The following is a 576,716-nucleotide window of genomic DNA, read 5'->3' as shown; positions in this document are numbered from 1 at the left end:
TTATCTAAAATACTTATCTCCCATAAGTCATGATATAAAACACATAGTGCTTTGCATTTTAGTATTTCATGTATTCATATGTTGTATGCCATTTTGAAGATTAAAATTCTCCAAAGTTAAACAATTTATCATGACTGCTGTAATATATCATTAGACTTTCCTAATTACATTAATATAAGGCCCTATTTTAGGAACATAACCTAAGAGTGACTATTTTTAGTGAGCCATTACAGAAAGCTCTGTGTTGTGATTTCTGAAAAAGATTGAGCAAATTCCAATGCTATGAAACAGTTCAGAGTCAGTTTGTTGTTCCATTAACTAAGATAGATCAAAAGGACTATGGTTTTCTACACCCCCGTAAACCAGTACTCCCAAAATCGCTCACATACTGGCGTGCATAGAAAATGATAAAATCATATGGCCAGGTGGAGAAAGCGGAGGAGCCTGCTCACAGCCTGAGAGGAACGACCCCAGGGCCTCTGGCTCTGGCCATCTGAAGTCTCCGCTCATCTTCCTACCCCTTTCCTAAAGCAGGATATGCTCATGGTCTCAGTATTTGTTTTTCATAGGGGTAGATGTGCTGGAAATGAATGGGACATTAGGATATCTCTTGGACTGTATCTTGACTATAGCCAAGCTCCACTCTAAATTGCTTGTTCTATAGAGAAATTAATAGTGGTTGTGTCATTTAAATTCACCCAAAGCAAATAAAATATACAACACTGTGATGGTTAATTTTGTGTGTCAACTTGGCAAGAGTATGGTGCCCAGCTGTTTGGTCAAACACTAGTATAGATGTTACTGTAAAGGTATTTTTTAGATGTGATTAACATTTACAACCAGGTTTTTGTTGTTGTTGTTGTTGTTGAGGAAGATTGGCTCTGAGCTAACATCTGTTGCCAATCTTCCTCTTCTTGCTTGAGGAAGACTGTCACTGAGCTAGTGTCTATGCCAATCTTCCTCTATTTTTTTTTTTTTTTTTGGTATGTGGGATGCCACCACAGCATGGCTTGATGAGTGGTGTGTAGGTCCACGCCCAGGAACCAAACCTGCAAACCCTAGGCTGCCGAAGCAGAGTGCACGATCTTAACCACCAGGCAAGCAGATTACCCTCTGTAAGGTGAGTGAGCCTCAACCAATACATTGAAGGCCTTAAGAGCTAAGACTGAGGTTTCCTGGAGAAGAAGGAATTCTGCCTCCAGACTGCAACATAGAAATTCTGCCTGAGTTTCCAGTCTTCAGACTCAAGACTGCAAGTCGACTCTTACCTGAATTTCCAGCCTGCTGGCTGGCCATACAAACGTGAGACTTGTCAGGCCTCAATTATGTGAGCCAATTCCTTAAAATTGGAGTTTAAAACTAATAGAGAGAGAGAGAGATCCTATTGGTTCTGTTCCTCTGGAGAGCCCTAATACAAGCACTTCAGCGTCACCTCCCTACACTGATCTTGGGCACTGCTCTTGGCTATTAAAATAAGGCCACTGCCACCTCACCAATCTCCCCCTGAGGCCACTATATCAGAAGTAAGGACTTAGCCCTCACAGGTTTATTTGCTTTCGACTCATTCGGAGATACCAGGGCTTAAATATTACTGTTCCCTGATTCACTCTGCTTAGCAAGACAAGGTTTAACAATACCAGAACCACAGAACATTGGGGTCATCAGGTCTCAGTGACAGCACAAAATAATGGTACATTTTAAGCCAAAGTATATTCAATAGCTAAATGTATTCAATGTAATGTTAATTTCTTAAAGAAAATAAATTACAACAGCGTTCAGCAGGAAGTAGCTGATGGCTGTTCTCTTTTCATTATCTCCCAAGATGAGATAATAACAAACAGAATTTTTTAAATATCCTGTACACAGCCTGAATCAAATGAATTGGAAATGGCCAGAGTTTTACTTAATCTTATGCCAAGGAGACAGAAGATGTATAAGGCAGACATGTAGCAAAAAGAGCAAGGATCTGTTAGGTGTGGGGTGCAATGACTCAACCAGCCTCTTCAGGGGGAATGAAACTTCATAAGAGACCAAGAGAAAAATAGGGTTCTTAGAGTTCTTACAAAATTTAATAAAGAAGCTTTTTGTCTGAGATGCTCAGCGTTGTTAGTAGTCAAGAGAAATATAAACTAGAAAAACAACGAAACCATTATCACCTAACAGATTTATAAAAAGGAAAACATTTAATCCAGCTGATCAGGATGTGGTAAAACTTCACACACTGCTGATATCAGTTTAAATTGCTAAAATATTTTGGAAAAGAAATCCATCACTATTGATTATATTTATCCGCACTTAAAATGCACTCATTGACCCAACAAAACCACAGGGAAATAAAAGCACTGGAGCATGAGGATTTATGTGCCAGGATATTCATTAAAGCATGTGTGTAATTATTGAAAAAAAGAAACTGAAATCCAGCCCTGATGCCCTAGTGGTTAAAGTTTGGCGTGCTCGCTTTGGCGGCATGGGTTCAGTTCCCAGGCGTGGAACCATACTACTCATCTGTCAGCAGCCATGCTGTGGCGGTGGCTCACATAGAAGAACTAAAAGGACTTACAACTAGGATAGACAACCATGTACTGGGGCTTTGGGGAGGAGGAAAAAAAAGAGACAGGAAGATTGGCAACAGATGTTAGCTCAGGGTGAATCTTTCCCAGCAAAAAAAGAAAAGAAACTGAAAATAACCTACCTGTCTATAAATAGATTAGAATAGCTATCCTATAAAATATAAAGCATCTGTTGAAAGTAGTGAGTTGTACCTACATGTATTAGTGTGGAGGGCTGATCATGAAATCTAGTCAAGTGAAAACACAGTAGCAGAGAGAGGTATAGAGTGTGAATCTATGTTTATTTTAAAAATCCTACATTTGAGTCAACATGTTTGCTTGCATATGTTTGCATAGGTGTGGAAGAATCCACACCAAGGAGCTAACTTTACCTCTGATGAGACGGACTTGCATAAGGGGTTGGGGGAGGGTATGGGTGAGATTGTTACTATTTCATATTTATGCTTCTGTATGTTTGACTTGGTATTGTTTATATTTTTAAATTTTCTGTATATTATGATATTTTGACGTCTTAAAAAACCTTTCTGGCTGGGGAAAGACTGCTCCTCCATGGGCTAGCCAATCTTTAGAGACAGCCAAGGGCTCAGCCTCAGCTTGCCTTTAATTTGCAAACTGACCCGTGCAGAGCCATGCCTCCTCTATCTGGCCAGTGCACCGCAGGAGGCGATATTCCTCTGCCTCAGTCACCCCAGGGCCAGGTACCAGGCATCTAGGGACCACCCTTACAGCTTAGAGCCCACAGGAATTATTCAAACTAGCGAATCCTAAACTGTTTCCCCTGCCCTGCCTTGCCCTTCCTGGGGAAACCCCAACACGGGCTCTGGCCTTGGTTTTATCTTTGCTCCCACTGTCTGTCTCCTGACTACCCTGAGGCTTCTCCATGTGGACCTGCATGGCGTGCTGTGCTTCCTGCTTCTAGGACCTGTGAGAAAGATCGACACAAAATAACCAATGCACATTCTTCAGGTAAGAGAAATAAGGTAAGTTTATTTGAGCCAGAGTGCGGATTCTAACTCGGGAAGGCCTTAGATAGCGTTTGGAGAAGCTTGGCTTTCAGTACAGTCTTATATCTTTTTAGAAGAAAGAACATACTTGAAACACACCCAGGATACATTTTCATCCAAAGTTTCAAAGGTATTTTGTTGCAAATTAGCAGGTCAACATGACCCTGATGTCAGGAAAGGGACTAATCTGGGCGTTACTGTGGGAGATCAAGATTTGGCCACCCTGAAATCTATCTCTTTACCTTGGTTGTTTTCTCTAGGGACATTTGACCTCCCCCACTAACTGCCTAAAGAATTTGACATAGTAACTCCTTCCTGGAACAGATCTATCATGATGGCTGTAAAGATAACGTAGGGTAAATGTTACAATAGGAAAGGCACCAACAAGCCCCTCTTATCAGAAGTTCTGTCTCTCTGGCCACATTCTCTGGATGACCCTGCGAAGAGTTGCCAGACAATCATTTACATTTATAAGGGAAATCTCCATTTGTAAAGGTATCTCCCTCTCTGTTTGGAGAAGAGAGGGGGATGAGCTCATTTCTAGTGACTTGTCAATGTGGAAGGTGAAGCCTTGGGGCTGCATAATAAAACCTTACTCTTGTTTACTGTGCTTTAGTGGTAATCTCCTGTAACTGACTCCCCCCAACCCCCAAAATCCTCCTTTGTCATTGGCTGAACATAGTATTTAAGATGAGAATTTCTGCTATTGTGTGGAGAAACGCAGTGTCCTTGCTTTCTCCCATGTATACATGTTATTAAACTTGGTATTATTTTCTCCTGCTAACCTGTCTTGTTGATTATTTGGCCAGCCAGAAGAACCTTAAGGGAAAGGGCAGAGGGAGATTCTCTCTCTTCCCCCGACATTACCAATAGGGTGTAGGAGGGGAAGTATGCATTCTTAAGAGAGTGCATTCTTTACTTTAATGTTTAAAGCAGATGTACAATGTATGTTTGACAGGCTTAAGTCAGGTTTTTAGTTCAAGCCGAATCAGTTTCGAACCCAAATAGTTACCCCCATATACCTCAATATGTGAGAATCTCTTGTCAGGATAACAAACTTTGTTTCCCTGAGCCTCTCCTCTGTCCCCTCTTGGGGCTGCACCTGACTGACCATCACACAAAAGAACACAGAACAGACCTGTTAAACAACCATGTAAAATTTCTGTCATTTAAAAACATCTAATATTTAAATAAAATAAACTCAAAAGTAAAAATCTAGTATATAGATTTAATACACAATTAAAAAGGCAGGTAGGGGCCTCGTTCTACCTAAAGAATGAATCTTCGAGTCCTATGTTGTTATGACAAAGGACTAAGTGGATGGACACCACCACACGGCCTGATGGATTCTCATCCCTCCAGTCTCCCCTCTGTTACAGGGCTATGGCACAGCTCCATCCTGCCTTTTTCCCAACACCCCCACCCCCGCTCCAAATCCCACTGACCTATATTCTGCTGGGAACGGTGAAAAATTACTAGCTAGGGATGTTCAAACTTCATTAGCCCAGTTCACCTCCCTGGGTCTCAGTCTTCTCAACTAAAATGGCAGCTAGATGAGACAACTTCTGTCTTTGTAGCTCTAATACTCTAGGTCTCTGCCTCTCTCACCCCTCCTGGAAGTTTCTTTGGCTCTGGTCCCTGGAATTCCTATCCAGGTCCCCTCTGTTCCTCTTTGGTTTGCCTGACGAATAGTCAATAGTAAAGTTCAGCATCTCCACCTTTTATTCCAAGGCAGTTTTACCAGCTATTGTGCAACTACATTGAAAGCACTATCATTGTTGAGTTCCACAGTTTCCAGGAAACTTCCCTCTCATTCTTTCTAAGCTGTGCTCCCTGATGGACTGTTTCTGAAACAGGTTTCTATGAGGGCTCTATGTTTCAGCTGAGAATTTCTGATCCAGTGAGGACACGTGTCCTTCCCAGCTCAGATTACTGGTTTAAACCAGCCCCCCAGATTCTTTCTGAAGACTCATGAAATTACCAATATCATCACTGGTTTGGATAGTCCTCCACTTGGGTCCTTTATGAAGCTCTGAATAATACTAATCCCTGCATTGGCCCTCCATAAACCATTTTTTTTTTTTCCCCTGAAGTGGGTGTGTTCACAAAGAACTTCCCATTTCAGAAATAAGAAGACGAAAGTTGGTGAACCTCTAGGGGTAAATAAGAGACCCTCCCGTCACCACTCCTTAAGGAGGAGAAAGGCTAAGTTTGGTCATGTCTAAGGACATTTTATTGTGCTGGTGGGAGAAGCTTTCACTGGACAGAGTGAATGGGGCACTTGCATGTGGGTGTAGACTTTCAGACTCACCCTCCCCCAGAGCTGCGGTAGTGGGCACGGCTCTCTCTGTCGGTGCACCCCTCTCCAAACCCCCAGCACCTAGCACAGAAGCTGCTGAGAAGAACCTGAGGTAAACACATGACTATCCTCGCTGTTCTATTTCGTCTTGTCAGTGAACGGACTTGCTTCCTGTTGGAACAGTAAGATATGACATTTGGGTTTGGGCTTGGGGTGAAGGAGGTAGGCAAAGGTAGCCTTTTGACATATTTTGGTTCTAAGCAAAAGAAAAAAGGAAATGCCTCAGGTCTAGCCTTTTTCTCTAGAGTGCTACATTGGGGTAAAAATAAAATGTTCCTTTGCTTTCCTTTGTCTATGTGAATATATTCGTCCTCATGAGTGGTGGCTGCTTGAGGGCCAGGCACAGATGTTTGGTCATCTATCTATTTACGGATTATCATCCCCTTTTAACATTCTCTAGAATAGTTTTCTAATAGTTACTTATTACAAGCAAAGGGTTTCTGAGTCTATTTTTTAGTAATAACAAAACGTAATAAAAAATAAGGCTTTAATATGTAGCAAGTTTCAATTGTCTTGCTAAGTGCAATTATAGAATATATGGCCTTTAAAAAAAAACCTTTTATCAACCCACTGTGTTTTTCATAAAGAAAGGTAGATCTATAAACAAAAGCCAAATTGAATCCTGGTAGTAATTTTGGATGAAAATTTTTAATGTTACCTTCTTTATGCATTCTGAAATGTAGAGAAAGAAGCAAAACAAAATGAATAACATTAGAGCTGAAACTAAAGATTTATTAGATCCATTTATATCCTTCTGCACAGACGGAGAAAGTCTAGAAAGGAAGATCGCTGTTCCTGACTAGCCACCAGTGACCTTTTTACATTTGGGGCATTTTTGAGATTCCATGATGAGAATCAAACCCCTTGGTATGTCAGAGGAAGTGTGACTGAAGGGGATGAAACCGCTCCGTGTTCCCCTCCTGGGGCGGGTAGTACACATCACCTCATTCCCAATGCCAGGGCAGGACTGTGAAAGGCACGAATCTCACTTGATGATCCTCATATTCTCTATCCCTCTGCCCTCCATCCCTTGCTCCTCCCAGTCTTGTTCCGTCTTCTGTTCCAGCTAACTGTCAAAATGGGTGGCAATCTCCTACGACGTGTAATTCACATGCAGGGATATATGCATTTTAATAGGGGCATTCCAAAATCGAAAGACTTTTAACTTTTATGACCAAAGTGATAAACACTGACATTCCAGGCATCAGACAGAGGGAGGCCAGTGGGAGAAGGATCTGTTGACAAAGCACACCAACCCTCTGTGCAGGAGGAGGGACGGAGAAGGATTATAAAATGGGAGCTGCTAAGGAAGCATCCTGAAGGTCTCTCTCAAAGGTGCCCTCCCTACCTAACTGCATCCCTTCCATTGAGCTCTTGATACAAGACTATTTCACTAGAAGTATGGGCAGCTGGTGGAGATATTTAATTTTAGCCTCTCATTCTTTACTTTCAGTATGATTCAGCCTATTTGTCTCGAGCTTTTGGCTTCATGTTAGGAAGCAGATGTTTACCCTCCTGTTCCTTGGGCTAGTAATCTCTATAATTAAGAGTTCTGAAAGAATACTGGAAGGGGTACAACCTAGTTCTTGGATAAAATTAAATATGTGTGTGGGAAATTGATTTCCTTCCGATTACTTTAATTATAAGCTTGAACATCTATAGCATTTAAATTTTAACGACAAAGCTTCACTTTTAAAAAATTGCAGATTCTTGAATGACTTCTTTCAAATTCATCTTTTATTTTCAGTTACATATTTGCAGCCAGTAAATTTTTATGAAATATTCTAGTTTTAAATGTTTAACAGACTAAGCTAGGCGATGGCTCTGCTCTGCCACATGACCACCAAACCCTGAAACTTCAGTGGCTTTAATATAACAGCTTCACAGAAAGTGAAGATCAGTCATCTCTCCTCTGTTTTGAAATGTCGCCGTCTGGTTCATGGGTCTCCAAGGTCACCGTGGCAGAGGAAGAGAGGGCGAAAGGAGTGGATAGGGTGTTTTATGGACCAGGACTTACAATGAGTTGCTTCACTTTTCCCCAGATTCTAATAGGCAGACCTTCAGCCCAACTTAACTGCAAGGGAAGCTGCAACATGTAGAAGGGTAGATGGATATTTGTTAATCCAAAGGATTAATGCAAAGGAGGAGCAGAGGACGGAGGGCAAAGAGGGGAGGGATAGCTGTTAAGTGCTATCAGTTTCTACATTGGATAGAAGTGTTTAAAATAACTCCACAAAGTAGAAACACAGAGCAGGAAGAGGACTATTTTAATAGTGTGTGTTTTCTGTTTGTTTAACAGTCATGCGCCTCATAACGACATTTCGGTCAACGACAGACAGCCTAATAATCAAAGGTGATCCTATAAGATGAGTACCATATAGCCTAGGTGTGTAGTAGGCTGTACCATCTATGTTTGTGTAAGTACACTCTATGATGTTCACAGCGACAAAATCACCTAACAATTCTCAGAGGGTATTCCCATCCTTAAGCAACGCAGGAGTGTATATTGGAATCCACTAAGGATACCCAGGGTTCTGATTCTTCGTTAGAACACATGAAACACTCATAATTGGGTGGCTATCTGTCGAGCAGGTAGTGAGGATGGGTTCAGTTTAGAATGAAGTGACAGTTATGAGTGGTCCCTATGAAGGGAGAGACCAAGGAAAAATAGGCAGCAGGGTTGGGGAATGAAAAAGAGAATAATATTCAAGGTATTTCTGGAAGGGACAGTAGTAGCTAGATTTTCAGTTTCAGAAACTTTCCTTCACCCATTGAACCTTCCTTCATTCTCATTCCCTAGGATTGCCTCGTATTCCTTTTTCCATTTCTATACTTTCCGTACTCCTTCTAGTTGGTCACAGTAAAAAAAAAAATGAAAATTTAATCCAGGAAGAAAAAAAGGTAGAAGATTAGAGACAGGCTAATGTTGCCCCAATTTTTATAAAGGAAACACTAATACATCCAGAGACCTCAAAAAATTAAGCCTGAGGTCCATTTCTGTCACTAAGGATTTCCAGAAGAATAAAATGTAGTCCCTTCCCTCAAATAGCTCACAGTCGGGCAGGAGGAGGTGAACTGTGACTATCGTATAACATGACCTGGGACATAAGCGATCTATATACAAAGTACAATGGGAGTTTAGAGAACAAGCAAGCATATCTGCCTGGGGGTGCAGGGGACTAGTCACAGAAGGGGTATGCGAGTGTCTCAAAAAATGAGACACGTTGTAAGTGAGCGTAAGTGAGGCCATCTTATTACAGTAAATGGCCCCAGCCCCTCCTCTGTGTGACTACTCACTGCTCTGCACGTACTCCAAAAAATTCACATGCTCTCCTGATTTATAGCCTCCGCTTACATATGTACTACCCAATAGCTTGATAAATTAAAAACTTTGTTCTATGAGTTTCTCTCCAGGAACAGGCTGACCACAGGCGGGAAACACACCTACAAGGTATCCATCACAGCTGACAGAAGAATGGAACAATGTGATTCCTGGAGCCCGTCACGCCTGGAGACCATCATCCCTGGACCCCCTCCTTACGGCCCATTTTCCCTATATAACTGCCTCAAGATTCTGTAATCTTTGAGACATTAGTCACCTGTCTTCTGATTTGCTGGCTAATCTAATTAAACTTGGTTTCTCCATCTCTAACTCGTTGTGATTAATTGGCTCAGATTGTGGCGAGCAGAGTGAGCCCATTGCTAGGTATCAACATGCAAAGTCAAAGAAGCCTGAACCAACATGACTTGGCCCACAAGAGTGAGCCAAGTTGGATGTGGGAAAATGACAGGGGACAGTGCTGGAAATATAGGCTGGGATCAGAGTGTGCAAGTCCCCAAAAGCCAAATGAAGATATTTGAACGTTGTCCGGCAAGTGATAGCAAGCAATCACAGGTTTTAAAGTAAGAAAGTAGAATGATTATATGAGAAGCTTCCCAACCTGGTGTTTGTAGAACAAAGTCCCTCACCAATGTCTGTGGTCAACATGGTTCAGGAAACACATCATAATGTATCTCCTTCTTAGAGACTCACAAGAATAGTAATGAGCATGATATACACTTGAGAATTCCTGAAATAAAGAAACTTGTGAACTTTGTTTAGCTCAGTATTTCCAAAGTATAATTAAATATGTGTATTAGTTTTCTATTGCTGTGTAACAAATTACCACAAGCTTAGCAACTTAAAACAAAACCCATTTATTAACTCACAGTTCTGTAGGTCAGAAGTGCAGCACAGCATTACTGGGTTCTCTACTCAGGTTATTACAGGGTTAAAATCAAGGTGTTGCCCACACTAAGTTCTCATCTGGAGGCTCTGGGGGGAAATCCACCACCAAGCTCATTCCTATTGTTGGCAGAATTCCTTTCTTTGCTGTTGCAGAACCGATGTCCGATGTCCGCATTTCCTTGCTGGCTGTCAACCGAGGGTTGGTCTCAGCCCCTAGAGGTTCCTTTCAGATTCCTTCCGCATGCCCCCTCCCCTCACCGACAGTTTACAGTATGAGATTTACTTTCTTCTAGGCTAGCAAGAGTATACCTTTTTGTCTTCCCTTCTCTGATCAGGGGGCTCATGTGATTAGGTCAGGCCCACCAGGATAATCTGCCTATCTTAAGGTCAACTGATTTGGGACTTTAATTACATCTGCAAAATCTCTTCACAGTGGTAAATAAATTAGTGTTTGATTGAATAACCAGGGGCCAGGAATCTTGAGGACCCATCTTAGAATTCTGCCTACCACAATAAACAACTTGTTTTACCATGTTTGGTAAAAACTTGTTTTTACCCAGTTTGGTAAAAACTGGATTGATGTTGTAGACAGAACAATCTGTAGAGAGCCCTGAAAATCAGAGGTATGGAAATGTGGCGATCGGTTAAGAGACTATTGTGGTTATCAAAACAAGATAAAATTAGCACCTAAATGAAAGTATTTGGAGATAGAATCAATATAACTTGATGAGCAAATAGGTAAACTGGACATTGAAACCTTTCAGGTCTTTAGCCCAAAATATTGTCAGTTGTGATGGTATCAAGCATAGTAAAAATTCAGAACAAGAAACGGGATTGACAAGGAAGAGGTAATGAGTTTGGTTTTTAATATGTTGAGTTTGAGGTCTGCGGTATAGAAGAGAAGAGAAAAGTTTGAAACTTTGTGGAAATATAGGGGCTGATGATATATATTTGGGAGTCATCACAATGGGTAAGATTTCCTGAGTCGGGGGATAGAAGGAGAATTCAATAGGACTGGGGATGAAGTGAACAAACGAGTTCATTAAAATACAAGCCATGTTAAGTTACACTCATAAAATCATTTACTTATTAGAAGAGAAGAAGGCTACAGTCAAATTCATCTTAATATAAACAAAGTATTCTGTAGACTATCCCATGAGATCTTTGCAGATAGACCAAAGGCATGTAGGGTTTTGAGAGCCACATAAAGATCTGTTTTCAAGCAGTGATGATTCATGATTCTTTGTCAAAGGAATCGGTGGAAAGAGCACTGGTCTTGGAGTCAGGGGATCATCTGTGCTCTTACACTAAAAGTCACTTCACGAAGATTAAACAACATACACACACGTGTCTTGAATAAATGAAAAGCTAGTTGTATGTCCTTGAACTATTCAACCCACTTTCCAGGTCTCTGTATCTCATCAATATCAATGCTGCATTAGACATTCTGAAAAATCCTTTTATCTCCAAAATTCTAAGGATTACAAACTACAGAGGGTGAAGTGCCCTCTTGCAAAGCACCGCACAGTTCTTCCCTCTCTTCTGCCATTTAACATTTTTATCTGTGATTTGGATAAGTACATTTTTAGCAATTATGTAGTTGAAACTAATCTGAGAGACACAGCTAAGTGACAGATGGCCAAAATCAATATTAAATTGTCGGCAGGAATCTGGAAACAAAAACACAAATAATTAGCCAATACTTTGGCTAAATAAAGATTGTTGTTGGAGCTTAGAATATACTTCTCAATAAATAGAATATCAAAGATGGTAATATGGTTTTCAGACGAAGCCCTAAAGTCCTATTTGGTCAATTCCTGAGCTATGGGTTACCCCAGCTCGTGCTCTATGGGGCTCCCCTGAGGTGCTGAGTGGGAACATCGCCTCTCCCCTGAGCACAAGCAGTGTTCTCCACCTGCCGCTGCTCTCCACCCTATGGTTTCCATGCTCCAGAATCACTTACTATCTCATTTCTCTACAAGTCCTGCCCCTCAAACCAAAATTTTCTTCTACAAATGATCTACAAGTGATCTCAACTAGGTGCTGTTCTTTATTATTTTTAAAATTTTTAAATGATCATATTAACACAATAGAGTTTCACCTTTCACACTAGGGGTGGGAGGTGGGTTCTAAAGTCAACATGTAAAGATCAAATATCCTTTGGTTAAAATTCTGTAGGAAGATACCACACTGAAGACCAACATATGGTTATTTTGTTAGTCCAGCACAGCTATTCCTCCATCATCGGAAGATGGAGGAATTAACTGTTTCTTCAGTTAAGCATCAGATACAGTGGTTGGCTTGCATTCAGGGGCCATATTGTCCCAAAAAATAGACTTCTGAAACACTCGACTCACACTGAACACAGACAGAGGCTCGTTCTGTAGGCCACTTGGTTTTCAATTTCTATCTAATCCTCACTCTTAAGCAGATTTTAATTGAGCAAAATGTGACTGAAAAAGTTTAATCAATATCTATCTATCTATCTATCTATCTATCTATCTATCTATCTATCTATCATCTCTCCATCTCAAATACACCCCTAATGAGATTGCACTGTTCAGGCAAGAGATTAGAGAAAGACAGCAGATCGAGGAACCTAACCTTCTGCTTCTAATTAAGTATATATATATATATTTTAATGTGCCAGAAAACAAGATAGTATGCTCTCAATTGAACATAAATTATGAAAAATCCCTGAAAACAAGGGATGGGATTTTTGACTGAAGGATCACAGTCTGAAACACAAGTAACAGAGCATTGCAGTGGAGGGTAGATTTAAATGTACCGCAAGGTGGTCAGTTGGAGAGCTGGAGGGACGCTTGGGGTAAATATCAAGGTAATGGTTGGAGAACAACAAACGAAGCATCCACGCCAGTCAGCCCCTTCCTGTCTCCCACTTGCACCAAGCAGTGGAGTGCAGGATCATCTGTTCTTTTTTTTTTTTTTTTTTTTGTGAGGAAGATCAGCCCTGAGCTAACATCCGTGCTAATCCTCCTCTTTCTTTTTTGCTGAGGAAGACGGGCTCTGAGCTAACATCTATTGCCAATCCTCCTCCTTTTCCACCCCCCCGCCAAAGCCCCAGCAGATAGTTGCATGTCATAGTTGCACATCCTTCCAGTTGCTGCACTTGGGACGCGGCCCCAGCATGGCCGGAGAATGGGTGCGTCGGTGCGCGCCTGGGATCCCAACCCCAGCCGCCAGTAGCAGAGCGCGCACACTCAACCGCTAAGCCACAGGGTCGGCCCAGGATCCTCTGTTCTTCAGTCCAGAAATCCAGCTACTGCATTCAGGACCCAGCAGTACATCCCATCCCTCCTTGACAATCCTTGTGGACAGGCTATGATTTTTTTAAAAAATACAAAACTCACTAACTAGGAAAAAAAATCAATAAACATCAAACATAAAATATATACCAAATTTAACTTTTTTTGCCCCCAAATTTGGCAATTTTTAAAAATGAGTAATATCATACGTGGATGAGAATGTGGAGAAATAAATTCTTTCTTACAGTATTGATGGGAGTAAAATTATTACAGACATTTTTTTTGTGGGCCATTTAGCAGGATTTAAAAAAATTTTAAAGATGCATATTCTTTTACTGCAGAAATTCCACTTCTTGACATCTTTTAAAGAGAAATTCTCACACATGTGCACAAAGAGAAATTCTTACATCTGTATGCAAAGAACAATGTATACAAAATCTCATTGCAGCATTATTTAGAATAGCCAAAAAAGAAAAAAAGGAAAGAAAAGAAGAAAAAAAGAAAGAATGTAAATGTCCATCAACAGGGCAATGGTTAGCTAAATTATGGTACATTGTTACTATGTGTATTAGTTTGCTCAGGCTGCCATAACTAAGTACCACAGACCGGGTTGCTTAAACAACAAAAACTTATTTTCTCATTGTTCTGGAGGCTGGAAGTCCAAGATCAAGGTGTCAGCAGGGTTAATTTCTTCTGAAGCCTCTCTCCTTGGCTTGTAGATGGCTGTCTTCTCCATATGTCTTTCTCTTGTGTCCATCTGTGTTCTAATCTTTTTTTTAAGGACACCAGTCCTATTGGATTAGGACCCACCCTAGTGACCTCCTTTAATTACCTCTATAAAGGCCCTATCTCCAAATACAGTAACATTCTGAGGTACTGAGGGTTAGGACTTCAACATACGAATTTTTGGGGACACAATTCAGCTCATAGCACTACAGAACACTATGCAACAGTTAAAAAGAAAGACGCTAACTGATGACTGGATAAGGAAGATGTGGTATATATATACAGTGCAATACTACTCAGCCATAAAAAGACAAAATCATCCCATTTGCAACAACATGGGTAGACCTGGAGGGTGTTATGTTAAGCAAAATAAGCCAGACAGAAAAAGACAAACACTGCATGATTTTACTCATACGTGGAAGATAAACTAACACATGGACAGAGAGAACAGTTTGGTGGTTACCAGGGGGAAAGGGGTCGGGAAGTGGGCACAAGGGGTGAAGGGACATATATGTACGGTGACTGACAATAATGTACAACTAAAGTTTCACAATGTTATAAACTATTATGACATCAATTAAAAAAAGAAGAAAAAGACGCTAATGTGTACATAGCTCTCTAAGACAAAAGTTAAATTTAAAATGCAAATTGATCTCATTTACTATTAAAACAATATTTGTTAATGAGATTTTAGAATCTGCTTCTGGAGTGGAAGCCGAAATAGGAGAGATGATCAAGGAGAACTTGGTTTTATATGTGCTATTTTAATTTTTATGAGGAGAATATATTCCTGAATTATTTGTGAATCCCTCTCTAAAAAATTCCAAAACCAAATCAAGACAAAATAATACACGCTCACTGTAAAATTTAAATCAGAAATATAGACAGTAGAGAAGGTACGTCCTCCCCTCTGCCTTCATCCAATGCACAGTTTGGAGTGGACCCTCGCAGACTGCTCTCTGTGTTTATACAGACATAGACACACATAGAGAGGGTCAGGTCACCCCAGAATTTATCATCCAAACTGGGATAATTTCAAAAGTGGGAGGGGGAACTAATAATAATTACACTTGGACAAAGGACACAAACCAAGACTATTCTGGCAAACCTGGAAGGAAGATCACCCTGCATATATACATGTGCCTTTTTTCCTATGTAAATGAAATCCTGTTATCTATAATGTACTGGAACTATTTTTTTCATCAGCTTCACAACTTGGAATCCTTTCTCATCGGAACAGGTAGGTCTTCCTTACCTCACCCTTTCCAATGACTGCATAATATTTCATGGTGTAGATGTACTGCAACTTATTTAAACTATTATTGACAAGAATGACATTTTAAACTAGGTCTTTTGTTTTCATTAAAATGATACCTGAACATGGTAGAAGAAAAAAAATCAAACCATTTAGAAACTTCTAAAATGGAAAGTTAGAATCTCCTCACCTAGTTCCATTCCTCTGAAGTAGCCACCTTTACTAGCTTCTATTTCATGATGCTTCTGGTGATTAATTTCATAACAACATAATTTCATAACTTGATTTCTTGGACTAAATTTTTAGTATCTACATGAAAGATGAGAAATATAATGCATTTATACTACTTTCCACAACCTCTCTCTGCCTCCAATGCCTCATTATATTGAGAAATTAAAAGGATTAGAGTAAGACCCACTGATGTATGAATGAGTATAGACTCCCATAGCTATTTGCATCCCTATGCAAACTGATTTCAAATTGATGGGAAGATGAAAAAAATCAAATAGAAATTTTGGATAGGAGGATGCCCAATAAGGGGCTCTCCTGCCTGGGGCCACTCCTCATCCCTCCTCAGATGGACAGCCCTTCCCTTCTTCCTCCAAACTCATCCCCCTCAAACACAAGGCCATCTTCTCTGAGATGATCCTTCTAGCCCGGATGGGCTGGTCATTTATGTGAAAGTTTTCATTTATCAGCTGGGGACTCTCTTTACCAAGGTATATCTGCCTATCCGTTTGCAGAGAGTATGGGAAAAGTGAAGGAAAGACTCCCTCAATGTCCTCCACTATCTCTTTCATTGTTACTGCTTCTGCACACCTGTAGGCAGCCAATCTGCTTTCACTGAGTCTCTTTTACTGAAGTTAAAGCCTGAAAACATTACTGATATTCCCTCATTCCTCAGAGGTGGGTCCTGCCTAGTACAAAACTTCCCTATCAGAGAAGAAGGATGACTCAGGCCCTAAGCTTGTCACTGTAATTAGGTTTAGAAATGAATGATTACATTAAAGAGATTACAAATCTTCTCAATTACCTTAATTTAATCTCTTCTACTAACTTAATAGAAATGTTGGCCAGTGGAATCAACCAGGAATACTATGTCATTTGCTAATGAAGAAAATTGCATCAAAATAACAAGAAGGTTATGATCCCACGGAATGTACACAACTCCCATCACAGCTTAGTAATACAGTCTCATTTGTTCCTTTCTACAGATTTAGCAAGGAAAGAAGAAAGGAAGGAAAGGAAGAAGGAAGGGAGAGAGGAAGGAAGGACAGAAGGAAGGACGAAAGGAAGGAAGGAAGGAAGGAAGGAAGGAGAAACTCAACTCAACGAAGAGAATTTCCTAACCATCATAACTATTGATTTATGTAGCTGAATTTACACCTTGCTTAATCCATCCCTTTAAGGAAAGTGGACTGCAGTGTAATATCCTAGAAGTTTTATGTCCTTTGACTATCCTGATTCTATGGCCTGCACATGGATGTATCCTGGTGGGCCTGTTTGTACATGTGGAGTTTGATTGATGGCCGAAGGAGCATGTTGACTGGGCTGAGAGTCTCTTTACTAAGAAAATGCCAACCGACTATGTCCCTTGGTCCAAAACCTGTGGACCCTGAACTCAGAGAGGAGCATTTTAAATTTGCAAAGGTGGTGTTTAGGAACTGGGGTATGTAGCCCTGAACGTGGGACCACTTTTTGAATTATTGAGGCAGTCTCAGAGGAAACTCTATTGTCCTGTGAGAAAACAGAAGCTTTTGGAGGAGGGGTGGTCTGAGTATTTTTACATAAAGAGATTCAGTTTGCTTCCTGAGATGTTAAGACCTAAATGTAAGAATCTTATTCCAAGCTTGTAAACAACTTTAGGGGACTCAAATTTTGGATCTCATAAGTATTCAGTTTCTTCTTTGTGCTTAAATATCTGTTGAGTTCTTTCTGCCATGTGTAAGGCACTATGCTGTGCATCCTGGGGGCTAGAAAAATGAATAAGGCAGAGGCTTTCCTCTTCAAGGAGAATGTAGGAGACAGATCTGAAGTGCAAGGAAGGGAACAATATTCAGGATGATTGGTGGTGGGCAGAGATGTGCAGAGTGATGGCAATAGTGATTAATAAGCCAAAAGTTCCAGAATGGAACTCTAATAGGTAGGTGCAGCTTATAAATATTATCTCAGCATTTGACTGTTAATGGAGTGTTTTCCCAGATCTGGGGGCTACAGAGAAGATTGAATAGAGAGGTTAATTTTAAAATCCATTCCAGTGTCTGGGTTACATGTACTGAGTCCTGCCAAGTACTGTGAATATCTTGAATCAACAGTTACCTTCCATCTCTGTTGGCAAGTAAGTGCTTCAAACGTCATAAACTAAAAGCTTGTGATAAGGACTTAAAAGAAGGATCTGACCCTATGGCTGAATCCCTCGACAAACTGTTTCCACTTCAAGGTCTTCACAGATAGATGAGACAAATGCATTTTAATATGTCCTTGCTGGAAATCATCTGACAAAAGCATCTCTGTGAAATTCCTGGAACCTAAGACTAATAGACTTAAAGATTTTACTGCTGTTAGAAGGCTCTCAGAACATTGAATTTAAGCCAGAACATTAAGTTTAAGCTTTTCAGTCTTTTAGCTACTGAGTAGGAACCGATTGATAAGGACAGTGAAATGGAAATGAAAATATACCAAAAGAGCCTTTTAAATTGTCTTTACTATAATTTGATCCATCAGCATATTCCCTGATGCTTGGCTCCCAGGGCAACCAATATAAGTCATCAGAACGCACTTGTGGGTCCTTATTAACCGTCTGAGAGGGCAAAGAACACCAGGATGAGTAAGACTGCTTATTTGGAAATGCTCTCCAGTGGCAAATTAGATATTTTCCATGATTGCTCTTTTTTTTTTTTTTTTGGTGAGAAAGATTGTCGCTGAGCTAACATCTGTGCCCATCTTCCTCTATTTTTTGTATGTGGGATGCTGCCACAGCATGGCTTGATGAGTGGTGTGTAGGTCCACACCCGGGATCCAAACCCGCAAATTCCAAGCCACCAAAGCGGAGTGCGTGAACTTAACCACTACGTCTCCAGGCTGGCCCCTCCATGATTTTTCTTAAAACATAAAAAGAGAAAACCATAAACCACAACAATTGAGATCTGGAAGTTGGGAAAAATAAGAACTGATTTTTACTGATCACGTCCTATGTGTCAGGCACAAAGCTAGACACATCACATTTTCTATCTCATTTAATCCTCCAAACACCCATACAGGTAGATAGTCTTGCTAACTTATTATATGATGTGAGCTAAATGTCTTTGTCCTTTAAAACCTCTCAAGTGTTAGAGAGCGTAAATTCTGCTTACCTGAGAGTCCAATGTCTGCTGATCTTGAGATGGGGTGGAAGTATAGTATATATTGGAGATGTTAGAGCAAAACTACTCTGCTTAAGAAAAGCAGAGAAAAATAGAAAGGATAAAAAGAGTAGAAGAAAAGAAGAGAAAGAAGAGGCTGTGTGAGAGACCATCCAAGGATGAAGGGAAGGAAACCAAGAGGCTGGCCATGGAGGACAGATGTCAGGAGGGAAAGAAATGTTTATAGGATTTTAAAAATAGTAATTTACTTGCTAAATATTAGCACTGTAAACCATTTCCACCACCCCCACCCCCCAAAAAACACATATTTTCGTAAAGTAGACGTTAGATTTGCTTTGTGGATAAACGTTAAGTCTTGCTTCAAAGAGGGCATGGACTGGGAACAGAGGTGGCCAAGGCCAGAGGAGTGGGGCACAGCAACTTTTGAACTTCATAGCATTGGGGCAGTTGAGACTCCAAGAGTTTTAGTGACTTCCTCAAGACATCCTAGCTAGGAAATGCAGCCAGGATTTGACACCAGATCTGTATGATCACAGAATCCATTTCTCTTTTGTCAATACCAGTAGTTTACTAATGCAGTTCTTGGACCAGCAGCAGCTGCAGCAGCAGCATCGTGTGGGAACTGGTTAGAAATACAAATTCTCAGCCCCATCTCAGACCTACTGAATCAAAACTTAAGATAGGACCCAGAAACCTGTAGTTTAATAAGCCCTCCAGGTGACTCTAATTCATGCTCAAGTTTGAGAACCACTGTTCTATAGTATAGACTCTATATCACACTGTCTCCCCCAGGGATTTAGGAACCATCAAGGTCAACCCCTTCATCATACAAACAGAAAGCTAAGATTCAGAAAAGTGAATTGACTTTTCCAAGGTCAAATAGCTAGTTTTTAAAACACAGCTGAGAGGCCAGCCCTGTAGCCTTGGTTAAGTTTCATGCATTCTGCTTCAGCGGCCCGGATTCAGTTCCTGGGCACAGACCTACACCACTCGTCAGCAACCATGCTGTGGCAGCAAACCACGTACAAAATAGAGGAAGATTGGCAACAGATATCAGCTCAGAGCAAATCTTCCTCAAGCAAAAAAAAAGAAAAAACATAGCTGAAACTAGTATTTATATTTTTAAAAGTTTTACTCCAACTAACTTTCCACATTCTTGTCAAGGTCTCCAAAAACTCAATATTGACAAGTCCAATAGGAACTTCTCAATTCCATCTAACCAAACCTCTTAGCAGTGTTTTAAAGAATTGATCATTCTTCCCTTCTTGAATCATTTTGATCTCTTGGCTTTGATGAAACCACACTCTCCTGGTTTTCTTTTGAGAAAGAGAAAAGCAGCCCCTGACTTCTGGGAGCCAGCCTGATGCTACCTGTCAGGCTCGGGGTTGCAAGGAGCTGGCCCTGCACTCACTGCTGGGCCCTGGTGTTCTCCTCTGGAACGTAAACAATTTCACAGAACATCAACCCCAGACAAGGCCACTCTGTGACCACTAGGCACCAAAAAAAAAAAAAAAAAAAAAAGACTGTTTCTTAATGCTGTCTTAACACAGTCCTACACAAGAACATTGTCCAGACCCACAAAATTACAAGTGTCCCTCTATCCTGGCTAACCCAAGGGACTGCTGCTGCTTTATCGATCACAGCTTTACCTTCGCTCTTGTTGTCTCTTCTTCTCCATAGATTTATTCAGAAATCCAATCCTAGAATTGTCCTCTCCTCCTTACAGCATCCAATCCAGACCAAAGCCCTGCCTCACTGTCCTCAAAATCACCTAACACAAGCCTAAATTTTATAACAGGGTCATTCTAACACGCTTTTATTGAGACACCCGTGGTTCCCCAGGGTATGTGTTCTCCCTTGTTGCAACGAGTAATAAACTCAACTTTGTTCAATTACAGGTGTGTTCCTGGCGTCTTTGGCTGGAGGGCTCAACACCGCCTACCTCACTGCTGCTTTTCTCTGTCTCTTTTGCTGAATCATCTTGCTCTTCCAAATGTCTAGAGCTCAGTTTTGCTACATCCTCCCCTCCCCTCCCCTTCTCTCCCTTCCCTTCCTTTCCCTTTCCTTCCCTTCTCTTCTCCCTACGCTTCTATGGGCAATCTTATCCATAGCATTTTTATACTGGTGACTCCCAAACATATATATTCCACCTTTGATCTTTCCCATGAACTTTGGTCTCTTGTATTCACATGCCTATATTATATATCCACGTGAATATCTCATAGGCATCTCATACTTGCTAATAATTAAACTCCAGATCTTTTCCTTCAAGCTTAACCCACCTTGAAAGTTTGCCGTCTTAGAAAATTGTACCACCATTACTTCAGTTGCTGAGGTCAAAAAGCCTTGGAATCATCCTTGACAATTCTCAATCTCTCGCACTCAACATCCAATCCAACAAAATCCTGTGGGCTCTACCTTTAAAATATATCCTGAATCCAAACACTTCTCACCACCCCCACCTCCCACATCCCACCATCATCTCTCTTGCAAGGTTCTGCAGTAGCCTCCTAATTATTCTCCCAGTCTCCACCTTGGCTCTCTCTATTGAGGCAGAGACCAGAATCTAATCTTGCTAGTTTAGCAGAAAGAAATTTACCAGAAGCCATTTCAATGGCTTCTAGAATCAGTGGAAAGGCTGAAGAAACAAATGCCAGTTTGAGCTCCCAATAAAAAATTGGATGATCTACCCTGTGGAACCAAGCCACCAAGAGAGCTACTGCCACTTCTATAATCACTCAACTAGCAAGCTCACATCCAAAACTATACTGCTTTGCCACAAACAGGAAGCCGATATGATCAGGAGAAGCTACTTCTCTTGGTGATGATACTTGGCGGCAGAAAATAGAAGAACCAGCCAACTCCTGGCCTTGACCTCACTAAATCTCATGTGAGTGCATCTGATTGGTGGAACCTACATCAATCCAGAACCCTAGCTAAATAGGAATCTGGGGGATGTGGTGTTTAGCTCTCTGGCGTCTGCAGGATGGGGAGGCACTACAGAAAGAAGTTGGAATGGATATTGAGCACCAAACACCATGACCCAATACACTTCACTATTTCACCACTCAGCAGCTGGAGTAATTCTGTTAAACATAAACCTTGTCATGCCACTGCCTTGCTTGCTCAACACTCTCACAAATGGTGTGCCTTCATGCTTGAAACAAGATTCCATGTCCTTACGAGACTTGATCTGGCAGCAGGCTCTCCTTCCACTCTCTTCCTTGCTCTTCTGCTGTGGCCACTCTGGCCTTCTTATAGTTCTTCAGACATGCTGGAATATGCCTGTTTCTAGACCACTTGCCATTCACTCTGCCCAGAAATGTTTTCTCTCAGATACTCACATTGCTTGCTGCTCTACCTCACTCAGATCTCTGGCCAAAGACCAAGATGGCCTTTGATGACCAGTCTATTGGAATAGCACTGCCCCTCACCCTCCATCCACACCTCTCCCAGCTCATCCCTAACCCCCTGATCACACCTCTGTCATTTTCTATGTCTGTATCCTGCTTTATTTTTCCTCATAGATCCTATACTATTTGGGACTATTTATCAGTTTAAATGTTTATAATCTCTCTCACTTCATTAAAATGCAAACTTCACAACTTTGTTTTGCTATACTTGGGACCAAGAACAACAGTGTTTGGCACACGGCAGGTATTCAATATATATTTGTCAAAGAAATCAATTGTTCAGTCCATGAAAATAATCTCCAAAGTGTGAACTAAGAAATGTAAGTATCAGTAATGAAGTCAATGTAACTCAGGTCGACAATTCTTTACCCTCAGTTCTGAACTCCAAAAACTCTATTAACTCAAAGTTTGATTTCTTTTTAATAACTCATCTACTTTTTCATGGAACACCATTTTCACTTGGAAGAACAAATGACAAAAAACTACCATTAGTCTGACTTGAATATTTGGTAAACATTTTTTTCAAAGTGGAATGAAGCGGACCTGTAGCTTCAAATAAAACAACTGACATTCTTTGCTGTTAATGATAAAATTTAAGATTTTAAGTGAAAATTAAAACTTTGGAGAATTTATATTCACCATAGTGAGCTCGTCAGCTTTCCAATATTGGACAACTTTTCTGATGAAATCAGAGGTGATATTAATCAATGGAATTTTAAAATTTTGTATAATGAAATGTGTTAATATCTGGAAGATCAGCATAACTCAGTAAACCAATATTTGTCAAATGACCAATGCATCAAGTTACAAAATGCATGACGAAAAGATCTATCTAAAGTGCAAGACAGACCAATGTATTTTAACAAAAATTTCATTGATAAGATTTCAGATTCCACATTTTTACTAACCTCAGGGAAATGACTACTTATCAGGTTGTGGTATAGTATCAAAAAAAATATCCACACTTATCTGAAAAGGCTATTAATGCATTTCTGTGTGAGGCCAAATTTTTTTTCGTATACTTCAATCAAAACAGCATATCACAACAGACTGAATGCAGAAGCAGATATAAGAATCCAATTATCTTTTAGTAAGCCAAACATCGAAGAGATTTGCAAAAATGAAAAATAATGCCACCCTTCTCACTATTTTTTTTATTTTGGACAATACAGTTATTTTTCATAATAAATATGTTATATATATTAAAACATACTGAGTTGTATGGTTATTTTTGATGAATTACTAAATATTTGTAAATTTTATCAGTTTTAATTTCTAACATGGTAAATATTGATAGATATATTCCATATAAACAAAAGCTCTCTGTAGTCCTCTAATTTTTAAGAGTATAAAGCATTCTAGCGACCAAAAAGCTTGAAAACTGCTATTTTAAAGCATTTTATCAAATTAATATATAAATTTAATGCAGATGAAATCAAAATAATAATGGGATATTTTTATGCAACTCAACAAATTAAATCTAAAGTTCACTTGGAAAAGAAAATGTGCATGAATAACCAAGGAAATTTTGAAAAAGTAGATCCATGAAAAGAGACATCCTTACTTATATTAAAACACAATATGAAACTATAGCAATTATAACTGTATGGTATTGAGTACAGAAGCAGATAAACAGATCAATGGAATAGAAAAGTGCAGAAATTGACCCTTAAAATGTAATTATGGACAGATGTGGGTGAAAAACATAATGTCAGACCCTGCTTTGGTTAAAGTTCTTAGTTGCAGACAATAAAACCCACTCAAATTGGCTTGAGATAAAAGGAATTTAAAGGCAATGTGGAGCTCACAAAATTGTTGCAGTGAATAAGTGAAGAAAGAGATTCCAGGCTGAATTTCCAAAAATGACTGCCAAAACCACACCGCAGAATTAAACAGCCAGGGGAACTGACGCCTGTACGACAAGAGGAAGCTGCAGAATTAGAAAGCTGCTTCCACAGCTGTTGCTTCAGAACCACATCCCTCTGCCATCTCTGGAAGCTGCCAAAACGGGAATCCATCTGCCGAATTAGAAGCAGCCACCACTGTTGCTGATTCCAGAACTTGCCAAGATCCAAGCCTGCCAAATGAATACCCCATCCCCTTCCTTTCTCTCTAAATAACTCAGTTTAAATACAAGTCTCTTGTAAGTACCTCCTATTGGTAGAACCAGACTCACAACCAAAATCCTAGTTGTATGGAAATCCGGAAGGAGGGTGGAATGGTCATTGAGTGAGGCATTCCACTGTGTTGACTATGATCCTTATCTCTCACCACCACAAGAACAAATTACAAAGGTATTACAAGAAAATATAGGCAAGTATTTTTACAATCATGGGAAGGAGAAAAATTTCAAAGTACAAACCCCAGAAGCCACTGTACGAAAGATTAATAGGTTTGACTACCTAAAATGTTAAAGCTTTTATATGACAAAAGATACACAAACAAAATTAAAAAGACCTGTAACTGACTGAGAGATAATATTTGCAACATTTATAGCAAAGAATTATCTACAATTTATAAAAGTCTCTTACAAATCAGTAAGAAAAAAATATCCAGCCCAATGAAATCAGAGAAAGTGAAATGAATAGGCAACGCACAAAAGAACTATAAACGGCAAAAGTTGTTCCGCCTCCCTAGTAATTAGGAAAATTCATATTGAAAGAACAATGAGATTTTTTATCTAGAAAATGGGCAAAGAAATTACAAAAATTTTTAATATCCAGAATTGACAACGGAGCACTCTTGTAGACTGTAGTGGGGACAATAATTAGGTGGAGTTTTTGTGGAAGGTCACTGAGGAACATCCATCAAATTTTTAAATGTACTATAAATATGCCTTGTTACAGATATTCCACTTTTCTCTTTCTAACCTGAAGGAATACTCCTACATGTGCATAAACAGACATATGCAATAATTTTCATTATAGCAGTTCACAATAATAAATTCAGAAATAATGTAAATCTCTATCAACAGAGAAATGATTAAATGAAATATGGTAAATCTACATGATGGATGTCACAGCAGCAGTTAAAAAGAATGAAGCACGGGCCGGCTCCGTGGCTTAGCGGTTAAGTGCGCGCGCTCTGATGCTGGCGGCCCGGGTTCGGATCCCGGGCACGCCCCAAGGCGCCACTTCTCCGTCCAACCCGAGGCCGAGTCCCACGTACAGCAACTAGAAGGATGCGAACCTGTGACATACAACTATCTACTGGGGCTTTGGGGGGAAAAAAATGAATAAATAAAATCTTTAAAAAAAAAAAAAAAGGGCCGGCCCTGTGGCTTAGCGGTTAAGTGCGTGCGCTCCGCTGCCGGGCGCCCGGTTCGATCCCGGTGCGCACGAGGCACCGCTCCTCCAGCCATGCTGAGGCCGCGTCCCACATACAGCAACTGGAAGGATGTGCAGCTATGACAGACAACTATGTACTGGGGCTTTGGGGGAAAAATAAATAAATAAAATCTTTAAAAAAAAAAAAAAAAGAATGAAGCAAATCTATATGTATGGATTTAAAAGAGTTTTCAGGACATAATTGTTGGTTAAATAAAACAAGCTCTAGAATAATACATGCAGTATGACAACCTTTATGTAAGAACTGCTCTCCATCAGACCCATCATATTTGTATAGGCAAATATGTGTTGACAATTGCACAGGAATCTGGAGGGATAATATACACCCCTAACAGAGGTTACTTCTGGGCAGGAGAGTGAAGCTGGGGTGAGAAGGAGGTTATGAAAAGGGCCTTTCGTTTCCTACACATCTTCATTATTGTTTAAATTTTTACCAAAATATACTTGTATATTAATTGTACAGTTAAAATGTAAAAGCTTATTTTACTGTTCTTAATATTTGTCAATAAATATATGTTTTTACATTTCAGGGCATCATTTGGGGCTGTTCAGCTCAATAACAATCATGACAGGCATTGTCAACATTTAGCTATGTTTTCTGAAATCAGGTTGTGTTTATATTTTGGATAATGGCCATATTCTTTTTTTTTGTGAGGAAGATTTGCCCCGAGCTAACACCTGTTGCCAATCCTCCTCTCTTTGCTGAGCAAGATTGGCCCTGAGCTCACATCTGTGCCCATCTTCCTCTATTTTATGTGGGACTCCTGCCACAGCATGGCTTGATAAGTGGTGTGTACATCCGTGCCCGGGATCCAAACCTGCGAATCCTGGGCCACCAAAGCGGAGAGCGAGAACCTAACCATTGCGCCACCGGGCCGGCCCCTAATGGCCATATTCTTAATAATTACTTCCATGTAATTTTTACCACCTTACTTACATGATATATATTTCTTTATTTTATAATGGAAAATAAATTTTTTATATTTTCTTTTCTACTTATATACTAACTACTGAAACTTCAGCAATAAAGTCAGCATCACTGATTGCCACCTCCCTAATTTCTCCCCAAATTATTATATCCCTATTTTTCCCATCTCCATACAAGCATGAATTCGTGGCCAATTATATAAACCACAAGGGAAAAGGAATATATGACAGAGGACTCTAAAAACCCTGTCTTTCCTGAAATAATGCAGCAGTATTGATTTAGAGCAGTTGAATCATTGCCATCGCTTCTGTAAATACATCAACCAGACAAAAATAGCTTATGAGAACTGAACCTCTTCCTGCTCAAAAGTGCTATGATGTAGAGAATCATGGAAGACGAAATTGCAGTAAAAAGAAATTTAGGTCAAATATAATGATAAATTTCCCATCTGTGAAAGTTATTAAATATTTGAAGAATTATAAAACTCTGATGAACACATACTCTAAAAAAAAAATCGCACCTCTCTCCATCATCATCAAGAGCAGTTTAGCCATTCCATAAATATTTTTTGAGTGCCTCCCATGTGCCAAGTTCTGTGCCCATCACTGGGAAATATAAAGATGCATGAGACGTGACCTACACACAAAGAATTTATGAAACCTGTGGGACTGCATTTCATTAAATGCAGTCATGTACCCATTCATACATTCATTCATTTGTTGACAAGTATTATTGAGTACTAATAAATGCCAACCATTAGGCTAAGCACTAGGGATAAATCGTGGCCAATACTCAATTATGCAAATGCAATAACGGAATAAAGTTCTGTGACAGTTTAGAGTGGAGCAAGATTCTTCCACCTGTGATATGAAACAAAGCTTCATACAAGGGACATTTGAGCGGAGTCATATGTAGTGTTTTAATGGAGGGAAGCAGGGAATTTCAGGTTGAAGCAACAGTAGGAGCAAAGGGAAGAGAAATGAAGATAGCAGAGGATAAACTGGCATAGTGCCTAATGCCTAAATGAAACTCACTACAAGATAAACACAATGTGATGTTAGGTGCTACGGCAAACAACCCCCAAAACTCAATTGCTCACAGCACAGTCAAATTTAGCATTCAGTGTTCAGCAGGTGAAGATTCACGGACCCATGAATCTAGTAGTTCTGTCTTCCATACGAATTGTTTGTGTGTGTGTGTGTGTGTGTCTGTGAGAGAGAGAGAGAGAGAGAGAGATCATATCACAGAGGAGGTTGTAGGGAGTAAGGACCAGGCCTGGAAGGACATACATCACTTCTGCCCACGTTCTATTGTACAGAACTGAGTCACACGGACATGGTTCCACTGAAGCAAAGGAGACTGGGCTATGTAGTCTCCCCCTGTGCGAAGCAGGTAAGTGGACCTGCTTTGTTGATCACTTAGCATTATCTCTGCCACAGAGATAAGATTATCTTAATAATTATCTTAATTCATTTAAAGGACTATTATTTAACATTTAAGTGTTTAGTATGTAAGTATTGGTACTGCAAGCAAATATTGAGTAACTATTTTGCAAGATGATGTGCTAGATTCTGAAAATGCAAGAAATGATATAACTGAAGAAGTTTACAATTTAGGCAGGGATCAGGACTTACATATAATGAGAGAAATAACACAGTGTAACATATGGTAAGTGCCAAAATACAGAGAAACACTTTATATGGCTTTATTTTATGATTCACATAATATTACTAATAAAAAAAACCAGATATACCGTGCTCTGGATTTTCTTACATTGTTTTAAGGTAGGCTTACAGTGTTCCCCAAGCACAGAGACAAATGTATTGCCCTTTTAAAACGCAGATGTGTGAAGAAGAAAATGGAAGACCTTGAACAGAGAGTAGTATTTGCTCTCTGAAGGAAGATGCAATTCATACAACAGTCATGGTGATTTATTCAGTAAGGTTTCTGAAGAAAGTTACTTGATCCCTTGACAATTAAAAAAATTTTTTTTGAGATTTTATTTGTATCATTTACATTTCTCATGTAGAAGCGATATATCATAATCATTAGGAAGACTGGCGTTTCAGTTAGATCCAAGTCGTTTCAAGTCACAGCCCCATCATTTATTGGCTTTGGGCAATAATGTCCTTTAACCTCAGTTTCCTCATTAGTAAAAAGAAAGAGGGAGTGAAACCGGTGGCCAGATAGCCATTAATGATTATTCTTAAAAGCCATGTAGATAAACAATGTATTATCAGACTACCACCAGGTTCCTTACAGATAGAATCTCTGGCAAGTGGGTCACCATGGTAACAGGTGCTTAAGTTGTTTTTCAAGAACTGACAGTCAACTCCTTGTGCAGTTCAGGCCAGTTGAGACCACAGACCCATAAAGGGCCTGAGTGGATAACTGATAGGTGACCCTTTGACATCAAAGAGGTGAAAACTCCACCGTCAGATCACGCTAACGCCACCATTTTGTGAACATACATCCTATGAGGAGCCATGAAACTTGACTATGCTTGCACAGAACATCAATTACCTCACTTACCCTTACCTCCAATCATCTATCCCCACACTTCAGACCACCTTGCCCCTTTATCACATAAATATACCTAATCCCCATTTTCTAGGAGACAGATTTAAGACTTGTTCTCCCATTTCCTCCCTTGGCTGCCTTGTAAATAAACCCTTTCCCTGCTGTCAAACTCATCATCTTGGTGATTGGCATACTGTGTGGCAGGCAAAATGAGCCTGGTTTGGTAACAGGAAGATAATAACAATAATAATAATAATGCTGCCTCAGGCTCTCCTGAGGACTGCATGAGTGAATGCATCATTGTACTTTGTCCTTCTCCTGGTGCATGATAAATATCTTTTAAATGAAATATGATGATGATAAAATCAGTGTTTTTGGAGATTACTTATCAACATGATATGTTGCACAAAGATGAAATTTAAAGTAAAAATGGATATAATGTCATCTCAATTTTGATTTTAAAAATATTAGATTGACACAAACAGACAGACAGGAAGGAAATGCACCAAAATGTTAGCAGTGGTGTCTTCAAGTGGTACAATTGTGATTTTTTTTTTCTTTTTCACACAATTCTGAATTTTCAGATGTTTTTAGAGTAAACATTTGTTTCTTTCATATGCACTCTATTATCTCAAAAATCCATTACATCTCTTAAACTTTACATGCACACGTATTGCTTTATTAACATGATATGATTCATTTATGTTATTTTCTCATAAAGATAAGAAGACTTCCCCAAGGAGACTCTTTGCTTTACTCTTGTGTTAGAATAATTGGACAGCAACATTAAAAATTAATCTGCTGAGAAGGAAATTGGTTTTTTTGCTCCTAGACTTTTTCTCCCTCAGTCAATAGTAAAGAGTTAAAATATCATTTTCTTTTTTTTAGGGGATGGGAGTTCCCAGGGAGCTGTTTATTTATTTATTTATTTTTGGTGAGGAAGATTGGCCCTAAGCTAACATCTGTTGCCAATCTTCCTCTTTTTGCTTGAGGACGATTGTCGCTGAGCTAACATCTGTGCCCATCTTCCTCTATTTTGTATATGGGATGTTGCCACAGCATGGCTTGATAAGTGGTATGTAGGTCTGCGCCTGGGATCTGAACCTACAGACCCCGACTCTGTGAAGCCCCTGGCCGCTGAAGCAGAGCACATGAACTTAACCACTATGCCACTGGGCTGGCCCCTAAAATATCTTGTTGAATCCTTATTTTTCCCCTTCTTTCTCTAACATGTACCTGGATCCTGAGTCAATTCATGTTGAAATAATTCTAAATAATTTCTAATGTAAAATCTCACTACCACTTGAACATGACAGTCAGAGATGTAGAACGCTCAAACTCCAAGCCATTTCAGACTTTCTTTAAAGCTGGAGCTAAAATATATTGAATTTATACATACACTGTAGTTTATGAATTTAGGTATGCACTGAAATTTTGAAAAAAAATGTTCATTTTTATTTTCATGTTAGATGGTTTTCTCTTTTGCATGAACATTTCTTGAGTCAAGTTAACCCCTGTGTAAAGAAAATTCTTTTAACATGTATTCAGTTTGGATATAGGAAAATTGTACTTGACATTTCTCTTAAATTGTTCTCTTCAGGTTATACTGATCTGATTTCAGAGCAGATAGAAGTGAGCTCATGAGGGAAGGCTGCTTATATTATATTATGTTATACTTGCCTGTATGTGTCTGGAATAGTAAGTATAGAAAAGCTTTTGCCTTGGAGAATGAAAGAGCCACTGCCCAAAAAGATGGACGAGTTTTCTCCTGCAATAACAGGAAATGAACAGGCCAAGGACTTTCCCACCTGTCTGCCCCTTGGCAGTGACTTCAACCCCTGGGTCATTTCACCTGCAATATTTTCCTTACAAAGGCATGTTTTGTTATTTTTGTTGGGTGATGGCTGATTATTTTTGCTTTTAGACCAAGCAAAAACAAAACCAAAAAAACAATTATCTGGCCTTTTGTGGTTGTTTTGATTGCTCAGCTGGACTTTTTATGCCTTTAATCATCTTCCTACTGATTATCTTTATTTGCTTATTTTATGTCTTTTTCTTCTTTCCATGTTAAATGGGAAAAAAGAAGTACTAATTCCAGGTCAGCAGGTATGAGCACAGTCTTATGCCAACCCAAGGATGCTGTTTTCCCTGATGATCTGAGCTCAGGTTCTTCATGGTCTCCAAGGCATATTCCCTGCTCTTGTCTCAACTGAATTCCTTCAATAATGGGATGAACCCAATCTTTGCCACCCTTTTCCATGTTAGTTTATATCTTGGCTTGACTCCTACTTCCAAACATAACCAGTTTCCAGTTTCTTTCCCATAATACAGAAGATGAAACCATCCAGAGAAGGCTGGAGAAAGAAGAATTGCAGAGGCTCGGTTGTGAAAATACCAGCCTCATTCTTTGTCTAAACACCTGAAGAGACTTTGTGTTCTTCCATTTCTCAACACCTCTGTCTACACCACATCAAAGAATCCCAGCTCTGGAAAAGACTTTGAGGTATCTCTGAGGCATGACCTCCTCTCTGATGTATGGATTCCCTCTGCAAACATCAGCAGTAAGTGAGCTGGCCTCTTCGTCTGCCTGTCCAGAGACAAAGAATTGTACATCTTGAAGGAGCTCTGCTTTCGGGCAGTTCAGACTTTAGACATCTCTTCCTCTTGTTGAGTCTAAATACTCTTTCCTGTAACTTGCTTTCGCTGGTCCAAGTCTGCCCTCTGGAGCCTCTCAGAATAAGTCTCCATCCTCTTCCATATGGCAAGTTCTTCCTAAATTCTTCACGTAAATTAAACAGAAGCTACTACCAACTATTAACTCCACATCCAATCCTTTGAAATCCAGCTAGGAAAATAGGACTCTCCTACTCAACCTTTAGATCATGAATGAAAGAGCTAAAGAAGTCACCAAATACTGTCTTTATTTTACAATTTTCTAGATCCAAGCAAAAATGCTTTGTGTTTTAAGAACTGGGAGGGACCTCAGCGATCATCTAACTCAACTCTTTCACTTTTCAGGTAAGTAATCTAAGATCCAGAGATCTTGGTTGAGATCAGGGTCAAAGAACTCTAGTTACCAATAGGATTGTAGTAGACTAGTATTGTCTCTCTTGTTTTCAGAAGATAATAACTGTACTTTGACCATTGCAAATAGTTTTCCAACAAAATTTCCTTATTGCACAGGTTTCTGAAACTATTTTACAGTAAGTTAACTTCTAGTTTGGTATATTAGTACCTAATCTTAAATACTAATTTATTCTAAATTTTTTCAGAAGTTGTACCCCTAGAAATTCCAAAGATATCATCAGAGAAAACTAAAAACAACCACATCAAAATTCACCCTTCATTTTCCCCAGGATATCAAATCTCTAGGAACTAGCCACATACACAAACACACTAACACACACATACAGAGTGAATCTACTTCCCCATTTTTCCTGGACATGACTTTCGTATAAACTCAAGATTACCACTATTGGTAGGTAGATGCAATCAAGATGCTTGGCCAGAGAGCTGACTTTTGACATTACCTAACAAACAGGATGTAAATACAAGTAATTTGGTTACAATACAAGATGGGGCAAATATGGCTGTGTGTTTGACATAGCCATGAAAAGGTTTTTGGTAAGTGAATGCTGCAGCAATTGTGACTTATATTTAAAACAATTGGACTTATTTGAACTGCTGCCCTTGAGAATTTAAAATAATACTAAAGGAAAAGAACAAGAAGGCTCTCCATGTGTAGGTACTGCTTCTCACATACTCGATTGGTAACAGCAGGGATGCAGTATCAATAAAATCATCAGGAATAAGCTGTGGTTACAATTAGGGATCTGCTTTGCTCCAAAATTACATATTGTCTCTTCCTCTTTAAAAAATAGATTGAAAAATATAAAGATAAAAATTCCATCACCTAGAGTAAAGCACTATTAACATTTTGGTATATTTGTCCAGTATTTTTCCCATACATATATGTAAATCTATAATATTTATAAAATAGTGATCACAATTCTTTTTCATTTAACATTATATTGTATTTCTAGGTCATTAAATTGTCTTCAGAATCATAGCTCTGTATTTTTTTTTTTTTTTTTTTTTTTTTTGGTGAGGAGATCAGCCCTGTGCTAACATCCACCAACCCTCCACTTTTTTTGCTGAGGAAGACTCGCCCTGGGCTAACATCTGTGCCCATCTTCCTCCACTTTATATGGGAGGCCGCCACAGCATGGCTTGGCAAGCGGTGCATCGGTGCGCGCAGGGATCTGAACTGGCGAACCCTGGGCCGCTGCAGCGGAGTGCACGCACTTAACCGCTTGCGCCACCGGGCCAGCCCCATTCTGGGTTTTTCTACATGCTAGATATGCCGTTTTTTATACAACACACTTTCTGTTGTTAGAATTTATTTTTTACAGTCTTTCCCTACGATGACAAATAAGGTCATCTTTCCCATTCCCTGTCCATTCCAAGCTAAAAGCAAACACCGCAAACAAAAGAATCAGATCTGAGATTCTCTGTCTGAGAGTGCTTCTTGAGGAAGAATTATGTAACAGCACTGTGAACAAAACAGAGATAAAGTAAATCAGGAGACATGTCACTCGCTGTTCCAGCAAAAAGCTGACTCCAAAAATTACAGGATCACAAATAGAAGAAGATGAAAGTGCAGCACGGCAGAAGCTAGGGAAAAAGGATGCAGGAGCAAGACCCAAACAGCTGCAGAGATGGAGAGGAAGCAGGAAAGTGACACTAAGGACGGCTGGAGGATGACACAGTTTCCCCCGGGGGCAAAAGAAACAATGTTGTTTTACATCTTCAGCAAACATGGTGAACTATAAGGAAGAGGGATAACGGGCTTGTGCTACTGAGAACAGCCAATTATTAGCATGTATAAGAACTTTTGCCATAAATAACGTTCTTGATAATGCTAGTAGGATAACAAGAAATTCCATGTTGTCACGCTGGCAACGAAAACAGGATGGATTTGGAGATAGATGAGCCATGGGTTCGTGGTAATGGAAACAAAAGCAAACAGTGTAAGTGGCAGTGTGTTGAGATCAGCATTTGAGGCAATACCTGCTGTGTATTTGACTCAATACTGTGCAATGCAGAAAGTGTCATGCACTTATATGTCAGAAGTAGATGCACTTGCTCCTTCAACAAAAGCTGACTGAACACCTCCAGACTCGTGGCTCTGGACTGGACTTCGAGGACACAGAGATGAATCCTACACCTGTCTTTCCCCTAGGAGAGACAGGACACATGAGATCTCATGACATTCTGTAACTTTCCTTCCAGATACTTGTTTCAGTGTGGAATTGCACATTTTATTTGTGATATACATATGATCATTTGATTAATGTCTGTCATCTCACTAGACCACAAGTTTCATGAGGGTAGGTAATTTATCTGTCTTGCTCACCACTGGCACACAATAAATGTCCAATAAATTCTTGTTAACAATAAATAAAAAAATGCTTTTTATAAAAGTTAGTGAAAAGTTTTATGAGCGGTATATAGATAAAGACTGCCAAATTCTCAGGACAGACAGATTAATTCCAGATAAAAGCTAAAAAGTTTTAAGGAAGAGATGGCTTTGAAAGTCAAGAGAGCAGATTAAACAATTATTATAATCATCCAGGTGAGATGATTATAGGTGAGGACATAAACAACTAAGGTAGAAACAATAAGAAGGGAGAAAGTAGATCAATAAAAGCATTATAAAGATAAAATTGGCACTGTTGCTGCCAACGGAAAATGAAGGGCAAGGAGAAGCAAAGAGTCTAAGGATGTGCCAGCCAACTGGGAGGAAAGGGATTCACAGAAGAATGCAAAGAGCTGCTGGATTAGGTCCATGGAAGGCACAGGACCTCAGATTGAAATGTATTGAGGTTACCTTGAAGGAGACATCAAGCAAGTCACTAGCAATGTGGATTGGGAGGTTTATGTGCAGACCAACTCATAGACACAGAGTTTTGAGACATCTACACAGAGATTCTGCTTGCAGTTATAAAGGTGGAGGAGGCTGTCCAGGGAAAAATTATGGAGACAGAAAAGCAGAGCACCAAGGACTGGTGCTTGAGAAATGTAGAGATTTGGCAGGGCTATTTTTTATGCAGTTCAGGAAGACAGAGGGAAGAGAGTTGTTTCTCTTCTAGGCCCATGAACACTATCAGATAAGAAACCCTCCTGTCCTCCATGCTGGAATATTCACTGTTAACCCCCAGGAGGCCTTCCAGGCTTCACGGGTCCGGTGAACACCACTTCCTTGGATAAAGGCAGCAGCCCCAGACTGTCTGGCATCAAAGTGGCTGGAGAAGCAAAGGGTTTAGGACTTAAGTGAATGGCGCACTGGACCCCAGCCCATGCGTGCCCCCAAATGCCAAGGACAGCTCTTGGTTAGTGCTCCTGTTTCTAAGAGATGCTGATTTACATTATCAACAGCTGTGAGCTCTTTGATCCCCAGCCCAGTCTGACTGGTTTATTGTGGGGAATCCTTTGAAACCAAGGAGGTCACAAAGCTTGAGCCTTGTCTATCCCTGATGTCAGACTGTTTATCTCCAGTGTCCCACAGTGATCACTCTGGGGAGACTGGAGCACCTCCCAATGTCCTCCTGTAACCTGTAGCTCACCTCACCTCCGTTTACCACTCCACCTATCGAGAGGTCCCGTGCCTTACGCACCCAAGATATTATTATGCTAAACTACTAGGAAAAAATCACTCAAAAATATGTAGTGACTTTGAAAGGAGGAGAAAAGTGGGTAAAAACAGAGCAATAATTTTTTAAGTCTCCAATATAGTAATAATAGATAAGCACCCAAAGTGGTTAATAGCCAGCACCGAGACCAGGGCTTCGTCTGTAGTAGATGATCAAAGTTGAAATGAATGAAATAGTTAAAGAAGCATCGGGCAGCACATTTTGAAGCTTATGGCAATATATGCAAATTAATTAATTCAAATATATGCATTGAGCTTTAACTAAATGCCAAACTGTGACAGGCAATGAGGACAAAATAAATAAGATAATGGTCAAAAGCTCTAGAAAAATAACTTACATGAATTTCTTACACAAATGTCACAATTTAAGAAGCTAGAAATGTTTAGGGCTGCATGAGCTGGAGAAATCTCATGATTTTCCTCCGGCCCAGAGAGGTAGGTTGGGGCCAGGCTGTGAGGAACACTGTGTCCTATTCCATAGGATTTGTGGTATTTAATAAGCAATGGAGAGCTGGTAATTGACTTAAAGCAGAGGGACATGAAATAATTTGATTTTGGCATTTATTGGTTATATTTTTCTTCCATATTTCCATTAATAAATGGTTAAAAATAATAGCTGCTAAATTCTGGATATAATTTTCATAATGGTTCAGAGGAAGAAAATGTTTTTTTTGTGGAAAAATATTTACTAAAAAAAAGTCAGTTGGAAAATGTGATTTGATTTGTATAAATTTGTTTTCAGATATCTGTTCTGTTTTTATGAGGAGGAAAGAAGACCACAAACAGGATAGAGCCATGGACAGGACAGTTATAGCTCTCCTTCCTGTCATGGCAGTATGACAGGCACTCAATATGCTGTCGTACGGTTGTGCTCATTCAGGCTGTAAAGAAGAGAAACAGATTATCTCATCCACATTACTTTATTATGAAGCTACATGGCAAAGTAATGAAGAACAAGCAATAGTCTCCACAGGCATAAGCAACTCGGAAGGTCCTGGAAGGTCAACAAGGACATGCAGCAGCCCCAGCTAGTACAGGAGGGTGAGCTCCTCAGTGGTGAAGGCATCCATGGCTCTTTAGCAGGTGGCTCTGTTTAACTTTGTCTTTGCTTCTCCTGAGGCAGTGACAGACTGGTTGAGAACACAGGCCCTGGAGCACTTCCTGCCTGGGTTCAAATCCAGGTCTTCCCTCTAAGACACTTGGGAAAAGACCTGATTGGGTATTATCATCTCTACAAAATACAGCACATCCCCTCCGGCGTTGTTCTTCCAGCTGCTGCCTTGTAGGCCACGGGGCAAACCAGACAGCTCCTTCAGGTGGGCGCGAATCCTTCGCTGAGTTAGTCACGTGATGGAAAGTATGGTACCCGTTGTGTAAGGAAACACTGTCACCGCCTTTCTCAGAAGAGGGCAGGGCAGGCACTCAGAAAACCACAGCCTGCGATCTGCTCCTCAAGAGGTGCATGCCAGACTCCAAGAGTTACCTAATAAAGAAACTGAGTTAACTAAGCAATATGATAATAATAACACAATATAATATATATGGACTATATACAGAATTCTATATATAGAATCTTATAGAATATAATATATTATATATCATGTTATATATGTATATCATGTTATATGTATCATATGTTATATATGTAATATTGATATAGTAATATATTATATAATACTCTATTATATAGTATTATAGAATTCTACATTATAAATTATTATATTACAATGTATTATATAATACATATGATAGTATATATAATATATAAATACATTATATATAATAAGAATAATGGAACTTAGTTAACTAAGCCATATAAAATGAAGTTAAGTGCAAGTTTAGAAAAAAACAGAACACTTGTTCAATGTTCCACAGTGGTCTAATTTCTGTTGAGACCATCACCAACACACTTCACAAATCACTATAACAGAAAATCTACTGTTTCTACATAGACTCTAGTTACTAATAACAATCTGATGTGTGGCATCATTGGCAAACTTATATTGTTTCCTTTTATCTTTTTTTTTTATATACAAAATTTCCATTGTAACAAGCCAGGTTAAGAAATGTCATAGGATTGGTTATATCTACCTGAGTAAAAATTCATTAATTTTTTTTTTAATGAAAAATGTCCGACATCACAAGTAAGGAGATAATAATACAATAACCCCATGTACCCGCTCAGCATCAGCATCTGCAGTGTCTGACAGTGATGTTTTATCTATGCCTTCCTCTCATTTGCTGAGAGATAAAGTGAAATTCTCATGTACAAAAAGAACATAAATGTTAAAAGGTCCCTGTCCAAAGAGGAAGGGTTAGGCTTCTCTGATGCACACATTTTCTTTACAGCACTTTTCTCTCCATTTCCTCAGACATTACTCAAATTCTGCTGGTGACCATGGAGATGCCTCTTATGATGGCCTCAAATAGAACAATCTCTCTTTATTTTGCTCCCTGCCTCCAAACAGGGAGATGGTAACTCAAGTCCACATACCTCTAGGGATTCCACAGATCTGTGAATCTGAATTCAGCCAGTCTGTGAAATCCCAGAAAATGAATGCAGATATTTTTCCATTTGTTATTATATCGGGGACTTCCAAAGCTTCTATCAGATTCTCACAAAGGCCTATTACCTACAAAAGGTTAAGATCCTCTGCCGCTGCCATATCTTGAAAGTATGTATAGCAAACATACTTCATCACTTCCATTCCCTAATCAATTCTCCATATCAAAATCCTGCACCTGTCACCACCTCCAAGATGCCTTCCCTCATCATCTCACCCCTAACTGATTTCCCTCATGTTTTCCTGCAGAATTTAAACCAGGCCACTTTATTTATCACATTCTGTTGAATTCCCCTTCACTCCACAAGTATTTTTATTAGCCACCTACCATGCGCCAGTCACTGTCCTATACTTATTTAGATGTGCTTTGTCTTCTACTGCACTGATAGAAGAAGGCAGAGAACATCACAGTATCCAACAAGCATGCTGCATCCAAGGACAGATTGTAGTTGTAGCTCCATTGAATGGAAATAAAAATGAGCATTGGCATTCAGCTCAAGAAAAACATGTAAAATCAGGCTCACGATTTTTTTTCTCTTTTAAATGAAAAAAAGGAGACATTTACAGAAAAAGGAACTAATTTGAGTACCGCAGGCATGGTGTTCAAGATGCCCAAGCAAAGGTTCCCTCCCCTACCCCAATATACTGTGGCACTAGAAAACTATTCCAGAATCACGAACTATATATGCTGACCTCTGCTGACCCTCTTAGCAGCACCTTAAACACAGGGTCTCTGTGAGATGACAGTTGTGTCTCCACAAAAAACACGTCTGGAAATACATCTCAGCGTGCAGTTTCTCCCCATGGAGTCAGGAGCGTCAACCTCATGCACAAACGCAGCAGTTACTAAACATGCTAAATTTTCAATATTGGGCACGTGCATTTTTTAAAGAACATAGGCCCCCGATGATTACTGAATTGTTTAATAATAGAGGTTAAAGATTATCACACTAAAGACCTGGCAGCAAGCAGTTAACTCTATCGTTACAGAAGCAAGGAGGGCGGAGGGATCGGTGTCCAATTTTACGTAGAACCTTCTAACCTAAGTTCCAGTCCTCCTTCTGATAGATGCTCCTTTGATGGGTTAGTTGTGCAAAACTCTTAACGGATTAAGCGCCCTCTTTTAGTGAAAAGATCTGGAGTCTAAGCAGTGGCACCTGGATTTAACCCCTTTGATATTCGGTTATCCCACATACAACGGGCACACTTCCGTTGAAGCGGGTGGTTGCAAGAATCAAATGAGAAAAACGCGCCAAAGCGTCAGGTTGTTCACTCCAGATCCCGCGTTGCAGCTCTCTGGGCGGGCCAGGTGTACTCGCCTGGGCGTCGTCTCCCACGGCGGGAGGGACAGACGAGAAGAGCGCGGGGAGGAGGCAAGGAGGGCACCCTCATCCCCCGGCCGGGCGGGCGCGCCAGAGCCTCACCTCCCGGGCACGTTCGGGCGGGGCGTGTCCAGGGGACTGGGCAGGGAGGCCACGCTCCCCCAGCTCCGCTCCGCGCCGCTCCCAGGCCGTCCGCCCTCCCGGCCCGGAGACGCCGCGGGCCTCGGTCCCCGGCCTGCCTGAGCCCGAGCGCCGCCTCCGCAGAGGTGAGGGCGGGTCGGGGAGGCGGGGATGCGATCCGGGCAAGGAACCGCGCTCCCCGGTCGCGGGCGGTCATCCCCCTGCTGTCGCGGCAGCCGCCCAAAAGCCCCCGAGCCTCGGGAGCGGCGCTTCCCCTGCGGGGCGCGTCCGGGGAAGGGCGCGCAAAGCCAGGACTCGGGCCGCGGCGGGAGGAGGAGCCTGCGGAGGGGCCACCCCCAAGCCCTGCCCGCCGAGCCGCGGTCCCGGGGGCCTCGCTGTAACTTCTCTGTGGAAGCCCCGACGCGCACCCGGCGCGCACGCGCGCTCCCACTCGGGCCCGCGCGCCCCTGGCGCCCCGCTCCTCTGCGAGCCCGCGCGCCCTCCGTCTATTTTTTCCTATTGCATTTTATCCTCACACTCTGAAATAGGTCAGGGGGTAGAAGTTACACCTGGTGCAGCCCCCGGCTCTGATGCAAAAGCAGCTTTTCCTCCCCGGCTTCGGGAGAGCATTGCAACTACTCGGATCGGTAGGGCTTCCAGCCCCCATACCGTGCAGAAAGCGCTGGCGACCGTGGCGCTGACAATGGTCTGCAGAGGGGAGCGGCAGGAAGGCTCTTTTCCACCCTAGTTCGGCCGGCTCTGCGCCTGCCCTCCCTCCGGGGACAGGAAGAAGGGGGTGCGACAGGTCGCCGCGCGCGCGCTCGGGCGCCCGCTCCTGGGGTCTGGCTGCCTAGGTGAGTTCCTGTTCTTCCTCTGTCATTCCAGTCGCCGAGGGTGACCTGTTTACCTTGAAAACTTAGACGTGATCAAAACAGGCGAGCCTGGCATGCAGTAAGGGATTGCGGAATGTCCTTCAGATATTACACCGGATAAATCAGAACTCAGAGCTGCAGGGGACATGTCAAGTGTCTTAAAGGTGAAAATGAATTTGTATTTTCATGGAGCGCACGTGTATCTTTCCCTTTAGAAGCTATCACTTGGGAATTGATTTTTAACTAGCAGGAGGCAGTGAACTAAGATAACTTGAAGCCAGAAAGTTTGTCAGAATATTTTTTAGTAGATCTGAAAGAGTGTATTGAAATATTCAAAGCTGACGACAAAAATACAGTTTAAGAAAGAATATCAAAATGGGATGGTAGGTTTGTATAATATTTGCTATATGTTTGCTTTTTGGTATTACCTGGGTTCTTTGTAAAAATGTTGTAAGCAGACAATGCTTATGTAGAAGGAGCTTAAGGCTGTAAATATCTATGTGCAAAGCTTTATATCGGTTGGTGCATGAATTTAATAAATTATATGGAACATTTCGTGCCTGCAAAGAGCTGGAATATATCTATATCGCTTTAAGGTTAAGGTTATTAGCAATATCATAGGTAACGATTGGCATTTAACCCCCACGTTTCAGCTGCTAAAAGTACTATTATTCATGTGACTTATTAGCATGTCGACTCTGACGTTACTGGCTAAGAAATGGTTAATTTGTCTTGAAGTTTAGTGAAGGGAGAATTGTAGGTTTTTCTGTCCTTGATGCCTGGCTGAAAATGCGGTGTAAAAGACTCTCTAGTGTTGGTGAGGGATGCTTTAGAGAAGCTCAGAGGAGAGGGTCATTTGAGAAGAAAGAAGCGACTCCCTGATGGCCTTTGATTGCACAGAACTTCTTTTAAAGGAGACCTTGACGAGCTGGAAAGTATCTCTTCACTAAGGAAACTGCCCCAGAGAACTTTGTTAATGCATTTGGTCAGATGTGAGAAGGGAGCTCTCTACAGACTCTTCTCTTAATTCAAAAGAGACTCTTCTCTTAATTCAAATCCTATTTCTAGAAAGATTCAATTACTGTAATGATGTTCTTTGGAAATAATTTGTCCTTTTGTGTGTTTGTCTTAATATAGCTAAAGCACCAAGGTAGTTCAAAGGTTTTCATAAAATTTTACTTATCGGAGGGATGGAAATTGAAAATGCTATGTCTGCATGGTTAACTCTGCCTTAAAATGGAGGGGCAGGAGGGCTTTCCCAGTAAATCTTACATCTCTGTTTATGTGGATCTTCTAAAACCAGATTAAGAGGACTGTAAAGAAGGCATTAATGCTCAGAGTATTGCTGACAGGTGGATATGTGAATACTTACATGCATCTCACCTGTAAATAATTCATATGCACCGTTAGAAAACTGGTGTCCAAAATTTGAAACGCATTATGATGAGGGCTCTATTATTGCTTTGAAGAAGGCACAAAGGACCAAACAAGCTTGGCAATATACAGGATCTTAATGTTGAGAAAACAATGCAACCAAATCCTTGTGTTTACTGCACGTTGATGTTCTGATTTGTATTTTAAATAGCAGTGGGGTCAAGCTCTCATTGTAATTTAGCCCTTGGTATAATGCATTGTTGAGATTAGGCGGTCAGCACCTGTCTGTGCAACCTTATGTTTTTACTGGTAGATAACTTAGGAAGTGTTCTGAGAAGAATGGCATGAAAGTATTAAGATACTAGGGATTTATTGAAGGACAGACTGAAGGAATTAAATATCGAGCCTGATCCTGGCATAGTTTGGTCTCTGGTAGGACTGAAAGTAGAGTGGTGCTAAATGGCCAGTTGATGTCCTTCAACTTTGTGCTTCTCTTCTCTTGACGTCCTAAGAGTACATAGCGTGGACCTTTAGCTAAGAGGTATCCAAAAGGAGTTGACGTCATTGACTTTGGGTACTTACTTCCCATCCAGAGAAACTTCTAACCACCCAAGAGAAGGAATTTAGAGTTTGAACTCCATCGCTGGAGTGACTCCCAGCTCTGAGCCATTTCCTCGTCCGTGAAATGGGGATAATGATACTTCCTAAGGTGGTGGTGAGGAGCAAATGGAATAATTGGTGTAAAATGGCGGTGCACTGTCAGCACATTGTGAGCAGTCTTACAAGAAGGTGAAGATTGTTGACATAAATATCATCTCCTGGGGGCTGCAGAGGGGTTGCAGCATAATTGAGGGTAGAATGGAATATTTGGGTAAATGAGTCAATTCCCTGTCCTGGTATACTTAGTATACTCTTATAGTATATACTGTAGTGTAGACTAGACTCAGTAATCAGTGTCCTTTGAGAGGCTCACAATGTCAAACTTGGATCTCCTCTACCTTAGATAGGCCTTCGGCTTACCCAGGTTAAAGAAGTTACCTGTGGTTGTTTTTGGAGATAATGATGAGATAGTGGGGGAGGGAAGAGATGGCCAATTGAAATTCTAAAATCAAATTTAAACATTTAATTAACTCGTTTCTGTTAATGCCATTAGAAGTATGACCCTCAAGGGGCTGGCCGGGTGGCGTAGTGGTTGAGTTCAGGTGCTCCGCTTCCGCAGCCGGGGGTTGGCAGGCTCGGATCCCAGGCACGGACCTACCCACCGCTTGTCAAGCCATGCTGTGGCAGGCGTCCCACATATAAAGTAGAGCAAGATGGGTGCCGATGTTAGCCCAGGGCCAATCTTCCTCAGCAAAAAGAGGAGGATTGGCAACAGGTGTTACCTCAGGGCTAGTCTTCCTCACACACACAAAAAAGTATGACCCTCATAAAATGATAATAATTCCTGGTTTCCCCTGGACAGTTAGAAATGTAGAGAACATCAGTCATTATTTAGAAATGGAGTATTTGGACTTCGGGGATGAAGCAGCACTAACATTCATTCAGGTTTTCAATTGTTCGACATTTCCAAGGCACCTAAGGCACCACGCCAAGCCTTCAGGATGCAACAGCAAGAAAAACAGACCTGACCCCTCATGGAACGCAGGTCTGTGGGGAATACGTTGGTAAACCTGTAAATTATAACTGTGCTAAGTGCTGTGCAGGAAAAATGTCAAGGTCAGAAAGGGGGAGTTTGACCTGTGAGGGAAAGAAGTCAGGAATGCTTGTTTAAGGAAGTGATATTGGGGTTGTGAAGGAAAGTCCTTGGGGAAGGAAGAGCTTTTAATGCCCAGTGAACAGCCCTGCAAGGTCTCTGCACACGTGCACTGTGGGGGAGGACGTTGGAGAGAATAGGTATCCTTGAAGAAGGGGGAGATGTGTGAATGAGGCTGGAACACTAGGCCTGGGCTATGAGACATTTTTTTTCTTTTTTTTTTTTTTTTTTTTTAAAGATTTTATTTATTTTATTTTTCCCCCCAAAGCCCCAGTGGATAGTTGTGTGTCGTAGCTGCACATCCTTCTAGTTGCTGTATGTGGGACTCGGCCTCAGGATGAACGGAGAAGTGGTGCCTCGATGCGCACCCGGGATCCGAACCCGGGCCACCAGCATCGCAGCGCGCGCACTTAACCACCAAGCCACAGGGCCGGCCCACATTTTTTTTCTTTTATGTTAAGGATTACAGTCTCAGTAGAACTCTTAATTGTTTTATGTAAACATCTAACCTTAGGAGTTTTTTCAGACTATGCTATTGAATTATAAAAAGGATATTTACAATCATTTTTTTAGCTAATCAAAACCTAAACCAATATTTACCATAATTGACTAGTTTGTCAACTCTTTGCATTATTAATTATCTGACTGAAAACATTTGGATTAATTTTCTCTTTTTAATTGAAAAGATTTTTGTTTAAAATATATATTTTGTATATTTCCAGCTAGCAAGAATAAAATATGTATTTTAATTATATAATAATATAAATAAAATATATAACATTTATATAGTATAAGTAAAATATGTATTTTAAACAAAAATATGTGTATTTATCCAGTTTGAAGCTATGTATCTATTCAAGAGCTGTAGGGACTGATTCACTTGTACTTCTCCTGTGGGAAGGCTTCCTGAGTCTGTGTTTGAGAATACAGACTCTGAGAAGCTGTGACGTAGGCCTGCAGGGCTGCAGCAGGAATCCCTTGGTGGATTGCTTTCCCCCACCATCCTGGCAAGGTCATGCGTCAAGGTCACGTGAGAATTTGGCATATGATCCTCTTCACCATATGCATGGTTTCATTCTCTTTGTTTTTTCCTATTCCCTTCTGTCTTCTCTTTCCTTCCTCTTTCCCCTCTTTGTCATTTTTTCTTTAATGTTTTTTCTCTTTCTCTCCAGAGGTCCCCATGATTATTTCTCAGCCTTTATGATTATGCTTTGGCCTCAACCTCGGGCCCTAAAGAATGTTGGCCCTGATGGGGTAGCTCTGGATGGTATGGCCTGTGACCTTCTTCCTGTTTCTTGATGCATAACTGTATATGTCAGATGGGCACAACCTTTTTCCCTTTTGTGGTTCTCTCGACATTGCCTGCTGTCTTGTGCACTGAATGCTCCCATCTCTCCCTTCTCTTTTTTTTTTTTTTTATGTCAGGTTGCAGATAACAGAAACTATCCTAGCTACTTGAAGCAGAAAGGATTTAATATGGGAATTAGGTGCTCACAAGTAGGTTGCAAGGGAAGGCTGCAACTTAAAGGAGAGGAGAGGATCCAGGCTGAGCTTGAGGGATGATTGCAAGAGAGCACGGCTGGACCGGCCCCCAGGGTTGCTGCCATCATTGCTACAGCCTGGAACCTGGGAATCAGAGCCACCAAGGGAGCTGCTGGCATCCAGAGCACACTGTTTGAGCTGTGTTCCAGTGATCAGAGGAGCTGCTGCAAAGTGTCACTCCACCCAGGAAGCTAGTGACTGGACATGGCTACCAAAAACAAAAACAAGCTAGCAAACATCTTCCTTAGATGCCCTCCACTTCTCTTCTCATCCATCTCATCTCACTGGCAGAACCTAATCTGTGCCCAGAGCCCTAGCTGCAAGGGACTCTGGGCAATGTAGTTTATAGCTTTCCAGCCTCAGAGATAGAGGAATGCACACTTGAAGGAGACTGGAATGAATGCTGAGTGACACTCCATCAGGTCTAACACTTATCAAAAACATATTTCATCAGAGGCTTAGCTAGACTATTTCATTCAAAGCAGGTAGATGATATATTGTAAGAATCAAAAAAAGATCTAGTTGCTAACCAATTTCCATTTTAAACAGATGGATGTGATAGTCATTACAGTTGAAATTGCTGGAAAAGGCATAAGCAAATAAATAACTAAAAATTATCAAGCGCGTGCCTCTGCACGTGGCTCTATTTGCATATGAAATAATATTCCTTTGTTTTGGTTTAGTAATCAAAGTAAAATATCAGGAAAATGGTTTTAAAAAGGTCTTCTCCACCCAAGTCCCAGATAGCCCACCGGTTTAGTGAACAGCAATACAAAGGAAAAATGTAGTGTCTGAGCAGAGAAATAATAGCTCCTGGCAGGCTGGTTCTTTCATTAGATGAATCGTCTGTGTATCTGTGTTTCCACTGAATCTTTCTTTGCTCTGTGACTTTAATGCTGCTTTTTTAAGGGTTCCAAAGTTAGAAATGACCTGTTAATTGGAGATTAAAATAAGACTATGCTTGAATTCACTCTAATCACTTATTTTGTTCCATGGTGCTTGTCACATTCCTTTTTTGCAAACTATTAAAATAGATATGATTGGATTTCTACTATTGCTAAGTAATAAATTATCATTTATTTGCACTCAGAAATTACGTTAGCACATCTAGGAATTAGTCTTGATTATTGAATGAACTAATTTTATATTTGCCTCTGATATTTGGAGCTAGGAAATGAGAGAAGAGTAGCTGAGACAAATGGAGTTACTTAGTGAATTTGTCAGTCATATATTTTTTTAAATCGATTTTTACTTCTCAAAAGAAGACTCCATTCAGATATCTTTTCTGGTAGGTGATGAAAGCATTTAAGTGCAGAATTACAAATGTTGCTTGGGGTAAGCCACACTCAAATATGAGTATGTTCTTTTGAGTCCAGTGGTGACAGCAAGAGTCCAGCCACTCCACCCCAAGCCACCAGAAATAAACACATTAGGGGGCCGGCCCTGTGGCCTAGTGGTTAGGTTTGACGCGCTCCACTTCGGCGGCCTGGGTTTGGTTCCTGGGTACAGACCTACACCACTTGTCCACAGCCAAGCTATGACAGTGGCCCGCATACAAAATAGAGGAAGACTGGAACAGATGTTAGCTCAGGGCAAATTTTCCTCAGCAAAAAATAAATAAATAAATAAATGACGCATCAAAATAAAAACAGTGCTCTTGCTCTTTGAATGCAGCTTTAAAACAAATCCACTGTCTTCCATACTGAGCCCCCACTTAAATCGCATTTATAGTGTATTCTCAGGAGGGAACTGTTTGAATCTAACGTTATATTATTATTTGATTAATTGTAAGGGAGAGTAAGTAGTATTCATCTTTCTCTGTTATAGTAACACATTAATGACCTCTCTAATTTCAGCTTCTCCCTCCCCCCAATTTTTGTCTTTCCTTCATATTTGAGTAAACATTCAAGAGAAAAACCAGGATTTTCCTCCCTCTGGGTTACAAGGGGGATGAGTTCTTGTCTTCAGCTATATGGAGCTTTGTTGAAGATTAAGTTGTAGGACACGACTCCTTTCATGGATTGAAAATCAAAATGATCTTTTGATTTGCCAAGTGTATTATACATTAGAAGAATGTCCAAATCTGAAGTCACTCTCATTGATCATTGGTGGGCCAAATTGAAGCAGGGAGGTGGGGAGAGAGTGCATGGGTTTTTTTGTATATTTTTAAAGCAAAATATGAGTATGAGGAGAACCAAGCAAGACTAGCATTTGAATATCATTGAATGATTTGTTTATTCACTGACTCAAGAGGTGGATATTAAGAACCTCTTTTGTACCGAGATTGGTGCTAGATGCTAAAGATAGATGGCTCTGCCCTTGAGAGGCTGATGGTCTGAGGGAGACAGCAGTAAAGGTTTATGGTAATATGGGACTCTTATCATGAGGATGGAGAACAGTGGCTTTCCTAAAGAGAAAGTGATATATTCTCTCATGGTGAGGGGGAAGGTGGAGTTAATTGAAACATAAACATATTTCTGACTTCAAAGACTATCTGCTGATATATATATTTTTTTAAATTAATTAATTAATTAATTTATTTTTCTCCCCCAAAGCCCCAGTAGATAGTTGTATGTCATAGCTGCACATCTCTGGTTGCTGTATGTGGGACGCAGCCTCAGCATGGCCGGAGAAGCGATGTGTCGGTGCGCGCCCGGGATCTGAACCCCGGGGCGCCAGCAGTGGAGCAGGCGCACTTAACCGCTAAGCCACGGGGCCGGCCCTGCTGATATATTTTTGTGTGTGTGTGAGGAAGATCGGCCCTGAGCTAACATCCGCCAATCCTCCTCTTTTTGCTGAGGAAGACTGGCCCTGGGCTAACATCCATGCCCATCTTCCTCTACTTTATATGGGACGCCGCCACAGCATGGTTTGACAAGCGGTGCGTCGGTGCGCACCCGGGATCCGAACCCGCGAACCCTGGGCCGCCGCAGCGGAGCGTGCGCACTTAACCACTTGCGCCATCAGGCCGGCTCCTCTGCTGATATTTTTAACAATAACAAAACAACAAAAAGGCAGCCAAGAGAGGCAAAAAATGGCAACTGTCTAGGGCCATGTCTTTTATCTGCTCCCTTTAACCCACAGCAATTGAAGTAAGTCAGCTTGTCAAAAGTTAGAGGTTTTTAAGTGTTTAAAGAAATAATGAGTTTGTAAGAAAAGAGGATTGCATTTGGTACTTTAGTCAACGCTCAGCAAGTAATCAGTAATCTTTAAAAAATGTTAAAGGTGGCAGCAAGGAAAAGTGACCTCAGTCCCATCAGAACTTCAGTCCCACAAGCACAAGAAATTGAATGCAATTCCAAGAATGGGCTTGGAAGCAGATTTCCCCCCAAAGCTTCTAGATGGGAGCTCAGCCTGGCCAATATCTTGGTTTCAGCCCTGTCATATCCTGAGCAGAAAACTCAGCCATGTTGTGCCAAACTGCTGACCTACAGAATTGTGAGCTAATAAATGGGTGTTAAGTCAAAAAAAAAAAAAAAGATCAGAGCCCATAACATTCTACAGGACATCAAGTTTATAATTGTAGTAATTTGAGAAAACGCAGGCACATTCTGAATGTTGAGACATTTGCCAATGAAGATGGCAATGCAATGATTTATGCAATTATGAAATAGATCTAAGGTGACCATGTGACTTATTATTCAATCTGGGACACTTCTGAGAGTGAAGGAGGCATTATTAATGATTGCCCTGAGAAAAGAAGCACAGCGCAAACAGGGACTGCCCCAGCAAACCAGGATTTATGGTCACCCAAGATTAAAGTGCTAGTTGTGTAGCATTATTGCGTTAACTGCAATATTGATTTTTTAAAAATTGTCATAAAATATACATAACATAAAACTTACCATTTAACCATTTTTAAGTGTATAGGTTACTGGCATTTAAGTGTACAGTTTCACATGGTTGTGCAACCATCTTCATCATTCATCTCCAGAACTTTTATCATCTTGCAAAGCTGAAACTATCCCTATGAAACAAGAACTCTCCATTCACCTTTCCCCCCAGCTCCTGGCAACCACCATTCTACTTCCTGTCTCTATGAATTTGACTACTCTAGGTGCCTTTTATTAGTAGAATTTAGTATTTGTCCTTTGGTGATTGGCTATTTCACTTAGCATAATGTCCTCAAGTTTCATCCATGTTGCAGCAATGTCAATTTCCTTTCTTTTTAAGGATGGATATTATTCCACTGTATATACCACATTTTGTCTACATTTTGTTTATGCATTCATTCATAGATGGAAACTTAAGTTGCTTCCACCTTCGGCTATTGCGAGTAATGCTGCTATGAACATGAGTGTGCAAATATCTCTGTGAGCTCTTGCTTTCAATTCTTTGGGGTATATACCTGGCAATATTGATTTTTTAAATGAAGAAATTAAAAATGGAGGGAAAAAAGAACATTCTTCTCTCTACAGGATCTTTCTGATCATACTCGTTTAGCACGCTACTCTGTCAGACTGGAGGCCAGCTGTGTCTCTGCAGAATTCATCAGCAAGAGCAGTTGCTGGAGATAATCTAAAGAAACTGCCTGCTGAAAAAAGCACCCAGGATCTCAAATTCCATCACCACCCAAGAAAGGAAGCTAGTTTTTCTGTCAAAAGTACCATGATGCATTGACCACAGATGTTTCTAAGTGAGAAGAGCTGGCATCTAGAACATCAGAATCAGAGTCAAGTGAATGGCTTTCAGCAGCACAGAGAAGCAGGAGATCCAGAGCATGAGACTGATCAACAGAATGCTCCGTGTGACCAGGAACATCTTTGTAACACAAGGGACCACAAACTTCCTGGAAACAGGCAACAGAACCAACAACCACCTGTTGATTTGGAAGCTGAGATGAAAGAAGACCATCTACAGCAGAATGTGGACCTTCCAGGTACAGGGAAAAATATTCTTCCTTTGGCTGTGGAAGTACATATCAGAATAGCAATGTCAAGAACATTGGTGCATCTGATCTCAACTTAGATAGTCCCCTTATGGAAACAGAAGCATCAGAATATGACTCTTCATCTGAAATTTTAAGTTAATTGTATTTCCACTGGGGATTGATAGTCCCGGAAAGTAACGTTGACATGTCTGGAACAAATGAGGAATTGCCACATTTATGGATGGGAATTGCTCCCTCTCTTTAAGTCTCTGTGGCAGATGTCAACCCTCTGTAGAGTCAACCGAGGAAACTCATTCATCCAAAACAGCAGCCTTGAAGGAACTTGATAAACTTTTGGTTGTTAGAGCTTCAGAAAATACATCTGCAGAAGTTATCTGCCAATCACCAACGGTAGCTGAGAGCCAAACAAGTATTAAAGAGCTTTAAGGAAAAATGGACCCAGAGTGAATATGTTATGGCTGCCCAGAATGAATGGTGTCCACAAGTCAGCTGTCATCAGACTCCGCCTGTATTGATGAGGACTACTGAAGAATTAACAGGCATGTCCATATGAAAACCTGCACATGGATGTTTATAACAGCTTTATTTATAATTACCAAAGACTGGAAATAACCAAGATGTCCTTCAGTAGGTGAATGGATCGACAAACGGTGGTATATCCATACAGTGCAATATTATTCAGTGATGAAATATTTATCAAGCCACAAAAAGACATGGAGGAACCTTAAAGGCATATTGCTAAGTGAAAGCAACCAGTCTGAAAAGGCTAAATACTGTGTGATTCCAACTATATGACATTCTGGAAAAGGCAAAACTATGGAGACAGTAAAAAGATAAGTGGTTGCCAGGGGTTTTTTTGGGTAGGGGCGGGAGATGAGTAAGTACAGCACAGGGGATTTTTAGGGCAGTGAAACTTCTATGATACTGTAATGGTGGATATATGACATCACGCATTTCACAAAACCCATAGAACTATACAATACAAAGAGTGGACCCTAATATAAACTATGGACATTTGTTAACAATAATGTATCAATATTAATTCATTAATTGTAACCAATGTTTCACACTGATACGCGATGTTAATTTAAAAATAGCATATAATATATATATTATTATATATGTAAATAAAAATTTATTATATTTTTAATTAACAGGCACTTTACCTAATGCTAAAATAGAAGATGTCAAAAATGTTAACTTCAGGGGGGTGATGGCATGTCAGGTGGTAGGAAACAGAGCTCCAAGTCAAGGAAATTAATAAATGAGAGCAGTTCTGTCATTCTAATCCCAGCTGAAACATCTAATCAGCTACATTGCACCTTAGGTGCAGAAATTTCACCCAAGCTCTTAGCAGATGAGGCAGATGCACTCAGTCAGACTTCTGAGCAAACTACTTCCTTGCCATCCAGTTCCAAATTGGTTAAAGACTTGAATCGGGGCCCACAGAATCCATTGATAGGCCTGAAACCAGAGAAAATGCCAGTCCTGAAGCTGCAAGGCCATCCATCATTAAGTCCCTCCAACCTTCTACCATTAATTTTTCCTACTGCACTATTGACTGGATTCTCCATGCAGGAAGCTCTCCAGGTTTTGCATCGAGTTGGCAGACTGCATACCTAGCTGTTCTTGTTTTGCTAGCAAAGAATGTTGTAGTTCCTACATGACCATGGAAAAATGTACTAGACCATATGCCATTCCCTTAAAAAAGCTATATAGACATACATGCATGCCCAGATGTATGCAGTACATGTAGAAACCTGCCAGCAGAATGTAGAGCCAGATATTTTTAAAGATTCTTTCCCAGCCAAAGTAATTAATGATCTTTTGTCTGATAATTTGTCTATTTTACTTATTAAAATTTAGGCCTTTTGAAATGTGTTGGCAGTATGTGCATACAGAAGCTTTTTATTCTCATAAAGATGATATATTCTGGTATGAAATTGATGGTTTTATGTATAACATATCACTTTAGAATGATAGTGAATCTTTGAAAAGCAGAAGCTGCTAGGAAATCCCACCACTTGTGCAGCTAGAAGCGGATCAGCTTAACACTGTGGCTCTCTGTGCTGTGGCGAGGTATGTCTTGTTGACTCAATTGTCACGTTATAAACTTTTAACCACATAGTTTGGTGTTTTGAATTATTTCCAGTACTCTTTGCATTATGACTCATCCATTAAAACAGGAAATTGAAGAATAATTGAAAACTAAAAAAATGGAGGAAAAACTATACGTATATGTATATATATTTTTGGTGAGGAAGATTAGCCCTGAGCTAACATCCGTTGCCAATCCTCTTTTTGCTGAGGAAGATTGGCCCTGGGCTAACATCCGTGCCCATCTTCCTCTACTTTTTTATATGTGGGACGCCTGCCACAACATGGCTTGATAAGTGGTGCGTCAGTCTGCACCCGGGATCAGAACCTGCAAACCCCAGGCCACCAAAGTGGAGTGCACGAACTTAACCACTACACCACTGGGCCAGCCCCAAAACTATGTTATATTTTGACGTGGAAATTTTTATTATGTGTAAATCGCAATCTCTAAAGCACTTATACAGGTTATTGAATATTTTGTGCAATTACTTTAGATAAAGCTGTGACTGAGTAACTTCTGTTTTCCTGGATCTGTTGATTTAAACAAGAATGCAGTGTGGCGTGGTGGACCTCTGGGCTTATAGATTCTAGTCCTTAGTCCTTAAGAAACTAATTATATAGTTTTTTTTTCTTTACTGGTTGGCTCTCAGGTATTTATAAATGACACCAATGGCATTGGTTTTCACCTACTGTGACATAGAGCTTAAACCTCATTCCACACACAGCTGATATTTTCCTTGGCCCCACCACCTTAGCATGATGCTGTTCCCTGTTTGCCCTTATACCCTGCAACCACCTCCTTTCGTGCCTTCCTCAGCATCAAGAATCCTTCACTTGATTAGCACGTTAGCTATTTGAAGCTTCTTGCTTGCTGGATGACCAGTGACTTCATTCTAGTCCGCGTGCTAATGATCAGTCCCAGAGGTGCCAGCAGCACGACTACTCTGTGGAATTCAACTGTAGTTTTTCCCAAGGGTGATGTTATAAAACCTAGTGATGGAAGCACGTGGCAGGAAAACCTGAGAGACGTGAGGTACAGTTGTGTTATAGAGCAGCCAGGTTGCAGTGGGTTGAGAGGAGAATGAAGGATGAGGGCGTAGGCAAGGCTTATGGGACCCTTTTGGAAAGGAAAGAAGAAAGGAGTTTAAAGCTTGAGGGCAGAAGTAGGGACTAGGAATGGCTTATTTGTGTGTGGTTTTCTGTTTCTATTTAAGGAGAGGGAACTCTGTGTCTTTCCTGGCTGAGGAGAGGAGGCCATTGGGAGAGAGACTGAAAATGGGAAAAGAGAAGATAGGCTAATGCCCCAGGAAAGATGAGATCAACAGAGGAGAGGTGCTAACCTTTGAAAGGAGTCTGATAATTCTGAAACAAAAGGGATGTACAAGATTTGGGGTAGAAGGAGGGAAATTGAGGAAATTTACATTTTCTTAGTGAAGTATTAGCAGACATAGCCTGATAAGGCACTATTTTGTCAATATCTGAGGCTTTCTGGGGAAATTGAGTTCAATTCCCAATGTGAACAATAAAAATTTAAGCTTTGGTTTTATATCCGTTTGCCCATTTTTGACTCTAGTTTTCTCATGCATGAACTGTGCAACTTCTCATTCTCTAACAGTTTAAGAGGCCATGAAACAAAGATCTGATGATGGAAGTAGACTATTAGCTTTTCTAAGGAAAAGCTACTTTAAATAACTCAGGTCATTATTGTCATATTTATTTTTAGTATTTAAAAACTATTTTTCAAAAATATTGTAATTCATCTTTTTTTTTAACATTTCCCATGTCAACATCGTTGGAATTGGGATGCATCTTACAGTTAATGGCATATCATCGACTTGCTCGAAAAAATAATTGTGCATATTACAAAACAGATGGTGTCTTATTCAGCATGGGCTGCTGTAACAAAATACCACACACTGGTGGCTTAAACGATAGGAATTGACTTTCTCCCAGTTTTGGAAGCTAAAAGTCCCAGATCAAGGTGCCAGCCAATCTGGTTTCTGGTGAGAGCCCTCTTCCCGGCTTGCAGATGGCCATCTTCTCGCTGGGTCCTCACATGACCTTTCCTCTGTGTCCAAAGAAAGAAAGCTCTCTGGTGTCTCTTCTTATAAGGACATTAATCCTATCTGATCAGGGCCCCACCCTTATAACTTCATTTAACCTTAATTACCTCATTGTATTACCTCCAAATACAGCTACACTGCGGGGTTAGGGCTTCAACATATGACTTTTGGGTGGACACAACCATTCAGTCCATGAAGATAGCATCCTAGATTCCATTAAGTATTGTATAGCCATTACCAAGAAATATTTACATCTTGCCTTAGGAACTTCAGGTTAAACCTTTTGTCTGATTTATTTTTTAATTTTTAATTTAGAATCAGAACTCGGTATTCTATTTGTTTTTTTAAAATAGATTATGATGAAACCCTTTGAAGGTTAAAAAATAGTATTTATAGTTTTAAAATAGAAATAATAGACTGTGTTTCCTTATAGGCTTATCTCCGAAGAAACAAACACTGTCATAAAATTGAATATGAAAACTGAAAAAATTAAACTTTCCAAAACAGTCTGGTTTATTCTGGGCACAGACTTAATAACTCCTGCTGTTAGGAGAAGTACAATTTACTGCCATGAGAAAGCTTAAAATGTCAAACATATTCTTATAAAATACAATGCAAGCTGCCTGCAAATTAGACGATTCTTTCAACTGGCGTATTTCCTACGTCTGTGCACCTTTCACGATTGTGGCACTTCAAATTGAAAGCCTCTGTGCGTAATGTAAAAATTCAAGCCCTACCACCACACTGGTTTTCATAGGTATGAAGCAGGTGTGGGTTTCTGCAGACAACGGAGGGAATTATAAGATCTGAGCTACTGGGAGCTCAGTATAAATGAAGCTGTATTAGCTCTGAAGTGAACACACAGCAAGGAGATGGTGTCAGGGAGCTTTGATTAAAAAGCAAAATCAGAGGGCCAGTACCCAAGGACTTAGCAGGAAGTCACAGGTGCAGCCGGCCTTTTCCAGCATCCGGATCACAATTCATAACCAACACGGCCCAAGAGCTGTCAGTACAGCTGTCACCGAACTGGTTTATCCAAAGCTGACCCGTCTGATGCCCTGAAAGTCTTTTTCTTCATATTTTAGGTCGGATTCTAACAGATTTAGTTGTCTGATTTCTTTTAAGCCCAAAGCCAGCTAAAAGCAGCAAATTAGAAGATAGAAGAGCTTCCTGGAGAGAGTGGAAAGTGCCAACAGCAGGGTAGGGCAGAAAAACGGCTAAAAAAGTACTGAAAACCTAGTGCTGCTAGTGTAGGTGCAGACTCTCTGTTGCCCTGGAGAGCATCGCTGCTCTATAATACTTTGTCATAATTAGCCCTATGTTATGGATAAAAAATGTTTATTTATAGGCTATTTAGAAAGACATAAAAAGTATGTGGTATATGTTAGAAAGATTTCCGTAAAAGTGATTAATATAAGTAATTCCTTAGTGCTGAAAGGATCAACCTCAGCTATTTCTAACGTCAAATGGTGTGACACGGGTCTTTATTAAAATTGGTCTACATGTTGAGTTCAGTACTTATTTATTTAGCACAGGACTTCTCAGACTATTACAGAGGATGGATGGCACACACTAATACCATCCGCACTCCGAGAGCAGGAACAAGATGTGGCGGGGCTCAGAATGCTCTCTGGTTTCTAGGGATGCGATCAGGGAATTATCCCCTTGGGGATGGGCTGAGCCTGTTTGTTTAGAGTTGGGCCCAGTGGGGAGGTACATGGCAGAGGGCTAACGGCCTCATTTCCCCAGATCAGAGGAGCCAAAACTAGAGGTTACAATACTTTTATTAGCTTGTTTACATTTTACAGTGTCCCTTTCAATTTTTACTTTATGATATTATAATCCAAAGGCATTTTAGGATCAACGGTCATGCATCGTCAGTACAAACACCAATGGTCAATATTCCAGAGATATGGGAAATATAGGTAATAAAATTCTAGGTAGCGTAAAAATAAACTTTTTTACGGTACACAAAAAATTGGGTTGAGAAGCAGAAAGAAATGTTCTGCGGGTTTCATGTTCAAACACTGCTTAACTCTAGGGTCCTGGGTAAATCATTTCCTGTATTTGTTTTCTTTCTGAAATGATCATCTAAAGATACATACAGTACCCTGAAATCTTGGACCAGTTAAATCAAATACTAGTGTGGGGGGCAAAAGCATAAGTGAAAAGTCATCCAAGGTTTTAGGAACAAATGTGAACCACAATGGGACTAGACAGTGGTGGGGCTAAGACTTGATCTCAGGACCCGAGGCCTTCAAGGTCATGTTCTTAGCTGCTGCTCCACTCTCCCCCTTCCACATGAAGACTGAACCTCATCAGACCACAGGGAAGTCACACGAACGATGATTTGCTCACCCCAGAGGTTTTTCTTGTGATAGAGGTGACATTAAAATGACTTTTTCCTGTTAGCATTTGATCAACTCAAGCCCTCTTCATTTGGATTATTTTAATTTTTCTCCACTAATGCACTATACCTAAGTGTACCCTTTCTAATTAAAGTGGCTCTTTCACATTGGTAGTTTCTAGAGAAGGCAAAGGCTCCTGATTTTTCCATTTTTCTTGTTAAGTAAGTATGGAATCGATCACTCCCATAGTAGAAGTACAATCATTCCTCCACTTAGAATGCCGGAGAGTATTAAATATGTTTTCAGAACATTGTCTTTATACCATATAGTGATTGTCAGTATGAAAGTAGTAACTGGGACTAAGCTATTAACAAATTTTAAATTTGTTTCACAGTATTGTTGTAAGTTTAATTTTGCCAGTGTCATTGCACAGGCTGAAGGACCTTGTAATAACAGCTTCTAAAAAAAGACAATGATATAGACCAATTTCTATTTTAAATGAGATGCTGCCTAGATCACAAAAGACATGCATACTAAGGGACTATAGAGGTCTGCAGAAATATGTCACTTTCCTGGGATGGGGCCTGTTTGATGAGGATGAGGTCAGGAAGGGGAACAAAGTGGGCGGACCTTCCAGGTTTCTGATCCTTTAATCTAGAAAGCCGTGGCTTGCTCTTTGGAATTGCTGTAAAAGAAGAATTTTCTTTTCATAAACAAACATTGATCCTTTAGCAATTTCTGATTTATTTGTCATAAAGAGCTACCATAACTTCGAATTAATTACCAAAATCTCTTCATGTTCTCTAATCTGTGGTCTGAACTTTCATGGAAGTTCATGGAATGCAATCAGGTTAAGAGACGTCCTAGTGATGTTCTGAGGTGTGAGCTGATGCCCATGTTGACTCGATGCTCAGCTTCGCCCTCTGGGAAGGACCAATTCTCAGGATGGTAAGGATGGGCAGCCCAGAAGGCTCGACCCCAGGCACTCACGGGGGGCACCAGAAGTGCACCTCCACCTCTCCCAGTAGGTATTTTCCAATTTAACAATGTCTGTTAATTACTAGAAGAGCTGAGCTAGGATGGATATGCAACATGCCATTTATTAACTACACTGGCCTGGCCTGACCAGCATCACAGAGAGAAGCACTTTCCTACTTACCCACTTACGTCAAACTACAGTCCCTCCCTTTCTTCATTACACCCAGACTTCCATCTTGGGCTCTGAGACAGTGCTGCCTACTTTTGTGCTCACGTAGGTCTGTAAGTCCACCTTCCTGTGTTGTGCTATTTACATATAAATAAATACACACACACAGATATATATAGAGAGAATATGTATATATATTATATATATAAAAAAATTATTTGAGATCCTAGACTCCCTCATTGATACTGAGCATCTCCTCCCTCTAGCCCTGTGCTGGTGATAACTCCAATACTACTTGGTTTTCTTCCAGGTAAGGAAAGCTATATTTTCAAGTCAGTCCTGATGGCCTAGTGGTTCAAGTTTGGTACGCTCCGCTCTGGTGGCCCAGGTACGGTTCCCGGACTCAGAAGCACACCACACGTCTGTCAGTAGCCGTGCTGTGGCTGTGGCTCACAGAGAAGAACTAGAAGGACTTACAGCTAGAATATACAACTAGGTACTGGGGCTTGGGGAGGAAAAACAAGCAAAACAAGACCAGTCTGTTCTTTCACTGTCCTTGAACTTTTGGTTCTGAGATCTGTTTTTTATGTAAGCCTGTTCTTCCTCTGTTCTTACTCTTTATTTCTAAACTAGTACTTGACCGACTTCTATATTGTGCTGTGTTCTCCGTCACACGTAACAGTAAAGAGAGAAGGTCTATGGCAGTCGCACTCCACTGAGTAGTTGCCATTATTAAAGTTCGCTCTCAGGGCTCCTTCCCGAGAGCACGTGCTCCATCATTCAGATCTCGAGATGACGCCTCCTGAGCTGTCTTACACCTTTAGATGTCAGGGGAAGAGAAGAGTTGGCTGCCTCGACCTGGTCTTTTTTGAGCTTTGCAATGTATTCCAATGTGGTCGATGTTAATGCGGCTGTCGGTATTAATAACTATCCCGCAGATTAGGGTCTTAAAAATATCCAGCCACGTTTAAAAAGTATTAGCTACAGAAAATTATAATTTCAATTGGAAATGGAAATAGGACTTAGCACCAAAGCTTTTTATTAGACTGCTTACTGTCAGTCACTTCCCACTTTTCCAGGCTGTCTGTGCAGAGTAATGCATTTGGGGACTGTGATAAGAAGAAATTCAAGTCTAGCATAGGCTATCAATGCTTGAAAGTTATGTTATGCTTTGGGATGTTAAAGTACAGTTCTATATGAAAATCAGAGTCTGAGGAAGGGCACTTTCTTTATATCTAAGAGTAAGTAACAGATACTCAGAGAAGCTAAGTGACTTGCCCAAGGTCACTCTGCCAGTGACAGACCTGGGCCTAGGTGTTCTCCCAGTACAGTATTTTTTCCATCACACCAAAATGCTGGGTTCTACTTTTGACGTTTTGGTTCTACTTTTGACGTTTTATTTGTGAGGTTTAATTTATGGGTGTTTCAATTTCAAATTATGTATTTTATTGACTGAATGGAAGTAAAGAAAAAACACACTCTTGTGTGTCTTCTCTGCTTTCGGTATTCTACTACTTCACTGCTTCCCTCTGGTCACCAAACTTGTGGAGATTTTCCACAAATCAGGCAATTCTGTGGCACCAGCTGGGTGTCCTACAATTTAACTCAGTTCTGACACTGTCTACCTGGAGATAGCATCAAGTCCCACAGGTTAAGGGTGCAGTCCCACAAGACTGCCCTCCCCCCTACTTCAGATGACAGTTGCAAGTCCAGGTTGTCACCTGTGCTTCTGACTGACTGGCTATAAATCAGGGGTTCCCACAATCCCCTCCTTAGATTACATGAATTTGCTAGAGTAGCTCACAGAACTCAGGAAAACATTTCACTTACTAGATTACCAGTTTAGTTTTAAATGATAGAACTCAGGAACAGCTAGATGGAAGAGATGCATAGAGCAAGGTCTGGACCTCTCCAGGGCCCCAAGCTTCTGTCTTCTTGGAGTTTGAGGTGTGCCACCCTCCTAACACGTGGGTGCCTTCTTGTCATCCAACATGGATGCTCTCCAAACCCCGTCCTTTTGGGTTTTTATGGAGGCGTGATTGGTAAAATCATTGGCCTTTGGTGTTTGAACTTAACCTCCAGCTCCTCTCCTCTCTCTGGAGGTCTGGGGGATGGGCCTGTAGGTCCAACCCTCTAATCACATGGTTGGTTTCCCTGGCAACCAGCCCCATCCTTAGGGGTTTTCCAAAGGTCACCGAATTAACATACACTCAGGTGTGGCTGAAAGGGGCTTGTTATTTATTAATTTAAAAAGACATCCATTTTACCTTTATGCTCTGGAGCTATTTCAGGAACTGGGAAAAAACTAAATATTATAGCAAAAGCAGCCCGTGTGGCTCTTATATAGGAAATTACAAGGCTTTTAGGAGCTATGTGTCAGGAACAGTGGACAAAGACCAAATATATATTTCTTATTATAAATTGCAACATCCCACTGAATGACTAGCTCGTGGATAACATGCCCTGATGTACAAGAAAAATACGGAGAAACCCTCACTGACAAAAATTATTAAACATGAAAATGGGAAAAATCAGAAAATGGATATTGCTAAGAATTTCATACAGAGTTTTACATAGTTCAGCTACTTATTTTCCCCCTGGATATATTTGCATGTGGTTTTAACTTTTATATATTATAAGCATATTTTCATGACCAAAGTTATTTTGTTTTGTGTTTTATGTTTAAGTTAAATATTTCCTATTCATTTATCCAACAAAGATGCTCGGGCACCTGCTGTGTGCCAAGCTGTATTCAAAGCGCTGGGTGTATACATCATTGAACCAAAAACACCTGATTTCATGGTATTAACAAGCTGGTTGGGGGAAGACAGGCAATAAATAACTATAGCAAGATGTTGACATTGTGGGGGAAGAGGGAGAATCCCCCTCTGCCCCTTCCCTTAAGGTTCTTATGGCTGGCCAAATAATTAACAAGACAGGTTAGCAGGAGAAAATAATACCAAGTTTCATAACATGTATACATGGGAGAAAGCAGGGACACTGTTTCTCAACACAATAGCAGAAATTCTCATCTTAAATACCATGTTCAGCCAATGACAAAGGAGGATGTTGGGGGTGGGGGGAGTCAGTTACAGGAGATTACCACTAAAGCACAGTAAACAAGAGTAAGGTTATTATGCAGATTTAAGGCCTCACCTTCCACATTGATAAGTTTCTAGAAATGAGGTCATCCCCCCTCTTCCCAATACAGAGAGGGAGATAACCTTTACAAATGGAGATTTCCCTTATAAATGTACATGTTTGTCTGGCAACTCCTCGCAGGGCCATCCAGAGAATGTGGCCAGAGACAGAACCTCTGATAAGATGGGCTTGTTGGTGCCTTTTCTATTGTAACATCTATTTTACATTATATTACAGCCATCAGGTAGACGATCTGTTCCAGGAAGGAGTTACTATGTCAAATTCTTTAGGCAGTTAGTGGGGGAGGTCAAATGTCCATCAGAGAAAACAATCAAGGTAAAGAGATATATTTCAGGGTGGCCAAATCTTGATCTCCCACAACATGAAATTCTTTCTTGTTTTTATTTTTTGCACAGTAGTGCAAAAATACGGTAGTATTAGCATCTGGTCAGGAACACGGAAATCACGCTAGTTATGTTCACAGGGAGAATTTAATATAAAGAGTTGCTTAAACAGATATTAGAGGGCTGAAAATGCAAAGAGGGGTCAAATCAGGCAGGACAGCAAGGCAACTGCAGGAAGCAGCTGCCACCTGTGCTGGGGGAACAAAGAGAAGAGGACTTAACAGAACCTAGAAGCTGGGAGGAGGGTCCTGGAGCTGGGACCCAGATTTGGGGAACTGGGGGCCCCATGGACTTAGAACCAAGACCTCTGAGAAGGGGGCTGTGGCCAGCTAGCATTGATATCTCGAGAGCTCAGACAAGGGACCCTGAGGAGCTGGGACACAGATCTCTTGGCAGGGGGGCTGCTTGGCTGGTGCGGGTATCTCGTAGGAGTGTGCAAAGGTCTGGTTCTGGGAGAGTGGAAAAAACCTGGGCGCTAACCAACTGCTACTGGAAGCAAACGCTGCTGCCGGGTGAAGGGCTGTTGCCAGGTAACTCGGGCAGTAACAGGAAGCAACCAGAAAAGGGCTGGTCCCTTCTCCCTCCTCTGGCCTTCCAGGCTCCCTTTGGTGTGCTCTGTTTGCAGAGCCACTCGGCGAAGAAGTGTTGTTTGTAGAGCCACCGCCCCCACAACACAAAGCAGTGTGGAGAAGAGTGTGGAGGGACCATAACTTAACAACAGGCACAGTCCCAAAGATGTCAGCTGGCAGTTACTCTTGTTCTGAAACCACTGGCTAGAATACCCAAGCAGGACTTGCAGAAGAAGTGGCTGAAATCTGTTTTGTTTTTTTTTAAATTGCATTAAAATATATATATAACATAAAATTTACAATTTTAACCATTTTTAAGTGTGCAATTCAGTGGCATTAAGTACGTTCACATTGCTGTGCAACCAATCTCCAGAATTATTGTGATCTTCCCAAGCTGAAACTTCGTACCCATTCAACAATAACTCCCCATTCCCTCCACCTCCAGCCCCTGGCAACCACCATTCTACTCTCTCTCTCTATGAATTTGACGACTCTAGGAACCTCATAGAAGTGGATCATACAATATTTGTCCTTTTGTGTCGGGCTTATTTCACTCAGCATATTGTCTTCAAGGTTTATCCATGTTGTAGCATGTGTCAGAATTTCCTCCCTTTTTAAGGCTGAATAATATGAAACTTGGTTCTGTGACCCGTAGCCCAACACCCATGTTGAAGGACTTGGACACCAGGGAAGTGATGTATTTAGATTTTGGATGTCCCCTTTCCCTGCCAACACACACATGGCATCTTGGGAGAAGAGAAGGAGCTGTTTCTCCCATCCTTGAGTCAAGTGGCTTCAAGGGGACCACATAGAAAGCTTGATCTGGGCCACCTGCAGTTTAGAAGGCACAGTGGTCTGGGGCCAAGCATATGCCTGAGAAATCTAAAGGCTTGTAGAAGCAACCTATGGCAGCAGAGTAGGAGATATTTTTTGGGAAGTGGCACTTTCACCAAGGGCTGATCAAAGGTGAGTGTTTTCCTTGGACCAGATGTGGACCACACAAGATACCTGGCGTTGGCCTAGATGCTGCATACGATCTCATCTGGAGGAGTGAAGACATGGTGGGTGAAAAATGCTGGAGGCCTAGAGCAGGGTGACCAGCTGCTGAGAGAACTGTCATAAGAAGTGAGCAGGATAGCAGACCACCCATGTCAGGAAACTACAGGTGAGAGATATGCAGCAATGAGGGTCTACACGAAACCAATAAATGCATTCCATGGGGCCATAAAAACACTCCATAAATAAAGAAACAGCCTTCAGTTCCCACCACGCTGAGATCACTGGCATCAGCTCCCACCAGTACGAGTCAAAAAGGACTTTTCTAGATCCCTGACGTCTCCTCGCCAGCCGCCATTCCAGCCAGAGCTGGAATAAGGGAGGGAGCTCCAAGAGAAGAAACCACCATGCTCCACCTGTCCCACCTTGGGCTTCCCCATGGCCGCAGGCCCAAGCTAGAGATGAGAAGTTTCCAATTGGAATGAAATTTGCAGCTTGGATTTTGTGCCAGACAGGGAATATTAGTTTCAGAAGTAAGAGTGTCTGTGAATAAAGTGATTTGGAGAACATTTTAGTATCAGAAAGTTACTGAAAAATCTGTGGCCCTGCCCAAGTTTGATTTAAGGGCACTGGAAGAATGACTGCCACGGAATAGGTTTCCAGAGACGTAAAGTCACCTACAAATCCAGCTTCTTTGACACAGCAGTTTTGCAAGTAAAGATTTCAAGTGGTGGCAAAGGCTGTGGGGCAAAACAAAGCAGAGTGTTGAAATCTGCAGTGCTGCCCGCTCTGCAAAGTAATGATTTGGGGTTGGTGGAAGTTGAAACCATGGACGCCACTGCATTATTAGTAAAACAAAAGCATTTTACGTCTTTCTTGCATAAGAGAGGATGTGAACCAGAACAACAGTCATAAAGCCTTTTTTGTTTGTTTTGAAAGTAGCTCTGTGACTACTGTTTGCTGAGTACAGCATTGTGGTCCTGGGGCCGACAGGTGTTGATGATCAGCACTACAGAGGAAAGTTGTGGAATCAGGAAAGTCAACAAGTAGAGACAGCACTTTTGTAGAACTTTACCATAAGAGGAAGCAGGGACATTAGGGCTTAAACTGGATGGTGATTTGTGATCGTGCTGGGGAGGGTTTTCTTTTTTTAAAGTTAAGAGATGTTGAAGCACATTTTTATACTAATGGGAAAGACCCATTTGTGAGGGGAAACTTGATGATTGAGAAGAGAGGGGGGAGAGTTGCAGGAGGGAAGCTGTTGAGCTGTGAAAAGAGCAGAGGATTCAGCGTAGAGGTGGTGAGTTTGCTTTATAGAGGAGTACGGACAGTTCATCTCTTGTCCCTCTTCCAGGAGGAAGGAGTATATGGCAACAAATGCAAATAGGCTAGTAGATTTACTGGTATGAGCCCGTGGGAATCAGAATATTCCACTTCCCTGAACAATACACTTGCTAGACATATCAAATATCTTGTTGAAAGTATGTAGACCCCAGGATAAAATGTAGAACTTATTTGGGACTATATCAAACTTAAGAACTTCTGTGCATCAAAGGACACAATCAACAGAGGGAAAAGGCAACCTACGGAATGGAAGAAAATATTTGCAAATGACACATCTGATAAGAAGTTAATATCTAGAATATAAAAAGAACTCCTACAACTCAAGAAAAAAAAAATAATTACCTGATTTTAAAAATGGGCAAAGAGCTTGAATAGACATTTCTCCAAAGATGATATAAAAATGGCCAACAAGCATATGTAAAGATGCTCAACATCACTAGTCATTAGAGAAACGCAAATCAAAACCACAATGAGATACCACCTCATACCCATTTGGATGGACGCTACCAAAAAATAATCCCAGAAAAATAACATGTTGGGGAGGATGTGGAAAAATTGGAACACTCGTATACTGTTGGTGGGAATGTAAAATGGTGCAGCCTCTGTGGAAAACAGTATGGAAGTTCCTCAATAACTTAAAAATAGAACTACCATGGGGCCGGCCCGGTGGCCCAGGCAGTTGAGTGTGCACGGTCCACGGCCCGGGGTTCGCCAGTTCAGATCCCGGGCATGCACTGACGCACCACTTGTCAGGCCATGATGTGGCGGCGTCCCATATAAGGTGGAGGAAGATGGGCATGGATGGTAGCCCAGGGCCAGTCTTCCTCAGCAAAAAAAAGAGGAGGATTGGCGGATGTTAGCACAGGGCTGATCTCGTCACAAAAAAATAAAAATAAAACTACCATATGATCCAGCAATCCCACTTCTGGGTATATATCCAAAAGAATGGAAAGCAGGATCTCGAAGAGAAATTTGCACACCCATGTTCATACCAGCATTATTCACAATAGCCAAAAGGTGGAAGCAACCCAAATGTCCATCGACAGATGAATGGATAAATGTTGTGGTATATACATACAATGAAATATTATTCAGCCTTAAAAAAGAAGGAAATCCTATCACATGCTACAACATGGATGAACCTTGAGGACATAATGCTAAGTGAAATAAGCCAGTCAACAAGACAAATATTGTATGATTTCACTTATATGAGGTATCTAAAGTAGTCAAACTCTTAGAAAGAATGGTGGTTGCCAGGGACCAGGGGGAGGAGGAAATGAGTAGTTAGTGTTTATTGGGCATATGCAATTTCAGTTTTGCAAGATGTAAAAGTTCTGGAGATCTGCTGCACAACAATGTGAATATACTTAACGCTACTGAACTGTATACTTAAAAATGGTCAAGATGGTAAATTTTATGTTATATGTTTTTTACCACAACTAAAAATTTAAAAAAGTTTTTTAAATTTTATTTTATTTATTTTTTCCCCCAAAGCCCCAGTAGATAGTTGTATGTCATAGTTGCACAGCCTTCTAGTTGCTGTATGTGGGACGTGGCCTCAGCATGGCCGGAGAAGCGATGCGTTGGTGCGCGCCCGGAATCCGAACCCGGGCCGCCAGCAGCGGAGCGCGCGCACTTAACCGCTAAGCCACGGGGCCGGCCCTAAAAAAGTTTTTTAAATTTATTACATCATTTGCCTCTTTCTTCTAAAAGTCATGAACTGAAAAAAAAAAAAAAAAAGCTTTCTAACTGATGCTTCATTTATTCACTTGATAATTATCTACCACCACCATATTTGCCAGATACAGTGAGAGGCATTATGGATAAAGAGATGAGTCAGGTGTGGTCATTATTCATAAAGAGCTGAAAGTCAAGTTGGGGGAAATAAACAAGCATAAAGAAATAAATACAATAGTGTATTTTCAGTTCTGTGTGATCCATGATTTCTGATTGTAAGCAACAGAAACTGACTCTGGTGATCTGTAGGCTGACTAGGAATTTATTGAAAGGATATGGTAAGCATAGAAAGCCAGAGAACCAAATCTGGAATATAAGTGTGCCCCATGTCAGCTCCAAAATGCCAAGACCTTGAGGTACAACAGTCAGTCTAGCCAGGACCCACTGCCACCAATGAAGAGTCCTGCTGCCCCACTAGGCATCACTGCCATAGTTCTCCCCTGGGTGTGAAATCCAGTAGTCACTACATGGCATGAAGCAGGCCATCTTGCCATACCTTAGCTGATCTTTGACCCAGCAATGTATGGCATCTCGATTCTGGTTAGGCCACCACTGAGTCCAGAATTTGATGTGCCACTTGAGCAAGCTCCTAGAACCCCCTGCATTTGCTCAGGTTGACACAGTGAATCCAGAACCTCTGGTAAGTGCACCCATATTGCTAAACTCCACACAGTCTAAAATTATATTTCTCTCTCTTTGGCAAGCTCTCTCAGAATCCATACATGTGGACATTTACCCCAGATCTTTGCCTTCTGAATTCAACTGTCTATAATTCTTCTGGTGTGTAAGCCTTCTGGTTTGACTTTGTAATTGTCTCCCTGGGCCATGCAGGAAAGTGACTAGGTACAGATCTGGGGACAGTGAGAGGTGGAAGGAAAGTGGTGGTGTGGAGTGGGCTGAATTGTGTCCCTCTTACAATGAACCCCCTCTGGTGGGGGAATCATAGGGCCTAAAAAAAAGTAATGATTGTCCCTTATAAGGCAAGGGAGGAGGCGCTACATCCATAAATTCTCAGTTCTATTCTCAAGGCCTCCTTTTAGCAGGAATCACCCAGCCAGGACACGGCTGCCCTTGCCAGGGGCGGCTGCCACTGCTGGACACCCTCACAGTTCCTTTGCTTTTAAATGACTTGCTTTGGATTCAGAGTCCAGGATGAGAGTTCCTAATTGACTGAATTTTGGTCATATGACCAGGCTGTCTCTACTAGTTTCCTAGGGCTGCTTTAACAAATTACCATAAACGTGGTGGCTTAAAACAACAGATACTTATTTTCTCACAGTTCTGGAGGCCAGATGTCCTAAATCAAGTAGTCACTAGGGCCATGCTCCCATTGGAGGCTTTAGGGGAGGAGCCTTCCTTGCCTTTTCCGGCTTCGGGTGCCTCCAGGCATTCTTTGGCTTGTGGCAGGCTAACTCCAATCTCTGCCTCTGTCTTCAGAGGCCTTGTCTTTGTCTGTGCCTCTTCTGTCTCTTATAAGAACACTCGTCATTGGATTTAGGGCCCACTTGGGTAATCCAGGATGATCTCGTCGTGAGATCTTTAACTGCAAAAGGCTTTTTCCAAATAAGGTCACATTCCTAGGTTCCAGAGGTTAGGATCCAGATATATCTTCTGGGGAGCCACCATTCAACCCACTATACCATCTGTTATATACTGGATTGTGTTCCCTCCAAAATTCATATGTTAAAGTCTTAACCTTCAGTACTTCAGACTGTGACTGTATTTGGAGGTAGAGTCTTCAAAGAGATAGTAAAGTTAAAATGAGGTCATTAGGGTGGGCCCTAATCCAATATGACAGGTGCCCTTATTAGAGGAGGAAATTTGGACACAGACACTTAGAAGGAAGACAATGTGAAGAGGGAGGGAGAAGACGGCCATCTAAAAGCGAAAGAAAAAGAGACCTGGAACAGACGCTTCCTCACAGCCCTCAGAGGGAACCAACCCTGCTGACCCTTTGATCCAGACTTCTAGCCTCCATAACTGTGAGAAAATAGATTTCTGCTGTATTAGCCACCCAGCGTGTGGGACCTTGTTACGGCAGCCCTAGGAAACTAATGTACCATCCCACCAGGAGACAGGGGACAAGAAAATTCCCCTGCTTCAGTGTCTATGATGAGAGGCAAGACCCTGCATCTCACTCCTACTCCACTCTATGGGGTCTTCCCTAATAAACAGTACAGCTGGATGTAGGCAGCCCAAATAAACCAGACAATGGCCACCACTGTGCCAGTGCTGAAGAGTATCTATGTCATACAGGGGAGGCATCGGGGTGAATCCTACCTGGGGGACAGGAAAGGCTTCACAGAGAATATGGCCCAAGCTGAACCTGCACAGATATGTTCTAGTGTCTGTCAGGTAGTCTAGAGGAGACCCAGGCAGAGGGAACAGGGGAGCAAAAAGGATGAAGACATCAAATGTCTAATGAATTCAGAGAATCTCAAGTCATGGCTCTAGATAAGGAGCTTCTGCCTGATGTAAATCAGCTAAGTCACAAAGCTGACTCCTTTCTCCTTTATCACAGTAAGAGTTTCTCAAAGAAAGAAGCAATGATTGACTTACGTTCTGGTGCAAAGCCCTTATCCCATTGTAACAAGCGGTTTGCTGCCTGGCTGCTTTGAGTTGCACTGGTAGGGCGTAGGGCGTGGAGCGGGGGTGGGACATCATAGGGGAAAATGCTGGAGGGTGGGCTGGGGTCAGATCATGGAGGGCTTTATGTGACATGCTCAGGTATTTGGACTTTCTCTTTAAGTCTGAAGAGGGGGAGTGACATCACCATCATGATGCTGTAGAGAGCGAATTTCAGGGCACAGGGCTGTGGAAGCAGGGAGACTGGTGGGTTTGGAAACCATTAGGTTAATCTGGTCCCTAAAACTCACTTCTTTATTCCAGTGTTGGTTTGTGATGATATTTTCATCCATCTGTAGTGGAATGAGAAAATTAAATAAAGTTTAGCCACTTTTGTTCATAAAGCTAAATTTTATTCAATTTTAAAGGACTTATTTAGTTGGAAATTATGGCCTCCCAACTTTTGTGGGGGTAAAGTGTCTATTCATCCATGCAATTAGGGTGACAGTAAATAATAGGCTTTAAAAATATATATATCTCCTAGCCTTCAAGTAAAGAATCAGCTGGTCCCTCTGGTTCTCCCAATGTCCCTCTGAGATTTTTTAGGTCTGTGAAATCCACAAGAGTGGGAACTCCTGGACAACTAGGTGAGGGCCTTACTCAGGCTGGGGCAGTGGGGAAGGAGATGGGGAGACACATAAGAGGAATGAGATGGAGGTGGAATTAGATACTTGACAGTCCAGATGTTACTATACTTCATATGCCCATGGACTCTCTTCCTGAACCTCAAATATACAATCAGATTTTTTTTTTTCAGTAATAACTCCATGAATGCCTTTTTTGGGTCAATTGTATTATAAACATATTTTATGAAACACACTAATACATAATTTGTCCTCACATTTCTCCCCTTAATTCCATTCTTAGAAAGTCATCACATGATTTATAGTTGTATAGTTGAGTACAGTGGTCCTTGTGTACAAGCTCCTTGTTTTTTTGGGGGGGGAGGAAGATCAGCCCTGAGCTAACCTCCATGCTAATCCTCCTCTTTTTGCTGAGGAAGACCGGCTTTGAGCTAACATCTATTGCCGATCCTCCTCCTTTTTTTTGCCCCAAAACCCCAGTACATAGTTGTGTGTCATAGTTGCACATCCTTCTAGTTGCTGTGTGTGGGACGTGGCCTCAGCGTGGCCGGAGAAGCGGTGCCTGGGTGCGCGCCCGGGATCCGAACCCGGGCCAGCAGTAGCGGAGTGCGCGCACTTAACCGCTAAGCCACGGGGCCAGCCCTCTACAAGCTCCTTCTTGAACAACCATTTGACAGCAAAATGACTATGGGATTCCTCGTCACCCGACCTGCCGAAACCTTCTTTCCTAAGAGAAAAGAGGACGGGTAATGTTCTGCTTCTCCTCTGGTGTTGCCTTTTGTCATATTAGAACAATCTTTTTCCAAGCTGCCATGCTGGGGATCCTATTACCTTTATCTTAACACAGACTGAAAGCTGGTTTTGTTAAACTGACACCAGCAGCCAATGCCTGGGGTGTTATATTTTCATTTTTCTTAAATCTCATCTTTGATTTTCTTGTTCTTTTCTGGCATTCTCTAATCTACAAAATCAAAGCAAATCGCAGTAGAGTTACAATGAATATGGCCTAGTCATTGCCTGTGGAGGAGAAACATTTGATAACAGATCTCATCATCAATATTGTGCTGCGAGTTCTTGTTTCCTGCTTTTTATTTCTCCTCCTATAACCACCCTGCCCCTCACATGCACGCGTGCTCACACATTCTCCACCCAGATGTTATCACCTTCATTTCCTTTATTTAGATTTTGGAGATAATATCTACTCCTAAATGAAATTTTCAAGAAAAACACAGTGTTCTTTGGGAATGATTAACTCTGCTCATTTTGTCCACTTTCTTTTAACATCTACTTACTCCGGGGTAACCTGTTGGTCCTTGGGATTACAGAGAGGGTCATCTCCCAGCACTACATATTTTGTTGTTTTGAAGCCCTGAGTTTGTTCTCTTCATAGGATTTCAATCAGAAATGCCAGTTGTTCTTTTCCTACCGTTTCTACTATAATCTCTCTGGTGTATGATTAAGGAGTTCTGTGTGGAGTGGGGAATATTAATGAGAACAGCACACTGCTTCACTTGCCTCTTTAGAGGGAGTAATAAAGTGTCACTCCAAATTATAAAAGCTAATATTGCTTGCTATCTATGCTTTTTTATTGTCAAAGGTTCAGATATAGCCAGTGTAAAACCAATGAATCACTGAAGCAGTAATTAGTAAAAAATTATTGTGCACACACCAAAAAAACAGCTTGCAAACCAGGGGCACTCAAACCAAAAGATGGGATGAGGCTCAGGGCTATATTATTATAAAGCAGCTTATATAGTGAGAAGGCAGTGACTCTATTCTCCACAGTGGTTCATTATAATATTAGAATCTTCAGTGGTTACCTCATATTAACCCCAGGAAACAGCTGAAGTTTTGCTTATGATTTCTAGAGGCACAAACAAGAAATGACGCAGGTCGTTATTCTTGCAAAATTAGCTAAATTAAACTTTGTTTATATGACTAAACTAGTTCTGTCTTCTCAGGGAACTTTCAAGGCTGGTCTCCATTTGTTTTTGATTTTAACATTATCAATAAATCATATGTTTACTACCTACTGTTGTCATTCGGCTATTATTCTGTGTTACTCTTGTATTAGCCTATAGCTTCTTGAGAGTGGGGACTGCCCATCTTTTGCTCTTCTCGTAGCTGCCAAAGCAACTGTTGCCTGGTAGATGCTCAGTCAGTATTTCCTGAATTAGACTTAATTATGGTAGAGCTCTATTGGCAGCACATGGCTAACCTCTCCTCTAGCACGGACATGTATGGGGGTTAAATATGGGTGATCCTCCACTCTCCAACCTCATTCTTTTCCTTACTCTGCACAATCTCTTTTGATTTTATCCATTCCCACGGCCCTAACTGCCAAGTCCTAAGACAATCATGATTTTTAACTCATCTCTAGTCCTGGGCTTCATATCCATCTTACTTTGTTGTCCTTCAGATACCGCAGAAACAATGTATCCAAGCCCGAACCCTCCCTCTGATGGTGAGCCGTGGCACCATCTGAAGGGCCCTCTTTTTATTCTTCTGTTTCTTTCTTCACATATTTATACAGCAGGCATTTGGTGAGCACTGTGTCAACTACAATACCAAGCAAACACCCAGAGATCATAAGATACATTGTCTCTCTCTGGAAAATGCTGCAATCAATTACAGAAAGTAAGGAATATATACAAACAGCCCATGTCATTATAAACTATCACGTATTACTGATCACTGTGGCATTTCAAAGTCAGTTACGCACATCTAGTCCTTCTTATATCCTATTTCCTGCAGATGCATAAATCTTAAGTAACTTGCTTTGATATAGTCACATGCATTCCACAAGGGTTTATCAGAGTTTCTATAGTCCAAAGTTTCCTTTTATTTGCCTTCCATTCTCTCTTCCACTGTATTTTAAGATGGCGGTGGTACATCTTACTATATCAGCCTTATTATTATCACTGCTTCCATCCTCTTAGTGTGTTCTTTGCCTTACCTCTTCATCAGTCATCAGGTCCTATTAGTTTGATCCTTCCTCCTTAATATCTCTTGTATTTGCCCTTACATCCTTAATCATGCTTTGTCTAAAGTATTTAACCAGGTTCTTTCTCTGTCTTCACTGTGAACCTGGCCAGGCAATACTAGTCTACACTATTGCCAGAGGAGATTTTTAAAATCTAGATCAAATTTTGTCATTTTTCCCGTTGAAATAATTCAGTGGTTCCCCATTACGTTCAGGATAAAATCCCAACTCCTTAGAATGCTAAAGTAGGCCCTGTGTGGTCTGACTCCTACCTTTTCTTCCAGGCTGTTACAGCACCCACCTGTCCTCCCTTGCTCCCTCCCTCTCCACCAACTGTGTAATTAAGAGTGTGAACTCTGGGATCTAACTTTCTGGGTTCAAATCCTGGCCCTGCCACTTACTAGCTATGTAACTTTGGAAAGTCACTTATGTTCTCTGAGCCTCAGTTTTATCTGTCAGAGTAAAATGGGGGACACAGTAGTTCTTTTTCATATAGTTATTGGGTAGATTCAATGAGTTAATATATGTTAAATGCTTATAACGGCCTGGACAAGAGTAAATAATTAATATATGTTTGTGTGTGTGTCTTGCTATTGTTGTTGTTATTAATTTACAGTCATGAGTCGCTTAACAACGGAGATATGTTCTGAGAAATGCATCGTTAGGAGATACCAGCGTTGTGAGAACATCATAGAGTGTACTCACACAAACCTACTACACACGTAGGCTATATGGTACTAATCTTATAGGACCACCCTTGTATATGTGGTCTGTTGTCGACCACAATGTCACTGTTTGGTGCATGACTACTTGAAGAGATTGTATCAAAGTCAAAAAGATTGTAGTCAGTCTCTTTTTTTCTTTTTAGCATTTGCTGTTTCCTATGCCTGGAATCACCCACTCCTCCTTTACCTGACTTCCCCTATTGTCTTCCGAGCTCCAGCTTGGATGTCAGCTTCTCAAGAGAGCCTTCACTGCCCCTCCCTACTCCAGGCTGGATGAGGTTACTCTCCTGTGTGCTCCCACAGCACCTGTGCACACCTGGATCATAATATTCATCACACCAGATGTGGGCCCTTGGCATTTGTGGTTTTGAATACCTGTGAATGACCTAAAGGTCCATGACGTTTAGTAATTTATAATAGGGTTAATATATACCACACACACACACACACACACACACATATGATTAATATTAGGATTAAATAAGGCACAGCATAAGTTTGGAGACTCAGAAGCTCTCAGGATGTATCCATCCCAAAAGTGCAGCTTCCACCATATTTGAATTTTCTATTTCTTTCTACGTTTCCCTTATTAAATTCTGGGTTCCTGAATGGGGGGACTGTTTTTTCTCTATCCCTAGTGCCTTACATGTACAAGAGGCTTAATTAATATTTGTTGAATGAATGAATGTGTATTTTTAATTTAATACAGAAATTACTTGTTCCCCAAGACTGACTTTGCCTCTGAGCCATAATTTGAAGTGCCGACCCCCTTCCCAGGAAAATACATACACATGGCTAACCTCAAAATTTCAGGTTTGAGTTACAAACCTTTGCCCTAGAAGATGGTTTCCCGTTCATTCCAGGAGAAAAGAAGAAATGCATGTTTTTTTAAAACTAAATACTCCAGAGCTATTTGGCCGATATAGTAAAAGGACTCATCTGAATTCAACTTTTTTATAGATAGATACTACCGTATTTTGTCTTTGCCCAGCAACTTCTTGGAGAAGATAATATGACTCATACATTTTTGACAGAGGTAAATTTGGATCATAATTTAGAAAACTTAAGGAAAGCCAATTATATGAACCGGTGTTTAGGGGTATGATTTTGGCATATAGAAAAGCTTTCCCACTCTGCCCCCACTGAAGTAGCTCACATATGCCTTCTGCACTATCCAAAATTCTTTTCCTTAGCTCCTATTACTGACTAAGGCACTGAAGACTTTGTCTTCAGTAGCGTATCTAAGTGGGTTAATTCATTTAGGCACAAATGCCTAAAGGACAGGTGCACAGATGTTCAAGTTGGCTGGTGACAGTGCAGCGCCTAGGTCAGGGCAAGGAAGGGCGAGTCCAAGTGGAGAGCATTTAGTTTTGGGACTGGCACGGGGACTCAGTAAACAAACATCATCTCCTTTATGATTAAGGCAGGCTCTACAATTGCATGAGGAAAGATGAGATCCTTTGACTAAAGGCTCTTTCAAGACCCTTCTTAAATGTTCTTCCTAAAAAGTCAACTTTGTGGCTCTCAGTGGTGCAGATCCTATACCTGCCTATGATTGAGAGACTGGGGTTAAAATGTATATGCATATTCTGAAGACCAGAGAGAAGCTTTCCAAAGCACACCTAGATCAGTGATTCTTAAATAGGGACCAAGGTTGGAGTGGGGTGGGGAGCAGAGAGAAGTCGGGGGAAGCCACATGCATCCCACCCCACCATCCTGAGAACCACTGTGTGTAGTAAGAGGTACAGAGTGTGGCAGCGAGGTGTCCACACAAAGGATATGAAGACTAGGGAGACTGGTCGAGAACTGTGGTCTAGATTAAGGTCCCCTTGCCTCATTTACAGATAAGGAACCAAAGGCCCGAGATGTTACAGGACTGGCTTTTCCTACCACACCAGGCAGCTCTCCAGACCTCATTTTATAACCCAAGACCTCCATGTTACAAAGTGCTTTTTGGCATACAAAGTCTGTTGGTTTTTTTTTAGCAACTAAGAGTCTTTTGATGGGTTTAGACCCACACTATTATGAAAAAATAAAAATAAATAAATGTGAGCAATGAAGAATAACTAGGAACACTTGTCAAAGTGACGTGGAAGTAGCTGACAACATGAACAAACATTGAGCAGTTAAATTGTACTGCAATGATTTAATACAATTTAGTAATATTGTCTTAAATACTTAGTATACATTTAATTAAGCCATTGGATTCACAGTTGACTCTCAGTGCTTGTAATTCCTCCGGGAACAAGCCAAAATCATTCAATTTAATTAGGGGAGAAAGTACTGTATATTTTACAGAAAGCTTAGGAATTAATTCAGAAACTGCTCTTACAGTTCTGGCATACTCCACATATTACCAGTTCTTTCAAATCCCTTCTTCTCTGGGTAATTTATGCGTAGGTCAAGAGGTCAACCTAGCTGGTTCAATATCTTTATTGTGCAAAATGACACTTACTATTCGTTTTTTTCCTAGTACGGCCTGTATTCCCTTCACCGACTCACACAAAGTGGTTCAGCATGTGAAAGACCTCGCTGTTTGATCTCAGTCCTACTACTTTGCATTTACATTACACATTGAGAGTCGTGAGAAGAAGCTGTCACTCTCGGGGGGTGAAAACAGCCGTGATTCACAAAGACAAGAAGTAATTTTCCTGTGCTCACAAGATGACTCAGGTTAGTACCTTTCAGCTATTAGTGCAAATTGAAATAATTTGAGGTTTGGGGGCACTGTGCATATTCAGTAAACCTAATTAGCCCCAATTCCTATAATTTTAAATTTATGACAATGCAATATAAAGTAAGTTGGAGTTTATTTTTGCACCAGGTGGAAAAAAGAGTTTGAAAATAGTTGTGCAGGGTAAGTTAAAATTACAAGACTATATTTAGTACATTTTAGAGAGCAAAATGCTTCTCTAGGACTTAAAGAGCAATTGTTAAATGACAGTTTTTATCATATAAAAGTTTGCAGTATAATTTGTACTTGAAAATAGTACGTAGATGTTAAGTTTGAAGTATCACGTATTAAAAGGTAAAAAAAAATCTATGAATTTTATAAGTAAGTATAATAAAGTCTTTGAACTGTCCTGAGCAACTTATATTCTCACTCTAGAATTACAGTTTGAGTATGTATTAGATATTTAAAGCAGAGCTTCATGCTTTCTTTTTTAATACTCTGTCTTCTGAAGTATTTATAATAGGAGAATAATTTACAATATTTATATCTGATTTTAGTTATAAAAATGTGACTATTGCATGCTTCAGGTATATCCCTAAAACAGGCCTCCGCTAGGGCAGGAAATCGTGAAATACAAAACATAACAGGAAAAGCTCGGTCTCAGCCCTGCTTTCCTCTGAGAGCCTAATGGCCCCAACAGGGTATTTACAATTTATGACCCAAGACTCGAGGACCAGTTTGTCTGGAGTAAAGTATTGTTGTCTTGCAGAGAGAGCTGAGGAAACAGCTCATTGATTCATTGGTTCTACAGTTAATTATGGAGTGACTGCTCTGTGTTCACTGCTATTCTAAGCACTATGATATATATAAAGGTAGGTCAAATTTCAGTTCCTGCCTTCCAGGAGCTTCTAATCTAGTTGGGAACTTATATAGAGTAGAGAGTTCAAGACGGTATCAGGAGAAATGCCCTAAGAGTGATAGAGATAATAAATACGCAGTATACAGAAATACTGGGAGAGATTATTCTTATCTAGAGCTGACCATGATGTCTTTGTGGAAGAGGAAGAAGCTAGACTTTGAGGGCCAGGGAAGATTTTGGAAGGGGAAGGTGATAGTAGATCATTTCAGATGAAAGAGAACAGGCTGCTGGCTTTAGCAAAGACCTGAATGAGGAGCCATATACAAGGCCCACTCGGGGAAGAGTGAGTAGAGTCCTTTGGGTGAAGCCAAGAATTCCAGTTATGGTAGTTACAGGATCTAAGACTGGAAAGGTAGACTGGGAGCAGGTCATGGAGGGGTTGATTGCCAGATTGAGGAGTGCAAGCTTTATCCTGTAGAGAGTAGATGTCCTTTGAAGGGTTTTCAACAGGGAGGAGATATTATCAAATGGACATTGTAGGAAAATTATCCAGCATTGGCATGAAGTAGAGATTCTTAACTGCTTTTCTTGGGTTCACGGAGGGAAAATTACAAGTTAAGCCATCGAGCCAGAAATGACACATACACTATGAGGTCTCCACAGTCGCCTTTTCCTATAGGAGTGTAGAGTGAATATTAATGGAGATGGAGTGTTGCAAACTCCCAGCATTATGGATATATTTGAGGTGGCAGATATGGGGAGTGGGAAGAAAGCCAAGGACACAGAGAGACCAGCTAGAAAGTTACAGTAACAGTTCAGATACTATGTTGTGGCAGTACAAAAAGAAAGATGGAGAGGTGACAAAGATGGCAGCACTATTACAACAACTCTGATCTTCTCTTAGGCTAGCATTTGTTCCAATATGACACTGCCATTCCAGTATGTTCTATTGCCAGAGGGCTCCTACAAGAGTCCTTATTTGAGAAGACTGAAGACCACAGGCAAAAGTTGCTTCTTGGCTCGCAATATTAAATTAAGATTAAAATGTGGAATACAGAACTGTATTCAGTTTTCTCCCAGTTTTGTGATAATATATCTAGAGGAAAGAGAAAAATATTAATATTTATAAAGAAAAAAGGACAAACTCACATAGTAACAAGTCATCTTCTAATAGAACATGATTGATAGTTTTTACTTTTTCATTACCTAGATATTCAACATTTCTTATGATGAGCTGTTTCTTTTTCGGCTTAAAACACCCATGCTGTCTGTCCATCAAGAACAGTCACTCAGGGACTAGACTGATGCCTCCATGACTCCAGAGACACTTGGTGAGCCACACACTGGCTCGGAAAGCTTCTGCCCAGAATAATCCACATCTTTTCTGATCACATTTCATGGTCACATTGCTTTGCCTGAATCAAGTTGGGCAAAGAAGTGTCATCTTAATCACACACCCAGAATGGGAAAACCAAACATTCATGGCTTCTGAATGACAATTCTGTTTCTAGAAGCAGGAATTGCTGATGTGCTTCTGTTTGTTCCTCTCTACACGGGAAACATACCACCCACTGACGTCCCCTGTTAGTTTCCTATCAGTTTCTCTCCTCTCTTCCATTCTCCAAGGAATAAAGGTTGGATATAAAACAAAACAAAAAACAAGACACTTAGTGTAAGAAGTACTGCTGAATTAGAAAGGACTATTATGGTGATAAGGTCAAAACCCAGCAAGCTAAGTGAAAAGGGAAATTTACTGACTCTCTGAGTTGGGGAGGATAAGGAATGGCCCACAGAACTGCAAGAACCAGCCTCAGGAACTGGAACCAGGACTCTATCCTTTGGTTCTTTTTCCCTCTCCATTTGTCTCTCATCTCTGTTTGCTTTGCTTGACTTCGTTGTCTTCTACCTGAAAACAGTTCTTTTCCATGTGGTAGGAAAAATTGGCCACTGGCAGTCTGACCTTTACGTCTTTCTAACTCTGTGATGCCAGAGGCAAGGCTACCACTTCCTTAGCTCCACATTGAGGTATCTCAAGGAAACGCTCTGACTGACTTACCTTAAATCTCCTGGCCACCACTGAACCAATGATTGTGTTCAGAGATATGGGATACCATGATCGGCCAGGCCTGCCTCCCATGCCCATCCAGGGAGGGCAAGACACAAATTATCAGAAGAAGGTGGATGGTGAACTCAGTTGGGACAACTAAAAACAATAGCTATTCTAGTCTACTTAGATATTCCTAGAATGATCTTTTAAAATTGTAAATCCAATCATGTCCCCCCACCCACCCACCAACTTAAAACCACTTTCCATTGCACTTAAAATAAAATCCAAATTATTTCTTCTAATTTTTGGTGCATTACTTTACATGACTTCTCCTTTCTTTTCAAATTATTTTCCCTTCTCTCATGACTCACAACAGGGCATTAGTTCCAAGGGCCTAGAATTAGACAGCACACAGATTAGGAAGCCTGGCTAAACCAAACCCTACCTCCCTCGCTTCACCTTGAACCCTGCGCTCTTATTTTAGTACTTATCTTACTAGCTTAATCACATTACTGAATTCACAAGGAATATGCTTACATATATAAAATTCATATGGAAAATACTACAGGAAATTTAAATCCACAGGGTGTCAAAAATGTGGTATTGGATAGCCGTGACTCTACAGATCAATTTCACGGTCAGCTCTTTATACCACAGTATATAATCGTAAAATACAATAAAAACAAAATGGATTTATATTGTTCACACACTTTAAAATAGCTCTTTGAAGTGACGTGTTTATGGTAGAGGCCAGGCAATCTGGGAGAGGACTTAGAGAAAGGTCTCCTAGGAGTGCTGTTCAGATTCTACACATTCTGAGCTTGCAGAATTTGGAGCCAGATTGAAGGAAATCAAGTGTATGTTGATTGCCACTTAACATTTGCAAGGGCAATAAAGTAAAATTTATTTGCTCTAGGGTTCTTGAAATTGTATTGCCTGATTGAGTCCTTGAGGGGAAAAAATTTAAACAGACTTAAGTCTACTGAGATTTTGATTAAAAAGAAAAGCACGAAGTGTTTGGGTTTTTCTCATGTGTAGGCAGTTATAGCCAGCCATATGTTTACTTTGTAAATTCTAGTTGAGGGTGCAATGTAAGCTGTTTCAATTTGGGTGGAAGTTTGTCAGACCTCACAAATGAGCTTTGTACTCTGTGAAGAGTTTGCCAGATTCTTCTGGGGGGACTGTGGGCAGGTCCATAGTAATTAAGGATAAGCTACTGCTAATTTAAATCCTGAAAAGCTCTTCCTGGCTTTGTATGGAATGATAGAATTAGAATATCGTTGTTTGGTGATAATTATAGTAATAACTGTTTTGACCAAGAGTCATCAGTGGATTGGGTGCTAAAATTGGTGGGTGAGAGTATGAGAAACATGATATTTCCAAGGTCTCAAAGTATCTCTCATCAAGATGGTTCTTAAATACAAAGCGAGGGGAGGAGGCACTTTATGGTGGAGTAACTAACCAGACGCCATCTTACCCAGTGCTTCCTACTTCCCAGGGTGGGAGTAGCCAGGGAGAAGGAACACGGAGGCTGTCCAGGGACAGTACCTTCTCTCGCACGCTCCCATCGCAAGCTTGTGGGTATAGGATCCCCTCTCTTCCTACACTCCCCATGATTACTTTCTCTTCTACCAAAGCCAATGCCACCCTCTGTGCTCAGAGTTAGATTCCATTCTGGTTATGTTTGTTTGTTCATTTATTGAGGGTCTGCTGTGTGCTAACTACTGGGGATTCAGCATTAAATAAGACAAGCCCTTGTTCTCTAGAATCTTCCAGCCAGCACTAGAGAAAAATATCTAATAGATGATTACAGCCCTTTGTGATCCGTAGAGGGATGCATGGGATGCAACAGGAATACATGAGGCAAGACTGAACTAGCTGATATGCACCAGTAGGGCCAAATGGGTTCTTAAATGATTGAAAATACTTTCATATTGATTGGTAAAAGGCCACAATTAGAGCCCCGGGCCACTTCCCTGGGATACTCCTCACTCACATGCCACGAGAGAATAATGAAAAGATTAAGCCTGAAGCAGCAGAGGCCTCTAAGACCTGCTCTTGTACTTTTCCCACTCCTTTCTGACTGTCCTTATCCTGCATGGAAAGTCAGAGATGGCTTTCTGGAAGAAGTGATGTCTGTGCCAAGAATAGATAGAAGGTAGCCAGGTAAAGCAAGCATCTCTCCGTGCCCTTGGATGAGAGAGAATGTGTCATGTCTGAGAAACCACGGATCATTGAGTATTACAGGCTCAGCTGAAGCTGGGGAAAGATGCTGAGAAACGGCTTCAAGAGGTCAGTTAAGGCCACAAGATCACAAAGAGCCTTGTATGCTGTCCTAAGACACCTGAACTTGATCGGACAAGCTATAAAATGCCTTTGAAGAAGACTAAGATAGGAATCAACGAAATGTGATTTATGTTTTAGAAAAATAGTTGTGGCATAATTGAAGGAAAAGAGACTAAAGGGCCAAAAAAATCTGTTTACAGGCTGTTGAAGTAATTCAGGCAAGGAATGAGCACCTTTTCTAAAACGGAATCAGTAGGGATGTAGAGAAATGGTTGGAATCCAAAGACATTAGAAAGTTAGAATCAATAAGGGTTTGTGATTGGATTGGAGTGGTGAGCTATGTGTTATAAAATTTTAAAATCGATTTAGCATCAGAACGATTTTATCCAAAGTGAACCATTGGTAAGACTTTTGTATATGCTTCCAAAATTAAGAATTGATCTTGCACACAAACTTACAATGACTAGCTCATTCCCAAACTATTATTCTCTGAAGATTTGCAGGTAAAAACTATGCATTTGCTAGTCTTTTGACAACTACGGTGAGATTACAGTGCAGGTTTTGTTCTTTGCAGCTTATAAGAAAGTGTGAAAACAGCACAACTCCTGGCAGTTGTAGTTCCCAATTTTAGGAAATCTGCCTCCTCCTTTCGCCGTCTCCAGTGCATACTCTGACCCACATTTCTCAGGGTGGCCCTGTTTTCCCAGGATGGATCATGAAGCCGCCCGGCTGGAGAAGCAGCACGTGCACGATGTATATGAGAGCACCGCCCCTTACTTCAGTGACCTGCAGAGCAAAGCCTGGCCTCGAGTCCGCCAGTTCCTCCAGGAGCAGAAGCCAGGCAGCCTCATCGCTGACATAGGTAACCCAGGGTTGTGCCACATGGTCTGACGTGTATTCCATAGGGCCTTTCTTTTTCTGATTCATTTTTCATTCCTGTTCTAACCAGAAGCCTGAAATTGTGTCCTTGGCATGCCAGTACCTAGACTATTCACTTTAGAGCAGAAATTCATACTATCAAGTCAGAAAGTAGAAGACTTCCTCAAGTCTACATGTAGACAGCGGTGATCTTTTCAGAGCCTTTGTGTACATCCTCCCACAAAATTGACCTGACATTGATTGAATAAATCAGGAGTGAAATGACTGCTTGTAAAATTGACCTTTTTAAATTTAGACACATTCACATTTGTAAATACAGTGTTTTGGTTGCTCTCATGCCTACCACAGAAGAGCCAGAATTGGGGATTATAGAAGAGGTCTTATAACCTCTTATTAATCTCATGGATCCTTTTCCTTAACTATTCTGCAGGTGTTTTATTATTAGAACATACATTTAATTAGATCATATCTTCATAATTACTGATTTGCCTGGAGGACTTTGGCTCAGAATCTTTCTGAATCTAGAAGTGGTAAACCACAGCCCAGTAGATCTAAGACTAAGGTTTAAGACATAGTAGGATTCCCACTTGAGGCATGTCCACCTAAAACTGCTGTCTAGCAACTGCATGCAGACTGTGCCCCGTAAGAGTCATAAGTCTGTAGCTACAAATTCCGTCTAATTTGACATGCACTCTAAACACTGGGAAGAGAAACAGACATGTGCCTAGGGCTTTTGGCTTGTTAAACATGGTGCAAGCAGTGTGGAATTTGGGGAAGGGGTGCAGTCATGTAGAAATGGAGAGTCTTTGAAAAATGTCTCTATCATGTCAATTTTTTTAAAATGTTTTCAGAAGATTCAGTGAATTTGGAACTCTTACTACCCATAATGTAAGCAAAGTACCAGGATCTTAAAATCAATTGGGAGGAAAAGGAACTATTCAATAAATGGCTTTGGGACAACAGTATATATATTTGCTACTTTCTTATACCTTACACCAAAAATTCCAAATGAAGCAGAGATTTAAGTATAAGAAAATGAAGTCATCAAAGGACTAGATGACAACTAGATTATTTTAAAAAAGATTCTCAGAGGCAAAAGACCTCCCTATGTATGACACCAAAAAAAGTCAGAAATCATAAAAGAAAATACAGTTGATTGTCATTATTCACAGCGCTTATGTTCTATAAAGTTGTCATGAACACTGAATTAGTGAATACTGAGTTATTGCCCCAGGGGAAAAAGAGGATTAGGTCCCTGTGAGCCTCTGGCCACAACATTTTTGTCAACTGATTAATACCTAACCTTGTTTCCTGTGTGTTTCTGTTTAAAGACACCTTATTTACTTTATATTGTTGATTCATTAACGTTGAACTCATGGGCACCACACTATAACTCATGCCTGAACAATGTTTATTCAACATATATTTTGACCACAAGGCCCATCACAACCTTCTTGATCTTAGGAACCCTAGACAGCACTTCAGCACTGTGCCTGGGGGCCATTTTAAACAGCGAAATCACCAACAAAAATGCAAAAATCGTAGCATTAAATAGACCACATAAAGGACACTTGTTGACAGCATGAGAGCTGAATCAAGAAGGTGGGTAACAGGTGCCGTGGGCGACTCAGATTCTTCGCTGCTCTACGAGAGCGCATGTTGAGTGCGCACGTCAGTGAATGTCTATGCAAGTGCAGCAGTATTGACTCTGGGGTTACATATAGATTTTAGCAGCTAGGTGAACATGCGAATACGGAATCCATGAGTAATGAGGATCGACTGTATTGATATCTTTGACCACATAAAATTTAAAAAGTTTGACAAGGCAAAAATCTAGACAAATATATAAACGAAGTCAAAAAAACAAAAATTAAGTAAAAATATTGTAACATATCTGATAGAAAAATAGATAATTTTCTCAATCTACAGAGCCTTCTTCAAAGTCAGTATGAAAAAGACTAACAATCCAAAAGAAAAATAGTAAAATGATATGAACAAGTAGTTCAAAAAGGGAGGGGATACAAATTGCTTAAAAATTTTTTTGATAGTGGGGCCGGCCCCGTGGCTTAGTGGTTAAGTGCATGAGCTCTGCTACTGGCTGCCCGGGTTCAGATCCCGGGCGCGCACCGATGCACCGCTTCTCCGGCCACGCTGAGGCTGCGTCCCACATACAGCAACTAGAAGGATGTACAACTATGACATAGAACTATCTACTGTGGCTTTGCGGGGAAAAAAGGAGGAGGATTGGCAATAGATGTTAGCTCAGATCCGGTCTTCCTCAGCAAAAAGAGGAGGATTAGCATGGATGTTAGCTCAGGACTGATCTTTCTCACAAAAAAAACCAAAAATTTTTTTTGATAATATACTTAAATAGTTCAGTAACAAAGTTATGAAAGGATGCACAGTGAAAAATATCATCCCATTCCAGTCCCCCAGGACCAACTAACCCACACCAGAGGCAACCAATGCTCTTAGCTGCTTGTATAATCTTCTTGAGATATTTCATGTTAATATAAGCATATTTGTGCTTATGGGTGTGAGTATGGGTGGATTTCCCTTTTTCGATTCCACAAATGATAGTATGTTATACAAACAATTATACACCTAGCTTTTGTTTCTTTAATATATTGTGGAGATCATTCCATGTCTGTATTTACAGAGCTGCCTAGTATCAAAAGCTGCATAGCATTTGATGCTATTAGCACCATATTAAAAGATATATGTTTATTTTGCTCCTACAAATTATAATACCAATAATATTCTTTAAATACCTCTGTGTGAATCAATAATTATATCTGTAGTAAATATTTTTTTACCCACATGTATCTTTTGAATTTTGTACTGTTTACTTTTTTACTATTCAAAAAATGAATAGTAATATTTTGATTACACAATGAAAGATGTGTTTATGATATGTTAAAATAAAATTGAAATTAAAGAAGAAATAGATGAAAAAGAAAGAAAGAACCCCAAAGGGATTAGTAGAAGAAGAGAAGGTAGGATAATATGACTATCTCCAAAAGAAAAAATTTTTTCTAAGTTTTCCACTTAGCTAAAATTATCAACTGTTTATATTGGCAAATGACTGGTTATTAGATTAGCAATTTATAATTAATTAGTAATAAAACTTTTCATAGGTAATAAACATCCAGAGGTAATCAGGTTCCAGTGCGCATACAGGAATTCTCTAGGCTGGTTCGCTATTTTAGTGGTGCAACTTTTAGTTGACTAAAATTTGACTAACCACCTCACCCCATTTCCCAATCAAGCCAATTGGCTGAGGTGTGTTGATAATGGCTCCTGATGGAAACTAAGTCTTCAGGGCAGGTATCAGGAATTAAGTGAGCAGGAACCAGAGCCTAAATGAAAAGAACTTCAGTGATTCAAAGACAGCAGAAATGCAAAGTACTCTGAGGAAATACTGGACCTGTGCAATTATGGCAATACTATTACCTGAAATGGGCTAGTAACTTAAGACCATTAGATGGTGGATGGATGGTATTTTGTGGTTTGAGATCTTCACTTAGATTAGTTTAGAAAGCAGGAGAAACACCAGAGCTAGAGTCTTTTTGAGCAAGGTCACCTTTTTACGTGACATCAGAGCCAACTGTCCCGATAGTGTTGAAATTTTTGTGTACATAATAAAAATTAACTTTTCAATAATTCAAATTCCCTTTGCCTCTTAATTGTCAATGGATTTATTCCCAATCTCTGTGGTCATATTTAATTTGCTAAGTCATTCTCCAATTACCATTCCTTCATTGAGTCAATAAAAATTTAGAGCTCCTACTGTGTGGAAGGTACTATGCCTGCAGAATAAAACATATTCCCTCATCTCTGGCCTCCAGAAATGTACATCAAATGGGCAATAAATAGGCTACATTCTTCTTTTTCCCATAGGAAAAGAGAATTCTCTTTTAGATAAGGTTTTAGCAAAAAGCTCTTATTTTAAAAAATGTAGTTATTTCTGCAAACTTTAAAGGGAAGATTTAATTTAGTTACTTAGATTCATTTAGTTACTTCCAGCAAATACTTGCCCACTATGGGCCAAAACATTTTTTTTGAATTCAGGCAATTATCTGTTTTCTTCTTTAGTTATAATGTGGTGCAGAATACAAAACAGAGGGGAATGTAATCATGCAGACACTTCCTGTTGTCTCTCTTCAGTACTAGGAAAGGTTCTCATTTAATGAGATTTTGTAAAGGAGCGTGATTGATGACTGTTGTGTTCTGGAGCTTGCCACAGTATCAGAAATGTTCTCATTTACTTCTTGCACATTTAAGATAATGGGTGATTAGGTTTGGCAATATTCTTGATTTTCTTATTAGGATAAAATCTTCCCCTCTCTAGCATCTCAGTGTATGCACTTAAAAAATGGATAATTCCATCATATTTGGGGGGTCCCCTTAAAAATGAATGCCATTAGGAAATATGGGCTAAATCAAGGGTGCCAGGGGCACTGGAAACATTTCAGGAGATGCTGACATTTGAACAGATCTCAGTTTCCTCATTACCAGATGCTCTCTGAACACTTCCCTGTAGCTCTAATGGTCTATGAACCTGTTTTCATTAGTATCTTTGAAGTAATTTTCCCTTTCAATTCTCTAAATGTATCCCCTGAGCCAATAAAAGAAAAAGCAAACAAATTTTCAAGATTATTTTTCTTAAAATATGGCCATCATCTTTGAAATATTCATGATTTCAATTTTAAAATACTTGGTGAATTATATTTTCCCCATGATTGCCCTTAAATATTGGATACTTTTTCTCATAAGCATTCTTAGGAACAGTGGCTATGAGATCTAAAATCTAAGACCCCAGACATTTACATTGGAATAATAACACTGGAAACCTTATTTTTTTATTGACATGCTCTCCACTGTCTCAGCTGGCATCAATGAACCTTAATTATGCTTTTAGTGTCTCATATAATTTTGAATAGCACCCATTAAGGAGGAATTATTAGAGAGTGTTGTTATGTGTTTCAGAGGCAGCAAACTACTCATCTTTGAATAGGGGTAGATATTTTTTGTGTGTGTGAGGAAGATCAGCCCTGAGCTAACATCCGCCAATCCTCCTCTTTTTGCTGAGGAAGACTGGCCCTGGGCTAACATCCGTGCCCATCTTCCTCCACTTTATATAGGACGCCACCACAGTATGGCTTGCCAAGTGGTTCGTCGGTGCGCACCTGGGATCCAAACCGGCGAACCCCAGGCCGCCGCATCAGAGCGCGCGCACCCAACCGCTTGCGCCACCGGGCCGGCCCCAGGGTAGATATTTTTCCACGTAGAAAAATCCAGAGCTAATGCCATTAGGTACGAATATCAGCTCTAATGATATCTTTAAATATTTCTGGAAAAGGAATTAGATGGCATGTCTGTGCTAGAATATAATACTAGGTACTAGGTCATAGCAGGCTTTGTCTGAAGATGGTTATTCATTCACATTACCACCTTCTTCTTCGTAATATCAGTGAGATTTGATGGATCCATATCTTTAGGTTGTGTAAATCTTGAATTATTTGGGTCTCTGCCACCAGAAAGTAAGTCAAAAATGGTCTATTTAAGAAAAAAAATAGTTCTTTGTCAGAGTTGTATACTGAGTCAATAGAAACCATTTAAAACCTAGCACTGACAATAGATTGGATAAAAAGATGTTGAAATCCTTTTTTCATCCAAATTCAAATTACAACTTTTGGAAAAGCATGTTTTATTGTACAAATTATTTTATTTATATCCACTGAAAAGTTGTTGGCAGGAGTTTGTTTTACATAGCTAGCAAGTGGTAAGACTGTTTGGAGAGAGAACACAAGAATAAAAGCCCATAGCCTATAGACCTGTATATGATGAAATATGTATGTGAAGGTAACTTTTGTAAGGAGACTGGACACTGTCCCTGGGATACTAGGGAACCATCATTCCCTGTCACGGGCCACCTAACTTTTTGGTTGTGCTAGCGTCCTAAGCCCTACGGACATTACCTCATTAAAGATTCAATAAATATTATTTCTTTTTCCTCATTCCCTTGCCCTCTTCTATTCTAAATGAAAATATGTAAGAGTTCTCTGAAGGCTTTTCTTTTGCTTTAGTGAATACCTTCATACTATGTTGTAGTCTGTCTGGTTAGTTAATATAAAGTCATTTCTATTCCTTGTTATGAGACAAACTGACAATTTTCCACTTTCCCTTAAGGATAGCATGTAACACAGGTTTTTCTCTTATAGGTTGTGGGACTGGGAAGTATCTTAAAGTGAACAGCCAGGTACACACCCTGGGCTGTGACTACTGTGGGCCATTGGTAGAGATTGCCCGGAGTAGAGGATGTGAAGTCATGGTATGTGACAACCTTAATCTCCCCTTTAGGGATCAGGGCTTCGATGCCATCATCTCCATAGGAGGTAAGGCAGCCCGGTCACACGTTCACTCTTCGCCATGAGAATTATGTTACGTGGCTGAGGCCACTCTCACAACCCAATATCCATTCTCTGTAGAAAGGTCTATGTAATTCATTTTACCTAATTTTTAAAAATATTTCAACTGATTGAATTATTTGACTAATCTCAAATCTACTTATGAGGGGACATATGATGGTTTTAACTAGTTAAACCTTCAAACTGTTATTGTGTTCTTTTTGATGACTCATCTCAGTTTCTTTTACTTATGAGTAAGAAAGTATTAGAGGAATTTTACTTATTGAAAATAGTACTTCACGATATTGAAATGAAGCCAGATTCTTCTGATGTGAATAATCTTTAGAAGTCATATTACCTTTTTAGGCCACAAGTGTGCCCTTTATTAGCAGAATATTTAATTCACTGAATGTCACCTGAAAGGATGTGTCATCTAATCTGCCACTCACTGGTACACAAGTCACTGGGGAAGATGGTCCCACCTGGTCCCAGATTGGATTGTTTTTATAATGCCACTCTGCTCTCTTACTGCCAGAGACTGTTCCTAAGTCTAGAGAATATGTTCCTCATATTCTCCCAACAAGTGTGCCCATAAAATACACATGCCCCAAATGAAAAGAAACGGCAAAAATTCATGCCTGAAATATACACAGGTAAGGCTCATTTTACTCAATACATGTGTTTCTGAAACCTAGTATGTTAGTCATATTTAAATATGCCAGGGAAACTTGCTATTTAAGGGAATGTTATGGCAAATTCTTTTGCAAAGCAAAAAATCTTTTGCAAAGCAAATTATATGCCCCAATACACTTTTTAAAAAATGAATCTATTTGAATATAACAAGCTTTATCAAAGCAAAGTGAACATATATAAAACTGACTGACCAGATAAAACCTGACTGCTAGACAAAAATACAGAATAAGAATGTTTGCTCTCTCTTGAAATAGATGAGAAATCAATTTATTCAACATTACATGGGGACAGTATCTTTGCACAGTGAGGGGATGGGCCTGGATGCCATAACCTTGGAACTAGTTAGGACTGGCAGGAGATGGTCGCCATGGAAACCTGCTCTATGACAGCCCTACTTCTTTGCAGTTGAAACTTGAAGTCCATTTTGGTTGTAAACATTGAGGGGAAGGATTCTTGTTGAACCAAGCAACACCATAGAATGCGTTGAATCTTTAGTGGAAAGAAAGTTTTGGGTTTGCTTATTCCACCAAAAGAACTAGAAAGCGGAGAGAGGTCAGAGGAGGGTATTCTTTGCTCTTCCTGTGTTTATCTTACTTTTCGGGTCTGCAAGGCTACCCCAGGCAGGCTGTGCGGGTGAGCCACTGTTGCGGGCATAAGGATACTGACAGGCTTTCCTACCTTTAGGAAATGCTTCACGTGTCCACGGTTAAGTCCTTCTCTGCTTTCAGTTTAAGTCTCAGGCCTTGCCTGCAGAGGAAATGGAGCACACTTGGTTGCCATCTTCTCATTAAAAATGCTTCTTTAGGGGCCGGCCCGGTGGCGCAAGTGGTTCGGTGTGCTCGTCTCCGCTGTGGCGGCCCGGGGTTCTCAGGTTCGGATCCCAGGTGCACATCGACGCACTGCTTGGCGAGCCATGCTGTGGGGGCATCCCATATAAAGTGGAGGAAGATGGGCACAGATTTTAGCCCAGGGCCGGTCTTCCTTGGCGAAAAAGAGGAGGATTGGCAGATGTCAGCACAGGGCTGATCTTCCTCACAAAAAAAAAAAAAAAAAGCTTTTTTTTTTTTTTAACATTATCTCTTTTTTTTAAATTTTATTTATTTACTTTTCCCCCCAAAGCCCCAGTAGATAGTTGTATGTCATAGCTGCACATCCTTCTAGTTGCTGTATGTGGGACGCGGCCTCAGAATGGCCGGAGAAGCGGTGCGTCGGTGCGCGCCTGGGATCCAAACCCGGGCCACCAGCAGCGGAGTGCGCGCACTTGACCGTTAAGCCACCGGGCCGGCCCAAAAAAAAGCTTCTTTAAGTGGAAACACAACATATGTTTTTATGAACTGTAACTATAAATTAATGTGATGTTGTCCTTTTCCAGTTATGTTTCATGTTTAGAACTATATTATGAGAAATTTCAGTAGACTGTCTCTCCTATGTCCATGTATGTTTACTTCCCTATTTAGAATTCTGTATGTTGGCACTTCTTGCTTATCATGGAGAAATACATATTTTTTACGTTTTCGTGTCTCGATAATAATGTGAATATATATTCTTTATGTTTTACTGACACATTGGAAAAAGAAGCACTCTTTCTACTTACTTTTACAATAGTCTGACAAAAAGTCTGTGAAAATTTGGCAGTATATTAAAATAGCGTCAATCAACTATTTCCTTTATGTCAGTGTCCTCAACTTGGGCTTCTGTTGCACCACCCCCTCAAGCGACATTTGTCACTGGAGACATTCTTGGTTGTCACAACTGGGTGTGGGTATGTGTGTCCTACTGTCATCTCCTGGGTGGGCCCCCCACAATGAAGAATTATCTAGCTTAATATGTCGATAGTGCCGAGGCTGAAAAACCCTCTTTATGCTAAACCCATGGATTCTGAATGCTAATAGTTAGAGAGACGAGACATGCGCACTTGAAGAGTTAAATAATGCATCATAAAATATCAAGATATAACAGGACTTGAAAGATGATCTTGCCTAACTTCCCATCTGATTCTGGAATCCAGAAATTGAATTCAATCTACCTATTTTCTGGGCTCTCAGCAGGAACACATTGCTATAGGATACATATATTGAGTACTATTTTTGCCTTTAAGTTGTGATTATGGTTTTTAAACAAAAGAGGATTCTTTTATCCTTTAAAAATTCAACATAGTTTCCTGAAATTGACAATTCATATGAATATATCTTTATATCTCATTTGGGTTACATTTATAATGTTTCTTAATAGAACATGTATGTATATGCATGTATAATACATTTTATATGTAATGAAGAAATCTTCATTTATAAACTTTTTCTTTTTCAAAAACATTTGGCTTAAAGGTTACTTAGTATTACCTGTTAAATATAAATATAAAACAAACATAATATAAAAGATTCAGATATTTCCTGGGTAAAATTATGGTATTAAAATGAATTATCACATAACAAATGTTTAAGAAATGAAAAAATATAGACTTTTCTTCCTTAAAAGAAAACTTCTTTTGAAGCCCAGAATCCTGAAATGTTGAAGACCTATGAGTCTGCTAAAAAGAGATTATTGTATTAAAATAGTCCTGTTTTAATGGTGGGGGTTTTTTTTCTTTTATAGCCCCCCAAAACAAATGCAGTCGACTCTCATTATTCATAGTAATCATGTCCTATAAAGTCACCGTGAACACTGAATTATCCAGTACTGAACCATTGCTCTCAGGGGAAAAACAGGATTAGGTTCCTGTGAGCCTCTGGTCATAACATTTTTGTCATCTGATCAATACACACCCTTGTTTTATGTTTGTTTCCATTTAAAGACACCTTATTTAATTTTGAACTCATGCCAACAGCACTATAATTCATGCCCAAACGAAGCTTACCTAACACGTGTATTTTCTCTGTAAGACACTTTACAGCCTTCTTATGCTTGGGAACCCTAGATAGCACTTCAGCCCTATGCTTGGGGGCCAATTGAAATAGTGAAATCACCAACAAAAATGCAAAAAATGTGGCACTAAATAGACCATGAAAAGGACACTTGTTGACAGTAGGAGAGCTGAAACAAGAAGGCAGAGGGTGGCCTTGGGTGACCCCAGCTGGGAACATGCACTTTGGGAGGCTCAGGTTTTGTACCACTCTGTGCATGTCAACAAATGACCACAAAAATGCTGAGAGTACTGATTTTGGGGGTTACAAATAAATTTTAGCGAGTAGGCAAATTTGCAAATACAAAATCCAAAGATAGCAAGGATCGACCATGTTTAGAAAATACACACACAGAAATTCTAGGGTGAATTAGGTGCAAGTTATGGGAGGTATTAACAGCCATGAGTAGTCACAGATACAAACATTAACATTGTCCTAAGCCTTACTCAGTCCTGACCCTATGCCCCCTTTTAGCTCAATAACCAAGACACTACTTCTGGCAGCGTATGCTTTCAACTTGACCATTATAAAGAGCTCTTTCTTTGGGGACGGTTGGGGGGAACAGTCTGACACCTAATGAAGTAAAGTGATTGGTCAGAGATCACAAGGCCAGTTACTGATCTAGGACAAAATACACTGGTGTCCTGTTCTTCAAACCCATTTTAACCTCACACCTCTAGCTTCTTACACTGCTGCATGGTAGAGTAAGAGACACCAGGGTTTGTGTGCTGCTGATAAGAATGAAAACCTGATTGGAAACAATACAGAGTGTGCCTGCTGAATGATCTTCCTTTGATAGCTTTATCTATATGTAATAATCTCCTTTTAGACATTTACTGTCTCTCTGGGGCAGGTAAACTACAGAGATTTATTTGCTTAAAACCACCACTAACAGCTGGATTATGGTGAGGGTTACAGGAACTGTAACCCTCTGTCTCTCCCCTCACTACCCATATCCGAGCAGTAATCCAGATGTCCCCTGGGACTAACTTCCTACCTACTTCCACTTGGTAGGCCTGAGGGTGGAAAAATAATCTGATAATTTTCTCTTGCAACAGTACTGTGATTAAACTCCCCTAGGAGCTAACAGACTAGCACTTTCTACATCTGGTTTCATAAAACTATGCCTAATAACACACTTAAGACCAGATAAAGGCAGTGCTGCTTGATTCTCACTTTACCTTTGCAGGGTTGGAAGTAAGATGATGACCTCTAAATTGATTTTTTAAAAAAATATACACCACTATTTTATATTATACTAATATTTTAAAAAATTCTGAGCAATCATTTGGACTTGTGCTTGGCTGGGTTATCTTTCCATTATCTTAACAGAAAAACAATCTTTAACATTCTTCTCCACTTGTATTTGCTAAAGCAAATAGTAGGTTTGTATTTACACTGATTAGAGGTGTTAATCTTTCAGTGCTTGAGAAGTTCCAATCATTCATTAAAACAATGAATTATTTCATAGAATTCTATTAGGGAACATTTACCCAACTAAGTGCTCCCTTGCAAATTTTATTAATTTACACTGCTCGTCCTTCTGATTAATAAAATTCACAGGATTTTGGAACTGGAAGAGACCTTACAGATTATTTATTCTAGGCATCTTATTGCGGATAAAGAAACGTAAAATCTATAGAAATTAGGTAATTGCCCAAGATCAGTTGTCCAATACGTATGGGAGCCGAAGCTAAAAATTATGTCTCTCCTAACGCCAGGTCTGGTGCTGTTTCTACCATCTGCCCTACCCTGTAGGAAATAAGGTAAAAAACATAAGGTAAAAACAAAAAAAAAACATGTCAAAATGGCATCATTGTTATATGGAAAATACTAGTGTATAAATATGTAGGTTTATGTATGTGTATACACATTGAGATCTAGTTTCTTCTTTTCCAGTCATACATCATTTTTCTACAAAACAAAGAAGGATCAGAGCAATAAAAGAAATGGCCAGGGTGTTAGTTCCTGGAGGCCAGCTGATGATTTATGTCTGGGCTATGGAACAAAAGAACAGGCGCTTTGAGAAGCAAGATGTGCTTGTGCCATGGAACAGGGCTTTATGCTCCCAGCTCTGCTCCAGCCAGCCTGGGAGAAAGAAGCAGTGCGGACATCCAGAAAGAAGCCATCCCTACCAGCCTCCTTGCTCTGTGTGTAGCTGTTCTGGTTGTTTTAAAGAGCGATGTGCTTCAAGACGGTCCCACAGCATGGACTATGAACCAGTGATGGCTGGAACCTGTTGTGCAAATGTTTCCGAGGAAGGAGAGGAAGAAAATGGATTCTATAACACATTAGGAAAATCTTTTCGTTCCTGGTTTTCCTCCAGATCTTTGGATGAATCAACTCTGAGGAAGCAAATTGAAAGAGTGAGGCCCTTGAAAAACACAGAAGGGTGGGCCAACAGCACTGTATCAGTCCAGCCTTCCAGACGCCCTAGTTTAGACTTAGATCACCAGGAGCCGTTTTCAACAAAAGAGCAAAATTTAGATGAGGACGTGTTTGTGGAAACTTCTCAGAAACATTTGGAGTGGCTGGGAGCACCAGCCACAATGAAACATCTAAATGGAGACCATCAAGGAGAAATGAGGAGAAATGGAGATGGGAATTTTCTGGGGAGCACCAATACGAAGGAGAATTGTGTGGACACAGGTAACTTAGAAGGCGGCAGCCCTTCTGCTAGTAAAATATCGAGAAGGATTTCTGCAGTCGATTCTACAGATTCCAACCCAGATGACATAATTTCTGTCGAAGAACAACAGCCCAACGTTTTGGATTCCAGAGCCTTGATGCGATACTACCACGTGTTTCGAGAAGGCGAGCTCTACGGCCTGCTGACGGAGAATGTGTCAGAGCTCCGTGTTCTGAGCTCTGGGAATGACCATGGCAACTGGTGTGTCATTGCAGAGAAAAAGGAAAATTGTGATTGATTGGATCATTTTAGACAACTCCTCCAAAAGGTGAACCACATTCTTGTCACTGGGTTTGGTATGGTTACCTGAATTTACATCCATTTTTATTATTTTTTAATCCATTTATGCTTTGGTCTGTAGAGACTATGAATTGGTCACCTTTTTAATCTTTGGATAAGCACAGACCGTGGCATCTAAAGCAATTGACAAACGGTATTTGTGCTTAAATATTAATATAGGAGATCTGAAGAAGCAATATAAAATGAACTTCAATACGATTTGGATTGTTTTCCCCTGAAAGGTGAAAATTATTATAAGACTATCTGTAGATTGTTTTTCAGCATTATACATTGATTTAAAAAATTCTGCTTTTTAAGTATTCCTTCTAAAAACAGCATTTTTATATATACAGTAAGGGAGTAATTTCTGCTTCTTGGGTTATAATTTAGATCTGTGTGCAAGATAACAGGTAAGCCTGTTCCGTTGCACAGATGTAAACTGAACCATATTTTTATTTTGTTGCCAAGGCCTTGCTGCTACTTAAAATCTTCAGAAAAATCAGAGACAGTGGAGAGAGACAAGGACTTCTCTAAATGATAAGCAGACTTGCTTCAAGATAAGTAAATAACAAGGTTTTCAATGTTGCTCAGAAGGTTTTTAGAGGCACTGTTAGCAAGTAGAGAGTGGAGTATGTGGGTTCTAGAAGTTATTGCAAATACCCAGGTAGAATTCTTCCAACCTTGTTAGAAGCAGCAATATCCAGTTACGATAAGACCAAGATTGACTAATGAGGAGTTTTCATCTAGAATGATGCTTTTCTTATGAATTGAAGGATATTTAGGAAATGAGAATCTGGCTGAAGCATTGTTTTATTTTGGTTCTGAGGACAAAGATTGTTAAGGTGCAAGATATTTGGCCTCGGTAAAGGATCTGTTGTTGGATTTTTAAAAATAATATCCAGGCATTTAGCTTATTGAAAGTGACCACATGTTATTAGTTATATTAGGGATTTACAGTATCAAGTTCTATTCATTAAAGGTTGAATTTCTGCCACTTGATAGACAAATGAATAAATTGGGTGTTATGTGGTCACCGCATCTTTTTACATTTAACCATGAGTCTGTTTGAATTCATGTCTTGGATCCTGAAACATAGATGTAATTAGGACAGGACTAGAGAGCTAAGAGAAGCAAAAATGAGCTGACCCAGGAACACGGCCTCAGAGAGTTCCTTAATGAGCAGAGAATGGACATTTGACAAAAGCCTTTTTACTTCATGGACCATTGTAATCTTGGAAGAAAATCCAATTCTTGTTTTATTTTCCACTAAAATAAGAAAAGATTTCTTTTGTTTTGGGATTCTTTTTCCCTTCAGTGATTGTGCTCCAACTTAAAATGATGCTATTTTCAAAGAAACTTAAAGGATTATTTTTAATGTTTATCTGAAAATTACTGATGTTTTTAACTCTCTTTTGGCTTCAAAATAAGATTGCACATCACCTTTTTGGTTGATGAGGTTATCTGGTGGCAATGAGACTTATGTCTGTATTGCTGAGTGCAGAGTTCGCATTAGAGGGACAATGAACACAGACATAGCAGTGGAATAGAAATTAAAAATTAATTTAGTGTCTTCCATTTCTTAAATTAGGACATTAAACCGTGAGTATAAGTGGTTTTCTTAGTGGAAAGAAAAGATTGTCAGAGTCGGAGAAGTTCTTACAATTAAGGCTTGATGATGGCCTTTTATTATGAGTGGATTTTTCCTCTCCTTGAAGCCTATTATCACGTGTATACCTAATCCCAGCCTTGCTGCTATAAATCTATTTGAAGTCATCTCCCTGGCGGTGGCCGACCCCCTACATGGAACTCAGTTTAGACTGCGCCAGAAAAGCTTTGAGCTAACCTGTATGAGCACCCTCTGACATACATACACACAGACACACACACACAGACACACACACACCTCACTTTGTCTAAAATGATTCTCTAGAATGGTTCTTGAGAGAGAAATATTTTCACATAATTTTGATAGAGCTATAAATAAAAAGCCACTAATAATAGCAATCTTTTGCTCTTCCTCTGCTGAGCACAAGAATTCTATGCATCCAGACGTTATTTTGTATGCAAATATTTAACTCCATGGTTGATAATCTTTCTGTGGTATATTCATGTGAAAATCACTCTTAAATCTAACTTTTGCTTTTGTCTATATATATAATATATATTACATATTATATATATCCTATATAATATATTAATATATGTAAGCCATTGAAGAGCCAAAACTAATGTAAATATCTTGATCATTTAAAAATCTTATTCATCTTTAGGATTGTCCTCAAAAGGAAATACAAGTCATAAGTGAATTTAAATGTACGCAGGTTATCTGTGAGTGGTCTGCCTTTACTTGCTCTATTATAGATTTTATTGATCTATTGGGAGTAATCTGAAAACGTAGCCTCCATTATTAATACCGGATCAAACAGTGCTCTTCCTGTTCCTTCTCCTTTACTTGTTGGCATCACGGCAGAGCCCACTATCTGAAGTAGAGGGGGGCATGTGGGGGATTGTTGGAAGGTCTTTAAAATCCTTTGCTGGCTCATTGAAGCCTCACTGGCCTATTTGAGGAATTCCATATAAACAGTCAGATGATTTGGGGGCAAGTGCCTTAACATGGACAAAGGATGCAATCAAAATAACATTACAGTGGGAACCATGTGAGTGGCCTGTTTAAATTATTATTCTTAAAATTGTCACTATAGTGATGAAATGACACCAGCATGTCACAGTAACTAGCAACCCATCTAACAGATATCTTGGAGTATCGTATTGGTTTGGTCCTCCCTTATCATCGCACGTCCCCATGCAGGATGCTGTGTAATTCTTGTTTCTAGTTTACCTTTCTATGTCCTTCCAAATTCTAGGCATCACAAATTCCTCTGTATTTTAACTGAGCATCAATTGAATGGGCAAAAGTGGGAGGTAATCCAGAGAGAAAATAATCCAAATATAAATCAGCTGGGAACACTAATGTAATTGTATATTAATGGCCACAAAAAGGATAAGCACTGGTGGATTTTTTTTTTTAAAGTAAATTGGTTTGGAGGACAGAGGGTCTGACCCAGTAGTTGCTGAACTTGGTGGGGGAGAGTATTCCTTAAAAATGAGCCGTGAGCACTCAGTCTGGAAGGGAGGGGGAAATGGGTCCAACCACTGGCCAAGCAGCTGCAGTCTAGGAAGAAAAAATTAGGGCAGTCTTCAGCTTTTCTCTCCTATTATGTAGGAAATTGGAAATAATAAGAGCAGCTAACTTTTCTTAATATCTAACATTTATTATTTTATCTGTATTCCTCACCACAGCCCTCTGAGATAAGTATACTTATTTTTCCCATTTTGCAGATGAGGAAAACTGAGGCAGAAAGAAATTAATTAAATTGCCCAATGTCACATACATAGTAAGCATCAAACATGTAGAGAAGGGCAAAGCTGAGATTCAAACCCAGGCAGGCTGGTTCCCAGCCTGTGCTCTCAACCACAGCACCATATACACCCCACCCAGTAATGATGCTAGGCAGATTAAAAGAGCCTTTCAAGGTAAATGTGATCATCCCCTTTACAAATGAACTTTAGCAAGGTTAAGCAAAGATCCCACAGTTAGACAATAATTGGATAGTAATCCCTTACGTATTTTTCTCCATCTTTTGTATTTATTTTTTTTCATATGTAAGTCTGTTTCAATTTGATTTTAACTAAAAAATGGGCCTTGGTCACAAAATACTTTGTGATCACTTTTCTCCAACTCTTCAACTCTTTAAATATTGTATTACTGTTTTCCCATTTTACAGGTGAGAAAACTGAGGGCTATTCAGAGACTTTATTCATTTCGTTTGTTTACTCCACCCTGCTATGTGCCAGATACATATGATATGAGGTAATGAATATAAGGTGTGTTGAGTATACATGGAATATTAGGATTAACTGACCTGAAAGTGCCAAGCTGGAACATTTTTCATATTCTTGTGTATCTGCTACCAAGTTTTATTGTTTAGTTTGAGAAAAGCAATATACAAAACCCCTCTTAGAGACCCACAGGCGTATTAGCATATTTAAGGCCTCCCCTAAAGTAAACTTGGACTTCATTTAACTGAGCTGCCCCAGACATATTAACATCCTCTAGCACAAGCATTCTCTGTCACACATTTCAGAAAATAATGTGTCCAAGAGAATAAAATGCAAACTCCTTAGGAGAACATTCAGACCCTGCATAAATTCACTCTAAATTATTTTTCAGCCTCATCATCTGCAACTGCATCCAATTTTTTCTGTTCTGCAATCTGCTGCTTTAAACAATGCTTTCATTAGAAATTACATAATGACAAGTAATTATCACATCCCCTAGATATAAACTTGGATTTCAAATGCCATACTTGTAATCCTTTTCCAAAGAAAAATGCGTCCAACAGGCTTCATTCTGTCAATTCAAAGGGCATATGAGATAAGTGTTATCACACACCCATCCAACAGATGGAAAAGCCATGGGAGTGGAAGGGAAGTACGGAAGCATCAGCAGACTCCAAATCAGAATGCTCCACTCCGCTCATTCCAATCTTAACTCAAAACTATGATTATTGGCTTGATATTATACACTCCATATTTGCAACCTCAATTATCTACAAAACTGCAGTGGGAATATTTTAAAAGAACTCTCACCAACCAAGGATTGACATTATAATGCAAATAGCCTTCGGCGTGGCATGGAGAACACAAACACAGAAACCTAAGAGAGCTCATCAAAGAGAAAACACTAACTGTGAGTTGTCCTATTTCTGATTCCCCACGGGTCCCACAGTATGTGATGCCTTCATAGGAATGGGCATCATTTCAGTTATAACACCCATTTGGTCCCCTCTAGATGAGGGTCTTCCCCAGTTGATTATGCACAAGTACCACTCTATCTGGGAGGAGTCAGAGCTATAATATAATCTATATGACCAATCTGAGGGACCACGTGTGAGAGCTGGTTAACAGACTGGATCCCCCATTTGGCTAATAAATATATATTTTGTCTTTTCTTCAATTAGAGCAGGGAAAAATAACGTTTACCTCAACCCGATTAATTATTCATTAATCCACTTGAAACGATATCTTTTCTCCACATGGAACATTTCTTTTTCTCTGCATGTTACCTCCACAGAGAAAAGGTCATTAACCTGTAGGCAGTGTAACAGAATGTTGAATTCCCTGAAAAAGTTATTTATATGTATGCCCACCCAGCAGGGAATTTGGTTGAATGACAGGCATTTCTCTAATGAATGCATCACATGGCTTCCATTAGATTATCTACTAACGTATGTGGAGGGACTCCATTAGCAACGGTCTGCTCTTCTCTGTTTCTTTACACAGAACACTGGCGACACTTAAGGCCCACTAATGTGGACCCCACCAGAATTTCTGAGACACTTTGAATATGTATGTGAAAACGGTCCCATTTTCTTCAGATATTCTCTTAAATATATATGATGTAAATATATATATATTCCTAGACATCTGGTGTTTGCTGTCATTAGTGACCAAGAAAAAGTAGCCCTCTTCTGCACTTGTCAGAACATTAAATTAGCAATTACCATAGAAATGTATTTCATTGAATAGGTTTTTTTGTTTCAGGGAAATGGAAAGATAATTGTTCAATGTTGTTGTGCCTCTTCTGGTGTTGACATGTGTATTTGTATCCAAAACGTCTTTTTGTCCACAATGTACAGTTACTTCAGCTTGTCCCAGAAGAAGCTAGCAATAGTTTTAAAAGCACAAATGTATGTAAAATATCTTGACTGTTGTAATAATGTGAAGATATTTTGTTTGCATTAACCAATGATGTGTAGGATCTTTTTATAATAAGCATTATTAAAAATGGTGTAATTTGTATGCTTATGAAATGTATTAGTTTATTTAAGTTACGTATAAGTGTCCTTTTTAAAAATGTTACTCGGGGCCGGCCCTGTGGCTTGGTGGTTAAGTGCACGCGCTGCGATGCTGGTGGCCCGGGTTCGGATCCCGGGTGCGCATCGAGGCACCACTTCTCCGTCCATCCTGAGGCCGAGTCCCACATACAGCAACTAGAAGGATGTGCAGCTACGACACACAACTATCCACTGGGGCTTTGGGGGGAAAAATAAAATAAATAAAATCTTTAAAAAAAAAAAATAAAAAAAATAAAAATGTTACTCGGTGAACAAAATTTTGCATTTCATCTCCACTGTGAGTGGGACAGGAGATTGTTCTTATCCTTTATCAATTCAGCCAGCCAGCTCTCCTTATACTTCAATAGAACCAGGCAAATTCCTATTGGAATTCTTTTATCTTTGTCTAAAGGAAACTAAGCTAACCATTTAATAATAGACTGTCTTTAATGGGTTAATAAAGAAATATTGTTGACTTAAAAAAAGACATCTTTTAAGATGAATAAAGATGTATCAGACTATCTGAAAATGGGTGTGTGTGAAAATATGGTACTCATATTGAAAGGACATCAATTTTTATGTTCTTGGAACGCAAGCTCGTTGGTTTTCTACTAACCTGCTTCGTCTGCAGGTTTCAGCTCATTCTCTGGGGGGTGGTGTGAAGGAAGGGGGAGCTGTGCCCAGCCCTGCTGCAGCTCTAACGTGGCTCCGCAGGGATGCATTGTAGCAGCAGGTGGTGCCCTGGCAAGGTGCAACCTTGACCACCTCGCACTCCCTTCCCTGTGATGGAAGAAGCCACAGCATCTCTCTGAGCATCGCCTTGCCCCTCATAGTGGCTGCTTGGGGGACAAAAATGAAAAGTACTGATAACAAATTGTCTTGACATGAGTACAGCCATGTTTGGCCGCTCCATTGACCTACAGCCACCAGCACAAAAAAGAAATACAAGGCTGCTTTCTGCGTGGTGGGAACTGGCCCTTCTCTCACGGAGGGAGTTGCAAGTTGTAACATTTCAAGGCTCTTGGAGCGTCGTAGCACGGGATGGACTGGCCATCTGTGCCGGGCTGGGACGATAACCAAAGAGAACAATGCACGTACGCAACTACTGGGCTGGGACGTTAGCCAGGGGGCTCAGTGCACGTACGCCACTGATAACCATTTGTGCATGGGAACACTAAATGCTTGCTCTGCAAACTCTGTAATTGCTTACTCTGAAAATTACTGATGGTATAAAAACTGCTGGAAACTGAGACCGGGTGAGAGTTCCACCTGTGGAAGGGACACCTTGCCCAGGCCGTGTGATCCTTGCCCAGCCGCGTCGATTGACAGGGCTCTCCCGGCAGTGGGGCGTGGATGTTGTGAGTAACTGATTTGATGTGAAGTAATTGATTTGATGTGTTCTCTTTTCGGTTAACCTGGTGTTTCTCTTTCCGGTTGATTTGTGTCATTTCTCTTCAGCCGATGTGGGTGTTTTCCCTTTCCAGTCGGGCTGATGTTTTTTCCTCTTAATATTTGACCTATTTGATCTGTTTGCAGACTGTCACCTTTACTATCCTCTATATAATAAAATATACCTTCAGCCCATTTGTTTGGAGTGGAAAGTGTCTTTTACGTCTCCGATCGAATCCCCGAACCTCTGATGACATAATTGGCACTGTGAGCAGGATTCGATTAAGGAGATGCCTTTCCTATTCAAACGAAAGGTAACTGAAGCCAAGGTGGAAGAAATTCCAGGATGGGAGGACCCTCCCTTTTGCACTCTGGCTGGGGAGTGGGCTCGTAGGTCAGGGTTATGTGAAGCTTGGGATGCTCGTCTGCGACAATTTGAACCGTTGGATGTGACCAAAGCTTTGCAGACGGTGGAAAGGAAAAAGAAAGATGATGTTTCTTTTTTGGCACGGCGAGGTTGGTGTTTGTTGACTGCTTATCGTCGGGCTATAGAAGATAGGGATAAGATACAGAAAGAGAAGGCACTCTTGGAAAAAGAGAATTCAGATTTGCAGTCTCGCTTGGCTATGATTCAATGTCAATATCATGCACTGGGGGATCAGGCTCGTAACTACCAAGCTATAGCAGAAAAGGCTGCTGTAAGAGTTGCCAAATATAAATATAGAAAGAGGAGAGGAAAGGTAAATGAACGAAAAGTTCATATGGCCATAGCATCGGCCGGTCCTAAGTGGGACCCGGACACATGGGATGGTGATATCTGGGATGATGATTCTGAAACTGATTATGAGGAAGAGGAAAAACCGCCCAAACGCACAGAGGCACGTCCTCTTCGCCGTCGGCGGATGGAAATGGATGGTAATCATCCTGTAAGGAAAGATGTGATTGAGGATTTTAACCAGCAAGAAATTTCTGACATTTTAGCCCGGGCTACACAAAAGCCTGGAGAAGCCATCATAACCTGGCTTGTTCGCCTATATGATATGGGCGCTACAGGAATTAATCTGGATGCAGGAGATGCTTTTAAATTTGTAATTTTGTCCAATGATCCAGTAATACGGGGAGCTTTCAGAGATTGGAGCATGAATGCTCACCCCCCAAATGATCGTGGACAAGACACTGATGGTACGACTTTATTGGCTCTTGCAGTAAAAGGAGCTCAAGATAAATACCCCACGGATGATATGTGGCCAGACACTAATAGACCCTGGTATACTTTAAAAGATTGTGTTCAAAAGATGAGAGAAGAAACCATGAAGCGGGCTGTGTTTCTGGGGTGTGGTGAAGCTTTAAATGAAATGACTTTAAGTGTCCAGGTGCGAAACAGGTTGATAAAAACTGCACCTCCGGCATACAAACAAATAATTACAACCCTTCTCATGAATGAAACTGAAAGCCCTATATCAACACTTGCAGATAAGATTATGCAGCTAGCAGACTTGGGAGACTGGCAGACAACTGAAAACTCTCCAAGAAGAGAAAAAAGAGAAACATTCTTTAAAAAAGATAAAATAACTCGAGGTGATATGTTTTTGGCCCTACTCCAGGCAGGAGTACCTAAAGACCAGATTGATGGAGTTGACACTAGAGAATTATGGAAACTATATAAAGAAAAAGGGCTGAATGTAAAACAAGTGAACAGAAGGGACAGTATAGAGAATGCTTCCAACCCAGTGCCTACTGCACCTAGTGCACCACCTCCTCCCTTGGATCCTCTTCTTGCTGACTTATGTGATTGAGGGGAAGGCCAAACCTCTGTATCGATTAGTGCCACTATAAGAAAAGATATTAGACCACATGTACCAATTAAAATATTTTGGAAGAATGGATCTACAACTAGTGTGAAGGCACTTGTGGATACAGGGGCAGAGGCCACCCTTATCTATGGGAATCCAACTAAGTTTCAAGGTACATCAATTCTGATAACTGGATTGGGAGGAAAAGAAATCCAGGCAGTTACCACTAATCTTTCTATGCAAATTGGGCAACTACCCCGGCGCACATATCTAGTTATGATTGTACCAATACCAGAATATATAATTGGGATTGATATTCTAAAAGGATTGACATTAAATTTGGCTGATGGACAATACCAATTTGCTATTAGAGCTTTGTCTTTTCATATTAATGCTGTAATTGTGGGATGTTTGCATCATGAAGTAGAAATTCCACCTGCCACGCAAGTGATCAATCAAAGACAGTATCGCATCCCTGGAGGACAGCAAGAAATATCTGAGACCATAGAAGATTATTTGGCTGTAAAAGTCCTTCACAGAGTAACTACAGCCTGGAGTAATCCTATCTGGCCTGTTAAAAAAGGTGATGGGACATGGAGAATGACTGTAGATTACAGAGAACTAAACAAAGTGACTCCGGCTATTCAAGCGGCCGTCCCTGATTTGATTACTCTTATAGAAAAAGTGCAATGTTATCCAGGCACTTGGTATGCAGTCATAGACTTGGCTAATGCCTTTTCACCATACCTATACCTAAAAGTGTCCAAGAACAGTTTGCTTTCACGTGGCTGGGACAACAATATACCTTTACTAGACTTCCTCAGGGATATGTGCATAGTCCCACTATCTGCCATCGACAGGTTGCTGAAACCTTGGCAAAGGTACCTGCTTCTGATGATGTCCAAATAGTACATTATATAGATGATATTATGATCCAAGGAAATGAAGAAGAAAAGGTACAACAACAGTTAGAAAAAGTAATGGACATACTTGAGGAGGATGGATGGAAAACTAATCCAGCTAAAATTCAGGGCCCGAGTTCAAATGTTAAATTTTTGGGAGTACTTTGGAATAATGGAAAACAAGAAATTTTACCTAAAGCTAGACAAAAGATATTAGATTTTGCAGCACCTCGTAACAAAAAGGAAGCACAAAAATTTATTGGATTATTTGGATTTTGGAGGGCACATATTCCACATTTAAGTCGGCTCCTTGCACCTTTATATAAAGTTACCAGGAAAAATATGAATTTGAATGGGGAATGGAACAAAAGAAGCTTTTGAAGCAGCCAAGCATGCTATTCAGACTGCTTTAGATCTATGGCCAATTAAACCGGGACCCATTGAGTTACAGGTAGATGTCATTGATCAGTATGCCAGCTGGAGTCTATGGCAAAAACAAGGTGCCCGACGTTATCCTCTGGGATTTTGGAGTCGCAAGCTTCCCTGTTCCAGTGAAAGATATAGTCCTTTTGAAAAACAGTTGTTAGCCTGCTACTGGGCTCTAATAGACTCAGAAAGCCTTACCCTGGGACATGAGGTAATTATGCGACCCCAAATACCCATCATGCAATGGATTCATAGCACGCCTGTTACTCATAAAATTGGACAAGCACAAGAATTTAATATTATCAAATGGAAATGGTATATTCAAGACCGGGCCAAACCTGGCCCAAAGGGGTTGTCTCTATTGCATGAACAAGTGTCTCAATATAGCAGTGAACCAACTGTGTCACCTAAGACTGATATAACAGAATCTCCTGTTAAATGGGGTGTCTCATATGATCAATTGACTGAAGAACAACAAAACCATACGTGGTTTACAGATGGTTCTGCCAAAATGATATCAAGCTCACGGAAATGGAAAGCAGTTGCCTATAACCCATCCACCCAACAAACAATTGTCACCACCGGAGATAATATGAGTAGCCAATATGCTGAACTCTATGCGGTGTATCAGGCACTTCAACAAGAACAGGGGCAACAATGTCATATATACTGATTCGTGGGCAGTGGCACAAGGTTTGGCAACGTGGATGCCACAATGGAAAAAACATGATTGGAAAATTAATGATAAAGAAATATGGGGAAAGAAATTATGGGAAGACATATGGTTATGGTGTCAAAATACAATTGTTACTGTATTTCATGTTGATGCTCACAGTTCTTTAATTTCTGCAGAACGAAAGCATAATTCTCATGCTAATCAGCTGGTGCAGATTCGTGCAACGCACAACCCAGGCTTAGCACAATGGGTCCACGAAAAGAGTGGACACTTGGGAGAACAAGCTTCATACAGGTGGGCACAACAAAGGGGAATCCTTGTCACCCATGATGATATTGCCACTGCAGTACAACAGTGTCAGTTATGCCAACAGTTAAATAAACGGGGAGTTCCACACCCCTACCAAGGTCATATCCAAAAGGGATTATTTCCCGCCCATACCTGGCAAATAGATTTTATTGGACCATTGCCAAATTCTTGTGGATATACTTATGCTTGCACTGCTGTTGATACATATTCTGGTTATTTATTGGCTATACCAGCTAAAGTGGCCACCCAACAGAGTGCCATAAAATTATTAGATACAATCAAGTTATATTATGGAACACCAAGGCAAATTCAGAGTGACAACGGTTCCCACTTTACAGGTAAGTTGATTCAAACCTATACCAAGGAAAATTATATAGAATGGATTTATCATATACCTTATTACCCCCAAGCTGCAGGCCTCATAGAACGAATGAATGGATTGCTTAAACAACAATTGAAGAAACTTGGTCATGGCTCATTAAAAGGGTGGCACAACCATCTAAGTACTGCTCTAAATGTGTTAAATAACAGGCCACTAGGCCCTAATGAGACTCCTCTGTCAAGGTTGTTACCAGCAAAGATTACAGAAGTGGCAGCCGCCACCCATGAGTTTATGACCTTAACCTATTGGCCCCTGACTCAGTCTGCTAAACCGCCTTTTAGGTGCCCACGGCCGAAGCGGCTGGATTGGATTTATCTACTGTTCATTCTATTCAATTGCCCCCAAGAGGCAGTCTATAGTCCCTACTGGGATAGGGGTACAATTTCCCAAAAATACCTTTGGTTTGTTAAAAGGACGCTCTGGACTGGCAGCAAAAGGTATTGATGTACTAGGAGGAGTTATTGATCCAGATTATCAAGGAGAAATAAAATTTATATTATATAATGGTAGTGACACAGTACTAACTGTAGAGTCTGGGGAACGAGTGGGACAATTATTGGTGCTTCCCCTCCTGACTCCAAATGTGTCACAAGGACAACCTCCAAGTGAATTAACTAAAAGAGGAATGCAAGGATTTGGGTCTACAGATGGATGGAAACCTGGAGCAAAGGTGTGGGTGACACATCCACCCAATGCGGCTCCACGTGCCGCAGAAGTAGTGGCCCAAGGGCCCACTGCAACGCTCATAGTAATGTATCCAGGAAATGAACAATTATATCATGTTCCTAAAAATTCTGTTTCTTTGCGTGAATAGATATTCCTGCTGTGTTTGCTATGCTGTGCTGCACTTCCATGTCTGCTGCAGACCTACATGCCAACTAATGTCTCCGTAGGACAACCTTTGACCCTGCACTGCTGGACCAACTGCTCTACACCAGTGGGACCTATAACCTGGACTATGAATGGCCGAGAAATTTGGTCTCAGAAACATCAAGCAATCTCTCAGTATAAGCCTATATCTGACCAGTCACGGAGAACTGGTTATAATTTCTCTATTAATTACCCTGCCTTCTGCTACCCTCTGTGATGGGGGCTGGTCTGGACTTCTGCAAGCTAATTTGTTAGGCCTAAGTGTTATCTTATCTAATGTTACCTTTGATGCTGTACATGATTTGCAAGATCAAGTTAATAACATTTCATATTCTAAGGGGTTGTTTGATTGGTTACCTTGGGGTTTGGGTCCTTTATTGCGAGATAGTTTTATAATTATTGTAGTCATTGGATTTTGGATTCTTGGATGTGCCTTATGTACTTGCGTACGAAGTTCATTGTCTGTGCGTATGGTGTCTTATGGTTAATGGAGACGGCCACGGCCGAATATGTCTTGACATGAGTACAGCCATGTTTGGCGCTCCATTGACCTACAGCCACCAGCACAAAAAGAAATACAAGGCTGCTTTCTGCGTGGTGGGAACTGGCCCTTCTCTCACGGAGGGAGTTGCAAGTTGTAACATTTCAAGGCTCTTGGAGCGTCGTAGCACGCAGGATGGACTGGCCATCTGTGCCGGGCTGGGACGATAACCAAAGAGAACAATGCACGTCACGCAACTACTGGGCTGGGGCGTTAGCCAGGGGCTCAGTGCACGTCGCCACTGATAACCATTTGTGCATGGGAACACTAAATGCTTGCTCTGCAAACTCTGTAATTGCTTACTCTGAAAATTACTGATGGTATAAAAACTGCTGGAAACTGAGCCCCGGTGAGAGTTCCACCTGTGGAAGGGACACCTTGCCCAGGGCGTGTGATCCTTGCCCAGCCGCGTCGATTGACAGGGCTCTCCCGGCAGTGGGGCGTGGATGTTGTGAGTAACTGATTTGATGTGAAGTAATTGATTTGATGTGTTCTCTTTTCGGTTAACCTGGTGTTTCTCTTTCCGGTTGATTTGTGTCATTTCTCTTCAGCCGATGTGGGTGTTTTCCCTTTCCAGTCGGGCTGATGTTTTTTCCTCTTAATATTTGACCTATTTGATCTGTTTGCAGACTGTCACCTTTACTATCCTCTATATAATAAAATATACCTTCAGCCCATTTGTTTGGAGTGGAAAGTGTCTTTTACGTCTCCGATCGAATCCCCGAACCTCTGATAACACAAATGAAGTATACTCTGTGCCAATCTTTTGGCAAGAGTCAATGAACCCTCAGCCGTGCGCTGTGTACTCTTTGGCAGAAATCTCTTAGTTTAAAAACATAGCTAGTTCTTGTCTTTGGAAACCATCATTTCTTCCATCTTGGTGTTCATCTTCCATTTTTGAAATATCTAAGCATCAATTCAGCTTAAAAGCTGTATGCTTAATAGATTTTTAAGAAGTTTTTAGAGTTTTCTTGACGGTTGAAGTCAGAAGGAAACCGTCATCTTCAGTGTCTGCTTTTTACTGTACATGTCACTCCCCACCCAGTCCCCAGGGTCCGGGCACAGAAGACAGTCCCCACAAAGGTGTGCCCGGGTGCATCCTCAGTGGGCAGAAAACCATCTGAGGCTTGAGCTGCCAGAGATCTCAGCTGCCACTGACTCCAAGAAGGAGGGACTTGCCCAAGACAGAACCAGACCTCTGTTTCCCCACATCACATGGTTTGTGTTCCTTGTGGTAACTGCGGCCCTTTTAGCCATCCAGATCTTTGTCACACTGCAGCCCCCAGATGAGGTCCCATCTTCAGGGAAATCGCCCCAATCCCGCTGCTCCACGTTGATTTTCTCCTTCACCATCCTACAGCCTTTAGGATATTTTACAGCACTGCCTGCCATGCTCACCTTTAGCAATTAAAAACCTTCCTGTATCATCCACCGTTTTTTCCCTTCTGTCTCTCCAATTTAAAAGAAAAAGTGAGAGTTGACTAAAGCCTTTCCGGTTCCAGTCACTTTTCTACCTAGGATCTTTCTCCTCCGTGTCACCTCCTGCCCCGACCTCCAGGAATAAACTCGCATTTGCCATTTTAAAGGGCCTACTGTCATGGGTATAAAGGAGCTCTCCCATCCCCCACTGGCCCCCAGCCTGCCTTCCGCATTCTGGGAAGGAAGAGTCCCAGCTCCGCTGATGGAATTCAGCTCCCGGGATCAGCTGGCTATGGAGGGCCGTGTCTCCAAGTCATTGACTTCCTGCATTTTGAGTCTCCTCCCAAGATAACCTCTCCTCTTAGATCCTGTGGGTCTAAGTCTCCTTTCTCATCTTTCTCCGTGACTCCCAGGTGTGAAGAACAAGTGTTCATTTGTTTGTGAGATTTTGGTTTGAGTAGCAGTGAAACTGATGATGTGTGCCTGGTCCTTGGAGTTCAATGATCAAGGGTAAAAATGAAAACTTTTTCCAGTGACCAATATTTAACCATCGGTTACTAGCTTCTTCTTTCTTTTGAAAAGAAGGAGGCCACAGTATTTGGCTAAGTATAAAACGAAGGGCATGGTAGTTTGAAATATAAAGGGAAATTCCTTCCTTCCCCACAGACCACCCCTGCAAAATCACGGCAGCCAGGCCTCAGTGTTCAGAGCTCGCTTGCTCCAGAGGAGAACAAGACCATGAAGTTAACTCCACCCACGGCTTTGAGAGGCCAGGGCCCCCAAGGGATTTATCAATGGAGATGCTGTATTGAGAGGAAGGCTGAAGCAGCCCCACTGGCAGGGAGCCAGTTGGGCAGTGAGCTGGGCCCCCCGACACTGTTCCCAGGAGTGTAAGGAACCTGACTGGGGATGACCCCATGTGGACCACGAGCCTGAGCACTGGCCCCACATCTGGGAAGCCTGTGCCCAGGCTTGGCATGAAGTGGGCGGAGCTGCCACCTTCAAAGAGCATGGCGGGGCCACTTTGACAGGCCTTGTTCCTGTGCTGCAATGCCAGACCACTGTGCCCATCCTGGACATGGGCAAGGCGGTGGGCTGCCTGTGGTCATCCTCATCAGAGGCAACTGAAAGTTTCTCATCAGAAGAAATGCAGTTGGACCCCCAAAGTTCCATGAAACAAGAAGATTGTTAGGGTGTCCTGATCCAGTCCCACACTCGTCTGTCTTATTAAGGGGGGATCTTCAGTGTGCGAGGTGAAGTGACTTGCGCATTCCCACACAGGCAGAGCCCTCTTGCTCCAGGGGTAATGCACAGCCATCCTGAAGTACCATCCGGTGAGGCCTCAGCCCTCAAAGGGGCGTGGCCTATGGAGAATTTGTCTTTTTTTCACAATAATATGTTGGTAATTGATTCAAAATCTGTAGAGCAAGCACCCAAAACCAGAAAGAGCTTGTTTTCCTATCATTGTCAAGATGGCAATTTTAAAACTACATATCTTTGTATTTTGTGTTGAACAATTTTTGAACAATTCCTCTGGGCAAGAGGCTTTCTAGGCACTTTGGGGGATTTTATGGGAATAAGATATAGTCCCTGGTCCTAGAGAATTAAAAACTAGCTGGAGGGAGAAGATGTGCACAGTTCTTTCTAGAATATTCTTCCACTCCCCACTTGACCTGACTTTGCGCTTCCATCTCAGCTTAAATGTACCTTTCTCAGGTGTCTTTGGTGCCCCCACCCTAACCCAGACCAAATACTAAGTTACGTTCCTTCTCTACAGTCCCAGAGCCGTGTACAGTCTTCCTTTTGAAATCCATCACTATATTTATTTCCTTAGCGTATCCTTTCTCTACCAGAGCATACATGTCACAAGGGCAGGGACCTCAACTGCCCCTTTGTCTGCAGAACTGTACAGTGCCTAGCAGAGTGCTGGCCCAGCCGGGAGTGCTCAGGAAAATAGTTTATTGTTGCCTGGCTCAGAGCATGAGGGGTGCTCAGAGGAAGGTACAGAGAGTCACGGGGCCCCAGGGCAAGAGGAGGGTTATCATGAAGGAGGTGACACAAGGCTGGACCTCAGAGGGTGGCATGTTGACGGGTGAGGAGGGCAGGGAATTTGGACAACGGCAAAGAGGAAGAGAAGCTCAGAGGAAACTGACGATGATCATAACAATGATGGTGCCACTTACCATGTGGGCACTGCAATCCCAGGAACTTCCACATTTACAGTTTCTTTATCTGTTACACCAACCTGAGGGGTAGGTAGTACTGAGCCCCATTTATAGACATGGAAACTGGGCCTAGAAAGGTCAGGCTACTTGCCAAAGTCACACCGCTGGAGAGTGAAGGTGCTCGGCTTTGCGCTTGGACTTGTCCATGCAAACTCCCTTGTTCTACCCCCTCCGTGGGAAGGCGGCTTTTGTGAGAGGGAGTAAAAGGCAGAGAAAACTGGAGAAGCAGGTTGCAGTTTGATTCTGAAGGGCCTTGAATGCCACAGTAGGGGATTTAAACTGGTGCCTATAATGCTAGAGAGCCTTCGAAGATTTTGGAGCAGATGCTTCAGAAAGATTATTACCCTGGAGCCCAGCAAAGATGTGGGTGGGGAGGCGGACTGAGATTCGAAGTCTATAGTGAGGAGACAGTGAGGAGAGGGGACACGTTTAGAAATGAAAATAAGATACAGAGGTAAGATAGAATGAACTAGAAGCTGATCAGACAGCCAGGGAGAAGAAAAGAAAAAAATGGCTCCACGTTCCCACCTGGCTGCCTGGGAGGCTATGAAGCCTGTAACAAACACAGCGAGGGAGCCCAGCAGAGGAACTGTGCCAGACAGGCCCACACAGTGAAGCGGAACTAGGTCGCCCCCTTCTGGAGAATAAAAGCCGGCTGCTGCACTGTGACGTCAGCACACACCCAGTCCATTTATGTCTTTCCAGAACCGACTGATAACGACTTGATACTAACTGGTCTTTCAAACACCTGGTAACTAACAAGTGGTAACCAGGTAGTAATTCAGACAAATCTGGTTGTGCAACAAGAGGTTGTCAAAGCAAGGGGTTACATCTAACGCAAACTATTTCAGATTTAAAAGTAGTTTAGTGATAACAAAACAGAATTATACTTGAGTGAAAGTAGATAATATAATCCATGGAGGAAAAAATGAAGGCAGATCTTTGGGGACTATTAAATATGCTCTGAGGCGACAAAGGACTGAAACTGTGATCTTTAGCTGTTAATGCTGCATTGGAATACCTAAGGCTATCAACTGTTGAAATGTGGAAGGTTTGAACAACTTTAAAATATTTCATGTGCAATTTGGCAAGATAACAGTAGGAGAAGAAAACTGTGCTGAACCGGTGGGAACCGACTCAATTTTTGGTGGTTTCCAGGGCTTTCCACACTACCCATGTCCCACCAGCCATCTAGATGTCCACTTCCTCACCCAACCCCTAATAGAAACATTCGTTCCTGTGGCATATGCATGTCCTGGGCCACTGAAAGGGGCTGTCCACATGGGAAGAGCCAAATGGTGGCCGAGTTGTCTCATGACCTTGGACAGCATGGCTGCACCAGCCTGAGAGTCATGAGAAGAAAATTGACAGCGGTCATCCCAAACCTACAGCACTGGCCCCATTACTCTCTAATCTCATCTCTTACTCTGCTTCCCTGGTTCCTCAGCTCTAGCCGTACTGCCTCCTTGCTATTCCTCAAACATTTCAGGACTCAGGGACTTTGCACTTGCTGTTCCTTCTACTGGGAATGCTGTTCCCTGAAATATAAGCAATGTTCCCCTCATTTCCTTCCAGCCTTGGCTCAGATATCAGGGTCTCAAAGTAGTCTCCCGTGGGACCGGCCCAGTGGCATGGCAGTTAAATTTGCACGCTCTGCTTCAGCAGCCTGGAGTTTGCCGGTTCGGATCCCAGACGTGGACCTACACACCACTCATCAAGCCATGCTGTGGTGGCATCCCACATACAAAATAGAGGAAGATTGGCATGGATGTTAGCTCAGAGACAATCTTCCTCACCAAAAAAAAAAAAAAAAAAAAAAGTCATCTGCCATGATCAACCCACTTAAAATTGCACACCACATTCCTCCCCACCACACAGACAGACACACACACACACACACTCCCTACTTCCCCTCCATGCTTCATTCTTCTCCATGGCCCTTATCATCTTTAAATATTACATTTTACTTGTATATGTTATCTGCTCCCCCCTCCCGAAGATGCAGGGCTCCAAGAGGGCAGGGATTTTGTTTTGTCGTTTTGTTTTTTTGTCTACTACTCTATCTCCCACACCAAGAACAGCGCTCAGCATATGACAACCACTCAATAAATATTTGATGGATTACAGTTGGTTCTTGGCTCTGCAATACCCAGCGTTCACCCGAGTGGAGACTATGTGGTTGGCTTTGGGCTGACGGGGCTAGGAGGTGAGCCCAGTGGGGTCCCAGCAGCCTTTAATTGCCTATACCTGATAGCTCCTGCTTTCCTCCCAGCCTGGGCGGTCTTGTGTGGGGGTGAGAAAAAAATACACTTTCCCTTTCACCTAGACAGGAGTTTTAAAGTTGGAAAACCAAGAATTGACTGCCTTGGTCTTCAGGTTTTGAAGGGACCCCTTCCTCCACAGCCGAGGATGATTCCCCATGGCTGTCTGCCCAGGGAGAAAGTCCTCAGGGCGCAATGAAAAACTACAAAAAGCCTGCTGAGCTGGGACCAGGAGGTCAAGAGAGCAAAGGGCTTCCTTTCTTTGAGCGTTATCCCCCAACTCCTAGGTTCACCTCTTGCTGCTGTTAAGAGTTACTGGCTGGGCCGGCCCCGTGGCTTAGAGGTTAAGTGCATGTGCTCCACTACTGGCGGCCCGGGTTCGGATCCCGGGCGTGCACCAATGCACCGCTTGTCCGGCCATGCTGAGGTGGCGTCCCACATACAGCAACTGGAAGGATGTGAAACTACCACATATAGCTATCTACTGGGGCTTTGGGGAGGGGAAAAAAAAAAGGAGGAGGAGGATCAGCAATAGATGTTAGCTCAGGGCCGGTCTTCCTCAGCAAAAAGAGGAGGATTAGCATGGATGTTAGCTCAGGGCTGATCTCCCTCACAAAAAAAAAAAAAAAAGAGTTACTGGCTTAAGCAAATACTTGCCCCGTCCTAAGCATCAATTTTCTCATCTGCACCATTTCTTCACCTGTAAAATCAGATTAATGATAACAGTCCTGGGTGAATTGAATAAGATATAACCCGTGTTTGAGTTTCAAGCATCAGGAAAGGAAATAGCTGTCCAGGAGGGCCCCTTAGCACAGGGTAAAATGTAATATACCATCAAATGTGTGGCACAGACGTCTTGATTATTTTTTTTTTCTGAGGAAGATTTGCCCTGAGCTAACATCTGTGCCAATCTTCCTCTATTTTATATGTGGGTGGCTGCCACAGCACGGCCACCGATGAGTGGTGTAGGTCCATACCGGGGAACTGAACCCAGGCTGCCGAATCGGAGCGTGCTGAACTTAACCACTAGGCCGTGGGGCCAGTCCCCAGACATCTTGTTTGAAAGGACACACAGGACAACAAGAACTGGTGAGTAATGAAGTGACGACATTTGTTCTCTTCCTTTCTAATTGTAAAAACACTCGAGTTCTGTATTAATTAGGAAAAACCAGACTTGAAAGAAGTAAAGGAAGCAAGCATTTGTAGCATCAACAGGTCAAATTCTGAATTTCTAAGTTCCACAAAGACATTTTTCCGACAACACATCCAACTAGGAATTGCCCAGTGGTGTTAGGACCAGGTCAGGCCAGGCTTAGGCAACCATGGGAACTGCCTCCACTGATATTTATGTCCTCACCCCACCCACCCCCATACTGTGCCCACTGAGGTTCCTGTGTCCCCATCAGGTGTTGGTGGTCCCGTGCCATTTCCAGAAGCCCAGGGACCAAGTGTGCTACAGGCTGTACATCCCTGGGAAACGTCTCAAGCCCAGAGCAGTAAATTTCCAGAACTTGGCTCTCTCCTCCCGAAACCAGGCAATCTCATTCCCTCAGGCCCAGCTTTCTAATCCATGCTAATTCAGCGAAGGGAAATCCCCAAAGCTCCCCTCTCAGTTGACTCAGGCCTCCTCCTATGCTGTTTCACCCACCGCAGCTCCACATAGCTGTCAGAGTCACAAACCTGCTTTACAAACCTTTCCAGGGCTCTCCTTTGCCTCCAGAAGTGGTCCTCAGCCTGGCTGCAGATGAGAAACACCTCTGGAGTTTTAGTACATACTAGTGAAAGGATCCACTCAGAACCCACTAATTCAGATCTTCAGCTTCTGAGTCAACTCTACTGTGCAGTAGTGGTTGGGAACTCCAGTTTCCAGAGCCCCAGCTCCTCATGCAGCATACAAGGCTCCATGCTCTCTCCTGCCTCATCCTGCACTGCACTCTCTCACCACCATCCACACGACACCCTGACGGTGTTCCCTGTACTCACCTGATTGTTTCATGCCCTGATGGTTTGGACATCTTTCTGTTGGTCTAGGATCTAACTACTCAAAGTGTGGTCCACAGACCAGCAGCATCAACCTCACCTGGGAACCCAGAACCGCAGAATCAGAATCTGCACTTCAGCAACATCCCCAGCTGATTTGTACAAACATTAACGTTTGAGAAACACTCTAGATTCTTTCTCAGCTTGCATCACTGGAGAATTCACATTCACGCTTAGATCCCTAGTTCAATTACTGCTCTTCTACGAAGCCTTTCCCAGCCCCACTCTCTTCACTCCTGACCCTCTCCTTGGCGGAATTAATTCCTCTCTCCTTTACGCCACCACTTTTGTGGAACCCAAGAACTGAAACCACCGTCATTCCGCGTGCCTGTGTTAAATAATATTAGGACGAAACAAAAATAACTCAGCTGCTTGCTTCAGGAAATACGTGTTCCTAGAAGACAAGACTGTGGACCAAGTAAACAGCTTACCTAGCAAGACTCACAGCTTGTGCATCAAGAGTGGCCTCAAGGTTCTTACATCACTGTGCCCACCAATCCAGAGAAAGCTAGGAAGGCAAAACTCTGCCCAATGTCGATCCCACCTTGCAAGACTCACCTTAAAATCACCCAGCCCAGGCCCTGAAACCAGATAAATACCCTGCCCTAATTTCCTTTTCTGAGACACTACTAAGACGATCAGGGTGATGTTTTCCCTCATTGCAGTAGACCTAATAGACTCAGCCTTGTTGAATCAACAAGTTTTTCTGGTGGCCTTTTTGACAGCTGACAGGCAATACATCTATCACAGAATATTGCAATTATTTACTTGCATGGCAGATATCTCCCCACTACCACGCCACTGCCCCCTTCCTGGGTAGACACTCTCTCACACACACACACCCCCATGCCCACCCATAGACTCGCACATAGAGCATCAAAACAACAGAATTAAATGACTGAACAGCTGAGCTGGAGACAAGGAGAGAAATATAAGTGAAGGGAAGGAAGGGCCAGGGAATGGTGGAAAGAGACAAGGGGTCAAAGAGAAGTTTCCCATCAGTCAGGAAAGAAGCAGTCCTGCACTGAAGCCTGGACTCCTACTGGTCCCCTCCTCCAGGCCGCTCTCCCTGGAGGGGCTGAGGACAGTGCAATTGAATAGGCGGAGGAGCCAGTTTCAAACCCAGACAGCCCGGTGGAACTTTAAGGATGGAATATTCAACTTGAACCCAAAGTTGAACACTCTTTTCTATCTTCTGTATATTCTTAGAGATTTGTTATTTGTACTTGATCACTCAATTGTATATATATTTGTGTGTGTATATATACCCACACAGGTATATAGATATATCCAGATATACATATCAATAAATATATAACGTAAATATGGTATATACATACCAGCTTGGCTATCTTTGTGTAATATTTTCTCTCTCTCCAATGTTTATGTGATCTCTCTCTCTCTCTCTATGTGTGTGCGTGTAGTTCCTTGAGAGTTACCAAAGACAGAGAAAACGTAGGTAAAAATTAAATAATAAAGACAACAGGAACTTTTGGGCTCATGTTGAAAGGACAGGAGCAAGAATAATGGCAAATGACTCCAAGTTTCCATGACTGTAGTATGAAAAGAATTTTCCTGGATTTATCCAAAACTTTCTTTCTAATCCAAATGTAAAAATATTATCAGGTAATTTTTCACCACTGATGTATTCACTATCTGCCACTATATAACAGATTACCTCCAAATTTAGTAACTTAAGACAACGAACATATATTTTCTCACTCAGTTTCTGAGGATTAGGAATCCCGGAGTGACTTAACTGAGTGGTTCTGAGCTGCTGGTTCTGGGTCTCTCATGAGGTTGCAATCAAGATGTTGGCTGGGGCTGCAGTCATCTGAAGGTTTGACTGGGGTCTGAGGATCCACTTCCCAAAAGATTCACTCAAATGGTTGCCAGCAGAAGGCCTCAGTTTCATGTGGACCTCTCTATAAGACTACTCACAACGTTCCTCTAGAGTAGACCATACAAGAGCAAGAGCAAGCAGGAAGACACAGTGACTGTTATGACCCGGCCTCTGAAGTCACACACTGTCAATTCTGCTTGATTCAATTCATTAGAAGTAAGTCACTAGTCCAGCCCATGCTCAAGTAGAGGGGAATTAGGCTCCACCTTCTGAAAAGAATGTTAAATAATTTGTGGACATACTTTAACCATCATATTCCTCCCACTTGCAGAATACTCTCATCCTTCCTAACACCTTCCAAAAATCTCAACCTTGTACAGCATCAGCTCGAGTCCAGGATGTCGTCATTTAAACCAGGTCCCAATGCAGGTGAATCTCCTTAGGTGTAGTCTTCAAGTACAGATCTTAAGTAGAGTTCCTCTCTGTCTGAAGTCCTGTGAACTAAAGACATTATCTGAAATGTCTATTAGTTATCCATCACTACGTAACAAATACTCCAAAACTTACTGGTTTAATGCAATTCATCATCTCAGTTTCTGTGGGTCAGGAATTCAGAAGTGGTTTTACTGGGTGGGTCTGACTCAGTGTCTCTCATGAGGCTGCAGTCAAGATATCAGCTGGGGCTGTGTCATCTGGAGGCTGGATGAGGGTGGAGGAACTGCTTCTAAGATGACTCATGACAGGGCTCTTGGCTGGTGGCCTCAGTTCCCCACCATGTGGGCCTTTCCATAGGCTGAACAGAACAATCCTGGTGTGATATAGGAGGGGATTACACAAGAGCATGAATGCAGCAGGCAGGGTTCATTTGGGGCCATCTTGGAGACAGACCAGCACACCTGCTAATGAATTAATGTTGGAAGCTGGACCCAGGAGCATTGTCAGAGGCTGTAGATTCTTGTAATGTTTCTGCCACTCTTCAGATCATCTTGATACAGTTACAAAATTTCTGGGTACCAGGAAAATGGGGATCATAATAATTGTTTCTACCAGATTAATGATGATGATTGAATTATGGTGATAGGCTGAGAAGATCTGTGTGAAAAGAGCCCATAGAAATCCAGGCACTGGGGTCATGTGCTTATCTGAGAGGGCACTTTGAAGTCACGTGAAGCTGGCAATTGTTAAATCCCACTTCCAGCAATGTGGTCTGGGAAAAAGCATTGGCTTTCTCCATGCCTTGGTTTCTTCAACTTCAAAAAGAGCACATGAGAGCTATTTTAGTGAGTTTTTATAGGGATTCAAGATTGTATATGTAAAGTAAATAGCAACTATTATTGATTGATAAATGGTAACTATTGTAGAGATTACTTCATATTTCATCACATTGTATAGTCACCATCTGAGTTGATGTCCTTCAGTTTCTAGAAAGAAATTTTTAAATTCACAGAAAAGGTAAATGTCTCCCATTTAATAACTCATACACTCATATTTCAGATAATGAATAAAAAAGAAAAAAATCAGCCATTACGCTGCGACTAGAACACAATCTCATCACCATCTTTCCTTCTAGCCTTCTTTTCTACGTGCTTCTCCCATAACTGAAGTCAGAGTGTACGTAAAAGTTTGCTTTTTGTTTCTTTCACTTTGTATCTTAATACAGAAACTTCTTACAGAGTCTGAGACAGAAGCTTGTTCAAAGAGTGTCACGCTCAGGGCAGTGAGCTGAGTGTGGGAGTGAGAGGTGGGAACTGGGGGAAGGAGGGGAAGTATCATGGATCAGCAAATGGTCAACAGGGCTGGGTCAGCATCAGCTGAAGTTCTGAAAGCAGAAGTCCTGCAGAGTATCAAAGGCCGATGAGGGGAAACGTAGGAGGCTCTAAGAGATTCTGGAAGTTGTGAGCTAGGCATCAAAGGTATTTAACCAATCTTTGGCTCCTTTCCTCTTCTATAAATCACAGATGTTACATGCACCTACCTTTATAGGGTTGCTGGGAGGATTAGTCAAATTACTATATGTAAAGTGCCCAGCACATAGTAAAGATGTTATTACTAAAATGGTAAGATTCAATGAAGCAGGATGTAGGATTTCCCAAAAAGTGTTTAGCAACCTAGAAGAATTCTTAATACACTTCTTAAATATACAATTTATGTCCAAAAATTTCATGACTAATTTCTATAATACAGGAAAGTCCGTCTGGACACCGGTCAGTGTGGGGTTGATCATTAATCAAAACCATTGGTAACATGGGCTGGCCCGGTGGCGCAAGTGGTTAAGTGTGCGTGCTCCGCTGCGGCGGCCAGGGTTCGCGGGTTCGGATCCTGGGCATGTACCAACACACTGCTTGTTAAGCCATGCTGTGGTGGCATCCCATATAAAGTGGAGGAAGAGGGGGAGGGATGTTAGCCCAGGGCCAGTCTTCCTCAGCAAAAAGAGGAGGATTGGCAGATGTTAGCTCAGGGCTGATCTTCCTCACAAAAAAAAAAAAAAAAAAAGCCATTGGTAACAAACCCCAACGCCTCCAGGAACCAGGTGGGTAAGCTAAGGACAGGAGGCAGCGGGGAGAGTGCAACCTGGAGAGCACGACCCCACCTCCAGGGGGCAGCAGCTCCTGGACTCACATTTGCTCAGTGAAAAGCACAGACCAGGGTTGCCAGGACAGCCAGAGAGCATTTTCTCAACAATCATCAGAATTAATGTGCTATCCCACATAAGCAAAATGATGTTACTAGGATGTTTCTGGAAATTTACACACACACAAAACAACAGTGGTTAGGTCACAGGGCTCCTAACGTAGGGAGAAGAGTTCGACTTTCTGCTTTATCCCCAGCTACTGGGAGGTTATTTGACTTATATATTAAAATACATTATTTTATAAATTAAATTAAAAGTACACATTGACATACAAAGTGTTTTAAGAAGTCCTACGCTAGAGCCAAGAAACCCATTTAACTTTATTCGGCCTTGTGGGTCCCATACCATTAGATCTGGAAGCTTTGTTTTCTGCATAAAATGTATTCTAAAGAACACACTTTGGGAAAGGCTGCCCTGCTTTTAAAAGGAAGACCCAAACAAACCAATCAACAAAAACAAATAGAATGCTGTTATGGTGCCAGATGTGCGGTACCCCAGAGGTGCTGCTGCAATGGGGCTGACGGACCTCTGTCGCCTGCCATCCTTGTATCAGCAGATGGAACGTGGCAGTTACTCTTGAGTGCCTGACTCTAGCTCTCCTCACTGCTCAGCTCACAGGGAAGGGGTCTGGGCACCACGTTAGAGCTTAATAAATGGGAGTGTCCCCCCAAATCCTTGGAAAACATATATTTTAACTATTTCTCTAACATTTGCCTTATGATAGGAGCTTTATGAGTCTGTGAAAGATAGACAAATATTTCCTCTAATGGGGCTTGCATGCTTTACATTTGGTAGTGTTGGAACACTGCAAATTGCACTGTGCTCTACACTGTAAACAGTGCTATGATGAATCATAATGACAATAGCATATTTCTCTCTTGCTTGTCTTTTATCTTTTTTGCTAGTTTGTAAACATGGAGAGCAGGGTATGGTAGCCTTAGATTACTTATTTGTAAAATGACCATAATAATATTTATCTTGCAGAGTTTTGTCTGCCAGAATTTTTTAAAGATTAAATAAAAAAGTGAATGTGCATAACGTTCCTAAAACAATACCAGAGATGTAGTGGTAGCCAATAAATGACGACCATTGGTATTATTTCTACACCTCTCGTTAACATTAAACTCTTGGAAGATGGAAAGAATCATGAATCCGAAGCATGTACAATCACTAGGGTAAATCACAGAATTGTAGTGTTTGTGGTTGGTTGAAATTTCTGCATAAAATGTATGCAGAAACTATCTTTTACAGTTCAGAAAAAGAGAAACTGAGGCTGAGAAAAATTAAGCAACTTGCCCGTGTTTTCCACAGGAGCAAAAATTACCAACACCCAACATTTGGATCCCACACACTGAACACACTGAAAAGTTAAAACTGAATATGACTCATATCTCAAGTGAACACACCCACAAATCTTCACCTTGCAAGGTCCCAGGGATTCTGTAACTTACACACACTTGCATGGTTAATAACAAATCTGAACTTTTGGTATATAAGTGATCTCTGCAAATGTTCCCAGTATTTTGTTTAAATCCCAGTTTGCCTTCATTTCATAGTCAACAGGTTTTCTTCATTTGGCGTTGTAGGAATCAGGCAGCAAAGCATCAGCCCATCACATCACTAGATGGCGCTAAATCCACTCATGGAGGATCTGGGGAAGCCAGCAGAGTGTGGGACAACCGAAGGTCGTGGAAAACAAGAGTTGTTTAACGTCCTGTTTCCATTTTATATGTTCATACTTGTACATGAAAGCAGATGAATTAAATATGCCATTATCCTGCGACCTTAAATCTAAATGAATTTAATAAAAATAGAACAGAGCTGGAGAAGTGGCTGGCAGCCCAGCCTCTCGGGGCTATATTATGGGCTGAGGGAGGATCCTGACAGAATCCAGTCTCCAAACTCTAAACAGCCCCCATATCAGAACAGGAAGCGAACATATTCTGCTTCTTCTTTCTAAGAAAAAGTCGACCATTTGTAATATTATTTTAGAGACAATGAGAGCTGAATAATGTGAGCTGGTGAAGGAGGATCAGAAGAACTTAAATATAAGAGGCGATCATGTAGGGATAATAAAGGGGAATGGAAGAGGACGAAGAACACGTGGGAAGTAAAGTCAGAAAGAAGAAAAACAAATGTTTCAGAACGGAGTGTGGCGAGTTGTGAAGTGAGGCTTTGAGGAGAACTCAGACTTACAAAATTTCAGAGCTGGAAGGAGCCTTATAAGGAAGCAGAATTGGGCCTAAGAACCAAATAATTTTCTGAAAACTATGCAGATAATTAGTGGCAGACAAAATACTGGACCCACATTTGTGCTAACCAGTGCTCTTTCCAAAAAAACATGTGGCCCTCTTAACGTCTAACTGAAAACCTTTCACAAAATCCAAGGAAATCCATGTAGAAACATCCTCCCTTCTGTCTCCACGTGCACACACATCCACCATTCTAACAATACAGGAAATTGAAGGAAACCATCTGAAACTTCAACGTCGGGCACCGCCGCCACAGATAACATATCAAACGAAAGGCTGGAAATCAGCACTGTTCACATTCACACAGGAAGCCCAACTCAAGCTGTTTGACCCTATTTAGTAATCAGTTCCATGCTCACAAAAGAATGCCAGAACAAAAACAGAAGGGAAACACACACACAGACACACATAACCTTTTTCCTTAGGAAGAAGAATTATTCCAAGAAGCTTAAAGAGAGCCCCAGCTAGTTTATAGAGTTTTGCAGGAAATTTGGTAACCATTCTGTGACGCCATTGTCTTTGCCAGCCTGGGGAAGTGGCATGCCAAGGCAGTCATTAGGATAATTCAAATACATCAAAGACATATTTTACCTCAGTTGTGCTTATATTTTAGGTGAAAGCATTTGGATCTAAACATTTCCAAAATTATCAGATGTATTTTGGTTTGATGGGAAGTGCTGGGCAGATCTGTGGTTCTGCAGCTCACTTATTAGCTGTGTGATCTTGGGCTAGGTACCTAACTCTCCTGAGCCTCTTTCTTCTTCTATCAAAATGGGATTAAATAACTATTACCTCACAGGATGGTTCTGAGGAAAAAGTGAGAGTAGATGTCCTATTGCACAAAGGAGCGTCTGTGAAGATTAGCCTCCTTCCTTCAGTTTAATTTTCTAATTCACTTCATTGGTGTGGACCTGGCCTCAAGTAAAGAGAAAAGTGAGAAGAAAATCTTCATTTTCTTTGGAGCCACTGCTGAGTTCTCTTAAGCCTAATCTAGGCCAGAAGTTCTCCAAACGTTTGGTCTCAGAACCCACTTACACTCTCAAAAATTGAAGATTCTGAATAGCTTTTTGTGTGTGTGTGAGGAAGATCAGCCCTGAGCTAACATCCATGCCAATCCTCCTCTTTTTTGCTGAGGAAGACTGGCCCTAGGCTAACATCCATGCCCATCTTCCTCCACTTTATATGGGACGCCACCACAGCATGGCTTGACAAGCAGCGCGTCGGTGCACGCCCGGCATCCGAACCCCGGGCCGCCACAGCGAAGCGCTCACACTTAACCACTATGCCACGGGGCCGGCCCCCTGAATAGCTTTTGTTTTTAATGTGGGTTATCAATATTTATTGTATTAGAAATTAACACTGAAAATATGTTTAAATATTTATTTAAAAGTCACAATAAGGGGCCAGCCCGGTGGTATAGCTCACACGCTCTGCTTCGGCGGCCTGGGGTTCGTAGTGAGGTGCACCACTCATCAAGCCATGCTGTGGCAGGTGTCCCACATATAAAGTAGAGGAAGATGGGCCTGGATGTTAGTCCAGGGCCACTCTTCCTCAGCAAAAAGAGGAGGATTGGCAACAGTGTTAGGTCAGGGCTAATCTTCCTCACTGAAAAAAAAAGTCACGATAATAATGCACTACATGTTAACAAATTATGACAAATAAATATTTTCCAAAACAAAAACAGTTTAGCGAGAAGAGTGATGTCATTTACATTTTATAAATCTCTTTAATGTCTGGCTTAACAGAAAAGAGCTGGATTCTCATCTCTACTCTGCTTCTACAGTCAGTCTGTTGTAATATCTTGTTTTTGGTTAAAGTTTATGAAGAAAAATCAGCCTCTGTGTGGGGGAGGAGTATTTTAATAGTTTTTTAAGATAATTGGGTATATTCTTTGATACTACACCCAAACTCAATAAGTACTAGTTTCTTAAAAGTTAATTTCAATGTTAATTTCAACCTGCAACCTTATCAATGAACTTTTTAAACTCTCTTATATGACATTCATTGATCTATTTTGCACTTTGAATGGATCATTTACCCATGCACGAATTTGTAACATTTGAAAAATATTGGTTAGCTGAGTTACAAAGATCTTCCAAATTTTGACATATTTTATTATACAACATCAAAAAAATCACATTATTAATACGTCACCACCAATCTCATCCGAGTAGTCTCTATAAGAAAGCTGTCTCGTTTACTGTGATGGACACAAGTTTTCCATAATTCTAATTTTCTCTTGAAAGTTAAAATTTTATCATTGGCAACGGATACTGTCAGTTGTTTTGTTCTACTAGAGGTAACAAGCTCACTTGATTCATTTTTGAGAAAGTATCTGTCAAATATCCAAGTCTAAATAACTATAGTTTGTCTTTCATTCTTTAAAATAAAAATAGTGTTCCATGAAAATAAAAAAAAAAGGCTAGTTTAGCTCACAATTCAATTGCTAATTGCCAGATGTTTTTCCTCAAGAAAACCAACATACTTCACTATTCAGTAGAAATGCTTTATGTGTATCTCCCACTTCATCACAGAGAAATTAAATGGACACGTACTCAAAGGTCAAGATTTAATAAAATTAATGATTTTTACTGATTTATCAAGGACACACCTAAATGAAACTGGAATCTGTTTTACTGCGAGTGTGTGGTGACAATTTGGTGCCATTGCCTTGGTACCTGCCAAGGAGACAGCATTTTTACCCTCTATTGCTTTTGCACCACCTGTGGAAATGACACCACAGTGAAAAAGTCAACATCTTAATATTATTTGAAAACAGTTTTAACCTTACAGACTCCCTGAAAGGGTCTTGGGGACATGCCCCCACCTCCCCAAGGGCTCCTCAGACCACACTTTGAGAACCTGTGCCCTAGGCCCCTGTCCACACCTTAATGCTCCTCTTTCTTCACCTCTCCAGCCCCTCAGGACCTCCGGTTGCTCTAAGTTCTCCTATGGCAGCACTCAATAGAATGTCCCAGTTCCCCAAGTTCTTTGATTTACAACTGACTATATCCTCTAATTTCAACAATTAAAAAAAAAAATTGTGTACCTATTATGTGCCAAACACTGTTCTAAGCAGTGAAAATACAAGAGTCCACAAGACAAGCAAAGTCCTTGCCCTCATGGCCCTTATATTCTAGAAGGGGTAGAATAGACAATCAACTTGTAAATAAATTAAGGTACAAGATAATTTCAGTTTTAAGTCCTGTGATAACCATAAAAAATAGACTGACGTGAGCAGGAGTGATGAAGTGAGCCAGGAGTGAGGTGACCCCAAAACGAGAGGTGTCAAGTTTGTGCAGCCAATGTGAATAATGGTAATTCATGGGGAGAAGAGGGGCTGGGTGAGGTTTCCAGTGAGAATCTGGCTCAGGTAGAATTGGAATACCTCTGGAAAGCCAGGAAGGGAAGAAAGGAGAAGGCATGGTTCTTTGTATTTGAAAACAGTGCTACCTGGGGCCAGGCCCGTGGCCTAGTGGTTAAGTTTGGTGCACTCTGCTTCAGCAGCCTGGGTTGGGTTGTGGACCTACACAACTCATTGGCAGCCATGCTGTGGCAGCGACCCACACACAAAATAGAGGAAGATGGGCACAGATGTTAGCTCAGGGTGAGTCTTCCTCAAGCAAAAAGAGGAAGATTGGCAACAGATGTTAGCCCAGGGCAAATCTTCCTCAGCAAAAAGAAAAGAAAGGAGTGCTACCTTACCCTTTCATGGAGGGTGGTACCTCACTAGTCTTCCAGGAGGAATAGCAAAGCACTGGGGCTGGGGGAAATGACTTAAGAGCAGCTGGGGCTGAGACAAGAAGGCACTCTGTCCCATGAGGGCCAATGTGGAGTGCTGATGTTACTAGTTGTTGCTTCTTCTGTCTAGAGGCTGGTGGGAGAAGGGAGCAAGGATGGAACTGAGGTTATTTGTAATCTGACCTTTCCATTAGCCTGCAGCAATACCCAACTTACAATGACATCCAGAAGCTGGCTGTCGCTTCTGCTTTGAAGTATTACAGAACCACTTCTAGAATACACTAACATTTTTCTCCTCTACCAGTATTCACCTAAAACAGGTATCTAGAGCAAAAACAAACAAGTAAAAATAAAAAAACAAAGAAATCACACATAACTAGAAAGAATGGCTTGGAGGACCCATTGGGAAAAGCACTTTAATGTGGAAGAAATATGCCACTCACTAGAGAAAGTTCCTCTAGAATGAATTCTTGCCTTGTTTTCCTCTCCCCTTTACCCTAGCAAGATGCTGCTGTTGTTCATGCTGAAGGAATGTGTCCTCTGCAAGGGGGGCTGCGTCTCCTGGGCAAGTTTCCGGTGTTTTCTTCTCATGAGATGTTCTTCTTAGTCCTGGGAATGGTCTTCCTCACCTCGAGTTCAGCCTTTCACTTCTCCACCCCCTGATCTGTTTCCTTTGAGTTAATGCTCCTTCCTATGTGCTTCACTGAAGAGCCACGATTTTGTTTCATGGATTTCACGCTTTTCCCGTAAGTATGAATTATTGTAACCCCAACAAAGGTACATTTTATCTCTTTCCCGGATCATTTCTCTTTTAGCCACTTGATGTTTTTCAGCAAGGACATACTGGAGAGGCCACAGGTCACTCTACAGAACACTGCACTTTATACAGATCATGTATATTCGACTTTAAATGTGAAAAATCTCCCTGCTCTAGAAATGGTTATTCACGGCAATCCATTCAATCCCCTCTACCCATTAAATCATAAAATACTCCCCTTTCCTATTAAATCGTAAAATTCTGGGGGCAGAGACTATTGTTTATTATTATATCCTTGTAGTCCCAGCCCACGCAGATTGCTGATGCTTTTACTGTAAGAATGTTAGAAAATGTGGTTCCCTCTACTACACAGTCTTCTTTATGATGTTCCCAGAGGCAGCTGGGGGGGTGGGGGTGGTAGTGATAAGGGTAGTGGGAGGGTGGGTTTTTCTCTAATCTCTATTCCAAGAGCAACAGTACTTCTTGAACCACCCTTTCCCCAATCACGTAATTTATTATATGGTCCCCTTTTGGGTTGGCTCTAAAATGTTTAAAGCCAAATTTATATGCCACTTTTAGCAACTCTCCAGGATCTTATCACAAGCATCTTAAGAATTAGATACATCGAGGGCTTCATCTTATGTTCCTTTGGTCCCGACTATGTGCATCTTCGTCATTGTTGTGCCATCTTCCTTTTTGAACTCTGACATGTGTCTTGGCTACATTTTGTCTTCTGAAAATAGACCCCCATATAAACGTTAATAAGTTGGTCCTGAATTTCCATTGCAGGGACATTTTTCACTTTTAAAAATCACATGAATCAAAGCAAGCCTTCACCTGGGGCCCTGAGGAACACTGCAGGAGAACAACACATTTTAATAAGGAAAAGGCAAGTCAGAGTCACGAGGGAGCAGTAGGGTTTCACAGCTACCTAACTCAGTTCTGTACCACCAGCATGCACTCTAAGTAATGCATGAGTAATTAGACTTCTCTGCCTATTGACCAGATTAGTATGGGGGTGGGTGGTAGCCAAGGGTGGGGAAGCTAGCAGGAAATCATAGAGATGATAAGGAAAGCTGAGAAAGAGCTGCCCAGTTTTCCTTTGTCCATTCTTCGAAAGCCTTATACTGTATAGTAAATTCACACACTGTAACGTGAAGCTAGGAAAACCACGGTGCATTCTAGATGGTCACTGTACCTGTATTCATCCCAGATTCTTAGCTTTATATCCAGCTTCAATCCTTACCTCCAGCTCTCTGATTTCTGCAAATGTTTCTTAGCTTCTCAAAATGGAGCCTGCTTTCTGTCGTGTTGAGTCTGCTCAATACCTTGGTTTGAGTGTCTCTTTTTCCTTTGAGAATCTGTTAAACCACTGGCTCTATCACCCCTGAATGAACCAGTAGTTAGTGGTAGGCATGGGAGAAGAAGAGAAGACTGCAATCAGAAAGATATGATCAAAAACATGTTGCTTAAAACCAGTATTAAGTGAATACAATCAAAGTTGTGTTTGTGGCCCAAATATTAATTGTTCAAATATTTTCCTTTAACTTTTCCATTTAATTTTTTCAGTATAATTAAGCCCACAGAAAAGGAAATAAAATGAGCTGAAATCCTAACCAATATATAATTTCCAGTATGTAATATCAGCTCATTTATTTTTAGATGAAAATTTATCCTGTTTTGTAACCTTCCACCCAGGGCCTCCATGGAACGTAGAAAGCATTGATAATGTCAGACAGAAAAAAGCTGAGATTTCACATTTCGTGTATTTTTCTTTGGCTCTGCCTAGCCAAAGAATGAAGCATTCAGATAGCTTCCCTGAGAACACCAGTTTGCATTTACATTGTTTACTACAGCAAGCACGCACATTCTGGCGGTTTAAGGAAGAGGAAACTGTCCTCAGCTTAATTCCCAGAATATAGAGTTTGGGTGTGTGGGAGGAATCAAGTGGACTTGATAAACACATGACATTCACACTGTGAGGACAACAGATACATAGCTTCAGCAATAAACTGCCTAGGTTGGGTGAGGATATTTCCTATATAAGAGGAACAGAGTAGCACAGTGGAAAGAGCAGTACATTCAAAGGTATTTTGATGGATTTAACTTTGTTTTTGGCTCATAGCACTTTAAAATTGTCACTCCAAAAGCTGAATCTGTAAGGAAAAGGATTTATTCCCCAACAATGTTAGGAATGACATGGCTGTGAACAGAACAACTGCTCTGGTATGTAGTCTGGAAAGAAGCCACCAAACCAGAGTCAAGGTACCTGAAAGTCAGGTGTTAATCACCTGTCCATTCCCCACTGTGCCCATTCCATAGGGTATTTGTCAGGGTTCCCCAGAGAAACAGAACCAATAAGATGTATGAAGACAAAGAGAGAGATTGATTGATTTTGAGGAATCTGCACATACAATTATAGGAGCCAGCAAGTTCAAAATCTGTAGGGCAGGCCAACAGTCTGGAAATCCCAACTAGAACTGATGTTGCAGTCTTGAGTCAGAAGGCAGTCTGGAGGCAGAATTCCTTCCTCTTTGAGGGACCTCCATCTTTTCTCTTAAGGCCTTCAACTTACTGGATGAGGCCCACCCACATTATGGAGGGTAATCTACTTCACTCAAAGTCTACTAATTAAAATTTAATCACATCTAAAAAAATTTTTATAGCAACATCTAGAGTGATGCTTGACCAAACAACTGGGTACAATCATCTAGCCAAGTTGACACGTAAAACCATCATACACACTAAGTGCTCAAAAAATTGATTTGATTTGATACATACTCCCAGAAAAAACATATTCTTTAGCTGAACAATGTAAGGATTAGATTTCATTCCTCTAATTCTAGTAGTCCAAGAACAAAAATTTATGTCTTGAGACTATGAAGAACCTGTGGCCTCTGGTCTCCGCAGATGAGCTGAAGAGTTTTAAATCAGATGATAACGCCTTCCCCACTGTGGTTACCACCAGTGTTGGCAACAATGGAATAAATACTATAAAGTTCTGCAACCCATGAGCCATCTTCCTGTTGTTCTGATTCTCTCTAGCCTAATCACAGAGAGGCAGGCCTCAAGTAGCTTATGGTGTCCAAATCACCACATTTCCAAAGGAGAAGGGCTCCTGTTCTAACAGTGAATGGGCTGCTTAGGAATTTAGAACCCAGGAATGAAGGAAATGCCTCTGAAATTGCTAGGAGCTCAGAGAGAGGCTTCCAGAAAAATAGGCTCTAGTGCCACCCTTTACTCTTTGTTTTTTGTTGTTTTTTTAAAACTAATCCAGGAAGGAAATAATGTCCAGTGTCTTTGGAAGATTATCAGAAGAGGGTCATTGAGGAGGAATGAGAGTCAAACCACACTCAGACCTTTTCTTCAAGTTGGTGCCCCAATTTGCTATTGAATTCTTTTCACCCTAGTTTGTTGTATTAGTTTGATTGGACAAACTACCACAAACTGGGTGGCTTAAACAACAGAAATTTATAGTTTCACAGTTCTAGAAGCTAGAAGTCGGAAATCAAGATGTTGGCAGAGTTGGTCCTTCTGAAGGCTGTGAGGGAAGGATCAGTTCCATGTCTCTCGCCTTGGCTTACAGATGGCCGTCTTCACATTCACATGATCTTCCCTTTATGGATGTCTGTCTCCAAATTTCCTCTTTTTATAAGGACATAAGGACACTCATATTGGATTATGGGCCCACCCTAATGACTGCATTGTAACTTGACTACCTCTGTAAAGATCCTATTTCCAAATACAGTCACATTCTGAAGTACTGGGGTTAGGACTTCAACATATGAATTTAGGGGACACAGTTCAACCCACCATATTTGTTCTCTGCATATGGCTGTTTCCCTTCACTGCATATGCAATAAAACAATATCATAGGAAACTGGCATTTCTTTTTTTTTTTTTTTTAAAGATTTTATTTATTTATTTTTCCCCCAAAGCCCCAGTAGACAGTTGCATGTCGCAGTTGCACATCCATTCCAGTTGCTGTATATGGGACGCGGCCCCAGCATGGCCGGAGAAGCGGTGCGTCGGTGCTTGCCCGGGATCCGAACCCGGGCCGCCAGCAGCGGAGCGCGAGCACTTAACCGCTAAGCCACGGGGCCGGCCCGAAACTGGCATTTCTATAATGCTTTATGTTTTTCAAGGCAATTTCAGATCCAGATGATAATCTCCTGGATGAAAGGAACCCCATCTTATTTACCTTTGAATACCCAGACCCTAGAGCAGTATCTTGCCCATAACACTCAATAAATGTTCAGGGAATGCACTAGTTATTCTCTCATTTTATCCTTTCTCCATCTCTATATTTTCCTGAATCCCTACCGAGAGGCAGCATACAAGGTACTGATTCCCTTTGCTTGGTTCAATCCCAAGGCTTCAAGCAGAGAAAACCAACACACAGGAGACCCTAAACACCATGGCAATTCCTCAGCTCTGAATTCATACATCAAACATGATGGGTATTTCTTTCAGGCAATGTCCCACAGAGAGAAAAAAGGCAAATATTTTAGGTCACTTCTGACAACACACAGATCTTTTTCTGTTTTCTGTCTGACTCCCTGTATATGAGGACTTTCAACACAAGGAAAGCAATTTGTTTTAGAAATGTTTTCTTTCATTTAGGTTTTTGTTTTTTTTCCTGAACTGGCTGAGCCAAATAATTAAACCATGAATCTGGCATTTTAAGCATCTAGATTATATCTTTTTAAAGTTGTTTTTATATGTGGAGTTTATTTGAAACAAATGTATAGTCAAAGACAAACCCTTGGATTTCCAGCAAATAGAATGGAGCTCTTATGAAACCCTAGGTGTCATGTAATTTATTTCTACCAACATGCAATAGATGCATAAAACCAATGGCTTGTTTTCCATGAGGTTTTGAGGGGTACTGTACCTTGACAAGGTTTGCATGGATACAGATCTAGAACTTCCAAGATTAATTCTGCCATGTTGGATCAAGCCCAGGAAAAACTGACTTCCAAGGTGGGGAACCTTAAGAGTTATATTCATTATCTTTCATAGCTCAGACTCATCCTTCTCTACCAAAGAGAAATAACTCTCAAGTCAAATAAATATTCTCTTCCTAAGTGATATTAGGAAGTGATATTGTTTCCTAAGAAGCAAATAAACTGGTATTTGGAGAGAGAATAAAGGGATGGATGGCCCTTACTTGGTTGCATAGAGAAAGATTTTTTAAGAATATAACATTTAAGCTGACATCTAAATAATAATAATAAGTCAGCTATGTGAAGCTGAATTTACAGACTTAGTGATAGAAAAGATGAAGGAGAGTGGGGGTGAGGGCGATGGAGAAATCATGTAGGACTCCCAGGCATCTGCCTTGTGCACTTGGCCTGGTGGTGCTAATATTCACAGAGACAGCAGAAAGAGGGGAGAAGGAGAGGTATGCAGGAAAATCAAAAGTTATGTTTTGGACATGTCGTGTTTGTGATGACTGCAAGAATTCTGAGGGGAGATGTGAAGTAGGTATGTATGAGTCAGGGTCCTGGCAGGACACCAGGTTATGTGAGAAGAGTTTAATAAAAGGACTATCTACAAAGGTGCGGGCAGAGTTTAGGAAAAGCAAAGAGAGATGGTGTAGCACCCTGAAGCTAGTAACAGTGGGGAGGCATTACCATGCCTAGGCCTGAAGGAGCAAGGGAAAGGGGCAGTGTCTAGGTAAGAGACAGAGAGAGAGGTGGAGTTGGATGGAGATGGCCTTCTGATAGGACCTGTGGCCTTCAGCAGAGGGACACAGCCAACCTGAAGTGAACCACAAAGAGGGAGCTGGGGTAATAAATTTATTGACCTCACTCTCCTCCTGCTTTTCAATCTTTTGCTGGAAGCTTCTATTGGTCAAACCCAGCTGGAAGTCAGAGAGCCTACTGATGTAGCCCACAAAGGTCAAAGTACCAGGGCAGAGGGGAGAGTCAAGAGGAGTAGGGAGTGGATCTAGAAAGACAAACAGAAAATACATAGCACAAGGCAGCTGGAGCTCTAAAGAGATGTTGGAAATGATTGGTATACATGTGGGAATTAAAGCCTTGGAAATAGATGAGGTCATGGAAGGAGAGAGAATGAGGAGAATGGACTAAAGAACTCCAATACTAGAGGTTAGCTAAAGAACAGAGAGGACTTTGCAAAGGAGATTGAAAAGGAATAGCCAGAGGCATAGAAGAAAAAAACAAGATAGTGCAGTGTCACAAAAGCAAAAATAAGACATGGTTTCAACAGGAAGAAGTGGTCAGTTGATTCTCCTGAGTCAAATGCTCCTGAGAAGTTGAGTAACAGAAACGTGCCTTTTGGATTTGGCAACATTATTCAACAAGCATTCCATCCACTGTGCTTGTGGGTGTTGCAAAGATGAGTAAGTCCTTGATTTTGAGGACATCCCAATCTAGACAGGGAACTAGATACCATATTGTGGGATGACTGCTCTGATGGAAACAGGAACAAGTGCCTTTTGAGAGCAGACAGCGTTCTGTGAAAAGTTTCCTGAGGACAATCAATTCTATACACAGTACGTAAATGCTTCAGAATAAAGAGTGCCAGTACTGGAAAAGTCTTGCACTTCAAAGAAGAGGAAAATGAAACTCAGAAAAGTAAAATAACTTGGCACTCCTTGACTCAGCACCCCATTGGGAGGATGCTGACAATGTGAATACTCTGATTTCAGAACTTCTTGATCAGACCTCCAGAGGATAAACCTATGACCTATGCTTTATTAGAATGAAAATGTTATTTATTTAAAATTTTTCTGTGAAAGCAATATAATTCTGCCAGAAATTTTTAACAATAAATATAAGATAAAGAAGAGAATTAAAATCACACATAATCCACACTCTTAACTTTCTAGTGTTCTTCCAGTTTTTTCCTGAAGGCATGTATGTTTGTATAAATATTTCTCTTTAAAAAGTGTTTATACTCAATCAACAGAATGGAAAGCCAACCACAGAACAGGATAAAATATCTGCAAATCATATATCTGATAAGGGGTTAATATCTAGAATATATAAAGAACTCCTACAACTCAACAACAACAACCAAAATAAAAAGCCCAATTAAAAAATGGGCAAAGGGCTTGAATAGACATTTCTTCAAAGAAGACATACAAATGGCCAATAAGCACTCAAAAAGATGCTCAACATCACTAATCAATAGGGAAATGCAAATCAAAACCACAATGAGATACCACTTCACACCCATTAGGATGGCTACTATCAAAAAACAGAAACTAACAAGTGTTGGTAAGGCTGTGGAGAAACTGGAATCCTTGTGCACTGCTGACGGGAATGTAAAATGGTGCAGCCTCTACAGAAAACAGTTTGGCAATTCCTCAAAAAATTAAAAACAGAACTACTATATGATCCAGCAATTCTAATTCTGGCTATACACCTAAAAGAATTGAAAGCAGGGTCTTGAGGAGATATTTGTATGCCTATCTTCATAGCAGCATTATTCACAATAGCCAAAAGGTAGAAGCAACCCAAGTATTCACTGATGGATAAATGGATAAACAAAATGTGATAGATACACACAATGGAATATTATTTAGCCTTAAAAAGGAATAAAATTCTAATACATGATACAACATGGATGAACCTTGACGGTATTATGCTAAGTGAAATAAGCAGTCACAAAAATACAAATACTGTATGATTCCATTTATATGAGGCACGTGGAGTAGTCAAATTCATAGAGACAGCAGAATGGTTGTTGCCAGGGGCTGACAGGAGGAAGGAACAAGGGGAGGGATGAATTTGCTTAATAGTATAGAGTTTTAGTTTTTCAAGATGAAGAGTTCTGGAGATTAGTTGCACAACAATGTAAATGCATTTAACGCTACTGAACTGTACACTTAAAAAATGGTTAAGATGATAAATTTTATATTACATGTATTTTACCATAATTAAAAACTAAAATTAAAAATTAAAATGTTTTATTTCATTTAATAATATCAAGTGCACATCTTTTCATATCAATGAACTTTTTTTGTAGTATTATTATTTTAGTGGCTACACAAGAGTATTTTATTACCATATAACTTATTTAATCAAATCACTATTTTTGGAAATTTAGGTTTTCTACAAAGCTTTAAACATCATAAACAAACTGCAATGAACATCACTGTAGCCACATCTTTGCCAAATGTGCAATTATTTCCATAGAAAAAATTCCTAGAATGAAATTGCTGGGTCAAAGAAGAGTGGGGCTTTATCAGGGGTGAGGTGGGGTGGGAAATGCAATAAGAAAGCTGAAATATAAAAACCAATCAGCAGAGAATTGAAGTGGGGTTGATACTGAAGTGGGGTGTGATATAAATTAAGTGCTATACTAAATATTTCTGGTTGGTGAAAGGAAATGTTATTTACCCATTCACTTATTCCTTATATACATTGTACTAAGACTCTGCTACGTACCATTGTTCTAGACCCTGTGATATAAAATTGTCTTATTAGATATTCTCTCATCCCTCAAGGAACTTAAAGACTAAGGAAGAGAGAAGCAAGTAAATCAATTTCAGTGCAGCTTAGTACATGATGGAATGGAGACATGTCCAAGGGCTGATGGGAGCAGAAGAGGAAATTCACCAATCAGGGGACGCTTCTCAGTGGAAGCGGCTGTGTCAGTGAGCTGAGTTTTGGGGGACAAGTCAGAGTCAGTTAGACTGGGAAAGTGGATAACTATATGGGGTAGCCCACTTCCAAGATGGTCCCCAATAATGCTCACCTCCTGGTATTCAGACCCTTGCATAGCCTCCTCTCACATTGGATCAGGGCTGTTCTGAATGACCAAGAGAGAATGGTGGAGATAATGGTGTGTGAACTCCAAGGCTAGATTATGAAGCATTGCAGCTTCCTTCTTGCTCTCTTGGATTGCTTGCTTGGGAGGCAGCCAGTTGCCAGGCATGAGGATATTCAAGCAGCCCTGTGAAGAGGCCCATGTGAAGAGGAACTGAGGCCTCCCACCAAGAGCCAGTGCTAACTCACCAACCATGTGAACAAGCCACCTTAGAAGTGGATGACCCAGTGGGTGACTGTAGCCCTGGCCAACATCTTAACTGTGGTCTCATGAGGGACCCCAAGCCAGAACCAAGAGACATAACATGATAGCTGTTTTTGTAAGCCACTAAAAAGTTTTGGGGCGCCTTGTTTCTCAGCAATACTTAATGTAATACACTACATCTTAAACATGTGTGAAAGCATAGCTGAAAATTTCTGAAAGTGGGAGATATTTAAGTGACCTCAGAGAAGGTTACATGTGGGGGAACAGCAGGAGCTGGAGAAGGAGACGAAAGCAGCGCCCAGACAATGCGCAGCCGTGGTTCACACTGCCCTTCTCCCCTTCTTCCTCGCCACGTGAACCAATCTTGTGCACGTATGAGGTGGCCATTTGGATGAGGCCACACAAGGAGGATGTGTGTGTTAAGAAGAACAGCGGGCTAAGGGGAAAGCCTTGGCTGGGAGAAACCCCTCAAAGGGTGAGCAGAGGAAGAAAATTACAGAAGCCCAAGAAGGTGTGGCCACCGGGGTAGGAAAGAAAAGGAGAAAGTGCAATTACAAAAGTTAAAGGAAGAGTTTCACAAAAGAGGGAGTGGCCAATGGCAGCAAAGCCAACCAAGAAATCCAGCAAGGCCTGAGAACTGGCAACTAGAATGGTCACGGTGGCAGCCACTTGTGTCCTTTGTGGAATTAGCTTTGTTGAAACTGTGGGAGCTTCAAAACATTGTGTGACCCTCTCACTTGGGTAATACCCAGAGTCCTTAGAGTGGCCCACGAGCCCCCAAGCCTTCTAACACCCTCTATCTCGCCTCCTTCTCTCCTCCCACTTTCTGTTTTCTTCTCTTTCTTTAGCCACAGTGGCCTCTTTCCTGTTCCCACCTCAAGTGTCTTTGTCTTCTTCCTTCTCTGTGCTTGAACAGTTTCCCCACTAAGGTCCACACTCTTCCCTCCTCTGCCACCGTCAGGCTGATGCCCATGTCATCTTCTGTGTGGCCTTCCCTGACCATCTTCCAGATGGAATGCTCCCATCTCCACCCAACTCACACTCTCTACCCCCTCTCTGCTCTCTCATTCTCCCTGGCATTGATCACTCGATAGGCCACATCTTTTCCTTGTTTATCTTGCCTATTGTCTGTCTCCCTTTCTCTAGGATGTCAGCTCCATGGGCGTAGTGCATCTTCTCTCAACTTTGTCCCCAGAACCTAGCACTCAAGTGTTCTTTAAATATCAGTCAAATGTTGCAAGAAAAAGACACACTTCCTGTTTTCAAGGGACTCATGATCCAGCGGGGGAAAGTGACCTCCAATGACAGTGACAGGTGCTACGCTTGAGGTGTGCACAACGTGTTAGCAAAAGCACCGAGGAGGGAATGACAGAGGAGGTACATTTGAGCAGAGAATCCAGGAGCAGGAAAAGTGGACGAGTGACAGGGACATCATGTCCTGATGTGCCTGAACTGTGTGACGCCGGTGGAGGCGGGAATGGCTGAGGCCAGACTGTAAAAGGTCTTGAGGAGAGCATACTAAAGAGCCTTAACTGTAATCTGTAGGACAGTGGTTTTCGAACTGTCCCCTTAAGAGCCCAAGGGCTTCACCTCTGCCAGGCCACTTGATGATGGAGGGGAGGCAGGATGGCAAAGTGTGTTCTAATCTCCACCCTCCCACATCCCTGTTTCAAACAGAGCAGACCAGCATTAGCTATTTCATACATTGTGTTCTGATTAGCCCTTCTTCTGAAGGCTGTATTCCACGGCCAGAATTTTGAAAACCATCTCTGTTGGCAATGGAAGCAGTGGCCTTACAGAACCACCAAGTCCACGCAGAATCAATCATTTCTTTTCACCTGGAGGCCACTTGTAAAAACGTGCAGGTTTTCTGGATCAGCTTCAGCAGTGGGGGATAGAAACCAACCTTGGACTCTGGGTAGGACTCAAACTTGATCAAGGCCCAGCAAAGGGCAGCGATACAGCAGCGCTGCCCTCCACAGAGAGAGCAACTCCGCTTCCTCGTGGCACACCTGGGATTAGCTCCTGTGGCAATCCCTGTTTCCCAAGAGATAAAGCAACTCGCCAAGGACACGCCCTCATTTAGTGGCACAGGCGGGGTCAGCTCTCCTGACTCTGGTGATCTCAATGCATTGTTTTTTTTGTTTGTTTTTTGTTTATTGCAGTAACATTGGTTTATAACATTGTATAAATTTCAGGTGTACATCATTATACTTCTATTTCTGCATACATTACATCATGTTCACCACCCAAATACTAATTACAACCCATCACCACACACATGTGCCAAATTATCCCTTTCACCCTCCTCCCTCCCCCCTCTGGTAACCACCAATCCAATCTGTCTCTATGTGTTTGTTTATTGTTGTTGTTATCTATTACTTAATGAAGGAAATCATACGGTATTTGACCTTTTCCCTCTGACTTATTTCGCTTTGCATAATACCCTCAATGTCCACCCATGTTGTCACAAATGGCTGGATTTCATCGTTTCTTATGGCTGAGTAGTATTCCATTGTGTATATATACCACATCTTTATCCATTCATCCCTTGATGGGCACTTAGGTTGCTTCCAAGTCTTGGCTATTGTGAATAACGCTGCAATGAACACAATGCATTGTTTAAAGCCCTAAACCACCAGATAACAACAGTCCAACGCACAGCACGACTGTGTGAGGTAAGAGCACAGAACCGGGCGGGGTGGGGTTAAAGGAGGGGAGGTGCGGGGGGGGGGAGGAGAGAAGGGGGGACGGGGGGCGAGGAGGCATCCCCACTCCCTGGATTTTGGCCAAATTCGCTTCCTTATCTGCAAAGCAAGAGAAACTCCTGCTCTGAGACCCCTGCTACCTCTCCTTTTGTGACACTTTGTTTTCAAAAGTATAACATGTACAAATGTGCCAGATTTCCATTTTCTGTCAATATCTAGAAAGATGCGCCTAAAGTCAGGAAAGGAGGCTCTTTTCTTCCCAGTAGCATACCTATATCTTAAAGCGCTGACCTTCAGGAGTCCGCGCGGTCCTTAGGTGGCGCAGAGCGAGCTGGCCCAGCTCTCGGCTACGTGACTGCGCGCTCGCCCCGCCCCTCACGGCCCGGGACGCGCCCCCACCCCTGGCTCGGCCTCCTGGCGACCTAGGTAGGGCGGGTCCGTCCACTCCCCACTCCTCCTCCTCCCCCCGCTCCATTTCCCTCTCCCTCCCCCTTCTCCCTCCTCCTGCCCCTCCCCGCGCCAAAGGGAAGCGCCGCGCGCAGACCGACGCACGTCCAGATGCAGGCTTCCGTGTCCTTTCTCCATCCAAGACGTGCGCGGTCACCGCCGCTCTTGGAGCCTGGGCTTCCTCATTCTTAGACTGAGGACTTAGGGAGGCTCTCTGAGGGTCCTTCTTCCACCTCTAAGGTCTGAGGCTGTGGTTTCACCAATGTTGCTTTTCTAGTCTGCACAAATTAATGAGACCGTGTCTGTAAAGGGCCCTGAGTTCCTTGGGATAAAAATGCTGACTGAATTTTGTCACCCATTGCTTATAAAATCCACTAAAATATTATTTTAAAATCAATGTTCATTTAGATGTAATAACCATAACAACACTCCGATAGAGCTTATTAATCACTTTAAACGTCAGGCTGAGATCCGAATCAATTCAATTTTACAGATGAAATTAACATTGTTTCTTATAATATTAATCATTATTACTGAAAGTAATACATTTTTAATGAAAAACATAAATTGCTAATCTATACATCTTTATATCTACATCTGTATCTACATCTATATATATCTGAGAAACTCCTGGAGCCGTTTTCAAGGAATGCTCCGGATCTGACCTTAAACAAGAGGAAAGGGCAAAGCGATGTTATCTTTTAGGTCAGGAAAATAAACAGAGTTTTCTATTTTTTTCCCTCTTTTGTAAGCAGTGACATTTGAGAGGTTTCTCATCAGCAGCTTTCTGCCAGTGCCTGAAAATTATCTGACTGACTTGAGCCTAACCAAGGGTGCGGCAATCTGGGGGCACCTCCCTTGTGCTCTAAACAGTATGTTGTGGGGGGACAGAAATGGGGGCTATAAGGTTTAGGGAAATATCTTACTCCTCATTTATTTGTTGTGTTGCATGGTCTCCCTGCCCCCTGAAAACGGTGAGGACGGTAGAAAGGAACGAGATTTGGTGGCCTCTGCTTTCTCCCGTTGTGAGGCTTGGATGGTGGCCAAGGAACCCCAAGAACCCATAGAGGTCAAGTTGCGTAACTGGTCTGGGATGGGAGTGGTAAGGGTGGTACAGGAAGCTCATCTGCAGAGCCCCTTCTTACTGTGCAGTTTAACCAGGCCTACAGCTAGGAGATACAGTGATTCTCTCTGTCTTATATACTGTGTAAGGCTCCAAAAAGGTACCTCAAGTAACAGCTAGGAAATGATACCACTGGTTTACAAACCCGTCTATGTGAGCTCCAACTTCGGTACTGTCTCCTTCTATTCCAAAGACCCAGACTTCATGAATGTTCTTAGCCCCATCAGAGGGATGGTCCTGGGATGGCAGAGACTTCCACGGGAATGAGCTTGTGGGTATCTCTAATCTACCGTGATCTGGCTCCAAAGCAGTGGGATTATTGAAAACAGGGCGACACAGCAAGAGTTTGCAAACTATTGTCCATGAGCCAAATGCAGCCCACGTAAGGCCAGCCAGTTAAGACTGGTTTTCATATGTTTTAATGGTTGGGGGGGAAAAAATTATGATGTAAAAATTTATGAAATTCAAGTTTCTATATCCATAAATAAGGTTTTATTGGCACACAGCCATGCTCAGTGTTTGCATATTGTCTATGGCTGCTTTCATATTGCAAATGCAGAGTTGCGTACACTTTATTATTATTATTTGTGGTAATTATGTTCTATAAAGTCATGAGGAATACTGAATTAGCAAATCCTGAACCATTGCTCCTAAGAGAAATACAGCGTTAGGTTCATGCAAGCCTCTGTCACATATCAGTTCATAACCTTATTTTTTGTGTGTTTCAGTTTAAAGAAACTTTATTTTAATATATATTGCTTATTCATTAACATTGAACTCATGGCTGATTGCACAGTAACTCATGCTTGGACAAAACTTGTCTAACACACAAATTTTCCTCTTTTAAGGCACATCACAGCCTTCTTGCTCATTGGAAAACTAGACAGCACTTCAGCACTATGCTTCAGTGTCATTTTAAACAGCAAAATCACTCAAAAGGCAAAAACCATAATACTAAATAGTTCTCAAAAAAGATACTTGGGTACAGTATGAGAGCAGAAACAAGAAGGCAGAATGTCTCCTTGCTCAACCTCACAGCTGGGAACAAGGCGTCAGGCAACTCACATTTTTTCGCTGCTCTGCACATGTGCATGGATGACTACACGGACACCACAAGTATTGATTTGGGGGTTACAAATTTAAGTGAGTAGGTGAATTCATAAAAACGGAATCCAAGAATAATGAAGATTGACAGTACTTGCAACAGAGACCATTTGGACAGCAAAATCTAAAATATTTACTGTATGGCTCTTTACAAAAAAAGTTTGCCAGCTCCTGCTGTACCATATTCTCAGCCTTCCCCCAGAAGAGTGAAACAGGCATAAAGAGACTGATTGTTCCATAACAGTATCCAAAGTACAGGGAGCACATAAAGGAGAGCAAAACTAAAATCAGTTATGAGATCAAGAGACTGGGAGCTCCCATAACTGAATGCGGAGAGAATTTCAAAGCGGTCAAAGTTTCAATGTCTTCCCGTCGCTGATCTGGTTTTCATTCAACCAACATTTGTCTAGTACCTTTTGATTTGCCTGGGTCTATGCTGAGTGTTGTGAGCCATTCAGAGTTACTAGTTTACTTAGTAACACCATTCCTTGGTCGGTGTGTTGAGAACTTAAGTAATGGAGGGTACTTAGAAGGAGAGAAGACTTGAAACAAAGGGTCTGGCCAATTTATAATTTGGATAATCAGTCTCTGAAACAGATTAGTTGAAACACTTTGTTTGCTTGTTATGACTTTCTAATTTCCAGAAAGGGTTTGAGACAGCTCACAACTGAAGCACATATGCTAAAATCAGGAGGAGGGAGAAGGGCAGGGTTAAGTGAGCAGGTCTGAGAAGGAATACAGTACAAGCAGGCAGGCGAGAGAGGCCGTTGAATTGTTACATTGAGTTTCAAATTGGATTCTGAGGTTCCCATCTCAAAAAACTAGGGCTAGGCCGGGAGAGATAAAGTCAGTTCTGAGAGCAAACTCCAGAGAAAGGGCTTTCTGAGCTGTTAGGGGTAAAACGGTTTTCTGATGTGAGGTTTCTTAGAGCAGAGCCAGCAGGTAGAGAGGGCCAAGCTCCGCAACCCACACAGATCCAAACCAAACGCTCAACTGCTTCCTGCCCTGGCTCTTGGGGCTTCCCTGGTGAAAATGCAACTCTGTGTTTTCTTCGGAACCTAAATAATAAATATCTGAGTATTTACTTTTCTGCTGTCTGGCTGTACCAAAGAAAGAATCTAAAGTGCCAAGAAGAGTGATGGACTGAAGAATTCTGAAATAGCCCTTCCCAGGGAGCCCCTTCTCACCCAGCCTTCGGATAAGTTGGAAGGCATCAGTTCAATGGCTTAGAGAGACCATATTTTGTGTTATTAATTGAGGCGCAATCCATAGACTCTAGAAATATTCGACTGCTATGAAGGGTGAAGGACTGGCAGGCAAAGCTAGCAAGTTCTTTCAGGAAATAGATTGGCGTCCACCCTCGCCATGAACAAGTCACAGCTTTATTCTACAGAGAAGGCTAGAGGTGATTTCATCCTGGAAGATTTTCAAAGTCTACCATCCCTTGAAAAAATTCCAGCAATGCTTACATTTGTAGGGGCAGAAAAATCGTGTTTCTCCTAAGCCCGTTGTGGAGACTGGTGTGGTGTACCTGACGTCCCTTTGTGTTTACCCTGAACCTTAAGGCTAGGTGACCTATTTCTTCTTCCTGCTTCTTTACATGGAGACAGAGGCTCAGACAGATTAAGAACTAGAGCCTAGACTTCTGATCCCGCTTAATTTTTCCATTCATCATGTCCTATTACTCCCAGCCACCAGTGCTTAGTGATATCAAAAGTAGAGCCATGTGTGGAATATTAAGGAATAGGCTGTGGGCTGGATAACAGCCGCGGAATCTTGCTTGCTCTCTGCCCCACAAACACACACACTGCAGAACTGTCAGCTCAGCCTGGACACAAACTGATATAATTCTTAAGCGCTGTGGTGTGGGCTTAAAAATCCTTGCAGGGGGTCAGAATTCATCCTAGCCACCGGAAGAGCTAGCAATCCACCTTAGCATTTGATCTGATGAAGTGGATTTCACTTGAGGAGTATGATGCAGTGAGTCATTGAACTGGGTATCTCTGCATTGAAACCCACTCCTCCTCGCTCCCTCCCCCACCCTTACACTCCAGCAGGAGCCTCTGCGGGTTTCTAAGCAGCTCTGTATACCTGAGACCGACCAGGTGCTAAAGATAATGCTAAAAAAATGATCAGACCAGTAGGTTGTAAGCCCTTTTCATGTCGAGGATTAATTTGACGGGATTTGTCAAGTCCAGAGGTCTCCTCCTGGCTTGTTGGAATCACACACTCCCCTTGTGGACTAGGCTGGAGAATCTCAATCTGAAACCACATCTTTGAGCTGGGATGCAGCCCCCTCCCATGGTCCTAGAAGTTGACATTTGGAAGCACTTAAGAGGCACTGGGAGGTGCCGCAGCCCTTTGACCTCATTACATGTTTTTATTTTTTTCTCCCCAGATTGTTGCAACCAAATTGCTTCTAGAGGTGAGGCTTTCGGCAAAGATAAGGGGGTGTGAGGAGAGGCTGGTTATCTGGGAAGAGAAATATAGGATGGAAAACAGAGGGTGGTGATTAAATTACATATAATACATTTCCTGTCTATTACCGTCTGACAGTTGAAAGATTTTAAAGGTAGCTTTCCCCCAAACGCTTTTTAAGCCTAGATTTCTATTTGTTCGTGCTGAGTGAAATAAATATCTTAAGACTGCCGCTTGTTATGTTTTAAAGCAGAGGTGCGTGGTAGGTGAGTAGGTAAATGACTCAAGAAGTCAGCTAATATACGCTCACAGCTACCAGGACACACACAAAACAGAGTCCCAAGAAAACTGTGCGAGTCATTTAAAGTGGAGACATGGAAGGCAATTACATCCAGCTCTGGTAAAGCCATAGACAACTGAGATCTTAATTCCCAAGGGGGAGAGACACCTTGTGAGCATTTGGAGTAGAATCTTACTCTTGCCATTTACTGGAAAGAAAGAAAGGGAAGAGCCAGCATCCAATGCAAATGCTTTTGTCCATCCTTGCCCTAATAAAAATTTCCTCCAAGCCCCACTAGTCTTAACTCTGAGGATAAATGGTTATTTAGATGGATTGCCTCACAGAGTCCACATGGATAATGAGGAGAAGAAAGATATCCACCTCCAGTTCTTTTCCACTTCGTGCATCTCGCATTGAGGGGGCATTCATAGGGCCCTCAGTATACGCTCTCATGGATTGTTAGATTTCTGTCTCCCCAGTGAGATGGAGGCTCCAAGTCAGCAAGAACGATATCTGGTGTTCATTGTGTCATCCTAGAGCCCTGCTTATGGTAAGTGTTTGGAAAGGTTTGCTGAGGGATGGTCTAGAGGAAGAGGTTCCTTTAACTAGCAGACCCAGACCATGAGGTGGCCCTCCTCCTCACCATTTCCTGAGCCCGGAGCTGGAGCTCTTGTGGTAGGAGATACAGGTCCTTTCTCCTCTGTCTTCAAAGGCAAGTCTTGTTGTAAAGCAGATTGTCTCTGCTCTCCTCCTTGTTTTTTTGGAGCTCTGGAAATAGGCCAGGCACTGTGTTGGGGGTAGAGAGGGAGTAAGGTAATGTTTGCCTCTAAAGAGCAGACTCAACCCAAACCAGAACACATCAGAACAGAACAAAACACAAACCCAGACAATGACAAAATCATGTGGCAAATCAGAACCCAGAAGAAGGACACTTCGCCCACCCTGGGGGGCTTCTTAGAGTATCTCCAAGGATGACTTGGAGTGAGCTGGGCAGGATTTACAATTCTCCACTCATCTCTTTCACAGAAGTGTTGGGAAATGTGAGCAGGCAGGACCTTTTGGTCATCTCAGGACATGCCTGTGGCACTGCTGGGTGGCACCCAGCTCACTAACAAGGACAGTGACTAAGAGCAGAGCGCTCACTGTGGGTTCCCAAACTCTTCACCACCCAGGATATTGTTTTATTTGGTTTTGTTTGTTTTTCAATCCTCAGAGACTTCACGTTTTGAAAACTGATGTCTGTCAATTAAAGTGCATCGATTAAGCAAACCTAATTAGTTTTCTCATTATAATTTATCAAAAACTCATATAACCATCAATTGAAGCTTCTGATTATAACAAGATAGCAAATGCCACTACACTGGGGAGGCTGTAATTCCTTATGAAATCAACAAAGCATCTTAATTAGTTTGTACAGACTTATTGTGCTAAGACATGATTTGCATTCACCTTTTCTTGTCTTTGTTTTTTAAAAATATTGAAGCAGCAACCAGTTCTTTATTATGGTAAACACTAACATTGCGAATCAGGGGCTGTGTCTGAATATCAGATAGTCTAGGGCAATTTCTGACTTTTTTATTGATGTGCACACTTATTCTATTTAATTAAGGTTTTTGGTTGCCACCAGTCACTCTTTTTTCCATTCCACTTCTCCAGGAAGCCTCCAGCCCCTTAGGGAAGGGATTCATAAACAAAATTCATTGTTTCCAATAAGCTAGGGAATTCAGGAACCTAAAACATCAAGTTAAGAAAAACAACCCTTAGGGGCCGGCCTGGTGGCGCAAGCCGTTAAGTACGCGTGCTCACGCGTGCTCCGCTGCGGCAGCCCGGGGTTTGCAGGTTCAGATCCCAGGCGCGCACTGACACACTGTTTGGCGAGCCATGCTGTAGCGGCGTCCCATGTAAAGTGGAGGAAGATGGGCACGGATGTTAGCCCAGAGGCAGTCTTCCTCAGCAAAAAAAAAGAGGAAGATTGGCAGATGTTAGCACAGGGCTGATCTCCTCACAAAAAAAAAAAAAGAAAAACAACCCTTAGGTTCTTGATAGTTATCAAAGACCCCATCTCCCTATTCCATGGCCCTGGAATCTTTTATAAGGTGTCCTCCAGGAATGGGTCAGCACTCTGTGGGGCTGGGACAGCATGGGTGGGGCCTCTCTGGTCTTCCCCAGGCCAGGATGTCTCCATGGTTTCAGCTACCATTTACCCTTCCAAATCCACGCCTTAGACCAGGCTTCTCTGGGGAACTCTTGTCCCATATTTCCATCGCCTGTGGGACAGCTCTACTTACACACCCTGCAGAAGCCTCAATGCACCCACAATTTACCTCACCAGACTTTCCCATCCTCATCTCAAGTCTGTTTCTGCTCCTGAACTGCTTGTCTCAGACAGCAGCAGCATCGCCCTCCGTGCAGACTGTGGAGCTGTGGTTTGGAGTGCAGTCTTTATCTCCAATCTCTCTCATTCCAAAAACACTGTCACCAAGCCCTGTTGATTCCACCTCCTAGTTACCTGTTTCCAATGCCTCCTCCCGTTTCGTCCCTATGGCACTCTCTTGGTTCTGGCACTCATGATCTCTTGTGGGTATTACTGCGATGGACTCGGTACTGCTCTCCCCACTCAAGCCCTCCTACTGAATCTACCCTCCACACCACCTGTAGACTTTTCCTTGAAAAAGTCAGATCTATTGCTCCCCTCCTCAGAAGCTTTCCAAAGCTTCCCATTGCCTGTAGGGTGATATGCAAATTCCTTAGAATGGTATGCAAGGCCCTTCTCAATCTCACAGGTGCCTGCTTCTCCTGGCCCTTCTCCTGCCACACCTTCCAGAACAGAACACCCTCCTCCAGCCGTGCAGAACCCTCCCTGCTTCCTCACCAAGGGAGACCCCTCCAGGCTGCCCAAGGTCGCCTCTGCCTGGAATGCATTTCCACCCTCTCCTGTCTGTCATCCTTCAACACCCAGCTCAGATGTCGTCTCCTTCTCTGGGCCTCTGGGTGGAGTCTCCCCTACGCACACTTTATTGCAATTATGTCTGTGTCTGTCTCCTTGAAAAGACTATAAGTTGGCCGGCCCTGTGGCTTAGCGGTTAAGTGTGCGCGCTCCGCTACTGGCGGGCCAGGTTCGGATCCCGGGCGCGCACTGACGCACTGCTTCTCTGGCCACGCTGAGGCCGCGTCCCACATACAGCAACTAGAAGGATGTGCAGCTATGGCATACAGCTATCTACTGGCACTTTGGGGGAAAAAAAAAAAGAGGAGGCTTGGCAATAGATGTTAGCTCAGAGCCGGTCTTCCTCACAAAAAAAAAAAAAAGACTATAAGCACCTCCAACTCAAGAGGGGTGGTTTATACTTCCATGGCTTTCCTCTGTTGGTACATAGTAGGTACTCAACAAATGTTTGTTGAATGATTAACCAAGTAAAAATCTAGGGCCAAGGCTGCTGAATTCTAGAGACTCCATAAGGAAACAAAGGTGGTCAGGCCTTCACCACCTTGCTCATGGGGTCTGGCCACCCAAGCTTGGATGGTATTAATGTTAATTAATATTAATCTTATGAGTATATATAGTTTATTTTAAGCATGTGTTTAAACTAGGAAAGAATAAGAAACAGACATCAGAAGTAATAATACTTACAAAGTGCTTACTATGCATCAGGCACGGTTCTAATGTCTTTACTATTATTATCTCTATTTTACAGATATGGAAACTGAGGTTAACAATTTCCGTGAGATCACACAGTTAGTGTAAATGGTGGTTTGACCTCTGAGAATCTGAGGTCTGGCTCCCACCTGCTGCATAATATGACCTTTAGTATAATAATAAAAACAAAAGCTAACAGACCCTGAGTGCTCACCACATGCCAGGTTCCATTCTAAAAGCTTTATGTGATTTATCTGACAGGAACCCTAACAACTGAACCCATAAAGCAGTGCTTTATTTCCTCATCTGTAAAATGGGATAATAATGCCTCCAACCTCATAGGTTTGCAGTGACGATTGATAAGATAATACATGGAAAAACTAGAATTGTGCAGACCTACTGCTTAAATGAACAATTACTCATGCAACCCAGTGCCTACTCACAGCTTTGGGAATGATGATGGGGAAAGTGGAAGTGACGCCACTGGCTGGCATTGACAAAGGCACCAGCCCTAGGAGAGTCAGAGGGAAAGTCACACCAGAACCCGTTGATGGAGGTGAACTCAGAGAGAAATGGCTGACACTGAAATGCTCCTCTACTATTTTACTGGGGAGAAAAACTGAAGCCTCTCCAGAGTGACTGCTCTCATCCAAACATGGGTTCTAGCCCATTTTTTGCTGTTGTTTAAAACCTCAGGGCAGTCACAGCCTCTCTGCCTGTGCTTCCGCTTCTGGAAAATTAGATGCGTGGATTCAGCCGTCTTGAAAGTCCCATCCAGTTCAACATTCTCTGATTCTACAGCCCCAGTGCTCTGGCTCACCACTATACTTTGTTAGCCTGTTCTTCCTTGCCGTCACAGAGCATGTTCCCTCCTTCTTCAAAGCCACCCTTCCTCCTGTGAGCCCATTCTTTCCCCATCACAGACAGACTTTCCCTCCTTCTCCATTGGCAAATTTCCTTTGTCTTTAAACCTATGTATTCATGTTCCGTAGTTACTTCAAACCTATGCATACGCGCCCTTGAACTTAAGCAAATTTTGCCCAAACCTATTCTCTCTGATTACCACTGGATGGCTGTGTCCTTTACCTGTCTAACTTCCTCAGTGACCATTAGCTCTCTCCTCAGTGCCTTACACCTCCCACAATATTCCCTCTGTAACAACTTTAGATACCTCTACCTGCCCAAAGGGGTCAAAGGATAAGGAATCCCTTAGCCTATCTAGCAGAGATAGGCTGCATACCTGTAAATAATAGAAGCAAGAAAAACACAAAGTGATGTTTCTGCTTTGCAAATTAAAGAAGCTTAAGCAACTACTTTAAAAATCTTTTGGGGCTGTTAGGTTTGGCAGGCTCCGCTTTGGTGGTCTGGGTTTGGTTCCCAGGTGCAGAACTATACCACTTGGCGGTGGCCATGCTGTGGCAGCGACCCACATACAAAATAGAAGAAGATTGGCACAGATGTTAGCTCAGGGTGAATCTTTCTCAGCAAACAAACAAACAAAAAAACTTTTGTTTTTATAGTGGGGTTTTTTTTTTTTTGGAGTGATGTGGGGTGGGAAGGGGAGGCATATGGAGGTGTGAGAGATGAAAAGAGATGGAGGAGGAAAGGATTGAGGGAAGACAGAGGGACCAGTCAACATGGGAGGCCGGGGGAGGGCCCTGGAATAAGGCTGGTTTGAAGGAGTCAGGAGACAAAAGTCACAGGAGAGAGGAGGCCTTCGTGTGAAGGAACAGTGGCCAGAGTGAGGCGAATCCAGATATCAAGAGAACGAGAAAAGCAAGAGGCCAAGAAGTTAGTGTGAAATTTGAAATAAGAAATAGCATTTCATTGGGCAACATAAGAAAGCAAGTCTGGCTCTTTGGGTGTCTGCAAACACAGAGGTATTTGCAGGAGGGGTGACCTAGACTTAAGAATTTAGTGAGTATATTCTGGTAATTAGAAGCCCTACCTTGGTCCCTCTTTTGTTTGCTTCCTTCCTGTTCTGCTTCTTTCTTCTTCTGTTGCCAAAATGAGGGTTTTCTTTCATTTGGAGCCACCATCCCTTATATTTCCTGATTTTATCTCTGTTTATACTTTTCTTGATATTAAATGGGTTTAGGATCAGAGAAAACTAGAAAGTGGGTGTAAGCAAATAAATGGAAGTTATCAGTCTTTGAAACTGCTTTCTTATTCTGTTAAGTCTGCTTCATCATCAAATGGTAAAAATCACCAAAAATGCAATCCTGAAATTTAAATGGCCACTGGGCCTTTGATGTCAGGCTGAACTGTCTACTGAAGTCATTGAAAAGGGGAGTTCATGGATAGTCCTCTTGAATTTCTCAGGGTGGAAGGTCACCTGGAGACATCTGTAGCTGACACTGCAGCAAAGATTAATCTGACTCCAGAGTGTTTGTGACATTAGGTTGGTTAAAAACAAACAAACAGACAAACAGCTATACTCTTATTCTGCCTTACCAGCCCAGTTGCTTTGCTTCTGGAAATTTAGCTGCTTCTTTCCTTTCCATAGTGGGGCAGGAAAACATATTTCATTTTCAGTATTCTGGGTCTTGGGTGAAAGATTGTCTCACTCTTTGAGATATTGCAACATTTCACATGGTCCCAAGGGGTTCAAATCTCTTCTCGTTCTAAGAACTTTTAATGACTGTGTGAACTTTTAATTCCCTGCTTTCTTGGAATGATTTTAGTGATCTATTCATATTTTTACATTTTGAAATACTGCAACAAAATGGAGCTCGGCTTATCTTTGTTATTGGAAAAAATACATCCTATCCACCAGCCCTAGAAGTCAAGAAAACTAGTTTCTCTGGAGCATGACATTAAATCTCTCATTTCCTTGATTAATGATCTCTTCCTTCGCTGAGCTACAGACTAGTGATTCTTCCTGAGCTGCCGCGGGAGGAGTCAAAGGCCTTGGACTCTCCAGCTTTAAAAGCCTTCATGAGCTGCTTTTCACTGAGAACACTCTCAAATCAGGTGCCAGTAAAAGTTATTTCACACTTCTTTCTAAGAGGCTTCTAGCCTTGATTAGCAGTTATAAATAATATTTATCTATACCGAAAATAAGGGGAGAAATCATTACTTCTTAGTAAGTTATACTGTTAAAATGATGAATCTTCGACAACCTTGAAAAAGAGTGGAACATGTTAAGAAATATAATGAAGAGTCCTTCGGAGGCAGAAAGCTAGGATCTGCTGTTGAAGATATAGCTTTGTCTCAAGAGTTGTTACCACTGACTCTCAGGTTCAGACATCTCACTGTTATCAAACCTGGATCAAGAACTCCTATCACTGACGGTACCCTGGGCTCTGACAGCTGCTGCCGAGTGGCTGGTCTCACCAACAGGAAAGGAAGCCCCGACACCAGAGACCAGGAAGCCGAAGAGACAGGCACAGACCACAAAGGGACATCTGTGGTTGTTGGAACAGCAACGTCTGTGAGGATCCGTTTGCTTGCAGAGACCCGAGGAGAATGCTCTGAATTATGAAGCATCCTTTCAGATCAGCTCCAGCTTTGTCTCTGGTTTGGAGACGTACAAATACTCCAGCAGCAAAGAAAAGAAGTCATTCAACTCAAGCTTGAGAAACGCAGAAGCTGGCCACAGCTGCGGAGACACAGTTTTGGTCTTGTGGCTGGAGGAATGTTGAATGGGTGTTATCTGACCTGAAATGTGGCCAGTTAGATTTTTACAAATATTTACCATATTTCTTTTCTTTTTTTTTTTTTTTTTAAAGGATATTATAGGAGGAAGAGCTATAGGAATTGGATTGTTTGGAAATATTCTTGAAGCTTTGAAATAAAACTTGTCCTGTTCAATCCAGTAGCCATTAGCTCCCTGAAGCTATTTAAATTTTAACTTAATAAAGGTTAAATTAAATTAAGCATTCACCTCCTCAGTCACATTAGCCACATTTCGAGTGCTCAACAGCCACCTATGCTAGTGGCTACCTCATTAGTGCAGAGATGGAACATTTCCATCATGGCAGAATGTTCTGTATACAGTCCTGCTCTAGAATGTCTTGAGTTCCCTTTGCAAATATCATACAGTTACATTATTTCTTTAAGCCTCCTTACCTCTTTAAACTTAGGTCTCCTTCAAAGGACTCCTATAAAATTTAAATGTGATATTAATTGTATGCAACATACATCCCAGTACCTAGCACATTTATAATGCTTAATAAATGGTAGCCCAACAAATCCATTCAAACTTGAGCCAAACACATTTGTATTTTAAAAGTATCTGTAACCTACAAAAGTTTTTGAAACAATTTCCTTGGGAATGAGACTATTTTTATGGGAACAAGTCACTGATCATGGTTGATGAGAGCCTTTCTCAGAGTCACAAGGGGAGTAAGGCCTTTGCTTTCCACAATGCTTTGTATCTTTTGTTTTTTTTTTAGAGAAGATCAGCCCTGTGCTAACATCTGCCAATCCTCCTCTTTTTTTTGCTGAGGAAGACTGGCCCTGGGCTAACATCCATGCCCATCTTCCTCCACTTTATATGGGATGGCGCCACAGCATGGCTTGCCAAACAGTGCGTCAGTGCGCACCCGGGATCCGAACCGGCGAACCCCGGGCCCCCGCAGCGGAGTGCACGCACTTAACCGCTTGCGCCACGGGGCAGGCCCCGACAATGCTTTGTATCTTAATAGGAAAGAGAAAGAAGGAAATGAAAATCCCCTATGAGGAGCAACATTTCTAGCCCTGAACTCATTTTTAAAAAAAAAAAAAGTCAAATGAGATGAAAAATCTCCGCAAGGAGGTGTTTATACTATAGGTGTCAACACAGCCATGGGCCCAGACAGGCAAACCGGCTGCTCTAATGGGAACTGTGTATACACAGTGAGGGTAATTACTTTGGGCTACAGCTGCTGACATGACTTAGCAAACTCCCTGCATGCAAAGGACTGATCTCTCCCTGGAGAATGGGCCTGAAGTCATTACAGCTGCACAGACCTACCTGAGCTTCCCCTGCCACAGGCTCTTTGAGGTCTTTTGTAATTTGCATTCCTTAGGCAAATGGAATTTAAATTCCTTAGGCAAATTTCACCCTGATGGAACACCAAGATGACATGCATGCCATGATCTCATCGTTTAGGATTTCTGCTTTTTAATCATTAATGTCTGCTTCAACAGGCAGGTGAGGTAAAGCATTTGAGCTAAATTCCACTCTGCTTTCGTGAACGCCCCTTTACCTTTCAATAGCCGTTGCTTTTCACAGCACCTTCACAAATATCTCAGTTGCACTCCATGATATTCTTGTGTGGTGGGAAGGGCGTAATGATGTACTGCAGAAGGTCACAGGACTAGGGTTCTACTCCTGGGCTGCAAGTTAAGAAGTCTGTAAGTAGATGTTCCCCTTGTACCCGGGAAGCAATGTAAGATCAGAAGGGTTGGGCGGGCTGCAATCAGACCGCATGTCTAATTGTTCTGTGCTTGCAAATGAGGACAACCATGTCCTTCTGTTTTCATAGGGAAGCATCAGTGGAATCTTCCTACATTTCAAATCATATATTCCATTTGTGAACAGAACTATAAATTCTTCCCACCATTAACCTGAAACAAAACTTTCGTCTCATATTTATCTTGACCTACTTAATTTCTCCTTAAGCATGTCAGTAATGGGGTGACAGAATAATTTGAGACTTTGACTAATGTGGTTATTTTGCTATGGACCTTCATTTTCCTGGAGTTCTTCCCAGTTCTGATGCTGAGGCCATGTGGATTGGCTCTTACTATGAGAAATATGCCTTCTGATTAGGGAAAGATCAGCAAATGGGAGATGGGAAAACAAGCCCAGCTTGTTCTTCAGGCTCTGGGTACCTTAACTCATCACTTCCTAAGCCAAATCCTCACCTTAGAATGATAATACCTATGCTTCGTGGGGCACGTGTGAGGCTTAAATAAGTGTGTGAAAAGTGACAAAAGTAGAATAAAGACCCATGAATATTTCTATAAAATTACACACACCTCTATACTCTGTCTCTCCCTGCACACACACACGCACACCTAATAAAGTTGGAAAGTACCAATTTGGACTATCTTCTTTAGTTTTTCTTCAGATTTTACTTTTCAAAAATCTCATCTCCATTAACCCTGAAAACAAAAGTCTCTTAAAGAACCATTTAATTTCATTAGAATTTTCCAAGTTATTCCATCTACAGATTGGCAGGCAGGATGCTTTGAGCGTTAACAATTACCATGAGTTTTGTGAAGACCTTAGCTACCCTTCCTGAGTGCATAGGAATCTGAACTAATAGTCACTACATGGCATTATCATTTCTGTTTTCATATCTGTGAGAGCAGATTTTAATTCTGTGAGGGCAGAGTATGTCAGGCTGGCTCACTGCTGTGTCTTCAGCACTGAGCACAGCGTGAGGTAAATAGCAGGTGTTGAATAATTGACTACAAGAGTTGAATAAGTAAATGGGCGGTGTGACAAAAGCAATCTAAATCTACAGTAAGTGTCTGTGAGAGCATCTCCTCCGTCCTGGTGACCTTACGTAGCCTTTTAGTAACTCATGACTTCAGAACTGTGCACACAACTAAAGTAGGAGGTATTTCAGACATAAGACATTTTGCTCTTTATTTTATACAGCTCTGAGGAAACCAGGTCTGGAAGCAGAGCAAATTTAAAAAGCCTTTGGTCTGTGTGTCTTTTTAAAAATTATCATGAGGTTGGGTTTTTCCACTTTTCTATGCCCAGAGTGAATATTTGTCAAAATAAAACCTCTTCTAAGATCAATACCAAATTGTATCTGAGAAACGAGATTGGTTAAAATTCCATCACAAAGAACTTTTTAATTGAGAACCAGTATCCATAGCATCGATATAGAGTAGCTATGCATCTCTGCCAGTTTAAACTTAAAGATTCCATTAGGTTTAACAATTTGCAGTCTCTGCAATCTCAGAACAGGCAGTGATGCGCCAAAGGGAGGGCTTAAGATGCCGTTCCTTTTCAAATAACAGAAGCTAATTCAATCCATTCCACTTAGCAAATAATAAATTTATTAGGTGCCTACAAGTACAAAACACTGAAAGCTGCTGTAGGGGATTATAAAGATGTGAAGAGCCCTGCCCTCAAAGAGCTTACAATCTAGGCAATTAGTCACAATTAGGAAGTTCTGGCAACATCACTTCAGGTGACTTACAGAGTTCTTGAAAATGTTCACATCCTTTGAATTCTCCTCTTGTCAAATATGTAAGGAATTCTTTCAACAGGAAAGCCAAACAGTGGGAAAGAGACCCTCTGTGGAACCAGTCAGTGACCTTGGCTTTGCTTATGAGCCTCTTTCTGTTGCTGTTGCTTATTCTTGTAATTTTCTCAGCATCGTTTCCTAATGACCTTTGTTCAGAGGGAATCTCCATGCTTCCTGAACCTTCACCAGGGTTTCCTGTTTGTCAGTGAGTGGCTCAGATGCAGTTTGGCTTCGGAATGATTTTCAGTCCCATTTTTCCTTCAGCAAACTATCTTTTCATTGTAGTTGATGCTAGAATGCTATGCCTTGCTATGTGGGGTTTTAAGGGTGGGAGTGAGATGCAATATGAAGAAAAGCAGGCCAGACTTTTCCCTTACTTTAAACATTTAATAGTGCACTTATTGATTATATTCTGTACAGATATAGGGCAAGTTATAAACCTCTTCTTTTATTTTTTTTTTCACTTAGACTGTATTCATGTAAAGTGTATTTACATTTAGGAAAAAAAAAAGCCTTGAGGTACAAAACCCAAAAGATTATCTGAGGTATAAATACAAGTATATTTTAAATAATAATCTTTATCATGCTTTATCTATGTTTGAAAGCACACTGGACATGTGTACATGTTTCTTTTTCTTAATAGAATGGTATATACAACATACAATCTTACAAATCTGAAAGCCATTAAAATTGAATATACAAGTATATCTTCATGAGGAACACTGATATCCAAAATACTCAAATTTTAAAACTCTAATCTGCCCCCCCATTCTTCAAAACCTTTGAAATAACACTGACAATGGTAACTAAATTATAACAAAATAAAAATCCTTCTTAACAACTCTCATTCATACATTATTCACTTTTGATCCATATAAAATAAATTCACTAATACTGTCTCTTGAGTCAATCTTTACCATTACAGTAAAACCTGTATAAAGACCACCCTTCCAAAAATCTGCACTGGGTTTTTTAAAATTTTTTACTATGATTACTATTTTCCATTACTACTAAAATATATTCCAAGGGTACCATAAAGAAAAAGAAAAAATGCAGGAAAAACAAAGCAAAAAAAATAAGCCAGAAAACCTATTTGCTGATAAGCCCAAACCCAATTAATAAACACGTGCAGCTTTCATAAATCCTGTTAGTAACAACAACTTTTGTGGTTGGGTTAAATTTACAGGGATTTCCTTGGGACATACATAGCTTCCTATGTTCCTATCCGTAGTGTCTTTAAAAGTTTCTGTTATAAACATGACAACGCAAAGATTTTGGAAAGGTCAAAGTTTTGATGCTTGATTCAGGAGTAAATGTTACTGTTCATTGTTTACATCTCAGCTTTAAAAAAAAAACAAAACGAGGGGCCAGCCCCATGGCCTAGTGGTTAAGTTTGGTGTGGTCCATGCTCCACTTCAGCAGCCCAGGTGCGGTTCCTGGGCACAGACCTACACCACTTATTGGCGGCCATGCTGTGGCAGCAAGCCACATACAAAATAAAGGAAGACTGACTGGCACAGATGTTAACTCAAGGCGAATCTTCCTCAGCAAAAAACCCACAAAAAACGGTGCTTCGGAGCTGGTAAGGGAGGGTTTTCATCCCTGAACTAATCTCTATTGGTTAAAAATTACATCACTGTTTGCAACTAGGTTGAGAGACAAGCTGTGTTTGAAATGGGATATGAGTAAATTTACTACAATTACTTTTAAGGTAAAGAAGAGGTTGGTGGAGAATATGTCTAAAAACTCAGAAAAAAAAAAATGGACAAGGGTTTCCTTTCTGGATGGACCCATGGGTAGTCAGATATTCCAGGTTAAACTGAACTCGATGCATCAATATCCTTCTTGGAGGCGTCTCAGTGTGCCAGACACTGCATTCCAACTTACTTATACTTCTGTGCCATTCAACCAGCAACAAACACACATACACACACTCCTCTGTGCAAACCTTTCTTTGCTCATCTCAGTGAGAAAACATATCAAAGAGAACCAACTATTCCAGTGGGTACACCAGTCCCTCATCACACTGCAAATAAAATGACGTAGGTACACATACACCAAAATCACAACAGAATGAAGTATCTTCATTATCTTCCGTAACGTATATATAGAGTTTTGCTTCTCAGAAGCAATTTGAATAAGAATACATTTTTTTGCACAGTCTTATATATTCCAGTCAAGGTCTATAATACAGACCTTAAACAAACAGGAAGCAGCTTTAAAAATGTATCATATCACTCTAGTCAATGCCTACACTCCAACTTGTAGTTTTCTTTGTTTCAGGATTAGACGCAAAACCCAATCTTCCAAGGATCGGTGAGGGTTCTGGAACCAAACGCCCAGATGGTGGACACAGTTGCTTTGCTTCAAGAATCACCTAGATTTGTTGTCTTTGGTTTCAGTGTTCTGATTACAGAAAGAGTCTCGGATCTTCACAACTTCAGCCGCACACAGATGTCCAAAAGATTTTGTGTACCACTCTGGCATGTGGCCCCTACAACGGGAAGGAAAAACAGGTGAATTAGTCAAGTTGGAAAGCCTTGAAATAAGCTGAAGGGAGTTCTGAATACACTTCCACTTCTTGATCAGCAAAACGTGTAAGTAAAGATTACTCTGATTATTCCAAGATAAACTCCTGGCACATTTGGAACCAGAAGTTTCTCAAGAAACAACATACTGAGTACAGGTATTGAGTGAAACTGTTCAGGGAAAGCTTTGGCATATATAACAAAAACAGATCACATAAATATTTGAAGAAGTACTGAGATGTAAAGATTTCAAATGAGAATTTATTTAATATGAGAGCCTCTTTGGAAGGAGTTTTCGGAGGTTCATTATTTTATCTGCATTGCCACATTTCACTAGAATTCTGATATGAATACACATTCATGTACGGCGCACAGTGTATAGGCCTGATTAATTACTAAAAGGGCATGTCACATTATTCAAACACCTTTGAATATAAAATGAGAAACATCTGCTTGCTAGTTCGAATTCTCATTTCCTGTGGCTTGAAATTCCTAGCAGAACCACCATATCCACATTGGTTTTGGTACCACATTTTCTAAAGGATCAAAATTAGGAAGTGGTACCCAAAAGACCGAGAAACATGCAGGTGTTAACTTTATAAGCTCCACTCTTCATGGAGTATCCAAAATACAACACTGTATTCATTTAAGCCATACTTGATAGCGGGCAAAAAGTCTCAGTCTTTTTCATGACCTTTGCCATGTCAAAAAATCAGAATCAGAACGTACCTTAAGTCAGCTCTGCACATGTAGGTGAGTTTGGATTTCCCGGACCCGCAGGGTTCAATCAGATACCTGGACAGGAGCACATTGACCCTCACTCCCACCACAGGCGCCCGGTCATGATCCACGGATGTGAGTAAAAGGGCACACGCCCCCTTGGGTAAATTGGTCCTCCATGTCCTATAGAGACAAAACCAGAGGGAAAAAAATGGAATCTCTTGGAAGCCAAGTTGAAAACGGAGCCTCATTCTTAGAGGAGACAGCTGAGGGGCAGGACTGGTGGCCACGCTGTGTGTGACCCAGCCCTGGGTGGATGGCATCCTCTGAACTACTGTGTGAGGACTCCTGAATGAATAACTCTGTGCAGAGCCACCTCTACAGTGGGTATAGATGCTCACACAGTCACTTCTTTGAAAGAAAACCACTTTAAAGTGTGATTGAAAACCATTTTTATATTTCACAAGCTTATCAGAACATGGACATCCACATGGGCGCTGCTCTGCTGGAAAAGTTCTGGACTAATGATGTGACATTTCCTCAAAGATTTTTGGAATTCCTCTTTCAATAATGTCTCCAGAGAATTTATGAATTACACATAAATCAGCTTTAACCACAGCTCACTTGGGACCCAAATGTTATTTCCTGGCTTATGCACTCACCAGCTATTTCTTCTAACAAGAAAATCTATCCTAAAAGGGACAAGAATCTGCGACCAATGAGCAGATTCTGAATGTGCCTCTCTTTCTGAGCTCAATTCCAAAAGAGTTCAAACTATTTTCAGGGATAAACACACTGTGAGAATAAATGCAGATATATTTTCCATATTTGGAAGAGTTCAACACTTTTCTGGAGGTAAACGTTCTATTTTAAATAATTTTACCACCTTGTAACATTCAGTGACATACAGGCTCATCCTTGCCACAATCATCAATTTGGAAGCTCTCACCTCAAAACCACGTAGTCCCGAGCAGGATGGGGTGCCATGCTGTTTTGGACATACTGGTAAATTTCAGTTTGGCTGTCCAGGATTTCAATCACTTTTGAATCCAACAGGTCTACATCCCAAAGGTGCTGCTCTTTAAGTAGGCGCTTTAAGATTTCCTCAGGCATGGCAGGGACCTCGATGGTTGACCTCCAGAGCCTTAGAGGGGGTCCTTCACTCACCTGAAGAGAGGATGTGGTTTTCAGCACTAAGACAATTCACACACACCTAGACTTTGAAGGCAAATTACTAACTGGGTACATGGTCATATGTTTAGAGGCTAATAATTGTCTATGGCTTTAAGAGGCTGCTGTCCTCAAGTATATTCAAGAGCAGGCCAGCAAGCGAATAGAACCACTGGTGTCACCTCTGGTCAAAACTGTTACATCTGTTTTCCTGGGACCCATACCTGGGTCAATGCAATAAAGTAAGATCATTTATTTGCATCCCAAAGCCTGCATGGCCATCCAGACCACTCTCATTGTTTATTTATTTAAGGGTGGTAGAGACAGTAACAATAAATACCTCTTATGGGCCTATCATGCTAAGAAAGCCATACAAGATGCCTCTGCCCTCAAGGGGCTTTCAGTCCTAACGAGTTAATTTCTCCCCTAAGTGCTCCCTACTCATTAAAGGGCCAAGAATAGAGCGACTGAGAACAGAGGAGAGTGCAAGGGGATTCTGACCAAATTATGGAAAACTCTAAGCACGTCATAAAATGCCCTAAAGCCCAATACCACTAGTAAAACATTCCAGGGGACTCTGGTATGATTCTGTGGAACCAAAGGATTTCATTAGATAGTCTGATTCCTCTGCGTGTTAGATGAGTTTTCTGGGGGATATGAATCACCTGGCTGCCCAATTCTACAAGAAAGGGAATGGGTGACAGATCCCCATGGAGACCTGTGTTGGCAAAAGGCTCTCATCTCTGATGAACCCAAGTCCTGACCACTGGCACTCAACTGGCTGACCACAGGGAGAAGACTTACCTTCTTATAGGACAGCTCAGCCTGCTCAGACGTAGAGTAGCTGACCCAGCCTTTAAACTTCTCTTTGACCTCTTTAAACAGGCTGTCCACACAGTCCTGGAGGAAGTGTTGGTAGTCAGCCGAGTCGTCATTACAAAGACGTCCCAACGCTTCCAGAGTGAGAGGCTTCAGCTCTTGTTCGGTGTAGGAATTTCGACATCGGCTCATTTCCTCAGGAACCTTGAGGGACATGAGAGACAGAAAGGAGATTAGCCCCCTGTACTCATTCTCGTTGTCCATCAATGGAAGTGGCAGGGCAGAAACAATGGACTGGATCCTCGAGGCAATGCAGGCAGTCCATCCCTCTGGTTCCAATGGATGGAGGGTGTCCCTGCTGATCTCATATGGTATGTGAGTACAAACAGGGCACCTTCATAAAGGTACCTAAAAAGCTCATTCTACTGTAAGGAGGTTAATTACAGTAGGAGGATAATAAATAATAAAATAAAGTTATAGTAGGAAGATAAATGACAAAAATAGGGCTTACATTGATGAAGGCAGGTTTCTCAGATACAGAATTTATTTCAGATCATTTGTTGCCTTTTTTTTTTTTTTTTTTTTGGTGAGGAAGATTAGCCCTGAGCTAACATCTGTCCCCAATCCTCCTCTTTTTTTTTGGCTGAGGAAGATTGGCCCTGGGCTAACATCTGTGCCCATCTTCCTCTACTTTATATGGGACGCCGCCACAGCATGGCTTGATGAGTGGTGCGTTGGTGCGTGCCCGGGAGCCGAACCTGCAAACCCTGGGCCGCCGCAGTGGAGCGTGCAAACTTAACCACTGTGCCACTGGGCAAGCCCCGCTTTTGCTTTTTATTAAGTAAAGGGGTATGGAGGTAGGCAATTTCATTAAACATATTAACTCTAATGAGCTTATATATTATAAAATATATAAATAAGACATTCTCAGGCTATGTATATAATCTCCAGCTGGGAAAAGATATTTCTGGTAAGATAGGCTGCCTAAGTTTTTGTCCCTATTCCCATTATCCTGAACAAATAACAAAACTTCCCAACGCCTCACCTGGAAAAGCTTCTTGCACTCAGCAATCATGTGGGCCAGCCCTTGAGTGGCAGCGAGGTTTTCATTCAAATCTTTCTGATCTGGTTTGCCCAAACTTTGTTTTCTCTGCATTACCCTAGGCAGAAGAAATGAGGGAGGGGAAAAATTCAAATATTTATATATATATATTTTTAATTAATTAATTAATTATTTTCCCCCAAAGCCCCAGTAGATAGTTGTATGTCATAGCTGCACATCCTTCTAGTTGCTGTATGTGGGACGCGGCCTCAGCATGGCCAGAGAAGCGGTGCGTCGGTGCGCGCCCGGGATCCAAACCCGGGCCGCCAGCAGCGGAGTGCGCGCACTTAACCGCCAAGCCATGGGGCTGGCCCTCAAATATTTATATATTTTTAATCGGTGTGTTATTTGAGGAAACCCAAAGGAGAGAAAAAAACTATTTCACTGGAGCCTATTTGTCATTAAGTGGTTCAAGACTACTTTGGTCACTAGAATTTCTCGGTTTTATCAACAACTCACAAAAAACATGAGAGAGACTGTTTTCAGTGAAATCTAGCCTATTTAAAGCCATCACGTTAAATAGGTTCTTATTTAAATAGGGCAGCTTGGAAGGTGTGTGTATGTGTGGTGGGGAGGAAGAAGGGCAGCTCTGAGCAGTACGTGGGTGGGAGGCACTGGATGTTGGGGTAAATAGTGTCACTATTCTTTCTGGTTTAAATAAATAGGATCCCCTCCTGAAGGTGAGGGAAAAATCTATTGTTTCCTGAAGGTTTTGTCTTAATCTTATCTGATCCCACTCTTCTGCTCATCTCTGGTTCTCTATCCCATTAAAGTTGGAATGCCCCAGTCAATGGTTAGAACTAGTTAAAAGGATGTAGAAGCCTTGTGTGGCTTTCAGAAGCAAAGCTAACTCAGATAGCACAACCAGCCCCCATGCTTCTAGCTAAGAAATATTTGTCAAGATTCCTTAAGAGCTGAGGAAGAGGATCAGCTGGATGGATATGGCAAGTGGGGTGAAGTCCGGTTGGTGATTGCTTCCTCACACACTCCCCTATGAGGCCTTTACGTGAAATATTCATAGAAGTAAGAAGCTCCCACTGGCTCTGCCATTTCCTCCTGTCAGACATGGGCAAGTTACTTATTTACCTGACCACCCCACAGCCTCACTTTCCTCATATGTAAAATAAAACTAACGGTATCTTCATCTCCTAGGATTGTTACGAGGATTAAATGAGATAATGAATGTCAAAGGAGTTGTTCTATGCCTGGGACAAAGTCAGTGCTGAGCAAATATCAGCCTTTGTTATTTTCCAGATTCTCTGACTTCATCTACAGCCACGCCCACCTTGTATACATCTAAGAGAAACTTTGCAAACAATTGGCTCAGGTCAGGTCCTAAGTTTGAGGCTCAACATTATCTTTGGTTCTTTTAGATCTAGCTACTTCCTTTCAACTTCCAGCACAGGCCAGGGGCTTGGCTTTAATGACCACGCAGAAGCCAAGGCAGCAGAGCTCCTACACCCCATCCAGTTTTTTAGGTCAGTAAATCCACATGATTCTTTGCTGGCAGAACATCTGATGACAGTGTTACAGAGAGCACTGGGGAGGGTCAGGGTAAACACTTGCCATAGCAAAGCTCGAACAAATCTCTCTCTCCAAACCTTGTCCTAACAAGATTGTCTAGGAAGTCACACCCCCGGGGCTGAGAAGAAAGGAGGGAGAAGCACGGAAGGTGCATGGGCTGTGAAGGAAGGAGGTCCCACTCCTTTTTGCTTGATTCAGGTATGAATCCAACAAAAACACAGGGCCAACCCTAAAAAGAAAGGTGGGCTGCCTTAGTCTGAAGAACGAAGCATGCGTGTGCACATCTCATCCGACCCGTACCTTGGAGAAGAATTTTCTCTCTTCAGGGTGTTGAGGTGGAAGAGAGAAGGCGCCAAGCACACAGCCAGGTTGGTGGGAGTCATCTGGTTTTCTTTTACAGCTGCTGTGACATCGCTCAAGAAATAAAGGAGCGTCTGTAGAACCTCCCGGTTCTCATCAGGCAGGAGCATAATGGCGGCCTTGATGGCCTGGAGGCGCTGGTCCTTGGGCACATCTGTACAACACCAAAAGTTCCCCCATCAGCTCAGTGATTTTCCACGTACATGGCAAGGAAATGTCCCAAAGCAAATAACCAGCATCAAAGCCCTCAGCCCCGTCCTGAACAAGCACTTGCAGAAAGTGTACTCGAGGTTAAGATGGAAGAAATTAGGGATCGCCACCAGCGTCACTACCCTCAAGTATTTCCTGTCTGTGGAGGAGTTAGAAAATTTTAAACACCCACAACGCCAATATACTCCTAAATCCACCTTGGACTTCAATCCAGATGATTCCTGTTCTTTTAGTTTACAGAACAGTTTTTCTTTTCCTAAGAACTTTTTAGAAATCCCTAGCTTACCATTCTCAGTTACCGAAAACATATACTTAGACTTCTGTTGGGTTTCAATGAAAAATCTTATCTAAGATACACGAGAGGATAAGAACTGAGATTTCTTAGCCTGTACTACAAAATGTTCAGCATCTCTGGGGATGTTCATAACTTTAACTTATCCGCTCATTCTTGAAATGAGAACAAGGAAGCCGCTAAAATAGTCAGTCAATTTAAACAACAGATATATTTAACTAGTAATTGCTTTAAGTTTTAGAAAGCCTACTCAGAAACTATTACAAAAACACGTTTGAGAAATAAACCCATAAAATAATATACATGTAGAAAGTGCTAATCCCAACCTTCAGGTCTCCTTTACTAAGCAAATCTTTCTTTCAAAAGGCATGTGGTGGAAAAATCAAGACACTCAAATGCAGCCCCATAGGACACACTGATTAAACAGCACCATGGTTACAGTACATAACAAATACCTTGGTGGGGAAAATGTGACCTGTGTTTTCATAAAATCTGAAAGGATGAAACAAATAATGAAATAATCCAGACCAGCTCCATTTCTCATAAAATAAAGTCCAATGCGCCAGTCCTAAAGACAATTTGAGCTCTAAGAGAAACTGCTTTTAAGTTACATTGCTGTAATACCACACCGAGCCAAGAAAAACACGAGGCTGTAAAAGCTATAATCCTGATCTTGATCATTAATTTAGACAACTGTTTGCCTTAAGTTCTACTTAAAAGTGAGAAGGGCATGGGTATTGTTTTCCCAAGTATTTCTGGCAGAAGCTGAGATGAATAACAGAAAAAGATTATTTATTCATTTTACGGCAAGATAAAACGCACAGACACCTGTGAAATTTTAAACACAACAGGCCCTGCTGGAGAGATGTGAAGCATCTGAAATTTCTGTAGACAAGGCAGAGCGAGATTTTGGTACCTGCTCTTTTAAGCATCTTAGGTAACACTGATCTAGATCTAGACCTGGATCAGAATGTAAAAATGTACAATTGCTTTAGAAATTAGAGAATGATGCTAAAGGAAATTTTTTTTGCATTATTTAACAGGTAGACAGAAACCTGTTTCACAAACAAGGGGGCAAAGAAGAAACTGATGATATGCATTTCCAAGAGGTCATCATGTGGAGCAAAAGACTGACATCAAAGGAAGCTACAGGTTTCAGTGGTCCCACTTTTCCCCACCCAACGACGTTAAGATCACAGGACACGTACATTGGTAGATCTGTAGAAAGGTTTCTGAGAGTTTGTTCGTCATTAGTGGCTCAGGAAGATCTCGAAAATACTGCTTCAGCATGTCTGCCACGTCATACGCGGACTGTCCCTCATAGTTGACACAGTCTATGCCACTTTCATTCATCTGGCGCAGAGCCTGAATCCGGGATTTGACACCCGATTTTCTGAAGAGCCCCACCTGTTGGAAGAAAAACATTAACTGTCAAGATGGAAGCAACATTTTCACTATAAAACCATAAAGAGAAGCATGCATCTGAGCTCCCATGATTCAGTGGGACCTGCACATGGTGGCTCTCACCTGATCCAAACAATGGTTGCGGAGGTAGCGCATGGCTTGCTGAATGCTCTGGGGCAGGGGCTGTCCTGTGCGCTGCACGTTGATTGTCAGAGGGACCCCAAACACATTCCGGTCCTTGTAGTCTGGAACCTTGATCCTTTTCATGAACTTGGGCACAGCCCTATTTAAAGAATATTAGGTAGGTAGGTTTACTTGTCTGTCTACACTTGTCCATCTCTGCAGGTAAACCCTGTGGGCTCTAGATCCTTGCTAATAAGGTGGCTATTTAAATTTAAATTAAATAAAATTACAAATTCAGCTCCTCAGTTGTATTAGCCACATTTCAAGCGCTCACTAGCCGGAAGTGGCTACCATATTGGACTGTGCAACTACAGAACATTTCTATCACCACAGACAGATTCATTGGACAACGCCATTCTAGATCTTCTAAGAGTTGGGACTGGCAAGCCCAGTAACATTTCCTCAGTTGGGGGTTCTCCTTCCACTGTTAACTCTGAGAACTGTGTCTATATTCTTAAGGGAGCTGTTGGGCTTCCTTATAAAACGGTGACACAGGAAGAAACAGAAGCAGATATCAACATCCAAGACCCTAATTAGGTGCTTCATGACAGTTTGGAAAACAAATTCCTATTTGTCTGAAAACAGACAAGAATCATTTCTAAGTTCTTGATGAGATCCAATGTATTTAGGGTAAAAAGGATCAGGTAATGCTGGATGAGAAAACAGCAAATACATGACGTTGGTCCAACATAATGAGAACCAACTCCAGCACTCAAGGGTGGGGGCCAAGCTAATGACCCAAAGTCAAAATAAACTCTCCTGCTGATGACCCCGGAGAATATAACATCTTTAGGTTTCTAAAGAAAGACGGGAAAGAACAATGAGGGTTTTGTGAGCCTCCCCCAGGATCCCTGGGGTCCTGACACCAGGCCCAGCCCCACAGTATAAGCAACAGCAGGAAACCGATGTCATGCATTTAATGTTGTCAAGCAGAGATTTCAGCTCTACAAATGACCTCTCTGAATGGGACAAGAAAGGGCAAGGCCGAACAGGAAAAGGACTCTGTGTAGAATTTCTCCCCACTTGATGGATCCCACAATGCGAGGCTTTTACATTTGGTTTTGACTCACTGGAAAAACTGACCAGAACTCAAGAAGTGTTATGGACTTTCAGATTCCTGAGGGTTTGGTGGGAAGGGGGTGGGCACCTCAGAAAGGAGAATGTAAAATATGCCTTTTTAAATAGCCAGCAGGGAACCTATGACTCTAAGCAGGAGGAGCACAGAGGAACACTGCAGGGGACAGACCATTCGGACTTTTGAGTGCTTACCAACAGCGTTACCGTTTATAGCTCTCGGAAAGGTAACACGAAAGCACAGAGCCAAATTTGTGTTTCCATACAGTTACGTATATGGTGTCATGGCTATAAGCGTGCATAATACTTGCTTTGTCGGGGGAGAAAAGCCCAGCGGCGGAATGTGCAAAGAACACATTACGACCTCCACTGAGAATCTGAAGCATGTGGGGATAAACCGGTCAATACTTATTTCTGTCATTCAGAACAAACAACTTCTGTATTTAGCAAGGCTCACATAATAACAGCCTTTGAACAGGAGGTGCTTTGATGCTGAAGTTAAACTCACTACGAGTCCTGAGGAAAGGAGGAGCTGGTGAGAGAAATGACAGTTCCGTTGCTCCTCGGACTCTCCCAAGCAACTCTGGTTTGCTATAGAGCGCTACTCATGAAATGGGCTGCTCTCTGTTTTTTTTTTTTTTTTTTTTTTTTAAAGATTTTATTTATTCATTTTTTTCCCCCCAAAGCCGCAGTAGATAGTTGTATGTCATAGGTTCACATCCTTCTAGTTGCTGTACGTGGGACTCGGCCTCGCGTTGGACGGAGAAGTGGTGCCTCGGGGCGCGCCCGGGATCCGAACCCGGGCCGCCAGCATCAGAGCGCGCGCACTTAACCGCTAAGCCACAGAGCCGGCCCTGCTCTCTGTTTTTATAAGAAACAGTAGTTGTGCAATTGGATAATAAACAGATTAGTGAAAAGACTTAAGGCCACCCAGCCGACACTGGGAAATGTGCTGGAATGTCAATCTAGAAACATTTCTCTGCTTTGCACTGATCGTAGAAAAGATACGTACATATTAGGTCAAATCCACGACCCATCCAGCCCATTGTCTACATTTCACGTCATAAACACCAACGGCCATATTTTCCAAAATAATTATGGACAGTTTATCTGATAAATTTTACCTTCATGTATATTTTAGTCTGTAATATCTTTGAGTAGTGAATTCCTTAAATTTATGATTCACCGTTTAAGAGTCTTTGTTGGAAAAAGCATAACCTAAACTGTTTAGCACAGGTAGATTTTTGAGGGATGCTGCAAATATTCACATCAAAAATGATTTCTAAAAACAGACAGGAATAGGATTATAAAGCCAGGTACTGTACATCAAGCATTTTAAAGTCAGTTGCATAATATCTTATGATCTAAACAACATTTTTCCTTCCTTCCTTCCAAAATATGATATGATAATATACATGTATTTACCTATGGTGGGCTATTCCTACCGCTGGGCAGGAAGCGCCCGTACAATGCAATGGAAGAATTACCCATTCTCACCCCATCGCCTGGCAATATGTCACTCAGAGAGCTGAAAACTCAACCAACCAACCCTCCTGGTAATTCCCTAAAGCTATACTGGCTTAAGCAGTATCAAATGTGGCCTCAAGAACGCAGGGACTGATTGCATTAGGATGACAGACTAAAGATATTAACAAAGGATAGAACTGTCATATAATCAGTGTGGGGACAGCCTCAAGGAGTCGACTGAAAACATTTCCAAATATAGTTTACTGAGAGGTTTAAACCCTTACCAGCTAAAACCATGCTTATTAGAAGGCGTGTATTTCTCCAGCAGGGCAGTTAGCTTCAGGAGTGAGTATTTCTGCAGCAGGTTCATCTGGGCCACGGATTGGCAGTTAATCTGCAGTGATACAGAGTTCAGGCTTGGCCGATGAGAGCTCTGGAAGCTGTGCCATCTCAGTCTGTGCCTGCGACAGGAGAGCAAGGGAGAGGGAGTGATTACAAAGGCCTTTTAGCAGGTAGATGTAAAATTAGCAGTGGGCTGCTCGCTGGCACCTAATCTTAGGAACTAAGAGGACTCAACTTCCATTCCATTCTTCCCTCCCCTGCCGTGGCAAAATATACCTAATATAAAACTTACCGTCTTAGCCATTTTTAAGTGTACAGCTCAGCAGCATTAAGTACCTTCACACTGTTATACAACCATCACCACCATCCATCTCCAGAACTTACTTCATCTTCCCAAACTGAAACTCTACCCATTAAACAATATCTATTCTTTTTGGATGTTAGGATGTCCTGGGCTGTCACTTTCCTCAGGAACTCACATGGCTATGAATGCCAGAGTTAATCCCATGTCCCCCTACACAACAAAGGGAAGAGTCCCTCTCTGATATCCCCTCCCCAACCTGGAGAGGGAAGAAAAGCTCTTACCTATTGGACCTTGTCAGGGAGGCCCCAACCCCAGAATCCCTCCTTTCTGGGATGTCGGCAGGTTCTTCAGGTTCATTTAGTGAGTTGCCTGTGCTGTCCAGGTCACTGGGTGTGGCTCGGTCATTGTCCACATCCAGGTGTATCTGTTTGGGAGAGGATGGGCACGGAGAGACCGAGTCCAGGGCTGAGTCAGAGTCTCCCTCGTCTGAAAACTTCTCGGACCACTGGTTGACTATCCTCTGCATCCCCTTCACGTGGTAGAGGATGTCGTCTAGCTCGGGGAAGATGTCCTCGTTCTCCAGGTCAGCCAGATCACCTGAACTGGAATAGAGGACGGAGCCTGGCACGTTGTCGTAGATACTCAGGCGGCTGCTCATGGAGCTGGAGGAATTGCGTCTCTTAAGTTCCTTGGGGCTGTCGCTGCTGTTTTCCCTCCTCAGACTGATATGGCCGGGGCCATGGAAGCTTCCAGTCCTCCAGTTCACAGAGCTGTTATTCCCTGAGGGAGAGAAACTGCCATTGGAGAGGGCCTTGGGGAAAGTGCCAGGCTTGTGATCTTCTGGGATGTAGAACACTGTGTCCTCCGGGTAGCTCTCGCGGTTTTTAAAGTTCTGTTCCATAACGCTGTTGAACGTCGACTGATTGAACGGATCAAAGCCCTCCAGGTACATGCCTACCCGCTTGTTGCAGGCACTGAGGCTCCGCGTCCTGGTGACGGGACTGGGCGTGCTGACAGCGCTGCTGGTCTCAGACTGGCTGCTGCTACTGCTGGTCTGCGTGGAGTTGGAGACGCTCCTCTTTCGTACCATGGGGACGTTGATGTGGTTGCCGTTGAGGGCGGAGATCTCCACGCAGTTCAGCCGCTTTAGCTTCTCCTCGTCCATTCCCTCTTGAAGGACGGGCCCGCTGATGAGCAGCCCCAGCTTGGACGGCGCCTTGTGCTTGCTGTGGTGGGAGCCTTTGAGCCTTAGGCTCTCCATGCGTTTCAGCAGACTGTGCGTCTTGGACTTGGTGTTCTTCTCCTGGCCTTTCACGCTAAAGCTGAAGGTGGACACTTCCTTGGGAGAGGGCAAGCTGCAGAAAGAGTCGTCATTGCCTACCAAGTTGCCGGAGGAGCAGACGCTAAGGACGGAGTTAGTCCGGGGTGTGGCAGCGTCCCCGCTGTGGGGCGCATGGGTGGGGAGGCTGCTGGTGCTGCTGAGGCTGCGGACGGAAGCCACCTCCTGACGCTCGCTGAGGTCCGTCAGCATGCTTTCGTGGCTCGCCGCGTTCTTCAGGTGGGGATCGTCTGGGGACCCAGGGACTGGGTCCTGCTTTGGAAAAAAGACATCGAACTCTTCAAGCCGGGACCACCTCTTGCTGTCCCTCTGGAAAGTCCATTTGCCACTTATTGCACAAGGCTCGTCCTCGTCGGAATCCTCACTCTGCAAAGACAGAATGGAGCCATTCATGTGCTGGGAGTGGCAGACAGCAGGGAGCAAGACATATGCTGAGGGCCAGGGGACCAAGAGACTGCTCGTAATGCACCGTCAGTGTCAATTCCCCGCTTACACCTTTATTTTATTATTATTTATTTATTCATTTATTGCTGAGGAAGATTGTCCCTGAGCTAATATCTGTTGCCAATCTTCCTCTAATTTTTCTATGTGGGACGCCTGCCACAGCATGGCTTGATGAGCGGTGTGTAGCTCCACGCCTGGGATCTGAACCTGCCAACCCTGGGCCACTGAAGTGGAGGGCGTGAACTTAACCACTACGCCACCGTGCCGGCCTCTATTTTATTATTTTTTAAAAATAACAAAGATGTATGTAAATAATTTAACAGGAAAAAGCCTCACCAAGGGTTTCAAGCTAAATAAGAGTTACTTTATGGCAACTCTGGGATCTATAGGCAGTTCTTTAATTGCTCTCAGAGGAAACCTCTGAGATCTGTGAAAATTCCAGGCATGCAAAATATTTTGAACTGGAGTCAGCAACGGGTAGGACTCCCTCTGGTCTACCTCCAGTGTTGCTGTCTGTTGACAGTATGTGTTTATATTCCTTTTTGCAATTAAAAAGGTAGTTTCCAAACACTAAGAAGAGTGGGAACTGAAATCTCTAGCTACCCTAAAAGTTTACAAGATCTCCTAACAGACCAACAGGGACACCAAGCCAGGTAAGCCATCACATGCCTTCAGGGCCATACTTTTCAGCCTCTTATCTGTTTTTTTTCGTTCCCTCCCTCACCAGACATGGGAACTAGAATTCATGCCACAAGGATCCTGTGAAGTTTCAACCTCAGACGTGCTCCAGGCAATTTAATCAGGCTTCACAAATACCCACTCCTGACAGCATGTACCATTCTGACAGCAGGTACCATTTGTGAACACTAAGTAACATCTTGGCTGATGACGCCTGATTTATGGGCAGGGCTCAGGGTTACGCTGTGACACCAACTACTGCATCTGAGCCTTTTCGGCGGGGTATCAAAAGGCACCATTCAGCACGATGCATGTCTTTCCCACTGGTGTGGAAAATATCGGATGACCCAAGTTTCACAGGACAATGAGTAGACAGCAGTAAACGCTGCCTTGCAGACTCCTCTCCACAGCTCAGTGGGTGTTGAGGTTCCAGTTCATTTGTTTAAAAGGTTTAACTCCCCCAAGAAGGCAACTTGTGGCAGGTCAGGGACTCTAGGATAATTAAAATTTGTACTCTGAACGGTCAGAAATATGTTCTTTGACCAAACTTATTCGTGTTTACTCTAATTTGTGACACTCACTCCCAGTCCTACACCCACCTCTTTTCCTAAGATCTCATAAAAGGTCCTCACACTTCATACGTAGAAGAAAACACCATCCGATTCAGTTATGTGTCACCATTTGACTAGAATGTGTGGGATTTCCTGCCCTCCTCTCTTCCTCCCCTAATTCCTTGTCTCCCTCCAAATCTCTATTATTCTTCAATATGCCACCAGCCAGCCTTCACTTCCATCTCTACAGCTTTGAAACATAGTTACTGTTATATATGGGAAGACAAAGAGATCCCAAGAACTTTAGCTATAATGCAAAATCCACAGGGATTCCTTAACCCTCCTACCTTTAATATGTAGTAGGCAATGAGTTAATGAGGCGAAATAAGAGATGATTTGTTCAGATCAAAAACAGTAGGAAAAACACAATTTATTGTCTGGCTGCAACTACTGGCTTCAAGTACATAAGGCTACAGGGTCTTTGGTAAATTTGACTAGATTATAACATTAAAAATGTAGATGTTTTTGGAACAAGAAAGTAAGAGTTTGAGAAACAAAACCTCTTACAAAACACATAATCCAGTTTTTGGTCTGCCCCTTTTCCTCCCACCCTATTACACATTTTATATACTCACTCTTTTCCGATGAGGACTAATTTCCAGCTTCATCATCGCACATTTATTTAAAGTGTTTAGACGCCTACAGAGCAAAGAAATAACATTAGCAAAGATAGGAAACCACTGATGGGTGGATAAATATTTTTTCCAAACAGTTGACATGTTTAATGAGTTTCTCTGAATCCATTAATATCTATAATTTAGAAGAGTATTAGAAACTGCTTTAAAAAGTAAATAGTTTAAAAATACCTACATATTTCTTAAGTTTTTTCACTTAAATTTACTTTTACTATTATATAGTAAAATGGCACACTGTGATGATACTGTCAGGTGCCTCTTATTCTTCATGCAACAAACAACTCTCAGTGAGGAAATTTATTCTTCAACAGCCCCTCGGTTGAGCCATTAGGTAGTTTTACACAGTGTCAAGAAATAAAAGCCAATGATGTCTTCTTTCATAGAAATAGACCAGCAACAAGGAACCAAGCAGAGTTGTTGGTAAAATAAACAGTGTATTCCATCTCAAATCAAAATTCGAATACAAAAATAAAACAGTTTTTAGTTATCTCCAACAAATAATAATCTTAGATAGCCTATTCAAAAATTGACTGAGTTCTTGTACGGAAAGGAAATCTGAGTCCTTGAATACCCAATTCTTTTTAAAACTTCCTCTACAGGACAGGATAATGCTTGCTATAGTCATAGCAACAGTGCAAATGATTATTTTAAAAAATCCATATACTGCAGCTTCAAGAGTCAAAATCTTTTTTTTTTTGTGAGGAAGATCAGCCCTGAGCTAACATCCATGCTAATCCTCCTCTTTTTGCTGAGGAAGACTGGCTCTGAGCTAACATCTATTGCCAATCCTCCTCCTTTTTTTCCCCAAAGCCCCAGTAGATAGTTGTACATCCTTCTAGTTGCTGTATGTGGGACGCGGCCTCAGCATGGCCGGAGAAGCGGTGCGTCGGTGCGCGCCCAGGATCCGAACCCAGGCTGCCAGTAGCAGAGCGTGCGCACTTAACCGCTAAGCCGTGGGGCCAGCCCAAGAGTCAAAATCTTTAGAGTTCAAAAATAAGCAGTTGAATCAGATTCTTCTTTGGAACAGGAGTCATATTTCTCCTCTGAATACTTTTTTTACCCTTGCCAAAAAGTAATGTCAGTTTAAAATTAGTGAAATAATTTAGTTTTGTTGAAAATGAAATACTTAAAACAAACAAACAAAACACAACCTCACTGGGAAATAATGAAATAGCTGAAACAAGAAACTCTTTATATATGCAAGAATAAATGGTATGTAGAAGTGTGAATGACAGCCCTTCAGGCCCCTGTTCTTTCTAACGTCTTCCAGATGATCATCACTTAGTCTTCCTCAAGCAAACCTTTAATATATCTGCTGTCTTGCACCATCAGTTTTCCAGTTTTTCCTAAAATTGCAACTCTTCATTTTCATAGGATAAGTGCATTTAATTCACAGAAATTCAGACTGACCGTGAAACCTCTTCAAGGCTTTATCTTTCTGATCCTGTTCTTGCAACTTGTCTAACAACTTTGATGCATGAGGATAGAAAGTATTTTTGCCTGCTGATAAGACTGCCTTTGATTTCATAGATTATGTGGTAGCCTGTTTACAGAATAAACAAAGATAATCCAGAGCACCTATGTTCAGGAAAATTCTCTCTGCTGATGGGAGGGAAAGAAAACAAATAACTAAGAAGAAGTCCACAGACTTTAAAATGAGTGGATACAAGGTCCCTCTGTAAGGAGCATCCATTACTTAAATGACTCATACCCACCATGTTTTAGTTCTCAAATGTTTTCAGGATTTAAAGAATCCGGAATGGTCACAATGAATCTTAGGTCTGGGTTTCATTAATCAAACCTGTAATCAAATATCCACTTGACTTTATTTGGGCTTTAATGGTTGAGTGGTGTTTATAACCAGGTTTACTAAGCATGGAGGCCTACGGGGGGTGGGAGGGGTGGACAGGGGAAGCTTTCTTCACAAACTCTAGATTTGAGTCAAACAAAAAAGACTCAGGAGGCCAGTTTTATAAAGATCAACATTATCTTTTTCTGTTGGTAGCACCGAGCTAATGGCATTTCAGTTTTGAATCCCAGAAGTTATTCCCTGGGGTTTCTGTGGGATTCATTTGTGCCCTAGGACCTCCAAAGATTGCCCAGTGGTGGGACCTTAGCTACTGAGACACAGACAGTACTGACATGAAGTAATAGTTCTAGCTAGATGAACTGGGGGCTCGCTCTGGGTGAGGCACCATGCCTGGCACCTCCAGAATTATTTCATCTTGGTCCTCAGAACAACCCTATGGTACAGATATTACCATCTACCTTCATTTTATAGATGAGGAAATGGGGGCTTAGAGAAGTCAAAAATCTTGTCCAAGGCCACATGACTAAAACATGGTGGCTTTGACATTCAAAAACAATATCTTCTGCGTTCCTTTCCAAAATAAATGCGAATGATGGTAAGAAATAGGAGCAGCTTATATCCTAACTATGATCCCTCAGACGAGTGGCAGAACACTGGTGTCATACACCCTCGGTCCAGAAGCCGTGGTTGTTCTCACCCCCCAGGGCCCTCACAGGGCTCAGCTCTGCAGGAATGTGTCAGTCTTATCTGCCAGGCAACTTGTACCCTGCTCTGAAGGGGGAGGGAACACAAGGCTGGGCTGTCAAAGGTTCAAGAGCTTCGCTGCTGGGAGCTGCAAGCACGCTGATAAAAGCAGAGCAGGCGGGCCTCTGGGCCTCGTATTCAAAATGAAAACAGGGACACGGACAAAAGAAGCGTGAGAAGAGAAAGAGGAGTCATTTTCCAAGTAAGACCTGACAAATAAAAATTGTTTCAATTCTCAAAGACATTTTCTTGGAATTAGTGCAGTTGCTTTAAAAAATTACTTGCTTCCCTTTTAATAGAACAGAAATAGTAACAAAGTTAAAATCTACTATACGGCAGGCTGCTTTACATAGCTTAGGCATTTCAACGGCTGGTTTACAACCAAGTGCAGACCAATAGTATGGCTATCTATTTATCATTCTATGATTATCACCTTATTTACATAACCCTTTGGTATGTTTATAAGGAGTCCGTTGTAACTCCAAAGGAAAACAGCAACATGGAATATTTTTCAGAAGCTATAGAGAGACATAAAACATTTCAGAAGAGGTCTTCTAACAGTTGGTCACAGTTTACATTTTCATCTGTATATGCTTCAAGACAAGCAAATCACTCCTGCAGCATTAACATTGAATGCGACTCTCTCATAATCTTGGTCTTATCAGTGTTGGGTTACACAGCAAAACTAGCAAGAATGGGACAAAAGCCAATCTCTCCAAGGAAACAAACAGATCCTTACAAGTGTGAGTGTAAGAATGCCGGTTGGGGGCCAGCCCTGGTAGCCTAGTGGTTAAATTCAGCGTGCTGCACTTAGGCAGCCCAGGTTCAGTTCCTGGGCGTGGACTGCTCTGGGGGTATACTGCTCTGCTAGCAGCCACGCTGTGCTGGCGGCCCACGTGCTAAAAAATAGAGGAAGACTGGCACGGACGTTAGCTTAGAGAGAATCTTCCTCAGCAAAAAAAAAAAAAAAAAAGAAAAGAAAGAAAGAAAAGAATGTCGGTTGGCAATCTAAACCCAAAAAACCTGGTAGTTCCATAATTGTAACTTTTGGTCATTACCAAATTTTATATGTCAGGTAGTATCAACATCATTCTCAAGAAAACATTAAGTCTACAAGTCTTCTGCCCTAAGTGGACTATGTTAATAGATCAGCTCCTACCAGATTTTTGACCTGCTGCAAATGTCATAGGTATACGAATGTTTATAATAAATCTTTAAGCAGACACTAGTGTGTACATGGGAGCACTTGTAACATCTGTGTGTATGGTGGGGGCGGGGACAGGGAAGAGAAACCATGTAAGAATTAAAGTAAATTTTAAAAAGTTTTATTTAAAATAAAAATGTTAAATGAAATATTTAATAATGTTATTAAAGTAAAACTTTTCAACTGAGTTTCTATAACTATATTACCATATATATTTAAAATCAACTGCTCAGAACATTTCCACAAGGCGAAAGATGGAAGTCTACAAAGTCTGTCAGTCTGGAGAGAACCGGACAAAGCAAAGGGCAGAATTTCAAACCACACGAGATTTCCATGATTTGCTGGCTCTTGAACTCCATGGGCCAAGAAGGCATGTGGAGTAGGCTAGTCTAGCCAATGAGAGGAATATCACATGAGCGGTAAAATCAGTATCCCCTACTCTGCTGACAGCTCAGAACCTGTAGCTTATTTCAAAGGAAGGTGCTGGCAATCCACGGTAGGTGGCCTCCATCTTTTTCTTCGGAACATTTGTTTAGGCCTCTCAAAAGGGGAACCATCTTCCATGAGAAATCTATTTATGTGACTCTGTGGACAGGAGCCTTTGGGTTTTCCATTACAAACAAGTTGATGACTATGAATTCTGAAGAATTTTTTTAAAAATAAAACCCAACCTAAAGCCTATCTCCACATCCTCAAATCTGGGCGTCAGATTTGGGCCTGATAATCTTTAAGCACTCTGACATCCATCACTATATTTCCTTCTCACACTTAACCTGTGAGATATTATTCTATGCATAAGAGAAAATGGAAGCCCAATCAGAATGCACTTGCAGAATCCAAATTCAGAGCAAGGCCTAATTGTTTTTAGGCCTTTCTTTTCATAAAAGATCTAGGGGCACAGATTTATTCCTTTCAAAGGGAGGTAGCTTCTTGAACAGTGGTGAGAGCTAGAGTAAATCACAAAATACAGAGGATGCCCTTCTCTTTAGAGCACGGAAACTAATTTCAAAGTGATGTTCCAAAATAAAAGTATTCAAGAACCTAATCATGACCCTTTGCCCCACAATGCCGCAATGATATTTTTATGACCCAGGAATTCCTAAGCTGTTGCTGCTGTTCAGAAGGCCCACTCACTAAGTGGCTTAAAATATGTGAAATGGATGATCTGACACAATGCGTAAATATTTCCTAGGATACATCTTATGAGTGACCTCATTTTTATGCGTTATCCCCACAGCTAAACATTAAAACATTTAAAAAATGTCTGGAGTAGTTTATATTCCAGATGCTGCCTTCTTCCCTCCTGAACTGCATTAGCGACATTTTTTCATTCCAGATGACATAGCTATGATATGACACACCACAGCGCAGGATTCGGAATTTAGATTTCTTTCAGAAAATGTGAACATACCCCAGACATTTTTAAGCAGTCATTTCACTGGATTTGAAAAGTGACGATGTTTCTGTGGTTATATGGCATTTCTTTTTTTTCTTAAATCACGAGAACTAGTCTAGTCCACACACCATTCTAAACATCCTAGCTATCTTTCCCCTAAAACCACTCCTTAAGTTAGCTGCTTCAAAAAACATTGTATTACATAAGAAAAGCCAAAAAATAGTACTTTCACAGAACTATCATTACTTTCTTTGCCTACAAAGGGGAAATAAATACCACGTGTCCTTCCACCTTAATGATGTTTTTCCAAATTAAAATGAATACTGAAAGTAAAAAAAATTTATTTTAATTTTACAAGCAAATCAACATGTGAATTTTGTCTAATTATTTTTTCCAGAATTCAGCTTTTAGGGCTTAGAGGTTTTGAGAAAAATTACAAAGGATGAATAATTTAAGATGAATAAAATGTCATGAAGAGTCTGAAAGGATTATCACTGCCCCATCTTTGTCTGCTACATGTTTTATTACTTCCACTTTCCTAACACCTACCAGCTGCTCCTTAGCCTGGAGATCCACCAGCACCATGAGCAAGGATTTCTGACAGTTTTACTCACATTTCACATCAATGCTCGTTTACTGCCTGTCTCCTGTATGTTAAAAGCTGTGCTGAGTTATTTTATAGACTTATTTAATCCTACAGTTACTATTTTGTACCTGGGGAAGCCAAAGAGGTTCAGAGAAGCTGTTCTGGAATTCAAACAATGGTCCTGCTGACTCTAGTATGCCATACCCCCACCCCCATTTATTCCTCTGAATGTGTTATTTCCAGTCAATATAACAGCAGCTTTGATTCTGCTAGGGTACCTGGTTGGGACCATGCAGTCAATTACACTGTGTTTTAAAAAACCTGTTCCCAGTTTCCAGACCACCTGAACGTGAATGTTTCCACAATCATATGGTATCAAATATGGAACAGTACTATCTGAGTACCTCCTGGGCAGTGCTATTTTAATGGCAATACTAAATAACAGGATTTTGCTTATTGTAATTAAAAGGCCTATGATTTATGATGAAGTAAGTCACTATGCCCATTTACGTATCAAAAACCTGACATAATTAGTTAGAACAAAAGCAAACAAAACCATTTCAGTATAGTACCTATGTTTTGTTTTGTTTTTGCTGAGGAAGATTAGCCCTGAGCTAACATCTGTGCCAGTCTTCCTCTACTTTCTATGTGGGTTGCCCCCATAGCGTGGCTGACGAGTAGTGTAGGTCCGCGCCGGGGATCTGAACCCGTGAACTCAGGCTGCTGAAGTGGAACGCGCTGAACTTAACCACTAGGCCACAGACCGGCCATAAGCACTATGTTCCTAAAAAAGAAAAAGAAAACACTCAAAACATTTCCATTTACCTGCATAAAGCCTCAATGGCATCTCTGTCTAAAAAATCATGCTCCTTCTTGACCAAGGAAATATCAATGGGGAACAGGAGATCTAGAAAAAAAATAAAAACAAGAATATTTATTGAGCACCTAAGTTCTTGCCAATCTACCCCAGTTTAGAAGAGGAAAAAACCCAAACAAACAAAGTAATTTATTGAATACTTACTGTGTACAGGACACCCCACTCCCTATCAAGAACTCTGGGAGAATAAAGCAGTTTAAGACAATTCTATCCGTGTCCTAAAGGAGCTTAGATCTAAAGGGGTCTACAGACTCAAATATCTCTTCTTGTCAAAGATAAGTGGTTCAAAACACTGTTCCACCTTTAAACAAATCAGCAGGCAGTAGACTCCTGCTATAAATTACCATCATTTAAGCCAGAATGAATACCAGAAGGCTGCTCTCTTTTAATATGGCTGGTTTTTTTTCCCCCCATGTGTGTCTTTGCTCACATTCGCTCAGGGAAGAGGTCATAGAAAACTGGGCCAAGGAAAGACATGGAGGACAATGGCAAGTGGTAGTCAACGGAATCTAACCATTTGCATGACATCAAAAGCTACAGAGAATTCAGGATGTGCTATTTTTAAACAAATATTAGCACTTCCATATGGCTTTTCAGGAGTTTATATAACTCCCCCTAAAACAAAAGGCCAGCTGTAAGGCCGCTGTAGAACAATAGAATCCCAAATCCCCTAATCTGTAGGAGAGTTCAATACACTTAGCATACTTAAGAGTTACATGAGAACTGAAGAGCAGAATGGAAAGAAGTCAACTCAATGGAAGAATTCCTTTTCTATCCCTTGTTGATAAACACATCCAAGAAGAGCTGGGAGCAAGAAGACCAGCAGCACCACTGTGGAAATTTACAACAGCTCTGGAATCGCCACCAGATAAAAGCAAGTTATGCCTCCTTGGAGTTCCAGCTATGAGGGTAGATAATGGGCCTTCCCAAGAGAATGCTTGTATAATGCCATGAGTAAGAGTCTTTCTGTGCAAGTCTGTGGGTCAGGAATGAGCAAAATAAGTCAGCACAGCAGGAAACCAGGATTACCATAACCTACCAGATCCCTCTGGCCTCCAAAATGGCTAATACTACATATACTGGAATAGACGTGGCTCTCAGTACTTTCGGAGATGTGAGTAATTAGTCATATTCCAGTTCTTGAGTTGACTAGGGAGTGCGTGACTGTTATGTTTTTATGGTTTCTAACTCATCACTGGTTTTACAGAATGGTATGGAACTCCTCATTCTTAGTAATCTATTTTCTAGAGATAACACTTAAAAGTACTTTTTTTTTTTTTTACAATGAGCGGTAAGAGTCTATTCTTTTTTCTGAAGGCTGGAGTTAGATTACTGATATGTTCTCTGAATGATAACATAGCAAGAACAATGGAGCAGGTATAGCCCAAAGATTTATGAGGAAATACATGAAAGTTAGTATCGCAGGATTATATCTCTTCATTAATATACAGACCAAGTCTTTTAGGCAAATGATGAATAGCACCATTATAGTGGGAACAAAAGAAGAGGCTTACGTGAATGTAAACTATTAGTAAATATAAGCAAGGCAGACTATAAAGCTGTTTGCAGGCTGTGGCATTGTATTTCACTTTGAATAGACTTGAAGAACACTAATTATTAAATAATAGAGCTGATATTAAAGAATATATTTTTAATACTTCCAGAGTATAACATCAGATCTATGAATGTAAATTAAAATACTCACATGCCCGTTAAATGTATATGAGACAGCACCATGTTATTTCAGCAATTCCTAATTTAGTGTACCCAGAGCTGTATTTTAGATTACTTTCCTGATCCAAATTAACTGTAAAATTCTGTTAAAATTCTAGGGTAGGTAGGAACTAACTGCAGAAGAGTGAAAAAATTCAATCAATCATTTTCTTTTACTTGCCTAGACTCTTTTCTGAAAGGACTGGCTTTGAAAAGATGATAGTTTATTGATATAGAGAAGAAGTTCTCAACTCTTCAGGTTAGGATTTCAACTTCCAGCTTCAGTTTGAGGGCAGGAAGTGAAAATTGCCAAGGACCAAAATAAAGCTCGACAGGAAGACAAGGAATGTGTGGGCTGGTGTGTGTGGTGTGTGTATGGCTCAGCCTACACACAGTGTCAGGATGAAGGTGGGAAATTATAGCCCAGAACAACATACAGCATCCCTCAAAAGCAGGCTTACGTTTCAAAAGACTTGTAACTGTGTAGACACCCAGAAACACAACTTGTGAAAATGCAGTTTGTACCTTCGGATTTGGAAAGAAGTAAGACAAGAGACTGGAACTGTCTTAGCAAACATACACATCACAAGAAAGTGCTTCTTGGCAGCAAATCAACACCAAAAATGGACATAATTGAAGGAAATTTAATTTCTAAACAGAGGAACAAAAGGAAGCTATGTTACTGCCACTGCAAATGCAATTATCTCTCCCTGTCTCCAGGAGAGCTGTGAATTGAAAACCCAATAGAATGCTGGTCCCACCCCACAAAGTCCTACTGCAAGACTGAGAGACTCTAAATGTTAATAGGTCAAAAATTCTCTCTAAAGGAAAGATAAGCAACTCCCCCGTAATAAGCATGCAGGTTAATCAGATACCTTAAAAAAAAGAAAGGAAAAGGAATTGGAGATATTCTCTGAAATGGAGGAACAGTAAGATATTTTATATAGTCTGACAATAAAATAATGCTGAATTTTCATGGGAAAATATCATACATTCAGTCTGGGCTACAATGAGGAAGACCAGGTATTGTAAATTAGGTAACAAATTAATTTTGCTAGGTAAGCCAGGGAAATAAAAATGATCTCTAGGGTCTTTGACCAATTTGGTGCTGAGGAGTACCCCCCACCCACTCCATATCCCTCTTCAAGGCAACCTGCTGATCATGTCTAGCACTTCCAAGCTTACAAACTATATCCATTCTTAGCATGGGGTCATGGAATTTTGCTCATGTGTTAAAGAAGGTTGCTAGTGACCCCCTAGCTCCAACTGAGAGCCCACTGCCACTGCTCTAGGAAGCAGTCTGCTTGCTATTATCCTAGAAGGATAGAAGAGCAAAAGACACATTTTAGAATCACTGTTTATTGTGAGAAGAGTTGAATATCCCTGGTGAAAAGATTTGAGTGACATCCTTTCAACTGGCTCTTTTAGAGATTTTGTCACATGGCGGCTGTCTCCTAGCATCTCTTTCCTTCTTAAGTGATGAAAAAGATGTATTTTTAAAATGTAAATCAACCAAAATTATCTTTGCTTTTTGAGATATTGGCAATCCTCTAAAAGTGTTCTTTGAGGTTTGAACTGTGTGTTATTTTTATAAAATATGTAGCATCTACCACAGTGCTGAGCATCCCTGTGGTGCAGAATTAATACTAGCTTGTCAATTAGTTGGATGGATGGATGGATGGATGGAAGGATGGATGGAGAGATGAATGGATAGATGAATGAATAAATGAATGAGAGACACCTAGTGTTGTCATCTCAGTAGAGTTAAGGAAACAAAGAATGCTCAAGTTGGAAGAAGCCCTGGAAGTCATTTAATTTATTCTCAATTTAGGAATCACTTCATATTCACCCAACCTTTGCTTGAAAATTACCCATAAAATGGACTTCGCTAGTTCACAACTGTAATTCTTTTTACATGGTTTCATATAGAGTACAATAAAACTCCCATTTAAATGAACACCTATTCATCTCACTGTGCACAGAGCACACTCTACCCACACCAGGCAGCCAGAGGACGAGAATGAGCGAGACTTGAGGTGCTCTTCATCCTCAGCCTCAGCTTCTGAGTGATCTCCAGGTTACTGATGACAAAATGAAGTAATGAAAATTCAGCCTAGATCTTGATCTTTTTTAAAAAGTTCCATTTTTCTTCATTAAAAAATTGAATGCCACAGAAAAAATAATATTCCTCAAATGACATCCTAAAGAAAAGTGAAAAGCCTAATTACAAACTAGGGGAAGATATCTTTAACACATGACCAACAAAGCCCTAGTATTTAGAATAAAGAGCTCTTACACATCATTAAGAAAAGCCCACTCAACTCATGAGGAAAACGAGCAACAGACATTTCACAGAAGACCAAACACACATGGCCAGATGATATGAAGAAATGTGCATTATCATTAATGATTAGGGAAATGGAAGTCAAAATCTGTACGGTATCATTATATATCCATTTGAATGGCAAAAACTAAAGTCTGATAATAACAAGTGTTGAGAGTATACGGACAGAGAGGATCTTTATATATATTACTGGTAGGAGTGAACATCGGCATAGGCACTTTTGAAAAATTTGCATTATAAAATTGAACATACATGTTATTACCCAGTAATTCTACTCCTAGGTATATATGAAAGACAAATTATTGCACATGTGCCACAAGAGTACAAGAATGTACAAGACTGTTCACAAGGGTACAGTTTGTAAAAGCAAAACAGAAAAAGCTGAAATGCCCACCAGTGAGAGTGTGGGTATGAATAAACCATGGCACATCCACACAATGGGCTATCACACAGCAGTCAAAGCCAATGAACTATGGAGACACACAGTATAGAAGAATCTTACAATATAACAATAAGTGAAAAAATTAAATCCTACCAGATTACATAGAGCATAATACCCTTTTTATAAAGATAAAAATAACTTTATAAAAATATATATTTTAGGAAAATACCATAAAACAATATAAAAGGAAAATAAGAAAATGATAAACAGGTTTCAGGATGATGGTTACTTGGGTAGGAGGGAGCAGACGGACCGAATGGGAGAGCACTTGGGTGCATTATTATCAAGATCCTAGCTTTTGTTTTGAGTGGTGGGGGTCTCAGGTGCTTGTTATGTTGTTTTTTTTATGAAATACTTAAATAAATAATAAAATGTCTGCAAATAAATTGTAGATCAATAATATCATGAACCAAGGATATGATTATGCCAATTAAAAAGAAAAATGGCATTCCCGGCTCACCTTCATAAAGCTGTGCATATTGGGGGAAACCTGTTGCCCGTAGCCAATCACAAGCCTCTTTGGCTTCAATTTCTAGAAGAGAACAGAAGAAAGACAAAAATGTTAGTCATGTGCACCTCAGCATGCTGCTTCTTCCTTAATAAACTTTGATTTTGTTACATAAGCAAAACATGATGGGAGGTGGGAAACACGGATAAGCAAAAAAGAAAAAAAATCCATTTAATTCAAATAGTTTAAATTTTTGTGCATCTTTTCAGACTTTTAAAAATGCACATTATTTAATGCATTGCACATCCATATAATGGATATAAAAAATACCTATTTTTCCTTTAAAACAAATGGGGTCCCAGCAGTGAGTTACTGTGTACGGCTTCTGTATTCTGGTTGCAAATGATGATGAAAATAGAGCATAACAAGAAAGTTGAAGAGGGATTAAATAACTAATTAAGCCTGGCTGGCCTAACTTGGTCTACTTTTCATGTCAACACAAGGCCACCCAGTACATCTGACACCTGGAATAGAATTAACCTGACCAAAGGAACAGACCTTCTGACACCCAATGGGATGCCCGTACAAGCCCAGCTGCTGTGGCGATGGGCCTTTAGGAGCATCCTGCTGTAGAGGCCAGGCTGTCAGGTGACCCAGAGGGCATTAAGTCAATAAACCCCACAATCTTGGTAGGCTGAAATGCCTAATAAAGCTTCTACTTCTCCGTGGTTAACATCCTGTCGAGAGTATTGATAAACAGAGAGGCCAAGAGAAACTGACACGCCGTGTTCAAACTCACTCACGCACAGATTTACAATCCCGTTAAAACTGACTCTCAGAGGCCGGGGCACTTCATTAGTTTCTCTGTTTGCACAAAGAATATTCTTTTCTCTTCTTCCCACCTTCCTCAGGCCCTTAGAGTACTTAGGTATGTAAGGCTATTCGCTCATTTATAAATGTCTCAACATTGCTTAGTTTATTCCAGATTCAAATCTTCATTAAGCATCTCTCCTCTGGGCCAGATGGGAGGTGGATGGTCCATCTCAGGAGAAGTACACATGTCTTACTTTGGTCTAATAACTTTATGGCTTCCAAACATCCTCATCTATTATTTCATGAGTTCCTTGGCCTTTTAAGAAAGGTAACTGAGAACATTCAAATGCATTAAAGCAAGTAGAAATGTCCTTATTGAGTATGCCCAAGAGAAAAACAACCCATTATCTTCTGATGAGTTAGTTAATACCCAAACTAAACACAATTACGGCAGCAGAGTGGGAATAAGTGGCACGGCAAAGTTTACATCCATGAATCTTTCCAGTGTAGTGATGAAAGTAGCATTATTAAACACAAGATTCAGGACTGAATTGGGGGTGAAGGACAAAGTGACATAAATGTGTAAGAACCTCAAGGTTTGCACTGATAAAAAAATACAAAATTGTCCAATGTGAATTATCTGCACTTAACATTTTTTTCATGTATTTATGTCTATACCTTGCCTCAGAAAGGATTAAGGAAGCTTTAAATAAAATCGTAAAAAACACATTTTCTAGAAAACTATATTGCTGGAAAATTATATAAAAGCTCAACATTTTATTTTAAAGAACAAGGAAACTACTTTTCTCTGTCTCCGTGGACTCTGCTCACAGACAGACATGAAAAGAAAAAAAGCTAAGTTTTGTTTTTTTAAAAATATTTTAAATAACTTGCTTCTTCTGACTGTTTAGAGGTTATTTCCATTGAACAGATTGTTAGACGATGAACAATAGATTGTTAAAAAGTAAATGTGCTTGCTTACTTAACAAAGTGGTGAGTAACCAGAAATTCTCAATGTTCACTCTTTTTGGGCTATATTCAGACTCGACACCAGGTCAGCACACACACAAAAGCCTTAATCATACACAATTCACTCACCAATTTTGCCACCTATATAGAGCATGTTCCTCATTTTCTTATTAAAATGGCTTCATGCCAAGAGGCATGAAAGATGTAAGGTATTATTTTTCTAAAAATCTTTACATTTATTTATATAATATTTTACAAATTACAAAGTGTTTTCACACACATTACTCATTGAAGGTTCTGAGTGATTTCAGGAACACATACATACTTATTGCTTGTTGTCACTTTCTTATTCATTTTCCACCACTAAGAAAATGAAACCCCCCCAAATGACCAAAAATTGATCTAAGAGCTGCGTCCAAATAGTCACGCTCTTCAGGGCCACTTGGTTAGAAAAAAATAATGAGAACAGGTGAAGGTTTGCTTCATCAGCAGATAATCTCATTGAAAGCTTGCAATGGCGAAAAAGCGTGACTTTCAAGAACTGTAGAGATCCGGGCATTTACCCTTCCTTCTCCTTACCCTAAAATAGATGAGGATTTGTTCTTTTAGATAGGAAACCATGGGAAATAGACAAGCATATATCTATATTACATTTAAAAAGGTCCACTCATGAAAACTTAAACTGATTAACAAACGGGAGCTTAACCTGCTATTTCTGTAGAATCAGAACAGAAAACTGTAAAAAGTTGCCATTGATTTTTAATAACTGGAATAGTTGTTGACCTCACTCCCACCCCTTTCCAATTACCAACAGGTCAAGAGAAAATGCCAACAATCCAATATAAGTACTGATTTTAAGAAAAATCAGTATTTTCATTTTATTTAATCTGAAATGAACCTATGTTTATATCCAATACCCTTTCTAGATTCACCCTCTGATCCAAGCCATTACTTCCACTCTGATCTCCTAAGTAAAATTCCAGGTCTCCAATTCGCTCCTCCCTCAGAGAATCCATCCAGCAACCCTGGCTCAACAAACTTCCTAAGTTACAGTTTTGATCTTGTCTCTCCGTCACAAGCTTCACTGGAGCTCCACTATTTAGAAAAATCAAGTCTAAACACCTCCACGTGGTTTTCAAGGCTCTCCACGTGGCATCCAACCTAATTTTTCCTGTACTCCCTCGATGTTCCAGCCAAAGTAAACTTGGCACTCATCTCCCCACACATTGCCATGACTTCCCTGGCCTGAAATGCTCTCCCATCCTCTCAATGTCAAGTTTCGCTCATCCTTCAAGGCCTGGCTCTATGCTGCCTCCTCTGTGCGGTCTTCCAGATGCCTCCCAACAAATCTCTCAATGGCTAACTTTTATTGGGTGCTTAATATGTGCAAAGCCCGAAGTCTAAGCACTTAATGCATATGATTTCATTTACTCCTCATATTGATCCTAAAACGTGGATTACTAATATCATCCCCAAGATATACAGATGAAGAAATAAGCAGGGAAATAACCACTTTTCACTAAAAATGAGCGTTCTTCACATTCAAATGGCATAGTGGGAGAGGGAACTAAGACTTACAGAAATGAGCAAGACAAGTTCTTCCCTTAAAAAAATAGATAACAATGGGGGCCGGCCTGGTGGCGTAGCGGTTAAGTGCGCACGCTCTGCTTCGGGGCCCCGGGGTTTGCAGGTTTGGATCCTGGGCGTGGACCTATGCACCGTTTGTCAAGCCAGGCTGTGGCGGCGTCCCATAAAAAGTAGAGGAAGATGGGAACGGATGTTAGCCCAGGGCCAATCTTCCTCAGCAAAAAGAGGCGGATTGGCAAGGGATGTTAGTTCAGGGCTAATCTTCCTCACACACACACATATTAGATAACAATGAACAACGTTTAAAATATTAAAGAAAACCATGTGCATGTTGCATTACTTCAGTCACTTTAACTCGTCTACGCCCATTTTTGGGGGGCCTCTAACCAGCTCTAAGGGTATGACTTTTCCTTCAGTGTGTGTCAGTGGTGGCGTGAAAACTGTGAGGACGATTTTTAAAAAACATGCCCCACTGGGCAAAAATGCCATCAGAAACTAAAAATACAATAGAGATATAACGAAACTGTTATACCTGGGTTTTCTGAGCAAACAACAGACAAATATGTCAAGGAGGAAACAGGAAATTTTTATTGGAAACAGCTTTAGTGGTTAGTCGCATTAGATGAATGGGGTCCAGGAGACCCTTTTGTGTGTGGCTGGGAACCATTAGGCCATATTTGCACATTTCCTGGCATGAGGGGATGACCCCATCTTCCCCTTACCCCTCAACAATAAGGTAAACAGAAATTCCCCAACCCTGTCATCATTCTGTTGAACCTGCTGATCTTAGCCAGTTGAGCAACAGTAACTGGTGGAGGCAGGATGTCATCACTTCCATCTTCTGTTCCTCCACCTTCACAGTGGGAACTCTCAGGCTCCTTTATCAACATGCTGCCACAATCAGGATTCAAGGCAAATGCTACACGGAATTTCTCTCCTAAATCAAATTCTAAGGAATTGGAGGAATGTCAGAAAATTCAAGCACTTTCCAGATTCCTTGGATTCCCCCAAATCTGACAGACTTGTGAGCAAAGATCCATGGCAACACTGATGCTTTTATGGCCACAGAGAAGCACATTAGCTGTGTAAAGGCAGGCGTGCTTTCTGATCCAAACCCAGATTCATTCCCGTCCCTGCTCACACAGATTCCTTCCAATGGAAGGAAGACTCTGCTTCTCGACTCTCCTGCCTCCGTCAAGGCGGCCAATTTTACAGGACTGTCATGCAGCTGGGCACCTACAGCCCATCTTTACCTGGCGAGTGGGTTTCACAGGGCGGGGCCCTTGGAGCAGCAACCCATGGCCTCCAACACTTGGAGCAAGGGGAGGAGATCTCAGCAGCTCTCAGCCCTGGATGCAGGTAGCATCACTTTGGGGAGCTTTCTAAAACCACCCGCCACCCCCAGGTATTCTGATTTTCTCAGTCTAAGCACAGCCCAGATAGCATATTTTTTAAAAAGCTCCCTGAGTAAATTTAAGAGCAGCCAGGATTGAGAACCACTGAGCCAGATCACGTGTCTTCTGTTTCTTCGTATTCCTGTGCCCCGGACTCTTTCTCTGCTGGGTTATGCTAACGGCCTCCTGACTGAACTCTCTGATAAGCCTTGCTCCTCCCTGCCCCCAACAAATCTCTCCTAGTCCAAAGGGTCCCTGAGCCCCTAGGTTCGTTTTTATGAAACACATAATTCACTATGTCTCTCCCCTGCTTATAATTCTTCAGTGACTCTCCACTGCCTTTCAGATATAATCCAAACTCCCCAGCAGACCCACAACCCTCTCAATTTGGCCTCTGACTATCCATTTGGCTCCTGGAGGGCCTCCAGATGCAAGCTCTGCTCCAGTCTCAATGAACTCCTTGGGTTTCCCGGGTTGCACCAGGCTCTCTCACACCCCGAACTCTTAATCTGTTCTCTCCCCTGCCTCACACAAATTCCCCCTTCTCCACCCCACCAACTTCTCACCCCACCTTCCCCAGGCTGGGTGACGTGCACCTGACATGCACCTACCATGAGCTCCTTAATTCATCTGTATATCCTGAAAGACGACTTTTTCCACATTGGAAGCACACATATATGTGTTTGCAGGAAGAGCAAGAATCCATGAATATTTTCCTTTCTTCAAAAACAGACTAAGAACTGTGACTTGAATCTCTTTCTCTTTGCAATTCATAAAAATAAATGGTAAACATACACAACTTCCAAAGACTGGTTATCAGGAGTTAACTATGTAAAATGAATTCCTAGATGGGCTAAGTCAGACAGCAGAATGTATATATTAATATTTATTAAATTCTGATGTTATCTAATCACAGCAAAGATTCTGACTAGCAACCAGCAGCCTTCCTATCCTCAAGTGCCTAAAAAATTCTAAACATCTGCTGTGCATATTCTGAAAGAAACCAGTTAGGAAGCTTCTGGAAGACAGGTCAATACTAATTCAGTTTCTAAGGCCATTTGGCCTAACAGTAGCTGACCCAAATCCACTTTTAGGTATATTTAGTAGAGACATACATTTAAGTGAAGCCAATCATCCTTCATTTTCCCCTTCAGTCAATATTTATTTATTGACTATCTACTCAGTGTGCTGCCAGCTATCCTCAGGGACGATCAAAGACACACGTTCCAGCCCCGAAGCAGGAAGCCGAATGGAAAGATAATTCACAGCTGAGTACGTGGTGTCGGATGATCCTCTACTTAGGAATGAATTGGTCTCCTAAGGGCTATTCTACGGTCCACACCTTTGCTAAGTCTCAGGTGACCCTGTACAGGCAGCACCAACGCGTCGCCATTTCATAGGCGAAAGCCAAAGTCCTAACAAGGCCTACACGCCCTAGCTCCTTACCACACCCCGCCTGTCACCCCATCTCCCTCTGGCTACCTGACCCAGCTGCACTGGCCTCATCATCCTTCCCTATCCCCTTCTCCTGCTTTATTTTTTCCTTTTTCTAAAACATTTATTATGTTTACTTTCTGTCTCTCCCCTCCGTAAGCTCAAAAAGGGCCAGTTTCTCTGTCTATTTACTCCTAAGCACCTACAACAGGGTGGGGCACATAGAAGTTGCTCAATAAATAAATAAACAAACAATGTTTGTTCCAGTGAAGTGGTCTTAATTTTTCTGACCAGGATCCGCAATATTTTACATTGTAACCTGGTACACACATGTAGGTATGCATGTATATATAGGCATACATTCATGTCTACAAACACACGTGTATGCATAATCATACGTAAAACTGAAAGAAGTTTCACCAAACAACACATAATAAGTGATGCATTTTTCTATTCTATTTTTAAAATGCTATTTGTTACCTACCAAAGCAAGTTTGAATGCATTACTCTCATGCCTAGCTTTTGTTTAAAAAGAAAGAAGTTAACTAAGAACTTCTGTATAGTTCAGAAGAGAAGGTGACGTGACATAGGCAAGACGTGTATGAATTCAGAGGTGGGAGAGGGCAGAGAGGGAGGCAGCTGCTTGGGCACTCATGTTACGCTCAGCCTTTATCTAAGGAGGGGTTATGACCTCATATGTAAGACTGGATGGCGGGGGAGGAGATGCGGAGTAAAGGAGACAGAACAAGCTAAGTGGAGAGCTGGAGAAGCACAGGTGTTTATGAAGGAATGGTAAGCAGTCCAGATTCACTGTAACATGGGACAGAGGAAGGGGAGGCAGGAAGTGGAGCATCCCGTTAGCCTGGTTACCCAATGAACAACCAACGTTATTTCCTCGGATATGAAATGGTTTTGCATCTGAGTGTCCCAAACTCCCTCTAATCATCTATCCCAGAAAGGAGGCAAGATGTTACCTATAACAGCTAAGAAAAACATGTCCAGAAAAGAATCCTTGGCTTAGTTAAGCAGCCTTAAGAAAACCATCTCTCTGGATCTGTATCCTCATCTGTAAATCCTGGGATTGCCATAGGCTTTGTAAATTCTCTAAATTTCTGTCTCGGAGATCTCCTTTATGCCCAATTCCCTTTCTAAGAACAGGTTCCATTTCTACTGTTAATTTTCCAGATTTATCATAATTACATGGAGATATTCTTCCTCCCTCAATAAATTGGATCAATAGTAAGTGCTTTGAGTTCCCCAATTTTGTAAATTTACTGAAGTTTATTGCTAACATATTTAATTTGCTTTTTTTTTAAAGATTTTATTTATTTTATTTTTTCCCCCCAAAGCCCCAGTAGATAGTTGTATGTCATAGCTGCACATCCTTCTAGTTGCCGTATGTGGGACTCGGCCTCAGGATGGACGGAGAAGTGGTGCCTCGATGCGCACCCGGGATCCGAACCCGGGCCACCAGCATCGCAGCGCGCGCACTTAACCACCAAGCCACAGGGCCGGCCCTAATTTGCTTTTTAATGGATCGATTTGTTGATCTGCCCCATGAAGCCTATGTTCATATTAGAGAGCACACAAAACCCTAAATGCTTTGCCTTATGTGTGTCTTTAGTCCTCAAACTAAAATTATTCTTTATAGGAAGGAAACGCTTCAGCTCATAGAAAATTCTGAGTTTTACTTTCCTTATTGATCTTTTATGCTCGTGGTTCAGTGACAGCAGCACCCTGACTTCTGCAGAATCAGTGACCTGAATGCTGAAATGCATCTCGGTAGCTTTTCATCTTTTCTCTTTACAAACAAGGAAGCTGGTTCAGAATTTAGGTAACTTGCTTAGGGTTCCAGACCATGCTGTTCCCATTCCCAGGGAAGAGCACTTTCTTCATACTTTGGTAGTGCCTACAAAGATGACCCTCATTTTAAATCACCCGACTGTTTTTCAGTATGAGTAAGAACTGGAAGTTTGGGCGAGTGTTCTTTCTAAGTTTTTTTTTTTTTTTTTCCCTCCTGCTTGAGGTTTGGAGGCTGATATGTTGCTTTCCTAGAAAGCACATTCCTAGAAATAATATAAAGGAGGGGAAAAAAGGACCCATTTTTCCCAGTGATGTGATGACAACTTAATAAATGGCTTTGCCTTGAAAGAAGGAAAGCTTGGGAGACACACCCTGCCAGCCTATACCTGGGATTATGCACATGAAGTGACATTCCAGCAGTGCAGAAACTGAATCAATTGAAATCCCCTTTGGGGATCATTTAGTGCAAGCACTTGCAAAAAACTGTTTTTAACACACAAACCAAAAAAAAGGCAATGAAAAATATGTGCTCTTCCCTCGCAAAGGCAAACAGCTCTGTAATGCTTTGAGCCCATGCGTGACGTGGTTCTATCAGGCACTCCAGACTTGAGCTGATCCAGTTATTTCCAGGAACAGAAAATATCACCCAACTAATCAAAAATTTGGCACTTACTACCCAGCACAACGAAGTCGAACTCAAATGAAAATAAACTATCATGGAAATGGATACCGCATCATCACATCTTTCGATTTCATTTCAATCTGGGGCGGGATAAAAAACCTCTGGTTTACAAACACACACACACCACACACACACATTTCTAGTATTCTATATCAAATATTTATGCATTTCAAACCATGCATTGCTAAGAAACACGATTTGAAATAGCTCTTAAAATACTGAGCCCTTCAAAGATGATAATTGCATAGATTAAGAAAATTTCAAGAAAGGAAACCATCTAAATAACATACTTTTAAGGGCCCTTATTTTTCTGAGCCTCACTTTTTCGTAAAGTGAAGCAGATGTTTTAAGATTACATAATCCATTTCCTTTTTTAACTTATTATTCAAGGCAAAAATACCTGGTTACAAACCTCAAGTAACATCCACCCCCAACTCTATCCTTAAAGGCTGGCAGGCACATCAATTCTTTCTTTTACATATGTTAGCAAAGTTTACTCTACGCTCATCTGTGGCTTTTGCCCTAAATTCTGCAGTGCTATAGCTCAGGAAATATAAAATACTGGGCAAATCGTAGTGCTACAAAAACCTTAAATTAGAAACAAAGGGAATAGTGAGGGATTCTAAAGAAATTGTTCGCCCATACTTTAGTCCATTCTGACAAAGAGAAAAAAGAAAATCAAGAATCAAAATGAAACATCAAGTTGCCTTATCAAGACCAATGAAAATAAAAACATGGCAGACACTGGTTAATATAAGCCACCTCTAGCCATTCCTATGTCTAACCTCAAGCAGGAAACACGATTCAATTTGACTTTCTCAGTTTTGTGCCAAAAAGTATAAGAAAAAATAAGCATTACTGTCTTCTATGGAAGCTAAAAAATTATTTTCATCAAAATTGCTTGTGACGCCCGGCCCCTCAAACACACACACTCAAATGGTCAAAATCTGATTCAAGTTCATCTATTTAGTTTAGGAACGTTTCTGGTTTTATAACTGATACATTTTTCCTACAAGCACGTTAAGATCCTCATTTTGTTGCAATCCCCATTTTGTTTACACATGTGGGCAGGAAGGAGTCTGAAGTTCCATTCAACTCACATATGACCTTGGACTACTCGCTGAACTTCCAGGCATCTCAGCTGCCCCTCAGTGGGAAGAGGCAATGTTTTTCCAGGCCGCCTTTGCAAAGTTCTGGAATTTCCCACAAAATCACTTTTACAAACGCAGGAGCACTACACAAGATCCCTTTTTTGTGCTATGCAGTTCGAAAAAGAGTCATGTGGAGATTGTTCCTTATGAGATTATGGTTTCTCCAGACTCAGGAGGTGAGGATGATTTCAAAACTTTGGCCTCTTCTATCTACTTTGTCACCTGAGTGTGACAAGTGGCACGGCAGGGCTGTAGTGCAGCTCAGTGCAGGGGCCACAGGCCATTTCACCTCCAACGTCCCTTCCTCTATGGCTTCCTACATGCTGCAGCCTGGGAAATGCTACAACCTCAGGGTGTGGAAAACTTGCGTCCCTCAGACATCCTCTAGAGACTCCTGCCAGAAGGAAGGCGCCTTTCTGACAAGCTTCAGGAAGCGGCCTCCAGTCCTCTCCGCAGGACACTCAAAGGTGGGGCAGGGAAGAGAACAAAATGTGGATGGGAGGTGTCACAGGCATCTGAGGACTCCAGCCTCACTGACCTCAGCCTTCAGTTAGCTTTTGAATGTTCTCCCTGGGGCGGGAGGGAGTAAGACATGAAAAGGTTCCAAGGAGCAGTATGTGTGAATGGAAAAGGAGTATACTTTCCACTATGAAACTCAGCCTAGTAGCAGAATAAAGAACAGGGATGAACAATTCAGAGAAATGGATTCCCACTGTGTTTTGGCTGGACTTTTTCCAAAGGTATGATATTTTACCTTTTGGTGCCCAAGAACATTATTTCCTGATAGGCATTTTCAAGAGGCCATTCAAATGTTTTCAGTGACATCCGGGAGTAAATTTTCCCTTAGAAATATTATTTTAAAATACTTTCACTGAAGAAAGCATTATTCAGTACAGTTAATACAGGCTAGAAAATGGTATCCCAGACCCCTTCCCCAAATGTTAATGGCAGAGGCTCAAGTCTCCATTCAGTAGGCCCCAGAGCAGGGACACAGAAACCACTCATTTGTCAATCTTGGACCCTAACGTTATAGCTCCCTACCTAGGAGCATAAGCCCCCGAGGAAACTGCAAAGTAACTGAAAGGCTCGATATGGCCCCCAAATACTGTTTCCTAAATCGAATCAACTCCTGCCAAATATAGCTCGATAAGTTGGATTCTACAGCCACATTCGTTGAAATCCTGGCTCTGCCATGTACAGTGATCCTAGGTAAGGTGTTCAATTCCCCCAAGCCTCAGATTCCTCATCTATAAAATGGGAAGAATTATATCCACTTTGTGGCATTGCCATGAAGATCAAATGTGACAATTAAAGCAAACTATGTGATGAATTTCAGCTTCTATAATATTATTACTATCCTGTTGCTTGTGAGAGATTATAAAAATATACAGGGTAAATATGCAAGGCTTTCTTCCTGTCCACCATTAATTATGATGGAAAGGAGGGAAGAGCTAGTGAGAAAAATGTTAAGACAGAGTAGACCTAATTAAAGAACCCTCAGCAGGACTACTCCCTGCTCCTTATCACTGATCATGATAATCCTTAACAATAACACAGGGTCTCACAAGGAAAAGTGCAGACAGACAGCAAGAGCCTTCCTCAGCTGGGAATCTTCCTCCTTTTAGATTAATTAGATTTCTGACTAATTGGAGGCTGAAAGAAAACACCACTGATTGCACTCATACCAGCCACCCATTCCTATAAAACTTATTTTAACCCTACAGCACTGTCTTTCTTAAAAGAGGAACGACCCTCAAGTCCCCGAATGCCTCCATCAGCAATGGCCACCGAGTCAGGTATAGACAATTGTGAAAGTCCGCACCAGAAAAGCCTTTTACTCCTAATTTCACAGCCATGGAAAAGAGGAACCTTTTCCACCTTTTTAGGACACAGTGTTTGGATATTTACGCTTTATGGTTGGGCATTAGTTCACCGTGACCACCATAGCCAGGAAAATTTTTTGTCTTGAATGCTGTAGCATCACAACTCCAAAGTGAGTATCTTAGGGTAAATCGTGCTAAAATGAGCATTCAGAGAAACTCAGAGGAATGACTAATTTTAGAAATTAAATTCTCTCTTCTCCACTGGATCCTAACTCATATAATTCTTATCACTGGACTCTGCAAACATTAAAAATGAAAATCTCCTTTTTTCCCCAGGTCTGCTTTATAATTTCAAGAACCGGCTTAGCATGATGTGAGCCTCCACGCCAGTGACACCATGGGCCGGGTTTTGCTACAATCCTCTAAAGCACCGAGAATTCGGTCTTTAGCGATTTGGCAATATCCAGAGAGGAAGGGGAAACATCTGAAGTTATTTTTATTTTTGCAAGTCTTCTGGCTGCACAGGGTGAATGCTAGGGTGGGTCAAGTATTGTCTGGAGCCCTTCAGGGTCTTTTTTTTTTTTTTCATGGCCTCATTTCCGTCTTCCTGTTGCTAGGAAGGAGAGTTAAGCATGAGAAACTCGTGTTTACAATACTGGACCATCCTGTCCAGCACAAGGCCCTCTTCAAAAAAATTACAACTCACTTCACCCACTGTACTTGGGAGGTCTCCATTCTTCTGGACCAAATCACCCTTCCCCGAATATTTTCAAATTGCATATTTACCTGCCTAAGTCATAGAAATACCACTCTCATTTGAACATTGCATCATGGCTTAAAATCTCCATGGGGACACCAAGGGAAACTCAAGTACTTATTTTTGTATTTGTAACCACCTCTTGGAATCCCAAGCCTCTGATTGGAAGGCATCTGATTGGGGCCTCCTATTTCCCCTTTAAGCCCCATACTCGTTCTACAAATAAGAGTTTAAGTACTATATACATTTTTTCTCACTTCACAGTAATAACCTGTTTAATCATAACATGTCTATTAATCAGGGATATTATCCAGAACCACCCAAACTACCCTTTTTCATGTTAAAACGCCCTTAAACTTTGCTTGATCTTTGCTCTTTGAATTACAGTGTAAAACAACAACAAAATAATAAACAAACAAAAAAAGGCATTAGCTTAAAGGGCAACTGGCCTCTCACCTTCCCTCTAAAACTATAGGAAAATCCTTAATTGGTCCAGTGTATTAAAACATCACTGCCTTCAATTAGCCATAATGAATTGCTTAGCTATTCAACTTTTTCACTCTTGGAAGGAGTAAGTGGTGTTTCTCATAAGATCTACGATTTAAAAGTTAAGACACACGGAAGTCACCAAAACCACTTTTCTTACCCACTCTAGGGAAAGATTTAAGTTGGAAGCTACATATTCTGAATCTGTGGAGTCAGGAAACCAAGTCAGTGCCCCTTCATGAACTTCCAGCCAGTTCACTGCAAGGTATCACTCAGCTTGAATTAAAATAAAATCCATTTTTGTCAAAAGCAAACTTTTAAAAACAGCTGGGAGAGAAAGTCAGTCTGCTGTGCTTCATTTTAAACTCTGAACAGTAGTGCTAATGAAAAAAATATGCACCCAGGCTTGGGCCACACCGTAAATCAGACACGCCACAATAAAAGTAAATACGCACAATCGCCAACATTTTCTCAGAAAACGTCTCGAAATAACTTCTGAACGCACATCTGCTAACTATTTGACACTCATTCCCCAGGACTTCGGTTCTTCTCCTCGGTGGGCTGTTGACTTACAGGGCACCCCTCTGACCATCTGCTGCAGTGTGCAAGCCAAGATGGCACTGGGTGCCTCCATTAATTCCACACTTATGGTCTGCAAATTATCTCTGCGGAGGACCAGCCTGCAGTCCAGATGGATGCTGAATTAGTCAACCTCTTGGAGCTGCTGATAGATTTACATTCAGAATTCTGCTGGGCTATTATTTTCCCTCATCCCTTCAGCAAACGGAGTTCTGAAAAAAATGTAATTTGAGACAGTATTCTGCTTTCTCTAGAGCTGTGATTTTTTTCTCTCCAAATGCGTCATATATGCCACCCTCATGAATCTTTCTGTAGCGGTTGGCTGTGCCTAGGCTGCATTTCTCACCTCACCAACAGTGGCTGAAACAGCCTCTGAATCCTGAGAACGCACCCATTTGCTAACCACGTTGGGTGTAAAAAGACTCATTCAAAGCTAGCGTGGGGCAAGGTTTTCTTCTCCACAGTGGAGATTAATGACTATATGCAGGAGTTTCGTTCTACACTAATTAGCATAAATCGGGTATTTGTTAAACATCAGTACCAGACACTGTGCTAAGCACTCGTATTAGCTCCTTTGATCCTCACAACCTCCTCGCGCGGTAAATAGTAGTTATTATCCCCATGCTGCAGATGAAGGAGGTACAGAGAGGTCGTGTCACTGCCCAGATTGGCCCAGCTAGCAGGCTGCAGACCCAGGATTCCGACGCCGCCGGCCTCACCCCTGGTCCACTCTAAGCCCCCTCGCAATAGGGGCTGTGCCCTGGAAAGACGCGCGGAGCCTCCGTAAATTACACGTGGCAGGGTCCGCTTGCTGCGGCCAGGGGTGTAACTCCTTCCGAAGGATCAAAGGCTCGCCCTGTGACGTTGGAGGTGGGGATAGGGGCACAGAGTGGGGCAGAGTTCCAAAAGGCCGTCGCCTCACTACGAAAAAAGTCGGGTCGGGGGCATGCTTCCTTCCTTCCGCCGAGCCAGGGACTCGCTCCGCGCGGGCGCCTCCTCTCGAGCCAAGGGCGTGGGCATATCCACCGGGCATTTTAGGAAACCCGACTCAACTCCCCAGCACGTGAAGGAACACTGCAGCCTTTCTACCAGGGGCCCCTCATATGCAAGCCATGGGCTTGCTAAATAGCCTCAATACTCTCCAGGGGCCGGCAGCCACCAAACCAAGACTTTCCTGGCTAGGTCTGAGTTATTTTCCAGTGTTTAAAACACTTGAACAAAAACGGTTTGAAATTAAAGCAATTTTTTGGTGAATTTACCTTCAGTAGTTTAAAAAAAAAAATTTCCAAGGGCCACGACGGTCTTAACGTCCCTAAATAATAAACTCTCAGGGAATCAAAGCTCATTTTGGACATGTACGGAGAAGGACAGCAAGTACCCAGAGCGGAACGGTGTCCGAAGGAAAGATAGTAAAAAGGCGGTCGCGCCGCGCCCCTGTAAACCAGAGGCTATCGCCTGGGATTCAGAATAAGAATAGCAGGGCCGCCAGCGCAGCTGGGCTGGAAGACCCCTGGCCCTGCGCCCCCAGCTCGCCCTTGTGCCCGCTGCCCGGCCCTGCGCCCCGCGCCTGGCCCTGCGCCCCCAGCCCGATCGGGAAATTAACGTGGGCTTCAACTTCATCAGTCGCGATCGCTCCCCAGCCCTCAGCCCTACCAGGAGTCCACCGGGCGCGCCAGCCCGCGGCCCCCAAGCAATGAGTAGCCAGGGATCATTATCCGAGATTAAGACCTCCCTCCCCAAATTATGACCCTTGTTTTCCCCACACTCCACCTCCTCCACTCCAAGAAACTCGGGCGACTCGGTCCCGAGCCTCCTCGGAAAGGGTTTCAAAAGCACAGAAAGTCAGGCATCGACTTGACAAGGCGGGCTGACATTTCCTCCGTGGCGAGTCCCCTCTGCAGCTGGCTCCCGCGGCTGGCCCGACGGCAAGGCACAAGTCTAGCTTACGTGTTAGGATCATGGTGTCCGGCTTCTCTCTGCACATCAAATGCGGCGGGGGGCGGCAGGCGCGCAGTGGGGAAGTCGGGGCAGCCAGAGGCAGCTCGGCTTCTGCGCCCGGACCCACGGCGGCACCCGAGACGCGCGCCCCGGCGGTTCTCAGCGCATCCTGGCTCGCCGCTCCGTCCCTTCGCCAGGGCCCCAGAAAGAACGCAGGGTTTTCCAGAGGTAGAAAAGGGAGAGCGCTCAGGGAGACGGGCAAGAAGCCCGGGAGCAGCTGCTCCTGCTGCGGGGACATTCGGCCATGGCCAGGATAGGAGGGATGCGCCCTCGCACGGGCGGCTGGAGCGCACTGCCTCCCAGGCACCCTGCCGGCCGCGCCCTCCCGCAGCGCCCGCCTCTAACAGGAGGGACGAGGCAAGGCAGCATCGCCTCCTCCCCGCCGCCTGGGTTGCCCGCCACAGCCTCCGGCCGTCCTCAGGCCCCGCCCCGCCCCGTGCCCAGGCCCCGCCCCTCCCCTCCTCCCCGCGGGTAGGCTTCCCCGCCTGCGGCAGCCTCTCGCCGTGCTCTGGCCCCGCCCCTCCAGGCCCCGCCCCTCCAGGCCCCGCCCCCGCCTCCTCCGCCCGGGGCTGGAATGTTTTGCCCTGGCCTCCACGTCTGCAGAGGGAAGCGCCTAAAAGTCTCCAACCTTTGGCCTCGGGGGCAAAGGCAAAGGCTGTGGCCAGCAGGCTCTACTCGCCGGGGAGGTCTCGGCTGCACGCTGGGACACAGTGCACTTTCCCTCTTTTTCTTGGTAGCTTTACACGTGGTTTTTTTTCACCTCTGTGATTCTGCCTCTCATCCTGGTGGGAACCGCGTAAATTCGCGGGAAGAGAGGGGAAGCGGGGAGGTAGGGATGAACAGTCTTTCTTGATCTGTAAAATGGGGGAGAAGAGTACCTGTCCCTTGGACATTCATTATTCATGCTAAAGCCCACAGGGGTACAGAACGAATGTCAGTAATTCACACAGCTGTAGAGAAAGACTGATTTTTACTCAGCAAGTGTTGAGTCTACTGTTTGCACAATCACAGCCAGTTTTTTTCACACCGTGGCCCTTGAGCCACAAACTAATACACCTCCTGGAACTGTGATGGGCCCACTCCAGCCTGCAGATTTAGAATCTCTGATGGCAAGAATCTGCATTTTTACAAGCCCTCAGGTGATTCTGATGCACTGTTTGAGGGCCCCTGAACTAAGGAAGCCTCATTTTTAAACATCACAATTGAATACCCTCTGTAAGATTTTTAAAAATCTAGACTGGGGTTCCATGAAACTTTGCTTTGGGGCTAATTGATGCTTTCTATTTCCTCTGGGCAAAGAAAACTACTAACCTAAACCCGTTCATTCAACAAACACAAGGAGAGCATTTACTGTGTGCCAAACACTGTTCTAGGCCGTGACGATGTGGCAGTGAGCGAAAAAGACAAATGTCCCTTCCTTCCTGGAGTTTCCTTCCTAGTGGAGAGCATGCACGACAAACAAAATAAATAAGTGAAATATATATAGTGTTTTAGATGGAGAGATATATAAAGCAGGGGAAGGGATAGGAGAGCTGGAGGCAGAGTCTGTATTTAAATAAGGTTAAATGCAAATTGGAGAAATTAGTCTCTGGTAATTATAGTCTAAAATGTATTGATTTCATAGCCATGTCTTAGCTTACATACACAAGACTCTTTTTCACCCTAGTTTTTTTTTTTTTTTCCCCAAAAAAAGCTAACTTCACCACTGGCTCCCTAATTTACCCAAACCAGAATTCATCTTGGCAGAGTGGCATCTCAGGAGGGCATGGGCTCCTCTATTCAGACATTTCCAGGGCTTTCTCCTACTTATAACTGCCTGGGACACAAGGGTGAGCAAGGGCAGGCCCGCCTCTGCCTGCTCAGAGTTCACAGTCTCTGGAGAAGCAACAAGGGGCTTATGAAAAAGAGGTGCTGGGAGGGCCAGGAAGAGGGGACCTGACCTTGCCCAAGACGACAAGAAGAGGGAGCTGCCCTCTGAAGTCTGGATGCTAGGGGAACTGTCAGACCGGCCACAACTGTCAGATTGTCAGCAAGGGGGAGTGCGCTTCAAGGGGAGGCTGGAAACGTAAGGGCAAGAACTTTCCATTCCCTGTATGACTGTGTTAAGGACTGTTTTATCCTCAACAGTGATAAAGTGAGAAGCCATTTTAATGGATGAAGGTATCCCATTTTGCATTTTGAAAAGATCACCCAGGCTGCAGTGTGCCCTTCAAACTTAGAAAATAGGAATACACCTCCTAAACATACTAATTTCCCTCATTTATTCAAAATCCAAACCTTAAAAATATAGATATTCTAAGCATCTCCTCCAAAGTGTATCAATTCTCATATAAGTTCTTAATGTTTATTGGTAGCCGGATGAAGTTGTAGTTTAATTTAATTAGGTTTCTAGGAGTCTGTGCAATCCTGATATACCCACCCCACTAAGTATTCATCTTTCCAGAATAAAACATGCTTATCTTTTTGTCTCTTCTTGTTCAAGCCCATTCCTTTCTCTTTGATTGTTGATGTTGTCTTCTCTGGATCTTCTCTAATTTCATTACATCTCTCAGGAGGTTTGTGTTATGTGGCTTGCTTATTATCTAATAATACTAATAACTCTAAAAACATTTTCCTTGGTGATGCATTGGTTTGTATTTGGCCTTCACTGAATCTTATCATCTTCCATTCTTTGGTTTATTGACACAGCCTGTGTCCTGGGCCAGACCTCAATTTTTATAGTTTTAATTCTTACTCCTGTTAGAAATGGACATGCTACATTTTGAAGGCTGCTACACTTGTAGAATTGTGGTTGAAAGGAAGACTTTTGGAGCAGGCCACTTCCTAGCTATATGATGAACACATTATTTAGGCTCTCAAACTTGAGTTTCTTCATCTTCAAAACAGGACGTTGAAATAGTGCATACCTCACGGAGTTTTTAGGGAAGTTAGAATAAGATAATACACATAAGTGCTTAGCACATAAGCCCTCAATAATCTTTGCCATTATTATTATAAGTTACTAAGTAAGCACATCAGACAAAAACATGCAATTTGTAGTTGAATAATTATCCAGGAGAAGATCAAAACAAAACAAGACCTTGACGTGAACCTTTGTGAATCTGAGGAGCCTTGACAAACTGGGGAAGGAAGGAGTGGAAAAGTCACTGAGTGTCAAGGAACAGTGGTCTTCACCAGATGAAAGAGGTCCCCAGGACAGCTCAGAGTCCTTTCTCTCTCTTAACCTCCAACTCGTCACCCAAGGTTTCATTTGTCTGTCCTAGGTAGATGGCACTAGACTGGGCTTGTTAGCTGATCTGCATTAAGTGAGATTTGGGTATTGAAATATTGGACTCTAAGAGGCAGGGATTAATGTAGCCGATTTCCCCACCAGCCGTCTATAAGGTCCTCCAAAAGCCCATCAATACATGAGAATAAAAACCCATCACAAATCACACCCAGTTTTTTTGCTACAGTTGTTAGTTATTTGTTCTCAATGGCACATTAGAAAAAAAGGAAAGACTTGACACAAGGACTTGTGATGTTTACCTCCTGCCACGTTCTTCTTGGTTTGGGCATCTACTTCATGGAAGCTCTTCACAGGGCTGTCACAGTACCCTGTCCATTTGAATGCTTTCACATTCAACTGTAGTTTTACCAAGGAAAGAAAAATAACATAGCTCACTCCTAAACTGCATGACAGAAGGTTGAGTGACTAAGAGGGCAACTCCCTGGTTCCTACTGTTTTAATGATTGACATTAGATATCATTGATATTATCCAGGGACATCATTTTGCATTCTTCTACTGTTCTGTGTTAAAAAAAAATAAGAAGCAAAAGTCAAGTATCTACAGGCACTCAAGCAGGTAATGCTGGTGAGTAAGGCGAGCCACAGTGGGAAGGAGAGAACCGGGGAGCCCAGGACCCCATCAAGAGGGCAGCGCCAGTCAGGCTCACTTGATTATTGGCATGTGTTAACACAGCAACCCCATTGTTCTGGATTTAAAGATTTTTCTTTCTTTCTTTCTTTTTTTTTTTTTTTTTGGTGAGGAAGATTGGCCCTGAGCTGACATCTGTGCCAGTCTCTCTCCATTTTGTATGTGGGATGCCGCCACAGCATGTGTTGATGAGTGGTGTAGGTCTGCGCTCCGGATCCAAACCTGCAAACCCCAGGCCGCCAAAGAGGAGCATGCGAACACTGCACCACCAGACCGGCCCCCTAAAGATTTTTCAAGAGCCCCTAGATTTCTATATTTTTATATTAAATCTCCCAATTTTTTGATGCTAGCAACTAATTAAAAAAATCTAAACCTATTCCAAGTAATTTCAACTTTGGGCTTCATTTAGCCCTGGGGCAACTAGTTTAAACCTCTGCTCTAGTGATACGAGCCAAGCAATTTCTTTGGAAATTTCTCTCTCTCCCACAGGAACTAAAGACTCCCGTGCTTGGAAAATGTCGTAATATAATTAGTGTTCAGTGGAGCATTGTGAAATTAGTGTGGCAAATAATTTTTACTTGTAATGTTCAAAGGAAATAGGACAAATCATAGAAGGATTTGAAAATAATTTTTAAACAGTATATTTAATTAAGAGAAATAATTAAATTTGAAATGTAATGGTTGTCCTTAAAACATTCATTTATGTTTAAACTTCAGTGACCCAAGTCTGGCTTCTTCCTCCGCCATCTTCCCTGGTATTTAGCCTTTTCAGTGTTTAAAACCCAAATTCTGGGGGTATAGGATGGGGAAAGAGGAGAAAAAAGAGAGGGCTTAGGCCTCTTAAATAAATAAATTTACCCCCTTTTAATTTTACCTCGAGTAGCTCTCTTGTTCAGTCAGACCTTTTTTGACTTCATCTTTTGAACAATTTAAGTTTAAAATATGCAGAAGGTTAACTTCATCTATCAGAGATATCTATCAGAGGAGTCCCTTGTTCTTGCATAAATGTGATATAAATCTACTTTTTGGATAATCACTTAAGCCCCAAACATGATCCAGTCTGGCATAGTTCTTTTATCATGCAACAAATATTTATCAGACCCTAGAAAATGCAGTATGCTGGTGAAACAAAAATGAACATGAATAAGTAAGTCCTGGGGAAATAACATACAGCATAGTGACTATAGTTAATAATACTATATTGTATATTTGAAAGTTGCTAAGAGAGTAGATCTTGAAAGATCTCACCATGAAAACACAAATGTGTAAAGATATACGTACCCTGTGTTCATCTCGGCATTATTCACAATAGCCAAGACTTGGAAACAACCTAAGTGCCCATCAAGGGACAAATGGATAAAGAAGATGTGGTATATATGCACAATGGAATACTACTCAGCCATAAGAAACGATGAAATCCAGCCATTTGTGACAACATGGATGGATGTTGAGGGTATTATGGTAAGCAAAATAAGTCAGAGGGAGAAAGTCAAATACCGTATGATTTCAGTCATAGATAGAAGATAAAAACAACAATAACAAACACATAGATACAGGGATTAGATTAGTGGTTACCAGAGGGGATGGGGGGAGGGAGGAGGGCAAAAAGGGTGACTGGGCACATGTGTATGGAGATGGATGATAATTAGTCTTTGAGTGGTTAACATGATGTAGTCTACACAGAAATCAAAATATAATGATATACACCTGAAATTTATATAATGTTATAAACCAATGTTACCTCAATAAAAAAAATTATTTTGAAACAATAAAAAAAAAGTTTTCACCGCAGGAAAAAAAAAAGTGTAACTATGTGTGATGATGGATGTTAACTAGACTTAACTATGGTGATCATTTTGCAATATATACATATATTGAATCATTACATTTTATACCTGAAACTAATATAATGTTATACGTTAATTATATCTCAATAAAAAAATACTTCAGTAAATGACAAAAAAGAAAAAATGAACATGGAGAGAGGGCTTGGAGGAGAAAGCTCTTTTGCTGGAAGAGATCAGTTCTGTAATGGTTCAGTAGAGTGTTTGAACATAATGAATTCTCCATCCTGATTTGATAAATCAATGGGCATGCTTTGCTGAGATAATTACAATATTTACAGTAGAATCTCCTATTAAAGGCTATTTCATTTAACAGCTTGGGTAGCTGAGTAGTTCAAGCCTCACTGCTCAAAATGGCAGAGAAGAAGTGCCCCCAGAAGTGCTGGCACCTAGTCAGTGTTCCTGCCACCCCCAAATTCCATTCGATCTTCACCAATGATGGCTCTAAGTCTTTCATGTGGCCTCTGATGACACAAAAATCAAGCCCGTGAAAAGTAAAAATTGCCATCATTTTTGACTCCATGAAAGAAACTGAGCTACTTTCCCACTGAATTAGCCAATTTTAATGGCATGCTTTGATTCTTTGTCTGTTCTGACATTATTCTCGATTTAATAGTTATTTTTTGAGCTTGTAGCAAATAATTCATTGAAAGCTGAGGATGGACAACGTTATTTTATAAGTACCAATAATATTTAATCTTTTGGTTTCTTATTTAAATTTTATGATTATAATATATTCATTATTAAAACGTTTAGGAAATATAGAAAAGTATAAAGAAAAAAATTAAACCTTCTCATAACTACCATAGACAATTACAGATGTATTACATTTTCATGTCTATCCTCTTAGTTTTTTATGTACAGATATTTTATTGTACAAAATTGGGATCATAGTATATATTGTTTTGTAATAGTTTATTTCACTTAATATACCTGAAGAATATGATGTTTTTACAGTTGCTTCATATTGCCTCTTATGGATATACTATGAATTAGTTACAATGTTGAGCCTTTATTTTTTCACTATTTTTTCTTTACTGAACATTCTTGTATATTTTAAGGAGTAAGAATTATAATTTACTTAGGCAAATTCACTTACTTTGAATTGAGAGATCAAAGGGTATTAGTACATTTAATATATATTTCTAAAGTGTCATCCAGAAAGTTTGTACCTCTTTTCAGCAGTGTTTGAACGTACGCATTTCTCTTCACATTAAGTATTGCCAGCATTATAATTTCCATTTCTATTGCTAATTTAACAAGCAAAAAAAATCTCATTACTGTTTAGGTCTGCATTTGTTTGAATACTAAACTGGCTGATTTTTTTTTACTGTAGTAAAATACACATAACATAAAATTTTCTATTTTAGGGGCCAGCCCCCAGGCATAGTGGTTAAAGTTTGGTGCACTCTGCTTTAGCAGCCCGGATTCCTGGGTTCAGAAGCCAGGTGTGGACCTACACCACTCATCAGCCATGCTGTGTCAGTGACCCACATACAAAATAGAGAAAGACTGGCACAAATGTTAGAACAGGTCTCATCTTCCTCAAGCGAAAAAGGAGGAAGATTGGCAATAGACGTTAGCTCAGGGCAAAATTCCCCAGCAAAAAAAGAAGAAAAAAAATTCTATTTTAACCATTTTTAAAGATACAGTTCAGCGGCATTAAGTACATTTACATTGTTGTGCAACTGTGACCACCATCCATCTCCAGGACTTTTCATCTTCCCCAACTGAAGATCTGTATCTATTTAACAATAATTCCCCATTCTCCTCCCCCCCAGCCCCTTCTAACAACTGTTCTACTTGCTGTGTTTAGGAATTTGACTATTCCAAGTACCTCCTATAAGTGGAATCATACAATATTTGTCCTTTTGTTTCTGGTCCTTTTGTTATACTCATTGAATATTTTCATATTTATTAACCAGTTGTATATTTTAAATTGCCTATTTAATCCTATAGCTCTTTTTTTTTTCCTTTTTGCTGAGGAAGATTTGCCCTGAGCTAACATCTTTGCCAGTCTTCCTCTACTTTGTACATGGGTCACTGCCACAGCACGGCTGACGAGTGGTGTAGGTCCACGCCCAGGATTCAAACCCGCAAACCCAGGCCACTGAACCGGAGCACTCTGCACTTAACCACCATTCCACAGGGTCAACCCCTAGCTCTTTTTCTTTTTGATGAAGCATTTTTGTCTTTTCTTACTGATTTTTTAATATTATTTATATATTAGAGATATTAACCATTTGTCATTTATTATAAAAATATTTTTACTAGTTTGTCATCTACCTTTTAAGCTTCTTTATGATATTTAAAAAATCAACAAGATTCAAACAAAATTCAAAGGTCTTATCTATTTGTTCTTTTCAATTATTAATGAGGAGTTTATTTAAGCAGTTTTCCCAAGACAATTTGAAGCCAGAAGTGTGTCTAAGACACAAAATCAGTTTGCAAAACAAGGTCATTTAATGCGTGGGATTTTTTGCTTTAATTTTAGTTATAGGTTTTATTATTTACTCAAAGAAATATTCTAGCTGTCTTGTTTGATCTTTCTATCTCCCGTAGCATCACGTAGAGACACTTTGCATAGAGCGAGGCCTCCAGAAAGACCTGCTGCAGAAGCCTAGCAGGGGCAGGGTATAAATTGGAGACCCGGGGAGAGTGAGTTTTTGAGAAACTTTCTCCATAAGTGCACTGTATGTGTGTGTGCATCTATATTTACTAACAAATAAATCTTAGAACTAAGTTTTTCTGGAACCAGGGCAATGCCAAGATGGCCATTTTTATACCTTTCACCTTGTGGCCAAAAACCTATTTTTAGCATTGCTTTCTACCACCTTGTATAAAAGAGCCATTTATGTGGTTCCTCCTAAACTCTGACTTTTAAATCAATATCCAGATGCCATTCTAAAGCATCTGCTCCAAGAAAATTCTCTACCATAGTTTTGAAAATCTGAGTGAAATCACTCACGAGTTTGTTTTGACTAAGGAGACGTTTTGTGTTCGTTTGAGTTGTACTGTGTTGCTGTTTCTTCATAGTAGATAGGGTCCTGAATGAAAGATACTATGGCACGGGTTTGGGCAATTGCCTGAAAAAAAATAAACAGTTCTTTTTCTTAGCTGCTAACTACAGCATGTTGGCCGTTACAGAGTTATTTCTGGAAACCCCTACACAGCCCCAGATCATTAGCTTACTTTAACAGTCAACAGGAGAATGGAGCTGTAGCGCATTGTCAAGCTTGGCTTTTCGTGCATAACTAACTTGGTCAATTATCTCTTACGGATTCAGTTAGATTAAGCTGTATTTTGGGGAACTGCAAGGCAACAAATTATACTTTTTAAAAGCAGGCCTGGCAATAAGAATTATGAATTGTGAAAGACTGATGTTTGGAGATTTATCGGGAGAGAACGGACTAGATAGGATCTCTCCTATACAAATATTCTGTTGTTGAACAAACAACTATTTCTGTATGGATTATTGTCATCTTTTTGATGGGCTGACAAAACAAACATATAAAAAGTAAAAAAAAGAATTAAAAAAACCCACTGAATTTTATGACTGAGTTCTCTGGGTTCTCTGAATTAGAAAAATGAATCTGTGAGGGTTCTTAAGTCCATGCATGTGTAGAGGAAAAACATTTGACATAAATCATGTTCCCAACTTGGTCACAGACACTATCAGTGGCCTTGAGTTGCTCATATAATACTATCTTTTGCTCCTTGGTTTATTTTTAAAATTATATACATATAATAAGTATGATATACAATATATTAGACTTTATATATAAGTATATATATTTTATTATATATAAATAAAAATAGATATAATTTACATAGTAAAACAAGGATGCTGGATCATTTAACTAAGGATTTTAAGTTGAAAATACAATATAATTAGAGGGTAAATTTTATTATTACAGGTAAGGAATTCAACTCAGAGAGGTTACATAGTTTGCTTGATTTCATACCGCTAATAACTGAGGGAGCGAGAACTTGAATCTGGGCCTCTCTGCAATGATGATCATGACCAGGGCTTTAAAGCTCAAACTATGTGAGCTTGGAGCACTATGTCAGGTCTCCCCTTTCCTCAAATGTAAAATGAAGGGATTGGCTCAGAGGTTCTCTCAGGTCCCTTTATCTGTCTTTAGATTCTAGTTTGTCCTGATGTACAGCATAACACTGAATTTATATTCACATTCACTTCCATCTATAGGGCTCTAAACACATCCAGCATTCAAAAATGCTACTAATTAAAAAAAAATGGTGGAAAGGAAAAAGCATCCACTCTATAGGCCACCATACCTCACACCAATTCAAAACTGAAAACTCTGGTCCACTGAGCATGCTGCTGCAGATCCCAGGATTGTACATGCTATGGTAGAACTCTTTTCCCTTAAGGGCCAGTTTCTCATGTTTCCTAAACCTGTACCAGAACCACATTTCTCAGAAATCCACAAGCTAAGCTTTTCTCCTTTCTGGATAACCGTCCTTTACTATCACTGAGGCCTCACAAGGCATGTGGTATGGTCCCTATACTTTTGCTCATCAAATTCAGACCATGCAATTTGATTTGGTCGAATTTTGAGGCTCTTCACTCAAATGACCTTCTTACAAATGAATTCTTCCTTTTCTTTTTTTTCCTATGTCACTCCTTTACTTTGCCAATCATATTTTTTTTTTTTTAAAGATTTTATTTATTTATTTTTTCCCCCCAAAGCCCCAGTAGATAGTTGTATGTCATAGCTGCACATCCTTCTAGTTGCTGTATGTGGGATTCGGCCTCAGGATGGACGGAGAAGTGGTGCCTTGGTGCGCGCCCGGGATCCGAACCCCGGGCCACCAGCATCGGAGCGCGTGCACTTAACCACCAAGCCACGGGGCCAGCCCAATGCCAATCATATTTTGATTTTAATCCTCCCACCTGGATTTTAAAAATGGAACGTTTCTATTACTACTTGTGTGATTTTTTTTTCACACTTTGAGTGAGTACTTTTCCACTTTCATACACTTAATCTCTCTTCTAAATTTATTCTTGCTTCCAAGAAACCTATTGTGGTTATTAGAAAAGAATACCCAGCCACTATCCCAAAGTATTACTGATAGAACACTCTGCACCCAAGCCTTTACTCACAGTGACACAAACACTTTTTAAAACACTACCAACCTAATAAAAAGATGACAGTATATGTTCTGGTGTTTTGTTTTCCTGCACTATAACCTTCTACATTTGAGTCATTATGTAGCCTGTCTGGTATGTAATAATACTCTACATTGGCATAGTGCTCTTAAATATAAATTTATTTCCCATAACATTCAATAATTGAGCATGATATTTTGTTGTATTTTCTTCTGACCTTTTCTTCTCTTACTTTCCTTCCCCGACCTCCCCAATTTCTTTTCTTTTTTTTTTTTTTTGCCTTTTATATTCCAACTATTTTACATTCTGGGAAAGGCAAAACTATGCAGACAGTAAAAACATCAGTGGTTGGGAGGGAGGCAGGGATGAATGGGTGGAGCATAGAGGATTTTTAGGGCAGTGAAACTATTCTGTATGATACTATAATGGTGGATACATGTCATTATACATTTGTCCAAACTCATAGAATGTACAACACCAAAAGTGAACCTTAACGTAAACTATGAACATTGGTAATTATGAAGTGTCTATGTAGGTTCATCAATTGTAACAAATGTACCACTCTGGAGGGGGATGTTGATGGGGGAGGCTATGAATCCATGTAGAGGGTTGGAGTTATATGTGAAATCTCTATAACTTCCTCTCAACTTTGCTGTGAACCTAAATCTGCTGGCAAATATAAACCCTAATAAAAAAAACAGGAGAGAGGGTTTAGGAGAAGATGAAATATCAAATGATAAGGTCGAACATAAGCATTTTAGTGTCCCAGAAGGAGTTAATATAGAGGATGGAACAAAGAGCCAACGTTTCAGTACATAGCGGCTGAGGATTTTTCAGAACTGATGAAATACATGAATCCGTAAGTACAGGAAGCACAAAGTATGCCAAGCAGAATAAATACAAAGAAATCCACACCCAGACACCATTTAGTGAACCTGCAGAATACTTTAAAAAGAAAAAAAATCTTAAAAGTACTAAAGAGAAAAGAGAGCTCACTTGCAGAAAATGGCAATTTAGATTGACGGCATACTTGACAACAGCAAAAATATAAACCAGAGAACATTGGAATATCTTCCAATTGAGAGAGGGAGAGCGAGAGAGGATAACTGGATTATGTGCCCAGAAAGACAAATTTTTAAGAATGAAGGTGAGAGGCCAGCCCAGTGGCATAGTGGTTAAGTTCGTGCACTCTGCTTTGGAGGCCCAGGGTTCACAGGTTCGGATCCTGGGCGTGGACGTACACCACTCATCAAGCCATGCTGTGGCGGCGACCCATATACAAAATAGAGGAAGATGGGCACAGACGTTAGCTCAGGGACACTCTTCCTCATCAGAAAAAAAAAAAAAAGAATGAAGGTGAAAGACGTTTTCAGATAAATAAGAATAAGAGGGAGTTAACAGCCAATACAACTTACCAATGGAGATTTTGAAGGATTGACGTAAAGAAAAGGGAAAATGACCTCAAAAGTCTGAGAGTCAAGAAAGACTGGAGAGCAAAGAAATTGGTAAAATGCAGGTAAGTAGAAAACAAAACTGTCTATAGAAAATAGAGGTATTAATAATAATAATAGGTCTAATTTGTTAGGCTTAAAAAAAGACAATTACAGAGACAATAATAAGTCAGGAGTGAATAATTGGGGTAGAGAGTTCTAAGGCCCTTGTATTTATTTATTCAGGATGCATAGCAAAATTTCAAGAATAATCTCTGAAAGAATAGAAATAGTGTATTACTTCTAAATTAGTATAGGGAAAAAGTGGAACAAGAAAACATAGAGATTTAAATTTTTTGAAGCAAAAAAGGCAGAGGTTAAAGGCATAGAAGAGAGCAGGTCAAATAAAAAACACAAAATAGGGGCCGGCCGCCCGCGTAGCAGCTAAGTTCTCGAGCTCCGCTTTGGCGGCGCAGGGTTCGTGGGTTCCGGTCCTGGGCGTGGACCTACACACCGCTCAGCAAGTCATGCTGTGGTGGCGTTCCACGGACAAAATAGAGGAAGACTGGCACAGATATTAGCTCAGGGCCAATCTTTCTCTCCAAAAAAAAAATAAAAAAACAAAAACCACAAAATAAGGAGGCATATATGTCCAAATCAGTTTTTAGCAGTAATAATAATATATATAAATGGCCTCAACTTGCCAGTTAGAAGCCAAAACTGATAGGTTATGTTGGTCTCCAATAAAAATAAAAATCCAGCTATATAGTGTTTACCTGAGCCACATCAAAAACTTTAGGATATGAAAAGATTGAAAGTAAAAGGTTAGAAAAAGATACACCAGGCAAATACTAAGCAAAAGAAAATTAGGTAGCTACATAGATAGAGATAAAAGGCTTTAATTCAAGAAGCATTTAATTCAAGAAGGACCATAAGTGATGAAGAACATTACTATGCAACACTAAAAAGTTCATTTAAAGAGGAAAATAAAACAATTCTGAAGCTATGTGTCCCTAATAAAATAACCTCAAAATATACAAAGCAAAACCCAGTAGAATTAGAGGGAGAAATTGACAAATATCATGTTGGTGGTGATTTCAACAGACTTCTCTCAATTTTGGGTAGGTTGAGCAGACAAAAAATAAAATAAAATAGAAAAATTTTAATGATCATTTGTAGATTTCTGTATCCATCAATTAGAACATATACATTCTCAACATTCAACATTAAGACCAAACAAAAAAAACAAAACAAAAACAATGACCATATAGTAATCCATAAAGCAAATCCCAACAAATTTCAAAGTGGTATTACATTGACCACTATGGTGGTTTTAAAATATGTCCACAAAATCTTTTGCAATCCTCCCATCAAAAGGCGGAGTCAATGCTTCCTCCCCTGGAACCCAGGTGTTCCTATGACCTTCAATGACTAGAATGTGGCACAAGTGATTCTGCTTTACTTCCAAAGTGGGTTAGAAAAGGTCATGTAGTGACAGAGAGTTTTTCTTGGGACAATCACTCACTCTGGAGTCTTCCATGTAAGAAGTTTATCTACCCTGAGGCTGTGATGTGGCGACCAAGGGGAAAGGCCAGAGAGAGAGAGAGAGAGAGAGAGAAAGAGATGACAGAGGAGCTGCAGCTGTTTCAGTCCACAGATGTTTGAGTTTTCCCAGCCCAGCACCAGACACGTGAATGGAGAAGCCTTTGAGAGACCCTAATCCCAGCCACCATCTGACTGCAATTGCCCAAGAGACAGTGAAGACAAATTGCCTAGCTGAGTCCAGTCAGCTCCCGGATCTATAAGTAAAATAACCGCTATTGTTTTATGCCATTGCCTTGCGTGGTTTGTTATGCAGAAATAGATAACTAGAACAGCCATATTCTCTGACCAAAATGGAATTAAATTAGAAATCAATAATAACAATATAAATTTTAAATATTTTAACATAATTTGAAAAACTACTAAATATGTCATGATTCAAAAGAAATCATACTGAAAAATTTAAAATACTGAATGATAGTGAAAGTACTGCATATTCAAACTTGTGAGATATAGTGGAAGACGGTATACAACAAAGTATATAAGCTTAATTGTTTATATTAGCAAAGAAGAAAGGCTAAAAATTAATTACGTACCAGCTTAGAAAAAGAACAAAAGAATAAATCAAAGAACGCAAAGCAGAGGAATTAATAAATAAAAGAGTAGAAATTAATAATATTAGACAGAAGATAAAAGGAGGCATGGAAAACAATGGTGATTAAACATATGGCAAAATACTTTAATTAGTAATCAAAAATGAAAATTGAGACCATAATTAGCTACCATTTTACATATACTAGATTTATAATTAAAAAGTCTGGCAATGCCAACTGTTGCCAAGAATGTGGAATGATGAGAACCTGGATATATTGCTGGCAGAAGTGTATATTGGTACAAACTCTTAGGAAAACAATTTTACATTCATTTTAAAAATGGAGACTGACCATGCCAGGATCCAGCAGTTCCACTCTGAGGTATGTACTCTAGAGAAGCTCTTGCATATTATGCATCTAGATAACTCAAAAATGTTTACAGTAACATTATATTAGGAAAAACTGGAAATAATCCAAATGTCCATCAACTGGAGAATAGATCTTTTAAAATGGCATATTTACATAGTGGAATATTACACAGCTGTGAAAATAAGTGAGCTAGAGCTTCAAGCAACAGTATGGATAAATCTTGGAAACGATGTTGAGTGAAATACCAACATTAAAAATAAAGTGCTTACATGGTAAAAAAAAAATTCATAAAATATGAAGGAAATGACAAATTCCACATTCAGGATTGTGACTGCCTCTGAGGCAATGCAGTAACACTAGATGCAGAAGAGCCCATGGAGAGCTTTAACAGGAAAGGTAATACTCTAGTTTTTCAGTTGGGTTTTGGGTTAACAGCTTTTGTATTATTATGCTTTCTAATTTATATTCACAAATATTTTCTTGTTGGTATTAAATATTATATCATTAAGATTTTAAGAAAGAAATAACAGGGGCTGGCCCAGTGACGTAGTGGTTAAGTTCATGCACTCCGCTTCGGTGGCCTGGAGTTGGCAGGTTCGGATCCTGGGTGTGGATCTACACACTGCTTATCAAGCCATGCTGTGGTGGTGTCCCACCTATAAAGTAGAGGAAGATGGGCACGGATGTTAGCCCAGGGCCAATCTTCCTTAGCAAAAAGAGGAGGATTGGCAACAGATGTTAGCTCAGGGCTAGTCTTCCTCACCAAAAAGAGAAAGAAAAGGAAGGAAGGAAGGAAGGAAGGAAGGAAGGAAGGAAAGAAAGAAAGAAAGAGAAAGAAAGAAAGAAAGAAAGAGAAATCGGAGAAAGTTTATCACATGGATAAGAAAATCAACTTTAGAGTCAGATCCAGATTTGAATCCTGAAAACGCCACTGAACTTGCTGCATTACCTTGGAAACGTTACTTTATCTTCAAATCTCACTTTCCTTATCCACAACATGGGAATAATAATACCTCACTGAGTAGTTGTGAAGATTAAAATGGATTACGTTTATAAAGCAGTCCATACATATATAAGCATATAGTAAGCAATAGCAGCTGAAACTTTAACTCAAAATCTATTTTTGGGGTGTGTGCATGTGTGTGTATGTGTTTGACCTGTTTAGGCTCTTAAATATACTACAATACTTGTAGTTGTAATTGCATTACACTGTTATTTTACCTGTGTCTTAAAAGGACTTTCTCTTTTAATTATTGTACTAGTTATCCTCTGTTACAGTGTTATTATTGAAAAGTTCCAGAACTAGTGACTTAGTGACACTGAAAATAATAACCATTAAATTTTTCTTTTTTTTTTGCTGAGGAAGATTTGCCCTGAGCTAACATCTGTTGCCAATCTTCCTCTTTCTTTGCTTGAGGAAGATTAGCCCTGAGCTAACATCTGTGCTCATCTTCCTCTATTTGGTATGTGGGACGCTGCCACAGCATGGCTGATGAGCGGTGTAGGTCCGTGCCCAGATCCGAACAGGCAAACCTGGGCTGCCAAAGCAGAGTGCGCCAAACTTAACCACTAGGACCTCCCTATCCCAGTAGCTTTTATTCCCTCTGTCACCAATCTTAAATCTTAAAATCAGAAAAGGAAGTTCTTTCACGCTGATTTTCAGGTCTTGTGGCTCACGCTGACAATCCTTGATCTGGATGTTCCACAGTCATGGAGAGGCAGGAGCCCTTACCTGGAAATGACATGTATGATGGAGCAGGCCACTGCAACCGAGGCTAAGGTTGCTAAGGCTCAGGGATACAGCACACCCAATTTTGGTTTCTAGGCCACTATCAGCTAAGCAGCGCCTATAGGGAGACACTTCAACAACTAAATCCCGTGTGTGTGCATGTTTGCACGCGTGTACCTGCATGGGATACACAAATGGGCACAGACATGCTGGCATTTCTTCATAGGTAACATCTGTGGGCTTAAGAGGATTTTTTCTAAAGACTTAACTTTAAGCTTTTAGGCTCGATGCTCTCACTTCTCACTCTTCCAAGCATTTCCTGGACAGCAGACATCTGGGCGGTCAGTCATGGTGCAAATAATATTTTTATAATGCTGATTGGAAATCTCTCAGCAGAAACAAACTACAGAGGCACAGCCTCATTCCTAGCGTCCTGACAAAGCTTAACTCAAGTACACTTTCAAAGCCCCTCCATCTGTGCTTCCTGGTTCAAATCCCACCCCAGAATCAAGCTCTTTTTCCTAGCTTCTTGCTCATATATGAACCCTATTCTTTTCCTTTAATTTCCCTGAAATTCCAAAACAGCACAACAGAGCTGCCCCATTATATTCTGAGCATTAATTATCACCTCATTTCCTACTGCTAGAGCTTGCTCTGAAATAGTCTCTTTCTTTCCTAGGGACAAACTGTCTGACTCAGCTTCTTCTCTTGCTCCCTAGCCCTTGACTGAGGCAATGCTCTGCTCACCGTCAGGTCATCAAATCTTAACATTTGTCCTCTCTTTGTCTACTCCTCCCCTCATTCGACACAATCTGATCGAGGTCCTTCTTCCTGGCTCTACACAGACCCATCTGCACCTTCGCTCTTCCCAGACAAGCACAGACAACATGAATATTTCTCAAACGCTCTTTTAGAGTTGATTACTTTTTCCTCCATTTTCAGAAAGGCAGAGAGGCCCCATACACTTGGCCACCCTTACCACCAGTGGGAAGGACATCTGTGCATAGGAGAAATGAGATACAAACAAACTGAAGTCTCGGCTGACTGGGGCTGGAATCAAACAGGAGATTGTGAGACGAAAGGCCCCATTAACAGTCGCCCGGGTCATGGGGCCTCTTGTTTGCACTTGGCGTGGGGAGGCTTTTGCCTAAGTGAATTACTCTCAAAGTCTGAAACTGAGACTTCATGTGCTGGTAACCACAACACTTGTTTATAGAACTCTTCCAAAGGATGTAATAGGCATTTCCCAAGAGCTGTCAGCTCTGGGCCAGTATTAAATCAGCCATTTGTCTCTGAAGGGTGTAGTAATGCCCATAAAACCAATACCACCTGAATGTCTTTTGTGGTCTGGGATGTATATATGTATGTATATGTGTGTGTGAACATATATCCCCCAACCCTCCTAGGCAGCTTGAGAGAAACATATAGGAAAGACAGGACTATGGGTTGGGTCGGGGGAGGCTCTATGGCTTTTTTTTTTTACATGTACCTGTTTTTAACAACCTTTTTTTAATTAGAAAAAGTTTAATGAGTGTTTTCTTTAAAAAGTCACCTCATCTTTAATGTAATCAAAGAATCATAACCAAAGCGAACTGACAGAGAATAAGAATCATAACAGCTTGCCCAGCAGGCTCAATTATTCCTTTAAAGGTATATTTCTTTCTTCTAATTACATTAGGCAGTGATTGGGAGGATGGTAACTAATAATAAGGGTTTCATTGTCTCTCTTTTTCTCTTGGTCGCCAACACTCTAATGACTCACTATATTGCACTTTACAAGGCGCTCTGGAGGGGCCGTGGGGGGAACTCTGATCATGGGACTCGCTGGTACAGACGTGGGATGGTGAGACCCAGGACCAGCTGTAAAAGAAAGGAGCCTAGGATGGCTTTAATATCCTGTTAGACAGAAGCATGACAGATTAGCGGGGGACTCCTTCCTTCTCAGGAAACCAGGCCTCTGGCTATAGCTTTGTCTTCAGCGCCGTCTTAGATCTTTATAAACACTTTCCCCCTGAACTTTAAAGGACCCATGCTTTTCAGCTACAGTTTAATGTGCATGAAACAAAAACTCAGATAAAGGGTTCGAGCAGAAAATCTTATAGAAGGGTCTGATTTCTCAAGATACTTTCTACAAACTCAGACTTCATGTCCACAAAAATATTTCAACACAGGACTTTTTCACTGGAGAAAATACCAACCCTAAAAATGCGTGAGCTTTTGTACGTAAGATTGAATCTCAATTGTTTTAAAGAACTACAAGAACTTGCTGCACTCCATTAGGGATGGGTTGTAGTCAAGGCCCTCGGTTAAGTGTCTTGGATGAGAGATGTCTCAAGATGGAGCAAGTTAGTTGGGAGGTAATAACTAGGAATTACAGGGATTGGAACCATATGATGATGAAACACTTGGGGAAGATGAATTGTAGAGAAGAGAATATGAATCCTTATAAAACATGGATAGAGATCTGCGGGCAGATGTCTGAAGAAAGTGGACACAAAAGAAGATGCAAATATATAAAAAAAGCACACGACATTTACTTGGAAAGACTCAATATTTACACTTGTCAGTTCTACCTTAACTAATCCATCAGTTGAATAAAATACCAATGAAAACAACAATAATATGTTTTAAGAATAATGATCACTAATATGTATCGTGTGCTATGTCATGCGCTGAGTGTTTTTATCTCCTGAATAGTTTAATCTCCACAATAATCATATGATTGTTCATATTCTCATTTTATAAATGAGGAATTTAGGCAGAATTTAAGCAACTTGCCTAAGCTCACACAGCCAATAAGCAGTAGAACTGAGATTCAAACCCAAGGATTCACGCTCGAGAGCTTAAGCTTTATCCGTACTTTCAAATCAATGCAACTCAACAGTGAGTCTAGACATTGACTCAGATAGAGAAATTTAGATTTTATTAAATGTAGCACTGCATATCAGGGGAGGAAGAGATGGATGATTACTCAATACCTGAAGTTGAGACACCTAGGCAGCCAACTAGAAACAAATAAAGTTGAACCCTAGCCGGCTCTTTGCACCAAAGAATTTTTCAAATGTATCCAAGATTAAAACATGTAAAACAAGATGAAAACCATTGAGAGAAATGTCATCTGGGTGACTAAATAACAAGGGTTGGGGGAAGACACTTTTAAATTTTATACTATTTGCAGTTTTTGTCTGTTAAAAGTAGTTATTTTAAAAGAGAAAAAAAAAAGCAAGTGGTAGGCCTACCTACAGGGTGTGTGTGTGTGTGTGTGTGTGTGATATGAATAAATGCTAGCGGCATTCAAACCTGTTCCTCAAAGAATAGATCTTTGGGGGTTTACTCTACCCTAGAAAAATGTGGCTGTCTTGTGTTTATTTCCATATGATACTATAGATGGTTCACTTTTTATAGTTTCTCGTTAATTGAACAGTATGACCTTTCCCTGAGGTTACTAAATATATTGTCTGAGTTGCTTCGAGGGAGAGACTGTGCTAGAATTTGAGGCATGCTTTGTGGGGCAGAGGCTGATCCTCGCAGAAGTTCAGCACCTCCAAAAAGTGGCAATTATGCTAGTTTTTCTGAAGTTAACATATCCTGGTCCATAACAAGTGTTCTGAAATGGTACGAAAGATAGTATAGTCAGCCACGGCTAACAATAGTTGACAAGTTTGTGTCCTTTTCTTGACAGATACCATCATTCTTTTGGGTTCATTTGTACATTTTGGATAGAACACCATAATTCTGAATTTATAAATATATATCCAAAAGAAATGACTCAGTATATTTGATTAGTTTCAACAGCATCTCAAATAAGCTTTAATTAAAGCATCTTTGTTTAATAAGTTATAGATTATTCCCAGTAAGTGAAGCAATGGTTTTAATTTCCATGGAATATTGAGACAACTATTAGAAATAAGTTGAACTATTCCCAGTCAAATACCAGTTTTTAGAACTCTGACTGATTGTAAGCTTTAATATGAAATGAATGTTGTATTTTCATTATGTTTAAGAAATGGCCGTATTCAACCACCTGGGATTTCTTCATCAATTATCTGAAAAGCTGCTGCCATTTTTTGCCTTGGGAAATTAGCTGATGAGAGGAATTCATTTTAAGCTTATGACTTAAAGCTTCGTAACTATTTTGACCACTACACACTTTTAGGGATATTCCTTCCCACTATGTCGCCTCTGCACATTTTCCGTCTCCTGGGAATGTTCTGTTCTCTGCTTTAAAAATTTTAGAATGCATTCTTTACTCCACAGTTACACATATTTAGTGTAGAAAAGATAGATAATATAGATGATCAAGGAAGAAAAAAGAGAAAACACTATCATCAGGAAATAAGCACCATTAATATTTTGATATGTAGATAAGGGAACCCTATTTTATCAATCACTGTTTTTGCAAACTCAAAAAAAACTTATAATACATGCTCACATTCAGAAAACCAAATAGTGTAGAGTTGAATGAAGTCAAAAGTGAAATTCCTCCATCTATTGAGGTTGCTACTTTCATTATTCAAATCATTTTCTATGCAATTAGTAGGATATTCTTTCTATATATACATATATATGCATATAAACACATTCTTTTTTGTTCGCAAATTTCTATGTAAACTGTTCTACAACTTGCTTTTTAAAAATATATATAATATACATAGCTTCATGTCAATGTATATAGATGTACTCAATTTCTTTTAAAGTTTGTATAGAATTCTGTTATACAGCTATACCCTACTGATTTGGCTAGCCCTCTATTGACAGAGATCTGTAATGTATCCAATTTTTACTGCTACAACCCTGCTTCAGTGAATATTCAGTAGGTTTTGCACCATGAGCGCATGAGAAAATCACCTCCTCCAAAAAACACATGAAAAGAAAAAGAGACTATATGGTTGGACATCGACTTTGTTAGTCTTAGAATGTTAAATACTGTAATTTTAATGAATGCCCTAGTCAATATTTTTTTTAGGTTTTAAACTTATAGTCTACTTATATTTTACAGAAAAAGCACGTTCACTCAAATCAGACATTTTCAATGCCTCAGGAAGTTCACTAATAAAATATTGAGATAAATGCTTTTAGTTAAATAAAACTTAAACATTCTGATATTTGTTTTATAAGTCCCCATATATTTTAAATTATACTGTTTACTGTATCAATCTGTAATTTGAAGGCCCTCATCATGACTTTGTTAAAAATCTTGGTAATTTAGGTTTACTCCCAAACTTGAGGTGTCTTGGTAAATAACACATTGATGAAAATACGATAAAGATATTTAATAGTTTGCATGAGGAATAAAAGAACCTGGAGCCACAGCTCAGCAGTAACTTTATCCGAATACATTAACTATAAGCCAAAAGCCTATAATGGAATGAGAAGCCTCCCAACTAGTTTTTGTTTTATAAAATTGAAACATTTTTAAATAGATGACATGGAGCCCAGTCCTGCTTATTTTTCATTCTGATTCCTAATTTTTTCAGTGTTTTTAAAAGTAATGTGCTTTCTAGATTTATTCTGAATACGGCATCCCTCCTTTTCTGGCTTTTAAAATTTGAGAAAATGTAATCATTTATTTTCTTGTTGCTTTGCTTAATCAGCAAGGAGAATCAGCAATCTAGCAAAGATGTGGCTACAGTACTTAAGATGAATAATCTCTAAAATACAGTACTATTCTTTTCTACTGGAAAGTTAGTTTCAATTAATAGATTATTAAGCTCATTGTCAACCAACTGATTGAACCCTTACCTCAAGCTGTGTCCTAGAGCAACTTCCTACCATCAATATGATGGCCAAAAGGCTATCCCAAAGGATCCAAGTTACAGTCACACAAAGGATATTGAGTACATAGTTTTGTTTTGTTCTGAATTTCTTCCCACTGTGCCAAATGATTACAAGGTTAGGAGGTTAGAATGCGCTGGATGCACCAGATGCTTTTTATATATTAGCCCTAACTTTGCCTTACATTGTTCTGCCATGTGAGACGCCCTGAGGAAAACTCTTCTCTTCCTTCCCACCAAAGCCTAGAGAAACCCATCAAATATTTTCTCTCGGAAATTCTGACTCTTGAGTTGTTGGTGGGCTATGTATTCACATACTTCCCATCCCTTCCTTCCAGGGCTTATTCATAGTTGTTGGTTAGGAGGAGGAAAGGGTAGTTCCTACACTTATAAATTCTAGAATGAAAGGTTATGAAAAGTCCAAATGGTCCTGTATCTGACCTAGCCAAAGAGAATGTTTGCAACTCAAAAGTCAGGGATTTTAGCTGAAAGCTTTACTGGAGAGCATCCCTAGGCAGGATGCAACCAGCTTGTAATAATTATTACAAGATCTACCCAGGGGCAACCTGACACCTCTGCCTCTTTGAAAGTGAAAACCTCACTGAAGTCAATGTATATTTTCAGAGAATACATTAGGGTTAGAAAGAATAGCGGCCTTCTATTGCTTTTGTGAGGGAACAATTTTTTTTCAGGTATGAAGTTTAGACTAAGACGCCAGGATTAACTACAGTGACTGGAATCTGATTCCTAGACAGGAAGTGTCAACAATTGTGTGAATGGTGTTCATGCAGAACCTTCAGACTGATTTACTGGGAGCTCTTTGGAACTTGTCATGCATGTCGCACTGACTTTGCAAACTCAATTACCTAAGTCAGAAGAGGCAGGATACTTCTCTGCACCGTAATTTACAAATCAAATCCAGTTACCCAAGGCAACTATCTTTTCCCGTTTTTGATAGAAATGATCAAGTAAGTTTGCAATACTCTGAGACATTAAGAACTCAGAGACATTAAGAATCTTTGGTGGTAAAAGAAAAAAACAACTTACATGCAACTTGAAGAGGTGGGATTAGAGAAAGTGCAAGAGTAGGATGTGAAATTGAGCCTGGAGGAGTTCGGGAAGAGAAGGAAATTCACCAAAGAGAAGAAGAACCTGTGTTTTTGCAAGAGAGCCTGCTGCTTGTTAGCTGCAGAGGGAACAATAGGAATACGTAGAGCAATAAAAAAAAAAAAGAGAGGTTAGTGATTAAAGGTAATTTAGCATTTGAAACATAACAAAGCATTGGTAATCACCACGTAGCTATTTATTGGCTTCCAAATCATGGGCTGACTGAGCTTAATCTAGGCAGACTGAGTGAAGAAGGGTCAGACAGTCTGTCCCCTCATAAAAATAATAAATTTATTATGAGGGCAGTGATCTAAAGGAAGGATTCTTCAAAATGCTGTTCTGGGCTCTAGAATTTAAATGTGTAACAATGTGACTATATTTAAATTCTATCTAAATGTGAATCCTTGGCAATTTTCTGTTATACTTTCCACACTCTGAGTGGGAACTTAACTTTTATAGTTTTTATTACATTTAGATCACAATTATATTCCTTTTCCTTTCCCACCAGATCAACTTACATTTTTCCTCTCAATTTTTATTTATCACACGTAATACTTGATAAAACAAAGTAAATTTTTAAAAGAGAAAACATCTCTTACCAGTTTGGTTTACTCACTAGTTTATGAAGTAGAATTCTTTGAAACTAGATATCATGGGAATATTTCAGAGTTTGGAAATGTGCATATAAACCAGCTGGGCTTTGTTTAAAATTTTAAAGCCTTCAAATATTTCACTGAAAGAAACCCAAGATATCTTTTTTTATAGATGCCAAGAGGTCACATTTTTATTGGTTCATCTGTGTGTCATATAAAAAGTCCTTAATATTTTTAACCATAGTAGGTCCCTAGGTTTCCTGCCCCATCACCTCATGTCATCAAGAGGGGTTAATTGTGAGTCTAACTTTTTAAGTACAGTACTTATTTATGGGAGTCATATTTAGTCAAATTGTTCATCTTTCTGTTAAAAGGAATGTAATAAACATGATGCAGTCTCTACAGAAACTGAGGTATAGTGATATACACCTGAAATTTACACAGTTATAAGCCAATATGACCGCAATAAAATAATTTTTTAAAAAAAGGAGTGTAATAAAAGAAACAAGATTTTACAATGCACTTGCTCTTCAAGGAGTAACCAGGTTACTTTTAATTTAGAAAGAATTGTGCTGAAGTAATTCGTGTATTTGGGGGAAAATTCATGGTTATTCAACTGTACCTTTCCCCTAACTTCTTTATTCTCCATGTGAGCAAAGGTGAAAGTTGTTGTCAGACAAGGGTGGTGACGTTCTGGGACAGATATGAGAGGGGAAAATGCCTCCCAGAATCTCTGGTTGTTCTTCCCCAGGTCAAACACTATTTTACGGGGATATCTGTGAAGCTTGATGATCCTTCCCATAGTGAAATCTGGAACATCCGAAAGGGAGGGGCGTATACTTATTTTCAGCTATAACCCTGCTTCTCTTCCAACACTTGCTCTGTAAGATTTCTCCACTTAATCTTTATTGCTAGTTACTGTTCACAATCAACACACACACGTACGCCTCTCGCTCTTTCTTTCTGTCTCTCTCATATTTCTTTGACACCTCTGTCTCATAGGGCAGTCGTTTAGCTTCATTTTATGAAAGAGTGACATAAATCCAGGGTCACCTCGCATAGTCAACAGCAATAGGACCAGCACTTAAGAGTCTGAGTTCCAGACCAGGCATGAGCGCCCTGAACCCCTGTGTTGAGAGGTGCCACTTCTGGGAACCAGAGCTGTATTCACATCAACAGCTGCAGAATCTCGCAAGGAAATTTATGTAATTAGCGAAGCAGGCAGAGATAGGATTTTTGGCTTCAGATTCAAATTCCACTTCATGATTCCAAGGTGGAGAGTGTTTTGTTATCTACCCACGTGGGACTGATTTCCCTCGTAGGCCTCTAAATCAAATACCAGTACTGTGGCAGGAGCCCAAGAAACTGTAAGAGATCCAGGCAGAAAATTCTCATGCATCCACTCCCCAAAGCTTTGGCTTCACAGCTCCTAAGTGAAATTCAAACAGGGGAAGCAAAGCTGGGCACTTCATGCTATTCCCCTTGTTAGGCAGTGGTGAAAGCCACCCCAGAGGCCCACGACTGGGTCACTCAGAACCACCCAGGGCACTGTCCTTTATCAAGGGATTGGGAAACAGCTGCGCATTCTTGCTTTGAGGTCTTCATATGGGTGGAGAAAGGACTTAGTCGGCTCTCCTTGCTCTGTGCCCTGACATGAAGGCTAAGCACCTTCTCCCTTGCTTGAGGCACCATCTCATTCAACATCCTCTCTTTTGTTTACTTATTGTGCAATCTATAGGTGTATCACCTCAATTATGAAGCCAGACAGGGGCTTTTTTCTCCCCACACCCCTATTCCCATCGTCTATTAACTTTCCTTGGGTGAGCTGGCACTAGTCCAATGGAACACATGCCACACATGTCCACCATCTCTCTAGGTGGCACCCAGGTCAATGTTTGTTTCCATCCTGGAGCCCTTGGTGGGTTAGCTGATGCATGGTCCTTGGAATGTTCTTCCACTTGGTGTGTGATTCTGAAGGGCAAATGGCAAAGAGGAAGAAAGGAGGGGACAGAGGGAAGAAGTGGAAACCTAGTGAAAAAAGGGGAGGAGGAGGACCACAAACATTGTAGTGCCAGCTTTAAGCCATAAACCTTTGAGTCATAAAGAATGCCTCTGATGAGTGGACTGACTGCTGTTTGACTCAGGGAGTATTCCAGGACCTGTCCCAGCTTGATTTAAAACCTTGACATGTTTCTCATCATCTGCACATGGTTTTTAGGGGTGCTGCCCTCCTGGATTTGGCGGCTAGGCGGTCCCATCTCCATTTCACCTCACTCAGAGGGCAAGGGCCTTAGAAATGTCTTCCTACTCTCTCTCTCTTTTCCTCTCTCTCTTACTTGGCATCGGTTAAACCTCCAGAATGATTTGGCTCTGAAACCACAGAAAGCTTAATGCATGCTAACTCTCTGTTAAAAGAGAGGACTCTTATCAGGGAAGGGAGAGGAGCAGGTCCTGTCTATGTCCTTTAATGTTTTGGGGAAATACTATGTGGAGGAGGAGACGGTGGTGATCAGGACAGATTTGGAGTGTTGGGAGTGGGGGAGGTGGACCTATAAAAGATTATTCTATATCTAACCTAGATCTAGTCTCTTTCCTCACCCAAAAGATACCTCTGTGTACATGAAGCAGAACTGAAACTGGATGAATACATTTATTAACTCTAGCATAATAGCTGCAACAACAATAAAGCCAAAAGTTCTAAGAGCAGTTTTCAATGGAGTGAAAGAGTGGCGGTCATCTTTTAGCATAACCTGTGGGGGCTTTTCCAAAGAAAAATTCCTGCCCCCTGATTCTGATCCTAACTTAACCTACACTCCCCACTCCTGCCCCTTCTTGCGTGAGACTGATGGGTTTACGCACCTCTCTTACTAATGGAAATGCATTACGTCCCTTAGAAAGAATATTCCCTGGCCAGTATCCCATCTGAGATATAGAACATATAGAACATATCCAACAACACAGTGCTTCTTAACCCGTGGAACGTGGACCCATGTTAGGAGCCTTGCGCTTCTTGTAAAATGTCCATAAGTTAATATTTGTAGTATTTGTGGACTGAAGGGAAAAACTATTTCACTCAGATATGCATGCTGCTATTAAAATATAGGTAGATGCTTTTGTGATGAATAAAATACAAATTCATTTCAAAGTGTACTAAATTTATAGCAGCTTTTTGGTACCCATATTTCAATCAACAGGGACTAAAAGTACAGATACAATTCTGCAGGAATTTACAAAAGTTTTTTCCTTTAATAAAGAATTTATATCTGAACGGTTGGGAACTACTGCTGAAGAGTACCTGCCTAGAAATGCAGACTTTTGATAAAACAAACCCTGCAGGTACTGATGTTGGAACAGCTTTACTACTTGAAAGAAATATCATAGGAAGGAGTTCGGAAAAGATAAACCAGTGCATGGCCCAGGCAGAGGAACCGAATCAGTTTTGGAGACTGAAGAATATCAAAGTAGAAGTAATTATTGTCTTGGCAACTTAATGGTGGTAGGCTATACTTTTAAATAACTGGGTTTGGGGATTCTTAGATACTTATCAAATTGGCAGAAAATCTCTCCCAAAATCATTGTCTGCCCTCATGTATGAGGTTGACTCCATGTAGCCTCACTAAGTAGGACTTCAAGCCTCCCTAAGTAATAACCAGACCTTATTATTATTACAGGCATACTCCCAACATCCATATATGAATAGCTGAAGGACAGCTAGGTAACCCATGATTTTAGCTTCAACCCAAATATGTGTTACCCGGCTAGTAGATATGTGTTACTAGCTAGAGCCCATCCTCTTATAATATTACCATACTTCTTTAATATAAGTTAAAATTGCAATATAACACAAATATTAATTCATACCTTTATAGCACATTTTACTTGCACTCAGAACTAGATTGTTTGATTGGTGAATTGCATGATTGGCTGATCAAAGTTGGGAGAAAGAATATAATTCATTTTGTGTTCAGCACTGCCTGCAAGACCTCCCAGAAAGTACCCAGGACCAACAGGTGATTTTGAAAATGGATGGCAAGCTCCTTATTCTAGGGTTGGCAGACATTAAGGAGGAGGAGGAGGAGTGGCTCCTCTAAATCTCACCTGAGGGATTAATTCAGCCAGATGAACTGAGTGCCCATGGCAGTACCAGGTGGGGTGGCTCTGCGCCTTGTGTGTGTGGAGTCGGGGTGGGGAGGTCATGGGTAGTGATACATTGTGGTGGGTGGAACAGTAGGAAGCAGGAGGAAAGGTACTTACTGCTTCTAGGATAAGGTGGCTAAAACTAGTCAGTCTGGGAAGAAGGAGCTAGCAAGATCAAGATGGTACTCATAGTCCAATGTGGTGTGATAATATTCACCCAGTCAAAGCAATTGGGCTGGTTGTTGGGCAATATGGCTTGATCTCTTCCCTTGATTTCCTAACATCTTTCTACGACATCTCACTTCCTAATGTTCTCTTTGAAGGCTTCCTGAGGCACTGACTTTAACTTTAATTTTCATATAGATAAATATGAAAATATTAACTGGGGACCATTGGTATGAGATACAGTGTGCTACCTGGTCTGGAACTTCCCCTCTCTGGAGCCAGGAAGGCATAGCTAAGCAGACATTCATACTTGGACATCAGGAGAAAACTCTTTTCATAATTATGCTTTAATCCAGAGACTTCTCCTTCAGAGCTTTGCAAATGTTCTACACAGAAACCGTTGATTGTGTTGACCAGGACTAGAGTTGTTTGTCAGCCTGGATAATTCAGTGGAATAGCGTGCAAAACTACATTAGTGAAAAAGGAGCTACAATGGTTATGAAATTAAATCTGAATCAGCAGAGATTGTGAGTCTGGATTTTCCACTTTCTGATGGGTTTTGCTGTATTTTGTGGGTGTGAGTGCATGTGCATGTGAGAGCCAGTAAAGGGGAGGGCCATTAGAGCAGGTAACTTGCAGAATGGATACAGATCTGGCTCTGTGATTGGTTCTCAGTTGTTTTTTCTTTGTACTTGTGTTGCCAGATAAAACTCAGGATGCCTGGTAACATTGGTATTTCAGATAAACAGCAAGTAATTGTTTAGTATAAGTATGTCCCATGTGCTATTTGGGATGTACTTACACTAAAAATACTCATTGTTTATCTGAAATCCAAATTTCACTGGGTGTTCTGTATCTTTGCTAGATTTAGCAACCCTCCTTTATACTGTGGTCTTAATTGATTCTCAGTGTTAATGTTAAAAAAAGGAGAAGAAAGAAAGATAAGTGGCCTAATTCAGAAAGGGAATAAGTAGGCAAAGAATCTGAAGTGGTTTGGGCATGATGCATTGAAAGGGTAGCTGGTAGATAAAGGGCACATGGACTGAGAGGCAGTATTTCCGTATTTCCAGAGATATTCTGACCTTGTCACAAAGTGCTCCAGTCCTGAGCACTTAGTTTCAATAGCCAGCTAGTGGTCTCTACTTGAACGTTCTGTTGGCACCTCTAACACAGCGCTGTTAGTTGTGAAGGTGGACACATAGCCAGGATTTCTGTTTGCCATGGCTCTTCTGGAAAGAAAGATTTGGCCAGGATCCCTGTAACTTAAACAGCTCCTACTTCAGCTACATTTTCCTGAGGCGTAGAGCCAAAGCGGTGGAAGCTCCAATTAAAACATTAGTCTCCACACCTTCGTGCATTCCCCTGCTCTGGTGAAAGGGGCTGACCACACACGAATGGCAGTGATTCTCTTTCCACTCGGTCTTGTGGCCTTGACTACAAGTAGGGTGAATGGCCGCCTTGGGTCTATTTCCTTAAGCACACATCGTTATAATGGCTCATCTGGGTCACTTAGATGGCTAGATGAGTCCCGAAAGGCCAACCCAGGAAAAGTGTTTAATCCGGGTCCACTGGTATTACGCCTCTTAGTGGTCTAGCCTGATACTAATTACTCCATTGAGTCAGGGCCAATTTTCTTAAAGGTGGGAAGGGGGCTGTGGAGGTTGGGGAGGGGTTGCATCTCTGTATCTTAAAGTGTATGGCCAAAGAACATATTCTTAAAGTTACCATCTTTCCTGTCAATCTCTCCTTAATGATATCACCCAAGTCACACAGGCTCAGAACACTGGTATCTTTTTTGACCACCTACTCCTTCATGTTATTCTCTTCCCCCATAGCTGGTGAGTTATTAAGCCCAACACATTCTGCCTCTGAGGGCATCCCCATGGCCCTTGCTACTCTCCTCATTCAAGCCATCAGTACTTTTCATCAGGACTATGGACCCCTTCTTTAGGGTCCTTGTATCTGATTTCTCTGCTCTTTAAGGCATTTTATCTAAACTGATTAAATAAGCCAACTAATTTAGACTGCTGGCTAATTTTTCTCAAACACACCTCTGATTAGGTACTTCGCTATTTCAAATCTTTCAAAGACTCCTCATCGCATACCCAGTACAGCTATGGGAGAGGAAGGCTGCAGAAGTCGGGAACCAGGCGGGCGCTGACAGGTGAGTCCAGAGGCTCCTGAGAATTTGCTGCCCTGTGGCCCTTGAGAGAATTCCTTATTTTTCAGAGCTGGCAGGAAGGCAGGCAGCCTTCCTGAGCCATGAACCCACTTCCATATGATGAAAACGAAGAAAGCGTTAGAGAAATTTTGTCCAGTTCATCTCCTTCCAAAGGAAACAAAACTCTGAAAATGGATTGAATTCTGAATGAACACTAAAAAGGCTCCAAGTGAGCTGAACTACATAACTGGAGGAAATGAACAAAAGAGCTTTTCCAGCGGAAGGAATCTGTGTACATTCTAGGGTAAATAGGCGGCAAGAAGAGAATTCAGAAAATGGTTACAAAGAGAGTCAAGGAGGAAAAGGTAGAAAGGCTAACTGAAGTAGACTTTGCTAAGCCTCCCTTTGTCTTAACATTTTCTATGTTCTTAAGTCTAATTGGTCGAGACTTTTTCTGAAAGGTTGTAAGGGAATTTAATCTTCATATTAGGGATTTGGGGACTCTTTAGTAAGCGACTCTGATTACTCAGAATTACACATATTATGTGTGTGACCTGGACCATAGCTCCCCTTGGATTTCCATGAGGTTCTTAACACTCATTTCTCCGAGGACTATGGATTAAAACTGAATGTCTTCTCAGCGGGGACAGTTGGGTATTTTATCTACCAGGTCTTGACGCTGTTATTTGTTGCCTGATTGATGATGCCTGAAATCAGAATCCAGCTCCTGAGGAGAGCACAGCTTTTCACAAGAGCCTCGCTATGTGCTAAGTTACCATGGCAGCTCCGAAAATGAATTTCTAGTAACAACTGCCAGTGGACCAGTGACTTAACTCCAGGAGGAGCCCCACAAAACAGTATTTATTTGATCCACACTGTGTTGCAAATGGCATCACCTGCATGGATTATTTTAGCATAAAATCTCCAACTGGGCAGTCTACCTGACATCTGTCATTTCGTGAAATCATGACTTAAAACAAAAGCAAAAACTAAACTATTTTTAGACCACTCAATCAAACAATTTAGACTTCTGTGACTGACAATATACACTGAGTACTATTTACTTAGTCCATGTGAGTGTTATTTTGGTTTCTAAGAAAAATAACAAATCCACATTTTCTCTTCATTTTCTGTGCTCTAAGGGAAATGAAGCTTTTGAAAATGAGGATCAGGCTAGAAGTTGTCTCAGATAAGGCCTCTCTATGCCACAGTGACAACATCTCTAGTAACGCTGCCACACTGTACTCGCTCTTATTTCTTATTTCCTTATCTTTCTTATGAGGCCACTTCTAAAACCAAAAAATATGTCTTTAAGGTTTTTCTTGAATGAGCAAAGCAGCACAAATAGTTTTTAGACTAGAGTTCCTTCTCTATAAAGAAATTTATTAACTTGAATATTAGATGGCTTTCCAAAATTTTGATGGTGGGGCAAACCAGTATCATTTCCTAGATGAAATTCTTCTTCTCAGAGCTCTGGGTCTGCATCCAGATCTTGTCCCGGACACACGTCAGTTCATCATAACATCAGGTGTCAGAAAGGAAAATCTAACTGAGTATTTTAAATCTTTGACCTCCAACAGCAACTTGATGCTATTTCTATTGTTCCTGTCATGAAAATAAATGAGACAAGTCCCACAAATTGATTTTTATGCTTAAAATACATAGATTAATGGTCAGGATATTATTGCCAATCAGGAAAGGGAGTGGAAAGGAAAAGACACAGTATCTTTTGTCTTTTGTTCTGAGATGGAAATAAACCGTCTCCAGTCTCCATAAGCCTCCTTTTGATCTTCCTCTTGGACTAAGAAGAGATAAACAACTGGCTGTTTTACATTTGCTTTTAAAATTCAAAGGGAATTCCACACCAAACCAATTATTGATGGGAATTATTTTGGTCAGAGAGCCACATCAGTGACCTTCTTGTTATTAGATCTATCTGCTTTCCTAAGGAGGCCCCCAAAATCCCCCACCGCACTCAGGAAATGGACTTGATGATTAGAGGTCTGTTTTTCCTGATGGTGACACTGTGGTTATGATCGTTGGACGGAAGAGTCTAATTTATTATCATAATGTTAGGGGGAGCATATACCCCTCTTTGCATTGTAGAAAAGGTCATGGGTATAGGAAATGGAATTTAGAATTTTCTGTGAAGTTTATTACTAGTCCAGAAATAGTACACAGGCAAATATTTTTATCTTCACCATGTTATGAGTCAGAAGGAAATGTGATGTGCAGTACTTGGAAATTTGGGGGCTTTACTATTAAATAGCTCAAGGTTAGAACCCAAGTCAACACTACTCATTTTTTAAGTTTTGATTTGTTTGTTTGTTTCTCATAGATAGATCAACCTCGTCCAATGAGACAGTATTTTCAGAATGTTTACATTTTAATATCTAAGAACTAGAAAGATGCAGTGGAATGTAATACTTCTTCTTCCTTTTTTTTTGCTTTGGTGTTTGGATAGACAGGGATTAAAACTTTGGCTCTCTTGTTGAACTATCTATGAGAATTTGGGCAAATTACTTAATCCCCCAACCTTGAGTGTTTTTGTAAAATGGGGAAATAATCCCTACCTTGTAGGATTTTATTGCTTTTAAATTTAGAGCTAATATAGGTAAAATATCTTGGAATGTTGCCTGGCTTTTAGTAGAAACTCAGTAAAGAACAATTTTTCTTACTAATAAAAATCACCACCGCTTAGGTGTCAGGGTATCTAAGTTTTAGGGCACATTTGGGTCCTGGAACTTGTTTTGTGGCTTTGGCCAAGTCTTAACCTGTGGAACGTCAGTTCCCTTCTCTAAAAAATTAAAGAGGTGGTCTAAATCAGGATTTAAAGAAAACAACAATGAAAACCTGTTGGTGTTATTGCCTTTCATCAAATTCTCCAAGGGATTAAGAACATGGAAGAACATTTCATGACTCAGGTTCCTTAAGCTCTAAAATTCTGTGCTTTATGAAATACAGCTTATTCAAGCTTATTTAGCATAAAAATTTTAATTTTTGCTAATTGTTATTAGGATATGCGATGCTAGAGAAGGCTATCGATGTATGCTACAATTCTTTAGAGATAAAAGATATGATGGATGCATTTCTATATGTTCTTTAACATTTGAAGAGCCAACAGTTCTTGTATGTTGAGAAGAACACAGTAGAATGTCTCATTTAAAACACAGTCATAGTGGGGCTGGTCCAGTGGCACAAGTGGTTAAGTGTGTGCTCTCTGCTGCGGGGGCCCGGGGTTCGCGGGTTCGGATCCCGGGCACGCACCGACGCACTGCTTGTCAAGCCATGCTGTGGCGGCGTCCCATATAAAGTAGAGGAAGATGGGCACAGATGTTAGCTCAGGGCTGATCTTCCTCAGCAAAAAAAGAGGAGGATTGGCATCGGATGTTAGCTCAGGGCTGATCTTCCTCACACACAAAAGATAAATTAATTAATTAAAAAAATAAGACACAGTCATAGTCACTGAGAAGAAAATTTATTACAGTCTTTCACAGTAATCAGAAATTGATAAAAGTCTTAAGAATGGAGAGTTAGTAAGATATAAGTGAACATGTGTTATTGATTTCAGAAATCCACTTTGAAAACATGTTTCTATATATTACAGAAATTGTGAGCTAACACTGTTTTGCGGACATCTAATGGTAGAGGAGCAGAGTCACTTAGGGTGTCTGGTGAGAAAAACGACAGAAGTGGTCTCAATCATGGGCTTTTAACCTGGGAGTTTTAGCCTAAGGGCCCAACCTTTCATACAATGCTCAAAAGGGTTAAGATCCACAGGAAACTCTTTTTTGGCTGAGGGCTCCTACAGCTCTCCAACTCTGTAACTTTGACAGAAGTTCTGTAACAAATGTCTGATATACAACTCATTTCAAGTGTATTGAGTATACTAATTTCACATTTATTTACTGGTTATTAGAACATACTATGCGTAGCTATCTCAGAAGCTGCTGAAGCAGTGGGAGAAAGTAAATTGCTAAGCTTACCAGAGATTTAGAAATCCTTCAAGGGTGCAGAAGAAAAAAGCAAATACTCCTCCCCTTCTAGTTTCAATTAGGGATGCAGGCCAGAAAGAAATAAGGAGTTGCTGCTTAATTATCATCTCCTCCCAAGGAAGTGTCAAGGGTTTTTATGAAGGACTTAGTGAAACTTTCAGGCATGGTGTGATTTATGTCATTTAGGCTGACCTGACCTAAGTTTACTCTTATTCTCAATTCATATGATTTTAAAAATTTTCTAAGAGGCGTGAAGTCAGTAGGGACTGAGAGTTCACTGAGTTACCACAGGCACTTCACTTCCTTTTAACAAGTAGTTTACACAAAGGTAAAAGTGGGTTTCTATGTACGGTCTAACATATAGCATCTAATTAAGGCCTTGCAAAGCATACAGCCAAAGATCACTTTGAGGCTCAAATCCCTTAGGGAAGTCAGTGTTTCCAGTGTAGGTGATGCCCCAGACGAGGGTCTGTTGGAGAGGAAAGGAAGAAGAAGGAGTTTGGGCTCAAAGTGAATTCCAAAAGAATCCGACTGCTGTAGCTACAAGAATGCCTGTCTTTGGGAGCAAGCTTATGTCCACGGTAGAGCAGAGCTCAGGATTAGTTTACAGGCTCAGAACTAAGTCGAAGAAGATCGGTAAGTCTACACGTGATCACCCCCATAAAAAAGCTGATCATCACAACATCAACCCACCAAGAACAATAATTATGCTTCATCTCTATGGTGCCATTCTTTTGAGAAAAATGTATTTTTTATAGACATCATTTGGGGGTGTTATTTTTATAACTAATTTATAGAGTCTGGAGAGCTAAAGAGGCAATTATTTATTTTAAGAGTTAAGTTCCTAGCCTTGTAAGGTGCTTACGCAAATATTTCAGTAATTTGCTTTCAACCTCACTAGTAGAGACCCCTGACAGGGTGTGGCCAGCAGATCCTCAAACCAAAATCACTGCGAGGAAAATATTTGAATAACAGAAACCAAAGGAAGGAAATTAACAGTTACTTAGTACCTAGAATGTTCTAGACATATAGTGCTGGGGTTTGTATACCTTCTGGATCATTTATTCCTTACATGTAGTCATTTCCTGCGAGATAAGTAGTAATATTTTCGTAAGTGTTATGTTATAAAGGATTAAATGAGCCCATACACCTAAAGAATTTAGATCGGGGCTTGGACCACAGCAATCTCTCAATAAATGTTAGCTATTATCATAATTTCCTTTTACAGATGATGCAATTTAGACTCAGTTTATTTCAGAGACTTCCTCAGCTTGCAGTTAACAGGTGACAAAATAGTGACAAAATTGCCAGACTTCAGTTCATCAGAAGTATGTACTATTCTGAGCAAACTTCTGATATAGATTTGTACGGTTGTTCAAATATCAGAAAATGGAAGTTTATTCCTCAGTAGCTTAACTGATCTAACAGGAGCTTACTAAGACCCCTATCAAAAAGAACACAGGAATCAGCTCCCAGAATCTTCCAGAGACTGCAACATTCAATTTAACTAACCCCTATTACTCTCATCTTGAGTTTCTTGTTTCTTGTTAATTTCTGCTTCCTCTCCAACTTTCTCAAATTGATATTGCTGCCTCTCTGATTTCAGATCCTCACTAGGTTCAAAAAAGTCATTAGTCTGTACAAAGTGTTTTTTTTTTCTCTATACGTTTAATGGTAATTGATACTGCATTTCTTCCCAGCACAGTTATGATGATTGTTTCAAAATGCCTTGAACTCTGAGTAAACACACACATTTAAAAAATCGACATGTTTTTTGAAAGGTGCTTTCTGGAATCGTCCTGAATATCTTGAAGTGAACAAACATTTGAGGCCTATTTTTAAAGCTCCTTGTCAGAGGTTTGGCTTCTTGCAAACCGGTAGAGGAAAGCCTCTTTCTGGACACTCTCTAGTTCTCCTCTGAGCTCATGAGGGATGGGAATTTAAGCACTCCACGTAGTCTCGTTTTTCAGATCAATCTAATTACTTAACTTTTGGTGCTTCTAACGAAACCAAATAACATTTCTCTTTCTTTCTTTGTTCTACCTCTTTTTTCAGCTACTGGATTAAGGATAAAACTATTTAGTTTATTGGATTTAAAGTACATATAAGACTACAGACTTGCGGGGCTGGCCCCATGGCATAGCAGTTAAGTGTCTGTGCTCCGCTGCTGGCGGCCTCAGTTCAGATCCCGGGCGCGCACCGATGCCCCGCTTGTCAGGCCATGCTGTGGCGGCGTCCCATATAAAGTGGAGGAAGATGGGCACGGATGTTAGCCCAGGGCCAGTCTTCCTCAGCAAAAAGAGGAGGATTGGCAGATGTTAGCTCAGGGCTGATCTTCCTCACAAACAACAACAACAACAACAAAAAGACTACATCAGGAATAATTTGAGAATTAGAATGCATTTTTGGAACTTGTATTAATTTAGCTGATCCTTGTCTCTACCAAATGTTACGCCTTAAAGAAAGTCCACTTCCTCTACCTTAAACATTGCAGACAGAGGTCTAAGTGCTCATCTTTGACTTTTAACCATCTGCCCACACTCTCACTTTCCTCTTGTTTTTTAAACACACATTTAAAAAATCAGCATATTTTTGAAATAATTATAGACCCACGAGAAGCTGCAAAAATAGTTACAACCATCACTCAGCTTTTCCCAATGTGCATTAACAAAACCAGGAAATTGATTGGCATAATATAATTAATAAGACTATAGACTTTAGGCAAATTTCACAATTTTTGCATGCCCTCGTTTCTTAAAAATGTCTTTGTGGATAATTTTATGACCCTTCATCACATGTATGTATAAATTCATATAAACATCACCACAATCAAGATACAGAACTGTTCAGTCACCACAAGAGAACTCTCTCCTGCTGTTTTTTTTTTTTTTTTTTGTGAGGAAGATCAGCCCTGTGCTAACATCTGCCAATTCTCCTCTTTTTTTGCTGAGGAAGACTGGTCCTGAGCTAACATCCGTGCCCATCTTCCTCCACTTTATATGGGATACCGCCACAGCATGGCTTGCCAAGCGGTGTGTCGGTGTGTGCCGGGATCCGAACCGGCGAACCCCGGGCCACCGCAGCAGAGCGCAGCACTCAACTGCTTGTGCCACCAGGCCGGCCCCTCCTGCTGTTTCTTTAAAGTCACACCCTCCCTCCTCTTTTCTAACCCCTGCAATCACTTATCTGTTCCTTATTTCTATAATTTTGTCTTTCACAGAATGTTATATAAGTGGAGTCACACAGTATGTATCACTTTTTTATTATGGAGAATAAACTTATCCACTTTTTAGACATGAGTCTCTAAAAATCAAACTTCACAGAATCTTATTTTGTTACATTATATTTCTAGCTTCCTGCTTTGCTTTTCTGGATATATACTTTCTTATTTTATTTCATAAAAACAAAATATACTACTGGGGCGGCCCAGTGGTGTAGTGGTTAAGTTCATGTGCTCTGCTTCAGTGGCCTGGGGTTTGTGGGTTTGGATCCTGGGTGCAGACTTACACACTGCTCATTAAGCCATGCTGTGGCAGCATCCCACATACAAAATAGAGGAAGACTAGCACAGGTGTTAGCTCAGGGACAATCTTCCTCAAGCAAAAAGAGGAAGATTGGCAACAGATGTTAGCTCAGAGCCAATCTTCCTCACCAAAAAAAAATAATAAAAATAAAATAAAATATACTAAAATCAGATCAGGTCCTGGTTTGGTTTTACGGCTTCTGAAGCAAAATTTTAACAAGCTTTTCTTTTTTTTTTTTTTTTTAAAGATTTTATTTATTTTATTTTTTTTCCCCCCAAAGCCCCAGTAGATAGTTGTATGTCATAGCTGCACATCCTTCTAGTTGCTGTATGTGGGACTCGGCCTCAGGATGGAGGGAGAAGTGGTGCCTCGATGCGCACCCGGGATCCGAACCCGGGCCACCAGCATTGCAGCGCGCGCACTTAACCACCAAGCCACAGGGCCGGCCCATAACAAGCTTTTCATTTGTTCTCCATTTCCTCCAGGGAAAAAAATGAAACAAGAGGTTTTAAATTGCTGAGAGAGGGATGAAAATTGCCTACAAATAAGAACTTCCTTTCTTATAGAAAAGATGGTTGTGGTAGGCAGATTAATGCCCTCCTTTCCCCACTCCCAATGTCCACATCCTAATCCCAGGGACCTATGAACATGTTATGTTACAGGGCAATGGAGAATTAAACTAATAGATCTAATTAAGTTTGCTAATCAGCTGACCTTCAGATGGAAAGATTACCCTGAATTATCCAGTTGGGCCCAAGATAATCACAAGAGTCTTTACATGTGGACAAGAGAGACAGAAGAGGAGGTTAGAGTGATGCAATATGAGGAGAGCTTGCCAGCTGTTGCTGGCTTTGAAGATGGAGGAAGAGGCCTGGACCTAAGGGATGTGGGCAGCCTCTAGAAGCTGGGAAGGGCAAAGAAACAATTCTCCCCTAGAGCCTCCAGAAAGGAATGCAGCCCTGCCGACATCTTGAATTGGGCCCAGTGAGACCGATTTTGGACTTTCAGAACTGTAAGATGATAAATTTGTGTTTTTAAAAGTTTGTGGTCATTTTTTACAGAAATAATAAATTTGTGTTGCTTTAAGCCACAGAAAGTCATAGAAATGTGAAATCATAGAAAACTAACACAATGCTCAACCCTAAAGCAATTCAAGAAGACATTTTGTGGAAATATTTCTCCATGACCTTTAAGAAAAGAATAAAATTTTACCTGTCTAGACTGATGGTGAGTTAGCAGGAAGATCTGATAGGAGGTAGATCTATTATTTTAAAATTAAATTTTTAGATCAGAAGAAGGGGCTTACTTTGAATAGAGCTTTTATTGCAAATGATACTTTCAAAATTTAAAATATTTCCATAATCATCCTCCCTGTAAGCAAATAATAAAGAATGAGAAGCAATAAGATGCTCAGTTTTTAATAATCCTTATTAAATGCAAAATAAATATATTTCCATGCTATTTCTATTAAGAATCAAAATATATCGTAAACTTAGTTCTGGCATATCATCCATGAACAAATTTTTGTTCAGCAACTGATGCTTCCTGTATGAATCAGCAGTGTGCTAGGCTAGTGAGAGATAGAGGAAAACTTCTCATGGAGTTTACAATTCTGTTTCCAAAGATAAGACTCACATGCAGAACAAGCAATAATTAATGATTCCAACAGTAAATAGATAAGGGTTCTAATTTATGATAGAACTAAACTCTGCAGCAGTGATGGACATGAACTGCGAAAGCAGGGAGATTATGGGGGGTTTCATGGAGACAGGCGGATGTGCGCCGGGCCAGGAAGGACTCACAGAGCTCACATAAATGCAGATGGTGGACATCAAGGAGTGGCAGCAGCAGAGACAGTAATACTTACTGAGTGCTTACTCTGCATTGGGCACTATCCTAAGTATTTTAAATTAGATTATTTAATCTTCCTATGACCCTACGAGGTAGATATTATTATTATTATTATTATTTCTGTTTTACAGATGAGAGAACAGAGGCCCAGAGACCGAGTTAAAAGAAAGTTAAAATTAACCAGAATCGAGGAAGTCATTGGGTTCAATATGGTGCCGAGATGGCTTCAACCAAAGCAGTTAATTGGCTTCACTGAGGACCCATTGCTTTCTGATTGGCACAGCCTCTTTGTGTGTCTGCTACATTGTCAGAGGACCCCATCCATTTTGTCTAACAGCTGCTAGTGGCCACGCCTGATTAGGTAACCAAGAAACTTGTGAAGAGAACACAAGCAACTCCAAACTATGTACTCTTGAGAGGAAATAAAATTCTTTGAAGTCAAAATAGTATGGTAGAAAGAATAAGTGCCTTTTTGTTTTTATTAAAGAAGTAAGAGACAACCACTCTGCTAAAGGTTTAAAGAGTTCTTGCAATAAGAAGAAAACAGAATAAAACGGAAAGCTTACTTGGAAAGGAAACCTGTCTGTATCAACAAGCACGAATCGTGTTCTGGGGCTCAAGGTGGCGACCCCTAGGAACCAAAGATTGTACTTGAAAGGGGACTGGTTGTTGGTCATGGAGAAAAGAGAAGTGTCAGAAGGGTGGTGAGTCCTGAAAAGTGTCCAGTAACAACTGACCATTCCTTGAGTCCTCTGGCTTTTTTTTTTTAGCTTTTACAATGAGTGCTCAAATAAGACGTTTCTCTGTTGGGTATAATTATGCATGCATACAAATTGTGCATATGTATCATCCATAATGTACACTCACCTTGTTACCTGGATTATTGCCTTTAAAAACATAGATTAGATTAAACTGTATCTTCAAATTGGAAAGAATCCTCTTTGAATAAGTGAAATGGCCTTTCTCTGAACCATTATTTCCAATTAGAGGATGAATGCCTCCAACAAAAAGGGACCAGTTATGGGCAAGAAAGATGCAGAGCTGGGCAAATAAGAGGGGAACAACCCTGAAATGTTATCGAATAAGGTGTTTTCTTTTCCTCTTGGAGTAGAGGTAGGCCTAATCTAAGTATGTCAAGAAAAGACTGCTTGTAGCAGGTGTATATTTGCTTATTTTATCTATATGCCAAAAGGATTTATACAAAATACTCTGAAAATGCAAAAATAAATTCCTATTTGAAGCACTTAAATCATTAACACTTCTACTGTGTCAATGCACCTTCGTTTTGTGTGTGCATGTATATATAATGAGTAAGTGATTTTATATGTAATGTATGCATAGACACATTTGTGTGTTGTTATTTTTATTTTTAAATTAGATAAAAGAACCACTTTCCAAAGTGAAACAACCCAGGTAATTTTAAGAAGACTGTATGTATATAAAAGGTGCTGATAGAACCCAAGAAAAGCATTAAATAGTAGTTCAAGAAAAATATAAAAAGTGGGGAAGAGTTACTGCCTTCATGTATTAATGTGTATCCGAAATGAAATATTTTTGAAACTTTTATTGTGGAAAATTTCAAACATAGGAAAAAATAGAGAAAAATAATATAATCAATTTCCATGTGCCAGTTACTCAACTTCAACAATGATCAATTCATTGCCAATCTAGTTTTGTCCATATCCCAACCACTGCAACCCAACTTGAGTGGCTTACTGTGAAGCAGACCCCAGACACTGTATCATTTCATCCACAAATGTTTCAGAATGTATCTCTAAAAGCTAAATTTAAGTTCTAAAAACACTTAACAACAATCACACCTACAAAAATTAATGATAGTTTCTTATCATCATATCTACTGTGTTCAAATTTCTTAACTCTCCCATAATTTTTAAATTTTTATATTTGGGTGTCAGAGTAGAACGAAATATTTTTATGTGACAATAATATATCAGCCATTGATTCTACTGACTCTGAGGGATTCACGGCTAAATTTTGTTTTAGGAACAAATTTTGTTGGTTGCTTGCATGAAACCTCATAATATATTTCCCATCTTTCTTGTCATTTTCTGAAACTGTCCATTTTCTAATATGAAGAGTTGGATATTGGATGATATGCCTTTAGTCTTATGTATGTCATCTATTTACTTTGAGATATGAAAATTTTCATTCTTTTCATAATTACAGGAACTATAAAGAACTGAAAAAGAACATTTAGATTATTTAAATATAGCATCTCTCAGTAAACTAAGTGTATTGTTCATAGAAATTTTATACGTGCAATGGTCTCCAATCATACTTCCCTCAAATTCCTCCATAAGAGATATGGTAACACACTCAAGGTTTAGAGGCTTATTGATATACAAATTACAAAGCAAACACTCTTGCAAATAGAATTTGAAGGAAGTAATGTACAATGATAGCAAGGGCTGCAAATGAAATTGTAGTAGTCTAGGGCAAAAGTGCCAACATTCCTATCCATTGTGCTATTTTATATTTCAGAAACTGTTCCAATCATTAGTGTAATCTGGAGAAATTTTGGTTTTTGGACTGGGAATCATGTAAAAACCAGTGCTGTTTCTGGATAGAATGGAAAATACAGAAGCACAGTGAAACTACTCCAATTTAATATCTGTAGAATAGATTTATAGCACTTATTATATATAAGGAATATAACTTTTCCTTCTCTAATTTCCTCCCACCTATTTGCTGGAAATTTGAGTTAGTCACACACACACACACACACACACACACACACACACACGAATGGTCCTGACACTTAAGCTAAGATTTCAGATGATGGAAAATATTTAAGATGATAGGATATATTTGATTCTTACTTATTTCAGTGATATAATACATCTTAAAATAACTGGATTCAAATAATTGCCTATTTCAATAAAATAGTTTTGAGTCACTTGGATATCCATACGGGAAACAAATATCTCAACTCTGACCTCATCAGATTAAAAAAAAAAAAATCAATTCCATGAATTGCAGCTCTAGATGTGAAAAGTAGACAAAAAGAGAGAAAAAAGTAGAACTTTTTAGAACTTCTTCATGACCTGGAAGTAGGCAGAGACTTCATAGATAACACAAAAAAGCACTAATGACAAAAAAAAAAAGTGATAAATGCTAATCATCACGGAAATGCAAATCAAAACCATGTTGAGATATCACCTTACAACCGTTAGAATGGCTATAATCACCAAGACAAAAAATAACAAATGTTGGAGAGAATGTGGAGAAAAGGGAACCCTCAAACACTGCTGGTGGGAATGCAAACTGGTGCAGCCACTATGGAAAACAGTATGGAGATTTCTCAAAAAATTAAAAATAGAAATACTATATGACCCAGCTATCCCACTACTGAGTATTAATCCAAAGAACTTTAGATCAACAATTCAAAGAGACTTATGCACCCCCATGTTCATTGCAGCATTATTCATAATAGCCAAGAAGTGGAAGCAACCCAAGCATCCAATGACTGATGATTAAAGATGTAATATATATATATATATATATATATATATATATACACACACACACACGCACACAATAGAATATTACTCAGCCATAAAAAAAGACAAAATCGTCCCATTTGCAACAACATGGATGGACATTAAGGGGTAAAGGTGCACATTTATATGGTTACTGACAAATGATAATGTACAATTGAAAAATTACAATGTTATAAACTATTATGGCCTCAATAAAAAAAGTGATAAATGTTTTATACTGTAATTAAGAACTTCTGTTCATCAGAAGACACCAATAAGAGAGTGGGAGAAGATTTTTCACAATATATACATCCAAAGATGGTTTTGTATCCAGAATATATAAAGAACTCCTAAAAATGAGCAAGAAAAAGACAGACAACCCTCTATTCATCCACCAAAATGGCTAAAATGAAACAGATGGGAAATATCAAGTGTTGGATGTGGAGCAAATGAAACTCTCATAAACTGCTAGTAGGAGTGTAAATTGATACAGTTTGGAAAACTCTTTGATGGTATCTATGAACTATGATATAGCAATTCTACTGAATAGATACTAAATAAAAATGTATGCTCTTAGCAGCATCATCTGTATTAACCTCAAACGAAACCATCCAAATGAACAATAGCAGCAGAATGGATAAATAAATTGTAGTATATCAACACAATAGAAAGCTACAGAGCAATGAGAACACTCTACAACTATGCACGGCAATAATGGATCAATCTCACGAGCATAATTCTGAGTGAGGGAAGCCAGAAGCAAAATAGTGTACACTGTGTGACTGTATATATGTGAAAGCAGAACAAGTCTCTACTGTTAGAATCAGGAACTTTGGGAGTGGGTACTGGTGGTGACCGGAAGGGGCCATGAGGGTCTTCTGCAAAGCTGGCAATGTTCTGTTTCTTGATGTGATTTCTGGTTAAACAGCTGTGTTCAGTTTTTAAAATTTACCAAGCTGTACACTTATACATGCACTTTTCTGTAAGTATATTATTATTTAATAAAAAAGGTAAAAAGGCAGTTACTTGGCATGCATCTTGGTGTGCCTACTTGGTTTGATTCTCTTTAAAACATGAACATGTTATTGGCTTTGCAACACTGGATTTGCTGTGGATTACGGAGTATCAGTGGCAGCCCTAAGATGTAAACCTTGAGTTTGCAGTGAATTCATATAGATTATTAGTAGTCCAGGTACTTATCAAATGCAGATTGTGTTTGCAGACATTTATTTACTTCCTTAATTCATATTTCAAGGTTCTCACTAAAGGATATCGCTTTCCTGAAGCTGACCTATTGTCTTCAGTCCAGTCAAGCTCATTGTCCTTTGCTAAAGGACATGCTTTGACTGTACCTCTGTTATAGCATTTGCTCCATTACTGATGAAGTTTTACTTAGTTGTTTATGTATCTAGCTCATCTACTAGACTGTTGGCCCCCTGAGGGCAAGCACCTTTTCTATGTCACAGAGCACAGTGGCTGATACATACCAGAGATGAAATAAACGTTAGTTAGATTCTCTTTAGTACTCCAGATTTGTAGCCTTTTTAAGCCAGGCATTGCTAAAAATCCAACCTGATGTAACCTTCAGACATATTGCACTGTATTTTTTTTTTATAAGATTCATAATAAAACTTCAGCAAAATATGTATCATATAAGCAAATACGGCACTGCAGATTCTGTGCTAGAGGCGAGGACAAGAGAGTTTGCTTTGCTTGTGCTAGTCGTGTTCCTGATGCTCCGCTTAAGAAAAGCACAGACGAAGGTCATGAGTCAACAAATAATTCGGATAAAGGACCCCTGCTAAAATTGACATTTGCTTTAGGCATAACCAGATTGTGCGTTTTATTGACACAATCACGTCAACAATTTATGGCTTATTTACGAATGTCAGAATCCATTAAAGCAGACGAGGCAGCAGATTGACAAATCTGTGGAAACAGCGCTCAGAATACAAATTCATTTTCTTCCTCACAGGAAATACTTCCCAACCATGTTTTTTACTTCCTTATCTTGCATGAAAGATCATGATTTTATATGGCAAAAATCTAAAGTTTTAAAGAGCTTTAGAACAGATAAGAGATGAATTGTGAATTAAAGATAAGGAATTGGCCTGAAAAAGGCTGTAGCAGAATGCAGTCAAACTGAGCACTTTCTTGAAGTTTTTCAGTCGTTGAAATGACATTAAGAAATATTTATAGATATTCATTAGATATTTATATTAGATATTTAATAGATATTTATTAATCATCTCTCCATCCATCCATCCATCCATTTATCCCATCCATCCATCTATCCAGCTTTATTCCTAAATAATGACCTTGTTAAAAAGAAAGTCCTCTTAATTATTTGCGATAAAAAGAACCAAAAGACACATTTTGCTAATCTTCATCTGACAATTCTTACGTTTTTCCTCCCTCTTTGGCACAATCTCTCCCTACAGAATTCCTTAATGATAAATTATTGTTAGATGCAAGAGATTAAACTGTAACATCTAAAGGAAAATAACTTTCATACACTTTGCTTAATTTTACAGAGGAAACGTCATAAACTAAATTTGAAAATTCTTCTTCAATGACTACTAAGGGTTAGCTAACCAAATAAATGCTTTGCTGTTTCCCAAACGTGCAATAATGTAAGCTTGCTTTTTAAATTGTTCTTCAATATGAGTAGATTGCAAAAGTTTGATATGGCTTTCAGAATTCAAATTGAAGTTACCTTTCATTTTCAAGGCTTTCCATTTTGTAGCCATAGTATGTGATCTACAGTAGAGGGTCCCAGGAATTTCCACAAGACTGTAATCTTAGGCTCCTTATTTAAACTCAAGGAGTCTTACTTTCAAATGTTAAAAACAATCTTCCTCCTACAGAAATGTCTTGAGGCCAAATGCCTCAGTAAAGGTTAACTATTATAATTATGACCTCAAACTAAGCACTGTTGGGAGCCATAATACAATAGACCGTGAACAGAAAAAACACAATTTTGGCAATTCAAGTTGAATTTAAGAGGTTCCTAAAGTGAATCTTGTAGGACTGGTCACTAAATCAACTCAATCATGTATAAATACCTGCTATACCTTCTTTATAGACGGTACAACTCTTCTCAGTTCTTAATAGGTTTATATTGTCCTATATTGGCCAATTTCCCATTAAGAATCCTATTAAAACCAAAACAATCACATGGAATTAATTTTCTGAAAATAGAACATTTGCTGCATTTAAACATTGAGAATGGAGAGCTGTCCCATATGGGTAAATCCAAACTTTAAATTACTATCAGACATAAAATATAAATGAGAATCAATTTTATTTTCCCATTCAGAATTTCTACTTATTATTCATTGATAGCTCCTTTTTTGCTGTTGATGATATTTATTTTTAAACGTATCAGCAGTAAGGTCCTATTTTAGCTGAAACATCTATCTATTAATGTCTGATATGGAATTTCATAGTGGTGCAAATAATTAATAGGAACTATAGGAAGTTTTAAAAGATGTAAGTCAAAATGATTTTTTGTGAGGAGTGGAGCAGAGAGAGGGAAACACTTCAGTATGATCATTTCCTTCTGTCTCCATCTCTGTCATCATGTGCCTATTTGCTAGGTTGTCCTTATTCTCATTTATGCATTCATCTAAGTGTAAGCCAAGACTAGGGACCCCCTCCTCTTGCCCACACAAGGATTCCAGAAATTCTCCACTTTTTCTTCTTCTGCATCACCAAATTTTCCTTCTTCTAAGTCATTCTCATCAGCATTAAAATCCTCTCTTGAATCCACTTCCCCTCCAGGTATTTCAATTCATCCACTTGTTTCCTTTTACTGTGAAATGCCTTGAGAGTCTTCCAACTCAACTGTCTTCGATTTCACTTCTTCCATTCTCTTTTGAACTCAGTCCAATTAGGCTTTAACTTTTACCACTCCCCAAACTGCTCATCTGGAGGCCACTACCGACTGTCTATGTTACCAGCTCCAATGGTTAGTTCTCAAGTCTTCATCTTCTTGACCTATCAGCATTAATTGATAAGTTAATCACTTTCAATCATCCTTGAAAAACTTTTTCCCTTGGGTTCCAGAGCACTTCACTCTCCCAGTTTTCTTATTATCCTATTGGCCATGACTTTTCAGTCTCTTGCTGGGTTCTACTATCTCCCAGGCTTTTAATGTTGGACTGCTTGAGGGTTCGGACACATTTGACATCTTCTCTAACTAAACTCCCTCTTGGGTGAGCTCATCCCATCTCATGGCCTTAATACCATTTACATGCTAATAACTCCTAAACTTATATCTGTAATCCAAACTTCTCCCCTCAATTCTACCCAACCGCACATACACTTGGATGTCTAACAGACATTTATAACTTAATTACTGAACCAATAATGAACTCCTGATCCCCCCTCAAAACTGCTTCTTCAGCCTTGTCCTTCTCGGCTCTTACAACTCTATTTTTTCAAAATATCTTCATGTACACCTGAAATTTTTGCAGTGTTATAAACCAATGTTACTGCAATAAACAAAAAATTAAAAAAAAAACAACAAAAAAACCCAAAAAAAACAAAATATCTTCAAATCATCCTTGCCTCCTCTCTTTCTCTCATGATGTTTCTTAAAAAGGAATCTGAGGGAAAACAGGGAACTGAGGCTTGCTCTCACTTCAAGTACTTTTGCACTTACATTTCAGCAGAAATTTTGTCTGTTTTAGTCATTGTCGTGTCCCTGTAGCCTAAGAGTATTTGGCACAAAATAGGTGCCCAATAAATATTTGTAGAATGACAGAGTCTCTTTAACCTCTCTGCTTTTCTCACTAGAATATAAGTTCCTTGGGGGGTGGGGGGGGTGGGGGGGCAGGGATCATGTCATATTCATCTTTCTGTCTTCAGAGTTTAATATAGTATCTGGCAAAGAGTAGGTGGTCATTAATATTTGTTGAAGTGAACTGTTGGAGAAAAACACACTCTGATTCTTTGAGTATTGCATTCCAAGATGGACAGAAGGATGGTGGAGGACTGTAGAGATGACATAGAGGAGAGACAGAGACTCTAAGTCTGTTAGCCAACAAATACACAGATACTAAATTTTACATTATATAAAAATGTACATAGAATTTGGGAAAAAAATTGAGACTAAGGTGATTCTGGACTTTTACTATCAAGAGAGTAGGAGTGAGGAAATGAATCATGATCACCTATTTGAGGCAGTCAACATGGCTACCTCTTCAGGAGAGCCACTAACATTTGTGGAATATTTACTATGAGCCAGATTTTTTGACGCAGTTTCCAGTGGTGGCTCGTGTTTTCTTGGCTCCTCAACCCTCTAGATCCAGCCTGAATAGTTGGGTTTCTCTATATAGTGACACTTTCTTATATAAGAAATACAGTCATACAAGTTATAATATGTTTTTCTTTTGTCTACCTTCCCTCCTCCTTCTCCTTAATGGAAAAGTACTCACAAAAACAAAAAAATAGAATAGTTGCTTTGGGAGTTTAGGTTGCTATATAGATTCCAGGGTAATTATTTTAAGCAGGTCCATACAACAAAGGCAGTTTTAATGGCAAAACCAGCTTTTAGTAGTAAAATTCTTACTAAAAGGAAAGTAATGATAAGCATGATATTTAGACTTGTGGTTACCTCTAGGAGGTGGGAGAGACTTTCTAAGGTATTGGAGATGCTTAATTTCTTAAGCTGGATGGTGAGTACAAGGGTGTTCATTTTATTACTTTTTATATATTTCTATGAAATAAATATTTTTATGAAATGTTAAAAGAAGAAAGTGCTCCTCTGGACCAAGACTTTCTCAAACAATTATTTAAAGATCTTTAATGTATATTAGACTTAAACTCACCAAAGCCACTTCAACAGCATAAAAATTTTCCATGATAAGATAATTGTAAGCATTTCAGCTCTTCCTGTGGAGAGCTCTTATGTAAGAGTCATTCAACAATAGAGGCTGAAATAGCCTTTTCCTGTGAAGGTTATATACAGGTTCATTTTGTTTGTTTGTTTATGTCATTTGTTTTACACTCTAAATATTCTTCTCTTAGCACCAACGTGATTGGGATTCCAGCTAAGAAAGAAAAAGCCTTATTTAACTCAAAGAACTCTCGTGATGATACTTAGGCCCTAACCACAAAATACAATGATAGTTCAGTAGAAATGCATTCAGATCCAAATTAAGAATGCAATTAGCACGAAGGCAAAAGAAGATGAGATTCTTGGTCTTTGCTTCCCTGTAAACTCTAGGCTTCAGCTGGGCAGGATCCCCATTCAGCTTGGGTAGATTTGTTAACAAGAATTTGGAGCAGTGGCTGTTCCGTAGAAATATGATGTAGCCACTTCTGTAATTTTAAAATTTCTTTTTTTTTTAAAGATTTTATTTATTTATTTTTTCCCCCCAAAGCCCCAGTAGATAGTTGTATGTCATAGCTGCACATCCTTCCAGTTGCTGTATGTGGGACGCGGCCCCAGCATAGCCAGAGAAGTGGTGCGCGCCCGGGATCCGAACCCAGGCTGCCAGCAGCGGAGCGCATGCACTTAACTGCTAAGCCACGGGGCCGGCCCTAAAATTTCTACTAGCCACTTTAAAAAACATAAAAAGAAATAAGTGAAATTAATTTTAATAACATAGTTTGTTTAACCCAAAATATCATCATTTCAATAGGTATCATCATTTCAATCGATATAAAGACTATTAATGAGAGATTTTATATTCTTTATCTCACAATGAGTCTTTGAAATCTGGTGTGTATTTTATACTTCAAAGAGTGGATCCAGGTTTTGTGAAACCTAATGTTATACAATATTGGATGATGCCCTCTTTAAGAAAAAGAAAACAACATTACTAAAGAAATTAGGTATGAAAGTGAATATCGATTTAGAATGAAAAAAGACATCACAAGGAATGACTGGAGATTTGAAGATTCAGGTCCTTTTCTTTTGATATCATTTTTGGCAGTTTACCAGACACACTTACATAGAAGTGTTTCCTGATTCCAACCTGGTTTCTCCTCACCTTGAACATCACCGCTCCTGTACTCAGAGGGGCCCGGCTAAGTCAGGGTCTCTGAATGTAAGTTTTGTTAGTGTTGTGGGCTGAATTGTGTCTCCCCAAATTCATATGTTGAAGTCTCAACCCTTAGTACCTTAGAAGGTAACTGTATTTGGAGATAAGGTCTTTAAAGAGATGACTGAGTTAAAATGAGGTCATTAGGATGGCCCCAAATCCAATATGACCGGTGTCCTTAATAAGAAGTGGAAGAGAGGAGCCAGCCCTGTGGCATAGTGGTTAAGTTCAGCATGCTTTGCTTCAGTGGCCTGGGGTTCTCGGGTTCAGATTCCAGGCACAGACCTACACCACTTATCAGCCACGCTGAGGCAGTGACCCACATACAAAGTGGAGGAAGATTGGCACAGATGTTAGCTCAGGGCTAATCTTCCTTAAGCACAAAGGCAACAGATGCTAGCTCAGGGCGAAGCTTCCTCTCAAAAAAAAAAAGAAGGGGAAGAGACAGCAGGTGCCCAAGTGCACAGAGGTAAGACCATGTGAGGAGAAAGCACGGAGAAGATGGCTGCAAGCCAAGGAGAGAGACCTCAGGAGAAATCAACCCTGCTGGCACCTTGATCTTGGACTTCCAGCCTCCAGAACCATAAGAAAAAAAATTCTGTTATTCAATCACCCTGTCTGTGGTATTATGTTATGGCAGCCAGAGCAAACTAATACAATTAGCTTCTTGATAGAACTTCCTCTGCTTGTGGACTTTGTTCTTTCCTGCCTCATCCCCTTGCTCCATAGCTCCCTCCTCCATTCTCTCTGTTCCAATCCAACCCAATTTGAGCTTTCTCTCCTTCTTCAAGTCTTCCTTGTGGAGAGACCTCTCGGGCTCAGAGCACGCTAACACTTACTGACTGGCATTCATTTGGCAAGTGCATATGAGTTCCCTTGTGACTGCTCTTATATTATGATCATGTACTATTACTTTGACTTTTCAACAGATCATGTCTTTTCTCCCTCTCTAGGTGAGTCCTTTGAAGACTATCAGGGACAATATCTTCAACCAACTTTGAACATTAGAAACATTTCTTGAATGATCTTTTTGGAATTAGGAGAGAAGAGGCCCATTTAGAGCTGTAGATGGTTAAAAAAAAAAGACTTTTTAAAAAAATGTTATTTCCAAAGTTAAAAGATAATGGAATCTACCCTACTGACTGATAGGTTAGTGCTATATACGCACTAAACAGATGCAAATAGCATAACAACACTTATGGCAGAAGTCTCCTCCCCCTCCCACTGCTTCCTACTAATGTAGTGGGTCAGAGGCATTTATCTTTGTTTCTCCTGTAGCAACCAATCCTGGATGTTGTCTTCTGTTTTTCTACTGCCTACACCAGCAACGGAAGTTCACAAGAATATCTTCCAAAAAGCTTTGGCCAGAACCAAAGGAAGTGAGTACATTCAAGGATGAAGGGATGATTCAACCTCTTTGAGTGCTTAATTCTTGGTATCCCTTCTGAAATTGCTGAAAAGAATGCCAACAAGTTGTAATTACCATGGTGCTCCCTGGGAGGTGGAAATCTGCCAGTACTCACTGGATTGCAACCAACAATCCATTTTAAACAAGTCATTGAAGGAAATGAGCATCTATTTTGGTCATTTATGAAGCAAATATCTGTGGCCCCTAAAAAGTCCACAGGCAGGCTTTATACAGAGTTTCATAAAACTGTGCTTCTTATCAACATTTTTTGTGCAGGCTTAAATGTGCACTAAATATAATATAGTAATTCATTAGAGAGTCGATGACAGAGTGGCCAACACTTGGTCTCAGAATAAAAGTAAACTTCTCAGCTCACAAAACTCTGCATTATCCACCCACAGAGAAAGGCACACTTACTCCCCCAGTAAGGAAACATATCTGTGTTCAAAATATTTATCAAATGCCATATTTTTCCAGTGAACCACGGTCCTCTAGGGGGGCATTCATCACCCTCCTCAGGAAAGCGAGATGTCTGCTTTTGCAATCAGAACGGCTTCCAAGGCCCTCGTGCCAATTGCTGTGTGGAATGATTCAACATCGGCTTCGGAAACTTCCTTGGGAGCTGAGTGGGCAGCCATGAATCATCTCTCACCCTTTGCACATATCATTACTGATCTCCTTGGAATATTATGTGAAAATAATACCTTGCGTTTTTGTAAAGAATGCTTTTCCTGATGGCATCAGACTGTCCCAGAGCAAAGGCAGGCACTGGTGAATAGTGTACCCTGGAACTGGATATGTTCCAAAAATGTTTGCAAGTGCTGTTTTGAGTTTGAGTCAACACACCTGATTTGGAAGGCCGTCACAGGCAGAGGCCGGCAGGGCTGGCAAAAACACAAGGACTCCATTTTGAGGATTAAAAAAACAACCAATTTTAACCCCTTCATAGTCAATTGGAAGGAGCCTTGGGATCTTGAATTATCCTACTTTTTATGGATAAGAAAGTAGACCTAGGAAAATAAATTCTCCCATAAAAAAAATGCTACCCACACACTGGGAAAAATATTGAGCATGGTTTTCCCCTTTGATATGGCTATTTCTCATTTTTTGGCCAAAGCTGACACTATAATATTCTATCATGTGGGAAGGAATAGCTGGAACCTCAAAGTCTTTGGGTTCTAATCTCAAACTTATCACCAATTTGCTAGGTAGTTTCAGAGTTTCATGGACACCCTGGGATACCCGTTGAAGTTGACTAACATATTTTGTCAGCAATTGGAGACGGCACTCATTCTGTGGCAAGATCAAAAGCAGATGAGTCATCTCATCAAACATGTTCTTACAAGTAGCAACAGCTGCAATGAGATTTTTGAGCCTTCATATATAAATAAATAGCTCCTATCAATGGTGAACGATCAAACTGAGGTGACTGTGAATGCAGTCTGTTGTTACGAGAACCATGTCCCATGATGAACAGTTGATGGCAATGAGGATACTTAATTTGTAGAAAAGAAGATTCAGAGAATAGCTAGTAGTTTCTGTGTGATTGAAAGAGCTCTGTGAAGGAGAATTAAACTTGTTTAATTGTGTGACCTTAAAGTATAGAATGTGACCAAGAGTAGCAACATGGAAACAGATTTCAGATCAACTCAGGGGGTTATTTTCTAACACACCTCCTTAGAGAAGATGTCACAGTACCAAATAACATGCCCTTCTCTGGAGGTATCCAAGCGCACGCTTTACGGCCACGTGGCAGAAACACTGTGATTTGACTATAGCAAAATTCCCTTCTCCTGGATTTAGGATCATTAAAAAAAATAAGCAAAGGGATTGCAGGAATATAGGCTGCAGCTTTTTAATTTTGCCAGTTAAGGATATTTTAATTGCCATTTATTACTATCACAATTTAACAAACTAAAGGATATTTTAAGCCAAGAAAAATAGAAAAGAAATAATGTAAGAATGAAGAATCGTTCTTGAATAGTAAATAAATTCAGCTCTGTGAAAGATATACCATTTACATAAATCAAAATACAAACAATCAATACTATACATTCTCCATTGATACACACATACACAAATGTGGACAGGAAGAAGAAATATCAATTTATGAGAGTGGTTACCTCTGGATAGGGAGAGGAGAACAGAATGAGAGTGGTATTTTAAAAGGGCTTGGGGCCAGCCCGGTGGCCCAGTGGTTAAATTCTCGCACTCCACTTCAGTGGCCCGGGGTTCGCAGGTTCGGATCCCGGGCGCGGACATATACCGCTGGTCAAGCCATGCTGTGTTGGCGTCCCATATACAAAACAGAGGAAGATGGGCACAGATGTTAGCCCAGGGCCACTCTTCCTCAAGCAAAAAGAGGAAGATCGGCGACAGGGCCCATCTTCCTCACCAAAGAAATAAAAAATAAGAAATAAAAAGGACTTCAACTTTATCCACAATATTTTATCTCCTTATGTAAACAATGATAACACAAATACGATAAAATGTCCACGTTTGTCAATTCTGGATGCAGGGAGCAAGGATGTTTGTTATATTATTCTTTTGTATATTTCTGTATTAAAATAATTGCTCTCTCCTCTCAAACAAAACAAACACCGAGCTTTACTACATTGTCCTTATTTTTGTCATTTCAACAGGCACCAGTGTGAACTATATTGTCCGTTATTATTGATCCACAAGCCATTATTTGGGAGATAGGAGACTATTCATTTATCAACCGTATCTTATAGGTCTACTATGGGCCATGCACCATGTTGGTGCATCCTCCAGTCCTGTGATTCTATGGTTCTACGATTCTTAATTTTCAGCAGATACTCCTTTTACAGTTTCTTTCAGATCTTATATTTCCTCTGAGATCAGAAAAAAAATCTTTTCCAGGGATCTTGGATGCAATTATATCAACATAGTTTGCCAATAGTAGCTATCCTAAGCTGATCAGATTCCCTAATTGGTAGCTATTTAAGCCCTTGATTTATTTTAAAAAGAGGGAGTGAGATTGAAGAAAAAAAGTTTCAAGAAAAAAAAGGATTTCAAGAAAAAAAGATCTGGAAGGTAATGTCAGGCTGAGAAGAACTCAGAATCAGAAATACGATCTGAGCTAATAATTGATTTTTAAAATAGTGTTGGCAAAGGGACAAAGCAAAAGTGGTTCACCCTCCAAATTAACACCTGTGATTCTTGCTTTCATAGCTCTGCCTTTTGTGTTGAGTTGTTACCGTTTACAATGGCAAAGAAGAGATGTGCTGGTTTTAGATGTCACCTCTCCCAATTTATCAAAAACTCAGATAAAGTTGCAAGTCCTTGGCACAGCATTTAGATCATGAAGCTCAACCAACATTTACACTGAATAGTGATTTACAGCTTATAATAGACTTTTGCATATAAAGTCATCTGTAGCCACTGATCTCCAAACATGCCTTTTTTATGCCTCTAAACACACTGACTAGAAAATTTCTCCTCATTCCTTAGAACACCACTGAAATATCACTTCCCTTGGGAAGCTTTTCTTCCTGCTCCACTAGCCCAGACTTATTACTACCTTCTCTGCATTCTCACTGTGTTTTGCATATACTTTTATTAAATATTAGAACTATTTTATTAAATAGTTCTAATTTTATATTAAAAATTATTCTTATTTTATTTTAAAACTATTTTTATATACGTCTTCTACACAAGACAGTGAGGGGAGGGTATTATTTCTACGTATTAAGGGATGGTAACATAGAGGTTAGGGAAATGAGTAAAACCACAGAGCTGGCAAGTTTTAGAGCCTGAGTTTGAAACTAGATTTACTGTCTCCAACTCATGCCCTTTCTCTTCTGCAGCACCACTTTTCCTGGCATGCTATGGTGCTCAATTTTAATAAATATTACAAGTATCAGTATTGTCTTTGTTTCTTAAAATTATGGTAACGAAAAATTTTAAGAAAAGTAACAATGATTCTAACAGCCTGTATTTATTGAGTGTTTTAAATATGCCAGGCAGTGTTCTAAGAGATCTAGATGTATTAATTCATTTAATCTTCATAACAGCCCTACACTATAAGTACTATTATTATCTTTATTTTATAAGTAAGGAAATTAAGGTGCTGACTGGTTAGATAACTTGCTTGAAGTCACCCAACTAAAGACTGGCAGAACTGAGATTCACTCCCAAGTGGTCTAGCCTTGGAACCCGTATTCTTAATGAAAGTAGACTTAAACACTGATGTTTTCTCTCCTCAGTGGAACTTTGGACACGAACACTGTCTATAAGATTGATTTCAATTTTGATACTATGCATATTATGGAACCAACTTTTGGCTCTGGTTCTCTGTTTATAGCCTCAACTGTAATTACATAGCCCCAAAGAGAGATGGAGTTGATTCAGCTGATTGAATACATTGGGTTTCATGTGAATAGTTATTATGAAACAAGTAGGGTTTTTATTTTTGGATGTTTTTCCCCTCCTACTCTTCAAATAATAAAGGGAACTGACAACTGAGGGAAAAAAAAAAAAGCCAAACAACCTGTTTCTGATTTGTTTGGGACTACATTCAAGGTTGTAGGAATCATTCAGAGTTGAATTTCAGAGTGTTCAAAGCAGCCATTCTCTTTTGAAATAACTTTGAGATGAAAAAATAAAATTGTAAAATATGTTATGTCAAGCTGCCATGTTAAAAGACTTTTCACATGTAGAACAGTAAAAAATGGAACAAAAATATTCATTACAGTTTACATTGTAAAGACCACCTGAGAATAAATCCAAATAAAAACAAAGTAAAAGCATAAGAACAAATATTTCATAAATATTTTATGCCCCGTGATAATAATCAATCAAGAACTTATTAAGAAAGTAAATTTAAGAACGCAATATTTAACAACTACAAGAACCCTAAAATATAGCTGAGAATGTGTCCAAGAGGAAAAACTTCTGGTTTCTAATATATTATAATAAAATTCACAGTCACTATTACAGTTATTTAAATATGATTGTAGTTTAGTATTAAGGAAAAAAAAAGGATTTATGCCACTGAGATTTTTGCAGTCTCCAAAATCCCCAGAATAGATTCTGGACATCTTTTTCTGTATTTTTACAATACTGAACTCCACATCTCTGATAGAGATGTGTTTATTCCTTAAAATACAACTTGAATGCTGTATATAAAGTGCTTGTTCTTAGACACTCATTATTCTCCAGATTTTCTTAAGTTACCTTCTTTCTTTTACCCTACATATTTCCTAACCTGCCTGTCTCCTTTGCTTCCTGGGCTTCTTCATCTTTTCACTCCTTATTAATTCATTAATTCACTCATTCATTCACTCAATATTTATTTCACTTCCCACATCATGACTTTAACTCTTATCAAAACTGAAGCTTTGGGGCCGGCCCCGTGGCGTGGTGGTTAAGTTCAGTGTGCTCTGCTTCAGTGGCCCAGGTTAGCGGGTTTGGATCCTGGGCGCTGATCTATACCACTTGTCAGCCATGCTGTGGCGGTGACCCACATACAAAATAGAGGAAGATTGGCACAGATGTTAGCTCGGGTGAATCTTCCTCAGGAAAAAAAAAAACAAATGGAAGCTTTCCCCTTTTAACACATTACATTTCCTCTCTTTTTCAATGAGAGCTTGAGATTTTAGTTTTAGGGTCAGTCTTTCATGAAAAATGAATAGTAGGAAAGTGAGATTCACTTGTATGCCTCTTCTGAACACTCACCTCACACACTTTACCCTCTTTGCCCTTCCTTAAACCTAAGTTAGTGTTGACTTCATAGTATTTAGGTTGTGTTCACTTATATACTGTTCAATTACTATTTTCTGTGTTTTCCATTTTAGGTTCTAAGATACCAGAGGGAACTCAGCATCAAGTGTCAATAATCACCACGTTTACTTTGTTTTAAAGTTTTATTTGGATGATTTTTTTTTTTTTCAATCAATACCTGGGCTCTACTCAGTCAAGACAATGAAGAGGGAATTTCACTACAAAATTAGAAACTTGGAAGAGTGATAAGAGGTGACAAAAGTGTCTAGATTCCTTCTATCGGTTTTGGAATTATGTTGGGGATGAGTATTTCTAACTTTGGACAATTCCCAAAAGTAAAATGAAGATTAAATTGTCTGTGAAATGGAAGAGGTTGAACAAACCTAGAGATTGTGTACATTCCTGTCTAAAAGAGAAGTCGGCTATATGCATGTGAACAAAAGTGGCTTGATGGAGGGGACTGAGGTCCCATCCTCTCTTCTTGCCAGTTTTACTCTAAGAATATCTTTCCCTTCCTTCTGTACTTAGTTGTAAACACAGGCTCCTACTTTTTAAGGCAAGTCTTCAGCAGGGTTATGGAAAGAAGAGGAAATTCCTTTCAAAATAGCTTTGCGATAGGATGCTTGTCCTTTACATGAAATAATCCTTTTGGGAAACAAAACAGAATGGATGGGAAACAACATGATAAGAAAACAGCTCTGTAGTTTTGCATTCATTTTAAATCCAATCTCTTCACAGGGGGGAGCTGTTAATGGTTTGTGCTGACTCATTTCCCTGCCTCTGCTATTACCCTGGAGGGAGACGCCATCACAAGTCTCACACAGACTCCTAAGCATTAGTAACTTCTTGGGTCTTTGCCCGTGTTTTGGGTCAACACAATCATTGTAGCACGCCTGAGAGTGGCTTTGAAGAGAGTCTTGAGGCTTGGAGGGGCAAAAATGCTCAGGGGAAAAGACTCTTGTTAAAGAAAATATTGTTGTCAAGCCAGAGATATTTCTGAAGTCTTCATTTGGTCTAGTGAACTCCAAGGATTAGGACAACAGGACTCATGGACCAATAAGCTCCGCTGGGTGTGCTAACATACAGGGTCTGTGTGGGCTGGGGGGCTGGAAATTAGAGGGCCTGTGGGCAGTGCTAACCTCTGACAGGAGAAAATGTCTTTACAAAGTTCACTTACTTTCAGTTATTTGAAGGTCAAGGTAATGAGAACCCCTAGTATAGGTTAAGGTTAAATACACTATTTCCCTCAGATTTTAAAAGAGAGCTTTAGCCTTCTGTTGATAAGTATTGATATGGGTAAAGCTCAAATTCTAGATTTTTAAAAATCTTTCTACCTAGAAGTAAATAAACTGTAGATGTAGACAGTTTCAGGGTAATTTCAACTCTTTTACCCATTTCTATATACAAATATATATCTATATATAGGGGACTCTCTCTCTATATATGGACCCATATATATTCATAGGGTTTAGAAGCAATAAAATATTTTATTAAGTTTAAGTCATGGCTATTTCATTTCATTTTAAGTAGAAGACTTTACAAATGAAATAAATCATTGGCAAATAAAATGCTGTACTTTAATGATCTGAAAACATAGCATCTTTTTAAATGGTCACTAGATATTTGCTGATTTCACCAATTACCTGTCACACTCTGGCTGGAAATTCTGAACCATTCCATTCATTTATTAACTTAGCCAGGGAACTGTTTTTAAAAATTTATGAGAATGCTTGTGGTCAAATTCCTTCATTGCCTTTACTTATGACTAAGTGGAGGGCACACTTTTCCACGGGTTCGTGGTGCAAGCACCTGTCTTGTATTTTGCACTGTGACTATAACTGTGACACTAATTGGCTTGCTTCTTAGCACCTTCTTGATCATACTGCCTGAATTTTGGCCAGGCTTGCAATGGAGCATTTTGTGATCACATGTTAAAATGAAACTGTTATAGACCAGATGGCACTATTGGGTGGTCACACCAGGAAAAAAAAACTGCACTGTAAGTTTTAATTTTCTATAGGAAAATAGAGTTCATTTCAGTCTGCAATGCAGTCTAATATACATCATTTGCACCTCTAAGAATAGCTAGTACTCACTCTAAGGCAGGGGCTCTGAAAGTGGGGTCTCGCACTCCAGCAGGTGTGCAAGATGATTCTTTGGGGTCTGGGAAGAAACTAGGATTTACTTCTATTCATATTTTATTTATTTTTTGATTAAAGTAGAATGAAATTAGATTTTGCTAATATTTAATATGTAGATTGATGTTGATTTCCACCTTCATTCCACATTGTGTCACTTACTCAAAGTCTATTGAGGGAAGATTGTGAATGTCATGGCTTGGATGGGTTGTCAGAGTCTCAATAATTTATTTGCTTTCAGAATATGCATATATGTTTCAATTTACCTATGGATGAACATAAGCAAACTTAAGAGATCTGAAAGATATATTATCTTATTTGAAAAGAAATTTGACTAAAAATAACACTAATAAGTCGATACAAAGTGAAGAGCAAGAAAAAGTTGATATTTCTTCTACTCTTGTTTTGACAATCTAATCAGATTTGGCAAAATGTCTGCCTCCATCCCCCTCTGCCATGAAATTATCAAGAAGACTATCAAAATATTGATATGCATTTACTATTTTTCAAAGTGAATCTTGATCTAGGGGAAAATTGTGCCTTGAGATATCAGATAAGGATACAACAAAGTTTTCATGATAAGCAAGAAAATTTAAACTTATGCATCTAAAATGTAGTGTCTTGATTTCTTCCATGCTATGTGATCCTCAATCTAATGTTTAGTGATAAATGTTTAGAAGCCACAGTTGAAAAATTTCACTTAGTAGCCAATGACCTAAAGACACATTAAAGAAACACTTGGTCTTCTCGCCTTGATAAAAATGGCTGAAAGAATCCTTGAAAAACAATAAGATGTCAAGCTAGAATACATTCCCTTGATGGTCAACACTGATAGAAAATGCACAGTAAACATTGATAAAAATTTGAAGAAACACGTTTTATAACAACTTATGTAGTGTAAGAGGTTTGGTATATAGAGTTAAATGAAAGTACAGATGTTTCTAATGGGTCTCAGCTTAGTATTTGCTAAATTTTGTTTCAATGACGGAATATGAACGATTACTTTCCCACTTTTATTATGAGCCACTAAGGAAAAAAAAACCAATGAGGTGATATTCTTAATAATAAATGACTCCTTTAATAAAAATAATATTTTGCAGAAAAATTATTAATTTAACTACAGAAATAATTCTAGGCTAAGTTTCAGAGACAACATTGCAAAATTAATAGATGAGCTATTTTAGCAAAGAAGTTACAACCAAAAGTGCACAAAATGTTCCAGGATGACAGTGATATTCTAATATTTTAATTTAAAAAACTAATCAAATGTAGTGAAGTCTTTCCATTGTTGAAATGAGGTAGGGAATGACCACAAAAACCATTTGTTACCATACAGAGGTTTACTGGTTTTCTCATAGCAAAGAATTTGAACCTGAAGATGAGTTACTCATTTTTGTTTAACAAAAAGCAAATATTTCAAATTTGCTGACATTTCGGTGATGATGAGTAGCTGCCACTATTATATTAATGGAGTATACATTTTTAAAAAGCCTATGTAATTTGTTTCTCTGAGATAAAGGTGACATTTAAACAATGAGTGAGGAAGTAAATGCCTTATAAAATAAACAAACAACAATCTGTGTTATGTATAAGGCATTCTGAAAATATTTTGGAAATATGTGCATTGCGATGTGACTATATTATTGAAAATGATGTGTATGTATCACCTATTAAAACTCCCATAAGTAACATTAAAAAAATATGAATACAGTTTTATAATCAGCTAAATTTTTTTCTAAATGAAGAGCTGTAGTAATTTCAAACATACTTGTTAAAAATATAAAAATGCAATTTCTTATTTGTTTTCAGGACATCAAAGCAGAGATATTTATTAGTAAAATTTCACCAAACTCTTTTGGATAATTGTTAGAGTATATGGAAAATTTTGTATCATTATTTAGTACAAAAGTTACATTTTGTCCATTTGGAGTTAAATATCTTTTTCTACCCTAATGGCCTTTAAAATCAAGTATTGAAATAAACTGAAGTCTGAATCAGAGTGCCACCTCTTGTTAAATCAAGATTTAAAAAACGATTTGAAGTATATTCTGTCACATTTCTTTCTCTAAAAATTATTAATGATAATATTTGTAGAGAAAGCAAAATGGAATTTTTTTGGCACTACTAAAAGGTAAAATAAACTCAACTTTAAAAATAGATATTTTTTGTGTTTGCTTTACATAATATATTAGTACAGTATTACATATAAATGATTTAGAGTAGTGATTCTCAACTGGGGCAATTTTGCCCCTCAGGGGACATTTGGCAGTGTCTAGAGATGTGTTTTGGCTGTTGAAACTGGGGGAGGTACTGCTAACATCTAGTTGGTAGAGGCCAGGGATGCTGCTAAACATCTTACAATGCACAGGACAGCCCCCCAGGACAAATAATTATCTGGCCCAAAATGTCAATAGTGCAGAGGTTGAGAAACCCTGCTTTAGAGATATATAAATATATATAATATATAGTGTGTACTCAAAAATATTTCAAAATATTTTCAAAATATTTCAAAAATGCCTAATAAATGCAAAGAAGCAAGATAGTTTTACAAGTAGTTCCTTCAAACCTGGAGGAGTTGATGATGGGGGGAAAGGAGATTACAAAAACCTTCTATCAAAAAGCTAATTGCCCAGTAAGCATTATTTGCAGCTTAAGTTGTGAAAAAGTCATTTCTATTGTCTGTATTAATTATATTCCATATATTATTTTATTTTAATTGATGTTAAAAAGAATATGAAGAATGTTAAAGAGCATGAAAATAAAAAGAATGTTAAGGGTCACTGACAGCTTTGATTTTACTAACTATTTTTCCTGAAGCCTATCAATTCTAGAAAAACCAATACTTCCTTGAAAAAAAATTGGGGGGAGGTAGTGATGGGGGGAACTGCCTGTTTAGGAAGTCTGTATAGTTTAGTAGATATATTTGATATATATTGATGTATGCATGTACATCTGTGCATATCAGTCTATCTTTCTAGATATATATGTAGCTATATCTACAAAGATTATCTTAATATTTTTGAGAGTCTATGCAGTCTTAATTTCCACAATTGTATATAATTTTCCCCGTAAAAAGCATAGTTCTTTAGGAGAGTTACTGAATATGTAACTATAAGTAGAGAATAAAATTATAATGAGATATCAATGTTGGGTAGTTGGCTAAACTCACAAGCTAGATGACTTTTGCCCATCAGTCTCTCTGACAACATGTTAAAAGTTATTTGAGATTATAGAATATGGTATTGCTCATAGAAATACCGTAGAAGAAAATAGAAAAAACCCCATAAAATCCTATAAATGTTAAATATGGGAAGGGCAAGCCTAGGCAATAGACTAAAACCAATTATGGGCTTTCAAATGCAAAGATTACAGTTGATAAATTTTAGTGCTTTTTTGGGGTGGAGGGTAGAGAAGAAGTGTTTTTTTCTTCCTTTTAAGTTTCCATAGTTAAATGCTACAGCAAGGGTAGGAAGAAAAGGCAAACTTGCTGCCCATCTATCATTATTGATTGCTTGCTAATTTCTTGCCATAGTTTACAAAACAAAGTATAGTCCCACAGTTCTCTCTTGTTCTTTTGTGCTGAGCAAAGGTTTTTTTCCTATTCTAGCTATTTTCTTAACACTGTTTCAGTAATATAAAAATATTCATGAAAAAAGAAGATCAAAGGTTACTGTACTGAAATATATCAGCAAGGAATACAATATTTATTGGAGGGAAAACTTCAGAAGAAGAAATAAATCAAAATACATTAAGCCAATAAATTGTAAAATTGGGACATAAAGTGAACAGAAACAATAGGATTTGATCTTTGATAGAGATCCATGTTTCAGAAACATTTTTGCAAATTTATTTACCATGTTAAATCAGTTTTGGAAATGCTCTTTCTCTGACTTTTGGAAAGAAGGAAATGGATACTTGGGTATTGCAAGGCAGATGGTCCTCATTTGTTATTTGGTACCTGGTGGTTCAATAGAACCACTTTAAGTTTTCCATCTTTTAGTGACTTAAATAGTTAAATATGTATTTTGACATCTTTTGAAGAAATTGTTTTATGCCTTTGTTATCTTCAAAATGAAAATTATATAAAGCATTGCCATTCTTGCTGCTTTTAAATCTCTTTCTCTGGTCTGAAGTTCTTCATATAAGCCTTAAATAATCTATTTTTTTTAGGTCATTTCATCTGTAGGAGTAGAATAGAAATTTTAAATGAACAGAGTTTTAGTTTTCTCATTCTTCCAGGCTTATAACTATCAAACAAATAACAGTGAGGGGGATAAGAGGAAAGAGAAGGAAAGCAATATCTTCTGCAGGGAACTTTTAAGATAAATATTGATGTTTCTAAAACTCATTGGAAGCCACTATATTAGTTACCAATAAATACTATTTATGTTTCCTCTATTAGACGAATAACATAATAATACAGTACCACGATTGGTAGGGGAAATGCCAATTTCTTTTTTTTTAGTTTCTTATAATTAAAACTATTTGTTACTGCATGATAGCTATAAAATAGAAATAAAAAGTAGGCTGTCATTAAAAGGAAAAGAGAAGGCGCCCGCCCCGTGGAGTAGCGGTTAAGTGCGTGTGCCCCGCTGCTGGTGGCCTGGGTTCGGATCCCGGGCGTGCACCAAAGCACTGCTTGTCAGGCCATGCTGTGGCGGTGTCCCACATAAAGTGAAGGAAGATGGGCTTGGATGTTAGCTGAGGGCCAGTCTTCCTCAGCAAAAAGAGGAGGATTGGCATGGACGTTAGCTCAAGGCTGATCTTCCTCACCAAAAAAAAAAAAAAAAAAAGAAAGAAAGAAAAGAGAAGAAAAGAAACTCCTAAACTGAGGAGTGGAGGTCTTTTTCTAAATCTACCTGAACTCCTGGCAGGTAAAATAATCCTATGTATTGTATATGTCAGCATTTCTAGAATGAAAATTTAATAGAACTCATACCTTGAATGTTGGCAAACTAAAACTGATCAATAGTGAGGTTAAATAAATCATAACCAGAATTTTAACCCATCGGAGAAAAGTCATTCCTGCAAACAGTTGGTACCATGCCTAACAGATAAGAAATAACCAGTGACTCTAGTTTAAACAAGCTGTGGTATAAATATATAAACACTCTACGGAGAATTTATATCAATGTTACAAAGACTTCTAACTCTGTTGAACAAGAAAATGAATGGCATTCTTTTTATGTTGGTCATATAAGATGACCAGCCGTGCTGGCCTTCCAAGCTTCCGGAGTTGCCTCTAGCCCTGTCTATATCCCGGATCCTCCCCTAAACTAAGTTAGGTCACTGTTAATACCCAATTCAATAGCACTCTGCTTTTCTTTGCAGGACTCAGTAATTGCTGTTTCTTTGTTGAACTCTAAGTCGCATGAGGGCAGGGATTGTGTCTGCATTGTTTATTGCTATGTCTCCAGTGTCTAGCACAATGCTTGACATGAATAAATGAATGATGAATGAATGAATGAATCCATGTTTGTTCATTTCCTAAGATCATATTTTCTGCTTATCTTGGTTTATGAGGGTTTGGTTTTGGTATCACTTTTGGCACTCAGTTTTCAAAAGAAGACTGACTTGGGCGAAGTTAATTATAATATGCTTTTTTAATGTCAAAAATATAAGAGAAAGATGAAATGGATGAAAAATGATTATCTGCTTTTAATGATGGACTGTACAGTATTATTGACAGCGCTTGTGTTTTCTCAAGTAGCTTTCTCAGAATAGTTTCAAGAACTTCAAACATGCCTTTCATCCTCGTGTTATCTCTGTGATACGTGAAGTATTTTCAATATCACCATATAACAGCTTGGGAGGCAGGCAGGTCTGAAAGGCAGAAGTCCAGAAATGTTTTCCATTTGACCAAATGTTTGTTTCCAGCTCTGGACTTCGTTCGTTTTCATTTGACCTAATCAAAGTTTGCTTTACTCAAGGGCACCCTTTTAATTTCTATTTGTATAGCTTTCTATTTGCTATTGTAGAGATTAAAAAACTGCTTATACTTTCTTTTTGAATCTTTACGTTTCAAAAAGAGATGTTTAAGGTAGTGGGAGTTTAACAACTACAATTGATTTGTAATTTCACAATTATAAATTACATGTATGTATGTATTTATTTACAATAATTGTATTAATTTATTGCTCTTCTCTTTAGTCATACTCAGAGATAAGGTGAAAGATTTTCCATAAAAATTCTGCATGATAATATCAGTCCTAAAAATGTCTCAAATGTCTCAATAATGAACTTACAAACACTGAGAAAACAGAGTTTTCCTCAGGAATTATTATTGGCTGTATGTAGTGCAGGAAAGTAACATGACCACACACACACAGGTGTATGTACACCCACACCCACTGCATACAGGCTCACAGCTGTGCACCACACACCTTCCAGGACACCATTCCACCTATGATACACTTTATATTCTTGAAATATGTAGACCTAACAACATATACTTCTATATTTCTATAAAAGATTGAAAGAGACTATCTCATCAAATTTATCAGGACTCTTCAGATTTTCAGAAAACATATAAGTTACAACTTGGGAAGATGTTGGAAAATTATTAGTTTTAAAGCCAAGGATATACTATTTCAAAAGACATGGTATTAAAAAAGAAAATTAATAAAGTTGACTTCTCCCATGAATCAAATCTGAAACTAGAGAGGCTTCTATTTCCGGGGAAGAGAAACTCCACGGCAGGTTCCTTTCCCTTCCTTGACTCCTCTTCAATAACGAAATTTCATCTTTTAGGAGCCTTAGCTACATCTGCAGTAAGGTTCCAACTGCGCAATAAAATCTCAGACCAATGTTTAATGAGAATTTGGTAATTCAACGCATTTCAGAATGAGTACTTTTTTATTTGTTTATTTGTTTTCCTTTATAAGAAGATATATTCTGTGTAAAATATCTTTGGGCTTCCCCCCACCAAATGAAGATTTTGAGTATCATAAAGAACAACTTACAAGCTGATGTAGAAAGTAAGGAAACATTATTAATGGCTAGGAAATACTCAAAATGGCTCAAGAGAATGGAAAATACGCAAATGAGGATTCTTCTAACTATGGAGAGCATCCTTAAATGATCAATTTAGTGTTCTTTCTTTGTTTTAAGGTCTTTAGGAAAGCCACTTTGTATATTTTCAGAACCCTGTTGGCAAACTTTCGAGACAGCTCTCCTATTTGCTTTCCCGGTGGCCTTGCAGCCCTACATTGCGAAATACGGCCCATGGCTGTTGGTGCTTGGGGCTTCTCTTATCGTTGGTGGAACTGGCGTATTGTCAAGACTTACTGAAGTGCCCTTATTTCTGCAGCAGCCGAGGAGATTGGAGTGCAACGGTCCTGCCAGGCGCACACCCTCCCAGGCGATGTTTTCTTCTTCAGGAACACGGAAAGGCCACTTTTGGGGAAAGGTGTAAGGAGACAAACCAATTGCCACTTCCGAGGGGGGAGAATTTGATCCCTTTGTGCTCTTATCTTCATCCACTTCCAACTTTACTGATTTACCTCTGCTGGGTTCCAGAGGAGGTAAAAAGAAGGGGAGAAAACGCTTGATTTGAGTGCTTGTGGCAACAAATGAGTGACAATAGATGGGTCTCAGTGAGGCAGCTTTGATAACAGCCTGAGTTCATGACTGGGCATCAGATACTGTGATACCCAGCACCACAGATGCACATAGCACTCGGTCAGTCACACGACCATGTAGGAAGAGTCACAAACAACTCACGCTTCTTGTTCGTTCGCACGTTCGTTCATTCATTTGGCAAATCATTTACTGAGTGCTACCATGTGCCCAGCACTGTTCTAACCACTAGGATTACAGCAGTAAACAAAATAGCCCCAAATCTCTGCCCTTTGGAAACTTACATCCTAAAGGAGCCTACATTCTACATTCTCTACATTCTTACGACACAGTCAACTGCTAGGCCATTTCCCAAATGTCTTGTAAAATAAATTATTTTAATTAAAAAGTAATTAATATGGGAAATTTTCTGCCTTGGTGCCAGGCTGGGAGAATTTGAATTTAAGTATTAAATGTGGAAAAATGAAACCTCAAAGAGCCATAAAAATACATTCCACTACATACGTATGCTTCAAAAAAATATTACCACCGTAGTGCTGTTGAAGGTGAGACAAGATTCAAAGAAAATTCAGAATCCACATTTTCTTAGAATTCTAAGTTGATTGTAAGATATTCAACATTCAGTCTTAGAAACCACATGTAGTTTTCACTTGTTGTATCTTATCCTATTGCACAGGAGTAGCACACAAGCTCATGGAGTAATCTGCCTATTTTTCTGTCCACCTCTACAAAGAGCCACTAGTCATCCTCCAACATGTCCCCCGAAGAGCCACTCAAGTCACTTTACTGCCAACAAGTTGCTGATGTTTGTCCACAGGAGCAGCAGCTGCCTGTGGAAAATGGTCGGGCAAGGTGTTCCCCAGCTGTCTCTACTCTGGCCTTCTCCTTGTCACGCTTTCAAGGCCCTCACACTCTGGAACCAACTCAACCTGGTAACAACCACCACAACAAAGTTAACAACACTACTCCATATTTTCAGTTATAAATTGTTTGTACACTGAGGACCTCATCTGATTAAAATTATCCCCATTGACAGAGGGTTACCCTGAATTTCAGAAAGGTCAAGTGATTTGCTCAAAGCCTCCCGGTTGCCAAGTGGAAGAACCAGAGTTAGAGCCCAATCCTTCTGAATTCCAAACCACTTCTCTAGTCAATGCTTCTCCTTTTCATGACACACTCTTTGCTCCAGTTGGCTCAAGTCCATTTCCAGTTCCCACCACTGGCCACACTCCTCCTGACTGGTAATGCTCTCTTGCTCACTTTGCCCCATCGCTACACCCAGCTGGATCTGCCAACACTCCAAGGCCCACCTTAGAGTCCCTTCCTTCCTGCAGTCTTCCTGAGTCCCTTCCTTCCTGTAGTCTTCCTGAGAGCTCCAGCACACAGTTGCCTCTTCTTTCTCTGAAATATTTCCCTTAGCAAAGGTTTAGCCCAGGTTGTCTCAACCTCAGAATTATTGACAAATTGAGCCAAATAATTCTTTGTTATGGAGTGGTTGTCCTGTGCACTGTAGGATATTTATCAGCATCCCTGATACAACCAAACAACCAAAAATGTTTCCAGACATTGCCAAATGTTCCCTGAGGGCTAAAATCACTGCCTTAGCCTATAGTTCTCTAGTTGAATGATGTGGGTCAGATGTGTCTCTCATGAGATTTGAAGTGTGGGCAGAATGTTTGTATTTTGTTTGCATATCTTGAAGGTGTTCTGCACTCAATATGTGTTATGGACCCTTGCCCCACCTCCCAGTTTCAAACTGGAGCCACCAATCACATCTTCATATTCCTGGTTGATTTTTAAGTTGTAGAGCATAGTAATTAAGAGCCTAGGTTATAGAATTTTAAGAAATGGGCATAAATATCACCTCTATCACTTGCTAGTTGTGTAGCTGTGAGACACGTGCTTGATTTTCCATTTGTCTATGTCAATATTGTCCAATGGAAATATAATGCAAGTCCCATTAGAGAAGTAAAAAGAAACTAGTGAAAGTAATTTTATAACATTTTATTTAATTCAATACACCAAAAATACTATCATTTCAAAATCTAATTTATATAAAAAATATTAATGAGATGTTTGACATTCATCTTTTTGTATTAAGCCTTTGAAATCTAGTGTGTATTTTACTCTTAGAGCAAATCTTAATTAGAATTAGCTACACTTCCAGTGCTTAGTAACCACGTGTGTCTACTGGCTACCAGATGTGCTAGGTTCTCCCATTAGGCCGTGGGCATGTTGAGGGCAGAGACTGTCTTAATTTTACATTTAAAACCATTACAGGGCCGGCCCTGTGGCTTAGTGGTTAAGTGCACGTGTTCCGCTGCTGGCGGCCCGGGGTTCGGATCCTGGGCCCGCACCGACGCATCACTTCTCTGGCCATGCTGAGGCTGCGTCCCACATACAGCAACTAGAAGGATGTGCAGCTATGCCATACAACTATCTACTGGGGCTTTGGGGGAAATAAATAAATAAATAAATAAAATTATAAAAAAAAAAAAAAACCGTTACAAATTGTCTTTTAAATAAATTACTCTGATTTCGTGGGTCAAAAGCTTGAGTCCTCTCTGGCTCCTTTTTTTTTTCACTTTGGAAGCCATTTTAGCCTTTACATAAAATACAGGAACCATAAAAGAAGTATGTCTCCCCCTTGAATGGGTTCCTATCTACTTACAGAGAGAAGATATACATGTATGAACAATTGGAAAAAAAAGCTATATATAATTATTAAGTAAAATGCTTTCAACTAGAAGCTTTCAAAATTGAATGGTTGAAGAAAAGAATAGTTTTTTCAACAAATGATGCTGGGACAACTGGATATCCACATGCAAAAGATGAAGTTGGACCCCCACCTCATGCAATATACAAATGAACTAAAAATGGATCACAGACCTACATTTAAGAGCTAAAGCTATAAACCTGTTAGAAGAAAACATAGGTGTAAATGTCCTTGATCTTGGATCTGACAATGGATTCTTAGACCAGACACTAAAAGCACGAGCAACAAAAGAAAAGCTAGATAAATTGGACTTAATCAAAATTAAAACTTTTGTGCACTACTAAGAGAGTAAAAAGACAACCCACAGAATTGGAAAAAATATTTGCAAATGAATAGACATTTCTCCAAAGAAGATAAGAAAATGGCAACAAATATATGAAAAGGTACTCCAGGTCACTAGTCATCAGGGAGATGCAAATCAAAACCACAGTGAGATATCACTTCACATCCACTAGAACAGCTGTAATAAAAAAAAAAGGGAAAATAACAAATGTTGGTGAGGATGTAGAGAAATCGGAACCCTCATACACCGGTGGTGAAAATGTAAAATGGTGCAGCCTCTGTGAAAAACAGCTTGGCAGTTCCTTATTAAGTTAAAAATATAATTATCATATGACCCAGCAATTCTACTCTCAGGTGTATATCCAAAAGAATTGAAAATGGAGTTCAAACAGAAACTTGTAGAAGAATGTTCATAGCAGCTGAACAATAGCTAAATAGCTAAATATATTTCACAGTAAATATATTTTCACAATAGCTGAAAAGTGTAAACAATCCAAATGTCTATCAATGGATGGATGGATAAATAAAATGTAGCATAATCATAAAATAGAATATTATTCAGCCATAAAAACGAATGGAATACTGATACATGCTATAACATGGATGAAACTTGAAAACATTATGCTAAACGAAAGAAGCTAGACACAAAGGTCACGTATTATATAATGGTTCAGGGGAGGTGGTGTCAATGAGGGCTTTTTATTTTTTGTGAGAAAAATTAGCCCTGAGCTAACATCCGATGCCAATCTTCCTCTTTTTTTGCTGAGGAAGATTGGCCCTGGGCTAACATCTGTGCCCATCTTCCTCTACTTTATATGGGAGGCCGCCACACCATGGCTTGACAAGCAGTGCGTCAGTGTGCGCCCGGGATCTGAACCTGCGAACCCTGGGCCACCACAGCGGAGCACGTGCACTTAACCCTCTACGCCACTGGGCAGGCCCTAATGAGGGCTTTTTGAACAAGGTGAGCTTCTGAGCATGAAGGAGATGTAAAATTTGAATTTTCTGCAAAGAAGGATAAGGGCGACTCAGATAAACATGGAAGCCCAAGCAGAAAAGTTTGTGGGACAAGTGGGGTTCCTATGGAAATGCTAAGGAAGGTCTCTTCATAGTCTACAATTTTGATCCAAGCAAGAATTGCTTTAAAGCACAAAAAGTATATTTTCATCAGAAACCAAGTGCTCCCAAATTGTTAAATATAGTAACTATCAATAAGTGACCACATAAAATAATCCTTTGGATCTTGTAATCAGATATTATTTTCCTATTACTCTTAAGAAAGAGGCAAATATTCCTTGGGATCACTCACAGTTCATCAATTTTTATGACATTTATTTTACAAATACTGTGTTCCTGTGGAGGAGAGAGGTGGCGACACACACAGCATATTTATTTTTTCTGCATCCAGAGTGAATCCATACATCATCACTTTAGGAAGTGAATATGGGCAATTTGTCTTTGCTTGACCATTACATTAAAGTGCAACCTGAAATATACAGAGTTTGAAATAGGGATTGTTAACTGTTCACATGGAGATCAATAGCCTCGGGAGGTACAACTGTGTGCCCTGCAGGGGAAGCTCAGCGACAGCCACACAGTCACAGCTGAGAATGTCAGTGGGGCAGGCTGCGGGCTGAGTGATGAAAGGCAGCCCCACATAAGAAGGTGTTAGGTGATTGCATTTTAAACTTGATGGCGTAGACTTGGGCCAAGGGAGTACTGGAGGTTTCTCTGCGCACAATAAGGTGAAGGGACTATCTTTCGAGTCTTCCTTCTTAGCCACTTGAAACTCATTGGGTTTTCTCAGCCCTAAACTAAGGTCATCACCTTTCACAAGTTTTCCCTACAAACAAAACAAACACTGTTGTGTCGCCACCTCAGTCTCTCCACGGAGGATGTTAGACACCACTGACCCGGATGATTGCTGCTGGCAGCACATCCAAATAGAGACATCCAGATTGGGAAGAAGCCTCAAAAACTGGCTGACAACCAGAATCCTCACTCAGGGACCCATTCTACTCAATGGGAAAAACTGCTTCCAAAGGTCTTCCATTTCTTAATGCCAAGGACAGCACTGCTAAGTTTTTCTGTTTTTTCTAAAAGACAACAAAGAAGGTTGAAATTCTAATGTCTAAGAAGGCCTTTTTATTACTTTCATAAATTAACGTCTATTTGGCAACCTCAGGCACTCATGGTACTGTGCAACAGAATATATCACAGAGAGTCATAGGACATCAAGAAATTTAGGACCTCTCTCAAAAACATGTATTTTTACTAAATCTTTTAACCACTGACCCTTGCTATCATAAATTAGTAAGGGATAGAGGAAGCCCCACATCTTTAATTCTTTCAGATTATGGTAGGAAAATTAAACCTAAAAAGGTAGTTGGTGTAGATTATCCTATATTGGAATTTGAGCTATTGTGCTAAAAGTGTTTTGAGAAAGGAAAATTACATTCCACATCAGTATCTTGTTGAGTATACTACTGATGATGTTTTATGTAGGTTAGACACATCTTTTAAAAGACAAGTAAGATATTAAAATTTTTTCTTTTCCCCTCAGACCTTGCCATCTGTTCGCTCCTTCATCAGAAGTACCCAAATTCTACTTGCTAAAATTTCAAACCTTCTTTTTTTTGCTGAGGAAGATTCACCCTGAGCTAACATCTGTTGCCAATCTTCCTCTTTTTGTTATGCGAGCCACTGCCACAGCATGGCCACTAACAGATGAGTGTTGTAGGTCCACGCTCAGGAACTGAACATGGGCCACCGAAGCAGAACACACCAAACTTAACCACTAGGCCACCGGGGCTGGCCCTCAAAACTGTTTCTGAAATCTGAGCACCATCTGGTGATTCCAGAATTCTTGCTGTTTACCATAGTTTCCCTCCAGACTCTGCTCTTGTGATAGTGTTCTTCCACGCCATTCTGTTTTCTAGATATTGCATCTTCTTTCTTTTTTTTTTTTTTTTTTTTTTAAAGATTTTATTTATTTTATTTTTCCCCCCAAAGCCCCAGTGGATAGTTGTATGTCGTAGCTGCACATCCTTCTAGTTGCTGTATGCGGGACTCGGCCTCAGGATGAACGGAGAAGTGGTGCCTCGATGCGCACCCGGGATCCGAACCCGGGCCACCAGCATCGCAGCGCGCGCACTTAACCACCAAGCCACAGGGCCGGCCCTTGCATCTTCTTTCTTTGTTATAATGAAAGGAGCCCAGCATTTGGAATCAAACATACCTGGTTGAAATCTATCAGTTGTCAGTTGCATGACTTTCTGCAATCTTCCTAAATATTTGTGCCTCAATTCCTTCATTTGCAAAACGGGGAGAGTAACACCATGGGTTTGTTAAAGGATAATGTGAAAGATTATATATAAACCACTTATTAGAGAGCAGCACACATAGTAGGAACTCAATAAAATTCGTTCCCCTGGCCATGAGACTGGAACTGTCCCTGCCTCCTCCCACCCCCGACCAAGTCTCCCAGTTGGTGCCTAATATACTGTGCACTATTTCTGCACATAAGCCAGCTGTGCTTTCTTTAAAGAACAGTAAATTCTCATTTAAAAGAACACAATTATCTGTTTACCTCTGTAAAGCCTTCCTTTTTGTGTTATGTCTATTTTTGATGATTCCCTTGCTATTTTTCTGCAATGCAACAAGGATTAAAAATTCTCGAAGAAAAAGTTGACCACCAACGATATTCACTAAATATGGTAAAAGGAGAACACATAAAACTAACTTAAGTTTAACGTAATGTTCTAAGCAAACTATCAAGATTAATTGGTATAAAACATTTCTTTGTACACATTTTTGCACAGGAAACTTTAAAAAAGAATTACTTGGTTGGCTAACACCATTGGAATGTCAATTTCTAATAAACAACAAGCACTCCATTTTATTGGTCTGCTAGGATACATATATATGAAAGTAGAGCATTATAATTTGAAAAATTTATTTTAGTCTTAACGTCTTTAAAGCTGGGTTCAACTGTTCCTACTTTTATATTGCTATTAATTTTTCAGCGGTTAATACATTTCAGTAAAAGGTGGAGAGTTTTAAATTACACAGTAAAACGAAACAAATCAAAAGATTTCCTAAAAATGTGAAGAATGTCTGAAACCAACTCTAATAAAAAGGAAAATGTACTGAGTATGGTTAAGAAGCTGTTTCTTTTTGCATTGATTTTATCCTGAATTACCATGATCAGATTATGTAATTTTTGGAATGTCTAGAGGCTCTGAGAGTGTATAAAATATCTGACACACAAAAACAACTTTTTTTTGATAAAAACCTTTGGGATCTTTTGATTATAAGAAATTACCTAGTATTTCACATAAACTGTTTCCATTTAATACCTGATGATTTTAGTGTGGTGGCCCCTGGGGACACTCACCAGTCCTCCACTTCTTTTATTGGGCATATGTCATGTTTGTCATTCACTACCTCCTTGAAGATAGATGTGTCCATATGGCTTGCTTTGGCTAACAGAATATTTCTAAGCAGAAGCCTTTAAGAGCTAGTGGGCAATTCAACTGTCCCTTGGTCCCACCACTGTGGAAAAATTGTAGGAAAAAAATAGTGAATGCTTATGATATATGCACATGCCAAGGCGAATGGAATGTAGAGAGTAAGAAACGTGACGAAATCTGGAAAAGTAGTGGTCAAGATTATGGAGACACTCAGTGCCAAGCAAAAGTGTTTGAACTTTATTTCAAAAGCAATGAAGGAACTTCTGAAGGTTTGTGAGCAGGGGAAGGAAGTGACCAGGGCTGGGCTACAGTAGAGGCTGGAAAGTTTTGAGGTGCTTGCTAGAAAAAGCCTAAGTCAAAATGACATCGCCGTAAAAGGTGATTCTTGTGAGAGCTCAGAAAGAAAAGAGGACACTGAATCTGCCCCCAGTGCCTTGATCTTAGACTTCCCAGTCCCCGGAATGTGAGAAATAAATGTTTGTTGTTTAAGCCAATAATAATACTAAAAAACTTACCTAGATATTAGATTCAGGTGAACATAAAAAGAATTACACATGTACTCTTTCAAGGCTGCTGAAAATCTTTGGGGAAATAAATTAAATTTGTTTGCTCTATAAAGCAACCATAAAGCTTTTACTAAAATAGCAAAGCTTCTATGAAAATCTTCTCTCTTTTTTGAGACATGTACACTAAACCAGAGTATTTTCTACAGGATCTCGCTGCCTATGAGCAGATCGAAGTCCTGTTGGTCAGAAGAGCTCATTCATGAAATAAATGATCACTAAATCTCATTAACATTTTGCTTCTTGGATGCTGTTGGAGGAATGTAAAATTCTTTGCAAAGTGAGAACAAATGTGCAGACTCATCTGCTTGTTAAGGACTTGAGAGCCTAAGGAGTATCTGAGAGCTACAAATGCCAGTGACATTAAATCCAGAATATTCGTGATTGTTTATGGCAAGGGCAGGCTTAGGCAGGTTTTGACATGTGTATCCCTGTCCGGCAGGACTCAGATAGGGGGTGGGGAGCTTTAAGTGGTGGTCAAAGGAGAAGTCTATTCTGAGAAGGTTCTGATTTGTGTATCCTGCACCGCCCACTTCCTTCCTCAAGGCGCTCCTTCCTCCTAAACAATATTACCTCGGTCTTCAATATTAGCCCAGGACAGCATGCACATGAAGGGCGAGATCACGGCAGCATCCACAAGAATGAGTGCTTGCAGATTTTTTCTCTTCCTACTATCTCTACTGTAGCTACTCATCCCAGGGCCAAAGGCCAAGTTACTCATCCCATAATAGTATCATACATTAAGTAAGTTAACAACCAAAGACAAAACCAAAAAACTGAAAGTTGGAAGCTTCTTCAGGAATTTTCTAGATAATTACAGAAGATGAGCTCCTGGATTAGGGGGGCTCCATCATTCTTTTCTTCGCTAGGTTTTCAATGAGTTTTCCTATCCATATCAGGAAACGAAAGACCCATCTGAAGAATTCTTGGAGAGACCAGCCACTTAATCTCAACCAATTAACGTCTGTTGCACAGGGCGGAAATGTCTGTTTCTTCTATACCTCTGTGTGATTTTAAATAGAAAGCTAATATTCTTATGTAAAGGTGGGAGTTCTGCCTTTATGAAAATCATACTTCTTTTTCAAAGGGCTCTTGAGTGAGAGCACGTTTCCCCCGGACGGATGCTTTCAAAGGCTTTGTTCTCCAGCCACTCCAACCAATGTAATCATCACATTTACATTTGAAGATTTCCCAAACAGGGTAAGTCAAGAGATTTGTCCAACAGAGTTCAGGAAGGAATGTGAACAACCCGGCCGGCACCTACAAGCGGAGAGGGCAAACATCTCGTTCACTCCCTTGCCCCTGCACAGGTATTTCTGACCTCACCGCTGGTTAGAAGGGAGCAGAGAACTCTAAATTGAATGTATAGCACACAGAAGGGGAGGTGCCCACGTCTCAAAGTCCATTTTTGGCAAAAAAACAGTAGAGATCTTTTTTTCCACAGTTGGAAAATTAGTTTTTTTCCAAAAACGGATTAATCAATTTGAATGTAACAGTCTTGGTTAACATTATTTTCAATTTATGTTTTCAGTTTTCTCTAGGAAATTAGAGGTACTTTTACATATGCTTTCATATTCTGGTAGAGACATAGAGAAATTAATGCTGCTTACATGATAGTGAATAGCACAAACATTTATATAGCACTTTACAATCTATGCAGATATCCCCTATTGTTTCACATAATATTAATAAATACTGATAGACTGACTAAAATAGACTTAGAGAGCAGTTACCCTTTCCCACAGCTGACCACACAGTCAGCTTGCACGGTCAAGGCTCAGAACTTAAGTTCTGGAATTGTGAACTTCTTTTTCCAGGCCACTAGTCTGTCCTTTGGGGGAGATGCTAATGGCATCTCTTGGAAGTCACAAGAATATGGCAATCTTAGGTCCTAGATTTTCCAGGATGGTCTGTATATACAATATTCTTTCTTGTCAGACCATGGGGCCTGAATTGTGTATCAGAAAACATTTTTCTCTATATAGGGATGGAGGCTACTCTGACTTTCTGTCACTAATATAACTTTGAGTGCCTCTGACTCAAAGTTGGTAGCTTTGGGAAACCTGGAAGATTCTAGTCTATTAGTAGATTGTCCCGGGTATAGACTTGATTATTTCTGAGCTTTCCTCAAGTGGTTTGAATCAAAGTCTTGGGCACAAAGTAAACTGGACCCCATGCACTAATACTGTGCGGTGTTAATTTTCATGAACCATTGTGGCAAAAAATTGGGCACATGTGAGAAATAGTTCATTAGTACTCTGTGTAGACTATAGGGAATGGGGATGGGACTGACTCCTGACCTTCATCTGAATCTTAATCTGCTTGTTTTAGTGATAATATTAATAAAAACAGCTCAACCTAGTTCTGTATATGCTCTCACATGGTGATTAGTCAACAAGACTTGTATCACCAAATCATTATTGTGAATTGTCTTCTATTCAGATGCCAGGAGGTCACATCTTCTCTTATGCCCCTCCCCACTTTTATTTAAGCCTTAATCTATAACATCTCAGAGATCATGTGGCAGAAACCCTCAGGCCTGAGAGATCGGGAACACAAATCTTTAGCAGATTTTTTAGATGATGAAGTTGAACCTGGGAGAAGTTTGTGTTTTGCCTAATATCACACAGTAAGTTAACGGCAGAATAGTGTGTACTATTCTCTTGAGTACATGTATCATGGTTAGATTAAAAACTCAAGACACAGGCTCTATGGTCATCCTGAGTTCCCCAACATCAATGCACACTCTCAGGGGGACAGACCCATGTGTTGTAAGGCATGCTAAAAGATAAATTAAGTGTTTTGGGTATTTCATATCATGTATTCTAACTCTGGCTAATTTATTGTGACACAGGCAGTTGTTTTACTTCTAACCTCACATCTAGGCATCACATACAAATGAATACATTGTGAAAAAGAATCATTTTACACAACTGGTTTGATGGCTTTTGTATTTCATTGAATGAACTTTGGCCTGAATGTTTTGGCATTTAGGCTGAAGTTAGTCTTACTGAATGTATCCACCCTTATTCCTGTCCCTTCTGTTTCTTCATTAGTAAATGGGATAATTGTAACGCTTCAAAGAGCTGATCACAAGAGACTACGTACATCAGGGCACTTTGTAAACTCTAAATCTTTGTATAAATGTGAATAATTATTATTATTGCAGCAAAACTGAAGTGGCCATGGTAACTTTACGTACTAAGTTCTTGTTCTAATATTATTAGAGTTTGTTCTTCTCTTTGAGTCTGTATATTTGGCAAGGAGATGGTTCTGAAATATGCTTTATTTCCTCTATTGTGACACATGATTCCTTTTTAAGGAGTTTCCTGTTCGTATAAACAGGATATGCACAATTACCAGAGAACATCTAAACAAAATTAGAGAGAGATTTTGAAAATTATGTATTTGATAAAGGATTTGTACCTAGAATATATGAAGGACTTATAACTCAATAACAAAAAGGCAAATAACCCAATTAAAAAATGGGCAAAGAGAACTACCATATGATCCAGCTATTCCACTTCTGGGTATTTATCCAAAGAACATGGAAACACTAATTTGAAAAGATACATGCATCCCTATGTTCATTGCAGCAATATTCACAATAGCCAAGACTTGGAAGTAACCTAAGTTCCCATCAGCAGACGAATGGATAAAGAAGCTGTGGTATATATATAAAATGGAATACTACTTAGCCATAAAAAAGATGAAATTGTGCCATTTACAACAACACGGATGGACCTTGAGGGTATTATGGTAAATGAAATAAGTCAGAGAAAGACAATTACCATATGACTTCACTCATATGTGGAAGATAAACAAACAAACAAATACATAGATACAGAGAACAGATTGGTAGTTACCAAAGAGGAAAGAGATATGGGGAGGGCAAAAGGGGTAAAGGGGCCCATTTGATGGTGATGGATGGAAACTAGACTTTTGGTGGTGAACACAATGCAGTCTATACAAAAGTCAAAATATAATGATGTACACCCGAAATTTATATAATGTTATGAACCAATGTGACCTCCACAAAATAAAAATAGGCAAAGGATCTGGATGGACATTTCTTCAGGGAAGACATACAAATAGCCAATAAGCATGAAAAGATGCTCAACAGCATTAGCCATGCATATAGAATGGGAAATGTAAATCAAAACCGCAAAAAAGATACCATTTCACTCCTGCTAGGATGGCTATAATCAAACAGATAGACACTAACAAGTGTTAGTGAGGATGTGGAGGAATTGGAACTCTCATACATTGCAGGTGAGAATGTAAAATGGTGCAGTTGCTTTGGAAAATAGCCTGACAACTCCTCAAACAGATTAAACAGAGTTAACAAATGACCCAGCAATTCTATTCCTAGGTATATACCCAACAGACATGAAAAGATATATACACAACAACTTGTACATGAATGTTCACAGCAGCATTATTCATAACAGCCTCAAAGTGGAAACAACCTAAATATCCACCACCTGATAAATGGATAAAATTTGGTGTATACATACAATGGAATATTATTCTGTAATAAAAAGAAATAAAGTACTGACACATGCTACAATATTATGAACCTTGAAAACATACTAAGTGAAAGAAGCCAGTCATAAAGGACCATATATTGTATAATTCCATTTATATGAAATATTCTGAATGGGAAAATCCACAGAAACAGAAAGCAGACTAGTGGTTGCCCAGGACTGGGAGTGGGAGAGATTTGGGAGAAAAAAGGAGAGTGACCACTAATGGGTACAAATTTCTTTCCTTTTTTTTCCCTCTATCTCATTTTTTTCCCCAGCTTTATTTAAATATAATCGACTTATAACATTGTGTAAGTTTAAGGTGTACAACATGTTGATTTGATATAGGGTTTCTTTGGGGGGCAATGAAATATTCTAAAATTGCACAACTTTGTAAATATACTAAAAACTGTTGAACTGTACACTTTAAATGGGTGAATTGTATAGTATGTGAATTATATCTCAACCCGTTGAGAAAAGAAGAGAGAGAGAGAGAAAGAGAATTCTTTTTCCTGGATTCTAAATTTGACACGATATTTCCTTAGTGAAAATGGATAATGTCACAAGATGCATAACCTGAGGAGGTCTCTACCTCCGGACTGATGAAGAGAAGCTGGCCCCTAAATTCTGAAATAAAATAAATTCTGAAAGTGCTCACTTCACTCAACTTGGTGACCTGCAGTCATTGGGAACATTTATATCTTAGACAAAATGGATTAGTAGAATGAATTTGGTCCCACGTGGACCAAAGAACCGAATGGCCAAAAGCTTTGATGTTTTCTAACAACTAACCAAATAACACGTTGAATAAAAAGAAAACAGATGTACAGACACCATTGACGGAGGCTTTGATCTCTTCCATGGTGGCCGCACGGTCATAAAGGACACTGAAACTTTGTTCCTCTTCCTAATGAACCTTCCCTGCTTTATTAGGTTCACTGATTTCATGCACACCAAACAGGCGGGAAATGGCATTGCTTTCTAAGAAAGGACTTTGATGTTTTACTAACATTAGCCAGTAAACCATTTCTTGTACTCTCAGCCACTAAATAATGATTATGGGATATCTTCAAAAAATTCTATATTCAATCTCTGCTGGTGTGAACAGAAGGCACACCAGAAAAGGTCACAGCCACGAGTCAAGAACACCTTGGAAGGCCTAATCAGAGTCATGCAGCAGTTTGCTTTTTCTAGTTTATTGCTTTTTTTTTTTTTTTACTTAAAAGTCATTGTCTGTTTCTCCTGGTACCTGCAATTTAAAAAGTAAATTATAAAGCAAGATTAGGTTGCAGTGCATCTCCTCTTTTGGGTTTTGACACTTGGGGAGTTGAGGGGAGACAGGCTGCCTAAATGGAGGGTACGTAAAGGTGGCCTGAATCCAGACACAGACATTATTTTCAGGGGTGCTTTGAGAAGAAATTCCATGCCGAAGTGTTTTAGGTATTTGCCACTTTGTGGTGTGGAGAGGGGAACGGTGGGTCACCATGTCACAAACATGCATGGCTGACTGTGGGGAGAGGAAAGGACCTTCAGAATCTGGGCCAGTACACTCACTATGGGAGAAAGCGGGGCTGGTCTACCACAGGAACTGTATACTTTACAAAGACGTACCTGGACTTCAAGTTCTTTAAATTCTTGGTTTTATTGCTAGACTTCAATGTCTTTTAAATGCTGATAGGAAAATGAAAAAAATCAAGTGAGGGTTTTTATTCTTGTGAACTGATGGGGATGGTTGCCATTTTACGTCTCATGTTTCAGATGTATCACCAAAGAGCACAGCCCTGGGAGCAAAGGAATTTGCTCAGGATCCTAGACTCCCTAATGACTACTGTGTACATTTGGCAAATTACTTAACCTTCTTACTCTTCTGTGACCTCATCTGTTAAATGAGATGATCTCTAGAGTTTCTATTCCTAGGCATTTTAAACAAAAAAAGAAGATACAGATCAGTTATTACTTCCTAATTTACAAAAGGAATATGTGTCCCTTGTAGAAAATTTAGAAAACACAAGTAAGCAAAGAGTTGAAAATTTCTCTCCCTTTTATTGGTCCATGATTCTTAATTTCCTACACTTCAAGTCAAAGATTGTTGGAGCAGGGAGATAGGACAATAGTTATCATGTCCAACCCTCTTATTTAACAGATGAGGAGACTGAGAGATGACTTGTCCAAGGTCATACAGCATACTTCACTGAGCATATCACTGTGCTCAAGCTTGTTTAAAGTGTCTTGTCCTCTAATTGTTTGCAAACGAGATTTTTGTTTTCAGTACTTTTTTGTTTTTTTTTTTTTGCTGGGAAAGATTTGCCCTGAGCTAATGTCTGTTGCCAATCTTCCTCTTTTATTTTTTTCCTCCCCAAAGCCCCAATACACAGTTGTATATTCTAGTTGTAGGTCCTTCTAGTTTTTCTATGTGAGCCACTGCCACAGCATGGCTACTGACAGACAGGTGGTGTGGTTCTGTGCCCAGGAACCAAACTGGGCTGCCAGAGCAGAGCACGCCAAACTTTAACAGCTAGGCTCTCAGGGCTGGCTTGCAAATGGGATTTTTTTTTTTTTTTAATTGTATTTATTTATTTTTCCCCCAAAGCCCCAGTAGATAGTTGTATGTCATAGCTGCACATCCTTCTAGTTGCTGTATGTGAGACGCGGCCTCAGCATGGCCAGAGAAGCAGTGCGTTGGTGACCATCTGGGATCTGAACCCCGGCCGCCAGCAGCGGAGCACGCGCACTTAACCGCTAAGGCATGGGGCTGGCCCGCAAATGGGATTTTTTGATCTTCACTTTGACAGCTGTCTATAAAATTGTGAACTTTGAACCATAATGTCTTATATGTAGATATGCTTGGTTGCATTTTCTTTACAAATGGAATCTTTGTGGATTTTTTTATAGGTTGCTGTGCCCAGCTGTTGGTGTCTCCAGAAAACACAAATAACTCAAGAATCCCTGCATATCTGGCACATCCAATTTAGCTCACTGTGTTTACTTTTGTTCACTCTAAAGACTGTCACAACGGCTCTTCTTGGGTTCTTAGTTCTTTGGGCAGTGTGGTGGCAGCTGTTCTCCTAAATAAAGAGGTGGCCCCACTTCACTTGGCCATTGGTGTCTGCAGCAAACACGGTATGGGGTCAGGGGCAAAACAGTATCATGAGAGGAAACAGCCAAGCTGACAGAGTGGGGAATATAGACAGTCCTGGACCCATGGATGCTGAGGCTGGGGTAGGGGAATGATGTGGGGATAGCTTAGGATTCTCTTCCTTCACAGTCGATCACACACACACAGTAAATATGTAGTCATTCCAACCTGCCATTCCAACTTGACGATTCAACTAGAGTCTTAGAGGGAGAAGAGGGCCGTGGCTGAAAGGCTGCCCTCCATTGCCCACATTCATTTCCAGTGACATTAATGTTGCCTTGACAATTGCAAGAGACTTATGTTTATCTCATCATTTTTGGAATTTTAAATTCAAGTGCAAGCTAGAAAATGCATAATATATATTGTATTAGAGTTCTTAGAAATAGCTCTTTATTTCATTATGGTGTCTCCTTTGATAGGTAAGACTTTTTTTTTTAACATAAAGGATATAAAGATCTTCCATTTATTGGTTCTGTTTGTTTGCTTTCTCTGAAGGAGCAACAATTTTTGGAAGAAATAATGGCATACTAAGCTAAATGAAGAATTAAAAATATAGTATTATTCATACTTTTGACTAATGCTAAATAGACATTTCACAACTCTGGTTTATATTTGTTATAGCCCTTGGCCATTGTTATCCTCATTTCCAACAGATACTCATATTTTTATCTGAGAGAAATTTCAACACATTTTTAGTATGTTTTCTTTTTTCATAACAGTTAAAATCTTTTTCACAAAAAATAAGATATGTTAAACACTGAATATTATTTTTAAAATATTTTATTTGGATCATGGAGTATATTCCATAGAGGGGAATTTGAATAGGATAAGAATGTACTCCATAGGTATTTCAAATAAAGATGCTATAATCTCACAAACAATATGCACCTCATCGTCTATCACATTGCTTCGGTTTCAATAAAATATTTAAACACACGAATGAAAGTGGGATAATTGGGCTTGTCATCTGGCTATTCTGTCAACGCAATGTTTTCATACTCGGATACGCCTGAATTGCTCATTTTCATCCAGCTGTTTGGTATTAAATAAATACAACCTTCATATGCCATAAATCCTTAGAGTAAGAGAGTCTTGAGTTGAGGATCTGGTTGCAGGGAGATGAATTCTATTGGTTTATCGTCCCTCTCTGAGGCTAACATAATAACACCGAATGCCTCAGAAGTCTCAACAATTCACAAGCTATAACAAGTAAATGTTTTCTTTGTTTTTCTTTTTTTCTTTCTTTCTTATTTTTAAAATAATGGAATATATTCAAGTCAGTGTAAAACCTTGGATCATGCTGTAGTTATTTTTCATACAACTTATTTGTATACAAAAAAACTTATAATAGCACACAATTAACTCTAAACTAGATACTGGTCCCTCATCCATTAGTTGAAGACAAATGTGGGTTCCAATAAAACATTTAGTAAGTGGCTGAGTAATTCAGGACAGGTCTATTTCAAGTTTATTTCCTGTTTACATAAGTATCCTAGTCTAATTCTAATTAGCATCCTGAAATCAGCCTTAATTAGTACTTATATTTTGACTATGTAGTTAATTTAAGACAATACACTTAGCTTATGAAGAAAAATTCTGTATATATAGAAATCTGAAGACAATATTAAAAATGAAGAGGACTGTTTCTTAGTACTACCATCGTAGAGCAAAGAAGTCTGGCCAGGAGAACATCTGTTAAGATTGTTCTAAGATAGCACACCTTTGGTTCCTTTTCTAAACATCTGTCTTAGGCTCCACTTAAAATAAAACAATGGTGCCTGTAAGTTACATTTGTCAAATGAACACTAGAGAGTTGTATGGATTAAATTCTGAAGCCACACTAAATCAGAAAAGGCGCATGAATGCTGAAAGGTTGAATTTTGAGGGATTGTTTTGGCATAGGATCCTGGCAAAGAAAAGAGAGATTTGTCTTAAAAGAAAAAAAAAAGGATTGATTTATAAATAATGTTATTTTAAAAGAAGACAAACTGGAAAATATTTTGAGCCCCTTAGTAAAGGTATGGACAGTCAAGAGTAAATTCTGGGGCCTATAGCCTTGACTAGCCTTGTCTGTTGAGTCTTGCTGTTATTCTGCTTCTTTCAGAACAGGAGAGAAGGAAAACCTCATTTCCTGAGTGTTGGTTGTATTCTAGCCTCTGCAGTCAGTAATTTATTTGAGTTGTCTCATTTAAACATCATTACCATTCCATAAATCAGACATCATTGTGCCTATTTTTGAGGTGAACAACAAAACTGAGATTCAGAAAAGTTAAGTACCTTGCCCAGGCCATTCAGCTATTAAACTACTGAATTTGAACCCAACTCTTATTTACTCCAAAGCCCATACTCTTTGCCCTACAGCAAGATGCCTTTACACATTTTCAGCTTCTGAAAGTTGGTCTAAATCCATAAGGCAGAGGCTGAAATATAAAGTTCTAGGTGGAGGGCAGGAGCACATGAGATAGTGAGACAAGGCTACCTGGGATGGGCCATCGTGAGGGCAAAGTGGGTGGGGCGCTCTGCTTCTCCACATATCTGTGGTGTAGGAGCATCATCTTCACGCTCCTGCTGCTGAGGACTGCTCACCTGGAAGCACTCTGAGTCATTTGTACTTTGTAGATAGGACAATACGTAATCATCGTACGTGTTGCACTCAAAGTGCCAATTACTCTGGTATATTAATTTAAACAGGTAAGGCTTAGCAAATTTACTGCAATAAAAAGAGTCATTTTAAAAATGGAGTAATTTGTTTACGTTTAACATTTGCTGCATCATATCAGCCAGATGTTTCCCCAAAGGAAAATCAAGTTGTTTAGAGCATATAAATAAGTTGCATAGAGGTGTATAATACATTTTATTAACAGCCAATTTATTTACAATAGCTGTTATTTCTGGTATTTTTTATTGTAATAGTCTTCTCCAGTCATGTAATAATGAAAGCATGTTTGGGTTTGCTTGCAGTTTTATAACCACAGCCATTTAGTAATGAAAAGCTGAGAGAGAGGCAGTACCAGGAGCAGGTATACTTTATCTTTTACACCAATTTTACACATGAAAAGAAGTACCTAATGTCTTTTTGACAATGGAGTGCCATTCAATGGGCCAAGGATAACAGCGGCCTTATTTACATTTACAAAACGAGATAACAGCTAAAAACTGGGTCTAAAGTGGTACCTTTTTTCATTTGGGATATATGAGGAAAATGTGGAGAGAATGCATTGCATTCTCCTCAAGGGTTAAGGCTAAAAGGAAATATGTATATTCAATATCTCTAATTTTTATCATTTTTCATCTTCGCAGAATGACAAATTTCTTCACCGTGATATTCTAAATCTGCATATAAAAATAGCTCTGCTGGGGCTAATTTGTGTCAATTTTCTTGTGTAGCAGAAATAGATGAGATATTGAAGAATAGATCTGCTTAAACTAAAATTTAACGATAATTAATCCACGGGTTTAATCCATAGGGTAACTAGAGTTTTTTCAGATGGAACATAATTAAACCTTCTCCCAGAAATCCCTCTCTAGGAGGATATTTCCTAAGAAATGGAGCCAGATGGCTCATCATCACCGACCAGGCCTCAGTAATAAGTTAATTTGGACAAATTGCCACATACACATTCAGCCTCGGCGACCTTTAATTTCTAACAGCTTTAAAAGCATCCATTAAAGCAAAATGGAGGAGAAAGGACTATAAATAGCTGGCAGTTTTCAGAAGGATTCTTTGAAGACTAGAACCATTGGTACTTATTATACAAAACACTAATAGCAGGAAGCAGGAAGAAGCAGTAAAAGGCAAAGTGAAATTTAAAAAAACTGCAATTAAGGTATTACGCATTTTCTGAAGTTGATATGAAGCCAATTTTTGAAATTCTAAATAATTTATTTATGGTAAATCTAAGATATATTCTGTGACTATAAAACATTTAAAACCATATAAAAGAGAAGAAATCATTAATTTACCTAAAGATTAAAAGAAGGCTAAAGGCTGAATCTATTGTGCTTTTTTGGCAATGTAAAATGTTGCAAGATCAAGATGTATAAATCTTTCTTTGGATAGAACCTCTTTATGTCTCATTCACTCTTCCAACACTTATGGTTTCAGATTCTTGATTTTCTGTAAATTTCAAGGATTATATTTATTAGTTCCATTCTTTTAAACAATCTCAATTTGAATTGATTGTGTATAAATGAATGGCTTTATTGTACCTTAACTAAGGAGAGATGTGATTAAAACATTCTGTCCACTCCTCTTTGTAAATTGATGTTAAAAACAGAATTAAACCTAAAATCCCTAACCCACTAATAAGCCTGTCAACCTTGTCATACAGTTGTTTTACCCATATCCATAAGAAATTACCTACAATAATGTCTACAGGGAACAAAAGAAAAATAGTAATTTGCTTGAGTGTATTAAACCATAGATTCTTGGATTCTTTTAAAAAATTATTAAACTCTGACAATATTCCTGTTACAACCCCGAGACAGGTGAATCTTATTGTACAGTCATGCGTCGCTTAACAATAGGGATACTTTCTGAGAAATGCGTTGTTAGGCAATTTTGTCGTTGTGCAAACGTCATAGAGTGTACTTACACAACCTAGATGATACACCTTACTACACACTGAGGCTACATGGTACTGATCTTATGCGACCACCATCGTATATGCGGTCCATTGTTTCTGGTTTCTAGGAGTCAGGTGGAAAGAGAAGATGTGGTTGGTCCTGAAAATAATTTGACCTTTCTAAAACAAGACATGAAATACAAATCATCAAAGCTTTTCAGATTTCAATTTTCTCTCTGTGAAATGAACAGACTGATGGTTTAGATGGCTTTAAGGTCCTTTCCAACCCTAATCTGTTATGATAATATAAGAATTATTCTCATACAGAAGTCCTTACATCCCTTCAGTTGTTTTGCTTGCTCTTCTAAGGACCAGCAGTGCAGTGCACAAAACCACGCACAATGATCCATATTGTACAAGGAGAGGATAAAATATTTGGTTGCCCTTTCTGACCACAATGGAGAAATATTTGTAGTGTCTCTGGAGTAGAGCATACAAAGTCACACATCTCTTCCTGGGTTATAACTGATTATTTTTAAATAGTATGGACCTAACACATATGTTGAAAGAATGAATGAATGAATCAACAGATAAAATTGTCATTTTGACATCCTTTGGAGTAAGTTAATAAATATTGGGTAGCTCTATGCTCTTAAACATTTAGGTTTGCATTTATCTTTATTTTTTATTCCAAATCAATTTCTTTGTGTGTGTGTATGTGTATGTGTGTGTTTGTATAAATATGCATATGTTAACACGTTTATTTATACTGGTAGACAGATGTATTTTATATTTTTAAAGGAAATCTAAAAACCAAATTTCTATATATAGACTCTACGATAATATAAAACTAAAACCTATCAGCTCACTGAACTAATTTTGAGCTTGTTTCCTCTCCCTCTGTTATACTTGAACCTTTGCTAACACATAGGAAACCACTGGGTAAATTAGAAAAAGGTGCCCTCTCAGGAGACACTGCCCCATAGGTGTGTGGCTTATTGAGGTATCAGCACCTTTTAACAAATTAGAAGGCCTCCCTTCCTCAGGTGGAGCTGCTCCTCTCCAGGGCTGGAGATCTAAGGGCAGGCTGGACTTCAGCTCCCAGCTGTCCTCTTGGCTGGGAGCCCTTGAACAGGGCAGATCCTGCCCAACCGTGGCCCTGGGGTACACAGTTACCAACTGGAATCAGCTTAATTTCCTGGAAGCTCATAACAATCATTCCTCTCCAGTGATGTACATGCTATTTGAGGTGTACTTCCAGGAGAGACATGTACTTACCTTGGAGCCATCAGAAGCTGAGCAAGCATTTGCTGAGTCTACTGTGTGCACTGCACTCTGCTGGGTGACGTGGGAGTATCTAAGTAAAGCCAAGACAGGTCCCTGCCTTCAGAACACACAGTCAAGTTGGAAAGTCAAAACAAAACCAGATAATGTGGTATGACTTGGAAATCAGGCTCTGAATTTACAACCACTTGGTTTTTCTCTCTCTTGCTTTATATAAAAAGGAGATTGGGCAGGAGGATTTTGAGTGTATCTACCTAGGGTAACAGGTTTTTTATCTCTAATCCACAAAGAACAACTTGCAAAATGTTATATCTAGTACTCATTGTGAAGAAACAATGACAAAAGTAGTTGTTATGTGCAAATGGCTGGTGGAGGGGCCCCCTAGATTAAAGACTTAACATCACATCACATAGTATTAAATCGTCGGAGACGACTGGCGTGAATATTCCAGTTTTGGGATGGCGTGAATATTCCAGTTTTGGGATGCCGTGTAGGCAAAGGCACAAAGATAGAATGGCTCCAAGATGTGTGTGGAATAATGAAAAGTCCAAGGTAACTGAAGCAGAGTGTTGAGGTTGAGTTACAGAGGGGAAGGCAGGTAGGGCAAGACCAGACTGGGGTTTGTCCTTCCACCCTCTCCAACCGATCACAGCACAGAATTGCCCAATGATTGGATATCGTTTAGGCATATCAGTTGCATCTGTAGATGCAGAGTAGCCTTCCTCAGTGTGAAATGTTCGGGGACTGAGTGCAGGATCCTGGTCAACATTATACCACACTCTAAGCACCCAACAAAAGAATGAACCAGCTCAGACACACACAGACACACACACGGGCACAGACCTCAAGAGGGAAGCAATCCTGATATGTAATCTCAGGCCTGTGCCATGTTCCCCTACTTCAAAGGAGACTCCAACGAGGGGCAGTATTGGAAATGGGAAGTCTTCCAGAAGAAGAGTGTTAAAATATTGACTCCTGCAGAATTGTAACCCAGAGAAATGTTCTCCTCAAACAACAAAACAATTTACAAAGTGGCTTGACGTCAGTCAGAGAGAAAGCAGAGTTTGGGAGGCGAGCCAAGGAGTTTGAATTTCTGTAATGCTTGTTCTGGTGCCAGGAATAAACATTAGTGCATCCCTTCAGCCCTCTGCCCGCTGGAGAGCTATCTAAGTGGCTGCAGTGCTCTCTACACATAAATAATCTTAATCTTCAAATGAACAGTAGACACATGGGAACAAGATTAGGGAGTCTTTTTTTCTTAGCCCTTTATGGAAACTTCCAGAGGAACAAACTTCGGCCTACTATGGAAGTTTCACTTCAAGTAGATATCTCTGGAGACCCGGGCACGTCTCTGTGCAGATTACCAGAGTAGACTCACTCTTTTCCCATAATAGCGTCCTCTAAGCCACAGAAGCTTAGAAGAAGTAAAGGGCTTAACCAGATTCAGAGGTGCAGAAAGGGCTGATAGTTCAAAGGAAAATAAAACTGACCTTCATGTGAGTCATGTGATGGTCACGTGGACTAGTTCGTCTTGTCTTCCCGAAGATATTTTTATATATATATGTTTTGTACAACTTTTTTTTTTTTGGCTGTGAAAGATTCGCCCTGAGCTAACATCTGTTGTCAATCTTCCTCTCCTTTTTTTTTCCCTCCCCAAGCCCCAGTACATAGTTGTATATTCTAGCTGTAGGTCCTTCTAGTTCTTCTATGTGAGCTGCTGCCACAGCATGGCTACTGCCAGATGGGTGGTGTGGTTCTGCGCCTGGGAACCGAACCTGGGCCGCTGAAGCAGAGCATGTCAAACTTTAACCACTAGGCCATCAGGGCTGGCTAATCCTTAGGATATATATATATATATATATATACGTATATATGTATATATACGTATATATATTTTTTGGTGAGGAAGATTGGCCCTGTGCTAACATCCATTGCCAATCTTCCTCTTTTTGCTGAGGAAGATTAGCCTTGAGCTAACATCTGTGCCCATCTTCCTCTATTTTATATGTGGGATGCCCTTACAGCATAGCTTGATGAGCAGTGCATATGTCTGCGCCCGGGATCCGAACCCATGAACCCCAGGCTGCCAAAGCAGAGCATGCGAACTTAATCACTACACCACTGAGCTGGCCCCCTCCTTAAGATATTTTTAACGTTGGTGGAGGAAAAGGATGGAATAATCATTTGGCAATATTTTTTGGGCAACTTTGGATAACCAAGTTATTAATGACAAATTTCTATTTAAATGGAAATATATATATTCTCTTTAATTTGAAAATATCTTTACTCTGAAGGGGAACACTCCTAAATGTGTAAACTCTGCACCTTTCCTGGTGACACTTGTTACCAGCACAGATCAGGCTGCTTGTTTCTCACTGTTACACTGTCAGCAGTGAGTGTGGTTCAGCAGGCAAAGTATTAAATTATGAATAGTTTGGGACAGTATTAGGCTCTGTCTCTAATCAGGTTCAGGAGGCTGAGAAAGGGAGGGCAGGAAAGGCCAAAGACAGGTTTGAGAGAAAAGAGAAATAAATCTCTGAGGAGAGAGAGGGAGACAGCTAGGGAGGGAAGGGGAGAAGCGGTGGAGCTTTTCCACGTCTGTTATTCTCGCGTGGACTCAGTGTTCACTTGAGAAATACTGCACTTCAATAGGCGGGCTCTGGGAGGTCAAATCGTGGATTTATATTTTCCCTGTTTGTACACTTTGAACTTCTCCTCACCTGAAATAAAGCAGATGCTTAGAAATTATCCAAAGAGGTGGGAAGTGCTTTCAATTAAGTGTTAAGAAAAGCCCACTGCGGAAGGTATTGTTATGCAAACATCTCCTGTAAACACCTTTACTGTGAACAACCAGGAGGCCACGTCACACATGCATACAAATTTTCCTATGCAAAAATACCCAAGCTGATTTGGGGCACAATTTTCTTTTTCTCGGTTCCTGGTTTTAAAACTCATTATACCCTTTGATATGTTTTTATATTCTAGATCAGGTTCAATTGTAGACCATAAAAGGGAGATTATCTCAAAAATTAATATTTTGGTAAGCGTCTCTATGAATGTAGCAGAGACAACATAAGAAAAGCTTTTTCCCTTTCCTTCTCCTTCCCTCCAACTCCAAGTCCTCTATGTGGCACAGGAACAATATGAAGGGAAGCTTTCAGTTCTTTCAATAGAGACAAAGGGCAGTGGCTGAGAATCTCCTCTTGCCATGCCCGCCCAGTTGGTGAGGTTTTCTTCCTTGGAGACCCTGCTGCGCTATTAGGAAGTAAGAGGCATTAGCACACCACTCACTACCTTTCAGGGGCCAATTAGCCAGTTGGGAATATCCAGACCCTGGGTTCCTTTCATTTCTCTTTTAGCAGCTCGCCTTTTGGTCATTTACCATGCTTCATTAAGAGGGGTAAAGCCCAGATCTGTCCATTTGGCTCACCCTTAGGAGCTCTGATGCGAGCTTTCTTGGGGAAGGCAATTGAAGCCATTGAAGGGAGATGTGGGGATTATCCATGGATTAGGAATATCTAAACCAGAGGTTTTGAACCCTTTTAACTAGTAGGAGTCCTTTTACAGGTAAAGAACTTGTGAACCTTGACATGACAGTAATTATACTGTCAGTATCTGTTGAGTAAAACAAGCATGTGCTCATGTGAAAGAAGGGCTTGCTCATCTCATCTTCTTGGTCTTCAAACACACTCTGTTCCTCTGCCAATTCCTCTTGGAAAGACATCTTTCCTAGGGCATCAATACTCTGAATTCCTTGTGGTTCAGACTCAAGTAAAGTAATGAAGGTTTACAGAAGAAGCCTGGTATCTATGATCTGTTGGAAACTCAATGACACACAAATACAGATTGTTGAGATGGTTTGGAATTATGAATACTAAACCAAGAAGAAGAAGAAAAAAAAATCTCTTTCCATTTCATTATAGGTGTTTCCATTTGTGAAGGCTTAAATTTGAAGACAGCTAATAAATCTCCTGCTTAGTGATGATTCAGTGTGTGTGTGAATCAGAGGGAACTGAAATCAACTTGAGGGTGCTCGAGATTATGAAGAGTATGACCCTAACACATTTTTAGCAACGTTTTTGCCTATTTAGTGAATGGGTCTCAGGGTTAGAATCTCAGGGTACAAGTAGAGGGCATCAGGAACAATTACAAAAACTTGCACGGTACTAACTTTTTTTTTTCCCTGCACTATGATCCATAATTGTTGTTTTTCTTTGTTTATTGCTTTCAAAATTGTCCGCAGTGTTTGGGTTCCACCTTCTCTCAACAGACAACTTTGTTTTCTTCATCATTAACAAAATTGAGGTGATCAGGTGTAAACTACTTCAAGTTACTAGCAACATCTACATTCTTGAGGCCAAAAAACCTGCTCTTGTCTTTCCATGTATGTTTTTTTGACTGTCTCATTTGTTTTCCTATTTGCTGATGACTCCCAAGTTGGTATCTCCTGGCCTGCCTCCTCCCCCAAGTTTAGACGCAGACACATACCTGCCCCCTGGCCACGTGCACCTCATACTCACCATTTCCTCCCTATTTCTCTTTCAAAATTCGTCATCTCGGTGGAACCCACCATTCCTCCAAGCATCCAGGGTAGGAAGCTGGTGGTAAACCTAGACCTCTCTCTGTCCTACACTCCACACACCCAGTTAATCCCCAGGTATTAATTATTTTCCTTTCTAAATATTTCTCAAACCCTTCCCCTACTGTTTAGCTCGGCTATACTTCCCTCATTCAGGCTCTCATAATCTTTCCCCTGGATGCTTACAATGACTCTTAATGACTCTCCACTGTCTAAAAATAAGGTCCCTGCCTGTTAATATGACATTTAAGACTTTTCATGACCTTCAATTTCCACTTTCATGCCCCTCTCCACGTTCCACTTTACCAAACTGCACACACCAAGGGATTGCTTATTCCTTCTACTTGAAATCTCCTCCCTACATTTCTCCATCTGTTGACTCTAATCCACCTTCTCTGAACCTTATGCCAAGCTAAGGGCCTTTCCTCTGGGATCCTCTTACGCCTTGTGCACGCCTGTTTCCTATCACCTGTATGTTATATTATATGGTAATTATCTGTTAATTCGTATTCCCTCCCACACCTTTGTCCTCTCTTTGATGCTCCAGTCAAGAGGAAAGACAGACGCCTGTGATGAATTTCTTTGTTTTCTGTTTTTAGAAAAAATGCTGGAAATTCTTTGACATACTTCTATTGAGAGTTGAGCTCTATTTTTCTTCCCCTTCAGTTAGGGCAGGATTATCACTTGCTTGTAACCAACGGAGTGTGGCTCTGTGACTTCTAAGATGAGGTCAGAGGAGGTGTTGCTGCTTGATCTTGTCCTCTGGGACTTGCATTTGGGACCCTGTTCTACCTTGTAAGAAGTCTGATTGCCCCGAGGTTGTCACGCTGGGAGGAAGCCCAGGCCATATGAAGAGGCCATGTGTAGGTGCTCTGTGAGCCCAGCTGAGATGACAGTTGACAGCTAGCATCAAGCACCAGACACGAATGAAGAAGCCTCTAGGTGATTCCAGCCCCCAGCCGTGGAGTCACCCCAGCCTCTGAAACTTTCCAGCTGAGGCCCTAGACCTTGCAGAGCAGAGGCCCCTGTCCACCCTAACTCCTGACCTACACACTCTGTGAGCATCATAAATGGTTGTTTCACACCACTGAGTTGTGGGGTGGTTTTGCAGCAACAGTAACCGGAACAAACACCCGCAGCAGTCATCTGCTCATTAACCCTTTATTGGCTCTCCTCACTGATCTCCCCTCCTCATTCTTCCATTGTGCTTCCTGGGATCACTTCTGAAATAAGCTACTTGCACCCAAATCATTATCTCAGGGACTTTTTTTTTAAGGGAAATCCAAGTTAAGATAGCACCCAGCTCCCACCATCAAAAGTTATTCAGATGGGAGCAAAACGTTTTTAAATGCTTTAAATAACACGTTTTTGTGTGTGTGTGTGAAGATCAGCCCAGAGCTAACATCCATGCCAATCCTCCTCTTTTTACTGAGGAAGACTGGCCCTGGGCTAACATCCGTGCCCATCTTCCTCTACTTTATGTGGGATGCTGCCACAGCATGGCCTGACAAGTGGTGTGTCAGTGCGCGCCCGGGATCTGAACCGGGGCCGCAGCGGAGCGCGCACTTAACCGCTATACCACAGGGCCGGCCCCTAAGTAACACTTTAAACAGGTTGCAGAAGGGGCTGAAACTTGGACCAGGGATGGTGGTCCTGAGAAAGCATAACTATTAGAGAAGGCAATTGGGCAGGTTTAAGTCCAGTAACACTTTTGCCTGGAACTGAGACTTTTAGAGGTCTTTTGCAATGATGGCAAATTAAAAGAAGGAATTGAGGTTAAAGATATGTTTTTATTTATGGAGTAGTTTTCATTTGGAGAAAAAGAAATAACTTTGTCTCCGAAAGTCTGAAAGCATGCCTTTTAAATATCTTAAACTTTCTTTTACTATATGGTTCCCAGGTAACTGTTTAGAAAGGATTAATTTGATCAATAGGAAATGAGGAATTAAAATGACAATAGGGATACTCTTAGTGTAGAGTGAAGTTATTCATGTTTCAAAATGTACATGGCCAGCCCGAATAGTCTAGTGGTTAAGTCTGGTGCGTTCCGCTTCGGCGGCCTGGGTTCAGTTGTCGGGCGTGGTTCTACACCACTCATCTGTCAGTGGCCATGCTGTGGCGGGAGTTCACACACAAAAAGGGAAAGATTGGCAATGGATGTTAGCTCAGGAGAATCTTCCTCAGCAAAAATAAATAAATAAAAATAAATAAACACAATGTTCTTCCTTTTATTGGGTAGATTCACATGGCAGCAATCTGAATTGTATGTGTGCGCATCTCATCTAAAATAGAAGAATTTGATGCTCATAAAGCATTTGAAAATGAAGACCACTCAAAAATCTCATTGACCAAAGAGTACACAGACAGTAGTTGGCATCAGTCTAGTTTCTGTGTTCATAATAAAGATACCTACAAAAGTATAGTAAGTCAAATGATTTTTTTTTTTCACACGGCCACATTCCATCATCCAACAGTCACTTGCATACCATTGCCTCACTCATTTCTTTATCACGTTTATCTGAGTTCCTGTTTAAATATCTGGAGATAGTCCAGGGAGTGGGGGGGATGTCCCAGAGTCCAGCACAGTGCCTGAGATATATTTATAATATTTGTTGAATGCAGAAAGCAGTGCATAAGGCAATGCATCCCATCACTGAGATCATAAATACTGTTCATTCCTGTTTTGTTGTCAGTACCGTGCCCCACCTAGAAGTGACCCTTGATTGCAAAACTCGAATGAACAAAACCCAGACTGAGTGTCTCTCTTAAACACAGGCAGAAACACACTCCTCTGTTAACAAGCATACCATCCAGATACGCCGTGTCCTTAAGCATGCTGCAAAGAGTTTCACCTCCTGCCCAGAAAGAAGTGGCTGCTTTTTATAAGTATTTCATGCATGACCACTGAAAAGAGAGAGACAAGAGGCAAAAATATTGCTGAAATGATGGCTAGGATTCATTATGTGGTTGGGTGCCAAGTCAAAGTCAGGTCTAGTTGCTACATTAACAGTCAAAACTTCAGGCCTTGCCAGACATGACTATCTGCTTGTGCAACTTGGCACAGTTGTTTCTAGGTCAGGATTACAACTGCAAAGGACAACCAACACTTTGCCCAGGAGGGTCGACTCTAGAAGATAGAATACCTTTCAAAGAGTGACGGGTTACATGCAATTACAGTAACTGTTGACACTTCTTTAGCATTTACAATGTGTCAGAGAGCTTTCTAAGTGCTTTGCTTATAGTGACTCATTTAATCTTCACAACAACCTTATATGGTAGATGTGTTAATATCATGCCCATTTCACAGATGAGGACACTAAGGCACAGGGAGGGTAAGGACTCTATCCATAGTTACCCATGTTGTAAGCAGCAGAATGGGAATTCAAGCCCCACAAGTCTGTTTCCAAGATCCATATTCCCCTTTTTTTGCTGAGGAAGATTTGTCCTGAGATAATATTTGTTGCCAATCTTCCTCTTTTTGTATGTGAGCCACTGCCACAGCAGGGCCACTGACAGACAAGTGGTGTAGGTCCACTCTCTGGAACTGAAGTGGGGCCACCAAAGAAGAGTGTGCCAAACATAATCACTAGGTTACTGGGACTGGCCCCCAAGACCCATATTCTTAATTACCACACAAGGCTGCTTCTAAGAAGCTCTATGCCTGACTGCCCCAAATCAGCGCAGATGCCCAACTTTAAAGATATGTGACAAAGATGCTCAAACAAGGGCAAAGAACAGACCTGCTTTATCTTCAAGCCTAATTATTGTAGATTTAAGGCTAACAAGGGTGTTCGAATAATCTTCTAATCAAGCTATGCAATATTTTATTAATATCGTTGCTAGTCCCATAGTACTATCTGGAACTTCTCAAAGCTAAAAGTGCTTTCTAGTCTGCATTCATATTAGTGGGATTTTGTTTATGGCAAATCTAGAAATACCATGGAAATGCTCAGCTGTACGTTTGCAGTCACTTGAGACCACGCCTCTGCTCTCTATATCTTTAGTTATGAAGCGAAAGGCAAACCGTTTGATACTGAAGCTCCAAGAAAGCAGGGTCCTGGTTGGTCTTGGTCATAGGTTGTATTTGCACAGAGCAGGGCTCAGTGGGCAACTGAAGCACCTCTTACATCCTTGTTGCCTGGCACTTCCTCACTCCCCGTCTGCTTGCTTTCACCCTCCTCCCAGTCTTTCTCCCTGTACCACTGGCATCTTCACTTAATTGTCAACATATTCTCTTATATCCCCAACTTGTGCAGCAGTTTCTGCACCTCCTGGTTCTGATGGAGACCTGGATCTCCCCTTAGCACATCTTTTCTCTGGCAGCTTTCTCTTGCTTCTCCATTCCATTGTTAGTTGCAGGAAGAGATGTTCTCTCTGAGCTGCTGTTTCCCAATTCTTATTCTCCCATCTCTCTTTATTTTATTTTATTTTTTTTTGACGAACATTGTCCCTAAGCTAACCTCTGTTGCTAATCTTCCTTTTTTTTGCTTGAGGAAGATTATCCCTGAGCTAACATCTGTGCCAATCTTCCTCTATTTTGTATGTGGGATGCCCCACAGCATGGCCAATGAGTAGTGTAGGTCCATGCCCGGGATCCAAACCCGGGAACCCTGGGCCGCTGCAGTGGAGCATGCAAACTTAACCACCACACTGGGCCGGCCCCTCTCCCATCTCTTTTGAAGTTGAGGCAGTCAACTCTTCGTCAATCTAATCTCCTGTTGTTCTTCCTTCTTCACTGCAGGCTCTAGCCCTGGGTTCATACACCCCTTTCACTCCAAGTCCAACAGCGGTTCTCAGTAGAGGAGGCAGAGTCCCTGTAGACAGCCCATCCATACTGTACCATCTTTAAAATGGAGATAATCACAAATGTCTCCTTAATCTGTTTGTAAGGATTCCATGGGGGTGATTTATGTTGAAGTTTTTTTTTTTAATGTATAAATCACTATACAAATAAAGGTATATAATAATTATTAGATATAACATAATTGAGTTAAAAATATTGAAACATAAGAATTAGATGAAAAAGCAATTATTAATATAAAATTTCACTTTATAAAGTTATTAGACTAGTAGATTAGTGAAATGTCATGCCTCCTGGTATCAGCAAAACATTTTACAAAGTTGTGGCAATGTTTTTAGACTGGATGGGTGCTGGAACAACTGGATAGAGTTGTATTTTGGCTGACAAACTGATTTTTAAGAGTACTGATAACTGAATAAATACAGATCTGGAAAGAGAGCTCTATTTCATCATTGATCTTGTCCTAAGTAACATTTTGATTAAATTAAATCAAAAGTCCTTGCTTAACAGTTCCAAGTGGCATGCTTATTAAGTCTCTGGGTGTCACAAAGCTGAAATAAAGAGCTAATACATGGAGAGATAAAGACAGAGAATTATCTCAATAGGCTGAAATGATGGGTAAGGGGAGGTGTACGTAAAATGAACATGATTAGATTTAACTGGGACATATGCCAACTCTATATTTAGGCTTAAAAAAAAAAAAACAAAAAATCTCTGCTGCACAAGAGAAAAAGCCTGAGGATTCTAGTTCAAGTTCATGTTAAAAAGACCTCTTGCTTATAGGTGATCATAAGCTTAATATGAACCATCAATATGGTGAAGGTGATAAAAGACCAAGAATAAATATATTGAATTATAGATTACATTAATATTGTCATGCGGCCTAGAACAAGGGAGGAAGGAATCCTACCACATCCTATCTTTCTCAGAGCTGATGTAGAGTATCTCACTTACTAAACAGGGCTATTACACTAGAAAGCATCTAGAAGAGACTGTTTAAAGATGCTGAAACCTTTCCCAGTAAGAAAATGCTGAGATAATTAAGGAGATACATCCTGGAGACAACAGGATATCTTCCTTGCTTGCTTCCAAATATTTGAAGGTTCATCATGTATAAAAGTGGGCAAACATTTTGTGATGCTCTAAAGAATGGTCCCATTACAATTGTCCTATTTAGGTCTCTGACCAAATAGTAATGACACAAGAAAGAGAGTTAAGAAGAGTGTCTTGATCTATAGCCACACTTCTCTTGAGGCTCAGGACTTATTTATAGAAATGGTACGTTTGATCAAGAACTGAATCCAGAAAGGTAACCTCACCCACGTAGAGACCACCTATGTTCACTGTTAAACTACCATGTACATCTCCCAGTACATGAAGCGATAAAAGGGTCATATAAAGTCATTTAAAGGACTGAAGGAAATGGGAAGCTATCATCTGATCTATTCCCCAAACTTTGCAATAAGAACTTGGGGTAACTTCTAGAAAGTTGTAAGAACAGTTTCAGGTTAAACCAAACCTGAGCTATTAACACCAAGTACTAAAGTGTTTGGAACGCATACGGAATTTACTAGCATAAGGGGTGAAATCAGTTAAAAATATGAATAGCCATGGGACTACTTTAGATAAATTAATGCATATAGACCTACAATGGGTTGTAAAGGAAGAAATTGTTATTGGGGATTTTCTTAACTTCTTGACATGGATGTCAGAGAGTAACAATGTCTTTCATGCTGTTCTTGGATGCTCATTGTCACATGGATCTGCTCCGATGTGGCTGCTCTCGTGTGAGTGGTGGTTCTTCTCTAGAGCAATAAATATTGTGTGTGTGTGTGTGGGGGGCGGTGTTTATATATGTATGGATGTATAGGTACATGTAAAACTAAAATCAGATTAAAAGAAAACAACTACAAAAATTTGGGAATATTTATTATTGATTTAATTCCTATTTCTTTACTACATGATATTAAACCTAAAAAGACAGTAAATCATGTAACCTGTTTTAACTGAAAATAGCAAGTGAATGGAAATATCCTCATCTGAGCAGGCCCTGGAGCTTGTCTTCCCACAGGCTGCACATCCTGTGATGGCCTGAAAGTGTGCTTAGAAAGAGGAGGAATTCAGTTACTCTGGGTCCATGCCATATGCTAATTTCATTTTCCCCTCTTCTATAATGCCTTCATATATTAAGAAGTTAGACTCTGAAAAAAAAAAACAAAAAAACAAAAAAAGAAAGGCAGCAAATGTTTAGGAGTAACAAAAACATTGCTAAGTTATAACATCTGGACTTCATCATCGTAACCCTGACGTCAGGACACAGCCCAGATGTTAACTATAGTAACCATCTAAAGTTTGGGTGAATGTGGTCTTTCCTTTAATTTGCAAAATCCTTTTTGCAAAAATCCTTGAAAACATAACAGCTTCGGGATATAAGTAGTCTACCAAATATTTAGGAGACCAGCTTTGGGATTACACAAATACAGCAGCTTTCTAGGTGTATTCATCTCCTTGGAATGTTGTGGTTACCACTTGGAAATCCCATTCCCTCCCTCACCCCCGTCAAAAAAAAAAGAAAGAAAAAGAAAGAAAGAAAGAAAGAAAAAAATCAGAAGCACTTGGAAAGAATAGCAAGAAGGGAAACTGTGAATCTAAAAATGAGAAGTAACTAGTCCTAAGCCTTCATAGACATGAGGCCATAAGTTGGGACACTCTTCTTACCCGTTCAAGGGCAGACTGGCTTTCCAAGTGGCAGCCTGCTGGGATGAACGTCCAGATTTCTATGCGTTGTGTATATCCCTCCACATTTTTTAGGTAGTTGAAGAACAAGAGAAGACATTAGAATGCAGATGGAAAAGAAAACTATAAACTATATCTTAAATTTCTTTCCACTTTTGATCATCATATTGAATTAATGTGTAATTGATGCCTGTACAGCTTTCACAGTCGAATAGGTAATGAGGCTATGCTATCAGGCCTTGTCTTTAGGATGATGACTAAAATAAAATGGAACAGAATTTCATTAGCTATCTCCTAATCCACCCACATCCCCAACTGTCAAATATCATGGGAAAAACTACTGAGTGGAGAAAGATCAAACTACAGTTAAAACAAAAAAAAAGAGGATCTCTGGGAGTAGGGAAAGGATATAGATTCCTGACTTACTCATAGCTGGAAGTTCTGATTATAATATATATTTCTTTTTCATATGCTGTGGTTGTGACATGATTAAAAATCACTTAGCATTTAACAAAATATTTAGAGTTCATTTAGCAAATACTTAGAAGGCAGAATAGTGATGATTAAGGGCACAGACCCTGGAGACAGAGGATCTAGATTTAAATCCTGACTCCCTCACTTACTGTAGATCTTGGAAGAGTTACAGCCTCCTGGGATGAGTTTAATATATTGCTGAGTGTCAATCTGGTCTACTATGAAATGAGGAAAGCAATACCTACCTCACTGCATTTTTGTGAAATTAGTGATAAATGTATGAAAAGCCTACAGTAGTATCTGCTTTATAAAAACTCAATAAATGGCATTATTAATTATACTAAAGGCAGAGATTCGTCCTGTCCATCTTTTTACCCCAATATACAATGACATGATAAGTCATCAGCACAGGGTTTTTGAACAGATGAATGAATGAAAAGGACAGAGTAAATGAACAGAGTCAGAGGTTGAGACCACAGCCTTCCACTTCAGCCAAGTGGGTTTGCTCCTGGTTTCCTGAACTGGCCTGGCCATTGTTTTCACTGACTCTGTGCTCATCACTAGGATTCACAATGTTCCCTCTTCTCCTTGTATTTTGCCTATTTTTGCCTGAACTTATTAACCTAGTCTTATCTGCACCTCTGTCATGATCACTTTCTAGACAACTCCAGGCAGAGCTTCCTTGTAATGCCCACAGCACCGGGCATTAATGTCACCCACTGTCATCTTTGCAGCACGTGGCAGAGTGCCTAACCTACAGGAAGTACTCAATTAATATTTGTTAAATGAAAGAATATTGCCCTCTCTGTTGTTTAACGTTTAATGTAGCTGTCTTGAGAGTAGAGCCTGTGTCCTATACCTTTTCACTACAACACAGCATAGCGAGGAACAAATACTCAGGCACATAGCTATCTGGGTTTGAAGGACATTTAGAGAGAACGTAATTTAACTCTATCTCTGTCGAGGAAGAACGTGAGGATTCCATAGGTTATTGACTTGCTCAAGTCTCACAGTGCTGGTTTAGTCTCAGAGTGGAGAATACAAATCAAACCTCTTAACTCATGATTTTTGGTTGAATGGATGAAAAGAAAAAGTTCTGAAGGACGTTTACAAGTGATCACATGTATTTATTACTATGTAACTCAATCTTTCAAAATTCCTAAGAAGTCAAACAAGGTCTTACTTAGACTAAATCATTACAATAACAATGGCTTTTCTTGTTACAGATTTCTAAAATAGTTTAACTAGTCAACAGGCAAGGGCAGGCTCTTTGGAGATGGCCAGAATGGAATGAATAGTGCCTACCAGCAACATATCGTTTACTGTGTTGAATGAAGGATATTCTTTAAACACATTTTCGGTCTCTGAGCCTCTTTATTATTTGTGATCTGTGCACTGTCTTGTTTGTATTAGAGGACAGGATCAGGGACCAAGCTCCACCTTAAACTTCTATACATTGCAATTGGGATGTCACAGAATGGTTGTCCATGGAGGTCAAGACTCGTGTCACAAAACCAAGATCTCTGACGATAATTTTCTATCTAATTTTGTCATGCAGTTCCCAAGACTGCACATGCTTAAAAAAGCAAGAAGTCTGACGTGCCCAGTGAGCAAGTGAATAACAGCACTATAGCTATTGGTAGGGATGATCTTGTGTGACATAATCCACTTTATATGTTTTAGTCATCGTGTGAATGTATGCTCTGGTTAAAACGCTGATTCCTGAATAATGAAATGTTTGCTGTATTCAGCATTGAAAATTATTTAGTAGAATATCCTGATTATATCAAAAATGTTAACCGAATACAGGATATGATGCTGACTTTGTTTATGTCAGCTACAGGGAAAAAATGGAGGAAAAGAAGCCGTGGGAAAGCTATATGCTGAAGGTAGGATGTTCTCTTAATCCTAACCAGCTGTCTGTGCTTGAATGCCTGGGAACTTAATAGCAATCTCTCTCTCTCCCTCTCATAATGTGTTTAGTGAGTAGCAAGCTCTGTATGCATTTTGCCAAAGCAATGACAAAGCTGTTTTCTAGCTACAAAAGTGTCTAAGAAAATACAAGAGGGAAATAATCAAAAGTCAACTTGAAATACAATATATGTAAGTCCTGACAACAGATTTCTCCAAGGCTGTTAAGGCAGGGAGCCACAATCAAGGAATTACTTAAATACAGCAAGTTTCAATTCACTTATACTGTTTTAGAGTGGCTACTATCTCAACTTGAATCACCCAGCAAATCACAAGTTCAAGGCTGGTAGAAACACAACATGCCAGTACCCGAAGACAAACAGCCTAAGCGCTGCACTCTAAACTCTTCAGATCCTTCAATCCCTCCTCCTCACATTTTTCTGGAGGGACTGACAAATGATAAATCCTCAGCCTCACAAAGGAAACTGCCACTTTCCTCTGAATCACTTCAAGTAATAGATCAAGAGAACAGAGAAGTACAGGAAAAAAATAACATTTTTATTTTTTGTTTACAAAAATATGCTATGGAAAAAATATGTAGATAGGAAAGGATTTAGATTTTTGTTAGTTTCTAAAAATGGTTACCCCTATATGTCCCTATTTACTTATGATATCTACTTCCTGACTGTTGCTTCAGTCCAATAATAAGGTTATAGGACATCATGGACTTTGATTCAGTTGGGGCTGGCCCAGTGGCGTAGTGGTTAAGTTCACGCGCTCTGCTTAGGCGGCCCGGGGTTCACAGGTTCGGATCCCAGGTGTAGACCTACACACCGTTCATCAAGCCACGCTGTGGCGGCCTCTCATATATAAAATGGAGGAAGATGGGCGTGGATATTAGATCAGGGCCACTCTTCCTCAGCAAAAAGAGGAAGATTGGCAGCGGATGTTAGCTCATGGCCAATCTCCCTCACAAAAAAAAAAAAGAGAGAGAATAGAACTCATATCCAAATTTAACCTCTTACTAGTTATGTGACTTTTGACAAGTTGCCTAACATTTTGAGCTTGAGTTTTCTCCTTTGTCAATGGGGAACATGACATCTCCCTTAAATGGTTGTGGCAGCACACAAAGAGATTAGTGGCTTATGTAAACTGCTGGAATACGGTAGGTCGTCAATGAAAATTAGTTTCTATCTCTTCTGATATTTTATTTCCTTTCTGCCCAGGGTTCTGTCGTTTCTCATATGGGCAGGAGACAGTCTAGGGTTAGCCTTCAGAACACTCAATTTCATTTTCCAACCAGGGAAACGAGAAAAGAAAAAGATTAGAAATTATAACTGCAAAATGCCCAGTCAGTCACTCTAGAGGTACTTGGCATGAGAAATTATGAATACAAAGGGTTTGGCCACCCCAGTACAGCCCAACATGAGAAATTCTGAATGCAAAATGCCCACAGACAATCCGCTGCTGTGAATCATAATGAAACATAATGATCTGAATTGAGTGCACTTAGAATATCTCAACTTTACAAATTTTACAAAAACATGTGAATACAGTGCTAGGGTTCCCTCAGGACCTCAGAGGGGTGTGGGCAAGTGAGGGACCCTGAAGCTTCGTTAGCTTCATTGTAAATCCATCTCTGACTGTGGGATGTGGGAAATCGTCACTTTATTATTATTATTGTTATTTTAAAAATCCAGGTACTGAAATCTTTGAAAATTTCACAATTTCTCCAAACCCATCATATTTCCTTCATTTCTTTCCCACTGGCCCTACTTGAATTGGTATGTAAACTTGTTTCTTCTGAGTAAGCGATGGGAATGTTGACTTATTTGCACTGGTGTGTGTGTGTATATTGCCTGAAAAAAAACCTACTGGTATGCTATGTGGGTGCATACCAGTGCTATATGCAATTACAAGAGATGTTTTTTCTGTTCAAGTAGATTCCTATCTAATTGGGTGGAGAAGACTAACATATGAAATAGCAGCAAAGAGATGAAAGAAATAAAAAGAAGCATATAATTAATTACAGACATTTTAAAAATCAGTAAGTGCTACAAGACTTCAGATAAAATGGACATCAGTGAAGACTGACATTGTTCTAAAGGTTATAAAAGCAGGAGAATTGAAAGGTGGAGAGGATTTGCTATATTTGTTGGAGAACAGGAGCAAACTAGAGGAGGAACGAACACCGTGCTTTAGTAGAACACAGGGAGACAGTATGACTAAAGACGGTGTAGGCAGATAACAGAGCATCTTCACAAGCAGGTAGAGGTGTTTTGATTTTATGTGCCTGGAAATTGCATAACACTGAAGGTTTCTGAGCAAAAAACAGTGACAAAATGAAGATGGTAGGGGCATGAAGGATGCACTGAAGTGGCAGAGGCTAGAGTCACAGGGACAAGCTTAGAAGACCTTGACTTTATCTAGGTAAGAATAATGTCAGTCTGTGCCATGGTGGTGGATGTGGGATTAGGAAGGAAAGGGCAGATACAGAGACAGACAGAAGGCAGAATTGACGGGATTTGGTGATTGACTGGGTATAAGGGATGAAGGGGAGGTGAGGCAACCTGTAGAAGATGAATAGACTCTAAGGAACAGACATTGAGATTAACCTTGGAATTGTTGATTTTCATCTGATGTTGCAAGACCTCCAACATTTATTTACTGGATACGTCCAGTAGACGGTTGCAGAGATAGGATTAAAGTTTAAAGGTGAGGATAGGACAGATAAAGATAGCTAGATAGATGGATAGGTAAACGGATAGATACTTAGAGAGACAGATAAAGGAGGTTCTGACGCTGCATAGATATAAGTATAACTATCATAGGAAGTAGCTTTAGGAATTATCAACATAGAAGCAAGAATATAATCTGGAAATAATTTATGAAAAAAAAATCTGAGATGTACTAGGGAGGGGTTACTGATTCATACAGCTTCCAAGTGTTTTGACTGATTCAGAAAGAATGTGAGGTAGACATTTCACCTCAACTTCTTGATACCTATTTTTTACTGTACTCGGTCCTATACAAAACAAACTTGTATATTTTAATAAGCAATATTCATTTACGCATTTCTGCATTTGGCAGTATGTGTGTGTGCATTTTGGTTAATACAACTGTCTGTTGATTAAATCATTCTACAAATGTTTGTGTCAGGCACTGTTCTAAGCAGCAGGAATACCTAGATGTACAATACCAAGTTCCTGGTCTCAAAGAAGAACTTACATTCTAGAAAGAGAGAGAGACACAAGAAACAAACATATATAACATTCTGGGATAAATGGATTGCAATTGGTGGATAGGAGAATGTGATTTGGATAGAGTGAACCGGAATGGCTTCTCAGTGGAGGTGACATTTTAGCAGAGACCCGGATGATGTGAGGGAGAGAGCCATCTGGGAAAAGAGTTTTTCAGGACGAGGGAAGAGCAATTCCCAAGGAACAGTGAAGAGACCAAAGTGCATGGAATGGAGTAAACCGGGGGAAGGACATAAGAAAGCAAAGTAGGAGAGGTAGACAGGCCCCAGGTCAAGTAAGGACTTCTTGACCATAGAAAGGATTTTATTCTAAGTGTGAGGGAAAGATATCGGAGGGTTTTCAGGTGAGGGGTGACAGGACACGATTTATGTTTAAAAATATCACTCTGGTTGCCATGCTTGGAATAAACTACAGGAGAAGGGCAAGGGTGGAAGTTGGGAGGCCAGTTAAGAGGCGACTGCAAGAACACAGGTTTGAGATGATGGTGGCATGGCCCAGGGTGGCAGCAGTGAGGGTGGCGACAGTGATCAATTCTTGATGCATTTTGCAGGTATGTCTGATGTGATTGGCTGATGGAAGGAATGTGGGGTATGAAAGAAGAGAGGAGTCAAAGATGACTGCCATGAACTGAGATGAAAAAGACAGGTTTTGTGGGAAAGTGAAGAAGCTCAATTCTGGACATGTTAAGTGATTTTTGGCAAGTTACTTAACCTCTCTGGACGTGTTTCCTCATTTGTAAAACAAGGGTAATAGAATTTACTTCATAGGGTTATGCAAGCACTAAATAATAATGCAGGAAACGCTCTGAGCAGAGGCTAGCAGTGAATGTTAGGTGTCTGGCTAAAATTAGATATCAGGAAGTAGAGGAAAAACGTCAATCTCACATTCTTTCTGAGTCTTAAAAAAAAAGGCCTAAAAATCCTTGCTACATTTTCTTTCATGACCCCTCCTTCTCGGGTATGAGTGCTGCTGTTGTGGGAGAGAGCATTGTTCTAAATGTTAATTATGGGGGCCGGCCCTCTGGCATAGCGGTTAAGTGCGCGAGCTCTGCTGCTGGCAGCCCAGGTTCGGATCCCGGGCGCACACCGAGGCACCGCTTCTCCGGCCATGCTGTGACGGCGTCCCATATAAAGTGGAGGAAGATAGGCATAGATGTTAGCCCAGGGCCAGTCTTCCTCAGCAAAAACTGGAGGATTGGCGTGGATATAAGCTCAGGGCTAATGTCCTCACACACACACACAAAAAAACAACTAAATTATGGTATGTGTGTGCTAAAAATAATAACAATTTTGATGGTGATTGTGAATGAATAGGTAAATTAAGTATAGAAATGATGGTTATTAATGAGAAGTTCTAACTGAAATTAGGAGACTTCAAAGAAGAGGTAGGGGTTTATATTTTGAAGAAAAGAAGAGAAAGAATTGCTTGAGGAGAACATATTCCATGAGAAATGATAAAAGGCATTAAAATCAGGAGGAAAATTGATAATCATATGATTATGAAGAAAATCACCATGCTTTACAAAGTCTGGCTTGTGTCCTTCTGGACTTTACGTTCTAAAGAAATGACTTGCTGTCAATGCAGTAAAATGAAAAGAGATCATTTAACTGAGAAAACTGTTAATTCACCAATGTCGCCAGGCAACTATGAGGAGCTGATTATGCTCCCATTTTTAAGATGACATCTGAGATTTTCACAACACAGTATAGTGCACCGCTCCCAACTTATCAACATGATAAGAAGAAAGATTGCTAAGTGGACGGATGAATATAAGCACAGAGGTCACCATGTCCACACTCAGTAGTTTGAAGTTCAAAACTGAATAACCATCATTAGTTGAGTGTCTCTCTGAGAAAATGTTGAGGTAGAGGCACTGGTTTTTAACATACATATCATTCTAAAACATGCTGCTTTGCTTACAAAAGACAGTTTAAAAATAAAGTGTTGCTACTTATTTAACAGGGCAGAATGAAAAAATATATTCTGTCTTTTTTTGCAAATTAATTCTTCCTCCACTTGAAGATAATTACCCACTGTTTGGGGAAATGGTTTCTTTTCAATGACATTCATATAGTTGGTCCCTTATGCCAGGTTGTCACACTTGGTTCCAGGAAACCCTTGGTCTTTATGGAAGCCTTCAAGGGATTTCTTTTGCTGGCGAGGAGGTGTTCTGTTGGGTGTTCTTGGAAGCATTTCTTAATATAGGTTATTGTGAGGATACTATATCTGAATCACATTCTTTTTGCTTCCTCTAGTTCTCAGACTTTCCTTTCATTTTCTATCCTCGTCACCTTCTTCAGCTGCATTTGTACCCAAACACAAGCCCAGAATGGGCATAAATGAACTTGATGTTTACTATCACCTTTAAACAGATACTTAATTACATTTTGGCTTGGCCTACATAAAACACCACACTAAAAGGACAGAAATATTATTTACAACCTTCATTCCAAACCTTACTCATCTAGTCTTCACTTAATTCTATTAATAATTTAAATAGTCTTCATGATACATTATATATAAGATATACATATACAAATTTATATATGTATACATATGCAAATATATGTATATTTGTATATTGTATATACACATGTATATAGATTTATATGTCTCTATATACACATATTTATATATATAAATTTGACTTTATTAATATCTTATCTATATCATTTACATTTTTATGTTTTTTTAAATAAATATTCTATGACTTTTATAGGATTTGAAAAAGTCTCTTTTCTATAATAGCTATTCTTATATACCACTGATGGGTGTGTAATTCATGTTGAACAATTTGGCCATATAAGATGTGCATATCTTAGACTTAGTAATTCATCCTTAGATGAATTACTCTACCATAGAGAAACTTCTACACATATGTACATGGAGGTATGGACAATAGTATTCCTAATAGCAAGTGATTGTTATTGGAAATAACCTAAATGCCTCTCAACAGGAGACTGAATAAGTAAGTTATGGCATATTTATATAATAGCAGTAAGAATAAATGATCTTTATGTTCCAACATGACTAAACTTCAAAAATATAATTTTGAGCAAAGTGAGTTATAGAAGAATATTTACAGTATGGTACCACTTAAAACTTCTAGGTGTGAAAAACAATAATTAATATTGTTTTAGCTTACTTAAGCCAGTATGGGAATGACTAAACACCAAGTTCAGGATTGGAGAATTTCAGGGGGAGTTGGGGAGGAGGTGGAGGGAAGGAATGTGATCCAGGAGAAGCACACAGTAATTTAAAATTTTAAAACAGTAATTTTAATGTTATATTACTTAAGTTAGTGGTTGATACATGGGTTTCTTGTATGTCTAAAATATTTAACAAAGATAGTCTCGCTATTAGTAAACTGATAATGTATCTAAAGGTATTTATAGACAAAAGAGTTTTGGACAGCAAAGGTACCAATTTCAAATGTTACCCAAACTGCACTGAATCAAAAAACAACAAGTATGTTATGAAAACAGCAACTTAAGCCACACGAGACACTGGAATCAAATGTCCCAGGGTGCGACTGCATGGACCATTAGCTATAGCAACATCACCTTCATTTTACAAAAGCAATTAGTACACGCTTCGGTCTTCAAAGTGAGCAAGGATTACCTACTCTTAAAAAGTTATTAAAAGCACTTGGCTTTTGACCCTTAGAACTCAACTGGTACAAGGTGTGGGTCAGCTTTTTGCTATAGTAATAAAAGTTGTCATTTTCCCAGACTTCATTTAAAAACAGAGACATGACATAAATTATGTGATTCAAAAACATGCACTTTTATGTAGAGTCAAGTGGAAAGCTCAAGTCATGGTGTCTTATTAATCAGTTAAAATATTTTAAGTCTGAAAAGGGAGAAAAATATGGAACAAGGAAAAGAAAGCATGCACACACAGGACAAATTATGCATTATGAGCTCGTTAAACTCAGCATCTCCCTTTAAGTACAAAATGGGTACAGAAAAAGCTCGAAAAATCATAAGAGAAGTTGCGAGTCAGGTCTGTGTGGGTCAGGGATGGGGATTAAGGAGGACGGAAGGCCACGAAGGTTCACTCAGGGAATACTTTATGCAGCAAAGTGGGAGTCATGCTCTGGGTCACAGAAATAAAAACATTTTCTGCGAACCGGCCTCTCAAGAATGGGAACTTGGAATGCGTGTGGCGGTGGCTGAGAAGGTGGGCGCGTGGTTTCGACTCATCTGTTCTAGTCTCCAACAGGACAGTGTCAGCTGGAGGCGGTTTACCCTCATCTCCCTGCTGATGCCCTTCCCAGACTATGCTTTCTTTTTTCCTTTTTTAAAAAATTAAATGTTTATTTTTTCCCCTTTCCCAGCCTATTAACACTTGGCTCTGATGTGCCAGCTAATCCTTGGGGTATGCACAGAATGGCGGGTCATGGACTGTTGAGATTGTCTGAAATGGTGTAAAGGGCGTTTACAATAGATTTTCAGGCACCACTTTGAAATAATTTGTCTAAAGTTTACCCTCCATGTTTATCTTCAGTTGTGCAATGATTATGCTGTGCCAAGAGCTTTGGCTGGAAACACACTTTGAATTTTAAGTCATCAATTTATATATTGATCACTGAAGGAAACCTTGCTCTATCTTCCTTTCTTACCCTAGCAAAAGAAAAAAAAAAAAAAGGAAGACAGAAAGAAAGAAGCTTAATATTTTGCATAAATTGTACATAAATTGGAATTAGTTACTGAATATACATTTCATAAATTTACAAGTATAACGTTGTAATGTTATAATGTCCTAAGTATAACATTCCCAGCGTTATTCTCACAGTGCTGCTATATGTGCCACCTGAATACAAAAGACATGAGTAAGGCACACACATTGGATTGTCCTGTTACCCCTCTACATTCTCCAAGGTGCTCCTGGCGGCAGGCATGTTTTCTGGTGTTTGGTTGGATACGGTCTGTAGCCCCAGCATAAAGAAGAGGGTTTCAGTTTCTCCCTGTGACTCAGCAGCACAATACTCTATTCTGGTAGGTTCTGGCTCTTAAATAAGCCCTCCACATAGTTCCAATACAATTAATAACTCTTAGACTATGAAAATCAACCCGTGTGAAATAAAACTTAAGAAGACCTGATATCATACTCATCCCACATTGCTGTGGGTTTGGTCCCCTCACCTCTCTTCCCCGCCTCCATTGGTTTGTCATCTCATTTGTCCATCCACAAGCTACACATGAGTCAACATGTGCATGCTAATTTCATTTGGCTGGAATTCACTAAATGAAATTCTAGCTTCTTGTAATAGCACAAAGGAAAGATGTTTCTATTGCAGTCTGAAATTACATGTTCAAACTTGTTTTCATCAGTGAAAAATTATAGTCCAAAGGCTGTCTTATTGGAGTTGAAAAACAATACGTTTGATGGCATCCTTTTCAACCTGAGATGGGCTTCATTTTAAAAAGTTTTGTTTTAAAAATAGAATATTGCAAAGGTAGATTAGGAATGTACTTACTCATCTGGTTTAGTTCTTTTTTTTTTGCCAGATGTTTATGTTGGTGAGAAACCAATAACATTGTCTAGACCTCTAGGATATAGTAATCAAGCATGAATGGAAATCATTCAGAGGTCACACTTCGATCTGGACCTACAACATCCTGCTATTCAAAACCAGATTAGAGATGATGGATCATGATAAACTGAACCACACTGAAAGCTGAGTCAGTGATTTGAGAGTTGTCTGCAAAAAGCTAAATCACAAAAAATCTACAAGATAAAACTAAGTCTAGACATCATTAAATGTGCTGCACCCCCACCCCTGCCCTGAGTTGTCAACAACCAGATGTTACCTTGTGATTTTTACATCAGCATCCTGTAAATCAGGAATCCTCAATCTTTTATGAAGAGAGGTTCCCTGAAGTCATGGCTTCCTGAGGGTGTGTGTGTGTATGTGTGTGTGTGTGCAATTGCCTAGTCGTGCTCACGCTAATAATAAATCCCCTAAAGAGACAGAGAAAGAAGAGAGAGAAAAGTGATACATGGTTTCAGGACCACAGAGATCACCAAGCAAGATTTCACCAAGCAATAACATGCCATGGTTTTTTGCTATGTCTTGGTGATTTACATTGTCTAGAAATTGGTAATTCGTTTTTATTGAGTGTTTCAGTTCTTGACTGAAATAATTTACTGATTGGAGATTCTTGCTATAGAGGATCACAATTGACACTCCTCTGTCATGGCACTGAATTCAACACTAAGATATTTTTACTGTCAAATAATGAGGAGTCAGTGTCAATATCTTGGCAAATCATAAAAATGGCCTTCTTCTCACTCTCCATTTCCTGCTGCCACTCTCAAGCCCTTATGAAACTTTCGATCTAGAACAAATTTGAGTTATATTGAATGCAAGGTGGGGGTCAGCGAATGTCTCAAAAAAGGCAAACCTATTGCTTCCTGGGGTACACTGGAGTAAAATCACAGTGGAGTACTTTATATTTATATTTTTATTTAGTGGAAGGAGCAGTCAGGTGAGTAAGTTCAGTTACCAGTGTGAGAATTTCTTCAAATGTTGAGGAACATCCACGTAACTTAACTGGCTGAACACACCAGTGCTACTGTGAAAAAAGAAATTTCAATCTGAAATACCTGTATTTATCTTCACATCACCTTCCTCGCGCGTGTGCTCATGCATGCGTGCACACACACACACATACACATTGCTACCATCACATCTTCATTGTGGCATAGAGGCTCTTTTCTGCAATGATTCCAATGTTTCTATTTCCATGAGCAAGAGTGGAAAAGTGATAATTACGACTTTAAAAGTTAGCTGTGTTATGGAAATTTTCATTTATAAAATTATTCAAGGTACAAGCGAGCATGACTCTGACAAAGTACAGAGAAACTAGTAATGATGAACTAGTGTGGATATCCTTTTGTTATAATGCACTTGGACCAGTGGAAATCCACGCTGCAGAGAGGAGAGAGGGAGGGGGAGGGAGACAGGGAGCGAGGGAGGGAGGAAGAGAAAGAGGAAATGAGCTAGGGACAGATATTGATTGGCTCAGCAAGTACCTTATGGTACCTGTCAAATCATACCTTCGAATCTTGTTTTCTCTGTAGGTTACTTTTTCCTGCCAAATAGACTCTAGACCACTGAAGTCCAGAGACAGTTTTTAATTTATCTCTGTATCTTTTCTATCACCTGGCATTGTGTCTTTTACATAGTCAGTGCGCAATCATTATTAGCTAATTTGTAGTTAATAAAAGATTATGCCCATCCAGTGTAAAACCCACTTTGTTACTCTTTCCTTTAGTGGATGTTCTGCCCTCTTGACTGTACAGTGTCTGAACCATGTTCCATACTTTCTCTGTTTCTAAGCCCCTTATTTGAAAATGAAACGTTCAACCTTAAAAACTTGCCTATTTTCTTTCATCCTTCAGCCTCTCTACTTGGTAACGGTAAGAAGCCATAATTAACTAGATTCTTTGGAATATACTAGTGAAATCACCTCTAAAAGAAAATGAGGCCATGATACATGAACATATTGTCAATATTCAAAATATGCTTTAACTAAAAATGTGAAAATTGATCAAAGCAGTATTCATACAAACTCATATCTTCCTTGGTAATTTTCTTATTGATTTTATTAACCTCAATATTGGGTAGATGCTAATTAATTTTCAATCCATTGAAAGCAATCTAGGATGTCATTGATCTAAAATGGAGTAGAATTTTTTGAGATTATTTTGTATATGGAGCTGTAGAATTGCTTCACTGTAATTGTATAATTAATCCTTAAATTCTATTATCCCAAGTACTTTTCTGCTCAGAGTACGACATAACTTTGGTGACTGGTAAACATTTAACAATATAATAATTATGCCATATTTTTAATACAACTCACCCATCATTATTTTTCTTTTCTTTTAAAAATGCAAACTAGGAATATCTCTTTTAAAGTTATGATGAGAGGGAAAGGTGTCTTGACTTCCAGTTTGGTTCCATAAGAAATTCTGTGGAATCACCAAAGACTTAGGACAATCTATTTCAGTTCTGCAGTTCACGTATGTTGAAGAGGGAGACTAATCTCATCTATAAATTGAGATATTTAAAGTACAACTTCCAATTTTAGTTCATTCCAATTTCTGAGTCAGTCAAGAGCACCCTATTTTAGACAGTGACATATTTTAGACTTTGTACACTTAAACTGAAAAAATGTCAGCATCTTATCTTAAAAAAATGATTAAAGATATGACTTCATTGCACTTGGGAAGTAATGAGTCTTTGTCCCATGGAGAGACTGGCCAGTTCATTAGGGAAGACGCATTAACTTGCCTGACCCTTCTTTGCAGAGAGGGTCTCCCTTGGTTCTGTGGGGGCGTCCTACTGATGGTCTGATTCATTTATTTATGTTTACAAGTTACACTGCTCATGAGGGGAGTTGGGCCCAAAGGGATGTGCTGAGCAGTTTAAACTGGCGTTTCTCAACCTTTATACTCATGTCCCGTCCCTCCCACCCATGATTTTTTTCTCTATCTTCAGCATTTTGTAAGATACATTTTGTACTATGAAAACAATGAATCGATCGAGTATACTTTTAAAAGCTACATATGCTTTTTCTGATTGTTCCCCTTACAGGTGTGCCTTCTCCCATCCCCCTGAGAATCACTGGTTTAAAGAACAAATCAGTGACGAGTTCCAGACACCCCTCAGTGTCCAGGAGACACTGTATAGTTCTTCCTTAATAAAATGGAGTTCACTTTACCTCTGGAGTTCAAATTCAGGAGTCATACTGATGGCTGGCAGGCAAGGATTGTGTCTGTCTTGCTTGTCATTCAGTGCCTAGCACAGTGTTTCGCATACAGCAGCTTTTCAATAAATATGAAATTAATTAATGATGATTGACAGATAAGGATGTTTCTGAGGTTTGTCCATGGACACTCATTAATGGATTTTTAAGGTATTACCAAAAAAAATATCCTAACTTAAATGGGAATAAAAATGGGAGTACATAGCTCTTAAGATTATTTTGAAGATTAAATGGGGAAATGCCTTTAGAGCTCTCAGCATAGATTCTGGCACTTAGTAGGCACTCAAATGACAACTTAATTATTGTTATTATATTATTTGTAATAAAGACTGCATCCAAATGATAATAACCACCAACTGTCAGATGCCACACTTAGTTCATATTACACAAAAAAATTTAGTTCGTATTACATGCCTAGTCTTTGGCTGTGCCTAAGAAGAGAAGCAACAGTACTACAGTCAGGAGTTTGATTGTTAAGGGGATATATAACTTTCGTCTTTGGTTAACTTTGGTTAAATCTTCATCAATAATTCCAAGCAAATGCTCCAAAAATATCAGTGGTTGTTCACGAGCAATGGGGGAAGAGCAAAGAAGGATCAATGCAAACTCATCATCATCACATACAAACAACTCCAGCACCTGCCCTCTGGACAGCACATCCTCTTTCTTCAAGAATGACAGATTATAGAAGACATACAGATGGCCAACAGGTACATGAAAAGATGTTCAACATCACTGATTATCAGGGAAATGCAAATGAAAACCACCATGATATATCACCTCACATCCGTCAGAATGGCTATTATCAAAAAGACAAGAAATAACAAGTGTTAGCGAAGATGTGGAGAAAAGGGAACACTTGTGCACTGTTGGTAGGAACGTAAACTGCTACAGCCACTGTGGAAAACAGTATGGAGGTTCCTCAAAATATTAAAAATAGAACTACCATATGATCCAGCAATTCCACTTCTGGGTATTTATCTGAAGAAAATGAAAAGAGTAACTCGAAAAGATATGTGCACCCCCACATTCACTGCAGCATTATTCACAATAGCCAAGATATGGAAACAACCTAAGCATCCACTGATGAATGAATGGATAAAGAAAATGTGAAATATATATATATATATGTGTGTGTGTACACATACACACACATATACACGCAATGGAATATTATTCAGCCATAAAAAAGAACGAAATCTTGCCATTTGTAACAACATGGATGGACTTTGAGGGCATTATTCTATGGAAAATAAGTCAGACAGAGAAAGACAAATACCATATGATCTCACTAACATGTGGAATCTAAAAAAGCAAAACAAAACAAGACCAAGTTCATAGATACAAAAAACAGATTGGTGGTTGCTAGAGACAGGGGTGGGGAGTAGGCCATATGGGTGAAGGGGGTCAAAAGGTACAAACTTCCAATTATAAAATAAATAAGTCATGGAGATGTAATGTACAGCATGGTTAACAATATCGTATTGCATACTTGAAAGTTGCTGAGAGAGTAAATCTTAACTGCGTTATCATAAGAAAAAAATTCTGTAACTATGTATGGTGATAGATATTAACTAGACTTATTGTAGTGATCATTTCACAATATATACAAATATCAAATCCTTACATCGTACAATTGAAGCTAATACAATGTTGTATGTCAATTGTACCTCAATTTTTAAAAAAAGAATGACAAATTATTAAAAGTAAATGACTAGAATCAGAAATTGAAAAACACATACAATGACAAGTTTAACTTCAATTTACGTTTTTTTTTTTTTTTTAAAGATTTTATTTATTCATTTTTTTCCCCCCAAAGCCCCAGCAGATAGTTGTATGTCATAGGTTCACATCCTTCTAGTTGCTGTACGTGGGACTCGGCCTCGCGCTGGACGGAGAAGTGGTGACTTGGGGCGCGCCCGGGATCCGAACCCGGGCCGCCAGCATCAGAGCACGCGCACTTAACCGCCAAGCCACAGAGCCGGCCCTCAATTTACGTTTTAATAATTCCCCTGGAATAGGGAACTTCCAGGGGAATGTTCTTTTACATTCAGTTTTGGCTGTATGATATAGCTTCCGATCGTTAAGCAGACCTGTGACTAATTAATATACTCCTCCTACCAAGACTTTGACTGTGGACACATCTTGTTATTGTAATCATAATGATCTTTGGCGAAAGATGCAGACTGCTCATACATATTGTTTTAAATCAAGAAAGGTACAGAAGTTTTGTTCCAGAAAGGGAGGCATGCAAAATATCCCTTTCAAGAGGCAGCCTCGACATTTAGCTTACTTTTTCCCATTCCAGAGCTGGGCCACGTGCTCCAAACCCCACACTGCTGCTGGTGCTGCTGTTCTTTTCCATGTTTGGCTCCATCTATACAGCAATTTTCAAAGCAGGTTCCAACTTGCTTGGGAAGACTTTCCGATTTTGTATATCTTAGCCCGACAAACTCATGTGCAAGGACTGATTCCCTCACCAATGTGCGAAAACAGTTATTCTCCAGTCACTTCATTTTGGAGTTCGACAAGATCTACCCAAAAGTCACCTCCATTAGATTCTTCTTTGTTTTTTTCCAGAGGTACAGAAATAAGTTCCATTTGCCATTGAAATTTTACCTTTTCTTTTCTTTTTTTGGACTGGTTTAACTACTTTTGCCCAAAAGGCTTAGGCAAATTATAGTGGTGTCATGCCAATGGGTGAAGCTTCTATGGAAATAGAGCTTAAGGCAAAGAAAGCAGGGTTATTAACAAGCAAAACTGATGGAGTCTTCAAGGACTTTGCATAGTAGGTCATTTTAATCCTTAAAACAATTTGATGATATAGGTATTATCATCATCCTTTTTATATTGGTGAGAAACAGACTGACTTGCCCAAAGTTATCCAGTTCAGGAGCCAGGATTCAAACCCAGGCGTCTGACGTCACAGCCAGCTCTCTTAGCCACGATATTATGTTTCCTCTCATCAAAGAAGGCCTCGACATCAACACGCTCTTCTTTTTATTAAAATAATAATATCTAATTTAATACACGCTCACATCTACCCTTCAGAAACGTGCCAGTGTCTCATGAAGCATCATTAATGATTGTCTCTCAGACCCTTTAAAATGTTATGCAATGTTGCATACATCTAGAGAAGTCTTTGTTTACTGGAGAAGCCTGCATATTTTGAGGCCTACGTCACTCTCAGTTAAAAGGCATTATATATGCCCTTACTTGCTTTTCACTGTGAACCAATGAGCAGAAAACAGTTCACAGGAGCCAGTGTTTATGGTTGCCTGTCATGGGAAGTGGGCCAGAATTCTTGATGCCCCATTGAATTGAGAGCCAACGTACTGCACATGTATGTCAAGCATTCATTTTGCTAGTGAACTAGAGATCTGGTCAGCTGAAATATAAAAATCTATTTCACAAAAGACAGAAGATGCTGAACAGTCAACAGAATACCCCAGGGGGATCCAACCTAATGTAGATACTTGAAGAATTTATTTTATATCTATTGACTCTCACCTGGATTGAGATCTGTCTAAATTTTCCTGCCTTCTTCATAAGCAATTCAGTTTTTCTTCCTTCTCTTAAATGTTTAGCTATGAAAGTAGTGTCACATGTCTCAAAACAGGTTGAGGTATTTAGATTTTTTTCCTTATATGTCATGTTTCTCTAATTACATCAGTGTGTTTTACACTATATAAGTTGTTCTTATTTTATTAGATGTTGTTAAACAAAGACTAATATTTACTTTCTTTTTGGTTTATTTATTCATTCCACTTTCCAAATTGATGAAAACTCCTGTATATGTGTAGCCTGGGTTTTGCCTTACTTTCAGTCTCTCTGTCTCCTTCCAGTCTGAATTTTAGTTTCTTTTATTTTTCCTTAGAGGCAGTCTTATTGGCACATTGGTCCAAACTTGTTTGTGGAGCTTTGTCAAATATACATCAAGGAATTCCAGCCATCTCATGTATGAGAGCCCACATCTCAGTCTAGAAGAATTTTTGACGAGAAGTATTTGAAAGCCACACTAAGTATTAGCAGGGATTTTTAATGTAGGGTCTATGGAGAGATTGCAGGGTGTCCACGAACTTGGATGAGAAAAAAATTACATTTTTAGTTTCACTAAACTCTAACTGAAATGTAGCACTTCTTCCAATTATGAATGTTGACGAACTGCCACCCCCACGTGCAGTGGTATTAGCTGTCCCTGTGGCTCTGTCACCAATAGAAACCAGACTTTTCCATATCACATTACAGTTGTTGTAGATATCACAAAATACCATTCACACTCATCCCTACTCCACAGTTACGGGAGTTATCAAACCCACTCCAGACCACACAGGATGCAGTTTTTCTATCTACAGATGTTCATTGGTGTTGTTGGCCCCACTCAGCCACCCAACAGTCAAGTTGAAGGTTTGCACACTGATGACCTAGATGTGGATGTTGCTGCCCAGGGTTTCCTATCTATGACGGTTGGTGACAAGGAGATGAATTAGACTACTGTTCAGTTCAATGCTCTTATTCCAGCTAAGCAACAACAATCTGCACACTTGGTATCTTTAAAAAATAGTTAATTGATATTTACTTGCCTATATTTTGAACACATTATCCTGTTATATACTTCATTCACGTTATATTATTATATCACAAATTTTTGTTTTGACTGCTTTGATAACTATATTTTACTCTAAATGGTTACCTTTATAGTTCTATGTATTTTATTTATACATTAAAAAATACTATTTTGAGAAATGTTCCACAAGCTCCTCCAGAATGCTAAAGAGATCCACTGGCACGAAAAAGGCTAAGAAGTCCTATATGAAAGGATTAAGGGGCAACAGGTTTTCAGCAATGAAATGCACCCTGAAGTCAAGATGTCCCTGTACCCAAAGGGAGGGAGGTGGCAGCAGAGGAGTGCTAAGGACACAGAGGAGGTTTAAGACGGATGCTCAGTTCGTCCAGAGAAGGGCTGTCTACCCCATCTGTCACCCACTGTTAACCTCAAAGTTCTAATTCCCTGAAAACTCAATGTTATGTTCTGCTCTTAGGAAAGAAGACAGGGTACCTGTGGGGTTGGGAATAATGGTCGCAGAAAGGATGGGGGTAAGAGAAAACCCTGTGGGTTGTGGTTGTGCAGAAAAAGGAGGATGCAACTAAGTTTCTTCCATCAGTCCGCACAACTTGAAGACTTTTTCCCAGCAGCAATTCTGTATTTTGTTTCTATAAGGCTGTAGATCCTTAAAAATAACAGATAAAATACCTGTTTCATATGTGAGGAAGTTTAGGCAAGGGGACGTAAATGATGGTTTTTGTACATGACATCATTTGAGGTAGAAGAACTAGGAACTGTTAAGCTATGTTGAGTGTGTGGCGGGGGGAGGGGGGAGAGAGGGAGAGAGAGTGATTGAGAGAGAAAATACCTACCAAGGAAACTTAAAACGTTGTCCCATGGCCAAACACCTTGGTCAGGTTAAACCTCCAGGAGAAACTGAAATCTCAGATTATCTTTTGAGAAACTTGACGAAAGTCATCAAGGTAATGATCATCACAGACAGAACATTTCACGTACTATTAACAGAAGTGTGTTTCACTAGAGGCTTCAAAACTCTTTTTACCTATCACCTTTATTAATTTCACAAGTGAAGCGGGAAACTTGGACTTTCCAGTGCCTTCCATTCTGCAAGAGAGAGCAAGGTTGTCTGATATATAATCAAGATTGTATCTGGTGTTCGGAGAGGTGACTTTTTGTGGATAATTAACAGCTATTATTTAACCTTTGGTTGGTGGGAGGGTTGGCTGCAGAGGAGAAGTTTGAGGGGAAGGAAAGAAGTAAGTGTTCTTGGGGTTTGATATACACCAAATCAGTCTTCATTTGACAAACACCAACTGAGCTATGAGCCACGTGCCAAGCACAGGGTGGGACACAGTGATCAGAGTTGGCTGTGGTAGCCAAAGTCCTTTCATTTCAAGCGTGGTACCTGGATTCTCTACTATGTGAATTATCTAACAGGTCGTACTCGTCTTAGAAAAAGCAAGCAAAAATGGACCTGGAGCAGCAAAAATCCTATTTGCTGTTGGAACTGTGGAAATGTTTAATTTTTCATCACACATAAAAAGTAACTATTTTTCTCTAAGTATCTTTCATCCGATGCTACATTTTTGACTCCATATAGAACATTAATATACAACAAACGACAAGAAAGAGACAGCAACTTTCCAGGGGTAATATCTTTATGCTTAGAGGTCAACAGCTGTCAAAAGCTCCTCATTTATGAAAATACAAGGGGAAATCTTATAGGTAATATGAGAGCGAAGCAGAAATGTTTAGATTAATCTTACTCTCTCTCTTTTTTTTTTTTTGTGAGGAAGATTAGCCCTGAGCTAACATCTGTGCTAATCCTCCTCTTTTTGCTGAGGAAGATCGGCTCTGAGCTAACATCTATTGCCAATCCTCCTCCTTTTTTTTTTTCCCCCAAAGCCCCAGTAGATAGTTGTATGTCATAGTTGCACATCCTTCTAGTTGCTGTATGTGGGACGTGGCCTCAGCATGGCCGGAGAAGCGGCGCGTTGGTGCACGCCTGGGATCCGAACCCAGGCTGCCAGCAGCAGAGCTCGAGCACTTAACCGCTAAACCATGGGGCCGGCCCTCTCTCTTTTTTTTTTTTTTTGTGAGGAAGATCAGCCCTGAGCTAACATCCATGCCAATCCTCCTCTTTTTTTTTTTTTTTCGCTGAGGAAGACTGGCCCTGGGCTAACATCTGTACCCATCTTCCTCCATCTTATATGGGACGCCGCCACAGATGGCCTGACAAGTGGTGCATCAGTGTACACCCGGGATCCGAACCTGGGTCGCCAGCAGCAGAGCACGGGCACTTAACCACTATGCCACGGGCCCAGCCCCTTATTCTCAAATTAAAACACCAAACCACAATAAGATATTTTTGCATTATCTTTAATAACACATTATTTGCGGAATCTTTCCATTTGTGACAATGGATTTGTCAAATAAGACAACAATGAAGGAGTCACTTTTGTTTTTTAAGGTCAACCAATTATAGTCGTGGATTTTATACTCCACTATCTTATTTCTTAAACTTCCTCTGGCCAATTGCAAATTGTTTTCACTAGATAATACACCTTAAAAAAAAAACCTATCAGAAAGTTGGATTTCTTTAAGGTATCACATTTTACTCTAAAGCCATAAGAAAATGGTTAAATTTAAAATATTTTGCACTCTTAGACTTGACATTGTTTATTCTCTCCCAGTCCTGGGCAATATTGTTCAGTTTAACAGAAAGAAAGATTTTCATGAGCATTTAGGACAAACTTACACCCTCTGATGGTATGTAACTAGCCTGTTATGTTCATAATCTGCTTTATCACAATCACAAACCTTAACATTTCCTCTCTTCAAGTCATGTCAGGCCAATTATATGAAAGTCGAATGACCTTTTATCAAGAACACTCAGCACAGAAATCTGAATCGATGCTTGGAGGCCACTTCTAATGTTTTTAACAATTCAGAACTTCATTAAGTATACGAAAAACAACTGGATTAACCAAAAAGGTTAAGAAAACATAATCTTTGACCCATCCATCGCTATGACATAACGATACATATTTAGAGAGCAAACAAGAAGGAGCCATTAAACACCACTGGGATACCTTTCCTGGATTCAGAGAGGTTTTTTTTTTTTTTAATTGCGAGATGCTATTCGATATCAATTTATGAAGATTCTTAATACCAGAATCAGGGACAAGTTCCTGTTTCCTTACTGGACTCCTTCAAACACAGTCTGCCATTTGGTCGCTGTCACACGAGCCCTAGAGCATTTGAATTGCACCACTCTATTTATGTTTTATTATATTTCAAATGCCTGCCTGTAGCATACTTGACACCCTCTTGGAACTCAGGGCAGCTCCAGGCTGCCAGAGGAAATACCAGCCTGCTTTCACTGGGCAGCACAGATTACTGCACTGACACACAGCCCTGCCAGGCCCCTCTCCTGAACACACAGCCAGGCCACCTCCTGCGAGACAGCTCCTCGGCTCCCCCCACCAGCGCAACAGATCTCCGTGCTTCTGCCTGCAGCTGTTCATCACCACTGATTTCCTGACACACAAAAGGACCTTGCTTTTATTTTCAAGGTTAAAAAAAAACCTCTCTTATAAAACCTTATCTAGAAATAATCCGACCAAAACCCAGAGAGGTATTAGAGTGAAAAAAAAAAAAAAAAACAAACACTCCAGAAACGTTAAATACCAGTGGATGGGAGATTGAAATCACTGCCATGACAGTGATGAACTTCACCCAGCTGATGAGATCATCAATTGTCCGAGTTAATAACTGTGTCTGTGTATTTAATTGTTTTCCTTTTAATACCTCTCATCCCCCCGCTCCCCCCTTCGCCCCTCACCTGCCAGCCGTCTGTCTCTGGTGTTTTTCCAAATAGCATCCAGAGCTCTAGCCGTGGAGTCTCGGATGTGGTCACTAAAGGACCTCCGGAGAGGGGCTCTCGGGGGCTGAGCCATCACGTGGGCCTCTGTCCCCTAGCCACCCGCAGAGGACTTCAGCGCAGCCCGGGCGCGGCGACCATCCTGCTCCCCTCCTGCCGCAGACGTCTTTCCCGGGCTGCGGGCTGCGGCTCTGCCGGGCGGCCGGGCTGCGTGCGCGCCGGGCCCGGGGGCGAGCCGCGAGCGAGCCGTGCGCCCTCAGGACGCCGGCATTGCGGCTCGCGCTGCGGCCCGGGGAGCGCCGACTGCAGGCGGCCTCCTGGACAGGCGCCAAGCGCGCGCGGCTGCCACATCTGGAAAGGCTTACAAATGAGCCAGCGACACACTCGCGCTGCCTTCGTGGCTATCTCGACGATTCTAGCTTCCCGTGTAATCCAATCACTTGCCTTGGTGCAGGCTTGGCTGTTCGTCTATGAAATAACAGGTCTCTCCTTCCCTGGCCAGCCAGGTCACCTTGCATTTTTGAAGGAAAGGCAGGGCAGAAGGCAAAATAGGGAGGGCGGGAGCGGAGGGCTGGCAGGTAGGGTTCTCCTCAGTTTTCAAGGCTAATTCTCATTCACATTTGCATCTGATTAACTCATTTGTGTTTTATTAACTCATGGCTTTAGATTAGGCTGTTTATGAGACAAAAAGTTCAACCTTTAGCTGTGGATGTTGCAAGGTAGATATTGCTGTAAGGAGCATCCTACGGATCGATTTGGATTCTCTCTGGGAAACAGATACTTGAGTTTTAAACGAAATACCAAACATCTCCTCATATTTTCCCTGTAACTACGCTTCTGCTCACAATCAGTGGTTTAATCAAGTAATTCTAGGTTTTGCCTCTAAATAAGGTTCAAATGTCCCCCGGTTCTGTGAATCTTTTAGTTCCAAGTAAGCAAATTTCATCATTACAACTGCACATCAAAAGCTCACCCCAAAAGAATGAAGAAAAATGCCAAGCACCATGAAATCAAAATATGGGCCAACTGCTTCTTTGACAAGGTATGTTTTTGAGTTTCTAAAATGTCAAATAAATCTATGTCTCTGCTAATGAATTTGGCTGATTTTCTGCCTTTAATGCATATTAATTCTCTCCTTTCTCACTGTCTCCTGAATCCCATCTTGTAATTTTCAAGGTTTGGCAAGGAGGCTTAATACTGGCATAAGATAGTATCTGAGGGCCAGTTCACGACCTTTGCAAGATTAGACAATGCTGTAAAAGCACTCTGTAAATTGCAAGGTACCATGCAAGTGCTAATTATTATCATAATTATTTTTATACATCAAATCATTTTCAACCCACACTGATCTCCTGAGTCTCCAAATTTCTGTAGCAGGTGTCTTCTTTCCCGTACAACTCTGACAATGTAATTATACAAAGGATGAAATTAAAATAGTGAGATTGTGCTCACGAGTTATCACCACTAGGACCACTGCTTATTAGTGACCCATATGTCCTAAATTGTATTGTTCCCAAAGTTACAGCACATGAGTCTCTCCAACTGAGAATGTGCTTCTTGGTAAATATTTACTTCTTTGCCTTGTCATTGGGCTGGGCATAGATCAGGAGGCAACAAGTACTAACTGCTGAGGCATGTAGATTTCTGTGCCTGTGGGAGCCAATTCCAAGGAAAATTCTCCATAAAAAATCTCAAAAAATTTGATCACCTAATACCCGATTCCATTTTAAAACAAAGTACCCAAAATCTGTGCGTGTGTGTGTGTGTGTTTCTCCTTCAAAGAGGTCTGGGCACTTTGAAACAGGTTGATTCATTTCCTGGTCAAGTTGAACAGGACAGGTTCATGTGGACCCCTTTTGCAGAGGAACAGCATGAGGTCACCACAGCATGAGCGGTGAACCACACACTGTGCTAGGCCTGGGGACATTGAGGATGAATAAGACATCAGCTCTGTCTTTAAGGAGGAGAAATCACACGGACCACAAATAATTTCAAAATAGTGTGATAAGTTCCGCCATAGAAGCATGTGCAAAGTGTTATCGGAGCACCAAGGAGGAAAACGTAGCCTGGATTTCTAACTCCTCCTAGGCACTGACCTCACCTAAATTTCCAAATAAATCTATGACAATGTCAGGAACATACAATCATTCCCGGCATGCAGCGACTGACTATAATGGCATGAAGCTTTTCTATACCTAAACACAGACAAGAAGGGGGAGTAATAAAGGGGAAATAGCATTTATTGAGTACCTATGACATACCACAAACTCTTCCAGCTGGTGTATATAGACCCATGTATATACACCAGCATAGATGTTATTATCTCCTCTTTAGAGATGAGGAGGTTGAAGCGCAGAGAGAAGAGATTTGAGAAAGGTCAGATAATAAATGTCAGATCCAGGATTCACACCTAGAGCTGTCTGCACCCAAAGCTCATTAGCCTCCCAATCAACTTGACTGGTAATGACAGTGATGATAATGACCCAGTTGATACTAAGCTATGGGCCAAAGCTCCTTAATCTTAGCCAAAGAAAATCACCAACTGGACCCAGTGTGTGAAAGAAGGCGGAGGCTCAGATGAGTTTTAGGTGATCCCTGCTATGGAAATTGAAGGGCAGTGAGTCCAGAGAACCGAGGCCCAGTCATGCATACTGTTTAACGATAGGACACTCGGGTCTGATCTCCAGTGTTCCAAAATGACCCTCCTTCTCCTTTGCAACACTCCCTCTCCAGGACCATACTCCCAGTTCTTTGTTATAGCTCATCTCAACAGGTACTGGAAAAACCTACTTATTCTAAGTACAAGTTCCATTAGGTAGAATGATCCACCTGTCTAAGAGGTTTTTATGTTTAAAAAAAAGGAAACATAAATGTAACTTTTAGTGACACACTATTGGAGAGGGAGAGCACAGCTAAATGTTTTCAAGCGAGATGGGCTTTAATTATTGATTTCACCATAACCCAAAGAAGGGCTGGCCCTCTTGGGCCCTCATTTCTGAAAACTCATTAAATCCAAATTTCACTGTGAGGATATTTCAACTCCTTATGGATGAATCTCAGCCATATATCATGGGTATGGTATATAAACCATTCTAATACACAGCCAATTTTAAATTATTCTTGTTTTTTTGCCTGCTTTCTGTATTTAATGGCCATTAGAAATGTTCCACACAGAAAAAGTGCTTTTTAGAATCTACTGTTTACAGAATAATTCCTCAAGTTGTAGTTCCACAGATTTCAAATAATCCAAGTATTTTCTAGCTGTGAGGGGTGAGGACAGTATGTGATAATTAGTGTTGTCTCAGCTTGGCAGATGGGGAAAGTGGGAACATGAGACGTCCCTTGGTTTTTTTCAAGATCCCACTGGGAATTATAAGAGAAATGAGAATGGTGACATTATGCTTTGATAGCTTCTCACTTTCTTATTTTTGTGATAAAGGACTATTTCAACTCTTGGTGGAGCTGCTCTCTGACCTGGGGCACTTTGTAAACTCTTCCAGATCCCTGGAGAGCAGAGATTCTTGTCATATATTAAGCTACAGAATCTGGCTCAAGTAAGTCCCTAATATTTTCCATCTAAGAAAAACATTTGGCAATGTATTATAGATTTTATCTAATCTTGTCTAACTTATAAATTTTGTCTTACTTCTTAAAAACAAAAATTTTATGGTGTTTCTAGGTCCCATTTGCTTTGATCTAATGTTAGGGACATCTTATTTTCCAAGTCTGTGTAGCATAAATCCATTTTGGTCTTATGGCCACTTTCATTTACAGATGCAACTCATTTAAATCTGTTTTGAAGCAATTAGAACATTTAGGACTACCCAAAGTTGCTAGTAGTTTCTTTCAAAATGATGTGAATAATGATGGGAAATGGAAAGTTTATTGAGTCAATGCCATGCTGGGTCTTTGGCACAGAGAGGAAATTATTAAAACCCAATTGGTTAAGCCCTATGAGTGATTCAACCCCTGCAACAGGAAGCAGGCTTAGTACATACTAGGTCTGCCTGAAGGGCTGTAACGCCACAAAAGTAGAGTTCTCCGATATGTAGGTATCCAAATGCCCGTGACAAGAACTCCTACTATGAAGGCTCTGTAACTCTAAGGAATTGTAAATGGTTTCTGTTTTCTCCAGTTAATAACAGCTAGCCTGTAGGTTATATGCTGCTGCTGATTGTTTTCATTTTGAAATGTTTATATAATATGACCATCTTTAGCACATTTGCTCTAGTGCAAGTGGCAATTTTTTTTTTTTTTTTTTTGGGAGGAGATCAGCCTTGTGCTAACATCTGCCAATCCTCCTCTTGTTTTTGCTGAGGAAGACTGGCCCTGGGCTAACATCCGTGCCCATCTTCCTCTACTTTATATGGGATGCCGCCACAGCATGGCTTGCCAAGCAGTGTGTCAGCGTGCGCCCGGGATCCGAACCTGCAAACCCCGGGCCACCGCAGCGGAGCGCTCGCACTTAACCACTTGCACCACCAGGCTGGCCCCCGCAAGTGACAATTTTATTTCTTAATCTGCTTCTACATTTGGAACCCTAAGGATTACGCTGAATTTGGTTGAGAATCTCCTTTGTGATAAACTCTGTTAAATGTTCTCCACCAAAGGGCTCAAGTCAAGGTTGTTTACACTATCTCTTAGGCATCTGTTGATACTTGATAGACCAATAGACCACAATGATGATTTTCTTCAAATCGGTGATCTCTGACCTGGGGGCAGAAAAGATTCTTCTCGGAAGGCAGGAAGAAAATCTTAGAATCTATATCTATGTATATAGTTCTTTAGATATTTCTATTTTTGTCTAATGTACAAAGCATACAAATACAGTGATTTATGGGTATAATTTATAAATAAATAAATTTCTCAGGGTTCTATGCTCAGAAAGTTTTACTGACAGGAATTAGTGATCAAAGAAGTTCAGAGACTATTTCTCTCCAACTACCAAAATCACACTATCTTTCAGAGTAGAATCAACTTGTTGGGGGCACACTGTTGAATAAACGTGTAAGGGAAAGGGTGTAATGGAACAAGAAGTCAATATTAGGAAAGAGAGGGCTTCCTTTTCTTCCTGACAGACTCAACACTGCCTCATTTCCTTTTTGACTACTGAAGCTCATTACTACCTGTGCTGTTAGAAACAAAGTTTTCTACCTGGCCTGAGAAAAGTCACCTTGCCTGTGAGAAAAGGAACTGCTATAGACTGAATGTTTGTGTCCCCCCCAAATTCATATGTTGAAACCTAATCCCCAGTGTGATGGTATTTGGTGGTGGGGCCTTTGGGAGGTGATTAGGTCTTGAGAGAAGAGCCCTCATGAATGAGATTAGTGCCCTTATAAAGAGACCCCAGAGATCTCCCTTGTCCCTTCTGCCATCTGAGGGCTCAGCAAGAAGATGGTGTCTATGAATCAGAATGTAGGCCCTCACCAGATGTGGAATCTGCTGGCACCTTTATCTTGGACTTTCCAGCCTCCAGACTGTGAGAAATAAATCTCTGTTGTTTAGAAGCCACTCAGCCTATGGTGTTCTGTTATAGCAACCCAAACAGACTAAGACATAGACTTACTGTCAGTACTGCCCCCTGACAGCTTTGTGATCTTGGGACAGCATTTTCACAATTGCTAAAGAGGGAATTGACTAGATCATTGACTCTGGTCCAGAGGGGCAGATGGACATGGAGGATGTCACAATCACACAGGGTGGGACCTCACCTCTGCTGTTGGAGTGGAACAAAAGGTTAAACAACTCTACTGGGCACATGGTCTCATGCCACTTCTAAAAAAATACCACTACAGAATCTTAATTATTAGTAAAGCTAATTGGCCATTTTTATACTTTCAAGTTGCTTTGAACATGTCTTTTTGGAGTTGCTTATTTGTTTGTTTTGGTTTACTTGTCTCTCAGTTATTTCTTTTCCATTTTGTGTAGTTGACTCTAGTTTTCTATAGCGGAATTTTTGGCAGAAAGACAGGAAATAAAAGATACTGGAGAATGGAAAGAGGAAGTAGTGATGCCCTCAGAATTTTTTTCTTTTTATGTAATGATTTCAGACTCTCTTCTGTGTCATGATTTCAAAAGATTAAAATATTTTTAATTTCTATGGAAAAATCAGCAAGAATTCTCACCAATACCAATGCTAAAGAAATAATACATCTACAATTTATGTTACCTTAGCAAAGAATAGGCTCTCTAGTGGTAAAATAAATTTTAGATACAGTTAAAACTTTAGGAGGAAATAATTTCTTTTGTCTTATTCTTCATTTCCTTTTATTCTTTTAGTCTTCCTTTTATCCTTTTATTCTTTATTCTTCACAATGTAAAATTCCTGTATATTATTAATTAGAGGAGTCCAGCATTATGACATAGAATTACAGTGATGCAATTTCTCTGCTCACTCAGATTTAGAGTATATTATGGCTACTTGAATTGCTTTTAAATTATGTTTGTTTCAACTCATACTAGCTATTTGATATATCTTTGTATTGAAATTGAGACCAAAAAAATCAACCTCCTGCTGATTTTGAATTATAAGACTTCTGTCTGAGAAACAAACAAAATATTCAATTGTTTTATTTTACCTTCATGTAAGCTTACTGCCACAAATCTTCATAAAGAATGCCATATGTGATTATCCTTTGGATTATAACAATTATCAATAACCTCAAATAACATGCTACACTAATAATAAAATCAAAAGCAATTTTGGATAGTGGCTGAATGATATACTGAAGCATGTACATTCAGGGACAATTTCAAAATCAGACCAAACAGGAACCCAATTTTTTTTTTTTTTTTGGCTGAGGAAGATTTGCCCTGAGCTAACATATGTTGCCAATCCTCCTCTTTTTGTGTGTGAGCCACCACCACAGCATGGCAACTGACAGACAAGTGATGTGGGTCCACGTCCGGGAACCAGATCTGGGCCACTGAAGCAGAGCAGAGCTGAACTTAACCACTAGGGCACCAAGGCTGGCCCCCAAATATTTTTCTATGGTAATATAACCTATTGATTACACATTTTCAACCATATTATTAATAAATGTCATATATTATGACAAGACTTAAAACATTGTCAGTACCAATAGGCTTGAATGTTTTTGTAAAAAGCTATGTTACAGGTTGACTTAGCTTTTGTCCATGAAAGGATCCTGCTGATACACCCATACACAAACACACACACACACAAAAATACAAAACAATGTTTTTTTAGAAATTGTGCAATACGTAACACAGGACTGTGATCTCTGAAAGAAGGTAAAACAAAAAATACGAGCTCTACCATTGCCCCAACGTACTGCTTAGGGGCAGTTTCTGGGTCACAGAGTAGAGAAAGGAAAACCAAACATAACCTGGCAAACTTGAAGTGACAGAGATCAGAGTTTATGGAGACTGAGGCAGCTAGAAATGCAGGTCAGAGTACCAAAGGAGAGGGAGCAGCATACAGAGTGAGCTCTGCAGATCTGCAGAGGGTCTCCCCAAGCCTTTGTCTAAATATTGATCTGCACAGGTGTGGGATGGAATGCTCTCAAGCTGAGGAAAGAAGTATTGGACCTCAGTAGACTGATAACTTCCTGGAGCTCACACAGGGCTCGGATTAGCTTCTGTTCCCACCCGCCAGCATGAAGAGATCTCATGTAGTACGGGTCATTGGGTGGAATCCCCTAAAGAGTCATGCCTCAGTAGTGTGGCACAATTAGTCCTAGAATAAGGGCTGCTCTATACCTGCCAGCAGAAGAAAAGAAAGAACAAAGATGAGAGCACAAATCATTGAAATTAAAAACGGACAATAGACAAGATCAAAAGCTGGTTCTTTGGAAAGATCAATAAAATTGATTAATCTCTGGTCAGATTAACAAGAAATAAAAAGTGAGTTTAACAAGGTCACAGGATTCAAGGCCAATATACAAAAATCAATTGTATTTCCATATACTAGCAATAAACAATTCATAATTAAAATAAGTATCTACAAAATGATCAAAAAACATGAAGTATTTAGAGATAGATTTAAAAAGTATGTGTACAAAAATTTGTACACTGAATGCTATAAAACACTGCTAAGAGAAATTAAAGACCTAGATAAATTGAGAGATATACCATGTTCATGGATTTGAAGACTCAATATTGTTAGGATGTCAGTTGTCCCCATACTAATCTATAGATTCAACACAAAACCAATCCAACTCCAGAAGCTTTTTTTGTTTTGTTTTGTTTTTTTAAAAAACTGAAAAGTTGATTTTAAAATTTATATGGAAATACAAAGGACCTAAATGAACCAAAAAGATTTTGAAAAAAGAAGAGCAATGTTAGAGGATTTACACTACTTGATTTCAAGACTTACTATAAATCTAAAGTAATCAAGACAGGATGATATTGATTTAAAAATAGACACATAGACCAATGAAACAGAATAAAGATTTCAGAAATATGTCCATACTACATGCTCAGTTGACTTTTGATAAAGATGCCAAGGTAAGTCTATGGGGTAGTCTTTTTCAACAAATGGTGCTGGGACAATTGGATAACCATATGGAAAAAAAGGAGTCTCAACTCTTACCTCACACCTTAAATAATATTTACTTAAATGTGAGAGTAAAGGTATAGGACTTGTAGAAGAAATTTTGTGAACTTAAGTTAGGCAAAGCCTTCTTAGGACCCAATAAGTATGAATTATAAAGAAAAAAAAGATAAGTTGGAACAAAAAACCTTTGTTCTTTTAAAGACACTGCAAAGAAAAGAAAAAGTCAAGTCACTGGCTGAGAGAAAATATTTGGAAAACATATATCTAATAAAGAACTTGTATCTAGAATATATAAAGAACCCTTATAATTCAATAAGAAAAAAATAAATAACTAGATTTTAACAAATGGGCAAAAATTTTGAAATGACACTTCATAAGATGAGATATCTGAATGGCCAATAATAAGTACATGAAAAGATCCCCAATCTCATTAGTCATTAGGGAATTTAATGGGATTTTAATTTGCATGCACTACCTTTAATTTGCATTAAATTCCCATGAAATTAAAATCACATTGAGATACCACTATCTACTAAAATTAAAAAGACTAATCATACCAAATGTTGGAGAGGATGTGGGGCAACTGGAACTCTTATACATTGCTGATGGGAATGTAAAATAGTTTAACCAATTTGGAAACAGTTGGAAGTTTCTTTTAAAGTTAAACATACCCTTACCAACTAAATCTCCTCCTAGGTAATACTCAAGAGAAAAAATAGCATATGTTTGTATAAGAATATTATACAATTGTATAATGAATGAGAATATTCAGAGCTCCTTTTTCCATTTACAGATAATTCTATGAAAGGCACAACTATAGTGACAGAGATTAGCTCAGTGCTTGCCAGAGGTTGGAGATGGGGATGAGGCTGGGATGAGATTCACCACAAGGTGCATGAGAGATTTTTTGAGGATAATGAGAAAAAGCAAAATGATAAACAGGAAAAATTAGCAACATTAATAACCAATAGGGTGTTAATCTCAATAAGAAAGAAAGCACTTCTACAAATCAAAAAAGCAAAATGGAAACAACCCAATTGAAAAAAACCAATGGATTTTATGAACAAGCATTTTATAAAATATATGGAGGCGATAGAATTGTGAAATAGAAGTTCAGTGTTCAAATTTTGATATCACAGAAAATTCTCTGACTAAAGCAAATCATCTGAACTCTGAATCTCTGAAAATCAGATATATGTCTTGACAGAGAAGAGGGAGGAAACTGCTGCTTAGAGAATGATCACTGGCTTGGAGTATGTACATATGGAAACTATGTAACCAGTGCTGCATTATTGGATCAAATTATATGAGAGAGTTTTATAATAAGGCACTTCAGAGATTATCAATAATAAAATTTATTTGAATGGCATCATGAAAGACTTATTCTATATTGAATAATTATTAGTATCATTTCATGCAATGTTATTAACCAAAACAATAAAAATATTTCAACTCAATAATGGTAGGTTATTATTGGATTGCATCATTATTTTAGGATATGTTGTTTGTGTGGATATATATTCATTTTCAGGGACCCTAATGGAACCTTAAAAAATGCTTATTTAAGTAAATAGGCATTTTGCTAACATTAGCAGCAAAAGAACATACAATTTCACAGTCTCTTCCTGATAAAAAGTAAGCCAAAAATCTCTTCCAAAATATATATATATATTTTGTGTGTGTGAGGAAGATTGTCCCTGAGCTAACCTCTGTGCCAATCTTCATCCATTTTTTATGTGGGATGCCACCACAGCATGGTTTGATGAGTGGTGTGTAGGTCCACACCTGGGATCTGAACCCATGAATCCTGGGCCACCGAAGTGGAGTGCCTGAACTTAACCTCTATGCCAGTGGGCCAGCCCCACTTCCCAAATATTTTAAATGAGAGAGGAAAAAAAAGGAAAAAAGTGAAACTGTTACTCTTCTGACTAGCATACAAAAAGCTAAAGAAAGACAAGTCAGGAGAAGAAAGTAAAAAAGAAAAGCCTTGAGAAAAGAAAGAATAGTAGAATTATGGCAGATGGAACATCACGATTCATTTGCATAAATTAAGCAGTTCAGGAAGTGACAGTCTGCAAACTTCACCTGAAAGAGGGCATTTGTAGTAGAGGTTGAACATAATCCCACCTGAAGAAGAAAAGCAGATGGGGAAGGGCAGGGGAGATTTTTAGCAAGTGCTTCTTTGAACGAATTCCTTCTTTTTTGTGTGTGAGGGGAAACCCCTCATTAACAGATTTAAGAAACAGGATGGTGATCAACGAAAGCTGGTACCTGCACTGCTTTCCTCATCTTGACTTGGAATCTTAGGGGGTTCTGACCCTCTTTCTTACTCTCATTATTGGCTTGGGCTTCTTGGTCTCTGAGACTATTCAGTGTGTGGCCAATGGCTGGTCAGGCTCTGGACGGATGCTCCGAGATGAGCACAGAAATTGAGAGGAGGCATTTGGAAAGTAGTAGTAGTTTGACAGAGTAGTTTTACATCAGTTGAATCTCATGATAAAGTGCTTTGGGAGCCCACCCCGTGGCTTAGCGGTGAAGTGCGTGCGCTCTGCTACTGGCGGCCCAGGTTGGGATCCAAGTGCACACCGATGCATCACTTCTCCAGCCATGCTGAGGCTGCGTCCCACATACAGCAACTAGAGGGATGTGCAACTATGACATACAACTATCTACTGGGGCTTTGGGGGAAAAAAAAAAGGAGGAGGATTGGCAATAGATGTTAGCTCAGAGCCGGTCTTCCTCAGCAAGAAGAGGAGGATCAGCATGGTTGTTAGCTCAGGGCTGATCTTCCTCACAAAAAATAAAATAAAATAAAATAAAACTGTTTAAAAAAAAAAACAAAAAACACTTTGGCTTCTACTTTACGTTTTGTGTTTTTTTTCCAATTTTATTTTTTTAGTAATCTATTTTAATTATATTCTCAAATGGTATGTGCCCATGAGAGATTGAAAAAAAAAATCATTCACCATAAATAGTTTAGGAAACCCTGCCCTAAATAAATGTATAAAATATCTAGAGGCAATGGTTGCTGGAGTATTTCAATGGGTGGTACTTTAGCTTCCTTGTATCTAGATGGAGAGAAAAGGTAAATCAGTTTTGTGAAGTTTTTAACCAGCTCCTGAATTAAACAATTGTTGGTATTTGCATATTGCTTGCTATTTGCTCTTTACGTGGCAAAGCAACATAGTAAGCATTGTGAGTATCTCAAATTGGAAATTGAAAAAAAAGCTTTTAAAACAAATGGAAGCATTTTTGCCTTTGGAATTTCATGCACAATGAGTGGTTCATATCTGGCATGGAGACTAGAGCTCATCGATGATGCAAGAACATAAAAAACTGAAATAGGCAAAGAAAAACAAAGGGTAGGTGGGGGCAGGAAATAGATCAGGCAATTTGGTCATTTAAGTGTAAAATACGATTATTCTAAAGTAAACCTCCTTTTTATCTAGCTAGTTTTAGGAAATTGTTAGTATTACTGACGAAGATGATTTGCTCCAAAATCAGTTAGAAAATTGGAGATCTTTAGAAGTAGCTATTTTCTTTAGTTCTCTAAATTCATATGTTGTCTCTTCTTTATCTTAATGGTGTCATTTGTTATTTATTATCATGAGCAATGGCTGAAGTATGATAAAGCTGGACTCAATTTTTAAGTGTCTCACCACAAGCAAAAGCATAACTCAAAATCTTTTTTTTTTTTTTGAGGAAGATTGGCCCTGAGCTAACATCTGTTGCCAATCTTCCTCTTTTTCTTTTCTCCCCAAAGCCCCGGTACATAGTTGTATATCCTAGTTGTAGGTCCTTGTAGTTCTTCTATGTGGGACGCTGCATCAGCATGGCTTGATGAGCAGTGAGTAGGTCTGCACCCAGGATCCAAACCCGCGAACCCCGGGATGCCGAAGCAGACATGCGAACTTAACTGCTACACCTCCAGACCAGCTCCTCAAAATCTTTTGACTTTTCTCTAACTAGTCACTCCCTTGTGATGTATACATATTAAAAGTCCTTTATCAATAGTGATTATAGTTTTTATCTAATGGGTTTCTCGTATTGTAGTGCATAATTAAAAAACTGTTTTGCCTCTTTTTCCTTTACTGCTAATAAAGAGTTAAGAATAAAGATGTCTTGATCTTTGCAGCTGGGGTAATACCACTGATTAATTTAATAAGATTTACTATCCTTCATGAAAATTATAATCACTCTCCAAGGCCTCTTGGAGTTTGGACCCATCCCATTTTTCCAGTCTTCTCTCCTTCCAAACACAAACTCCGTGCTCCAGCTGGCTGGGTTGCACAATTGCATCACCATGCTTTGTGCATTCCCACTGTCCTAACTTTGCCAACACTATTTTCCTTGCCTAGAAATGTCTCAGATCTTCCTTTCCAGTGTTTCAAGGCTTTCTTTTTCTCCAGATCTTCTGTGGACTCCTCCAGCCCAGGTGACCTCTTTCAGCTAAAGAGTCTCTTGAGTATCTTACCACTGAGCTGTCACCACTTATCTTGCTCAGCAGGCTGGAAGCATTCTCAAGAGATGTGTTTTCAAGGTCTAGAACTGGGAAATCCTGAGACCACTAAACAGGAACAGCAGGAAAAGCAGCACACATCAGCATCGCTTGTTCCTGGTCCTTTTGCCCTTTATCACCGGCCCTCAACTTTCTAGTGGAGGGAGAGGAAGTGGTAAAGAAAGAGGGTAGGGGAGAGAATTGGATGGGCTGACATTTGGCTGGACTTGGATTAACTTGGAGTAGGGATAATACGTTCCCTTGAGGGGAAGCTAAAGATTGTAGCCTTTCTAAACAATTACAACATTTATATCAGTTTTCAGTACTACATGGTGGTGATTTTTCGCTGTCACTTGGGCTGTTTCTAGATTACAAAACTGCAAATTAGGTAATGTTTGTGTCATTGCCCCATGTCCCTCTCTGAACATCTTCACTCCTGAGATCTCTTCCTTTCCCCAAGGCGTTCAGTCCATCTGCCATCCACCTGTCCAGTCACCACTGCATGGTGGTCTACTCCTTCACCTCCAAATATTCCCCATCTCACAGAGATCAGAATTCCTGTTATATGGGTGCTTGATAATACTTGCTGGGCTATTCTAAGGTGCAGTTGAGCCCTGGGAGAGGAGGGGGGGTGTAGGGTTGTAGAAAAATTTATATATAAAACAAGAATCTGATCCAAATAAACATCTACTTATTCAATGTGAGTGGTGGAATAATGGGACATTCAGCTTCTCATTGCATAGCCTCTGTTCTCTTTTTCTCTCCCTGTCACGTCTGCATGTGGAATTATTTCAATCGCTTTAAAACATTGTTGTCTTTTGTTGATTGGATAATGAGTAGGTTGGCTAATGGCAAATATGTGAAGCTATTTGACAGAGAGCATCTTTGATTACCTTGCTTGTTCAATAAACTGTTCATATGTATGTATCTTTTCTCTTACCTTGACTATAAGCTCTCTGAGGGTAGTGTCTTAAGCAGTTTTATAAGCACAGCATACTATTTGGTAAAAATAGATATTAAGAACTATTTCTGATTATATATATATATAATAAAATATATAAACTTTTCACTAGCCATTCAGTCTCAGGTTAATTTTTCATAAGCCTTAGGATTTTGTTAGGGTATAAACTTTGAAGCACATATTGAAATTATATGCCTGTGGAGAAGGAACAAGTGGAAAACTTTCATTGACATTAACCAGTGATCCTCAAACTTTAGTGTGGATAAGAACTCTCTGGAGGGTATATATATTTAAGATTCTTGGGCCTAAGTGATTCTGATTTAGCAGGCCTGGAGACATCCAAGAATATGAATTTTTAAACAAGTGTTCTAGAAAATTATGAAGCACATTTTAACAAACATTTCATTAACAAAATGTGCCTTTATTTTCAATTAAAAATGCCATTTTTCTTTCAATCAAAAAATTGTTGAGTGTCTTTTATGTTCAATACATTCAAAGATAAATCAGACATGGATTTTATTACATAAGAGGGAAAAATAAGTCTTAATAATCATAATAAAGCGCATAAAGGGATACAAACCTTATTAGAACTTCAAATATAGTATTGAGAGTTCCAGAAATAAGGGGTGATTTCAGAGTAGTGGAGATCATCGAAGGCTTCAAAGAGGACGTAAATATGGAAACTTGGAGATAGTATGAAAGGAAATTTTAGGTAAAGGTAATGGTATTAGCAAAGACACTGAAGTAGAAAGTGCAGGAGGTGGAGAATGTGGGCATTCCTGTGATGGAGTCCCAGGGCAGTTGGAAATGAGATGGGCAGCTGGGCTGAGTGGCCAGGGCTGGAGATGGTGTAGCCACATTTTTAGTTGGCTGAGATTCCCAAGAGAAAGTGTAAGGCCAGACAAGAAAAGAAAATCCCAACAGCAATGCCATGTCACTTATATAAGGCTTAAGAGGGGATTCAGTGCAACAAAGATTTGACAGTAAGCATTTTTTCTTAATTATATTAAATATATCAATGAGTACTATGTTACAAATATGTAAGTTTATTTCTGTGTGCTCTCTGATATTAACTTCTATTATTTGAGACAAACAAGATAAGACACAAATTGGAAAATTAATATTAACATTAAACCCATTAAAATAAAAATCAAAGCACTGTGTCTACCTAAGGTATTTCTAAAATATAACTCCATAGAATCGATCAGATATTTATATTTTTTACTCTCTATATCATTTATGTAGACACTTAAAGAAATATAAATAAGGCTAAATTCTAGAGAATCACAAAAGCATTGTGAGATATTCCCTTGCTCTCTTTCTTCTTAAAAACAGATCAAAACAAAACAAAACAAAACCAAACCCCTAAATCCCTAGGGGTTAAACAATTTTGCTGAAGAAAAACAAAAGCGAGGTAAGCTGAAGTCATGGGAAATGGTAGAGAAAGTACAAGAGGCTGAAAACCCATCACAGATGGAGCAAAGATTTTCCAGATGTGGAATTCTTTCTATGGATCAGTGCTGTTAGCTTGGCTCACTTAGGTTCTACCAGGAAAAAAAAAAAATTCAACTATGGCTTCCTTCTAACTTCTATCTGTAATCTAACTAAACCTACTTTGCTGAAATTTTATATTTTGTTTCCTTTAAGAAAATGTCTTGATATCTGTGATCTGCAGTTATTTTTTAAAAGTTGGCTTACAATCTAGATGGGGATGTTTTTGGAAAGGCTGAAGATATTTGTGCGTGTGCCGAAATATCTCCATTTGGAAAGACATTTCTAACATCTCTTTGTCACGGTCCTTTTGTCCATATCCCTGGAAGGCCAGGGTGCTCCCTGCATGTGAGGATGAGGGGGTCACTGTTCTGTTTATTTTCTGCTGTCATGGACCATCTGGGAGAATGGCCTCTGATTAGCTGCAGAACGAGGAGTGCCATCTCGGAGTCACGGTCACGAGTTAGACTGAGATGATTTGTTTTTTTTTAAAGGCTCCAAAATTTGGTGCTCAAAAATACTACAAAGTAATGAAAGTTTTTTTGATATAATAAATAAGCCAGCTTCCTGCTTTACTAAAGTCGTAAGATAAGAAAAGCCTTACTTTCCCCTTCCGGTCACCTGGCTGACCTTCCTTTTGCATGGATGAAAGCTACTGTCTTCGTCCTTGCACCTGGAATGTAGCCATTAGAGGTTTCAGGGAAAAAAAAAATCACAGATAGGCCCCCACATGTGTGATTTTTTTTTTTAATTAAAAATATAGTAAGTCATAGAATACAGGTACATCCAGGAGAATTCTGATTATTTTTCTTAAAGATACTTTATCTAAAAAAATGTATCAACTGGCTCACCCCTGATTATTTGTTTCTTTGTCCATATTCTTCCCTCTTTTGGTTTCACAATGTTAGCTATTATTATTTAATATCTTGCTAATCATATTTAGTGGAATAAGAGAATGTGAATACAGTCTATTGAAAATATCAAATTGTTGGAGACAGCAGCACTTGACTCAAACAAATTACAGTGCAAATTAAAAACCAAACGGTATGTTCAAGATGAAGTTAAGTGATTTTAAGAAGGAGATAATTTATTTGGTCAAGGGGAAAGAGAAAATCCCTGAATCTCAGAAATATAAGATATGATGGTACTGATGCGGATGAATGCATCTAAGGGAGGTGGCACAGGCGTTCTATGGGCTGCAAGGTAATTACGAACTAATTAACATTTGTAGCCTAAAAAGGCAGGATAATTGTAAAAGATCATAATTTTATTGAAGATTCGCTATATACTTAGTTCTTGCTAAGTCTTACAGAGCAAAATCAACTAAATGGCAACCCAAAATATGTCATGGTTCTTCATTGAGGCTGCTTATAATTTATTTGGGGGGACAGGACATATACATAAGAAACAATGATGTAAGACATCAGGTACAATTAAGTAATAGATTGTTTTTAATATTAATTGTATATTCAATAGGAATTTGGAGAAGGCTGTCTAATCATCTGAGTGCAAGGAACTCATTCATATCAGGTCCAAATGAAAGCCTGAGATGTGAGGATGCAGAGATATTCTGCAGATGTGGGACAGGGGCCTCCTGAGAACTGGAGCTGACACCTTGGGAGTCATCTGGGAGGGAAGCAGCTACTTTCTCCCTCTCTTTCTCTAGTTTGCATTGGCTCTAACTTCTCTGTCTCGGCCCGTTGCTCCATCATCCTGCTCCTCTTTGCAGAATGGTTTCCTCTGTCACTCCACCTCACAGTCTAGGTGCACTTTCAGCTGAAGTACCCGCTGCAGGTTGACTGCGTCTCTTTGGCTCGTAATTTAAATGAGAGCAAGATAGGAGGGAGAGAGAAAGAGATTGGCTACTGGTCAGCCAATGTGTTCTCTGGCCTTGAGTCAAGTGTGCCCCCTGTGCCCCACCCCCCCCACCTGCCCCCAGTCCAGTTGACTCCAGCCATGGGTTAGGAAAGGGGCTCACAGGGCACACAGGCTTCTCCTTTCAGGGGCACAAGATAAGATGACTAAAGAATCTTGTCTAATTCACAAGGGGAGTTCATTGCAAAGTAGAGCAATTAGAGGAGGCTTATGCAAAAACATGACACTCAAAGCAAATCCTTGAAGAAAGAATGTGATTTGGAGTAAAAGATAACAGAAGAATATCTGGGGGACAGTAAACTTCAGGATCAAAGGCATAAGGACATACATATGTAGATCATATAAATGATATGAATTATTAATTAATAATTGTATTAACTTTTATTTTAATGACTTAAATGTTTAAATTTAATAATTTTAATAATTTAAAATAAAATATTAATATTTTAATAATTTTATTAATTCATTAATAAAAACCAATTGTATTAATTTTGGTCATATTTTATTAGAGCACTTGGAGGTGGGAGAAATGATGATGTTAGGCATGGAGAGGTAGAGAAAGCATCAGCAAGATGCTCCAGGATATCTTGGAGCAAGAGAGAGACATGTACCATGTAGCTTAATGTGTATTAAAGAAAATGTAAAGGAAGCATCTAGCTCTCTTCTCAGAGACTACATGGTAGGTACACAGTAAATAACACCTATTGATAATACATTTAGTAGTAGTATTTTTTTTTTGAAAACTTGAAGAAATTTTAAAGGAGAGAAATGAAGTAATCACAATCAACGGCTCAGAGAAGAGAGTTACTTTTGCCTAAAGAAGAAAGGGTAAAAGTTAACATAAGTGGAGTGTGTAATATATTTTATGATCAATGAGTTTTTTTAGAAAAAGTTTTTCCATTAAAAATTTATTAACTAACCTCCTTTAACTGTGGTATATCCAAAAATGGATGAAAAGTCATGAAAAGACGTGGAGGAAACAACGCATATTGCTAAGGGAAAGAAGCCAACCTGAAAAGGCTACATGCTGTATCATTATAGTAGACCGTAGAATAGTTTCCCTGCCCTAAAAATCCCTGTGCTCCATCAATTGATGCCTCCCTTCCCCCAACCCCTGGAAACCTCTGATCTTTTTACTGTATCTATGTCATATAGTTTGAACTGTACTTTCCACTCAATTTATCTGTGAATCTCAAATTGCTAGAAAAAATAGTCTATTAATTAAATAAACCCCTTTTAAGTGCACAACACTGTACTAAGTAACTTTTAAAAAGATACTTAAAAGACTATTGGGAAGCAAGGCTGAGACAAATAAAAAACACTCAATGGACAACGACAACCTACATAGGATTAAGTATGAAAATGACCAGTACAGACTACATATGCTGTAGACATATCATTTCAAAATGTATGAAATTAATATGAGCAGCGATTGTCATAGAAGACTTCACAGTGAAGGTGGGACCCAAATGAGACCTTGAGGGGTGGGGGAGATAATTTCTGGAAGGGAAACAGGAGGAGCGAAGGTCAAGTTATGCAGAAGCAAATTCAGGAGAAGGATGAGGTTGCTACTATGGCTACAGCGGAAGATGCTTGTTAGAGGAGGATGGGAGATAAGGTTGGAAAGGAAGAGAAAGGCCAGATTATGGAAAAATCTGTTCATCAGTCTGAGGAGTCTTGGCATTTAACCACTACGTACAGCATAGTGGTTAAGAGCGTGTCCTCTAGGTTGTGTTGCTTGCTTTGAATCCTGCCTTGACCCCAGTGTGACTTTGGGTACTTTAGGAAACTTCTCTGAGTCTCAGGTTCATCATCTCTTTAGTGTGGAAAACAATAAAGCCTACCTTACAGGGTTGCTAGAGGATTACATCAGTTCATATCTATAAAGTGCTTAGAGAAGTGCAGGCACAGAGTAAACGCTTGCTGTGAGCACCCATTCGACCGCTATTCGACAAACATCAAGTCAAAAATCTTCAAAGAGTCTGGCATTACATAGTTGGAGGGAAAATGTCTGCCTTTCAGGAAATCACAGCACGGCAGGGAAAACACTTAAATAAACACTTCCAAGAAGACCATAGACTTAGGAAGTCAGGTAAATTAAAGAAGTGATGAACTGTACTATATTATCCTCCAAATATCTATTTCCTTAAATGCATAGGAAAAAATTGACTTAATATTTATATTAAACAAAGTTTATAATATTAGCAGTTGGGAGTCACCGGAATATGTTTTCTGGGGAAGCTTAATGTTTAGGAAATTTTAAAAACAAAAAACAAAACCCCATTATGGTGAGCAAGTGAGAGCTTTTGGTGACCATTTTGCTTAAACATCACTTGTAGACTTCTATGAGATCTTTCCTACCTGATTACAGTAGTCAGGACAAAATAGCTTCTTAAATCCGCGATCCACTCTCCTGAAATAACCAGACTGGTCTTCTGCACAGACTGCACACAACAAGATGGGCGCCAGACTTTTCTTAGGCATCAGTTAATTTGTTATGGTTGTTAATAACTGTCTTGGCTTTCCCACTTAGATAAACCATATCTCAAAATCATATTTTAATTCTACAATAGAAATATTTATGGATCCATCTGGAAGAGCTATTGATCTCAAACTCTTGCTTACGGAAAAACAAATCCAGTTCTTCAAACCAATGGAGGGTCAATAAGAGAAGAAAGGTATAGTCATGCCAGCAGAATTGTAGGTCATTACATGCTCAGACAGGTCAAAGTAATACCTTGTTATATGCACCTTTCCAAGGAAATTAGAATCAATGTACAATTATTTTGTGGGTACATATTTGTGTATATATTCATATTGTTAATAAAAGTAACTGAACTACAAAATTGCACTGAGAACTCTATAAAGGTAAATATTTGAAGGCACTGAAGAAATGGTCAGATATGATTTTCAAACTAAATGCAAGTTTTTCCATTGCTTTGTAAATAAAACTGACAGAAAAGGGCCTTTTCATAAGTTGTCTCTCTTCCAGGAAGATTGAAAATTACAAATTTATTTTTCTACTGATGAAAGGTCAAGGTAAATTACAATACTGAAATGCAAAATGCCTCCTTAGCCTGTACTGGTAGTTCCTAGCCGCCTCTTCATACTGCTGATAGCCATTTTTCAACGGATAAAGGGGGAGCAAAATGTGCACAAAACTTTTTGGAGGAAGAAATTTCCTCCTCATCAAAAATCGCAAAAAGTTACGGTCATTGACAGACTGGAGATTCACTAAGTGCTTGCTTCAGTTGTTTGGTATGTCAAATAAATGGATTGATTAAAAAACTATTTCTTGAGAACCTGCTCTGTGAAAGATACTACACTGGGTGTGGGGTGATAAAGATGAAATGAAGCGTTTCTGCTTTCAAGGAGCTCAGGTCCTGATATGGAAGATAATTCATGAACAGAAATACATCATAGGAATCACGAAATGCCCTAGAAAGATACAGCCACCTTCATCTACGAAGACGTGGGAAGACCACTCCAAGTGCAGGAGGGAACATTTGAATTGGAACTTGTTGAAAGAGAAATGATCATGTTCCTGTGTTGCTTGAAATATAATTGAAAAGAAAAGGAAATATATTTGATTGATTCTGGTGATACAGTAGATTTGTTTTACCCACTTGGTAATAAATGAAATACCAATAGAACATTAAGAAACACATTTAGAAAATTATCCGTATTGAAAAATATCCTATGAATTCAAGATCTTTGCCATTTAAGAATAGCTTACTTATATTTTTCACGAATTCCTTGATACCTGAAAGCTAATGTGTTTCCTCTCACCAGCCCAGTCAACCACAGCCAACTTTTCATGGATTAGTTTACATTAGGTTTCAGAAAAAATGAGAGGTTATGTGTGGGCATACCCTAAATTCCTTCCTCAGAAAAAAGCAGGAGAGCACAGACCATAATATTAAGAAAAGTGAAGCAAGTGAGTATTTATAAGCCATTAGTATAAAAATAATGAAATTCATTTTCTGAGGGTGAAAGGGAATAAAGAATTTGGAATGTTGGCCAAAGCCCAGCCTGGCCAGATAAAGACAATTTTCACATCCTGTTGAACCCTGTAAAACAGCTGGGGGTCTTTGCAGTAACAGAAAGAGCTTTACTTAGAATGGAATGGTAAGATTCTACTTTTGGCTTTGGGAGTATTATGTGTATAGAGTAAAGCATTTGCTGAGTTTTAAAGGATCTCATTTATTCGTTCATTTACCAAACATCAAGCAACTATGACAATGGCTGGCATTGGGAGTAGCAGAGTCGATGAAACAAACTTCCGTCTTTCAAGGTGCTTATGGTCTGGTGAGTGAGAAAGCACTAAAACCAACCTGATCTGTACTAAAATGGAGACATAAAATAGGGCAGAGGCTTTCAAAGGAGAACTCTTAAATAGAGCAGTCTTATTTTTATTTTTTCATCAAATCCCTTTAGATCTGTAGATACTGGAACATGACTTAGACTGGAATAGTTCGCATGGGTAATTCTCTGAATTGAAGCAACAATGATCAGACTGGAAAAGGGGTACTATTTTGCATTTGAGTGTTTTTTTGTGTCATCTGCATTTCCTTTCTCAGTGATCAAAGGCAGCCAAGAAAATTAATACCAAAAGGCACCATGTCTTCGCAAGGAGCTTAGAATGAAATTATGAAAACCCTGATTTTTCCCCTGACATATTTGTCACAAAGAAGTGTTTGATTTCCACGTCCTGACTTACTAGCCACAACACAAAGTTTGGAGAGACTGTGAATCTGTTATATGCTTCTGAAAGCTATCTTTCACAAGTGTTTCAGGCTATAATTATTCATTATCTTGATTTTTAACGTTTTCTGGCCAACTAAATAACCTGGAGGCAGGAGAACAAACATTCTGAGAAAAATGACCAAGGAATGCATCCAAAGTCAGATTTTAAGTCATCTTTCTCAATGGTGCCCTTTACACAGTGGTATGGGATAGATCCCCAAATAACACCATTAATTAATTAGCTGAGATATTTGGCAGTTGTGGGGGAGATAAGAGGAATGGAGAAAGTCGGGGGCGTGGCATTAAATAAAGTTTTTAATAAATTTAACTAAAACAAATAATAATTTAATAAATATTAACTCTAAATCATTAAGATTGAAACCAAAGCATCTTTGTAATTATAATCTATCGGTTAACACATATTTATAGAACATCTACTATGTGCTAATAGCTGTTTTAGTTACAAGGCACTCAAAGACAGTATTTGTGATCTAGAAAATCTCCATGGCGTACAGAGGAGGACACAAACAAAGCAAGATCATGAGACTGTAATAGAAAATAGATAGTTTTCTAGAAGCATAGAAAAATCAATGACTTAACTCTTCCTGGGAAATAATTCATTAAGGAGGTGATATTGTTGGATCTAATAAAACAAATAGAGTTTTCAAGACATAGAGGACAAAAAAATTGTCATTTTTGGCTAATGGTAATGGTCTATTTTCCATGGGCTGCCATGTCGCCTGACAAAATTTGCGAGGTGTTCTGTGCTTTAATTTTAGAATGAGAGATTTCATATTACCCCATATTACTACTTTTCAAATATACTCAGAGAGTCACATTTTAGTGACTAAAATGCAATGCTAATTTTCTAATTTACATGCTTCTATGCCACAGAGAACATATTCTAAATCATAAGGGTAGATATTTTTCTCCCCCTTGCGAAATGAAAATATGTTCATTTACAGTGAAGAAAAACATGGTCTATATCTTTTTTTTCCCTAAATAAGTCACTTCCCTCATTCTTCCACTATCTCTGTCCTCTGTCTCTACCTATCATTTATATGTATATATTTTTTTGTGTGAGGAAGATCGGCCCTGAGCTAACATCTGATGCCAATCCTCCTCTTTTTGCCGAGGAAGACTGGCCCTGGGCTAACATCCATGCCCATCTTCCTCCACTTTATATGGGACGCCACCACAGCATGGCTTGCCAAGCCGGGCGTCGGCGCCCCGGATCTGACCCAGCCAACCCCGGGCTGCGGCAGCGGAGCGCGTGCGCCACGAGGCCGGTCCCTCATTTACATTTTTTACAAGGCAGTTGCTAGGCAGAAGTAGAAAGATGTAGAGTTAGGAGGGGTTCTGTGGCTGATGTGGTGGCTGACCAGCAAACCAAGATAAAGGAATAGAAAGAAGAGAAAACACTGGTAGGTAAATCAGTGAGACTCCTAACAGGAAACAGATGGCACATTGGGTAAACTGAGGGGAGTTTAGTAACAGGACTGTTTATAAAGGTGTAGGGAAACCACTGGCAAGAGGAGATAATGGTTGTCAGAACCTGGACACTTGTGTGGAAAGGGCTGCTGAAGAGAAGCCAGCAGTGACCCTTCGGGAGACAGATGGGGGAATAAACTACCCACCCTCACAGTCCTGCTGTCCACCCCACCCTCAGTCTCCTGCTGGGGGTCCTCACTGGTGGAATAGGGAAGACAGAAAGGAGGGAAGCCAATGATTTTGCCCTCTCCAGTCAGCCTCCAGGACAAAGAGCTGGAGAGAAGCAGGGCGGAGGGTGAATCTGAGGGGCAAAATGAACATATCCAGTAGAATAAATTATTCTGCATCCAGGTTACAAATGGCCAAGTATGTCAAGCGGGGAAGTTTGACCTTATCCTGTAGACAGTAGGGAGACAAAGAAAATGTTAAAGCAGGAACTGATATGACCAGGTGATGCTTTTCAAAGATAACGCTGGAGACTGGTAAAGAGTGGAACTGGTGTAATGACAGGTTAAGGCAGGGAAACCAGTTCTGGGTGCTGTTGGGAAAGTCCAGGGGAGAGTGGAAGGCTACATTAAAGCAATGGCGGGGAGAATAGATAAGTGTTGACTAGAAGGCAGCATTGACAGGATTGTGTGCAGGAGGTGAGGGAGGAGGGCTGGGAGCTGAGTAGACAGGATCCAATTACCCCAGGGACTAGGGATACAGGGGATAATGGAAGTGTAGGGAAATGGGACATAGGGCATTTCTTAGAGACTAATCTTCAGTGAAAACCAGAGATTATCTGTTCACAAGACAGAATTTCAGCCTAATAGAGACAAGAATTTCTAATGAGAAGTTAAAATATAACCAACTTCGCCTATGCTGCGATAACCTCTGTGGGAATTAACTCTCTCAGAAGCTAATGGAGAAAGTGATCTCTTTTTTCCACATGGACAGCTGCTTAGTTGTTAATTGGTGCCCTGAGGAAGCATTTAAGAACTCTTGGAGCAGACATGGCCAGCAGTAACACAGCTAGTTTCTATTTGGCCTGTATACAAGGTGGCTATAAGCGCAACTAATTATCATAAAAAATAGCTACCAGTTTTTAGAGACTACTTTGTGCCAAGCATTGTTGCCTTACAACAACAACATGGCAGCTTCGTTATTTATACTCTAGAAATGAGGGAAATGAAGAGCTTAAGTCACTTGCTCAAGGCCACACAGATAGGAAGCAGATGTGCTGGAGAATAAACCAATGGCATTGGGCCCACTCTTTAGGGGTATACAGACTCTGGTGACATAATGGAAGTTATATGAAAATATTATGTGTTGGGTACAATTAAACATTCATACTTGTGTTATCAATTGTGATTTTTTTTTAAAACCAATTGTCTGGACTCTACTTCAGATCCTGAGAATGTACGTTCTGATAATCTGAAAACAAAATTTTTATTTCATTCTTTTCCTAGGAAGCTTTCTGAATAAGCTAGGCTAAGAAATTCTCAGTTGAGAAGAAGAAAAGGAGGATGCTGGCCTAAGGGAATATTCTCAACTAGGGTTTGAGTACCCTCAGGGCCAAGACCATGCCTTACTCATAATTGCCTCCTCAATTGAACCTAATATGATGCCCAGTACATGTTGCCGTTCAATAAATATTTATGGAATGAATGAACCAGTGGGAAGCTGTTTCAAAATTGTTTCCCCTTAGAGTTTTTTGTCATCACAAGGCGAGAGTCAGCAGTAGAATGGATTTCCCTAGGCAGTATTTATGTAGCAACATGAATCAGAATAGAAGATGGTCACTTAAAGGACACACAGGGGCAACCACACAAGTGCAATTCAAGAATTATTAGTGGAATGTACTCAAAATGATTTTGTTTAGGGCTTCATAAAGCCTAGTGGAGTTGGTTCCAGTTGGCTTGGATGAGAAATCACACAGATTAAAAATAGACTTTCTTAATAAGGAACAATAGGCTACATTCATTTAGCCAGACAGGAAAAAAAAAAAAATGACAGGCCTTAGGGGTTGGTCTGAAGTTTAATCCTATTTAAAAGCTCAATTAACTCCCAGAAGATTGAGTGGGTCCTCTGCCTTCATGGCCATTCCTATGTCCAGTGGAGCTTAAAAATAGAGATTCATAAAGATAGGAATAAAGAGATTCACATTTGTGTATAAAACACTCAAAATATTTTTAATATTTTAAATAGAGCATAATAAAGCTTAGAAATCCAAGAATTAGATTGCTTAGATTGCTACGTTCCTTTAAATCTTTTGAAATAAATCATGTTCTCTTTTGAATTGTCAAATCTGTTACCATTATTAATAAAATAGTCAAATATAAGCCTTTGACATGTAAATTCATTTATTTTTAAAAATCATTTCTTTCTTGTATTTCTATTATCAAACAAAATGATATTTCCTCGTAAACAAATCAGCACATTCTCAAGAAATCTAAATCAAAATCTATTCTGGAGTAAATTCTGGCATCCTAATGGTTTAGTAAACAGAAGCCAGGTTCTGCTCACATCAATCCACCCTAGGTTAAGCATCTGAGATGGGGCATCCAGGTGCATCCTGGGTAGGTCATATATATCAATTGGTGGATCCTAGTTTTAACAGATCATCTTAGGAGCTTCTGAATGGAATTCATCACCTCTTTTCATTTGTGCCCCAGCAGTATAGAAATGACCCAGAGAGACTGTTAAATAAAGAGTCACAATTAATTTCATGTCTTTTTTTTGTTGTTGTTGAAGAGGAAGTTTTCCAGAATTATGATAAAAAGTAATGGTTGCATTATATTTATATTCTCTGTTTAATTAGTCCTTTGTTTTAATAAAAATATCTTTAAAATGATACTTAATAAAAATAGCTTTTAAAATTTGATGAAATGAAGTGCTTTTCCCTATCAAACTGCAGTCATTTAAGCGGCAGAGGGAAAAGAAAACTCTTGGCCTCTCCATTCCCTGAAACAATGGCATTTCCATTCCTTCTTCCCCTTTCCCACCAGTCATGATTTGCATCCAAGTTTCTCCTTGGAGTCTGAAAGAATTTGCTGATATTCTGGAATAAGATGACAACTTTGCTCTGTTATATACTTTATATAAATTGCAGGTAATCTTGGGAATTACAGAAAATGTCACAAGCCAAGATAAAGCACGACTTTGGCTAAATTTCTTTTTCTTTGAGATGCAAATGCTTGCTTAACCATTTACTTCTTGCCCTAACTAGATAGCTAACACAATCTATTTAAGATATTAGAGCTCTGGAACTGTAATTTGAATTTGTTTAGTATTTGCTATTAATCCATGTAATACCACTGCATTGTTAAATTGAGCAGTTTTTCTCTTCAACTGACGCATGATGCCAATTCAATACTTTCCTTCTATTCTGAAGAGTTACCTCCCAGCATATGAGAGTGAAGCAACCAGACACAGCCTAACACGAGAGAAAAGTTTAGCTCATGGAAGGATATAAACTATGAAAACTTTTGTGTGAAAACTATCTAGCAGCAAAAATAAAACCACTGAACTAGGAAGAGATCATCCTCAGTATAAATATCATATCAGACAAACTCTAATGCTTTTGTGTAAAGTCATTTGGAGTCGTGACATCTTTTAGATGATACTCTAAACTTTTAATACGGATCTTAAAAATCACAAATGTCTAAGAACTAAATGACGTGCCTCAAGTTTGGTAGTGTACTTTTTTTTTTTAATTTTTTAAAAATTTATTTATTTTTCCCCCAAAGCCCCAGTAGATAGTTGTATGTCATAGCTGCACATCCTTCTAGTTGCTGTGTGTGGAACGCAGCCTCATCATGGCCGGAGAAGCGGTGCATTGGTGCACGCCTGGTAGTGTACTTTTAATCTGATTTTTAAAAAGTATTATTATTACACAGAAAACATAAGACAAAATTGAAGAAGATCAATAGATTTTTAAAAAGCATATGATCCCACTAATTCAAGTCTAATGTTTTCATATTTCCATGTTTCTCTTCAGTTTTTATCTATTTTTCCACAATACTGTTAAATAGTTATAATCATAGCACAGAGCATAGAAACATATTATGATATTTTCTTCAATACACTTATTCATATTGCTTTACACTTACATTTTTGATAGTATAGCATCAGCTTTAAACAAGTACACTTTTTTCCATGACTACTAAATAAGCTACTTAAGATTAAGAAATAAATCTTGATAATTATTAACAACTTATTTCCAAAGACCATTCTCCAGTACGTTGAACAACACCTAATTCTTTTCCTCAAGAAAAAAGTTGTGGTTGCAGTTACAACTTGTAGTAAGGCTACAAGAAGCACACATCTTATTCTAACACAATATTGTGTTATATTAGAAAATTACATTTTTTTCTTACATTTTGAGCAAAACAAACTTATTTTTCAGGAGCTCAACAATAACTGCCCAGAGACTGATGAGATTTATACATTTTAGATATTTCATGAAACGTCTACATACCGATGGAATTTTACTCTAAAATAGATAGGAAGGAAAACACAACCAAATGTCAACTTACCAGCCTTTTCCTTCTCTGAAATACCTGGAACAGCCTGAAAAAGAAAACAAAAGCCACAAAATTGTGGTATTATTAGAAAGAAACGTAACATTATTAGGAATAAAACGAAGTACCATAAATGGAGCAAAAATTAAATAGACTCTGACAATAGAAAGATGATAGAGCAGAGAATCTGAATGGACATTTTTCCAAGAAAAACATTCAAATGCCCAACAGGCACATGAAAAGGTGCTCAACATCGATAATCATCAGGGAAATGCAAATCAAAACCACAATGAGAGATCACCTCACAATTGTTAGAATGGCTATCATCAAAAAGACAAGAGAGAACAAGTGCTGGTGAGGATGTGGAGAAAAGGGAACCCTAGTGCACTGTTGGTGAGAAGGTAATTGGTGCAGCCACTGTGGAAAATAGTATGGAGGTTCCTTAAAAAATTAAAAATAGAATTACCATGTGATCCAGCAATCTCACTTTTGGGTATAGAGTGTCCAAAGGAAATGAAAAGGGATATCAAAGAGATGTCTGCACTCCCATGTTCATTGCAGCATTATTTGCAATAGACAAGATATGGTAACAGCCTAAATATCTATCAACGAATGAATGGTAAAGATGATGTGGTATATATATATATATATAATGGAATATTATTCAGGCCTGAGAAAGAAGGAATTCCTGCCATTTGCAATAACGTGGACATTGAGGGCGTTATGCTAAGCGAAATAAGCCAGACAGAGAAAGACAAATACTGCATGCTATCATTTATATGTGGAAGCTAAAAAATAAAAAATAAAAGAAACTCATAGAATCAGAGAGTAGAAAAGTGTTTGCCAGGGGCTGGGGGGTGGGGGAAATAAGGAGAGGTTGGTAAAAGGGTACAAACTTTCAGCTATAAGATGGATAAGGTCTGAGGATCTAATGTAAAACATGGTGACTATGATTGATAACACCATATTGTATAATTGATATTTGCTAAGAGAGAACTTAAATGTTCTCACCAAAAAACAAAAAAGATAAACATGAGGTGATGAATGCGTTGTTAACTAGATGGTGGGAATCCTTTCACAATGTATGTGTATATCAAGTCACCACAGTGTATGCTTTAAATATCTTACAAATTTATTTGTCAATTATATCTCAATAAAGCTGAAAAGAAAAACAAAGAAAAATGAGACTTGTGGAACTGTCAGGAAAGCTACTAGATCCAGCCCTGTCCCTTCTAGGCTCAGAGTCCTCCTTTATACAATGGAGTTAATCACATCTACTTCACAGGGTTGCTGCAAGTACGACTGTAGTAGCCTCTATAAAGCCTATGAGGTCCTCAGAAAAGGTAGCCGCTCTTACTATTTGTTACTGTGGGCATTGGGCCAATGGGTCAATTTACTGATGTGAGAGGTTTAGAAGTTCAATTCCCAACAAGAACGACCCTTCAGTCTCATTGTTTAAAAAATAGAATGCAGAATGAGATGTTTTCAGAAGACTTTAAAGTATCAATGTCTAATTCTACTCTTTGTGGATGCTCTAAAACAAATTAAAGAAGTTGAACTTCTGGTTCCCATTCACCTCAGTTATTCACGTATAAAACACAGTTAGCATTAAGGGCTTAACTTGTACCGGAAGCCTTTTATAAATCTATCTGGGGGTATATAAACCTATGTGGGGTAGGAACCCCAGAACCATTGACCACACAAGATGTCTACAAGTGATGTCTTTCCCCTTCTTCAGGGCACAAAGTCCTCAGAATTGGGGTAAGTAGGCTCAAATGAGTAATTTTGTTGCAAGTGTGTGTGTGTGTGTGTGTGTGTAAGAGAGAGAGAGATGAAGGCTCAAGTGTACCTCTCTTATAGATCAGTCTAAGGAAATAGCATCAATCTTCATTTTCAGAAATATCAAACATCAAGACACCTACATCTTTGTGAGATATTGATTATGTACTGCTGAGATCCTCATCTTTGGAATTTACTGGATTTGGAGATTGATGCAATTTTTCAAATAAGGGAAAAATCTTTCTATGGATAAAAAATAGAGCGGGTTTTTGTTTTGGCAAGATTGATCTATAGTGAAAGTATATTTTGAATTAATCTTGATCTACATTTAATTGTTCACTTCTTGTTCTCTAGGTGTGAACGTTGACTCTGCAACCTGGCAAAGACGCAGCCATGAAGAGAAAGGGGATTAAATGGCAGAGTTTCCACTCAGAGACCAGGAATATCAAAGTGGTTGCGTAGGCTTCAATCATCTTCCTTAGTGTCCTTTAATTTATAGTAGAGACATCTGAATATTCCTTCGCTATAAGAGGAATTTCTCTGATTTTATACTCCAGAAAAGCTGTTTCCTCCCTTTACAAGAAAGTTATCTTGCAGTTTGGGTGATGTTTGTTTACTCTTAATGTGTCTTTTTTGGGAAAGGATTTAAAAATGGAATTAAATCTCTACTATGTGTTATATTTTAAGCCTAGCCCCAGGATTTCCCCCCGACTGGAGATCAGGGATTTAAATTAATTTTTTTCTTTTGTGACAAGCAAATAAACAAACAACACAACAAAACAGAAGCTCTTTCATTGACAAGATTATAAAGGTTGGTGATAGGCAATTAAAGGATGTTCACGGAGAAAGTTCCTCGGTACAAGAATAGCTAACACTTACCAGGTTCTTAGTATGTACAAGGTACAGGTTTAAGTTTTTACCTGCATAAACTCACTCAGTCCTTAGGACAAGCCCATGGAGTCCTGGAAAGTAAAGTAACTTTTGCGAGGTCACAGTCGAGAATGGAAGCCAGGACAAAACCACTGACATGCAGGCCTTGGAGATCACTAACACTAATTTCAAAATACTAATCACAATATTTTCAAATGAAGGAGAAAAATGTTGGAGAGGTCCTATGATAAGACATTGACTTAGATCACAGAATATCTGTACAAGACATTTAGAAATTATCTACATAAGCTCTCTCTTCTTATAGCTAAAGCATTTAAGACAAATTGAATGTCTTGCCCCAAAACACAATTGACAGTGACACGCATTTTCCATATCTTATTCGATTACAAAGTGTGTAACACAGTATGTATAAGTAAATATTTAATAAAAATGTTAATCAGTGAGTTGCACTATGAAGCAAATATATTGTAGCCTTCATATAGCCAAAGCCAACACTTCACATAGCCAACGCCAATTACTTTAGAATCTCACCACGTTCTGCACGATTCTTTAAGCTACCAAGGCTCGTTTCCATTAAACAAACTGCAACGGCCATAGTAAATTGTGGAGAAAGGAAAGGTAAATTCCAATGTACCCAGAATTTTATAACTTCTCTTTTAAAGTAAAACCACACAGTAATGACAGCTGGATATCCCTCAGTTGATTTCTGTTTGAATTTGAGGGAGAATTGTCTCTTTAGAAAATGGCTTATGAATAAATTGATTAAATTTGTGAAATTTCCCAAGGATGAAAGGTATTAGATTTAAAAAATGCTGACACTTGGTTTTCAATTAATTAAAGCTGTTTGTTGATTCTTAATTACAAGCCTAAGTACAAAAACCCTTAGCAAAGTTTTCTTCATAGTGGGATTCACAATTCAATTGAAGAAGATGCATGAAAAGACAAAGAATAGTTTCATGCAGTGGATGCTAAATGGCAATGATTAGCACCATCATTTGTGTGACATTTAAAGGAGTAGGAAGATTGTAGATAATTAAGGCTCCCCAGGTGCAAATGGAATGGTTTTCTTGGGCACCAAACCCTTGGGAAGGAGGCACTGGTCAGGAGATTCTTCTTGCCCTTGACTTCTGAGAAGAGGAATGGCTAGATTTGGGTCGATGTCCTGAGGTCCCATAGTATTAAATCTGTTCCTGGTCTTGGAAAAAAACATTCCATGCAAGCTGGCTATATAGTCTAGTACAGAGTAGGTGTTCAGCAAATGTTTGTAGAATTAAAATACCAAATGCATATTTGTATATACAGTTTAAACAACATGTATGACTTGCTTATGAGAAAGCTCCCATAAAAAGCATATTTTGAATTCATTAGGGGTTTTTGTTAATAGCTGCCATGTGTTTCATTTGAACTGTATCTTAGGAAGTGATTTAACATTTCTGGCAATAAAACAATTAAATAGGATTTTCCTGCTGGCCATATGGGTTCGCTGTAACTTCATATTTTCTTCTCGTTTCTCAATGGAACACAGACAGGGAAGTCTACTAATAATTTCCAAATGAGAGAAAAAAATCATTCATAGTCTTTTGTTATTCTTCTCTGTGATATTCAAATCATAGAATAACAACCTTTTCAATGGCTGTACTGACATGTAAAGATTTTCACTGAAGTTGATCTGTTAAGGTGTTTTACAATTGAATTTTTAAAAAACCATTAAAGAGAAAGCATTTTAGCAAAAGGGAAGGAAACAATTTGCTTACTCTTAATGAGGTCTTTTAAAGCTGTGTGTGGGAACTTAGACTGTGCATGTGTCTGTGTTTTTGGATGTGAAACACGGTAGAGGAAATGCTGATTTAGACATGTCTTGCGGAAATGTTGTAGACATATATTGATGCTTTTGGTCTGCTGCTAGGATGCCTTTCTGTGCTTACAGGAGGACTTCAGCCGGACACCTTTTAGGAACTTACACCAACTACACAGAAGCTGCTAACATACATAGTAACATAAGTAATAGATGTCATATCTGAATCCATTTTAGTACAATGACAATTGAAACATTGTAATTGATCCAATTTCTTCTTGATGACTAGGTGAAAATGGAGTATGATTTTTTCTTTTTAATACGTTATTGTTAATGATATGCATGTCCCTCAATTATTAATAAATTATTTCCCTCTTGTTTTTTTGGAATTGGGACCATAGAATACTACCATAAAGAAGGCCCTTTGAAAGCCAATCCCTTCAAAAAATGGACAGCTATGATAGACTGGAAGATTCTATTCACAGTTTTCATGAAGGGATCTTTTTTGTCCTGCAGTAAACAGCAAAGCACTACCATTTATTTTGCGCTTTTTGTTTTGCATGTTATCAAATATTAGAGATGCTCACACAAAAACGTCTGGAATATTGTTTTGTTCTATAAGAATTTCCTCCGTTTGCCTTTTTAAAAATGGCAAAAATCAGTGGTAATTTATTCCATTCCCTTAAAAATATTCACTTTTGTTTCCACGGAGAAATTTCAAAATGAGTAACTGTGTCCTTAGAAATTGCAGGAAAACATCCCTCAGTGATGGAACAGCCTCTGTCTCAGATGAGGGCACAAGAGCCCATTGTGGGCACCATGGGCAACAGGAAGGGTTTGAGGATTCACATTTTTGGGGAAGATACGAAAGAAAAGGAGATACATTGGAAAAGGGGTTTGTTTCCATTTCTTTATTTAAAGACCCTTTGAAATCACTCCAGTCTGTGATATTGTCCCGTCAATGATTTCCGTTTGCTTTCATTTGAACAAAGGAGTTCATTGAAAAGCTGTGTCTGCTTGGCAATATGATATTATCTATTTTGGTTTACAAAGTATTGCTCTAGCTTTGACAGTCATAGCTCTTTCATTGAAAATACAGGCTCTTCTTGGTGATGGGAACTTGGATATCAAATTGGGTTTCCCATACTATAGTATTTCGAATACCACCTTTACTATTTTTACTACATATATGTATCACTCATAAATTATTTAATAATTTTTAAATATCAAATTTAAATAAATTTCCTTTTTGACTTAATTTGTTTTAAATGATAAAAATAAAATGCATGAATTTATGTGTGAATTTTTGTTATATTATTCATAATACACATTAAAATAAGTAACTACTAAAATTTAACAAGTTTGTCTCTGTATTAGCTGATGTACACCAGTAATCTACGTAACCATACTTTGGGAAACCCTGTTCTAATACTTTCTCTGTCATTTTGTCTATGAGGTTGTGGAGATCCAGATAGATTAAGTGACTTGCCTGATGTTACAGAGCTTTAGTTGGCCAAATGGGGATAAGACTAGAATCTGGGCGTTAGAGCGCTGTCTGCTACACCACTATTCACAACACTGATGAAGTGGAAAGGTCACCAGGCTTTATCCTTCTTACTGTTCATGATTCCAATTTAACTTAGTTTCTCAACCTCATAATGGAAGATAATGGAAATTCAGAGAAAGAGAGAATGTGCTGGTATGAGGACTGTCTTCAAGGTACACATATATGCAATCAAAGTGAAATAAACATGTGCATAATTAGCTAAGAAATGTCATTCATGTTGTGTATCCTTGTTAGTTCCAAAAAGAATTTGACATGTCTTATTTGAGATAAAATCTGTCAGCCATATTGAGGAACTTTTTTTTTTTTGCCAAGATTGCTGACTGTAACAATTGTCTTTATAGGCTTGCAAACTGAAATCTTGGCTTCATCTATATTCTACCGTGTAGAAATTTGGGGTCTCAGCTCAAAAGGTAAGCATTTGAACAAAGATAAAGTTTATTGTTGAGAAATGTTTTGGGACTGGCCCCGTGGGTAGCAGTTAAGTGCGTGTGCTCCGCTACTGGCGGCCGGGTTCAGATCCTGGCCAGGCACCGATGCACCGCTTGTCAGGCCATGCTGTGGCAGCATCCCATATAAAGTAGAGGAAGATGGGCATGGATATTAGCCCGGGGCCAGTCTTCCTCAGCAAAAAGAGGAGGATTGGCATGTATGTTAGCTCAGGGCTGACCTTCCTCACACACACACAAAAAATGGTTTGGTGCTGATCACAGGCTCATCTGTGGTCCACCTCTGAGCGGAGGTGGGATGATCATATACTAAATAAGAATGTAAGCTGGCCTTCTGACCTTCAAAAATCTTTTTCCTTTTTCAAAACACTGGCATTTACTGTATTTAATGCTGATACCTCTCTCTTCAACAAACTCTGCAGAATATCTCCCTCCATGCTTACTTCAGACAGCTAATTATTGATTTTAAGGCTGTCCAGCTTCTGACAAAACTCTGATCAAGGCCCTTTTTATTTGGAAATATAGTTCAAGAGAAAAACTAATTATTCTAAGTTTAAAAATATTCTTTCTTCAACAAGCTAGATAAACAGAAAAATTCATTGCTGGCCCACATTGACTTAACTCTTCCAGCATTTATTGAAGTTCTTAATCATAACGTTTCTCTATCTCCAATAAATCCACTGTTGAAGATATTATTCATGACACAACTCCATATCCTTTCAATACATTTCCATGTTGTAAATTCCTTTTTCAGAGCTAAAAAGACAGAGCTATCAAGGGGGTCCGGGTGCGGACATACAATTCATGTCAGAATTTAACAAATCATGTCTCCCTCCTCAACTTTGTTATGAAAGTTAAGTGCTAAATGTAATGTTTAATTGGAGCAACCATAATATCACTTTACCCTTTACATAGCTTTATATAACTTTGAAATTTTATTAATTCTCTTTTATTTGTGTCTTTTGCTGTAAGTTGCTTTATCCTGGTAAATACGTGAGATTTATATTTTAAAACATTATCTGATTTTTATGCTCAACCTTGTAACTCTGGAAAAAGTATTGTTGTTGAAGTACCTGAATATGTTCACAAATTTCACTAGAAAAATTGCATTATTTCTTCCTTCTTGGATATTTTAATATATAAATATTAAAATTGCGAGTTCTTCAAAAGTATTCTTTTATTGTTTGGTATGATGACTTGCATATTGTAGCCATTTAGAAATACTGACTGATTATTCAAGGTAGTGTTGAATTTTTTTAAAAGTCTGGTTTATGAAAGTTCACAATTAAGGAGCACCACAGACATGTACTTATTTTCTTTCTTTATTTTTTTTTATTGCTGAGGAAGATTCGCCCTGAGCGAATAAAAAATATCATCTGTGCCAGTCTTCCTCTACTTTGTATGTGGGTCACTGCCACAGCATGGCTGACAAGTGGTGTAGGTCTGTGCCCAGGATCTGAACCTGAGAACCCGGGCTGCCGAAGTGGATCACCCTGAATTTTAACCACTATGCCTTGGGGCCAGCCCCTAGACCTTATTTTCAATAAAGATGATACTCAAGACAGGTGACTTATTCAGAGAGCAATTGACTCAGAATGGCTGTTTATTCTTCTTGGATGGTGTTAACCAGCAATTCATCTGCCCTTTAATGTTAAACTTACGCCAATCCATTCTTCCTAGTATCTCTCCTAATGGATTTTGTCATTGTGTCCATGACCTCATTTTTCTAGCCTGAGTCATGGTTTTTTGCTGGCATGCAACCCTCTTTCTCACTGTATCTGATGAGCATTACAAAGGCAATTGTCCCTGCTGAAGTTGTTACTATACCACTGTTTTCCTCAAAGTGCTTTAATGATTATTTTCCCTCTTCCTGGGATGCTCAGCCATTAGTAATGTGCTCTGAGACCCTCATCCTTTTGGGCCAGTTCTAGTTAATCAGTTAACAGACACATGTTAAGTATCCACTATATGCACAGTCTTTTACTTGATGCTGTGGTACTACTAAAAGAAATAGAAGATATGCTGTCAAAAATAAGTAATCCCATTGTGAATTCAAGACTGAAGACTGAAACAGAAAATTAGAGTTGGATATAAACAAGTAGTAGGTTCTTTACTGCTAATAATTAGCTCTGTGACCTTTGGCAAGTTACTAGAACTCTCTGAGCTCAGTTTCCTCATCTATTAAAAAAGGATAGAAATAATACCTACATCTCAGGGCTATTTGTGAGTATTAAACGAAATGTTGCACAAAAGGGGATTATCACAGTTCTTGTCCCAGAGCTCCCTGAGTGTAAACTACTCCTATTGTTGGATTTGTTATTATAGTATAAAAAAGTAACTATATATTTATTCCAAGGTAATGCAAAGAAACATAGGTTGTCTGTCTCTCTCTCTTCTTCCTTCTGTCAGGTTAACTTATTTCCTCATGCTCATTCATCTTTTATTTATTTTGAACTATTTGTAATTATTTTCTGTGTTATTTTGGAAAAATGTTTCTATTTTTTTTGTCAACTATTTCCCTTAAAGCCCATTTGGGAGGCTACTAGCCTCAGCCCTCACCTTTAGTTTAGAGCCTGTCACTGTGACTGGGTGGTCTATTCTTTGCCCTCTTAGATGTAAACAAGTGTCACTATTCTTCTTAGGTCCTTACACAGAGGAATGGGCTCCCAGTTCTGTGCATCCTGGAGCAGCAGGGTGTGAGGCATATGTGGAAGTGATCCCTGTACCAGAAGATGAGGAACATTTATCTTCTGCACTTGTGGGGCCTTTGGGTGACCTCTGAACTGTAAGGGATACCTGGGGCCACCACTCACATTTAACCAAAACTCTTAATGGGATTTAACACTTACTGAATCTCCCCAAGCTGAAATGAATTCCATATGATCCAGAAATTACTGGAGATACATATATATATGTATGTAAATAATATTGGCCAATAGACTTGGATAAAAGTACAGAGGTAAAGTATTTGTTAATGGTTTAACACAGAATTGCACAGAATATCTAGCTTATAAACAAAATAACTTGCAATATGAATTTATTTGTCTTGTGTATTTTCACTTAGTCTCTTAGAAGGCTGAGAGAGAAGGCATTTCACTCATAGTGACCTTGACCAGGTTAATTACTTCCAATTACATTTAAATATGACTTAGATTTATATTAATAATTCAATGCCTGCATCACTAAAAATTTATTAATATTCTCACAGTTTCATAACTTCCAACTTAAAAACCTTTGGCAGAACGAGGCTTCTGGTAGAGACTCAAAGCAAGTACCACTAAGTCAGAACTGCAAGAGATACAGATGAAAACTCCTTAAATGATAAACATAAATCCTTTATGACAAACTATAACCTTGTCCACTGAATTGGAATTTACTCTTATCAAATATTACTTCATGTAAGTGGGCTCTTGGCTGGGGCCCAGAAACATTTTTGTTACAGGGCAAGAGATATTCATTGTAGTGGGGCTCACCAACAAATTTGATTTGAAATATGTATCTTATGTCTTCTGTAAGCCACAATGCCTATTTACACCAGCTTCTACTGTACCTGAAAGTAAAAGTTTTCGAACGTTCCACAGCTCTAATGAAACTCATCGCTTCTGATCTGAGAGTGGACAGAACCTAGTATATGTGATTGGGAACTAAGGAAGAAATTTGGAGTGGCCGAGGACTAATAGAAACTGATAAAAATAAATCACAGGGGCTTTTTAAAATAAGGATGCTTATCAGATAATTACCAAATGTTTGATGCTTTTGAAGCTGTAAATTTTATGAACATTGAGATATTTTAAAATGTTCTGCTTTTTGAGGATGGAGACACAGGCAGAAGAGATATCTGTTACCATTTCTGAGGTACGCGCCTGACTCAATCCATAAAATCTAAGAGGTGTCTATGTGTGAGGAAGAAAGATGGGTTAATTTAGAGATGAATCTGATGTTTGGGCCTTTTGATTGCCTCTCTTGATAGCACGATAAGTATTCTAAGGCCTCTCTCCCCAAACGCAAGGTCATGGAGCCCAACCCAATTTCTTTTACCATGGGAGTGACTTGGACGCCCTTCTTTGTGGTTTAGTTTCCCTTTGCCCCTCCACAGTTCCTTTCTACCCTGGCCGCTGTGCAGGAAAGCTGATCTAGATAGGAAGAGGGGGGCCATATGCTCTGGATGGGAAGGGGGACCATATGCTCTGGTTTGCGTGGGATAATCCTGGTTTACCTGGGCCTCTTGGTCAGTTTAGCATTTGTCTCAGAATGTTCATTTTTTAAAAGACAGACTTTTATTTTTTAGAGCAGTTTTAGGTTCACAGAAACTTGAGGAAGATACAGAGATTTCCCATATACCCTCTGCCCCCACACATGCATAGCCTCCCCCATTATCAGCAACCCTCACCAGAGTGGTACATTTGTTACAATTGATGAACCTGCATTAACACATTATATCACCCAAAGTCCGTCGATTACATTAGGGTTCACTCGTGGTGGTGTACATTCTATGGGTTTGGACAAATGTATAATGACATGTATCCACTATTATAGTATCATACAGGATAGTTTCACTGCCCTAAAAATCCTCTGTGCCCTGCCTATTCATTCTTCCCTCCCCCAATCCCTGGCAACCACTAATCTTTTTACTGTTTCTATAGTTTTGCCTTTTCCAGGATGTCATATAGTTGGAATCATACAGTATGTAGTCTTTTCAGATTGGCTTCTTTCACTTAGTAATATACATTTAAGTTTCCTCCATGTCTTTTTGTCGCTTGATGGCTCTTTCTTTTTAGCACTGAATAATATTCCATTGTCTGGATGTACCACAGTTTGTTTATCCATTCACCTACTGAAGGACATCTTGGTTGCTTCCAGTTCTGGCAATTATAAATAAAGCTGCTAAAAATATCTATGTGCAGGTTTTTGTGTGGACATAAGTTTCCAGCTCCTTTAGGTAAATACCAAGGAGTGTGATTGCTGGGTTACATGGTAGGGGGATGTTGAGTGTTGGAATGTTTATTTTTCGATGACATAAAATTATGAATAGTTGTATTACTATAAGTTGAGTGGGTTTGCCTTTCCAGCTTCTATAGTCTTGTCCGGTATTGTGTGAGATGCATGTGCAGAGAACAAAGTTCTGACTTCACTATACGGTTACATCTGAAAGATGACTAGTGGTAAACAGTCTTTCCCTGACCCTTTCCAGATGTAATCTAATAAACACCTCCCTTTCAAGAACATGCAGGTCGCTCACTGGTTTTAACAAACTGCACTCAGACACAAGTGGCTTGGGACAGCTAATTCCTGATTTCAGGTGGTGAGGGAAGTATCTGATACTGCTGCCCTTCCAATCACTTGGTGTAGCAGCCACTTGTGCTCTGGTGACTGCTGCAGCCTGTAGGATATGCAGTCTGATGGGGTAGGAGGAAAACGTGGGTCAGGTGCCTGTGAAATATGCATATATGGGGACAACAGAGGTGGAGCAGTTTTGCCATAGAGTGTATCGGGTGGTAGGGGCTTTCTTGCTACAGCAGTTTTGTCATTTACTGTATAGTATAAACATCTACATCGGTTATGTTTCTTTGCTTGCGGTAATTACAGTTAATTTTAACATCTCCTTTAACTCTCAAAAGCGTCCCACTTTGGATCTTAGCTTGTATGGGAACACTTTATACAGATTCCATCAACAGCGTCCCATGCCCTCTGGCTTCCAGGTAGATTGAGTCTATAGGGAGCCTCAGTAGGGGATATATGGGTGTCATATTCTGATTTATAATAAGAAACATATATTTGACCTTCCATCCCATTTCTGGCACAGAGCTCCTAAAACCCTTGGAATTTCCTAAATTATGAGAGTGATAAAGGAGTCTTTTGTTAAATTAATAAGGTGACGTTTGGATCTCACCTAAGGATGTGGGCTGGTTGCCAGGGGAACTAACCATGTGATTGGAGGAATGGAACTTTCAGTCCCCCCCCCCCGACACACACATCTGGGGAGCGGAAAGGGGCTGGAGATCAAGTTAAATCGCCAGTGGCCAATAATTTAATCAATCATGCCCATGTAATGAAGCCTCCATAAAACCCCAGAAGGATGGGTGTCAGATAGCTTTTGGATTGGTGAACATGTGCAGATTTGGGGAGAGTGGCATGCTTGGAGGGGGCATGGAAGTTCTGTCCCTTTTCCATGCCCTATGCATCTCTTCTATCTGGCTGTTCCTGAGTTATTTCCTTTTATAATAAACCAGTAATCTAGTGAGTAAAATGTTTCACAGCTCGAGTGCTGTGAGCCTCTCTAGCAAGTTAATTGAATCCAAGGAGGGGGTCGTTGGAACCTCCAGTCTATAACCTGTTGGTCAGAAGCAAAGGTTATAACTTGGGCTTGCCACTGGCATCTGAAATGGGGAGAAGGGGGCAGTCTTGTGTGACTGAGCCCTTAACTTGTGGAATCTGAGGCTATCTCCAGGTAGACAGTGTCAGAATCCAGGGAAATTGTAGGACACCCAGCTGGTGTCTGGAGGATTGCTTGGTGGTATGGAGGAAACCCTGTTCCACATTGGAAATTGGTTCCAGAACCCCTTTAAAGGGGGAAGGAGTGTTTATTGCCCTGGGTCCTACCTGGCATAGTTGCCTTGAACTGGTTGTATCCTTTTACCCAAGGTCATTGCTCTTCTCCAGGAAGCTGACTTTGTAGACTCTTTCCCTCTGGGTTCTGTTAACTGCTTCTTTCTCTTTAGGGCCTTGGGGTAAACACAGCTCAGTTGTAACTAAGCCCCCCTGGTTACTGTGCTAACATTGTGTTTTTCCTGCCCCACACATTTGTAAATAGTCCCTTTGTAACTAATCCTTCCCCATATAATCCTATGTTAAATGTGCTTTCTATTTCCTATTGGAGCCTTGATTGGTATATCTCTATTCCATTCTTTCTTCTACGAGTGTGTGTGGAAATTCCATTTCTCTTCCTGCCCCCGTCTCTCTGTGTCGAAGGTTATATGAGGCATAGATTATAATAAGTGAAAAATTCATCAGAACCACTGAAGTACCTTTAAAGTCCATCTTACACCCAGAAAATTGCATTTCAAAATGAGGAGTTTTGTTGGTGAATCCTGAGCCTTCTGTGAGATAAAATTTGTGATACTGACACATTTTCAACTTATGTTAATGGTAAAAACATTAGAATCATTGAGTATAACTAAGATTAAGTAATAATATTAGAAGTTAGCCACATTTTTGTTTATAAACATAGATGGAAGAATAATTAACTAGCAAGTATGAAACCAATAGTGTCCAGATTGAATTGCTTCAATACTAATTTTCTACAGAAAACTTGTTAAATATACTTGCACATTACCCATAAAAGTAAAGACATTGTAGACATGGCATGGGTAACTGAAATTTACATATAACATTAGAAGTTAGATAAAATTTTGACTTCATCGTTAACTAAATATTTTACAAAATATACTTTTGAGAAATATTTATCAAAGGCTGAGTAGAAGACAGGAGATGGAGAGAGAAGGCAATAATTTAGAGTTTTAGGAGAAAAGACAGGGATGAAATGACTGTGTTCAGCACTCTTTTGACCAATATCACTAAGGAACTAACGCTCACATCTATCCCGGGCTGTGTATAGTGGCAGGAGGAATATGGCCGGGTGAGGAGGGCCCAGATTAAAGAGCTAGGAGACGCAAGCAGGGAGAGAGAGTACAGAAGAAAGGAGAGAAGTTTGAATCAGGACCATTAAAAGACCTGCATTTACAAGGTCAGGCAGAAGTTGAAGAGAATGAAAAAGAGGGTTGAGAAAGGAAAGTCAGAGAGATAAGCTGTGGTCAAGAGTCAAGTTATAGTAGAGGGGTCAGCATTTTGTGAATAACTGGATGAAATGATGGTAAAATGCTTCAATGATGTGGGAAATATGCAACACTTATTAAGAGGTGACACTGAGCGCTTACTTATTGCCAGGTACTCTTCTAAGCACTTGGCACATATTAACTAATATAATATTAATAACTGCCCTATGAAGGGGGTACTGTCACTATTCTATTTTATGTACAAGGAAACCAAGTCCCATAGAGACAAAGTAACTTACTTGTCCAAGGTCTCAGAATTTATGAATGGTCAAATCAAGAATCGAACCCAGAATTTTAACCCAGATTAGGTCTATGTTATTAACTTCTACTCCACACAGCTTCTCTTAGACCGACTTATTCCTTTTTCTGTAAATACCCTATACCACATAGATAGCAATAGAAAAAAAAAAAAAAAGGAAGTTAGAAGCCAAAGATATTGGTATTTTTTTAATTACTGGGAAACAAAAACCTAACAGGAATGTGGGCTTAAAGGAGTAATTGAACACTGATCATCCTTGAGATGACTAAGGGGTGGGAACCACGAATTTTAAAGGAGCAGGAACACAAAGGAAGCTCTGGCACATTTTCCTTTTCTATGTGTCTGGTCCTGGGCTGGCTGCCCCTTCCCCCTCTTCCTTCTCAATCAGACATTGCTGGCTATGAGTTCGCTTATCGGAGTGAAAGGAGAAATCACTTAAATTTTATGACCGCACTAGAAAATGTGTATACACTTTCACGAGACAGATTGAATGCTGTGCAGTTTAGCCTCGTGTAATGTCTCTCGTCCAAAAAAACACAACTGAGTGCAGCTCACTCAGAGCAGGGCGCTGACAAGGAGCGCTTCAAATGGAGCGAGGCTTTGCAGATCTGGAGTTTTTCATCAATCAGCAGTGATGCTAAAAGGCCGATTTATACCTATAATGAGTATACCTTTCATCAAGCTCAAAAATAATTGGTTTAGTGGCTGTTTCATTTATGGAGCTGTTTATGATTACAAGCATATCGACAAAATAAAAAACAACCCCCAAAAGTGAAAGTAATGTAGGAAGCATGTAATAGGCACCTGACCCTAAAGAGTAACTGCATTATAATTGAGACCCCATTTTCCCCCCATTGGCAAAGAATGCTTACAGAACATCATGTCTTCCACACTTGTCTGGTTTCCCCAACCCACTCCCTTCAGTAGCCTCCACTAACCACTGTTTAATTCTGTGACTTTATTATTAGAGTTGACAAAAAGCTGGTTTGGGATTTAAATGATCCAATTGGCACTATGTCTACTGATTTCTAGTTCTAAATATCAACAAGATGCTGCTTTATTATCTGAAACCTCTTCCTGGTCTCCATTTAGAATATTTGGCCTCACTGTGACTTCTGCTATCCATGAAATGGGTTGAAAACTTGCCCTATCAATTCTTCACTTTGAGTACTTAGGCTCCTCTTGGGGTAACTGTAATCTTTGTATTGGGTGAAACCTCATCCAATTATCTATTTTCTGTAACTAACAAAAGAAAATATTTGGTAGCACGTTTTAAAATGAAAATATGAAAATAATATCATTTTTTCCTCTTTTGGGGATTGCAATATAGCAGGATCCCGAACTCACAAAACTGATATCATCCCAGTTACTTAACATGCAAAATCTAGTACTAGGAAAGAATAATACATTTTAAAAATATTTAGGCTTATTAATCTATGTGCTAAACAGGGAAATAGTCAGTAAGGAACTGGAGACTATAAAGTGATTCCAGAGCAAGATACCTAAGCAGATTGGTGCATTTTAGTAGCAAAGAGGATTTTCCATCTGTATTGAGGCTGTTTCCTCTTTCCAGTTAGCCACTATCTTTTCTATAGGAAGTTAACCATTATATGACCCCTGAGTCATGAGGATAATTCATCCAGTTCTCAGGGACACTGGAGGGTTTTCTGATATTTCTATCTTTTTTTTAAATAAGAAACAAACATACTTTTAAAATTTGCTATTTGCAGGCTCTTCTGACAATGATTCACATCAAACCCACATGGCCCAGATGAAGGAGGTGACCTACTTTTAAGTGTCTTTTATAGGCATTCAGCACATGTGCTACATTCACTGGTAAGCCTATTTTTAATTCCCACAACTCTTTTCTTTAGTATTTGGGTCAAAATTCCATTAACAAATGGTACTTTTCCACGTATTCTCCACTTCAGGAAACTTGAGTACTAAAAAATTAAAGATTTATTGAAGTAGGTCTGAAAAATATTTCTATTCAAATGCATTATTTACATTGGAGTTTTGAACTTGTATTTTTTTCAAGCACTATAGTAAATTTTCCTTTATAATGAGCAAAATTCTGAATAGAAAATAAATCAAAATTGCTTTTATTAAATGGTTAATTTGTTAATCAAAACATTTAAGATATTATCTACTGGCTATTTTAACTGGTACTCACTGTTGTTGAATGCCCTTGACCATTTTGGCTTTGAAAGACAACCATGTGTCAGATCTAGTCTTGTAGCCTCAAGAAGGTTAGTTAAAAACCTTAGATCACAGTTTTCTTAGTTATAAAGTTTTAGCCTATCTTTAAAGTTCCAAATTTTAAATAATTCTTAGTTTGTGCTGAAATGTCTGAGTTTCTCTTGGAATGTCTGTCAGCAAAAAACTTAGCCAAACTGAAACCATATGAGTTCTAGGAAGTAATATTTCTTTACTGCATAGACATGACGTTACCCACAGAGTTTACTGTGACGGTTTTAATATATGTCCACAAATTCTTTGACACTCCTCCCTTTAAAAGGTAGAGCCTCATTCCCCTCCTTAACAGAGTATGGCAGAAGTGACACTGTGTGACGTCTCACATTGTGTCATAAAAGGTACTGCAGCTTCCTTGTTGCTCTCTCTTTTGGATGGTTTGCATTGGGGATAAGCTGGCTCCAATGTCATGAGGACACTTAAGTCACCCTACGTGGTTCACATGGGAAGGAACCGAGGCCTCTTGCCAACGGTCATGTGAGTCAGCCATATTGGAAACAGACCCTCCAGGCCTAGTCATGCCTTCAGAAATCTTGACAACCTCATGAGAGATGCTAAGCTAGAACCACCCAACTAAGCTGCTCCTGAATTTCTGACCCACAGAAACTGTGTGAAATTATAAACGTTCATTGTTATTTTAAGTTACTAAATTTTGGGAGTAATTTGTCATGCAGCAATAAATAACTGATACATTTACCTATATATTTAAATAAGGACCTTTGACTAACTTTTGTACACATTTACAAAACTATAACTAAACAAAATTCATCTTATTTCCCACGGAACTAATTCTTTAAAGCTCCTTTAAAGGACTGTTTCATGTTCAAAACCATTAATTTACCCCTAATATAAAGAATCACAAATTTCCCCTGCTACAATTAAATAGCATCTTCTTTTTTTTTCTTTTTCTTTTCTCGTGTGAGGAAGATTGGCCCTGAGCTAACATCTGCCAATCCTCCTCTTTTTGCTGAGGAAGACCGGCCCTGGGCTAACATCCATGCCCATCTTCCTCCACTCTACATGGGACACCGCCACAACATAGCTCGACAAGCGGTGCATGGGTGTGGGCCCAGGATCCGAACTGCGAGCCCCGGGGCGCCGCAGCGGAGCACATGCACTTAACTGCTTGTGCCACCGGGCTGGCCCCTAAATAGCATTTTCTTTTGTGGCAGACCTAATGGAAATAGGCAGAAAGCTGGCCTCTATTCTTTATTATTATTCTCTTTCATCATCCTTTGCAGTCAAGCATTCTGCTTGAATTGAGGGTCATCATTTATTAATTTATATTTTGAGCTCCCCTGTACATTTTAAGTCAAAATAGGAACTATATATGCATAATAAAAATTTATTTCTACTATTAAGAAACTTAGACTTTTCAACAAAGAGCAGTGTGAGCATACACAGTCATGTGGTCTTCATGCCATATTGACACATACACAGAGATAAGGTAATGCCGCAAAATGAATACCTTATTGTTATTGAGTATTTATATATACAGTACCTTATTTAATCCTCACAGTAATCCTATGAGGCATAAAATAAGCATTTCATCAGTTGGTGGTATTATTTCTTTTGAAAATAAATATTTTTCTGTTTATAAGCGTATTTTAAAGGCTTTGAAAATATAGCAAGATACCCTAGTCCGGTGTTAGTGTAAATTGATCCAGCAAACTGGCTTATGAATTATGTGAGATAGTTAATGTATCTCTATGCATCCAATTTCATGGCTTAATTAGAGCCTGTCAAGAGGTGCCACTGAGCGCAGTAGGGACAAGTCTGTTACTTGAGAACAGTTAATACAGAGTCTGACAAACCAGCCTGGATTTTCTTTTTTTTTGAGTCTCACATCAGAGAGAGATCTGGCCCCAATTCTTAAATTTTTGTTGCTGTTGTTATTCTCTCTCAAATGTGCTAACAAGGGGACTCTCCAGAAACACCATAGAAAGCAAAGTGAAGATTTTTAGTAGCTCATATTATTGAAGAACATGTAGAAGACATATCTCTAGGGCAATTCCTTACAAGCGACTTTAAAATGAGCTCAAACTTTATCAATAGGATACAGCTGTCTTTTTCTTTTCTGTGTTAATCTGCGTAAGCCCTTAGCTTCCCAACCAAATTCAAACCACGTACTTTTACTTATGAAATGAAAAATGGAAGTTTTTTTTTTCAGATTAGGATCTTATTGCACATCAAGCTATTGTAATCTTTACTAAACTTGAAAATTTGAAATTTAAACCAACCAAAATGCACTGACAATTGTGTTTTACTTAATAAATCTCAAAGGTGTCATGTTGTTTGTGTGTGTGGCATGTATGTATATTTTTAAGGCAATGATTAGAGTATCAAATAGTCTTTTGACCATACTTCGGTGATGCTGTGTAAAGATTATCCGACATAAGGTAATCCAAGGGCTTGTTTGACTTGTTTAAACACGAAATGATTTAGTTTCTTGAAATCATACAGACACATAAATGAACTACATATAAAACAGACATAACAAAGCTACTGGGAGAGAGGATCAAAATGGAGAAGTTTTTTTTTTTTAGAATCCTATAACTTATGGCAATTATTTCATAAAACAACTGGAAAAAAACGACATGAAAAGAGAAATCTCAGAAGTTGGTCAGTCTTGAGTTTTTGCTTGAATAGTTTGTTTAGAGCCCTGAAAGGAAGTAGGAGTGACACTAATGAGCTTTTGGCTTTCAGACCAAAGCCAGTCCCTTGAGGAGACTGTTGGAGTATTTCACGTATGGCAAGAAGGGATAACGCGATATATAGAAAAAATTCTTTTCTTGCTTCCAATAGTCATCCTAAATTGCACAATACTTCCACAACACTTCTCAAACACTTAAACATGTTCTGGGACAATCATTTTATACGTAAACAGAGAAAAATCTCATAAGGCCATAAGTGTTCTCTGCTACATAAAAGGAGGTTGACGAGTGGGTGGTTTCTGAGGCCTGATCATAAGGTAGAGAGACAAATGAAGCAGACTGTCAGTGAACAATCCCCAGTAAGTAATTAGTCTTTCATGTGAAGACAAACAGTTGCTGGACTATTTTGGAAAATGCTAGAGAGATTTAAGAATTCATAGAAAAAGAACTTTTGGCACTATCACAGATGAAGATCAAGACTAAATATTCTCAGGGAAAAGTGGACACTAAGGGAAAAGATTGTTTTCTTGCATCACATTTTAAAACATGCAGTGGTTTATATTTATTTCACATTAAAGTAAGAAAATGGCTCTATCAACCACTCACTCAATATACTAAAGACTTGATATTGCAAGGCAATGAGGAGGATATTAAAACTTATGAAGTACAATTCCTAGACTCAGTGTACTTGAGATCTAAGAGGGAGAAAAAGACATCCACATGCAAATTTCACTAATGATTTCAGAGAGAAACTGAGAGGTGATGTTTGACGGTAAGAGGGTCCTTCTTTTTATTTAAGGAAGTCTTGCACTTAGTTCAATGAGTATTAGCTGTCCTCTACCTAGAGTTTGGGATGTGATGTAGTAGACCACACAAAGGATCACAAAAAAAGTACACACAATTGTGTATATAATCTTGCCACTCACAACTCAAGAGCCACCTACTATTTTCCCCACCCTAACTGGAGCCAACTTATTAAGATGGACAAGCAATGCTGGCCCCCAATATCTTTCCTCCACTAAGCCCATGGAAAGAGCCTGACAAATCAGGTTTGTCTAAGTAATAAACAGGGTAAAACTGGGACCTAGGGGCATTCTCATCTCGGATTAGCTGGGTCAGTGGTTCTCAAATGTAGTCTGCATTAGAATCACCTGCTGGGCCCTGCTCCCAGAGTTTTCAGGTTCAGTAGGACTAGGGTGGGGCTCTAGAATTCATATTTTCTTTGTTTCCAGGTGATGCCACTGCTGCTGCTCTGGGGAGCCTCATAGACGAGGCCTCGCAGCATGAGAGTGTGACAAAGGGAGGGAGTGGGCCTGGGCCTGGACACCAGTATTTAACAGCCAAGTCAAGAAGGGGCCAGCAGAGCAAACTGACCAGAACCAGTGAGAAAGGAAAGAGAAAAACCAGAAGTGTGATGTCATAGAAGCTGAAAGAAGCAACATTTTTGAAATGAGAAGGGCAGTCTGGAGACGAGAGTGGTGCTAAGATCAAGATGAGATGAGATGGAAGATGGGATCGTTTGATCTAGCAACATGGAAATTGAGGAAGTTGCTGAAAAAATCAGCAAGGCTACATGTGGAAACCTGGTGGAGATGGGAAGCTGGATCAGAGCAAGTTGAAGAGTGAATCTGCCTGTCTCACAGAGCTTCTCAATTTTTTCATGTCAAGACACACACACAAAATGATAGTATTGGTAGAGATTATTGGGTTGACTAAAAGGGCTACTCGAGGCTGGAGCTGTGTCCTAGAAAAACACATCCGTGTCCTTGGCTCCAGCCTGTATGAGAAATAGAATCCTAGTCATCCCCAGACTGTTCAATCTGTCATCACCTCAGCCGAAGTCTGGTCAGTTCTATTCACATCTAGCCTCTTCCCACCAAAACTATAGTTCGAGGGGCCTAGAGGAAAGACTTCCAGAAATAATGATTTTTCTACTGAATTTTGGGGTGGCCTGGCTTTTGGGTATTTTTTGACCCCTCATATGTTTTATGATTAGGAAATATTACCACTACTAATGTAGAATTTATCTGATATATTATTATTTAAAATCTTTTGAAATATTCTTATTGTATATTTATAATGTCATGTCTTATTTCTCCAACTAAACTCTAAGACCCTTCAGGACTGAAGCTATGAACACATTTTCTTTCTTTTTATCCTGCCTATGCCAGTGCAGTATCTTTCATGTCATAAGTAATACTTATTGATTGACACATACAAAGGTGTGCGAAGTCCACATTTGATGCTCAGGATTTGTTTGTAGTATGAGAGAAAGGAATATTGCTTTATTATCTAATGTTTAAAATCAACACTGATTTTTGCCCTTGGCTGCTAGACTCATCTGATACTAAAAGAACCCAGAAAAATCTGACCGATGTGGAGCTGTAGCAGACTATGTACACATAACTTTTTGTATTGATTATTAGATATTTAACTCAATACTCGTGATCTTTTGACTGAACGCAAAAGTCTACCTTACTAAAATAGGGTTGAGTCTGGGCCTTCTTTTCCATGCTACCCTCTCTTAGTAGAAAGTTGCATATTCTGTGAGCTCTGAGCAAACAAATATAGGTAATAGTTTTGAGGCCAACACATTTAAACCTATCACCAGCTACCTTTCTCCATGTCTCCTTTGCCAACAGAGATCTTCCTATTGGGTGGCCATGATGCTTCTGTGTCATGTTTCCAGGCGCCAGATCCTGGGTGTGCGACCCCACGTGGGGAGAGGGGGTGAGGTGACTGTCTAGTCAATGGTTAGGATTACAAACGTCTGTCTTTCCTCACGACTCGCCTTTTTATTTTTGTTTTGTTTGCTGGTTTAACTTTTCTCGAGACTCTCTGTGGCAAAACCGGCAGAAAATAACTATTTAGAATGACTTTCCTCACTAGTAGAGCGTCATGAGCATAATAACAGGTCAGCCTTCTTGGTAGGGTTTCCTCCCTCTGAAAAATGTTTACACACTTGACATTAGGTTAAAATGAACAACATGGGTAGATATGGAAAGGAAAAAAGATAAAGCAAAGAAGATGCCCCCAAAATCTTAAAATAAGCCTCAAGAATTCACGAGCCAGTAGGAGCAAAGCTCACTCGTTTATGACTTGGTCGGAGCCAGGTTTCTCTGGTCACAGATGTTTTGGCGGTTTCCTGGCTTCTATTATACCAGCTTCCTGGTAAATAGGTTCTCACATTTGTATTCTGGAAAATTCTGTGGATTGATGGTTTGTAAATAAGCCCAACCTTTTAATTTTATTATTTATTATTTTTTTAACTTTTAATTTTTATTATTTTATAAGTTCCAAATTGGCCACCTTGGTTTTTCTACTGCAGTTTCCTCTCCATCCATGTGATCATGGATCCCACAGTAACACGGGGGGCTTACAGAAATGCCAAGTAAGGGCAATGCCTCTGACACCCCACATCTTCGGCCCCGGGAAACACATGTATGCTTTAGGTCTCAGCTTAAAGTATTTATAAACAACAGAAGATAACCCAAGTGGCACTTACTTCTCTGAATTGACCCTAATTCTGAAGCATAATTTTTAGCAAAAGTGACTTTTACTGCAATACAAAAGTAATTCCTTCTCTCAACAATCAAACTGAGGCCTTGTAAGTGAGGATTACCTTGTCAAAAAGATGCTTTCTTTGCTTTGTATGTGGAAAATAACAATGGGTAGGAGAAACTGGTTTTTCTCCTAGGTGGCAATTCCAGTCTGTAGAATTCTTTTTTGCCTGGAGATTTGAGGCTATGAAGCCATGTTCCTGTTGTATAAAGAACAAATTCTGAGCCTAATAGTATTTTAATAAGTCTGGCTCAGTAAAAGGTAATGCTTCAAAGAAGACTGAGAGTAAAGAATGTCCAAATTGAGGACCTGCTGTTATGAGGATACATACTGTTTTGTTAAAACAGCTATTGTGATGGAGGATCCAGAAGGCAAGAGAAATCAGTATGTCTGATTTTGTCACATAGCTGGATTCTGTTCACTACAGAATGTCTTCAAATTTAAAATGTTTATGATCTAATTTAGAAATGAGGCAGATAGAAACATCAAAAATGAAATCCCCAAAACCAACAGAAAGAACCATATATGAACACTAAAACTCAGGATATTCCAGTTTCTATTTAAAAATACAATCTATTTTTTGAAATTTCTAAGTTTTCAGAAGCATAAATATTTTTACATACCAAAAAGAGTAAAATATTGATATTGGCATCCAGTCAGGCCTTGCTCCTTGTTTTAAGTGGCTTTAATATTATCCTTTCCATGCTTTCTTCATTTTGCTAGGCTGTTCCTTGACATAACACGTGGAGAATGTGACCACAGGACAATGCGTGTACCTTCTAAGGATGAAGGTTCAAACTATGGTAGGTTGACTTCAGCCTCCATAAAACAACACCAAAAATTTTTTTAAACCAATGAATTAGTTTCAGCATTTTTAATGACCTCTAAATCACACATAGTAAAACCTTGATTGTCCAGAATATTTTGGACATGGAACATAAATTGCATTTTTTCCTTAATGGTGCTTTAAATTTTAAAGGGAAAAAATTTATTTCAACCACTGTTGAAAATCGTTATAAAGTGGCTTAGGACATTTTCCTGCCTTAGCAAATAAAGCATAATGAACACAATGCAATCTTTCTTTAAAGGCTGTGGTTCCTGCAGTGCCTCCAGCTTCTAATTGTCTGAGCTACACACCCCACCCTCTAGTTTCAAGAAGTACATGTGAGGGTCAGAGAGCAGGCAGAGTACACACAGCATACCCTGGAAGCTACATCTTCTTGGGTTTGCCTTTTCTCTGAGAAGTAAATTATAGGTTACTTGATTAACCCATCAATTAACCCAAGTTAATTGATATTTTAGAGAATTAAGATAGTTTATTTAGAAAGATATATTTAAATATGATGTTTTCTGAACTACACTAAGTCTCTACTGAAATGGATGGATAAGAGTGATTCCGTGATTCTAGAATCAGCTGTCCACAAGTTTACCAAAATGATATCTCTGTTTATCCTCCCTGAAGGCAGAGGAATGGATTAAATCACCTCCGTGGAATTTCTACAGCACTGTGATTCTAGAAAAGTTATTTGATATCTATAAAAGTTATTTAAGTAAAGTAACTAACTGAATTTAATCGTTTAAAAAAAGATTATGGTGTTTTTCATCTAGCACTTATCACTATTTCATATATAATTTTTAAAGTGATTTTTTTGTCTATCTTATTATTAAATGCATGAAAAATTCTTGAAAAATATCCTTTCCCTACCTATATTACATAAGAAGTTTTTCTTTGAGATGCAGAATAAAAATTTTCTAAGACTCAAACTGCTCAAAGGGGGAATTCAGAGCTGCATTGGGAAACAAATCTCCAATTTGTTGCAGAGGGTCCTTCGTATGTTCTCATCCCCCATTTAAAACATGGCTTTATTTAGAATATATAAAACAAAATGCACAGCAACCCAAACTAAATGTGAGTTCCTAAATGGTGCAGAATGACTCATTCTCCTTCATTACCTAACATCAATTTGTCTGCTATCTACTAACATGTTCATTTTATTAGGCTCTGTAGTAAAGGAGGGAACTCAATGATAAGATCTTAGCAAGCCCAGAGTTAGTCAGACACAAATATTTTCCGAGTGTCTTCTCTGTGGGCCAGGTACTCATTCTAGTGCTGGGAAAACAGAGATGAACAGAACCAGAAAAGCCCTTCTTCTCATGGAGCTAACTTTCCAGGAAGCGAGATTGACTGAAAACAAGTGAATGTCATATTTAGATAAACATGAGGAAGAAGATAAAATAAGGCCAAGTGGTTTCAAGTGACAGAGGCTTGGCGAGGGGTTGGAAGGTGGCTTTAGCAAAGGTGGTCAGGGAAGTCAGATCCCATGGAGGGGGCATTTGAGTTGCGAGCCGAGTACTGAGGAGACAGTCCTGCACAGATACGGGAGAAGCAGTGCGAGCTGCAAGTGCAAAGTTATTGGAATGGAAAGGAGCTTGCTGTGCTCAAAGGAACGAGGTCGGGCTAGAGTCACTGTCGCAGAGTGAAAGATGCGGGGAGTAGAGGGAAAAGAGATCAGGGAGCAGGGCACAGGCCAGATCTGCATGTCCTTGTAGGAACTGTATGCCGGTTGCAATGGGAAGCAGCTGGGATGTTTTGAGCAGGAAGAGTGGTTTGATCTGATTAGTGCTTAGAAAGATCACTCTGTGCAGAGGATAGACTGCAGGGGCAGGAGAGAAGGCAGGAGACCAGTTGGGACACTGGGAAACAATGATGACTTGAACTGGGGTTCTGGGAGACAAACATCAATTGTCTCTGGCCAAGGATAAGGAAAGGGAATGTATCAGGAGATTTTTGTAGGCAAAGTGGGCAGGGCTTACTGAAGCATGGATGGACGGGTCATTTGAAGGAAGGAGAAGAATCAAAGATTGCTTCTGGGTGTCTGGCCTGGGATACTGGCTAGAAACCTAGGTGTGTGGGGGAGTAGAAACCAAGTGCTCTGCTTTTGTCGTGTTAAGCATGAGATGCTTGTGAGATATGTCATAATTATAGCTATGATTTATCAGTATCTACTGTGACCCAGACTCTGCTCTAAGCCCTTTTAGGTGTAAGAGCTAATTTACTTCTGTCATCTACAGCTGGAAGTAGGGACAACTATTATGACTGCTAAAGTCATGAGAAATGGCATAGTCTGAAGTAGTCCACAGAAAACCTGGCTCAGGGGTCCTAGCTGGTCATCACTGTGCTAAGCTCAGGGAGAGGCAAGTCTGGGCTTAGAGGAGAGATCTAAGTTTCACAGATACATTTTGGAGCCATCAGCCTACCATGTGTTTTGAAAACCATGGGACAGAATGAGATCTCCCAAAGACAGAGGACAGACAGGGAGGAAAAGACGGCTGCAGATAGCGTCTGGGGGCCTTCAACAGTTGAGAAGTCTCTCGAAGAAGAAAGGGCAAAGGAAGATGAGAAATAGCAGCTAGTGTGATTGGAGGAAATGAGGCAAATGGATATAGAATCTGTCTAAAATTCATTGGAGTTCAAATATAGGACTTTTTTTTAAAAAAAGGAATTATATTCAGAGAATATGGAAATCAAGGACACATGGGTCCAACATTTTTCTCTACTTAATTCTAATATTTGTAGAGAAAACGATGTGAGCACGCAAGAAAATCTTTTCCAGATAGCTTCATGTTTACTATCAAGTTATGCAACTTCCTGATGTAGTATGGAAGACAATTAAGGGAGGGTTGTTTGAACCCTGACTGAAGTTTCTCAAAGTATATTTGAAACTAACATTCTATTTTTCCTCATGGTAAAGTCATCCCTTGGTCAAGCTGATGAAAACCCATCTTCTTCATAAGAACGGGCCTCAAGAAGTATAGGACAATATATATCGTGCCTTACAGAAAACACTAATAACAAACAAAATATTCAAGCCAAATCTAGATCTATTAGTCCATAGAATCACAGCACCAGTTTATTTATCCACGCTATATAAAGTCTGCCACAGGTGGATGACAATATAAAGAAGCAAAACTAAGTGATCATTATTCATTGGACCTATGCTAAGACATGTATAATTATGACTTTATAAATTTCAAAACAACCTGACTTTTTTGATAGAGACTAGGTTTTCATAAACAATTGTTTTGCAGATTATGAAAAAATTTTACTTTACATTTTCATGTATAAAGGTAAAATTTATTACATACGGTACTTGAATTTTAGCTGGGAGAGGAAAAGATATGATATTCAGAACCTTTCCAAAAATTGGAAAGAGTGCATATTTCCAAAGGCTCATCTTTTGAAAATACAACTGAGTTAGTTTCCTTCTAAGACTTCCAATAGGAGCTGGAGACCATTCATCTAAATCTATGAAGCATCTTCCCTCATTTGCTAAAATCCAGGAAAGCAAACCTTTAATAAAGTTTATTTTTCTAACAAATACCTAGTCCTAAGATGCGTTGCTTGACTACAAGATAGTATGGTTTATTATTGGAATTAGAAATAGAATTACAATAGTAGAAATTACAATGTATCAATACATGTTATAATTTTTGCTAAATTTAGTTTAATATTTCAGACTAGGAAATATAACAATTCCAGGGGAAATTTTTTAACCCTCAAAAAGAGAAGTCTTTCAACCTCATCTTCTTTATCTACAAAATAAGAATAACAACAGTACTTTCAGAGTTGTTGTGATAATTAATAAAAAATTTTGAAAACACCATGTAGTATGCCACCCAAATATAAACTGATATTATAGTTATGTGACATTAATGGTACCTCAAGAAGACAAAATCAAAACATTAAGACTGGTGTCAAATTTGTCATTTTTTCTAATATACTTCAGATATATAAATCATTGGTTAGAAGCAAATGATTTACTAAATCATCAGCTAAAGGAGATAAAATGGAAAGTATAAACAAAGCAAAAATAAATTCAGTTGTCTTTAGCCAAAGACAGAAGGGAAAGTATAACTTCCTTCCTGGACGAAAAAATAGAAATAGAAGGTAAACTTATTCAAACATTTACTTGATAGTACCTTTATTGGAGAACTGAATTCCAGAATATTATAAGAACGTTTGATTTCTTTATATTTCTGCTATACTAAAACTTGATTATGGAACACATAAAAGAAGGGCTATATGAAAGTGTATAGTATATGGATATTATTTCGATAACCCACATTAGATATTGGCAATATGGTTTTGGAGTTCAAGTAAAAATACTTTTGATTTAATTAGGATTATTTTTAAATTAAATTACTCATTATCTGCCTCATTTCAGAATAAAGAATTACCTCATTTGTAATTAAGGATGAATTCACTCATGTTATGTAAAATAATTGGTCCAATATTTTCAGAGGTCATGATGCAGGGTAATAACATATTCTGGGAAATTTGTATTTTGTAATTATTTTTAATGCCTTTATTTGATTTGATAATCATATTAGTATCATGGATTATAAATAGCTGGAAAAATAAGGAGGTGGATTCTGATGTCTTGCCACATTGTTCAACTTTACTACATATATATCAGAGAATTTAGGAGGATAGGACAAAATCAAGAAAACTGAATTTCCAAGATCAAGTATATGTTACAATATACATCCACCTAATTGTACCTGCAAAACACCTTTCCCATAAATTTTGGTAAAATAAAACTAGAAAGCACTATGTTACTGATGTTTAACAGAGATAGATTCAGAACAATAAAGAAAAACTTAATATAGCGTTAACTAAATTATTGAATTGAGCAAGAGTTCCTTAGTGTCAAGAAGTAAGTCCCAGTCTTTCAACTGCTATTGATATAAACTGCATGAAATGAAATATTTTCCCATAATATTAATTGTATATGCAATTTTGACCAATCAGGCTTCATTCATTTCTTATTTCATCCAACTCATATATACTGATCCCTTACCGTATGTTGAGTAGTATTCTTCACTGTCACCAGCCTAATGGTATAGCTAGAGGAACTACCTATCTTGGTGCAATTGCTGTCACATTACCTTTGCAGATGGTTTGATGCAATTCAAAGAATGTGAACGGGCTACAGTTTTGCCCCAACTTGCTTTTGACCTTAGTCAAGTCATTTGGCCTGTCTGCCCCTCAGCATCCACCTCATGGGAACCGGGATAATCCTCTCATCCAATCAGAGGCGCGTTGGAAGATGAGGTGAGATAATACATGTTCAAAATGGTTAAAAATAAATTACAGTAACAATGTCATGGTTTTACAAAATTATTATTTTAGTTTAACTGGAATAACTGTGGTTGGTGCTATAGCTGCCACCTCAGCTGAACTGCAGTCCTGAAGTTAAGGACCAGAGCATGGGCAGGGGCTCTCTGATTTTGTTCAAAAGGGGAAAGCACACAGCAACTACTGCTATAAAAGAGAGAAATGGTGCTTAATGTATCCCATGATATTACATACAATAGAAACAACCAGGCTTGGAAACCAATTGAGAAAATCAATATTTGGTGAGCATTTATTCTTTACCAGTGCCTCATGTTTGTGAAGACACAAAGATGAATAGACCATGACCCCTGACCCCATGAAGTTCAGTCTTGGAAATCCGTTTCACATGTGCACACATCTCAGCTGTGTAAGGATGATGAGCCAGATAGTCTTGAAGGCTCACCCCCTGCTAACATGCCATGGCTCTACACCCAGGTCACAGAAGGTGAGTTATTAGTCTACCTAGCAGCTAGTAAGCATCAGCTTAATTCTTGCCACAGTGGAGTAACAATAAATAGCCTTTATTGTCGGTTTGCAGAAATCAAAGAATTCCACAGAATCAGCAATTGTTACGAACATCTAGAATTTTACTTTTTATACTTCGTTTTCTATTTTTTTTCACGCAAAATGTTTGTAAGTTAACCAAGTGATTAAACCAAACGTGTTTACAGATTTGGGTTATTTTTTTTATTACACCAGAAGCACTTCATAGATAACAATGCATATGTTTGGTAACAGGACAGAGGGGAATTTCTAGAAAAGCAGGAGCTCAGTAAATATTTGCGGAATGATTGATAATGAACTATTTAACTGAAGCGTTCTCTTGCTTGTCAAATAGGAATTTTACAGACTAAACTACCTTTATGATAGAGTTGCTGCGAGGTTAAAAGACCATGAGATGATGCATATAGGAACAATTTTCAGAGTTAAAATGGCTATACCAAGGGATGACATAGCTCAAATGATACAGTAATTGGCCTCTGCGTCAGAGAGGACAAGGCACAATGTGTGACTTTTCTGGCCTCTGGGGACAACCTTTCTAGGGTCTTTATAAGGATGAGATGATGCATCTGAAGCAGTTAGCAGGGTGTCAGGCAAATAAGAAGGGCCCGAGGAATAAAATATCTTTTCAATTCTCTAGTGTTGGTTTACCATTTTTTCCTTTTAGAGGGCACATCTTTAGGAATGAGCACGTCAGACAACGGATCACAGTTTAGTATTTTAGATATTTTGTTGATATTTGCATTAAATCACACTTGATTTCTGACTTGATACAGGGTAGAGATGTCCTTCATTATTTCTCTGTTTTGAAATAAGGGGAGTGGATGGTTCTCATCTCCAGAAAATTTCCTTAAGTATCAGAGATTATTTCTGATTTAAGTTTAAAAGCTTATTTCTACATAAATCTGTAAGCACATAAAGCAGGGTTTCTTAACCGGGGCCCCTAGTTTTTGTACTCCTAAAACTGCATGCCAAATTTATTTGTGCATGTGTACATTTATTTCTTAAGAAAACAATCTCTTGCTTTTATTAAATACACAAAGGGATTGTGATTCTCTCCAAATTAAGAATTATTGGTATAGAAAGTCTATAATAATTAAATAGTTTATGATGTGTTTCATTTGTGGCTCAAGGGTTCACATTCATTTCTTCCTTCTTTCTTTTCCGTTTATTTAACAAATATTGATTAAATGTCTCCTGAATTACTGCAGTGAATAAAACATATAAAATTGCTGCTGTTCTCATTGGACTTATATTCTAGAGGGGGGAGATGGACAAAAAGCAGTTGGTAAAATTCATAAAGTCAATTAGTAACAAGTGTTATGAAAGAAAATAAAGCAGAGTTGGGGGTAGAGCATGATGGGTGAGATGGGAGTGATCTTGAGGTCTCAGACAGGGGCTCAGGGAAACCTCTCTGGCCAGATGACCTCAGAGCAGAGACCTGAATGAAGGGCAGGAGACAGCCATCCACATATCTGGGTGAAGAGTATTCCAGGCACTCTTTTAGGCTAGACTTCATCTTCAAATTTTTTTATTTTGTTATTATTTTTTATTTTATTGAAGACACATTCATTTATAACATTACGTAAATTTCAGGTATATATCATTATATTTCAGCTTCTATATAGACTGCATTGGGTTCACCACCTAAAGTCTAGTTTCCATCTGTCACCATATATATGTGCCCCTTTACCCCTTTTGATCTCCCCCTACCCCCTCATCTTCAATTTTTTATGTTGACTTTTTTCTTGCATATGGTCCTGCTTGCTTTTTGTTGCTACTTTCTTTGTTGTTTTTCTTTCATAGGCCCACTGGATGTGAATTTCTGCTCTCAATTTCTTCTCCCGTAAAATGAGGGTGTTTGACTAGCTGATTCCTTAAAATGTTAACATACTCTGGTGCCTATTGTTGTTTTATTATTGTTATAAACTTCACAGGTTTCAAAGTTCTCCCAGACTTGGTAACAATATGGCCTAAGCTAGAAATTCCATAATTAATTTATCCACCAAAGGTTCACCAAGAAGTAAAATGTATGTTCTTGCCTCTGAAGAGCTTAAATCTGACAGCAATATGCTTCCTGGAAAGTTACATTGTACTCTATGGCTGCATCCAATTGTAGGTGAATTATTCTTATTCCTTGGGGTGGTTTTACCAGCAGGTAAAGTCTGTCTGAAAGTTTAGGGTTTCCCATGTCATTGGTACTGACAAACGCATATTCTCATCAAGCTAGAGGGATATCCAGGATCAATATTGCTCTTTTGAGACTCATGCTGGGGTAACATTGTGTAAAAATAATGGGTAGAGGATCATATTTCAGCAAAAGCACTATTTGTCCTGCTGAACCAATTTATCTAGCTTATAATCACAACACTCTACAAAGAAACTGGTAACAAACAAGTAAGAGAAAAGAAAAGAAAGGAAAGGATGAGAAAGCCCTCAAGAAATTGGACAGCCTGACGCATGCCACCATATTTAAGGGAACCCCTGGGAATCATCCAGTCTCTACTGTCTTCCACAAAACTGAGATGAGCCCACATACAAGAATGAAGTCAGTGAACCTGTAACGCAGCTGTGAGTGTCACTCACACTTGTGGTGTGGGCATGTGCTGTGTCTTTAGCTAGGGGCAGATTCTTGAACTCTAGCGTGCATTGGGATCACCGGAGGGCCTGTTGAAACACAGGTTACTGGGCCCTAGGCACAGTCTCCGGGGCCTAAGAATTTTTTATTTCTAACAGTTCCTACATGATGCTGATGCTGCCATGCCACATTTTGAGAAGCGTTGGCTTAAAGAATTCCCAGATAATTCCTGATTGGAGAACTGCCACTGGGCCACTGAGGGTACCAGGGCAGTTGGAAAGTTGTAAGGAATCCTTGCAGAAGGCTTTGAAGCCGGGCAGCCAAGGTGGTGTCTACAGTAAGCGAAACACGCAGGCTCATCTTCCTGGTATGCAGCTGCTGAGATGTAAGATGCTTTTCAAACATTGTACAGCTCTCAGGTTGGTGCCCCATGGAGGAACAGGCCCCACCAAGGCCAGCCAGGAGTGGACTGATTATACCTGTACCCAAAGTGTAGAAGACCAAAAGTCATCCATCAAATTCTCTAATCACACATGAACATGAGATTAGCCAAACTGTTAGCTGAAAAATCTTTTAATCAGTAAAATAATAAAATGCCTAAACTGTTCTCCATTCTATAAGCCAGGTAGTATATATTTTAGCAATAAAGAGACTCTTTAAATAGAAATAGATCCAGTGGATACATTCAGTGAGTATGAATTAAAAGAGTATTCGCTTTCACTCTGTGAATTCCAAACTGAAAAGCATTTCTGATCTTGAAGAATCTAAATATGTTGGATGAGCTAGGACAAAATGAAGGAAAGCCCTACCTCTTCCTCTCTGTAATAAATATAAAATAATACACAACAAGTCATAGGAACTACCTTATTTACAAACTATTTAATGCTTATGCTAAGAAATGATTACTTCATATTTCAGGAAAAAATATTTAAAAACACATAGCAAATTTGGAGGAAACTGGAAAATTCTGATTAGAATAGCAAGAAAAGCAAACAGTTTGGTCAAGCAAGAGCTATGTGATGGTTAATTTTATGTGTCAACTTGGCTAGTCTACGGTGCCAGTCGTTTGGTCAAACAAAAGTCTACATATTGCTGTGAAAGCATTTTTTTAGATGTGATTAACATTTAAATCAGTTGACTTTGAGTAAAGCAGATTACCCTTCATAATGTGGATGGGCCTCATCCAATAGTTGAAGGCCTTAAGAGCAGAGACTGAGGTTTCTCAAAGAAGAAGGAATGCTGCTTCATGACTGCAACATAGAAACCCTGCCTAATTTTCCACCCTGTTACCCTGCAGAATTTGGACTTACGAATGCAAAATCAACCCTTTCCTGAATTTCCAGACTGTCAGCCTGCCTTATAAATTTCAGACTTGTCAACTCCCAGTATCACATGAGCCAATTCTTTAAAATAAATCTCTCTCTGTCTCTTTGTGTCTGTGTCTGTCTCTCTGTCTCTGTCTCTATCTCCCTCATATATATATCTCTTATTGGTTCTGTTTCTCTGGAGAACACTGACTAATACAGTATATATCGAAGACAAGATAAGACCAATCAGACTGGAGTTGTTGAACTTCAGACTGTTTTTAATGTGACTAGGGTGAACCTAACAATAATTTCTTACTTTGACCACTTGAGAGTGATTCAATTTTCCTCTTAATCTCCGTTTTCTCCACACTTCTCCCATTGAAAAGCAGAGATACTTATTTGCTATATATTGCTGATATTTCTGTGAAACAGATCACTGGTGCTTTCTATAATTTCCTTTGCTTGGAAGATGCAAAGAGAAGAGGATTTATGATTCCTCAGTGATTTGATCAGTTTGAGAGATTGGATCATCCACCACTGTGCTTCCTCCGGTTATTTTATGTCATTTGCCGCCTCAAGTGTCGCTACACTAAGGAATTATTCTGACCAGACAGCGATGGCTCATTGCCCGAGACAGGAACATCATGTACAAGCCTGCCGTTTTGCACAACTGGGATTGTGCAATGTGGTGTCCCCAGTCAACCATGATCACTGAATGGAAAAAAGCATTAAAACTACGTCTCTGTACGTAGAGCTAAAATGTGCTCAAATAAAAGTTACAAGATGAGGAAGAATTTATTGTCTATTCTGTGCAAGGCACTATGCTAGGTAATTTAGATGCATAATCCTATTTGATTTTTTAACAAGTCTATAATGTAGATAGATGATGATGATGATTCTCATTTTCTAGGTAAGAAAAAGAGAGTCAGAGATATTAAGTGACCTGTCAAAATCAAGCTGTTAGTAAACGAAGGGACATGAATTTAAGCCATATCTGAGTCCAAAGCCTGCACTCTTTTCCTACACTGGATTACCTCTAGGTGAAAGACTTTTACAGTGCGGAACATAGCTTTAATGCCTTTGGTTTAGTTTATAGATACGTCATTCTGATTTTTTTCAGAGAGGTACCTTTTCTAGACACTGGTCTGAAAATAAATCTACAACAGGTGAATCTAAGTCAACAGTTCATATCATTTTGACATACTTAGGGACCCAAATTTGAAATACTTAGTTGCTTAAGTTTCCAGAATGGTAGCACAAGTGGATCAAGCCATCAAGGTGTTGGATTATAAAGTATCATTTTCTTTGGGAAAGTGGTGAGGTTTCTCAGAATCTTGGGATTCCTTTTGCTTTGATATTTCTGAACCTATGTTATTATTCTATAAACCACTCAGTCATTTACTCATTTATTCTTTTATTCAATATTTATTGAATACTTACTATAGCAAAATTCTGTATTTTATGCTTAGGAAAGTACAAAGATGAATTAGCTATAGGGTCTCCCTTTAGTGCTTTCAATCTAGAGGGGAAGATCTAGTAAATAAGTGGAAGACAGAGCGCAGAGTGACAAGTGGTTTTTGCTGATGGCCACAAAGCAATGCCTGTAAAACAGTTCTTGCAAAATAGTGATAGAAACAGTTACTGACAGAATAATGCCTGAGGTTAGCCACTATTCCTCTGGAGCTATCATGATGAAGATGATGATGATAATAATACAAGCCAGACTGACCTGTTAGGAAAGCTAGTGTGGATAAAATCATTTGGGCAGATTTTTGTGTGTGTGTGTATGTCTCAGAAATAAAGAAATTACCAACCAGAGAAGTGGGTTGCACTTTGTAATTAGACACAGTTTGCAGGTGGTGTGAAAGGAAAAAAAATCTAATTGTGTGCACACATTTAACCCAGTAAGTGTAGCAACTTGTCATTATTTAATTATCTTGCCAAATTGGATAATAGGTGGATAATGAGAAATGATAGTAAGGTTACTCTAGTAGACTGAGAAGGCAAATGGTAGATATAATTCTGGAACAGTGAGGCAGGACAGGAATTTAGAGCCCTTCTTCCCCCCTTATTTTGCACATGAGGAAAGGCACCCTCAGAGGGGAAACATATTTGTCCCTGTGTGATAGAAGATCTAGGGAAAGAACTTGGGAGAGAACTTGAGAGGAGGGGAAACCTTGGGGATGGAACTTGTAAACTTAGTTTTCCCTCCCCAGCAATACTCAACTGTCATGTATTGTACCTAACATGTCAGGAGTTGCTGTAATAACAAATTGAGAATTAAAAAGACAGTGGATTTCAGTTCCCCTAGAGAGAAAAAAAGTAATTATTGCAGAGAAAGAGAGGAAAGAAATCTCCCTTCCCAGTGGCTTTTTAGCAGTGGCTAAAAAAGGCTCCCTTGGGAGTGAGAGTGAGGGAGAGGGGGAGCCAGGAGACAGTTCAGAGGCGGGGGGTGCAGGGCACGAGGTATCTCTTGGAAGAGAGAATCTACTTATGTGGTTAATGGAGGGTTAGCTGAAGTCAGTGTTTCATTCATAGTTTCAGACTCAGCAAGGAGTTAGGGTAAAAAGATAAAGTTTTTATTTTGTCTTAGAAAAGAAGGACTTGTAAACCCTTGTTGGTGCTGTTTAAGGTGTTATATAAAGCCGTTCAGATTTGTTGTGTGGGAGTTTTGCGTTGTGCATCTGCCATATCATGCTACATAAGGTAGATACCTTTTACTAATTAGGAAATGATTTCACAAGATTCTTACACATGAGGAAAGCTCTTCTGAAAATATGTCCTGAATTGCACTTTGGGATTATATAGTGTTGTCCTTGGAGAATATTAGGTTACCTGTCTCTAAAACTTGGCTACATTTTGAGTGTAATACTTATGTGAAGAAATTCACTACAATATTAGAAGAGGCTCTTTCAATTTGGCTAGAGTATTGAACCATTTTCCAAGATTACTGGTCTTGAGGGAAGAAAAATTGTTCACAGTCATAGTCTAAGAGTTTTCAATGAGCAGCAGGAATGAAATGTAGGCCAGTTTGAATTTACAAACAAGTTGTGGTCTAAATGTTCACTTTTAAGTCTGCTGTTTGGAACCCTGAAGTCATTTTCTCATAGACGAAAAGACTGCCATGGTAGCTGGATTGCCATGTTTGCTCACAAAATCCCTTTAAACCATCAAGTACCTAAAGTTTAACTGTTTTTCTTGTTCTTTGTAACATAAGCTGCAAGTATAAGAACTTGATGGCAAAGTGCACATTATTCCTCTAACATAACGGACTCATTGACTTTCCCATTGTCCAGGCTGTGAATGTGTCCTGGAGGGAGGTGACCCAGGGGCTGAGTGGTCTTGCCAGTATAAACCCCCAGTTCACACTCTCCTTTTTATTTCATAGCCCCTGTGATTGGTTCTCTTAACTTCCCTTTACCAGGCACAGCAGATATTTCTGACAAGGTTTTATCTCTTCTTGGGTCCAGAACAAGATGAAATATATCTAAAACCAGATACCCTGTTTTTAGTATTTTCTGAGTGTTACAGAAAACAAAGGGAGAAACAAACAGGTGACCATTAAATCCATTTCTTTAGTGCATCCCTTTCTCTTGCTTTATGAAAAAACAAAATCACATTTTGGTAATAACGGTGATGAAGAAAGCTTTGTCTACATTTCTGAGGAAGATCAGACACAGATAACCCCAAGCATGCCATCACTACAGCTTGAGGATGTGCGGGTGCTTTGGGACCAAGAACAGCAGGGCTGGACAGGGGTGCAGCAGGGATGTTGGGGGCGGGGGCCTGAGAAATGTGCAGGTCTGGGAATTTAATCTCTCTTCTGCAATATACAGCCCATTCTGGATACACTTGTATGCAAGTTAAATCAGTTTGAGGATTAGAGAAGGCAGAAAGGGAAGGGAAGAAAGAAGAGAAGTGGCTGGAGTATTTCTATGGCCACTTCCAGGAGGTCTGTACCATAAGCTAGTTGGGAAAGATGAATAAGCATCAGTCCCTCTCCTATGGGCAGAGAAGCATGAGAAGCTCATTCCAGTACGTGAAGTACACATGGATAAGGTGCTTTCTACACGAATACAGAGTAGAGGATCCTAATCCTCAAGGGAAGGGGAAAAAAAAGCTTCCTGGAGATCTCACTTGCAGAAATATTGTGTAAATGGGGAGGGAGAGACAAAAGGTATGTATTACAGCAAGGAAGTGGGAGATAGCATGAGCTCTGTGTGGTGGTATGTATCTGCCTGATGGTCGGTCACAAGCAGTTCCATGTTGCTGGAGCTTAAGGTACATTATATGGCAAGGGGTGTAAAACCAAGCTAAAGAGATAGGATCATTCAGGGCTGTGAGCCACACTAAGGAAGTTGGATATTTTCTCTAGAGCATAGGAGCTACTAAAGTTTAAGCAGAAATGACAAATTGAGAGATTTGTGTACATGTTGGATGGATGAACTGTGGTATGTTGGAAGTAGATTTAAGGATGACAGACTAGAAAGGATACCAGTTAGGAGGCTGTTGCAAGAGTCCATAAGAAAGCTGATGAAGACTTTATGAAGACCATGGTTGGAGTGTTGATAGTAGGAATGGAGGAATGGAATAAGTCAAAAAATATTTAGGTACTTCTGGTTAAATATGACTGAATGGACACATTCACTTATCTTAGATCCTTCCCTCAAACACATTGTAATAAAAATGAAAGAGAGAAAGAAAAAAATGGAAGCAAAGGTGACAGGAGGACACAGAGATAATGCAAGCCATAGCAATAACACTTTTACTCTAGAAAGTAGATGATGGACTGTTGGTAGCTACTTATGGGCTACAGAAAGCTGTATTCTCAGCCTTCTTGAGGGGACGTTAGTAAGAGGGAAGCAGAGTCTTTGGGCTTAAACAAACCTGATTGTGCTCAGGGATTGGAGGCACCAGTTACTGGGGATGGGCATATGGGGATGAAAAGAGGAAGAATGACTTTATACACAGCAGTTAGATTCACAGATCCCAAGCCCATGCTGTACAGCCAGTTAACTGTCCATCTACCACATCAACAAGAGACAGGAAGTTTGCTCTCTGGAAAGACTAATCAGACAGATCCTGGACCCAAGGATACTGGGCAGAGCTGAGGGCAGGATGAGGGGCAGCAGTGGAAATAGAGAGCGAGTGAAAGTCAGCACGTCCTTCTGCTCAGCTCCTTGAATCTTGACAGCCAGACATTACCTAGGAAGCGTGGGAGAATTTCTTTCTGGAGAAACTTGTCAGCCAAAGAGAAAAGACCAATAGACGTCAACATTTGAGAAACTTCTCAAAAAGAGCTGAGTCTCAGGGCCGGCCTAGTGGCGCAGTGGTTAAGTGCGCACGCTCTGCTTCAGCGGCCCAGGGTTTGCAGGTTTAGATCCCAGGCATGCACTGACACAGTGCTTGTCAAGCCATGCTGTGGCGGCGTCCCATATAAAGTAGAGGAAGATGGGCATGGATATCAGCCCAGGGCCAATCTTCCTCAAGCAAAAAAGAGGAGGATTGGCATCGGATGTTAGCTCAGGGCTGACGTCCCTCACACACACACACAAAAAAGGGCTGAGTCTCAACCAGATCACTAGCCACCAGTAAACAAGTCCTAGAGTGCCCCATCCCATCCCCATTCCAACAGAGAGCATCCAATCGACTTTTAGTGACTTATCTTTATATATAAATAAGGAGCCAAAGCTCACCAGACATACGAGAAGGCTACTAACATGAAAGGCAGACAAAAAAAAAATACACACAAAAAATGAAATTTGGAGAAAACAGAGACAGTGCAAGGAGGAAAAGAAAACTGCAAAGAAAACCATAATTAGAATCAATGGAGAAGTAAGTAATAAAATACCATAATAAGGAAGAGATGCCATAGAAAAGGACTATGCAGAGAACATGAATGGTCTCATGTATTTTTTAAAAATAACAGAAATTTAAAAGTTTGATAGAAGTGTTGGAAAATATACTAGGAAAATTTTCTCAGAAAGAAGATAAAAACAGCAAAGACTAGAAAATGGAAGACAAAGGTTTAAAAAAAATAGATGATAAGCCTAAGAGGTCTAATATCTAAACCATAAGAGATATGGAATGAGAGAACACAGAAAACCAAGGTGAAGAAATTATTTTTAAAAATACAAGAATATCTCCAGAAATGAAGGAATGGGTTTTCAGATTTCAGGGGACAAGTAAATGCCTAGAAAAAAAATAAAGAGGAAAAGGAAAAAAAGGAAAAGAATAATGCTAAGGCACAGCATTGTAAACCCTCTCTAAATTAGAGGTAAATAGAAGAATTTAAATTTTTGATAGAGAAGATGAAAATAGATCACTTATAAGACTGGGAATCAGAGTGACATTGGTTTTCTCAAGAGCAAAACTGCAAGCTGGAAGGCAATCAAGTAATGCTTAGAAATTTTAAGGGAAAATGATTTCCAACCTTGAATTCTATAGCTAACTAAACTATCAATCAAACATCAGGGCAGATTAAAAGCATTTTCAGACATGGATATTAATTTCAAAAATGGCATTCCATATACTATTTCTTAGGAAGTGTGGAGTAACTGGTCCATCATAACAAGGAAGTAAACCAAAAAAAGGGGACTATAAATGAATTCTAGGAAACAGGAGATCTGACCCAGGATGGCCAAAGAGAATGCCCTGGATGATGGTGACAGGTTGACATCTGGAAAGAGGGGTAGATAAATAATCCACAGAGAAGTAGAAAAATAGAAAGCTCCATGTGAGAAATATCTTCAAGAAAAATGTAAAACAAGACAAAACAAATCAACAACAAAAAAAAACTGGGTAGATTACCAGATCAATAAACTTTAACAGCTCTGGCAGAGAGTTTGGAAATGAGTAAGTGAAACAAAGATAGAAAATAAGCCCTGTTTCCCTCAAAGAAGGTAGCTAAGGGAAACAAAAAGTTGTTTCAAATAAGGGAATATAATCATATTATAACATTAGGGTAATGTGTGTGTGTGTGGTGTAGGAGAGCTAAATTCTTATCTTTTATAGCTACGTAACTAAAAGTGAAAAATCAAGAAACATCCGTTAAGCATTTTATTTAGAAATATAGAAGCAAACATCAATAGGAACAGCAATACTATTTGCAAATGGTTGCTTTGGGGAGCAGAAGTCACAGGAGGGGAGAGATGGAGTAGGGGTTGTTAAATTTTGTTATACACATAGTCATACTACTTTGACCACTAAAATATGAGCATGTTTTTGTTGATACAAATAAAAAGTAAATATCGCAAAAAGAAACAGAGACAAAAACATCTGGATTTGATGTTGACTGGGTTTGGTGAGGTGAGGAATGTAGAAGAAACCTGAACAACTCCTAGTTTTCTAGATGAATTATTAGATTGGGCAATGTCAAGCTGATTATAGGAAAGGAGCAGGTATCTGGTGGCAAGAGATATGGGGAGGAAAAGGAAGATAAGTTGCATTTTAGACAGCCTGAGTTTGAAGGTGGATGTGGCCTCGGGATGATTGGATCTAACTGTATCAGGACTCCATCTCTCTTCTTTGTCTTTTGTTTGTGGACTTTAGTCTCTGAGACTAGCTTCTCCACGCAGTGGGGGATATGGTTGTAAGCACACTGGGAATTCCATCTTTTAGTTTGTGACCAGAAACCAAAATAAGCAGTCTTGTTGGACAGGTCTGAAAAATCCTAGAGATATGTATTATGATCATCCAAGCCACATCACATGCTCCCCTCTGTGGCCAGAGGCTGGATCTGTTACTGGGAGAAGGTGCTTAGAAGACAAAAGCACTACACACACCATCTATAACTTTTCTTAACAATTATATTCTCTTCTTTCAAGGCCCACCTCCGAATATACCCTAATGATAGATATTATAACTACCTCAGCTGGAATTCATTTAGCCTTCCTCCATAACACCCATTGCCTTATTGCTTGTATGACCTTTATCATTTATTGCACTTAGCTGAATTTTTTTATATGTGTATATTATATCTCCTCTCTAAGATTTTAAGCTCCTTATGTGAAAGTGTGAAGTGTAACTGTAAAGAAAAACACCAGGAGGTTTATATCTAAATGAGAATTGTCCATGTCAGAACATTAAACTTGGAAGTTTGCAGACTTTAATGACTCCATTACTCACACCTAACCTAGAAGGCTGGCCCTCTTTGTAATTGTTTTCAAACTTAGTACTCATTCTTTTGATATCTTCTTTTGAAATATTTGATCTTTTCAAGATAATTATATTTTTAAACAGTCAAATCTAGTGACACGTTTCATGAAGTAAAATTCTTTAAGTAGATGATGTTTGATTTTAATTTAGATTTTTGAAATGGGCAAATTCAGAGACAGTTTTCACAAATAAGGTAGGTGACTATAATGATGTTTTCTTCCACAACTTGTAAATTGGCTTTGAAAGTCTTTCTAAAGGAGCCCCAAATGTTTTTAAACAATGAGGCTATTTATTTAGTAAACATGTATATAGTATTGATTATATTCCAAGCAGAGTTCTAAGTGCTTTACATATATTAATTCATTTATCCACACAATAAACTAACGAGGAAGGTATTATTATTATCCCCATTTTATAGATAAAGAAACTGAAGCACAAAGAATTCAAGAAACGAACGTCACAAACTAGGAAGTAGAGTTGGGATTCAATTCCAAATCCATGTACTTGACTACTGATGATACGCCACTATCATTGTAATAGTAATTTCTGAAACATAATCACTAAGAAAGGGGTTGCATTCTTACGCCTTCAAGCCAAATCCTTACTCCCTCAGTTTTTGTACAGACTGTAAACTACATTTTTTTTTTTATTTTTGAACAACAATAAAAGAGAATACATTGTGGCACATGAAAATTACATGAAATTGAAATTTTAGTGTCTCCAAATAAAATGTTACTGGAACACATCCACGTACATTGGTTTCTGTATTGTTCATGCTGCTTCTACAAAACAACAGCAGAATTGAGTAGTTGCGACAGAGACTGAAGCCCACAAAGCCTAAAATATTTGCTATCTGACCCTTTATAGAAAAAGTTTGCCAATCTCTGGCTTGAAGAAGAAGAATTGTCTGGATGTCTGTGTTCTGACACATTTCTCAAAAGAAATTCCAAAAGAAACCAGTTTCAGTAGTTTATATTACAGTGAGTGATTTGCCTTTCTTACGTTAAATTAAATTCTTTCTCATGCATAGAATAACTTATATCCATTCATTCAACAAATGTTTAATTCATATATGCCAGACGTTGCCTGTAGAAAATTTTAAAAGCACAGGAAAGTATAAAGAGTGAAATAAAAACTTTAGTAGCATTACTTTACGGTCAGTTCTCATGCTCCCCAAAACATTCAAAAAGTGCTTTGCACACTGTTAAGAAATCAATAAATCTTTATTAGTAGTTAATTTTGTTGTATTTTACACGTAGATTGTTTCCCATTGTGTGCTGAGTGGCTCCATGTGCTTATAAAGAGATAAAAGGAAATCAAGTAGAGACAGGTTTATGATGAAAAAAATGTAAAACAGGAAATGCAACTAGAAACAGGCAATGGAGCACTGTGGTTGAAGGCAGGTCCCAGAGCCAGGCTGTCTGCCTTCAAATCCTGCTACACTGCTTACTTCCTCCCCAAGTTACACATGGAAGCATTCAGTGGGACGATCACCCACTCTCCCTGGCTTCAGTTTCCTCATCTGTAGACTTACGTGCTTGAAATTAAAGGATCTGTAAAGTCTCAAGGATTTTATGAACATACAAGTTTACAATAAGGAACGGGTATGATGGTTCCTGATTTTTAACATTTCTATTAAGAGACTTTGCTTGGTGGGGCTGACCCGTGGCGCAAGCAGTTGGGTGCCTGCGCTCCGCTCTGGCGGCCCAGGGTTCTGCGGCCCAGGGTTCGGCTGCCCAGGGTTTGTGGTTCGGATCCCAGGCGCACACTGACACACTGCTTGGCAAGCCATGCTGTGGCAGCGTCCCATACAAAAAAAGTGGAGAAGATGGGCACGGATGTTAGCCCAGGGCCAGTCTTCCTCAGCGAAAAAAAGAGGAGGATTGGCAGATGTTAGCGCAGGGCTGATCTCCTCACAAAAAAAAAAAAAAAAAAAAAAAAAGAGACATTGTTTGGTGTGGTGTAAGATACCAAACAGATAAGAACAAGGTCAAATAAATATTTACCACTGGCTAAACATTAACCCTTGCTTTGTAATATGAGATGAATTATTTTATCCTTCTTTTAAAAATAGAATGTTCACTCAAGTGTGGGTAAGCACATTGGTCCTTTTATTTTTCAAAGTTAAGTGATAAATATATAATAGTAGAGATAAGTTTGACCTAAACAAATTATCCAGAACTATAGTTAAAGCTGAATAATTTTTTACTAGATCAAAATATCTGGACATTCTTTCTTTATTCTTTAATTCCAAATATGATTCATTTAGAGATATGTAGAGATAGGTAATAGCTCATTTTGGATAAATATTTTGCATCTAGAGTTTTAACTTTTATTATATCAACTGGACAGTAATATAAAAATACATATTTTAATAAAGACATACATTTGAAGTATATATAGTCGTTTAAGAGACTATCAACAAGAGGTGGCATAAGAAAATATTCACAAGTTTTCATTTAGAATAAAGTTTATGTGTTGTTAAACACTGATTTATTTTTAAACTTTAGCTTCTTGGGCTAGTTGGGTTAAGACAATCATTTAAAAACACTTTTTAATTAAAGGGTAAGTCACTGTTAATCCGTGTCGTCTGCTGAATAGTGTGTGTGTGTATATATATATGTGTGTGCACTTATACAACATATGTGTGCCGTGGACATCAGCTCATATTCACATCCATACACCTAGAAAGTCATTAGATGGAAGAGGAAGTAAAGGGGAATCCTTTTGTCCAGTAAGCTTCCTATGTGAATTTACTTTAGAAGTGTAAACATCATTTGTTAACTCAGTCATTATTATGGCATTAACATGTGTATGATGCATTGTCTTTTGGGGAAGTAGAATCCTCAGGTGATTGTAATAACTGTGATTAAGGGGAAAAGAAAATTAAACTTGTGGCCAGGACATTTATAATACTGACCACACACCTATCAGTAATACTAGTATTTTAAATCACCCAAGTAATTGACTCATTCTGTAGGGAGGATATATGAAAGCTGAAATGTGCAGAAATCTACTTAAAAAAAAAAATCTATCTTAACAAGACAACAACAAACAAAGCCCCACAATAAATCCACTTTATTAGAAAATTAACCCCTCTTTTTTTTTTTTTAAAGATACTATACAATTTTCATGTCCCAGGTGATATTACTCTGCTGTCTTACTTGTCCTTGTGAACACAGATCACTTAGCCCTGAAAGGTGGCTAGAGGTGGCTTTGCTCTTTGAGGCTACAACCCAGACAGGTTACAGAAGGTAAGCCAGGGTGAGGCTTGCCCTGCCCAGTTCTTGGAAGAGCAATTCCCAGGGAGAGGAAGTGGAGATGGGCATTCTGGCCAAATCTGAAGGATTTTTTTTTCTCCGCTACATATGTGGCATTTCTTCTGTGCCAGATGGAGAAAATATGTTTGAACTCATATATAATACCTGTAAAAGGTTTCACAACCTTTTACTGTTTACTTAAAAGAACAAAAGATTATTCTTCTAAAGCCCCTTCCAGCTCTGATGCTCTGTACTACATAGTCAGTGGGCAGTTCTTGATTTACTCAATGATGGTTGAGAGTGAAATATGCTAATGGATTTGTCCACAGACATGCTTTTCCACATATCAGCCTCTTGGGATTCTGCCCTCCAGCTATATTGAATTTCTTTTTGTTTCTGTAATTGGCTATGCTCTTTCACTTCGGACTTTCAAACATGTTGTTTACTCTGCCTAAAAACTCATTCCCTGCCTCTTTGCCTGGCTAATTCCTATTGATTAAAATGTCTATATTTGACATAGTTACTGGTACCTTATATATGCCAACCTCCTTCCAGGCTTTGCTTAAATGAGACTTTTTCTAGGAAGACTTTCGTGGCCCTTCTAACTAGTTAGATGTTCTTGCCTGCACAGCAACCTGTACTTTTATTCAAGCGCTTAACATACTTTATAGTCTGTCACTGCCAGTGTCATTGTCTTACGGGCTTGCTCGTGAGCTTAGGGAAAGCAGGGAATGGGTCTATCATCCTCACCTTTGCTATTCCCAAGGCCCAACACAGTATCTGGCATCAAGCAGCTGTGAAAAGATTCATTTTGAATGAATGTAACAATAATTACCAGAATTTTTAGTATAGGAATGCGTATAAATAGAACTCCCTTAGAAGCGAAAAAAAAAAAGAAAATTGAAATGAACCTGTTTGGCTTGAAATTCATTTATGCGCCAAGTTCATTAGCCTATTTCATTTTTTTGACTGCCACTAATATTTAGCTCACTGATAAAATTGAGATATGTAGACAATAAGAACTTTAAAATCAACGATTGTTCTCATTTCAAATGAAATAAAGCATCATTGGGAGGGTTATATTCACAAATATCACATTGTTGCGCAGTTAAATATATATTATTTTCTAAAGCTCGATAATTACCATAAAGAACTAATAATTCAAATGTTCTAAATATTGCAATCACATTTTTAAATTAGACTTTGATATCTGAAATGAAACTTAAAAATATCTATCCCGGGGCTGTCTGGGTGGCGTAGCAGTTACGTTCGCGTGCTCCACTTCGGCGGCCCAGGGTTCACAGGTTTGGATTCCAGACACAGACCAATGCACTGCTTATCAAGCCATGCTGTGGCAGAGTGGAAGGAGAGGAAGATAGGCATGGATGTTAGCCCAGGGCCAATCTTCCTCAGCAAAAAGAGGAGGATTGGCAACAGACATTAGCTCAGGGCTAATCTGCCTCACAAATAAAAAATAAAAATCTATCCCATAACAAATAATACTGTATTTGTTATCTGTATTGGGCAACTTGAGCTGCCATAGCAAAATATCACAGACTAGGTGGCTTAAATAACAGAAATTTACTTCTTACTGTGCTGGAGGCTAGAAGTCCAAGATTAAGGTCCAGCAGATTTGATTTCTGGTGAGGACCCTCTTCCTGACTTGTCGATGGCCACCTTCTTGCTGCATCCTCATATGGCCTTTCCTCTGAGTACATGAGGGGAGAGAGGGGGAGGGCTGTCTGGTGTCTCTTCTCACAGAGACACTAATCCTATTGAATCAAGGCCCTACTCTTATGACTTCATTTAACCTTAATTACTCTAAATACAGTCACACTGGGGGTGAGGGCTTCCACATATGAATCTTGGAGGACCCAATTCAGTTCACATTCTATCATTCTAGAAAAAAATCTTAAGCAATTCAATTTGAAGCCCTGGAAAGCATTCTTTTGGCATGTACAACACAAAGTAGTATTGATTCATTAAAAGAAAAGTTTTTCTTTTTTTCAGTTAGGCACTGTTATGACGACGCAAGGGAGGTTATTTTTCTGGAGTTTGGAGCAAGAGTCACTGACTTGGCGTTATCTTTACAGGAATTGATATGATCTGGCCATATTTCATACAAGGCATTTCCTCTTGAACTTTTAATGTAACCCTATTTAGACTTTTAGACCTGGTCATGAACTCAGAAACTCTCCCATCCAACTCCTTTATTTAAAGATGAAGAAATTTAGACCCAAAGAGCCTGAGTTGCCCAAACTACTTAGCAAGTTATTCAAAGCATTTCACAATTGGTCTCAATTTACGTTTTAACTGAATTGTCCTTCCTTCTCCTGTGCTGTATATTTTCACCATACCAGATTACTTGGTGATTACCTTTCAAAGTCCTGATTGAAATTTCTCTAGATGTTTCTGCCCACACTCCCCAAACAGAATTGATTATTCACTTCTCTCTGTCTCTTTAGAATTTTTCCAAGTGCTTGTACATTACTTCTCGAATTATATCATAGTAATTTATGTTAATTTACATACTTCATTAAAGTATGTAATGAAGAGCAACTGGGCTCTATTTATATTTACCAGTCCTAACCTATATAGGACCTTAATAAATGATTTCCAAATTTCATTTCTGAAGGTCACGTGGCTCATAAATGGTACATCAATAACAAATCTGGGTCTCCTGACTGCCTGATCCATGTTCTTTTTACTTTTAGACCACTTCTCACTCTTAAGATGCTGGTTTTAGAGTTCTAGAAGGTCTTCTGGGGCAAAACACTTCATAAACGTAAATCAGAAAAGTCCCTGAGTCAGAGATTACATCCTAATTTGTCTGACGTCTAAAGGTTTCAAAAACACCGTGCCGGAGAAAACTGTTATATTTCTTATTGGGCAAATTTACCCCAAGTAGTCAACACCAAAAGTCAAGTTTGACTTTTACTGTTATGACTCCGGCTTCTGGAAGAACTATGCAAGGCCTGAGCATGGTCACGTGGTGGGATGCCTTATAGAAAAATCACTGATGCCCCAAACAGATTAAAGGTCAAGGAAGTGAAGCCTGGGGCAACTGTTCTCTGAACTCTGGCACATTCTTACTGGTTTTCTGCTGTTTTATTGCTTTTGGCTCTTCCCTATGGTTTAGCAAGGATTGTGAAATTCTGAATAAAGTTACAAGAAGACAGATTTAACACTCCTTTTGTGAGTCAAATCCCAGTTCTTTTCATCTTCAGAATTTTCTATTGTGAGAATTATATTTGGAGTATTTTTGCAACAGATGCGTTGAACTCTTATGAAAATTGAGATGGACAAAAAACATCTATTTTTTTTCAATACTGCATGAATATCCAGAATTAATAAGGTACTAGAAATCTTGCAATTCCTTGAAAATGTAAAAAAGGCTTTGAAGAAACTAGAAGAGGGCCACATGATAAAAAAAAATATAAATTCCACTTAGGGTACATACTTTATAAACATAACTGTACATATATATATTCTCATAAATTAGTTACTATCTTGAAAGAGATAAGAACTTTCTGAAAATCCCTAGATAAATCTTTAAAGGCTAATCTTGCTTAACATTTTGCTTTATAACAAACATTCTCCTATCCACTTTAAGTTTTTCTGGAACTGATAGCTGTAAATAAGAAGATTCCAATATTTAATCAATTGAAACTGATGATATCAGAACAAGTCTCTTTTCCACATATGCAAAATACACATAGATAGAAATACACATCCTTAGATATATTTGTTTATAAATAATAAAATAACCTTTGTTTAATGAAGAGGAACCTCATTAAAACCCTAATCAGACTTCAATCTCAAAATATCAGTTTTGTTTCCCCTAGATTAGTGAGACTGCAGAGGATTTGTGCTATTCCATAGAAGAATGGGGGATGGTCTTTGGTTTGCATTTAGTCCACAAAGTGCTCGATTTCTCTGGGTATTTTTTTTACATGCTTGCTTAGCAGCATGGACCATTATTAATTTGCCTCCTACATTTTCTTCTGGTCTACAGCAGATGAAAGAAATGTAATGAGGTTTTTTTCTTTTAAAAAATAAACATTAAAATATTTTTCCATGTTATCCATTGTAGTTTTTCTTTCCCAAATAACCCAATCACAAACCACAGGGTTACAATACCCTTGAAAGGATAACAAAATTCCTGCTAGGGAGGGAGCCAAAAAAAAATGCTAACAGAGAAGGGAAATAAAAAACAGGCAATGAGTAAAAAGGGTTTCCCTTTTATCTGAACCCAAGCACCCAAGATGGCCCTTTCTTTTAAGTTTTCTTTCTTTTCTATTTTTGTACATACTCACTGACAAAGTTATTCAGGTTAAGACTATGGGACATTGCAAGTTTGTGGAAGATATTCATCTGCAAAATTATTTGAAAGGCAATGCCTAGTTTATCATGCAAAAGGAAAACAGTTACAAATGATCTTTTAAAACAGTATTTGTTCTCTGTTCTCTCTGCTGTCCCACAAAACCTGCCTCATAAGCTGATCTGGAATTCCTGGGAACTGAAATGGTTTATTTTGTATCCTTAACCCATCAATTTGGCTTTATTGGGTAATGTTACCCTCAGGTAATGCTATACAAATCTGGGCAAATGACTTTTGCTTCAAAGACCTGGGACTCAGATTATAAGTGAAGAGGGCCCCGTTCTGCTGGCAACGTGGACCAGCAGCTCCTCTTGAGGTCAGGCTCAACTATTGGAAGAGGTAAAGTTTACTCTCAGCTGGTTCAACAAAACACAACTCATTCTAAATGAAGCACCAGAGAGGAAATCTCAGCAAATCCAGTGATGTTGAAATTAGTCTGGAACAGCAATCCTAAAACCGGTTTTGTGACATCCAAGAGTGCCTTCAATTATCTAAGGAGTTTTGCAAAATTCTGTAAGGAATTCTCAAAATATACTTAACTGTTTGTTACCAAAAAAAAAATTGATATAAAGTAAAATGAAAATACAAACTACGCAATGATTTCAGGAGATAAGATGGGCAGTATCATAAAGTTAATCAATGAGACACTATTGTAACTTTTAACAAATTGGAAGTTTAAGTTCCAAAGCATTACAATATGTACCAGAACATACAGGAAGTTAAAATGATGCTATGCAGGTGGTTATGGAATGAACAAGCATAAATGCCCGAGAAATTGCAGATGTGTTTACACTGGATGGAGTTCAACAGGAATGGGACAATTGCTAATTGAAAAACTTACGAAGAGCTAGTGCATCAACATTTTAAAAGTGGGTAAGCCAGCTCTCCATTAGGGTATTTAGAAAGCATTCTTCCAGAACTGGGAGAAGTCTTTCTTTGCCCATCTGCAGAGGAGACAGACCAATTCAGTTCACATGAACTGGACTGCCTTGAGCAATTCATTTCACATCTCTGAGTCCTAGTTGCCTCTTCTGTAAGATGAGGATAATAATACCCACCTTGTTGGATTATTTTGAGAATTAAATGCACGTAAAACACTCAACACAGGGCCCTGCCCAGAGTGAATACTCAGTGTGTGTGAGTTTACCGAAGACAGTGGGGTGCAACTCTGTTTGTACATCAGAATCACCTGGGAGAATTTAAAACACACAAGTGCCAGGGCCCTACTACAAACCAATTAAAATCAGAACCTGGGGTTAGGAACCATACACTGTTCTTATAAAAGTTCCCTAGGAGACTCTAATTGCAGCCAGGGTTGCAAACCACTGATCTAAGCTGTCCCATTAGTCTACCAGTGGTTCTTAACCTTGGCTGCACATTGAAATCACCTGGAAACTGAAAAATACTGATGCCCGGGTTTCCGTTTCTGATTTAATTGGTACATGACTTAGCTTGGGAATTTGGGAGTGTTAAAAGTTCCCCAGCTAATTCTTTTTATTTTTTAATCTTACTTTGTTGAGGTATGACTGACATACAAAAAGCTGTAGATATTTAATCTATACAACTTGATGAGTTTGGAGATACATACACACCCATAAAACCATCACCACAATCACGGCGATAAACATATCCATCACCTCCAAAAGTTTCCTCTACCTCTATATTTATTTTATTTAATTTTTTTCTCCAGTTAATTCTAATGTGCCCCAGGTTGGGGACCACAGAGAATCAGGAGGAAAACTCTTATTCTGCATATTCTGGTGGCATAGTGTGACTCCTTTTGTTTTACAAATAGTTCAATTTTTCTGATTATACAAGTAACACGTCTTAAAAATTAATAAATGCAGAAAACCATGAAGAAAATAATAAAAAAAAAAATCCATGATCTCACTGCCCAGATATAAACATCATCAGCAGTTTGATTTCTTTCCTTGTCTATGTGGTGTTTTACATGGTTGGGCACATGCTGCATATATAATATTACATCCCTTTTCTTTTTTATTTTATAATACAATGCAAGTATTTTCAATGTCATTTAATACACATTTCAGATACCATTTTAAAGAAGTAGTATATGTATTAAAAGTCTTCTTTACATATTATTATTTTGCATATTTCAAAGAAAGTTCCAAAGTATCTATGAACTTTTTGGCAAACTTCCCCTACCAAAGTCAAACGTCCCTCATTGTAGGGTAGGAAGGAGTAGACCTTCTTGCTCAAGACAGAACTCAAAGGTCTGACAATAGGTACTGTTGCCCAAATTCTCCTCATCAATCACACTGGTCAGTAATCTTCAATAAGGAAGTCATGACATTAGATGCTGGGCATTGGACCAGGTGATGATTTGAATGCTTGGCCAAGCTAAGATAGACCTCGAACAGTCAAGGCAGGAAGAAGAGGGAAGAACAGAGAATGTCTTAAAACCGAAGAAATAAATCCAAACTCAGAGCCAAAGAGCCACTGGACACAATAGATGACAACCACTAAACTTTGAGAAATCAGCAGAACTTTCCAGTTTCCTGCCCCAAAGGTAAAAAGTATTGAGCAGTGGCTTAAGTTGAATCTGCTTGCGGGGCAGAGATGAGTTAGCACATACTTAGTCTATGGAGTTAGTCTAGAAGCTGAAGACAAAATTTGCAGAGAGGGTGAAATCGATGACATTAGAGGAATGGAAGCTGGGCCATGAAGCTTAAATGACTTGGGGAAGTTAACCAGTAAAACTGGACAAAGAGCTCGTGTTTTGGGGCATTGCAAAGACTGGCTTGGAAAAATTTCCTTGACATCCTCCAAAGTGGAGGCAGCAAAGTGTGAAATGAGAACGTTTGTCTCGGTGCAGTCAGATTTCTGGGCACCCTGTAAAGTGGGGAGCGAGGCACCTGATCATGCAATAATTTCAAGGAAGAGCCTGAAATTAGAGATAAACTCTGATGTAGGTTAACCTTTCCTGTACACATTAGCTCACATCCCTTCCACTTCTGAACACGGACATCTGTTTCTCAGGATCCATGATTAATTATCTGCTCTCTAGTCTTGTTGCCCAATTTTTAAATGTATGTTAATCTCGTTACTAAAACAAAACTGTAAACAAGGGAAGGTGTGGAAGAGGAAAGGGAACTTGCATTATGTTTAGAATAAAACTCAAACTTACTGTAGACTGCAGGCCCTGTGTCATCTAGCTGTTTACCCTGCTCCAGCCACTCTGGCCCCTTCCTGTTTCTTAAGCATTCCACACTCTTTCCTGTCTCAGGGCCTTTGCCCTGGATATTTCCTGTCTAGAATTTTCATCTCCTTGCTGTTTTAATCCTCAAGGCTGGTTTCTTCTCAACATTTAAGTGTTCTAGCATCCTAGTGAGGCCTTTCTGGACTAGTCTATCAAAAGATTTATTCCCTCATCTCTCTATTTTCTCCATTATACCCTCACCATGATGCATTTATTCCATAATTATGCATATTTGCCTACTCTGTGCATGGTATGGGCATACAAGAGTTGGTTTCTACCATCGTGGAGCCTACACATTAGCGGGGGATATAAACATTAATCGTACAATTACACAAATAATTGCAAAATCCTAATTCTGTTAAAATCTACAAATAAGAGCCCATGGAACTGAACTGTAAGTATTTTACTTGGGATTTCTTTGTAGTTTGTTATCTATCTCCCACCTGAATGTTTGCTCCCTGAGGGCAGAGTCTTTGCTTTCTGTCTGGTTCTGCACTGTGGTCCCAGAGCACTCACATTGTAGAGACTTGGTAGATGTCATGGAATAAATGAATGCAAAGCATTTACATTTACTTTTTCTTTTAAACTTCATGGTAACCATGAGAACTATGTACAATGATCCTATTTTATGCATTAGCAGCATGGAAGCTCAGATAAGAAATTAGTTCAAGGTCATACAGCTGCTGACAGAAACAGAAACTGAACCTAGTTCTTATTCCAAGTCAGGCTCTTTCTGTTACACAAAGGGGATGGGAGAGGCAAAGAATAAATTCTGTAAATTGCTTTACTATGGTTTAGAACCTAAGCTCATTGGTTAAATTATTTTCATGTGTTCTCTCCATAAAATCTAAAGCAAAAATCAAAGAACCCACTACCACAAAAAAGAATCCCTACAACTTCATTTTTCAATAGCGTTGCGGGACCAACAAACTCCAACCTCGCCAAGCATGCTCACATATTTCTCAGTGTTTGGTGATTGCAAAATTGGATTTCATTTGGATCTCTTTATATTTGGCACCAAAATGATAACTTTAAGGATTAAGAACAAAGTGTATGCTTGTCGGGCATTTGCTTTCCTTGGCTAAAGGAAACCAGGTACAAAGGTACATATTCTCTTAACTCTTTCTGCACTCTAAGTTCTCTGAAATTTGAAAGGAATTCCTACGGTGGTTTCTTTGTTACTTATGACTTGAGAGTTAGCAGGGAGAGATGTCTGTGTGTGTGCACGTGTGAGTAATGTGTGTAATGCATGTGCATATGCATGCAATGCGTGTGCATGCACACGTGTGTAATGTGCATGTGTTTGCATGTGTATACGTGCCCATGTGCATGTGTGTAATATGTGTGTTCATGTGCATACAATGTGTGTGCATGTGTGTGTAATGTGCATGTGTGTGTAATGTGTTATATATGCATGTAATATGTGTGCGTGTGCATGTGCATGTACACGCATGTGCAAGTGTGTATTTTGCCCACATTTATGCTTTTATATCCTCCTCTTTTACCTGTGATCTCTCCTTCCAGATCTTGGACAGTACAGGTCTAGGCTCCAGCTTCAGAGAAAAGGCAGGAGTATGAGGGAAGCCAGAGAACAACTAACAAGGTGGTTTCTGGTTCAGATTCTCAGATGGCATACTGACCTCTGCATGGAGCATCAGCCCCTCACAGTCAAACATTATTTTTAAGTTTCCAGGTCTCTGGGTAATGCCACCCTTAGCTCCCCTTTTGTTTGGTGGCCTGAGTACTGTCACATAAATCTCTAAGCTTACATGGATTCCCTTTTTGGGATAGGGGTAGGTGATTTTTAAATTTATCACATACTAGAGACTTCTTTCTAAACCTTTCAAAGATCAGTGAAAACCAAGCACCTTTCCCCTAATTAAATAAAAACATGTATTTTAAGGAAAATTATCTCATATCTTTAATTCATTTACCTGTAAAGCATCAATACAATAAGAACTAATTGTTGTCTAAGAAACTCTTTTAAGTTTGTTAAAAGAGAATAGTAAAGTTGTCCCCTCATATTTAATAAACTTCATATTTTGCCAAGGATTAAACTCCCGGTATGTTTGAGATTGCATGGTAAATCTATGCCCAAAGACTTGCAACACTCTATTCAACAGGGACAAATGTCTTCCTGTTCTGATACTTAATTTACACTTAATCCAATCTGTATTCCATTAGTATAATCCTTAGCAATCCAATTCCATTTTTAATTTCCATTTCACAACCTCTATCCTATTACTAGTCTTCATGTGGGTCAAGAGAATACCCTGTACGGATACCTTCATCACACAAATTGAGAGAAAAATACTTTGAGTTAAACTGATTACCTCTGTCCTTTGGAATAGAAGCACACTAGGCTATGGAATGCAATCAGTCGTGCCCACGTAGCTTGCTAATATCTAAGGTTATGTAGGAGGAGTGGATCCATCCATTTAGAGGGGTGTTAGCTTCCCTTGTCAGAGGAATTACTGGCCTCCGTTCACCTCAAGATGCTATGATATTCCCAGGATCCTCTGGAAGGTCAGGTGATTCTGTGCCTTCATCTTGCTCTGGCTGTGATCAACCTTCAAACATAAGACCCCTTTGAACACATTGGAGGGACAAATGCCGGTGCAGAAGGTGCCACAGATTTCTCTTTTGAGAATCTGGGAGTCTGCCTTCCTCAATTAACCACTTACAACACCTTCATTGTATACCACCGGGCAGGCAGTTGCCAGACGGTGTTGCTTCTGGGTTTCCAGACGTGTGTCATTTCCACTGCATATTTAGTGGCACATAACTGCCTGAAGTGGGGAGACCAGAATGTAGGGCACGTCTCACCGAGGAGCAGGGTTTTTCTTTAAAAAAAATATCACTCAACTGCTAACGGAAACGTCAACCTCCCAGCCCTATTCTTAAAAATAAACAAATACAAGGAGTTCCCCATGTGAGAGGTACATTAGGGACACAAGATATTCATTTCCATGAAGTCACTCACAGCAGGCCTGTCTGGAAAAATGCTTTCATGTTATGCAAAGGGAGAGGAAAATGTACCAGCAAGAAGATTTAAAGACCAAGACTTTGAAGTAGAGGGTGAAGTGGGAAAAATGATTCTTCAGTCAGGTGAATTTGGGCCAAACCAGATTAATTTCTATACTTCATATCAACATGTGCTCCAGAGACCATAGAATTATGATGTGCAGAGGAGAGGCCTCTGTATCTAGTCCAATGGTGTTCAAACTGGGTTTCCTGCAGTCCTGGGGTTCCCATAGGGTCCCCAGGGCAAAGAGGGCAGTTGAAGCGATACGAGTGTCATACTGCTTCAGCCAGGACAGCTCTGCTTTTATCTGCTTCACGGACTGCCGTCGACTTTAATTTATTTAACACATATTCATTGAGCATCTGCTATGACGTGCCTGGCACTGTTTCAACTGTGGTGATGATAATGATCAGGATAGACCTGGCCTTGGCCTGATGGAACCTCAGGTCTGTGTTCTTTGTGGGCTGGAGGGAGGTGTGTGAATGGGAAGGTTCTACCATTTACCACCATGAACGGTGTTCCAACATACTCATTTTGAGGAAGAATAAACTGAGACTCAGAGAAAGTCCCACAACTTTAACTGAAGAATTGGGGACAGAATCCAGAGGCCTTGACTTCTACTTTAGTGTTCTTCCTCCCAAGCTCAGACAGGAAGAGAAGGAATAAAATTTTAGGAATCTGCTCTACTGGAGAGGATGTGAATGTCAGACTGTGAACTTCCCTGACTAGGTCTTATCTCCGTTTCTATCCTTTGAGCGCTCTCTCAAGACGCAATCAAGGCTGTACGCCCATCTTTGGACACGGGGAGGAGCATACGCATGGGCCTTGTTCCTTCCAGGCCAACGCCTCTGTTTCCCCTCTGACGGGAGGTCATCTGGCTGCGGTTCGTTCCAGAAGCTTTCCCATCAGTCACTCTCTGTTCACGCGGCCCCTTCTACACAGTCGTCTCTGTGGAATTGCTGGGCTCTCTTGCATTCCTTGCTGCATTGCATCACTTCCTTCCTTCCTTTCTTGTGCATGGAGAACACTTTCTCTCCAACTCCCACTCCTCCCCGCTCATGATCCCAACTATGAACTTTGCCTCTTCTCCCTTTCCTCTCTACATCCCCCTTGAGGCTACGTTACTGTATTTTATAATGCTGAAAACTAGAAGAAAGGCAGGATGAAATTCAGTTTATTTTCCTTTTTTTTTTCTTTGTGTGGAAGATTAGCCCTGAGCTAACCTCTGTTGCCAACCCTCCTCTTTTTGCTGAAGAAGATTGGCCCTGAGCTAACATCCGTGCCCATCTTCCTCTACTTTATATGGGATGCTGCCACAGCATGGCTTGACGAGTGGTGTGTTGGTCTATGCCTGGGATCTGAACCTGTGAACCCCGGGCCACTGAAGCAGAGTGTGAAAACTTAACGGCTACGCCACCGGGCCAGCCCCCGGTTTATTCTCCTTTTGATTCTACACTTCTGCCTTGTTCTTCTTTAGAATCTCTCACTCTTTATTTTATTTATTTATTTATTTTTCTGAAGAAGACTCATCCTGAGCTAACATCTGTTGCCAATCTTCCTCTGTTTTGTATGGGAGTGGCTGCCACAGCATGGCTGCTGATGAGAGGTGTAGGTCTGTGCCCGGGATCCGAACCTGGGCCACCAAAGTGGAGTGTGCCGAACTTAACCACTAGCCCATGCGGCTGGCCCCTAAAACCCTCACTCTTTTTAAATTTGAGGTTTCAACTTTAGTCCTCATCACTGATCCTGCCTGCTGTGCATCCCTCCTCCTTCACACCATCTGCGATCCTGTCTCTCACTGGGCCTTGCAAGGTTGGATCTGATCAGGCTTACCTGAAGAAGGGCGACCTGCAATGTTTGTGACTCAGGATGTGGAATGTTCCTTACTCAGTCAGTATAGGCCTTGACCTGCTAGGAAACGGGGCCCAGAGAATTGCTGGCCGTGATCCTATGCTGTCCTTAAAGATCCTGTCATGCATTCAGCATCCTGTTCCTGGGAGCTGTCTGCTTTTTAGCTCACATGTCTCAATCCTCCCTAAGGGGCCTGATGGAAGGAAAGCAAAAAGCAGCCTCCACTTACCAAAGATCTTCTCATGAGTTGTTTCTTTGGACAACATTATTTCTTTATTCCAGCAAAAAACACAAAGCAAACCAAAATGGTACTTGTTTGTTTCTGGGAAGAAGGTTTGTTTTCTTTACACAGTCTAGCACACTGAGTCTTTCCTGTATCCTTTGCAATCCTAAAATTAGGTTCTCTGTAATCTTTAGTTAACACAGTTGTAGTACAAGTGAAACACTCTTGGTTTATTCATCTCTTTTGTGTGTTTTCTTTCATCAGAATCGGGCTACTTGAAGATGATTTCAGCAGGTGTGGCCTATCTGTCAGTACCCATGTAAAGAAGACAGGATGGGAGAGAGTTTCAAGAGTCTTTGAGTTAAATTTGCACATGAGGATGATATATTATCAGGACGTGAGCCTTGGGAAGGTTCTCAGTTTAGAGAGCAATTATACAGAAATAAGCATAAATTCTCCCCTAGCCCCAGTTATATGATCAATCACTGTGTGGGATGAATAGTGTTTATGGCTTCAGGGCTGTTTTCTGTTGGTAAAGCTGATAAGTCCAGTCAAGGACCAAATCTTTGACCTTGGCTTCAAGTGACCACTGTGTTCCAAACAGCTGCCTCTATTCCAGTAAAATAACTCGGAGTGGAAAAGAAAATTACAGCTGTTTTGTTGGAAAAAGTGATAGGAGATTTTCAAACAGATAAGGTTTTGATCCCCACTTTAGAGCTGAGAGGTTAATCTTTACTGTGATAAAGGGCCCTTGAGCACTTCTGTCTCCTTGGGCAATATATTTTCCATTACACCAAGTTCAAGTTCACATGGCGTCCCTTTCTTTCTTCCCTTCCTCACCTCCTGTCTTTCTTTCCACAGAACCTTGGCACCTTCTCCTTCATGGTAAGGGCATCTCTAGCTGATTGAAGTGTTGTCTTTGCACTTCATGCCACAGCACAGCAGTAAGGTCAAGTTCTTATTTGCTGCAGGGAAATCACGAAGGATCTCAGGTTGATACAGTGGGATATTACCCATCCGAAAATGCAAGGCTGTTTTTCCCTATGTGGAGAAAGAATTCTTACAAAACATTAGTGTTCTATCAGAGGACACATTCCATTGAAGCCATACTTATTTGTGAACTGAGGTGGAACACGTCATCCTGGGAGGTGAACCTAGGTGGTCTGGTGTGAATACACGCACTCTGAGCTTTTAGGCTAAACAGCCCTCACAGATGGTAAGGTGAGGGTTGCATGTTAACGGTTCACAGTTTCTAAAACAAACTGAAGTTTTTTCTGAGTAAAGAGAAGTGGTACAGGTGTTAGCAATGCTCTACTTGTTCAACCCTTCTCTGATGATGCCCAAGAATAGAGCACGCAGGGCAGTGCTGTGTATGACTGCCTTATTCACATTCACGTGTGTATCCCACAGTTCCCAAGCACCTGGAGAACAGGTGCTGTGTCTTCAACATCCCTCCTTCTCCCAGTGCGCTGTACATAGAGTGGATTTCTTGAATTTGGTTGACCTTCAAATAGGTTCATTCTTTCTATTCAATCTATTGATATACCTCCTTTCAGAGTCTAGAAAGTTCAGTATTATTGACTTTGGGGGAAAAACAGATGGCAATTGATCTCACCAAAATCATCTAGGACCTGCTTTTTCTGTGGTTCAATCATATAGGCAGTTTTTGCCCCTTATCTTATTTCCTTAGTTTCTCTTCAGCATTTGAAAGTACGAACCATGGCCTCCTTCTCAAAACTATGTTCTTTTGTATTCTGTGACAATGTTCTCTCATAATATTTTGGACACTTCAATTCATTTTCTTCTGAGCGTCTCTCATTCTTGCAGTAGCTCAGGCAGAAATTCTGAAGTCATTCTTGACTTCTTTCTTTCTCTTACTGACAGGATGCAATCCATAAGAATTTCTGTTTTCTCTCCCTTAAAGATATATCTAGAATATGAGCATTTTTACCACCATGGCTACTGCCTGGGCCCAGTCACCATCCTCTCTCACCTGGACTGTTACACTTGCCTCCTAACCAGTCTTCCTGATCCCCATCCCACTGCAACAGGCAATTATTAACACGGCAGCCAGAGGGGTCCCTTTAAAGCCTGTCAGATCATGTCACAGCTCTTCTCAGAACCCTCCTGGGCTTCTTATCTCACTCAGAATAAAAGTCAAAGTCCTCACTCTGGCCCCCGCAGCTCCCGATGCTCTGGTCCAGCTCCCTGGCTCACTCAGCTCTAGCTCACTGACACCTTGCTCCACTTCCCAGCACACCAGAAGTGCTCCTGCTGGAGCTTTCAGCACTTGCTCCTCCCCCACCGGAAATGCTCTTCCTCGGGGACCTATATGGTTTGCTTTCTCACCTCCTTCCAATCTTTACTCAAAAAATGAATGTCAGCTTCTTAGTGAGGCCCACCCTGATCACTGAAAGCCCACACCTCATTCATTTGCTTCCTGTTTCTCTTTAGAACTTATCATTCTCAAACATTCTAATATACTTTACATTTTTTCTTCATTTTTCCCTCCAATATACTATCAGTTCTGAAAGGGCAGGGACTTATCGTTATTATTATTATTGTCACTTTTCTTCACTGATGTAGTGTTTGCCATAGAAGACGTGCTCAATAAGCATTTGTTGAGTGACTAATTGACCAAATGTTGGTATTTCCCATGGGTTTCTCTCAATCTCTTCTCATATCACTTGGGTGATCACCTCCATGTTTAAAATCAGCTATCTGCAGATAACACTCCATGGCAGATTTCTCCTTGGAGCTCTCGACATGTGTATTTAAACTGCTTGCCAGGCATTGCCCTTGACTTTTGTATTCACTACAACTCTCTCCTACAAATGGCTTAAGCATATTGATGTGCATAACTGAAAAGTCCAGGTGTAGGGCTGGCTTCCGGTGTGGCTGAAAGCAGGGCTCAAACAGTGTCACCAAAACCCGCTGCTTCTTCCTCCCTCGCTCAGCTCTGTTTCTCTAGTTGGCTCCATTCTTAGCTTCTCTTTCTGGGGTGGCAAGATGGCTACAGTAGCCCTAGCCTCATATTCTTGTGACTCTAAATCCAAAACAGAGGAGGGAACCTCTTTTCTAGTAGGTCCCACAAAATTCCTGATATTCAAACCCTAACTGGACTAGCTTAGGACAGGTGGATCCCAGCCTCCCTCACTCAGCCACCAGCAATATGGTCACACACATTCATACACAATCACATAACTTGGGCCTGGGGAATCGCAGTATGTTTAGTGGCTCTGATCTGGGCCACATGCTGTACTCTTGGGAGCACCTTGAGTTGCCATATGAACTAGGTCTTGTAAGGGATCCTCAAATGAAAATTGGGGATGGTTTTCAGGAAAAGGGAAAATGGATGCCAAGGATATTCCTCGTCTTGGTATCACCATCTATCTAGTTGCTCAGGCATTAAGGGGTCTGGTCTCCTCCCTCATCTTTACTCCATAACCCAATATGTGACTTGACTATGTAGGTTCTAATTCCTTCATATATCTTGGATCCATCCACGCATCCTGCTCCATGTTCCTACTGCCTCGGTTCTGGCTTCATTGCTTTGTTTTGTGCCTGGATTGCTATAAGAGCCTTCAAAACAGTGTCCCTCCCTAGATTTACTCCAATGTGTTCTCTCCTCATTCGGAAGAGATTTTTCCAAAGTGCACACATGGTCTCCCTGCCTACCCCCTGTCCTTTGAGGGAGCCCCGTCATCTTCTTTGTCATGGTATGGGAGACACTTTTGGATCTGAATCTAACCAGCATGTGCAGCTGCTGCTCTGAGCTCAAAGCCCCTGCACCTGTGCCAAACTCACCACTTGCTACTCCCCAAATGTGCTGGGGGCTTTCTCACCCCCATGCCTTAGCTTTCACTGACTGTTTTTCCTGGAAAGTTCTTCCCTTGATTCTCGACACCTTCACCAAGGTAGATCCATCTGTCCTTAAATATTAAATAAATATTTGAGAGCACCCACTGTATGCTGCCTTTCCCTGATTCCCTCAAAACCAGTTCAAGTGTCCTGCCCCAGCCTTCCGTGAGTTCAAATTGGTTGTTTCTTAGTGTGTCTCCCTGTTTAACTGTGAGCTCTTTGAGGAAATCTAGGATATCTCTAGTAGACACTCAATAAATGATTACTGAATAAGTAAATACAATGTAAATAACCAGAAGGTAATATCTGGTATTTAAAAGCATCTTCACTACTGAGCAAGTACATCATAAAAGGATCAAATAAAAGCTGTGGTGCTCTAATGATTCATTCTCAAGAACCAAATCCTCTTGAAAATACGTTAACCAGGGAGTGATGGAGGCAGATAATGAATGCATTAAAATAGATCCAGAGGTCATTCATTTGACCTGTGATTTGAGATTTTGCTTATTGGGAAATAGTTATACCTCCTTACCATTTACCTTTCACTTGTCACTTCTTTTTAAAATGCATGCAGGTGTGGTTTTGATAATGAGAAATAGGATACTAAATATCTGAAAAAATGGGCCAAAGGGAATTGACCTTTATCCGAGATCATTTTAAAAGCCCCAGAAAATTCCAAGTCAAAGCTTCAAAATCATGCTTTCCTTAATAATTGCTAATCAAGATTAAACATTTGTAGAGACAAGTGCCATCAATATAAATCATCGTTTCTGTGGGCAGCCTGTTTACAGCCATTTGTGCACAAATAGCACCATTGTTCTGGGATTGGTACTCAATTTGCTAACATTCCGAGAAAATGTCCAAATGAATTCTTCTATGGTGACGTGGGAAGAACATCATTTCTTCAGAGGCGCCAACACAGCGTGGGAATCCCTCCTTTAAGTGTCTGTATTCATCATTGACGAAATCTAAGGCTTACTTGCTGGCATTTGAACTACTACAATTATAAGACACAGTTCATGAACTTTCTGTCATATTTTGACCAAATGCTAAAGTATTTCCTCATCTTCTCGAGTACAAAGGAACATGCCATCGATAGAAACAGGAAAGTGCATAGAGGTACATAAGACCCTTCATTTTAAAAGAAATAGTCATATTAACTCATCTTAATATTCTGTTGAGCACAACATTTTTGCTCATATAGAAAGCAGCCTATGCATTAAGTAGTTAAGAAGCCAGAAAAACAAATTTTCCAAGAATATATGTATTTCTAATTTATAATATATGTTCTTTGGAATATTCCCAATGAGGCAAGAGGCTTGGGATGACCTGGCTTCCACCACGGGTTGGCTCAGAGAATAGCAACAAAGAGGCGTAGCTACAGAAAACAGCGAAGATGGCTACAGACGAAAGCCAAATGACAATTATTAAGATGGATGCAAAGAAGGGTGACTGAATTATTAATCTTTTTCATAATCCTTGTCTTCTCAGATAACGGCCACATTCATTAGTGTCATTTTGAATACGAAAGCGTGCTGTAGTGTTTCCCTTATGATAAAAAGCCTCCTTCATCGTTCACTCTTCCCTGTGGTTGAGGATTCCAATCTTTCTGGGAACTGGAGTCTGTAAACTGCTCCTTATCTTATGCTAAGACATGTAGGACAAGGATGCCCTTTTTGGGCTATTGATCTTCTTAGTTAACCCAATTTTCTTGGTTCTTTTCTCAATGACAGATGTGTCTCTCTTTAATACATCCTAGTACAGAAAATATCAGAATTTGATTCAGCTCAAAAAACAGTTTGCCATGGAATTTAAGCAAAATGCAAATATACTACTTAAAATATTAATTGTTCACCAAAAATAATTTTATGTACTCCCTTTAAAGGGCACATCTATTGCATAAATTGAAGTTTTATAATGACTATCATTGGTAGAGGACTTACTATGCATCGAGCACTCTACTGAGAGATTTACTTCCATAAGCCACTGAATCTTCATGAATACCCTTTAAAAGGGCTAGTTAAAGGGGCCAGCCCGGTGGCGCAAGCGATTAAGTGCACGTGCTCCGCTGCGGAGGCCTGGGGTTCGCCAGCCCGGATCCCAGGGGTGCACACCAACGTACCACTTATCAAGTCGTGCTGTGGCGGTGTCCCATATATAGTAGAGGAAGATGGGCACGGATGTTAGCCCAGGGCCAGTCTTCCTCAGCAAAAAAAGAGGAGGATTGGCAGATGTTAGCTCAGGGCCGATCTTCCTCACACACACACACAAAAGGGCTAGTTAAATTATTTAATTAAAATGAAAATATTTTACAACTAGATTATTAAAAATACTAGAAAAGAGAAAACATATAAGTGTGCATTCATATTTGTATATCAAATGTGCCCAGCTTTATAAAATGTTATGAATAATTTCGCAAATTGGTATTGCTCTGTTTCACGGAAATTTTTCCACTGTTTCCAGGTTTGGATTGCTTTATCAAAAGTTAACCTAAGTCTAATCAATTTCTAAAAAAATTCAATAAAATAGAAAAAGTATTAATAGAGGACAAATTATATGTCTATAATGTGCTATATTCTGCTTAAATATGTGTAGAAATGCTATGAAGGAAAGAACTATATCTTCTATTAATCTGTGATTTTGTTTTGTGTGTGTGAGGAAGATCGGCCCTGAGCTAACATCTGCCAATCCTCCTCTTTTTGCTGAGGAAGACTGGCCCTGGGCTAACATCAATGCCCATCTTCCTCCACTTTGTATGGGATGCCGTCACAGCATGGCTTGCCAAGTAGTGCGTCGGTGCGCGCCCGGATCCGAACCGCGAACCCTGGGCCGCCTCAGTAGAGCGCGCGCACTTAACCACTTACGCCACAGGGCCGGCCCCCATAATCTGTGATTTTTAATATTTAAAATCATGCCTCTTGAAATAGATCTCAATGGAATAGAAATGCTATATGAATTGTCACGTAGTTTGTTATGGATGTAGACCCTCACAGTGAGCGCTCCAAACCCAAGCTTTGACTTAAACTCTGACCCCGGAGAACAAAGGGCAGGCCGACTCCTAAATTCTTTAAATCTACTATCTCAATTGGAAATTTCAATGGCTATTATTTTTGCTATGTGAGGAGAATTTAAAAAATCATTTATATGCTTCAAAGCTTAGCTAACGTTCTAATTCACAGGAGAGCAAAAGTACATGTAACTTTGGAGTAATGTATTAAACTTGGGTTTAAAAACACAAATATATATATATTTATATATAAATATATAATATATAAAAATATATAATATAATATATAAATATATAAGATATATAATATAAAAATATATAAAATATATTTATATAAATATATCCTATAAAATACATCAGCTTCAAAATAGCAGGAGATATTGATATCTAGGATACTTGTTAGAGGACTTGTATATTTTCTAATTTTCTCCTAATACTTTCATTAGCATGAAACCTAAAAAGGTTTAGATTGCACTGTTATTACTGCTCCAAGAAAAAGCATCAAACAGAAGAAGGCCGTTTCCATGTAGTCTTAGTTGTGTCTTCCAGGTGAAGAGAATGGTTTGACTGTGAGAAACTGATCGCATGAATTCTTAAGCTGAATATCTGTGCAGCGGCTCACATTTTCTCTTACAGAGAATATGGAGGATGCTTTCACATAATCACGTAAACACCACTCAACAATGCATGTGATCATTTACCTGATTTCTTAACAGAAGGAAAAACAGTGGAGTGTGGTGAGTGAAATAAGGCAAAGCTGGGAGGACTTGCTAATGACATGCCCTCCTCCTGCCTCTGCTCCTAGGTGAGCAATCCCCGTGTGACTTGGCACTGTCAGGGAACACAGTTGACTCCCGGAGCACGCCCTGCTCTGATGCATACAGTTAGGATAGAAAGTGCGATTTTGTGATGATAGAGAGTTAGAAGTGTTGAGAAATAAGGCAAGAAGGTGTGTGGGGAGAAAGGGAGGAGCACTTTGTTTTATGGATTCAGAACTAGCATAGAGAGAATAGAACTTTAGAGCTGTCAGCACACTTTTCATCTCTCTTGGGGATTCTGCCCCATGATATCAGTCAAAAGCTCCGGCCAAGTAACTGCTCGCTTTCACCTGCAGAGGTCTTCATGTGACGGAAGCAAGACCAGACTGCTCTTTTTAGCCAATATTGAATCCCACCTCTTGTTGAGTGACTCAAGTCAGTGCTTTTCACTGTGTCAAGATTCTTTGCTTGTTATGAATTGATTGCTGTGCTGATTTCATGGCTATTTGGTGTGGATTATATGCGTCAGCAGATTGTAAATATGATGAAGGGAAAAAAAAGAAAATTTGGTAGAAACCATCAGTGACAAAAAGCGGTAGCTAATGAGTCTTTTAGATGCCTTGCACTGTTACACTGTGATTTGCTAGTTTTTGGTTTTGGTAGATTAAAATGTTTTTGGTGGGTTAGTTAAGGGCAATGTGGTACAGTGGAGATTTCTAGGACTTGGCTAAAGGCATCCACTAAGTTGTGTGCTTTTAAGTCCGGGGATGGCATCCTCTGTTGGAATTTTCAGCATCTACCATAGAGATTAGCACATGGTAAGAGCTCTAATTTTTGTTCAATGAATCAATGAAAAGGAAAAAAGCTGGAATGTGGAAGTAGGAAGTAATCACATGGATGTATACCAAAGCTAGCCCTTTAAATCACACATCCTTTAATAAATAATTCTAATAGAAGTTACAAATATGAACAACTCTATGGCAAGAAGACAGGTATCAGCCACAAGAATCCTCTTTGTTGTAAGGAGGGTATTTATTAAGGATTTTTATAAAAAACTATAAAAAAATTCTTTCAAGGTGAACCACTTTGAAAATTAAAAGTTTGTAGAAATGAAAATAGCAAATATATGTCAAAAGTGCTGCATTATACTTAGCCATAGGGTCTTGCAGAAATAGAACAAAAAGCCAAATATTTTCTCTAGAGATGCTTTGCCTTATCTGTACTTCCATATGTATTTACCATGCAATATACATTTTGATAACATTACACATCCTGAAACATCCTCTGTGAATATAACTTCTTAAAGTTCCTGAAAAATCATTTAAAGCTCTCTAGTTTTGGAACAGCAGAGGCACAAATTTTTAATAGGTGGCTCCTAAAAATAAAAGGTGAATGTATATGAATCTAAATTGCCACACATTGTAGATCTCGTTTTGTCTGTGAAGTGATAAACAATTTGACCAGAAGATGGCAGCATTCCGAAAGGAAAAACGAAAGAAAACAAGAAAGCGAACATGGAAACAAAAAGCAAGATGCTGCAATTACCATGTTTTTTATTCTTCAAAGTTTTGCTGGCACTATTTTAATTAGGGTTCATCTTTTTTTGGATATTATTCTTTTCAAGGTGTAAGATGTCCTCATTCCAAGACAGATAACCTAATAATTTTAAGAGCCTATCTGTACTATTTTCTCATCAAAGAAGAAAGTCCTTTGAAAGATCCAACAATTATAGAAAGGCTATAGAATTTTAAGTCAGTGATGTGTTATTTTTCTCTTGGAGTAAAAAATAAGATCTGAAAATAATATATATGGTAATCAAACTTATGATCCAGAAAGAGATTAAATGTGTTAGAATTTTTCTCCAAAAAACATGAAAAGATTCTTCCATGAAGAATATATATATGTTTTTTATTTGTTTACAAACCTTAAGAAACTCTATGCTCTTATTTTAAATATATTGCAAATTCCGACATATTGAAAGTCCATCAGCCTGAAAGAGTAACAGAATTTTCCTTTTGTGCCTATTTTACTTACATCTTGAATTGAATTGAATTGAAAAGATGCACAGAGGAGCATACAACTCAGGTCTTTGTAATGTCTCTTCCAATTTATACAGCGAATGGAATCATGGATAATCCACTGAGACAATATTCTCCAATCAGTTAATGACTAATGTTGTTTACTCTGTGTAACTCAGAAATATTCTAGGAATAATTGGGAAAAAATAATAAATACATGATGTTAACATAATGAAACACGTTGAAAGGATTTTAATTTTGTGCCTTCTGCTTTTAAATGGCATCATAAAGTTTTTGCCATAAATGCAGTGATTGTTTTCTGGTTTGATGACAATATATTATTTTATTGATGTTTTAATAGTTTATAACATTGTGAAATTTTGGGTTGTACATTTTTGTTTGTCCATCACCATATATATGTCTCCCTTCACCCCTTGTGCCCACCCCCCACCCCCATTGCCCCTGGTAACCACAATACAGTTTTCTCTGTCCATGTGTTGGTTTATATTCCACATATGAGTGAGATCATACGGTGTTTGTCTTTCTCTTTCTGGCTTATTTCACTTAACATAATACCTCCAGCCCCATCCATGTTGCTGCAAATGGGACGATTTTGTCTTTTTTATGGCTGAGTAGTATTCCATTGTATATATATACTACATCTTCTTGATCCAATCATCAGTCGAGGGACACTTAGGTTGCTTCCACTTCTTGGCTATAGTGAATAATGCTGCAATGAACATACGGGTGCATAAGCCTCTTTGGATTGTTGATTTCAGGTTTGTTGGATAGATTCCCAGTAGAAGGGATAGCTAGATCATAGGGTATTTCTATTTTTAATTCTTTGAGGAATCTCCATACCATTTTCCATAGAGGCTGCACCAGTTTGCATTCCCACCAGCTGTGTATGAGGGTTCATGTTTCTCCATATCCTCTCCAACATTTGTTGTTTTTTCTCTTGGTGATTAAATGACAATATTTTAATGAAAGTTTTCATAGGTAATTGTAAAAAAAAACCCCTACATTTAGTATTCTATTGTTTCAAAAAGTTTAAGAACAATAGTCCTTCAACCTGAGTCTGAATATAAGCAGGTACCCTTGGGGCCTATTCCTGCTGCCCATGCAGCTCCTAAGTCAGAATATACCATCTCTACTCCCCTGGAGTCAGCGTGACCTAATTCCCTCCACCTCTGCCTGAACTTGACCATTTGAGACCCAATAGGAGGACTTATTGCTGAAATCCATCCTTCCTCATCCCAAGAAGCTGCTGAAGCTTCTAGATCTCAGCCCCAACCTGCACTTCCAGAATCTTTGGCCAGGCAGAGTCCATCCCTTTTCATTGGACCTCTTCTTCATTACAGCTCCCAAGAAAGTCTGACTCATATGGAAGGGTGTTTCTTTAGAACTTGCTGGAGCTAAACAAGAAAGCAGGCCCCACAATAGACAAAAAAATTATGTCGTGTAGACTACAAATTAGAAAAATGTTAAAGTCTAAGCAAACTAATAAACACATTTTATTCTCTTTGCAGAAATACTATGATTCATTTTAAACCTCTGTCATTGCTTTTTTTTTATTGTGTTCAAATTTGTTAATATATGGCTCAATTGTAAGTCAACATACAAACTATTCTGCAATATTTTCACATGTCACCTGATCAGCATGTGTTCTGACAATCTATTTAAAGAGAATATATTAAAAAAAATTTTTCCCCCTTTTGGGGGATATAAACTCGACTTTTAGCAGGGCCAATCAAGGAACTGAAGAGTGCTGGTTATCGAACTTTGGGTTATATGTACCTATCTTTAGTCCTGTCTGAATACAGTTTTAGTGAATGATAAAAAATACTACCATAACCTTGAATCTGTGGTTTTATCTCGCTCAAAGTGTTCTTATCTCCCAGAAAGCAGCAGAGAGCAAATGTGTTCCTGGCAATCATAATCACAGCTCAGGACAAAGATCCGGGTGATAGGATGTTAAAATTGAAGTTTTGACCTAAACACTAAGGTTACAGATTCAATGTCAAAGTAAGTTGTGAGATAGACAAAGAATAGAACTTGCAAAAAGCATTTAGAGGAGAATGTGTTGGAGAACTCTTAATTACCCTACTCACCTGGAGGATATAATAGGATCAGGAATCAGAAGATTTGGGAAGAAGTGATTTTGGTGTGCTATGAGTCCTCCCCCACATCTTGCCCTGTACGGAAGGGTTAGTAGGGTGCCTCCTCTCATTTCAAGGCTGGTTAAAGGGACTTCAAAGAGACCCTTCAGACATGGAGAGGGTGATATGTGTCCCTGCAGCATAGGGGACACGGGAGCCTAGCCAGGCCTGATTGGGCTGCCTAGCTGGTGATGAGCCAAAGGAGATATGGTTGTATTAGTATCAGTTGGATCTAGGATCCTGAAAGATCCTAGATCTTTCAGGAAAAAGGCAGTATTAGTGTTTCTTATGGATCAGAGATGTTTGACATGGCATCATTCAAGGATCTGTGCAATGGTTTGACCACAGGTGTAAACAGGCCTCAGTCATGAGAAGCTAAAAGTGTCTTTGCACTCCTAGGGGCTGTAGAAAAAATAAGGGATCTGCAAAAATAGAAATATAAGGGCCACATTAAGGGAATTAGAGATGTGGTAGCTAATCTTCAAGATGGTTCTCAGTGATCTTTGCCTCTTGGTACATATGCCCTGGATAGTCCCCTCCCAAGTTGATCAGTATTGTATGACCAACAGAATACAACAGACGCTATGGTGTGTGACTTGCAAAGCTAGTTGATAAAAGGCATTGCAGCTTCTGCCTTGGTCTCTTAGATTGCTCCCCCTGGGCGAAGCCAGCTGCTATGATGTGAGGACACTAAGACTGTCTCATGGAAAGACCCATGTGGAGAGGAAGCAACCTGCAAACCATGTGGGTAAGCCAGTGTGGAAGTAGATCTTCCATCCCCAGCCAACACATGACTGCAACCTCATGAAAGACCCTCTACTAGAACTGCATGGACAGGCTACTCCTGAAATCCTGGTCCATGAAAACCATGAAACGTAATAGATGATTACTCTTATTTTAAGCCACCAAATTAGGGATGATTTGTTATACAACAAATAGATAACTAATAAAGATTTTGGTACTAGAAATGGGGTGCAGCTATAACAAAAAACCCTAAAAACTAACAAAATGTGGGCATGGCTTTGAGATGAGGTGGCAGGTGGATGCTAGATGGACCTTGAGGAGAGTGCTTTTGAAAGACTAAAGGACATCAAAGATCCTGTTAGCATAAGCTGGATGTTCTTTGAGGAAGCAGTGAGAGCCTAAAGAAAAGTGAGGAAAATGTTATCAGAAGAAAGGGGATCCTTTTTATTTAGTGGCAGAAAGTTTAGCAATACAGTTGTGCGTGGTAATGTGGAAAGCAGAAATGGTACCTAAGGTATTTAGTGATCTAGCAAAAGAGATTTCCAGACTGGGTTAAGGTGCTGCCTGACTTCTTATTACTTGTACTAAACTACAAAAGGAGAGAGAGAAGGTTCTTCTCAGCCTCTCCAGACAATAAATGATACTAAAATTAAAAAATGGTTTCTGGGTAAGATCAAATTTAGGTCACAGCCAAGAAAATATGGTCTAAAGATAAAATCCTATGCTAAGTCCTCAGAAATATCTAATAATTCCTAATTAGATAATGCCTCAGAGAACTGTTCAAAAAGTTCTCTAAGGATGTTCAGGGTATACCTCACAGATCCTTTATATTAAACAATATGATTTCTAAGAATCACCAGGGCATTGTTTCTCAGAAGCCTCAAGAGAGGTCTGCAGTAGAGAAAGGTTTATCTTAAAGAGATTTGTAAGTGTGGCTTTCATCCAATGGAGTGAGCCCTAATGAGACACACAGGAGATGCACAGAGTTTTAAAGAGATTGTACTAGCAGAAACACCTTCATCTTAGATCAAGAGATTCAGAGACAGCTCAAAACCAATAGAGGGCTTTGGACCCCTAAACCTCTATAGGCAGAAACCAAGATGAGAAAACTACTCAGCTGCAAACAGTGGTCATTTCACGAGAAAAAGAAAGAATGACTCAAAGGGCAGAACCAATGTCTCAGAGGGATGAACCGGGAACTAGGGAGAATCATTCCCAGGAAGTAGTAGGAAGGATTCTTAGCCAAGAACCTTCAAGTATATGCCACGTTGTTTGTCAGAATTTCTATAGAGCATTGACTCCTGTGTGCATTCTATGCTGTGTCTATGCTGTACAATGTATGTTGGGTATGTTCACAGGTCTTCAGGTCAAGAGGAACTACGCTTAAGGGGCTGTACTGGAGGAACTGTACCTGGGGAGTCTCCTCTGAAGCTGGATCTGATTTATATGAAAAAATCTTGACTTTTGCAAAGATGCTGTCACAAGAGGAGTCTTCTGGGGGACTTTGGAGAAGAAGAATGTCTTTGCATGTTGGAGAGACATGACTTATGTAAGCATGACCTTGTTTAGGCTCTTCCCACATTGAACTCAGCCTAGTCTGTGTGACCAGTAGAATATGGCAGGCATGCCAGTTTGACATCCTTGATTTCTTTTACTCTCTTGGGGGGAAGCCAGGTGCTATGCCATGAGGACCCTCAAGCAGCCCCACTGAGAGACCCACACAGAAAGGAACCAATTTTCCGGCACTAATCTCCCACTCACATGAGTAAGCCAATTTACAAATAGATCTTCCAGTTGCTGTAAAGCTTTAGATGACTGCATCCCAGGAGACACCTGACTGCAGCCTCATGAAAGACCTTAATCTAGAACCACATACCAGGGTTTCTCTCAAATTCCGAACTTTTTCAAAACCATGAGAAATAATAATTAATTATTGTTTTTTAGGCCACAAAGTAAAATATGATCCTTTACATAGCAACAGATAACTGATATAGTAGATGACAGATCCTTAAATACCTTCCAGACCCTCAGAGCATTCATGTTTATCCAGAGAGAACTTCTCTGTTCTCCTTGCCCTCCTACCTCCCATTACATAGTTGCTACCAAGTGATGTATGGGGTGAACCAGAAAGGAAAAGAAAGCTAAACTCCCCACCCCCAATGTTCCCTGGCTGCAGGCAGACAGCCGCCTTTAGGTGCGAGACAGGGGAGGAGCCTTACAGGTAAAGGAAAATTGAACTGTTGATTATTATGGGATTGAACTTTCTCATTTTTGATTCAAGATTGCTATGTTTTGGAATTTAAAATGATTGTATTACTTAAGGGTATCTAGTAAGAATCATGGGAGTCCCTGAGTTTTCGACTAAGCAGAGAGGGAGAAAAGTAACTGACATGGGGGTTTGTAGTGGAAGATGTAAGAGAAAATTCAGTTATTGTTCAATTTCATTCTATTAGGGGTGCATGTTTAAGATAAGATTATGTTTTTAGAAAAACAATAAAACAATGCAAAAAAAGAATAAGAGATCTTCCCTCAATAAAACTTCCTCTACCAGCCTTTGTCTTTCCTTCTTTCCATTATTACCAAAAACATCCTGGAAGCAAGTACATTTAAAGTGGGTATAATTTATTGTATGTAAATTATACTTTAATAAGGGTAGTTAAAAAACATTGCTTTTTCTCCTCATACCTACTTCTGCTTCTTTATTCCCTTAGTCAATGACTTTATATTGTCTTCTTGAATCTGCTTTTAATTCTTTTCTTTTTCTCATCCTTTGCAAAAGGTTAATTTTCAAACTCTATCAGTTTTTCCTCCAACAGTCTATGTGACTCTGCATCTTCCCTGTTCCCTATCATTGTTTCCTTCAAGTCATCACTTCCTGGCCTGAATTCTTACCACACAAATTTACCTTCTCTTCCTCGTTCCCTTTGATGTTTCCTACATCCCCCACACTCTGAATCCATTTTTCTGCACTTGTAGAGTTCTAGTTCTTTAAAATATAAATCAAATCACTTTATTTTCTTGTTTAAAAGCCCTCACCACACTCCCTTTAAGGCAGATTTTTTTTGGCAGGTTATTGAAAGTTCTCCCGAAACTCACCCAGAAGGTTGTTCCAGCTACATTTTCTGCCAGCTGTAGCTATGTACACCATACTTTACTCAAATTAGATTAGCCAATATGCCCTGAGCAGACTGCTTTTTTGTTCTCTGATGCTTTTTACATGCTCTTCCTCTTCTCCTTTCGTCATCTGAGAAACTCCTAGTCATTATTAGAGACCATATTCCATTGTCATTTCCTCTGGGAAGAGAAGGGTTCCCACCTTCTGTACAGAACTAATACATTTCTTTACCATTTAATCCTTACATTTGGTAATTACTTTAATTTGGTACTTATTACATCTCTTCATAACCACGTGTCTGTGTGTCTGCTGCTTGCATCAGAGAATGTGCCCCTTGAAGGTGAAGGCCACGGCATATGTGGCGGAGACTGCAGAGCTCCTCCCAGATTTCCTCCTTGGGGCCAGTGCACCAATTCCCCGCAACGCTGGGAACAGTGGCTGCCAATAGCAGCTGCTTCTCTCATTGGGACATGCCCTTGGCAGCAAGGAACTGCCTCACTCAAGGTTACAGCACTTTCTAGGGGCAGCCTAAGACTGATGATTGGCTGGTGTGGGGATACAGAGATCCAGCCCCCTTTTCTCAATGCGGGACAACTCTGAAGGGCCACCTAAGCTCCAGAGAGCTCCATAGGATCAGCTGAGGCTCCACTTGTTACTACATTGCAGCTCAACCAGCTCTACCCTCTGACCAATTAGGCCTTCCTCACTTCCATACAGGTACACTAACCAATAAAGCTTCTCCAGGAAATTCTCGGTCCCAGAGTCTGATTCCAGAGATTCCAATCATGTCATCTTCCTTCTTTTTCTCCCTAAATTCTATCCCAGTGATAAAGACAGTGCTTACACATAGCCATAGTAAATTCTTACAGGTTTTTGAAAAAAAAAATTAGGTTTCATAATATTAATGTTCATAACATTAATAGTAATAGAGTTCAGCTACACTATAAATTAGAAAATCTTTTGTTTAATAAAATAGAATAATTTCATAAAGACATGAATACACCAATTAGAAATATTACACATGGCTAATAATATCGTTCCTTACCTTTTGATCAAAGTAAGGTATTCAAATGTCTAACAAATATAAGAAAAGTTCAATATTACTGGTAATAAAAAATTGCTCTTTAACAAACATGGAATTCTTTTTTGGTCTATGTAACTATACAGTCATGCATTCCTTAATGATGGGGACACGTTCTGAGGACTGCGTCATTAGGCAATTTTGTTGTTTTGCAAACATCATAGAGTGTACTTACACAAACCTAGATAGTTAGCCTATTACACACCTAGGCTAATCTTATGAGACCACCATTGTATATGTGGTCAGTCATTTATTGAAACGTCATTATGTAATGCGCGACTTTAATAGAGAATATCAGAAATGCAGACAAAAATGTATGTATGTATAAATGTAGAGTGTATGTATGCCTACTGTAATGTTACATATAATATTGCATTTAATACAGAAAGAAAAACTACAAATGTGTTACAAGTAGGGAAATGATTGTACAATTTTGATATATCCACACAATTCCAAATGTAAAATTAAATACTTAGTATTTGCTTAGAAAATATCTCTAAATGGAAATTCTAGTAGTTCTGAGTTCTAAATGCTCATCTATTAAAAATTATTTAAAATTCTGGCTTTATTCTTCAATAGAAACAAAGTAAAGAAAAAAAAAAAAGGCAAAACTGTCTATCTGCAATCCAATGTCTAAAGTATAGAATTTAATGACTGGGCCGGTAGAACCCCAGACCCGGGCTAAGTCAAGTTGCTTTGATCCTGAATCTGCTCTCTCTCACGCTTTTTTGTTTCTCACTGTCCCCCAGAGTTCAGGACTCAGTGAAGGTGAAGCTTTAGGAATGACTATGTCACCCTAGCAGCAAGGCAGTTCTTGGGGTCGCCTCACTAGGATACTCTTGGAAATAATATAGACATATAGCAGAGGCTGCCTGGACTCACAAAAAATTCTCCAACATTTTCCTCTCCCATATAATTTGTTTAGTCTAAGATTGAAACAAAATTTACACTATGATTGATCAAAGAAGATCTTATTCAGAAGGCCAATGTATAAAAGAGATAAAAGCAAATAAGTCTGGCTGGTGGAGGTGGAGGAAGGCAGTTCAGGGGGTGTCCCGGAGCACACGGTCTCAACAGCACTGATTTATTCCGTTATTATTGCCTGTTTGCATGATTCTCTGAATTTCACATTATGACTAATTTGGTAAATGCCCATTCAGTAAATTACTATAATGTAAAAATAGGGCCTTCAAAATGAATCAACAGAACAAGAACCACAAAATAAAATGGATAAAGCAATCTATGGTAAAGCGGAAGCAATTAGAATCATTTTCATGAACATCAATTGATTTTCTTTTGAAGGAGTTTACTAATCCAGAGGTCATCTGGATTACACCAAGTTGTTACGGTGGAAAGAATAGAGAATCACTAAAAACTGACAGTGGCAACAATAATTTAAAGAATATGAACTATTGGTTCAAAAAAAAAAAAAGAAACCTAGCACATAAATTGCTCATTAAATACCCAGAATAGTCAAGAACATTGATATTTTTCAATATGATGGTGTCTTAGGACACCGTGAAGATTAAGAGTAGACAATTCCCTTACTTTCGTATTTTTGTTACATGACTCCATCTGTTTAGATGTCTGATACTCAGCATACTCAAATACTTGGTTGGTGTTTTCATTTAGGAATCTGGTATGTGGTAGACAGCTCAAAACTATAGTCAAGAAGGCCCTTTGTGTAAACTTTGTATAACTGCTATGGAATGTTGACTTGGAATTCCTGGTTAAACATTTCAAGTGGCTTCAACTGTCTTTAAGAAATGAGTGGAGAGGCCATCGAATGCCAGGAGCAGAATTAATTATCAAAGAATCAAAGGAGAGAAGTAGAAAAAAATGAGAACATATTGAATATGTAATTAGAACTTGGGGATAACTAGGTTTGAAATGAACGAGGTGAAAACTCTGTGAAAATGGCTTACTGGTTATTATTACTGCTCAGCGCTATGAATTATATTCTTGGTTGCTGTGATGTGGCATGCTGTTGGCTTGCCGTTTTACATTGCCCAGAAATAACTGGAAGTTGTTATTTCTCTTGGATGAAAATATGAGCTGGATTCGAGAAGTAACATCTGCACATGGAAAAACTAAATTTTTCTCATTGTAATGATGATAACATACAAAAGTGCTATTCATATGACCAAATCTTGGGTTGCCTAGATGATTTTAAAAAATTGTTTCTTGTTCTAATGGAATCTATTCAGTTCTAACTCTTTCATCATTCATGTGTGTTCTGTTTTTCCAAATTTCTTTTGGTTTTAGGAATTCTACTCCAGCCATCTAATTAACCAGGTTATTATAAACTAAAACAAGATAAAAAAACAATTTTGCCCACTCAAAAAATTATTTAAATACCATGTTCACACAGAATAGTAAGGATCAGTATATCTGTGTACAAATTATACTCATTCTTGGCAAAATGAAACTCTTGGATTCAAAGTGAAAAGGCTTACATGAGGAGGTCGTTGTGGAGATCAAATAACCCATCCCAAATAAGACTGTCACGAATTAACATGTAAATAAATTGGAAACAGATGTCAGTATCTTTAAACACAAGAAATGAGAGAATTTTGAATGTATTTTAAATATAAAAGCAAATGACTATGAAAAATGTTTCTTTTTTCAAAGCCCAAGGCTAATGAATTACATATTTATTTATTATTTCAAAATCCAGAATATGTGAACGGAATCCTCTATGCTTTAGAGTCATAGAATTCTAAGAAATATCTCATTATAATAATCACAGAATGATTTCCTTTTTAGAAACAGTTTTTTCCCAGCTCTCTGGTGGCTCAGTTTTTGTTACAAAAAGCTATAAATTTTGCCTGATTTTTCTTTCTCATAAAAAATGAGGATCCTAGTGAACAAAGATAAATATTGTTTTAAAAATCCACATACTTTAATGTTATTGCTTAGCTATGTCAAAGTTAAATGGCCACATTAAAAAGCATTACAATCAAAGGTATTTTTCTAAGACTATTACATTTTGTTTGTGTTTATTAATGATAAACTGTATTAAGTCAATTTTTTTGGTGTTTCAGAAGAGGCTGACTAAACTTTCTTTAAAAATTCTGTGTGTCATTTTTTCCTTTACTACGCTGACTATTTTCTTTACTTATCATATGTGACATTGTGAAATCCTATTTAAATTCTAGTCAAATTTATATATTGCCTTGTATTTTTTTCCCAAGACTTCAGTAAAAAGGGGTATTTGGGGACCGGCCAGGTGGTGCAAATGGTTAAGTACACGTGCTCCGCTGCGGCGGCCTGGGGTTCGTCGGTTGGTATCCCTGGCGTGCACCGACACACCACATGGCAAGCCATGCTGCGGCAGCGTCACATATAAAGTGGAGGAAGATGGGCACGGATGTTAGCCCAGGGCCAGTCTTCCTCAGCAAAAAAAGAAGAGGATTGGCAGATGTTAGCACAGGGCTGATCTCCTCATAAAAACAAAAACAAAAACAAAAACAAAAAACAGGAGTATTTGCAGGTCCTATTTGTAAAAAAGACAATGCTTTATCCCTATATTTTATTTTAAATAGTTGACAGCATTAGGGAAAATTACCAGCTTTGTTAAAAAAATTCATTTGATAAACATTTAAGCAAAAATGTAGTATATAATTTCCTGATAAAACAAAATAGAGGCATTACTAAAATTTTGCATATGAGTTGAGTTTTAAATGATACTTTAAAATGATGTTATTTGGATTCCAGAATCTACTTGCTTTTTTTCAATTTTAGTGCCGACTATTTTTGTTTTCTTGTGAGGGAGATCAGCCCTGAGCTAACATCCATGCTAATCCTCCTCTTTTTGCTGAGGAAGACCAGCTCTGAGCTAACATCTATTGCCAATCCTCCTCCTTTTTTTCTTCCCCAAAGCCCCAGTAGATAGTTGTGTGTCATACTTGTACATCCTTCTAGTTGCTGTATGTGGGACGCGGCCTCAGCATGGCCGGAGAAGCGGTGCGTCAGTGCGTGCCTGGGATCCGAACCCAGGCCGCCAGTAGCGGAGCGCACGCACTTAACTGCTAAGCCACCAGGCCGGCCCCTTTAGTGCCCATTATTTAGTGTCACAAGCAAAATGACTTTAGCTTAATGACCATATGTACAAGATATGTCATTGCATTTAGATACAAAACCTGGTTTACATTGAAACTATTATGGAGAACCCCCGATGGTCTTTCTTTTCTTTCTTGGATCAGTTAATTTTATTGATATGCCGTACCTTGGCACAAATGTGAACAACATTTTATAGTTCCATAGCAAAATCAGTTTTCACCAAATATCCGTGAAGCACAGCCTAATTTATTGCAAAGGGGGTAATGTGGAATTCTCCACTAGGAAATAAACTCTAACAAAGTAATTCCTGTCAATGTGCTCGAAGTATATTATTTGTAACAAAGATGTTCTCATGTTCATCAGATCTCTTCACTAGATAATTGATTGAATCATCCATCAAAACTTGAATAAGCATTTCTTTATGGGGGGCTTGTAAAGTCTTTTGAGAATCAGATTAAGATATTGACAGGCTTCCCATGTGTAAATGCTGACATGCATACATAATTTAAAATACAATTTCAGGGGGTTCAGGCACTCTCCTAAATCCATCCATGGATTCCAGATTAAGAATTCTTTTTCTAATCTTGTGTAGCTAATTCACCACGGATTAATGTCATATTCCCAATCAGACTGTCGCTGACATCTTTCATAAATAACTTTCCATCAAAACAATATTTTATGGGCTTTATAATTTTTATTTTTAAGCAGCCTTACATGGAAGTCCTCCTTTTACAGAAGCAACAATTAACAAGTTGGTTATTGGTTATAAAAGGTGCCCATTAACCTCTGTTCTTCTCACCTTATGAGATTTTCTCCTTTGAAACCCTTTCTCAGATCTTCCCAAACTTCAAATCTCCTATCCCAGATACAGACACCACCAGACTCCATACCTGGTAACAATGAATAAATCTGCATTTGTGGTTTCTGTGTTTATCCTGAGCAACAGTCTTATATAAAATTAATAAATATATTACTAAAATTTATACTGAATAATAATAATGTGACTATATAAGAACTTCATAATTACTAATTTGATTTCATCAAAAATTTAATCATATAGTTGAGAATTATTCAACATAGCCTTTTGGAAAATAACATCGGGGAATGGAGATATATATATACACACATATACACAAAAATATATGTATATATAATCTAGTATATGTACACACACATATATACATATGAACACATATAAAATATCTGTGGTAGATGGATGATTTAGAAAATGATGTTAGAACAATATAACCCACACCATGCTCTGATGAACCAGCCACTGTTCTTTATTGTTCAATGAAACTGTTCTTGTGCACTTTGAGAATTCAAACATTAATGATACTTTGTTTCTGATATAACAACATCTCAAACCAATACATATTGGTTCTGAAGCCAGGTGGTTAGCATGTGTATTTTTTGTATAAAGCAGTGCTTAGGAGCATGGAAGATCTGGGTGCCATCCTGATCCCATCCCTTACTAGCCGTGAGACCGTAGGTGACTCAGATTAGCCATTGTGAGTCCCAGTGTCTTCATCTATGAACCCTAATAATAATAGCATCTACCTCAAAGGCTGTTGTGAGGATTCGATGAACTGTGCCTTACTAGTCCGTAACGTAGTCTCTGCCACAAAGCGTGCACTCCATAAATGCTTGTTCTTTTTATTTTTGATATTATTATTACGAGGGCAGAAAATACTTTTCTCCATAGTTATTACCCAGATAAAACTTCTGGATCTTTCCTAAGGTTCACATTCCATCAGTCTCTGCTTTTACCAGATTTACATATAAATTCATAGAAATACTGTGAGCGGAAATTTATGGTTCTTATATGCACAGTGGTCAAAATATAAATGGATAATTTCAAGAACAATGTAGATTAGACCATATCTCATTGGGTGAAAAAAGGAAAAATAAGATCCTGTTTTTAAATGACTTAAACTTTAAAAACGCTCATTAAAAATAACAATGTCAAAATTCATATACAATGTCATCACCTCCTTTTCCCCTCACTTCAAAACATTTATGCTTTTTAGGAAGGATAAGGCTATTGACAAGTGCATGTCAGGCTAGAAAATTACTGTTTGCTTCTATGATGCCAGAGGGGAGGAAAATAATAGATTGTATATAAGTGCCTCACTAAGTTGACTATAGCATAAACAGTTACGTTTGGGGGGTCATATTAAGATATTTTTTTCCTTCAACAATAGGTTAGATTGATCATGCAATTTTTGGAATTGTCAGTAAAAGCAGTCCAAATATCAGGTTGACTGTGGCATTGGAGTCTTTTCTTTTTTAGAGTCATCTAGAAATGATCATGAACTTGCAGTCAGGACATACTCTCTTCAAGCTTTACTTTGGTCACCCTCTAGCAATCTTTAGGCAGGATTTATTTTGAACCATTCTTAAAAGGAGTTGGTGGTCTCTGGCTGGGTGGCATTCTGCCTGTCCTCAGCTCCCGCCTCTCCATGAGCTAATGTTTCCCTCTATATCTATCTCATTGGTATTTTGGTGGGGATGATGAAAAGATTAGGGGTGTATTTGATCTGCGAAATTGGAGCTACTGTTGCCATCTTGAGCTGGAATGAGATGTATCTGTCTGTTTTCACTCTGTAGCTATCACAACAATGAAAGTTAATAATTTCTGCTGTTTTTGATGTCTTCAATGAAAGGGTTATTTTGTAATTCCAGTAGTCACTACATTCTGATATGAATGCCAATATATTCCAACATTCCTTTAGATAGTTTAGGCTGTATTCAAAGCTGCTCTGTCTAGCTGTGGTTGCAACATGCTCAAATGATTGAGGGTCTCATGACTGTTACTAGAATTCTCTCTATCACAGGGCAACTAAAGGAGTTTCTGAGGTGGGGAGAGGCATTTAGACTAAATTACAAATACATCCTTGCATTGTTTTTAATGATGCTCTCAGTTATTCTTCACGGCAGAATGCTAGACTCTCTCTTCCTCCAGTTACTTATTTCACAAATAAAATATGCTATTTTCCTTATTTAGGGCTGGGTCGCTTTCTTCATAAATGTATAATTGATAGTGATTTAATGAACACCTACACTTATCAGTATCTTTAGGAAAAACAACAACAACAAAACCTCTGGGGTTTTAGTGACCGGCTTTAAAACCTTTCATGTAACAACCCTATATTAACTAACATAGGAACAACTTGAGTACTGAATTCCATGGCGAGAGGCAGGTCAGTATATTACTCTGCAGTGAATCAAAACACTTCATATAAAATGATGTGACTACTCATGGGTTGTTTGCAGAAGTGTCTAGAAGGAAAGGCATTATGAGACTGCCTCAAAGGAACAAAGCAAAGAATTTAGGAGAGAAATTGATGAACTTTTTGACATGAAGCACTAGACCTCTTTTCTCCTGATGTTTTTTGATATTGGATATCCTACATTTTAACTTTTTCATTTTTGTGTGAAATACGTCTCAGAAATCTACTTTAATGCTCAATTTTCAGTGTGATATATACATAGTATTCATGAAAGATCCGAAGATTACTCATTGGTCCCATTCTAATAATAAATGTAGAAGAAGAAATCTTATTGAAAAATAGGCGCTTAGAAACCCAGAGACCTTACACACAAAAGGAAAGCCAAATATTTGTGGTAGTTAGTCACCATTTTAAATAGACCTCACAGCAGCAAATCAAATGTAACATTAAATAATTCCGAAATGAAAGTAAGCATTCTGTAAAAATGTGGCATTATGGAGCAGAAGGTTAGTTCATTTTAGGTGGATGTTAGAAGTAGGTGTTATTAGAATTTAATGTTTCTCCTTAATGTTAAAATTGAAATTTTAGTTCACGAGGAAAGGAACAGCTCTGTAGAATACTAGAGTTTTTTCTTTTCTCACAAAGTAGCCAGACTGCCATCCACATCATCTATTCCCTAAGCTCCAAACTGAGGGCCAAGGTATCTGTTTAATCTCTGATAAAATGGGTAAAATTCTTCATTCTAATATTCTAACCCAAGAACAACTAAAAACATAAAATTGATTCATGGTCCAAGAATTATTTTCCAACTGTAGTAAAAAGGAAGTACCCAAAAGAATAACACCACCAATAACAACCAAAAATAAAATGCATGCACACACATTAAAACAACCCCTCCCCTCAAAACAAAAGTCTGTTTTTCAAGCTACTTTCATTATAGGCCATTTTCTTCAAGAAATTTCCTAAAAGTCAGTTGCCTTTGAGAGTGGAGGTTTTTTTCTAGCCACCTCTCATGGCTGGCTAGAGAATTTTATTAAATTATAGTTCAGTAGCTGGACAGAGTTGTGTGTCCAGCTGTCTAACTCTACTTGTGGTATTGGTCAAGATGTGTTAAGCAGTTTTTGGTTGTCTTGAGGACGAATATTGTGTTTGATTCTCATGGCTCACTGACTAATGAGTTGTGGCATCACTACAAAGCTGTGATGGGTGCTCAGGTAACAAGCCACACTTCAATAGCTGCATACACTCTCACATTCAATTTTATTCCAAGTTGGCAACTTTTCAGTAAATATCTGATTTGTGGTACATGAAAAAATATGTTTCTGCTCAATAACTGATTTTAAGTGTTTCTTAATTTTGCTTGTGGGGTGAATAGTTTGGTCAATTGATATGGTAAAACATGAAAATGTTAAGTCATAGAAAAACTGATGGTTTTGTTTCTCATTCTAAAACTTTACTGAAGATGGTTACCATAAGAAATATGTACATATCTCAATGGAAATATATTGACCACATTTATAAACATGGAAGTATTGAAGAAAGTCTAAGAAACTGAATACAGAGTTGCATAAATTGTTACAAAGGTGTTATAAGGTGGCCACACACTAAAATATGTATGTTACAAGGAAGAAATAGTGGATCTCAGTGGTAATTATTCTAAAGTAAAAGATGAACATGGAATCAATATCAGAGTGAAAAGAACTGCTCTTCAGCATGATAGCAAGTGCTCTAAAAAGCGAACTGAAGCATAAATATCTTTAACAAGGGAATTCACTTTCCTTTTTGCTTCCTTCTTATATGTCAGCCCCACACCTGTCCCCAGTGTCCAAAAAGCAAATACTCCAATGGTTCCCAAACCTTCACGTTAAAACTACTGAGAGATTTTTATCTTTTTCCTTAATAAGAATGTGCTAAAATGAGATCATCAGGTTTCATATTTTAATTTTGCATTTCAACCTTCTTTACCCATTATGAAAAAGAAGAGCACCATTTCATTGCAGTCTGCCCATTAGTACATTATTTTTGAGCCTTTTCAGTGTACCCCCAAATAGCATTGTGTGGATGTCATTGGTTCCTCCTATTTCCAATACACACAGCACTACCACATAGCAGGTCATTGCATTTCACTGTTTCCATGCTTACCTCCTTTTGCTAGACCATGAGCTGTTTAAAGACAGAGAATATGTTTTATTGCTCTCTGAGTCTTTTTCATCTAGCATAATGCATGTCACATCGTGGCTGTCCAATAAATATTTATTCTTTAAAAAACGTCTCTAGTTTTTCTTGCAATTGAACATATCTACTATGTTTTACAGAGTATTCTGTTTCGAGTCCTATTTCAGACTTGCCTTGTATTTTCAAGACAGGCAAACAAGCAATCCAAACTTGTTTCTCTGTGTTAAGCTAACACGAGCATTTAAAAAAGTAATACGGCACTATGATTTTCACTAAACTAGGAAAGGTTATTTTGGAGCTGCTGGGACTTTAGATATTTGAAGTAGTAATTACTTCCCCCATAAATGTTACCTTTTAGAGTCAAATACCGCTTTCCTGTTGCAGTTCAACTTTTTTACTTAAAGGAAAATGTCTTTATTCACAATTTACCATGATACACTATTACATGTGGTAATTCTTTTTATTTGTTTTCGTAGCATTGTAAGGTCAATGAAGCATCATAATAATAATGATAGTAGCTTACATTTATTCAGTATCTATTCTGTGGTAAGCATTTTACTAAGCACTTTACATGTACTATGTCATTTAAAACCCACATAAAATTTATGATGTGTGTGATTTTTATATATCTTTATCTCTATCTCTATCTATTGATGGATTGATTGATCTATTGAAGCTTGGAGATGCAATTTTCCAACTTGTGGTCAGGATAATAATGCAGGCAGATCCTTCTTCAGATTTTGTATTCTTGGTTCCTTAAAGTTCTGAATATCCAGCAACAAAATTTAATACCATGTTTTGCATAATTCTGGAACCATGACCTGTTTTAGTGAAGTACTTGTGGTATCATTTATAAAATAAACAAACAGCAGATGTTGGGTTGTACTTTAAATATTATCAAGTCACTGCAACTAAGACTCCAAGAGTATTTCTTCTATATTGAATAGATATCAACTCTTACCTGATGATCATCAACAGTTCATGTTGAAACTGACTGTTTCAATTTGCAACTTACCGTAGACTTGGGTTTGGTTCCAGAATTGGCTACTGGGGTGGAAGAGGGTAGGTCAGTGGACTCAGTGTTAGAAGACAAATTTATTTGTGTCTGATTTACTGAAATGGTATCTGCTCCACTCTCAGATCCTGACTCCAGATCCTATTAAAAGAAAAGGAATCGATATTAAGGGCATGTAAATGTTCTCTATATGCCTTTCTCCCTTCCACCAGCACCTTTCCACCTCCTCCTTCTCCCAAAACACATTGACACACTAAAGAGTTACTGATAACTGACACTGACATGTCACCCATCGTCATGCATTAGTTTGTAAGAACAATTGTACTCTTCAGAGGGTCTGATTTTAGAAGGCACATACTGGAGACAGAGGTAATGTACTACCTTGGTAAATTTAACAGCTGATTGTGAATTGGAAGGGGCAGCAGTGGGATCTGGCTAGGGCACTGCACTGAGTCAGGAGGTAGAAGCTCATAGACACCTCTTCCTCACTGTGTGACCTTAAGTAAATCACTTAACACCCCTCATGCAGCAGGGTCATTGTGGGTGTCAAATGAAAAGACAGCTCTCTTTTCTCCTCATCTCACTCTTTTCTGTGTTCACCTCAGATCTCCATGGTGGCATCTAACACAATGGCCTGGAAGCATTTAGCTCAAGTGTCTGTCTATCGAACGAACTATAAGCTATTTGAGGGCAGGAATTACGCTTTGTCATGTGTGATTCAATTCCCGCATTTGAAAATGGGTATATTAATAACATGCACTCACAGAGTTTCATGCCGATTAAGCAAGATATATTGCATATATATATAATTGGCACGTAATAATCTTCATTAAATGTTAGCCATTACTATAAATAGTTATTATTAATATCATCATGGTTTTTTAGTAACTAGTGCACAATATGTAGCTATGACATGTCTGCTAAGTGAATGCAATTACTTGGTAATCTCTCCAAAGGCTGTGCATTTGATTTATCAAACGCTCTCTTTGCATTATATGGTGGCCTGAGAGAACAGAGGAAAGGTGAGGGTGAGGAAAATGAGAGGGGAGGGAGTAAAGACACATATCACTCTATAATTTTAACCTGAGAAAATTATGAGTTCAACATCTTTGTGTCTATCTTTCTTCATCTCAACTTTACCATGGCCCACACGGTCACATATCATCTATTTTGCACCCTAACTCTCTGGCCTGATACTCGACCATTCTCTTGTTCCTTAGTATGTGTCAGCCATACTCACTCTTTGTAGTCCTTCTAGTACATCAAGCTGGTTTCTATGGTAGGGGCTATGTCTTTTCTTGTCCCTTGCTCCAGTATTTCACTTTGCTGGCCCTTTCTTGTCACTCAGGTCTCAGTTTCAATATCACTACCTCAGAGAAGTATCTTTTGACATTTCAAGTAGAGGAGTTTCCTTCCTTCAACCTCCACAGCATATCATTCTGTGTTTCACAATCTTATTACCTTGTTTATCTACCACATATCAATTATATCCATCCACAGTCTTATCTATCTATCTATCTATTTATCTATCTACTATCCATCTATCCATCCACCCTTCATTCATCTCTTTTTAGAATCCTTGTCTGTCTCCCTCAGCTGGAATCTATGTATCACAAGGGCAGGGACTTCACCTGTCTTGTTCACTGATACATCCTCAGATCTTAGCATAGTGCCTGGTACCTAGAATGTGCTCATTAAATATTATTTCATGAAAGAATAACTAGACTTAAAAATATTAATATTTAACCAGGGAGGTAAGAGATCTGTACACTGAAAACTATAAGACATTGATGAAAGAAATTGAAGAAGACACAAATAAATGGAAAGATATCCCATGTTCTTGGATTGGAAGAATTAAAATTGTGAAAATGTCCATACTACCCAAAGTGATCTACAGATTCGGTATAATCTGTCAAAATTCTAAGGGCATTTTTCACAGAATAGGGAAAACAATTGTAAAATTTGTGTGGAATTGCAAAACACCCCGAATAGCCAAAGCAATCTTGAGAAAGAACAACAAAGCTGGAGGGATCACATTTCCTGATTTCAAACTATATTACAAAGCTATAGTAATCAAAAGAGTATGGTGATTGTACTGGCATAAAAACAGACACATAGACCAATGGAATAGAATAGAGAGCTCAGAAATAAACACACACCACGTGTATAGTCAACTAATATTTGACAAGGAAGCCAAGAATACTCAATGAGGAAAAAATAGTATTTTCAATTAGTGGTGTTGAGAAAATTGGATATTCACATGCAAATGAATGCAGTTGGACCCCTATCTTAACCACTCACAAAAATTAACTCGAAATGAATTAAAGACTTAAATGTAAGATCTGAAACTGTAAAAACTCCTAGAAGAAAACATAGAGAAAAAGCTTCTTGACACTGGTCTTGGCAATGATTTTTTGGATATGACACCAAAGCACACAAGCAATAAAAGAAAAAATAAGATGTATAAATTTGGGGGATCTAATATTCAGTACAGTGACTATAGTTAACAACACTTGTTAATTATAAACTTGAAAGTTGCTAAGAGAGTAGATATTAAATGTTCTCACCACACACACACAAAATTATAATTATATGAGGCGATGGATGTGTTAACTAACCTTATTGTGGTAATCATTTTGCAATATATAAGTGTATCAAATCATCATATTGTACACTTTAAACTTACACAACGTTATATGCCAATTATATCTCAATAAAGCTGCAAAAAAAGAGAAGAAAAAAGTGGCATACAAAGATAAAGAATAGAAAGAAAGGGTACAAAAAAGATACACGATGATAATGAATATGAAAAGTAATACTATATTTCTTAAGTGTGTGTGTGTGCGTGTGTGTATGTGTGTAAAACACATAACCCTAACTAAATTTCTCACGCCCTGAGTGATTTCAGATCAGGGGCCATCTATTCTTCCTTTGCATGGAAAAGCAAAACAACATTTTACCATAAGAGAAGTATGATTCATTAAGATTTCAAATTGGATCAACATCAAACGCATAGTCACAAATAGCAGGTAATTTATAAACATCAAATGCATAGTCATAAATAGCAGGTAATTTATAAGCCATTTATATTTGACCTTTATGTATATCAGAAATCTTTTGCATTAATTTTGCCTTCCTGTTTATGATTGGTTTAGGTGAAGAGAGTAACTTTGCACCTTTCTAACAATACAATAATTCTGAGGCAAAATAGTAAATATTTGAAAAATCTACCATTTATTGTGTTTTCATCTTTTAAAGACAATACTTTACAGTCATTCTCTGCTTCAGTGTTCACCAACTCTATGTGGAAGATATTACTATCATCACTTGATAGATGATGAAGCCAAGGCTTAAGGCAAGTAACTTGACCAAATTCACATTCTGTGGCAGAGCTGGCATTAAAATTCAAATCTGTCTGACCCCAATTCGTCAGGCTGTATCAAGGCAGCCCACTTTAAATCTTTATCTCCACCCTGATTTCAATATTTTTTTCACCTTAAAGCCCTTCTTAAAGACTCCAGCCTATATTATTCTTTATATCCTCATTATTCATAGAACTCACTCCAGTATCTTCTCACAAATAATCTCTAACAGAGGTCCCTGTTTCATTGTCTGTCTTGTCCTCCCTGCTAAACTGTAAGTTGACAGTGCAGTGTGAGGTTTCCAGTCTGGCAGAGAGTTTCTAGTCTGAATCTGGGACAGAGCTCCTTGGTGGACAATCGAGGTCATAATCATGCTGTTATAATCCCCTTATTCCATGGTGCAATTATCAAAAGGAATGGAAAGTGCTTGTGGAAAAATTTTTGATGATGAGAGAATGTTAAAATTAGCTTTAAATACCAAGGAACAGAAATAAAAAACAAGGAATGACCTAGAAAAACATAAAGACCAAAAAGAAGTTTTGAGGGCTGCAGGATACATCTTATTCATCTTGAGCCCGGTGCCTGGCATGAGTACATGGGACAGGGAAAGAAAATTAACAAATTCTAAATATGTACTCTGTGCCAGATCTGCGCAATGCATCTCACACACATTCTTTCATTGACTCCTCCCAGCAAGTCATGAGGTAGGAAACAATATCTCCTTTTTTACATGAACCTCAAGTTGAGAAATTAAATAATTTTCTTATGTTCTCAGATATTCAGTTGTAGAACTGGCATTTGAACCCGGGTCTGCAGACTCCAAAATTCACAATGTTTGCACTGTATTATTTTGCCTATTCCAAGTGTCTATTGAACTGAAAACTTAGAAATAGATCTTTATTTACAGAATTAACCATTATTCAGCAATGGTGGTGATTTCTATGAGACAGTATGTGTAACGTAAAATCTAGTTTACACTTTAAATGGAGGCAGAGATGTAGATGCAGGCAGATCCTAAAATCATCACCCATTTTAGCTCCTCGGTTTTTTTGCCTTTACCATTCAACAAAGAACCCTGTCTAGCAGGTAAGGGCTGTCATGCTTTCTGAGATGGAGACAATATGGCGCTGTATTTAGCAGAAATTTGGGCTGTGTTTTTTCCCCTAAATACATGGGGATTGAGGAAAATTCAATATAGAGGGAAAAGGGGAGAGATTAAGGAGATAAGGAGAGATTAACAATTCACACCAGACAACTTTCAAAGAGAAAACATATCCCATGCTTACATTAATGGAAAAAAAGTACTAAGAAGGATCTTCTATCGAAAAATAAGGCTTTAAATGTGTTGACAAAATTGAGCATGAAGCTGCTATACACCCTTCATATGGAAAGAAGATTAAAACATCCCTTCTTGTTAGTCTTCAGATCACTTGGATTGCCTTTCCTCCATATGGGTGCCTGCCCTACTAAAGTATGTGTAAATTATTATGGCAGCACAGAGAAGGAGTAGTTGATTCTGTTTGGGAAGACAGAAGGAGATTTAGGGAAGACTTCACTGTAAAGAAAACATTTTAGATGAATCCTGAAGGATTAAAAAAAAATTATCTAGAAGGTTACAAACAAAAAACAAAAATGTCATTTCTACTGGCTTTCTAGGTTGAAGTATTTCATTTCATATTTATTCATCAAAAAAATTTTTATTCCACTTATTTAAACTGAACAAAAAACAGTTCACCTATTTCTTCCATTTTTTATTTATTTATCTTTTTTGCTGAGGAAGATTCACCCTGAGCTAACATCTGTGCCAATCTTCCTCTATTTTGTATGTGGGTTGCCACCACAGCATGGCTGCCAATGAGTGGTGTAGGTTTGTGCCCAGGAACTGAATCCAGGCTGCCAAAGTGGGGGGCGCCAAACTTAACCACTAGGCCACGGTGCTGGCCCTCTTTTTTTTTTTTTTGCTCAAGCTATCAGATTCCCATTACAATCAGCTAGAGAAGGCAGTATGGGGTAGTGGTTAAATGACACGGCTATGCGTCAAGGCTGGCAGGTTTGTATGCCAGCTCTGGCACATACAATTAGTAACTTCTCTATGCTTTTTACTCATCTGAAAAATATGGTGAGGAATGAATGTGTTAACATGCATAAAGGACTTAGAGTAATATCTAGATATACTAAGGTTACCTATTATTTTAATTTGTTTATTTACTTTGAAATATTCTGTCTTACAGTTAGAATGAATCTTGAATAATTTCAGAATCAGTAGTAGAGGTATATAAATTAAAGAATTTTATAGAGAATAGTTCCATTTAGGTAGGTGCTCAAATTTATATACAGGATTTTCCACCCCTTTGATCTTAGGTAAATACATAACTTCTTGACTTAATGTGTTGTTTATCATTACAAAAATAGTAGATTAATTGAAAAGAGATTCATGGATTAATTATAAGTAAATTCTACCATCACATTTGCTAGATATGCACAAACTAAGCCATTTAATATGAAGCTAATGTTAAATGTATAAAATATATAGTCAGCCTTGGAATCTGTGTTTTCCAAATTTTATTTTGAGTGTCAGAATCCCAAAGGAGTGTCTGTCTTATATGAAATTAATGCACAGTAGAATAAAATTCTCACCTCTGTCCTATTCATTGTATTTCACTGAGTGAATTTTAGACTATTTTCAAGTTAATCTCATCTAAATTTTTTCGTGTAGTATGCTGGGTTAGTTCAACCAGCATCCATTCATGCATCCATTCACCTACCCCCCCACCCATCCACCCATCCATCTACCTACCCCTCACCCATCCACCCATCCATCCATCCATCCATCTATCCATGCAGCAAATATTTATTAAGCATCTTCTACATGCAATGTAAATTTGTGGGACATTGGAAATAAAATAATAAACAAGATAGACATAGCATTGCTAATGGCATTTACATTATATCGGAGAAAACTGAAAATTAGGGAAACCACCTCAATGAAGAGGATTTGATCCCTAGGAAGCATAATTTCCCAAGGTGACCCTCTTTTCTTTCTAACTAATAACCATTTTCTTTCGAATCACATACTTCTCTTACAGACTCTGCATGAGGCATAGAGTTATTTGTGTGACCTTCGTGGAACACTATCAGGGTCATATATGGGTTGATGCTGCCATCAAGGATGCTTCATTTGCAAGAAGGACTGTATGAAGTAGAGATATTATGCTCATGGGCAAAGTGGAAAGTGGAAAGCTCACAGGAACGTGCCGCCGCAGGTTCGTCGGTGTGCTGGACGGAGAGGAGCTGGTGCTGAGAGCGTTCTCTATGTCCTGGTCAAGCTGTTCCAGTTTCATAATTAGCAGCACCATGGAGTCTAGCCGCGCCCTATCTCGATCTTCTCTTATTTCCTGAGGAACAGAACATGTTGTTACTGAATCTGAAAGGCCACTTCTTAGAAAGAATAAAAAGTCCCCTGTTCTTCAATGTGACAAAAAGGACACTGAATAATAGGCAGTCTTCTACTTAAAGGAGAAGGGAAGTTCTATTCTGTATCATCAATGGGCTCTTCATTGGAAAGATACTGACCTACTGCCAAGAAAGCATTTTACATGAATATTAAATATATATCTTCTGGAGCAAAGTACAATGAAAAAGAAGTATAATATCAGTGAGTACTGATATATATTTACAGCTTTCTAATGAATTATTCCTGGGAAAAGTTATATATTTACTCTTTTTGTGTCATGGTACAAATCAATGATAACAAACAAATAATTATGGTTAGACATTTAAAGATGCATATAAAAGAATATTTTGGAAGAATATTTCCGAGGATAGCAAAAAAATGGGAAAAGAATCAAACAAGGCAGGTTTTCAGTTTGTGCGGTGGGCATTTTTTTGGTTTTTTTTTTTGCATGGGGCCATTTACCTACTGCTACTTCAACTTATGTCATTGCCAATATATTTCAATGCTTCTTTTTCTTTCATACACTTTTGGAAAAACCCCCACAAGCATAGGAATCATAGTTACTTATTCTGAATTCACTGTAATATAGACATATATTTATGGGAATATTTTTGCTTATAGGAATAGCTAAAGTTTCTCATTGACCATATACAGTTATTTGGGCATGACTGTTTACTATTCTTGTGTGTTCAACTCAAGTCGATTAGTATTAGGAATCTTCCAAATTCCCTGTGTTGTACAAGGTATGAAGGTTGGGTAGGGTCTTGGGTGAAAAAAAAAAAAAATGAAAACCTTGGAAACACAGTAAGTTTCTTTAGAAGCAAAATCTTTTGAGGGACTCAGGGCCAGCGTTTTTGAGGCAAATCATCATTTGTAACTCATTTTGCCATCTTCTCATCTATCTGAGATATTTACCTGGGGGAAATCAGGTTTGAAAGGACCACCCGGGTGACCTCAAAGGGAAAATATATCATGACAGAAGGCTGAGGGGTGTGAGCACAAGGGAGCAGGTTGGGGGCTTTGCCTAGGTGATGGTACTAGTAGTGGGATGAATGAGTAATTGCCTGAATCAGATCTTTAATTTTGTTTTTGGCATTGTTCTTCTAATCCCTCTAAATTCTCTAGCCACCATTAGAAGGGAACTCCAAAGAATAAGGACGAGGGTAATTTTGTGGATTCATCTAATTATATAGGGATCTCTGTACCTCAAACAGCTAGAGCAGACTGTTAACTTTAATGAGAATTATCTTTCATATGTCAAATAATTGGTTTATTAGATTAAATTGTCAAAGAATCATTAATTAAGCTAACATTGATAAGTTATTTGAGTAAGCTGAACTTGTGCTTGGTTTGATAGATTAATGTCAAATCGGAAGAGTTAGTCCTGATTCCACAAAGACATTAATTTTGAGAATAAATTAATAATTTTTTTGAGTTGTGTTAATTCCTTGAGAATACTATGCTGTGATTATTACTTCAATTTCTTTCAATTGTTCCTACTGTCTAAAACATTTATTGAGGCTCTAATAGAGAATTACAAAACCCTTGTCATCATAACGTTTCATTGTGCTTAAGAGGGTCCAGAATATTTGCAAACAAACAGACCTGAACCTTATTACCCATCATATCCCTCAATGCTACAGAACTTTGTTATATTAAAAAAAACAATATTTATAGTAAAATCCTGCTAATACCTTAAAATAGAGTCCTAGAAATATTGGAGATTATTCAGTTTAATTCTCTTCTAAATAATCCAGAAAATGGAAAAATCTAACTGAATAGAAGACTCAAAGTCCCCTTAATTACTTCTCCAATGTGTTTGCCTATACAGTTTCCTTCTCTTTTAAACCAAAGTTGTGTTGGGCAACATAATGTTCTTTGCATCTCTATATCCGCATATATGTTTGCGTGATTATCTTTCATTTCCCTGTTATAACATCCTAAAGCAGAAGGATTACATTTTTCAACCTGGCAGACATAAAGTCAAGTTATATACTGCACACACGATGCATTTTCAGGAATAATAATAATGAAATCAATAGAAGCCAGTGAAATAACACCTCCCAAAGCCTTAGAAAATATATCTTGATATTTTTCCAGCTACTAAGTTAATGTTGGATACAGCAGAATATCCTGCAGCTATCCTAGACCTATCAGCAGTAGTCTCAGAAACAATTTGTCTTTGAATTAACTGGATGCTGAGACTGTACTTTAAAAACGTTTTCAAATCCACGGGCTGAGCATCAAGTTATTTCAAATGATCTGCCAAAAGGAATAAAATCACATAGCTTTGGTCGACAATATGCTTTTAGAGAAATAAGCCTATTGCTTTTCCCTTTCCTTTATGGATGCTTCCTTATTTACCATCCATTACACTCAGCCTGAAGTGTCAAGTACACAGACCAGTATCATATGTTATACATTCATAAAACTTCACAAAATAGAGTTGACTATAAATCAGATGCTTTGGATAAATATTATTGTCCTTGTTTTCAAAACCCAAGTATTAATGTTTCGTAAAGTTCTAACTTTTCATACGTCCATGGCTTAACTCCAATAAATAGCTCATGCCTGAAAACAGAGCTGTGTATTTGCAGATTTTGGCTAGGTGGATTTCTACAGTGGAGCTTTCATTTCATGCTGTCGCTATAGTCCACGAAGAGGAATCTCTTAATAAGTGAAGCTGCCTATTAAGAAGTTCTCAGTATTTCAGTAACTTAACCCCCTTAAATTAAGGCCAAGATGCTAAATGCTCTCTCTTCCCATCTTTCCTTCCTTCTTTCCTGCAGTCCCAGCTGTTCTGGGCGGAGCACTATTAAAGGGACAAAATAGTCATTGATGAATAAGAGATATAAAATCCATATAATTTCCTGAATATTATAGTCAACCATGAGAAGACAGACAGCGAAAGTTAACAGATTGATAAATAAGATAGTTTCAGATAGGAACAAATGTAAGAAGAAAATAAATAGGTTAATGAGATCTACAGTAACTGCAGGGGGAGTGTCCCACTTTGTATAGGGTGGTCAGAGAAGAGCTTTCTGTGGAAATGAGTGTTAAATCATGATGGGGAGAGAAAGAATGAGGTAGAGAAGAGAAAGAGAGAGAGAGACAGATTGAGAGAGAGAAGAAAGAAAGAAAGAAAGAAAAAGAAAGAAAGAAAGAAAGAAAGAAAGAAAGAAAGAAAGAAAGAAAGAAAGAAAGAAAGAAAGAAAGAAAGAAGGAAAGAAAGAAAGGAAGGAAAGAAAGAAAGAGGAAAGAAAGAGGGAGGGAGGGAGGGAGGGAAGGGAGGAGAAGCAGGAGGAAAATAGTCTTCCATGCAGAGTAAAGAGTGATACAAGGATGTGGAGGTGGGAATGAGTTTGGTGAATAAGAGCATCAGAAAAAAGGTTAGGGGAGTAGGGGAGGGGGGTAGTGAGAGGGAGAGTGAGTGGGTGCTAGGACAAAATGAGGTTGAATAGAAATAGGAGTCAAATTATATTTTGTCATGAGGGCACTGTAAACAGGTCAGTTTTATTCAATGTGCAATGGGGCCACTGGCAGGATGTAAGCAAATGAGTGATTTACCATGTTTTTTAAACTTTTAGAGTTCTCATCACATATTGACAACCAAACATTTTTGGAACCTCACCATACTTTTTATCCAGCAATGTCACATGGCTAATATATGCTAAATAGTTCTATTCATCATAAGATTATTATTCTAATTCTAGTTGTACTCCTTTTTAAGCTGAAGTCTGAATTGGACCCACATTACAGTGATTATAAAGAAATAACAGATACTTTTACAAGGCCCTACGTATCTTGAGATCAAAGAGAAAAGAAAGCACTGTTTTGGGAACCTATTTCTTAGAAGTAGGGGGTGGGTGGGCAGTGGTATGTTGGTAAATGTTTAGCAACCAGATCTCCAAATCAAAAGAAAGTCCTGATTTGTAGCATGTGCTGATTTCTGTGGTGTTAACACTCTCATGGCCGATTTCAAGCTACCAACTAGATATTATTGAATACAGAGCTGAAAGAGATGCACACAACTGGCTCTTGTGAGCTGATATGAGCTGGTGCATGGTGGCTCCAACACACACTAGGAAGGGGGCCCAGTAGGATGGAGAGTCATTCTTAGAATTTGACTTGAATAGAAACATTAGTAGTTAAACCAATAGCTATAATTATGGTTTAGTCAATACAACGACATATTGAAATAATGCATTTTATTTACTTAATGAATTTACTTTCCTTAACTTTTGCTCTTGTTGCCTGAGTAGAGTTCAGCATAAACTGTAGATTTAAATTTAGTGTTCTTCTGGAGGGTTCTCTTTTTTCCTAATAGTGGCTCCTTTATCTGCCTTCCTTACACTATCCATTATTTATGTTTGCAAAATTCCTTATAATTAACATATCTTTATATTTGTATTTTTACTTAAGTCAAAACACATTTCTTTAAGTTCCTCGTTATGTCGCTTGGAGACTTCATACAACATGTAAGATTTTAGAAATCTGGAAGTCCAGGACAGCGGTTATTGGTTCCAGTGTCCTGACTTTGCAGATGAGGAAAGCGAATTCCTGGGAGTTACAAGTCCAGATCACTCCTCCATTGGCGAATTGAGTAGACCAGAGATGAGCTCTCCTCACTTCCTGTCCTGGTCTCTTTCCAGTACTCCATTTTGGTTTCCTTCCATAGAAACAATTTTTAATTTAATAGCAATTCAGGTATCGTGTATTCTCTCCTTAACTCCTGCAACCTGGTTTCCATTCCTTCCAACATGCAGAAACTATGTTGTGGAAGAACACCAATGACCACAATTAATTGCAAGAAAACTTTGAAGCATCTAGTCCAGTTCTTTACACTTTTAGTTAACAATCATTCAAGATATGTTTATTGCTGAACTGCTATGTGCTATATACTCTTCCCTAGGAGGCAACCTATTTCAGATTTGTACAGTTATAATTTTTAGAAATGCTATAGAGTAAAATTCTGCCTTTCTCTAACTTCCCAGGTTCTCCCTCCAGAACTAGGCAGCGTAAGTAATGTCTATTCCCTGGAACAGCCTTTCAAATATTTGAAAAATTATGTTGTACCCATTTTATTCCTTTTCTGGGTAAATCATCCTCAATTCTCTTAATTATTTTACATTTTTCAAATCTTTATTAGTTTTGTTTTCTCTGAATATGACATAATTCTGTCAATGAGCCAATTAAGGGTTGGTGCCTAGGATTAAATATATTACTCTACATGTTCTCTGCTCAGGGCAGAGAAGGCGAGTACTTCCCCATGTTCTACATACCCTCTTTAATGCAGCCTAAGAATTAAAGTGCCTCTTTTAGAACAGGAACAGGTTATTCCTAACGGGATAGCCACAATCTGCTTTTTTTAATGAGGAAACAGTATTTAGTTGACTGTGAACTGACCTCGAGTCAACAGTGTGATAAATGTCTCCTCTTCCCAGTATGTGCCTCTGTATTGCTAAGAACAAAAACATCCTGTTGTCTTGAGACTGTAACTAGCTATTGTCAAGGTATAGATAATATAGGGAGCTGCTGTGGAAGAAATTTCCAGTTGTATCTTTTTCAGACTCAAGTCCAGTGGATACACAAGTCTAGTCCTTGGATACACAAGTATCAGTGGATACTTAGGCAAATTAGGAGAGAAACTTTTATTCAGTTGGATTTGTTGTCAAAAACCTAATATGGGACTGGCCCAGTGGTGTAGTGTTAAGTTTGTGTGCTCCGCTTCAGCAGCCCAGGGTTTGCGGGTTCGGATCCCAGGCACGGACCTACACACCGCTCTTCAAGCCATGCTGTGGCGGCATCCATATACAAAATAGAGGAAGATTGGCACAGATGTTAGCTCAGGGCCAATCTTCCTCACCAAAACCGCCCCCCCCCAAAAAAACCAAAAAACAAAAAAAATAAAAATGGTCAACCATATGCTGTTCATTGGGAAATCTGAAAGATGCTCCTTATTTACTCCCAAGAGCTATTTTGTCCTTGGGCAGTAAAGTCACTTTGATCACAATGGTACCTGGGGGAGATAAATAGGGTTTTTAGGGGTCATTCTCTCCAGGAATGAGAGAGAATTTTGAATTGGAATCCTCTCAATAGGAGCCTCCACTATCCTTTTTCCTTCCATCTGGGGAAGATAATTCCAACCCTTCTCTTTCTCCTGATGATCTTTATTGAACAACACAGAACACAGCACACACACAGGGAATGGGGAGGAGATGCAAGTTATTGGACATTTTTCAGACTGGGCAAATATGAAGTCCAGAGAAAAGGGTGCTTCCCCTAGAGATGCTCAGGCTCTTTGTTCCTAAATGCAGGCATTTGGAAGAGAAGCAAAAAATTCAGTAAAATACCCGGATGCTTCCAAATAGTGGATATTTGGCTCAGCAAAGATAGCATTGCATGAACATTCTGCTTGTCAATGAATTGTGGTGTCACATACAGCCATAATAAATTAAAGGCTAGGCCAGGAATAGAACTAAGACTTCCTGATTCTTAATCCAAGGTTCTGACCCCTACACTGTCTTTGATTCCATGCACATCTCACCAGCTATTCTGGACTGGTAATACTCCTTGCTCACCCTTAAAAGAAAGGGACCTTTTAGCAAAAAACTTGGCTCAACTTCATTATGACTTATTTGATCTGCAGCCAGTTGGACTAGTATGAAATCTCATATTAGTGTTATATATTTCATTTGACAATAAATTCCCATTCTAGATTTTCCTTCCTTAAAATAATATCCTGTTTAAAGAACCAGAAAGTTATTAAATCTTTTTTTCTTTAGAAGCAGTGAAGATTTTCATCTGAAACGACAATCAGAAGTTAAAGATAGTGTAATTATCCAATGTCAGAATTTCTAGGCAAGTTAAAGAAGTCAGCCTTAATTTTTATTCTGCCGCATTTCAAGATGAAACTTATGTAGACTGGGAGGAAAGAAAACAAAGCAGCAACTATCTCCTACTTGACGGACACATTCTGTCCGACCACAAAATCTTTGTATATTATCTTTAATTAATAATAATATGTGCCAACATCATTATAATATTAGATGGTGGAGAGTGATAAATAATATCCTTATTTAAAGTACAAGGAATCTTTTAACTGATATGTAAACCGTGGCTTTATATTAAGTCTTTATGTTCACTCTCTATCTCTTTCCATTTACAAAGCATGGTGAAGAAAATTGGTTTCTCCTTTGCTGGATTCTTAAACTCTAACTAGGCTTCAAATGGAGCATTTTTTAGCTGAGACTTTGGTAAATTGCCTACACAGTCTCATGAATAGTTTCAAAGGACATTTATGCAGCTGGTCCTAAGGAGTACTCAGAAGCGGCAGGTGTGAACCGGGGAGAGAATTGTGTGGGCAGTAATTCCTCTCAATTCCTGGGAAATCTGAGGATGACTTCCTCCACTGGCTCTGAAGGCCCATTTTTGGGACTGAGATATAACTTCTACCTAAATTATTCAGTAAGCATTCTGAAACAAGTCTTCACTTTAAGTGCTAAAGTTGGACCTGGGCATTCAGGGTCACTTAATACTTTTATAGATAAAAAGTCACCCTTTCTGGGTTGATTATTTGTTCTGTATCATCATGCCTATGCCATATCTGCAAAGCCTTGCCGGATTTATTTTTTGTTTTTTTTTTTTTTTTTACAATTCTCAGTAGCTCTTTGCTTGGGCTCAGGTATTAAAGGAGACAGGACTTTTCCTGTTTGAAACATAAGAAAAACATCTATTTCACATTAAAATTCCATAAACTGTTTTCAGGAATGTTATTTATGATGGTTTTCTCTCAGATGTGGATAATAAAGACAGACGTAAGTAAAAATTTATTCCTTTTCCATAAAAATATATGACAATTTAGAAAAGGAGTCTTGCATTGACCTGGCTTCTGTCTGCTCTTCTAGTTTCGCCTCTCATCATTCTCCCTGATTTTGCCCAATGATCTTCAAAGGTCAGTCATCCTGATATACATATTTATACATATAGTCACCACTGTATATCTCTTAATATTTTTCTTTAATAAAACTTACCTTTTTACAGTTAAAAAATGAACTTTTATTTTTTTATAAATAAATTCTGTATAATATATAAATGGTAATCATATTTTTTAGTGTATGTTAAACTAAAAAATTAGCAAAGTAAAAAATCCTTATACTCTCTGATGTAATCTCCCATAAACCACACTATGTTTTAGGAAATGCTGTGCTGGAAGTATGGAACTTTTTGTTTTGTTTTTTGTTTTTGTTTTTTCAAAGGTTTAAAGCAACCATTTTATTTTATTTATTTTTTTAAATTATTTTATTGAGGTTCTATTGGTTTATAACATTGTGTAATTTCAAGTGTCCATTATTATACATCTGTTTCTGTATAGACTGCATCGTGCTCACCACCAATAGTCTAGTTTTTATCCATCACCACACATATGTGCCCCTTTACCCCTTTTGCCCATCCCCCCACCCCCTTCCCCTCTGGTAACCACTAATCTGTTCTCTTTATCCATGTGCTTGTTTATCTTCCACATATGAGTGAAATCATACGATGTTTGTCTTTGTCTGGCTTTTTTCCCTTAACATAATATCTCAAGTTCCATCCAGGTTGTTGCAAAGGGGACGATTTTGTCTTTTTTTTATGGCCAAGTAGTATTCCATCATATATATATACCACATCTTCTTTATCTACTCATCTGTTGATGGGCACTTGGGTTGCTTCTACATCGCGGCTATTGTGAATAATGCTGCCATGAACACAGGGGTGCATAGGTCTCTTTGAGGTGTTGATTTAATGTTCTTTGCATAAATACCCAGTAGTGGGATAGCTGGATCATATGGTATTTCTATTTTTAATTTTTTGAGGAATCTCCATACTGTTTTCCATAGACGCTGCACCAGTTTGCATTCCCACCAGCAGTGAATGAAGGTTCCCTTTTCCCCACATCCTCTCCAACATTTGTTATTTCTTGTCTTGTTAATTACAGCCATTCTGAGGGTGTAACGTGCTATCTCATGTAGTTTTGATTTGCATTTCCCTAATTAATTAGTAATATTGAATATCTTTTCATGTGCCTGTTGGCCATCTGTATATCTTCTCTGGAAAAATGTCTGTTCGTATCCTTTGTCCATTTATTGATCAGGCTGTTTGTTTTTTTGTTGTTGAGTTGTATCAGTTCTTTATACATTTTGGAAATTAACCCTTGTCGAATATATGACTTGGAAATATTGTCTCCTAGTTAGTAGGTTGTCCCAGTTGTTGTGTTCATGGTTTCCTTTGCCTTGCAGAAGCTTTTTAGTCTGAGGTAGTCCCATTTGTTTATTTTTTCTTTGTTTCCCTTGCCTGAGTAGACATGGTATTCTGAAAAGATGCTGCTAAGACTGATGTCAAAGAGTGTACTGCCTATATTTTATTCTAGGAGTTTTATGGTTTCAGGTCTTACGTTCCAGTCTTTAATCCATTTTGAGTTAATTTTTGTGTGTGGCGGAAGATAATGGTCTACTTTCATTCTTTTGCATGTGGCTGACCAGTTTTCCCAACACCATTTATTGAAGAGACTTTCCTTTCTCCATTGCATGTTCTTGGCTCCTGTATCAAATTGGCTCTACATGTCAATAGACATGTGGTTTTATTTCTGGGCTTTCAATTCTGTTCCATTGATCCATGTGTCTGTTTTTGTACCAATACCATGCTGTTTTGATTACTATAGCTTTGTAGTATATTTTGAAGTCAAGATTGTGATGCCTCTAGCTTTGTTCTTTTTTCTGAGGATTGCTTTGGCTATTTGGCTTTTGTTGTTCTATATAAATTTTAGGATTCTTTGTTCCATTTTCATGAAGAATGTCTTTGGGATTCTGATTGGGATTGCACTGAATCTGTAGATTGCTTTAGGTAATATGGACATTTTAACTATATTTATTCTTCTGATCTGTGCTCATGGAATATCTTTCCATTTCTTTATGTCTTCTTCAACTTCTTTCAATAATATCTTATAGTTTTCAGTGTATAGCTCTTTCACATAATTGGTTAAGTTTATTCATAGATATTTTATTCTTTTTGTTGCAACTGCAAATGGGATTGTATTCTTGACTTCTCTTTTTGCTAGTTTGTTATTAGTGTATGGAAATGCAATTGATGTCTGTAGGTTGATTTTGTACCCAGCAACTTTGCTGTAGTTCTTGATTATTTATAATAGTTTTCTGGTGGATTCTTTAGAGTTTTCTAAATATAGAATCATGTCATCCGCAAAAAACGAGAGTTTCACTTTTTCCTTTCCAATTTGGATAACTTTTGTTTCTTTTTCTTGCCTAATTGCTTTGGCCAAAACCTCCAGTACTATGTTGAATAGGAGTGGTGAGAGTGGGCACCCTTGTCTTGTTCCTATTCTCAGAAGGATGGCTTTCAGTTTTTCACAATTAAGTATGATGTTCGCTGTGGGTTTGTCATATATGGCCTTTATTATGTTAAGGTACTTTCCTTCTGCACCCATTTTATTGAGTGTTTTTATCATAAATGGATGTTGGATCTTGTCAAATTGTTTCTCTGCATCTATTGAGATGATCATGTGGTTTTTGTTCCTTATTTTGTTAGTGTGGTCTATCACACTGATTGATTTGCGGATGTTGAATCATTCCTGTGTCCCTGGGATAAATACCACTTGTTTATGGTGTATGATCCTTTAAATGTATTGCTGTATCCAATTTGCCAGTATTTCATTGAGGATTTTTGTATCTATGTTCATCTGTGATATTGGCTTGTAATTTTCCTTCTTTGTGTTGTCCTTGCCTGGTTTTGGTATCAGGGTAATGTTGGCCTCATAGAATGATTTAGGGAGCATTCCATCTTCTTCAATTTTTTGGAATGGTTTGAGAAGGCTAGGTATTAAATCTTCTTTGAATGTTTGGTAGAATTCTCCAGAGAAGCTATCTGGTCCTGGACTTCTGTTTTTTGATTACTGTTTCAATCTCTTTACTTGTGATTGGTCTATTAAGATTCTCTATTTCTTCTTGAATCAGTTTTGGGAGGTTGTACGAGTCTAACAATTTTCCCATTTCTTCTGAGATATCCAATTTGTTGGCATATAGTTTTTCATAGTATTCTCCTATAATCCTTTTTATTTCTGTGGTATCCGTTGTAATTTCTCCTCTTTCATTTTTAATTTTATTTATTTCTGCCTTCTCTCTTTTTTCCTTAGTGAGTCTAGCTAAGGATTTGTCAATTTGGTTTATATTTCTCAAAGAATCAGCTCTTAGTTTCATTGATCCTTTCTATTGTTTTTTTTAGTCTCAATTTCGTTTATTTCTACTCTAATTTTTATTATTTCCTCCTTATACTGGCTTTGGGCTTTGTTTGTTCTTTTTTTTCTAGTTCTGTTAGGTGTAGTTTAAGATTACTTATTTGAGATTTTTCTTGTTTGTTGAGTAGGCCTGTATTGCTCTAAATTTCTCTCTTAGTACCGCTTTTGCTGCATCCCATAAGAGTTGGTATGTTGTGTTTTCATTTTCATTTGTCTCCAGGTATTTTTTTGATTTCTCCATTAATCCAGCAGTTGTTCAGTAGTATGTTGTTTAGTCTCCACATATCTGTGACTTTCCCAGCCTTTTTCTTGTAGTTGATTTCTAGTTTCATAGCATTGTGGTCAGAAAGGATGCATGATACAATTTCAATCTTCTTAAATTTATTGAGACTTGCCTTGTTTCCCAACATATGGTCTGTCTTTGAGAATGTTCTATGTGCACTTCAGAAGATTGTGTATTCTGCTGTTTTTGGATGGAATGTTCAATATATATTTATTAAGTCCATCTGGTCTAGTATTTCACTCAAAGGCACTGTTTCCTTGTTGACTTTCTGTCTGGATGATCTATCCATTGATGTAAGTGGGGCATTGAGGTCCCCAACTATTATCATGTTGCTGTTAACTTCTCCCTTTAGGTCTGTTAATAGTTGCTTTATATTTTTTGGTGCTCCTGTGTTGGGTGCATATATATTCATAAGTGTTATTTCCTCTTGGTGGAATGTCCCTTTTATCATTATATACTGCCCCTCTTTGTCTCTCATTGTTTTTTTCATCTTGAAGTCTGCTTTGTCTGATATAAGTATGGCAACATCTGTTTCCTTTTGCTTGCCATTTGCTTGGAATATCATCTTCCATCCCTTCACTGTGAACCTGTGTTTGTCTTTAGAGCTGAGATGTGTTTCCCAGAGACAGCATATGGTTGGGTCTTGTTTTTTAATCCATCCAGCCACTCCGTGTTTTTTGATTGGAGAATTCAATTCATTTACATTTAGAGTGATTATTGATATACGAGGGCTTAATACTGCCATTTTATCTCTTGTTTTTCAGGTGTTCTATATTTCCATTGTTTATTTTCCCTTCTATTTCTGACTGCCACTTCAGTTTGGTGGTTTTCTCAGTTTTCCTTTTATTAATGATTTGTGGCTTTGCTCTGATTTTTTGTTTAGTGGTTACCACGAAGTTTGTGTAAAAGATCTCATGGATGAGATAGCCCATTTTCTGATGGCCTCTTATCTCCATTAGCCTAAGCAGGTTCCATCCCTTTCCTCTTCCCCTTCTGAGTTATTGTTGTCACAAATTGTTCTTTTTTGTGTTGTGAGTTTGTGACTAAATTGAGGTGTTTATACTTATTTTTGATGCTTGCCTTTCTTTTATCTTTTATGTTATAATTAAGTGTTTACTAACCTATTCTGACATAGAGCTACAATTTTCTGATTGTATCTGTGTATTTATCTCCTTGCTTAAGGTTTTGTAAACCTGTGCTTTTCAGTTTTAGATGGGAAGGCTCCTTTCAACGTTTCTTATAAGGCAGGCCTAATGGCGATGAACTCTCTCAGCTTTTGCTTATCCAGGAAAGCTTTTATTTCTCCATCATATCTGAAGGATAGTTCTGCTGGATAGAGTATTCTTGGCTGAAAGTTTTTGCCATTCAGTATTTTGTACATATGATTCCATTCTCTCCTAGCCTGTAAGGTTTCTGCTGAGAAATCCACCGAAAGCCTGATAGGGGTTCTTTTATATATTATTTTCTCCTACCTTGCTGTCCTTAATATTTTTTCTTTGTGATAGACTTTTGCTAGTTTTAATATTATATATCTTGGAGAATGTCTTTTTGATGTAATTAGGAGTTCTATTGGCTTCATGTACTTGTAAGTCCAGTTCCTTCCCCAGATTTGGGAAGTTCCCAACTATTATTTCTTTGAACAAGTTCTCTGCACCTTTCTCCCTCTCCTCTCCCTCTGGAATGCCTATAATCCTTATGTTGCATTTCCTTTCTGAGTCAGATATTTTTGAAAGAATTTCTTCATTTTTTAAAAGTCTTAGTTCTTTCTTTTCCTCCACCTGAAACATTTCTATATTTCTAGCCTCTAACTCACTAATTCTGTCCTCCGTAATGTCACCTGTACTTTTGGTGGTTTCTAGATTATTTTTTATCTCATTAATTGTGCTCTTTATATCCAGAATTTCTGTTTGGTGTTTTTCTTAGAGTTTCAATCTCTTTGGTGAAGTATTCCTTCTGTTCTTTAATTTTATTCCTGAGCTCATTGAACTGTCTTTCTGAGTTTTCTTGTAACTTGTTGATTTTATTTTTGACAACTATTTTGAATTCTCTGTCATTTAGATTGTAAATTTCCACATCTTCAGGGTGGTTTATGGAGACTTGTCATTTTTCTTCTGCTCTGAACTGTTACTGTAGTTCTTCATGATGTTTGATGAACTGATCCTTTGTCAGTGAATTTGTGTTAGTATCAGGTCGCAGGTTCCACCTGCCACTGCTGTGGTGGGGGCAAGAGCTGTTTTTTCTGATCCCACTCTATCTGCTAGAAGTTGTGCTTGTAGGGCTGCCCTGTGTTTGCGCACAAGCCGCAGCCACTTCGCGGGTCATGTTCACACACGCAGGCGGGGCCTCTGTGCTCCACTGGCTGGTTGCTTTCATGCAGGCAGGACTGCTGTGCTCAGCAGGAGACTGGCTGAGCTGCTGCACTAGGTGGGAGGGAAGAGCTGCTTTCTTTCGCATGTGGGCTGGCTCTGTGCTCAATGGCCATTAACTTAGCTGTTGTGCTTGGTGAGAGGGGCTCCTTCACAGGGCCTGAGCTGCTGCCACTCAATGGGGAGCATTCCCATGGGTGAGGCTGCTGTGGTAAGGTGGGCACTCCAGCGGGGCTGGGCTACCACCCAAAAGCATTTGTGTGCAGGTCGGGCTGCCCTCGCCTCCTCTTATAGTCGCACCAGCCGCTGTGTGAGAACCTGCGACCTGGATCGCTGCCACCGGGGAGTGGGAGGGGTCTGCTCACCTAGTTCCACAGCTTCCTGAGGACCCAGTCCACCCACCTTCAGATGTATGCCTGCATGGATCTCTCAGGCGTCCTACTGTGCTGTGTAGGGAATTCTCTCTTGGTTAATGAATGCCCGTTTAGTTGTAACTTAGAGGAGAGAGATAAAGGGAACAACTCGCTCCATCTCGATGCTGACGTCACTTCAGTACAGAACTTCTTTTGGTTTCTCAAATATGCCATACTCTCTCCCATTTGCAGTTACGATTACCAGATTTAGTAAATAAAAATATAGGACGCCCAATTATATTTGAATTTCAGATAAACAAGAAATATATATTTTTGTATAAGTATGTCCCAAATATTGCATGGGACAATATTATATGGGATGTCCTTATACTAAAAGATTTCTTGTTTTTCTGAAATTCAAATGTAACTGGGAATCCTGTATTTAATCTGGCAACTCCAGTTTTGATCCATGTAATAATGCTCCTTTGATTTAACACAATTCTCCCCTGTCTGGGTTTATCAGAGGAAACCTTTGGCTTCAAGCACAATGTCCTTCCAATGGCGAGGTGTTACACAGGTTGTACACAGGTGGACAGTAATTGCCACCTAAGCTCAGTTATACAACTTCAAGGAGTGAAAACTTTCTTTTCTCAGCATCTTATTTAGTGTTCTAATCCTAGGCAAACCTTGGTTTTTCTTTAGCAACAAAATAAAAAGTGAAAAATGCATGAGGCTGTTCTTGTGATCTGTTTAGAATTTCAAATTTACTTAAATTGTTTGTACTGAATTTTCCATGAACGAGTACATTCAGAGTACATTTTTTGCCATTGTGTGTTTTCTCACTGCTAACAGGTGAGGTATGTCTGTAGCTTTTTTTGACATTAATGAAGATTCTCCACATTGAAACAGTATGGGAACTATTTATCTAGCCCAATCCTCTCATTTTTTCTGATGAGGTAATTACTTCAGCTATGTTTAAGACTTTCCCAAGCCTACAAACTTAGTTAAAGGCAGAACTGGCAAATCTAGGTCTCCAGATTCAATTCATTTTTGCTTTTTGTTACCAAAGCAGCCATTAACCTTTTCAATCCAATATGGCACTTTCTCCATTCTACAAATGACCAAAAGGGATACATTTCCCATACAAATTTACAAGTATTGAGAGATCTGGGCTGAACACACGTAGATTAAAAAAATAGACTTAGTCACACATGGGTAGTGTTTTCTTATGTTATTAATCTACAAGTTTAGAACGTAAAACCCTCTTATTAATGATTTGTTCCTTTCTTCGTCTTTCCCTCCCTCCATGCCTTCTTTTTTTTTCTTTTGTGAGGAAAATCAGCCCTGAGCTAACATCCGTGCTAATCCTCCTCTTTTTGCTGAGGAAGACCGACTCTGAGCTAACATCTATTGCCAATCCTCCTCCTTTTTTTTTCCCCCCCAAAGCCCCAGTAGATAGTTGTATGTCATAGTTGCACATCCTTCTAGTTGTTGTATGTGGGAGGTGGCCTCAGCATGACCGGACAAGCAGTGCCTTGGTGCGCACCCAGGATCTGAACCCAGGCCTCCAGTAGCGGAGCACACGCACTTAACCGCTAAGCCACGGGGCCGGCCCCCTCCATGCCTTCTTTCTTTCTTTTCCCCCTTCCTTCCTTCCTGCGTGTCTTCCCTCCCTCTTTCTTTCCTTCCCTCCCTCTTCCTTCCTTCCCTCCCCTCCCCCTTCCTTCCTTCCTTGCTTCCTTTTTCTCTCTCTCTCTCTTTCTTTCCTTCTTTCTTTCATTCTCTGTCTGTCAGCAATAAATTAACTATTCTCAAATGTTAGTGTGTATCAGAACCATTGAAGAACCTGTTAAAACATGGATAGCTTCTGAGTTAGTAGGTCTTTGATGAAAACGGAGCATTTGCATTTTTAATAGGTTCCCAGGTAATGCTGCTGCTGCTGCTGGAGGCCACACTTTGAGGACCTCTGAACCTCACGTTAGAGCGATAGTTCTCAACGGTGGCCGATTATAAGTATACTTACATAGCTTTGAAAATTTCTACATGCTAAGGCTCTACTCCCCAAATTCTGATTCAGTAGGTATGGGGTGGGGCCAAGCTAATGTGTTTTTAAAAAGTTTCACAGGTGTATTCAAAACATAGCAAGGGTTAAGGGACATTGTAATCTATCACAGAGAAATCTATTTCATGGTTTCTGAAAAAAATTAGGAAAATAGGAATTAGATTCTCACCCTGAGTAATTCCACAATAAGAAATCCATTAATCCCTTATATTAACAGATTAATGGAAAAAATACAATAAATAAATGTCAAAAAAGTCATTTATAACATTCAAAAGTTATTTTAAATCACTTGTTAGTGATTTAATAAACAGAACAAAATTAAAAAAGACTTAGGTAGCAAAGATTTGGAAAGCAACATTCTTAACTTGATTAAGAATATCAGACAATTAGAGCAAGTATTGAGGATAGAGATGAAACATTAGAAACACTTTTAGGGGCTGGCCTGGTGCCATAGCGGTTAAGTGCACGTGCTTCACTGCCGCGGCCCAGGGTTTGGGACGCACCGAAGCATTGCTTGTCAAGCCATGCTGTGGCAGTGTCCAGTATAAAGTGGAGGAAGATGGACACTGATGTTAGCCCAGGGCCAATCTTCCTCAGCAAAAAAAGGAGGACTGGCAACAGATGTTAGCTCAGGGCTAATCTTCTCCACATGCACACACACAAAAGAAACACTTCTACAATATTAAGGAAAAGTAAGAATGCCATTATCTCACATTCTATTCAAGATTGTACTTTAGGTTCCGGTCAATGCAACAAAAACAACAGCAGCAACAACAAAATGGAGATGATTATATTACAAAGAAAGAGAATTTGTACCTTGAAAATCCCAAAGAATAATCTGATAATCTAATAGAACAAATAAAAGAATTTGGCTCAAGAAAGAAAAACAAAAGAGCATTCTTGTCCACTGTCATCAACCTTTTAAGAAATGAAATAGAAAAAAAAAATCACAGTAACAACAAAAACTAAAATATCTAGAAGTAACCAAACGAGAAATAATCAAGACCTTTATGGAGAAAACTAAAAATGTCACCAGAAGATATAAAATAAGACTGAACAAATGGAGAGATATATAATTTTTCTGGGTAGGAAAATTCATTCTAACATACTTTATCACTAATTTGTCATGTATATTGTCTATTTCCCTGCTAAAATGTAGCAATCATCTCCTGTTTTGTACACTGATGTAACTCAAGAATTTAGAGCAGTGGTTCGCACATAATCATCACACAATAGATGTTTGTTGAATGAATAAATGAATGAATGAGATGTTAATTGTCTTTGAATTAACTTATAAATTGAAAGTTGTCCAACCCAAAACTCCCATGGGATTTTTTTAATGGAACTTGCAAAGCTGATTCTTCAAAAACAAAAAGAAAGACCAAAAAAAAAAAAAAAAACCCAAAGGAAATAGACAAAAAACTTTTTTAGTATGAATATTTTCAAACATATACATAAATAGAAAAAAATAATGTAATAAACTCTGATGTACGTATCAGCTTAAAAATTGTCAATATTTTGCCAATTTTATTTTATTTATCCCTCCATGCTTTAAAAACAAATAGTATTTTAGGTAAATCCCTGACATCGTATTTCACCCACAAATGCTCAAGTATGATAAATTGATTTTAAAATTCTCTTGCAAGAGGAAAAGAGTATGAATTGTAAAAGTCTTAAAAACAAAACAATCCAAACATTCTATGGAACGTGACACTGTATAAAAATCCACAAGTGGAAAGACTGATAAAAGTTAAAAGTCAATTGACAGACAGAGAAAATATTTGGAGCACATACAACAAAGAATTAAGAAATTATAAAAAGACAATGTAATAAAAATGGTCAAAGCATACAAAAAGGCTATTCATAGAATAAGAATTACTTATGATTTAAAACACTAAACTTCACCAGTAATCAAAACAATGCAAATTAAGTAAAGAATGAAAATTATTGTTTTCATCTTTCACATTGCCAAAAAAGAAAAAAAAAATCTTGACCATACTCAGGGTTGACAATGTCTTTGGAAATGTAAATTTCTGCCTTTTTTGGAGGGCATATCCTTCAACCTAGCATTCTAATTTTAGATAACTTTCCTAGAGAATTACTTGCATTCATGCAAAAATTAGAATGCCCAATACTATTCACTGAAACATCGTTTTTTCCTAGTGACCAAAGAATTGGAAATAGCCCATGTGGCTATCAATAGAAAACTGTTCAATGTAGTAAACTATGGTACCATTATTCCTTGGGTCACTACATGGTGGTTATAAATATGAGGTAGTCACAGGCATTGACAGAGTCATGAGAAACCTATTCAGCTCTTCAATGCAAGTTAGAAAATTGTGCCCCTTTGGAGGGACGCAGCCCTGTGCCAGGGTCCACTGCTTGATGAGTAAAACACAGGTTGCCCATCAGTGCCCACTCAGCACTTTAGTCTGGTGTCCTTGTACAGGGAACAACCTGCACAATTGTACTTGGGACACTGCTACTCATAGGGGAAGTGCTCCAAGAGGGTTTGTTAAATGGAGAAAGAAAGATAAAGAACAATATCCTATAGCACAAAACACTTTAGGTATCAAATGAGCACCTATACATGCACACACACATGCACACACACACACAAAGACGCACACTCAAAGCAAAATTCTGCATTTCTATATGCATATATATAGATATATGATCTGGAAGAAAAAAATATCTGGAAGAATACCTACCCTTGTGAGTGGGGGTGGAATTGGGAAGGGGCAAAGGGAAACTATAGATTTTTCTGCATAGTTTGAAATTCAGACAATGAATATGTGATTGTGATCTACATCAGTGATTATTATATTTTTATTAAGCAAAAAAAGTAAATATTTATTAAAAGCAAGAAAACAAAGCACTACAAATTACAATTTTAAAAAGCTCACAAGACCACAAACATAAAAAAGCCCAGAAAAAATTTTATTAGTTAACTGTATAACATATTTTGTACTACTGTTTTTCCTGCCTTTTTCTTTACTCTGAGTAAATTTTAAAGATTTTTGGTATATCCATATGTTAACATACTCTGAAGCCTTTAAAACAATGATTGAAAATCTTTATTACTGATGTGGAAAAATGTCCACATGTTCAGTAAATAAGGTTTCTAAATTGTACCTAAGATAAATTTCCATTTTCACATGGTAGAGACGTTTTATCTTTCCCAGTAGCTCTAAGTCCCCAAGCCACTCTACAGCCCGATTTGTTGAGATCTGGTGATCATCTCTTTCTGTAACCATCATCCTTGATATGTTGAGTCCTGACTGGGCCAATTTGATGTGCAATCTGGTCTTCCTGGTTACTTACCAGAATTATAGTTCTCTTCTTGCGGTTTAGACAAATTCCTGAATAGTTGCACTGTTTCTTTTAGCCCAAAGATAGAAAAGAATACCATTATGACCTTATGATCTCTCTCCATAAATCCAAACTGACATTTTGTGAGAAATGATAATGATGGGACTCTATATGGAAAAGTTAATATTTACAGAGACCTAGTAAGTGAGCATACAAAATATAATTTCTATGATTCTATATTTGTGATTTTAAGGCCAAATTAGCTGTACATTTTTGCAATGAACTAAGAAAAATATTCTTATTTGGCAAAATTTTATTTAAGTCAAATGGCAATGAGTGCCATGCAATGGAACTTGATGAAATTAAACAAAACTGTTGGTATTGTTGATAAATACTTAACCCAAATAGCGATTTAAGTAAATACATGTCAAAGCTTTTAGGATATTATTAGGCAATCTGTTATGAAAAGGCAACCTACAGAATGGGAGAAAATATTTGCAAACTATAAATCTGATAAGGGGTTAATATCCAAAAAATATAAAGAACTCATAAAATTCAATAGCAACAAAGCAAATAATGTGATTAAAATATGGGCAAAGGACCTGAAAAGACATTTTTTTCAAGAAAACGTACAAATAGCCAACAGGCACATGAAAAGGTGCTCAACGTCACTAATTATCAGGGAAATGCAAATCAAAACCACAATAAGATATTACTGCACACCTGTTAGAAAGGGTATTATCAAAAAGACCAGAGATAACAAATGTTGGCAAGAATGTGGAGAAAGGAAACCCTATACACTGTTGGTGGGCATGTAAATTGGTGCAGCTATGATGGAAAACAGTGTGGCAGTTCCTCAAAAATAAAAATAGAACTATCATATCATCCAGTCATCCCACGTTGGGGAATAATATCCAAAGGAATTGAAATCAATATCTAGAAGAGATATCTGCACCCCCACGTTTGTTGCAGCATTATTCACAATAGCCAAGATATGGAAACAACCTAAATATCCATAAAAGGATGACTAGATCATTCCTAAAGAAAACATGTTATATATATTTATACACACAATGTAATATCATTTTGGCATAAAAAAGAAGGAAATCTTGCCTTTTGTGACAAGATGGATGAAACTGGAGGGCATTCTGCTAAGTGAAAACCAGACAGAGAAAAACAAATACTGCATGGTATTGCTCACATGTGGAATAAACCAAAAAAAGCTGATTTTACAGAAACAGAGTAGAATGGCAGAATGATGGTTACCAGGGGCTGTGGGGAGGGGAAAATGGGGAAATGTATGTCAAAGGGTACAAACATTCAGTTATAAAAAATAAGTTCTGAGAATCTAATGTACAGCATGGTGATTATAGTTAATAATATGGTATTATATACTTGAAAGTTGCTGAGAGTAGGTCTTAAGCATTCTCACCACACACACACACACACACACACACACACACACAGTAGAGTTAACTCTATGAGGGATGGATGTGTTAATTATCTTGATTTGGGTAATCATTCCACAAAGTACATGTATATCAAATAAACACATTTTATGCTTTAAATATATACAAATATATTTGTCAATTTTTCCTCAATAGAGTTGAAAAAAAGGAAAAAATATCAATGACAATTGAATTCAAGGATGTATATCATTTACTTTTAGCATAAATATTTTTTCATTGATCTCTTTTTTTTTTTTTTTTTTTTGCTGAGGAAGATTTGCCCTGAGCTAACATCTGTGCCAACCTTCCTCTATTTTGTATGCGGGTCGCTGCCACAGCATGACCACTGACGTAGGTTCACTCCTGGGATCCGAACCCACGAACCCATGCCTCAGGAGTGGAGCATGCCGAACTCAACCACCAAGCCGTGCAGCTGGCCCCTCATTGGTCTCTTTTCAACAATTAGTAATCTAAAAAGGAGTAACTAGTCAGTAGTAGCTTCCTTATATTATTAAGCATTTAATGCACATACAGTCTCCTCAATCAATTTTTAAAGTTCACGTGAGAAGAGACGGGGACTCATCCTTCTCTATAACGACTAAAGTACCTAGCAGAGGGAATGCACATACTAGGAGTCAAGAGTATTTTTTGATTTATTAACAATTAGTTATCTACTAAGTCCCAATCTTTAATGAGCATATAGATAATGCTGACAATCTCTAAAAGTCAAAGTTTCTAGAGAAAGAGACCATAAACAGCTACTATGGGAACTTTTCCTTTTCATTCTAATTGCAGAGAATTTTTCAGATGCACTGATTCGAAAATGTGTTGGCAGTAGAGTGGTTCATTGTTTGTGTCCTTGTAAGACTTAGTCAAAACTCAAAAACGTCTTTGTGGTATAATATTGCTGAGGGAAAGGGACATTTGAAAAATAGCCTTTTGCTTCCAAGATATTGAGGTTACTCATCTTCCAATTCCCTGAGATCATTAAGACCTGTTTATTTGCCTTTCTCTTGTGCATAAGGAAACCAAACAATGCCTTCTTTCCCAATATGGTAATAACTGTTAACCCAAATTTCTGCCTAGAGAATGTAGCACATTGAAGAAAAATTTTTCTTTATATATCTTGCTTGTTCTCTGTATAAACAATGTGCCCATGAAAGGGACCCATTAAGTTTCTATGGTTTTTAATTCAAATGTCAAATTCAATAATATATGAGTCTCCTGTGGAGTTGACTTACGTGTACTTCCTACAATGAGAAGTAATTCTTTGGCTATCAGTTGTATAACCACAAATAAACACAAAGTAAAAGGTGACTGATATAGCTTGTGAGTTAGAGAGCTTAAGAATAATTTTAAATAGCATTTTAAAATGGGATTCAGAGTTCCTTAAAATATTATGGTTTGAAGTGTATATATAGAATACGCATTAAACAAGAGTTAAACCCATGAATAAAAGTAATTTTCTGTGTTTTCAAAAGGTAGGGTATAAAACAATACAGTATCACTCTTTTCAGAAGCCCAAGGTAGGTAGAATAGTGTTTAGTGATGAAATTCTGTTATTTTCATGGTGAAATTATGAAACCAATAGACCACAAAGTAGTAATTTTGATCTGGAAAGGACTCTGCAGGTTGTGTAGCTTTTTTTTTTTTTTTTTTGTGAGGAAGATCAGCCCTGAGCTAACATCCATGCCAATCCTCTTCTCTTTTTGCTGAGGAAGACTGGCCCTGGGCTAACATCCATGCCCATCTTCCTCCACTTTATGTGGGACGCCGCCACAGCATGGCCTGATAAGCTGTGCCTCAGTGCGCGCCCAGGATCCGAACCTGGGCCGCCACCAGCAGAGCATGCGCACTTAACAGCTAGGCCATGGGACCAGCCCCTTGTGTACCTTTTTTACCAATGAAAAAATTGTCTAAGATTAGTAATATCAAGGAATAATTGGCTTGCTAGGTTTTGCCTGCAGGAGAGGGTAGCTGGGGAGAAGATTAAAATATACCTGGAAAAGTACACACAGTTACTGCATACATTAGTTGACAAATGGGTATTTTGGCCACTGTAAATCTCTTCTTTTTGAATGTTGAAGTTACTCTTGAAGCAAATTTGGTGCATCTCTCTTTAGTCCTGATTTCAGGGAGAGAGCTGTGGTTTAAATTTTTTTCATATTTATTGGGCAACTATTAGATGGCTAACAATGTGTCGTGCACAAGAAATAAAACAACTTCTCTCTTCTTTATAGAAGTTTATATTATGTCTGGTAGACTGGCATGCAAACAAGCAGCCAAAACAACATGGAATGAGTTTAGTGCTAGAGCACAGCGCTATTAAAGAAAAAAAGAAGAGAGATTCTGATTGGGTGAGATTCTGATGGGGAGTTATGGGGTCAGCTTCACAGAGAAGCCAACAATTAAACTGAGCCTTGAGAATTGACTAAGATGGGGAAGAATGGAAGGCATGGTAGTGCAAGCTGTGCTGGGCATATAGTGGGACGTAAAACATGTTAATAAAATAGGTTTGCACTCTGAATGAGCTGAGAGTGGAGTGAGACTAGCTCTGGCTAAAGTCTTCTGCGAAGCACAGGGAAAGGTATATACTCAACACACATAGAGAGTTGTTGCACTGAATTGAGTTGCATAGGTTTGCCCTGTCCCCCAAGTTTACCACGCACGTATCTTCCTATTTTTTCTCTTCACCCACCAATTTCCCTTTCCCAGGTCTTCATTACCATATTTTTATGAGGAAAATAATTGTATTTTTATAAAAATATATGAAAGTGGAAAAAGAAAATGAACCCTTTCTGCTCTCTCTGCAATTCCTACTTCCTCACAGGGTCACCTCTGTCTAGGGTCTCTAGTGGCACAATATGTCCCCTATTTGTTTCCAGGTGAACCTACATTAGCTATTTAAGTGATTTGCAGAAGTAGGCATGTTTTACAAGCTGGTGACGAGGGTCCTGTGTTAGGTCGGTAATGTTTCACCTCACTGCTCTTTGTGGTAACAGTTGAGTCCGAGCAGAAAGCATTAAGGATAATATATTTTTACATTTATCAAATTGCTAGGCATTTCTTAAACATTCTGTGACTATTTAACCAGAAATGGCATTTCCATGCAATTTCTGCTTTGATGTGTCCCATTATGCAATTTGATAAAATTCTATTCAAATTTTATTCAACCACCGATATTTGCGCATGAATAAAAGGTCAAATACATGAGAAAGCATAGGTCTTTTACTAGAACCTGTCACCATTACTGATAAAATAATTTGAAGTACATGTTCTTCCACAGAGAGCAAGTTAAAGGAAGGACTGGATGGTTTTACTCTAAACGTCTCCCTGTGGATTGAAAGCATTGATCCATTACAGACTTAGAAAGTCCAACCAAGGGGAAAATAAGAATTATGATCTCATTATTTTTAAGATTCTGTTATTTGCTCAGCAAAATATAACTCAAATTTTAACACGACTATAAAAATAGGAAGTAAATTGAATAAACCTAAGAAACGTCTTTATTCCATTTAATCTGATTTTAAGGGGGATATTTCCTTACGTTATTGAAACAGAAACACAGCAATACTCTCCTGGCACATACTTCTCACGAACTTTGGAAATTAAAACGAAACAAAACAACTCATTGTCCTACCTGGAAAAAATAGTAGTAATGGTAAAAAAAAAAAAAAAAGAAAAATCAGATCTCCATTATTTGCCTTAAGATGTTTCTTGTGCTCTTGGTCAGAAATAAGTTATTTAATAGAATTAACCTACTTTGAGCAAGTATTTACAACAATCTTTGCATTTAGTAACACTATGTGCCAAAGCATATTGAATGTAAATGGCTATAAATAGGATAATATGCATTAACTGCTAAATTTTGTGAGGAAGCGAGGAGTGAGAATTCTATGGATTTTCTCACATACCATGACTCTAGGAATATTGTTTTAACAGCCCCCTAAGCATTTAGGATACGCTTCTCTTCCCGAGTTCCTGGAACACAATGTGCAGTAGAAAAAGTATTAGAAAGGGTCACTATCTCCAGGGGAAATATGTAAGCCCCACAGATGCGCGAATCAGCCTGCTGTTTCCCACAAACTCCACGGCTCCTCTTGAGCACAGGAAGGGAAAGAAAAATCCTCTCAAAAATTAACCACATGTTAGTATTGAAACGGTGCCAGGAACACAGATAGCCCTGGAGGGTTTGTTTCAAATCAATATTGATGGAGCCGTGTGGTGGGTCAAGAGAATGGCACATCTTGCTCTCAGAGTTCACAGGACGGAGTATTTTTGTTCAGCCAAAGAGGAAAACTCGGAAGGCAAACAAACAGCAGTGGGAATGATACCAGCAACACTAACAGTCTGACGTTTTCGGATTAATGTGTAGTGAGACTATCTCAATCAATCCCTCACTTAATGAAATCCCTGGGAGGCAGAGGGGGCTGTGTTTGGGCAGAAGGGGACGTGGGGTATTACAAAGCCCTCCTGGTGAATGAGACTTGCATTTTGCTGAAATTTTTGAAGTATTGGGTCAAGATCATTATTATACCATGTCATGGCAGAAATATGTCCCATTACCGTGGTCAAACTGATTGTAGTTTAATGCATATAAAGCAAAAGCAACCTATCTCCCTGTCACCCCCCAAAAAATTCAATTTCTTACCCCTTTTTTTGGTGAGGAAGATTGTCCCTGAGCTAACATCTGTGCCAATCGTCCTCTATTTTGTTATGTGGGATGCCGCCACAGCATGGCTTGATGAGTGGTGTGTAGGTCCATGCCCAGGATCCGAACCTGTGAACCATGGGCTGCTGAAGCGGAGCACACGAACTTAACCACTATGCCACTGGGCCAGCCCTCTCTCCCCCTTTTTTTGAATGGACCAATCTGATTGTATACAAATTGAATAGCTGTCCATGCTTAATATCCCAAGTAATTGTTAAGTAACTGTTAATTTTTTTCTATAAAGAAATGACAGCTATTATGTATAACATTTAACATAAAGCTGGCAAGCATCAGACACTTAACAAACTGCTTCTTCTCCCCTATTTTCTGAGCCTCAATAGTATTTTCTAAATTACATGTTGCTATATAGATACGAAGGGTTTTTATTAGTAGTATTATCAACGATTGCAGTGGTATTTGCATATCAATATGTTTTAGTTCTTCTGAATACTTATTTTTATATTGTAATAAATATTTTCTTTTTATATGTCAGATAAAATTCTTTTGACATACTCTCTGTATTCAAAAGAATCTCAATCTTAGTTTCTTTGCCTTCCTTTTTCATTCGGTACCATCTTTGTTCTTGAGGATCATAGAATTTAAAGCTGGAAGGAGAACTTGAGACCATTTAGAGTGTCTCCGTCTTTAAACAGATACGACACCTGGGGCCTAGGAGAGGTTTCTTAGTAGGGACAAGGTAAATCTAGAAATCAGTCCTTCCTCCTCCCAGATCTGTGTCCCACCATTTGTCTATGTCCTTCATATCTCATAGGGATTCCTGTGTTTACAGTGCCATTGCCTAATTCCGTATGTTTTTTCTCTTCTCTTTAAAAATTGTCTACATTTGCCTCTCATCCTAGAATTTCCTCCGAGTCTCTCTGCAGTTATGTCAATGAGGCACTATTGAAAAGTTTCTTGTCATATTATGGGTTTTTCTTAATTTTGTCCAGCTTTAGCCTACAACTTGCCACTTCTAAGTGTTAATTCCCCTGGCTTTATCTGATGCAGGTGTAGCCTAAACTTTGATCTCTATTTGGAGACTTCTGCTATTTGCTTTGATTCTGCACTCCTTGCACTGTTCTTTTATGATTGTGCAAATGTAGGGAGAGGCTGTTGGCTTCTCTCCCTGTCTACCCAGTTCAATACCCCCTTTAGGGTAAAGTCCCAGGTTTCCAGCTGTTTCCCAAACTTTCATCAGTTATTAATGTATTGCACCCTCTCTTCAAGCTTTTTCCATAGCTCTTTGCTCAACTCGTGGATCTTCGGGCTCTATCCTGACACTGGATTATTCTGTTCCGTCCTCGTGGCTTCCCACACAAGGACAACAGGCTCAGCTCCCAAGGATCACTCCAGTCTTCACTCATTTCTCCTTCCTTTGAACTTGCATCACCATTCTAGGGAGTGCCATATAATTTCACACTAATTGTTTCTAATTGTACAGAATTGGATTTTCTTGACATATGGGAAGACTAAACAAATCTTTCTTGATCTGTTTCTGTCTCTGTCAGCTTGAAATCTATGCTACTCTTCAGCTTAGAATTCACCTCTTTTCCTACTCCATGTGGAAATATTCTATTAATTCTCCAGAGCATAATTTATTAGTCATCCTCTCTATGACTGCTTTCTTATTCCTTTTTCCTCCCCAGAATTAATTAACCCTTTCGCACTGCACTCATAGGCCCCTTGTTCTCTTCTAGTCATTTTTGTCTATTTTCTTGAAAAAATTGTGAGCTCTTTGGGGTCAAGAATAAATCTTGTACCTTTAAATGGTATGCTTTTCTCTTGAGCCTTTCATAATTTCCACCCTTGCTAGAAACAATCTCTTAACCCTGTATTAGACTGAAGCTCTGGGATGCAAGAATAATGTCTTCTTATGCTTTTGCCCCCCTCACAGTACCTAATAAAATGTTGAGCATGTAGTGGTCACTTGATATACTGACTGCTTGACCATCTAGCCAGAAATCCAGTAACAAAGTTCCCAATTTGGTCTCAGAGAGACAAAACCCTCTGTGCAAATGGCTTTTGGGAAGAAGGGAAGGGCTATGGTTAAAATTTAGGGCTCAGGGAGGAAAGGCATTTAGTTTTTCTTGCTAGTCTTTTAATCTCAGCCATTTCTAGGTCTTTGTGTGGGTGTGTGCTGGTGTGAAAAGATAAGGTAGCAAGGAGAACAGAGGAATGGCAGATGCAAACACACTCATTGGGGCCACAGAAGTCATAGGAGAAGGAAATATGTCACTGGCAAGAGATACTGCGTGCTCTTCTCTAATCACAAATTTGTTTCAAGCACAGACACGGGCCTAGCTTAATGTTCCCCAAAGTAGTATTTGAGGATTTACCAGGGATTTTTCACTTGAGATACTGATCGGCATGACTTGAGAAAAATGTTTGAGTAATCAGATAAATTGGTGAAATTCCATTTTCTATGATTTTTTCTTTCTATAATTCTTCACCGAAGTATTATAAGGTACATTAGCATATCAAAGCTTTGAGAACTCCTGAAGTAAATAAAGTTATTTAGCTTTATTTAATCAAGCACTTTTCAAACATATGTGAGCATAGAACCCTTTGATATGTTTGTTTTTCATAGAACACCAGTTTGAGGAATGCCTGACCCAAATACTCTAGGGTGACTTGAGTTCAGAAGAAAAGATACTCCCTGGGAGATTGTAGGGTACCCTCTCTCCATCTGTTGAGTCTCCTAGAGGTAAGAGTTAAGTTGTCCAAGACGAGTTTCCTGTAGGGTGGCCTTCTAAGTAGAAATGGCCCCCAAAGAGCTCTCCAGATACTGGCCATAGCTAAAAGCTGAAGTAAATTCATTTTAATAAAGTAGTGTTTCTCAAACTTAAATGAGCATACAAGTAATCTGGAGATCTTGTTAAAATACAGATTCTGGTTTAGTAGGTCTGGGTTGGGGCCTGAGATTCTGAATTTCTAATAGACTCCAAAGCCATACTGATGATGTTGCACTTTAGGAAACCCTTTGAGTAGCAAGATAGTGGAATGTTGAGAGTGTGAATAAGATCTGGAAGACCCTGAGCCATCATGGACTCCAACCCCATTATCATTCCAGGGAAAGTGTTGGTGTTCCCAAGCAAGGAATGCAGGAATGGTAGGATGGGGCTGGAGGCCAAGGTTCTGCAATGTCATTTGGCCGTTTGGTTCCAGTTCTGTCTTTCTCAGAATCTGATGTCTTTTCCAGCTGGATCTCAATGTATTGCACTTGAATGTGATGGGCAGTGGAGGAACTGCATGCCTGCTGCCCCTCCTGTGTGTGTTTTTCCCAATATTTGCCATTCCAGAAGGCCAATAAGTGTTCTGCATGGTCATTTGCTTCTGTTTATTTGACAGTCTTTTAGCACAAATTTTCTGAGTAGAGTCAAAGAGGAGCTGGGAAGTTTAAGAAATTAGGAAATAGGTTAGAAGAGAACAACTCATATTGTTATTCAAAGGTCCTCCGTACAATGATCCTAAGCCATCAAGCCAAACTCATTTTCTTCTCTTCCTCAACCCAGAGCTCCGAGGTCCATTTATCTAGTCTCTTCCTTAGCCTACTCAGAGGCCAAGCTAAGTTTCTCCTTCATGCAAGGGCACAGACTGTCCATCCATGTATTCCCTTTCTTTCTAATTCTAACTCAAATTCGAGCCTAGCTCAAGTTCTGCTTTCTTCCTAAAGCCTTTCCTAATCACCCCAAAGCACACACTACAAAATATAACTTGCACTAGTTCTATTTGTTTCTTTTTCTGTTTCCAACATTCTTGTCTCCCAGTTACACTTTAGGTTCTTTGAGAACAAGGGACATAGTTATTATTATTTTGTAAATTTTTATTTTATTTTCTGCTTTTCTAGGGTCTCACGTTTTCTAGTTTCATGCTCTGGGGCAGCAAAGAAAACTTCTCTAAGGATTTAGTTATCTCGTCTGTGAAATACAGACATTGGACTAATCTGTGGATTTCAAATTTCTTGAGGACATAGAACCATTTCTTCAAAAAATATATTACACGGGAACCCAATATACGGAAGAGATCAAAGTAGACTCTGCTAGGGCTGCAGAGCAACATGGTGGGGTGAGGGGAGGCAGAGACTCTCCTCTTGTCCATCCCTCTACTCTTCGTAGAATCTCTGCCTAATCCTAGAGTTGCAAAGAACAGTTTGAAAACCACTGGATTCAATGATATCCAAGGTCTTTTATGACTCTAAAGACTTTGACTTTAATCATTCGAGGAACTTTAGTGGTTTATAATAAAGTGGAGAGACACATCATGACAAATAAATAAAATTATAAGATAAAATCCATACCCCACAGTGGTTTTTAAGGTGTGCCTCATTGAACACCTGCACCAGAAACACTGTGAAGCTTTTTAGAGATGCCAGATAATTTGTCCCCTTCAAGGCCTATCAAATCATAGTGGGTGAGACCTGGACATTTGCAATTTACCAAGTTCCCTAGATGATTCTTACAAACTTGAAGGTTTGAAACTCAACAACGTAGAGCAGTGATTTTAAACAGTGGTGCACATAAAGATCAACTACAGAGCTTTGTACAACATTAATATCTGGCTGCTACTCCCTTAAATTTTGATTTAATAGATTTTGGATGAGGTCCAGGCATCTGTACTTTTAAAAAACTTTCAGTAGTGATTTTCTGTGTACCTCTGGTCGAGATCCACTGATATAGTATAGGGAGAAGTGAAATACCAAGAGCTTAGACGTACACAGTTGCTGTCATTATGCAGCAAGTTTAGCTTTGAGCTTCCTAGCAGTGAAAGCAAAAATGGGAAGGTTTTATTATACATATCTTTTTGTAATGCCCATCACAGTGCAGGGCATAAGTGACACTCAACAAATATATTCTTATTTATTGGAAGCACTCTTGCATTTCTTTTTGGTACCTCTTATTATGGTGGTAGGACCTCTAGATTTAAAAAATTCTTCTACTTGCCCAAAAAAGCATATGAAAATATTGTCAGCTAAGTATAACTCTAAAAATGCTAAACTATTTGTTTGGAAAATATGCTAATATTTAATAATATCTAAATACTTTTATATTGGGCCGGCCCCGTGGCTTAGCGGTTAAGTGCATGCGCTCTGATGCTGGCGGCCCGGGTTCGGATCCCGGGCATGCACAGACCCAGCGCTTCTCCCGCCATGCTGAGGCCAAGTCCCACATACAGCAACTAGAAGGATGTGCAACTATGACATACAACTATCTACTGGGGCTTTGGGGGAAAAAAATAAATAAATAAAAATAAAAGAAAAAAAAATTAAATACTTTTATTAATTATTGGGTAACAAAAAATCCAAAGCTTAAATCCCCATTTGTTTTTGACTGCTTTCATTTTTAATTGTACACATCATATTTAAATGCAACCTGATGCTTTTATGAGCATGTAAGTGGTTCTTAACCTTGACCAAATATTACAATCAGCTGGGAAGTGATTACCTTTTTAAAAATCCTGATACGCAGGCCACACTCCCAAACAATTATATCAGAATCTGTGAAGATGGGACCTAGGCATCAGTATTTTATAAAGCTCTCTAAGTAATTCCAATGTGAAGCCAAGGTTCCTGTTTTGATCAATAGTACCAAACTAGAGAATGCCTACTAGTTACCTGGGGAGTTTATTGGAAATGCAAATTCTCCTCTCCCATACGACTGAGATTCTGATCTAACAGGTTTATCTGAAAATTTAGATGTGATCATGCTGCAGTTGGTCTTTGAGAAACAACGACCCAGGAAAAAAGTCAGTTTCTAAAAAGAAATCCAAAAGTAAATGCTGGCAAAAGAATTAAAAATGTGATCTATATTTCCAGTGCTGCTTAATTACCTTTTACCAGTGGGTATGACTATTGGAGACCTTTAATCTGTAATACATGCTAGGCAGCAATTACACACTGAAGTCCCAGAACCTCCTGACTTACCAGAATGCAGCAGGAGATACACTTGAGAGCAGCAGACCACTGAGACACCTTGAGTCAATCTTTTGAAAAATGATTTTTAGGTTATATTTTGAGGTGGTACTCATTGTCTTTTTTTTCTCTACTGAGCTTTTGAAGGCAAAAAGAAGAGTTCGACTTGGAAACACATTTTCTCCATGGAATAAAAAATTGTGAAAATTCCCTGAAATACTTCGGTTTCTGAAATTTGGTAATTGATTTAAAAATTCTACACAATGGGATGGCTAAGAATCAACATTCTATTTCTCGGAAATTCTCAATCTTAAAACTAAATGTTGTGAAACACAGAATTTTATAAACCACTAGATCTTTTTTGTAAAATGTATTTTATTGCCACTAAATTCTTAACAATGGGTTATATTATGGATAAATAGTTATTGGGATAGAAAAAAATTCACAATATAGTTTGAAAGCTTTATAACATGGTGTGTGTAGTTAATTGCTATCATATCTAGCTGCATGAAGAACATTGATAAATAAAAAAAAAAATGAGAGGATGAATAGACAGCAAATGAGGATAAGCTATTAAATCCTCAGTAAAATGAGGATAAGCTATAAAATCCACAATTGCTTCTTCATGTCTGTCAAGTGAGGGTTTATTAGGCTATGACCTTAGTTTAAGTTTTTCAGCTGTCCCTCACAGAAACATTATTCAAACTAGTTGAAGTAAAAAGAGAACGTCCTGGGGATATAACTGAGAAGCCCAGGAGGTAGATTCAGGCACAGATCCATTTAGGAATCAACAAAGTTCTCACAGCTCTGTCTCCCTTGTCTCCAAGATGGCTTCATTTCCAGGTAAGCATTCTTGATGTGATGGCAAACATGGCCATCTGGGGTTCAGTTCTTTATCTGGAGCTCAAGACAATTTCAAGACAATCTTTCTTAGAAAAAGTGCTCTCAGCAAAACAAAACGAAACTGGATAACTGTGGCCGAGGGGATAAGATCTGACTAGCCAGAATGGGTGATGTGCTTACCTCTAGGTCTTGGGACAGGGAGTTATGGGTGGGAAAGAGGGGGTGCAGAGTGGAGGGAAGGGAGTCATGTGATTGACAGTCTCCTAAGGCCAAGTAGAGCAGATACAGAACTAAAAAGATTCTGGGCAGATAAATGGTAATGGTTTCCCACCATAGATAGTATAGAAAATGAGTCCACAAAAAAGAAATATTTTTAGATCAGATCTTGGAAATTCATATGTAACATTTTATCACAGCTCTTGTATTTGTCTATATAAGTTAGTGGTTTTCTACTTCCCTGTCAAATTTCCTTGTTAAAAATAACAAAATATCTGTTTATTGGAAAGCATTCTTAGGTTGACGTTTCACGAAAATGATGCAGCAAATTAAATCTGAGATCTATCATCACATAATTTCAACAAGCTACTAAATTTGACCAAAATAAATCCACTTTCACACAAGTTATTGTAATCAACTCAACAATACGTTACATTGAAAATGAGACCTAACTAACTATAGTCAGCCTCACAACAGATATTTATTGCATTTCTTTGGCTATAAGCAAATGCTGATGGGAGATAGCCTTAAAAAAACCCAAAAATGGTGTACATGGGAATTGTGATCTAGTTTGGCAGCAAAACCCAAGAAAAATTAGCGTGAACAATTATAAAACAATATATCACCAATCACTAAATGATATAATACATCCTATTTGCACTCATGCTAATAGGAACATTAGAGTTCTCACTTTAATCCTATAGTTTTATAACTTGTATGCACATAACAAATTCCTTTACATTCTATTAAACATTACTGGAGAAGTGTTCAATTCTTTTCACTAAGAAAGGCAATGCTCGGGGCCAGCCTGGGGGTGTAGTAGTTAAGTTCATGCACTCCGCTTTGGCAGCCTGGGGTTTGTGGGTTTGGATCCCGGGCATGGACCTACACACCACTCATCAAGCCATGACATCGTGACGTCCCACATACAAAATAGAGGAGGATGGGCACAGATGTTAGCTCAGGGCCAATCTTCCTCTTTTTGCTGAGGAAGATTGGCAATGGATGTTAGCTCCTGGCCAATCTTCCTCACCAAAAAAAAAAAAAAAAGAAAGGCAATGCTCTAGATCAATTTTAAGGTTGATCTTTGCTTTACACCATTCAGGGCTAGAAAATCTCTTTTACCTAGAGATACTGGCAGTGAAGAGTGTGAAGTGCCTCCATGAAAATGCAAGAAAAAGATTCAAATGTTTTTTAATTTTAGCAATGAGGAGCTGGCTAGCAACATTTGTGAGAGTAGTTCCAGGAGAGTGGTGAAGTTCTAAGACAGAGTCACATGAAGTGTAAACAGAAGGGGAGAAAATGAAGACGATGATATTAGACTTGCCTTACAAAAAGCTGGGCTGAGAAGAAAAAAATGTGTTCAGGGCTCTTTGGTTATGTACAGTTGGCTCAGGTTCCTTTCCTTACCCAGCCCCACCCTACTTTGCCTCTCCTTTTTTTCTTCTCCTTTTTCAAAGATAGGGAGACTAAATCTAATTTGCAAGTTGAAGAGAAAGAGCTAGTAGAGGGAAAAGTGGTTGATAGCATAGAAATTTAGGAAAATTGATGGAGCCACGCCACTGAGGAGGTCGAAGGGATAGCATCCACAGCACAGGTGAAGGTGTCGGCTATGGAGAGATGCGGGATTCCCATTCCATTATGGCTGAAATGGCTGGAAGGAAGAATTCATGAAAAGGCATGAACATCGGTGGGGAGAGGACAGGAACTTGAAGGAATGATTTGACCCATGACTTTATTGCCTCTTTGAACACAGAGGTAGGTTTCACTACTGAATGTGTGTGAGGGTGTTCCGGGGCAAGAGTGCCCAGTAAGGCTTGAGGATGTGGTGAAAAAAATCTTTGGAATTGCCACTTCAAGGGCTGGGGAGTGTCACATTTCCCCAAAGGAAACTTCTATTAAGGCAGCTGCTGGTCAGAAAATAGCCTGGATTAGAGCTACTCTTAGGTAAACCAATCCCAAACGCCCGTTCCATGTGTGAAGATTTAACAACCAAGTCGTTTTTTCTGATTAATTGTCAAATATCTAAATGATAAATCCACTTATAAGTTGCATGACTCTTAAGCTTTCTTCCCTCAAAATGGCAAGAAACTGATTTTTGTTTTATCTCTAAAACTGACAGACTCAAAGGAGATTATGCAATTATATGCAGGTTGTTATCTTCAATTGTGTATGATGTCAGGGTACTTTGGTCCTATAAATTTTACAGGACATGCTCTGTTGGCTCAAAAAAAAAATCTTCTGGGAACAAATACATAAAAATGACAAAGCTTCTCCTAATTACTCTGTGTTTGTTGAAGGGAGAAAGAAAAGTGGATGTTCCTATAGATCATGGATTTGATGACAAACTGTAAGTGAACTCCATAGTTTTACAAATGAGGATGATATTCCAAATAATGCTCCCATAACTAGCGAGCAATAGAGTTGAGATAAAATAATGCCTTCTAAGCCACTGCTTTTTTTTACAAAATAGATCTCCATAAGCCAGGATGTCACTGCTCTAGATTTTAAATATATATATATGAAGCTAGTAATTTTAGTTTCCTCTTCTCAATCCACAGAATTTATTAGCATTTTCTTTGGAGCTATAAAAATGTGCAGGCATGGGAGTTAATAATGAGAATGTATTGAGAAAGTATGTGTGTGAGTGTATGTGTGCACACGTGCGTGTGGGCATAAGGGAGAATGAGAGAGACAGACAGGAGGATGATGTGGCTGAGGACTTGGGGTGGGTATTGGCAGGATGAAATTGAATTCCCTTACTACTGTGCTATTCTATCGATTGAGTCATTATTGAATATCTGTGATGTGTAAGAAACCATTCTAGACTTGGGGGGAATAAAAAATGTAATACCTTTTAAGACTTGGGAATTCAAGATATAATTACTTAAGTGTTTAATAAAAAATATAAAATAATATTTGATAAATTGTCAAAGTAGGTAATAGTGAGCTGGAGTGCACTGAGGTTTTTTACAAAAAAATGAAATGGTTTTCTCTCTGCCTTCTCTCTGTCAATAAATCTAACTATTTCTTGAATTTATACTTGAATTTTTAGGCTGCTTTATTGGACCTATAAACAACAGGCGTGAAATATAGACTGGAGACTCAATATTCTGATTATTTCACACTTGAACGTAGTCTTAGGTAGCTGAAAAGTTTAATACACTTTGTCGTGAGTTAAGTTGTGTTCCCCAAAAGATATATGTTCAAGTCTTAATCCCTGGTACCAGTGAATGTGACCTTACTTGGAAATAGGGTCTTTGCAGATGTAATCAAGTTAAAATGAGATCATACTGGATTAGGGTGGCCCTAATCCAATGACTGGTAGCCTTTCAAGAAGAGGGAAATTTGGACACAGACACACACACTGTGGAGAAGACTATGTAACGATGGAGGCAGAGACTGGAATAACGCATCTTGAAGGCAAGGAGCACCAGAGGTTGCTGACAACCACCAGAAGCTAGGAAGAGGCAAGGAAAGATTCTTCCCTAGAGCCTTCGGAGGGAATGTGGCCTTTCTGATACCTTGATTTTAGACTTCTGGCCTCCAGAACTGTAAGAAAATAAATTTCTATTTTTTTAAGCCACCCAGTTTGTGATTCTTTGTTATACAGCCCTAGGAAACTAATACATACATTTTCTGATAACGCACCATAGGAGTACAAATGTGAAGTTTACCAAGAATGAGACATAGATAAAGAATTTTAGAGCTTCAGTACAACTTTCTCAATGATAAATGAGTAAATTTAGGACTATACTATTCCCTCTCCAAAGCTGATTAATGGGAAGTGGGGACCAGAATCCAGGTAACTTGCTTTCCATTCTATTTGTTTTTTCATATTGTCCAAATGTACAAAGGAAATATATTATGATATGTAGAGATAAATTGGAAAAAGGGACGACTTCTAATAGTGATTTTGCCTTATTGTGTAACTTTAGCAGGAGTTGAGCCTTCCTTGAAAATAACATTTTATCAAATTTTACTGTCCAGAATACTAATACCTGTCAAGACTAATCCTTGAAATGAGAGACTGTTAGTACAACAAAGTGACTGTCCCTTATTCAATCTTCATTATTTTCACTTTTCCAGACTTTCCCACAAAAACAGATTCTTATATTTTTTTTCTTTTAAATGCCATCATCTGGACAATTGGGGCTTTACAAATTTAAAAATTCTTTTCGGAGTAACTAGGAAACTCTTCTATTCGTTAGGCAGCTTTTTAACACACAGCAACTGGACAATGCAGAAAACAGACTAGCTGAGGAGGAAATTGTATTTTCCCAGAGTTCTACTCCATTGCTCTGTCTTGTAGGATCCAGTGTCACGTAAAAGATGTTTGATGCTATAATGGCCTATTTATTTGACATATTGCCGAAACACATAGAATATTTTTTAAAAATTCACATACCACCAGAGATGTGAGAATGTATTTGGTCACTGGATGCTCACAGATTTAAGCCTTGAAAAACAAACTTTCCCGATATCTTTACACTTTTTAGAGGAGGGAAACCAGGGTTATGTGACCTAGCTCCTGTGTTAGAGGAGACCGAGGGTTTCTTGCATAAAATAGTCTATAAAAACCTGCATTTCTAAAAATGTATAGTAAAATGCAAACTTTTGAGAAGAGAATATGTTTTAATTTGTAGTCACATAGTTTTTGAGCTGATCATCTTGAGGCATATGCCCTAAAACATTAAAATAGTTTTCAGTCATCTCTCAAAGATTTTCCAAAAGCTCTCATGGTCCAGTGAACTTGTACTTTGTCCTCAAAATTTACATAGCCCCCACCTCTTTTTGCCTTCTTCCTCTCCTGGACACCATTCCTACTGTTTCTCAAGTTGACAAGTTGAGAACTCAAGCCTCCAGCAAACACTCAGTTTTCCCTTGAATGAAAACATTAACCAAGGTAAAGCAAAAACAGGGGAAGGAGATGAAGGAGTGATAGTGTATTTTAAGGCCTGTTGCCTGGTTTTCATTAGTCATGCTGTTGGCTTTCTTTTAGGTCCACGTTGATTTCTTATATTTCCAGGACATGCTGGTGAATATTTTAGTCAATTGAGCATCTTTCGAATGTTGAAATATGTCTTTTATTTTTTTCACAGTCAAAACACAGAATTCTGTCTTACACATGATCTAAGCCAACTGAATCATTTTCACATTAAGTAATAAGGTCTCCTTTCTTGTGATTAATTCTATGTTTATTTCTTTCAACAAATCACATCACCACACATGACCTCATGTAATGGCTATGCCTGAGGCTTAGAAGGTCCACATGGTTACGTACAGCAAATAATATTGCTGTATTACTCTGGGGACTAGCTCTTAGGGACCACTGTGTGGGCAGATCTGCAGGGGCCTCTGTGGCTATCTTTTAAGGGATGGTCTGGGTACAGACAACTGTGTCTAAAACTCCCAACCTAGGAAATTCCCTGCCAGCAAACACCATCAGGTCATAAATATAGTAAAAATTGATTCAAATAACAGAATCAGGACGCTGCCTGTGATCTCAAAAGGCCATTTGATACTGACACAGCTCCTGAGCAGAGTTTTGCCTGCTTCAGACAAATGGGTCCCAGATTTGATTTTACAACTATCCAGGCCACTGAATAATTTTGAGATTCTTACAAAGTCCCCAGGAAGAGTAAACTCCTGGATCATTTATGTTGCATATTGATCTGCTCTTAGCTATCATATAAAGTTGACATTTTTTTCATCTTCAATATTTTTCTCTAAAGAGGTGTTTCTTAATCCTTCTTGGACATCAGAGAGATCTGGAGAGCTTTTAACAAACAAACAAAACATTGATACGCCCACCCTGCTCTAATCAAATTAAATCAAAATCTCTTTGTGGACTCTAATACTGATATTTTTTTTTTCTTTGGTGAGAAAGATTGGTCCTGAGCTAACATCTGTTGCCAATCTTCCTCTTTTTGCTTGAGAAAGATTGTCCCTGAGCTAAAATCTGTGCCAATCTTCCTATATTTTGTATGTGGGTCACAGCCACAGCGTGGTTTGATGAGTGGTATAGGTCCGAGCCCGGGATCCAGGCCTGTGAACCTGGGCTGCCAAGGCAGAATGTGCCGAACTTAATCTCTATGCCATGGGGCCAGCCCCAATGTATTTTTAAAAGCTGCTGAGGAGATTTTAATGTGCCACTAAGGTTGAAACCACTGTTCTAATGTATGGCCTTTACTGGTGACAAGTGTTTAATCAATAGCATCTTTGTAGTCTGATGGTAGATAAGATATCATAGTTTTTTGTTCGCTTTTTTAATTTGGAATTGCCCTACTTGATTCTTAGTTGTCTCTCCAGAGTCAGTTTTCAACAAAATAGCCAGAATGATTGTTTTGAAACAAATCAGTTCATGTTACTTACTAACTCAAAACAATTCAAAGGCTTCCTATCACTCAAAATTCAAATTTTCTGTGGCTAAGAAGTTGTTGAGGTCTGGTCTGTCCCTAAGACCACATCTCCTACCACTCATCCGTCTCTCACGTCACTCTCCTCCCACTGGATTTCCAGCTGTTTTTCAAACATGCCAAGCTGAGAGCCTCTGCCAAGAAAACTCTTGCCTAGATTTTCATGGGCTGGCTTCCTCCCCTTTTCCGGGTCTGTCTACGTTCAAATGTATCCCTGTACAGAGGCACGCCATGTCCAAAACAGCCACCTCCCTTCCATGATAACTCTCCATCCACTAACCCTGATCCATTGCACTTACCAATACACACAACAATACCCTTTGCAAGCTAGGGGTCAGCAAACTTTTTCTATAGAGAGTCAGAGAGTAATATGTTAGATTTTGATTGTCTTACCATCTCTGTCACAACTACTCAATTCTGTTGTTAGAGTGTGAAAGCAGCCATAGACAATATGTAAACATATGAATGTGACTGTGTTCCAATAAAACTTTATTTACAAAAACAGGCAGAAGGTCAGATTTGGCCCACAGGCAGTAGTTTGTTGACTCTTGCTGTATGAGTGAGATTCTGCCATATATTTGGGTTTAGGTGCTGTATTTTCTATTACTAATACAACCTTCTGCATTAGGAAAGAAATTCCAAATTATTAATGCATCCAAGTGTAAATCAGCAAACTTCAAATGTAATTAGTATTTGGACCAATCCTGGTATTCTTTCAAATTCTAATGGGAATATATACCTTGTATGTTCTTTATGAGTCAAAGATCCTTTGAGGGATAAAACCCCAACTACCTCTTTTTCTCTGGTACATTGGGGGATTTGTAGCAGATCTGACATCAAAAAACTGCAGCTAGTTGTAGTTGTTTGTGATATCACAGAAAGAAGAGTGACATCATTTTCTGAGTACTACTAACCTTCTGCCAGGCACCCTTGGTGCCTCTGTCTTTCTTAAACCTACTTAGTGTAGGAAAGAATGTCTTTCCCCACACAATTCATCTTTGATCAGCAAAGTTATGATAGCTGTAAACACAGTCACCTGGTAGAAATGATTTTTTCTGGACCATCAGCTTTTTAAACTTACTCTAGGAATATCCTTCCCAGTGGAGGATGAAATGACCATAAAAATAGCTCAGTGTTCCGTAAAGTGTGTTCCATTGAACATTGGATCTGTGAGATGATAATAGGTATTAGGATGGAAAAAGTCTTTGGTCAAATAAATTTGGGAAATACTAATTTCTTTACTGCAGGATTTTCAGAACTTCCTGGGTAAAAGTATCAATGGATATTTTTACCCATTATGAATTTTGAAGAAGGAGCTAGAGTATATATAAGCTTCACATTCTTTTTTGGTCATTGAAACCTGTTTTACTTGCAGTGTATCTTGTAGAAATAGGGTTCCATGGAATCCACTTTGAAAAAGACAATTAAATCCTATGCCCAATAAAAGGTATTTAATAATCTCTGGAAATTTCTTTGGCATTGTCGAGTTTCACCAATGCTATGATATAAGCTTCTTTTATTATTATTATTATTATTATTATTATTTATTTGAAAACATGTTAATAAATATAAATAGATATGAAGTAGTTTGCCTGAAAAATCTCAAATTTCCTGTCTCAGCTCTTATTGGTTAGCTACATATCTCAACGTAACGTCTAGAAATAGTGAAATTGCTTTCACATATTTAAAATTTCAGTAAAAAAGTTAAAGTAACCCTATTCATTTTTTCTGAGATGAAGCAACTAATTCAATTTCCAGATAATATAGCAGTATTTCAAAGTAGGCCATGGTCGTGAATCCTAAAAAATAATAGCTCAGTAAGAGCTTAAGGTTCATGGGACTTTAGATGAAAAATATATCAAAGGAATACTGCAACTAGTAGAAGGAAGTAAATCAATATAAAAAGACAGGAAAAGCAATAACTACTTCTTTTCAGCAGTAATTTCCTTTTCACTTTACTACCTAGCATTTTGTGTTAAACTACTTTTTCTCCCTATTTATTATCTACATGTATTCTTAGAAATATTTTTCAAGAACAGTGCTTTATTCACACTTCCTCAGGAAGTGAATTCTAATTATGATATGTGATATTAATATTCAAGCAGTTCAAACTTGAAATATGTCCTGGGATAAGTCAACCAAACTATCACTATCAAGAATTTCATTCATCTTCAATATATTTAAAACCCCAAGTGGACAGATGTGTCTGACTGGAAGGCCAGAAGAAACATGGTGTTCTGTATTTGTTTCCTTCACCCCTATTTTGTTCTGTTACCCAATTTAAGCTGAACCCAAAGGAGTACATGAGGGAAATGCCAGGAGCACAGACACCAGCTTTGCTTTCCTCTTAACACTCATTATCCACAGGCTTTTAGTATTTTTTTAAAAACAAACTAGAGAAATAACATATAAAAATGCTATAATTCCAATACCTTGAATTTGTATGTTAGAGGCATTGGTCCTCTATGATTTGCTAAATTATGCTGACCTGATATGAAATCACCCCTCATGGCCATTGGAAGCTTTCAAGGGCAGCTGAAGTTCTCGACTAGAATTTATCCAAGTGTTCCATCCAATGTTAATTTCAAAGAATATTAATAGATCTTTCATAGAAAAGAATTCTGGGGGCTATTTAATTAGGGAAACACTATGTTAAACAGAAGCAAACAGATCTCAGAGACGTTATCATACTTCTAGCCTTTGTATGATGATAAGCATTATGAATATCCAAAAGGCGGCTGTCGTATCACATTTTTATAACATGTCTTTGTTCATGAGTGGCTCTGTTCCTTAGACTAATATTAAATGTCTGACATTTCTCTCTATCTCTTTTACCCAGGATTTACTGTTCTTATTTAGGTGCAAATTTAGGCAACAATATTCTACGGTTATTCAGAATCTGCAAAGCATCGTATCAGTCATGTCCATGATGTGAATACACCAATACATTTTTTACGCTCTAGAGTAGATTTGTAATTCACAAATTGTTCTCAAAAAGCAAAGCAAAAATATTTCAGAATCAAACTCAGAGGATAGTTTTAGAATTCTTGGTCTTTAAGAAGATCTTATCAAATGAGTGACAAAGAGAAGTTTTCAATGATTGATATGGTAGGATTAGGTGTGACCTACACTTTCAAAAGAATAAAGAAAATTTCTAGGTTAAAAAACTTTAATGTATTATTTTTAAGACCAAAATAATATTGCACTTTTGATTAATACAAGCTATAGTATTTCTCTTCTCACAAATTTGTCTTATCCAGTTATTTTATTATTAAATATTCTTCCGCTGCACTGTCTTTTGAAATTACAAGAACACAAACAAGTATCATTCAGTGTTAGAAGAGATTCAGGGTGATTGTCTGCAGTATTTACGGTTCATGGACACTTTCAATGCAATTTGAAAAACAGTCATTTCATTTCAGTAATTAAGTTTTTGCTTTCTCTCTCTAATTACATTCTTACTGCTTTGTACACTTCCCTTTTCTTCATTTCTCTAACTGGAGGCTGTATAAGATCTAGTTCCATTTTCTTCATTGATATGGAATTAATAAACTAATAGTCATAACATTCACACATGCTTCTAGCCTTGCTCCTTATTTCTCCTCAAATGTGTACTCCGTGATATCTGACCAAAACGTGCAGGAACCTGCATATTTACTCATTGCTGAGCAACTTGCTATTTTAGGTCTTATTGTTGGTCTTTTGAATATATGGCCACTTTTCTCTACTTGCTTTTGAGAGTAACCTTTTGAATTTTTTTTTTTTTAGTTTTATTATTAAAAGTGGTCCTCATTGGGCTTATTCTAATTCATATTTGTAGCATTCTTGAAATTGTCTTTCACCTGCTTTGGAAAATTCTTGGCCATTTTCTCTTCAACTATTGCTTCTGTCCTTTTTTTTTAAGTCTTTGCTTTTCTTTCTTTTTTTGTGACAGGTGTTTTTTTTTTTTTGAGGAAGATTTGCCCTGAGCTAACACCTGTGGCCAATCTTCCTTCTTTTTTCTCCCCAAAGCCCCAGTAGATAATTGTATGTCATAGTTGTACATCCTTGTAGTTGCTCTGTGTGGGACGCCACCTCAGCATGGCTTGATGAGTGGTGTATAGGTCCGCACCCAGGATCCGAAACAGCAAACCCTGGGCCACCAAAGTGGAACAGGAGAACTTAACCGCTACGCCACTAGGCTGGCCCCGCTTCTGTCCTTTTTCCCTCTCTACCTACTGACTTTCCAGAAATAAAATTACATGTATGTTAATATTTTCTCTGGGTCAATACCATATTTTTAAAAATTCCATTGTTTTACCTGTGCATAAGTCTAGCTACTACTGATTTTCCAGGTCACTAAGTATTCTTTTGCTGATTAAATCTTTTGTGTAGCTCATCTGTTGAAATCTTAATTCCAGTCATGCAGTTTTTAAGTCTAAAATTTCCATTTGATTCTTTTTAATAGATACATCTGGTGAATTTTATGGATATCTCTGTTAAAATTCTCTATTTTATTGTTTATTTTCTTGAATATATTCATGAGTTTTTAAACGTCCATGACTGATAATTCTAATATCTAGATCATTTGTGGGTCTATTTCTATTATCTGTTTTTCTTTGCTCCTGTTTCTCAGTGTGCCTGGATGTTTTTGATCAACTGTTAGATATTTGCATGAAATATTGTAGAGACTCGAGATAATATTTTCTTCCTCCAGAGAGAGTTCAGCCTGTTTCCTGGTAAGCAGCTATAGTGTGGGCCAATCACACTAATTCAATTAGGAACTGAGTTACTTCTGGGCTAGGCTGAAGTCTTAATAAGATTTGTTCTCCCTGGTCCACTTCCATTCCAAGTGTGTTGCATTCCAGGGTCCTAACTGAGAGCCTGGGGAGTTTACTTAATAACTTCTCCTGGGTTAGACCTGAGCTTCAGTTTTTTTCTCAGCTCCATGTGACTGCTGAAAGGTCTTCTTGGCTTCTCACGCTCTAGTCCTGTGTGCCCTTAGATTTCATTAATGCTTTAAATGCAAAACTTCTGAGTATCAGGCTCATTTCCCTGTATCTCCTTCTCCATGGGTCATATCCCCTCATGTTCTGGCTGCTAGGAGAGCTCTAAATGCCAGCATTTGTCTCTTTCTAAGTATGGGACTGCTGAAAGCTCTGCTGCCTTCTTGCCTCTTAGCAGTGGCTCTCTGCCTGGATTCTCTGTCACTTTTCCCTTGTCAAATGCTTGAGAGGATGAGGAAATATTCTGAGAAGAAAGGCACCTCACAATATGTTAGGCTATCTCTCTGCAGTTCCCTCCTTTTGGATATCTTAGATCCTAATTCCTACCTGCTTCAACAGCTCTCTAATGTGTTCATATATAGATGAGTTGTTGTTTTTTTTTGTATTTATTTATCAGCATTACTATATTTTTGGTAGGATCATTAGTTTGCTGTGAGCTATTCCATCATAGGCAGAAGTTGAAATCTCTATTTGATTTTAAGTTGAGAGATTCTCATAGACTCCAGGAAAATTTGAGAAATTAAACTCTCTGTCATAATTCTAGAAGAAGACAGAATGAGCCTCCTGACCATCCCGTTCATAGATGTATCGATTTGACATTTCAGAAGAACATGTATGTACTGAATCCTAAAGTGTGGTAAAAAGGAGAATTAAAACACAAATCAATATATTATATCTTTAGGAAAAATTCACTTTAGGAAAATTATGAATCTAAGGAGGACAAAACAAGATATGAAAAATATATGGAAATACAATTAGAGGAGAAATTATTCCCTTTACATTTTTTGATAATTCTCATGTAATTGGTGATTTTTCAACACCTTTAACTTGGATTGGCTTTTATAGGGTTTCAGTTACATCAACATCAGCAAAAGTGAGGGAGAAAAGGCAGAAACTACAGTATTTAAACTAAATGGAAGACAAAGCCTGCCTCTAAGATGTCGGAGTGATAAGGGATTTAACTGACTTTAAAAAGCATTCAGGGGGCCGGCCCGGTGGCGCAAGCGGTTAAGTGCGCGCGCTCTGCTGCGGCGGCCCGGGGTTCGCTTGTTTGGATCCCGGGCGCGCATCGACGCACTGCTTGGCAAGCCATGCTGTGGCGGCGTCCCATATAAAGTGGAGGAAGATGGGCACAGATGTTAGCCCAGGGCCGTCTTCCTCAGCAAAAAAAAAAGAGGAGGATTGGCAGATGTTAGCACAGGGCTGATCTCCTCATGAAAAAAAAAAAAAAAAAAGCATTCAGGTCTGACTAACGAATATGCAGTGCAAATCACCTTACTTGTCTTGAATGCAACATAAAGCAAACTTGGAGGGAAATTCCATTTAAGGCTGTTATTTGTGTAAGCGATTATGAAATTTTCAAATGTAAAACAGTCCCCAAATTAAAGAAATCACTCCGTCTACAAATTCCACAAAAAATGTGAAAGAGCTAGGATATTCCTGTATAAGGTCATGTATTCTCCAAACTCTATATTTAAAAGAATGAAGAAGGAAGGCAGGAAAGAAGAAAGGAAGGAAGGAAGAAAGGAAAGAAAAAAGAAAGGAAGGGAGTGAGAGAGGGAGGGAGAAAGGGAGAGTGAAACAAAGCAGAGAGGAGTAAGGAAAGAGAGAGAGATTGAGGGAGAGAAGCAGGGAGAGAGAGAGAGTGTTAGTTAGTTAACAGCTTCCTGGTTTGATCTTACTCCACGCTTTTGGTGTCTTTCCACTTCCCTCCAAAAGTCAGTAGGCAGCTGGCCATAGATTGCTGTATTCAGTATGTCTTTAACCAGGAACAGAAAGCAAAATTGTTTCTGAGGAGAGGTGGGAGAGTAAATGAGTGATCTGAATAAGGAAGCAGGAAGCTCTAGGCACTAACAAACACAGGCCCATACTTCAAGGACAGAAGCACAAATACACCACGTAGATCATCACAGAGCTTGCAAACCAGAGAATGGAACAACAGCAGCAGAGCTTGTAGCATCTGACTTTCCACCCTAAACCCAGAGGTATAAACACAGGCACAAAGTAAGGAACCATCAATTATTAAAGCTGTCACCTAGAACAACCCAAAAGAGTAGAACATCTGGTTAATTCCACAAAAGCCACAGTAATGGGTAGGGACAGAATTAGTATCTATGACACGCCAGTGACTACAGACTTAACTAGACATTACTGTAGGGAGGCCTCTTTTTTGAGTGATATCATCCCACTCTGAGGTGCAACAGCTGTAGAAGAAAGGAAAACAAAACAAAAATAACCCAGACATCTCTCTTTTTCTAGGTTAAAAACCTGAGGAATCTGCATACTCAGCACCTAAGAGTTTTCTGCAGAGCTAAACTTAATTCAGCCTGTCTATGCGCTACTGAGAGATACAAGGAAATACACATTTCAAACCCTTGTGCCCATGTTTAGCATACTTCCTCTCTAAAGACAACTGAGAGAATCCTAAGAAAAGAGCTATGGAATGGTTTAAGTCATTGCCAAATTATACGGTTGTTGACTGAAATAGTGACCAGCCCATTGGTAAAATCACTCATAAACATGTTCACTACCTGAATGGCTGTGGGAAAAGATTTAGTAGCATATCAATTACAAACCAGAAATATCACAACAAAACAAAGAACTTTTGGTTCAGGGAGCTCCGCTTTGGCAGCCCTAGTTTGCAGGTTCAGATCCCAGGTGCGGATCTGCCCCACTCATCAGCCATACTGTGGTGGGGACCCACATACAAAACAGAGGAAGACTAGCAGAGATGTTAGCTCAGAGCAAATCTTCCTCAAACAAAAAGAGGAAGATTGACAACAGATATTAGCTCAGGTCCAATCTTCCTCACCAAACAAACAAACAAACAAAAAAAACAAAGAATTTTTGATTTGTTTTCTAAAAATTAAAAAAAAAAAAAGAACCTCAATGGCTAATTAGTCCTAAATAGCTTTACAATATTCAGTGAAAGAATGGTATAATTCCCTCTGGAAAGAATAAAAAATAACGTGGACAAATGTTCCATAATTGAGAACAAAGAAACATGAAAAATGCTGTTAGAAAATGATATTTACTCTCAATATCAATGAAATTTCTATGTTGCTCATCTTACTGTCATGGTACCACTCAGACAACAACTCTCAAGAATGTAAAATATATGATATAATGTATTTCAGCAAGACTATGACAGAATTTAATCTCATGTATAATATACTACTTTTGGGCATTTAAAATCTGTTTGTCTCTTTTCTCTGTTATTTTCAAATTGTGAGAAATGAAAAAATAACACGCATTCCTTGCTTTCTTCTTCTGATTTCTGCAAACCCTTCCCAATGGGAAAAATTGTTATTGGAAACCATGGTCTGGGCATGTTCATTTAGTCATGACTAAGTTTTAAATCATCAGACACTGGAGGCAGAAACCTTTGGCTCTATGTAAATTAAAAAAAAACAAAACAAAAACCAGGAAAAAGAAAGAAAAAAAACAGCTAGGACTCAGTTCTCATGTCTCTTGTGATTTTAAAATGCTCCCCTATACTTTTCCTGTGTTCAGGGCTCTAGCATTCACTGCATTAACTACCATCAGCAACTTTTCTCCAAATGTTGAGTTTTTGGAATCAGAATACAATTCATTTTCTGTAGAAATAAAATGATCACCCTGGAAGTCTATTCATCTCCAATTTTGAGATTAAAATATATGCTATTTTCTACTAAACATTTTTTGTGCATTCATCGTTAATATCATGTAATTCTTTTTTTTTTTTTTTTTTTTGCTTGAGGAAGATTTGCCCTGAGCTAACATCCGTGCCAATCTTCCTCTATTTTTTATGTGGGCCACCGCTACAGCATGGCTGCAGACAAGTGGTGTAGGTCTGTGTGTGGGAACTGAACCCGGGTTGCTGAAGAGAAGTGTACTGAACTTAACCACTAGGCCACAGGGCTGGCATCCAATATCATGTAATTCCTATGTTTTCTTATTAAATATATGATTTATGATACTCTTTTTGTGACACTGAGTAATACAGTATCTACTTGGCATACATTAGATTTGGTTCAGGTGAATGTGTGGTTGTGGAGAACCGTGTAGTATACATTTTCAAATATTTTATCCTAGTTGACGAGATTCACTCTACTAGTAAGTGGTGGCGATGGGATTTTTGTCCAGGCAATCTGACTCCAGAGACTTTGCTCCTTACTACTTTTCTTTTCTTTTCTTTTATATTTTGTGAGGAAGATCAGCCCTGAGCTAACATCTGATGCCAATCCTCCTCTTTTTGCTGAGGAAGACTGGTCCTGGGCTAACACGTGTGCCCATCTTCCTCCACTTTATATGGGACGCCGCCACAGCATGGCTTAACACGCCGTGCGTCGGTGCGCGCCCGGGATCTGAACTGGTGAACCCCGGGCTGCCGCAGCAGAGCGCACGCACTTAACTGCTTGCGCCACCGGGCCGGCCCCTTTACTACTTTTAATATTATTTTAGAAAAGAAAAAAGCAGGCTGCTTTTAGATATTAGATATAGATATTAGGTCTTTTTATTTCTTCTAGGTGACAACCATTACAATAAAATCTAGGTTAAGATTAAGGTACAAAATCATATAAGAAAACTTTTTCTAATATTGGCTGCCATTCTGGAATGTAAGGTGTTGCTGTAGTTGTTTATCTTTCATTTTTATTTTTTGATTTTTATGTTTTTTTTTTCAGTTAGATCAGTTACATTGATATTCCTGATTCTTTGAGAATACTGTGCAAACTAATCTCAAATATTAAAATATCTTGCTTGTTTATTTAACATTTTCCAGAAAATTACATGTTCTGTGTGTTTTCAGGCTCTGAAAGATTTCTCCAGGATGGTGTATGTGTAAATTCTCCTGAACTTTGTCCCCAGTATAGTGAAATTTGTGAAAGATTCAAGGTCCAGTGTATTGGCAGCATGGATAACTAACTGTTAATACATATTTTACTCTGAAGAGCACAATTTTTGAAACAAAGCTCATCTTGGAAACTACTTCTAGTCCACTTGGTCAACATCAGTGATTATGGCTGGGCAGGCCTCTTACCAGGTGACTCATACTCCTTTGCAATTGCTCAGTCCATGGTATGTTACTGTGGGTATCCACTTACACTCAGATGGAAAAAAGGGTGGTAATGAATCATGAAGCCCTGGAATGGAAGCGTATTTTCAAGCAATATTCATCAGATTTCCCAGGGTGGAAAGACTAGTTTCTCTCCTGTATCTCCTAAAATGTCTTTTAGGAGTAGTGTCCATGTTATCCTTAAAATAATTGCACCCCCTCCTTTCTCCATAGTGTTCAGTGTTAAATTTTTCCTTTTAAATTCAGAAACATTCTATCTTGGTTTAGAACATTTTTGGTGCAGTGGTGTGCACACTAATGGTGTGCACCATTAGTGTGGTTTCTAATATACTGCTCCAAATGTACAATAGCAGATTTGGCAACAGGGGGAACACCATTGTTTTTTGATCATTTTCTGGGAGGTACAGGGGGTTTTGGCACATCTGTGCTTTCCTATCTTGGGTCCCTTTAGTCATTTTGTTTTGAGACCGAGATGAACTCAGGCAACTCAGGCCAGTTTGCAGGCATTTTTCATGGATTACTGAGGAAGCCAATTTAATGAGCATCTTGTACCTTACAAGCCACAATCATTCCAGAGGTTAACCTTACGAAGCAATTAAGAAAAATCATCCCAGTATTGTGAAATGACCTAGAATCAGAGATCGCTGGGCTTGACAAAGACTCTTTTTATGTAGACAGCTAAGTATACAGTTGGATTTGAGTAAATAATAGCCTTTGGAGATGTGGAGATTGGCACATAGCTCAGCTCCAATGGAGTTGATATAATAGAGAGAAATAGAGGCAAACTTTGCCTTTGCAAGAAGAAGAACAAGGGAAGGTCATATTGGGATTCATGGGACAATATTTCCAGGGTCAAATGAGGGATAATTATCTCTTTCAAAGAAGAGATTGTGTTGGTATTTGTTTTAATTGACCCAAGAAGTGCAATTTTAGAACTTTATCTATTATTTACTGGATATTGTATGTATTACTGGCAAGCATAGGACAGGATTTAGGAATGTGACACAGGAGACGTGAATCCTGGGTTGCCCCTTTGCATGTTAGTGGCAGGCTGTATGTGATGTGAAGAAAAATCAAAATATCAACCATGAACACAATGGAGTATTATTGAATTGTGGAAAATTTTTCAACTTGGTGACAGCTATAACTTTGTAATACAAGGTTTCCCCAACTTTGTATTATTGTGGAAGTCTCAGTAACTATATGTGCCATTGGGATTGTCAGCTTTAAGTCCTTGAATCTTATTATAATTCATAACTCTTCTGATATCATTTTCTTTTAAACTTAGGAAAACATGTTTTTAAAGAATCAAGGAGAAATTCTACAATAAAGCATGAAAATTAGAGGTAATGAAATTTAGAATATTGTTTAAAAATAAAATTAGATTTAGAATTTGAAAATTAAATTTATTTTTAACTGAAATTGTACTTTATTTTTTGAACATTTTTTTTCTTTTCTAGTCTATTACTTAATGATATTTTGATGACTTCATATTTTAAGACTGAAAAGTTTTCCCGAATAAGGCTTGCAAAATGAATGGCCATGGACAAATTTTTCCAAATAAAATTATCGCCACAATAAAAAAAGATACACATGAATATATGTCAAATTTTCTTGAGATAACTGTGAGATAAAGGAAAATAGAGAGATATATATTTGGGAAAACAAGGGAGTATAATTATCTTTTTCCTGGTTTAGGTCACATTGAATTTGTCTATTGGCTAGTTCTTAATCAGACTTTACTGACTTTAAGCCTGACTTGTTTTCAGCTGCACCTAGCATCCAATTTTGTTTGTGAGTCTTAAGACATCTTATATAAAAGATGAAATAAGACCACAGCAATGGTTGAAGAGTTATCTAATGAACAAAGTTAAAGTGAATTTAATATTTAAAATAATTTTTCTTCACAAATATATATGATATTTATTTAAAAATATATCAAAAATGAAAACTTCATTCACTTTTAAAAATTGAACCATGTCATATTTACATCTATATCTGCCCATAATTTGACTGACCTCAGTAGTTATATCTGTTCTGGAAATTAGCCATCACACAGAGTAAAAGAGTTACTCAGTGTTATCCTATGTACGGCTAGAGGAGATACTGAAACATTTTCTACTCGATATGAAAACATCCAGATATCCTCATGCCAAATTGATGATGTGATTGCTATAATTCACAAAGTTTTTACTTTTCAGCCATTTGCTGAAGAATTAGGTACAATTAACCATCATATAACCACCAGAAGAAAATTAAGTGGCTAACTGAAATTATTGCTCTGTTATCCAACTTGAGCTGCCTCAGTATATTACACTGATCTCAGATGATCTTAGAATTAAAACATGTTTTCCCTGGTACCTTGAATATGGCAACAGTGGGAACCAAGACCTAAGACTAATGAAAGACTACACATATGATAAATTCAAGCCATGCTGATCTCCCTTGATAAAATCTTGAGTATCAGGGTTAGTGTAAGCCCACATCACACATGGCTTTGTGGCTCTGGGACTGGGATTCCTCACTGCGATGTTCTAACGTCAAGACAGTCTATCATGTCTGCATTTGCACAGCCACCTCCACAGCAGAGCTGATTGCAGCTCCCAGATGAGAATGACTATGCTATGAGTAATCATAATGAAACAACAACAGTGGCTTACAGTTTCTTGCTTTTGTTCCTTTCAGAAGTTGTTCACAGTCATTACCTCACTCGTTCTTCACGACAACCCTATCAGGCAATTGAATCCTTATTTTATGGAAGAACTGAGAAATAGGTAAGTGACCAGCCCATGTCACAATGAGTCTCTTCAGTACTTTCACCAGAATCAAAAGATGAAATAGTTTAAAAATATATAATTCTTCATAAAAATAAAGAGGAATGGGGGCCAGCCCGGTGGTGTAGTGGTTAAGTTCACATGCTCCGCTTCGGAGACCTGGGGTTCACAGGTTTGGATCCTGGGCGCAGACCTATGCACTGGTTATCAAGCTATGCCATGGCAGGCATCCCACATATAAAGTAGAGGAAGATGGGCACGCATGTTAGCCCAGGGCCAATCTTCCTCAGCAAAAAGAGGAGGATTGGCAACAGATGTTAGCTCTGGGCTAATCTTCCTCACAAATAAATAAATAAAATAAAGAGGAAGGGAGTATAATTATATATATGCAATAAGATAACTAAAACATTCATTTTATCAAAAAAGATTAATAAAGCAGTAAGTCATTTATAGATATTCTTGGTTTTATTCGTTATAACGATGAAAATAGAGAAATTCCTTATATGTTTACTAATAGAATGCATGGCCCAGGGTATTTTGTTTTGTTCAGATGATTACTGAGTCCAAGCTGAGCAGCCAATTCATTTGTCTTGTTTAAGGAACCATATCTCATTGGAAATTTCATGACTATCCTCAAAAGAATTTAAAGAAATGCCACTAGCTTGGCTGGGTTTTCTTTTTATTCAACTTCCTATAATTTGAAACTCAATAGTACTTAGTTACCATTGTAGAAATGTTATTTTATAGTTAAATTTAATTACAAAGACGCCGTCTTTATCTGCTAAAATATGTATTAGAATGTAAAAGATGCTGATTTCCGCTGTTTAAGCAAATAAATACATTCTGAAATTGCAAAATTTGACTGCCTTCTTTTATCTGCCTGTCCACTCAGCTGACAATCAAACTTGAGAATCCACTGCAAAACCTGTCTCAGAACGTTAAATTACATTATTATATGTGCCAAGGTTTAAAATCTTCCTCACGGGTAAATGGTAAAATTAAAATGTTTTAATTGCCACTCTACTAGTATTTCTTGAATATGGCATTTAAAAAAGTGTGTGATGAAAAAGGCAGAATTATATTTTGGACTACGTGCAGCTTGGCTTGTTCATGTAGTTACAAAAAACAAATGTTTGTCCAACAAAATGCTGAGAATTGTTGTCTCCTGGGAAACTTATACAAGGTCATAGTTTCGTGAGCATAAAAAAATCTTGTAAAAGCACACTAGCATGTAATGTGAGAAAGTAAAGAAGCGGTTGGGGAAAACATTTGATTCTGTTGGTTGAAACATCTAGTAAGAAAAAAATCATAAGTTACTGTCTTCTTAAAATACTATTTCATATACAAAACGTATTCACAAAGTACATTATTTTCTTCAAAGATCATTTCCACCAAGTTCCTGAGAAGGCAAAAAATAATGATCAAATTCCAGCAATATTACAGAGAAGGGAGGAGTTAGACGTGGAACAAAACTGCCTGATGGGTGCACACAGAGAAGGAAGTATAAAAGAGTTTCTTAATATCCATAGAAGCTGCCCTATTGGGACAGTTTGGTGGGGGTATGTAGGTGGTAAAGATTACAGAGCATAGAACATGTGGCTGTGACTTCTGTCAACTCTAGGGACCTGTTGGTTTCCTTCACCGTTGAATCTCCGTGTGCCAAGTGCCTGGCATGTGGTAGACTCTCAACTAGTATTTGTTGAATGACTGAATGAGTAAATAGTAAACAACCTAGTTAGACAAAGGTGTGGGAATTGATTTGATATCAGAATCTGTGGACAGTTCACCACAAAGGAGGTGAAATGACTTCTAGGTTTATAAATTGACCAAAATGACTCCTTTGTTAATAAAAGCAAATATTACAAGCAAATATCACACGCATGGAAATATTTGCCTTTGAGAAAAGGGAGGAGATGGAATGTTGTACAGACAGAATCATACGTGTTCAGATGTACACATTGTCCACGCGTTGACCACACAGAAACGTCCTTGACTAGCCTGTTAAAATGCATGTGTCAGATTGAGTTACTTTTGTCCTCAAAACCCCCCAAAGGGTCACATGACATTCAGGGTAAGAGCCAAAGGTCCTCAAAGATCCTCACTTCTTGGACCTTATGTCCTGCAGGTTCATCTACCTTCCTCTGCTCCAGCTAGACCTGCCCCCCAGCTCCTATCTGAAACCCTTAAGCTAGCTATACCCCCACCCACACCTGCAAAGCTCGCTGACTGCCTCATCTCCTTTAGGTCTTTACTCCAACGACACCTTCTCGGTGGGGCATTCTCTGGCCACGCTGTCTAAAATTGCATTTCCTACATTTTTCCTGCTCTATTTTCATGTATCACTATATATCATCCTATATATTTTACTTACACGACTTTTATATTATCTGTCTCCCTCACTGCAATGTAAGCTTCATGAGGGTAGGAATTCTTGTCTGTTTTGTAGTTTTTTTGTCTATTTTTTGTATCCGAAGCCTTTAGAACATTGTTTGGAAGACAACATTTGTTGAGTTAACAAATGAGCAAATAAATAAATTAACCAAATTAACAAAAATTTGGGGGCTTTCTGGTTGAACTTTATTATCTATTTTCCTTCATTTCCAAATTTTTAAAAGATGCAAATTGATTGAAACATCTAGTAAGTGAAATGGCAACTATTAAAAAGAAAAAAACCTTTGTGTCTAAAAAAGGAAAAACATCAATTCTTTTATAGATATCGTGCAACAGAGTTTTCTGTAACAGGAATATCTTAGATTAGAGGTTCTTTACCTGGGGCTCATGGATTCCTAACGATTTCAGAAGGGGTCTCTGAACCTGCATATTAGGCTAATTTGTGTTATGCATGATGCTTATTTTTCTGGTAAGATGGACTACAGCCTTCGTCACATACTCAAAGACAATGTTTACAAAAGTCTGGTCTTTTTACCATCCATATTGGTATAATCAGTGTCAGGGGGTGCTTATTAAAATTGTATATTTCTGGGCCCCTCCCCAGACCTACTGAAACCAGAGTCTCTGGGGGTGAACCCAGGATATGATGTTTTGCAACAAGTTTTCCAGTTGATTTTTATCCAAATTTAATTTCATGATTCACTGTCTCCAGTGGGTTGTAATCCCCAAAGTGTGATAACAATGTCACACGGCTGTTTTCAAGGTTACCAGGGTCACTTACATCTGATCGCCTCAGTAGGCCAGTGAGGTCTATAAAGGTAGGCAGCTATTCTGCTGTTTCCCTGGCAAGGAAACAGATACTCGAGGAAGAAAAGTGATTTGACCTAGTTCTCAAAGTGAAGTCCAAAGTTCCTTCACTTTACGTGTTTACTTTCTGAAGACGAGCTTCTTCCATAAAGAATTCACAAGGATCTTCCTAACATTAGTAGCCATAACATTTCTAGTAGCACTCAAGACATTTATTGAAGTTTTCAAATGTTATCAAGTAAATATGTAGAGCAATGTAGACAACAACAGCCCAGGCAAATGAAATTTTAGAAGAATTGCGTGACATCTCTATATAGTTTATAAACTTTTTGGCTTTTTCATCTATAGATCGTTCATTTATGTTGCATTCCTCTACTGTTTCTGTTCACGTTGCCCTTTTTCTTCACGATTATTTTTGCTTTTATGTCCAGGATCACACAGCGTAGGAGTAGTAGGCCTAGAGCTCACATGTGAAAGTTTTCCACCTTGCCTACACTGTCCTTGAGAGCAAGAGTTATGTGCTTACATTTCTTTTATATGGGGCTTAATGGGTTGTAGATCCCCCAAATAAGATCACCTTTGTGATCCCTCAGGTTTGAAACCTAGCATCAGCTCCAAACACAGATTCCACTAACACTGATGGAGCACCTATTATGGCACTGTTTTAGGTGCTGGCACAAACTGTTCCAGCTGGATATCAAGCTGCAGAAAATCAATTCAAGACAACATAATGAAATCTGCAGTGTTACCAATGGGTTTGAACGGCTACGGTGCTTATTTTATTCTGTAGTTGAAATAATTGAAAACATTGTCCATTTTTATAATACAACCTTATTTGTGGCTTAGATGATCTGTACTAAACTCAAAAATTGGATTTAAAATCTTTGTTCTTGATACGTTTCTATTTCTGGGCATGATCTGATTGCACTCAACATTTTTTAAATGCATCTCTTTCTCAGAGTATTGTGACTCCTTTCCTGAATCTAGCACTATACCCCACTCATATTAAGTGTTTGATGAGTGTTTACTGAATGAAAGAATGAAGATAAAATCTTTAGAAAGCCACCATTTCTATGTCTATTCTGTTGAGTTATTTAAAATATTTTCTTGTTAAACAAATATTATTATATATTATGAAATATACTCCTATGCTATATTATTATAATAATGACTGGAAGGTTCTTAGACATTAAATCAGGAGCAATGAAGCTAGAAGTAAGATATATCTTCCAAAAGATATAAAATGAAACAGAAAATTATTTTATAAATATATCAGTCATGAGAGAAAAAAAGAGAAAACTAGTATAATATTTATTTATTTTTTAGAGAGCAAGGAAGGCAAGTGCAGTTAATTTAATTAAAGAACTTGGTTACAGGAAATTCTAAGAATTCTAAGAAGAATAAAACATGAGCAGTTTTCTAGAGGAAACCAATACATAAACAAATAATGCTAAGTGAGACTAGGAAAGTAAATACAAAGTTCCTACAAACTCTCGTTGAGATCTGGGAGTTTAGTTTCATGATGTTATTTAGTCACACTTATCCCTCCTCCCCCTCCTAGAAGTAATTAAATCTTTACTTTTTATCTCTGTATTATGGTAGAGTATGACAATAGTTGAAAGAGGAATTATTTATCATTTCTCCAAATTATCATCAGTTACCATCTTCTCCAAAAGACTTTACTGAAGTATAGAATAGCTTCAAGGAGAACCAACACAGACAGTAATGTATTAGTCTTATGAGAATTACGAACCTCAGGGCAAATCTCTTGGTGATTAGCAGACACTAGAGAAACCCTCTAAATGTTGGGAAAGGGCTATTGCAAAGCCCTTTAAGAAAAGAAAGCAGAATGGTTGCAGGAACTACAGGACACGAAGTTTACGTCATATATGGATATACAATCATACAATCATCATATATGGATATACATTATACAATCATCTTATCTCTTACCAGAGATAAGTATTTTAATTCTAGCCAAAATTTGAGTGTTATGTTTACTATCATTAGGTGTGCAATTTCAATGGAGCAATTTTGGCAAGATTCATAATTTTAGAGTTGGAGGGAATCTTAACGATCATCTAGTCTCAGTCCCTTGCTTTATAAATAAGGGACATGAGGTCCCGAAAGATAATGTGACTTTCCCAGGGTCAAACTGGGTAACAATTACAACATGGAACTCTTAACTCCCACCCCATGGCTGTTTATCCTAATTGAAGTTTTGATATTTTGGAGCCTTTATAAGATATAGTCCATAAAATGTTCTAACATGGGGTGAGCCTATTAAAGAATTCCCTTGAAATGCTAAGTTGGCATGTGAGAAAACTCCAAAATAATACTTTGTTCTCTGTTACCACAGAGCTCACACTGTATAATATATTAAAACAGTGATCTGATATTAGGTCATCACTACAATTTTGAAATCACAGATGTTGCTGACACTTCATAAGTCAGTAGTTGAAAGTACTTCAGATGACCTTTTGAAATATGGCCTTAATCTATAATTGCAATTTTTTCCCCCCTCAAACCATATTTGTTGACATTTCCACCACTATCCTACCCCTGTCAAGTATAATGAATACTAAAAACCATGCCCATAGTTTTTCTTCACTTAGAATAAAAGTGTGCTTATAGCTTTTGGTAAAAATCCCCCAGAAGTTGACGTATTGTTAATTTGATAACCAGTTTTGGAAAATAGCGTATTAAAGATAAAGCCTCATCTGACATAAGAATATAGAGTATTCTTTTGTAGAATAGAATCCACTAACTCATTAACCAGCTAAAAATGTTAGCACTTCCACAGATTAATCTATTTCTTGTGTCCAGCTGATGAATAAGAATTCTTTCCTAATAGAATATGATTTTAAACAACCAACAAACTATAGTTTGACTTTCTAAATGTAGCGCTTCTTCTAAAAGCTCTCTAAAGAGCAGTTCTCTTCAAAGTTCCTTTTTTTCTTGTTACATCTCTAGAGAATTTCTATGTTCTGTGAAGCTCTATGTTTTTCACATTTCTTTCTTTCCCTCCCCCTCTTTCATTCCCTATCTCTTTTTTCTCTTTCTCTGGGACAGGAAGTTGAGGGTGTTGACCTCATCTGGATCTTTCCCAATGTCAGAAGGTGGTCTTTTCAAAAAGATTCCAAGCGGTGGATTTCTTCCTGATTTTATTTTTCAGATAATTGTGTCAATAAGTGAGTTCTAAATGTGTTTTTTTCCCCTCCTTCCTCATAGCTGTAAAATGACCAAGTGACTCCTTTGAGGCAAATTACTGCGCTCTTAGAGAAATAAGTATTACCGCTTTGTTCATTGAAACTGCACTGTGTTTTCCTGACAGGGGTTGGGGCTGGGGCTGGGAGTGCACAGTGACAAGCCCTGTGGTCCACAGGGCCCTCAGCTCACTGGCATCAGTGTGCTCTATGCTAATGCTGTGGACCTGCCTCTCCCCACAGCGAGGTTTCTGAAGGGTTGCTGCTATGATCTTCCTTTCCCATCCGGTCTAAATAGTGACTCCTTTGATTTTTAGAAAAGGGAAATGTTATGGAAAAACTGCTTCCTGTGAATAAGCACAATAAAACTAGAAGGATACAAATGGCACATAACATGCTCTATAAAAAGATTTTTGTGCACAACTCTCTTTATGAGTTTATGAGTAGGCGGATGGCCTGCGGAAAACCCCCTCCACTCACCCAGTGTTGCCTTGTGTCCATGTGCCTGGAATGTCATCCTGATTCCTCTCCAACTGTTCCTCAACCTACTCCTCCTTCAGTTAAATTGAGATTACTTCATACCACCCCCTCAGAAACTTCTCCAGATGATTCTGCTCACTGCCATAAGATTAGCAAGTAGGGTAGAGCTTGGAACTCAATGTTAATATTGAGTATTAGCATCAGTATTGAATATTGAGTATTAGTGTAATTGTATTGAGCACTCAATAAAGAATCATTGAACACATGTACAGATGAATGCCAGCGGCCAGTGAGGTTGCCTTACCCTGATACATATTGTCTGGATCCCTGGTAGGTTTTTAAAATATAGTGCCTTGTACTCATTTATATCTGAAAAGGCCTATCTGTCTAATTGCCTTACAGCATTTAAAGGGCTGTGTTTCTTCTCTTTGTAGCAACTTTTTATCTCCCACAGCTCCTTGCGAAGTGCCTTCCTTGTTCATGATCAAAGCTTGGTTGTCTAATTAAAAGATTTCCCTAATGATTTTCCTCAAGTTCACTGTAAGTGTTCTATGCATCTATTCGTTTAGTCATCACAACACAGTTATTTAGACCTGATTATGTACTGGTGTTGCAAAGGCAAGTAAAAAATAGTCTCTATCTTGGAGGATCTCCTAGGGTAGGGACAAAGTAAATAAACATTTACACTTCAAGGTAATGAGTGTTACTCTGAAGATATGATCCATGGGAGTATAGGGTTTGAGATGGGACCAAAGACGAGATAGGGAAAAATGGGGAGGAAATGGTGTGGATCAAAATTCAGAGGCTCAGGGAGGGACTCCTCCCTTGTTTTCTGATAGTGCACTCCTGCTTTTCAAAGGATAGAAGGGATTACCACCTAGGAGGAGTAGATGTCTATGTATACGTACACATCTAAGGCCAGGCATATTTAGGAATCTCAATGCAAATGACAAACTACTGTGAGCACTCATTCTGAAGACAGACTCTTTCCTTCTATGGAATTATAGTGTTTCATGTTTTACAGTGTGAGGGAAAAACAGATTCCTATGCATGTAAAAATACGTGTAGAAATAATATGATGATGGAAACTACCATGCCAGTGAATTAGCATCCCATACACCAATGTGTCTTGGGATGATTTCACCATCTCTTTATGTGAAAATTCAGCACATGGGTCCACACAGTATTTCTCGATATTTAAATACATGTACAGTTATTTTCCCCCACCCCTTTAACAAACATTCACGTCTTCAGCCTCTTCCTGCCCTTCCCCCTTCCCCCTGCCCTTCCCCGGGCTTGCCTCAGCCTTTAGGTGATAGTATATATTCTGTCACTCTCCATCAGATTTTTATAGAGTTTATCTTCCATAATTTTTAACAATAATAAATTTAAAAGACAATGGTTGTTTGTCCCTTTCTCAAATATAGAATTATATTTATTATTGATTTCAAACTATGCATGGTCCTTTACAGAGGGCATTTCTCCCATCCCTACTCATGTCCCTTGCAAAGTGTTACATTCAGTCCCCTTTTTCTACAGGTTAAGGAGCAGGTTCACTGACTTACTGAAGATGACAGAGCTAGTTAGTGGTAGAACTGGTATGAGCCTCATCTCTTCTCCGGGATGCCAGTGCTCCTTCTGTCACCCCACGGTACCTTCTTTATTTATATATAAGGCAATATGCATGTGTCCAAAGATGCTGCCTGAGGCATATGGTGTGATGCTTCTGCATGTCTGCAGCAACAGTTTTAGTGGGGCATTTATCTCTGCTAATATGTAGCTCATTTTACCTTAGCAGTAGTGGAGAGAAAGCCCAGTTCCAAGCTCTTTCTTCTTTTTCCACCCTGCTCCATATCATTGCTACAAGGGGGAAAGCCACATTATAGGGCAGATGGGGCAGAGGGAGATTCTTATTGTTGTCCCACTCTGGCCCTTTCCTAGTAGGGCACAGAACTCTGCTGCAAGGCCATGGGGTACATAGACCTCATCACATTTTCAACTTAGTCTATACAAATTCTATCCAAATGTATTCAGGATAATTTTTATTAAAAATCTACCAATTCTTCAGCTGTCATTTCATCTTGTGGTCTATAGTAACACATACCATATGTGCCAAGAATAACTGAAAAGGCCTGAGTCCACTTGGGAACATTTCTTTTCAAATGTTCATAGACGTCTGCCATTCTTATTCTTGGTAACTTGTTCTTATTGCAGATGTATCCGTTCCTTACATCATCGTATAATAGCCTTTTGCAAGCAGAAGAAATGGATGGGGTTGTAATCAGTGTAACTTTACAAGATGTTGAAGCTCACTCTTTACCAACAGTCTTTAGAGAAGAGCATCAAACACATGTTTTATTAGTTGCTGTAGCTACTTCTGGAACCCCCATAACCCTATGGTTTTATTGCTGATGCATAGGTATCATTAGTGCAAGGAATAAAAATAAATCAGAAGTAACTGTGCTTTCTCTCTGTCATCTCAGACAACACACATCTGGCAATTTTCAATGGAAATATCTTGACTCTCCAAGATGGTCTCTTATATAGTCTTAGAAAAACAAGCCAAGGAGTTCTAGAGATGCTTTTTATCCGGTTTCCAGCATTCAGAGAACTTCACAAAGGACTGTTATCTAGCATGGTAACTTTGTGTGACTGAATATGTATCAGATTTGCCATGGTGCGGGAATATGATCGCTGGAATTTGGTCCTTGATTATGACCAAAAGTTTCAGATTCTATTAGTTTTAAAGAAGAATAACTGCTTGGGGTGATTCTGACCTCTTTAATATAAGGTGACAGAGAGTAATCATGGAAAGAGAACGTTTTAAAAATATGACCTGATAGGACATGGGTTAGTTTCCTCAGACTTATTTAAGGTATAAAGGACTAATCTGATACATATTCAGACTATGCGGATAGTCACTATTTTGTTTTTCCCATTGATTTGTTACAGATATTTTTTTATAAAAATGCTTTAATTTAGTTTACCTGTGAAGCAGGCCTGTTGAAACTGTAAAAGTGAATCTGTAAAAGATTTCACGTCGATTAGATAAAGGAGCTTTTTGTGCTTAACTGTCTCCACGTTGGGACTGGTCATTTCTGGTCATGAGGAAGCAACATTGTTCTAATATCTGTTTAGAGTTATTATTTTTGGCTTATTATTCTCTGATGAGGAAACAAAAACCTGACATTTTGCTGGATTCCCAGGCCCTATGTCTTTAAAGACTGGGATTATCAACCTTCCCCAGAGAGCCATCTGTTAGGGAAGAGGGTCATCTGGGACTAGAGTGGCAGTTCTATTTGTGGGGACATGAAAGAGCTCAGAAGAGCTAGAAGGAGAAAATGATAGCTAACCTGCTTCCTTCTTTGCAGTCCAAGGGATGAAATAAATGAAAGAGATAAACTAAAATAAAAGGAAGAGAAAAAAAGACGAAACTCGAATACTGTAAAAAGTTTTTCCCCAGAGTCGAGAAAGACTCAAGTTCAAGGCTAAAAGTGAATAAAAATGGCACGTTCGTTGATGTGGGCTGAGGCCTTGGGACAACTTGGAGAGTTGGTGCTGGAGGACACAGAGAAAAAAAGCTTCCAGAAACCCTGAGTGCCTTAGGAAGAGGCACCTTTCTCTTCTTACTCCGGAGGGCAACATGTGTTGTGACCACGTGCACAGGGCCAGATATAAGCTAGACTCACACAAGCAAAAAGCAACACAGACAAACAAAAGGCACCAGCAGACACTCTCTTTTTTCCTTCACCAACTTAATGCATTCATGCACTGTATTTACCAAGTGTTACTTGGAATTCCAAGTCATAATCCTTGCCTTTGAGCAGTTTACAATCAAATTAGGGAAAATAGGTCTCAAACACAAGAATTTAAAACACGACAATAAAAATCCCTCTAAGGCTTTATGGTTAAAGCACATTCACATTTGTTATCACATTTAAACATTTTTCTGTATTGTATATTAATACATCATCTGATATATGAAACATATCCCAGACAAGTGAATTATAAGGCATTATATTACAATGATCTCCTGTGAATCCACCATCTCACCCTAGAATAGGAACATTACCAATGATTTAAATCCACCCATATGCTCCTCTCCAACTCATCCTCGCCTCCCTCCACTCTGCCAAGTTTTTTTGTTTTTGTTTTTTATTCCCTTGCTTTTTAAAAAATAAACGTTTTAAATTGCATATATATATGTGTGTCTAAATAAGATATTATTTAGTTTTCTTTTTGAGCTCTATAAACATATTGAGCTCTATGTAGTTTTTTGAAACTTGCCTGCCTTACTCCCTGAGACATTATTTTACAAACACTTAGTGTTGTGAGTCGAAGTGCTTTATCTGTATAATATGCCATTATATTTATATACTACAATGTATTTATCCACTCTCTTATCAATGAATAGTTAGATTATTTCTGACTTCTTTACTATTATGAACATTAATGGAATGCATATTCTTGTGCACAATTCCCGGAGGGCAAATTCAAGATTTTTCTAAGGATATACATCTAGAAGTACAATTGATTATTTTTAGAGTATGTGAACGTCTAACTTTAAGATATGATGCCAAATTGTTTTCTAAAATTGTTATATCAATTATGTTGATATACAATTACCCAGAACGTATAGGAATTCCTGTTGATCCTAATCAACTCTGACACTTGGAAAGTTAGACTTTTTAATTAGTGCCAATCTAGAGGGTGTAAAATGTTACATCATTGTAATTTTAATTGGCACTTCTTTGATTTGAAAGCACTTTCTAAAATACTTTCTTCATACTGTGCTTTGGTAAACAGAATTTCTAAATTTTAACATATTAAATATGCCTATCTTTTCTTATGTAATCAGTGTTCTTTCTATATTATCAATTCCTTACTATTCTACTTCGAGGTCATAAATTCATCTGTTTATGTTTTCATCTAAAATATTTTGTCTTCTTTTCATATTTAAATCATTAATCCATCTAGAATGGTGCATGTGTGTGTGTGTGTGTGTGTGTGTGAGAGAGAGAGAGAGAGAAAGAGAGAGAAAGGGAGAGAGCAGATGGATTTAATTTTACCCTTTTTCATTTGGATAACCAATTTTCTATGTATTGGTCCCCTTTCTCTCAAGGACACCTCTATCCTATATAGAAGTTCCATCTTCGTGGAGTTTTTCTGGGCTTTCTCTTCTGTTCTAGTAGTTAATTTGTTTCTTCATTCATAAATATCACATCATATTAATTCAATACCTTTAAAAGTTGTTGACATTTGGGTGGGCCAGTCCTCCCACCTTGCACTGCTTCTTCACAATCTCTTGGCTATACTCTGTCCATTGCTTTTCCATATACATTTTAGGATTAGCTTGTCAAGTTTCTTGAAAAACTTTTTTGGAACTTCGATTTAATTGCATAGAATCTATGAACCAATTTTGGGAGCACTGATATCTTTACAATATTGAGTCTTTCTATCTGTGACTATGATATATCCCTCTACTTATTTATATCTTTAATATTTTGCTATATAGTTTTATAATTTCCTGCATAAGGTATAACATGCAAAGGTGCAACACAAAGATTTACTTCTTTGTAACTTATAGTTCTTGTTGCTTTCATAAATGGTAAATTTTAAAGTATACATTTTCTAAATTTTTGTGGATTTGCTAAACCCTTTTATGATTTTTAATAACTTATCTATTTCTGTGGGGTTTTCCGAGTAGACAATCATATCATCTGCAAAAAATAGGATTCTTAGATTTTTAGCACTGCTGCCCACGCACCCCTTGGTATGAGTCTGCAGTATGAAGTTGAAGAGAGGTCAGGATAGTCTGTCCCCATTAGAAATGCTATTTGGTGAGGGCTTTTTTTTTTTTTTTTTTGGTGAGGAAGATTAGCCCTGAGCTAACATCTGTTGCTAATCCTCCTCTTTTTGCTGAGGAAGACTGGCCCTGGGCTAACATCTGTGCCCATCTTCCTCTACTTTATTATGTGGGACACCTGCCACAGCATGGCTTGATATGCGGTTCATAGGCCCGTGGCCCAGGAGCCGAACCTGCAAACCCTGGGTTGCTGAAGTGGAGCACGTGAACTTAAGCACTACGCCACTGGGCCAGCCTTTTCTTTTTTTTTTTTTTAATAGGTATCACTTTTTAGGTTAAGATAGTTCTAGTCTGTTCCTATTTTCTTAATTTTTTTAAAAAATAAATGGATGTTGAATTTTGCCAAATGTTTTTTCTGCATCTCTTGATATGATCATAGATATTTTTTTCTCCTTTAACCCACAAATGAATATTTAAAATGACACATACATAAAGATTTTCTAATGTTAAACCACTCTTTTATTCCTGGGATTAACCCAGTTTGGTGGTGTTTTATCTTGTTTTATACTGCTGAATTCTATTTGCTAATATTCGTTCAAGTTTTTGCATCTATATTCATGAGTGAGATTCATTTTTTCCTATTCTCTGGAAGAGTTTACATGAGATTGAAATGATCTGTTCTTTCAAAGCTGAGTAGAATTTGCTTGTAAAATCATCTGGGTTTGGCGTTTCCTTTGTAGGAAAATTTTAAAGATCTTATTTTTAAAAGTGCTGTAAGATTATATTTTTTCCTTGGTTAAGTTATATTTTTCTAGCAATTCGTGTATTTAATTTAATTTTTCAAGTTTATTGACCTAAAGTTTTACACTGTATTCTCTAATTAGTCTTTATCAGTGATTATATTCCACTTTCTATTTCTAATATTATTTGTGCCTTCTTTCTTTCTTTTCTTTTTCTTTCTTGACTTGATAGAGGTTGGTATATTTATTTTTAGGTTTTCCAAATAATCAACTTTTTTTGTTGATTCTGCCAATTTTATGTTTGCTTTTTTCCTTGATTTTTGTTTTTATCTTAATTTTTTCCTTTCTTTAGTTTAACTGAGTTTATATCATTCTTCTTCTTACTCCTTAAGACACTTGCTTTATTACTTTCAGCTTTTCTTCTTTTATAACATAAGCATTTAAGACTTTACATTTCATTACAAGTACCTCTTTTGTTGCGATAGATGTACACATGTAGATGTACACTATTTTTTATCATTCAGTTATTTTTTTTAAAATTTCAATTATGAGTGTTTCTTTATCTGTTGAATTATTAGTGTGAATATGTTTTAATTTCCAAATGATGGGAATTTTTTATCATTGACCTCTAACCTAATTGTCTAACTTAATTGCATTGTGGTTGGAGTATGTGGTCTCTGTGATACAATTTTTTGAAATCTGTTGAGACATACTTCATGGTCTACAATATCAATTTTCAAAATGCTCCATGTGTGATTGAGAACAATAGTGAGTATGTTCTAATCATTGTATGCAGAATTCTTTATGGGCATCAGATTAAGCATGATTATTGTGTTGCTTAAATCATCTAGTTCTTTACTAACGTTTTTACTTGTACTCTCAACATTTAAGAGATCTGATAGCCTCCCATCAAAACTGTAGATTTTTCAAAATTTCTATCTAGTTATGTTAACATTTTCTTTATATATTTTTAGTCTATTCTATTTGTTGCATACAGTTTAAAATTGTTATATCTTCATGGTGAATTGAAACTTTTATCAATATTGGTGACATAATTTTATCTGGTGATTTTAATAATTTCTTTTTCTTAAATATCCTTATTTCATTTGTATTTACCTTTTATCTTTTCTTTTCCTTTTCCTTTCAACCTTTCCAAGCCTTTATGCTTTACGTATTTTGTAAACAACATTTGGCTGGAGTTTTTTTCTATGTAATAAACTTTTAACTGATTATTGAAATCCATTTCATTTATTGTGATTATTGATGTAGTTGGGTTTTGTTATACCATTTTAACGTTTTTCTATTTTATTTATTCCATTTTTAATATTTTTGCTTTCATTTGGGTATTGATTGACTTTTTTATTTGTTTATATTCCATTTTATTCTCTGGAATTTATTCACCCTATTTCTATTCCTTTAGTGATTATCCTTGAAATTTTACATGTATTTTTAGCATGGCAAATTTCCATTATATAATCTAAAGTTTAAAAAAATGTCTTAATTCAACCCCCACTTTCTTGAAAAGTACAAGGAACTTTGAGCTTTTTAACTCTGAGCACTCCTCTTCTGAGATCCTCAGTTATAGTAGCTGCCTTCTTTGTTTTGTAATTTGTGATTGGGTCTCACTGCTTGATCTTAACAGATGGGAGCTCTGTGGGCCTAAACTGGGGACTGGGGGCACTTTTTTGCTGGAGAGGTTTTGCTTCTGCCAGTAGCTAGGAGATTCTACCGAGCTTGAGGTCTTAGCTCAGCTTTGACTCCCCTTCCACCCTGAGGCTGGCTCAAGATTCAGTTTTCCGGTTGAGGTGCTGCTCTTGGCATCAGTCCTCAGGCAACCTTGTTCTTCCTGTCTGCCCACTACTCAGGTTCCTATCAAAGCTCCAGGTCTTCCTTTTGTCCCTAGCTCACGATGCTGTCACGTTTTTGGAAGATAGGTTCATTGGTGTCTTCCCTACCCCTTGTGAGACCAACACCATCTGAAAGAGTCTGTCCTTTCCAGATTTTAAGTGAACTGAAAACTGAAGTTCTTTTCAGGCAATACTGCTGTAAAGGCGAAGCATCCCTTTTAATCATTATAATAATGCAGTAAAGTAGGAATTATTATCACACATTAACCTCAAAGAAATTTTAACACAGAGAGGCTAGCTTGCACAACATATAAGAGCAATTTAAGTAAGAGATAGGAACTTTGATTTTATTTTACCTCCATTCCCTACTCTTTTTACCTTAAAACTATTAAGACATGCAAAATAATGTGCAAGGCAGTAACACATTAATGCTGAGGGGAGGTAGAATAAGGATGTGATCAGTTTTTGTTCTTGTAGAAGCAATTGTTTTTCAAGAATATAGTGGAATTCAGTTACATGTGTACTTCTCATATTTTCCTAGTGCTACCTACCCTTGCCCACCCTTAGTTCCCATGAGCTGGATCATCATCAGCTTTGCTACCATCTCTCTGCCTCTTTTGTTACAGGTTTCATGATAATCATTTTCCATACTTATGTCTCACTGTTACTCCAACCCTACAGATAGATGATTGGGACTAACAGATTAAAAAACTTTCTCAGTGTCACAATCTAATATGTGGTGAGATCCAGGAATCAAACTGAATTTTGTCTGTTTCCAGAACCCACTCTCTTGCACTTTCTATTTTTTATGAATTTTTACAGCAGCATAGATTTCTAGGAGTGAGAAAGAGCTGGATAGTGATTATGGTCTGAAGAGTAGCACTGCTTTTTAGCTTTCCATTTGTCCACTTTCCAATTCATAAGCCAAAGAGTAAAAGTCCCTCTCTTTTCAATCTTGTAAATAAACAATCGTCTTGGAAGTTCTGAAGTCTTCTATATTTTAAACAAAGCCTTAAAATATTTCAAATAAAGCTTAAAATGCTTAAATACTGCTTTTCTAAAAAATCCTATGTATTCCATTAGAAATGAGTTTTCTCATGAACGCCTAGTCCTAAAGCCTGTGTTATGGCCAGAATAATGGGCTTTGGAGCCCTAACTTGCAGACATCTGAGTAATAGCTCTGACATTTAGCTGCTCTGTGACCTGGAAGTATGTCACTTCTTAGTTAAGGCCTCAGTTTTTTCATCTACCAATTTGTACACAATTTGTAAGTTGTTGCAATGATTAAATGAGATAATACATATAAAGAGTAGGGTCTGGTGCTCACATGTAGTCAATGCTGAAATGGTAGGAATTATAGATACGTATTTGCAAAGATAAATTATAGATAGGTTGTGTAATTTTCCATATCCTAGAAGTTTTATTGAAATTTATGTTTGAATGTTAATATTAACATAAAATTTTGCAATAAAAAATGATGAGAAGATATTATTGAAATATGTAACCTACATAATTTGACATGACTTTGACTTTCTAATAGTCAAAGTCACGTCCAAGAAGTGTGATATTGCTTTGCTGAAAGTCTATACAGATATCCCAATGGTATGAAGCTCTTGAGTTGTCCTGAAGGGAAAGCATAAACTGTGAAGAGAATTAAATACATAAGCAACTCTAGTTTCTAACCTCCAGAATAATGTTATAATCACTCAATATTGTGCGAAAACCTCTGGGCAGGGCAGGAAATCCAAGTGGCAATTGGATTTCCCTTGATTTTTCTGTAGTTTATACAAAGTACTATTTAACAATAAATCCACTTGTGTTCAACTACCCATTCAACCTCATTTTTTTCCCTCAGTGAACAAAGTTACTTCCTCCTGTGGGACAATTTAATAAAACATTTGAATAAAATAATCCTTTGATACAGCTGAAAAAGAAGAAAGCACATTTGTCTTATCTGACTACATAACTTAAAAGCAATTCAGAAAAAAGTAATTTATTGCCCAAGAGACTTTTATTTTATTTTATTATTTGAGCATAATGTGCTAGGTAACTATTCTAATGGCCATCGAAAATAAAGAACGACTTTCAGCAAAGTCCCTGGAATGCTCCTTGGCAGATCCCCCAGCCCTTTCCACTCCCACTCTTCCACCCCACCCTGAAGTCACTTCCAACCCACTGGGTGACATCAGCCTCGTGCCCTTCCCCTGTAGGAGATCTCCAGGCGGAGGGGCGGTCATGGAGCTCTCCCACTCTGGGTACCACAAAAATCCCAAAAGTTTCTTAGCTAACATCCTTTAAAAAATTGAGGCCTGTGGAAAACCTACATGCAGAAAGTCTGTTTCTATTTCAGTTGTGTATCAGTTTAAGATGGAAAATTTTTAAAGTCCACACAGATGGTAAATAAATTTCTGCTACATGAGGCAGTTCCTGGAATAAAGCAATTTTCTCAAATAACCAGTGCCAACTTATTTTTTCAGTGGGACTTATTTTTAACTTTCCCAGGGAATGGTTGAGAGACTGGGAGCAATGTCCTTCACCTTAGGAATTCAAGTATCTTTCCAGAAGAAACGAATGCTGCTCTCACTACAGAATTACACGTATGTGTAATTACATACGTACATTTAGTGAAGGGAGTGAGTGTTCATTTTCTTGGGGGAGGGGAATGAGTGAGGGAGTGAGAAGACAGAAATTTTGCAAAAGTATTTATGTTTTCATTCAATGTTTAGTTTTCTATAACTTACTCTAAACAGTGTAAAATTAACTCATACTCTTGCTTAGGAATTCATTAAATATCTTGAACGGATGATTGTTAATCCTTGGGAATTCTTGACACACTGTTAGACTTGGCCCATGTCTCCAGAAGTCTTCAGCATTAGTCTCCTAGGACATAGTTGAAACCCCCTAATGGTTTGCTGGGTCATGCTTCATTGGGGAGAACCATCCCCGGGCTGCAATTGGCAGGGATGCTGGTGTCTTAAACAAAACTATGCAATTTGCTAAAGGGTGATTGAAACATTTCTTCTAGTAACAGAGATTCTCTACTCACAAGAAACACAAAGATTGACTATTAAAAAATTAAATTGTGAGGGGCTGGCCCGGGCGTAGTGGTTAAGTTCTTGGGCTCCACATCAGTGGCCTGGGGTTTGCAGGTTTAGATCCCAGGCAGGGACCTAGGCATCGCTCATCAAGCCATGCTGTGGTGGCATCCCACATATAGAGTAGAGGAGGATGGGCACAGATATTAGCCCAGGGCCAATCTTCCTCAGCAAAAAGAGGAAGATTGGCAATGGACGTTAGCTCAGGGCTAATCTTCCTCACAAATAAAAACAAAATTAAATTGTGTTATAACATACTGATGGCTTTAATGAGGGTATTACAGCAGAGTGCTGAGTACGTAGTCCTTACAAATTCAAATTTATTAACTTTATTCTTTTTTTTTTTTTTTGGTAAAACCTTTCACTCAGTACAACAGAGGATCTATCAATCCATCAATAAATATTTACTGAGTGCCTTAATACTAGTCACTGTAGAAATAAGGAAAAAAAGAAAAACCTGTCTTTCCCTTAAAGAGGTTAGTTGAAGAGACAAATATGAAGGAATTAGAGAACCATCAAGGGGCAGACTATGTGATGCTGAACCGTAGGGTGTGGGGCAGAGGGCAATATGCTGACCTGATATGTCAAGAGAGATACTGCTATGGATTGAATGTTTGTGTCCCCCCAAATTCATATGCTGAAGCCCTAACCCCCAATATGAGGTATTAGGAGGTGGGGCCTTTGGGAAGTAATTAGGTTTAGATGAGGTTATGAGGGCGGAGCCCCCATAATGGGATTAGTGTCCTCATAATAACAGGAGGAGACGCCAGAGCTTCCTCTCTCCACCATGCAAGGACACAGTGAGAAGCCATCTGCAAGCGAGGAGTAAAGGCTTCATCAGAACCCAAACGTGCTGGCACCCTGAGCTCAGACTTCTTGCCTCCAGAACTGTAAGAAAACAAACATCTGTTGTTTAAGCCACCCAGTTTGTGGTATTTTGTTCTAGCAGCCTGAGCTGACTAAGACAGATCCCCAATGCTCAGGTGGAATCTACGAGTAAACCACCCACATGAAACAGGAAGACATTTTCAGAAGAGAAACTTTAAAGTCTTTTTCAGTGACGCTGTTGTAACTTTTCCATTGCAGTGACAATTTTTTTGTGTGTGTGTGACAAATTCTAACACCTGTGAGTAAACACTGACAAATAAACAAGAATCATTATGTTGAGACACGAACACAATTTACTAACTAACAATTGTGTGGGAATTGGCGAAGTGGGGAGCTGGAGGGACATAAAGGTTTCCTAATTCAACATCCTCCCCTGGATAATGAGGAGACAAGCCTGGGGAAGGGACTGACTTCCTTGAGGTCAGAGGTGCTGTGAGAGCTGGGATGGGAACAGCGCTCTTCCATTAGGTACCTCTGTGCCCTGCTCCATTATAGCATAAGAAACAATAACAGGTTCAGTGTTACAGGTGTGTAGTATGTACGTGAAAATTCATCAGTCTGGTTTATTGAGAATCAAAGAGCTCGGAGATTAATTCCCTAAAGTTTTTTTCTTGTTTTTCTTTTATTTGGTCACTAAATTTCCCATGATTTATACCAAATCAAACTGCAGGTATTAATGACTGAATGAGAACATATTTTGATAGCAACATAATTAACATAATTAGCTCTTTTAATAGACAAAGAAGACCAAACTGTAATTTCAATTTTAAAAAGTAGTAAAATTCTAAATATTTGTAGCTAGTTTTCCTTTTTTGACTTAAACGTGCTGTATCAGGTTGAATTTATTTAAAACAGCCTTAAAAAAAAGGTATTTCCTATAATACTGTACAGATATCTTAATTAAAGTTTGTTTCTGAAAATATTTGCTGTGGAAAAAAAACCTTGATTTTCAATTTTGATTCAAAAGGACTTTAGTCTTCTGATTTTGAGAGCCCAGCGACAGGCCTCTTTCCTATCAGGTCTTTGGCTGAAAAATAGTGGTTAAAATAATGAATTTTCTGTTATTCTTAGCATGTGCCCAGAAGCCATGGAGATTTTTGGACTGACTTAGTGAATTAAAGAAAGAAAGTGAATAAAAGACCCTATTATGAATAGCCACCATAGAAAATAAAGATTATAAACAGTAGTAGTTTCACAATGGAAAGAAAGACATAACCATAACCACAAAATCTCTTCCAGAGATGGGGAGACTCCTTGGAGTATTTCAGCTCTGAGGTAAATTGAGGGAAATACAAACTCTGAGGCAGCTACTCAAATCTTGAGAACATACTATGGACTGAGGTCAGTGATTGACAAGTGTTGGGTATGTGGCATTAAGAATGGAGTTTGCGATGTGAAAGAGACCAGGATGTCATCTTGGCAAACTAATTAGCTGAGTGAAATTATGTAAACTCTAAAGAGGAAGAACGTAAACTCTCGTTATTTCCTTCAACCTAGTATATTCGGTAGTTCCCACATGCTTGTTTCATTATTTCATAACCAGTTCTCCACTGAATTCTGAATGGGTGGTGTAGAAACTTCTACAAGATAATCAGTTCTCAGTATATTTACCATTTTCCAGGGAATAAGAAAAGTGAGTAGGTTGCTTCTTGAGGCAAAAAGAAGCTATTGGAGTGAATCGTGATGGAGGAAATGTATCCATTTAAAAGTAATAAGCATTTTATACTTTTTGAACTTTAAATAGAATAAATAAAAAATTATTTTAGTATTGCTTCAGGAACCTAATTAGTATCATTTATTGCTTTGTGAATATTAGCTCTTCCGTAGCTTTCTGTGAACATCCAGCTGAGGAGCTTTATTTTTCATGACGTTTTTAAAGCATTAAGCCAGTTATCCAAAGTTTAATATCTATCAAAAAAGATTGGATTAAGGTTTTCAAAATATTAGGAAAATTAGAAACATAAGCAAATATGTTCTAATAATTTCAACAGAATTTTCTTACCCCTCTAAGAAATTTAAATCTGGAAGAAGAAACAAGGAACATTTTCATTCTTACACGTATATCCACACCACAGTTCTTTTTAGTATGGCTAGGACATAAGTCAACCATGTAATTTGTCACCTAAATGGGACACTTCAGACAGTGAAAGGGAGACCTAAGCAGAATGTGGGGACAACAGGCATAAACCAGAGTGACCAGAGAAACTAGGATGAACAGTCACCACACTAAAGGACCATGCGCCATAAAAGTTAGAGTTATGAATGTTTTTCATTCAAGGTTTTTGAGTTTCTTGAGGAGAATGACAGTAACATTCATCTTTGATTGTCTGGCAACTAAAATAATGCCCAAATGTTAGATGGTTAAAAAAAGAAAAAAAAACTAAATGGATGAATTAATGATTGAATGAGTTAACAAAAATATGTCTATGGGGCCGGCTCTGTGGTGTAGTGGTTGAGTTTGGGACACTCCACTTCGGCGGCCCAGGTTCACAGGTTCGGATCCCAGGTGCAGACCTACACCACTCGTCAAGCCATGCTGTGGTGGCAACCCACATACAAAGGAGAGGAAGATTGGCACAGATGTTGGCTCAGGGCTAATCTTCCTCAAGGAAAAAAAGAGGAAGATTGGCAATGGTTGTTAGCTCAGCAAATTTTCCTCAGCAAAAAAAAAAAAAAGAAAAACATATATATATGTTTATGCAAACAGTTACACTTTTATTGTGGGATACACTTCTCCATGTATGTAAAATCAAAGAAATTAAAACATCAGAGTCAACAACGTGAGAAGACAGCATAGTATTTCTTTTTCTCTTCTTCTAGACACATAGTAAGGGAGGTTGGGCTTTTCTCCTACATCAGCCTTACTAAAAATGGAGACAGTCCTGTAGTCAGTTGTGGCCAGGGGAGTACAGACTCACTCATTCATCCATCCATCTGCCCACCCACCCACCCATCCATCCATCCATCCATCCGCTAGACAACTTCCTGTTTCTTACTATAACATATTGATCACTGAAACTACGCAGGGAAAACACTGCTCTCAGTGAGCATATAGTCCCACCAAATCAGGGCATTTATTAGCTTCATCCACAAACAAGATGAAAAAAAAATTATTAACTTTCATTCATTTTACTTCCTTTCTCGGTGAAGACATTTTCAGGGAGAGAGGAAGGAAGGTGTAGCTTTGGGAACTTATAGAGAGAGCAGAATGGGTTTGAAATAGTTAAGTGCTAAATGCTGGAGTAAGGCAAGTAGGTATATAGACTGACTAGTAAGAGACTCACAGAGCCCCGGGTGGCCAGAAAGCATGGATTTGTAGTGCATTTCTATAGGACTCGTTAGAGTAGTGAGAGTAAACACAAAATTTGAACAAAGACTAAATGTAGAGGACTTTAAAATATAAGCTGGGGGATATGATCTTCATCTGATAAAAACCAAGAGATAGGTTAACTTTTTTATGAAGAGAAATAACCTGATGGTGCTGTTTTCTTAGGAAGGTTAAATCTGATTATACTGTGTAGAATGAACCAGAATAAGAGAAAAAACTGGATCCAGGGAGAGAGCAAGGAATTTAACTTGGTACCTCCTCACACTGAGCTAAGCATGTGGATAGAGCAGAGACATGAAAAGTGAAAACATATAAATGATATATTTCTACAAGAATCACAGAGAGATCACGCACCAGTCACCTATTCTAACCAATTTTCCTTAGTCATAACTGGGAAAGACCAACCAAAATCACTAAATCTTCAAGAAAAATCAATAGCGGGGAAACAAACCACTGCACAAAAAGAAATAATTCAGGTAATACCATCAACACATTAAAAACCTCTAGGGGTCAGCCTGGTGGTGCAGTGGTTAAGTTCACGCACTCCACTTTGGTGGCCTGGGGTTCGTAGGTTTGGATCCCAGGCGTGGACCTAGGCACCGCTTATCAAGCCATGTTGTGGTGGCGTCCCATATAAAGTAGAGGAAGATGGGCACAGACGTTAGCCCAGGGCGAATCGTCCTCAGCAAAGAGAGGAGGATTGGCAATAGATGTTAGCTCAGGGCTAATCGTCCTCATCAAAAAAAAAAAAAAAAACCCTCTAAACTTCACATTAAATTATTCCTATAATTAGTACTCTCAGAGAGATTTGCGAGAGTTGCATCTATAAAACATGATCGTGTTACTAGCAAAGAGAGAGCAGGGAACATACCTCGTATTCTTCTGCTTCCCTCTTGTTATGGGTGTGAACTCGCAGGTCCCATCTAAACCTAATCCATCCACTGGACACTGGATCCCCTCCTCTCTCATCCATTCAAAAACATCACTCTTAGAGCTGCCTCCTCTCTTGGAGCAATGATATTTCCTCTACTGGGTCATTTCTATCAGCTTCCAAATATCTTCCATTAAAAACTTAAAAAAAAATTTCCCTTGACTTCACATCCTCCTCTGGCTTCCACTCTCCTTCTTCAATTTCTTTTATAGCAAATATCAAATCATTATTTAATAGTTGGCTTTGCTCACTTTCTTCGATTACTGTCTTCCCTTTTTCTCTTGAACCCACTGAAATCAAGCATCTGTTCCCACCAAAATTGCTATGAACAAGCTGGCCAAAGGACCTTCTGTTGTTAAATGCCAAGCTTCTTCTTGATCTACCCACAGCATTTGAAATGTTTGATTTCACTCTTCTTTTAGAAACAGCTTCTTGACATGGCTTCTGGGATCCTATTCTTTGATTCTTTTCCTTCATTTGTTCATTCTACTCCTTAGTTGGTTTACTACTCACTTGTTGATTAATTTTCTGTTTCCTTATACTAGAAAGTAGGACCTTGAAAGCAAAGATGTTATTTTGTATCTCTCACATCCAGAAGAGTGCTTGGTACACAGTAAGTCTCAATAACTGTTTATTGACTAGGTAATTGAATGAAAACACGAAAGAGCTACGTAAGTTAAAAATATGACTGACACAATAAATATTTCAATAGATAGTGAATACCAAAATGGATATATCTGAAAACCAAGTGGCTGATCTGGTCCAGTGAGTCAAAGAAATCTCATAGTAAATAAAGCAAAAATACAAAGAAATGTCAAATAATAGATGGAAGTTAAGAGACACAGATACAAGTTATTCGAAAACATCCAATAGGAATTCTGGACAGAAACAAGGGGAGGTGGCAATACTTATAAAGTATTGGAAGGAATAAGCTGATGAAAGACATGGCTTTTCAGATTGGAAGATCTTAGTAAACATTGGATTGCACTTAAAAGAAGCAAAGGTCAAGTCACATCCCGATAAATTTTATAACTCCAAGGATAAAGAAAATATCTTAAGAACATCCAGAGACTTAAAAACAAGTTATCAGTGTGACATAGATCTTCACGTCTTAAATACTGTGTCACAAGAGAGTTGAGCAATGTCAGCAAGTTTTTCAAGGAAAAAATAATGAGCCTAGAATTCTAAACCTGCTTAATCATTAATTAAAATATGGGGAAAATAATGACCCCTATGGACGTAAAGATGTAGCATGGAACATTATAGGCAGAAGAAGGAGTGCATACGCTAAAATCTTGAAAATATAAAAATAATATCATCAACAAAAATTAGGAGACAGAGTAGAGGAAAAGAGATAGACTAAGGGATAAGTGCTAATTTTCTAAACTTTTGAAATAAAAATACAATAAATACTATTTAAAATGGATAAATCAACAAATAGAGGAATAAGCATTTAACTAGCAGTCACATTCATGAAGACAAATACCTGAAGAACTAAAAATACATAAACAATAAAAATCAGTAGGCACAAGAGAGAAGCTTTGAGTTAGTACCAGAATACTGAATTCCATTGAAATGTAAGTTTTTGATAATAGAAAATTTGTCAGCCTGTTGTTCTGGTCCATTATGTTGTCTGTGCTTGGCACAATATAAGTAGTTGTTATGGGTTGAATTGTGTCTCTTCCCACCCCACAAATTCATATGTTGAAAATTTATGAAGTCATACTGGAGTAGGATGGGCCTCCACTCCGATATGATTACCATCCTTATAAAAAGAGGAAATCTGGACACAGACACACACACACAACGCCATGTGGACATAAAGGCAGAGATCAGGATGATGTGTCTACAAGCCAAGGAACACTGAAGATTACCAGCAAACCACCAGAAGCTAGGACAGAGGCATGGAACAGATTCTCCGTCATTGCCAACAGAAGGAACCAACCCTGCTGACACCTTGATCTCAGACTTCTGGCCTTCAGAACTGTGACAAAAAATTTCTGTTGTTTAAGCATGCAATTTGAGGTTCTTTGTTACAAGAACCTAGCAAACTAATCAAGTAGTCAAGGAATATTAAATATACAAATGAAATACCTCGTCTTTCACAAATGGACATCATAAATTCTATGTCATGTCATTAATTAATAAGTATAAATAAAAGCATGTACTTATAGTTATATAGGTAATGAACCAGAACTGGAGACAGTTAACAACGGTAGTCTTTGGAAGAATGGGACTAGTCAGAGAGGAAATTTAACTTTTCATTTTATGCTTTATTTTTTTTGGCCATGTACATGTATCACTTCAATAATAAAAGATAAAAATAGGTAGTTGATAAATGAACCAATGCTATCTTACTGAAAGTATCTTTTTTTTGAGTTAAACAATGAGACAATTTAAAGCTTGGAATTCATTCAGGAATTTTGACTTCGTATAATTACTTGTGACTATGGAAAGCATGCTATCTCTCAAAGAAAATAAGGTACATTTTATGTAGAAATATCCTCATATTATTCACTATAGTTTACAGTTATTTTTTATTATAATTTCTAAAGAGCTATCAGGTTGAATTAAAGATGAGGAAATGTAGCGTGAGGTGACTAAGTGATTTAGTTGGAACAAGAAGACAGTGAAAAGAGTAGTATTAATTATTACTGTGCACCAAGATAACACTTGAAATGCTGTCCTGGTCTTCACTCAATCATTCAGTCTACAGAAACGTACCAAGTGCCCCTCAAGCCCAGGCATATGCCTAAAACTACAGAAATTTTGTCTTTCACAGTCCCTGGGGCCAGATTAATCAAAGTGGGTTGGCAGGACCTCGCTACCTAGGAAGGCTCTAGGGGAGGATCCTTCCTTGCCTTCCAGCTTCTGGAGGCTCCAGGTGTTCCTTGGCTGGTGGCTGTATCACTCCAGTCTCTGCCTGCATCTTCACACGGCCTTCTCCTCTGTGTCTGTGTCTTCTCCTCTTCTGTCTTTCATAAGTAAACTTGGCACTGAATTTAGGGTTCACCCAGGTAATTCAGGATGATCCCGTCTTGGGATCCTTAACTTAATTACATTTGCAAAGACCCTTTTTCCAAATGAGGTCACATTCACAGGTTCCAGGGGTTAGGACATGCACATGCTTTTGGGTGCTACAATTCAATCACTATGCCATGGATAAGTGGATAGAAAATGCAACGCAGTGTGATAAGTGCTATGCTAGCGTATGTACAGGGGGTGACAGCACGCACAGAAAACAAGCAGGAGGACGCCCCCATTCAGTCTGAAGGGTTCGGGGAAGACTTTTTGAGTGAAGCGACATTTAGGATGTCACCTGAAGAATGGCAAAGGCAGGAATGTGGGCTGCGGAGAGCTTTCTGCGTGAAAGAGAGAGTATGATGATCTTAGGTAACTGGCAGAAGTTTAATGTAAACTGTGAAATGTGAGATGAGGAGAAGCACAGAATGAGAACACGTAGGTAAACAGAACCCAGATTGTGACTGTCCTTGAAAACTTTGTCTAGCATATTGTAATTTTAAAGCTATAGGAGGGGAGGGGAGAGGGACAGATTTGCATTGTATAAGGATAATTTGGACTGCAGTATGGAGAATAGATTGGTGGGGATTAGGACTGGACCCAAAGAAACCGTTAGGATGATGTTGCAGTAATTCGAGCAAGAGATGGTGGGGGGATTAATGAGATAGGGATGAGAAATATTGAGGATGTAGAATTACTATTTTTATAACAATTGATAATTATAGCTATACTCACAGGTGCATTTCTACATTGTTTCTAAAGTGAAGATAGATTCCAGATCTCTAAATTTTCATTTTTCTAGAACATTCTAGAAATTTCTAAGACTATGATTTACCCACAGGCATACATAGACATGTAACAATATAAATCTAACTTTATGGAACTATGACTAGCCTACAGGTATATATAGACACATAAAAATATGAATCTAACAGCAGTTTTTAATAAGCATTTTGAATTTCTGAAACATGACTTTTACACATGGATTGATTTCCTTTAGTTCTTAGAGCTATGAATACACTTTAATTTGCATTGTCAAAGTAAATTTGGCTTTTTAAACTGCTTCCTAAGTGAAAGGATGGGACTGTACATTTGGGTAGTGGATATTGCTTATGACTCACTCTTAATTATATGTACCTATTTAGTTCTTTTGGTTCCAGAAAGTTTCACAAGAAGAAGGTTAGGAATGCAGAAGGGTGTTATCAAAGTGGCAATGGAATTCTGTGCAGAAAGAACCAAGGCAGCAGCAGTGGGAGAAGGTAAATATGTCACTTTGAACATAAGCAGTCCCTCTAGGCGAACAGTAGTGCACGTCAGGGAAAATCTTGTCTGCTCCTCACCTGGGTGCCCACTGACCATGACGGGGGTTGCATAATGACTGACATGCAGGAGAGAGATTACCATGGGTCTGAAAGTGGCCTGGCCAGCAACCTCAGGGAGAAATATTTGCTAATTTACTAATAATTTTTCCAGAGTGGAGTTTTATTAAGTGGTCGAAATGGTAACAATTACTTGAAAACACGGTGTCAAGTGTAACGTACCTGGACTTGAAATGTAGCACAACAACAACAGAAATCCCTAGACAATCCTTAAGGTTATCGTTCACCTTAAGTGTGTTGGCTACGCCTCTTTGGTATTTTAAGCATAACTTGGTGTCTGCTTTATATTCCCTTCCAATAGCAGGGGTTCCTGGGTTTTATTAACACACTTCTACCATTTCCTCCTTAGTAGAGACTGACTTTTATTTTTCTTCCACGAGCCCCTACGTCATCTAGGAAACCATCGTGTGGCCATTTTTGTTATTCACAATATTCTATTTTAGTCTCTCATCTTAAACAACAGATGCAAAATGACTTCGATGTAGGTTGATAACAAATAGTAGCGTTCAATGTTCCCTCTTTGAGCCTGCAGTTCTCCTTGTTCTTTATCCACCATCCCCGCCATGTTCCCCTTACTCATGATGATTTGCACATGAACTGGAGCTCCCACTCAGTGTTGCGCAGCCCTCTGGGCTTGGAAGGAACCCCTGGAGGCACAAATATTGGGCAGCAGCTCACACGCAGCACTCACTCTGTCAATGTAGTGACTTATCTATTGACATCTCCTGAGTAAATTTAGTCCTTTTAACAGATTTACATGAAAGTTAGAAATTAAATTTCATAAGCAATACGACTATTTCCCATTTATTCTCTATCAAGAAAATAAATTACCTCAGTGGTCAGGATTGGGAATTTAAGATTGCAATAGCTATAAGGTATTGCAAGTGAAAAATAGATTTATTTCCATTTTAAGTTGCCCAGGACAGGTTGACCTACAACTTAGCATGCTTTTTGTTTCCAATATAGATAGAATTTTAAGTATAAAAATTCAGCGCTTTATATGATCACTAATATGTTTAAAAGACAAATTTGCATGAAGATTATACCGAAATCCACTGGCTAGCCTCCTTTCTCCCATGCCCTCCTTAATGATTGCTCACAGTATGGAACTTGTTTGAAATACTTTTCAGCTTGTTTAAAATTTATCATGCCTCAAACCAAACACTGCGGACATCTGAGAGAAAGCACTTTGTAACTTCTAAGTGGACAGAGATAATATTTATGATAAAAGTCTATGTTGATCACAGCGAAAGAGTACGGAATAATTGAATTAAATGAAAATACATGCCTCAGGAAAGAGCAACTTTTTATTATAAAACTAGAAACGAGGAGAATCTGAGAAACACCAACTTCATTTCAGACTCTAGTTTCAGTTTTTAAAAATTTATTTTATATCTTTGTCAGCATATACCTGAAATGGTAGTTAAATTCTCAAAGCTGTTTTTTTTCCCCCTGCACACAAAGTGGACAAATGTCTGAAATAGAAGGATAAAACATTTCCTTTCATCGTTCAAAAAAACCTTAATATTAGGTTTGTGTTACATTTCTATGTTGGCCAGTTCTTGCTGATTACTTTTAAATTATAGCTTTTCCATGATAATATGCAACTCAGCATCTTCTCCAGGGGGCAGCGACTTTGCATTGGTAACAGGACATACCACTATTAACACTCTAAATTACAGCTCCTTCGCCCTGTCAATACACTCACATTATTCCAGTTAAAGTGAAATGCAAGGATGTTTAAAGTCTCTTCCAGCTGGAACATTCCATGAACATATGAGAAGCAAACTCTCTGTCTTTCATCCCATACTTGTTTGTAGAATGCTGCCTACAACACTCTAGTCCACTGAACGACGTCTTGCTTGTTGGGTAAATGAACGTGTAACTGGACATTAAACATCATGTTACCATCTTACAGCAAAAGGAAGACAAAATGCGAAGGATATTATTGAGGAATGGATTGAAAATTAAAGTCCCATTCACACAATGGCAAATGTATCCTGCGAGAAATAACTACTCCACACCCAAAAGCTCAGCTATTTGTTTCCTAATGTAGGCACCAGTCAGATATGCTGACTCTAACTCCACTTCTCTGTGCCTTTGCAGGTGGGTGGGGGGGTGGGTGAGAGAATGGTCCATAGGCCCCGAAGGTGATATCTACCACAGAGGCTGGGCCTGCTTCCGCTTTCCTTGTGCCTCTCCTTTGGAAACATGTGGGAGCAGAGCACCATCAGCTGACTTGCTAATGTCCCTGTGGTCATGACCACTTAGTTCCTGTGTCTTTTGTCACCTCCTCTACTCCAAGTATCAGTAAAGATGGTGCTTGTTGTAGGAAGCCAAATACTGCATCTCAAATTGTGCTTGATTATTACAGATATTGAAAATTAATTTATATATGTATATAATTTATACACATGTATTACATATGTCTTAATTTTTTATATATATATAACATTTATGTTAAGTGAATTTATTTTATCCTTAGCATTCCTGCTATAGGTTTGGGCTTTATACACTTCATAATTCTCTTAAGAAAAAGTTGAACTCATTCAGAAATTCATAAATGGATTTTGTTGCATAAATCGACATTTAATCCAAACAATATTTAAATAATGTTGGAAACGAAGCCTGTTATCCAGCACAGTGAGATTGGCCACTAATCTTTCTCACTCAGGATTTGTCGTGTAGCAACTGCATGGTCACTGAGTGCCGTGCTCTGAACACATGGTCACCCATCAAAGAATTCACATCACTCACAGGGCCTATGGGCTCATATTATTAAAGAATTTCTTGATTTATATTCAAGTAAGACGAAAATTGAAATTTACCCTTTATCAGATATTTATGAAGTACATTTCTTGTCTGCTACACTCTGGCTGAAATACCTTTGGGTACCTCTTCAAAGCGACTCTAAAGAAAATTTCCAGCTGTGCATTGGGTCAATATGTGAGCAGAATGTGAAACATCATAATCAGAACTGAATTTTTAACCAGCAAGGAATTACTCTCTTGCTTTTTCACTTCTCCTGCTTTTAGTCAGTTATGCTGTTAAATCATCTTGTTAAAGTCATCCATAATTATAAAAAAATTAATTAATAGCCTTCCAGAGACGATTCTTACCCATCTATGAGGGTATGAGAGTTAGTGGGGATCACCATCTCATATCATCAGCATTTTCTAGTTGAACCATTTTGTTCATATATCTCCTGATCATGTTTCAGTCACCAAGCAAATTTACATGATCTTCATGTCATTTGCTGCTAACTAATCCAACACTAGCTGGGGAGCAAATTAACATGGCTAGCATCTTTTTCAGGACTCATTAGTATGTTCAAATCTAGATTATTTACTTATTTTTGATAAAGTGAATCCAGAAATTGCTTAGCTAAAAACCTAAATCTGAAAACAGACAGCTGCTTTGCCTAAGCTAAAGTCCAGCATATGAAGTCCTGTCATCCTCTTCTGATTTTCATATCACCATGAAATAGTCTGCAAAAAAAACTTAGCATTTAAAAGTATCTGTTGACATGATGGTTTTTTGGAAGTATTTGCTTATTTCACTTACTCCCTAAGAGTCTCTCATTCTCACAAGGGCAAGGTCTTCGCATCCTTCAAAGCTCAACTCGGCACCCCTGGGCGAAGCCTTCTCTGACCTCCTCATCTGGATGGGGTCCCTCTCCTAACCTGTAATGCTCTAGCTCCAGAGGTCCTAATAATTTCTACCTGGGATTGAGTTGAACTAAGACGTTACTTACTTGTAGTTCAAAACCTAATATTACATTAGGTTCTAATAGTAACAGTTATTCAAGTGAGTTTAACTGAATATTTTGCTATTTGTTAACTGTGTTACATTGCCCCTGCTAACATGCAGGGGAAATCCTTCCAGTTAGGATGCATAAAGGATTCTTATTCAGATTCCACACCATGCAGAGCAAAGTGCATGAGAAAGAGAAGGTGCTTCACATTTATTTAATTTAATTAATCACATTTAGTTAATGAACGTGTATTCCAGGTTCTACTATATAATGATAACTAGGTGGCAAAGGGATCCATGTGGGTTGACTTACTTTATAAATCCTCACTCAAATTTTGTCAGTCTATCCCCACAACTATTCCCAGATAGTTCAACTTACTCTCAGATCTGTAATTAGGGCAATTTTGTAAAATAAACAAAGAAAAATCACCACCAGAAACCTACTACTAATAGGTAAAGTCACAAGGTGTTTTTACCATGTGTCAGGTACTGTTTTAATTACTTTATATATACTTAAACTTATTTAATCTTCCTAACAACCAAGTGAAGTATCCCACTATACAAATGAAAACACTGAGGCACAGAGAGAATAAGCAACACACAAGATCACAAAGCTGTAAGTGAGGGAAGCAGTTTGGTTTCAGAGTCCATTGGCCTAATTCCTTTGTTCTATGCCTTGCTCTGTTAGTAGTGTAGATGCTGTGGAGGCTGACCATGAGCCGTGCAGCCCTCTGGAAATTTCCAACTAAAGTAGCCACCCTGGCTGGCCATATATGCTGTGAATACAGTTTCCACTAGAATTTGACCTATTCCCAGATAAAATAATTTTGCAATTCTTCAGTTATTTAACTGCCAAATCTTCACCTCGAGTTTTGGTTAAAAAATGGATTGTTCTAGTGGTTGTACTATGCAGCTGTTCAATCACATTTTCTCTCATTTAATGTTCCTAAAACCTTATAAGGTACGGACCGGTGTCTCCATTTTTCATTTAAGGCTCACAAGGTTAACTAACACCCCTCAATTTAGATTGTGCTCCTTCTTCTCAGCACAGCTTACTCTCTTGGTTAGAAAATCAAGCTCAGACCAAGCTATTCATTTTCTAGACCAAATAATGATGCTATTTCAACTTTTTTTTTTTTTAAAACCTCTGGGTTAACTTTTAAGGTATATAAAAAGCAGTAAACCCTTTGAAGTTTCACTGGCTCAAAAAATAGAACCAAAAATTGAAGAGGTTCATTAATCACTAGTTTTATTCCTGTGCCAATGTAGAAATAGAACTGAAGAAAGAATAAAAGTGTACTTTCCTAGTTGCTTATATTTCCTTTGAAAATTGTGAGGTTATCTCTAAAGTAGCACTATAATTTTCTTGACAGTTAGAAAATTATCTGTGGCACAGAGATCTTGTTGGCAGCGGGGATAAGTACTTTATTTCTAAGAACACGAGCCAGAAAATGAACAGATTCTGCTGGCACCATTGTGTTCAGTACCCAGATAACAGAGGCAGGGTCCTGTTATGTAGCTTATGCTAGTAATCCCAGCTTTTGTGGATATTGGCATTTCTTCGAGGGAGGCAGCCAAACTATGGTGATTTTGTTGGTATTAAAAGATTAATAAGTTGGTCCTGGTTTATAGTAACAGAAATCCATGAGGAAGAAACTAAATCAATTTCACTCTTATGATAGCCTCTAATGGGCAATTGGCTCTGAAATAACCATTAATTATTTAAAATAACATCATAAAAGTATATTAATTCTTGCTCCAATAAAAGCTGATGCTGGGTTAACATGAACTTATTAATGATCTTGTTACTAATAATGTAAATTTGCAGTTTTGGTCCAAGTCGTTGCTTGGATCAGAGACCCATCACACACCATAACTACTTTTTTCAAAAATATCTGGAACAAGAAACATTCAGACCTAATTGCTCTCATTCAGAGTATATTTTTCTGCCTTAAAGGCAGCTGACAGCAAATCTCCCTACTTTGTGTGGTTTTCACAATAGAAATTAAAAAGAAATTTATTATTGTCTGACACTCGAAATAAATGTCCCTCAATTTCTGGTACTCATTCATCTTTCAAACCCTTACTCTATTATTCTTGTCATCTCCCCTCCACTCCACTCCCAACTTCCTCAAAGTGACATTAACCAGAAAAGCCAGAGAATTTCTAGACTGGTGGCCTCCCATCATTTTTGATTATGTACTCCTCAGCGAGCATGTATATCTTATTTGTTTATAACCTATATCACATATACTTTTGTATTAATATATATATTATGAAACACATGCAAAATTAAAGGATAAATTAAAAATAAATGTGAATGAATATTCTAATATTTTCCTTTTCTACACTCATCCTTGCCTACTTCTTTCTAGAGACAATTACTTCTTTCTAGAGACAATTGAGTAGATTCTAAATAACATTTACTACTCATTGATTGCTATATAACTAATTAGTCACAATTAATTAGTTGTTTTGTGGCATATGGTAATAATAATCTTAAACTTGCAAGTTGCCTCAGAGACTCAGATTTTATGTAGTTCTTTCCTCCCTCTTGTTCCCTCTTGCCATGTTTAGCACAGAACTAGGAGGGAGAACAGAGAGGAGACTATGGGATAAAGTATGGGATATCTGGTCATTGATTTTGGTTGTATGACTTCATTTCTTCTGCATCTTTATCACTGGGGATCTTGACACCTGATACTGTTTTCTGAAAATAAATCCTTTACCATGACATAAATATTCATTCATTCAAACATTTTTGAACAGGGTTCTAAGCCCTGGGCTGGATGCTACAGACACAAAATTGAATTGCTACAGACATAAAACTGCCCCAATGAGCTTATGTTTTAGTTAACAATGGTGAGATAAAATGAATTTGTAGTAAACATTATAACAGGAATAAGTCCTCTATGAGTGAAGAGAGAATCAAGCAACTGACTTGTCGGAGGAAAACAGGGAATGTCCCCCCAAAGTGAAAACATCTGAGGATCTTGCAGTACGAACTTATCAGGGCTTCCCCTTTAGCTGGGGGAGATAGAGCCCATGAGGGCTGGCTCTAGTTGTCAGAGTTCCTCATGTGAAATGATAGTAACAGTAATTTATCTCCACCTGCTCTGTAATTGCTGGCGTCTAATTCGTGTTCCTTGTCTCCTTGCTGAACTTCTGCTGGTGATAACTATAACTTTACCATGTCGAAACAGCATCCGATTCCAACCTGCTACAAACTCACTTTTTGTCAAGGACCTATACTGCTTTTCCTGGCAATCGAGCAATGCTTTCCTTGGCATCCTATTTTAGCCTATCCTCTCTCTCTCTGTTTTCATTCTTCTCCCTGTCCTTCTCCTCCTTCTGGGCCCCTCCCCTCGCCTTCTCTCTTTCTCTCTCACTCTGTTCCCTCCCTTCAGTGCTAGCCTCATGTGTCAGTCAAACAGAAGCCTTATTTGGGAACTCCAACAGCGTTTCAGGGACTATATGCTTCACAATGTAAGGAACTCTGCTGTCTGGCTCGTAGTGGTATACCAAGTACATAGAACAGGGCCTGGGATATTGAAAATGCTCAATACTGATTACTGATTGATTTTACCAGACCCTATATATAGTGTTATCTTTTATCATATAATTCAATGTTTTTTGCATTTCTAGTTGGTTTTAGGGGAATTATGTTTATTATGAGGCAAAATATTTGAGCCTCAAATATCTGCAAATATGGTTTTGTCTTTCCAGTTGTTTATTAGGCAAAACCAGTTTAAATGGTATGAAATAATTTGATGGTTTTCAGTGGCCCAATGACACAAAATGAGCTACTCACAAAGTTATCAGCTTTACCTGGGACACAAACCCAGCTAAAAATATGGCTGAGAAGACCTGGTGTTATCCATCTACACACGCACTTTCCATCTGGTAACAACTTTTCTCTGCCAGCTCTAATCCTGGACCTAGGGAAACAAAGTTTAGAAACAATACAATCTGCTCAACAAGGCTATGTCTTTAAAACCAGTGTGACCTCTGTGTTAAATCACACTGTTATTATGAATCTATCTGCAGTGCTATATATACTTACCTGTTTTTCATTCCTTCCCTCTTTGTCAGCTGATACTAGGCTTATTAACAAACGCTAATTCTTCTAGTCCTTGCTTTCATTCAACATATCTTGGTGCCTTAATGTAACCATCTTTTTGGTTTTAATTTCTTAGACAATTTTTTCCTTCCCTTTTATATTCTTCCAGTTGGCCTCCTATCTTGGTCCATTGTATCTTCTGCATAATTTACTACGTTCTTATGTCACCCATCAGTCAATGTTAGCCTCCCCATGCTACAAGGCTCCCATATAGGCATCCAGGAGACAGAAAGGAACAAGAAGGTCATAGAAAGGAATGAGAAGTTCATTTCAGGTACAGGTGCGTTTTTACCAAATTTATACATATTTTAAAGACAGAGTAAGGAGAAAATATTTGATTTTTCTCAATCTTTGCTAATTAATATATTACATTTGTCCAGAGATAAAGTACAGTATGTACAGTATAATGTTTTGCTCCTCGGTGATTTTTCCGGAAGAAAAAGTGTAGCTTTTGATTGATATCACGTCAACATATAAAATAGTTTCCTAACATGGAAAGGTATTCTATAGTGTGAAATTAAAGCATCTAGTATTTATACAGAATACTACAGAACATATATGCAGCCTGTTTATTCCCTTCACAACATGCCTTGATATACCAGAATATATTTATATTAGGGTGTTGTTCCTCAACATATTTGTGTTATGAGTTATCCCTCAGTATAAAATTTCCCCTTCTTCCTTGATAATGGAATTTTTAGCAGACACCTGCTTTCCCAGAATGCAGACTCTATTTCTCAGCCCTTATTGCTAGGTGTGGCCATCCAAAGATGTTCTAGCAGATGAAATACGAGAGAAAAAGAAGTGTGCACCTTCTGAGTTCTGCCTTTACTCAGAGTGTGGCCACCTCTGCACCCTTTTGTCTTCCCACTGACTTGAATATGGATAAGGGCTCAAGGTGGCAGAGCAGCTGGATAAAAGAAGTCTGGGGTTTTGAAAACACAGAGCCCACATGTTTGCCAGAACTGCTTATACCCAATTATCACGTGTGTGAGAGAAAGATGCTGTTTAAGCCACTTTTATCCCGGTTTTCTATGACAACAGTCAATTCTATATCTTAAATGATATAGTTTAGTTTATTGTTGAAATGCGAGGTTTTTGTTCAAATGTTCAGATCATTTTTGCATTATCTTTTGGAGTATATTTTGCTTTGTAATATGGATTATGTCTTATGTGAGCAAATAAAAATATGTTCATATATTTATATAATGTTATTGTTATTCAAAAATTTGGGAACTGTTTAAATAGTCTCTAGAGAAGACTGAATTTTGGACTCTCTTTAATTAGTAAACCACCATCAGAATAAACATACTAGTTCTTTAAAAAAGTCTAACCTCAAGTCTTTCCCTACATATTTTCCATCTTCACATCTCATTTGGTTTAAAGAGACCACTTCTTAGACTGTCTCCCTCCTCCAAATTTCTTTGGAATTTGTCTCTGAGAATTGCTCTCAACCAGCTGCCTTACCCCAAAAACCCACCCACGCCCAATAAGCATTGGTCATATACCACACGACCTTCTGACTCATTTTGCTAATGTCTGCTTATAATCTATTTGGTTTTCCTTTGATTTCAGTGGCTTCTATTTAATGATATATTTCATCATATTTAGGAAAATTATTAGCTTAAAAGGTTAATATTTACATATACTACCAATGCAGTCCTCTCCAATTGAGACTCCTAATAAATACATGTGTGGCTGTCCTTGATGGGCAGAAATATCATTGGAAAACAGGAAAAAATACATCATGCAAAACAATGAATGCCTGCCAAGATTTATAGGTTTCAAGGAATGATAATTTATATCTAAGGTACAATGATATTTCTAGAGTACTATTTCAGTACATTCTGAGGATCACTCTTATAAGATCTGTTTTTGTTTTCAGTTTTTTCAAGTCTTAGAACCTTGATTATATCCTGACACACAAAAAAATTCATGCTCATAAACTCAATGAAGGATTTGGTTCACTCACATGACCATCAGATAATCAGCTGGTTAAAGTTCTCTAACTAAAACTTTATTAGCTTATATTCTATTTCACCTTTCTGAACGCTAATCTTAAAGCTGTCATCATGACTGACAAATAGTTTTAAAGATACAGACAATTAAGCAAACTCTTTTCAGAATCCGGCACCTAACGCTTCAGACATGAAAATGTGGCTTGTGTGTCTCTCCAAAAGGTTTATCTACTTTAAACTAGCTGTACTGGCATTCGGAATCAAGTAGCTGATTGGAACCCTTGTTGATATTTTGAAAAACTTTGTAAATATTTGTTTACATTTCATAAATGTAATAATAATCATAATAACTATATAGATAAAAGGTCATTTTGTGCCATGTAGAAAATGCTTCAAATCGCTTATATATCTAATATTATTTTGTTTTTGTACTTCTGCTCATTGTATGCATTTCACTCATAATTCTATCACCTTTTATAAAAATTATATAGGCTAAAATGTGAAAATCCCCTGCTTCTACCATTTTAATTCCATTCTCTCAAAGTAACTGCTGTTAATAATTTTGTGCCTATTTAGCCAGAATTTTGCATATTCTTATTTTGTAATATAGAGAGATTTATACCCTTGTCTATATCTATATCTATATCTATATCTATATCTATATCTATATCTATATCTATATCATCATCTGTATTGTCTATATCTATGTCTATCTATATACACTTTTTGTCATATAAGGTTGGGATGTGCTATATGTATTGGTCTATCACTGTCTTTTTCCAGATGCACTATAGCATGAGCATCATTCAAAGTTAGTGCACGTGGATCTCACCCCATCTTTTTAGTGGCTTCATAGCATTCCATACTATAGATAAACAATAATCAAGCAAATTCTTTACTGGTGGAAATTTGAGTTGTTCCCTTTCTTTGTCAGTAACACACAATAAAATGATGAACATCTCTGTACATATATTTTTATGAATTTGTTTTATTATTTCTTTTGGTAAAGTTCTAAAATGGCTGATTGCCAATTCAAAGGTATTTTAACACTCTTTCAACAACAAATAGAACAAAAATTCCTACACATTTTGATTTTAGACACTTCTTCCAAAACTGCATTTTTCCAGAATAAATTCCATATCTGAAATTTTGCATTTAATCTGTTTATTACAGAGCATCCCAAATGAGTTGTAGAGTCAACGCAAATATTCCACCAGACAATGCCATAACACTTTAGAATGATGAAATGCTTAAAATAGAATATTTAAGTTAGAACTTGTAAATGAGATATAATTACAGCGCTCACAATGCAATCATGCTATAGTGACATGTCCAAGAGCAAATTCTTTCCAGCATTCTTAGTATTGATATAAATGTCCAAGTGGTGAGCATATGTTTCTGGAATGTTTAATGTTTCTGTCAGCAGTTGGGCAGGGTTTGTCTTATTTTAGGGGAACTATGTCATAGGTCAGTTAATACTTTCTTAAGTCATTATTGCATTCCCTCCAGCAGATTTGATAGGATATATGGGCATTTCTGAAAAAGTGACCTGAGCATTCCAACCATAACAACTTTATGGAGCATTAACATTTAAATACAATTTAAGGAAGGGTTTGCCAGAAGCACAGAATGCTCTGTAGGCATACAATTGGAGCACACGGATCATTGCTGTAAAGTCTTTGACTTCACTTAAACTAGCTTATGACATGTTACTGATCTAGTTTGTTAGCAAAACCACAGTTTTTGGAAACCAGATTTCTTCACCACAAAGAGAGTTGGAGATTTTTTTTCTCAGTGTAGATAGCCTCAGTTGAACAGAACTAAGCACATTAGTTTTGTGTTAGCAGAATTGCAATTATAGATTAATATTGTATCAAAAGTGGGGCAAGGATGTTACCCTAAAGTGTCCAATCTGCAGGGTTTTTTCAATGCCAATGGCCATGTTGGATTTACAGAAGAAATTGTACCTGTATTGACACTAGGATTATAGAGCACTACATTGTTGGAAGAATTTGGGGGAAATCCTAAAGATAAGGCAAACTTTGGTCAACAGCTCACTAGCTAAACTATGCTTCATGTAGCTCCACTCCAATCTTTGCTTCTCTCATTTGGAAACTTCTTAACGGAGCACGGCATCTATAGATTAGTCAAAGGGGCCTTGGCATAAAAAATAATTTCAGTTATTTGCCCTTTTTGGTGAAGAGTTAAAGAAAAGTTGATATATGTATTGATAGTGAATGTGCCAGGGTATCATTTAAAATAGCATCAGCATATCTAGGTTGATGGAGGGGGTACTATTGCCTTTGTATATGTAAAGGGATCATTTTTAATATGTGATTTATACTATTTTTACTATGATAAAATATACTTTTTAAAGGGAGAAAGAAACAAGCCCAAATAAATGATATTAAATAAAAAAGTACCATGACTTGTTTTCTAAAAATTAGATAGGGCTTGAAGTGTGAGCTATCTGGTGGCTATTTAATTCCAACTAAAGAAAGTGAAACCAATTCTGTCTTCAATACAATTCCAAAATAGAATGTTCATAAACCACAATAAATATTACTAGTAAAATGGATAGGTTATTATATTTAAACTTTTACATATCTTGATGGTTTCCCCAAGAAGATCCTGTCTGAGTTATACAATTACACTACAGGTACACTACACTACACTATCTCTTTAATCCTAGCAAAATAATAAGTGATGGAAACAAGGATATTTACAAAATTCCAAAAGCCAGATAATCTGTGCATGTGTCTTACCTTTCTTTTGCGAAGTCTGACTTGGTTATCTGTGGGTTCCTGGGTGGCCAGAGTCTCCTTTAAGTGTAAACACTGCATACCATCTCCTGAGTTGACCCTTGGAAGACTTTTGTTTTGATGTTCTGAGAAACCACTCTTCTCCAGGTCATTTTCAGCTGACATTCCCCTAGGGCAGGAAGGAGGCTGCAGAAGGCAGCTTCCAGAATCTGCTTTCAATAACGGCAGTCCTCTGTCTGTACAAGGAATAGCCAAGAACTCATCTTGGACTAGACTGCAGGTGTTTCTTTCATGTCCATCTTTAGGGAAGTCGGGTTTCCTTCGTTGCTGAGCAATTACAGCAGAATTAAGCAATTGCTTCTCAGGCACAATATCTTTCACATTCAAAGAATCGCATGCACTGATTTTGGATGCCTCTTTTATTTCACTTAAGCTTATATCATTACAAAGCTCCAGGCTTTTACTTATAATGTCGACAACTTTTCTCTCCCCCCTTTCTTCTACCAGCACTAAATCAGCTCCAGCAGCCATTCCCCAGGAGTTATAAGAATCTTGGTTACTTTCCATAATGGGCAGTGTCTTTACCAAGGAGCCCGCTCCTGTGACACTATGTTGGTCTGATGTTTTACGCTCTTGGGTAATTAAAATCTGTTTATCATCTGGAAGATACAGATCGGAATCGGTATCCTCATCAGAAACGTGCACTAGTGTTTCCGTGCTGGCCTCCAGAGAAAGAAACTGATCTTCACCTTCTTGGCTGTCATTTTCATCCACCTCTTTTGAAATGTGACCCATTGGCCTCCCAGGAAAATCTCTCAGCTCTGATCCAGGACAGCAGTCTGGTAGTGAAGCACACTTCTCTTTGCCGTCCACATTTAGAGTTGCATCTTTTTCCATACTTGCCTGCAAGCTGTCAGCTCCTAGTCCATGATGACATGCTGTGTTATAATCATCAGAATTAAAAGGCTGTCCCATCCATTGGGTCACATGTTCTTCCCAGCTTCTCTTTCTGATAGCAACAGACATGTCATCGTAGTTTAACAACAGATAGAGAGATACATTCCATATGAGACTACAGGAGATGGAGTTTGATGAAATATTACTTCAAATTCACTAATTGAAGAGGAGAGTGAGTTTTGTCATTTCACCACCTATTAAAAAATTTAAAAAAACGCATAGTTCAGGATATAGTTCTAAAGTCAAAATATATCTTGTAGAAGAGAGCACTTAATCTGTACTATGAAAGATTAAGTAAGAGATTTTATAAAGCTTCTGTTTAATAACTTTAATAGTATTACTTCTTTAAGAAGCAGCTTAATATTAGAAGAAAATTTCACATTTTATATTTCTGGTCAAAAATTATTGACAATACTTTTAAATGCAGCTGGCCTGATTGTTCTATTAATGAATAAAAATATAAATATTGAACATTTAAAACTCCATAAAGAAAATATTTGGATTGCAATATTTAATAAAAGTCACCGGAAGAAACTTGTTGCTCTAGCTCACATGCTTTCCTGGTTTACTTTTGTGAACACAAGTCATTACAAAGGCCACTAGGGAACTGTTCATGCAAAATTGAGCTGTAGAGATAGCACATGTAATGTATTAGTGTGTGAAAGAGCTAAAGCAGATTCCAAATTACCAGGATGTATTTACTCCAGGGAGTGACTGAGAAACATGGAATAATCCAGTTTAGCTCATATTAACACATAATTCATGGATAAGAAAGCATAACACATACATACACAATGCCTTAGGATAAACACATTTACATGCATTCTATTACTGCTACTACTGGCTAGCAAGGTAGTATCAATGAAGTTTAGAGAAATTAAATGACTTGCCCAAGATTATACATCGAGGAAGTAAGCCAAGATTCAGACTAAGCCCTGGTTCTAAGGCCCAGGCTAAGACAGCCAACAAACGTTCTTGTCTCCATGGAATGAGAGTCTACCTCTGCCCCTTCCCTCCACATATCTTTAGTATGAATAAAATCTAAACTCCTCAGGCAAGAGTTCAGGTGAACCAAAAAGAAGATATGCGCATGATAACACAAGTGGGACAATTCTTCAGAAATTTCAGTCTCGTTCTCTTTGGCTTCTAAGGAGTTTGGTTTGTATACTTCTGTTAGAATTTGGCCATAAAAATTGAAGTAAACAAGAAAACCAGGCATAAGATAAGGTCAGAATATAAACACATTCCAGGTATCCATTCTTTTGCCTTGAATTATTCAAACCCTTCATTAAAGGAAACAAATTATACCAATGTAAACTCAGCCTTATAAAAACGACTGACCTAAATGTTGTCCCATAATGAAACCAAATTACTGCACTGTAAAAGAAATATCCCATTCAAAGAGCAGACACGTCTGGTTTTTACTCCACATAAGAACCGTTAGCACGTAACATGGATTGGTTTATTGATTTTAGCCATAAACAAGATTAACTGCTGGGCTGGTTTTGGGTCACTTCAGTCTATTGAAAAGGACTCTGACTCCCCACCAAAAATTTCAAGCTATTCTGACTAAGCACATGCCAGAAAGGTAAATATTCCCATCCTGTAAAGACCAGTGAAGTTGAGGAATGTACTAGAATTTGGTACTCCAGCCTGACCAAATATCTTTCTGGATACTATTTGGTTCCCTCAAAGGTCTGTACCATCTTTGAAAATGGTCAGCATTCACATTTTCCATGTTGGCATTCATTTTGCACTCAAAAGAAAATATAAAGTCCCTGAATTCCATGCATAAGTCATTATAGTGTGGGAGGCTACGGAAAGTGGAAAAAACGCATAGATGCAGGCCAGAAAATTTCTGCTTTCATGGGCAAATTTGGGTTGTAATAGGGCGGTTCTGTTTTAGATGCTTTCTTTTCTTTATTTTTATCCAGGGTAGAAAGATCAGGGTAACTTAAGAAATGCCAAGTGGTGTTACTGTGTCATTCCTAAGCCACATTTACATTTAAGTTGAGACTGAATTCTGGTGTCATTTCTTTTACTAAGGAAAAATAGAGTTTTATTAACCCCTTGGGGAACAGATTACATACAAATTTTGCTGTTAAGACCTTACCATAATATTAATTAACTTATTTCACTCAACCTTGGCAAGTAGGTAAGTATTTTTATAACGTCAAAGAAGACAGTTCAACACGTTCTGAGACAATCTAGCTGCCAAGAGGGATTGTAAATTAGATAGATTCAACACAACATTAACTCCTGTCCTAACTTCTAATCTAGCTTCTTTGGACATTTCCAGATCATTCTTGTGAAGGTACAGTGTCTTTAGTTTTAGACATAAGTTTCCTAATTGTGATTATGACCATCATCACTACCTTTTGAGTGCTCAGTCCATATCCTGTGGTCTCACAGATTTTTTAAAAATTTATCTCTGCAAGCTTTCTTATCCATACTTCCTATTTAAATTCTGATTTGTAAGATTTATAGTTGAAATCTGCCACTGTGTTCTAAAGGCTGAACAGAATATTAATAAAAAGGAACATTGGATTATCGTCAATTGCATCTGAGAATATTAGCCTCATTTTCTAAATCATCTGAATTGACTGGAATCCATGCTGTAAGATCGAAACATCTTTGTCAAAGAGCTGACTTTCCCTGTGAGTCTCCTCGCCAGGCTGCCTTATTTCAAATTATATTTCTACCTACTAACTACTTATTTTGCAAATTTGTATTACATTTTTTTTGGTAATCCTTTTTATACAGTTTCATCCAGAATGAGCTCAGTTGCTGAAGACTGGGATGAAGGATCTGGAAAAGTGTAGGTCATTCTAGGGTGTAGATTTTATGAAGTGTATTTCCATGGGGATTTTTCACTTCTTAAATTCGTGTGTTCAAACACCACTATATTCATATTACAGAGACTCTACGTATCTCTAATTATGTAACGATTCTGGAAAATATTTGTGAAATGTCCAAATTTTCTTTTTGTGATATTAGTGCATAAGATGTTTAGACACAAAGTGATTTCAAATTTATTGTTTGGGTTAATTTTGTAACACCATTTCTTAACATAAGCATTATATGTCATACGGTATGTATTTTAAAGTTAATCAAAATTGAACGTTATTGTACTAAAAAACAACAAGAATTGGAGACATTCTAATTTGAGAATCACTGACCTGTATTTGATATCAATCATGCTTTCCTTTGTACTTACTTCTGAAATAAACACGTGCCTTATATTTTGGCCTGGCAGTTGTCCTTAGGGAAGAAGAGCCTGACGATAATCACTATTGCTGATTCTGTAGCCTGGGAGAACATGGTGCAAATGAAATACTTCTGGCTGAAATCAAGCGGGCATTACTGTAGAACTGACAGCAACGCTGTTTTTTCATAATCATTTATTCAACAAGTGTTTATTTAGTGCCTAATGGGCCGCAGACACTCTGCTAAACATTGGGAATATAAACTTAAATAATATATTCTACCTTTCTTAAAGGAGCTTACAATTTTATGGGAGAAACTCATGTAAACAAAAATAATAAGTAAGTTTTCTCATGGCCACAAATACCACGGAAAGATTAACACAAAACAAGGGGTCATCAATTCCTCCCTCCCTTGCTCCTTTCCTTCTTTTCTTTCTTTTCCCCTTTCTCTTTTCTTCCTTCTTTCTATCTTTCCTTCCTTCCTTCCTACCCTCCTTCCTCCCTCTCCACCTCCCCTTTCTTTCTCTCTTTCTTTCCACGAGTGGTATCAAAGATGGTGGACATGTTAGGTAGGGTTTCCAGAAGAAGCCCAGGTTTCCAGGAGGAAACCCCTGAATGAGGGTCTCTGTGGTTAATAACATCCAGGTCAAATGGGAGTTGAGGTAGTGTTTCCTGCTCTGTGGAAGAAGTCCTCTATTTCTTTCTGGCTTCAGATTCTTACTATTCTAGAATCATCTCTTTGGGAAAGATAGCAGAGGCAGCAACAAATTCCAGAGATTTACTTACAACTTGAAAATTCATTGGTCACCTTAGAGGGAAACCACATTTCTCAGGAGTATTTCAGAGAAAATTGAGAGGAGAGATTTTTAAAAGAAAATTTTCAGAAAATTTCTGAGAACTAATGACCCAAGTCTTCAGGTTGAAGGGAATCCACAGAGTATAGTAACACAAGGAATAAAAATAGACCACGCCAAGAAACATTATTGTGAAATTTCAGAATCTTAGAGGTAAGCAAATGATCATAAATGTTATCAGACAGAGAAAAAATACATTATATATTAGGTATTGGGAATCTGAATGCTATTATATTTCTCACTAGCAACACTGGAAATAAAACAGTTAAAATACCTTCAAAATTTTGATGGGAACTTATTTCTACCTTAAAATTATATGAAGAGCCTTAAATTTTTTTCCTCTTCTCAAGAAACTACTAGAGGGATAGTTCCACTCAAATGAGAGAATAAACAAAGTGGGAAAGACATGGCAACAAGGAAGCCAGGAATTCAACACAATGACCAGGGAATGGAATTTCCAGGATGAAATTTATGTACCAGGTCTAGTGGCCAATCATTTCACGTAGATTCTAAAGTTCTTTACAAAGGATGTCTCTAAGGAAAAAACATAGAAATAATAGATCATATGATGTATGTGACCACATTGAGAGGAATTTTATAATAAAATCAGACAATTTAAGTGGAAGAATTAGTAACAATTACATAGGAAACTAGGGAAAATCAATTATTAACTCCAGGAAAAAAAAAGGTTTTAAAAGAAAGAAAATGTAATCATAGTACACTACTTGGCTTAGCTGTGAAAATTTTGTGTAGCCAAAATAATGCAAACAGTAAGTAGTAACAATAAGAAATTACAAAAGAGCTATTTTCAAAGCACAGGATTTGTGGAGGACAGGGTTAGGGATGACGGAGAGAATAGTTTCAGAGAGCTAAGTCTTCATTTTCTACAGTAGGAAGTTAACAGATAATGTCTAAAATGGAAAAAAGTAGTATAATCATATTGGTTAGAAATATGGAGGTAAATGTCAGGAGAAATAGCTAAAAACAACTTAAAGTGTTATGATTCTGTGTGTTATTTGCCTGAGATAAAGAAAATTTTCTGAATCTTGCAAAGCGTGTTAAATAATAATCTAAATTTTAATGTGTTCCAGAGCAGTAATTTTAAGATTGAATTGATACCTGTAGTTCCACTAAAATATATCCAATGGGACCAAACTATTCCCTTTAGCCCTTCCTCGCTCACTACACCACCCCTTCACAATTACACATATTCCTGCCTCATGCCTTTAGCAAAATAAAGGTGCCAGTTTACGTATTTATTTTGGGCCAACAATGTCAGAGCAGTTTTCCATGAGATTCTTAGGTGATTTCTTTTATGGCTTCCTTTCCTCCCACAACCCTTCTGAGAACTCCTGAAATTCAGGACAAGTATTCTTGATAGTCCCTTTAGTTCTAGTCATTCTAAAATGTTATCTGAATAAAAGTTTAAGATACAGAAAATAATATGTAAATAGCCTGAAATGAGTAAATGCATAGGAAAAGAGGAATTCTCCATTGCATCATTCCCTAACTTCTCCTGGACACCTCACTCACAGTACTTGGAAAGATGGCAACATTTTTGATTCAACTCCTCAAATGTGGGTGTCTCGTTTTATCTTTTCAGAACACAGATGACATATATAGATATACATATACATACACATATATAAATATAAGTATATATATATACACACACACACATATGATTGACTCCTGCATTGTTTTTAAACACAGTCACACAGATCTTGCTTATTTAATAGAAGAAAAAATAAAGAATAATAGTTTTGCCACTTTCTCTTTATTTTCCTACTTTTCCCTTAGATGGCCAGAGTTATTTCTGGTTTCCCTTATGGTTTTTCTTCTTAATTACCCATCCCATGTTAAATTTCTAGGTCATGGTCTCCTCTTATTACTGCTTTAAAGTATATATATGTGTAATATCTACCATATAGCATGTACTCAGTCACTGTGGGAAGGAAGAGAAAATACAAGAGAAATAATCACTTTTTAATTAAAAGTAGGTTAAACTGTCTAAAATGTACTCTTGCAAGAATAGAGAATGCATCTGAACTAAGAAAAGAACATTTCTACATGGCCCACTTTGTTGCTAATATGATAAGGGTCAAGTTGATGAGATGGAGAGATGGGGAATCTGACTACAGTGATTTGAAATCTTAATGGATCTTAGCCTACTCTCAGGGAGTCACAATTGCACATAGTAAGTGCCCCCAAACACTTATTGAATTGAATTAAACAATTAGAACAGAATCAACAAATCGAAACAGACATGAGTACAGCTTAATACAGTTCTTCAAATGTGTGCTTACTAATATCAAAGAAATCTTCGTTACAGTGAGCATTTTTGGAGGCCAAAATGAAATTCATTTTCTTGACGGAACTGTCAAAGAACAAATTATCTTGCAAACTAAACTGTGCACATTTGGGCATCTTCTCACTGCCCCCCAACTCAACGATACGCGAAAAGGAATGCTTTTCATTGCCAAACTGATGTTATACATTCAAGATGCTTAGGAGCAGCAAGAAAGCCTAGGAGAGATACGATTCTTCTTAATTCCTTTATGTAAATGCACAAACAAATAGCAAAATAAAATAACACATTTTTAAAAAGCATTTCTATGAGTCTACTCAGGGTAGTCAACTTTTAGTAAAAGACAATTAGCGCTTTTTTTCTTTAAAATATTCATGCTATCTAATCCAAGTTAGACAAGGTTAGAATCGGGCTGTGGGAGAGAGAGACCTTCAATAACAGGATGCAAGGATTTATCTCCATATGATTTCATGCAGATTTCCTTTCTTCAGTAGCAATCTGTGTCTTAATCCTTCACACAATCATTATCCATCTACTTTTACATACTTTGTCAAATGTTGGAATTTACTGATTATGCCTCGTTAGCTGTCTTCGGAAAAAACAAACTCCAGTTAAAATTCTTTATTGGTAAATTGCTTAACGAAGCTTAAAATATTATATATGAAACAGCTTCCGAAATGTCTTAGCAACTAAATAGCAGCCTTGATGTCTCTAGGCTGTCTGGAAATCATCAAAAATTTTAGTAAATTACAGAATAACCATCTATAATGAACGAAGTCAGTGGCATAAGTAGAACATCACTTTTTCCGAGAGACACATCCAACCTTCCATCATTTTTGGTCTTTAGAAGAAAAATGAAGAAGTAGGTACCCAATTTAAAAATATGCTTTTAATATTTACCTATTTTTATGCATATCTCAGTTTTACTGAAGTTGGAAAACTTTTTCTCATTCTTAGTTCTTAGAGTCAAAGATATTCCAAGAATCAGGCATTTTGAAAATTAACTCTCAACCCACTAGAAGTCAGCTCATCAGAAAAGATCAGGGTGTTACAAAATTACAAGTTATTATTTCTGTGGTGCCTTATTTTTACCTCCAGGTTCCTGCTATGTCATGTAGCCTCAGTAGTTTCTAGTTTTTCTGCAGACAGGAGCCCAGCTGGCAGTGTTTGACTTCCCACCACTTTATAACTCAAGTCAGCCAGGTTCGCAGATTCTCTTAACGTTTTCTTAAGTAACCTACATGTAATTTGAGGAAATCTTGGAACATTTCATGATATTTGCCTGATATCATCACTAAGAATTTTCTGGGGTTAATTGGTTTCCAAGAAATGCCAGAATTAAGACAGTCATGAGGGACAATATTGCATCATGGATGCAGTAATTTCTAGATATCTGTATCCTCTTTGGATTTCCAGGTTTTATTTTTTCAAAAGTACACAATCTTCTCAATAACAGTGTTCCATCCTGTGCAGAATCCTTTGAGTATTTAGAACTACACTGTATCTTAGATATTGCTGCAAATAAATTCATTGATGAATAACCATTTGTTTTTTTGCCTTCTCTACAGTATCCCTTATAACCCAAGAAAAGTATTGCCTTTGCTCTGAACTTGTTTCACTTGGAATTTTTCATGCAACAGGGAAAGCTTAGAGTTAAATTTGATATCAAGAGTTAGGCTGCCTTTTTTTTTTGGATGGCAAAGCAGTATGATTGAAATGTGGTTTTGCCTTATTATAAAAAGATATTTCTATTCAACAAGGGACACAGATTATAGTGCTTTATCATCAGCATGGTGAGATGTGGCTTTGCTTTAAGTGGCCACTTCCTATTTTTAGCTTTGCTATCATTTCTAGGAACACTCTACTGGTAGACACAGTAACCACTAAAGGCAAATAAGAGATATGGCTACATCAACACAGGTGCTTGTATAGCTAGGTGACAACAGGATACTGAGATTTCAACCATTCAATAAATACAACTTTCACCGAAATCAGGAACATGAAATCACTGGCAACTTGGCCACTTCTGTTAGGTTGGTATCCTACCAGGGGTTGATACCTCTGGTATCAACTTTTGTCTTCTCTATTTAACACCTATAATTCTCCTCTTATTTTGTCGTCTATGTACATACATATGAGCTTGTGTTTATTAACAAGTGTTCTTCTATATACCCAAGCAATGGTGGGTGCATTATAAACTTTTTATGATCATGATACTAGTGATAGTAAAAAAAGCTCCCATCTGTTAAGCATGTACTGTGGGTCAGGTACTGTATTTGATGTTTTAGTTACAGAGTCTCCTTTAGTAATAGTACTCACAAATGCTCTACAAAGTAGATATTATCATTGCCCTAATTTGATAGGGAGGGATTTTGGCAGCCCTAAGTAATAGCTCATTGTCCACACCTTTTGGTGGGCAGGGATTATTATCTCCAATTTTCGTGAGGGCAAGATGTCTGTTAACCAACCATTATTTTCTGGTGATTTGGGTTAGTTACCCAAGTTTTGTGTTCCTCAGTTTTCTCAATTCCATAACGGGAATGATGAAAAATCGTTAAGGGGAAAAAAATAACATTGAGCTGAAATAATTAGCCAGCCCTGGTGGTCTAGTAGTAAAGATCCTGCACTCTCACTGTCGCAGCCTGGGTTCATTTCCCCCGTCAGGGAACCACATCACCTGTCTGTCAGTTGTCATACTGTGATGACTGCGTGTTGCTGTGATGCTGAAAGCTATGCCATCGAGATTTCAAATACCAGCAGGGTCGCCCATGGTGGACACGTTTCAGCAGAGCTTCCAGACTAAGACAGACTAGGAAGAAGGACCTGGCCACCTAATTCCAAAAAATTTGGAGTGAAAACCCTGTGAATAGCAGCAGAGTATTGTCTGATAGAGCGCCAGAAGGGGAGAGGATGGAGCCAAAAGAGCAGGCAGGGTTCTGCTCTGCTGTCTACAGGGTCACTAGGGGTTGGAATTGACGGCACTAACAAAAATAATAACAATAATGAGCTAATAACATATGTAGAACACTTAGTCCATGGCATATTGCAAGCACTTACTAGATGCTAAGCGATATGATGATGAAGATGACAACTCCTTTAGTTTTTGATGGATCTTAGCTGCAAAGTCCATGGATGAGTATGAGCCGGAACTATCCCTTGTAAGCCCATGTTGTTGCAATATAGATGAGTGATTGGACCAAATGTGAACCACCATGATTCTTTCTTTCTTGACTAACTGACCTATCCTTTTTTTAAACAAAGATTTGTTTGTTATACTGTATGCAAAACAATTTGCGCATACAAAATCTCATCTGACTCTCAAAATGACCTGGTAATAAAAACATTTTCATTCTCTTCCCCACTTTACCAATTAAAAACAGAAACTCTCGGTAGTTAAGGGGCGTACTTCAAATCACAGAGCATCAAGTGGCAAAGATACAAATCAGAGCCAGTTTTCTGACTCCACCCAGGAGCTTCTCAGTACACCACCCCATTTAAATTGTGGAAAATTCACTAGAGCTCTGCTCTCACTGGCCACACGTAACTTTTAATTTCCAACTATTTCTGGATGCTCATGCTTCCTTCTGGTTCTTAATGAACTTGTAATGTCATCTTACGAGATGTTGTTAACCTCTGGCCTCAGGCTCTGAAGACTCTTGCCAACCTCTTATTTTCTTTCCCCTTTAAAAATTATTATTCTAGAATTATAGGATGTCTCGAAAATAAAAAATGTCTCACAACGCCCACTCTTCAACACTGGTTTTCCTTTCCTTTCTTTCTTCTTTCCTTCCTATTTATTCCGCAACATTTATTGACAAACAGCCATTGACAACACCTGACATGCTAGGTATTTTGCTAATTGCTGGGAACAAAAAGAAATAATAATTGAATTTGTAAACTTGCTCTCTGATCTTCCTACTTCCTTTCTATATCATTTCCATTAAAAGAAGTGATTTTTTTTTTTTTTTAGTGAAGAAGATTGGCCCTGAGCTAACATCTGTTGCCAATCCTCCTCTTTTTTCTTGAGGAAGATTAGCCCTGAGCTAACATCTGTGCCAATCTTCCTCTGTTTTGTATGTGGGATGCCACCACAGCATGGCTGGATGAGCGATGCATAGGTCCGTGCCTGGATCCGAACCGGCGAACCCTGGGCCACTGAAGGGTCTGAACGGCTCGAACTTAACAACTATGCCACCGGGTGGGTCCCCCTGATTTCCTTGTTGAATTCTTTAAATTGTAGTGTCAAAACACTTTGTTAATTCAATCTAATATAAAAACAACCTTTCCACTTGTACAACTAGCTACAAATGTTTTCTACCTATCTATCTTAATTAATGAGCAAGTTCATATGCACACGGTTTACATTGTTTTTCAGGTTTTTCTTTTTTGCATCAGAGTCCTTGTTTGTCTTTTCAAGTTTACTTATATACTCTGTAATCTACTGAATCAAAATCAACGATCTTTTTTTTAAGTAGGTCTCAAGGTTCACACTTCACCTTTATTCTGTTTAACTTCCTTAAAAACTAAGCCCACGTATTTCTCAAAACTCTATGAACTGACTAGCAGTTTAATGCCAAAATAGAACCACAGAAGTCAATGTTGCCTTTCTACATCCACACCAGAGTCAAATTGGAGTCGGGCTTCTCCGTAAACCTGTTTGGTTTAAGTTGTGCTCATAGGGGGCTTATCATTCACGTGGGGAAGAAGGCACAATACTCATGCCCCTTCCTTCAGATCTGGAGGTTTTCACTTTTCCGTCACCCTCTTTAAATCCTCATGTGTTAAATTCTTGACATGTCTCTATTTTGATAATAAAATTTTCTAAGCCAGATCTAGGTCATCTCTCATTTGCTCTACTGTACTAATTTCTACAGAGAGATTCTCACTGTAAGATAATACTGGCATGAATTCATTCATTCTCCAAGAAGAAACAAATAAGATAAAAACAAAAGATACATTTTAAACGTCCCAATTTAGACTTCTATAAGACCCAACCCTCTACAAGTAAGATTAAACTGTGCCTAAAATATTTGTAGTGAGGTGTACGGTATGCACAGGTTCGGACAGGGCCAGACAAATTCTCCTTTTTTATTATTATGTCCTTAAGAAAAAAATAAGCAGATGCTCTCTCTTTCCCTCAGCCCTCTAGTAATCATGCAGTCAGTTACACAGGCTACTGCTTTACTGCATTTATTCCTCATTCCAATAATGCGGAGTGTAGTGCCACTGGAAGCATTGAATAGTATATCTTTTAAGTGGTAATAACATCAGGAAATTCAATCTGGTTCATAAAAATGGCAAAAAAGTATCATGACACACATTCTCTCTAAAGAAATGGCACGTCCTAGAAATGACACGTATCAGCTTTATGAGAAAGTCTCTTGCCTTGGAAAGTGCAGTGTTTCAGCATGCATAACAACATGTATTGTCATACATGAAGTATGATACAGATGAAACAGCCAACTCTCCCATTTTACACTGCACTGATCAGACATTTATTTATATACCATAATAAATTCTGTATTCCACAACCAAAGGACTTTGTAGAAGGCTCAGAGTAGATATATGAAGCAATTAAAGGATTGAAAATAAGCTGTAGAAAAGAAGATGAAAGGAAGTGGGCTTATTTGGCCTAGAAATGTATGCTTACACTTTTATATGCCCATTTAGGCTTTTTATATTTCCATTGAGGAAAAAACTCATAGAACTGGAAATAGGCTGCAGCAATAGAGATTCAAGTTAGATAAAAGAAAGTCTGGGTACATGAGACTCTTAAACTGATTCCACTGGGGGGTAGTGATATCTCCTCTGAGTGTCACTGGTTGGGGTAAGTTCATTATGATACCATTTGAATACAGGGATATGAGTCAGACAAGCTCTTTTCTAGCGCTATGTTTTTAAGAAACATCAGTTTAAAATTAATATAATTATTAGCATATGGATCGATTTTGTTGGCGTAATCATAAAATGTAACAAAATGTTCACAAGCAGTTACTCCTTTAAAGTATTTGTTGAAGGCATATAAAATCTTTTGGAGAAAACTTTTACATTTGAGAAAATTTCATTACTTAGTAAATTTGATTCTTTTTTAAAACTATGATTGTTTTTTTTTCCACACAGTAACACTGGTGGCAGCTTTAGCCTTCCTTTTTCTTTTTAAGAGGCACTCCAATTTTCTGTCTAAAAGTAGCCTTCTGCTGGACATGTTCATACTTTATTCTGCATAATTAGTAGCTGAGAGCAAGATGATGTAGTATAAAGACATGTGAATTATGAAACAAGGTGCTGTGGTTCTGCTGCCATCTGCTCTACTAGCTAGTGATGTGACCTTGGACAGGTCACTTCTGCACGTCCTTCCTCAGCTCCCTTGTGGCAACCTAAGGACAGCGTCAGAAGAGTGATGTCTTAGGTTCTTTCCTGCCTTGAAATTCTATTGAGGGATTTTATTAAATCATAATTTAGATGTCAGTATTTTATTTTTTAACATACTTAAAAGTATGTTTTTTATCATATTTAAAAGTCTGAACACAACTTAAGTTGTTAGTGAGTAGTTAAAATTCATCAATATAAGTTATTCTAGCATAGAATTTGAGAATAATTAGCTCATACAGCAAATGGTCACCTTGTACTATGTAAAAGTTTATAATGAAAACACTTGATTTCTTACGATCCAACTGTCAAATGGCTCTCATCTTTCATTTAGTAAATTTCCTGTTTTTCTAATAGATTTGTGGATATATATGAACATCTGTTCCCTTCACATACCATTTCATATTATTTCTATTAAATAATGATTTTCATTCTAAATATTCGGAAACATAAATATAACATAAATATAATAGTATGTTATGCATTAAAAGTCCATGCTATTTCAGCAATTACTAAACTTCTGTCCTCATATATCGCACATTTAAACATTTAAGACACCTTAAAGACACTACAGCATCACGGAAATGTAATTTTATGATTACCTGAATTATGAACACATGATCGGTTTCCCAAATGATTGTAGTGATTTCTGGCTGCCTTCAAATAGTAGTAATGAATGTCATTGTCACTGAGATTTACTTCAATTATTCAAAAATATTCACACAAAATATTTCCTGAGCACTGACTCCAGGAATGTTAATATAAATTAAATCTAACTCTGATATTTAAATTTTTGAAAATCAGATTAAATATTATTTAGGATAGAAATAATTTCTGAAATTTCATGTGTTTAGTTTTTTTTATTTTTAATGAAACTTTCAAGCTGCACATTAAGAGCTTGACCTGTGGTTGAAACTGGTTTGGGGAAACATTGAGGAATCCAATCTTCATATTTTAAATGTGACACAAAATATCCTTTGGAGATTCATTATTAAGAAAAGTCACTCTAGCGCTGTCTACTGTCCCTGTTGGCAAAAGAAGGAGAGATAGATAAAAAGAATTCATTTACACCTCACACTTTTGTGTGAGAATAAGTATTTGTTTCATATTATGCCATGTAGTAGGAAACCTGGTCTTGTAGCTCTATTCATAAATAAGTTAAGAATAAAAAAGGATTAAAATAAAATCTTAGTTTATGGACGAAAAGACTAAAATCTTTATGGAGCCTATTTTAGAATTGACATTTTGCTAAAACAACGTGACTCACAGTTTTCTACTTACTAAAACATTTTCCACTTCTGATTTCATGGCTCTAAAACCTAGGAAATCACCACTCTGTGCAAGATGCTAACGTTTCTCTCAATCTTTCTGCCCTTTCAAAGATCGCCTCCAAGTATAAAGAGAGAGAGTCCACAGCGTCTTACCTAGAGATCGAGGAGCTGAAACTCCAAGGCATGACAGTGTTCAACACTCAGTCTAGGAGAGAAGTCCGTTCCCGTTAGTTTCTCCAAAATATAAGTTCACATTTCGTGGCTGAGATCATGGCTCTATTCTAAGCAGTTTTACGCAGTGTGTGATTCTAACAAAAACACCCTCTGCAGCTGGAGGGAGCCTTCGCTAACGCAGGAGTCTGTCAAGGCGTTCCTAGTGACTTCTGTCTACTAAATTCAGACTGATGTTTTGCGAAAGGGGCCTCCACAACCAGGCCCAGATTGCCTGGAAGCATTTCCTGCCTCTGAGTAGTGCATGTGAGAAAGACTGCACGACGCGGAGGGGAGGGGGAGAGAGCAGAGCCCGCCTGGGCGTTTTAGGAGTTCTGATTTTACACAGAACTGAAGTGAGTTTGTCAAAGCTCTTGAGGTGATTAGCTGGAGAGTCATAAAGTCGTAGAGTTTTTTCTATCCCACTCTGCTTATGAAAAAAACAAAAAAAAAAAAAAGGAAAGAAAACGTAGTTCCCTCCCCTCATCTACAACCTTTCCACTATGCTAAATGTATATACACAACTTAATCAAAATACCTTTGCAGTGCTCGTTTCAAAAGATCTTTCAAGAGAGCAAGATGCATGTTAATACCGTAATTCTTCTAAATTTGAAATCCTTTTTTACATTACTTACAATTTAAAATGCTGTAGCCTTTTACATACTCTACCTGAGAGGATCTGTAAGTAAAATCCCAAGAATCCAGTAAATAGAACGTTTTCTTCAAGATCTTTCCAATCCCAAGAATCCTTCACAGAATTAAAGTAGTCTGCGTCTTGGCATATGGAACATTACCTCTAGTCAGAATCCTCCAGTTACACAAATCCAGGGCTGGAAAAGCAGAAGACAGACTCCATCTTGATCTTATTACAGTCTTGCTGACATTAACCACTTGCAACCGCTTCCATCTAGCATGACAGAGTCCCTGAATCACGTCTCTAAAGCAGTTCACAGTATCGGCATCCTTCGTCCGACACAAATTTTGTGAACTATCATCTGTTTATCTTTTCTGCTTTCTTGTGCCTCCCCTGAATGACTTCCTCCTAGCTGCTCCAGGCTGGGAACTTGGACTACCATTTGGTTTTGATTAAAACCAGACAGCCAACTCTGGAGAATTTAGGGAATAAGCTAATGGAAATTGCAAGTATGGCTTTAATTAGTGCACCAATTAATAATAGATGTTAGCTCGTCTTATAATAAGATGACACAAATATAAACGCCGAGGAAGCTCGAGTCCTTTCAGGAAAGAAGTTACACCAATTCTCATTCCTTTATGACCCAGAATTCTCCTTAGGGAAAGTGGAAGGAGAGGAGAGAGATGTGGTCTTGAGACATCCAGGTTGTGGAGAGGCCAGTGGGGCAGCTTCGTTGTTTATACAGAAAAACAGGAAACAGCATCTCTGAGTTTAATTATCTTGCTTAGTTGAAATTGCTCAGTAATGTCTCCCTTCTACTTTATTTATCAATCTATTTATCAATAGATTCTCTTGCTCTTTATGACTTAAGCATTTTTTTCAGTGATTAGTGATCAGATTAATCTGATTATTGGCTCTATGTGTGGCTTGCAGATTTCTAAAGATTTCCAATAACGGGAGGCATAAGAACAATTCCAATTTCAATACGATAAATGAGTAACATATAAAGAGGTACAAGAAATATTAAACCTCTTAGCCCTCATATCCATCCTGTATGTCTCTGAAATTGTAAGTAGTTTTCATTATTCGCTTTTTTTAATAATTTTATTTTTATTTATTTATTTTTTTCCTCCAAAGCCCCAGTAGATAGTTGTATGTCATAGCTGCACATCCTTCTAGTTGCTGTACATGGGACGCGGCCTCAGCATGGCCGCAGAAGCAGTGCGTTGGTGCGCGCCCGGGATGGGAACCCGGGCCGCCAGCAGCGGAGCGTGCGCACTTAACCGCTAAGCCACAGGCTGGCCCTCGTTATTCACTTTTATTCTCAGTTGGCTCTAATTTTTATAAAGGTTGACAGATACCTGGATATCACATGGCTATCTTCTTAGTACTCCCTGAGAATATTGGGTAGGTAATAACTCAAAGAAGTATGATATTATAGCTACTATTTCTTTTCTTCTTGGATAATTAAAATCTTTCAAAATTAATGCAAAGCATGGACTATGAGAGAGATATTAGATGGCAAGAATAACTTTGCACATGGATTTGAAGATGAGAAGCATTTAAATAAAAACGTGGGCAGAAGTAATTTTTAAAAGTTTATATCAAAACATTACTGATTAAAAAATAAGCATTTAGATGCCTTTAATTTAACCTTTAACCATATGGCAAGAAGGAAGTCCATGCTTTCACAAATTCTTTAAAAAGTTATTTATATTCATATCCAAAATACATCCACCGAAACTATGCCCATTTAATCTTCCCAACAATCTTTGTGTGTATTCTTATTTTTATTTTACAGATAAAGCATTAGAAATTTGTGGAAGTATTTTTCTTGCAATCAAATGATGGAAAGCGGCCAAGTCCACATTGGAACCCAGATTTTCTAACTCTCAATTTTTTGCTTTTTCCCTCCCTATCAGAGTTCAGCTGCCTCTCTTGGCTCCCACTTAATTGCTGTGTGAAATTGGGAAGACTTCTGAAACTCTCTGAGTTTCAGATTCCTCTTTAAAAATAGGGATCATTCCACATAACTTGCAGATTGGAAAGCAGGATTAACTTTATATACACATATATTTATAAATTTATATTTATTTCCCTTAGGAAAACACTGGCGTAGAATGGAATGAGAATTGATGTAACTTCTTTCCTAAAATAACTTGTATATCTCTATCTCTATCTCTGCCTCTAGCATATAGTGTGTGCTCAATAAGTATTAGCATTCCGCTAGTTCTTCTTAGCTAGATTTCCTCATGAGTACTATAATCCTCCCCCATATAATTTAGCCTTGTTTTTGTTTATATTGGCCTGAGGAAATAACAAAACCGTATTCATATACATTTATAAATGCCTTTTTAGATATCTAGACACTCTTATTAGCAATTTTCTCCTTAACATGCTCTTCTCTAAACAAATAAGAGTTCATGCTTTATGCTATTATTAGAGGATTACTTCCCAAATCTTTAATCACTCATTTATTTTTCATCCTTCATTTGCCTGACTCCAAACAAGTCTCAGGACTTATATCCTCATGAAGGCTTTACCAAATATGAGTATAAAGATAAATAATGAGATAATTTCCTAAATATTTAACATAGCGTCAGGCACGCAGAAGGGGTCCAAAATGTTTGTCCCCTTCTCTCTTCTACTTGTAAATCTAAATACATAACTCCCTTAAATATTTGCCCATTACACTATACTAGATCAGCTAATAAAATATGGCACAGAGACAGTTAAAAAGTTGAAAACAGAGTATCAGGATAGGAGTCTGGCTCCAAAACTAACAACCATGATGACCCCGTGCAAGCTACTTAACCTGTGTAAGCCTCTGTGTTAGCCTCTGGATCTAATGGTTTTTCAAAATTAGAGATGACAGGCCATGTAAAGCCATTAGTATTCATTGTTAACCAGAATTATTGTTACCTTTTAAATGATTGTTCTTTTTCATCTTTACATCTCTCTTCTGTGAAGACTTTTTAAAGAATCTATCTGCATATTGAACTCTGCATTAAATGTATGTGTTCGGAATAGTTTTATTGGTGGAGCAATTATATACTATTTTTTCTTAAGAAAAGAGAGTAGCAGGGGCCGGCCCTGCGGCTGAGTGGTTAAAGTTCTGCATGCTCCGCTTTGGCAGCCCCGGTTCATGGGTTTGGATCCTGGGAACAGACCTACACCACTCATCAAGCCGTGCTGTGGCAGTGACCCACATACAAAATAGATGAAGATTGGCACAGATATTAGCTTGGGGCTAATCTTCCTCAAAAGAGAAAAGAGGAAGATTGGCAACAGTTGTTAGCTCAGGGCAAATCTTCCTCAGCAAAAAAAAAAAGAAAGAAAAGAGAGTAGCAGAATGAGGATTGAAAGTTATTGTGGAGATCAGGTTTCTTCCCATGTCCTGTGAGCTAAACAATAACATCGACTATGATTGACTAGTTAGTCCCCAGTTACCTTCAGGAAATCTGAATCTGGACTTGTTTTAAAGAATTGTTCAATGACTCTAAGGCAATCCAACAAACTTTTGACCATGCAAAGTGACACCTATCATTTGAAAAGAATGTTTTACTCTTTATAAATTGAGTAGCAAACATCATTAATTCAGCACCCACATTTAACATTTGTGATATTGTGAGTGTAAGTAGGCTTTTATTCTTTCCATTTTTATGAAGAAATAGTATCATAAGAGTAATGAACTGAAAATTAATGTATAAAGAGAATGAAGGCCTTTAAAGCACTTTAGAAGTGTCCTCACAGATACAGTTAGTGTAATAAACGTAAGAGTACTTTGCCTATGAAAACTGATCCTCCAAAAATCTGTATTTAACAACTTTGCTTGAAATGTATTAGAGTTATACATATATGTCAAAGTAATAAAAACAGAATGTATTTGACAGGATTTCTAGCTAATTTTTTCAGTAATTTTTACATGTACTTTTTAAAAATGGGTTCCTGTTGATAGACACACACTTACCTAGGAAAAAAATACAATTTTGTAGTTTGTATTTGATAATCTGCATGTGCATTATTCATTTTTTGACCACCTTTGTCAAACTTTTGACACTCCACTTTCACTAAACATTTAGCATTCAACCAGAAGTATTTATTAAAGGAACACAATTAAGTTTGATGATAGACTAACAAAAGGATCAAAATCATATAAATTCTCCAAAACCAATTGTACCTGCTTCCTGGATTATTATGTTTATGGCTTCCCTTCATTGAAAAATATTACAACCCAAGAATAACTGTGGAAAAAAAAAATCTTGATAAATTTCAAATAGCTTTGAAAACATAAACTTTCCATGTAGTAAAAAAAATTATATTGGCACAGACACAAGAGTGTATGTGGTCTCAGGAACTGATGAATCTCCCTGCCTGTCCCATAGGGCCAGGATACTCTCAGAAGCATGAACATTCTAAGCCATGCAAGATTTATTTTAGAGAGGTCTGGGTGTGCCCATCCAGTAGAGGCTGAGGTTCTTTGTATGTCACACAGTGAGGTTCTTTCTTTGTTCTATATGAAAACTTAAGCTAACATTACTACGTGGCACACTTCAGCATCCTTGCTAAGCTTTACCATAATATTCTCTGAAATTCTCATTTCATGGCCAAAAAATATCCCTGTGTCTTCAGTCTATTCAAAAAATGTTCCCTCTTCACTTTCAGCTTAGAGCCCACCCTCTCTCTAGCTTCTCTTATAGTTTTTCCAATGGGGCCGCATATTGTCTCTTACATCATCTGTTCACCTGGGAAAAGAGGTAAAACTATCTGCATTCAGACTCCTCAGTGCCATGTCCAGATTCCTTCTCCTTAGCAAAATCTCTGCTGCAATTAAATCTCTGCTCTTTGAGAGTCATTCTACCTGACTCCTTATCCTGTACTCTACTATAGAGAACAGGGCCACCTTCCTAGCCTACCATTGTGGGGAGGAGGTGGGGTCATGAAGTTGTTACAAAGTCTTGTGGCCTTGAAGGAATACCGGTTCAATTTCTGTTAAAATACAAGTATACTTTTTATCTTTTTCCATTTAAAATGGAACCATTGGAGAGCCTCAGGACACATACGAAGTGAACATACCTAATATCTATCCACACATTCATTTACTGTTCTCATGGTACTGTTCTATGCACTTGGGATACATCACTAAACACAACCAAACAAAAATGAAAGACCTTTGCCCTCAAGGAGCTTAATGGGGGGTAGATGTTGGTAATAAATAATAAAACATAATAAATATATTTAGCTAGTATATGGATAATTACTAGGGAAAACAGAAAATGTGGAGGATAATAAAAACTATGGGGAGTGAGGGTTGAAGGGCTATCATGTTACGGAATTAAATAAGAGATACCAGGGTAGGTCTCACTGAGGGACTTTTTAATAAAGCATGTTCCTGGCAGTTTCCAGAAACAGCGAAGGAATCCATGTGGCTGGAATGGAAGGAGAATGGGGTAGAGGACTAGAAGATGCGCTCAGAGAGGGAAGAAGGAACGGGTCAGGTAGTGTCTTGTTAAGGACTTTAGCTTTGACTCTGAGTGAAGAGTGGAGCCCTTGCAAGGTTTTGAGCAGAGGAGTGGCAAGATCTGCTCTACATTTTGATGGGGTTACCCTGGCTGCTATGTTAATAGCAGGCTGAAAGGAATGAAAGCCAGAGCAGGGAGACCAGTTCAGAGGTCACTATGGTAATCCAGGTGAGATACACGGATGGTGGCTCAGGTGGAGGTGATGAGAAAGGTCAGAGGTGAACTTCCCCTTTGGCATTTAGTGCCAAGAGAGCTTCTTACATAGCAAATTTCATTCTTCAGGAAGCTCTCTTGGCACTAAATACCCGATCCTCCTTCCCTCCCTGCACACATCTTCTAGTCCTCTACCCCATTCTCCTTCCATTCCAGCCACATGGATTCCCTTGCTGTTTCTGGAAACTGCCAGGAACACGCTTCCTCAGGACCTTGTTTACTCTGCCTGGAACTCTGTGACCCCCAGATATCTATACAGCCAGCTCCCTCACCCTTTACAAATCTTTATTAAAAAGTCCCTCAGTGAGACCTACCCTGGTATCTCTTATTTAATTCTGTAACATGATAGCCCTTCAACCCTCACTCCCTGTAGTCTTTATTATGCTCCGCATTTTCTGTTTTCCCTAGTAATTACCCATATACTAGATAACATATATTTATTATGTTTTATTATTCATTACCAACCTCTACCCCCCATTAAGCTCCTTGGAGTCGAAAAAGCTTCTTGAACAGCTCAAGGATGGAGTTGCCATCAACAAAAAGAGAAGCCTGGAGGTGAAGTGAGTTTAGCATGGGAGAGAGCAGAATTTTAGTTTTGGACGTATTACATTTGAGATGTCTGTCAAACATTTCTAATAGAAATGTCAAGGAGGCAGTTGGGTATATGAATTCAAGTTTGGAAGAGAGGTTTGGGCTGGAGAAATAAATTTAGGAGTCTTAAATAGATAGTTGTAAGTTAAAGCCACAGACTGAATGAGATCATCAAGAGACTGAATATAAATAGAGAAAGTCAGAGGAGAAAGAAGTAATTGGCCACTGTATTTAATAACGTAGAAGTCACCACTGATAATGACGAGAACAAGTTCAGAGAATCATATGGACACAAGCATCACGCTTAGTATCAGAGTTTAAAAGAGAATTTGAGGAAAGGAATTGGAGACACAAGTAAAATCAACTCTTTTGAAGTTTTACTGCAAAGGGAAGCAAAGAAATGGCAGGGTAACTGTCTGGGGCATGGGAAGCTTTTATTAGGATGGGAGAACAGTATGTTTGCAAATTTTTGTTTTATTTTGTAATCAGTATGGTATTTTCCCAAAGGGAGGGGAAAGAAGATGTAGAGACGAGAGTGGAGAAATGCGAGAGTGGATTTTTGAGTAGGAGAGAGAACTTGGGATTCTAGAGCACAAAGACTGATTTTAGATAGGAGTATGATACATGTGAAAATTTTAGTGGATAGTAGATATCGTGAGTCTGTTAGTCACTCAGCAAACCTCAGCTAGCCACTATCATGGTTTTCATTGCTATTCAACTTAAAATTATTTTTTGTTGTTCTTAGTCACATAAAAGTTATACCCATAATAGATAATTGGTTAACTAGATGATATCTAAGGAACAAAAAAACAGAAAAATTTTGCAAATATGCTTGTCTGTGTGATTCTTTGTATAATCCCACTTCCTGTTTTTCTCTGATGAAAACTGGTACAGCCTGGTTTGGGAGGACTTATTCTCGTGACAGTGAACACTCCAGTTCCAGCCCTTAAATGTGCAAGGAAAAGTATTGCCTTTGTGTTTCTCTCATGTTCGGGTAGTGTATTTTACTGTTGTTTTCTAGTTCTGAGCCCTTTTGCTAATTTCTTCATTTTTATTTTTCAATTCACCTCTCAATTCTTCTCGATTTCAGTTGCTTTTGGCATTTTAATACCTTTATTGAGATATATTAATAAACCACATGTATTTAAAGTGTACAATTTGATTGGTTTTGACAAATGCATATACTGTGATACCATCCTCACAATCAAAATAATGCACATCCCTGTCACCTCCAAGGTTTCTTGTGCCTGTCACTCCTCCCTTTTGTTCCTTTCTCCTTCTCTACCCCCAAGCAACCACTGATCTGCTTTCTGTCACTGCAATTCAGTTTAAGTTTTCTAGACATTTATTTACATGAAATCATATGTATGTATTTTCTTTTGGCTTCCTTCACTTAGCATAATTATTTGGGATCCATCCATGTTGTTGCATGTATTAATAGCCCACTCCTTTATATTGCTGAGTCGTGTTCCATTGTAGGGATATACCATAATTTGTTCATCCGTTCATCTGTTACTGGACATTTGGGACAATAAGATTGGGACAAAGTTGGTATTTGACTCTTACAAATAAAGCTGCCATGAACATTCACGTACAAGTCTTTGCATGCATGTATTCTTTCATCTCCTTGGATAAATTCCTAGGAGTGAATTGCAGGGTTATTTGATAGGCATATTTTTACCTTTTCAAGAACTGCCAGAGTGTTTTCTAAAGTGGATATTCCATTTTATATTTCCACCAGAAGTTTCTGAGAATTTTTGTTGTTGCACATGCATGCCAACACTTGATATGATGGGTTTCTTTAATTTTAGCCATTCTGATAGATGTGTAGTCGTTTCTCATTGTGGTTTATTTTGCATTTTCCTAATGATTTGTAATGTTTAGCATCTGTCCCTGTGTTTATTTATCATCAGTATATCTTCAGTGAAGTATCTGTTTAAATGTTTTGTCTATTTTTTTTTTTGTGAGGAAGACCAGCCCTGTGTTAACATCTGCCAATCCTCCTCTTTTTTTTTTTTTTTTTTTTGCTGAGGAAGACTGGCCCTGGGCTAACATCCATGCCCATCTTCCTCCACTTTATATGGGATGCCCCCACAGCATGGCCTGCCAAGTGGTGCATTGGTGCACACCTGGGATCTGAATTGGCGAACCCTGGGCTGCGGCAGCGGAGCGTGCGTGCTTAACCGCTTGTGCCACCGGGCTGGCCCCTCTTTTGTCTATTTTAAAAAATTCGGTTGTTGGTTTCCTTATTATTGAGTTGTGAGAGAACTTTGTATATCCTGCATACAGGTTCTTTATCAAGTGATTTGCAAATATTTTCTCCCAGTTTGTCTTTTCATTTTTTTAACACTGCCTTTTGGAAAGTAGATGTTCGTACTTTTGATAAATGAAAAAATTATCAGTTTTTTCTTTTATGGATTATGTTTCTGGTCTCATAGAAAAGAAATTAGGTTTCATTGCCTAATCTAAGATCACAAAAGTTTTCTTCTATATTTTGTGCTAGAAATTTTATGGTTTTAGATTTTACGTTTAGGTTTTTCGATACATTTGGAGTTTATTTTTTTTGTAGAACTGGACAAGCTGCTTCTAAAATTTATATAGAAATACAATGGTCCTAGATTATCCAAAACAACTTTGATAAAGAAGAACAAAGGTGGAATATTTACAATACTTGATTTCAAAACTTACTGTAAAGCTACGATAATCAATACAATGTGGTATTGCATAAGAGATAGGCAAATAGATCAATGGAACAGAATAAAGAGTCTAGAAATAGAACCACACATATTTGGTCAATTGATTTTTGTTAAAGGAACAGACAATTCTGTGGAGAAAGAATTATCACAAATGGTGATGGGACAATTGGATATCCATAATCAAAAAAACAAAGAAGACCTTTGAGTCATAGTCTCACCATATAGAAAGTTTGTTGGGATTTTGATCAATTTGGTATTTAGATTAATTGGGAGAGAATTAACATTTTAATAATACTGAGTCTTCTGTTCCATGACACAATGCATCTCTTCTTTTATTTAGGTTTTTAACTTCTCTTAGCAGAGTTTGTACTTTTCACTGTAATAATCTTGCACATTTTTTTTGTCAGATTTATCTCTAAGTATTTCATATTTTTGCTTCTATTGTAAATAATTTTAAAATTTTCCATTTCCAATTGTTTATTGCTATTATATAGAAAACAATTCATTTTTGTACACCGACTATTATCCTGAAAACTTGCAAAACTCACTAACTAGTTCTAGTAGTTTTGAAGATCTCTAAGATTTTCAATCCGAATGCTTTTTCTTTCTTTTTTTGATGTTTTATTCCACAGGCTAGAATCTGTGTTACAATGTTGAATAACGTTGGTGCAAGTGGATGGTCTTGCCTTGTCTTGGATCTAAGGGAAAAACATTTGGTCTTTTACCATTAATTATGATATTAGCTGCAAGATTTTTTTGTAGATGCCCTTTATCAGATTAAGGAAGTTTGCTGTATTCCAGTGGTTCTCACCCAGCAGGGATTTTGTTCCCCGTGGACATTTGCAAATGTTTGGAGATATTTGCAGTCATCACAACTGGGGAAGAGCGCTGCTTGTGGCTTCAAAACATACCACGATGCACAAGACAGCTTCCCACAACAAATAATAATTATCTGATCCTAAATGTCAATGATGTCAAGGTTGAGAAAACCTGCCCTGCTCTATTTTTAGTTCGCTGAGAGTATTTTTTTTTTTATCAGAAAGGATATTGGAATCCGAGAACTATTTTTCTGAATAGGATTTTTCTTTTTTAGTCTGCATAAAGTTTTTCTCTTTTCAGTCTGTTAATCATGGCACATTTCATCCATTGATTTTCAAATGTTAAACGAAATCTTACATTCCTGGGATAAACCATACTTTGTCATGATGTATTATTATCTTTTATGTATTATTGAATTTAATTTGCTAAAATTTGGTTAAGAATTTTTGCATCTATGTTCAAAAGGGATAATGGATTGTTGTTTTCTTGTTACGTTTGTTATTGATTTCCAATTTAATTCCATTATGGTCAGAGAACATACTATGGATAATTTGATTTTTTTTGATTTATTGAGATTTGTTTTATGGCCAAACATGTGGTCCATTTTGGTAGATGCATTTGAAAAGAAGGCATATTATTTTTCCTTGTAGTGTTTTTATAGATGAAGTACCTGATCAAGATCCAGAGACCTGAAAAATTTTCACCACTGTTCTGTCAAGCAGGAATGAAATAGCATCTATTATATATAAATTGCAGGCGTATCTTTAGAGAGCTCTTATTTTCAATGAATTCCCACTGAGCAACCTAATATTTTCTTGCAACAGAGGTCACCCTGCTTCTGGAATTTTTAAGCATTATCCAGTTGAAACCTGCATACCGGTAGGATAATCATTTATATTTGAAATGAGTATTAGCTAGGTTTCAGCCAAAGGTTTAACAATTGAATTCAGCCAATTTTTAAGTGTAAACATATCAGTGCATATGCCTGCTTGGGCATCCAATAAAAATCATTATTTCACTTATAGACTATCAGTCTTGCTAGAATTGGTGTGTTGACCATTAGAAATAAAGGACATAATTAGGAGTGAAAGACATAAACAATTCTTTATCAACCTCTTGAAAAATTTCGATGTTCTGTTCAGTATGCAATTGGACATATTCACATTTATATGGTATCAATTTGACAGCCTGGTCTTAATTATTTTCTTGGATAAAACAGCACACAACAGTGTTTTCATTCATGAATTTCAATGACCAGGTTTCCATTTATTATGAAAAAAAATTGAAAAAAACTGTAAAATTAGTGTTTTTGTGAAATTGCATATCTCATTTTAAGTTGGAGAAAAATATGTTAGGCAGAATGTAGCAAAAATGTTGCCAAAATTCAAATGTTAGAAAAATAGTTTGAAAGAGTTTGTAAAACATGTGTCATAATAGGTTTCTTCTATCCTTAGGTTGGAAGGTTGAATTTCACTACTAAAATAATCCTATTGTGGAATAAAATATAGCAGAGTTTCCTCTACTTATATTAGTTATTCGTGGGCCAAAGTAGAGCGTAGATTATAGTTGCCAAGTTCCTATGTAGACAAATGAATCGCAGAAACACAGTAGCTATTTTATTTGGGGCCTTGTTGGGCTGCAAGTTTTTTAATGAGTTAAAATAATATTTTGGGTTTTAAGTAGAAAGTGTGAACTATCAAAAACACAGACATTTGATCTTTAAAGTTTGGGACAAAAACAACTCCACATGCAAAGTCGTTTTGAGCAACAGACACACTGAACTTGGAGATAGAATCCCCTGAGTGATGGTTTCTATGACTGTTTTTTTTGGGCTGTGAGTCGGTGAAGCCAGTCTGAGGATACTGAAGCTCTTGAGAGAAAACTATTCTATCACTAAAATGTATGCTCAAAAATTTGCTTGTAAGAAAAATTGTTTTAGCTTACGTCTGAATAGCCGTATCAAGAAATGATTTGCTTCTCTTCTAGATGTGAAGATAATAATAATGATACTTATCGCTAAACACCAAGAAGATAGAAACCACAGAATGTGCAAGATATATAAGCAAATGGAATAAGTAATTAGAAGAAATATTTTTCTTAAAATGGGTCAACTAGTTTTGTTAGCATTAATCTATTTTTTTCAAGTGCTGATTAGAAAAAAATAGATTAAACACAACAAATGTATTTGAACACCTATAGCAAAACCCCATGTTGTTAAGGATTTTAAAGATAATGGTGACAATTTAAAGATAATTGTAACAATTACTTTATAATCTGATAATTTTTATAGATATTTAGATATGTATGGCACCCTATAACCATGTGGTATTGTTTTGTTTTCCATTTTAAGTGAAGGTCGTTTTAACATTTCTCTCCAAATCTTTCTTACCATAAGACCTAACTCTAATGTCTGCTTTTCTGTAAATGCCTTCCCAGATAATCTAAAAATTATACTTAGTTTCTTTCTTGTCTGTTTTTCTTAACACTTTATTTATACTTCTATTCAAACATGCCTCTTGCTTGGGGAATATTGTAAGGGAGATCTGCTACAGGTGTACCCTAAACTAAATATTTAGGAAGGTCGTTCCCTGGACTGAGAGAATTTCAGGATGAAAGAAGGCAAACAAATAAAAAAAGAGGAACACCTATCATGCCAGAAAGATGAAACAACTAAATCCTAGAAATCAATGGGGATGTCACCGCCAGAACCCTAGTTTTTTCTGTATTGTAAATACATGTTACATCCTGCCTACGGAGTTGAGTCACATCTGACTCTCCTATTGTGAGTTCAAGGCCATGTCTTACTCCTAATTCTATTCCTAACACTATACAGTTTAGAGCTAGGGAAAGAAGGGATGGGAGGCTAACAAGAAATCACATTTGAGCATTAGTTTAATTAGATCTTCTTCCTTCATCCATATATTGGAAAGAACAGGAATTTTCATTAGTGCGGGCTGTTGGGGAGAAAGGTTGGGGGAGAAGTAGGGGGTAATTTAGCACAAGGGGCATGTCTGTGCGTAGTGGGATTGAGCAGTTGGTCTGTAATGATACTTTTGGGGATTATGGGAAACTGGAGTGAAACATGATGGCACCTGAGGGATTGAAGGTAACAGTAAAAAAATGAGGGATGTTTTGCAGCCTTATCTGGAGTTGACCAGTGAGCATATTACTGTTCTTTCCCCGTATCATGTTTATATGTTTTCTCTAAGTCGTCTCTGCTCACCTGCCAACCTGCTGGTGTCTAAGGTGAATGCATCCATTTCTTAAGAGAAATAGAATTATGAGATAATACAAGAAGAAATTTACTTACTGCTGAGTTTTAAAAATTCCTTGAAATGCAAACCACAAAGGAAATACCTAGTTGCTTCTCTAACGGATGGCGGAAATTGGTGGGACAAGATACTAAGTTTCTGGTTTTGGGTTTCATTCTCTGAAGACATTTCTGTGTTTCTTGGCTCTGTGTGTGTGTGTGTGTGTGTGTGTGTGTGTGTGTTTCCAGAAACATGTAGCATATCCTTGAGCCAGACCACATGCCTGTGAGCCAAAATTTTAGCCTGCATTTGTCTTAAACCGTGAAGCTCTGGGTGTAACCTAACAGAACCTGGCAGGTTGTCTGAATAGTTCTTTCACCACTTGACCCAAAATATAGTAAATCAGATGACATCTTGTTCCAATTTTACATTAGTACTCCTATTTTAATAAGGAAAGGAAGAGTGTGTTCTATCAAGATTTTCAAATACAAACAAAATCTAGTTGCAGATCCAAACTATTACAGAATTGAATATTGGAGTCACCAAATGTAGTTTGCTTGTGTTTTCTTTTTTCAGCTTCATATGTAAATATTTTGGCCTTTGCTACAGACTGAATTGTGTCCCCCACACCGCTACTCCAAATTCATATGTTGAAGCTCTAACCCCCATTGTGCTGGTATTTGAGATGGGGGCTTTTGGGAGATAATTAGGTTTAGATGAGGCCGTGAAGGTGGGGCCCTTCATGAGCATAATGATGGGATTAGTGCCCTTATAAGAAGAGGAAGAGACACCAGAGCTGTCTCTCTGCCATGTGAGGACACAAGGCACACAGGTGGTCATTGCATACCAGGAAGAGGGCTCTCATCAGGAACCAAATCATCTGGTACCTTGATCTTGTGCTTCCCAACCTCCAGAACTGGGAGAAATAATTGCCCGTTGTTTAAGCCACCCAGTCTATGGTATTTTGTTATAGCAGTCCGAGCAGACTAATACAGCATTTTACAAGTTTGGGATGTTTATTGAGTTGCGTTTAAAGTAAAGCTTGACACTAGAAACTCAATGTCTATAAGTAATAGCAGTAGTAGTAATAATGATGGTGATGATGGTGATGATGGATGGAATTTAATGAAGTATCCCTTCTCTCTTCCTAAAATTGCTGGGGGAAAGTCAATAAAGGAGGGGATGAAATTTTATCCTTCCTTAGAAATAAATATTGGTGCTATGTACAGTGAACATATGAACCATTCTCAGCTCTGCTATCTCTAAGTAAGATGAATCAAAAAATTTTACACACTTACTTTTAGAAAGACTTACCATATATTACAAAAAGAAAAAAACCCTATCTATTTCTGCTACTTTTAAAAATAGATCCAGTTATAGAACTTCAAATAGCTTAGGTGACTGGACCTAGGTCACTCAGCTAGTTAGTGACAAGCCTCCTTCCTCCTAGCCCAAGGAAAGTTCTTTTAGTCTCTGGGCAGAAGCCTAACTCTAGGCTATGAATCTTTTGTCTATCCTCTAAATTCATTAATGCCTAATTAGAGCCAAAAGAGGCAAAAAATAAATAAATAAAAAAGAGATGGGGTCTTCTTTCAAAAGCTAGAAAAGACTTTCTTTCCCTATTTTTTCCTAACACATCTCTTCCCAAAAGGCAATAAGCCCTGAATTACCTAGCTTAATGAAGTGGAAAGGGAATAAAAAAATGAAAGGGGAAAGGAATACTGGGGAAAAGTTGTGAATCTGATTCTGCCAAACTATCTAAAGGATATTTTAAGGATGACCTATCTCTCAGCGTCCCTCTCCATCTGTTTTTTTTCCTTCTATACTTAACATGCACTTCAACTTCTCCTAAAATGAGGAAGCCATCATTCAATCCTGTCTCCACTTGGAACTGTAATTCCTGACTCTGTTTTTTGTTACTAAAACTTTGGGAATCATAACGGATATGCATTGAGTGGTTACTAATTGTTAGGTTCTATTCTCAGGACTGGATGGGATTGCTATTTAAACCTGACAACAATCCTAGGAACTAGGATCTATTAATATGCTCCCTGTGTAGATAAGGTAACTGAGGCTGAGGGGCTTAACTAACCTGTCAAAATTCTCACATTGGAAACTGTGTTTGACTTCAAAGCCCAAGCTCTTAACTACTTCCTTTCCATATGTGTGTTTTATCCTCCTCACTGTATTTCTCAACCTGTTGACGCTCATCACTCCATCTCCTCTCAATAGTAACCTGAAATCTTCCAATTATACAAATGGAAAGGCATAAAGAGAATAGAAGAAATAAATACTTTAAATACCAATTATTTCCAAATTATATTCAAAGTCGTTTATGACAGCATAGTTCCACGCAAAAATTTGGAATAGCCTGTTGAATAATTGTCAAATAAACTTGGAGTATGCATTAATGAAATGCTATGTGCCATTAATAATATTTACATTATAATACTAATTAATATAAGCTGGAGGCAATAAAACTACCACGATGTAAAAACAAAAACATAAAAATCTATCCATAGAGAGAAATGCTGGAAAAATATGTCAAAGTATAACAGTGATTGTCTTTGAGTAATAGAATCTTGGTGACATCTTTCTGTATTCTCTAATATTTAGTAGTTTCTAAATTTTCCATAGTGAACACATAATACTTCAATAATGGTAGAACAAAATATATTTGAAGTATAGTAGAAATAGTATATGTAAAAGAGGTGAAATATTAAGAAGTTTCAGGCAACTACTCTCTGTGTGGTTTCAAGCAAATAATTTCTTTGGGTCTCAGTTTCCTCATCTGTAAAGGGAGTGGGAGGGACTAAATATTAATTCCAACTCCCATGTATCATGTTGTAACTTTGATTTACATTAACTTTTTAAAAATCTTTCCAAATAATCATGAAAAGTAGACAATATTAGCCCAGTTTTTTCTGGATGAGGAAGTTGAGTTTCTAGCACTTGAGAAACAACAGTAGATGGTGAGGACCAAGAATCAAAACCATGTATTTCCAAAGAGGATGCCTAAAATCTCCACCACAAATATTTTATATACTATTTTCATATAATTCTGATTATTTATGTTCCCTTTCTTAATGTCGTCTTTTTGAGTATTATCTCTAAATTCTTTCCAAGTTTTTTAGGTCTTGTTCAATTGACTGTTTTTCATTTATGCTAGTAATCATAGAACATCTTATCTAGTGCTCTAAAACCCTTTCCAGTCAGCCTAGCTGACTGGACTGCATCACCTCCCGTTTTTGATGCACACGCAATGAGGATGTTAAGACCTGATATGTTTGTGCCTCCTTTTACTTTATTAATGATAAGAATCATATCTTCTGTTGATACTGTATTTTTCTCTTAAACACATACACACCCCTCACTGATTGTAGTTCAATAGAAGACTCAGCACATTGTAACTTGAGTTTTGCAGATTACATCAATTTGGGGGATAAAAACTGGCAGACACTGTTCTGGAAGTCCCCAGAAAGTGGTGTGTGTTCTGCAAATTCTCAGCTCCCATATGGCAGGCATCATTTTCCTCTTTCCTGTTCCAAATGAGGCAAAGAGGTGGCTCTTCGCCTTACAATCTCTAAGTGGAAATTAAGGTACTGATCTCCAAGAAAGGAACCACCAATCCTGCTGACCAGGCACTAAGCTGATGGAGATGTTTATCTGTCACTGTCTCAGCCAGAGCCAGCCATTGTCAACCCTGAAGACACTGCCTTCTCTCTCTTGGCTGTGAAACCTGAAGAACTGATGCAACCAATAGTCTATTCTCATAGTCTTCCACAGAGAATTTAGTTTTCATTAAAATAGTTTTGCTATTACACCCCTTCATGAATCTTTGGGGATTGGAATGGAGGAAAATCTGAGTGATCTGATGCTGAACATCTAATCTGCCCCCTACAACAGTGGACCACACTCCTCTAACTGACCTAGTCCATCTGACACTCGCTCACCTTCTGATAAGTTACAGGATATGCCTTATCTCTTCATAATCATTCATTCAGTTATTCAACACATATTTATTGAAAGTTTATTATGTGCCAGGCACTGACCAAGGTTTTGGTCACAAATCAAGAACAAGACAAAGCCCTTTCCTTTTTAGAGTTTATACTCTAAACAGAAACACAGACATTAAGCAGGGATGTATATATTAATTGTGATGACAGCTGCTATAAAGAAAAATCAGAGTTAGGGACTAAATAGTGATGTGCCTGTGTGTGCGCTCATGTGTGAGTACGTGTCTGTATGTGCGTGCGTGTGTGTGTGGGTATTTGTGTGTGTGCGTGCCTGCGTGTGCACTATCTTAGATCGTCAGGAAGAAAGTCCTCTATGAGAAAATAATGTGAGAATGAAAGCCTGGGGAAAGCATGGGGTTTCACAATGAGGGAAATGTAAAACAAATATAAATGCCTCGAGGCAGGCATCTCCAGATCTTTCTGGAACTCAGGGTAGACACACCTGGGGCGCAAATTGAGTCTCCTGCTCTACATTGTTTACTGGTTTATAAAGAAAGGGAAGAGACTATCTCAAGAAAATGTTGACAAGGTCAAATTTCAACATGTAAAAATTAAATGATATGTCTAAACAATAATTCTCTTCATAAAGTGAGCCCCAGAGACATAGCTGGTGGAAAGATTCATTTGTCCCCAGAAACTATCAAACTGGGTTGTAGCAAGATTTAAATAAAGTAGTGGGTATGATCACTCATAAAACAAACAAACAAAAACCAAAAAGCTATACATCATGATACAAACATCAGTAATTCTTATATAAAAGAGTGGGATGTATTTTGAAGTATATTATTAATATTTATAAAATGTCTATTGATATTCGTAACTGTTTCTCTGATTAACAGATCTGGACAACCCAATATTCTGTATAGTTACTTTTTGGCCTAATAGAACCAGCAATACATTTATGTGTGGGTGGAGACGAAGATCCACATCCCTGTTAGCAAGACCATTTTGAGCCCCTAGCACACCCAGGATGCTATGTCCATATAGGATGTGGTACAGAGGTAACAAGTGTGATCATGGCTCTCACGTAGCTTACAAATTCGTTTTGGGGAAAGGAGATTCATTTTATCACTAAGGACAATAACAGCAAAGAATGGTAAATAGCATCTCCCTCCTTATGCATCAGTTATGTCGAGCTAAGTAAGTTGTAGATCATCTTTAATAAAGAATGAGAGGTACACATCATACATAACACAAAAGGCAGAAGGATCTGACTCCACAGAGAGGCACATGAAGTTAGGAGGGACCATCATGAGAGGTGACAAGGCGAAACTGGAGAGAGTGGAGAATTCTAAGGATTATAGGTTATAATCATAGAGCAGAATTGCAGAATTCAAAGCTTGGGTTTAATGTAGTTTAGAGTGATAGGTAAAAGATGTGTGTATTTTTAGGAGTGGCTCCAATGAAGGAGGAATGAAAGTCTTAAGGAACAAGCTTCTCCATATTCTGTACTTAATTGGAACTTCTCATGAACTATGTAAAGCAGCAAAGCAATTACTCCCATCCTCTATTTTACAAATAATCTGAGTGTAGCTCTGAGAGATTAGATGACTTGCATCGTGGCAGGCAATTAGTGAGTTACAGGGCAGGACTAACCCAGGTTACATTACCTGTGGGCACAGGCTCATTTTACTATCCCAGGTGGATGAAATCCCATTTTGATTTCAAAATCATAGCCCATCCTTGCACGATAATCCCCAACCACTAACCAAGGGCAACTTTTGGAGAAGGGATATTGCATATCCATATGACATGATGAAATGTTATATATTTAGAGAATCTTCAATCTTCTTCCTTTTAATCCTTTGTAACCAGTACTTGGCCATCTGCACTTCAAAAGTTGTTTCAATGCATCCAAGAATCTGTTCCAAAGTTACCATAATTTTGGAAAACAGATCATTACTGGTTATTATCAGATATAAGGGAATTTTATGTTAAAATTCCAAAATTATTAACATCTTTCTTGTGAAACAGCCAATATACTTTGACAAGATATATAAAAACTGGGAGTGATGCAATTAATAAGGTAGTATATTTCTGAATCTTTAAGTTTCTGGTTTGAGCACATTAAATATTTAGTCAAAAATCTTAACAGTAAATAAAAACACACTCGTCTGCTATGTCTTATCACAAACTCAAGCTAGAAAAATTTCACTTGTTTTTAATTCAAGAAAACAAAATCAAAAGACAATAAAAGCTCTATCTTTCCATTAACACACCAAGAATCACCTTCTGTAGTTGTGCTCTGGTTCTGTTATTTATACCCTCCATGATACCCTTGACCACACAGTACCTTCAATGTTCGCTAGACTTAATCATTCTAACACACGTTGTTGTAAACTAGCGTGAATGGCGACCCTGCATCTCATTGATTGTTCTTTCATCATCCCACAGAGCATAAAAAACACAGGAAATATTTGAAATGCAAGCTGAGGATCCCATACAGTTCCTTTATCAAAAATAGTACATGTTGTTTATGCTGTGAAACAATCTTAAGTCTTGAGTCAAGGTTACAGGGAAAAAGCGCACACAAGCTATGAGACTGAGACACATTCAGGCAAAAGATCAGTGCAGAGTGAGGGCAACTATTGATGACGGCAATAATAACAACAGCAACCAGAAGAATACTAACAGTAATAGTAGTAAGAGTTAACTCCTAGAAGGTTAGCATGTTCCAGGCTCTGGACTGGGCCTGTTACATCAACTCTCTCATTTAAATCTCAAAAAGACTCTACAAAGTAATAATAAAGATAATTAATATTGGTTTTAAAAAATAATTATTGGGGCCAGCCCGTGGTGTAGCAGTTAATTTGCACACTCCGCCTCAGCGGCCCGCGGTTGGCAGGTTTGGATCCTGGGCGCGCCCGGATGCACTGCTTGTCAAGCCATGCTGTGGTGGCGTCCCATATAAAGTAGAGGAAGATGGGCATAGATGTTAGCCCAGGGCCAGTCTTCCTCAGCAAAATGAGGAGGATTGGCAACAGATGTTAGCTCAGGGCTAATCTTCCTCACACACACACACAAAATATTAAATATTTATTTATTAACTATTTATTATTAATAATTATTTATTATTTAATAATAAAAGCTTAAGGATTATCTCATTAATCCTCACAAAACCCTCCAAGGTTCTGTGGGGAAATAGGCCTGCTTAAATGCTGGAAAGTGGGAGCAGAGATATTAGTAGGGTCACCTGGAGAACCCAATGTTTATACACATTCTTGTAAATGGGAACACATTTGTCCTGGGCAGGTACTTCTGGAATGGTGATGCAAGCACTGAGTATAAAAAAACAGCAATATCTCAAGAATTAGGGTTTCCAGATCTGGTGAGACCTTACTCTTTGCAGATGGTGTCAACAGCAGCCGTGTGCCCTTGTTAGGGACATTGAAAGCAATAGGATATGATGCTACGATAAGTTGCATCTACTCTCATACTGGGTGGCCATTTTGTTTCAGAGTTGTGTGTATGTCCTTGGCCAGTTAAATGAGGAACTTACTCTCTGTCTGTGTGTGTTGTATAGGCACTCCAGTCAGTACTCTTCCCGAGTGGATAAAGTACATGGATGACAATGTTATCGACTATGTTTTTTTTATTTTGCCTACAAAAGATAATTTAATCTCATAAAATTTTTCCTATTTTTGTATTTCCCTCTCATTCTTAAAATATATGGCCAATTAAACACGTTATTTTTTTCTATTTAGTCATTTACATTCTTTTTTTCTTCATATGTAAGTCTTTATCCTTATATCCTTGTAAAATATTATTCTTTTGAATAATTTCACATCCTACTGTCACATTTGGTCATAATCATTATTTATATAGATTACTGGCAATATTTAATTCTGCTTTGGTTCAACAGATCTGCTAATTGTATTTTGGTTAAAGCTCAGATGAGATCAGAAAACTGAGAGCTACTTTAAGAAAAGCAGGTTTAATGACCTCTCTCCAATCTACCCCTTGAGGCTGGCAGCCTGCCCCTAGCCATTGACTGACGCAGAGTGGGTGCCCAGGAAAAGCCTTTCAGGTTAAATATCAAAATCTCTATAGGCCAATAAGTTGATGGCTTTTAATCTTTGTTTTTATTCCTAGAGATGAGGCATTGAAAAGTGTGTGTGGGGGTGGATTTTGTAGTTTATACATTGAAAGAATCCATAGGGTGAATGATTTCTAAGTAGTCGGGTAGGATGAGATGACAGGAGGAAAAAAAATATTTCAGGTAGCACTGATTTAGAAAATTATTTTTATTTTCTTGACCAAAGCTAAGATAAACTCCAAAATCTTTTCCAACACAGCAGTAAAGAGCAGAAAGATATTTTCATAAAATTAGCCACAGGAAAATTTTTTAACACTCCAGAAGAGATGCAGTTTACAGAGATGTGTGCAAAATGAAATAGAAATTAGAGCTGTATAAACCTAGTTGCGGAGGACTTTGAATTTCAGGTATCACTTAGATTCTGAGAATGTGATGGTACTTAACACATCAGTCCTGATAAAAGGAAGTTACAATGAAATGGCAAGTATGGGATACTGAGAAACACAGGCATCAGAAATAAGTGAATAAATAGGCAGTCCGAGAACACAGCGATAGCTGGAGATGATCTGGTCAAAATTCACTATGGTCATTTCCATGGTCCCAGTTAAGCATTCCATTACTACCTTAGTAGAGTACTGCTTTGATTAAAAATAGGTCTAAACATAAACTAAGCATTCATACATTCCATTCCACAGTAAAATTTCAATCCTTTCTAGCGAATGTCTCTTGTAGTCTTTATGAAATCCCAGGTTCAATGAACTTCTCTAGATATGATTAAAGTGAGGCGATTGAAGTCTGGTACTAAACAGAAAATCCCATTCAACATTCCAATTCTTGAGCTGGGTAAACCAGATACACACCATCCCTTACAAAATGGTGTCTGGACAAACCATTGCCTTTGGTTGTGTCACATATGTCCTCTACAAATATTGTTCAAAAAGCATGCATTCAGGTCAATCAATTCCTGTTATCCCCAAAATGCTTGTTAGGCTTGAAGTATAATACTAATTATTCCTGAGGTTAGTAACGAGGCTGTTAAGACAAGATAAGAAACCCCAACCAGTTAGTTAATGAAGCCTTAGAGATGACAATCACTCATCCAAGGATTTGTTCAAATAGCAATCTACAAACATGGTTTTGAATGTCAGGATAGACCTTGATCACAGATCAAAACCAGGACAGGAGTTCAGATTATCCTCTCAGGATTTAGCAAAATCTGTGCTATTAGTTTTTATATAATAAATGCAGGATTTTAACAGTTTAGAATCTATCACAATTCTCTTTGAGAAACACAGAACTGATATTCCACGTTACTGTGTTATCAAACGAACAATTTAACAGGCTAATTCTTTATTATTATTATTATTATTAGCTTCATTGAGTTATAATTTACATACCATAAAAGTCATCAATTTCAAGTGTACAATTTGATGAGTTTTGATAAATATATAAAGTCCTGTAATCACCACCAAAACCATGCTATAGAATATCTTATTCACACCAGAAAGTTCCCTTGTACCCTTTGTCACTCCTTTCTCTCAACACTGTCTCTGACAACCTTTGATCTTTTTGTCACTATAGTTTTACTTTTCTAGAATTCCATATAAGTAAAATCATACATTATATTTTCTTTTGGATCTGACGTCTTTCATTCCAGATAATGTTTTTGACATTCATCCAGATTATTATACACGGCAGTAGTTCAACTTTTTTATTGCTGAGTGGTATTCCACTGTATGGATGTACTACAATTTGTTTATCTGTTCACAAGTTGATGGAAATTTGGATTATTTCAAGTTTTGGGTTATAACAAATACTGTTGGTACAAACATTAATGTGCAAGTCTTCCTGTGGAAAAACGTTTTCTTTCTCTTAGGTAAGTACCTAGCAATGGAATTCCTGGGTCATATAGTAAGTGTATATTTAACTACATAAAAAACTGCTAAACTGTCCTCCAATGTGGCTGTACTATTTTGCATAGTCAACATTCTCTGAGAGGTCCAGTTAGTCTACATCCTGAAAACACTTGGTATGGTCATTTTTTTTTTTTTGGTGGGGAAGATTGGCCCTGAGCTAACATCTTGCCAATCTTCCTCTACTTTTTGTATATGGGATGCTGCCACAGCATGGCTTGATGAGTGGTGTGTAGGTCTGCGCCCGGCAACCCGACCCGCACACCCTGGGCCACTGAAGCAGAGCACACAAACTTAACCACTATGCCACTGGGCCAGCCCCGAAATTTTTAAATTTTAGTCATTCTAGTGGGTGTGTAGTGGTATCTAATTGTGATATTAATTTTCATATTCATAGTAATATTGAGAATTTTTTCATGTAGTTGGTTAACATTTATGTATATTCTTTGGTGAAGTATCATTCAAATCTTTTGCCCATTTTTACTTGGGTTTTATGTTTTCCAATTACTGAGTTGTAAGGTCTCTAAAATATTCTGAATATGAGTCCTTTGTTAGTACACATTTTGCAAATCTTTTCTCCCAGCCTGTGGCTTTCCTTTCATTTTCTTAAGAGTGTCTTTTGATGGAGCAAATGTTTGTAGTTATGATGAAGTTCAATCTTTTTCTTTTTTGATTTGGGGTTTTTCTGTCTTATCTAGTAAATATTTACTTAACTTAAGATCACAAATATTTTTCCCTATGTTTTCTTTTAGAAGTTTTATAGCTTTAGCTGTTATATTTAGGTCCATGATCTATTTAATGATAATTACCATATATAGTGTAAGGTACGGGCCAAGTATTTTTTTGCATATGGATATACAAATTTTTCAGTAACATTTGTTGAAGAGACAATCCTTTAATTACTGAATTGACTCTGCACTTTGTTGACATTAAATTGACCGTATGTGTATAGGTCTCTTTCAGAACGCTCTATTCTGTTCCATTGATCTGTAAGTCTATCTTTTCAACAATACCACACTGTCTTAACTGTTGTAACTTTATCGTAAGTCTTTATTTTTTTCAAAACTTGTTTTGGTTATTCTATGTCCTTTGAATTTTCATATAAATTTTAGAAGAAGTTTAAAATTTCTTCAAAAGAAAGCCTTCTGAAATTTTGATCAGGATAGCATTAAATCTGTAGATCAGTTTGAGGAAAATACATCTCTTAACATTGTTAACCTCCTGATCAATAAACATAGGCTGGCTCTAAATTTATTTAGGTCTTTTTGAACATTCAGCAATTTTTTATAGTTTCCAGCTTATAAGTTTTGCATTTTTTTGGTTAAATTTATCCGTATTTTATATTTTTGATGCTGTTCTTAATAGTTTCAATTGTTTTTTGCTAATATATAAAAGTACAATTGATTTTTGTATATTGATATTGTAACCTGAGATGTGATTAAATAAATGATTAGTTCTAGTAGTTTTTTTGTGGATTTCTTAGAATTTTCTACTTGGATGATTATGTTGTCTATTAATAAAGATAGGTTTATTTAATAATAAATACAATAAATTATAATTTTTTGTAACTGTAATGTGGTTCATTTTTTTTCTGTTCATATCATAAATTAAACTGATGAATTTTCTAATCATAAAGTAGCTTTGCATGTGGATAAACTCTACTTGGTAATGATGTAATAAATTAAAGAGGAAGAAGCTAATATTGCTTGTTATAATGATTATTGTACCTTAAATGTGATTTGTGCTTAGTAAATACTTATTTTTAAACATAGTAAAAAAAATGAATGCAAAGCAGAGAAGAAATTTTTGAAAGTTTAGACCGAGAGAAAATATAACTTTGTAGTCTTTCCTGAAGTAGTACCTTGTTGTAGAATTGTGATATTTTGTGTTGTAAATTTCCTTAAATTTAGAAACAGATAATTTAGACCAAACAGCCAATGCAATCATTAAACAGATAGAGAATCTTAGAATGACAATTATTTTATTATTCATTATTTTATATCATTTGCATCCCATGTATAAGTACATAAATTGTATACATGCACAAAAATAAATCAATTTCTCTCTCCTCTCTTTGTCATTCTTTTTCTCTTTTGTGTGTGTGTCTCTCTCTCTTTCTCTCTCTTTCTTTCACACACACATACACACACGCACACATAACACACACACACACAGGCAAATAGGAAGTGACTTAATACATTGGTCACTTAACTGACAAACCCAACAATTTGCAATCCAGAGGCCAAAAGAAGTTCTCAGAGCAGCCAAACTGAACAATTTTTATCAGTGATTTTTCTCATTATGTATCTCCTTATGATCTTTATATATATATATATATAAATATATATATATGATATAATTATTTGGAGCAAGTTTGGCTATGTGGTCATCTGTACATAGTAGATTAAACACGGTACTTTAGCATGAGAAAATGAAACAGTAATAGGTGCAGAGATG

General features: G+C 38.9%; 3 protein-coding genes, 1 long non-coding RNA gene and 1 pseudogene across 16 annotated transcripts; 2 read left to right on the top strand and 3 right to left on the bottom strand.

Moving 5' to 3' along the window:
- The first annotated feature begins 47,619 nt into the window (after window positions 1-47,619).
- LOC147913340 (regulatory solute carrier protein family 1 member 1-like) lies at window positions 47,620-51,807 on the top strand (annotated as a pseudogene).
- Window positions 51,808-75,473: 23,666 nt separating this feature from the next.
- Window positions 75,474-100,534, top strand: TRMT9B (tRNA methyltransferase 9B (putative)). Of its 9 annotated transcripts, none has more exons than XR_015548832.1 (5): window positions 75,474-75,564; window positions 81,465-81,619; window positions 87,861-88,034; window positions 93,542-94,852; window positions 98,396-100,534. XR_015548832.1 is itself a non-coding variant. In XM_087418462.1 (5 exons), the coding sequence occupies exons 2-4, from the start codon at window positions 81,466-81,468 to the stop codon at window positions 94,567-94,569; spliced, it is 1,356 nt and encodes a 451-aa protein (XP_087274588.1). In that variant the 5' UTR covers window positions 75,474-75,564; window position 81,465; the 3' UTR covers window positions 94,570-94,599; window positions 98,396-100,534. The 9 variants fall into 9 exon arrangements, 8 of the variants coding, with proteins under 8 accessions (XP_087274588.1, XP_004428862.2, XP_087274589.1 ...); XM_087418462.1 differs by having other exon boundaries at window positions 93,542-94,599; XM_087418459.1 differs by lacking the exon at window positions 98,396-100,534 and adding an exon at window positions 76,335-76,437 and having other exon boundaries at window positions 75,500-75,564; window positions 93,542-95,991.
- Window positions 100,535-126,227: 25,693 nt separating this feature from the next.
- On the bottom strand, window positions 126,228-146,648 carry LOC147913339 (uncharacterized). Of its 2 annotated transcripts, XR_015548875.1 has the most exons (4): window positions 146,561-146,648; window positions 144,695-144,837; window positions 128,212-128,352; window positions 126,228-127,820 (listed from the first exon to the last, which is right to left on the bottom strand). It is a non-coding gene; the product is annotated as an uncharacterized LOC147913339 (long non-coding RNA). The 2 variants fall into 2 exon arrangements; XR_015548876.1 differs by lacking the exons at window positions 126,228-127,820; window positions 128,212-128,352 and adding an exon at window positions 139,193-139,404.
- An 8,018-nt stretch (window positions 146,649-154,666) lies between these two features.
- LOC101398187 (rho GTPase-activating protein 7) lies at window positions 154,667-322,991 on the bottom strand. 4 transcript variants are annotated; one of them, XM_087418456.1, is made up of 14 exons: window positions 322,973-322,991; window positions 183,667-183,738; window positions 178,656-178,737; window positions 172,031-172,094; window positions 168,665-170,088; window positions 168,022-168,198; window positions 165,137-165,296; window positions 164,818-165,016; window positions 163,048-163,261; window positions 161,167-161,281; window positions 160,107-160,325; window positions 159,082-159,299; window positions 158,142-158,315; window positions 154,667-157,378 (listed from the first exon to the last, which is right to left on the bottom strand). In XM_087418456.1, exons 4-14 carry the CDS (start codon window positions 172,064-172,066, stop codon window positions 157,258-157,260), a joined length of 3,057 nt encoding a protein of 1,018 aa, XP_087274582.1. In that variant the 5' UTR covers window positions 172,067-172,094; window positions 178,656-178,737; window positions 183,667-183,738; window positions 322,973-322,991; the 3' UTR covers window positions 154,667-157,257. The 4 variants fall into 4 exon arrangements, with proteins under 4 accessions (XP_087274582.1, XP_004428859.2, XP_087274584.1 ...); XM_004428802.3 differs by lacking the exon at window positions 322,973-322,991 and adding an exon at window positions 199,080-199,456; XM_087418458.1 differs by lacking the exon at window positions 322,973-322,991 and adding an exon at window positions 198,903-199,062.
- LOC106799995 (rho GTPase-activating protein 7-like) lies at window positions 266,042-536,419 on the bottom strand. The gene is made up of 5 exons (XM_014786307.2): window positions 535,397-536,419; window positions 442,650-442,799; window positions 436,043-436,183; window positions 351,108-351,145; window positions 266,042-266,342 (listed from the first exon to the last, which is right to left on the bottom strand). The coding sequence occupies exons 1-5, from the start codon at window positions 536,417-536,419 to the stop codon at window positions 266,042-266,044; spliced, it is 1,653 nt and encodes a 550-aa protein (XP_014641793.2).
- Window positions 536,420-576,716: the final 40,297 nt, after the last annotated feature.

The sequence above is a fragment of the Ceratotherium simum genome, chromosome 28 (assembly GCF_057802395.1).
Source record: "Ceratotherium simum simum isolate JZ-2026a chromosome 28, ASM5780239v1, whole genome shotgun sequence".
In the NCBI taxonomy this organism is placed as follows: domain Eukaryota; kingdom Metazoa; phylum Chordata; class Mammalia; order Perissodactyla; family Rhinocerotidae; genus Ceratotherium; species Ceratotherium simum.
This window is presented reverse-complemented; position numbering and strand designations above follow the sequence as displayed.

Excerpts from the sequence above, each read along its gene's own strand:
- LOC101398187 (XM_004428802.3), bottom strand. The coding sequence starts at position 199,368 with ATGTCCCCGCAGCAGGAGCAGCTGCTCCCGGGCTTCTTGCCCGTCTCC. Across the intron at positions 170,089-172,030 it reads TTAGTCCTCATCGGAAAAGA|AGTGAGGATTCCGACGAGGA; the intron begins GTGAGTATATAA and ends CTGTCTTTGCAG. Across the intron at positions 168,199-168,664 it reads TCCCTGACAAGGTCCAATAG|GCACAGACTGAGATGGCACA; the intron begins GTAAGAGCTTTT and ends CTCCTGTCGCAG.
- LOC106799995 (XM_014786307.2), bottom strand. The coding sequence starts at position 536,419 with ATGTCTGTTGCTATCAGAAAGAGAAGCTGGGAAGAACATGTGACCCAA. Across the intron at positions 442,800-535,396 it reads TCAGACTTCGCAAAAGAAAG|GAAATAAGAGAAGATCGAGA; the intron begins GTAAGACACATG and ends TCTGTTCCTCAG. Across the intron at positions 351,146-436,042 it reads GAACCAAACCCAAGTCTACG|GCTGTTCCAGGTATTTCAGA; the intron begins GTAAGTTGCAAA and ends TTTCTTTTTCAG.
- TRMT9B (XM_087418462.1), top strand. The coding sequence starts at position 81,466 with ATGGATCATGAAGCCGCCCGGCTGGAGAAGCAGCACGTGCACGATGTA. Across the intron at positions 81,620-87,860 it reads CAGCCTCATCGCTGACATAG|GTTGTGGGACTGGGAAGTAT; the intron begins GTAACCCAGGGT and ends TTTCTCTTATAG. Across the intron at positions 88,035-93,541 it reads TGCCATCATCTCCATAGGAG|TCATACATCATTTTTCTACA; the intron begins GTAAGGCAGCCC and ends CTTCTTTTCCAG.